This window comes from Diceros bicornis, chromosome 20, assembly GCF_020826845.1.
Source record: "Diceros bicornis minor isolate mBicDic1 chromosome 20, mDicBic1.mat.cur, whole genome shotgun sequence".
Lineage (NCBI taxonomy): Eukaryota > Metazoa > Chordata > Mammalia > Perissodactyla > Rhinocerotidae > Diceros > Diceros bicornis.
The window spans coordinates 45688088-46264803 of record NC_080759.1 but is presented as its reverse complement, the minus strand read 5'-3'; the positions used below and the strand labels follow the sequence as shown (position 1 = coordinate 46264803).

General features: G+C 34.6%; 1 protein-coding gene across 2 annotated transcripts; it reads right to left on the bottom strand.

Moving 5' to 3' along the window:
• Positions 1-103773: 103773 nt before the first annotated feature.
• CDH18 (cadherin 18) lies at positions 103774-409091 on the bottom strand. Of its 2 annotated transcripts, XM_058564305.1 has the most exons (11): positions 408612-409091; positions 337427-337721; positions 310438-310557; positions 224734-224901; positions 201248-201435; positions 184474-184727; positions 173461-173597; positions 146480-146601; positions 135013-135130; positions 113337-113588; positions 103774-104531 (listed from the first exon to the last, which is right to left on the bottom strand). In XM_058564305.1, exons 1-11 carry the CDS (start codon positions 408837-408839, stop codon positions 104041-104043), a joined length of 2373 nt encoding a protein of 790 aa, XP_058420288.1. In that variant the 5' UTR covers positions 408840-409091; the 3' UTR covers positions 103774-104040. The 2 variants fall into 2 exon arrangements, with proteins under 2 accessions (XP_058420288.1, XP_058420289.1); XM_058564306.1 differs by lacking the exon at positions 103774-104531 and having other exon boundaries at positions 113385-113482.
• Between the last annotated feature and the right edge of the window lie 167625 nt (positions 409092-576716).

Here is a 576716-nt window from a genome sequence, read left to right as displayed (position 1 = left end):
AATGGACCAATCGCTGAAAATAATCACCACTGTTTTTCAGTGGTCTATGGAGGGGCTGTGTGGGTCAGCTGAATTTGGTCCCACCTAGGCTTGCCATTGTTTCTGGGTGGTGGGTTTGCTGGGAGCTGGCGTTTTGTGCTTATTCTTGACTGATGACTCAACTCTCCTTCTCCTGTCTCTGATATCCCTCAGCCGGCTGGTCTGAGTTGCTCTCAAAGTGAAGGCAGAGAAGTAAAGTAGAGAATGAAAGTGTGCAAAGACTCTTGACACCTAGAGTCAGAACTGGCACAGAGTAACTTCTGCCATATTGTCTTGGTTAAAGCAAGTGAATTCAAAGTGTTGAGCGATAGACCCCCCCCTTCATTAAAGAAACTGCAAAATTATATTCTAAAGGACGCAGAAATAATAGGACCATTTTCAATTAACAAATACAACCTAAATTAGGAATTGTATATATTGTTGTTAATACCTTAACTAATACAGGAAGTGGTATCTTGTATTGGGCTTCCTGTTGACAATTCAAGAGAGCTCAACTCTGTATTCATTGACAGAAAGTTGGTAGCCTCAAATTATCCATGGTGGAAGTATTAACATTGAAGAAATAATCAAATACTACAAATCAGGGCTTTCGTGTTTGTTATTTTTTTTGTTTGGTTTGTGGATATCGGGTTGTTACATATTTTCCAGCATATTATTGGGTTCATCCATTACCAAAAACCTAAAATATATGGCATAGTATTTGGGAGATGGGAGACAAAAATAAATAAATAAAACTGGAGTTTGAAAAGTCAGAGATTCATGTGAGGAAGTTGAAAAAATGGTAAAACTGAAGCCTCTGAAGCCTCTAGATATTGTTGAAGTGATTTCAAAACGTGAAAATAATAGTTTGAAGCGACTATTATTGGTTATTTCAAGATAGAAATGAGCACAGACAAGAGTTGGCTAGTTTTTGAGCAAAAATTGAAGAAAATAGTTTCCAGAGATGGAAGGCTTTATGAGACTGGAATCATTGCCTGTCTGGGTCCATTAAAGAGCATGAGACAAGATTGACAAATTTTTTAGGGACAAAGATACAGTAAAACTTCTCAATCTAAAGATGTGGCTTAGCTTTGCAACTTCCGGTTGTCATAAGAGTAAAGTCCAAGCACTGTGTTATAACCTGCAGCACTCTCCATGTTACGTCTCCTTCTTTCCTTTCTAGTGTTGTTTTTTTCCCTTTACCTTAACTTCAGTTATTTCAAACTGCCTTGTGTAAAGTGATAATTTGTCACTTCATAGCCTTTGGACTAATAATCTTTCTCTTTGAAATGTTGCTTTTTCAAGCCCTAAACTGCTAAAACATAGTTATTCTGAGAAACACACAATTTGTCTTTTCTAAAATTATTTTCTGACCATCCATGCATAATTTATCTTATTACATTATATTATATTGAATAGTTATCTTGAATATTTTTCCTGCTAGTTGCAGAGTTCCATAAAATCTAGGCCTGTGCCAAAATTGTTGTTAGCTGTAGAGGATTTATACTATCCAAACACATGAAGTGTATATTATATATAGTCAATTAATCTTAAATAAGTCTTCACATCTCACTGCCATTTAACAATGAAAAGTTTGAATGAATTGAATTTTAAAATCATATATACTGCACTGCTTAAGTTCCAATAGATGACAATTAGCAGGTATTTAAAATGTGCATTATCAGGTTGTATTATATATTTTTTCCTAAATGAAGGAATTCGTTCTACTGCTTTATTAGAATTGAGGTGAGCAGAGGAGAAAACTTTCACAGAAATGCAAATAGTGATTGAGTTCCCGCTGTGAATCTTCCACAGCAAATAACAAATCCACTGGAAATCTGATTCCATAAAGTTAAGCAATGTTTGCTGTGATTTTCATATAAAAATCCTTGAAATGCCCAGCTGCTACTTTTTATTTAATTGTATAATTTGTTTCATAATGAGATTTTGCTTCATTCTCCACAAAATGTCAATTCTAAAAGCAGTGCTCTGAGGTACCAACCATAGCGCAAATGCCATTAGTTTTCAAGCTTTCATTTGCTACAAAGTTCAAGTTGAAGGAAAAAGAAAAATCTGATTGCCTGATGGGATGGCAATATTCATAAAGTATATTTGATACCCACTGATTCTGAGAAAATTATTATTGTTTGACATATCCCAAGGATGTTAAAGAAATTTTCAACATGTAATATTGGTGTGGTTATGTTCATTCTGCCAAGAAATATACAACAGCCACAAAAAAGGGAAAAATAGCTAATCTGGGAATATTTTTTACAAAAGGATCTGAGAATACAAAGATTCTTTTATTTTGGAGCATTTTAAAATTTATTTTTGAGCATTATTTTGATGACTTTCCATCATTAAATTTATGTTTTTTCTTTTAGTAATTGAATACGCATATCCAAGTAATTCTAAAACCCACACAGACACACAAGTATACAGACAAACAAGTATACAGACCCCCTTGGACACATAAACACACACACATTACATAAAATACACAATTTAAAGCAAAATAAAATGCTGCTCTGAATAATGCAGAAATGAGAATGTTGCTTCCAAAAGCAATCTCGAATGTTACAAGTAGTCTAAAACCTACCAAGTATATGCAAAAAAAAAAAAAACCTCTTAGATTAATATAATACTTAAAAGTTCATATATTTTATATTTTGCAGATTTGATTATAATTTTGTGATGCAAATTGCCTCCTTCAAATTCCTTATTTCTTTAAGTATCTAAGAGTAAAATTTATGAGCAGTCACTATATATCTTAATCTTTAAGTGTAAATGTAGCACTTTGTTAAATTTATTATAGGCGTAAGTTTAGGATATGGTCTTTGTAACACAGAGGGTGTTAAAACATTAAGGAGCCAAGTCACACTGGCCAGATTCCAATATCTGTGCAGTTGTGATTCCATAGAATATGGGACTCTGCTTTTAAGTAAAACCGCCTTACGTGTGAAACAGCCCGTTAGTCCAGAGTGGAGAGGTTTAATCCAGGACAGAGTGATACATCAGATTCTACACGGTGCCTCATCCACCACACTGCCTGAAGTTATAGATTGTCTATTTTAATTGAAATGAAACAATACATTACCAAATAAGGAAGAATTTTTCATGAAACGTTAATTCAGGGTTCTAAGATGTCTGATTAAATAATGTCTGGCAAAGAGTAGAACGATGTGGAAATGAGCTTAGTGCAGGCATGTAGAGGTGATAAGAAATTCCCCAGAGCAAGGGACATTGATTATAAAAGAAGGTTTGTGCCGGTTTAGTTAACATAAACTACAAAGGAAAATAGGAAATTCAAAACATAAGAGAGGATGACACTGTAGATGACCAGTGTTGCTTACAGAATAGTTTTTGTTCAACTCTATGTTTTTAAATAGATTAATAAAGTGGGACTATAATTAACTCTGCAGAACTCATAGTCTTTATTTATGTTTATGGGGATATTTTCTTTTCTTTTCTTTTTTTTTTTTTTGAGGAGATCAGCCCTGTGCTAACATCTGCCAATCCTCCTCTTTTTTTGCTGAGGAAGACTGGCCCTGGGCTAACATCCATGCCCATCTTCCTCCACTCTATATGGGACGCCGCCACAGCATGGCTTGACAAGCAGTGCGTCGGTGCGCGCCCGGGATCCGAACCTGCAAACCCCGGGCCGCTGCAGCAGAGGGTGCGCTCTTAACCGCTTGTGCCACGGGCCGACCCTATGGGGATATTTTCACATATAGGGTTGAACAATCAAGCAAAGTGCAAACAAATTTAGATAATCGGGAGCAACACTTCAATATTTAATGCATAAAGCATTCAAACATAAACATGAATTCTATTCATCAGAATGCATTTTCAATTTTTAGTATTATTATGTAGGGGAGCAGAATTTGCTCCCCCAAAATGTGTCTCATTGGCTTGATTATTTTTAAGGACAAAAGACTCAGGAATAAACTTTGACCTTCCCCCAACTGCCTAAAATAATTTAAGATGGAAGGCCTGTTCCAGGAAGGAGCTATCACCGTAGATAACTATAGTATAATACGAACTAGGTATGGTAGACAGGGAGGAACCCAGCAAGGCCCATTTGAGCAAAGTCCTCTCCACATCTCATTGTCTGCATGGCATGGCAAACATTTGTTTACCAAACATTTGCTTTTCCATCTCCATGTGAATTACCTTCCTCGGCTTTGAAGTCCCAAACCACCACCCCCAGCATCCTCCTTTGTCTTTAGCTGAAGACAGTATTGTAAGTGGTGGCTTTGACCATTTTGGCAGGTTACTCAGTTTTCCTGCATTTCTCCCATGCATACATGTTATTAAATTTGTTTGATTTTCTCCTGTTATTCTGTCTCCTGTCAAGTTAATTTAGACCAGCTAGAAGAACCTAGAAAGGTAGAGGAATATTTCTTTCTTCCCTTCAGTTATCTGGAATGATTTTTTTTATTGTATTGCATATGAATTAAAAAAAATCTTACCTGAGACCTGGAAAGAAGTATATTAATTGAAAATAGGCGAAATTCAACTCACAATCTACCTATACGTTAAAGCAGAAATGCGTATAGAATGTACATATAATTATAGAGGTTTTAAGTTTGATACTTTTAGTACAAAATCTGCTTGTTTATTTCATCCAAGTAAAAGTAGAGTGTTACTGAGAGGAAACACAGCAAAAGTCTGACACAGAGGAGACTGCTAAGATTATCACGACCTGGATACTCAGGTGTCAGTCTCCAGACACTGGAATGGAACAACCAGCCGACAAGCAGAACAATCCAAACAATGTGATTCTCTGTCTATAGCTTCCAGAAAGACTTACGCAAATGAAGACAGGGCCTCATTTATTAGAATCTGAGCGATTGATACTGAAGAGTGATACCTGATGAAGATAACCTGCAGCTAGCCAAAATAGAGAAGGACATTTGATCTGGGCCATCAGAACAGCAATAACTCATTGGGATAATACTCCAGAGTTGCTCCTCAGAGGAAGCAACATTTGCCTAAGAATGGAGGAATCAGAGAAAAGAGAATTGCTTTTCTTTCCTTGCTTAATACCATCTCGCAAGATGAGCAACTAAAAAGAAAGTTTGGACTCTTGGCATCTTGACTTGTTTTTTCCTTTTTCTTTCTTCGGAGATTGCTTATTAGTCCTTAGCATCCAAGAACATGGGTAATTATAAGTTACTATAGCAGTGCTATAGGTGAACGTGGTTCTGTGTAAAAGAACTGAGAGACAATGTCTATACTTCTTTGAGGATATTGACTTACTGAATAACAGTAACCATGTAAAAGAATCCTATTTCTAGTCATCTGTCATCTAAGATTATCTATATAGAATGGGCTAAGTGCAGGAAAGTAGGGAAACAGATTTAGTTTTCTCTAGTCACTGCCTTCTAATATGCACTGTTTTACTCTTTCCCCAACTTTTATTTTTATTTATTTATTTATTTATTTATTTTTGTTTAATCTCCACATATTTGTGGCTTTTCTGATTTTCTTCCTATAGTTGATTTATAGTTTCATACCATCGTGGTCAGAAAGGATGCTTGGTATTATTTCAATTTTCTTAAATTTATGGAGACTTGTTTTGTGACCTAATATGTGATCAATCCTGGAGAATGTTCCATGTGCATTTGAAAAGAACGTGTATTCTTTGGTTTTTGGATGGAATGTTCTGTATATATCTACTAAGTCCATCTGTTCTAGTATGTCATTTAAGGCCAATGTTTCCTTACTGATCTTCTGTTTGGATGATCTATCCGTTGGTGTAAGTGGAGTGTTAAAGTCCCCTACTATTATTGTATTACTGTCTATTTCTCTTTTTATGTCTGTTAATAATTGCTTTATATATTTAGGTGCTCCTACGTTGGGTGCATAGATATTTACAAGTGTTATATCCTCTTGTTGGATTGTTCCCTTGATCGTTAGGTAGTGCCCTTCTTTGTCTCTTTTTACAGTTTTTGTTGTAATGTCTATTTTGTCTGATATGAGTACCGCTACCCCAGCTTTCTTTTCATTGCCATTTGCATGGAGTATCTTTTCCCATCCCTTCACTTTCAGTTTGTGAGTGTCTTTAGGTCTGAAGTGTGTCTGTTGTATGCAGCATATATATGGGTCTTGTTTTTTTATCCAATCAGCCACCCTATGCCTTTTGACTGGAGCATTTAGTCCATTGACCTTTAAAGTAGCTATTGATAAGTATGTACTTATTGCCATTTTTTAACTTTTTTTTTTTTTCGGTGTTTTAGTAGTTCTTCTCTGTACCTTTCATCTCTTGCTCTCTTCCCTTGTGGTTTGTTGGCTTTCTTAAGTATTACGTTTGGGTTCTTTTCTCTTAGTTTTTTGTGTATTTATTATAATTTTCTGGCTATTGATTACCATGGGGTTCATATACAGTAACCTATGTATATAGCCATCTATATTAAGTTGATGGTCTCTTTAGTTTGACCTCTATCTGAAAGCTCTACTCTTTATCTCCCCTCCTCCCACATTTTATGTTTTTTTAATTATATTTTTATTATTATTATTATTATTTTTGTGAGGAAGATCAGCTCTGAGCTAACATCCATGCTAATCCTCCTCTTTTTGCTGAGGAAGACCAGCTCTGAGCTAATATCTATTGCCAATCCTTCTCCTTTTTTTCCCCAAAGCCCCAGTAGATAGTTGTACGTCATAGTTGCACATCCTTTTAGTTGCTGTATGTGGGACACGGCCTCGGCATGGCCGGAGAAGTGGTGCGTCGGTGCATGCCCAGGATCCAAACCCAGGCCGCCAGTAGTGGAGCGCGCGCACTTAAGCGCTAAGCCACCGGGCCGGCCCTTATGTTTTTGATATCATATCTAACCTCATTTTTTTTGCATTTGTATCCATTACCATATTATCCTGGAAATAGATAATTTTTCCTATTTGTGGTCTCTTTTCCCCTTAAATAAGTGTCTTTAGCATTTCTTGTAGTACTGATTTCTTGGTGACAAACTCCTGTAATTTTTGCTTGTCTGGGAAAATTTTTATCTCCCCTTCTATTTTAAATGATAACCTTGCCAGGTAGAGTATTCTTGGCTGTAGTTTTTTCCTTTTAGCACTTTAAGTATATTGTGCTACTCTCTTCTGGCCTGTAAGGTTTCTGCTGAGAAGTCAGCTGATAGCCTTATGAGGTTTCCTTTGTATGTAACTTGTCTTTCTCTTGTGGCTTTTAGGATTCTCTCTTTATCTTTAATTCTGGACATTTTGATTATGATGTGTCTTGGTGTGGGCCTCTTTGGGTTTGTCTTGTTTGGTGCTCTCTGTGCTTCTGTACCTGGATGTCTGTTTCCTTCCTTAGATTAGGGAAGTTTTCATCTATTATTTCTTTCAATAGATTCTCTGCCCCTTTATCTCGCTCTTCTCCTTCTGGGACACCTATAACACGGATGTTAGTGCACTTGATGTTGTCCCAGAGGTCCCTTAGACTGTCCTCACTCTTTTTAATTCTTTTCTCTTTTACCTGTTCAGCTTGGGTGATTTCTTCTAGTCTTTTGTCCAGCTCGCAGATCCGTTCTTCTGTATCCTCCACTCTGCTTTTGAGTCCCTCCAGTGAATTTTTCATTTCCAGTATGGTATTCTTCATTTCTGATTGGTTCTTTTTTATATCTTCCATTTCTTTGTTGACATTCTCACTGAGTTCATCTATTCTTCTCCCCAGATCAGTGAGCAACCTTAACACTTTGTTTGAACTCTCTGTTGGGTAGATTGCTCATTTCTGTTTCACTTAGTTCCTTTTCTGGGGTTTTGTCCTGTTCCCTTACTTGGAACGTATTTCTTTGCTTCATCATTTTGCCTCTTTCCCTGTGCTTGTGTCTATGTATTATGTAGGTCAGCTACGTCTCCTGTTCTTGGAAAGTTGACCTTGTATAAGTGATGCCTTATGAGACCTTGCAGTGTGCTTCCCTCAGTTCTCAATGTTCCATGGGTGACCCCTATGTGAGCTACGTGTGTCCTTCTGTTGTGGCCTGTTTGCTCTCCCTGTAGGTGCCCAGGGAGGCCGAGTTATGCTCCTGGCTAGCTGTTGTAATGCTCAGCTGCTTGTAGTTGTTGTGGGCCCTTCAGTCTCTTTATCAGGTGTGGGGAGCCCCAGCACAGTTGGCTGCAAGTTCTAATATCACATTTGTGTTGCAGTATTTCTTTCAAGTGAGTAGGCCCCTAGCGTGGCGGGTTGTTAGGCTCAGGGCCTTACAATTGCTATAAGCCTCCAGCCTTTAGGTCTCTTGTTAGCTCTCTGAGGATTGCAGCTGAGTGGGGCTGGCCTCAGGCACAGGAGCACCCAATTGTTTCAGGTTTTGGAAGGTGGGGCTGATCCCCTATGTGGCTGTTGGAGAAGCACAAGTCTTCTGCAGCTGACAAGCCCTGCCGCCCACAGGTCCACACACACAGTCAACACAGTCCTGTCTTGTGTGCACACCCCGACCACTTGAAGTGGACCCAGCATCTCCAAGGTGGGAGCCCCACACACTCCACCACCACCCCACACTCTCCACCCACTTCTTGTGCATGCCCTGCCCCACAGAGAGGTGGACCCAGTCACCAATCTATGCAGGCCCACAAGTTGCCTGAGGGCTTGTTGTTGGGTGGGGCCAGTCCCTAGGGTGGGTTGCCTGCCCTGGCTGAGCTGGATTAAATTGGTGCTCTAGTGGGTGGGGCAGACCCTGAGCTAGTAGGCCCCAGGGAGAACTCCAATGGTATCTGCCAGCGTCTGTCAGTGTCTATGTCAGCATGCCCACACCAGGCCACAACAATGGCCACCGCCAATGTCCCAGTCCCTGGAGGGGTCTCACCTCTCACGGAGATGCACTCAGAGCCTATCATGTGAGTCTGTTTATCCAAAGGGCTGTGCACCTTTCTTTCTGGTGAGTTTCGTTTGCTTTCTGAAACGGGTGAGTTTGTGTGTGGGCCCTTTAAGAGCTGGTTTTGGTTCCTTTGTGAAGCAGCTTTCCTGGGGGTGCTCCCCAATGTTTTAGTAGCAGGCAAAGTCAGATATTATGCCACTCGTCTCGATTGTGCTGGGTCCACAAAATGCCCACAGTGGGGGCACTCCCGGCTCAGGGCCCTGCGCCTCCAGGGAGGCTGTGGACCTGTGGGCTGCTCCCGGGTGGCGGTGATGCTGGCGGCTTGTGAAGGCAGCATTTTTTCTCTCCAGAAGGGAGTTTTTGCCTCTTCTATCTCAATTAGGATTGTTCTTTGTTGCAGGGGTTGCTTTTGTCCAGTTTTCAGTTCTGTCTCAGGGGTAATTTTTCTAAGAGTAGCTGTAAATTGGCTGTGTCCACGGGAGGAGGTGAGTTCAGAGTCCACCCATGCTGTCGTCTTGACTTCTCTCCTTTCCCCAACTTTTAAATATATCTAAGGCAGACTCCAAATTGCTTTGGTCTTTTTTACATTTTTAACTATAAGAATATTCTAATTTTTATCCAGGTCAATCTATCTAAAAATTCTACCCCACATCCAATTAAAAGTAGCTGCCATCCCTCCAAGTTCAAGGACCAGCAGAGCAATTTTGTAAATAGTAAATAGAATTTAATAATGTAAGTCTTTATATATGTATAAAGATGGAGCCTTTATATATGGAGCCATACACACACACACACACACACACATATATATACATATATATTAAGGTTCCATTATACCTTACCTAATCTGCCCAAAATCGTTTACACAAACTCAGTGGACTTTCAAAGAAAATATTGTAGGCAAATATCATTAATCAACAAGAGGATTTTTGACCAATGTAAAATTTAGCGTTAAGAGACAGAAGACTGGCATCTTCTCTAATATGTTGCTATTATATGATGCAATAGAAAGGGTATTGTTGAACATGTATTAAATTCTGAGCTTTAGTTTCATCATTTAGACAATGAGACAGTTGGACTTTCTTTGTAATCTTGAAAGTCCCTTAAAAAGATTTGCTTTTTAAATGATATTTGTTTCCATTAATCTTCAGTTTAAATAATCAGTTTTCTAGGGCCGGCCCGGTGGCGCAAGCGGTTAAGTGCGCGCGCTCCGCTGCGGCGGCCCGGGGTTCGCTGGTTCGGATCCCGGGCGCGCACCGATGCACTGCTTGGTAAGCCATGCTGTGGTGGCGTCCCATATAAAGTGGAGGAAGATGGGCACCGATGTTAGCCCAGGGCCGTCTTCCTCAGCAAAAAAACAGGAGGATTGGCGGATGTTAGCTCAGGGCTGATCTCCTTACAAAAAAATAAAAAATAAAAAAAATAATGAGTTTTCTACCATATATGGTATATTAATATATTTCAAAACTTTCCCTGTATTTATCACTATCATTTGAGAACACTGTGCTTAGTTTTAATGATCTCTCATTATTGCTTTGCTTTTTTTCCTCAAACTTGAGTTAAACAAACTGAAGAAATGATAAAAATATCAAATGTTTTCAACCCCAAGAAGTTCTTGAAATTTCTTCTAACAATTGGTCGTCCCCAGGTTTCTGCCCTATTCACAGTGACATTGATAGAACACCTCCCATGACCTGACTCCACCTCCCAACTCCCAGGAAGGGAATATTAGAGATGCAGGTTTATTCTCCTCCAAAGGTGTTCCTGACAATGAATAATGTCAACTTAATTGAAAATGATAATGCAGTCACTTATTTAAAACTGGGAAATAAAGTGACTGACAATGATCACCCTTTAATTAAAGTTTAACATCTAGTGACAAATTTGATGAGAATCAATACAACAGGAGAACAGTCTTTCTTCATATAATTATCCCACCTTGCTGCAATTATATTGCATTTATAATCTTGCCTGTTTATATGCTGTTAGAATTGTGCAGGATGGTTTTGCCTGAATTCCAATGAGGATACTTTTTTTTTATTTCCATTTTTAAGACCTCTGCATCGGCACCTGGCTCATACTGTACTGATCTAGGAATGAGTTTCATCATATGAGAAACCATCTAAGTATTAAAGAATGTACCTGTAGTTACCTCTGGTAACACATAACCAAATTAAATGAAGCCTATTGTGACATTCAAGTCAGCACACTATAATTTAAAACAGAAAGTGAACAATAAATGTCTATTATCAAGATAAAACTAGAGAATAAAAATCATTATTCATGGTTGATAGTTTTGTGCCTTTCTATTTTTAGTTTAATGAGATCTAAAATATGAACCTACCTTTAAGAATATTTGAAATACAAATGAATTTGCATAATCAGTCATGACAAAAAGGAAAACTACATGCATTCCTGATCATTTTTTAACTCAAACTACATAAGGATATATTGTAATTAAAAAATGCAGATAATAGATTTTTATATTATAATAGCTGCTGCAATTGAAATAAAAGCCAAAATAAATCTAGTGGTGCATATCCTTAAAGAACCTGCACATTAAATCCTAATTAATAGTATGAGATAGACAAGTTTTAAGTCAAAATTTGGATGCTTTCTGTGCAGTTATACAGCTAAAAAGAAGTATAAGTCCTTATTTGGTAGCTGTATTAAGAGAAATAAAGTTCTAGTCCTTCTCTTTATAGGATTAGAAATAGCAGTACCCATGGTCAAATTCCATCCTGAATCTCTATTCCAGCCATTCAGTTTAATTTAAATTAAAAACAATGCTTAAGACAATCAAATTAGGAAGTTTGTGTTTCAATTGCCTTTGGGCTGTCTTCTCAACCAAGGAAATTAAAATGACTTTTTTTTTTTTTTGAGGAAGATTGGCCCTGAGCTAACATCTGTTGCCAATCTTCCTCTTTTTTTGTTTTTTCTCAGTACATGGTTGTGTATTCATAGTTGTGGAGTTGTAGTCCTTCTATATGGGACACCACCTCAACATGGCTTGATGAGTGGTGAATAGGTCCGTGCCCTGGATCCAAACTGGCAACCCCCGGGCCACTGAAGCTAATGCATGAACTTAACCACTATGCCACTGGGCCAGCCCCGTAGAATGACTTTTAAGGTGAAGATAAAACTACCAAAACAAAATTGATCCTGGGATATCAATTCATTGTCTTATGTACAAGATCTCTACGAATGTCTCCATTTATCAGTTTCTTCTCTTTTTAATTATTAATTTATTCAAATAATATTCTTCAAATACATTTTCTTTTAAATAGAACTAAAACCACATAATATTTAGCTCTGTGAACATATTTTTTAGAATGCTTTGGATTTGTATCAATATTTTCCTACTGATAGAAACTAAAAAATATCCACAACACATTTATTTTATATGTAATTATCATACTTAATAAAGCACAAAGAATGATTTACACACTTATAGTTTCAGAAACAGCATTTCTATAATTTATTTGCTAAGTTTCTTTTTCCTCTTTTTTGGGCATCGTATTCATTCCTTTCTTTAATACAACTTTTTGGTTAGAGAGGAACACATATCTCACACCTATGCTTCTATAGTTGGATGATTTTTCTACTCTCCTGGAGTGAGACTCGAGAAGATTTTCCAGATTCTCTATGCCCCCCACCCCAAACAATCTTCTCCAAGAAAGAAGTTTGGCAGAAGAACCTGAGCATACGAATTTCAATTCCTCTGATTTTTTTTTTGAGTCATTCTTGTCTTCTATGCCATCCAGAACAGAAATGTTGCTCTTGTGCAGAACTGTTTATAATCTGATAGATTTAAACAACCCATTTGTCTGAAGATCTAGAGACATTCTCCCGTTAGTTTTACCAATTTTAAAATAGTATTTGCTGTCGTCGACCTGTCTCTTCTGTCTTATTTCTTATAGTTTTAGTTTATTCTATTGTTTCTGTCATTTCAAAATTGCCAATCCTGCATGGTTTTGAGAGTTATTCAACTCCATATTCATTGATATGATTTGCAATTTGTATTTAAGCCGTACAGATATCTATCAATTTTTATAGGCAAAGAATTATAAATATTTTTTTATATTCCTAGTGATATAAACAGATGATATAAATAGATATTCCAATAAATTATATTGATGCAATAATTATTTGACAATTTTACTTATATATAATTTCTTATATTGTGAACTATTAAATAATGTTATTTTAGGATTTCTTGACTCCCTGGTTGATAAGGTTGTTAAACATGTTTAGTGTTTAGTTAGTTGCATATCATTAAATTCTATTTTTGTGATATGCTCTAATATATGGAAAATCCAGTCTATGTTTACTTTTTAAAAATAATATTCCCAAGTGTCAAAATATTTTTAACTTATTTTTCCATATAGACTTTGAAATAGTTAGTTGAATTCAATAATGTATTTTTTTCTTCCTGCTTTTTTTACTTCTTTCCTTCTTGCTTTCTCTAGTTTTAAAAATACTTATTGACTCCCTATAATATCACACATGGTGACGTAGGCAGTTGAGATACAATGATGAAAAGATACAAAGCCCTGCCTTGTAGGAGCTTTATTTCTAAGAGAAAAGGAAGGTCAGTTGTAGTTAATTATTGAGGGTCTTGGATACCTGAAGCTTGATTGCAGTGGAGGTCACTGAATCATTTGTGGAATATATCAAAACCAAGCCTATCATATGTGAAGTCTTTGCAGATTATCAGCAACATGTACTTCACCTGCAAGGTCATGAGCTTAACAGTCCACTTCAGCAGTCTCAATGATTCTTCCCTCCACCCATGCCACTCTCAAAGCCAGTTCCAGCCACCAAGTTAAACACCATGAGCAAAACCAACCTTGGCCAGAGCATGAGCAAGTATGATCTTCTTGTTTGGTTTGAGATCAGTGAACAGGAGCCAATAGGAGAGTCTATCCCAGCTGTAGTTGACCATACAGGAGGCTTGCTCTGCCAGGGGAAAATTTTGCTTCACCAGGGCATCCAGTGAAAGATCACAGTGACCATTATCTATGAGAAGGGGTTTGAGCGCCATTGGAAAGACATCTGTGAGCTGGTGGTAGGCAGGATTAGGGATAAGGCTGAGGTGGAGGAAGCTGAAGTTGATGCCATTCTTTCCCTAAATATCATCTCTGCCAAGTATTTGAAGTCTTCTCACAACTCTAGCAGGTGGGGCATCCTAAGAAGTGTGATGAGCCAGCTCTGTGTGGGTTGTTTGGTACATGCTTTAGATTCCTTGTTCAATACTGACTCCCATTCAGATGAAGAAACTAATTCCCTTCTCACTTCAAAAAGTCCTATTTCCTCCCTTGCCCACCCTGCTCTCCATAAATAAATAAATAAAGGAAAAAGAAAAAACACACAGGAAGGCGTACAAAGGTCTGAGACATTTAATCCTCACAGAGCTATGAGGTAGGCATTATTATCCCCATTTAACATTTAAGCAAACTGAGGCTCACATATATGGAATCTGAGAGCAACTGGCCTGAAGCCATCAGCTAGTGAGGGACGCAGCTGGGATGTGAACATGGCTTTCAGGGACCCAAGTCTTTGCTCAAAGTCATTATACTGAAGGGCCGTCTACTTATCCCAACTCACCAGTTCCAAATCATGGAAAGAGAAAGATTGTAGTGAATGTGCCATGAAAAGTATCAATGAGGAGAAATGCTACAGGCATAACGGCCGGACAGCACCTCTGGGGTTGTCTTTTGTACAAATGCCCTAGGAGTTTTCAATAGAAAGTCTGCTAAGATGGAGGGGGAAAGGGATTTTAAAGTAGTTCAAGACAGTCAGAAGCACATGGCTGTGCTCACTTCCTTCCAAAGTAAGTTCTTTATTGTCCAACCAATCAACAAGTACTTAATGAGGCCTACTAAACATAAATACAAAGGTATAGGACACAGTCCCTGCCATTTTGAGGTGTACAATCTAAACATTTCTCAAGAATTACTCCACGGTTGAAAACAAACCTGGACCCTGTTGCCAGTATCATAATGAACATTCTTTAAAGTCAATATTTTGAAGAAAAACATTATACCCCACATTTATCATGGTATGAAATTTCCTCTTAGTAATATCAACTTCACTGTTATTAATAGAAAAGGTTTGGGGCCAGCCCAGTGGCACAAGCGGTTAAGTAAGCGCGCTCCACTGGGGTGGCCCGGGGTTCACAGGTTTGGCCCCCTGGCGTGCACCGACACACCGCTTGTTAAGCCACGCTGTGGCAGCGTCCCATATAAAGTGGAGGAAGATGGGCACGGATGTTAGCCCAGGACCAGTCTTCCTCAGCAAAAGAGAGGAGGATTGTCATTGGATGTTAGCTCAGGGCTGGTCTTCCTCACCAAAAAAAAAAAAAAAAAAAAAAATAGAAAACGTTTACTTTTGTTAAAATTCACTTTACATTCTCCTTCTCTGTACTTGGAATAAGATTTTTTGAAAAAGGAATTTTAAGAGGTTAGGAAGTGGAAGCGCTTAGGTACAAATTTGGCCAACAGTTGTCTGAGCAAAAGAGCTCTCAACTGAGTGAACCTGGCTCACCTCCAGGCCATTTTAATTAATTGTTTTGAGAACAACATAAAGCACATTTCCACATAAGACATTATTGCCATCCAGAGGAGGCAGTTGGTACCATGGAGGGCTGTCTAGACTAGAGACATTTTTCATAGGAAAATTTAGCACCAATTCAGGGGCAATACCCAGGAAAGTATTGTGCTACATGAGTACTTATTAAATATGATAGTGCTACAAAAATGTCACCTGAGTTCCATGGGCACACCTAATATGACCCCCTCACCTAGCCTGGGGTTTCCTCTGTCTGTAGGACTCTCCTCCTTCCAACAGGCAGTACTTATAGCTCTTTTTCAGAGGGCCACGTACAGGCTACGGAGCCCACATTCAAAGACAGCAGGAAGTGCCAGGGAATGACACTCCTGAAAGGTGGCCTTCGGCTCATCATTGACAGGTACCACTGTGTGATGCTCTGCTTCTGTGTCTTGAGGATGGACAGCTCTGCATCTTAATTTATACTTCCGATGGATCAGGTTGAAGGTAACCTGCCTGACTTTTCTCCTCCTTCTCCTGTCCTTTCCTAGTTTCTCCAGGAAGCACTTCCTGAATAAATCACTTGTACACAAATTGTCATCTTATTTACTGCTTCTGGTAACCCAAACAAAGGGATTTTATTATTAAATTATTTCCTTTTATATATTAATATTATATTAAATTATTTCCTTCCTTTTACCAGATAAATGTTATGGCTTCCAATTGCACATAGAATAAAGACCTAAATTCATCCTTCTTGCCTGTGGTACCTAGATGATCTGACTATAGCCTATATAGCCTCATTCACCTTTTGCCCTTCTCCCTCTCTCTTACTGCGTTTCAGCAATACTGGTGTTTTGTGGGATAGACACATAAAGCCCTTTCTAAACTCCAAGGCTGTGAATATACCATTTTTTCTGCCTTTTCATCTCACACATCATAAACATTTCATCTTGAGCACTTCTAGGGTGAATTGTATTGTTGTTCCCAATTATTCTCTTTCTCTCTGTAATGATACTATTCATTCCCATCCTTGCCATGCCTCCCTATAGGCAGAGTGTGTTTCCACGCTCATCATTAGGTTGGCCATGTGGTTTGGCTTATCTGATGTGAATAGACAATGCACTTCTTTTCTGAAAAGAAACTTTAAATGAGCTTGAACGATTTGGTTCAGCTTCTTGTTCTTGTCTTCTGCCATGAGAAATGTCTAATCCTTCAGTCTGGTCCCAGAACGAAAAGGCATGTGCAGACAACCGGAGTGTAGCCAAGACCAGAAGAGCACTTCAGAGCTCAGCAGAGCCAGGTAGAACCAGCAGAGTCACTGGCAACAGCTGAATGAGAAACTAATTTTCATTTTTTTAAGCCAAGAAATTTTTACGTTGTTTCTGTATTGAAATCTGACTAAACAGAAATTTCTACCAGGAATAGAATTCAGCTATAACATCCAAACCTATTATAGCTACTAAAGGTAGAAGTTAGTAAAATGTTGGTAGTGAGTACTGGTTGATTATCTTTCTGTGATGAAACATACAAAAATTATGAGCTGCAAAAAATAACTAGCCTGTTTTCAAGAAAGGATTAAAAGGAAAGCTGAGAGCCCAGAGTTTACGGAACTTGTAGGATTGGAAAAAATGAACTGATTCTCATAAATTATGTGTAAAGAATTTGAAAAGTGCTGTTATTTACAAAGGCCTATTAAGATTCGGAATAAGACTAAGACTCAGGACAAAGATAAAAACAGTTATGTAGCAGATATGCAAAAGTACTTGTTGAAGTAATGCATGATTGAAAGAATCCTCTGTCACAGTGATGTCACTCATATCTGAATATGTATCAGTAGTATACGCCACTCAAGTAGACATTAGCAGTGTATTAAAACAACTCTTCAAGGTTAGTCTTGCATTTTATTTCAATTTGGATGTGTTTAAACCTTATTTCCATATACAGAGTTCAAAGTCTTTAATGGCAGTGACCATGTCTCTCACAACTAACATTATTTGTATTCCCACACCCAGAGCATGTGTTACAGTTTAAAAATTTTTTTGATTATTTTTACCCTGAAAATAAAGCTGGCTAGTCTCTCTGATATTATATGCCTGCAAATGCTTTTACAGGATTCTTTTTTTTCTGATCATCATCCCTAGAATTTCCACTGATATGAAAGAGATGCATCTCACTGAAGTGATTATCAACTGACATGAAGAAATATTACATCTATTCTCTGAATCACTTTCTTCATTGCTTCCGTTGTTTCTTTGTTCTTTATCATTCAGTGCCATTCTGAGTCTTTTGGGCTTCCACTCCTTCCATTATGGAATTCTGAATACTTCTTTCACTAGGATTTCAGCCCCTGTAGAGAAACAAGCTGGTAGAATAATGGCTGGTTATGATTTCCTACGATATCAAGCAATCATTTATGAACCACACCACGTCCACATTGCAAATCAAATAACTTTTTTTCTCTTTTATATATTTCAGCTACAGGTGGGAATATATATATTTTCTGATGGGACTCAGTTAAACATTCTCAAGTTTCTCAAGTTAAACTGGTCTTCTTCTTATATATACATATAAGAACAGATATATATTATCTGAATAGTAAAATATATGACCATCCCTGAAATTTCTATCTGTCTTTAGAGTTTCTAGCTTTGCACACATTAGTTCGTGTGGTCTTCCCAACAACTCTGTGAGATAGGTACAAGTAGCACCATTTTAGAGATCAGGAAACCAAAAATTGTAGAATTTAAGTCGGGTTTCTAAAATCATGCCATATATATACATAAGCTATGACTCTAACTAGGGAATTATATATGAAATTCAAGGATCTTCTAATAAGTCCACTTTGCAGCACTATTCATATTTTTTACTACAGATAAATATTCATGGAAATTATTACAACAATCTTTTCTTAGTAGTGAGGAAAGAGAAGTTTACCGTTTTAAGTAGATGGATTTTGAACATTGAAGTATTTATCTCAGATAGACTTTATTTCTAGAACGACTAGATGCTCCTCTCTTAGAGAAATTTATTCATCCCTGCCTGGAAAGACCATGTGCTTTGTTCTAGTTAATAAAGTACGTATGGTGGTAAAATATACCACTTCTGGGCAGAAGCCTTCTGAGCCAGCATGTGGATCACCATGTTCTCTTACTGCCAATTCTGAGATTATGGAAGCCTGTGTTTACATTGAGTCCCATCAGCTTTGACTTTTACTGATTTCAATGACCTGTGATGGGCATGTAGAATGTGTGCTACATAAACTTTGTTTTTAAGCTACTAAATTTGGAGATTTCTTTATTATCTTAGCATAACTCAGCCAATCAAGGATGATGGAGAACATTTTTTTAAAAGTTGAAATAAATGTGTGTAAAATTTGTGATTATCAAAATAAATTCTCTAAATCTCAAATGAATACATAAAGCTGAGTGTGTTAAATTTGGGCAAAGCCCGTATTGCACAGTGCCTTCTTAACCTTGGTATTATACAGCACAGTGCTTAGCACATAAAATATTGAAAATTAATTTACTTATTTATTTATTTAGTTTAAATATAATCAAGTGTGCTATTGTAATGTCTGGTATTGCAAGATTATGAGTGTCAAATTTTAGGAAATGGGTATAGATCTTAAGAATGGTAAAAATAGATTAAAAATGCATTGATTTATAAAATAACCAAATCACATCTTAAGGACACTTCCTCATGCATGCTGAATACATTTTCATGAATGTATATATTTAGAAAAAGTCTACCTCCAACTCTTGGTCAAATGAAATAGGAGACTCTCTTTGTAAAGATTACTCAATGAATTATACTTTGATAAAACACTCATACATACAAACGTATTTGTAATAAAATTTATGCCAAAATACAAAATACTCTAAATGAGACTCAACGTGTCTATTTAGATGGAAGTGTTATGGACTTTGGATACATAAATTAGTTTTCAAGGCTCCAATAGCCATTAATAATTTGTTTTTAATTAAAAATATATTAGTACCATTCAAAAAAATCAAAAAGGCTTTCCTAAATCACAAACATGCTCTATAAAATATACACAACTTCTGTTCGTGAAATACATCAACATGTCTTCTCCATGAAAAAAGGTTATCAATCATTCTTGCTGGGTTTTATCTTGTAAATTTTCCCAAATGAGTTTAGTCAATTGAAGAATAATGAGTTATGTATTTACAGGCAACTCAGATCAACAAAATCTGTGTTGCTTAATAGTCCTCAATGAAAATAGTTGCAACAAAAGATACTAGAAGTTGTATTGCCTCTGATGCCTCTGATCATTAACCTATGGATGTTAGAAAAAAATCAACATGATAGACGTGTTTGACAGGAGGCAAGAGAATTCTGAAGATATAAACATCACTATTAAATCATGCTTCAATATGAGCATAGGAGAAGTAAATATTAATGAGCCTTTTGTGAATAAGAGATTAATTTACTGTCAAACAGACATTCCCTTCATAGGAAAAAAGTAGACTTATAGAAATGACTACACCATATGCAAATACTTCTGAAGTACAATTTAATTATATTAATATTGAACACAACAGGGTTAACTCCAGAGGGATTTTGAGCCATTGCATTAGTACTTGTGAAATGAGAAGTGTTTGCTAGTTGCTATCTTGGCTTCTGTTTCTCCCAGAAAGCAATGTCTCTAAGTCCTGTGGACTTTCAAGTTTGCCCTTTGGCCTCTTTGAGACTGTCTACTACAAGCCCTTATGTCAATTCTTCTGCATGTAATGCAGGATTCTGTTTTTTTTTTCCCTTTTCATCACAAAGTTTGAAAGTTTGTTGAAAATTTTCATCTTTTCCCTAGATAAATGGACACATGCTCAGACCCTTGCACAAGTATTTTCAGGGAGTTCACAAAAACTCATGAAGTCCATTCATATACCATTAAAGAATCCCTGGATTTAGTGGTTTCAACTGGTTTTTAAACCTGTTCAGGTACATGGTTAATGGTTGATCTGAAGTTCGACCTCCAAACCCAGGATGCTTGGGATGACTCTGGATTTTCATTCTTGTAGAAGTGATGTACAGGTTATAGCGAGTGAAAAATATGAAATAATAACTGTCAGCTTTTATCTGGTTTTCAGATTTTTTCCTGGGGACACTCCTGATTGAGGAGTTGCAGCTTCACTGGCAGGTATGGCCATGGTGCATGTACCTGGAGGGGCCACGTGAAAAGCATGGTATATAAAGAAGTCTAGAAGGTAGGGGTGACTTCCCTGAGCTGAAGTGGTCTGCACCTACTTCAAGTTTGTCTCTATTTGACGAGAGAGGGGACCACAAGGGTAAAGAGCCTAGGCAACTATGGTTGACATGTTGTGAGACATCTCAATACAACTCTTTTTCTCTGAGTTTTTTTGTCTTCTTTACATTCTCTAAAGTTAACTAAACTGGTGGAAAGAACGTATAGCTAGCCCTGGTGGTCTAGTGGTTAAAATTTGGTGCTTTCACCACTGTGGTGCAGGTTCATTTGCTGGTCAGGAAACCACACCACCCATCTGTTGGTGGTCATACTGTGGTGGTTGCATGTAGCTGTGATGCTGATAGCTATGCCACCAGTGTTTCAAATACCAGCAGGGTCACCCACGATGGGCAGGTTTCAGCAGAGCTTCCAGACTCAGACAGACTAGGAAGAAGGACCTGACAGCCCACTTTCAAAAAACTGGCCATGCAACCTCTGTGCATAGCAGTGGAGCATTGTATGATAGAGCCCCAGAAGGCGAGAGGATGGTGCAAAAGACCAGGCAGGGTTTCACTCTGCTGTACAAAGGGTCACTGAAGTCAAAATCAACTCCATAGTACTAACAACAACAAAGGAACATGTATCCTTAATGAATCTTTTGTCAGTTCTACACCAGTTCTAAACCTGGCTCCACTGATATAGATTTGATGGTCCCGTAGAAACTTTTAAATACAAGAATTCATGCTCTCTCAAATACGTCCCTTTTGAAATTCCCTAGACATATTTTGGAATTTTTAAATTTTTTTAAGTCCATACTGATAGTGTGGTAGGTGCCTTCTTATATTTCTGAGTAAAATTACGCTGCAGTATTGTATTAGGGATGTATCTACCAGTCCCCAGACCCCACATTCCACACTAATGAACACTGTTCAGTCCAGAGCATGCTGAAATACTGAAAAGTGGCAGGGTTGGTTAAAGCCTGAATAAATCTGGTTCCCTCTTCCTGAAATCTGTCCTATACAAAAAGGCGGCATATGCTGGCAGTGAGAGATGGAGTGGAAAGGTCTTGATAGCAGGAGACGCCAGAGCAGCCGTTACAGGTTGGTGCTATAGCTGGGAAGAAACACAGACTGTGACTATTACGGGAGGCTGAGTAAAAAGAGGACAATTAAGTGAGAGTGCAAGGAGAAATTGCGATTTTCATCGAGAAATGTCGAGAATCTCACAGAAGCGAGAAGGAGAAGGGGATTGATAAAGAGAGAACAAGAACAAGTGCTCAGCTGTTTCCTAGAGATGCCTTCTTCTCCTTATGGCTTCCCAGTTTCCTTTTATAGATACTCTATTATAAAACATCTTTTACTGAACACTGCCTAAGTCTATCTCTGTTTCTGTAATTGGAAAAAAAATAGTCTTACTAGGAAAAAGTCATTTTATGAAATATTTTGTGTTTTGTGTTGGATTAAAGTCCAAAACTGAGAAGCCCAAGTGAATTAAAATGGTATCTAGGGGAAATCATTTTAACAGGGCATCGCTTATTAAAATGGTTTTCAGAGGAATAAATGCCACCATGATCAACACTATGGTAACAGCAATAAATCTTTATTTTTGACGTAGTAAAGAGACATCTGTTTTTTAATTCCTTTTCTTCCTATTGAATCCTTGGTTTCATTCAATATACAGAAATTATAGAACTGATTATACTTGATTGTACTTATTTCTTAATATATAATATTACAATTATTTGCTTAGTTGTCTATCTTTATAAATTGATGGTATGTTTCTCACGGACAGGATGATCTCATTTATTTTGGTGTATGCAGGCCTAGCAGATAGAAGGGCCTAGCAGATAGAAGATGCTTATTGAACATTTATTGAATGACTAAATTATTTGTACTATTTGTAAATTTATAAACACATTTTTACATACTCTCATTTCTAGGGAATTCATTTCAAAATATAGCTTTTTTACACAAATGGAAAAAAAATAGGTTACTATCCATAGAAATATGGGTGTGAAGAATTGAAATGGGGAAGGAATCACATACCAGGAAATTATTTTTCTTTTCCACCCACTAGGAAACTCATACCTACATTTCATTCTCCACAGGAGAATATATATTTTATTCCTCGTCTTCCTCCACATAGTTCAACAAACAGTGGAGTTTGTGTCAATCATTTTTTATTTGGAGGCACTTTTGAAACAGTGTAAGAGCAATATTTTCACAAATAAAGAATCCCCCTGGTTTAACGACTTTATATGTATATCTCAAGAAGAAATCTAGAAAATGCAACCTTTTTTAGTGTGATCAGTGTTAACAGGTTTAACCTTTTCAATACTACAAAAGTTGAAGGAAATCAAAGAAAATGAGATTTTTTTTTCAGCTAATGAGCTGGATACAGTACTATTTAGGAGAAGGGGCGATTATGTCAATTCTTATGCATCAACAACTTATTTTGTAAATACTTGGTTAAAAATTTTTTTGTCCATTCAAAATTAGCAGTAATAAAAATATAACTCTAATTAGTAATGCCATACTATATTGTTATATTGATCTATATTAAACTAATTCTGTTCTTTTCTATTATACTATTCCATCGTTATTATTTCCAAGCTTAGTAAACTTGGTAGTACTCTGTCTCAAAAGCCAAGAAAGAAGTTTAGAAGAATAAAACCAAAAAAAACAGGTAAGGACATCGTTGAAATTCAGGACAAATTCAACATATTTAAAAATAAAATAGAATAATCTTAAAATTAGAATAGGAGTTCATTAGGTACACAAGAGTTGTGTGAGTATTATCTAAACTATGGAGATTTGATGCCCTAATTACTCTCAAAGAATGTATTTCTAAGTAATTGTGAGAATGAGTCCAGTGGCTTTACATTCTTAATAATTATCTTGGTCTCTGTTTCTTGTATTTTCTTCCCAAGAGAAAAGCCAATACTTAATAAAGTCTGTTATGTGTGTAAGACACACATAAGTAGTGTGCTGGTAAATATAACTGGCTTTGAGAAAGGAAACATTATGTGTAATGTTTGTCAATTTCCACGGTATAAAGACTCTCACTGTTATATGTTGAGTTGTGTCTCTCCCCAAAGATATGTTGGAGTCCTTACATCCAGTAGCCCAGAATATGACCTTTTTTAGAGATAGGGGTAATCAAGTTAAAAATGAGGTCATTAGGGTAGACTCTAACCCAATACAAACGATGTTCTTGTGAAACTTTCGATTTCCAGGAGTGAAGCTACTGAGTCTAATGTTTAGTGAATTTATATTTAATGAAATAGCACTAGATAGATTTCCAAAATTACTGTAAAATTTGGACACAGAGACAAATATGTACACAGGGAGGATACTATGTGATGATTGGAATTATTCTGCCATAAGCCAAAGAACTACCAAAGACTGGGAGAAAAAACTGGAACAAATTCTTCCCTAGCACCTTCAGAGTATGGTCCTATCAACAACTTAATTTCAAACTTCTAGCCTTCAGAATGGTGAGACAATAAATTTCTGTTGTTTAAACTAGTCAGTTCCTGGTACTTTGTTACAGCAGCCTTAAGAAAACTAAGACACTCGTTAGGGCTGATTTCAAACTATCAACATGAAATTCTGAACATTTAACAATTGGCTCTCACAAGCCATTATGAGTCATTTTCAGCACACTTTTAGACCATTACTATTTGCTTGTTAATAGCAATATTTATTTGTTTTAGCCTATTTCTTAATCATTCTTTTAAAGTTTTCTCCTAAAAATGATGAGTCAAAGAAAAGAAAGAAAAAAAAAACTGGATGAAAAAGTCAGAGAAGTCTTTCCAAAGGAGGTAACATAGGTAGAACTTAAATGATGTCTTTATTTGGTTAGACTGGGATGAGGAAGAGGAGATCCAGGAAAAAAATTACTATGTTAGTAAACTATAGGGTAAACAAAGAAAAGTGGCAATCTAATGAAAATTTTTAAAAAAAGAAATTAAAAAAATCAGATTCTAAGCACATCATTCAACAAAGTAGATCTGTGTTTATTGTTTCACTTGGATTTTCTTCCCCATTTCTCAATTTTCAACTTTTTCTTATTGATTTTGTTTTAGAGTTGCCCATTGGTTTTGCTTATTCCTTCTTATGACAATCTCTTCATGCATAACTTCATGTGTATATATAAGCACATATCATATTTGAATATATAACATTCACAAATATTATATACTCAAACATCACACATGCTATGTTTTTTAAAAAATCATTAACACTCACATTTTTACAGATTAGGTCCCTATTTCTATGATCAATATTAACAACCTTATGTATATGTTTGATATCTTTATAGATATTCTTCTCAACAACACTAAAATGGCATACTGTCATTATTTTACAAAGTACTATATTTATTTAACAAATAAGGAAAATGGAAACAGAGAAGTTAAGAAAATTTTCCAACGGCAAACAAATAGCAATTGTTAGATTTCAGAATGTGTACTCTAAAAAAAAGCACAATATGCTGTATCTCATTTTCATTATAACCCAGTAGAATTATTTCTTTAGATTTGATCCCCAGGAGTGAGATCATTGAGTCTAGTGATTATAACTTAATGAAATATAATGTTTATAATTTAATGAAATAGTTAGATAGCTTTCCCAGATTACTTTGTTTCATATTTCTTTCTCCTTTTCCCATATTGTTGCAAGAAGTCAGTATTATATTTTTTTTGTTTTTATGCCATTATGATAGGTAAGAAAGTATATCTCACTGTTCCATTAATTTGTTTTTCTCAGATTTAGGAATATAGGCAATTTTCTCCTGCTCATTAGATATTTGGTTTATTTTATTCTGAATTTCCGACTCAATCATTCACCTGTTTTTCACTTCATTCCCATATCTTATTAGAATCCATCTTGGTCCACCCCATAAATATATTTTTCAATGTATCATTTTCTTATTTGCTTTAGATATGTGCATTAAATATGTAATCAAAAGTTTATCACATCTTTCACAGCTCTAGATTTGCTTTATTAAACACATCATTTCCATAACTCAGAATAAGAAAAAAAATATTACTAATAATTTTGAAACTCCCTGTTTGTCACTATCTGCTGGCATTTGCCCATCCTCAGTAACAACCATACCCTTGAGTTTTCTATTAATCAGGCCTTTATTTTTCTCTTTAATTTTACCAAATACGTATCTATCCTTAAGCTTTATATTGTTTACTTTTAAATGTTGTAAAAATTCATATGGGTAAGTTTGTATGTTTCCTTAGTTAATTTGTATTTTGCACTTAACATTTTTTTATTATATTCATTATATATTCAGTTATATTTGGTATTTTATGAATAGCCACAATTTATTTATCTATTCAAATAACAAGGTACAGTGTTCTTGGTTCAACTGCTTTATTGTTATAAACAGTGTTGTTATGAATGTTCTAATATCTAGCATCTGTGCTTAATGTGCATCTTCAGTTTTGTTAGATGAGGCCAAATTGTTTTCTAAAATTGTTGTTTTTCCCTTGCTGTGAAATTCCTGCCCATGTCTTTCGCGAGCACACAAATTTACTCTTTAGCTGTGTTTTTTTCTAAAACCAGTGTGTCCCACAATAATTTTCTTTATTTTAAAAATTATATAAAGTTTCCAAATATCTAATTCCATGTATCTATATTGATTTATTTTTTGTCTTTTTAAAGATATTAATAATATTTAATTTAAATTATTTTTTTCATTTCCTTTACTATCTTTCCTTGGGTGTCATACTTTCTCTGGATTTAGTTTGAAACAGCTCTTTTTTGGCATTGGTTTTACTGAACTCTTTAATGATTGCTTATTGGAAAGTCCTCTTTTTTACTTGCTGATAGCTTCTGGCTTCTCTGTGGTGGTTAGATCTGACTGTGGGTGTCTTTGATGACTCTTAGAGAAGGTAAATAACTTACCTTCTGTATGTGGTTGGTCTTCATCACTCTGAAAGAAAATTCTCAATCACCCCAATTCCAGAACTCATAATTCATAGATCCTCTTTCTTTCTTGTTTTATTTTTCTAATATCTTTTTTGCTATTAATTCTTTAAAATGTAAGTCAAACCTTATTTTCTTCATGAAGCCTTTCCTGATTATGCCAACTAGTATAAATCTCTCTTACCAAACAGATTCAAAGTGCACAGTCTCTCGGTTTTTATAACATACTACCTTTTATTCCAATTATTTATTCTACTCTCTATGTTTTATTTTCCTACGTACTAAAAGTGCCTCCAAGAGTTAAAATTATATCTCAAAAATTTTCATTTTCATTTTGTTGCTGTTGTTGTTGTTGGTGGTGATTTAATACGTAGGCAATATATTTCCCTTTGCTCTGTATAAAACTTTGCATCACCTCCACAGGTACACGCAAAGACAATGTCTGTAGCTCCATTTTGATAAAATTCCAACTCATGTTTTAATGATTTAGTATGTTGCTCCTTATAAATAATGGGAAAATATTGTACTATTTAGGTCAGTTCCATTTAACTAGTGTTAAAAGATAAACTGAGGCATATAAAATATTTTAGGAGTTTATTTGAACAAAAATTGATTTGAATGGGCGCATCCAATCTAGCAGATAGAAAGCAGCTCTGAGGAGCTATATAAAGTGAGGTAATTGTATAGGCAGAAGGGAGCAGGAACAAGAAAGTTCTAGGCAAAAAAGCAGGTTGGTTATTGCAAGATTACTTTCCTTTAGGAGATGGTGGGTGTTTATCAGGCAGATTACCTAACTAGTGCTGATCAGGCGAATCCTGATTGGCTGGTTTAAGATATACAGAGGACCAACAGGCACATGAAAAGATGTTCAACATCACTAATTATTAAGAAAATCAAAACTACGTTGAGGTATCACCTCATACCTGTCAGAATGGCTATTATTGCAAAATCAAGAAGTAACAGGTGTTGGAGAGGACATGGAGAAAACAGAACCCACATACACTGCTGATGGGAATGCTGATGGGAATGCTGATGGGTCATAGTGCAGCCACTATGGAAAACACTATAGAGATTTTTCAAAAAATTAAAAATAGAAACACCATATGATCCAGCTATTCCACTTCTGGATATTTATCCAAAGAACATAAAAACACTAATTTGAAAAGATATATCCACCCTTGTGTTCATTGTAGCAATATTCACAATAGCTAAGACTTGGAAACAACCTAAGTGCCCATCAACAGAAGAATGGATGAAAAAGATGTGGTCTATATACACAACGGAGTACTACTCATCCATAAAAAAGACAAAATCCTGCCATTTGTGACAACATGGATAGACCTTGAGGGTATTATGCTAAGGAAAATAAGTCAGATGGAGAAAGACAATTACCATATGACTCCACACATACATGGAAGGTAAATAAACAAACAAACACATAGATAAAGAGAAAAGATTGGTGGTTCCAAGAGGGGAAGGGGGAGGGAGAGGGCAAAAGGGGTGAAGGGGCACATATGTATGGTGACAGATGGAAACTGGACTTTTGGTGGTGAACACAATGCAGTCTATACAGAAGCCAAAATATAATGATGTACACCTGAAATTTACATAATGTTATAAACCAATGTAATCTCAATAAAATAAATAAATAATAAAAAGATTCCATTTCTGGGAGAGCTGAAACTAATTCTCAGTTTGATGACATGAAACTTAGTATAAGTGATTTCATTTTGGGCCTGCTGTCTTGTTTTTAATGCTAGAAAAGTTATTTTTTTGGAGAAGAGTTTCTACAAGTACTTTCTATATCCCTTCCTCCTTCATTTTATTACATATCTGATTTTTTTTCTATGAGTTAAGATGAATTACCAAGATAAAAACAAAAAGAACTCTAATTTTCAATGTAGGTAATTTAGGAAAGACTTATTATTAAGGATAAGATATATCTAAATATTAAAGGTAACTGAAAAATAGCTGGTTGAAAAGGCACATATCAAAATTTTTTTTCCTTTTTCAATTTGTGCAGTTATCATGTTATGCAATTAGAAAAGTAAGATATATTTTGAAGTAGCTTTCAAGTGTAGACAAATTTGCTTTTTAGTCAAGCACAATGGTTTAATCCAATTTTACCATTTACTGAGTTAACTTTTAACTCAGTATAAAATCCTTTAAATGTTAGCATATGATTAAATAGTAATTTAAATGAGAAGTGATTGCAAAATACCTTTTAGTTCTTGGGAGAGATTTTTTTTTTCAAGTTAGTGTCCTGAAAGTAAGATTTAGAAAGCAGAAGTGTGGGTTTCATGGTGTCCTCAGATGTCTTATATTTTATATTATTTTAATCTGCTTTTGATTAAGTTAAAAATTAAATATGATTCTCAAATAAATATGTGAACTCTATATTGTAGGAGCTTTAAACATAAACTCTTCTATAAATTACCAAAAAGGATATATTAGAACAAATCAATAACAAACAAAAATCAGAAAAGTTTTGTCTCAGAGTTTTCCACATCATTAGGAATATCTTAAACAGAACCATTGTGTTCTGTCTTCCTGAGTATATGGTTGACTGATTTTTTTTCATCTCCAAGTAGATGTGTTTTTTTATTATAAATAACCTGAAGCTTTGGAAGAAGAAATAACCGGACTTTCCATCAGTGTCTCACTTCATTGCACTCATTTCCTTCTGCTTGGCCTTAAGATGAGGAACTTCGACTTGACTTAGGAAATGTTTTCATTTTCTTATATTGTAGCTTCTCTTATCTTTAATTTTAGGAACTGATGTAATTTTTTTTTAAAGTATCCTATATTTGTCTGCTGGAGACGGTAGATAGTGTAAGTGCGTGCTCCGTTCACAATTGAGAAGTTTAGTTTCTCTGCCTTGCAGGCCTCAGACATTGTAAATCCACATATTTCTTTACCCTTATAGTACCCAGAAATTCTCTTCAGGCCTATTTTTGGATTTCCTTACAGAATTTTCACTCATTCCTGAATATCTCCTGGAAAGCCCTCTGCTACTCCATGTTATTTATGCCTTCTTGCATACTAAAAAAAGTGTTCTCTTTATTATTACGGGAAGAAGAGAATTGCATCTTTGGACAAATTGAAAAAGGTATTCCCTTCTGGCATGGTCCATACAAGGGCTTATGAAGCCAAGCTTCGGGTGGAATTTCCCCTTAATTAACTCACCACCTTTGCTAGGCACTAAAGTGCATTGAACCACATGGACAAGTGGCCCAATCTTCTAAGTATTATTTATACTATACTGTAAACTTGAGAAAAATCCTTTCTGTAGCCTGATTTTAAACTGGCTACTGTATGGCTGGGGAGTACTGGAGTAATGTCAACAGTGAGTGACAAGTACCCAAGCATCTCTGATCTGACTCAGAGAACTTTTCTCCAAATAATTCAAATTTGGTGACTTCAGGAACTTCAGGGTTGAGAGGTGCCCTTCCCAATCATGTGATTGCTAAAAAAAAAAAAAAGAAAAAAAAGTAAAAAGACAGAGACATTTTGATTTTGGAAAGACTATGTTTTTGATTTAAGGTAGAAAAATTTTATTGCTTCTATCCCTGCTTAGCAGAGAGCTGCATAACTACAAATTTCTTCCATCACCAGTGACGTAGAAACCATAGTGCAGAATATCTTACATTTGCCCCACTAGATCCACCTTCCCTTACTCCCTTATACTTTTCCACCCTGATCTCTCTCCTGAGAGCCTGACCTTTATGCACTGTACCTTTGAAATTTGTTGTCCTCTAGTTTCTGATTGTGTTTCGCCAAAGTGTAGCCAAAGCAGGAAATGAGACCACAGAGTTTATTCTCAGCCTGTGCTGGAGGTTGCCTCCAGCTGGGCAAGGCTCAACCTAAGGTCAAATTAACTCATCACAGGACTCTCCCCCACCATATAATAATCCCCTTCCCTCTAGTATCAAGGAATCTGTCTGGTGCCTACAATCCTATAAATAGTGCTTGATTTGTAATATCATTCAGCAACTTGAGGTACCATGTATACACACATGAATAAGACCCTGGTACGTAGTTTCAGAGATCTCATGATACAACAAATCAAAATATTATAATATCCATTTAAGTATGGGATGTGTAATATAATAATATGTTTGTTTCTATGACTAAACAGAGGAGATGGGAAACAAACATTGAAGTGAAGAGGGAGAATTTATTTTTTAAAGCAATGAGAAATTCACATTTTATTCTTGAATTTGTATGATTTCCCCCTCTTCAATAGTGTTGTTAGACAGGTGATATTTTAGGTTTAATAGATATGAAAATCATTCAATATTTGAATGATGCATAAACTCTTTTCCTCCTTAAAAAAAAATGAATGCTCCTTTTGCATACATAAAATACTGGCTGAGATTATGTATATTGTTGATATATTTGATAATTTGTCATTTGTTATGGACCCATGACTAGGGGAATTTTGAACCATTCGTTCTTTTAGATATATAATAACTATAAAATATATTCTTATATTTAATTCGTTGAAAACTACTTTAGTCTTTTAGAGCTGCCTGAATTGTGTATTAATATCAGGTTTTTGTGTATTATAAATGATTTCAAATTAGATATGAAATAGTAAGTGGCCCAGAGGTCAACTAAAAATCTGTAGTCACTAAGTCTGCTATTTTATAGCATGCATATTTGGAAGGTACTCTTTTTAAATTATATGGAAATTGTAGTGAACATTCTGAATTTTACTACAAGTTCCTAAGCTATACTTTTCAAATCTATTTTCTCAATTCTTTATAAATATATACTATACATGATTTCTAGAGTTAAGTATGCAAGCAGCAAGTTTTGCACTTTTTACTTTTTGCACTTTTCAGACTTTTTCTTTAGAAGCCTTGACCTACTGGGGATGCAATGTAAATAAATAAGTATTTATAATAATATCTGATTTGTGCTAAAATAGAGATGAAAATCCTATGGGAACAATAAGAAGAAATAAATTAACAGCATTAAAAATAAAGTTTACAAAACAAACTCCAGCAGTGAACTCAAGAACTGAAACTTGGTTTACTTGAAATTATTAGCAAATGACTTAGAATCTACCAGATGTAACAAAAAATAGACATGATACCTTGCCTTTAATCTGAATTAACTAAGAAGTATTTCCCTAGACTTGCACACCCAACAAGTATTGGCATAGGGTAGGATAATCCACTTCTGCCTGAACAAAGTCTTAAAGGATGAACTGAAATTTGGGGCTGCACAGAGCAGGGATGTATATTCATGTCACAGTGAACTACGTGAGCCAAAGCATAGGAGGATGGAACTGTACACTGTTTTTGAAAAATTGTAAGTAAAATCAGCTTTACGCGTGCATGCATTGCAAAGGGAGGAGCAATGAGGAAGTTAGTATCAACTGCCACAATATAAGGAATGTTCTGTGTAAATTATAATATAATGAATATATGTTACGTATTTCAATTATTTATGTCAAAAGATTATTATAAAGATTAAATCGAATAGCATAAGACATTTCCATTTGGTCTTAGCTTGAATTTACCCAGAACCAGATCTTGAGATAGAGATTCAAATGCAAGTACTTAGTTATCTTGGAGGTCATTTCAAGAAACCCCAAAACAAAGATAGAGGACTGGTGAAGCAGAAAGGGAGGTACAGGCAGTCAATGACAACGTGTTTCAAGGAAGTTACTTCTGTGAATGACCAGGGCTTAATCCGGCCAGAAAACAATGACAAAAGATTTAGAATTTATGCTTTGGAGTTTTCCCAACGATTGGGTGAGGAAAGTAGGGATAGTTTTCCATCAATCTTAGTTGAAGGATGCTCAAGAAGAATGTTATTTTCTAGCATTTCTGACCTGTTGTATGCATTGGTAAAGCAGATTTCTGCCACTAAAGGAAGCCTCCAGGCAAAGAAATCAGATGCTAGCATTTGGAAGTCAGTGCAATGAAATGTTAAGGACCAATAGCCAGCATACGGGCAGTACTCCACCAGTGCTGGCTACATACACCATTTATTCGAAAAACTTTATGTAAGCATTTGTTACACATACACTATTTTAGAAATAGAGAAATAAAGTGCAGACAAAAATAATATAGCAAAACAATTAAATATATCTGCAGAGTTTTCATATGTTGCTTTCTTAACATTATTTTAGGTTGAGGTGTTTTTTTAGTACAAATATTCATTTGAAGACATTTGGTAGACTTTGTTATCAGTTAACATATGTACTTGATTTCCTGGTCACTGTTACTTGGACGGCAAAAAAAAAATAGATTTGAACTCTTCAAAATGTCTTAAGACATTTTTATGGATATATGACAAAGTCTAGCCATTTTTTCATTTTAATCAAGATTATTTCTCTGCCCTACCTCTTCATGATAAAAACGTTTCCCCCTATTTCCTAACTTAGGCATTTATCACATCTAATTTATTACAGCTTTTTATTTGCATCAGTTCCCTCTGTCTCTAGCCTATTTATTGTCAAATCACTCGCATTAGTTGCTCAAACATTCATCACAATCACATTGTTCAATATAAATATTATACAATACAGACAGTGTGACCATGCAGGAAATAGAAATAAAGAGTTGTAAATTATATTTTTACATCTTTATGGAAACTTCTAACCATGATAGTTGTAATTTTAAGACAAATCAGTAGGTTTTTCATCCTACTGGAAGTAGAAACAAGGCCAGATGATGTTTACATTTTATATAATGAATATGTTTTCGCTCAAAATTAATCATTGCTTAAATATAATTTTGCACTATTCAATATGACAGAAGGAGTGGAATTTTCATATGTATTAAAATTTTCTAATGAATAAACTCTAATTGTTTAGTTTATAAGAGAATATAAATTAAAAGTTTTAGTTGCTAGAAGGATGTGCGACTGTGACATACAACTATCTACTGGGGCTTTGGGGGAAAAATAAATAAATAAAATTATTTAAAAAAAAAGTTTTAGTCGCAAGCAATGGAAATTTACTCAGGTTAACTTGAGTAGAAAAACATTTGGGTAGAAAAATACCAGGTATTTTGCAGAATCAAAGAAACAGAGGAGGCCCAGCCTTAGCAAAAAGCAACATTAGGCAGCTCTGAGGGCTATGCATAAAAAATTATTCAACAATGCAAGGAGCCTCCATCACAAGTAAGGAACTTCTGTTTTGTTTGCTTCATCATTGAATCATGTACCACAAGATTGAAAATCCCAGGAGAATGAGTCAGATTGATCTAATTTAAGTCTGTCACCTCCTGTCTATGTGAAGACATTAATACTGTACTAAAAGGAAAGATATAATTCTCTAGAAGGAAATCAGGCTACTCTTTTCAAAATACAAGGAAATGGCTACTGGGTCATAGATAAACAGAAAAGTTATATTACATTGAAAAAGAACTTGAATCCTCTCCTTGAAACTAAGAACTAAGCCAATTAAATATGAAGTAAAGGAACTAAGAATAGTTCTTAGTTTGATAGAACTAAACCAATTAAATATGTAACCCCAACTCTTAATGTAATAGCCTTGGAGAAAATGGACAAATTTAGAAGCAGGTTCTTTTGTGGTAACGGATTGAGGTTAAAAGAGGATCATGATATATATCCAAGACCTGTTCAAGATGTGAGCTAGTATGACTGAGAGCCTTTATATTGATTGCACCTATAATTCTGTCATGGTACTGGGAGTTAGAATCCTAAACCTTTGGCTCTTCCTTGGCCTGGAAAAACGGTTGATACCGTATATATTGTAAATCATGTGCATTGCATGGAGAAAAACGCCCAGATCATGAAAGTCATCTTCCATGGGAACAGGGAGAAGGGATTATGGGAGCAAGGAAGGAAGAATTAAATTCTGGGCTGTCTGTTTTCTCTTTTATTCTTCTACACAATGGAAATATTAAATTTCTTTTTAAATTATCCAATTAAAAATAATTCAATTAAAACATGTAAACATACCTATAAATCTTATTTCTGATCTTCAGATAAGCTATGGTAAATTATAAAAATGGCCACAAATTGGTCATGTCCTTGCATCCAGCCCTTCATAGTATGATGCTGCAGATCCTTTCTTCAAGAATTCGAAACTATTGCTCTACCCATTGAACCTGGGTATGATTTCCTTTGGCCAAAGAGACATTAGCAAACATGAAACAAGCAGAGGTTTGGAAAGCACTGGCACACTGGACATTCTCTTTTGTTGCTCTTGGAACCAGTTGCCAACATGTGAACAACTCTGGGCTACTCTGGTGGATGATGAAAGACACATAGCCTACTTGTAACTGCCACCTTAACCAACCACCATCCAACCTCTAGAAGCATAGCTGCTTCATTAACCATCAACTGATCACAAACGCAGCAGTGAGCCCAACTAAGCCACCAACTGATTCTGGCGGTAAATTGCCAACACAGGAGATCATGGGCAAAATAGTTGTTTAAAGCCACTAAGTTTTGAGATGTTTCATTTTATAGCAAAAGCTGACTTTACACAATGTGTTATGGGCTGAACTATGTCCCCACAAAATTCATATGTTGAAGTTCCCCTAGAACTTCAGAATATGAACTTATTTGGAAAAAGGATTGTTGCAGATATAATTACTTAAGTTAAGGTCATTGTGGAATAAGGAGAGTCCCCAATCCAATATGACTGGTGTCCTTATAAAAAGAGGAAATTTGGAGATAGACAAGCACACAGAGAGAATGCCATGTGAAGATAAAAGCAGAGATCAGAGTGATGTTTCCATAAGCCAAGGAATGCAAAAGATTGCTAGCAAACTACCAGAAACTAGGGGAGAGGCGTGGAACCAATTCTTGCTCACAGCTCTCAGAAGGCAGCAACCCTGCCAATACTGTTCCCAGCTGTCTAGCCTTCAGAACTGTGAAACAATACAATTATCTTATTTAAGTTCGTGGTATTTTATTATGGCTGACCTAGCCAACTAACACACAAGCTAAACTCATTTTTACCTTGAAATCTTTTTAGTTACTATTTCCTTTACCCAGAGAATTTTCTCACTTTCTCGTGTATTAAAATTCTAGCTCTAGTGTTGCCTTTTCATAGATTATTTGACCACATAATACAAATTGTCCTTCCTCTGGTCACTCTCTATCATCTACTTTTATTTTCTCCATTATACTTATATCTAGCTGAAGTTACTTATAATCTTTATTTATCTATATTTTAATCTCCTCTACTGAAAAAGTAAGCTGTATACAAGCATACCCTTTTATTGCCTTTTTTATTGTTGTAGCCACAAGACTTAGCATATAGCAGGTCCTTAATAAATATTAATTACATAAAATGATACTTAGATAAGCCAGAGAGTACTTAAATAGGTTATCTCATAACTGAAATTTTAACCTATGTAAGATATTTTCCTTCGAATAAACTGTTGAATAGCTTCATCATTTGCATGGAGTATGACCATTTCTTTACAGAGCCATGTGGAATTTGCATGTAATTTATTAGTAATGTAGCTAGAAATATCAGTCTTTAGGGTTTTCCTTCTCTCACTTCTTGAGATAATTTTCTTCTAACCATTAAGAGGCACAAATATAGTCTCTATAATAATTAAAATATTAATAATTGGGATATAAAGTGAGAGTCAATGATTGACAAAATTGAATCTAGAGAAAGTTAAAGGAAGGCCTGAGGGCTGCTGCGAAAAGAGATCAGACCTTAACAATAGAACTAGAAAGAGTGAAGAATAAGAGAAGAATAATCCTCTGCAGCCCCCCACCCTCACTAAGGCTAAATAAGAGACATCTAAAGAAAAGTGAAGGGCAGGGGAGATGGTGGGTGACGTTGGAGAAGAAGGAGGTGGAAATAAGATAGTAGGAACCAGAGGATCATTTGGAAAAAAGAGTCAGAATTGGCAGACTGTTAAATGCCACCTGGGGCTACATCCTAGGAGTGAGAAATAGAAGCAATACTGTAAATTCACTCATTTTCACTTCTGTGAACAGCACATACAGCCCACACAGACGAGCAGTCCTTGATATAGGCATTTTGCTGTTGCATGCTTGATTCCCATGAATATGTCAAGAAAAAGTCACCTTCTTTGTCTATGTCTAAACGACCGAACCTCTGTCAAAATCTCTCCTCTAAAATGGCTCAGGATGTTTCAAACATCTACCCCAAAACAAGCTGAGTTCCTGGACACCCAGAGGAGTTGTCATAGAGTATAAAACTGAAGTGAGAGTGGATTAATATTGACTGATAGATAAAAAATAAACATACGTCATTAGGTTTCTAGAATATGCGCAATAACTATTTAGATAACACTGGGAAGAAAATGCCATTTAAAAGAGATTACTGATCCTCTTAGCACAGAAGAAATTGTATAGATTGGGCCAGGACCATCAGTTCTGCTCTTTTAAACTATGTAGCCTTCCCTTGAAGCAGCTGTGTACAGAGACGATAATAAAAATAATTCATTTTAATTTAGGGATTTGACCCCATTCAGAGATATGAGATATGACACAGAATCATAGTTGTTCCCCCTATGTGTCCTATCCCATTAGCTAGAAATAAAATGCATTTACCCAAAAATAATTTAATCTGAAAATTGTAACCATACTTAACCTTAGAAGCTTTAAAAATTACCCCCTAAAACTAACGCAGTACTCTCTGATCCACCATGGTCCAAACATCTCCATTTTTAAAGTTCTTTATACTGAAATTGCATTCCATGATGACTATTTTTATTAGACTCCCAGAACAAATGTGCCATCAAACTAAAGGACTATTAAAACCTTTTCCTCTTGAATCCATATACAGTAAAAGCATCTTAGAGATTATGTGGCTGTGAAGAAGGATGTGTACATTAAAAATAAAAATTCAAAAAAAATTTATATCTCACCTATGTATATCTGTATATATAATATGCATATTATATTTGTATATATCTATATATAATATACACAAATTCAATATGTATATAATTCAATATATATGACACACACGCACATAATTCCATCTTTAACCTTCACTACAGATTTAAGAATTTTATGATCTATTACGGGGGATTAGAGACAACTGGATTGGCCCAGTTTTACAATGGTGTGGTATAAACCAATTTAAGAATAAATTGTAAGGCATTATATACTAAATTTTACATAAAAGATGCAGCCCAATGGACTCCATCTTGGATACTATAGCCTTAACAATGGAAATGTTGATAGTATCCACCAGCATTTTATTATTACTCATTAAATTTTATTTATGTCCTACTGTATTCCCCAAGTAGAAATTTTTAAGAATAGAAGTAGAAGTTCCAATAATTGCTCCTCTGACACAGCTTTATCGCATATAACCCCAGGGATCCTACCTCAAAAGGCTATAACCTCAAAAGGATCTTGTCCTTATGAGAAGACAATTTTTAATTTTATAGAATTGACACAGCTTTATCGCATATAACCCCAGGGATCCTACCTCAAAAGGCTATAACCTCAAAAGGATCTTGTCCTTATGAGAAGACAATTTTTAATTTTATAGAATTGCTTAAGCCACCATGCAATTTTAAAGCATATTTTTGGATTGTATGACAAGTGGTACCTAAGAAATCAGCGTTACTCATACTTTCTGAAAGTCAGCTTGCTTAATTCATTAAAAATCTAGACTAAGTTTACTTCAAACTGAATCAGATTAACATTTTCTGTGTGTGTGTGTGTATTTTGTCAAAAGTCAAAATTTAGGTGCTGACCTGGTGGTATAGTGGTTAAGTTCACACATTCCTCTTCTGTGGCCTTGGGGTTTGTAGGTTTGGATCCTGGATGCAGACCTAATCACCGCTCATCAAGCAATGCTGTGGTGGCATCCTACATACAAAATAGAGGAAGATGGGCACAGTTATTAGCTCATAGCCAATCTTCCTCACCAAAAAAAAAAAAAAAAGTCAAAATTTAAAAACTATTGCTGTTTTAGGAAATAACAACACATTTTTCTTATGGCTTGCTGTGGAAAGTATCTATTTCAGATTCTTCATCTCTAAAAACCTCTTTATCTATTTGTTTTTTTTATCCTAAACAAAGGTCATGAAAATTAAAGTGACATACACACACACATACATACATACACAAAACACACATGTATAGTACAAATGTAAATATATATCTATAGATATAGATATGACATTTTAAAGAGTGTTGCTGTGGATTGTGGCATCTTGGAAGGACAAACATATCAGTATCAATTACTACAAAAATCATAGTTTTAATCTTGAATACAGATTTATTATGGCAAATATTGAATACGGTCTCCAAACTGCTGTTTCTATACCTTCAGTGAATAGTTTATAAAACTATAACATATCTATTCCTTACTAGGATGAACTCAGACCAACACATTTTGAAAAATTTCAGTCATTTTCTACTCTTTATAGCTTAAAGCATTTATAAAATCCATCCCATCCTCTGTCCACAAGAATGACTATATCTGCCATTTTTATAATGATAAATAGTAGGAAAATCAGTTATGATCTATTGACCACTTTGTTCTGAACAGTTAGAGAGGCTTTCAGGACTGTACCTGGAGTGCAAGTTTACTTTAATAACACACGTACACAAGGTGTGGATACATCAGAACAGGTAGGCATTGGAGGGACTCATATGCAGGGGCAAGAATAACCAGTCCATCTTTTACACTACTCTAAAACTATGAGATTTAGCTAATATTTCCTTGCTCAAAACTTTTCAGTAGATGCCCATTGTCGACTTACTTTGAAACGCTGACACGAAATTTATATATTGCCTTACCTTTGTAAATAATACCCTCACTATGACATTAGACATGAAGGGAACCTGAATTAGAGAGCAGCAATAAAGAATTAAGAAAGATTCTGATATAAGATGACGTACAGAATTATGGTCTTGGTCATTGTTTTGGTACATTGCAGAAGGAAAAGGAGAAATTCAGGGCAAGTTCAGTATGTGATAATGCTAGGCACTAACACACGAATTGCACTAGGAAGTGCATAATTTAGGAGGAAATGTATTGCTTTTATATTTGTGTAAATGTGAGTTTGACATTTCTGTGTGATGCCTGGTTGGCAAAGATTATCTTAATAAATAATATTAATTGACTTCTTTGTTCATGTCATTGTGCTGTGCCCTACCATCACTACCAGCATCACTACCACCACTACAAACACAAAAGAACTGGTAAAAGTATATTTAAAAATTGAACATCTGTACAGAGATTAAATAGAATGAAATTATTGGGTGATGAGTAGTGCCTGCTGGCATAGCCTTTTGGCCTCTAAGTCCAGAAACTAAATTACCAGTATGGCCAGGAATTTAGATTCTGTAGGAAGATGTGAGTTGTATGGGATAACAGGAAACTTACACATTAAAGCAGGCCATGGGCTGGCCCCGTGGCTTAGCGGTTAAGTGCGCAGGCTCTGCTACTTGCGGCCCGGGTTCAGATCCCAGGCACACACCAATGCACTGCTTCTCCGGCCATGCTGAGGTCACGTCCCACATACAGCAACTAGAAGTATGTGCAACTATGACATACAACCATCTACTGGGGCTTTGGTGGGAAAATACAAGGAGGAGGATTGGCAACAGATGTTCGCTCAGAGCCGGTCTTCCTCAGCAAAAAAAAAAAAAAAAAAAAAAAGAGGAGGATTAACGTGGATGTTAGCTCAGGGTTGATCTTCCTCACAAGAAAAAAAAAAAAGCAGGCCCTGAGTGATACTCCATTCACTGAGAAGAGGCTGAACAAGACTGAGAAGACCACTCCCACAGCTGCAGCTGGTAACTCTGAAGCTGCATGCTTCCGTGGGGTGGATGAGGGCTGCCCTTGGGGACCCAGCCAAGCAGCACAGTGTTCCAGGGGCTGAATTTTGATATCACTTGGGAATGGTAGGCAAGATCTCCCATTATAAAGTATAGTTTAAACAGGGTTTGTTGGAGGCAACCATAAGATTAAAAAGGAAAGAAAAAAGAAATTCTCACTCGAAAAAAGCTTACAAATGACATTTTTCAAAACAAAAGAAGAGAAGAAATATTCCCCAAAATCAACAAATAAGATAAATCATTTAATTAAAAAAGAAGTCTAAGGCATGTTGATAAAGACTTACACAAGTTTATCATGGGACAAAGAGACAGTAGAATAGTAGCATCCATAAATGTGAACAGTAAGTTAAGAAACACAATTAGATAGATATGAATCAAGAAGTGGATATACAAAAAGTCAAATACAGGAAGAAATATTTTTATTGAAACAAGAAATTCAACATATGGGCTATCTTATCTTGCTTAGTCCCCCTCAAAATGCAGTTCTCTTATTCATCTAATACTGATACTGAGGCACTGAAGATTAAGTACAATAGTCAATATCATATAACTAGAGGAGCACAGGTAGCAAGCTAACTCAGGTGTTACAGAATCCAAAACCCATATTATTTACAAAGCTCTATTACCTTCCTGTGGCATAAAATTAAGCTGGATTTATAGAACTAGAGTTTATATATGCAGCCTCCATATATATTTTTGGAATATACTGGTTAACAGAGTCTAGAAAATACATAATAACAATGAAAAGGCTTATTCATCTCTACCCTCATAATACTTATTCAAAACCTGGTTAAGCATGCAAAGGGAAATAGGAATCATCTTGTATTTTTTCAACCTTCAAAATGTTTTGAGCTTTTCTCTATTCCAGCCAATAGGCTACAAGCCAGAGGACAAGATGGAACTAAATAGATACAGTCATTTTATGAGCCCATAGTCTCAGGAGGAGGGGAGATACTAAGAAAAACAATTTTAAAATAGAGTTAAACATGTGGTGAGTATTGTATAAAATAGAAGAGGCAATACAATGAAACAGAGCTCACTTGGATGAACTCTAGAAGGTTTTGTAGTAGAAAATGCTCAATCTTGATGCATTTGGGGTGAAAACAGTAAATATGAGTTCATAGAATTATAGAACATATCCAGCTCCCTTAGCATGAAAAAGAGAGGATATATATATACACGAAAGGCAAGATACAATTAAACCTGTCTTGTCAGGTTAAGTTCAGAGAAGTATTGCCACCAGTTATAGCTCAAAAAAGATTATGAATAATAGACCAACTTTCTGAAACTGAGGAAAGGAATGGTGAAGGGGTAAAAGTCAGGCTATTATGAACAAACGTGGATGGAGTTTCTTCTGAGTAAGGTCAGAATCATGAATTTTTTAAAAGAGGTTTAAACCATGAATTATCAGTAGGAAAGAATGTTATTATTAGTGCAAAGGAGTACTGTGTTTGATGTTTTAAATTGGGGCCCTGTAAAAAAGTGTTAGAAGTGCAGTGACAGTGTATTATAAAAGAAAAAAACAACACAGATGTAAGCCAACTTAATGTAAAAGGAATACAGTAAACCAATTTGAACAGGAAAGTAAGAATATGAAATAGCTTCTGTTGATTTTCTTTTGAAAGAAAACACTTTCGGAAAGGAAGATTATTGGTTTTAGTGCAATGGCACGATGGTGTCACAGACAGGAAAGAGAAAATGCAACAAGAAAGAGCTATGTATTTTCAGCACAGTCGTTATCTTTAGTTAGAAATTTGCAAAGGTGGCTTTTAAGTAAAAGGAAATTGGCCATCAAAGAACGACATAAATGATTGCAAGTCTAAACAAATCTTTCCAAAAGAAATCTTGAAGAGATTTCAAAGGAACAAATATTACCTTAAACAGAAAATGATTTCATGAAAAAATGTTTTATTATCATTCTTTCTCCTTCACTCTTGTTCTCTCTCCTTTTCTCTCTCTCACACATACCACAACCACACACCCAGAAACACCAACACCCACACATACACACATTTAAAATTCAAATGTAGTTTTTTCTTTTTTCATAATAGTCTAATAAAGTCCTTGTAACATTATCTCAGTACTGTCTTTACTTAAGGAACATTCCTTAAAAGACTATTTCACATAGAAAAAAAAAAAAGTCACATTATAAGATCTGTAGTTTTAAAATAGTATAAATGCAGTTTGACAAATGCATATTTTCATTAAATGAGAATATTTGACTAACGCTTCCTAACTTAAAGTTATCCTAAAACCATTATGGTAGGCAGAATATTGGCCCCCCTAAAACGCCCATGTCCTAATCCCCAGAACTGTGAATATGTCAGATTGCCTGGCAAAGGGGAAGGAAGGTTGCTAATCGGCTGGCTTTAAAATAGGGAGATTAAGTGGTTTTGGATTTGCGGAGTTAAGGCAATAACGGGGACGGGGGGATGTTGGGGTCCCAGTGGTCCCGGCGGTGCCCTCTCACAGCTAGTCTCCTCTATCCATGGACAGGCGGTGCAGACGGTCTGGGAACCAGCCTGGTGAGTGGATCAGCTGGAGCTGGGCCTCAAGATGCAGGGACCACGCCTGAAGCAGAGGGAGGGGCCCTTCTGTAGAGTTGGGGGAAGGGGGGTAGTGACGGTGTTATGGCCTGCAGGTGCTGCTGGGGGATGGAAATGCTGCCTTTGCGGTAGGACAATAGGAGGGGAGGATAGAGGAGGTCGATATTCTTTTATTTTATTCTGCAGAAGAGCAGGCTGTTGGTGCAATCTGAAACCTGCGCCCCGAAAGAACCGCACGCCCCCACCCCCACCCCCACCCCCGCCCCGGAAGAGGCAGCTGATGCGTTTCTTGTTTGCGGACGACAGAGCTTAGATGGCTCTCAGGACCAGTGAGGAGCTGGAAACTGGGTGATTCAGGACTGCCTAGTTCAAGGCGGTAGGGAAGAAGAGCCTAGGTAGTAAAAGAAGCCCAGGACAATAGGGCTTGGGGGAGTAAGGAGATTGGCTCAGGGAAGCCTGGGGGAGCAGGGAGAAGGAAAGTCTGGGCCTTTCCAGAACACAGACCTCTGGCGCGGACCGGAGGGGCAGGGGCAGGAGCCTGGTCCTGTGCTGTCCCTGCTTCTGTGCTGGAGAAAGTTGCCTCACCCTGTCTGTCCCTTGGCTTTCTCTGTTGGCCATGAAGCTCCCTCCCCTCCCATAGCCCTTTGAGTGCAACTCCTGGAGCCAAAGGACCAGGGTTCAAAGCCCAGATCTACATCTCACCCTTAACACCTTTGGCAAGTTAGTGAATCTGTCTGTGACTCTGTATGAGGAGTGTCAACATCTTCAGCTTTTTGCTTTGGTTTCTTTCTGAGAAAGATCTCAGAAAGGTGGGGGGTTGGGGAGTTGGTGAACAGAACTCAATATCTAAATAAGTTACGCTACCACAAGTGAAATACATAGTATCATATTAAGGAAATCCAATACTTTTAGTAATACAAGTGTATCTTGGTGAATATCTGATATTTGCCAAGAATAATAAAATTCCCTCAGCCTTGGAGAGATCAGATCTGTTAAAAACAAATAAAGACATGATAGGGATGATTTATGCTATAGTGTTTGCTTGCTACCTGTAAAACCTTGTAATCTAAAAAAATACTTAAAATTTTTTTGTTTCTGTTACAATAACATCATTACAAATATTGATCAGATAAGGCTACAAATAATCAATTTTATTACATATGAAAAAATGTGAATGAGCCATAGATTTCAGAGATAAATTCATATCATTAAATACTTTAATTATTATGATAGGCAGTCTCTACAATGACCCCCAATGATCTCTGTATCCTGGATTCATGCCCTTGTGTAGTATTCGCCCCTTGCGCGTGGGCTGGACTTATTTGACTAACTTTTAAAGACCAGAATACTGTAGAAATGATGGGATGCTGTTTCTGAAAAGAGGTTAAAGAAAAAAAAGACTGTGGCTTTCATCTTGGTAACTCTCTCCTTTATATGGAAAGAGAGAACCGACAATGGGCAGGAAGGAATATTTGAAGACAGAAATGGTGGATCATTTCCCAGATTTTAATACAGAGATGAATCTTGGGTAGGATGGAAAATATATTCACATCTAGACACATTTTAACGAAATTGCAACTGTTGGGAAGAGAAATAGAATGTTTAATTTTGAAAATAAAGAAAAAGAGAAACAAAGGAAACTGGATCAATCTAATAAATATCGGGCAAGGAGAAGGAACAAACTTTGGTAAATGCAAAATTAAAAGGTAAAAATAGTTGTAAGTATATCAATCAATACAACGAAGACGGTTATCTATTGTAAGTATATTATACATTAGATGTATGTGAGTTTGTGTGTGTGTATCTTTAATTTGCCTAATCTAGACAGAGAATCTGAGATTGGTTTAAACATTTATGAGTACCAACTCAAAATGGTATTCTACTGAATAATTCTACTGTAGTTTAAAATCATAGTTGAGAATCTAAAAAAGGTAGTAATTCTAAATGTTTTATATACTAGCAAATCCTGATTTTTAAAATAATAGAGATTAGAGCACTACAAATTTAGAACAATAAAAAGATAAAAATAAAACTTTGGAATATATATGCAAAATCCTATATAGAATCAGTTTTACAGAACTTTTGAAAATAATTATAACCCATCTTGAAGTGATATTTTTACTTGTATTAAAAGAACATGTTTATCATATAGCTAATAAAAATTTCTAAAGATATTAATTAACACTGAAACATAGTGAATAAAATCCAAAATCCACACCTATAAACAACAAACAAGTGAATGAATCAACAGCCTAATAATAGAAGCTACTTCTTTAACCTGAGAAGATATGTGTCCCAAATTAACAGCAAATACTTCTCATCTTGATGAAATGCTGGCAGCATTACCTTTGAAATTGAGAATAAAAAAAGTTACTTACTATCATCACTCTTTTTTTTTTTTTTTGAGGAAGCGTCACCCTGAGCTAACATCCGTTGCCAATCTTCCTCTTTTTGCTTGAGGAAGATTCGCCCTGAGCTAACATCTGTGTCAGTCTTCTGCTATTTTGTATATGGATCGCTGCCACAGCATGGCCACTGACAAGTAGTGTAAGTCCGAACCCAGGAACCGAACCCAGTCCGCTGAAGCGGAGTGTGCCAAATTTAACCACTAGGCAATGGGGCCAGCCCCTTACTATTATTGCTCTTAGTTTTCTTTTGTTAAGTTTACTCAATATAATAAGCATTACATAAAAGTAGAAACCATGAGTAGTACTGTACAATATAAGAAACATTAGTTTTCCTATATATCTGAAACTATAGTTAGAAGACTGACTGGGTGGAAATAGTCCCTTAAAAGCAGCAACTGAAAACAATTTAAAATATCTAGGTATAATCCAAATAAGGAATGTTAGGGATGTTTATGTAGTGAATTATAGTTTTCCAGTATAAGAGATAATTGTATGTGTGTGTAGAGTCAGAGAGAGAGAGAGAGACTAATAAATGACTTTGAGATAGAAAATTAAAGAATGTCCAAGAAAGAAACAGATTGCGAGAAAAAGATTTGTAAAAAGAGGAAAATGAGGGAGAGCAATAGAAGAGAGAGAGAGAGAGAGAGAGAGAGGGATGGGGGGAAGGAGGAATAGGCAGTATTAAAGAGAAAATCACAGGAAAATTTCATGCTTGGACAGGTTGTGATAATAAAAGGAGACATTTTCAATTGATAGGAAAAGAGTTTCACATTTTATTCTCAATAAGATTCTGAATTTTGCAAATTTTTTAATAATTATGCATCAATTTTACAATTCAAACAACAAAAAATTAGTTTTAAAACAGAAAACAGTCAGTTGCACATTTTGTCAAATGCATCAAAGAATAGTAAAAAATCAAAAAATGGCATGAACTGAAAGACCTGAGTAGCAGGATTTACATTAACACATAAACGACAAGAAATTTGAGCACTGTAGGAATTTATAAAATGAGGAGTTTACTTAGGTAAACATTCTCAGATCTGCTTGCAAAGTTTTACCCTTGTTACATAATTAACTTACATGAGGACGCAGAGGTGGAGATGAGTTTGCCCAGGTGGATGTTTTCACCCAGAGCTGAAGACATTATTAAGGCATAAACAGATACACGCAGCCTCTCATTTGGAGCATCAGTTCTAGTTAATTTGGTTTATGGCTCTGCTTTAGAGAAATGACAGTCTTCAAATAGAGATTAGATGCACTGTAATAAGTTCTTTCCTGTAATTTAATACTTTCTAGGAGGATTTGATTCCCCATTTGGTTCATCTGCAGGTTTTGTTTATCAAGATACATGCAAGATTTTTGTAAACAAGTTACTACAACCCCCCCTGAATGAACTTTCAAGGGGCCATTTACAGCAATATTTACAGGTACGTAACAGTTGTGAAGGAGAGGGCATCGTCTCTTCTCTGTAACGTCTCATCATAAAATGATCTCATACTGGTACACATATCAATAGACCTACTTGTAACCTTCATGGAATAATTCTAAACTTCAAAAAATGTTCAAATATAAGGTTATCATTGGACAGAACTATTCAATGTTGAATTTGAAGTAGGAGGAATATTATCAATGATTATATTTCAAAACATCCAAAATACCGATGTCCAAGAATGACATCTAAATGACAAAGCCCTGGGTGCAGCCATTTAAGCTTGTCTCCCTATCATCTCTTTTCTTTTGTAATCATTTGTGGGATCTATTTAGCCTGTGCCGCACATTCTTTTCAGTAGTTGTGTTAATCCTAATGAGTAGATATAACTGTCTGCCCTCATAAGAAACTGATCCTTTATGATGTAACAGCTTTTGACAAAGCAAGAAAATAAAATTAGACAGTGCTGACTTCTGAATGAGTGAGCTTTAAAGGTAAAGAGAAGAAAGGAAAAAAATTGGAGGAATGATGGCTAGCGGAAGTCATTTTAGAACTGTTATATATGAAATATCCATAGGGAACTGCAGGTGCTAATGTGTAGACAAGTTCGGTCTGTGACTCAGTAGAGAAATCTGCTTGGAGTTCATGATTTAAAGACAGCCCATATTTCTTATTATTTTCTACTTTATTTATTAGCTCCAAAATAAGTTCAGGAAGCATATTGTGGGGTCATTATGAGGATGATTAAGATATCTTATACTTCGCAAATTAAACAAACTGCTAATTAAAAAGGCACTGAAAATGAGCCCATCATATATTATAAAGATATTGTTGCATTTTAAAATGCAAGACCCAAGAAGAGAAAATTAAAGTCAAAATTCTCTACTCTGATACTTTTCTATAACTTCCAAAAATCATACTTTATTTCATTTAGTTGAGGAGAGGCAAGTATTTTTTAATGCTTAACTTCTAAGATACCTTTAAATCCGTGCTTTAACCTGCACCTCCGGGCTCTGAGTTCTGTGAAATGCTGTTCTTCTGCAAATGACGGCACCGAAAAAGAATCTTCTCTTCGTTTTCATTTCAATTCCCTTAGAGCAATTGTTACATGGGAAAGAGAGAAAAAGTTGCAAGAGTACTGAGGGTAGAAGAAACTTAATGAGGAACCACAGCAGGTGGGGAGAAGGGGTCAGAACGAAAATGGGAGACTGAGGGCAATTTCTCCCACTGCACTTTGCCTGGGGGGAATCTTTCTAACTTCTCTTGTGACCCAGCAAATTGACAATGCGTTCGACGTGGGGTCCCAGGTATTTTACCATGTATATTGTTAAAAAAATATATCCATTATTAAAAGTGATGAAGAGAAATTTTAAAACCTCTCCTTAAGAAACATTTTCTGTATATTGTCCACTTGGAGAAACTGAAAATAATAACAGTATCTCTAAATTGTAGAGTATACATGAAAGTAAGCCTACGGTTGGTCTTATGAAGATAAAAAAACAATAATAAAATATATGATGTGATAAATACAGAGAACTGACAGAAAGTGAATTTTTACCTAATCTGTACCTCCATTTTTTTAAATCAATAAGTAAGATAAATGATATTCTACATATACATATAAAGGAATAAACGCAACATGGATGATGGACCCACGCCTTATGGCAGCTTCCTGTGTATTTGTGTGTGAGCATCTGTGTGTGATGTGCTTCTCTTCGAATGGATGGTATGGTTGAGTCTGGGTGGGTGTGCAGTGAACAGGGGAGCATCTGTGAATAAACTTTCTAGTTAATACAGTTGTTGAACTTAACAACCTTTGTTCACAAGTGTCCTGATCTTTCTTCCATAACACATCATCTTTCTAATCTCAAGGTAATTTGCATGGACTATCCATGGGACCTCAAGATCCGTACTGATACTATGTACTGATTCTTCCTTTTCACCAGAACAAATGGGCCTTGTAAATCGTGATTACTGACAATATTCCGCTGATCCTCTGCTATCAGTAGTCTTATTTCTCCCTGGTCAGTAACAGGTGAAATAATTAGAATGGTGAGTTGCTAAAATAACAGTTTAACCTGTAAATACCATCTCAGAGCTCCACAGCATTCCTTTTCAGTTCTTATTTCAAGAAACCATTTTTTGAAATGAAATGAAAAACCATTGTCTTTGTCAATTTATAATATCATCATATCACTATAATGTGATGAGTGGTTGGGTTTACTAAACAACCTTGTATGGCAATGCTAATGAATATGTTTGTAATGCTAGTAAATTTTCTTCCACAAAACGAGAATTGTGTTTTGCTTTTGTGGTTGAAACCATGAAATACACTTGATGCTGGTGCCAAAGTCTGTAATCTGCCTTATGTGTTGATGAATATTACTGATTTTTGAAGGCAAATTTCTTGTAGATCATAAAGTACTTATTTCTAGTATATTGATATACTCCCCGAAGTCAAATGAAATTCTTATATTTTATTGTCAATTTTACTCTACCTCAGTGATGATTATTTTTGAACAGGGTATGCCAAGCACACTGTTCTTTCCATATATTTCCTGAGGGATAATATCTGGAGATCTTTTTTTCTTTACGTTTGTTGTTTAGGGATCAACTTTGCTTACTCTTTTTCATATTTGTAGATTTAGAAAAATATAGATCTTTGCTTCTCAAAAGGTGTTTGTAAATGTCCATCTTATGAACTTCTAAGTGATGTCACGGTGCAAGCTATATCGTGGTTTGAAATTGTCTTAAATTTTGGGAATTGCCACCCAGTGTTCCCTAAAGGAACTCAGTTGTAGACTTGAAATCATCCTGTATTATCTCCTTTCTCACCACTATCTTGGTCATTGTTAAATGGGAGCTCTGAGCCTTAAGAACTTTCAGAAAATAAGGAAAAAATAAATAAAACTTCCTATCATTGGGCAAAAGACTGAAGCAATGCAGAAAATATCTGGATATTGTTAAGAATTACTGTTGAAAGAGAATAGTGGGTTTATGAAACCCTTTGATTGGTCTCTATCTCTTGGTGTTCCGATTTCAATCCCAATATAATCAAAAGCATCTCAGCATGTTCTGTTCCAGAAAAAAGTAGGAACTCCATAGTCTGAGAGATATTATAATAGAAGTTATAAGCTAGAGGAACTAAATGATGATTTCTGAATAAACACTGAAAATGGAAAAAGCAGCACAAAAGAGAGAATGGCAAAACTAAGCTATAATCCTTGATTTAATGAATGACAGATTGATGAGAGTGGCAAGAAAATCAGAACAGATTATTTTATAAGTGGTTTCTGAGTCCTTACAATGTATTAGATAATAATTAAAAATTATATTAGTCCGCTCTAAGAATTCATGCAAAATTAACCCAATATTTAAACAGGAAGACAAAGGATGTAGTGTACATTGATTTTCATAGCCTTTGGAAAAAAAAATTTTTTTCTCTCTATGGAGAAGATGGAGAAATATTTGTTGGCTGATTGTAAAGTTAGGATAAACACACAGATTTTTAGTATATAACCCTGGAAATTTACTGACTTTTAAAAAAATTAGATAAAATGATTTTATAGTCTTGTGGTAAAGGATAAATGATGAAGAATTTAAAAAAATACTGAAAAGCCGCATTAGTTAGAAAGGGTTTTCATCATTAAATATTAAATCATACCTTTAAACAACTTAAACAAAAATAACGTAGTACTTTAATAATAATAGAAAATATTTTACAGAGCAGAATAAAGAGTCCAAAATTAGATTCTAGTATGCATAGGAATATAATATATAACAGGGTGTTATTTTACTTCTATGGGAATAGCACTTTCGCTGAAAAAATAGTCTAGGCACCTGGAAAAATGTTTGGAATTTTGCTTCTTACCATAGAGAAATCAATGTAAATTTTATGAAAGGTAAAATACTTTAAAAAGAATCAAAAGTAAAGAATAAATGTTAGTGAGACAAATGGAAACACTAGGGAGAGGGAGATTTACAAATAAGAGAAGAAACCCAGGAGTAATAATATATAATATTTGACTACACAAAGTTTTATACTTCTTAATTTAAAGTTTACAATTACATAGCTTCAAAACAGAGTGATTAGCAAATGTTTAATAGAGATACAATTTTGATATTTATATTGTCCAAACACCTGTTACAAATTAAGAGAAGATGCAGTGTGATAAAAAAAAATTGACAAAAGATTTGAATTCATGAAAGGGGAAATTCAAAGAGAATCCTCAGGCTGCCAACAGACCTAAGGAAAGATGCTCAATCTTAGAGCTTATCAAAGAAATTGAATAAAAATAACAATGAAATAGACTTCTTATAGTTAGGAAAAATTGAATAAATAATAACACCTAGTGCCTGCAGGAATATAAGGAATGTGGCATTCTCATCTATTGCTGTTAGAAATGTACATTGGTAGAGTTTTTTAAAACAATCTGATAATAGCAATTAAAATTAAAATATACGTACTTTAGTCAAAAACTTCACTTTATACAAGAATCTATAGAGATGAAAGCATCACTATGTAAAATTTTACAGTGATTATTTTGGCATCTTTTGTAGCAGCAGAAAACTGGGAACATCTGGAATATCCAGAAACAGGAAATGGTTAACTAAACATTGGCACATTTTAATAGGAAATGTTGTGCAGTTATTAAATGTATATATACATATATATATATAATCAGTAGGCTTGGAAGCATTTTCATGATATTTTGTTAAGTGAGAAATACAACATAAGGGAAGATAATACAAAATAATACCATGTTTACTTCCAAATCCCCATATATATTAAGAGAGAGAAGTGTTGACATTGTTTACCAAAGATGCAATGACTTGAGTGGAGGGGAGTGTAGAGTAGCAAAGATAAGGACGAGAGAAAGAAACCATTGACTAATGGATTACCACATCATTGTGAAGTCTAAATAGATGTTGCATATCAATAATTTTATGAAAATGTTGTAAATATATAAAAAATAAATGTGTACATTATAAAGACTAAAAATTGATATTGACAAATGAAACATTTGACCACACAGAATGAAAATCTACATAATTTTCTGAATGCATTTCTGCTTTTTTAGAGCAGTTTTGTATTATAATATCAAAGCTAGGTAATAATTGAAAAAACATTGTACAATGTGTTTTTGTCTTCAGACAGGATGGAAGGGTTCCATGGTAGCACCCCACTGCCTCTCAACCTTTTTCAATGCCAAAACACAATTACAGAAGTGATATCACATCTGTTAATTATCCAAAGCCTGAAAAGGTAGCTAATACCTTGTTGAATTTATTAAACCATTATTTAAATAAAATACAGAAATACATGGATAAAATTTTCGTATGGAAGTTTGAATTAGTTTTAATATTAGAAAACGACATTGCAGGATTAGAGTGTTCAGTGAATAATGTAGGAAATGACGGAGGGAGTTATAGCTAGAGGCGGTGGGCCCGCAGGGATTAGATTTGCTCAGAATGAAGACTTGTTTTATAGACCTGTTGAAATCAGATCAGTTTGTGGAGGACACCTTTTCCCAAATCATATGGCTGCTGTTGCTGGAAACCAGCTGTGGCACTTTCCAACATGTCAGAGCATATCTCCCATGTCAGCTGTAAATTCAGAGTGAGCCCAACAGCAGGCTGCACCCAGGACCCTGCTGAATGGCTTTCCCCATATTTTAATCCTCTTCCCATCTTCCTTGGCAAACCCTTGTATTCAAATGTGACTCAAAAGTTGACCAAGTTTGTGAGTTTCTGCTATGTGAGTCTTCCTTTTAATTCCCATTAAGATCATGGCCCTCACCAGCAATAAAACCTGTTGTCTTCCTCATTTTGGCTTTCAAGAACACATTTCTTTGCTGATAATTTCTAATGCTGATATTACTTTTTTCTTCGTGTGTTTACGGTCATTCCAATAAAAATAGAGTTGAAAGAGTGGGATTGGAGTGTATATTCACATTTTAATCAGAAGTCATCCCATTCAAACTTTTTTGAATATTTGTATTGAAGACATGACATTATTTTTTGTAGTGAAATCATATTTTAATCATTGTTTCAGCATAGAATTATTGCCTTATGATATTACCTAGGGTGCAATCTAAATTCCTTCTAAGGTTCAAGTGAAGTACTGTAAACAAATGTTTGTTAGATAATTAAGACTGGAAATAAGAAAGATAATGCCTTTTGTTTCTAGCTGTGCTAGCTTAATGTACATCTTAGATAAAGAGAAAATTGAATATTTTAATGTAATAAATGCTGCTTTTATATATATGTATATATGTGTGTATATATATGTATGTATATAACTATGTACATATGTGTGTGTGTATACATATATATTTTGACTAAAAGGACTGTCTGGGATGAGAGTATTTAGACTTTAGCATTGGAGTGAATCTTATCAATCATTAGGGTCAAGCGTTCTCCCACATCAGTAACATGTTTTATATCATCCCTGACATTTGAGAATCAGACTTTCCTTTGAAATAACACAATTACCAGGAGGTATGACTTTAGCAAGCATACATTTCTAGTGTTAAAGAGCACTTAAATATTTTTAATGCTGAGATACCTTCCTCCTTTGAACTTCTGTCCATTTGTCCCAATTCATTTATTTGAGACATCCAAAGTTTACCTGTTGCCTCACTTGAAAATCATTGTGTTGCAGTATATCTCAGGTTTTCACTTTTCTTTTTGAGAAGCAGTTAAAATAACTGATGTTGTTATCTGCTTCTCATAAAACATGTCTGAAGTCCAATATCTATCCTCACAATTCTGTGTTCTATGGTTTTCTTAAACTATAGTGTTTGGATTTGGAAGTGCAATGAGTCTTAAGCCATACATGGTTCTCAAGAAACATCAAGATTGGGAAAGTGGGGCACAGGAACATGGTAACCTGAATAATTACCCCTTAAATGATATCCTCAACCTTATCCCTGGAAGCTGTGAATGCTACTTTACATGGGCAAAAATGTTTTCGCAAATGTTATTAAATTAATGATTTTGAGATGGGGCAGTTCACTTAGCCAGGACTTAAATGCAATCACATGTACCCTTATGAGAAGAAGGTAGAGAGGGATTTGACAACGAGCAGTGAAGAGAAGAAGCATTGTAATGGAAGAAGAGCAAAACAGAGCCAGAGAGAGAAGATCTTATACCACTGTGTTATGGGTTGAATTATGTCCCACTCCCCAAATTCATTTGTTGAAGCCCTAACCCCCAATAATTCAGAATGTGAGTGTATTTAGAGATAGGGCTTTTAAAGAGGTAATTAAGCTAAAATGGGGTCATTAAGGTAAGCCCTAATCCAACTGGACTGATATCCTTATAAGAAGAGAGATTAGGACACACAGAGAGAGCACTAGGCACATGTACGCACAGGGACAGGCACACGAAGACACAGAGAGAAGGCAGATGCATGCAAGTCAAGGAGAGAGTTCTTGAGGGAAACCAAACCTGCTGACACCTTGATCTTAGACTTTAGCCTTCTGAGTTGAGAGGAAATGAATTTTTGTTGTGTAAGCCAGCTGGTCTGTGGTATTTTGCTGTGGCAGTCCTAGCAAACTAATACACGTTGGCTTTGAAGCTACAGAAAGGGACCATGAGCCAAGGATTACAAGAAACATAGCTTTAGCTGATGGAAAAAGACAAGGAAGTGGTCTTTCCCCTATAGTCTCTGGAGAACATACCCAACTCTGCTGACACTTTGATTTCTGCTCAGTGATAGTTTAGAACTACTTTCTTTAAGGTTATTCAACTGTATATTATTTATGCTACTATACCAGAAGCAGAAAAATTAACAGATTTATTTGTAAGTTAAAAAAATGGAGCTCAAAATGATTATAGAATCCAGAAATTGTGCATAATTTTTAATGTTTGGCCTGCATCCTTTATCTGATTTCCTTTGCATTCAATACTTGAACTTACATAAGGGTAAAAGTTGAGTGGGTGACATTTCTCTAATTTCACTTCATTCAAAACTTGTGTGAATGTGACTGAATCAAAAAAGATTAAATTATTTGTAAAATCCAATTTACCATACTGTAGCAGGTTTCCAGAAACACCAGTCCTGAGACTTTCAAGTTATTTAAGAAGTTGTGCAATTTTAAGCTCACTTTTCTCCAGTCTCAACATGTTGCTTAATTTGTTATAATTAATGTTACTTTGGCATGGTATAGTTTATAGATGAATCCATATTTTATTTTATTTTATTATTATTTTTAAAATTTTTTGTTTATTGCAATAACATTGGTTTATAACATTGTATAAATTTCAGGTGTACATCATTATACTTCTATTTCTGCATAGATTACATCACGTTCACCACCCAAATACTAATTACAACCCATCACCACACACATGTGCCGAATTATCCCTTTCGCCCTCCTCCCTCCCCTCTTCCCCGCTGGTAACCACCAATCCAATCTCTGTCTCTATGTGTTTGTTTATTGTTGTTATTATCTACTACTTAATGAAGGAAATCGTACGGTATTTGACCTTCTCCCTCTGACTTATTTCACTTTGCATAATACCCTCAATGTCCATCCATGTTGTCACAAATGGCTGGATTTCATCATTTCTTATGGCTGAGTAGTATTCCATTGTGTATATATACCACATCTTCTTTATCTATTCGTCCCTTGCTGGGCACTTAGGTTGCTTCCAAGTCTTGGCTATTGTGAATAACGCTGCAATGAACACAGGGGTGCATGTACCTTTGCAAATTGGTGTTTTCAAGTTCTTTGGATAAATACCCAACAGTGGAATAGCTGGATCATATGGTAGTTCTATCCTTGATTTTTTGAGGAATCTCCATACTGTTTTCCATAGTGGCTGCACCAGTTTGCACTCTCACCAGCAGTGTATGAGAGTTCCCTTCTCTCCACATCCTCTCCAACACTTGTTGTTTCCTGTCTTGTTAATTATAGCCATTCTGATGGGTGTGAGGTGATATCTCACTGTAGTTTTGATTTGCATTTCCCTGATAGTTAATGATTTTGAACATCTTTTCATGTGTCTGTTGGCCATCTGTATATCTTCTTTGGAGAAATGTCTGTTCAGGTCTTTTGCACATTTTTTAATTGGGTTGGTAGTTTTTTTGTTGTTGAGATGCATGAGTTATTTATATATTTTGGAGAGTAAGCCCTTATCAGATGTATGGTTTGCAAATATCTTTTCCCAATTGTTAGGTTGTCTTTTCGTTTTGTTGATGGTTTCCTTTGCTGTGCAGAAGCTTTTTAGTTTGATGTAGTCCCATTTGTTTATTTTTTCTATTGTTTCTCTTGCCCGGTCAGACATGGTGCTTGAAAAGATGTTGCTAAGACCAATGTCGAAGGGCGTACTGCCTGTGTTTTCTTCTAGAAGTTTCATAGTTTCAGGTCTTACATGATGAATCCATATTTTAAAAATGAATCTTTCACTATGAAAACAACAAACAAGCTATCTCCCACAAAACTTAAGAAATGGATACCCTTCTACAGCTACCACCACTACCTCTCTGTGGTGTTCTCCTATAAACTGTAAAGAAGAATTCAGGGAAGATATTGAACTCCTAGCTCTAGTAATCATTACCTTTGTTATAAATAAATTACTTAAATCTTCTTAACTTTACTTTCCTATCTATAAAATAATACTTATTTGGAGAAACTATTGTCAAGAAAAATTAGAATAACTCATGTAGGTCTCTTGGCAAAGAACTAATCTTCAAAACAGGTTAATTTCCTTCTCATTCCTTTATAGAAATAACTTGGGTTAAATTTTTTCTTTTTTTTTAGAAACCGTCTAGTTCGAATATTTTATTATTGAAAATAATAACATACAAAAGAGAGAGGGGAAAGATATTGGATAGTAAATGGATCTGTTTTATCTCCCTCTGCAATGTTCCACAACTATAATTCCTTTAATGTAATGTAATCAAAGAAATAAAATTAGTGATTTGAGATTTTGGCAATGTTATTTTGTATATGAGAAGCTTCAGGCATAAAAGCATTAAATGAAAATGGTGGTGCAGATTTTTTTTCTTTTCTAACTGAAATAAATCAGAATTATCTCTGCATCCAAGAAGTTCCATTTAAGAAATGTATATATACCATTTGAAAAAATTCATTACTGCTTAAATACCACATTCTAATACACACTTTATTGAATTGATTAGAGCAATTTAAATTGTCTACCGCTTACCAGGTCAATGCAGTTTCTTAATGTTTATCGTGGGACTCCTGCCTCAGCTTTTGTTCTTCTAGCAATATCATTAGTGGACGTCATGCTAAGATTCCTGGCACAGACTGTGACGAGAAGCAGTGCTACAAACACTTAGAGGAATCCAGCATTTCAAAAACCAGCAAAATGTCCAAAAGTACCATGTTCCTTGCATTTGGCAATACAGAATGTAAGAGCTATGCTTACCAAAACTATTACAAAGGTATAGCATTTTGGACACCTTATTCAAACCAAATTTTCTCTGAAGCGGGTTTCCTCCCAGGTGTTCCTAGATTTATTAAAAGAGAAAAAAAATTAAGTCCCCTTTACTTATAGAACTGTTTTATAATTTTCCTTATTCCAATCTTATGCAACAAGATTGAATAAGTAAACAACCATTTACTTATACTGTATAGATTTTAAGGTATGCAGTAGACAAAAATCTGTATTTAAGTGTTGGTTCTACCATTAAATAACTGTAAAATATAGACAATGCTTGACCTCAAGTTTCAATTAACTCAATCATAAGATGGTAAGATGTAACTATTAACGCTATCATAGTCATGGATATGAAAAATGTTAAAGCTTTGCAAACTGTGAGAATATTTATACATATTGCTAATAGCAATGTTATTAAACATACAGCAATATTCTACTTGCTAAGGGGCATGTGGAATAAGTAATATACGTCAGCCTCTAAATCATAATATAGAAATTCAACCACCCAGGTAAAGGGACATCGTAGTTGACCAATTAACAGCAGGTAATAAATCTAGCAAAAGACTTGGAATACAAATATGTATCAAGCCACGGGAGCACATACTGGATGTAGGGTACAAGGAAGTGCAAAGTACAAGGGTACAAGGGTTAGAATCAGGGATCAAAATAAGAGTGAGACCAGCAGTAAAAGTGAGAATGTGAAGAAGTGTCCTCCTCTGATAAATTTTAAATTCTCCCATTTCTCTGAAACGGGGAGTGAACCTCACAATGAAAGTAGGACATAAGTGGGTTTCAGTTGTGTGGGAATAAAAAATATGTAGAGATAGATATGCAAGAAAATAGTCAAGTTAATAGACTATATTTTCTTAACATTAAAAATAAATATTTGTTTAGCAAATGACAATTTCAGTTTCCTATCAAGTAATACCAGAGAATGACAACACAGGGCATCCTTAATAAGAGACCCATTAGTTTGGATGAACACCAGCAATGTTGTGAGGTCATGGTGTTCTTGAGGAAGGGCTCATGAATACTGATTCCTTTGTTGCTAATAAAACGTAGATTCCACTGAGAGCTGTGTATTCCTATATACAGACCCTGAGTGCTTTGAGTAGGAATCCCAAGATTAAAAAATTAGAAGACCATTGTGGTGAGCAGACTCTAGGATGGCCACCACTCATCCCCACCTCCTTTCTTCATAGTCTTGTCTACTTCCCTCCCCTTGTGTGTGGCCTAGACTTATAGGCCTGACTCACTTATAATAAATAAAATACAGCAGAAGTGATATCATGTCACTTCTGAGATTAGGCTATAAAAAAATTTGGTTTTCATCTTGGTTTCTCTCTCTCAATCTCTCTTAGATTGTTTGCCCTGGTGGAAGCCAGTTGTCATGTTGTGGGATAGCTGCCATCTTGTGGAACAGCCCTTTGCTGATGCCCAGGTAATAAGAGATTGAAGCCAGCTGACAATCATAAGAGTGAGCTTAGAAGGAGAAAATTTCCCTCCAGTTGAGCTTTTAGCTATGTCCACAGCCCCTGCCAACAGTAGAACTATAAAACCATAAGAGATCTTGAATCAGAGGGAACCAACTAAGTGACACCTGGATTCCTGACTCAGAAACTGAGATAATAACTATTTGTTGTCTTAAATTGTGAGGCAATTTTTTATGCAGCAACAGATAACTAGGACAACCATCAATTAAAACAAAAACACTTTTGATGTGTCAATTCAGTGTTGTAAAGGAAAAACTATGCTGATGTTGCTTCTTGCTGTTCTTCTCAGTGTTCACTCCTTAGCTCTAAATAACAAATAGTGACTATGAGAATTTGACAATGTAGCACTGATTTAACATCATTATAGCACCAGGAGCTGTGCATGAGGAAAAGCAGTGATTGCAGAGACAAGTAGGAATCGACCTCTCTAAGAGAGGTGAAAGGATTTATGCCACCAGAGAATATATGGCAGACATCTCTCTGAGAACGCTCCTTAAAATGCAAGAAGTATTATATACCTCTTGGCTTATGCTGACATATTCAGGCTTCTTTTGAGATTATTAGGCCTAAATAATATTACCCACCAAAATGTAACACTGGTTGTTAAAAAATTTTATCTCCCACAAGTTTAATTTTCTCTTGGTGACTTTTAAAAAAAATTGACTGAAATTTGAATATTTAAATGCAATTGTGGTCATTCAAGAATACCGATCCAAGTACAAAAAGTGAATTAATTTAATAATCTCTCCTTGAACCATAATTTTTATGTTAATATTCTCCTCTTATCAGTTACCATTATTTTCAGCTTTGTTTTGAAAAAATATTGCTTTATATTGTTCCTGTCCAAATGAAAAAAAAAAAAATAGTAACAAGAAGGGAAAAAAATCTACATATCAACTGTCACAGAATTACAGAGTATCAGTGTTCGAAAGGAATTTCCACAGGCCACTTCTGGCAAGGAACATTCATGGGATGTTGGTGACCAATAATTTTGCTTATATTGAATAACTCTGCTGATGGTAACTTCTAAGTAAGTAATCCATTCCATAGTTATAATGTTTAGATTTCTCACCATTAGAATAGTCTACATAATTTTCACTTGGAAGCTGCTTCCATATAACTTCCTTATTTTTCTCAAGAGGGAATTTACACTAATCTAGCTTCTTTTCTTTACACCTGGACTCAAATAATTTAAGGTAACACTTGTTTTGCATACTTTTCCTTCAGGAAAAATTGGAATATGGGGAACTGAGAGCAATACTGTTTTCCAGACTTGACGACCACTGGAGATTTATCAAAGATTATCATTTTTTTATTATCACATTATGCTCTCAATAATGATATGTGACTTTCAATTAGATATGCTGTGTTTCTCCATACATTGTTGGCTCATGTTATGCCTGTCAAGTAAATGTCCCAGGTCTGTTTTACATGAATTACTACTGAGATAACTTATGGTGTTCTTGAGCGTGGCAGGTTGTTTTAAAATTTAACACATACCACTAATAAATAACATTACTATAGCTTCACAGAAAAATTGAAGTTATCTGAGATTATGTAAATCTATAATGAGATTATGCCCATGATATATATCTCAAAGTTTTTGGCCATCAATAGTGTCATTCAAATTACAGTTTAACATCTTGGGCGACACATATGGCATGGGACATTTCAGAGACTGTTAGTTCGAAATGAATCCCTTTTTCTAACAATTTCCACAGCCCATTCAAATTTGAATTTGCCTTCAACCTAGTTTACTTTTCAATTTAAGGCCTTGAACTCATGCAAGGTCAAGCTTAGATTCATGCTCAGAATTATACCTTGAAAGCATATCAGAGATTCTTTCTTCAGGTAACATTCACTGGATCTCTTTCTTCATATGGAAACAAAACTGGAAGTCAGGCAGCATAAAAATAAATAGAGAATCGCCAGATAGTGGTCTTGAAAGCAAAATTATGAAGTTGTAACAGCCAATTAAAAGTAGGAAGCCAGCTTGAGAATCAGTGGGATTACTATATAAAGAGGTGTAAATAAAGTTCTTTTACGTAGAAGGGAAATTGCTAAGAGACTAAATAGATTTCTCTCAATTGCCTTGCCTGAGGAAAATGTCAGGGAAATTCGTACACTTAGATCTTTCCCTGAAATAGGCAATTAGTAATATTATACTGACTGGTGACATGCTTTTGTCAGTGATTTATATTTTCAAATGGATTAATCATTTATGTACTAAGCATGTCCAAAATGCTCTTATTAAGCCATCAATTCTTTTTTGAAAATATGTAATTCATATTACCTGGTACTTGCTGTCAGATTTTACAAGTAGAAGACATTCATTTAGATTGTTTTTATTCCATCTCTGAGAGGTGAAATATCATAGATAACGTGATCTTATTTCAAGATGAAAAGGTAGTGCAGGAGAAATGGTGAAGATCATTTCATTTAGAAATTACAAGTAAATGTCATCCTTTGTCATGAATCATGTAATTATTTCTTGACTCTGCAGTCATCTAATTCATATATGAGATTGTCATACTTATGGGTAAACAGAAATAAATGTCAAGATCTTAGTCCCCAAAATATTCCTCATAGGATCTGTATTAATTTTCATGCTTTCCGAGTAAAGTACATATAAGATTTACAATATAAATAATCAGTGTTGTTAATGGGCATTAATGTGTACTGACTATTCTTGTTGAGAGACAATTCTCAATGGATCTCTTGCATTTCTGATAATCTTGTGAAGAAACATTAGCAGCTTATGTGCCAGATTATTTATTTGAAGGATGTTTGTATAGCAAATAGCCATGGTACATAAATATAGTATTTCCTTCTGGAGCAGAGGGCGTATTTTCGTTTAGTAAAGGTTAGTAAAAATCTCATCAGTTTGGTAAAAATAATGCCTCTCTCCAGGGAAATGTTGGGCAGCTTTGCTCAAAGTCCCCTTAAATTGGAGGTTTCCTAAACTTGGGGTTCCTCAGCTGTGACCCAGTCACATTGTACACTACGTTGTCCCAAAGGAATTTGGGCCAAGGGCAAGGGGAACTGATGTGAACATGAAACGCATGCTACTCTCTGTGAGTAATAACATTCTTTGTCTCTGACCCAGGTATCTTGTGTTTCCCGCTGGCACCTTTGAAACTGGGAGGCTGATTTGTTAGATTGCAAAGAGCATAGAGCCTCACACCCTTCATAGTTTTTGACAACTCCCTCTAGTGAAGACGTGTGCTACATAACGTTTCCTTTGTCTCAAATTATGCTTTCTGAACCACATTATATAACAGGAAGGATAGGGGTTCAGTTTGCCATTTTTCATCATGATACAAAGAGTTCAATATTCATCACCAAACTATTATATCTACTGAGACCTCAAGCTTTTCATCTTTCTGAAACATGTCATTTCAATATATTAAAAGTTACGTAGTGCTTTATTGCTGGAAAAGTAGTTTTACATAAATTATTTAATTTAATCTTCTCCCCAAACCTGAGGAATATTATCATAAGCAAGTTTCTGATAAGAAAACAATGAGATTCAGAAATGTAGTAACCACATAGCCAGGGACATAGAATTAATAAATGATATCTTCTGACACTCAAGGCCTTGCCTTTTCTGCATATCGCCCTGCTAGTTATTTGTTGTTTTTATTAATAACTCTATACTTTCTGGTAATATATATGAAGAAATTATCTAATATATACCACCATAAAAGGATTCATGAGAACTTAGACAGTCCACAGGATATTTTGGAATTATTTAGCAGTATTACCAGAGGCATGCTATTTCTAGGAATATCTGGTATTTATGACTGTGAAAGGTCTTGTTAAAAAGAAGGAAAGTAACTTCCTTTAAACAATAAATAGGTTAATATCGTAATATTATTTAGTACATTTTGAAATGAATGACAATGAAAACACTACATCTTAAAACTAGTGTGATAAAAATAAAACAGTAGATAGAAATAATTTTTTATCCTTAAATGTAAAATTTAGACAATAAGAAAATATTGAAGGTAAAAGGTCTGGAAGTTAAATAAAGAGCAACAAATTAACCCTTAGAAAATAGAAAAAGAAATAAGTTATTAGAGAAGAAATAAATAGAGAAAAAAATAAAATATGGAGATAAAAAGAAAAGAACAAAGAGAAGAGGAGAGGGAGAAGGAGAAACCAAATTCGGTTCTTTCAAAGGATTAATAATATTTTTAAAACCTCAAGACAAATCAAAAACTAAAATATGGCTTAAATAAATAATGTTGGGAATACAAAATAGACAGGACCACAGATTGAATAGATTTAAGCAGAAATACCTCTTGAAAGTAAATTGAAAATAGATAAATGGGTAATTTCCAGGAATGTATACATTTCCAAAACTTTCTCAATAAATATATAAAACCTGAATTTTCTCACAATACTAACTAAATTGAATCAGCAATTTAAATAGTAGTCACTGAGAAATCCGTATACTGTCAATTTTATGAAATGATCAAGGAAAAGGTCATTCCAAATCTATAAAATTATTCTATTATTTATAAAAGTAGAAAAAATCTTGCCGGCTCGTTTTATGATTCTAGTATAAACTCTACCTGATATTTTCTGGATGATTGCTAATGACTCCTAATCACATTCGAGAAAAAAGAAAGGGGAAGAGGGAAGAATTGAAGGGATAGTGCAAATCGTGTCTATTCCCTTTGATCAGAAATTATAAGCTTGCCCACATGCTCCATAGCACATTTCACCCAAGAACTCACTCTAGCCAGAAGAACACCAAAATAATGTTGGGAGCGGATCCAGACAGTTTGGAAATATATTTCTTTTTGAAAGGTCCTCTACCCCATGATTCCGGGTGGGGGATGGCTATGCTAGGTGTCTGGACTCGCAAAATGTTGCCAGAAATTGAATGCTTTAATTTCTTTTCTCTCTGTATCTTACTAGGAGGAGCATAGTGGAAATTTCAGAGACGGAAGGGTAGTGGAAATGAGAGTTTGGTCTTGAAACATATTTTCAAATTAAAGTTCTTTCCCTCACATCCAAAATGTTGGGCCCAACAGTAATGTGAACGTTGGCAGTGGGGTTCATACTTAATACTGGTTGCAGCATTTTATAGTATTTGAGTTCCCTTGTGCCTGAGCACTTCTGTGGATCTAATGGAACTCCAAAAATGAATTATCCTTTCCTATCCACCTATAAACCATTTATGAATTTCTTCCTACATGAACTGACAATTCCTGATATTCCATTTTAGAATATTTCCCACTTGCTGATTATTCTACGCAGGCCACTGTGGCTGAGTTTTTATTTTAAGCCATAGCCTTCCTGTTATTTTGTCTCTAAAATCTGCTCTGTCTTCCTCTTTCAATTTTCAATTGCCTTTAGATCTTTCCATTTCCTTCCATTTAGATTTGCACTCAATCTATCCCAGTGTGTGTGTGTGTGTGTGTGTGTGTGTGTGTGTGTGCATATATTTTTTTTTTTGTGAAGAAGATCAGCCCTGAGCTAACATCCGATGTCAATCCTCCTCTTTTTTGCTGAGGAAGATTGGCCCTGGGCTAACATCCCTGCCCAACTTCCTCTACTTTATATGGGACACCGCCACAGCATGGCTTGACAAGTGGTGCCTCGGTGCACACCTGGGATCTGAACCTGCAAACCCTGGGCTGCCGAAGCGGAGCGTGCACACTTAACTGCTGTGCCACCGGGCCGGCCCCTCAGTCTGTGTATATTTTATGTATTAGGGATAGAGTTAAAACAAAACTTCTTTTACTATTCATATCTGGTAATTTTATCCATTTTAAAGAGGTGTTTTCTCTAAGAACTAAGATTTCACTTGATTCTCCTCTATATTGACGTCACTTTGCATTTTTCCATAGAATAGCTAACCCAGCTTGCTCTCATATCCAGTTGTAAGGACCTTACTCCAAGCTGAAGGCTCACTTAGATTAGTAACTCCAACTCTCTTGGGCCTAGGCTATGATTATTAATATTAATGCTAATACGAAGAGCTGTTATTTATTGAAGATTCAGAACTTATGACAGCGAGCACTTCAAATAGTCTCTAATACTCACAAAAATCCTGTAAGTAAAGCATTATTTGCCTCCATTGTCCATATAAGAAAACTGAGACTCTAAGAATTGAAATAATATGACTAAGTTAAAATTGACTTACTTATAAACGGGGCCAATATTTGAGACCAGATCTGCCTGATTTTAAATCATATGCTTACTTATAACAATCCCCACTAATATCTCTATTTTTATTTTCATCCATAAACCATAAACAATTCCATCTATCTTATTTTCCTGTATATGTAAAGATTCTATAGTCTTGACAATTATTTTTCAGATATGTTTGGGTATTTTTCATAGTATTTACAAATTTAATATATCTATTTACAGATTATTATCCTACACAAGTTGAATATATTTTTCATATTAATACAGAAATTAGACAGTTTGATGATTTTCATTGTCAGTAAACTACTTCTTGCTATGAAAAGTTTTTTAAAGCATTAGGAACCTTTACTCAGACTCAAATAAATACATTTCTAATGTTATCATTACAATAGTTTCGTAATTGAGAAGCAGATGAGATTTAAGCGTGTCTAATCCACTTCAGACCACTTAAAATTTTTTTTTATGACCTAGAAATCCCATTAAAAATAATATAATATTACTTCCAGTACTTATTGATCTTTCCTTGATCCTGTCTCCTGGAACAAGCATTAAGTTGTACAAATTCAGCATAGACTCCTTATGGAAGTTTCTTTAAAGTAAAACCATCAATCAGGATCATCAGGAATAGTCTCTTAACAAATCAGAAAATTAGATGATAATGAGTAAAACAAGCGATGGGTTTTCTTGCCATTAGATGTGTTCTTAAGTTGAGCAGAGTCACAGTCAAAACTTTGAGCTATCAACACTTACTCTAATTTCAAGATCCTTTCCTAGCCCACAATGCAGATCAAATTAACTACTCCTATTATCCCCTTTCTATTGCAATAGTGCAACGGTAGAAACTGTTCGGATTGCTTTTCTGTTTTCCATTTAGCAATTGTGCCAGAGCGGGGTCCACTCATACTTTTTGCTTTTGTGGCTTTTATTTCTCAGGATCCCTTCTTCCATCGGAGTTCAATGCTGGATATTTGGAAACACAAGCTTTAAAATAGCATTCTAGTATTCTCTTTAATATAGGAATTTAAGGCTCAATTTAATATTTTTTCTTATGAAACTGACCCATAATTTTTTGCTGAGGAAATCTTTTGGATCTGCTGATAAAAGTACTCCCTTGGTCCACTTCTTTGATATGGTTGAATAGCAATCTACTCAGGGAGAAATAATGGGTAGACCCTTCAACTCTCATAAGATTCAATCATTCATGCAATAAATATTTATTGAGTGTCGACCATGTGCTAAACATACCATTCAGGTCACTTGGAATATATCAGTGAATAAAAAGACAAAAATATTTGCCCTTGTGAAGCATATCAGTCAGGTTGCAGAAAGTTAAAACACTGGGTCTGCAAGTGTCTTGCAACACAGAACACTCATCTCCAGGTATTTCTCAAAGCTTATAGTCTCAAAAACACAGCAACACAATATTTATCAAAAGCGTGGTAGAGAGATATAATGTTTGTATTAGTTTGTTATTGTAACAAACTACCACAAACTGAGTGGTTTTCACAACAGAAATGTTGTCTCACAGTTCTGAAGGCTAGACGTACAAGATCAAGGTGTTGGCAGGATTGGTTTCTTGCCTTGTAGAAACATCACCCCATCTGCCTTCATCGTTGCGTGTTGTTCCCCCTGCATCTCCGCACATTGTCATGCCTCTATCTCTGTGTCATGTGTATCTGTCTCTGTGTCCAAATTTCCCTTTTTTAGGATACTAGTTGCATTGGATTAGAGCCCACCCTAATGACATCATTTTAACTTGACTAATTATATCTGCCATGACCCTCTTTCAAAATAAATTTCACATTCTGAAATACTGAGAGTTAGGACTTCAACGTATGAATTTTCAGGGACACATTCAACTCACAACAGTGTTTATAGAAGAAAATCTAGATAAGGATTAAGTTAAACCATCAGGCTTGTGTACTCAAACCATATAAATTGGCATCTGCCACCTCTCTTACTCCAGCTATAAGAACAACTTTTCCTAGAATATGTTTTGACTTTATGGCATTATTCTACATTAAGAGATTTTAGACAAAAATATACAAATGTTTGTCATATTTACTACAAGGAATCTATGGGTTAGTTATGAATTCTGCAAAGGTGTCTAATGATGCAGCTGTGACAATCCATCTAAGATAGTCTTTGGAGGTCTCGGTATTAAGAATATTTGTGGTCTTAAGATAAATATTTGATGGATTTTTTTACTTATGGAAAATGTAATTAACATAACTGATGGTGATTTTGTCTTTTATTTTGGCTTTTGGAAACTACAATTATGTGATTGATTTGTCTCTGAGCTATTTTGCAGCAGTATATTGGCTGTATACTAACATTTCTATCTTTATTCTATACATGTCTCCTTTCACTGAACCCTGTTTGTTCAACTATTTTTTATCTGGATATTGTGTATGCATTTTGCATAATGCTTTAACCCTTCTTTGGAAAAAAACAGGGTTTGTAAATAATAAGATAATTATTCTAAGTAAAATCACAACTGAACCTACATTATATGAGTAACATATGCTTTCAGTAAACATATGAGCAGAAACCTATTTTTCATTTGTAAATGAGGTCTATTATCAAAACTTTGATAAACCTTTTTATTATACAATGTTTCTTTTTTCCATTTTAAGTGTGTTTTCACTCATTGCTGAAATATTCCACTTAAGTTTCAAACTTTTTCTGGTTTTGTTGACTATTGTCTCCTTTTAAACAAGATGGACTTTTATTCAGGATTGTGGAAAAACAGTATATATCTGCCCTTCTCAATGGAAGATATCAGAGAAGTATTAGAAAAGTACCCCCAGCACATTCTGAGAGCTATTTGTCCAATAGTTTCCACCTTCCTTTATATCATTTGGGACAAATGAGATGAATCCCTCTACCACTCAAAGTCTTTATAGGTATCTACATGTGTGACTCAGAAGTGACACGTTATTCCTCAAAATATCAAGTACCTAGAAAAACACAATAGATATAAGAGTGAGCTTCCACTCATGTGCTGCATATCATTTTAGATTATATCAAACCAAACTCGAAGGATACAGTTATAGTCATGTACATGTGTATTCTTAGATAAGACCGTATCCTAAACAATAAATTCCAACAATTATAAATCAAATACCTCTTTTCTTTAAATTAACTTTTTTTAAGTGTAAAAATCACATACAGCTGGGTGCTCATTGTAACAATAATAATACACTTGTGTCTAGAGCAAAAATCATGCTCCCTATTATTTTTCTTTTTGTATTTCTGCAAGCAGTTTAGGATATATCAATATTAAGCTTTTTATTTCTTGCATTTATTTATTTATATGCATTGGTGTTTAAATGTCTATACATGTGAATGTCTATGTATATTTTTTCATAACACTAATAGTAGAAAACTGCTAATTGCCTTTTCAAGTAGCAATATGGTGTCCTGATGATTACTCCATTTCAAAAAATTTGGATAAAACCACCATTTTCTTTTCATCTGTTGCATAGTTTCACTAACTTTTTGTTTAAGATTGATTTGTTTTAAATGGCATCTATCTTGATTTCATTTCCTTAGGTTTTTAATTGTCACCTAATCAAAACCAAAACTTATTTATGGTTATCATTGATCTATTCCATCCAACCGATTTCCTGCTCAATCTTTATTGTATGTTTACTATTTAATATGCTTTCCTTATTATTCCCTTACTATTTTTTTCCCTATGTTATTCTTGATATAGCAAGTAATTTTTAAATTACTACACCTCTGCCATGTGTAATTTGTGGTAGACTTTTATATTTTTTTTTTATCAAAATACCAAATTAGATACTAACCATGCCTGTCAGGAAAAGACCTTCAGTAACTTTTGCTTTAAAATCTCCAAATCACACTCTTGCATGTATTTAGTTAGAATAAAGAGTTGTTATATTTGTAAGCTAAAATTATGTTTTTAATTTGTCCTCTTTTTTTGTAATGCTTAGATTTCAGCTTAAACTCATATTATATAAATTCTTTAGATTTAAATGCAAATATTTCAGTTTTTGCTCACTTTTTTTTGCATTCCTTTTTATCCTCTTTTAAGATCTTTTCTGATTTACTATTATACTATGTTATTTTTTTCCCCTCTCACTTATTTTCCTCAACCAATAAGTTAAATTTTCTTAGTCCTTCTATACCTAAAATATCTTTTTTTACCCTTCTCATTTATGATATAATAAAATAGCAAAATGACATCTTTATGGGAGAAATTTTTTGCTTAGTGGGCAAAATTAACTAGAGGGACAGTCTAGTGAGGGGAATGTATTGTAAGTTAGAAAAGAGGTTATCCAGATAAGATAATAGAAATAAAATAAATTAAGATAGTGTATTCAAGAAAACAGGAAAAGTCAAAATAAACCTTCCCTAGAAAAATGACAAATATAACACAACAAATCACAACCACAAAAACAAAGAGAAGGAAGGGAAAAAACGACAGGGAGAACAATTGCATGTTCTGTATTTCCCACCCCGCCATCCTGGCTCAGTCTGGAACCGGTTAGGTCAGCCAGGAACTCAGCCAGAGTTTGTAGATAGGACTATTTGTATAGTCTCTAATCTTGATGGCCCATCAAAGAAATACCCTCAAATACATTATGTATATACATATATACATCATGTAAATACATCAACTGCAATTGATCTGTCCGTTTTCCAGATGAGAAAATTGAAATTCAGAATTATTTAACAACTACCCCTAAATCACACAGGTGAATAGAATTTCAGCTAGTCAAAGCAGCATTTGCTTTTTGGAAAGGCAGCATTTAATACACATTGACTTCCACAAGGCAGATGATGAAGTTTCAAGCAATTATTACTTTTTCATCCTTTCTGCAGAACCAAGACCACATTTGACGGCAATCTCTCACGTCAGCCAGTGAGATCAGTAGCTTTCTGAATAGTTGGAAGTTTGGGAAAATATTACAACTAAAGGAAAGTAACGATGTGTGATATAACATCAAATAAAATGTAAAAGGTTGCTTGAAACAACTTGCTTCAAAATATGAGAGGTCTGTGGGACTATGTCTCTGGCTTGAAGAATTGCTGGAGGAAAAGTGTGGTGATGAAAAACTATGTTCTCTGCTCCTTTAGTTCTTTCTTCAAGGAAGGCTCAACAAGCTCAAAATCGAAGCAAAGCCATTCTTACCAGAGGTTTCAATCAGGGAGTATGTCACGAGCGCTTGGATACAGTCCCCTATTCTCACTATTCTTTTTTAAGTAAAAGTCTTTTATAGATGATACAGATTTGAGGCAGAGAGGCTGGGGAACACTGTATCAAAAGGCTTCAAATGTCAATACACTTGCTATTAAAACTTCAAATCTTACCAGCTACAGATGCAACCTCAGTAGACTGTAATAAAACATATGCTCAAAATGAATAAATAATCATTTTCATGTAGGTGTACTGCTATTCTTATTTATTAGTAACCAGATATATAAAACCATCCAAATTGACATGTAACTACATAACTAATGAAACACACACACACACAAAGTTCAAGCAGTATTATAATTTGACAAATGATTGTTTGACATGGTTAAAGATTAAAATTGTGAACTGTAGGGTGTGGGTCATTAGTTGGGATTTTGGAGGAGGGAGAGCTGATGTCTGAGCAGAAGGTAAGTTTTTATTATTTTTTTATTTTTAAATCAAGTCATGCTCATTCAAGAAATGTATATTTTCAAACCAAAAAAAGGAATTAAATTATTCCACAATTGAGGAAAGTTTGAGAATGCTGAAGAAAATTAGGGAGTGAAGGAAAAGAAGTTCAGGAGAAGAGCCACAGAAAAAGTAAGTTTCCCAAAAAAGAGGAACTATGCATTTTACAGAATGTAGTTTCTTAAATGCCAGGACGATGTGTGCTGTAGAAAATGTTAATAAAAATTCTCTGCTTGAGCAAGTACGGATTGAAAATTTTGACGACTGAAGTCTAAAACCCTGACATTAAATTGAAGTGGCCATTCTGATATAGATTGCTACTGGACAAGAATATTGGAGAATACAACAGAAGATGGTCGATACTGTACAAAATGAGTACAAAGGAGAAAACCACACGTACATAATCAGTACATATCACTTTTAAAATGATTTTTGCTCAATCTCTGTATAGGGCGCTTGGCAGTTAAAACTAAACCCACTTTATATATAACTGATATATAATGACTATTTTTTTGTGTTAACAATCTCTATGATTCTCATTTTATGATATTGTCTCAGTAGTTATTTCTTCTTGATACAAAGCTCCTTAATTTATATATTCTACAAATACTAATTAAGCATTTACTATCTATTTGGAAGCCAGAACTATGCTAGTCCATCATTTTTGTTAAGATTTTAATGTCCAGAATGGGAAAAGTACCTGAGCAATGTCCTTGAGGAGATGTTGCCTTAAAACATCTTATCTGTCACAGTGGAACATACATTTATAGAGTCAGAAAAATCCCATTTTCAAAGGTAGTAAGAGGATTTTCTCTCATTTTAGATACTCAAGAACTTAACTAAATTCCAGAAGCATGTACATAGTAAAATCCATGAGTGGCGTCTTAGTACATTTAAATTCCTAAATAAGTACTTGGCAAAGGATGCTGTGTAGTCATTTTAATAAGATGATCTAATGCCTTCAACTTTTTTTTTTTTCCAGTGCTGAAATCTCAAATCGAAGCCAAACATTGCCACAGCATAATGACAGAAAAACACTGCCTTCTTAACTAGCTCTGTGATTTTAACCTGAGGAAAAACATATTATTCTCTAACACAAAATTTGACATTTTATTCCACTCTGCAGCACTGAAAGGTAGTTGGGTCTAAGCATGTATGGTTAGTTTTGCCAGTTCTGTGCAGGAGATTTGTGAAGACAAAATACTACTTATTAGAAATGGAGGAGGAATTAAAAACAAGTTGATGTCTAAGTAAAAATCAGTTAAGCTATCATTAAACGAGGACACCAAACTCAAAAGAGAAAACTGAGAAATCGTAGTATTAGAAAAGACTCGTGTAAATGGATAGAATCATTATTTCTACTGGAATCAAGTTATAGGTAGTAGGGCAGCGTGGGAGTGGGGAAGACGTGATGAATAAGATGAAGAGTAGATACATCTTATTGGAGACTTAGGTGTAACATGGCAAACTCTTGGATCCTGCCCTTTTATTGACGTCATTCTTTTTTACGTGGCTTTCGGCAGGCATATCAGTTGCAACAGGTCAAGTCATGAAAATGATTGACCATTACTGAATAATTTATCAAATGAGTCTGCTAGAAGAGAAGCTATTTTACCCCTCAAAAAAATAGCCTCCAACTAAAACATCTAGTAAAAATAATTTGCCATGGACCAGCCACAATCATTTTTGCCTAATACACAGAAATTTGATATACTTCTAAGTGAAAGAGAGCAGGAAGTGGATATGTCTGAAATCCACCATTTGATTCCCTTGGAAATATTTCTGTCATCTAGTTACTATAAATCTAACAGATTTGTTCATTTTGGAATGACAGAACCGTACTGTGTCTTTTGCTTTTAAATTAAGCTCCTATAATCCATGTCTGACTTGCTTTTTTCTTACTAGATCAATAGAATGGAAGTAATACTGAAGCAAATGCACCCTGCAGACTGAATCTATGGAATTACAAATAAATCTACTGGAAAATTTAGTTAAATTCAGTAGGTTGTTGGTGGAACAACTGGTTTGGAATTCAACATTATGAATATGAACTATTTATGATTCTTATTAGAATTTTTTTCACATAAAGTTCATCCAGTTGAACAAGATCAATTTCAAGGTCCTGTAAACTGACAGCAGTACTTTGAAAGTCTTGAACATGTATTTTCTTTCCTTCTAAATTTGACTGTGCCATTTGGAGTTTTACACTTGATATTCTGTAAAATAAAATCGAAACATCTTTAACCATCTGGTAGTTTTGTGGATAATTTAACATAAATTCACATGTGGCAGTTTATTTCCAAGTAGTTCCCATTAAATTCTGATCTTTAAGTATTGGAACTCCATTTTTAAGTACAAATGTGTTGTAATTATATATCTCCAGTTGTCCATAGGCTTTACTATAATTGAGGTAATTACAGTCAATAAAAAGATAATTTGAGACTCTTTATCATTATGGAACTGCTGTTGCCTACATGTGGTGGGTAAAAAATGGTGAACCAATAGATCCCTGGTTGCTGGAACCAGAGGGATATTCATGAGGAATACACAGAAATGGCTTTTTCAGGTTTTACTCTGTTTAAATTTGCTTCCTCACTGGAAAAGACCTTACAGCCTTTATAAACTCTCATAGTCCCTTGGTAATTCTGACAGAGGGTGAGCCCTGAGATATACCAAGGGAAAGCTACTGAGGTCATTCACAACAGGTAGACAGCAAATTCACCATGATAAACTTACTCCTAGAGTAAAAACGCTGAAAAGTAATGAGCAACAGAAAAACATTTGCAATATCAACTAAGGAATTTCAAGAGAGTATTATCTTTTTTCAATTAATATAGAGGGAATGATTCCAGGAAATAAACATTTCATTGTGAATTGCTCTAGCAGTCTAGCACCTGGAAGAGTGGAACATAAAGTACCAGACAAGAATGACTTCAAACTAGGTTGAAATAAAATCTTTCAAGTGCTATTGGGATTGGAAGAATTTCACATAGGAGCATGAACACGGACTTGATACCAGAACCACACTGCATATTCCTTGTAGTGAGGAGAGCTATGTAAAATGTAGGGTATTAACACTATCATTGATGAGAAAATGAGAAGTTCAGAATTTGTCTGAATACCTCAACTTCTAGAAAGTGGAAACAGCATTTCAAAGCAGATGAATAAGAATTCAATAACACGTGTTTCTATTAATCTGTACACACTTTTGATACGTGTGTGTGTGTGTGTGTCATGTAAGTGCGTACCTATCATATTCTCTCATTTTTGGCTTGGAGATTATATATATAATATATTATATATATATATATATATATATAAAATATATTTCCCCATTGTAGATACAACATAACCTATATAAGAAAATCCATGTTGAAATTTTCTTGACCTATGAATCACTAGCTATTCTGTAAAGATTCCTCACTACCTTTGGCCTGTAAAATTCTGAGTAAAAAATACTTTGTATTGGATAGAAAGAAAATTTATATTTAACCTGTTGTCTCTCTTGAACAGGCCATTTTGAATTAAAAACAATAATAATGAAAATAAATTTTTTCATTAGCTAATAGTCAGCCCATAAAAAACTTTTGCCTCATACACAATATCCTAGTTCTAAAAGCAAATATCAGTGGAATAATAAAATATTTAATGTAGGAATTGTACAAGATTTTTTTTTTATTATTTTAATTTATTTATTTATTTTTTGGTGAGGAAGATTGGCCCTGAGCTAACATCTGTTGCCAATCCTCCTCCTTTTACCTGAGGAAGATTGTCACCGAGCTAACATTTATGCCCATCTTCCTCTATTTTGTATATGGGACGCCACCACAGCATGGCTTAATGAGCCGTGTATAGGTCTGTGCCCAGGATCTGAACCTGTGAACCCCAGGCTGCTGAAGCGGAGTGTGAGAACTTCACCACCACACCACCAGGCCAGCCCCACAAGATTATATTTAAAACAAGTTAAATACAATTATTATCAGCATATCAGAAGCCACTATCTATATTGGAAATATTGACGTGTTTGAATTTGTAAGTACCGTACAGTGATTATATTGACATAGTGGAATGTGTGTGTGTGTGTGTGTCGCAGAGAATGTAAATATTCCAATGACTATTATGACCTCTGTAAATTTATTTACAGTAATAATGTAAGTCTATTAACAATGATTATTCAAACAAATCAAATACTACAAATGCAAGCAGAAAAAAATAATGAGATAATTGTGCAATGCAATTGCGTTAGAAATCAGACTACCTGGGATTCTTACCTCACTTGCTGGTTGCCAGAAGATTAAAACAGAAAAAAGAATGATAATAATAAACACTTCCAAACTTTCCGGAATATTAATATACTACATTATAAATCACCAATAATAGTTTTAGGAGGAAAATGGCAGATAATTACTTATAAGCACTTTGGGTTAAATAATTGTTGTTGGGAAAATGGTTTGTAATCCCTATAAGGGAAAAATACATATAAAATATATGTATTGCTCAAAATATCATTATTATACAATGAAAACAAGTATCTGTCTTCTCTTTTTCCTGTGAATTGTACTTGTATCTCAAACAGATTTTGTCATTATTCATTTTCTTGGCAAGTCTCCTTCAAAAGATTGTGTTTTGTTTCCAACAGGAGGACCTGATGGCCACCGTTCTTTGGTGAAGTTAGCCACTATTGATGATTAATGATACATGTTTAAATCCATTCAAGGTTGCATAATTTTGACATTCTTATATCATTTCTTCCTCGTTTTTGTGCTAACCAATATTGTAGAAATCTTTTTCCCATCCCCTATTAACTATTATTATTATTTTGTCTTTTCAAGTTGTATTTAAAGATAAAATACGTAATGACTTCACATTGGAACTTCCAATTAAAATTCAGTACTACAAGGTTTTTGCTAACTTCTTTGATTTTACATGTATGTTTTCTTTCCCCATGTTAAAAATTCTGTTCTCAACAGAACCAAAAATGATGGTTTTATAATTTCATATAACCCATTCATTTTTATTACATCTCAATACAACTGAGCTTAAGTTTTCATTCTTATTTTTTGAAAATTTATGCTGTTGTTTTTATTTCCCTATGCTATATCTCATTATGGATATACATTCAAATTACCATCTTTTAAAATCACTTGGAATAATCCTACTCTGTATGGTTACACTAAGAAGTGGATGCACATTTAGTTTCATTTATTTTTTTTTTCCTTTTATTTTTCCTTTTATTTTTATGGTTTTAGATTGTTTCAATTTAATAATTATAAATTTATAAAATGTTTTAACTAATTTAACAGCAAAATCTATAGAACAAGAAATATTCAAGAAGTCACCACCTATCCCTTCTACTACATTCTCTCTCTTTACATATAGGTGATCATTTAATTTTTTTTTATTTTTATGATTTTTTTGCATTTTATGGAAACATGTACAAACATACATATTTGATATATTTTGACTATTGACTTATGTGCTCATTTCCCCTTAGATGGTATGTTCTTGAAGGGATAGGCTGCTAATCATATTTTATCAAGATCATTGTAAATTATCTTGCTGTCAACACCACTTAATAGACTGTCTATTATTTAGTAGATGCTTAAAAAATGTTTCTATTTTGAAAATGACAGAATCATTTCACACATATACAACTTATGTAAAAGAGAATTACACTGCAAGAACAGTTTATTAAGAGATTTCAGGGGGGCTGGCCCTGTGGCCTGCTGGTTAAGCTTGGCATGCTCCACTTTGGCCACCCAGGTTCAGTTCCCGGGCATGGACCTAGACCGCTGGTTGGTGGCCATGCTCTAGTGGCTGTCCACATAAAAAACAGAGGAAGATTTGCAACAGATGTTAGCTCAGGGTGAATCTCCCTCAGCAAAAAAAAAAAAAAAAAAAAAAAGGAGAGAGAGAGAGAAAGAAAGATTTCAGGGGATGTGAAAGTAAACTCCTCTTTTTTTAACCAGGCTAAATTCAGCCAATTTGATGGTCAAGGCAAATGACTCTCCATCCTGAGCCCAGCAGTCCTCTAGGAATGAGAACCTCTTCCGGGACTAGGAATGCAGTGGTTTGGCCAAGAGTAGGAGAAAATTAGCCATTTTCTAGGATATTCTAGGCAAACCTGAACATAGAGTAAGAGATGCCAGAGGAGCAATTCACCTTTTAAGGAGGAACTTTGGTATATTGTGCTTTAGGCCATGCTTTAATTTTTTTAGTAAAAAATTAATATGGAATAATTTTAGATGTACAGAAAAGTTGCAAATACAATACAGATAATTTCTGTACACTTCTCACACATTTTCCTCTAATGATATCCACACCTTAATTTCACACACTTTGATTTTGAACACTATTATGTTTTTAAATCTTTTGTCTGTACTAAAATCTGTGGGGTTTCTTCCACAAAAATACCATTTTAAATGACAATTGTATATGAATGTCATATCAATAATTCAGCAGGGAAAATTTCTTGTAAAATGTCAAAGATGAATCTAATTTATATGAAATCCTGCTTTACATTGAGTGACAATAAATATCCTATTTATTTCTACCTTAAATTCCTGTCTTTATCTACTCTGTTTCCTTGTCTGTGATGAACCTAAACACTTACTGTGGGCAGAAGTTGTATATTGGGACAATCTCAAACTCTATGATTTATACTTTTTAAAAAACATTCACTCTCTTTCAATAGTATCTAAAAAATATACCTTTATTCCTAAATATCAAGGAACTATTTGGATAGCATATGCTATGACACCATGGTTTTTATATGGGCACAGCTGCAATGTTTATCATTTATCAATTGCTACTCTGATTATAATAGCATTTTTCTCTGGCTTGTTTTCCAACTACAGTTGGAACAGGGTTCAAAGAGTCTTCCTTGAAGAGCCCGTGACATAACTTGAACAATGAGCAAAGAACCAAGGTGCTCAAGTTAGCAGTAGAAATAGAACATCACGGTTTCAAATGGTAGTATTTTTTTATCTATTTTCTGGAAAAGCAAATAAATAAATAAATAAATATAGGATAATCTTCACCAGAACAATTCTCTTTATGTACAAGTTCTTTTATTCAAAATTACTAATGATCAGAGAAACAAGTGAATTCTTTCCTGAATAATCAGAGGTGAATTCATAAATGCTTTGATTGTTTTTCTTTCCTGATGATGTTCTTTGGCATGCCACTATAGCGTACATGCACCTATGAATATGTAGATACAGTTTGCATTTGTACGTAAATATCAATTTGTATACGTTTTATCACACTAAATCTTTAGCCCTAACTGTATATTGCTACCTTCAAAAGGAAAATGTCATCATGGTAATGATTAATATTTGTGTGTGCATATAACAGAGAGAATTATGTGACCAATTACTTCCAAACTGCATACTGCAAAGATACTTTTATGACTTGTTCACATTTAATTTTTTGTGCAAGTACTCTATTTTTCTTCTGCTGGATTCTATTTGATAATAATAGTACATATACGTATAGCCACTTTTCTAAAAACATCAAGTAATAAACATGTGTATATTTTGCTTATGGTTAAATTTATTAATGAAAGAATATTAAAGATTATCCCTGTTCTAAAGGCAGGGTGCTAGTTTAAAAGTCAATTCATGTGTTTGGTAATTTCCATTATGAGGTCCATCATAGAAGTTGAAAAGTTCCTCATTACAGAACATAATTGCTTGCATTTTTTAAATGTCAAGTTCTGGGAATAATTTCTGTCAAATAACAGAACACAGTAAAAAGTATTTGATGAAATATATTCACTATTCTGCTATGTACGGACAAAGGGAACACAGACTAACGGTAAAAGATGTGATCTTAATAGATCACAGTTTTGTATTTTAATATGATCCTGAAACTCATGCTACAATTCCTAACACACAAAGACACTCATACTAAGTCTTCTTTGAAGAAAGGTTGTCTGGATTAAACTCTATGAACTGATTTATGGCTTGTATTTTGATTTCAAATTAGTAAATATTAATTATTTTACTTTCTAAGAGAAATGCTGAGTACATACAATCATAGCCTTTCACTGAGACAGAAATTCAAGTCTCAAATCTCAACTTTGTTGTAGGATCTTGGGCAATATTTTTTTCTTGTCTAAATCCCTATGGAAAATATTAATATCTAACTCATCAAGTCGTTAAGAGGATTAAATAAAATAATATTTCTATATTGTCTAGTACCTAATTAGTTTTCCTGAATGCGGAATGCTTCATATGTCCCTTTTAACCCATTTCATTTGCAACTAAATTTTGGAACTAGATCAGCCAGACTACTGACTGTGCTCAGCATGTGCAGTTTGCCCTGTTTAAAACCCTCAAAGAATGTGGCTTTCTTTAATCACAGGGAGCCAGTGCTGAGCTCTGGCATGTCTGAAACACTGCAATTACAATGCCATGGAGTTTCACATTCTTCAACTGGGATTAGTACCCTGTGTGGCTACATTCTTAGCATTGGAGTGTTTCCAAGTTTAAGAAATATTCAATTAATCAGGTGAGAAAAGTAAGTAAAATTAATATAAAATGCCAAAGGCATAAACCATACTATGTTTAGGTATAAGACATGTAAAACTGACAATGCCACATATATTAGTGATATCTGCCTGGGACTATATCTAAAATATCTCAGATACGGTCTGTGAGTAATTAAATTAAAGTTTTCCTAGACTTTAGAATGAAATTCAGTTGTGAACCGTATGTGTGAACAAAGAGCATGAAATCATTTATCCAACAGCTGACTGGCATCTACCTAAAAACTGCACAAATTTTGGTATACAAGTGAAAAACTGGAGTTTACTTCCCACAGAACAAAACATCTGTACTGAGAATAGGAGCAACAAATCCCAAACTAAGACACGGTAAACGCTTCAATAGTGCAACGAAGGGAAAGTCATGTGAAGGGTGTGTTCAGCTTTCTTCGCTTTTTCCTCTTTAAAATTTACGTGTTGCATTTTAATAAATAGTTTTGCTTAATGTTATCATTGATAAGCAGTAAGATATATTGAAGTATATGAGGAAGCCATTTGGTTTAAAACTAAATTCACCCTGACCTTGTTTTTCCAGAAAGACCTGACCTGGCCTGTTGAGCATGCATTGCACATTGCTTTAAACATTTAAATGTCAAAGCCAGGAGTGATGTCCTTAAGGATGGGTATGTTGCCTTCCCCTGTATCAGCATTTCTTTAAGGATAAGCATTTCTTCCCAGAAACTAAGGATTAAATATTGACTTGCTTTAACGATTTTGTGACCACTGACCTGCTGTGCCAGCAAAGCATCTCGTGACTGTAGTAAAAGAGATATTCCTCTCATATGTGATGTATGTTTCTTGTTCCAAGACGGTGTATAACCACTCTGTATATCCCGCTTTTTCAGAGTGCTTCCTTCCTTGGTGAAGGTCACTTCTGGTCTGTAGTCCTCAAAGCTGGCTCATATAGTAAACTAACGCTAATTTTGATTTATAGATTGATATGGATTATTTGCATTGATATCATGGAAGAATTTGTCAATATTATTCATTTTCCTCATGTTTGTTCACACTCTTCTTACTTCTTTATGCCTTTTAATTTTTCTAGTGTGATCATATGACTCTGTCTTGAAAAGATTGTGAAAGACTCTTTGGAATTAAGGAGTTTGGAGAAAACTTACATACAATACTCCCACTGGCACATAAGGTTTAGTTTCTTAATGCTCTCATAATCTATTCAAGATGTTGAATTTGAAACATTGGTAAGCATCAGTTATTACTTCAAGGAATTATACTTGACAATGGATTGCACAGATGGTAATGATTAGTTAATCATTTTTTGTCTTAACCTAAAGAGTAACCATAGAAACTGAAGAATCACTAACAATTCACGGCAAAATGAAGTCAAAATTTCAGAATAGATTCATAGGTTTTAGCATGTAGGGATCATAGATAAATACTTGCATCCGGCTATGGAGTGCAAACACTGAATTTTCAAGACTGTTGTCAGGGCAATTAAGTGTCAGGGAATCTGGGGGCTGGCCCAGTGGTGCAAGCAGTTAAGGGCATGTGCTCTGCTGCGGTGGCCCGGCGTTCGCCGGTTCAGATCCCAGCCGCGCACCCACGCACTGCTTGGCAGGCCATGCTGTGACGGCGTCCCATATAAAGTGGAGGAAGATGGGCACGGATGTTAGCCCAGGGCCAGTCTTCCTCGGCAAAAAGAGGAGGAGTGGCAGATGTTAGCTCAGGGCTGATGTTCCTCACAAAAAAAAAAAAAAAAATGATCAGAGAATCTGGACAGGAGCATGCTAATGAAAAAGCTAAAGTGTCTAGGTGTGCATCTTAGGAATATCTATGCTCTTTCATGGTACTGATGATTAAACGTTAAAAACAAAACATAAAATTGAGTGAAGAATTTCTCAAAACTTTTTTTCAAAATTTCTTCAATAATTTCTTTTTCTCAAAAACAGAATTTTTGAGGTGTGAACTTACTTAGAGATCACATGCCTTAGCCATCCATCCTCTTTAAAGATGAGTAGACATACCCAGTAATATTAAGAGTCATGTTACACCATGTAGCTTGTCATCAGGGAGATAGGACTACAGTCTTGTTTCTTGGTTTCAGTTTGGTATTTTTATCACTACATCATACTACTTTCATATCATTGTTTGATTATTTGGCAAGATACTATCAGTCACTAGGCATTTGACCGTTTATATTACATGGCTGCGATTTATATTTGGAAGCTAAGTTAAATTTAAATTGAAATACTGATGCAGAGAACACAGTCCATGGTATGAGAATGAAAAAGAGTTTTTCTTTAACCCAATCACTGTTATGCAGCTTGTCATTCTTTTTCATTCTTGACTTTCAGTTTCTTCTCTTTTAAAATAAAAAAAAAAAAATTAAATTAAAAAAAACTTTTCTGTCTACATCAAAAACTATTAATCAAAGACATTTTTATAAGTTGTAAGGAGCTAGACAAGTGACTTTTGCTATAATGATTCCATGACATTTCACAGGACTGGATATACCCTAAATTATTGTAAAATAACAGATAGAAGTAACTGGAGTCCTGAAAGGCAAATAAATTGTAGAATATTGAGAGCAATCTCTCACACACACACACACACACACGAACATCTATTCAATGAAAACTCTAATGAATTGAATTATATATGAGTCTACACAGAATTCCAACAGACATAACATTTCTCATTGCACACTTCCACTCTCATTTCATAAAATGAAATCTCATTTTCCTTCAGAATGTTCATTTTCCAACACTTGTGGATTAATATTATCACTCTCTCCTTGGGGACACATAAATTAACGTCTCACAAAAGTTTGACTTCTTTGGGCAGGGAGCTGAGTTTCTTATTCTGTCATTATGTAAGTGCTTTGAATCTATTGTACAAATGCTTACGTAGCACAAGCTAACTATGATGGGTGACTATATCTAAATGAAATTAGCATAGATTGATAAGGGATGACTTTCTCTCTCCTCTGCATGCTGTGGTGATTTAGTATTTATTATACAAGTTAGATCTTAAAGATGACAGTGGAGATATTATTTATTGACATTATTTGCCATTGGTAATAGAGATACTCATTACCTTATTCCATGTAGAATACAAAATTGTAAAATATCTGACTTAGTTCAGTTCATTTTTCTGTTAAATAGGCAGTTAAGCTTTAGTGGAAATTTTTGACATTTTGATTGCCATAATATTTTAAAGGATATACACACATGTCAAAACTTATCAAAATGAAAATTTTAAACATGTGAACTTTATTTTGTGTCAATTATACCTCAATAAATTTGTAAACTTTAAAAAAAATTTCTGTAGGTATTTGGATCCAAGTGAATTTAAGATTCTCATGATAGTTATTGCCAGGGTAAAAAAAAGAATAGAACAGAACAATTTATTTTGCTTCAACCTAAATGATTTATTTAATTCATAGAATACTTGGAGTCATAAACATAAACTAGATTACCTTGTAGGCCTAAAAATGTGTCATACGTGGCATCACATTATTCATCTTTTTTTCTTTTTTTTTGTGAGGAAGATCAGCCCTGAGCTAACATCCATGCCAATCCTCCTCTTTTTGCTAGAAAGACCAGCTCTGAGCTAACATCTATTGCCAATCCTCCTCCTTTTTCTCCCCAAAGCCCTAGTAGATAGTTGCATGTCATAGTTGCACATCCTTCTAGTTGCTGTATGTGGGACGCATGGCCAGAGAAGTGGTGCATCGGTGCGCACCCGGGATCTGAACCCTGGGCCGCCAGTAGCAGAGCTCGCACACTTAACTGCTAAGCCACGGGGCTGTCCCCAGCAACACATTATTTATGCCGATTATGAAGAAAGGGAAGGAATGGGTGTGTACTTACTCATTTTTTCCTAATGTTTAGTTTAGGGAGCTTATCCAGATCTACATCATGGCTTGCTAAGTAGAGAGCAACACAGTAGCAAGACACAATTTGTGTATACTTTAAATGAGGCCAAATAGGTTCTGCTTTTCTAATACACAAAAAGTTTTCTCATCCTTAAAGAGTTTATTGGTTCATTTATTTCATGACCCTGTGTAAGAATACTCTGAGGATACTATAGTCAAGCTCAATATATTTTGGGTCGGAAAGAAAATGCTTCCTTCTTTTGATCTGCGAATGGAGGAATTATCTCCATAAAGTTCAAAACAGGACATCTTTTTAAAGAGTATATTAGTGTTTAAACATGGAATACCCTAAGAGATGATACATTTTTCTAATGGCTATGTTGAGCTATAGCTGTGCTATTTAATATGGTAGCCACTAGCCATAAACATGACTATATAAATTTAAATCAATTATGTTTAAATAAAGTTAAAAATTCAGTTTCTCAATTACACAATACTCATATTGGAAAGCATAAATGCTAGAAATTTCCATTATTGGTGAATATCATATTGATCAGCACTATGACATGGTATTCAGAGATAAATCATCACAGTGTTTTTTGTTACTGTGATACTTTATCAATAGAACATTTGACACTATCAGTTAGAAGAAAAACATATTAATTGATACACCAAGTAAAGATTGTAAGGCCTGTCTTTCCACCAAGGCAGTATCCAAAAATTGATAGCAAAAACCCAAGATAATAAGAATATTGCTAGGGGATAAAGCCTTAAATACATTTTATATGTTTAGAAGACGCACCAAAAATTTGACAGTTGATGATGCGCTACCTTCATGCTTACAATGTCGCACAAGTCATCTTTCTACATGTTATAATATGGAATTGTCTGACCATAAACATTGAGTGCTGTAATTAGTTGTTAAAGATCACATTTATGTAGAATCCAAATATAAATTGCAAGGGAACTGATCCATATTCCAGATAATAAAAAAAGTTTGAGAACTCTTCTTTTCATTTAGAATAATAACTTCTTTCATTTGTATTGCCCTTAAAAACCGTTCATTTTTGTTAAAAAAAAAAGGTACTCATTTATCTCTAATACACTTGTGTCTAGCAACATTACTAATGTCTTTCTCCCATTAAGCTGTTGCTTGATTTTCTCAGATGTTCTACTTGGACAATCAAACGATCTCAAATAAAGGCAGTTTTTTTCCTGCAATTCTTGTCATTAACAGTCTTTTTTTCTGATCAGACCTTCCATACATTGAATAGCAGACTCAATAATGAGGGTCCTACTCTTGTTCCTAATAGATTTCACAATGAAAATATTCATTTCTACGTTCATTTTCAGAAAAAGACATTTTATTAAGTTACATCTCTTCTATTCTTTGTTTCCTAAAAGTTTTTATCATGAAAGACTGCTGAAGTTCATCAGATTCTCCTTATAGCTTTTTCAAGTTCGTCATGCTTAAGCGTATATGTGTATCTGTTCATAGCTTGACCCTAAGGCACCCATAATATTGGCCTTGTGTCATAATCCCTATTAACTCTGGCCTCAAAAAACCTGAAGAAAAAGAAATTAAATAGGTCAGCTGAGGCCTTTCTTGTCCTAATACTGGTAGAGCACAAGGAGAACACTTAAAATTCCATCCTTTATGTTTTCTAAGAACTAGAATGAATACAAGACAAATGGTCAAAGAACAACACAATAAAGTAGTCAAGTACTAGAATTACAATTGTCCAATACAGTAATCACTAGATACAAATGGCCATGAAGCACTTGAAATGTTGCTGCGATGTCGGAAGAATACGTTGATTTTTACTGATGAAAATTTGGTGACTGAATTGAGATGTGTTTTCAGTGTAAAACATACAGCCGGTTTATAAAATATAACAAAAAATAAAATAAAGTATCATTTATATATATTGATTGCATATTGAAGTAATACTTTTGATATATTTGATATTTTTTGATATATTGAGTTAAAGTGTTATCAAAATTAATTTTACCTGTTTCTTATTACTTGTTTTTAATGTGGAAATAAAAAAAAATGTGAAATTACTCCTCTATATTTATATATATTTATATAAATGTATGATATGCTCATATTTATATATTACTCTAACATTTAACTTCACATTATATCTCCATTGGATAACACTAGTATAAAGACAGGTAGAAGAACTAAAGTTAATGTCTAAACCAAGAGTAAGTAAAGGAGACAGACTACATTTGCATTTAAATGGTATTGGCAATATTTAAGGAGATTCAAGCAGAATCTCATAGAGACCTTCTGGAGCTTAAAATCAACAACAAAAATCACAAAAAAATAGATGAATTGGGGGATGAATATGACTATCAATAGATATAATATAGTGGATATGGCCATCTATCCCTAAATCAGTGACCTCTGATACCAACTCAAAGACATATCTAAAAACTCAAAGTAAAAACACAAAGAGAGAGAAATATGAAGGAATAAGAGTTTCAATAACTCCTTCATATTAATAAAAATATTGTTATGATAAGAAAAGGAGTAGATGGAAGAGAGAAATAATTAAACAAATAATGGAATGCAATACCCACAAGGTGGAGAAATACTTATGCCTTTAGTTTGAAATACTGAAATAGTGAAAAATAATGCAAACTTAGACATTTCCTATAAACATCTTGAATTCAAGAAAATCTGACAAGCTGCTGAGAGAAAGAATAAATTATGAAAACACGGAAAAAAGAGTAAATTATTTAGTATCAGAATTCTCACCAAAATACTAAAAACAGGACTTGACAGAACATCATCTAAACTTGCTAATGGAAAAAAAAATTTTTTTACTCTTTATATTATATAACTAGCCACTTTTCAATATATAAAACATCACATCCTTTGAACCCAGAGTAAATTCTTTTGCATATCCATGGAACATTTAAAAGAGTATTTATCAGGCCACTTGGCTACAATCTTTTAAATATTCAAAAATTAAAGTCATATTCCCAGATCATAATACAATACATTTAGAAATACGATAATAAAAGTGTGACCTAAAATATGAAACACTTAGAATTTGAAAATACTTGACTAGGTAACTCTATACATTGTTTTAATGGATGAATATACTAATGCATTTATTTATATGATTTAGCAGGGATTTGTGGTCGAAAATTGCAGGGAGTTCTAATTTTACATATGAGTGTATGTGTACATGAAATAAGAGTGGGCTCAAAGGTAAGCCTTCACATTCCTTTTGTGAAAGCAAATTTTTACATGGATTCTTAAGTAAGGAGAATGCTCTCAAGGGAAGCATGAGCTATGACGAGAATTTCTCCTATGGAGTGATAGTAATCAACTACTGCAAATGCTAATTGCTTTATGACCCCCAAAGATCCTCACTAAAAGTTGGCTATTTGCCACATCTATCTGAATGTTCCGAAAAAACAGAAGCAATGATGGCAATAAGCATATTCTCAAGCTAAAAATTATTGGACATGGCTCATCATTTCCTTTTCATTTATTTTCTTTTAATTTGAAGTTTGATACAATTATAACTGGTTTTCTTTTGAGATATATCTGTCATGATTGGTCATGAATCTTGAGAGAATTGTTCTGAAATGAGAGTTTTAAAACAAGAATGTACAAATGCAAACTAATTCTCTTCCTGGCAACAAGGGAATACGATATCTTAAAACATAAAAAAGCTTCTTTTTGCAAAACACTTCAAATATTTGATAAAATGCAAAGACATACTTTTAAGAGGCACTGCTGAGCAGACAATTATATAAAGAAAATCTTCATTGGCTCCAAACAATGAAAAAAACATGAATCCAGAAAGGAAAACAAGCCCTCTAGCCAGCAGCTACCCTATGGGCTCCTGTCACTCACCCATGACCTGGAAATTATGTTTTAAAGGACTACTGAGAGTCAAGAGAAAAAGCTTATGGTCTCGTGTAAGTTGGGAATTCAGATTAAAAACTTTCTCCTAAATCTAGGACTAAGAAAAGTGAAACATCAATGAAAGCGAGAATTAAGAAAAAAATCACACAGTAAAAGGAGATAGGAATGAGAACAGCTCATCACAATTTTGGGTCTGGATCTAAGAGGACTAAGTAAGATCAACAGCATCCTTCTTGTAAGAACTGGTAAAACACTTGCTAGCCACAAAGCAAGGTTGGAAAAGAACCAAAAATGGAAGTGTCATCAAACAGATTATTTCGTTTGATATAGTTCCTGGTTCATAATAACTCTAGCACTGGATAAGACAACAGCAACAAAAATCTTCCCTTAATCTACATATTCTAATGTTCTATTAATTCATAATGAATCATTTCAAATTTAGTGGTTTACGATAGCAATAATCATTTATTTTGCTCACAAGTCTGCAATTTGGGCAGAATTTGTGGGGACAGCTTGTCTCTGCTCTTCAGACATCAGCAGGGTCACTTCAAAGACTGGAAGACTAAGGATTCTGGAAATAAAAAATACTAATGAAAAGGGATGCAATCCATATATTTAAATAAATAAAATGGCTTATTAAATGTATTATAGAAGAATGAGTGTATTAAAAATGACCAGTCACTCTTGGTTTCTGTTCCAATACGTAAAAATTTTGGAAGTCATCACTCCTATCCTAACAAGAAAGAAAAAGCTGAATAAACTAAAAATCAGTGAATTTTCTTGGACTTATCCGAGAAATGAGGCCTTAGGACAAAGTGCCACAAGAAATTTAGAGAGACATACAAATACATAGAGTAACAGGCAAGATTTGTTTGTCTGGATCAGAAGCCATTGGAATAAAACTTGGTAGGGACACTTAAATGGTTATTTTGACAAATTGCTAGAAGCTGATTGTGGACTAGCATGACCATGAGAAAATGCTGGGGCCTCAGTCTTGGGGGGATCCACAATTTTGTGAGTTTTACCTATGGGAACTCCATTAGTTCTTACATTGAAGAGCCAAGAAAGATTTCTTCCTGGCCTTGGCAAGATAAGGGAAAAATCAACCATGAGAAATAAACACAGACCATTCTTTGTAACAGGAGAAAAGGAAAAAAAGGCTTTATCAGCACATTATCCCACCTGGGAGAAGAGCATTCACCTGACTCCTTTCACCTCCAGGGTAAGGCCAATGGAGGGAGTAAGCTAAGAAGCACTTGTGAAAAAATCACAGCCCAAGGACACAGAATAATCAAAATGCATAGATATAATCATGAGATTATAGAACACTTCCTCTTCCCCACTTCTTAACCACCACATCAACGGGGCTACAGTATAATAACAGTGGATTACAACCCAAAGAGCTGCAAGACACAGACTCTATTGAAGGAGGAGTTCAAAACAACAGGAAAGACAAAACAAGGACAACAGAGGATTTTGAATTCTGTGGCATGCACAGGTAACACAAACATTAAACAGTCCAATTCCTAACTAGATTAACTTAAAACCTCACACTAAAGACCTACTTACCTGAGTTTCTATTATCCGATTACTCATATCTGGCTTTCAACCAAAATTTACTAGACATATTGAAAGACAGAAAAAACACAATCTGAAAAGACCAAGCAAGCCTCAGAATCAGCCTCAGATACGACGAAGTTTTTGGAATATAAAAGAATTATGATTAATATGTTAAGAGTATTAATGAAAAAAACTAGACATCATGCAAAAAAAGAAGGGCAACATAAGCCAAGGCATCCCATGATATTATAAGGATAATAAAGGAATATTATAAACAACTCAGCAAATTAGATGAAATGGAGCAATTCCTTGAAAGAGATAAACTACTGAAACTGACTGAAGAAGAATGAGAGAATTTCAATAGATATATCTACTAGGAAATTTAATCAATATTTAATAAGCTTCCAAAAAAGAGAAAAACAGAACCAGATGGTTTCACTGGTGAATTCTACTGAACACTTGGGGAAATCAACGATAGCACTTCTTGACAATCTGTTCCAGAAAATAGAAGCAGAGTGAACACTTCAGAATTCGTTTTATGAGGTCTGCATTACCCTACTACAAAAACCAGATATCGCAAGAAAGGAAAACTACAGAGTAACATCTCTCATGAATGTAGATGCAAAAATCTTCGGCAAATTGAATACAACATGGTATATAAAACACTGTAATAGAATTCTGCCACTAACTACTCAGAGTTTGCACAGAATCCACAGGTAAAGGGCATAGTCCTCAACAAGACTGCCCTCAATTCAGACACCAGCTGTAAGTTCAGGGGTCCCCATACCATCTGAGCTTCTGATCAAATGGCTACAAATTCTAGGATTCCTATAACTCTATCAGATTTTATAATTTAGTAGAATAACTCACAGAGCTCAGGAAAATGCTATGTTTTCAATTACCATTTTATTATCAAAGATTCAAATTAGGACCAGGAAAACGAAGAGACCTAGAGGGAGAAGTCTCGGAGGATCCCAAATGCAGAGCTATCATGTCCTCTGCCTGTTGAATCAGAATATATCACCCCCCTGACCCATCATTGTGTTTACCAACCAGAAAGATCAGCTGGGTGTTGTGTTCAGAGTTTATATTTGTGTCTCCTTATGTAGGTATGATTGATTGAATTATTGTCTAAGCGACTATACTCAGTCTCCAGCCCCCATCCACTCCCTTGAGTTTAGGCTGATGTCACCTAGCTCACAAATCCAACCTTCAAATCACATGTTTGCTCTGTCTGCCATGGTCAGCTTCCACCATTTACTCATCCTGAAACTATTTGGTGGCCCACCATAAGTTACCTCATAAGCATAAACTAAGGAATGATCCTAAGGTCTCACCATAAATAACAAAGACACCCCTATCACTCAGGAGATTCCAAAGGTTTAGAAGCTCCATCCCAGGAACCCAAGACAAAGATTAGACAAAGTCTTTATCATACAGCAGTATAAAAAATTACACACCACCTCAAAGTAGGATTTATTTCTGATTTCCCAGAGTGTTTCAACATTCGAAAATCAATCAATGGAATCCTCCACATCAACAGACTAAAGAAGAAAAGCCATGTACCCGTACTACTTGATGCAGGAAAGCACTTTTGACAAAATCTGACACCCATGGTGATGGTTAATTTTATGTGTCAACTCAGAGGGTGTTTTTAGATGAGATTAATATTTAAATTGGTGAACTTTGAGTAAGCAGATTTCCCTTCGCAATGTGGATGGCCTCATCCAATCAGCTGAAGACCTGAATAGAACAAAAAGCCAGCCTCCTGGAGCAAGAGGTGACTCCAGCCGCGTGCCTTCAGACTTCCTCTGCACCATCAGCTCTCAGACTCTCCAGCCTGGCACCCACACTGCAGATTTTGGACTTGCTAACCTCCATAACTGCTTGAGACAATTCCTTACAACACATCTCCTTCTACATATATATACACATTGTATTGATATTCTGTTTCTCTAGAGAACCCTGACTAATACACCCATTTCAGATAAAAACCCTCAGCAAACCAGGAATAGGTGGGAAGTTCCTCAACTTGATAAATAACATCTACTAAAAAACCTAAATCTAACATACTTAATGGTGAGAAATTGAACACTTTTCCCCAAAAAAACAACACGGCAAGTTTGCAGAAAAATATTAACATAGTACACCTAAGACTGCTGTCCCCGCAAAGGCCTGCTTGCAATTTGTCCCTTGGCTGGCATCTGAGAACTTAGATTTTGGGAGACTTCCCACTGTTCCCTATGTGATAAGCATGGTTTACATTAGCTAAACTCTTTGTGCAAAAAATATGGTTTATTCTGATTATCTCCCTTACTTCTGGGAGTCTGGAATTTTGATTGTGTAGGCAGAGGATGCATATATGACCAGTCCTCAGTGAATACCTTGGGCATTGAACTCTAATACGCTGCATAGCCAGTAATATTTCATACCTTTTCTTGTATAGGTGAACCATGGTACCAGATCTCACCAAATAAAATGTGAGTGGATTGGTCTGTCTTTTCCATGAAGGTAACTGGATGCAGAGGGTCCAGCATTTGACTGCAAGGTCTAGGGGATATCAGAGAAATAAAATGGAAAGTGATTGGATTCATGGGTAACTGCTTGGAAGAGATCCAACTACAAATCAGGAACGCTTACTTAGACTTTACCAGAGCAAGAAATAAACTTCTATTCCGATAAACCACTGACATTTGGATTCTTGTTTGTTATACCAGATAGTATTGTCCTAATAAATACAGATAAAACTGTTATAAGAGGGTGGAGGACAGATTTGTATCTTGGAAGGCTAATATTGGAAAATAAGAAAATCTTAACTTAAATAAGTTAAGTTTCAACCTTACAATGTTTGATGAAGATCAATTTAAAATGCCAAATAAAGCAGAAGGAATTTTAAAGAGCATGAAGCTGAGAGCAGAAATTAGGAAATTAAAAATATATGCCAGAGAAAAATAAATGAAAATTGAATATTATTCATTAAAAAGTGATAAAAGTGACAAAATTCTTTCGTTTGATAAAAAGAAAAGGGAAGAGGCAAAAAAATGTTTTAGCATAAAAAGGAGATACATGTAGATGCAGTAAATATTAAAAAGATTGTAAGAAATATGACTGTGCTTGCTAAAAATTTTAAAACACTTTAAAAAGATAAATATCTAGAAAAGTGTAGTTTTTCCAAAACTGACTCAAGAAGAATTAGAAAATCTGAATATTCCTATAAGGATTAAACAATTGAGTCAAGAATTAAAAACCTCACTCTTCATTTTCCTCTCCCTCGATGTAGGCCCAGATAATTTTACAGATGAGTTCCATCAGGTTTTCAAAAAACAGATTTCTCCAATCTTACATAAAATATTCCACATAATAAAACAACGGTAAAAGTCCTTAATTTTTATTCTGATGTTAGAATAACCTCGACACCACAATTAGAAAAGACACTATGAGTAATTAAAACATAAGCAAATATCATACATGAATATAGATACAGAAAACTAAGTCAAAATATTAGCAAATTCATTCCTTCAAGTTTTGTAAAAAAATAATATATCTTATACACTTTGGATCTCTTTTAAGAATGTAAAGTTTTATTAATATTAAGAAACTGTCAATTACCACACTAAAGGAGGAGAACTCAGCCAGTAGACACTCTTGACACACTAGCTAGATCCTCTCAACTGGTAAGCGTACCCATTCTGAGCTGCTGTGAGTGCCTTTTATACAGAATTTCCCTTGGTTGACATTCACCGACTTTCTGGGAGATTCCTGAGAACTCTCCCCAAGCAGCAAATCACAAATACCAGAGTATGAACACCAGAAACAATTGCTTCAACCAGGGACAATTCTTTAGCACGATTTAGGCTCCAAAGACCCTCCTCTTACCAGGATTATAGACGGTAATTTTGGCCCATGATAAAATGTGAACTTTCAAAAAAATATATTAGGAGGAAAAAATCACAGAAGAAATTATTATTCAATTGAAATAAGGCACAAAAATACATATTGCTGAAATTTTAAGGAAAAGCAAAAGTCAGGATAGTAGCTACCATTGGGAGAATAGAAGATAATGTGATTAGGCATATGATCACAAGGAGCTTTAAATATATTAATTCTTTATTTTTCTTTATTTATACATATATGAATAATTATTTATAAAATCTACATATATTTCATAACTAAAAGTTGTCATGAACTATTAAATCTGACTCTCATCAATGATAATGTTTTTCCCTTGACGACAGTCTCTTCCTTGTTCTATAATGATTAGGAAATCAATGACTACATTGGTAATAAAATCAGTAGCAGCCATGCTTTGATTTATTGGGCTATTTCATAAGGTGAGAATACATGCTTCTGCTAACCTCAGGGAGCCCTATCTGAGAGCTCTTTGGGGGAATTACAAGGACTCTATCAAGTATCATAATACCTTGTTATTACACAATAATCAATAAACACTCAAATATAATAAACACTCAAATATCACCCAGTGCTTGGAAATTCTTAAATTGAATAGATATGATGCAGAATATAAAAGAAAACCTGGTATCTCCTCCAAATTCTGTTTTCCCCTCTATTTCTATTTACCACCCAGGGACACCTGGTTGTTAATTGTTATTCACACATTATTAATTGTGATAAGGTTTCTCTACTGCTGTTTTTCTAGTTCAAAATATTTTGAAAAAACTCAGGGTATTCATGGCTCAGGGTTGAAATTTTTTCAACCATTTTTCCTGGAAAAGCTTAATGTTCTGGAAGATGTAGGAAAAATACGTTTCACAGCAACTTGAAATGGGTTACATCCAAGACTCATAAGGAATTGGTAAAGTCTGTTACTATTTCTGCGCTTGCGGCAAGATCTTGTGTATTGTGAGTTGTGACCTGGACCTGAGAACAACTGTAAACCGTATGTACTCAGACTGCTGGTTTATTCCTCCTTTAATAACTTGATTCTGATTCCTAAAATTTCTCCTTTCATATTTTATCCAAATAGCTTTATTTTTGCTCCAATTTCTATCCGAAAATTCAACCATGGCAGGCTTTCCTAAGGACAGACCCTCACTGAGTACTTTTTCCTATTACGAAGAATTTGCCTTCTAAAAGTCATACAGAGAGTGACTATCATTAGTTATCTGTCCCGATTTGTTAAAGTCTTTTGCTGTAATAATTTGGATAATAGGAGGCATTTTCATTCTTCAAAGATGTGGGTTTTTTGTGCCCCTCTTTTCATTTGATTTGCCAAACTGACTTTTGCAAAGCCCAGTGCATCATGGTAGGCAAGAGTTTTTATTTACAAGTATGATCAAGCACGATGAAATCCTTGTCTTTATGTCCTATAATGTTGCCTAAAGATTCTTATTCACCCATTCCCATATGAAAAAATCTCCAACTCCAAATATTCTAACCTCCATCTACCCCTGGCTTTAATCTTCTTGGCATGGTCACTAGCATTTTTATAAAGCAATTCTTTATTTACTTCTCTTTCCCTATGGTCAAGGTCTGTTCTATGGTAAGTAATATTGTCATAACCTTCATTTTGGGAACTAAAAATTTCAGTTCCCCTATTATTTAATTTTTTCTTCAAAAAATTAAGTGTAGAGCCAACCCTGATGGCCTAGTTGGCTTCCTGGTTAAAGTTTAGTGCTCTCACTGCTTCGGCGGCCCAGGTTCGCTTCCTGGTCGTGGAACCACACCACCCATCTGTCAGTTGCCATGCTGTGGCAGTAGCTCACACAGAAGAACTAGAAGGACTTAAAATTAGGATATATAACCATGCACTGGGGCTTTGTGGAGGGGAAAAAAAAAAAGGAAGATGGGCAACAGAAGTTAGCTCAGGGCAAATCTTTCCCTGCAAAAAAAAAAAAATTATGGAAAATTAAAAAAGAAATTAAGTATAACCTGACTAGACTTTAAGAAACCATTAGCTAAAAACAGTGATTAAATGTGCCAAGGGAGTAAGACTCTCAGAAAACTGTACAATTTCACCAACACTGATTTATTTCTATGTCGCTTTCTAAATTTTTTTTTTTGAACTTCTTCAATGGTCTTCTTGGTGTAAAGGCTGAATAAAAATTTGAGAGAACAATCCTTTAACTGACAGAAAAATAAGTGGTTACTGAAGAAGACTTCAGAGGGATTTCTGAAGAGTCCTAGATGTCAAATTTGTTTGTTGAAGCAAAATAAGATTTGGGAGAGATGAAGGGGAAAGTGTGAAATTCTGTTATTTTACTTAATTAGTGATTTCTTCTTTTTCATGAACAAAAAGATTAAGCTGTCTTTTAACAGAGAGGGGCTGGTGTATGATTTGGATTTAAAGGAAAGCAGAAATTTCTTCCAAGTATACTCTTGTTTCCAATAAGATGTGGCTTAATATTCTTAAGTTGCTTTGTGCTAATAAAATATAATGATAACTTTCTCAAAGGAAGATATGTATCATGAAAAAAAATGTGTTTTTTTTTTTTTCCTATTTGTGGAATATAAAGTTTTATTGTCTGGCAGGTGAAGGATTAGCCTCTAAATAAATCATTTTTATTTTGTTCAATATCTCCTCAAATAGGAACATTCTTCTTTGATAGAAATTAGAGCATAGACTCTATTCCTTATTTGGAGATATAACTCTATCAAAATTAATAATGTATGAAGAAAAATTCACAACCTAGTGTCTCTGGGTTGTGCATAGAATAAAGGGAAAAATAGAATTTGAAGGAGATGGTTTTCTTCTAGACCCTGCTTCATATCTATCCTATTTAAGAATTTCCAAGCACTGGATGATATTTAAGTGTTTATTGTATTTGAGTGTTTATTAATTATTATGTAATAACGTGGTGTTATTATACATCAAAGAGTCCCTGTAATTCCCTCAAAGAGCTCTCAGACATTATAGAAGTATGTTTCCTTAATCATGCAAAATATACTTCATGGCTATGCTAGTGAGCTTTGTTTCTCTTGAAGTTCAAGTTTTTATAAACCTCTAAATATTCTTGCTCTAAGCATTTCAATTATATTTTTTCAAAAAAAATCATAAGAATTAATTTTCATGTCTTTAAAATAATTATATTGACAAGAGAAACTGATTTTTATAATAAAAGATTCTGAAACAGAGGGGAAATTGAGTAAGTATGATTTATAACACAATTCTAATTATTAGCCTAATGTTATATTGAGATTTTTGTGTACTAAGGGTATTAAAGGAAATCCAATACACATAGTGAAATAGTGATTATAATTTCCTTTGTCCTCTACATGGTGAAAAGAAGGATCGAATGAGCTAATGTTAGAATGGATCTTTTCTTTGTCTGCTGGGATAGAGAATACATCTCCGTGCCTAGTCTATGTTGAAACTTTGCAAAACTTTTGCACCTGTAATATAACCCAAGTCACAATTTTCTGGGGCCAAAAGTCGGGGAAAGGAGAGGGAGCAAAAAAGAAACCATAATAATAAGAGTACTCAATTTGCCAAGAACATAACTCGTTTCTGTGTTTCACACACATAATCTCATCTGGTATTCTAACAACTCAGTGAGGTAAATATAAAGATGTATTTCTATTTTAAATTAATGGAGAATTTAAACAATGTTTAAATTTACATTTAAACTTATGCAAGTAGCTATAGTCACAGATTTCTGACATGTTCTGAATCTTAGACTCCTTAACCTAAGTTTTATCTCCCTGGTTAATCTAGGTATAGACATTTTTTGTTAATATTTTCCAATTTAATATTTGAATTCAAGACATTGATTAGGAATCAAGAAAACTTAGTCTTGACCTGGCTTTTCCAAGACTATTTGTCCCAATAATGCATTTCACTTTCCTGTGTCACTCCTTCTATCAAACTGAAACTGAGACAGCAAAGGATAGGTGGGACAGCTAACTTAAGACTGGGCAAGTGAAGGAAAATGACAAATGTGGGTGGGAGACAGGGGAAGGAGTGTATTTCTTTCCATGCCTTGGAAATCATATTCTGATGATAATTTAGTGAAATACAAATTAAAAGAAGCTTAAGCATTGTATTGCAACCTAAACTTTTGTTAGTGCTGTCAAATGGATTCCAACTCCCAGCTACCCTCTGTACAGCAGAGCAGATTCCTGTCCGGTCTTTTTGCACCATTCTCCCACCTCATGGTGCTCTATCAGCCAATGCTCTGCTGCTTTTCATAGGGTTTTCATGGACAATGTTTTTGGAAGTGGGTAGCCAGGTCCTTCTTCCAAGTCTGTCTTAGTCTGGAAGCTCCTCTGACGCCTGTCCACCATGGATGACCCTGCTGGTATTTATAATACTGGTGGCAAAGCTTTCAGCATCACAGCAACACACAGCCGCCACATTATGACAACCAACAGACCAACCTAAACTATTAGATATTATTCAAAGTAATTTTTAACGTGGTATTTTATTGACAGGCTAATTTCCACTTATTATCATTGTGTGACCAAGGTGAAATATACGTGCAATTGAACAGAGAAAACATCACTTAGGTGATGAAATTTTGGAGATTTATTCAGTATTAGTTTGTCTGAAAAAACAATTTTCAAAGTTTTCTTTTAAGTGAAGGAAAGGGTATCCATAAAATTATTCTTTTGAAAATTATAATTATACCTTAAACTTTTAAACGTAATATTGAGGGCCGGCCCTGTGGCTTAGCGGTTAAGCATGCACGCTCTGCTACTGGCTGCCGTTCGGATTCTGGGCGCGCACCCGACACACCCCTTCTCCGGCCATGTTGAGGCCATGTCCCACATACAGCAACCTGCAGGATGTGCAACTATGACATACAACTATCTACTGGGGCTTTGGGGGGAAAAAAAGGAGGAGGATTGGCAATAGATGTTAGCTCAGAGGCGGTCTTCCTCAGCAAAAAGAGGGGGACTAGCATGGACATTTGCTCAGGGCTGAACTTCCTCACAAAAAAAAATAATAATAAAACATAATATTGAAAATGCTTTGTAAAGAGTAAAGCACTATTTTAATTTCATTTGTAATTTCAACGGCTTATGAAATTGATCATGAAAGCCATTTGAAATATTTGAAATAAATCTTACATGAACGAAAATGACTTCCCCCCCCGCCACCTTTGGAAGAATGAAGACAGGATAACTTCCAGGAGACTGGAAATACACAGTGTGTCAAGAGCTACAAAACCAAACCACATCATGGAATGAAACCTCACGCTAATAGGAAAGTGACTGTCACAGCGTATTGTTCTGAATGCAATTTTCTTTTATTACTTTTTGGTGAAGAAGAGCATGATTAGTGACAGGGGGGAGAAAATGCGTTGAAAATCAGAATCTGAAAACAACGTGATAACTACCTCTATTTCTGAAAAACATTTTCTTGAATTTGTTCTGAAAAATACATGAGACAGAAATTGCTGAAACATAGCTTTTCAAGGGTTGCAAAAAAAAGACAAATGTGAAAGAAGAAAAAGTGAGAAACAGAAGACATAAAAGTAGAGATTTCAGGCTGTCTACCTGTGATATTAACAAATCATTGAATCTTCCTGTTGCATTCTAGTCATTTTTTGAAAATAAATCCAAATGTAAATTTTTATATAATGGAACATTAGAGTATGTGATAGTTTTTGTATTAATTATTAAAAACAATTTATTTAAAAATAACTGATGTAGTATTATTAAGGCATTGGTTTGGTCTTTGGTATTTGGCTATTATTTCTTTTTACTTCAAAAATATTTTTATACCTAAAACAATAATTATAGAAGATAGACACATTTATCCAGTTAAGAATAAATTTAAATGAATAAATATTCTTCTTGAAAGTTTCTCTCTTGCCCTCATTTTAATTTAATTTTACTAGGATGAATAAATTGATAAAATTAAATGACTCCAACATTCAAACCCTGAAAGGTACATTACCTATGATATTTTCTTTTTACCTTCTCAAGATATATTCCTAAAATAGGTCATTATCTTTTGGAAATAATTAAAGTAGTCTAATATTTCTTCTGTAGGTGCACATAACTCTATGATCTTTCTTTAATGTATCTTTACTGAAGGATAGACATTAATGAAAGACTCAGTTTCCTAAAAGAGAAGTCTGGGCATGGTCACTTTTCTGTTTGGGGGAAAAATACTCAATGACGTTGGTTAAAGAATAAATTCCATTCAATCATTGTAAATCAACTTCTCTTAATATCTTACATTATCATTTCCCTGCATGAATCCTCAATTCCATATAGAATAATCTACCTTTGTACATTTGTTTAAACATCTCCCACTGCTTCTACCTCCCTCTGTACTTGTGTCATTCCCCTTGTCCTATAGGGTACCTCAGTGTTGCACAGTATTGACACAGCTTTAATGTGGTCCTGCCACCTTTGCGACCATCATATTCAAGCCTGTTTTAGAACACTTCCCACTTTTTGCTGTATATTATGTTGTCTATAGCTTTTTATACATAAGTTTTAACTCTCAAGTGAGATTCTAGTTTCATTGAGGATAATATCTATCATCAAGACATTTTTTTTTACACTCCTTTTAGTGCCTGGAATATTTTCTTACAAATAGTGCATGTTTAGAAAACCTTACTCAATTAATAAATGTTAGATTGTATGAATTTCTGTTTGAAACTAAGGCATTTGAAATGGCACTTTGAAAATGGCAGTAGATGATTTAGAGTAAGAAGTGGATGCATTTTGACAGAAGAAAAGTTGCCTTGATGAAATTGCTAGAGTGACACTAACTATTATGGCCCATTTTCTTACTTCTAAACCTAATATTGCTGGACAATAAGACTAAACCATCTGGTGAACCCACTTTAATCTATAAATGGCACATGCCTTCCTCATTGGATATAATTTCAAGAGAACTTGAATGCCTATTTTCCCCATTCACTTTCACCTAAGACTTTAAAAATGAATCACAACTAAAATAGGTTTGATGTCTCTGTAATGTTGAAGGGCAAAGATCCTTCAGTTCTGTAGACTTGGCAAAACACATAAATGCAATCATTCCTCACTAGCCTAAGACCATTTTTTTTTTTTTGCGTCAATGCTTCAAAGAAAGATATGTTCTGTTTTTCTCTGATCTCTTCCCTTATTAATAATAAAAAAAAACCTTACTATGTCTTTCATTGGTATCAGTCTAAGTAAGAATACTTCTTTTGACATGTTAAAAAGTGTTACTATTAATATTTCCATTTTAAAATGATGTATTTGGAATCTTTGAAAAAGGGAATGAGTTTTGTGCTAGTTTTATCTTCAAATAGTTGTGAGCTACTTTTGGCTGTAGGGTTTATGAGGTTTCTAATCTTATATTGCAAAAAGATTTACCTTCTGCAGATGAAGTAGAAAATAAAAGTTGGAATGGTTTTGTTTCCTTCAAATAATATTTAATTTGCCTTTAATCCTAAAGGATAAAAAAAGAGAGAGAATTTGAATTTTGTCACATATCTCCCAAGAAATGTTCTGAGATTTGTTCTGTTCTTGAAATTGGAAGCCACATAAGTTAATTGAACGTTATCATACCTTGAAGCTAAGTACAATTTGAGTTTGAAACGTAGGACTCTTCTCTCTTTCCAGAATAACCAGCTTTAGAGTTCTGATTTGTTGAATAGCTGATCAAGCACTGTCCATACTAATAAGCAGATGAAGACTTACCCAATGTTGGATCTATGCACGTGCCAGTGTTACCTATTACCATACTCAGTTAACTGGTGCTTGTTGATGGCTGCTGAAATGAAGGAGTCTACCTGAATTTCTGTTTGTTTTTCCCATATATTCAGCTAAACTGAAAAGGAGAAGACAAATCAAACTTTTGGGTGCAGGTCTGTAAGAACAAACAAAACAATGACTAATCGTATATTTAAGCTTTCTATATTGTTGAAAATGGTGGACTCAGTACACTTTCCTCCTTCTACTCAGATTCCTGACTACATTGTAGTACACTAAGGGTCTGAGTCAAAATACTTGTTAGTATTTAATAGCCACACTGTGTCCATTAAATCATCATTTCTAAAGTTTTAGATTTATAAGTATTTGATAATTTTGTCCACTCTGTCTAACTACACCAGTGAATCAACTCCAGTTATTGAAAGCACTGAAGATTAGACTGAGGCTGGATACAAAATAAAGGCCAAAAACTGTTTATTAACTTCTAGCTGAATCTTCCATATGTTGGCTACTAAAATTTTGTATACATCATGTATTCAAATCATATCATATCCAAGTCACTATGTCAAATATTCTTTTACTCTGCAAATATTCTTCAAGAAGATATATGTGGGTGTGTGTACGTGTGTATATATGTGGATATAATTTCTCTTAGAATATTTTCTTTTTTCAACCAGGTTATAAGAAAGTCACAACCTAACTCGGATGGAGACTTAATTTAGTGATAATTTCCTCTTCAAACTCTTCTTCAAGTCTGTGTTTGTACAGATTTGTCATAGAAAGAATTTCTGATGAGAGATCTTCAGTGATTTATGCAAGACCTATTAATTTCTCAGTGTTTGCACAAAGAAAATTTGGAATTTATAAATTCTCACAAGAAACATCTTGGACAAAAAAATTACCATAACTATTTCTATTTCTTCTAACTTAGCAGCCACCACTTTGTAGGAGGTCTCTCTGTAGAAAATTATTTCATTTTAAAAAAGTAAATTGATTTCAAAGTTACATTTTATTTAGTTCTATAAATATCAACTAAGACTTACAAAATGTGCCGAGACACATTAGTGATTCCATAGCTGATTCTATACAGAATCACATATGATTCCGTAGCTGATTATCTGTTCCTAGTGAATGCTCAGAGTCAATGAGCAAACTCTTTGCCCCCTAAACTCTGAAAATTTTCTTCTAACACTCATAAACTGGAGTTTTTAAAGCAAGGCATTGAGTGTTAAATGATCTCAGTCCATTTGCAGAGTATTCATATATCACTATTATTTTCTCAACTCAAAGTAGCAGGAGAAAAAATATGAGGCCCAATCTATACTTGATATAATGATATAATTGCCCTGTTTCAGAGTTCATATAAAAATAATACTTGGAATGCTTTTATTAACAAAATGCTAAAATAAATTAACACGGAAACATAAAATTTCAAGACTACAGAAGCTCCATTTTGCCTCCATATTAGATTTAATACTAGGGGTTTAGAAGCAATTTGTTATCATTTTAACGTGTAACCAAAATTAGATGGATCTAGTGTGCTTTTCCTACAAAATCAGGGAAATATTTTAGTACTCAAAACCATGCAGAGGACCTTGGTCTTTATGTAAATGGTTAAATGTATACACACATTTTCATCTTTCAAATATTTATCTGTAAAGTTATAGGTGACTATTAAAAAAAGAACAAATACAAAAACAAAACAAAAGCCGTGGATAGTTTATCAAAAATCTAAATCAAGAAGCCTAATAGACTTCAAAAACCTGGCTTTCCTGGTCCTCTGTGCATAGGAAAGTCAAAACACCAGGATCTATGGTAGTTCTCGAAAGGTTTACCCTTCTTTCAGGGTGACCGTAGTCCAGCATTAGCATAATCAGAGTGTGTGTGTCCAGAGGCTATTCCCCACAGCCCCTGAGTGTCTCTTTTCATTTAGCTTCATACCAGAATGCACACCAATAAGATATAAAAAATGATAAAGCAGCATCTGGAAAGCTAAATTTTTGTAAAAAACTTAAATTACATTTTATTCCTCAGGCTTAAAACACAAATTGAGAATTATTCAAATTAAACTTACTTACTTTCCACACCTCAAAACTGTAATATGATAGCACAGGGCAGTTGCAAACAGAGGCAAAATTCAAAAGTTTGCACATAAGTAGAATCAGACAGAAAATGTCATATTACTTTTAAAGACACTAGATTATGATAAACTTAGAGGAAAGAAAAAACTCTTCCTTGAAATAATTCTTAATTTGTGACTTTCAAAATTCCAATTTATCTGAAATACATAAATATTGTCATTTTTGGAGAATAGGACCATTATGTTATGAATTCTTATATTAAGACCAATAACAATCACAGCAAAATATTATCTAAATAACTTGAAACAAAAAACCCAAGAAATTTCATGAAAATTAGCTTATTTGGAAAATATCAAATAATTAAACATGTATTATATGTTTAGTTAGAAGTTACTTCACTGCTGAAGGTTTTATGAAATTCTCCCATGATAATGTAATATTTTATTCCAAGTGTATATAACTATATATTTATAAGCTAATGGAATTAGAAAATTAGATAGTGTCTGCAAACCTTTATGTAACAGAACACTTTGCAGATGGCAAAGCGTTTTTATAGATGCTGATTGATCCTCACACAACCCTGTGAGGGAGCAGGGAAGTCTTTCCATCTCTATTTTGTAGGTGGGGATCCTGAAGCTCAGAGACTTTGGTGGGCATGTCCAAGGACAAGTATGAATCTCTTATTTTTTTGCTCCTAGTCCTACACATTTTCCTGTATATCCCAAATATATAAGGGGCTCGTCAGTGAAGTGGGGAAAGTCTGAACCTGTGTGAGGAATAAACGTCTAAGCCGATCATTAAGTCTACGAAGTTCCTGTAAATTGGAGGATAATCTTTTCAGACTGCATTACTGTTTTGTGAGGTACATATTTTTGACAACTGCCCATGTTATAAATAAGCAAATTAGACCGAAGCATGAACCAATCCTAAAATTTTGGACAATTAATTTTAGGTTTAGAAATGATTAAAAAACTGCTGATTTAAACGTACTAAAACAAATGGAAAAAAGAATAGAGTTCAGGGCCAATCCTTTGGCTTAGTGGTTAAGTTTGGTGCCATCCACTTTGGCAGCCAGAGTTTGGTTCCCAGGTGCGGACCTACACCACTCATCAGCAGCCCTGCTGTGGCAGCAACCCACATACAAAATAGAAGAAGATTGGCACAGATGTTAGCTCAGGGAGAATCTTCCTCAGCCAAAAAAAAAAAAAAAGAATAGAGTTCTCCAACATTTTCTACAGGATAAGGTTTGTAGCTTTTCTTGAAATTAAATCTTTCCCTGACAGATTATCTGAGTATATCTTAAACCATTCATTCTATCCATTTAAAAAAAGGGGGTTCTCCTGTTAAAATAAAGGGGGGCAGGCAGGACAGAGACAGCAGTGCCCATGCTTCAGAGCAGTGCACAACTGGTGCAAAGAAATTGCATACATTATAGTTCAAGCAGCAAATCCCCATGCTCCATCAATTTTGTATGGAGAAAAAAGGTGGGGAGGGCAAATGAAATGTACATACAAGTCCATGATGGAGTGGCCCCGTATCCTGGATATGCCTCATATCATTTAAATACAAGACAAAATTAATGAGATCTGTCACCATAACAGAGTGTGGGTGTCAAGAGGCCACCCAGAAAAGTGGAAAAAGAGGTTGTGATTACCTTCACAAGTTTCATTTTCATTTGATTTCTATGACTCTAGAAATCAGAGTCATAAGTGATTTTGAACCTTTCTATTTAGTTTTGCTTTTGAAAAGAAACCACAAAATATTGAAACAAATATCATTGTTTGGCTTAATTCAGGTATTCTTAATTAAACAGTACCACAGACTTTATTGAGCAATTGAAAATATACACAAAGAACAATAGCTTTTTCTCTGTATTTTTTTTTAATTTGACTTTCTTCCGATTAAATAACCCAGTTTCCATCATGAAAAGGGCACTTGTTTCTATAGTAGCTGTGCACAGCTCACTCAGTTCCAAGTACTGTTTCCAGGCTTCTTCCTTGCCATTGCTGAGGTTATATCTGCACTTGCTCAGGAAGCAAATTCTAGAGTGTTCCAAGAATTAACCCCCTAAGTTGTTCTTTCAGATTCTATTTCTCCATAGAGTTCAGCTAACTTTTTAAACTCAGGTCCCCAGTCTCCAAGGTAATGATAATCCTGGTCTGATTGTGTTGTTGCTGAATCCAGAGAGCTGATGGACCCCGCCTCCGATCTCTGACCCTCGTAGGCATATGTCTGAAGAGAGTCATAAGGAGGGACGCTGGGATCTAGGTCGGCTTCAGCCAGTCTTTGCTTAATAAATTCCTGAACATCTATACTTTCCAGGGTGGACAATATCTGGTGTCTGGGGGTGAAATTCACTTCAGGTCTGATATCTCGCCGGTACTTGAGCTCCTCAGCAGCTGACGGATTCCTCAGGGCTGTGATGTCAAAGGCCTCGGTGTCTTCCTCCCCGCCCCCCTCATCATCATAGGTGACCACATTCTCCCGCACGTCCTCCTCTGAAATGATCAGGGGCTCCTTTTTGCTGCGTCTCAGGGTGATAAAAAGTACTACAATTGCTGAGGAAAAATGGAAAGAGGATGAAGAGTTAGAAAAAAAAGAAGGAAATTCTTGATTTGACATCAGCAATTTCCCATTCTTGTCATCAATTACATTTCATTTCGGCTTGCATCGTAACACAACCCTGATCTCTGCGCTCTCTGCATAACATCTCAAGATTTTTTCATATCTCAAAGAATGATTATCCCTACAAAACATTGGGGATCACTGATCTTCTCTGGAACACCACAATATTCTCATTTGCTAGGCTTATGCATTCAGGATTCTTGGCTCATACTGCAGTACAGCTATTCACTGTTTACGTGGAGGGAAACAGATGATGGAAAAGAAATATGAAATTTTGACTGGAAAAATAATAATATGTGTGCAGGTCTATGTAGAGATACTTAATCCTTCTAGGGAGATACACTAAGGCAGGATATTTTAAGTTTCTTTAAAATAGGAAGAAGGAGCCCCTACCTTAAACCCTGTACTGTATATGCTTCATAGAAAACCAAAGCAGGAATATTTTACATAGTTGATCTCTTTTGTCCATTATCCTTTAGACTAATATTATCATGCATTAATAATTGCATTCATCTAGCAAGCTGCAAAAGATGTTATTTAATTTGTACACAATTGGTGTTTCAGGATTTTTTCAGTTTGCACAATGCTCTTTACATAACTTCTTTACTTAATCCTCACGGCAGAGCTGGGGCTTTTCCCATTTTTAAAACGAGGAAACTGAGACTCAGGGGAGATGACATGAATAACTATGATCTAAGTCTAAGGTCACATAAATAGCAGGTGCATGAGCTTAGGCCTTAATCTATGACTTCTCACACCAAAGGGCATGACGTTTCCATTACCATGTTCTGCTTCACTATTTTAAAAACATGCAATAAGCAACTAAGTGACTGGTTGGACATGTGTCTTAGGGTAACTTTACCAAGTACGGTGGATTTGTCCTTATTACCAATACCTCACAACCATTGGATACATTGAGAGAAATGGGTTTTGGGTACTTTGCTTTGGCCATTTTTCAGTGGTTTCAAATCATTCTATTTGATGGTATTAAACCATATTAAGTAGAAAGAATTACCTCACTTCTACTTTGTGTCGTTAGGCCCAAAATCGTTTATTTCATCTCTAAATTGTTCTTTTCCTGGTTCGTTGATATTCTAGGCTTTATGATAGTTGTTACTAAGTTCATTAGTATTTTAAACATTCTTTACAATATAATAATCAGAGAAGTACATTCAAATGGCATGTATGGTTGTTAGATTTAGCAAATAATGCAGGACACCCAATTAAATGTGAATTTGAGATGAATAACAACAGTAAAAATAAATGTATTACATATGTATAATATGAGATGAATAACAAAAATATATATATGTATATATATATACACACACATATATATATTCAACTATATCCCATGCAATATTTGGGATATACACACACACATATGCAAATAGTTCATGGACACATTTATGAGATAGATGTATATATTTGTCTCAATATTATTGCATGGAACATACCTATATATATATTATAGCATAAAAATATATGTCATAAGTATATTATAGCATTATATATAGCATAAGTATGTCCCATGCAATATATCTGTAAGTATATATGTCTGTATATACATATATATATGTATATTCACACACATATATATTTTTTATATATATTTTAATCTGAAATTCATATTTCTATACTTTATTTTGTCTATCTATTTACATTCCTATATTGTATTTTATTTGGCAATTCTAGTTGTATGTAAGCTTCAAAAAATGGTACTAAAGCAAACAAACACCAGGTTAGCTTTGTCTGATAAAGAACACACCTGGCTTCCTCAAAACTGCCCTTTTACCCCTTACCTCTAGCAAGTAACTTCTAGTCTTACTTTTATTGTTATTGTTTCCTTACTTCTCTGTATAGTTTAATCCCTTTTTATGTGTACCCCTAAACAATATAGATAAGCTTTGCCTGTATTTGAACTAGATACCAAAGTGTACATGTGCTTTTAAGACTTGAAAACATGGAGAGGAAGAGGAAGAGATTTTCAAGCCAGAAATGGAAAGGATAATTATGAGAGAGAAGTCTACTATATGTTGAAAGAGATGGTCACAGTGCACAGGGAGGAACCTAATTCTGCAGAGAAAAGGCAAGTAAGAGCCTATGAGAATGAAGAAAAAAAGATAAAACATCTTTAGAGAGGTTCAGAGAATCATCTGGAAAAGAATGGAATAAGAGGGTCCTGACAAGGTAATGGGAAAATTTAATGAGATTGATCATGGCAGACACAGGGAAACATTGAGTCACTGTGTTTGAAACAGAGTGATTACAGAAAACTGAGAATGAAATGTGGATGCTACGCATGGCCCTGCATCACCAATACTATGCTACAGAATAAAATAGTTTCCCACACATGTTGCTTGTACTTCAAAGACAATTTTTAATATAGCTCTTTATTTTGGAGGGAAAAAAAAGACTTTTGCTGAATGCAGTAAATACACATTTAATACTTCACTGTTTATTTTAGTGTAAATCCAGCCTACAGCTTTCTAATTCAATGACCCAAGCAGCCTCCTCAAGTAACTCACTCCACTCTATTCAGAGGTTTAGATTTATTGTCCACTATATATTTTTGCTCATCTTTCTGATTAAGTAAGGAGGCTGTTCTAGATTAAAACATTTATTTCTTTAGACCGCCTAATTTATTATGGTAAAATTTCTTACTTTTCTCAATAAATCAAGTAAATGGTTGGTGGTTGATGTCAAGTGAATTTATGGGTATACGTAACAGGGAAAATGTGATCTACACTGTTATCAAAGTGGAGGTAATTTCCATCCTTCATCAATATTAGTACCATATTTGTCTAATGAAACATAGGTGATAACACTGGGTTTATTATTAGGATAGCTTATATTTGCTTATTCCCTCACATTTAAGAAAACATTCTTGATATATTTTGATTCAAAATATAGATACTAGTTAAGTTTGAACTTTGTGCTTTTGCATCTATCTCTTTTCCAGGCATAGACAGATATTTGCCAGTGACCAATGATTCCTAGATTTTTTACATACCTATTTAATATACAGATCAACATATAATTAATCACATAATTTGACAGACTTTTAAGGGTGAAAGGGGATGTCATTTATAATAACATCAGGACATCAGGACAAATATGGGCATACGGTCCCTCTAGTCAAAGGCAAATTCAGATCAACTCAGAGAAGAATTTGGAAACATGGATGAGAAGATGTGCTCTGAATGAATTGCTTTACATTCTTGTTTGCTCAGTAGATGTTTCTGGAGAAGATGGCACAGTGGAGATACTCTATAAACAATTCTTATGTGGATAAACAAAAGAATAATCTCGGTGAAAGTGACAATGTGGTATTGTGTTAAGTGAATCTTCATGAATAGTAATAGCCTCACTAGGAAAATAACTTTTAAATATTTTTTTTAATTCCGCTTATGGATTTAAATATTTTTTTAAAATCCGCTTATGGATTTAATACCAAACACTGAATTTTGCTTGAAAACATTTTTTAATGTTTGAAAACCAAACTAAATATTTCCTCCAAAATCCTGAGATCAAAATTCTTTTAAGAGAATGAATGATGATAATAATTATAGATTTGAAAGTTAAATTCTTCTTATTTAAAAACTGGCAGTCAAATGAATATATTCAAATGATCCCCCCCACATACAGTCTATCAAACCAGATATGTGAAACAAGGTATCTCTTCTTACAGTGGGTCATCTGGGAAAATATAATATGATAGAGCCATGGCATAATAAAAGAAATGAGAGATACAGAGCTTATCCTTCTTTGTTCAAAATTATAAGTGATTTCTGGTATTTTGCAGTTTGGTTATATTATGCGGATTGGAACATGAATAAATTGTAGTATTTTTGAGAGGTCTTTATTCTAATGAATATTTTATTCTTGGTTAGTGTATTTCTTTTTCTTCTCTTCTCTTCTCTTTGAGTTTCGCCAGGATTTTAAACCCACTTGATTCTTTTTATTTAAGAAAATTAAAATAAATTTATTGTGTCATTTATTTTATTCACAAAGGAATTCAAATTTGGGGAAATATTTTTCTATTTATTTTCTCATATATTTTATTTATTTATGTTATCATTCCAGTGCTTTGAGTACTATGGGGTTTTGAGTTTTCATAACTTAAACTGTCATACAACTTGCATTTGAATACATTATGTACTGACTTCCAACATACTTCCTCCAAAATATTTCCCATGGCAGATGTTTTTACTCCTAAATCACTTGCTTCTTTTTTAGACTATGATAGATTAGTACTAAATTTGGTAGAATGAGGTGGTCCAAGTCAGGGAGATTATTTTCATTAGCTTCAGTAGTGCTATTGGCCACACCTGGTATTGGCACTTTTCATTGAAACTTATTTTTTCAAACTAAGGGGGGCCATAAATTCATTTAAGGTAGCTCTGAATACAAGCAGACTGGCAGTTATCCCCCCACCAATGCCACATTCCTCTCTTAGTCCCTTACTCTCCTCAACCCAAATCCACTCTGATCTCCATTTATCAGGAGATTTACATTCAAGAGTAGGAGCAATCTATGTGGAGGACTTATCTAGGTCGCCTGTTTATATGTGATGGGTGGAATGAAAGAGTAGCCAGTAGAGGTCTGATTCTGATCCCGATTCAACGTGTTCTTATGCCAAGTGTGACTACGATTTGCTCTGCCAACTGCCCTAGTCCCCTTGGCAAGTGATGGGGTGAGATTGGGAAAGAAATGTCAGATCCCTGGGAGGGAAAGAGGACTACAGCTACCTCCTCCTTTAGCACCAAACTCTGATTGTATCCTGAAGGCCCACTCTAAATTCTCCCCCACCATCCCATAAAACGGACCTGACAAAGGTAATCCTGATAGAACACAACCCAACCCACAACATGTACATCTACTATTTAAAGTTAGGCCCATTGCTTTTCAAGCACGATTTTCAGATAATCAATAAATACATAGATGGAGTCTGACCATATTGTAAAATATTGAATCATATTCAACCTATGATAAAGCATAAATAAGCACTACAAAATTTTACAGATGACTAAGGTCCTCCTAGTCGAAATTTTATTTTCACAGATTCAGAAATAGAAACAAGAGACTGAATGAGTCGTCTGGGATCACATGGTTAATTAGTGGTAAAACTAGGGCTGGGTTTATACAATCATAGTCATTTTCTCAAACAAATAGCTAATAGTTAAACATTTTTCAATATTAAAATATTAGTTTCGCAAGTTGTTTAGCTATTAGAGCTGAATGTTATTTCAGAATTACAAGTTTTAAAATAAAGTTTTGCAACCTCTGATTTTGCAGATTTTTTTTTTTTGAAAATTATGAGCTCTCACAGTAACCAATATTATTTCAAAATTACAAATGACTATATTCTGAGTCTGTTGGCTAGATATTTTCTGAATAACAATAAACCTTTACAATGTCGTGAAAAATATAAATTACATTATAAATAATGACTGTCTAAACCTAAGCTCAGGAAATTACTCTGTATCCTTTGGATAAAACTGTAACACAAATTTCAGTTTCAAGAAAAATTGAAGGAGTAAACATATCAAATAGCAACTTTGTTTCATTTGTCCTGAGGGATAGCGGAAAATTTTTAAATGGTCTCTTATTTAGCCCAAAGGGGAAACAACCTTTTCATAGACTCAATTAAAGGAAAGTACTGCTTCATGAAACAATAAAATGTTTTTTAGATAATGTATCTTAAATGTACTGGTATATTAACATTTTTTCAATTACTTTTTAAGGTTTCATCTTAGTTTACAAAATAGTTTTATGATGATAAATGAAAACAAAAGCCAAAAGTCAAATGACTTCCCCGACTGAACTATCTTTCAGAATAAGGATTCCTGAAGAACTTACATTAGAGTCACAAAGTTCCAGGGCCGGCCCTGTGGCTTAGCGGTTAAGTATGCGCCCTCCACTAATGGCGGCCCGGGTTCAGATCCCGGGCTCGCACTGACGCACCGCTTCTCCGGCCATGTTGAGGCCGCGTCTCACATACAGCAACTAGCAGGATGTGCAACTATGACATACAACTATGTACTGGGGCTTTGGGGAGAAAAAGGGGAAAAAAAAGGAGGAAGATTGGCAATAGACGTTAGCTCAGAGCCAGTCTTCCTCAGCAAAAAGAGGAGGATTAGCACAGATGACAGCTCAGGGCTGATCTTCCTCACACACAAAAGAAAAAAAAAGTCACGAAGTTCTAGTCTTCATAGTTTAAGTTAGGAACTCTGGAGGGATTAATGTTTGTAGTTGTTGTTTTGTTTTATTTTCTGATTTTGGTTTGTTTATGAGTTTTTGTTTTAATTTTCAAAGACCAAAAAAGTAATATGTTAATATCTAAAGAAAATAACATTTGTGACCAATCAATATATAAATACAAAAAAGCTAGAAAGTCTGATTTTCCTGGCTTCCTTCTCCAGCATGCATTTACTATAAAAGACCATGTACTACAATGAAATACTTCTTGCTATGGTGCACCCAATCTCCACGCTCCACATTGCTAAGTGCAACTGATACTTTTTGCTACTCAACTTCTTATTTAACTTCTGAGAAGCTTTTGACATTTTTGAATTCTCTGTCCTCTTTGATACCCATTTTTCCTTTGACTTTTAGGACATTATACTTTACTAATTTTCTTCCTTCTTCTCTGACTTCTCCTTCGATCTCTCAGCTAGCTCATCCTTCTTGACTTTGTGATCACACTGGAGTTTATTACAGCTCAGTCCTAGTCTATTGTGTCTTTCTTTACCCTGTATTCTCTTGCTGTAGTGACTTCAACAAAGTGCCCTTCTGGCGTCCCCTAGCTCAGGGAAGATCATGGCCCACATTCAGCAAGAGATGAAAAGTCTTCTTTGATACCGTTCTAACTCAGCTACATAGTTAATTTACCCAAGATCATCTTTTTTTTTGGAATTTTTGGCTATTGTACTTTTAGCTTTTGGAAACTTGCTTCAAGAAAAAGACATAGGGGCCGGCCTGGTGGCGCAAGCGGTTAAGTGCGCGCGCTCCGCTGCGGCGGCCCGGGGTTCGCTGGTTCGGATCCCGGGCGCGCACCGACGCACTGCCTGGTAAGCCATGCTGTGGCGGCGTCCCATATAAAGTGGAGGAAGATAGGCACAGATGTTAGCCCAGGGCCGTCTTCCTCAGCAAAAAAAAAAAAAAAAAAAAAAAGAGGAGGATTGGCAGATGTTAGCTCAGGGCTGATCTCCTCACAAAAAAAAAAAAAAAAAAAAAAAAAAGAAAAAGACATAATGTCATAAACATGAGATATTGATTCACTGACATGAAATTATGAATGCTGCTTTTTCAAATGGAATCTCAGGTACTTCCAGTAAACACTCAGTTAAGATTTTGATAAATATTTTCAGCCGAGGATCCGCGTCATATTACCCAAGATCACTTTTGATTTCACCTAAAACATCTTGATAGTATCCACCTTCTTTATCTCCACTCTCAGTATGCTAGTTCAAACTATGCTATGTCTGAGCGAGACAATTGCATCGTCTTCCTAATCAGTTTGCCTACATGTCTTGCCATCATGAGATCTGTCCTCTACTTCATTCATAGTCATCTTTTTTCAAATGCAAATTTTATGATGGAATTCGCTTGCTTTAAACCTCTTTTTACACTCCTAGAATAAAGCCCACCCTCTCTACCATGCCCAACGAAGCCCCAAACTGTCATACTTCTGCCTAAATATTCACTATACTTTTCAGCCTCATTCTACCTTTCTCTCCACTCCCTCTGTACAGGTAATTTGTCTTCTATCCCAGGAACAAAACAAGGAACATTCCTTGCAAGAAAGTCTGTCTCACCAAAGTATAGAGTGTTTGTTCTTTTTTTTTTTTTTAATGTATGCACAGTACTAAGAAAAGAGCAAAAGATAAGGCTGCTAAGAGAAAGGTAGAAAGGAGGAGAGATGTTGGAAAAATAAATATGTCTCCACTTCCAACTATGAAGCAGAAAGATTCTTTACATCTCTTTCTTGTTTTAAAAATCTGGATTTGCTGTCTTGTTTTAAACAGTAATCTTAAGAGTTTATAGTAATATCAGCTTCAAATGTGGTTGTGTTAAGATTTAGCCTATTAAAAAGATAATATATAATTAGAGAAAGTGTTTTATTTTTTATAAAATGAAATGTAATGCAAATCTGCAATTAAAAATCTTATTACATTTAATAAAATTTAATATCTCTAAGGCCAAAATTATAGAGACTTAGCACTTTAGAATTCTTCTAACATTGATGATTAAATAATATTTTAGACTAATAAAAGTTTCTACAAGAAATCTGTTTTGTATTTGGTGTTCAGATTCATTTTAGAATGATATCACTTATGTTCTTTGAAATAAATTGTAAAAGTCCTTTCAATATGGGATTTAGATTATTTAATATCAATTCTTTCTAAAATAGATTCTTTCCAAAAAGATTTCTCTCATAGTCTGTCCTTTCTTCTGATATTTCAACTCTTTTATCACATTTGAATCAAATTATTTCTAGATTAACTACGGTATTGAGAAAGTTAATTAAAAGGAAATCTGTGCAGCTATGTTTTGTATCTAAATTATTCATTCCTAACTCTTAAGTTTTGTCAAAATGACTGTCTGTCTGTCTCTGCCTCTCTCTCTATCCCTCTGTCTCTCTGTCCGTCTTTCTCTTGTCTAATGCACTATTGGCCATTGCAGGGTACGTTCAGCATTGCCATCATCCAAAATTAGGATTTAGAATGTCTTACCTAGGAGAATGACAACACACAGAAGAATAGCGATTAAGGCTCCTGTACTCAAACCTGCCGAGGACAGGAACGCTTCTGCATGGCAGGTCCGCACGCGCCCATCTCTCTCGCATGCACAAACCCTGATGGTGAGGGTGCTGCTGCTGCTGAGAGAGGGGATTCCACCATCAGAGATCATTATGGGGAGATAATACACATCCTGAATAGTTCGACTAAATCTCCTCCGCCTTGTCAGAATGCTGGCTGTGTTATCTATGACAGACATAAGCAAAACAAAATGTACTTAGTAAAGCTGCCATTAAAGATTCACATTACCTTCAATGGATAAAATGGGTATGTGATCTCTTTTTCAGTTTATGAAATGGAAAAGGGAACATGACGGGGGGATTATTAAAGAGTAACTAATATTGGTTCTCAAATTTGGAACCTATTTGAAAAGTTAATTGAGCCCAAACCAAAATAGAGGGGAAACAGGGGAAGACAGAGGAGGGAGGAAGCAATAAACATTTTGGACATGGACATAACAGCCAAGGGATTAAAAAGGATACAGATAGCTTTAAGTCAGTGGATCCTAAACTTTGGGATGAGCGAGTGGTCCCCAACCCAAAACTGATGACTCTGAAAGTAAACAGTAGAAACAGACATCTGCATTTTTAGCAAACTATTCAGGTGATGTTAATGTACAAAAAAGCCTAAGAACCACTGGTATAGGTAATTTATTTATGGAGACACCAGATCAATTGATAAACCTTTTAGACTTAGTTGTAACTTGAAGCACTCTTGTTATAGTGGGCACACCATGGGAAAGTTAGTGATATATAAAACAGTTAATTCTATTTTTTATGTGCTTTTTAAGTGTTCTGTACTATAGTAAATGCTTGCATGACATATTTTGCTCAATCCATACAAACTTATGAGGGAGAGGATGTTAAATTCCTTATATTTTAGGGAAAATTATTTTTACTATAAGTAATAACTTAAAAATAAATAACCTGAGTCCCAGAGGGTAAGTTGCCCAAAATCACACAGCTAGTGAATGATCAGGCTAGAACCCCAATACATTCTAGAACCCTGCTCAAAACCACAATGTTGTACTTCCTCTTCTTCACCAATTCACTTCCAATTGGTATGGGTGGCCTCAGTTGCACATAGTACACGGTTATCTTAGCATTGTTATTCCTCATTCCACGCTTATTAGCTAAAAGACACTTCTGGTGCATACTTGGATATGTTGCTCATATCCACTGCATGGAAGGACTTGTTGCTCTAGCTGTAAATCACCGCCTGGCCCAAGGTCACACCCTTCCCGAGTAGCACATAATCAATGACTCATTGCTGCAAGGTTATAAAGGTTAAGCCATTTCTGCTGAATGCAGACAATACTGAAGGGCAAGTTTAGTTCCAGAGCTTTCCCATGGGGTCAGCCATGGAGGCATTAAAATGGCGTGGCAGCTCGATTTCTCACTCTGCCCAACCCTTTTTCCTTCTACTGAGGTCCACAGATGTTGCTTTCAAGGGCACACTCCAGTCACATCCTGCCCTCTAAACGCGAATTCAGTGTCAGGTTCTCAGAGAATCAAGCCTATGACTACACCTATGAGTTAATTACTTTTCACTAAAAAGTAAGTAAATCATTAGACAATTGTATTTAGGGATTCTTTTTCTCATATGAGTTTCTTTTATTTTGAAAATTGGAATTCTGTTACATATAAGTATGTTTATGATTGTCACGACATAATACCCTGCAGCTATATTTTCTTGATTGTACTTTGCTAAATTAATGTAATATAAAGATAATAGATTTTTCAAATATTAAATCTAATGCAGATGATAAAGCATGAATTACATATTATATATATAAATTATATATATACATATATATAGATATGCACACATCTATCTGTCTGTCTATTTATCTACCTACCTATCTATGTTGTTGAAGGCTTGTTATGGTGCATAAGTAATCTAATAAGGAGTTGAGAAAGATTTTCTTACCTAGTAGAAGAGGAATAAAAAGAAAAAAGTATCAACTGTCTGTTCTGAAGCAGCCTTCAGAATAGAGAAAGAAAAATAGAGAAATTGCAACGTGTGTTATATAACTGTGTAACAGTCATGGGTACTCTCCCAGAAAACCTGACCTTGGAGGAAGCACGTCTATCAGTTGTAGGATGTTGCATCATGATTAATATAAACTTGCCTATATGTACAATTCCTCAGTCTAAGGAAAAGGTATGAACTAAGTTTGCACAGGCACAAACATGTTTGAGAATCTCACTGCTGGTCCTCTGAAGAGTGATGCAAGGCACTGGTCCCTGATCTCGGTAAACATGAATAATAACAAGTGGAATGACATGATACCATGCAGTAGTAGACGGGGACTCCCTTTTGTGGCTCTGGTCTAGTTTACACTTTACATTCTTAGTCTGTAAGCAAGTTGCCTTTCAGGATAATTATCAGAAATGCAATCAGAAACATGATCAGCAACAAGAGGAAAGTCAGAATATGTTTCTGGTGCACTTTAAGTTAAATAGAAAGCTCTCAGACATGGAGACACAAAAATGTTCTTTCCTTTTTCCAGCTGAAGGTTTGACTTTTGAAAAGAAAAGAGGATTCAGGAAGCAAAGAGCTTCCCATCTAGAAAGGCTTACTACAGCAGAATAATGAGCTCTTGACAAGGATATTGTGTACCTCATCAGAACTGCAAAAATGTACTTGGCAGAAGACTCACTGAACTTGAACAAGAAACCTCTGAACTAAAATGAAAGGGATAAGAAGATATACACACACATATATAAATAAACATGTATGCATATATATATTTTATGTATATATATATATACAGAAAACAAATTGTCTTGCTGAAACTGCAAAATTGGGAGACAAAAGAAACAACAAATCTCTAAACTTGAATTATAATGTTTTAAAAAATTAAGTATTATATAAAGTCTTGCATGACTTCCAAGTGGATCAAAAAATTAGCATGAGCTGAATAAAGGGAAACCACAGCAGGATGGAACATCTGTGGATGAAAGTACCTATTATCAATGTCACTTAAAGGACGATTTCTAATAATGTATCACGTGTACCCAGTCTTGGTTACTCATTCTCTCAGCAATTTGGATGAAGACAGAAGCTTACAGAACACTTGGATGTCAAGCTAATATAGCTAAGATATTGGATTAGGATTCCAGGAGATTTTGAGCAGTTGGCACAAAGATCTTAAACTAAAAAGACAACATGAAATCACGATGTATGTTAGAGGACAAACTTTGAAAAGTATCACATAGGATAGCTCTTGAGTAACATCTATTATTTTGAAATACATATATATTATATCTGAATATATATCTATATCTCACATATATATATATATCTGAATGGAGCAATAAGGCAGTAGAGAGGCCAAATAAGCTCAAACAGTTTCAGAAGCATTCAATCAAGTTATGGAATTTCTGGGCCGGCCCCGTGGCTTAGCGGTTAAGTGCTCGCGCTCTGCTGCTGGCGGCCCGGGGTTCGGATCCCGGGTGTGCACCGACGCACCGCTTCTCCGGCCATACTGAGGCCGCGTCCCACATACAGCAACTAGAAGGATGTGCAACTATGACATACAACTATCTACTGGGGCTTTGGGGGAAAAATAAATAAATAAAATTATAAAAAAAAAAAAGTTATGGAATTTCTATGCATCTCTTTATGGAGAAGACTTCATTGGAATACTTTGCATATTGTTGGGTCTACTACCTTAAAAGTGATACTTTAACCCAATGTAGTATATTTAGAAGAGCTTGACTGAGATGGTAAAAGAGTTAGAAAAATATGTCCTATGAAGAATCTTCGAAACAAAAGTGTGAGAATTCTACATGTCATGTATGACTTTAGGAGACTAAAGGGTCTCAGAAATTGTCCAGAAATTGGGGAAACTCTCTTAGTAATTACTGTCTTTCTAAATATAATCAATACATTCCTGATACTCCCAGTAACTGTATCTTCAGTGTAATGTAGAAAAAGTCTTGAACATGTTTTAATCTTTCAAAGTAAATGACAGTGCTTTCTTTATTTTGTTATATATCCTATTTCTTGTTTGGAAAATAATATGGGCACATATAGGAAGAATCAGAAAGATTGCCATGCTAATATATAATATCTGACTCTCCTAGGAATTTAAAAATATCACTGTGATGACTGTGAAAGAATCAAAATTTGGAGTCCTTTGAAAAGCAATAATAATGATAACAATAAAATTCACTTTTGCACCTATAAGAATTCCAGGGATGGGCCGGCCCCGTGGCTTAGCAATTAAGTGCGCGCACTCCACTACTGGCTGCCCGGGTTTGGATCCCGGGCGTGCACTGAGGCACCGCTTCTCTGGCCATGCTGAGGCCGTGTCCCACATACAGCAACCAGAAGGATGTGCAACTATGACATACATCTAGCTACTGGGGTTTTGGGGAAAAAAAAGAGGAGGATTGGCAATAGATGTTAGCTCAGAGCTGGTCCTCCTCAGCAAAAAGAAGAGGATTAGCATGGATGTTAGCTCAGGGCTGATCTTCCTCACACACACACAGAAAAAAAGAATTCCAGGGATTTTATAATTGACTGAAAATTTTGTGAGTACCTTTGACAAAAATATTTATAGTGAAATACTTTGTTGGATACATAGGTACATTTCCAACCTCTATATTTCTACAGGGATGAAAGGCTACAGAATATGATTGTATAATAAAAGTTTCATACTGCTTCTAGAATTCAGATATAATTTTCTTGAACTAATAGTATGTGTCTAATTATTTCTTTGTTCAATATTCTGAAAGATCTTGAAAGCTTCTAATCTCTGTACCACTTTTGTAAACTCTAAGACAGTTTAAGTTAAAATAAGGCATGCTTTTAAAATATTCCCTGGGGAAAAAGCAAATCTTATATTAAATCCAAAATTACTTTATATCTTGGAAAGTATTAAAACTATGTGTTCATCAGAACTCTTAAATTATTAGATACCCTACACTCCCTGTCATTTCAACGGATTCCTTGTTTGATAATGCAAGCATAAAGATATACTTTACCTCAAGCATAGCCTAGCAGACAATTAAAATAATATTTCCGAATCTATCTGAACAGTAGAAACGTTTGAGATCCTCAGATATGCATCTCTAATTGGACTAAATTTTTTTAATCTGTTTGAAGACAAAGCCAGTAAATAGAATCTTAATTTCCACCGATAAATATGCATGGCTTCATATCGTTTCCATTTTTTTCTAGTCTTCCAGCAGCAATAAAATCCATTCATAATTTAACTGTTATCAGAGCCCATCCATGAAACAAAATGCTCTTTTGCTTTCCTGCAAAGCTCCTTTCACATAATAGGTACTTGATAAATAATGATTTGAACTACCCTCAGCGGGAACTTGTCTTCTGTTTCAGTTTTCTTATTATGTTGACATGTATTAAGAAATTAAAACCAAAATGAGCCAGCATATCTTGTAATACCTCAGCAGCATGATCGCCTCATGCTCTCTACTGAATGTTTATTCCTTCTTGCATGTTTCCTGACTTCCTCTCCTTTTAATCTTAGGATTGCCCTAATCTCAGTTTTCAGACTCTAGATTCTGCCTGTTCATTTAAGTTTATAAACACCCTCCTGGCCTCACTTGTGTTTCTGCCAAACCACAAATGTGTGATCCAATATTTCATTACGGTCTTATTTGCACCCTGGAATGCCCTCCCTTTGACCATCTGCCACACTTCTTGACAATCTTTAAATCCCAGATAAACACAACCATCCACTGTCTGAGGTTTCCGCTTTCAGAGTCATAAAAATGCTGGTAAAATAATTATAATCATCTTAATTGATTCCACTAAGTATGTACAGAAAGCTAGACTAGGCTCTCAAAGGAGATTAGTAATCAATCCACCTAATATCCATATTTTATCAGATGCCACACAGTAAGTTTCTTTTGCAATTTTCTTTTGAGCTCTGTTCTCCCACTCACAGCAAGAAAACATCTTTTTTCAAAAAGAGGCCACCATCTATTAGCAACATTTTAAAACCAAATTTGAAATTGCTCAGTCTTTCTTTGCTACTTTGTCTATCCAGATACACAAGACTCTATACCGTAGAGACCAAAAAAAAGGAGTATAAATACATATGAAACAAAAGTATAAATCTTGAAGAATATCAGCAAATCTGTTCATGAATAACACATATGAATTTGCATAAGATTGTTAATTTAGGTGGAGGGGATGATAGAGAAGAAAAAAGGAGCTTTTAAAAATAGAAATCCAACCCAAAATGCAAAATAATTCATAACCATATCACAATATCACAATAATATAATAATTGCAGAAATTGCAGAAGAGATAAGAGCATCAGTTTACGAAAAAAAAGAAGGGAATATGACTCCAAGAGAAACCCTCTACCCATTATTTATCACATAACTTTAACAAACACTATTATTTTTAGTAGGGAAGAGATGAGTCAAAGTAGAAGAAATTATGTTTGGAGTCACTACAATCATCCACCACATAATGACATTTCCGTCAACGGCAGACCTCATATAGGACAGTGGTCTCACAAGGTTGGTACCATACAGCCTAGGTGTGTAGTAGGCTATACCATCTAAGTGTGTGTAAGTACATTCTATGATGTTCACACAACAACGAAATCGCCTAAGGACACATTTCTCAGAATGTATTCCCATCATCAACAGACGCATGACTATATATTTATAAACACTGAATGAAATTGTAAGGAAAAATCCTTAGAGAGCTTAAAAATCAAACATATAATCTTATTTTAAAATTGTTTAAAGTTTCCCCAGCCTGAAAGCAGAGGGTGGAGTAGATGATTTCTGTAGCATTATGTGAGTCTCCTCAAGGAAGGACTTAAGGCCAAAGAGTGCAACCTACATTTTACCAATAGAAAGAAAAACAAAGTGGCATGAAATAGTAAAATTAGCCATATTTTTGTTTTGATTTTCTACTTTTATTTATTTATTTATTTATTTATTTATTTATTTTGCTTAGTTAATATGAGTCAGTTGTCTTTTTATTGTCACTGTGAGTAGGAGTGTAAGAAGATGAGAAGAGGTGTGCTGGCAAGTCCAACAGGAAAAAATATATAAAAGTAAAAAAAAAAAAAAACAGCAGAGGTTAAAATAACTAAGGAGAGAACAAAAGCATATTTTTCTATCTAGAGCAAAAGGCCCACTAAAATAAATCACTATAATTGGAAGTTACACTTTCCCATTTTAGAGTCAAGATTACGTACAGACTGACTGCTGGCCTTCTCACCAGTCAAGCTTTGAGTCTCTACCTTCGCATAAAGAATAGCGTGATTCTATCAAGTGTGACTGGTTAAATGTCAGGAAGTGAAGACTGAGATTGGACTGGGGGGAGAAAGGAGATCCATAGCGGAACAAAATAACGTGTCCCAGCCTCATCACTGGGACAGCAGGTAAGTGACTTAGCAGGGCACAGCTGCTCCCACGTCCACTAAGCACATGTTTGAGGAGTCATTTGCAACCATATTCTCGGGACACACTATGTGCGCGCTATTTTACTTAGGATTGGGAGAACCCGCTAAATGGTCTCTTGAAGCCCTGTGGATAAAAGCAGAATTTTAAATGGTTCTGCTCTGTAGAGAAATTAAGCACATTACAACACCAGCTGTGAGTTCTCATTTAAAGGACAAAAAGAAACTACACTATGAAACTGATGATGCCAAAGAAATACAAAATAAACACAAAGTCTCTCATGGTTTCCAATACGTGGCAAACTAAATAACTGCATTCGACTACCAATGAACTGTGAAATCTAAAAGAAAAGGCCCCCAAAGACATCTTTTTAACAGCTACATGGTCAAATTTGAAAATACCCCTTATCTTAAACTCAATGCATGTAGACTTAGAGTGAGATATCTTTTCACCAAACCCAAATAGCCACAAGGGAAAAAAGTATTTTCCTACATTGCCTTTTAAGTATTTTGCTCAAAATCATAAAACAACTTACAAATGATATGACCTTCATTTTTCAAAGTGGAAATGAATATTGCAAAGAAATAATAACAAGTAATAAAACCAAGGGAAAAAGAAAATCTTCAAAATGCTGCAACAAGGTGAAAATGACAGTCTACAGAATCTTTTGTTTAATAGGATTAAAAATCATAATTTTTAGTGGTTTGTTTATTATTTTATAAAGAATGTGTTATTCAGACGCACTCATTTTTAAAGAATGGAAATGTCTACAAAAAAGTGGAAATACATATCTAAAGAAGAAAACAGAGACAAATATAACTAGCAGATGTTTTTGATAGCAAATTATCAACAAAATTATTATAAGGATTTTCAATTTTGAAAGACACGTTAAATGTGATTTAGAACCCTGCAAACAAACAGAGATACAACTAATATACATAGTTATAAATGATCTCTTCCCCTACTAAAATCTGTAAGATTTACAAATGCACTTGACAATTAGAATTAAGCCTAGGAATTAGGCTGCAAATCTCCTTGCTTCAAATAAAACCTAGTCCCTCAAGAGGCAGCATAAAGATCACGAAGCGGAATAGACTTATCTTGTAAACTAATGATGATTTTATATTGGGGAATTAGGTTATAGTTTCATTTTACAAAACAAACAGAAAAAGTTATCGCATGCACAGACCCCGGGTGTAAGCCTATATTCGTAGACTTTGTGACATTATGGCTATATTTGATTTGCTATAGATACTTGGTTAAGAAGTCAAAATTATACAATGGATTTTTTTGGAGCTAAAATGAAAACTTTGCTTAAGACAATTTAAAGAGAAGGTAGTTGTAAGAAAAACTACTACTGAAATACTTCAGGCTTTTGTTGTTGTTTTAGGGTGATACAATTTTAAAATGCTGTAACAAAAATCATCTTCTGAACTCTGGTTTTTAATTTTAAGTAAAATTGTGTTATTACCAATACATTAGTTAATGATAAAAATAAGGTCATTATCAAACAAGCACATTTACAACACACAATTTGTGGTATATGTTGTAGGAAAAAAATAGAAGTCCTTCACTTGGTTATTTTCCAAATCGAAAACTTTAGTTTTTAATAGGTAAGGGGTCCTAACTTTCCAGATAAATATCGAAGATTTTTGTTTACTATAAATTTTTCTATACACCACAGTTTAGTATTAGAGCAACCAAAGGATTAATGACAGAACATCTTATTTATTTCTGGAGCACAGAATATAGCATAGTGCTTAATTCTCAGTGTGTTCTCAATAGTGAATTAAAATGCCTGTTTCTCTGCTTTGCCTCATCTCCCTGGCTAGATTCTTCTAACTGATGTTATGTTCTGTCATCTCTATGCTATCTTCATTCCCCACCTAATTGAAAAGTATTCTATGATTCACTCTACCTGGTGGAACAGACTCCATCCTTTAAAGTCAAATCGTGTTCCACCTCTTCTAACTATAAGACTTTTAGTGATCTCTCTAAGTCATGTTTCACTGCCTTCAGTTGCCAGTTACATTTCATATCATCCTGGTTTCCCCAACTAGATGGCAAGTCCCTCAAAAAAAGGAACTGTGTGTCTTAAGTCCTTGCTTTGTAGACAGGTTAGATCACTCTGCCTTACAGACAGAAGACAGTGCATATCACCATACAGATTAAGTGGAAGGGGAAAAACAATGTTAATTTAAGAGCTGATTACAGAATTCTTTTAGAGAAAAAACATTCTTTCTAAAAAGGGAGAGTATGAATGGTGATGAATAGTCACATAGTACTAGACTAGAGTAGAACATGCTGGGCAGACATCATAAAATGTCAGGTGAGAGGATAGGACTGTGTGTGTACGTGTGTGTATTTTAAGTGTTTTTCTTCATTTTTAATTAGATGCAATAAATAAGTATATTCTTATTGAAAACCTTCAAACTATTTCATAGACATTTCTTAAGAACTATTGTATTTTCTACGATATTATTATTATTGCTTTTAAATGTGATTATGCTCTACACTCATATCATTATTTCTTTTCAATATTTAATCATATAGAGTTTATTTTATACACTGTATTTACCTTTTAAGATATTTACTCTTATTTTATCTTATTTTCTTTTGGCTACCATAGCTCCAAATATTTTTTCAATGGAATTTTGTTATAATTGATACATAGTTTTTATATTTTCTGAGGAATTCAGTATTTTAAAATATCTTTCCCTAATTATCACATGAGTGTTAGATAGGAAGAGGATTATTATTATTTTTTGTGCGTGTGTGAGGAGAACCAACCCTGAGCTAACATCCAATGCGAATCCTCCTCTGTTTTGCTGAGGAAGACTGGCCCTGGGCTAACATCCGTGCCCATCTTCCTCCACTTTACATGGGACACTGCCACAGCATGGCTTAACAAGCAGTGCGTCGGTGCGTGCCCGGGATCCGAACCTGCGAACCCCGGGCCGCCGCAGCGGAGCGCGCGCACTCAACCGCATGCGCCACCGGGCCGTCCCGGAAAAGGATTATTTTATTGTAGTTTTTTTTCAAATGTCACTAAAAGAAGGTCTGTTGACTATTAGCTTGTAATTTTGCAAATGAATACTTCAGCACCACTCATTATCTTTACAATTTAAATTCATTGTCTGGAGATTTGTAAAATCATTTCCTTATCTGTCAAGTTAGGGAATTTCTCTGGGGTTATATATACATTATTTCAACCTTAAACTCAAATATTCCTTGACTTAGGGTAATTCCTTCAGATATTTCATGATTATTTTTCCATCTATTTATTTATTCAATTTTTAGTTATCTTCAATGTGCCCTTTATCACTTGTAGCACTTTGTGTCTGATTTCAAATTCTTTATTTTTTGATTTCTCTTTCATAAGAATACAGTAGTAATAATTGTGTCTATCTCCATTTCACAAAAGAGGAAACTGAAACACTATGAGAGTAGGGACTTGCCATGGTCTCATACGTAGTTAGCAGAGAAATCAAGTTTCAAATAGAAGCAACATGTTTCCAGAGTCTAACTATGAAACATTCTTCTATGTTGTGTCCCCTTATTCTTTTTTTCTTATTTAACAAATGTTTATTTAAAATTTCCTCTATGTCAGGCACTGTGGTAGGAGTTAGGAATACAGCAGTAAATAAGTCAGACAAAAATCCCCGCCCTCACAGAGCTCATGTCTAAATGGGAGAGAGCCCACAGTGGGCTAAGTGTGATGAGCAGGGAGGTGCAGGTTATCAGATAACCACCCTTGTCCTTTAAAAACATGGATCTACTCTGGCTGATGATGGTTGGGTATTGAGTGTTGGGTGGCTGAAGTGCTGGCCAGCTTGCTTTTATGGGCAGTAACTTTTTCCAAAGTTATGATTCCAAGTGTGGATAGAGACAGTGCTCCCAAGACTTTGGTGAAAAGGAGGAAGTAACTGGAGGTTGGTAGATGATAGGAACCAGAAGACATAGCAAAACACCACAAGACTTCAAAGAGCAAGGAAGTGTCCAAGGACACTGACCCCACCTCCCAGCTCAGCTTGAGAGGGAGTGGAGAAAGCCCTGTTCCTTAGGGCAGTGTTGCTTCCTCTTTGATCCTTCTGATGACTAATTCAGTTTGCAGCAGTGTTCATTTGAATTTTATCATCTTACCAGAATTTTAAAATTGGCAATATTTTCATGCATCAGCTCAAAAAGTCTTATTTAGATACTTAAGTATGGTTTTCTCTTTTTAATATTAAGTACACCCCAATACATGCTAACTGCCTCTGTCCTTGCACTTACTTGACCCCTACAAAAGCCTGCCATCTTCCCCTTAGGGAGGTTCTTTGAGCTCTGATTTCCAGGGATTCCTCCAGTATAGTAAGGGATAGTAGGTAGACTTGAGCCAGTACCTAAATATCTTCTTGTGAATCTCAACGCCGCTCTGCTTTGGAGGTGACTTTCAGGATCCATCCAGAGGCCAAGTTTATTTAGCTGTACATGTTATCTCAGTAAAGATTTACAAGAAAGAATGAGTTTGATATCAGTTCTTAGGCTACAATTTCTTTCATCTGTTCTCCCTTTTAGGTATCTGCTAAGCTGGGCTGCTCTTGCACTGCACTCTGTTCACCCAGACCTCTGGTAATAAATAGTTTGTACTTTGGGGAGAAGGATTAGCAGGCACGGAAGAGTAACAGGGAAAACAAGAGCCAGAAGAAAAAAGGGGAAAATTAGTTGCAATGGTGACTGGCACAAAGAGTGACAATGTTGTGTATCCCACTCTAATCTTCAAAAATTTTGGAGAGGATCTTGGATTTGCTCAGTATATAGAAAGCGGTTCTGAACCAATTTTAATTAAATTTTAGAGAACATCTGTCTGTAGCATATCAGGGAACATCCAGGCAGCCAGCATCCCGAAGGTAATTAGATTATTATTGCACAGGGTCCTTTCTTCCAGGCCCAGTTTATATCCCAATCTTTTAATGAGACTGTCCCCAAATAACTCTTGCCTTCCAACATACAGGTCTGAGTAAATAGTAGATTTCACTGACCAATACGCCCCTGATAACAAACAGAAAAGCCTGAAAAACTCAAAATATCTATTTAAGGGCATTAGAGAACTGCTGAAGCAAGATAACTAGAGGGGTTCAGATTCCAGAGTGGGGAAAAGTGTGGAACTGTTGATTACAATGTATCTGCTTATACTAGGAACTAACAAGAGGCTGGAATTCCAAGCTGGGGACAGAGAAACTAGGAGAACTTCTAGAAGTCTCCTGGGCCAACAATCAGATTGGAAATCAAGGGGCCTTAAACACATGGCTAATTTTCCCTGAAGACATTTGTTATTGAAAGTTTAAATTGGAAGTTAAATTGAAAATTTAGCAGAAAGATAAAACTCTTAAGCAGAAAAGCTCTAGAAGATGAAGAAGAGCTTTACTTGCCATCTCTTCACGTTGAACAGACAAGGATTAAACCAGAGTGAGCGGCCCCAGAGCACAAACATGTTCTCAGTTGAAAGCCCTGGAGGGTCACGCCCCAGAAGAGGGACAAATCAGACAGACCGAATCTAAACAAAACTGCAAATCAGCTCCGCTCTGATTGGATTAAAGTATTATAGCCTTTCTAACTGCTTATCAGAGAAGATAATGACTACTCTCTGAAGAAAGGATTATCATGTGAGCCTCTCCCAGGTCTACACACTATGAGTGGCATCCAACTAAAAAGTATCAGACGTAACAAGAAACAAGACCATATGTCCCAGTCCTGCCTCTCCAGTCCGTCTGGCCAAAACAAAAACCAAAAACCTGTCACCTTACCGAGATATCAGAGTTAGCTGACAATGATTGTAAAATCATTAAGATTAATATGTTCAAGAAAATAGAGGACAAGATAGAAACATAAAAGGAAGGATAGAGAATTGCAGCAGAGATTTACATCTCTAAAGGGAAGAAATGGCTGTCAACCAAAGCCGTGAGTGCTTGGATCACCTTTTCTTTGAATGGTTGTATTTACTTTGATAGGACTCTTGTTTCCTTGCGAGAATAAGAGCTCCACGCTGGTGTTTTCTACCACTATTTTCCCAGCATATGTCATAGTGAATAATAAAAAGTAGGCCCCAAATAAACTTTTATATAAACAGGATGGCACATTCAAGAAGACATTTGTTCTCCAATGTTCAGATAAATTAACAGATTCTAAATTAATGAGGGCTAAAACATATGGCAGGAAAGATCTAATGAAGATGGCGACGATCTAGAAAAACGTGGAACATTGTCTTAAATTTAATTATTTAGCAAGCAGATCTGGTGGTTAATAGGAGAATCCCATGAGGGCGTGGATGAAAGAAGAAGATCTCAGTTGGTGTGAGGACATTAGCTAGCTTATAGGATTCTAGGCATAAATACTATTAAGCTATCTGCCTCTGGGATAAGCTCACTATACATATATGAATAATTATAATAAATAAATAGGTGTTTTTTGCAATTGTTTCTAGTAGGAATTAGTCCAATGAAGTCAAGGAATACAAAGGGATTGAGATTTTACTATATCCACATGCTAACAAGTTAGCCTGCTACAATTTTACAGATGCTGGCAGAACACATAAGACTCCTGGGTCAGACACAAAGGACTTTTATTACTCATGTCACAGCATGTAGTATGTGCTCTTATACAGAACAGCCTTAGCCAATAGACCGTCTCTCTCCAGAGCTGAGGACAGATTTGTTTATTACCCCATGTAATAAATATAATGACTACTTCTGGGGCAAAGTCCAACCTGATTTTCCTGCAGCCCATTATAGAGTATTGGGATCACCTAGTTTAAGGTTCCTCTGCTGTGAAGCAAACACACTACACACACAGAACTCACCTGGGCCACCCCATGTCATTCCCTTGAGAATTTGGAGTAAGAGGAATCAGAGAAAACGTGAAGTTCACACTGCTTCCCATGCCATGAGAAAGCCATTTATCTCTGACCCAGGAGTATTGAGCCTTCTGCCAGCATCCGTGAAACTGTCAAGACTAACTGTTTAGCATGTAAGTAGGGTATAACCTCCACATCAGGGTGTGAATGCTATTATTACACATCTTCAATAACTACTTGGTTGTTGAACCATTGGTATTCCCAAATTTTGTCTTTATTTTTGACTAAAGGGATGCACGTAACTATTATGTTATTGTCTTTTCATTTTTATGATTAAGATCATTGATAGTTTTGAACAAATGTTCATATGCTTATTTAGCATGTTGTTATTACTCTTCTGTTAATTACCTATTCCTATCCTTGAACTGTTTTGTTTCCTATATGGAATGTTTATTTTATTTTGTGGGATGTTCTAAACGTATTCATGATACCAATCTTTACTCATTTATATATATGGCTATATCTTAACCCAGGTTATGACTTGTTTTTAAATTTTGTTTAGAAATAATTTGATGCAGGAATATAATAATTTTAATATTATCACATTTGTCAATATTTTATGAATGTGGTGCTTTGTGTCTTTTATAAGAAATCCTCTCCTACCCCAATTTTATAAAATCAGTCCACTACACTTTCTTCTAAAATTTTTAAAATATTGCTTGTTTAAGTGGTTTTTTAATCTAAGTGTAATTAATTTTGTGCATGTGTTCGAGGGATTCTAATTTTAGTTTCTCTAGATATATAGCTAGTTGGTCCCTTTCTATGTACTTTTTGGATTATCCTTTATACAATGGTTAAATGCTACCTTTGCCTTCTGTCAAGTTCATATATTTATATATATATTTAGATATCTAATCATTTTATTTCAGCCCTTTCATTTTCTTCTCCTCATCTATTTGTCTATTCCTAACTACTACCATATTTAAGGATTGCTTCATTGTTGCATGCTGGTCTCAGCATACTGATAATCAACAGCACGGCTAGATCAGCCCCTGCGGTTCGTATCATGATTGCAAGATGCTCTTCAGCAATAACTATTAGGAAACTTTGAAAAAAAAGTTTATTGCTTACATTTCCTGGAAATTACGTGGCACACCTGGGGCCACACAGCAAGGTTGCAGGTAGAGAGAGAGAAAGAGAGAGAGAGAGCATGTGGGCCTGCCGTTCTGCTTCTTTGGGGTCAGGGTCGGGGCTTAGGGTATCGTGGGGCTCACTCTCTACTGGTGAATTTAAAACATGAGAGCAGGCATTTAAAGGACCATAAGGGAAGAAACACATGGCCCAGATGGTCAGTTATCAAAATTAATCAAGATCTCTAAAACATGGGCTGGCTCTTTTATCTAGACATGTGGCTGGCAATGTGTTTATTAAAGAGAGCCATCTTTGAAGTGGATGCTGGTTTGAAGTAGATGCCTTGGCAATCAAAGCTTGTCAGGTGCTTGCATTACAAAAACAAAGAAAAGAAAAAAGCAACTCTAGGGGCTGATACTACATTCATTTTATAATGTCTCAATAGCTCTTAGGCTATGCCTTTTTTCTTCTCTTTCCTCTAACTATACACCTCCCTCGTAATCTTTTTCAATACATTCTTGCTTTTCTCAATCCTTTACCCTTTGCCCTTTATTAAAAAATTATTAAATTCAGTTTATGATTAAAATTATATTTAACTTATAGATTAATATAAAAAGTTGCGTTTTCTGACTCACTAATGTGGTAGATGCATGATTTTTCTGGTATAGTTTTATATTTTCAGTAACATTGCTTTCTATAATGATGAACTTGAACATTATTTATTGGATATTTTTTCCTCTAATGATCTTAGAAAGGCTTTTTATTGATTTGTTTTTGTCATTTTAAATTGTATCTGATTTGCTATTTCTGTGTATTTTTAAAAATAGAGGAAATCTATTTATTTGGGGCATTTATTAGTATTCCAAAAATTTGCTGATCTATCCCATTATTTCTTAAGATGTTTCTGTAGATTCTCTTAAATTTTCATATAGACAATTTCCTCATCTATTAACAATGAGAATCCTGTGTTTTGTTTCTACTTATTACTGTTCTTATTTGTTTTCCTTATCTTTTTGAATTGAGGGGAACATTCAGTACAATGCAGATTAGTTGTAGTGATGGAAAATATCCTGAGACCAGAACAATCACCCAGCTAAACCCATCAGAAACTGCTAATTCTTAGAAATGTGAGCTAAATAAATGTTTTTTTATTTTAAGACACCAAGGTTTGGATTTGTTTTCCAGAATAGCTGTTTCTTACGAATCAATAGCTAAATGCTTCTAACTTTTTATATCAAACTTACCTCATTTTGAATTTGGTATAGCTCTTGTAAGCAGCACGTAACAGCATATTTTTAAAATATAATGAAATATCTTTGTTTAGGAATATTTAATCTGATTGTGACTATGGTATTTTGAACTAATTTCTTTTTTTTTTTTCATTTTTCATGCTTCTACTTTATATCTTTTATTCTCCATTCTGACTTTCTGTTCTATTGATAAAATAAGCTTTATTATTTAACTTTTAAAAAATTTTTCCTTGCTGTGGAAATTACAGATTCTTATCCTATTAATTTAGTGTTAACTCTTCAAGTTTTAATGTATGAAATAAAATAGTAATAAAATATTAAAAAACATATGAAATAAAATATTATTAATTAATTGTTTTCTTTCTTGTCTATTATTTCTTACAGAGATCCTGAAGGCAAAAATTAACACAATATTTGCAAAAATGTCAGTAGCTAAAAATAAAAAATTCTTTCTTCTATATTGGAAAATGTTTCTAATAACTGTCCTTCCTTAATTCCTGATAGTTTATCATTTTTAACTAAATATAAAGTTGACAATAGAAAATTATTTTCCTTCAGCATTTTGAGTATATGATTTTTATTTTTATTTTTATTTTTTTTTATTTTTTGTGAGGAGATCAGCCCTATGCTAACATCTGCCAATCCTCCTCTTTTTTTTGCTGAGGAAGACTGGCCCTGGGCTAACATCCATGACCATCTTCCTCCACTTTATATGGGACGCCGCCACAGCATGGCTTAACAAGCAGTGCATCGGTGCATGCCGGGATCCAAACTGGCGAACTCCGGGCTGCCGCAGCGGAGCGCGCGCACTTAACTGCTTGCGCCACTGGGCCGGCCCCGAGCATATGATTTTTATCAACTTCTGTCATCTATTTTTTTTTGAACAAAAAAAAATCTACTTTAAATCTAATTATCATTGCTTTTTAAGTATTCTGCCATTTCTTTTTGATAGTTTAAATTTTTTTCTCTTTTTCTTTAACATTTGGCAGTTTTAAACTGACATATCAAAATATAGATTTAATTCTGGGCTTGGTTTTTGGTGTTAATGTTCATCGTGTGGGTCCATATATTTTTAAATTTGAAAAACTGTCATGTGATTTTATCCACATATATTTCTTGCTGCTATAATTTCTTTTTAATTCTTCTAGACATTTTATACTCCATATCTAAGTGTTATCACAATTTTTCTTTATTTTAATCTATCTGAGCTTTGTTTCCTTGAATTAATGAATTTTACATTTGACTTGGTAAATCTGTCTTTGCGTCCAGTCTAGAGATAACACTGTCTATTAATTTTCTTTATTGTTCTCTACCTGTATCTGTGTATGTGTGTATACGTATACATTTACACGTACATTATACACACATAGATCTTCCTCCACTCACAATAGGGTTACCTCCCGATAAACCCACCACAAGTCGAAATTACCGTTAAGCAGAAAATGCGTTTAATATATCTAACCTACCGAACATCATTGCTTAGCCTAGCCTACCTTAAACGTGCTCAGAACACTTACATTAGCCTACAGGTGGGCAAAAACATCTAACACAAAACCTATTTTATAATAAAGTGTTCAATATCTCATGTGATTTATTGAATACTGTACTAAAAGTGAATACAGAATGGTTGGATGGGTACAGAGAGGTTGCAAGTGTATCGGTTGTTTACCCTCGAGATCGAGGAGCTGACTGGGAGCTGCGGCTCACTGCGGCTACCCAGCATCACGAGAGAGGATCAAACCTATGTTGCTAGCCCAGGAAAGGATCAAAATTCAAACTTCAAAGCAGAGTTTCTATTGAATGCATATTGCTTTTGCATCATTGCAAAGTCGAAAAATCATTAAGTTGAATCATTGTAAGTTGGGGCCCATCTGTATATATACGTATATATGGTAATACATAATTAAATTTTAAATGTGTGGATATAAATGTATGTCTATATAGTTGTATATATATATAACTAAATTTCCATATATTTCTCTATATAGTGCTATATACTTTTCTGTATATTCAGTAACTATAGTTTTATATATATAATGCATATACATACATTATATATATGCATATATAATTGAATTTTAATTTCTGGATATATGTTTATGTATAGTTATGTATATAAAATTAAATTACTATATAGCTTCATACAGTGCTATACAATTTTCTATATATGTAAAAACTAGAGTTTTATTTTGATAAGGATTTTTAAATTATTTTCATACAAATTTGTTTTCTTTCATTGTTGTCTCATTTCATTTAAACCCTTCTTGGTCTTTTTTGTAAAGATATTATTAATACTTTTTTAATTTTGAGAATCCTAAACATACTTCTATTAAAGTAATTATGTGATCATTTATATATTTTGTATTATTCAGAGTGAATTTATTTTCTGATTTCTTATTTCATTGCCTTTCTTTTAATTGTTTGATTTTCAGGCTTATCACAAACAACAATATGCATTTCTCTCTCTCTTATTTTGGAAATATATTTTTCTCTCCGTTCACTCTTTGCTGTACAGCAATTTAGAAACGCCACTAAAACAGTGGGTTCCTGATCACTCATCCTGGCTTAAAGGCTCTGTCTGTTTTTTTACTGTTGCCTGAATCTGCATATCGTGTAAGCAGTGGGCAGAGAAAAATAATGGTTTCAATTTTTTTAGTTTAGATTTCTTTGTTTATGTTCTGGGGCATGTAAATATCTACTAACTCATATAATGCAATGCCCAAGCTACCAGAATCCAGCAGGCCTGGATAGGCTGACTCTTACTCCTTTGTGTCTAGACACCTCCGGGTTGTCTAGAGAAGTATTTGTGTACACAAGAATGTATGTATGTATGTATTCATTTTGGTATGGCCATCCCATTTTTAATGTCATTTTTATACATTATTATTCATAACTGCCTTGTGTTTGGAGAAAAGTCCATCTTGACTCAAATACCTTTACATATGGTATTGTTAATTCTCTCAATGCTTCAAAGTGGGTATTTCAAACCACAATTTATGAGTGTAAAAACTGAGGCTCAGGGAAGTTAGGCGGTTTATCTTATCTAGCATAACCAAGTCTGTTTACTCAAGCACATGTTTTCAGCTATGTACTGGTATTACCTGTTTTCAGAAAATCGCTATTTTTACTATCCAAAAGAAATTATTTCTGTCGTTTATAATTTCATCAATTCTCAAAAATTTAAAAAATAGCCTTACAAAATAATTAAAACATCTTTACCCCTACACAACTGTCCACGGGCTTCTCATATTTGAGATGGTGTAGCTGATTTAAACATCCATATATATGGTTAAAATATGTTAAAATTACATCAGCATTATAAGCCCTTTTAAAAGTATGTATATATTTTTAGAATAATTTCTTAAATATGAGTTCCCAGCACTGGTTATGTTGTCAAACCAGTGAAGTAAGACGTTTTGAATATATTCATTAATTAAATTCACTTATTCCAGATATAATACTCGTGTATGAAGGACTTTTTAGTCACTAAGGTGGGTTTCAACAACAGTAAATTTCCAGTGTTTTTCTAAAATACTTTTGGAGTTATACTTTTATAGGTTAAATAGATTGACTATAATACATCTTTAAAATCTAAGTCAAATTTTCATTATAATATCATCAAATCAAAATTACTTTAAAAGGTAAAATAAAATCTTTATTGGAAACAGAAAAAATCCAACTGAAATATAAGTATGGGTATCTAGATACCATTTCAATCTACATAAAGTTGAATGCTCCCCAAATTAAGTAATTATTTGAATATGGGAAAATATGAATTGATTTTTTACATATTTAGTATAGTTATATTAAGTATATTTGAGATTATAGAATGGGATAGTCAAATGTAAATAAGTAAATAATAGTCAATTAGATACAGTTTGCCATACACAAACATGCACAAATATGTATTCCCATAAGGAGAGCTGACCACAGGGCTAGATAAAATGAGAGAGACAAACAAGCTTTGTGTTTTCATATAAACCTTATTATGGCCGTGCACAATTTGGTATCCTTGTTATGATAATTTAAAGGATCTTAGGGATAATGGGAAAAATGTTTTAGTGGGTTGTCATTTAGCAATATTATTTTTCCTTGCATTTGAAAATGCTTCTCCATGAAGGGTACAGAGATGGAATTAAATATTTACTCCAAAATATATGCTTTCTTGTGATTGTGATATGTATTGTTTCTTTCATGTGCTTCTGAGGCAAGTGTTAAATCCCAAATAACAGCATATTCATATAAACGTGATAAAAGATAGTTTTGTGAAGAAGAAAGATGATGCTAATCAGAACATTGCACAGATTGAATGACTTAATGTTTCCCTTATGTATAGAAGAGTAACTTTTACACAACCTTGAGGGATTTACCAAATAAGAAATCTAGATCACAATGAATCTTTTCTGGTTAGTAAATTAGAGTGTTCTTATTTCCCACACAATACAGAAGCTTAAACAAAAATAATTCAAAAATTTCCACAATAGTCTGCAATTATGCGTATTTATCTACTCATATTTTGGAAAATATTCATAATAACAAGCCGAAATATAATTTGTACTGCACATCTTGATAGCCTTGCTAATGCAAGATGATTTCAAACATTCCATTTCCTTTCCTAACTGTCCCTAGGACATATTTTTCATTTTTCCTAATTTAAATTTTTTCTACCTCCTAGCAGTTGCAGCAGCTCTCATAAACATGTTTGTCAGCTAAGATTTCTTTTAAAATTTGCCCAAGAGCATATTACGTGTACATTTCTTGTTTAAGGGGGTGCTTCTGTATAAAACTCAATGAAAGTTATTTGTACATACGGCTCAATTTTAAATACAAGCTATTCACAGATCATAACACGTTAACATCAGACCGATTTTGAATGCTGATTTGCAAGCTGTTCATGGGTATATAAGAATAAAGCAAAACTGTTCAGGCCTATTCCATATCAAGTCAATGCAGACATCACATAAATCGAAAAATACATATATTCATTTCACCTTCATTGTCCTTCAGAGTGAAGTTTGGATTTATAGACAGGCGTTCATCAAGAAAGAAGTTAAACCTTGGTCCATTGGCAAAATCATCTTTATCAGTGGCACTGATGGTATGAATAACCTAAAGAAAAAAACAAATACTAAATAGTAAATTTAATTTGGCTTACTCTCTTGATTTTAATTATAACATTTTCAATTGTTAACACAAAAGGATTTTTAAAAGACCTCTTTATCCACTTTAAGTGTTTTCAAATTTATCTAGTAAAAGTACCAACTAACCTGCTCTCCCTTGCATTCAGTTTTAGGTAACATACTGTGGCACAATTTATAATCATTCATGCTTTATTTTCTAGCACGGCACAAACATTTAAATTCTTTTCCTTTGTCACCCACAGTACCTTGGGGCCAATTAGTTGTAAGATTTTGTATGAACACCTGTTTGGGGAGACATGAAGTATTGTTTGTACAAACATAAATACCCCAGTGTTGATGTAAAACAGCCTTGCTGTATATGTTGGTCTCAGTCAGTAAACGCAAAAGCAGTGGAGTCATATTCTTTTACTGTTTCAAGGGACCTTTGAGATCATGATGCAGCCCCTGTATTTCAGAGATGAGGAATCTGAGTCCCCGAAGGATTGTCATGTGCCTCAAATCTGTAAAACAGCAGAGGCAAAACCAGACCACGCAGAGCTTCCCATCTCTAGAGGTTGAGAGAAAGCAATTCCAAAATTTGAAATTTACGCACATTAAGGAGCAGAGAAAATTAGACTCTATAAATGAAATATTCCAGGTGGCCTAAGAGCAGAACACAAATTCCCATAGCTATTGCCATTACACTCTTAAAAAGTAAATATCCAAACAAATAAGTGAGATAATATTTTCCTCTTTTCAAAATTAGTGTCCTAATGCTTCGGTTTCTACTTTCCAGCCTTTATTCAGAGAAATTAAAAACAAAGAGAGAGAAAATAGAGCCATAAGAATAGTATTTCCTGCCTGTGAAATATAGTATGTCCATTTCACTAATTGACATAATTTCTAAGAACATTTTATTCAATTTCACAGCATTTCAATATTTTACAAGTGAAATAATCCACCAGAGTGTATCATAGCTACAACCTAACTTCCTCTCCATGTATTGTGTGCTTCAGTTGGTGAGGGAGATGAGGAGGAATATAAAAGCACTGAGAAGGAGTGGTCAGTGAGAACAGGACCAGAAACCACGTGTTTCCATGAAGCGAAAGTGAAGGAAGTCCTTCAGGATATAGACATGATCAATTTCACCCATATATTCACACAGCTCACAATTTTGTATCTTTTCCATCACAGATCAAAATTTACTTTCTCAGCAAGAGATCCTAGGTGAAAGCCCCTCCCCCACCACATCTTTCAAGAAGTCTCTATCCTTCTTCTTTTACTCATTTCCCTCCATATTATTTATTTATGAGCTGAAAATTTACACATATGCTTATGGTTTGGTTTCTTTTTCATTTAAAGCATGTGTAGTCTCTGGATAGATCTTCTTTTTTTCTTTTATTGGTTTAGACTCTGAGTAGGAGAATAAATTGATGGACAATCAGAAGCAACCTGACCTTTTTTTCTCAAGTGCATGAAAAGCTCCATAAAGTTCAGAGTGTGCATAATCTGAGCAACATACCTACCTTCTCTACCTGTCAGTTACTTAATATAAAGCTGAAATAAAAACAACATCAAATTTTCAAGATTGTATTCAGGGTTAGATAAAATAAATATAAGCTTTTCTTTTGGAAAATAAATGTCCTCTCACCCAACTCTTCATTCATTGTAATTCTCCGATTAGCAATTCTATTTTCTTGATGATACTTCATTACATACTGACATATTTGCAAGTTCAATTCTTACCCTAGAATGTAATTTTGGAGGAGATTGGTGGAGAGCAATTAATTAATTAATTTAAAGCAATTAATTAAGAACAATTAATTAATTAATTTAAATCAATTGAGTTATTTTATGTTTTCTGTTATTACATGTTTGGAACAATTCTTTTCATTTCTAAGTTAATTTATAAGTTATTTTAAATTTTCTTAATATTCTTACAAACATGAGCTTATTCCATTTGTTAAACTCTGACATAATTTATATTCATTGTGTTTACTGTATTTTTAGTACAAAATCTTTTCCTTTTTTTTTGCTAAGGAAGATGAGCCCTGAGCTAATATCCACTGCCACTTCTCCTCTTTTTGCTCTTTTTGTATGTGAGTTGCTGCCACAGCATGGCTACTGACAGATGAGAGGTGTATATCCATGCTCAGGAACCGACCCAGGGCTGCCGAAGTGGAGTGAGCCAAACTTAACCACTAGGCCACCAGGGTTGGCCCCAAAATGCTTTCCATTTTTATACAGGTAATTTCAAACCTGAACTTACCAGAAAGCTCACTTATGGCAAATTTATCTTCTTCAAAAAGAGTTCTCAGTCTCATCTACAGTACTACAGTATATGATGAGTTGATTACCACATTTTGTTTAAGAGTGAACCATCTTGAACTCTTGTAGAATTGTTGGTCCAACATCTATAATTAAATATTTTTCCATAATATTTCTGAGAAATGCTTCCAAAAACCTAGAATGTTGGTCTGCTTTTATCTGGAATTCTGAGATATTTTCTTGATGAGTAAGGTATATACAATGTTTCTGTTTTACTAATCACTTTTTCTCTTTTATTAGGAAATAGGATTTCCATTTATTGTTTCCTCAGACTTTTATTAGGAAACATACTTAAGAAGTTAACATATTTATGATTTTTAGAAGATTTAAATGTGTGGTAGATATCTAGATCATGTCTTCATCAGCAATATTTTCTACCGTTCAATCAGAGTTAGGATTTATCTGCACAGTGCTCCCCGTGCGTGCTCTCTGTGCAATTGGTTGGTGATGTACAATCCATAACAATTTATTTTCTGACTCTCATTCCTTCTAACTGAACTTAGATATTTTCTATCATATAGACATTAAGTAATTAGTGCATAAAGTGTTTGATTATTTTGAAAGATCTCAGAGAAACACAGTTATAGGTTTATTCTACCAAAGGGAAAAAAATCCAAATTGATAGTGGGTATTTATAACTAATTACCAGCAGAATTTTTTGATAATGCCCATTAATAAGGATTCACTTTTGGCAGAAACTAATTAGGAACAATTTTGTATTTCTTTTATAAAATAAATTTATCCACTTGTTCAAATGTGTCTTCCATAGTCTATACTTCCAGAGTTTTTTATTAGGAAAAAAAAAGCAGTGTCACGAATTTACACAAATAATGTAGTCTTCTATTATGTAAATGAGCTAGCCCTAAGTAAACATTTAAATTAAAAAGAAAGTTCTATGGAACACAATGTATCTTCTTTAAATTAATCAATGATTTTGCTTTATAATATAGTCTCAAATGGAATCATAAATTTATTTGATGCCAACTTTTGTTAGTTAAACGAGCTTGATCTTTGACATGGTGTAAAATCTCTACTGATCTAGTTAACTTTTTTCATAGAATGTTGTATCGTTAATAATTGGATGTGATGTGGGCATCACATCTAGTGATGTGTGAGCAGAGGCTGGTGTTAGGTAATAAAATGTTTTCTTTTACATGTTATGTTTCCTAAGTTTACTTCTAAAAAAAAGGGGGGGAGGGGGAATTTAAAATGAATAAGATAGAAAGCATTCCTCTCATTCATTTTTCAAAGTTTCTAGGTGTAGGCACATCTCAATTATTTTGAATTCACTCGATTTTGGGAACTGACTTCAAATTTCATGCCTGCATGATTTTCTTTTTAATATTTTTTTCATGCAAGGTGCTTAAAAGATATTTTTCAGAACAGGAAAATACATTAACTCAGAGAAATATATTGTTGAAGTTTATATTGATACCTAAATCGACCTGAACTCTGCTGTTATATGTGGTTTAAACCTCTGCTTTCATAAAAGACCAGTCTTTTTGCCATAGCCACATGCTGTTATGTTTAGATGCACAGCATTCATAATAGAAATGTCTGTAATTCTAAAAGCAATTGTCACAGAAAGAGGAACTGTCGTACAGCTGGGGAATACAAATACGATTCAGAAAACCTGTTCCACAAATTATTGTTTCAATAGAGTTTCTTATTCCACCTCTGCATCAAAACACACAAAGGTTTTCCAAAAATGTTACAAACATAAGGTTAAATGAGCCAAAGATTGCAAAAAATAGAAACATTCAGACCATTTGCTGCATAATGGGTTAATCAGACAAATTGACCACACAGATTGGCAATGATTTGTTTAATTAGAGGTGCAATAAATAATATTTAAAAATGAGTTTTTATCTGCTCAATAAAAAGTTTAAATTAATTTTGGTGAAGGAAACAAATGTTCAAGTAACATAAGAATCCAACTATCTTATAGCGACATCTAAAATCATACAATATTATAGACAGCAATGATGCTAAATAGGAAGATAATTTTTAAATGATAAAAAGAAGTAATCACATAACTAAATCAATATACATTAGAATTTAGAAGTGCTAAGTCTAGTGATTACTTTCTGCAAACAGTAATAGTTATATGAAGAAGAGAGAAATACAATTTAAATGGTTAACGGGACCCACGAAAGAAAAAATAGTTTGTCACAAATTTAGCCCTCTCTAAAAATGGAGTGGTTTTTCATGTGAGGAGAATAAAGTAGTCCATATTAAAGGAATTTGAGACTTATCTAGTCATATACTCATAGAATCTCAGGTTTGGAAGAGCCCCCAAATTCTGACAATTGTTCATTTTAGAGATGAAGAAAGCACTTGTCAACATCACATAAATAATTTCTTAGAAATCCTACAGAGTTTAACAGGTAGTCAATGTAGAGGATAAAACAGAGGGACCCAGGCTAGCAATGTCACGTTGAGAGGGGAGCATGGCCTAGAGATAATGCCCGAATGAACTTTCATATGGGCAAGAAGTGGACAATATTAGAGGCCGACGGAAAAAGTCAAAGTCACAGGCCAAGAGGAAGACAGTTCAATCCAGTAAACTGAAACCAGCATTTTGGATTTGGGAGCAGATGCTGACATCAATAGGAGAAGCATCAATCTATCCAAGACCAACGGCTGAGTATCATTTGCTTAGATTTTCAGAGATTTCACCTACAAGGTGGTTTGCAGACTAGCAAACTTGCACTGTTCCTCATTCAAGATCACACTTTATCCTTGAAGTTGTGAAATTACCTTGAAGTACAAATTAATTTTTATTTATTTATACAAATTCCAAAAAAGAAATAAATTATCCAAAAAGAAAACATCTAAAAACGGCTGATGCAATCATTCGCTTATATTTGGATTTTTAATTCTTTATATCACATTTCAAATGATCGAGTTTTGAATCTTTTGAATAACCTATAAACCAAAGAAACAAAGATTCACTGAGGGGAATTACCAGCTTACTAAACGTTATTATTTATAGATGAGACAATTAATATCTAAGAAAGGTAACATTTATTTCTAGATATTTTAATTTACTAATGTGATAGTAAATGGTATAGTGTTTGTCTCATCTTCCAGTTTTTTGTTATATAAAGAAATACGAGAAATACATCTATATAGACTTTATATTTAGCAGAAGTGTTCCTTCATTCACAAATTCTGTTAGTGTATAGTAGTATTATCACTATTACTATTATTAATGGATGTTGAACTTTATCAAAAGCTTTGGCTTCAACTATAAAAATAAATTTTAATTTTTCTCCTTTTCATTTTACAGTATTATTTTTTCTGGATTATCTTTGACAATATTTCATTTATGATATTTCTATCTTTGCTCATGAGAGAGAATATCTATAATTCAAATTATATCCTTCTCAGGTCTTGATATTATAGTTATGTTGTCATCATAAAATGAGTAGAAAATGGATTCCCCCTTTCTTCCTCTTTCATACAATATATTTTCATTATCATTCCATTGAAATATTTTTAATTTTTATTACTTCATTGATATAACTTATTTAGAAGTGCCTTTCGTTATTTCCATTGGATATTTTTAGCAATATTTTTGAATTAGTATCTAGTTTTATGTTGTTGTAATAAAGAAAAATAATGAAGCCAATCCTTTGCAAATTATTAAAACTTGCTTTGTGGCCCCACATATAGTAAATTTCTGGTCAATGTTTTTTGTAAATTTTGAAAGAATGCATGATCTGATGTTGTTCAATGCAGTATTCTATATTTGTTAAATAGTAAAGTTTGTTAATTGTGGTATTCAATTCTCTGTATCCTTACTAAAATTTTATGTGATTATTCTATCCTCAGTTCTGGCAAAATCATACTAAAACTCTCAATACAATAATAGCCTTGTCTATTTTTCTTCATATTTCTATCAATTTTTGCTTTGTTCATTTTGAGGCAATGTTGATAAGTACATAAAAATTTAAAATTGTTATTTCTACCTGCTACACTGTTTCTATCACAACGAATGTGCCTCTTTATATCTAGTAATATTTCCTTTGATAAAGTGTGTGTGTGTGCATGTGGGTGTGTTTGTGTGTGTTTGTGTGTGTGTGTGTAGTTGGGTGAGTATGTATATAGCAATTATTCAAGTAAATGTTTGGTATAATTTTCCATACTTTTTCTTTCAGATTTTTTTTCTTTACTATATTTATTATGCATCTCTCATAAACAACATTTAATTGACTTTTTTTCTTATCTATTTTGACAATAGGAATCTTTTAATTTCAGTGTTTAAATGATTTTATTTTGACATTAATACTGACATATGCTTCTTTAAATTTACATAATTTTATTTGCTTTTTATTTTCCCTGTGTTCTATATTTATTTGATTTATTTCTTGATTTTTTAAAAAAAATTATCATGACTTCTACTTAGCTTTAGAATTTTATATACTAAAATTTTCAAATTTTACATTGCCTATTTTGTGTTAAAAGACAAACTATATCTCAACAGCACATACGGAAATTTATCATTCAAACTTTGAGCTTTACAAACTTCACAGAACTTTCTTATTTTGGATTATTTTAGAACTAGTAAATTTGTTTTAAACTTCATGTTTTATTAGGATTATATTTTAGTTTTGAAATGTGCCCTTCTAGCATCCTTGAAGACAAGTGTTGTATGAAAAGCTTTTTAAGTTTCCTTTACGTTTGTATTGTAAAACACAATACAGCAGGATAAAATTCTATACAATGATTTTGTAAGTGCGTGAATTAGTTTAAAAAGAAAAAATATTTTAATAAACACAATTAAGCTCAAGAAATAGATCTTTAAACATTGCCTTCTTTAGGATTAAGTATTTTTAATTCCAATTTCTATTAGCTTGTTAGTTACATGGTCTTTTAGTATTTTTATTACTTAAACTAGAAATTACAGCATGCATTCTTCACACATAAAATAGATTATAAATTAGTAGTTTATCAATTTCCCTAAAATTTAATGAATTTAGAATATTTTTCCTTACTTGTGATCTCTAGTTGCCAAATATACTATGTATATTTTAATCACTGGAAAATGTTCCTTTGATTTCTATTCAGTCATCACTAATTTAATTTTAATAATATATTTACTAATTGCTTTGGTCTTTAAGGGTTTTCGCCCCTCCAAGCTGCCAATATGGTTATTTTGTTTCTTCACCCAATAAATCTTTACTGTGTGGCTTATGGTAGGGAATTTTCACATTTTTGCTTTGTCTAAATATGAGTTTTACTTGTCTTTATTTTTGAGGAATATTTTTGGTAGAAAGAGAATTCATGGTTGTCAGTTATTATCTTGAGGCTCTTGGGAATTACCTTTCCATCTTTTTCTGGCTTTTTTTCCCCCAATAAAAATCAGCTTTAGTATTGTCCTTTTAAAGGCATTGATCTTTTTAAAAATGTTCATTTGGCTTTATTTTTAATTAAACTTTCTATATTTTGATAATTATAGATTCATATGCAGTTGTAAGAGAGACAGAGAGATGCTGTGTGCCTTTACCCAGTTTCCTCCACTGGTAACATCTTGCAAAACTATAGTATGATATCACAACCGGGATATTGGCATTGATGCAATCAAGATACAGAACATTTTCTTCTGCATAAGAAGCCCTTTATAGCCATACACACTTCCCGGTCCCCCAACCCCCTCCTTAACCTCTGACATCATACATTGCGAAACTTTTGGGGTATTAGTTTTTTTTTTTTCACTCAGCAAAATTCTCTGGTGTTTCATCCAGGTTTTTGCATCTGTCTATATTTTATTCCCTTTTATTGCTGAGTAGTATTCCATGATATGAATTCACTTCAGTTTAACCACTCACCCATTGAAAGATATCTGAGTTGTTTCCAGTTCGGGTTTGTTATGAATAAAACTGATATAAACAATTGTGTAAAGTTTGTTTGTGTGAACATAAATCTTCATACCTCTCAGAAAAATATCCCAAAGTGCCATTTCTGGACTATAGGGTCATTGGAAGTTTAGTTTTTTTAAGAAACTGCAAAAATGTATTTCAGAGTAGTTGTACCATTTTAGACTTCCACCAGTAATGTATCAATGACTGATTTCTCTGCATCTCCCTGGGATTCTGTGTCACTATTTTTTAATTTTCCTCCACATATCTGACAGGTGTGTAATGATATCTCATTTAGTTTTAGTTTTCGTTTGCCTAATCACTAGTGACGCTGAACATCTTTTCATGTGCTTGTTTTATATTTGCAAATCCTCTTCAGTGAAATGTCTGCTCATGTCTTACACCCATTTTTAAATTGTATTTCTTTTTAACATTGAGTTTTGAGTATACTTTTTATATTCTAGATATTAATCCTTTATTGGATATATGGTTTGCAAATATCTTCTCCTACACTGTCTTGTCTTCTTATCCTCTTAACAAAGTCTTTCACAAAGCAAAAATTTTTAATTTTGATCAAGTCTAATTTATCAATGTTTTTCATTTATAGAGCATGCTTTTGGTGTCAAGACTAAGAACTCTGTCTAACACTAGATCCATCTTATTTTTCTAAAAGTATTATGTCTTTTTTCTGTTGCTGTTTTGATTTTATGATTTTATTTCTGAAATTTTATTTCAATGCATCTAGGTGAAATTATCTTTGTAGTCATTCTCTTAGTTTTTTGTTTTTGTTTCTCTCTATGCTTCTTAAATCGTTGACTTGATGCTTCCCATCAGTATGGAAAAATTTTCAGCCATGATCTCCTCAAATATTACTTCTGCACAATTCTATTACATAATATTCCTCTGGGAATTTAATAATTTGTGTTAGAACTGCATGTTCTATGTCTTATATGTTCCATACGTCTTTCATATTCTTATTTATACTTTCTATCTGTCTTTCCATGCTTCAACAGGAATATTTTATTCTGACTTATTTTCCAATTCATTTATTTTCTCTTCAGCTATGTCTAATCTGATGTCATTACTAAGAATTGAGACCCTATATTCAGTGCCTATATGTATATATATATAATATATATATAATATATATATATATAAATATATATTTTGTGTGTGTGAGGAAGATTGTCCCTGAGCTAATATCCATGCCAATCTTCCTCTATTTCATATGTGGGATGCCGCCACAGCATGGCTTGATGAGCAGTATGTAGGTCTGCTCCTGGGATCCCAACCCACGAACCCCAGGCTGATGAAGTGGAGTGTACAAAATTAACCACTATGCAGTGGCTATATTTTTTAAAATCTAAACTTTCCATGTGAATATTTAACATTTTTCTCATCAATTGTACTTTTATAACGCATGTTAAGAAAATTTTACGATGTGTGCATTCATTTCTGACTAAATTGAAATGGGTTTGGTATGTAAATCATTATATATCTCAACCATAAAATTCTTTGCTGCTTTTAAAATGCTCATATAAAAAAACATTTAAGCACCTGAAGTGATATCTTAATATATTGTTAAAAGAATAAAACATAGAATCTGTAAATACTTTCAAATAAAATTTTCTTACATTTTGTCCTCATTCATATTCTCTAATTTTCTTGTAGACAATAAACTTGAGAAAACTTTATGTAAAAAAGAGTCCTCCATTTATAAATATGTAAATATCTCCCCCGAGGGTATTAAAAACACGTAAGTAATGATTACTTTAGCAAGCCACTATTACTTGTGGGTCATACACAAATACACAAAGCAATGTTTCTCAGGACTATAATTTCATCACAAACTTCAAAATGATTTCAAGTAATTAGGGATGACATATCCATTCTGGTTTACCAAAGACAGTAAGACACATTATCTGGCTCAGCTAGACCTAGACCCTTTCTACCTCTCTAGATTCATCTGTGGCAAACAGACTTTAAGGTGCCCTTCAGGGAATGCACGCCTCTGTGTAATCCCTTCCCCTTAAGTCTGGGTGTGATTTATCCCGCTTCTGACCAACAAAATATAGCAAAATTGTTGATGTATCACTCACCTGATTACATTACCTTATATAAGACTGTCCAGAGAGGCTCTCAGAGTCTTACCAGAGAGACTTTCCTTACTTGTTTGACGAAGTAAGTGGCCATACTGGGGAAGCTCATATGGCAAGAGACTGTGGGTGGCATCTCAAAACTCTGGGGAACATTGAAGAGCTGGGGAGAATCCTAAAGCTCTCAGGTCTACAGATGAAAGTAACTGAATGCTACCAACCCCCATGTGGGCTTCAAAGAGATCCCCAAGCCTCAGGTAAGAACACAATCCTGAATAATACCTTGATTACAGTGTTGTGAGACCCCTGCAAAGACCTTGCTCAGCCATGAGCAGAAATCTGACTCACAGAAACTGTGAGATGATAAAAAAAAAATGTGTGTTGTTTTAAGCTTCTAAGTTTGTGTAACTCGTTATACAGCAGATAAGACAAATGCATATCCCCTTCCACTATCCCAGAGGCTTTATGGGCCTCGGCCACACTGGCCTTTTTTCAAAATTGTCATGCTCCTTTAACCAGCTGCCATGCTACATCAGACTCATGTCCCACATTCAAGGTTTTCTCTCCATCCTTCACTCTCTCCACCTCCTTAATATACACACACTTTTCCCCATGTTAAAACCTAAAATCGTCTTTTAGTACCAATATCACTCAATGGGCACTCATATGTCACTCCCTCAGACCCTCCAAAATAGACCAGGCCAGTCTCTCTTCCCCACTCTAGTCTCTAAGCTTCATTAGGACAGGAAAGTTCACTGTTTCCTCCTCATTTAATACAGGGCTGTACACAAAGTATGCAATATAATTTTATTGTTATGATGAATGTGTTCATGAATGAGTTCATTTTTTGAATTATATTTGGGATCTGGAGAAAATCTATTTTCTATGATTCTCGAAAAAAATCTATTTCGTACTTAAAACTTTTTAAAATTGTTTTCACTGAGCACAAAAATGACACTGGGGGATTTTGAGGATTATACAAAGAATAATAGAAATAGAGCTGCTTGTTTTGTATCCATTCAAATGATAGGAAGGAAACAATTAACTTACCTGGCCAGGCTTAGAATTTTCACAGACAACAATATCATATTCCCTGGCAAGTTCAGGTGGATTGTCATTGACATCCAGAACTCTAATACCCACTGTGACATGGCTCAGCAAACCAGGATTGTCTGCAAAACACACAGGGATGTATTTAGTATTTCCATGCACACTTCGGAGGCTTGCTTTAAAACAAATCTCCTTAAGACTGTAGCTTGTCACTAGCCGCATATGCTGCAGCCGGACTTTTGGCAAAAGACAACTTAATGAAGGCACTCTTTGCTAGAACTCATTAACTTACAGAAAAATGAAAAATGAACACCAAGGCATGACATAAATGCTAAAATGATATTTTGTCATATCAAGGAAATTACATGTTATTCAGGAACTAGAGTGGGAGAAAGTTGTCAGAATTCGTTGTACGCTGTCAGAGTCTAAGGGATGAACAATTGCCTTCATCATTAATCTAAGAAAAGCAGTTGGTAAAAAAAAAAAAAATCACATAATATTTTAAAAGTTCAAGGTTTAAAATCCAAATAAACTTGGAGAAAATAGAAAGGAAAGTTCTTTACACAAAGGATCATTTTCCTCTTATAAGAGAATATATGGAATGTGTGATGTTAAGTCACACTGGGGAAGAATACAAGATAATTTAAATCAGAACTTAGCATGAATTCATATATACGTCTGGTGGATATCAAAATACTATAGTTAACACTTTAACATATGTTTTAAATGTAGTCTTCCCATTTTTCAGTCAGTCTATTAATTCTGAGAAAAAGAAAAAGGCAAATGTTTGGTTTATTTTGCCTGTCAAAGCTGTAAATGCAGAATTCGTAATGGGAAAATTAAATCTCTGTTCTTATTGCTGATGTTTCTGTCATTATCCGAAAAAACCCAAAATTAAAATTATAACAACAGCTAATACATTCAAAAAAAACACTAGCAAAATAATATATAAAATTGAGACAAATTTATCAAAGCAGAACATGAGAAAGCAAAAACTAGCCATATTCCTAATGAAAAAGAGAGTATAAATACATATACAGAAGATATTAAAAATAGTAGAAAATGGATGGGTTAAAAAGGGCCAAATTTGGCTCTAAAAGGAATAGAAAATCAGAGTAGTACTCCAATAAATAAGAAAATCAATTTTTAGGTAAAAAATAATTTTTCCAAAGAGAAAACAATCAGGCCTAGTTGATTTTACCTAAAGTTAAAGACATAAGTAATTTTAGTCTTATACATCTTTTTCCCAGAAAATAGAGGAAGAAGGAAATACTCTTAAACTTTTTTCTGTGACCTGAAAACTTTGATATCAATACCAGATGCTCCCACTCATAAGGGATATTAGGTGTCAATAGCCTAAACAAAACAATAGCAAACCTACTCCACTGGTGTATAAGAAGAAAATCCATCTTTATCAATTTAGTTCTAGGAATTCTTTTTTAATTCAGCATTAAAGGAAAGAATGAGAGAAGGAGGGAAGGAAATAAGGAAGGAAGGGAGGGGGGAAGAAAGGAAGAAAAAAGGTAGATATGAAGGAAGAAATGAAGGGAAGACATTTTTTTAAAAAGCATAAAAATTATCCACAAACAACGAATCAAAAGAGGGACAAATAAAGCACATAGATATCATTTCAACATATATAGAAAAAACAAAAAATAAAATGCAATATCCATACATTCTAAACAATGCAAGATAAAAAGAAACAAAAAAAACTCTTAGCAAACTAGAAATAGAAATGTGCCCTCTCAAGCTGATTAAGATGCATTAAACAAACAACAACAAAAAACTACAATATGGGGCCGGCCTGGTGGCATAGTGGTTAAGTTCATGTGCTCCGCTTTGGCGGCCCAGGGTTTGCAGATTTGGATCCTGGGCACAGACCTAGGTACCACACATAAAGCTATGCTTTGGCAGTGTCCCACATAAAGTAGAGGAACGTGGGCACGGATATTAATTCAGGGCCGATCTTCCTCAGCCAAAAGAGGAGGATTGGCAACGGATGTTTTCCTCACCAAAAAACAAAAAAAAACCCCAAAAAAACTATAACATATATTATTCTTAATGGTGAAAAACTAACAAAAGTTAAGAAACAAAGCTATAAGGTACCTAGAAATAAATCGAACAAAGTATCTGAAAGACCTATATGCATAACACTTTTTTGAACTTCATGAAAGATCTAAAGAAATTAAGAGCTATATTATGTACATGGTTGGAAGACAAAATATCATGAATAAAGCCAGCCTCTCCAAACTGATGTGTATATTCAGTGTAAGTGTAATCTAATACAAATCCAGTGAGAATTGTTCATAGAAATTGAAAGCTGATTCTAAGATTTATGAGTACTAAGATTATTCAGACTTGTATGAGGAAGCACAATAAAGGATATTTTCTCTACCATTTATCAAGGCTTATTATACAGTATTAGAAATTAAGACACTGTAACAGTGTCAAAGGGATAGACAAACAGAGATAGAAAATAGAACCCAGCAACAGATCCACTATGTAGAGAAATTTAATGTGTGGTAATGATGTTACTGCAGATCAGTGGGGAAAGTACCAATTTATCAAAAATGGTTTTAGTAAAACTTGTTACCCACATCATCATCATCATTATAAAATGGACCACACATGACACTGTATATAAAATGTACAAAAGTACATTTTAAATAATTAAGGGCTTAAATGTACAAGGCAAAACTATACATACTTTAGACAGAAATATTATCATATAATCTATTAAGGTACATAAAAGATTTTGAAACACAAAATGCACTAATGGTAAAGAAAGCATTGATAAATTTGATTACATTAAAATTTGATGTTTTTTAAGTTCCTCCAAGTGCACCACAAAAAGGAAAAAATGTCACAAAATGCATGAAGATATTTGTAGCACAAATAACTGATAAAAGATCTGCATCTCTAATATACAATGAAAGGTATTGAAGCAATAAGAAAGAAGATGCAGCGCAATATAAAAATGGTAAAATTAATGACAAACATTTAACAGAAGAGGTAATGTAAATGGCAAATAAACATATGAAAATTTTTCAATATTGGTAGTATTTAAAGAAATGCAGGTTAAACAAAATAAGTTACCATTTAATACCAATGAGAGTGACACACTATTAAGAAGTTTGACCAGATTCCTCAAGTGCTGGGTTGGATATAGACCAGTGGGGAAGCCTATAAATTAAAGCAACCCACATGTAATACCTTGAACGGTTGTATATTCTCATGCCCAAGATTCAGCAGTTTCCCTGGCTTACATCTGCAGGAAAACTCTTGAACACGTACGCCACTCTCACAATTAACAGGAACAACAAAAGCAGGAAAATATAAATTGTTCAACAGCTAAATAAATACAATAACTGTGGTGTATTGATATCATAGAGAAGATAAATGAATAACAGCATAGCCACAATGTGGCTCAATCTTAGAAACAAAATGCTGATGAAAATTTTTCTTTAGAAATGTCTCAAGAGACTGCATCCACGCATGGTAAAATTTAGTAAAGCTGAAAAACAAACAACAGGCAAAACTAAATAATTTATTGTAAAATTAAGTAACATATTGTTTAGGATAATGTTCTTAGTAACACTAATTCTTAAATACAGCCATGTGTTAAAATTTCTTAATTATTATGCTTTGCAATATCTTCTTTGTAGATTTTGAATACTACCTTAAACACATAGAAAAAAGTTACAAAAACAACTTGAAAGTAATATATTCTGTCAATAGCTTCAGATATAATAATTAATATTGGCATTAATTAATATTTTTGTCTTTGTACGATGAATGATAATGTGATACTTATATTTAATACCAATTTTATATTATATAGATAAAATAAATATATTCATTAAATTAAAATTACTGACTTAAGCATTGCTTATTTATAGTGACTCCTCTTTATGAAAACAAGGCACTACTACAACTTTTCTGGAAGCTAATATCGATCATTACTTGATCCTTTTATAATATTTTAAAAGTAAAATATTTAATCTAAGAATATTTAATCTGAGTTCTCATTTTCTAAATTATAAAATTGAAATTGGCACAGTTTAAATGACTTATCTTGGCAAAGCCAGGGTTCTAATCTCCTTCTCATGCCTTACTACTGCTACTACATAAATATCTCTCTTTCACTGTAGATATTGTATATGATTTTTTTATGTATTCCTATATTTCTCAACCAAATATTTGCTCACCTTTTAAGAGAAGACAAAAGTAATTTGTTCTAGAAATCTGAGGCAAGTATAATTTTATTAGCTCTAATCATTGGTATCAGTAGCCTTAATTGTGCCCGAGTAGATAGTTCTCTGCTCCTTTTCTGAGCAGGCAGGGTCAGAAGCAATCTTCGTTTAGTCAGAAATAGTGTTTCGTAGGAGAAGACTGTGGAAAGACTGCATTTTGAGGAAGCACTAGAATAAAAGTATGACTAAGCATTTGACTGTTTTCAGTCATCACTTTCTTACAGTCCCACCTCTGTTCTGCTCTTGCTGAGCCTCTGAAACTGGTGTGTCCTCGCACTCATTCCATACTTGGGCACAGGAGACTAAATCCTTCTAGATGGAAATAGACTCTTTCCATGTTGATCCAATATTATCTTATATTTCTAATGTAGAATTAATATTCCATCACTTAATGATTAAAAGGACAGAGTTTGGGATCAGACAAATGCCAATTTGTCTGTAGACTTACTACCATTATGTGTTCCTTGGGGAAGCTGAACTGAATCTAACCTCATTGTGGATGCAACTAACGATCTGTATGACATGCACTGTGGGAGACAACCACAGGCGGCGCTGATAAAAAGATGTCAGAGTAAGCTTAATGCCATTGCTGATGCAAACTGAATAACTGTTGTGTATTTACTAAAAGTAGGATGATGTATAAAAACCATAGCTTTAATTCTTGACAATTAGAGCTGAAAACCCACTAGAGCTTTGTAGCCACTTGTGGCCTACCTGCATACATTCTGGTATTTTCTGCTCAATAGTAAAATTAGCTAATTCTATATTAGTGAATTGGAAAGTTTCTTGGGTTTCTATTTCTTATTTCCCGCAGTCCTTGGGTTATAATTTTTATCCTTAAATGTTAATCACTTTACCTATAAAATGTGAACATATTCATGTGTGTTAGAAGCATTTTGCTGTGGCAAAAGTTGGACAATGCCTGTGAAGTTCCTAATGATTTCTTTTACTGTTATTATTTTCATTTTCATTTCTAGAAATCAGTTTTAAGTCTTTATGATGGCAGAGTAAATAAAATACATCAGAACCAGACAAATTTAAATATGAATCTCCTTTCTAGCACTCTTCAGGAACATAAACTTCGGAGTTATTTATTATTTCTATACCTTAATTATTTAATCTGTAAACTGGAATACGAGTTATTTGACTTGCCAAACTGTGTTTTTGAGAAACAATTAAGGAAGCTATGTAAACTTTAAAATACTGAGCCTGGGAGAGAGCAGAATACATATTTCAATCCTTTCTGAAAATCAAAAACAGAACAGAAACAAAAATAAAATATATGGCATGTTGACAATTCTATACATGTGATTTCCAGCACAAACATACTATATAAAAATCATCCATGTTTTGTGTAATACCAATGTAACAGGAGCTCACATCAACTCAGAGTCCCCTTTGGAGACAGTGACACAGTGAAAGTGGTACTCCAGTGCAAATGCAAGTTTGAGGTTAAGATATTGAGAGGATTTTCTATAACTTGAGGGACAACCCGTTTTATCCAGTGAGTTCATTTGAAAAATCTGATTTGTGCATACCACTATGATGGACTTCAGAGAACATGGAACAATGAAACAAGTCACTTTTCCAGATTTCCCACTATCAGGATGGAAATGGAGAATAATTAAATATTAATATCTTTTCAATTTGTCTTCTTTAAAATTGTGACTTGTGTTTAATTTACTTTTACGCCAAAGCCATTACTATTTATATATGTGCCCCCCTAAAATTCTAAATCATGTGCATTAGTATATGTAGTACAGTTTACTAGATTTCTAATCTAAGTATTGATATTCTAAAATTAGTATTAAATACTTATCAAATATATAAATAGTTTAGCACAAATTTTCTTGTCAATATAATGTAGATTATTTTCCTCAGAATGTCGCTTTATTCTTTTTCCATGTGAAAATTCACTCAAAATGAAAAACTTTATATGCTACTACAATAGTAAGTTGCAGTGATTATGAATTTAACTAAATAATCATTTACAGCTATCTAAGATTCAAAAATGCCCATGCTTATAAGGATGTGTTTATAAATTGTATTTTTTTGTCCATGTTTCTTTGATTTCTATTAAAAGATTTTATTGTAGGTAAATATCTACAAATCAAAACAGTCTACTCTCTTGTGAATCATTACTGTGGACTGATGCTAGAGTATTTTAAAATGCTAGGCTAACATTTTGTTTATCAACAAATATGTTTCCACCATTTCCTTAAATAAATATATAAAAATAAGTTTTGCAAACAAGTGCCCAAATGAAACTTAAATTTTCCACACAATATCCTTATTTTGAAATGAAGAGAGTTTTGTTATTTATTTATTTATTTTTCTGTGAGGAGATCAGCCCTGTGCTAACATCTGCCAATCCTCCTCTTTTTTTGCTCAGGAAGACTGGCCCTCAGCTAACATCCATGCCTGTCTTTCTCCACTTTATGTGGGACGCCACCACAGCATGGCTTGCCAAGCGGTGCATCTGTGTGCGCCCGGGATCTGAACCGGCGAACCCCAGGCCGCCGCAGCGGAGCACTTAACCGCTTGCACCACCGGGTCAGTCCTAGTTTTGCTATTTTTACTTGAATTGTAAAATCTTGCATATGAAAGTCATATTTAATTTTTAGGGAAATAGCTGAGCTAAATAATAAAATAATAAATAATGGAAACTCCTTACTAATATGTGTTTAATCCTTTTAAAGATTATTTTATGGATTAAACTATCACAATGCCTGGTACATGCTTTATGCCCTTATGCCCTCTTCTCTCCTTCCTTCCCTTCTTCATATCTTATTTAAATATTAATTGAAAAAATCAAATACTGTGTTCAAAATAATTTATTATGGTGGATAAGTGAGGATGTATATCTGATATTTAACAGATTAAATCCTCAAACATCCTTTTCTTATAGCCAAATAAAAATGTTTCAAATAAAACATTCTGTGAATTTTATGATTGAAAATTAAACTGACCCTACATGTTTTAGATCACTTATTTATTTCACAAAAGTTAAAAATGTCTATTTGTCTAGAAGCCTTTTCAAAAATTACAAAGCATTTAGAAATGCATCACCCAAAACTAATTTCATGTACTTATCCAGTTTTTTTTTGTTAGTTTACATTATAAAATTTTATTTATTAGTGGCCCGTTCATCATAAAGATCATAGATTGAAGTGAATTACTATAAAATGAATGTCGACTCTCTTAAGGACATTGTTTTTTTCCCCAGTTACCCATAAATTCTCCAACCATTCCCAATACCTCTGTAGCATTATTGCCTGAGGCTAACATAAGGTGGAAACTTCAAAAGTTTAAGTCATGCCTTTGATATTAGGAATGAACTCTGTCTTTGTTCTGTAATCAGAGCTGTAAAGACAAACTAATTCACCTCTATGTGAAATTAACTACACAGGGATGATGTAAGTATCTGCTATTGATTATAAAATAAATTGAAAATATTTTTTTTTTTTCTTATCTCTGTTAAAATGTCACAATTGGCCCATTCAATTGTAAGAACGAATCTAACAAATGTCACATTTATTTTCTAATTCTTGTCATAATTTGCAGTTTTAACATTTACTTTTCATCTTGGTCTATTCGTCCACGATGCCTGTGAACTCCTCTTGCTTTTCTTCTTGTAGAGTTCCCCAGATTCAGCTTGTGACCAACTATTGTGCTGTCCTTTGAACTTACATTTGCAATCATATTTTTTATGCTGCCTAGAACTTTACTAATAGAATGTATCATCATTTTATATTCTTTTTCTTTGTCTGGTGAGCAATGTAAGGATAATGAAAATTTTCTTATCAGATACAATCAGCATCTAAAAGTGTTTTTTTTTTAATTACAACAAAACAGGTAAAATAGGAAATAATTAATAAAAATGATGCATATATATTTTAAACATTTGTATTAAAATATTGGAATGCCTAATTGTTCCCCAATCTCCTATCTCTGGATGTAGTGAGAAGGCCTTATCTCTGAGAATGAAGAGATATCGCTCTGTTGCTTGAGGTTAACGTTACCATTCTTATAAAAATCACATGCACAGCATCATCTATGAGCTCAAAATCGATTTATTCCAAGTGAAGAAATAACAGAAAGATACATTCAAAACAGGTTAAATATAGCAACAATTTTGATTTTCATGAAATTCCCTGAGATTTTATAATTATCCCATTTTTCTCCTAAATTGCAGCATATTTTTAGCAAACCACTTCTATCACGTCTTAGGAAAACTTTCAACAAAGACTACAGAAATCCTGATTCCATTATGCACATTCTTTTGTGTAATACCTAAATAAATTACATAATTACAGTGATAAGTTTAACAGGCCTCTGATTTTAAATGTGACTATGTAGCCACAGTAATTAAGACAACAGCATTGGTATAAGATTATATATAGAGATAAAATTAAAGGCATTTACAGAAAACAGAGTCCAGAAGTTGATCAAAATATAAATGGTCAAGTGTTAATGGAAAAAATTGCCATGATAATTAAATGGAGAAATAGTAGCATTTGTAACAAATAGTGGACCCCTTGGAAATTCATATGTAAAGTAAACTTGACATTTACTTCTTATCATATAAAAAATATGACTCAAAGTAAACCACAGACCAAATATAAAACCTTGAATTTAAATATATAAGAACAAATAGGGTATATGTTTTGTTACCTTGCGTTTAGCAAAGAACCCTTAGATAATACCCAAAAGTCAAAAATCATAAAAGAAAGAAAAAAATATGAATTGTACTTTTTCAAAAAAATTTCTATCCCTTTAAAAACTCTGTAAAAACACTTTATTAAGAAACTAAAAAAAAGACAGAATATGAAAAAATATTTGAGAGGCACACACCTGATAAAGTCATATATCCATAATACATTAAAGTCTCAAAACTAATAACAAATAGCTAAATAATTTTATAAAAATGTGTAAAATTTTTAACAGAAAAATTTTAATAGAAAATCCACCACAGCTTATATTTATGTATAGATATAAGCACATAAAAATATTTTCAACATCACTGGTCTGTGTGAAATGCAAATTAAAACAACAGTGTGATGTCCCCACATACTTACTAGAATGAGGGGAAAAACACACTGGCTTGGGCCAGCCCCGTGGCTTAGTGGTTAAGTGCACGCGCTCCGCTGCTGGCAGCCCGGGTTCAGATCCCTGCGCGCACAGATGCACCGCTTCTCCGGCCATGCTGAGGCCGCGTCCCACATGCAGCAACTAGAAGGATGTGCATCTATGACGTACCACTATCTACTGGGGCTTTGGGGAAGAAAAAAGGAGGAGGATTGGCAATAGATGTTAGCTCAGGGCCGGTCTTCCTCAGCAAAAAGAGGAGGATTAACGCGGATGTTAGCTCAGGGCTGATCTTCCTCACACACACACACACAAAACACTCTGGCAATGTCAAGGATGAGGAGGAACTGGTGGTGGCCACTCTGGGAACCAACCCAGTGTGTTTTCATAACTTAAGGATACTATTTAGCCCAACAATCCTACCTATTTACCCAGGGTAAATTAAATTAAAACACATGTTCTCATAAAACTTGATTGCAAATATTAGTGGAAGCTTTATTTAGAATAGCTAAAAACTAGAAACAAGCCGTCTTTGCATCAAGTGATTTATAAGTAAAGTGCGGTATACATACATACAAGAGAATGATTACTACTAATTACCTATTGATATAATGGCATGGACAAATATCAAAAATATATGCTACATGAAAAGAGCCAGTCGAAAGAGTCCACATATTGTAGCTTTCATTGTCATTATCTCTTCAAAAGGCAAAACTATAGGCTGAGAAATCAGACCAGTAGTTTCTAGGATTTGGAAGCAGGACAAGGGATATCGTTTCAAAGAGAACTTTCTGAAGTGATGGAATGATGTTATATCATGATTGTGGTGGTGCTCAGGTGACCAGATGCCTCTGCGAAATTTATCAGAATTTACATTTAAAAATGATGATTTTACTAAGAAAATTATTCCTTAATAAATCTGACTTGTAAACAAAAAAGTGACATATTCTGAGATTTTTAATTTGGAACTAGGAAATAGTGTTAATTAGTTGAAACATTAATTGTAAATAATGACATTAGATTTAAAAATTTTTTAAATATGGTAGAAATAAAGCTTTAGTTAATAAATATTTGTATAAAATTGAAAAAAATAATGTATAATGGCCTAAAAATTCACAAAATACTTAGGGATGAATTTTACAAAAGATTTATAACACCTCTACATGCAAACTATAATATTTAGCTGAGAGAAAGCAAGGGATAATTAAAGAAATGGAGCGATATACCATATTTATGGATTGAAAGATTTGACATTATTAAGATATCGGTTCTCCCCAAAATGAGCTTTAGATTTCAATCCAATTCCAATCCAAATCTCAGCAGCTTTTTTTTTTTTTTTGTAGAAATTGGCAAGCTGTTTCTAACATTTATAAAGAAATGCAAACAATCCAGAAATCTAAATCAACTGTGAAAATGTTGACCATGGTTGTACATCTTTTGCTACTTGATTTCAAAATTCTCTATAGTTACAGTAATTAAGATAATGCACCACTGGCATAAGTATAGACAAATAAATCAATGGAACAGAAAACAGTGTCCCCAAAATAGTAATAGGCATATGTGTTCAGTTGATTTTTGACAAATTTGCCAAAACAATTCAATCAGAATGGGAAAGCTTTGCAACAAATGAAAATCTGTATGGGAAGTAATCCACTCCCATCCCTACCTCCCTCAGCCACAAAAGATAATTCTAGATGGGGGTTACACAACTTAAGAACTAAAAATACAAACCTAATAGAGGAAAACATTCACAATATTGGGTAGGCAAAGATTTTATAGACAAGACACAGAGATCACTCCTTATGAGATTAAAACTTGATAATCTTAACTCATGATAACTGAAAATGTCTGTTCTTCAAAAAATACAGGTAAATAAGCAAAATTGCAAGCCTCAGAATGGGAATATACGTATATATATCTCTCTCTCAAAGAATTTATGTCCAGGATATAAAAATAACTCTCAGAATATTTAATTATAAAAATCAACTCAAAACAAAGTGGGCAAATGAGATCATAGAGGAATATATACATATGATTAATATGGATATGAAAAAATATTTAGCTTCTTTTGTCATTAGAGATATGTAAATGAAAACCACAATGTAATTCTACTATACTCCCAAATGATGACTAAAATTAGAGAGGTTATCAACTCCAAAGGATGAGGTAAAGAAAACAGAATTCTCACATTTTTAGAAAATGTTACAACTACATTGGAAAAACAGTTTGTTTCTCATAGAGTTAAACTTGCACTTAGTTTGTGATGAAAACATTCAATTCATAGGTAAGTATACAGAAAAATAAAAACATGTATCCACACAAACATTTGTGTACAAGTATTTATGGCAGGCTTACAAATATAGCCCCAAACAAAAAACAAATCAAATGCTCACAAGAGGAAAATTGATAAATTATGATATATTCATAGCGGAATATTATTTAAAAATAAAAAATAAACAACTGTTACTAAGAATATGGATGGATTTCAATATATTATGTTGTTCAAAAGCGACTTAAAGTATATATACTGTATAACCCAATCATATATACTTCGCGATTCCACTTACAGTCACAGGTCACTTAATGACAGAGGTGGTTTTCAGAAATGTGTTGTTAGGTGATTTTGTCATTGTACAAACATCACAGAGAGTATTTACACAAACCTAAATTGTATAGCCTACTATACATGTAGGCTGTGGGGTACTAATCTTATGGACCACTGTCATATACGTCATCTGTCGTTGACCGAAACGCTGTAATGCAGCACATGACTGTGTGTGATAAGGCTATAAGTGGCAAAAATTATTGTAAAATAAATTACAACATTGTTACCTCTTAGAGTTGAAAGGTAACGGGATCAGCTGTAAAGGAGAACTTCTCTGAGGCTATGGAAATGTCCTATGCTTTTTTTTTTTTTTTGTGAGGAAGATCAGCCCTGAGCTAACATCCATGCCAATCCTCCTCTTTTTGCTGAGGAAGATCAGCTCTGAGCTAACATCTATTGCCAATCCTACTCCTTTTTTTTCCCCAAAGCCCCAGCAGATAGTTGTATGTCATAGTTTCACATCCTTCTAGTTGCTGTATGTGGGATGCGGCCTCAGCATGGCCGGAGAAGCGGTGCGTTGGTGCGCGCCCGGGATACGAACCCGGGCCACCAGTAGCGGAGCACACGCACTTAACCGCTAAGCCATGGGGCCAGCCCTGTCCTATGCTTTGATAGGGATGTGTTTACACAGAAAGTGTGCATTTGCAAAACCTATCGAAATGTGACGAGATCTGTACATTTCAGTACATGTCAATATTATCCAATTTTTTAAAAAATCACTTAGTCAAGGAGAATAGAATGCTCATGCATTCTAGAGAAAGTCCTACTAATTATTAGCACACAGTTGATTGTGGGCATCAACTAAGTAAGTTTTACACAAAATAAATCATAGCTAAGAGAGTGAGTTTAATGAATATATTTTAACAGTGCTCCAATTATAAAATATTTTCTAAACATCTACCTTTATAAAAAATCTCCAAAATGTGTCCAGACTCATATACAAGATATTAGAACATCTTTTCTGTAGAATTTCCTCAAATTCTTACAATGTGCCATAACATAAAAGCTGAGGCTTCAGGATAGTTAATATAAGTTTGGAACTGAATACAAACATTTTTCAGAGTGTAATTTTTCTGCATAAAATGAAATGTATTGGTTAAGAGAGCTTTAACTCAAATATTGAACATGCACACTAATTTCTGGGTCAATCATTGATTATAGTTATATATTTATTAAAAACACATGTTAAACTTTCTCTCTGAAAAACATTTGCGAATACGTCTAAGAATAGATTACATGCTCTTAGTATGTGCACTCAAGGCATATACACAGAGAAGTTTTTCACACTTACAATAGGAAGCATGTACAAATCATGTTATATCAGCAACATTAATAATACCTGAAGCTATAAAAACTGAAAACCCAAAGCCATTGGAAGTTGTATGCATGAATTAAAATAGATTTATTTCCTCATCATAGTGAAAATGAATAAACTTCAGCTGTACTTCTCCACAAGGATGAATCTTAAAAACATAGCATTGAGAAAAAAATTCACCAAAAGTGCATATTATATTAACCCATTTATATGTACAATGTCCATGAGCCAATAAATACAAAGATGTAATTACATATGTAAATATAGATACATAAATGGCTTAACTCTGGTAAAACTATAAAGAAGAAAATGGAACAAATAATACAAAATTCAATATTTACGAGCTCTGGGAGGAATGCAGAGAGATGTAACAGTGAGGTGCGTGTAAAGCTTATTCTTCGAGGTGGGTGGCTCTTAAATTGGCATTCATTTTATTATTTAAACTGACCATATACTTAAGATATCAATATGTTTAATATATATTGCAATTCCAATTGAAATATATTTGGTCCAATCATTTAAATTGATCATATATTAATAGAGAGAGATATGTGTATATACGTACATACACACACCCCATATATGTATATACTTCTTCATTCACTATTTTAAATTACGTTCTAATTACTAACTAAGCACAATTTTCATAGTTTTATTTACCAATGTCTTTCTTTATGGGTTGTACAATTTGTATTTTTATAAAACTTTCTTTAATCTAAAGTCATAGTGATGTTATCCTACTTTTCATTTAAAGTTTAATTTTTATCTTTTACATACTGGAACTACTTATTTTCTATGGTTGTGAGGTAGATAAATAAATTTGCTTTCATTTGGATAGCCAGATGGCATAGCTCTGTCTTCAACTGTTTGTTGAAGTGTTCATCCATTCTCCCCACTGACCTGCAAACTACTTTGTCCTGTAGCAATTTGATTATGTGGTTCTCAAAGAATGCAGCACATAGCAACATAATTTTTTTTTTCAAAATTCCTATATGGTTTAGTATGTCATCAGTGTTAACATATTTTTCTTTGTATGCTTGAAAATGATATGTATTCTTTAAATTTATTGCCATATATGTATATATATATATAATCAAATATCAAGTGTTTTTATTTTATTCTTTGAAACCCTTTCATCATTACTGACTCTTTTGGTCCGCTTACTAAAATATTTCTGAGAGAAGTTTGTTAACAGTTTTCTCCAAGATTATTTTTTTTATTTTGAAGATATTTTATTAGGTGCATACAAATTTCCAATGGTTACGTCACTCTGGGGACATACACTGCATGTCAATATGGGGTGACTCTCATCATCTTGATAGCTTTTTGTTTTAAAATATATTTTGTCTAATACTAACAGTCCTGCCAGATTTCTTTCTGTTAAAATTGTATATTTTTATTGTATTCTTTTATTTTAAAACTTTCTATATCTTTAAATCTCATATGTGCCTGTTACAAGCAACAAACAGATGATTTTTTTTTCTTACTTCACTTCAGTATGGTAATGTTGTTTTAACAGGAGAGTTTATTCCATTTACACCATTTTAGTTATTAATATATACTTCTACCACTTTATTTTGTGCTTCAGATTTGTCCTAATTTTTCTGTTTTTATCTCTTCTAATATTACTCTCCAGTATATTGTTTAAGGTTTCATTCTTATTGCATTTTTCCTCTAATTTTAAATCTGTACTCTAAATTTCTTTTATTTTTTTAACCCAGAAATGTTAACATGCTTGTGTAATTCTGGATAATCCGAGAACAATCAATATCTTTACTGTCTTCCTGAACACTATAATAACTTATAAATGGTTTAATTCCAATGAAGTCTTTCACAACTTTATGCCTATAAGTTATGGTGGTGATGATGGTGATGATGATGATGATAATGATGCTTGTGGTTTTGTTAATCTGTTAAATTTGACATTTTGTTATTACAGAGAAAGGTGACATCATGTGTACTATTTTCTTTGTCATCATTCCTTATTGAATCTTAGCCCTTCCTTTTGAAATAATTTCCTTTCTAATGAATTTCTTAATAGCAATGTAAACTTCCTGAATTTTGCTTGTTTGAATATATTTCTGTTTCACACTTGTCACAGAGTTTTGAGGCCAAGGTGATCTGAAATGATATGTAAGAAGTGTCGTATACACAATTTCTCATGGGGGACATTTTCATCCTGCTACCCAGAAGTAAAATGTAAACAGAAGCTATGCTTTATCTTTATGCTTTTTCAGCACGATGTATGTGTGTGTGTGTATCTTGGTTCACCCATTATGAATGTTATGTTTATGAATCTTAATTTATTTGGGAGTATTTTATCTTATCGAAAAGATAAACTACATGATATTTATCATTTAAAAGTAACTACATGGTGTTATTTATGATTTAAAAGGAACATTTTGGCAGTTCTCTGGATAATAGATTAAAGGAGGCTGGAGTTAAGTCCCAAAGGCTATTTAGGAAGCTATTGCAGTACTCCAGGTGGGGGTGATGGTTGTTTGAACAAGGTTGGGAGTGATGAAAATGGTACAAAGTGGTTGACTTAACAGATATTTTTTAAAGTATAGCTGACAGAAGTTTCTGATGAATTGAATGCAGAGCATGAGAGAAAAAGAGGAGCCAAATATGACCGCGAGTAATTTACATCAGCAATCTGAAGACTATGCCATCATTATTGAGATGGATAAGACGTCTGGAGGAGCAAATTTACAGAGAAATTGGAGTTTGAGGAGAAGATTTACTTGGATAACGTTGAGTTTGAGACCTCTGAGAAGAGATATTAAGGTGGCTAATACGGAATTCAGGGGCAAAGTACCCAAGCTGCTGCAGGTTTAAATTTGAGAGCTATCAATATGTAGATGTTATACAAATCCATTAGACTGGATGAAATTACTCGAGCAATAACTGCGTATAGGTGTGAGGTCTGAAAATCAGGATGCCCCATAATACAATGAATGGAGGGATAGGGAGGAAGTAAACAGCACACTGAGATAGAAGAACCAGTGAAGGATGAAGAGAGTCAAGAGAATGTTATGTCCTTAAACCAAAGAAAGGATCTGTTTCTTGAAGGAGCTGTCAATTGTGCTAAAAGTTACTGCTTTGCTGAGCAAACGGAGGAACGGGAATTATACTTGAGATTTTGCAGGAGGACAAGGGTAATTTTGGCAAAGTAACGAAGAGTCGTTTTAGAGCGGATGTGAAGGAGCATGAGAATAGAGGACGCAGACTGTGAATATAGACGACTCTTTCAGGGGTTTTTCAGTAAAGGGGATGGAATCATAGAGTTGTACCTGGAGGGAACCACTAGATCAAGGTAGGTTTTCCGTTTTTGTTTCCTTGAGTTCATTTTATTTTCAGATAACAAATACAGTCCATTTTTGAGGACAGGAAAATTATGTATCTGAGAATGGGAAAATGAAGTTACAGGAAAGAAGAAATATGATTGGCAATGCAGCGTCTCAAAGTGAGCAAGAAAAGACAAGATTCAGGGCACACTCAGAGGGGTGGCCATAAACATGGCACGGGGAGTTCATTCACAGTAACCTGAAGTAAGCTAGATTTATGGGGACTAATGCCCATAGCACTAGTTAGATTGGTAGATATAATGGCAGGAAACTGTGGAAACTCTTTTCTGATTATTCTTATTTTAAGTCGTTAGAGAAGCAAGATTATGTGACACATGTAAGGAAATTGGAAGAGGTATTGGAAATTTGAGGAGGAAAGAAAACTATAAAATAAATATGTAGCAGTGCTCTATATAACTGCTTCAGTTATGTGAGTTTCTTTTGAATAAACAGATTTGTTCTAATTTTTCTAGAATTTGATACTGAGATTGGGATAGTGCTATCAGTAAGCTCTTAAATGTATTGACACATTATGCAAATTGTGACAAAAAATTAGAATGTAGCAAATATTGTAATTGCCTCACCAAACTCCTCTCCATCAGTAGAACCCAAGAGGTTTGAGTGGAATTGACTGCAAGTGAAAATGAAAATACGGGCTTTGACGGTCTTGAGCCAATGTGGAAAACCCCATACTTTTCCCTTAATAGTTAATCCAATTATGGGCAGATTTCATGTACTAAATACAATTTTTAAAGACAGTGAATGGAGATTAGTTCAAAAAAGAGCTAACTGGGGCCGGTACCGTGGCTTAGCAGTTAAGTGCATGCGCTCCGCCACTGGCGGCCTGGGTTCGGATCCTGGGCGCACACCGACGCACCGCTACTCTGGCCATGCTGAGGCTGCGTCCCACATACAGCAACTAGAAGGATGTGCAACTATGATATACAACTATCTACTGGGGCTTTGGGGGAAAAAACAAAGGAGGAGGATTGGCAATAGATGTTAGCTCAGAGCTGGTCTCCCTCAGGAAAAAAAGGAGGATTAGCATGGGTGTTAGCTCAGGGCTGATCTTCCTCACAAAAAAAAAAAAAGAGCTAATTGGAGCAACATTTTTTTTGTGTGTGTGTGAGGGGCCACACGGGGCAAGCCCCTGGAGCAACATTTTTAATGGTGATGCAAAGTGACAATTTATATCACCCTGGATGTGAATGAGGATGAATTTTCCCCCAATTTAAGATGGCATTCATCCTATTAACATATTACAAGTTAACATAGTACTTGTTGCTTGTTACTATAATATAGCAACACTAAAGCAAATGATGAGATAAAAAGGAATGCAGAAAAGGAAAAATCACAGAGAATTGGAGATAGAGACCTGATCAAAGTGAGCCTGAAGCTTAATTATCTGAACTTTACAAGTACATGGGCCAATAAATTTCTTTTAACTCTTAGAACAAATTGAATTTTTTTTGGATATTTTGTAGTAATCTGTTACATGGCAATAGGTAACTAATACATTGATACATACATGTATAAACAAATACTTCATAAAAGCATTTTATTTATTACTTTTGAACATTGGTTAAAGCAATACCAATTTCTTTGTGTAATTTTCCCTTTGTGTGAGAAGAAAAAAGTGCCAATTAGGACGCTTTTGTGTGCCAAGGGAAATTACTAATATGAACATTCTTGAAAGGCAAATTTCATATATCAAAATAAGCACTCTGACAACAACAAAATAATATGTCGAAGCTAAAAGGACTTAAAACCATCCATTCTTCAGTAATGGAATTTTGTATTGTTAGATGCAGCTGCTAACAAAAATTAATTTCAGATTAAAAGGCAACAAGGTATGAGTTCATAAAATCTAAATTTAATTTCCATCACGTGAAGTTATTAATTGCACTAAATTTGAAATTTGTGAATCTTAATCTTTGAATATGTTTGCATGAGAATTGAGGAAAAAACCAAGAAATGAATAAAGAACATGTAAACATTGATTTCTGAACTGAGTTACACATAATCTGTTTAGAGAAAAAGTGAAACACAGCTGAAGTAAATATTATATCAATGTACACAACATGATTGTTGTTGTTGCTGTTTAATTAGTGCACTCTGGTGAGAGCAGAACTTTTTGGACTCATCAAAAGTATGAATAAAGTAGCAACTCCCCAATTTTGACACAATGGAAATTCATCCCTCATGCAAGCAGTGATTGATAGAGTCCCATTTTGATGTATTGATCAGATGGAATAAGTTTTCACATTTGGTGCAAAGAACAAGGAGAAATAGGATATTTTAGGTAAAATGAGAAATACATACTTTAGTGATCATTGAATTTTGTAGTGAGTGATGAAGTCGTTGGGCAGTTAAGGTAGGTAGACAAAAGAGAGGCAAAGAATATTCAAGTATTTAACAAAATTTTAGTAACCAAATTCTATGTGTCAGGAAATTTACTAAGTATTTGGAAATACTATGATAAACAAAGAGGAAATAGACCTGATTCCTAGACTTTAAATGTTTAAAATCCAGTAGAGGTGAAAAATATTACAAAAAATGTAATTAATGCTATATTTAAGGCTAGTAAGTGATAAGCACTATAGTTAAGGCAGGCATACAGTTAGAGCACAGAGGAGAAGGAGCTGTAAAATTTGCCTGAGAAGTTGAGAAAGATTTCACAGACGTTGTGACATTTGAAATAGTTCTTAAAAGTAAATAGGTGTCTGTAAAGCAGAACAAAACTAGAAGAGGGCATTGAGAGATGAAAGGATTATAAAATTATTATAAAATTATTGAAAGAACACAGCCTGTTTGAAGATCTGTGACTAAAAGCATGATATTCATTTTTCAGAGGATTAAGCTGAGAACAGAGAGGGCCAAGTCTTATAAAGAAAAGCCACATATGTCCTGTGTGGAGTTTATTTCTCAGACATTCAAGACGTGTGTGTGAGTGTGTGTGTATGTGTCTGTGCACATGAGCATGCCCAAGAGATTGATATTAAACAAAGCTATGACATAAATCAAATTGTGATTGGAAACAATGTTTCTTAAACTTAACTTGCATTAGAGTCACATAGGTCAGTGGTCTTTAAACTTCAGCCTGCATGAAAATCACCTAGAGGGCCTGATTCTCAGCCAGGATGCTGGGCCACAACCAGTTTCTAATTCACAGTGTGCCCAGATATTTAGTGAAACATTATTCTGTGTGTTTCCGTGAGGGTGTTTTCTGATACTATCAACATTAAGTTGGCAGACTGAGTAAAGCAGATTGTTCTCCACGTTGTGAGTGGGCCTCATCCAACCTTTTGAAGACATGAATGGAACAAAAGGCTGACCCTCCCTCGAATAAGAGACAATTCTCTTGCCTGATGGCCTTTAAACCGAGATATTGGCTCTTCCTGATTCTGGCCTTTAAACTTGACCTGGGGCATTGGCATTGAGGATTTTGAACTTCCCAGCCTCATTATTGCACGAGCAAATTCTTTATAATAAATCTCTTTATTGGTTCTGAAGCCTATTGATTCTGAATCCTATTGGTTCTCTTTCTCTGTAGAACCCTGACTAAAACAGGTATACTTAGAAATAGAATGCAGGCTAATCTTTACTCATCCTTCACCTCAAGACTGAATCCATGTATTATCCTCTCTATGAAACATTCACTGATCATCGTAGAGAGATTTATTAAGATATTTGGTCTGAGGAACTCATCTCTGTTTCCTGATAGCCAAGTAGGACACTAACAAGGCCTCAACGATTAAGGTCCCAGAAAGGCCTGACACCCAGAGAGCTTGGGAGACTACAGGAGAATCTGAGTATTTATGGAGCTTTTCAGAAAGGTCCTTTGTGGCTTGGAGTAGAATCATGGGACCCTTGTTAGAAATGCTGGCAGTGCTGTTCTGAAAGGGGATGTCAGAGCTGCTTCTTTGCCTGACAACTCGACAGGTGATCATATAGGATGGTGTCCCAGAAGCTGCCCCATGGCAGATGGATCCACTGCAATGCAGATGTATCAGTCCCTTGAACGCCCACTTTGTGACTGAGTCCACAAAGCTGAAGGCTTACTACCATGGTTTCATGTTTTTCTAGCCCCTAAAAACCTTATTGTCACAGTAGTTATCCATAATAGAGTCATCTGCTTACCGTGTCTTCTGCATTAGACTCAAATTCCTCAAAGGCAAAATAATGTCCTCTATATCCTTAGTGCCTATAATACTACATTGCCTAGCAAGTATTCTTTATTAAACATTCTGAGTGAGTTAATTAATGTATACTTTAGGATGAAGATGATAAAGTATACCATACCAAAGTAGTGGAATGGTAGCTAAGAAAGTAGAAAATTCCAAGAGGAAAGAGAATGATTAATATAGTCAAATATCAGAAAGAAATCAGGGAGAGATAAGAAATGAAAAGTACTCATTGGTTTTAGCTATTAGGAAGTGATGACCATAATGTCAGGTTCTGAAGAGCAGTGGGGATAAAAATAAACATTTTCTTGAGTTGAGGCATTAATAAGAAAATGGAGGGAGATGGGAGCTATTTACTTGGGAAAAATATATTAAGAACTATTATTGAGTGCCTACTAGTGGCACTATTTTACTAGGGAGTCATATAAAAGGAAAAGTAAGCCATATCATACTGGTTTGAAAGAATATTTATTATCTAGTAAAAAGAATAAGCCCCTCAAATTTTTACAGATATTTTAGGATCATGGTAGGCAGAATTCTAAAGATGACAGCACAAGATTCCCACTCATTCGTTATTTAACCAAACACTAATCTAAGCACTGCTGGGAAAGGATTTTGCAGATGTAATTAAAGTCCCAAGTCAGTTGACCTTAAAATACAGAGATTATCTGGATGGACCTGACCCGATCAGGTGGACACCATCAAAAGCAGAGACTTTGTCCAGCTGGTGGCAGAAGAAGTCAAAAAGATTCAAAGCACGAGAAGGATTTAACACACTGCTGCTAGCTTGAAGAAGGCGACTGTCATGTGAGAAGGAATGCCGGCAGCTTCTACAAGAGACTTGCCCCAGCTAACAACAGGAAGAATATGGAGACCTGACACCTACGCCCTGAAGGAAGTGGACTCTGCCAACAAGAAGTATGAGCATTAAATCAGATTCTTCCTCAGAGTCTCCAGATAAGAGCCCAGCCCAGCTGACACATGACTACTTCTTTCTAAGGTCTTGCCAAACCTTAACCAGGGAACCCAGTTGAATCCACCTGTACTTCCAACTTACAGAAATCACATGATTATTTGTTACATAACAATAGAAAAATAATAGAAATTACCAAATGGCTGTATTATGGATTACATAGAGGGAAGGCATTGTTACCTGTAACAGAAATATTCCACAGGTATTTATTTAGAAAGTATGTTTCCCCAAGAACTGTGATATGTGATGAGAATACAACACTTTCTATTTCCCTGACCAAAGACGTTTATTGAATTTATCTGATTCTTAATGGTTTCTTTAAAATCATGTCATTACAGTCTTACATCACAGAACAAATTTAAAAAATAAATAGTAAAATAAACTTCAATCAGTTAAAATATCTGAACAATACTTGGGTTCAATGAATATCAGCTTCCCTGAAAGCCTATAACAGAACGATCACAGATCTAGGACTCAAAATATTTAGATTCATACTTTGTATGAGTCTTAATTTCATTATCTATAAAATGAGAATCATATCTGTCCTCTATTTCACAGAGATTTTTGTTTGGATGACATGTCTGTAAAAGTACAGCACACAAGAGCAAGACAGCTACCAGTTATGTTTAGCAGCAGCAGTAAAGGATATTATAGACCAGACCTATGTTTTGTGCCTTCACCATATGACCGGGCAGCTGAATAGTCACTTTGACCTAGAACCACAGGACACAGAAGGCAGAGCCAAACACCATGTAATTAAGAGCTGCATTGCATTTGGGCTCTACCTACATGCTCAGAGGTCTCCCCACTTTTTTCATGACACCCTATACTCTCACATTGGTACTCTAGCGTGGAGTCTGTTCACCTGGAGGAAGGGGCATTGTTTTTTATTTTTTTTCTGTGCAGAGGTGCTTTGCTCTTATTTGCTCTTAAATCCTGGTGCACCGCTTCATCTGCTTAGAGGGACACCTTTCTCTTACTTGCACAGCACCCTAAATTAGGCTAAAAAAGTTCTTTAAGGGGCAGGCCCTGTGGCGTAGTAGTTAAGTTTGGCGCGATCCACTTCAGTGGCCTGGGTTTGCCGGTGTGTGGGTTTCCATCCCAGATGCAGACTTACACCACTCGTCAGCCGTGCTGTGCCGGTGACCCACATACAAAGTAGAAGAAGACTGGCACAGATGTTAGCTCACAGCTAATCTTCCTCAAGTGGAAAAAGAAGAAGCTTGGCAACGGATGTTAGCTCAGGTCAAATCTTTCTCACACACAAAAAAAAGTACTTTAAAACATTAACTTCTAAATGCAATTCCACAGAACAACAGGCTTCTCAGAAACTTACACCAAAAATATTTTAAAAATCTGATTTCAACTCCGCAAAAGACAATGTCAAAAGAATGAGAAGACAAGACATGTACTGGGAGAAAATATTTGAAAAATACATATCTAATAAAGGACGTTTTCTAAAACATACAAAGAACTCTTAAAATTCACTGATAAGAAAACAAACAACCTGATTGAAAAATGGGCCAAGGACCTTAACAGACACCTCACCAAAAAAGACGTACAAATGGCAAATAAGCATATGAAAAGATGCTCCACATACATGTCATCAGAGAAATGCAAATTAAAATGCCACAATATACCTATTAGAGTGGCCTAAATCCTGGGACACTGACAACACCAAATGCTGATGACGATGTGGAGCAGTGGGAGCTCTCACTCATTGCTGGTGGGAATGCAAAATGGTACAGCCACTTTGGAAGATACTATTTCAGTTTCATATAAAACTAAATACACTCTTACCATATGATTCAGTGATGGCACCCCTTGGTATTTACCCAAAGGAGTTGAAAACTGCTGTCCACACAAAAATCTATAGACGTGGTCCATCCAGACAATGGAATATAATTGAGTGCTAAAAATAAGTATTAACTCATTTCCCACATGAACCACTAGCAAATAGTAAAAGAAAAAACAAGTACTTAGGAAGTATATATTTAAGATGTTACTTTAGTAAAAATGGGCATTTTCTTTGGTAATGATGGCAAATAATATAATTTTCATGGTAAACAAACTCATGTGTTTTCATAAACTAGTTTCTACTTGATGCAAACATTATTTGTGCTGAGGTAAGACTGAGAAGCAATTGAAAGTATGGGTTCTGATTGAAATACCTCTGGAGTTAAACTGAAGTTATTTTAAAATAAGTTTCTGTTTTTTCTAACAAATATCATTCTCTCCAGGGTTTCTTCCCTTCCACCTTCAACACATGGAGCCTATTCCCAAGAACTACACAATCTTTTCTGAATCTTTTCAATGTCTTCATCACGTCTTGGTTACTTTAATCTATTCATTCCTTTATTTTTTCAACGAGCCCTTATCATTTGTCCTCAGGTGACTAAGAACATGCAGTTCTACACTTAGTCTAGTTATTTTGAAAAGAAAAATTGACCAGAATGATCACAAATGAACCCACTCATGTATTCTTTATAAAGCTCATTTAAAAGTAATTAGTGAATGCTTATTTTCAAAAAGAATATTATGTTGAAAAAATTATCTAAATGGAAGCCACTTGAGCTAATTTTGCAGATGCAAAAACATGAAAAATTCAAGTAGAATAGAAAAGACTGCAGTATTTGTACTCCAGTTGGCTGTCTCTAGAAGACAGCCACCTATGAACAAATTATGGATTTGTAACAAAGGACATTATAAACTGCATAAGCCATAGGAGCTATCACCCCACACCCACTAGAATGGTTATAATCAAAACGATATATAATAATAAATATTGGTAATGATATAAAGAAATTAGAACCTTCACACACTGCTTTGGGGAAAGTAAAATGTGGTCACTTTGGAAAATAGCCTGTCAGTCCATCAAATGATTAAATATAGAGTTTCCATATGACCCAGCAATCTCACTCCTAGGTATAACCAAGAGAAATGAAGACAGGTCTACACAAAACCTTTCATATTAATGCTCATAGCAGTATTATTCATATTAGGCAAAAGGTGGAAGCTACCCAAATGTCTATCAACGGATGAATGGGTAAATAAAATAAGGTATATCCAAACAATGGAATACTTCTTAGCGATAAGAAGGAATGGAGTGCTGATACATGCTACAATGTGGATAAACTTTGAAAATGTTAAATGCAATAAGCCAGTCACAAAGGACCACATATTGTATGATTCTTTTATATTAAATGCCAATAATAGGCAAATCTATTATTATAGACTAAATGTTTATATCTCCCCAAATTTCTTATGTTGAAACTTAACCTCCAGTTGACGGTCTTAGGAGCTGGGGCCTTGGGGAGGCAATTAGGTCATGAAGGTGGAGCCCCATGAATGAAATCAATGCTCTTATTAAAGAGAGTCCACACAACTCCTGTCTCCTTCCACCTTGTGAGGACATCTCTAGAAGACAGCCACCTATGAACCAGGAAGCAGGTTCTCAGCACCACTGAATCTGCCAGCCCTTGACCTTGGACTTCCTAGTCTCCAGAAGACTGAGAAGTAGAGGTTTGTTGTTTAAAGCCCCTAGTTTATGGTATTTTGTTATAGTAGCCTGAACAGTCTAAAACATCTATAGAAACAGAAACTAGATTAGCGTCTTCCTGGGCATGGGGCATGGGGGCAGGGGAGGACTGGAGGATGATGACTAAAGGGTACACTATTTTTGGAGTAATGAAAATGTTCTAAAATTGATTGTGGTGATGGATGCACAATTCTGTGAATACACTAAATGCCATTGAACTGTACACTTTAAAAATGTGAGTTTTATGGTATTTGAATTATATCTAAATGAAGCTTCAAAAAAAAATTAATGTTTTATACCCTGAGGGCAAACGAGAGAGAGAGCATAATATCATTTTACATAGCACTATTTTCTTTTTTTGTTGTTGTTTAATTTTATTTATTTATTTTTTTCCCCAAAGCCCCAGTAGATAGTTGTATGTCATAGTTGCACATCCTTCTAGTTGCTGTATGTGGGACACAGCCTCAGCACGGCCAGAGAAGCGGTGCATCGGAACATAGCACTATTTTCTAATGTGAAATATTCCTAATTTTTAATATATTTATGGTTCTCCCATGAATTCGTTGAAATCTTTCCCAAATGTATACGTAATTTTCGCAAACAATTCTAAATTTGGGGTAATTGGTACCTTTGGTTTATTCCCAATACGTAAAGAAAGACTTCATTGTCATGACAGTAGATCTATTTTCTTACAGCTCTATCCTAATTTCATTTGAACACAGTCATGTATATCTTCTTGAACTCAGAGATAAATATTGATACTTTTGCTTTTTTTTTTTTTTTTTTGAGGAAGATCAGCCCTGAGCTAACATGCATGCTAATCCTCCTCTTTTTGCTGAGGAAGACCGGCCCTGGGCTAACATCTATTGCCAGTCCTCCTCCTTTTTTTTTTACCCCCAAAGCCCCAGTAGATAGTTGTGTGTCATAGTTGTACATCCTTCTAGTTGCTGTATGAGGGACACGGCCTCAGCATGGCCGGAGAAGTGGTGCGTCGGTGCGCGCCCGGGATCAGAACCCAGGCCGCCAGCAGCGGAGCGCGCGCACTTAACCGCTAAGCCACAGGGCTGGCCCTACTTTTGCTTCTTTTTTATGAACTTAGGTGTTTACCACAATGCAATATTCTGGATGGGCTGGAACAAGAGTCTTCCTCAGCTGTACCTTATAAACTTTTCTTAAAGAGGGCTTAGACTTGCCTGTTGAAATTCCAAGACTTATTCTTTTATTGTAAGTTTTCTAAGTGTTAATTGAAGCTTGAGGAAGAGTGTTACGTTGATAAAATTATTGAAGTACAACAATAGATTTTCATTTATTTTTCTTCTAAACTACAGTACATAAAATACTCTTCTAACTCCTTGATGGCTTAAGGAAGACACAAGCACATGACAGAGCAAGGCTCACAATTAGGAGGTGAACCAAATACTTTGACTCGGTGATGAGAATGAAGTGTTCTTTGATGCCAATTTTCTACCCCTATGCTGGGATTAAAGTAAAGAAAAAGTTATAAGATTTACTCACTGCATCCGACAATGAGTAACTGTATCTAATACATTCTGTGCACTCTGCTAGATCCTGGGATCAAAAATAAAAATGGTGAGTCTTACTCCTGAGAAAATCTCAGTGTAAATCTTCATGTACAAGTGACATCTTTTTCTATGATACATAAAGGAAAGTAGCTTACCATTTTCTGAAGCAGCAACTGTGATGTTATACCATGGAGTTTCTTCCCTGTCAAGAACCTTTGTAGTCTTAATGATTCCAGTATTGGTATCAATGTTGAAAAATCGGTCATCTTCAGCATTGTATTCAATGAAGTACCTAGAGAAAAAAATAGATAAATCATTTTACTTGATGCTGTAATAAAGAAAATAAACTGGAACCAAGGGCAGTGTTAAATCAAATATATTCATATATTTTTAATTTCTATATTTGGCTCTTATGATTTGCTGGGCAACTATGTATTTGCATAGAACTGACATCAATTATTTTTATCTGTCAGTTCTTCATTAATGCTTAGTTCAATTACTAATTCAAAAAATTTTTTAAAAATCCCTCTTACTAAATTCCATGAATAGAATAGTAGATACTACATAAGAGAAACACAATGGTTAATAAAGAAGAGATAAAAAATTGCCTCTGGGAAGTCTATAGTACATTGGAAGAAAAAAAAATTAAGCCTTTAATGAAACTGCTCATTGCTATATGTACAAAATTTTAGGATAACAGGAGATGCCAGAGATTAATTATCTTGGAGCTTTGTTATAGATGAGGTTTGGAGATAAATGTAAAATCAAAAACAAAACATTTCAATTAATTACCTTTGTGTTTCCATCACCTGGCACCTTTGTTTAGTCAAAGAATGAGAAAATAAATAAATGGAAAGTAGGTTGCACTATTGGCCACAAATCTTCTTCCCTCTCCAATTCATGTAATTTTGCAGGATTCTCTCATATTAGGTTTGCCTTCTAGCTTTCTTTTGGCAATACAGTGAGTTGAAAGTGATGGTGTCCTGTTCCTTATTTGACCTGTTCCATGAGACCTTGCATATTTCCTCTTATGCCCTGCCACTGCCATAAGAAGAACACTCCAGGGCTAGTTGACTGGTCCCAGAAAGAAGATGAGAGACACAAGGGCAGAGTTGCTCCTGTTCAGTTTCCCCATCCTAGAGTAAAGCTTTCTAGTAAATGAGCAGATGCGTGATTGAACCCACTGGGGATAAGCAGAGCTGGCCAACAAAAGCCAGCCTAGTTCAGCTGACCCTCAGCTAACTCACAGACACATATACTATGGTTATAAATTACTTTTTTCTATATCCTTGAGTTTTGGGGTTTTACCTTATTCAATAATAGTTACTTAACATAAATATGAATAAACAATATAGTAAAGAATCATAATATGTTCTAGAAATTTTCCAAACTATTTCTAGAACTATTTAAGGAGAAAAGACATGTTTTATTCTTTCTTTAAACCTCTAAAACTTCTTGTCTCTTCCTTAATCTTAACTTAAGTAACATTTCATCTAGACCTGAAGGATAAAAATAAACGGATAATGTGAAAAGTGCTAGGAGAAGAATATTTGAAATATAGGGAACCAAAGTACAAAGATCCAAATTAAAGAAAAAGCTTGACTTGGTTTAGAAACAAATGTATGTTTCAATGTGGCTAGGCAGAATGAATGGGATGGATGGCAGGGGAGTGGGGCGAGCAAGCCCTGTAGCACACAGTAGAGTTTTTACTGTATTAAAAAAGCAATGGGGGGGCCGGCCTCGTGGCTTAGCGGTTAAGCGCATGCACTCCGCTACTCCCGGCCCGGGGTTGGGATCTGGGCGCGCACCGACGCACCGCTTCTCCGGCCATGCTGAGGCCGCATCCCACATACAGCAACTAGAAGGATGTGCAGGGATGACATACAACTATCTACTGGGGCTTCGGGGGGGAAAAAAAAAGGAGGAGGATTGGCAATAGATGTTAGCTCAGAGCCAATCTTCCTCAGCAAAAAGAGGAGGATTAGCGTGGATGTCAGCTCAGGGCTGATCTTCCTCACACACACACACACACACAAAAGCAATGGGAAACTCTTAAGCAAAGGAAATAATAGATCTATTTATGTTCTGGAAAAATCACAGTGGCTACTTTGAATCTTGAATTGTAGAGAGTTAAAAACAATTTGGAAAAAAAAATTATGTCATCTTGGAAAAAGGTGGAAAAAAAGGAGGAAATGGAAAGAAGAGTATAAAATAGTGCTATATATTGGATAGAACCTCTAGAACTTTTTGTTGGAGTGGCATTAGTATAAAAAAGAAACTACAAATGACTCAATTTTTGTGTGTTGTTTGTGCTTGATTTACCGTGTAATTGATAAGGTCATTCACTGAGCTAGATAGAGAAGTAGGGAGAAAACTCCTTTTGAGAGAAAAAGAATTTGAGGCAAAATCAATGATTTTGACATGTTATGCCTACATGTCAATTAGACAAACATGTGGAATAAAAAGCAGGGAATTAGTTCAAATGTGCTTTCTGAACAGGAAATATAAATTTGAGCTATATCAGCCTACATTTAAGGCAATGAGAACAGTACAATCTCATCTGGGAGAGAACTGTAAGAGGAAAGGAAGGGAAAGATTGAGCGCTACAGCACCCAACCTTTTGAGTATAAAGCAGCCCAGCATCTATATAAGAGAAAGTGCTAGCAAAAGCAGTGGAACAGCCCAGGAGAGAAGGGAAACTGGGAAGGTGAGGCTTCATAAAAGCCAAGAAGGGGGAATGTTTGAAGTGGACTATAGTGAATTCTGTTAAGAAGTTGAGTGAGGTTAGTAATGATTGATTGGATTTGGCAAGATGGACATCACTGGTTAACTTGAAAAGAGTAGTTTTAATAAAATATGAGAGCGTGGGAGTTTTATTACAGTGGATTCAAGAGCATACTGAATGTGAATATATGAAGCCATGAGTCGTGACGCTTCATTGGATATCATTACCTGAAACAGAGATCAGAAAAATGGTGCCTCGTGTCATCAGAGAAGTGGGTTGGACAAATTAATTTTTTCTGATATGGAAGATATTAAGCAGTGTCTTCGCTGAAGGGAATGATCATTTTGAAGGAAGGGACTATCTAAAAAGGTAAAATTCATGAGAAGGTGAGCAGGATTGGGTTCCAGAGCACAAATATAGGGATTTCCATTGAAAGTAATAGGGATACTTCTTCTATTTTAGCATGAGGAAAATCTCAGAAGTTGGGTAAATATATAGAATAGGTAATTGTGGAGATGGAAATATTGCAAAATTCATCATACTTTCTGGAACAGAGCATGAGTGTAATTGAAATACAAACCCATGCCTCTCATAGGAGGCACAATGCATTAACAGGGTATGTGGAACATATTACTAAGATGTATAAATTTATATGAACAAACATGGCAGAAGATATTAATAGTACCACATAGATCGAGACTATATAACATTCCAAAAAATCTAGGAGCTCATTTACTGAAAATAACACCCAAAATGAGACAAAATATATCACTTTTAACTGTGTGATCAAAACCAGGAATTGATCGTTGTGCATTGATTGTTCTAATAATAACTATATATTCATTGAAGAAAGTTCAATATGAAAAAGCAATTTAAACAAGAAGTACATACATAAAGCAAATCTGATTCAGAGACGAGACAGTAGATCCAGACACAGAATAGTGGGAAAATCATAGGTCATTGGGCTTTCCCAAAGCATTAGGCCATGGTACACTGAAACTGATTTGCTTTCTTTGACTTGAGTTCATATCACAAGAATACCTTCTAATAATTTCCCACCCCCAGAGGCATGATGCCCAGGATGAGGGCTGAATTGCTTAGAAGATGTGAGAAGTCTTCTCACATGAAAAGGATAGTATTCTTTAAAATTTAAGCAGTTGGCAATCTGGTTATTATATCATCTAAACTTAGTGGCCATTAACCTGTCTTCAAGAAACTTTCCATTTTGGAGTACTCTAAGAACAATGGTTTCTGTATTTGAAAATTAGACCTAAAATTTAAACATATTATTCAACCTCAAAGTTTCCTGCTGCAACAATCAGCAAAGCTCAGATTACATTGCTATCAATACACCCTATGAAATACGGCAGAACATGCCCCACTTTAGAAATCCGATCACTTCAGAACTGTCAGTCTGGAACAAAATGGAGTTTCTTATTTTTTAAGCTAAATTAAGAATCTGAAAATGTGTAGCCTGTTTATTAGAGCAATCCTCTCTCCTTTAGTCACTTCACATAGAGCTTTCTAGTGTAAGTGCTAGTATTAGTGGTTAAGTACTTTTAAAATAAATATGCTTTTTATTTGGATTAAAAAATAAAACCTATATTTAAATATTTTTTAAAATAGTAAGGATAATGCTAGGCCTGTGTCCTCAGACTCAATTACTAATTTACTTCTTAGTTTTCTATGCCACCTAACTCTCTTGGGAAATCAACAATGAAAGGGTTAGATATTGGAGACTGCTTGGATCCAAAGAGTTTTATTCACAGAGTTGCCATTGAATTTGGATTCAAGGAGAACTAAATAGTTCTGCTTAACTACCCTTGGATTTCTGCCTAGCCATAGAAATAAAAACTCAGAAAAGGAGAAAACAGAAATGTGAGAGAAAAGAAACCATTCAAAACTGTTTTAGAGGATTAAATATAGAATCATTCAATGCTAATTATTTAAATTAAGATGTCACATGGGTGCATAAAACTGTTTATCAAACAAATAATAGAAAATAGATGAAAATATTCTCAGTAGGTAACTTTTCAAATAATTTTCATTAAAATCCATTTGTTTCCTTTCACAAACCTTCAAAAAGTAAACACAGCATCTTAATACTTGATGAACTTATATATGAATATTTAGATATTTTTGCAAATGCTATTATTAATTTGACATTTTCAGGGATATCCAGCAAGTATAAAATCACATAACCATTTGCCTAGATGACATAGGTCCTAATTTGGGATTAATGATAAAATCTGAGAAATCAGAGTTTTGAGATTTTTTTTTTTTTGCGAAAGATTGGCCCTGAGCTAACATCTGTTGCCAATCTTCCTTCTTTTTTCCTTTTTGCTCCCCAAAGCCCCAGTAGATAGTTGTATGTCATAGTTGCACATCCTTCTAGTTGCTCTATGTGGGACGCCGCCTCAGCATGGCTTGATGAGTGGTGTGTAGGTCTACACCCAGGATTTGAACCTGTGAACCCCGGGCCACCAAAGTGAGCATGTGAACTTAACCACTACACCACTGGGCCGGCCCCAAGAATTTTTTTTAAGGTTCTAGTCCATAGCTACCAAAAATGAACCAGTGTAAATTAGGCCTAGAGTATATAGAACCGGACAAGACATTTGAAGATAGTCTTCAAATTCTCCTTTCCCCCTTAATATAAGACTGAGAGTATAAAGATGATATGTGAGATAAATAGGAAATACACACATATATGAGTTATTTACAAAAGCAATCTAATAAGAGGTAATAAATGCTAACATTTATGGAACACTTACAATGTACTACATCGTGCTTTAAGTGTTTTCTAAGCATTAGTTCATTGCATACTCAAAACAACTACACGAGATAGGTAATATTTATAGCCCCTTTGTACAGAGGAGGGAACTGAGGCACAGAGTGATGGAGAATTTTATCCAACATCAAGGAGTTAGTTAATACAACAGATTAAAATACAATCTAAGTCTATTAAGTAATATTTATAAGCTCCTTTATAAAAAAGTAGACAATATTTGAGGTTTTATCCATTTATTCAAAAAATATTTATTTGAAGGAGTACAAGAAAGGAACAAAAGACATTAGAAAAGAGAAAATAGCAAGATCTGAGAATTATTTAGACATCTGATTTAGTTAGGGAAACAAGAAAGCAAAAAAGAAAAAGGAAAGAAATATTTGCAAACTAATACAGTCGACGCACAGAGATTAAAATCAGAGGTCAGAGTAAAATTCTAAGCCATAGGAGGCTTCAGGAGAGATGTGGTTTGATCAGTCCTGAAGGATGAGTAATAGTTATCTAAAGAGTTGTGCATTAGAAATTATCTAGAAAGTATGAAATTTAATAATTTTATATGAGACAGAGAGAGAGGTAGAGACAGAGAGATAAAGATATCTTAGATCTGGCTTCAGAAATGGGATGGTATTTTTCAGACCACTGTTCTGGTATTGGCTACTAGTCTAGTAAGAGAGAAAGAGAGCGAGACTTTATGTTGTGGGTTGTAGATAAGATACAAACAGAAGTTCCCGCCTTCACCCACACATTGGTGTTCCAGTCAATATTACTGCCCCTGTACACAGGGCTACCCTTGAGTAATATGCTCTTACTTTAAAATAAAATTTTCTTAGATGAGGAATAAAAATTGATTCAATCATATCATCAATTAAGCCATTGAGAGAATGTAACTATTCTCACTGTAGAAGAGATGACTAAAGATGCTTAGTGGGAAAAGTTCAACTCACAGTGCATTTTGGAAGGCTGAAATGTGTAGATAGGAAAAAGAATACCAAGAGCGCTTGAATTATTAGAGAGCATTACACATGCCCTGGGCTCTTGAAGATAAGAAGAAAGAAGAATGCATAGTGGGATTTACCAAGAACAAATTTCCCAATTTTCAGATATCTTACAGGTAAGAACCTCTCCAGGCCACCGAAAAAACATCTCCTACATTCTCTTCCTCCGTGTACAGTAAGTTGTAGATCTTCGCCTTGATTTATTCAGAATGTAAGGATAAATTCTATGGAAATTTTTTTCTAAAATAGATCCAGCATATTTCTTTCTGATTGCTGTAAAGTTACTATTCAAAGATAATATTAAAAATTTTAACTATGGGTAAAAATATAGACAAATCCCGCTTATAAATCAGTATGAAAAAGAAGTCAAGATAGGGAAATATACTCATGTAATTCATACTACAGCTCTTCATTCTACGAAAAATGTTAATTGGGCACTTCAATAATTTTCTTTTTCTTGTACTAAATCAAGCAGTGTTCTATGTCTTTTACTTTACAATGTAGAGAAACTCTAAAATTAAGAGCAGTTTTGTTCTTGAGATGCTCGAGTTAGCGCGAGACTTCCCTCTCTTCGGCATCCCTTTTCCCCCAGTGTAGGAAATGCATCCATGCAAATAGTAGACCCCAGGTGCTGGTATTTAATCCATGGCTTTCTGAATATGTAAAACCTTCATCTGTTTCCTACTTTGTGATACTTGACTTCTGTAAATGCAGTTTTAAAAAATTATTATTAGTAGTTGAAATATATGAGAGGCAGCATATTGTGGCGTTAAAGAAACAGAGTTTTTGGAGTAAAGCAAAACTGGTTTTAAACTCTAGATCTGCCACTTTATTACTATGTAAATTTGGGCAAATTACTTTCTGAGCCTTAGTTTCTTCATCTGTAGAATGAGACTAATAAGACAGACTTTTTAGGTTTCTTACAAAGGTTTTTGGCATACTGTATAAAGCACATGACCCACAGACAGCAAACAATGAATGATCGCTATTTTTAATAGTCACATGATAAAGTCGCATTTCCAGAAAGTTCTCTAGTTTCTCCTGTCCAACATAGGATTTCTCATCTCTCAGTAGCTAATCAGGAAATTCCTGAATTCCATTTGCAGCATGCCAGAAAGTGAACACAGCCTGTTTAAATCAAGGGCCTCTTCACCACTGATAAACAGCCTGGTTCTGATTTTATTTTTGAAAAAGGTGATGATTACATTGCTGCAAATTGCACATTCTTGTTTTGAGTTGAAAGAGACAAAAACTAGACATGGAATGCTCTTAGAAATCTGAAGAGTCTCACTAATAGTTTAGAAAATTGAAATACAAAGACTGAAATCAGAAAGCTTTTCACAAATGCCTGGAAGACTCAAACTCCCTTTCATTATCAGTTCTACAAACTTGGAGTTAATTGCATTTCAGGGCACATGGCGAGGTACATCTTTTCAATGTGCATTTCCATAATTAGTACAAACATTTGATCCCCGAGAAAAGTGGAAGTATAAGGCTTGCTTTTGTGTTTGTTAATGTTTTCTGTTTTTTATTCACTGTTTGCACCTAGAGGCCCATGTGAATGACACATTTTTATAAAATCAAGAATAAATATTATGTAAATTATGCCCCCAAACAGCAGCTATGGAGTCTAATTATTTTAAGGCAGCTTTAGAAGGATTCATTTTAGTTGTCTAGGCAAAACAAAGCAGTAAGAATAATGCATATGCTAATGGATTTATGCTTCTCAGTATTAGCATTTGGAGAAAACATACCAATTATCTGCACCCTGACAACTGGGAGAATGTATGTAACATAGCGGGTATTCAATTAAATACTCCTGGTAACATGGAGCAATTACAGAGGCAGTTAATAATATCATGGGATAATCAGTTATATACAAATAATTTATTTTATTAAATAAAATGTATATATTGAAATATTCACATGACTATGCATGCATGTTAAACATACATACTGGCATGCATTTCCCAAAAATATGTTTTTAAAATTTCTTTTCAGGAGTATTATTAGCACTCCAGTTTTACCAATCTACCAGCCAGTTTGGTTTACCCTGTATCAGGGTTTCTCAACCTCAGCTCTATTGACATTTTGGACGAGATAATTCTTTGTTGTGGGGACCCTCTTGTGAATGGGATGATGTTCAGCACCGTCCCAGGCCTCTACCCTCAGATGATAGCAGCTAGCATTTCTCTGCCAGTTGTGACAACCAAACATGTCCTCTGACATTGTGAAATGTCCCCTGCTGGAGGGGATTTTGCCCATAGATGGGAACCACGGTTCTACGTGGAATGGCTGTATTTGTGTTTGTTGCAATACATAGAGCAATACTGAAAGAAGTTTGCCCTTGACCTCAAATTTCCCCCTTTGGCCTACCTTTTTGGCACATATATTCCACCCTTCACAGCATTTTGAAAATTCATTATTATTTATTTTGAAATGCAAGTCTTCCTGTCATTGTTTTGACTAAAGTTACTCCCACATCTCTGTTTTCTTTTCTCCCCCCATTGACATTGCTGCTAGAATAAATTTCAAAGACTTCTGCTTAGCACAAAGCCTTTTGATGATCTCGCTCTAGCTTCTCTCTATGAACTTGGTACTTGCCATTCCCACACAGGGAGCCTAAGCCTTTCATATACACAACAAACTACGTTTCCTCCCTTTCTCCTTCAACAGTCTACGTCCTAACCTGTGTTTTCAGCCTCAATTCAATATTCCTCAACTCATTGTCTCCAGAAGAAGTTGGGTGCACTTGTTCCATGCACACTTTTATAGTAGCTTTATCTCCCTTAGCAAAGCATGTAATTTTTTTTCAAATTTATCTCTGCATTGGACTTCAAGCTGCTCTGTGTGTGTATATGTGTGTGTATGCATGCACAGGTGTTTAATTTCTTTATCATGAGAACTATTGCAATACTGGCATATGATATGTGCTTTAAATATCACTTTTAGAAATGAATGTACCCCTCACCTCTTTTAATTAAAAATTACAGAATACACCATTAACATCAAACTTCAATTTTCAAAAGAAACTCTTGCCAATGTTTATCAAACATTTTCCCATCAAACTAATAGCATGAAATATTTTTATTCTCAAAATGCTTCAGCTTCTTTTGGTAAAGAATGACCACATTTGTAAATAGCCTTCATGATGCTACAGTTTTTAACAGAGTTAGACAAATTTTACTCCTTGTTAAGTATCAAATATATCATTAAAATATGACATTCTATGAAATGCGGAAGCATAGTGGGCTTTCTTCTGGTTGGACAACTAAACATATTGACTTCTACTTCCATCCCTTAATTAGAGATCAATTTCTATAACTGGGTTTGTGCACATTATTTTGTATACTCTGCCTGTCCTGATTCTTCTAGCAACGTCCAGCTCTTGCTTTCACTGTGACAGAGGGGTTATCAATTGACAAGGTGCTGTTTCTGCACTCATAGATGGAGCAGGATTGTTGAATATATATATATTTGTGTATAGAAAATTGTTTCTCTCCATGCATGGGTGCTGGTGACATTTTTAAAAGACTGAAACAATCATGCTTATATAAAAGGAAATTGAGAGTCTTTACATAGATACCGAGGAGAATGGTTACCATGTTAGCTTCTGTGAAAATGAATGAGAACTAAACAGAGTGAGAATGAGGACTTGATGGGAAAAAGAAGACAGATTTGTTAAGGATTTCAAGTTTTTTAAGGCCTTAGGATTATCCAAGGGTATAAATACAAGGTAACTAAAGAGTCTTATCCATTTCTGCAGAAATTCTTCTATTTTTGTCATAATTGAGGAAAAAAAGAGCACTTTTCTGATTATGTAAGGAAAGCTTTAATTATCTCTAATGCATTACATACTAAACTAATAAAATATTGTTTAGTGAGCACTTGTGTGCTGGGCACTGTGCTAAGTATTTTATTTAATCTAATTTAATTCTATCAATGTATCTATGCATCATCATTATTCCTTGTTCTTATATTTAGAACTTGAGATTCAGCAAGGTAGAATGACTGTGTATGATCACACAATTGTTAAGACATCACAATTCCCACACGGATCTCCTTCTCTTCAGAGTCCAGTCTCTAAGTCAGCATTCTGTGCTGGACAAATTAGGAGTTATCGAGTGACTACTAGGTGTAGGCTACTCTGCTTAGCACTTTATGCACATTGCTTCATGTGTTCCCACAATGACTCTGAGAGATAGACAAGAGTTTGCTTCTTTTACAGATAAGGGTAGGTGATTTTCTAAAGGCACACAGCTGTTGCGACAGAACGAGAGTCAGAGATAAGCATTATTCCCAAATCCTCACTTTTTGCACTGTATCTATACTTCCCATCACTAATGGACCAAACATTCTCTAGTTTGTGATTAAATATTTCTACAAAAACTTTTCCAGCCAATTATGCTCACATCTATTAAATTAAATGGAAAAATTACTCTGTGTGGTCAACAATACATTCATAGAGATATGTACATATACTCTTAATTTAATAGAAATCCATCTGCTACATTATTCCATAAAGAATCAGTTAATATTATTTAATTATATCAATAAAAAAACATAGAAATAAAATATTTTAAGTATTATTTTCTTCATTTTAAATTCTGTGAGAGGCAATAAAAATGTTTATATGTCTAAAAGTTGAAGCATACCGTACCTCACTAAGCTGTTGGCACTGTCTGGATCTTGTGCCAAAACTGTGCCAACGACAGTCCCAATCCTGGCATTTTCATAGACTTCCATGATATAAGAAGGCATGGAAAATAGTGGTGGTTCATCTACGTCTCCGACAATGATCTTCAGCATGGTAGCATCTTTAAAAGGACCCAAGTGCGAAAAGCGAAAATCAAGATGTGTATTTGCTCCTTCTATGTTGAGGGTATATGACTTCTTTTTCTCATAGTTCAGTGGCTGTGGGAAAAAAATAAGATTTCCAGTATTATGATTGCCATCACTTTTCATAAGGCATTTTTTTCCATTTTTGAAAGAAACAAATAAATATGGATAGATGTGTTAATCTCTTTTCTTTTAAAAACAAACTATTAAGTTTGTCAACAATAACATCTAAAGCAGAAATCATGGAAACTCGTTTCTGAAATATTTGTGATTTTTCACAGCCATAAATATGATGATAACCAGGTACAAAAGGATATTTCCCATAAGCAAACAAATATTGCTTTTTGGAGACTCTTAATCTTAGTCTCTTCTAGTAACTTCTTTCTATCTCCTCTTGAACCTACGTTATTAATCTTAAAAATATTTGCTACCAATTTGTTAAATTTAAAACATAGACTTTTTTGCATTTTGCATTTAAACAATTTATCTCGTATCATTGATCTTTATCTTTATCATCACCTTACTTTCACCTTGCTGGTTTTAAACTCACTATTTTATTTTAAAATCTGATAAATTTTTAAGTTTTCAATTTAACAATTTTTCTTGGAATTTTAGCAAAATATTTTATACAGACTTCTGAATTTCATTTTTAGTGTTGTAATTGTAACTATTTTCTGTTTGCTGGTAATACCATTTCATGTGTTTGTTTTGTTGTTCATTTCTTTATTATATCATGATTAATCAACTTTGTTTTTTAAGTTATAGCCTTCTTTTTGTTTATTTATACCAGTTAATTTTTAGCTTTGAGTCTATATTAATAGTTTCTCATAATTTTTTAGTTTTTTTTCTAATATGTTTTTAACCCTTCAGTCAACATTTACTTTTCTTCTATTAAGAATATATGTCAGGAGTCATGAATTTGACTTAGCATACAATAATGAATAAGATCAGTTTGGTCTTTTGTTCCAAGGAATATATGGCCTGATGTAGGATATAAAATAGTTAACAAATATTTTACAGCACATGTTTAGTGCTATAAGACATACTAGGTATCATGGAAATAATAAGGATACAAATTCAGATACAGGGGTACATTTGAGCAGCTAGGTAATGTTTCCAAGAGGAAGTACTTTTTCAGATAAGAACTGAATGTTTGGAAAGTGTTAAAAATGATGCACATAATAGACTCTGTGACCCAAATGAGCTTGGATTTAGGACTGACAATGTCAAAAGTCTTATGGTGAGGGCCGGCCCCGTGGCTTAGCGGTTAAGTGCACACGCTCCCCTACTTGTTGCCCGGGTTCGGATCCCGGGTGCGCACCGACGCACCGCTTCTCCCGCCATGCTGAGGCCGCGTCCCACATACAGCAACTGGAAGGATATGCAACTATGACATACAACTATCTACTGGGGTTTTGGGGAAAAAAAAAAGAGTTTAAAAAAAAAAAGTCTCGTGGTGATGTTAGCATAGGTGATCCAGGGACCAAACTTTTATTTTGAGCCTGGTGAAGTATCCACTAATGCTGGTCTTCCTGATTAATATCTATACGAAGGAGCAGAAAAGATATTTTTCATCCCTATTTCTGCCACTGATTTTGACTAGTCCTGCAGCCTTCTTTCTTAGCAAGATCAGAGGATGATCATTCCTAAGGGAGGAACTCAGGTATTTTCCTTACCCTAAGAGCCCAGGAGAAGCTGATTAGAAGGTGCGTCCTTAATGGAATTTTATAAACAGAATGATCGGTTCTACTGATGATTATTTCCCTTATGTCCTCCGAGTTGCCTTGGAAAACTGGCTTTCACATAGATTGCAGATTGCATAGAAGGGAAAACAATCATTTAATTTCCAAACCAGATATTAAGAATCTCAAATCTATAATACTTCTCAAGGACATGGATGAGACTGGGCCACTATAATATTTTACAAGTTTTTGTAAGACAAAATAATTTTTTAAATCTTAAAAACTCAAATTCTCAAAAGTGAACTATGTATACAATATATATACATTTATATATGATAAAATATTATATATTTTAGGTATATATTTTTTAAAGAAGAGTTAATTGATTCTGCAGTTTATGACCCACCCCTTGGGAACCATTTCCTGCTGAGGGAATTTAAACCAGAAATGAATTGTCAAGGTAACTAACATCCATCTTGTTCGGGGAGTTGCATAACTCCTAGTTGGAGTGACAGATTGACTACATTTTTTCTTTCCTTGACGCCTTTCTTCTTAACATTGGTAAATGGGAATCTGTCTTTGACTAATTCAATAAATCTCAATGAAATTTAAATAACCTGCCCTAGAAATGGTACACATTTGCTGCCTAGCAGGAATTGGGTGAATGGATATGGTTCCACTTGGCACAGAGGAGGAGGGACTGCTGGAATCCGGGAATTTTGCTCATGGCAGGTTTACCATTTGTTTGAGAACAATGTAATCTTTTAGAGTCAACCTGTTGCATCTGGTAGACTTTGTAATGACTAAGGTTCTTCTCTTTGAACATGAATGTTTGAGACCTTAAAACTAAAAAATAGGATGTGTTTACTAGAGATGCTTAACATTTCTTTCTCATGATAACACAGGATTTTAAAACATTCATCTCTATTTATTCATTGTAGGCTTTTACATCTTTCTGACTCTCAATGACATTTGTGGAAGTAATTTTGGCCACCTCTACCCCATCAGATGTTGTTTTCAAGCTGTGCATCCAATATGACAGGCATCTCTTTTTCCATTTTTCAGCATGTCCCTTGGCAAGTTAGATGTCATTTATCCTGATACTAACCTACCTACTGCTAAGGTGCAGGCTGTTGATGCGGGCACATGGATTCGTGTTTGTGATCATCTAATGCATATTTAACTATCCCAAGGCAGGGATAGTCATTTTGAAGGACTTGTTTGCCAGGACTGGCAGACAGATGAATAGGGGCCCATCTGGAGCCACTAAGAAGTGAGACGATTATTTCAGGTTGGGACAAAAATTTAGAAGCAGATAATTTAATGCAAATAGAAGTATTTTAACAACCTCATTTATGAAGAGAAACTGGCAGTGCTGAATTTCATGCATAGAAAAACTGGGAAGAAATTATACCCATTCATTGGAGATACTAGAATTATGTATATAATTTAAAGCATGTTAATTCTTTCTATAGTATTACAACTAAAATAGCATATTGAGATTGGATTAGGATTACCATTATTATTTTTCCTATTACTGTAATCCTGGCAAAGCATCCATATATTCATCACCCATATAGTTTAAATAGATCCTCCAGTAATTTCCTAGTAATCATTTGCTCCTGGGAAACTATTTAGAGCTCTATCTGTGGGTTTCATTTTCCTTAGTTACCAGCATATTTTTTTTTACCTAAAAATAGTCAATTAAAAATAGTATACCAGACGAGCCAGCCTGGTGGTGTAGTGGTTAAGTTCACCCACTCTGCTTCAGTGGCCCAAGGTTCACGGGTTCAAATCCCAGGCATAGACTTAGGCACCACTTATCAAGTCATGCTGTGGTAGGCATTCCACATATAAAGTAGAGGAAGATGAGCATGAATGTTAGCCCAGGGCCGATCTTCCTCAGCAAAAAGAGGAGGATTGGCAACAGATGGTAGCTCAGGGCTAATCTTCCTCACCAAAAAAAAAAATGTATACCAGAAACAGTGAAACCTATTCATCTAATACCTGGTTTTGATGAGAAGATAGTGGAGGGACAAAATTTAAAATAAAAGAGAATTTACTAGGTTATTGAGTTACTGTAGAAAGCAATAACATGAACTGTCTGGCTGAGAGTTTATAAAACACAAAACATACATTTTTCTTGTCTTAAAACAAAAACAAATACAGAATAATGCCAGAAACGTGAGGCATACTATGAACTTGATAAGGCAGTTGTAGAGCCGGAGATTGTTCATGAACATAAGAGTTTTTTGTTTTGTTTTGTTTTGTTTCTAGCTCTATATTAAAATGCCAACTGTCCATGCTTTTAGCTCTTTGTGGCTGGATTCTGACAATATTTCAGATAGATCAGCTGATTAAAACAGTCAAGCTAAAGAAAGAATTGGGGAAAGAGTTCTTTGTTTTAGAGCTGCTTGAAGACTCTTTGAAAGAGTAGGGTCCAGTCTTTGATAATTTGTTGACCATTATTTACTCCATACATCTTGCCTCATCAGGATATTTGGTGTTGGGGTTGGGGGTTGATAATTTGAATATAGTTTATCCCATTTAACAAAATCTCAGAACTATGCAAAGTTTCTCTTTTTGAAATACTGCAAGTCTGGATTATCATTTCAGTGCTTAATATGAGAAGTAGGTAAGCATAAGGCAAAGTTGTTCTGCTGGAAATCAATATAATATTAATGTTTAAGGGTTAGAATTCCAGGAACACTACCAGATTCCTTTTTTCAGTTTTATAGAATTTTCCTTGGGATTAAGTCCCTGGAAAGTCTCAGTTGTGGTCCAAGCTCTGTGAGTTGAAAACAAAAGCTCCCACATCACTGATGCTAATACTTAGTGCTATGATTGGCGTTACCAAATTTAGTAAATTAAAATTATTTTAAGTGGAGTATGTGTCAACTATCACATGGGTCATACTTATACTAAGAAATTATCATTTATCTGAAATTAAAATTTAACTGGTGCCCTTTATTTTATCTAGCAACGCTAACTATGATACAATCATGATGATCATAGTTGGCAATCAAATACATCAGCAATACATAATTACCAACAAACATGACATGGATATATATTGGCAACTCTCACCTTTGAAAAAAATTAAATTAACTTTAACCATATGAAATTGCTGATATCAACAATGTATGACATACACAAAAGGTAATTTCATATATGTAATTTCATATGATTCAGCCTAAAATATCTGTTTTTCTAACATTGAACCATCCAAGCATTCCTGGAGTAATCCCACTTGTGATGTGTTTTGTTTTACTGGCTTGGTGTTTATAATGGTTCTACGGATACTCATAAATGAGGTTGCTTAATATTCGTATTGGTTTATTAGGTTTTTGTGTTAATGTTATCGCATTAATTTCCTAGGCTGCCATAACAAATTACCACAAACTCGGTCCTCAAAACAACAGAAATTTATTCTCTGGCAGTTCTGGGGACCAGAAGTCTGAAATCTGGCAAGGCAGAGTTCTCTTGGGGGCTCTAGGGGATAATCTGTTCCTCATCTTTTCCAATTTCTGTGACTGCCCTGGCATTCCTGGGGAAGCAGACACCCCAGCATGGTTAGGAATTCACTTTGCGTCCTAATTCAACCACTTGCAGGATGAGACTCCAGGGTTACTGTTCAGAAATCTCACCTTTGCAGCAATGGGCCCTTCAGATTTCTTTCAGGGAAGACATAGAAGATTTCAGTCAATTCATGCCAAACACAGAGGCAGTGACCAGTAGGGCTGTGGGCTCAGAGGGCAGAGCCACAGAAGGTTATTCTCAGGACTTGAAACCTATGGAATTTGCTGTACTGGATTTTAAACTTGTTTGGGACTAGCAACTTCTTTATTCCTTCCATCTTCTTCCTGTTGGAATGTAAACATCTATAACTCTTATCCTATGCCTGACACACTGTCGTATTTTGGAAGCAGGTAACTTGTTTTCTGGCTTCACAGGTCCACAGATGAAGAATTTTGTCCTAGAATAGAACCTATCCAGAGTATCACCCATTCCTAATTCAGACGATCTAGACTATGGGGTTTAGAACTTTTGAAGTGATGATACTTTGATGAGATGTTGGACTTAGAATTGATGTTGCAATGAATTGAGACTTTTAGGGATGTTGGGATGGAATGAATATATTTTATACATGGGATGGAGATGAATTTTGGAGGGCTAGAGGGCAGACTATAGTGAGCTGAATGGCAGCCCCCAAAAACATATGCATAAAGCAAAAAATGCAATTACCTTGTATAGTAAAAGATGAAAGGACAAGTTAATCCTGGATTATCCAGGTGTACGTTGAATCCAATCGCCATTATCGTTAGAAGTGAGGCAGAGAGAGATTCAGCAGAGAAAATAGGATGAGGTAATGTGACCACAGAGGCAGAGATTAGAGTGATGAGGCCACAAGCCAAGGAATGCCTGGAGCCATCTGAAGCTGGAAGAGGCAAAGAATGGATTCTCCCCTAGAGATTATGGAAGAAGTGCAGCCTAGCTAACATCTACCTTGATTGCAAACTTCTAGATATCAGAATTGTGAGACAATTTATCTGTGGTTTTAAGTCACACAGTTTGTGGTAATTTGTTACGACAGCCCTAGGAAACTAATACAGCTTTCTTTGCTTTGTATAAAACCACAGTGGAGATCTTCATTCTTTCCTTTCTTTTTAGTGTGCTGGAATTGTATAAATTGTATGGGAATTGGAAAGGTGGTTCTTTCACAAGCTTCTCACTTTTTTCTATGTATTTTCTTTTTCTTTGCAGTTGCTTTTAGCATCTTACATAAAAATATTCTCTACATGGAATTTATTTGTGTAGAATTAAGAAAAGATTATGTTACACTTTTAACTTTTCTCACGATTTATTTTCTAGAATTGCTCTGTGTTTGTCAATAAGATTAGTTAAGACTTATTTACTATATTGTTTTATTTCCAAAAAAACTAAAGTTTTTCAATTAAATATATCATATTTCTGTTTTCTAAGCTCCTTTTGTGGTGTTACTTCATCTTTCTGCTTTTATTCTTCTTTTCTATTTTTCAGTCATATATTTCATTCATCTAATTTTATTTTTTTCTGTCTTTAATATATTTAGGATTATAAACATACTCTGAGAAGTGCTTATTCTGCATCCCATGATTTCTATCTATATTCTTTTTCATTATCAATTTTTTCTAGAAATTCTGCAATTTCAGTGTGTATTGTTTTCTTTGATGTGCCTGTTATTGTTGACAAAGGTTACTGTTGTTGTTGTTGTTGTTAAATTTCCAGGTTGAGGAAATTTTTTGTCTTCTGAGTATTTTTATTAATTTTTAGTTGCATTGCCTTTGGATGAGAGCATTTTATCTGTACTATTTTGTCTTTTGGGCACTTACTGAGATATTCTTTGAGGATAAATATATGGTCAATTTTACTACATGTTCCACGAACACTTGAAATAAAAGATATAACTTCAGAATACAGAGATTGATATATATCAACCTTCTTATTAATTACATTATTGAGTTATTCACATTTTTAAAACTTTATTTGTTATGGACAGAAATAGGTGTGTTATAGTCTCCTTCTGCGTGTCTGGTTCTATACATAGCTTCTTGTATTTTTTTGTATTCCAATATTTTTATTGTAATACAAATATTAATATAATATTTATTAATACAAATCAATATAATATTAATGATATTAATAAATATAATCATTATTTAATTAATCAATTTTTGAATATAGTTAATTACATAAAATTTATATAATATTTATAATACATTGCTTTGCGAATGTTGTTGCTGTGCAATGCGCTGCATAAATATCTACCCGTATTGTATACACATTGTCAATTGCTCTCTTTAGAATTATAAGGTCTCTTGTGTATTTTTATGATTTCAGTTTGGATTCCAACAAGGTGGGCGTTAAAATCACATCTCTTACTTTCCTTATTATTTATGTTGTTATTCTTTTATTTTAATCTTAATTTCTTTGTTTTACATGTCTCTAGTTTCGTTGTATGAAGTTCTCATATTTCTGTTTTTAGAAAAGTTTACATTTTTGTTCTAGTGACTAATTTTATGGTTTAAAATTTGGGTAATATGCTTAATCTGTGTTTCTTTTAATAGCAATTATTAGTACTCTACATAAAACTGATTCAAAAAAGCGTTTCTTTTTTCTCCCACGTTGCTTACATTTAAATAGCATTTTTTAACCTTTGTATTCTTAAGTTGCTTGTAGACCTAATATTTAAATTATTGGCTCTGAGTTATATTTTTTGATTCCTAGCTAGTACTATTGGAGCAATCCATGGGTTTATTTCACTTGTAATCTTGTTTTCTTATTATAAGAGGTATTGTTTCTACATTTTTAGGACACATACTATTTACATTCTGATCCATCACCCTGGTCCTGATGTTAATTGTACTTGCTGTTCTACTTGTCATTTTCCTTTAGTAACCACAGCTATTTTCGTTAGAGGATGTATTCCCCAAGACAATATTCCCTCATTTATTTAATTTCAAAATTGTTTGCCTGTGATCTCCAGGCTTGAAGGACAATGTAGTTGGATACAAAGCCCTTGACTCACATTTATTTTCTTGAGTCTCTGGTATATTGCTCCATGCATGATTAAAAATAATCTCCCATGCAAAGATTTCCCTGACCCTCCTCCATCTTTGAAAAATTAGCTCTTTTTTATCTGTGAGCACATACCGATTTAAGTAAACCTATACCATTAGCGTTTGACATCTTGTATTACAACGCTGTTTCATGTTCACTCAGTTTTCCCTAAGAGAAAGAATATTATCTAATTTATCTTCATATTTCAGGTATCTGGCATAATTCCTAGTACATGGTGGGTGATTAATAGCTCTTCCTCAATCTCAAATACAGCTGTGTTTAGAGTGCAGAAAATTGCTATTACACGCTTTACATATGAAAGATGAAAAATTCTATATTATTTCTAAAATATGAATAGGTAAAACTATATGTGACCTAACCAATGAACATAAATTAACTTATTTAATCATCACAACACCTCTGTGAGGTATAATTGTTTCCCATTTATAAATGAGGAAATCAAGGCACAGAAAATTAAGAAGCTTGCCCAGGGGCCACAGCCTGTAAGTGGTATACTTAGGATTTGAACTCAGGCAGTGGACTCTATAGGCTGTGCCCTTAAGCACTATGCTATACTGCCTGAAATCTAATTAGCACATAAATTCTGTAATTTAACTTTCCATATTGATGACTAAAGATGAACAGATTTTTAGTGGAAGATAATGGACTCACTATTTAAAGACACATTCATGCATCATCTTTCCAAGTATTTATAATAAGATTGAAAATGAACTGATAACTTCATTAACTCTAACTTCATTAATTCTGACTACCAGAATTCTGAGTATCTTTATAATTTCCATAATTCACAGACTCACAGAGCTAAGAAACTGAAATGCTTTTCATGCAAAATCCTTTATCAACACTGCTCCTGCTTAGAAGTGCTTATTCTGGTATAATTTTCACTTCCTGAGGTAGTGGGGCTACTGTTTCTTTTCTTTAGTTACTGCTCAATATCCTAATGCGGTTCACTGTCAATGAGTTGACTCCAATTTTCGTCTTAAATTTTAGTTTCTTAACTTCACCCTATTACTCCTTGTAATTACTTTTACATACCGTTGCTCTTTCTAACTTGTAAAATAATACTTTTCCCTCTTTAATATTAACATATTTCATATTATTGTAGATAGTTATCGTCTTTCCCATCAATATTTTTCCAGCCAGCTCTACATATTCGGGACTTTTTAATTGTTTTCCATTAATCATTTCTACTATTCATTAAATCACACCACTATATTCCTCCTCTGGAACGATATAATTATCATAAATAGAAGGATACTGAAAACAGCATTTAGCCAAGTTGCTCTATAACTCAGTTTTTCCTGGAGCCGAAGAAGGTCTCAAAACTCTGTTTCTTAAATAAAAAGAGAAGAGACTCCTTATGACCTCTCCTTGGTTCAGTTTCTATATTGCATCATTATCCAGGTTTTCAGTCGCAGGAACAAAAGGATAATGATGGAGCTGGTATCAACATTTTAATACATAAAAAAATGTCACTTCGATCATGCGAAAAATGGCCAAATCCTGGATTAGTGACTGACACTATTACTCATTTTTGTTTATTGAAAAAAATGTTCATTTTAAATGATAATATTTTGCCAAAATGTAAGAAAAATGGAATGAATTTGAAAAATGTTTCTTCAGTTTGGCTTTCTTATTATGCCACGGTGTTTGATCCTTGTCAGAGGCCTTTCGTGGATGGTGGACATTCAGTGGAGACTAGAACACACGTATGAGCTTTCTTGTTGTAAGTTTCTCTATGTAGAAGAGTGTAATGTTCATTCAATGTGTATAATTCCAAGGATATCTATACAAATAAATATAACATGGTTGCTGGCTGTCAGTTGAAGACTAGGAAAATAAATGGAAAGCTTTTATTTAAAATAACAAATACACATATATGATATATATAAAGTATATTTATATATTACATACTTATATATAATTATATACAAGCACATATATATGTATGTGTACATGTGTATGTGTGTGTATTTCAATATATCCACACATATGAAAACTTACCAATAGCCTATGGATATGGATAGCTTAACTCATCAAGATGTTTCAAGAGATCATTAATTTCCAACCATTGCATAAATTATATTGTAGGAATATATGTGCTAAAAACAGTCAATTAACATTCAAGGTACTTTCAACTGATCTATCCGTTCAGGCTCTTGGCCATGCCTATAGATGAACAGTAAGAACAAAAGTTGCCCCATAGCAGTTCTCTGTTAAAACTTATTACAAATAGTAGTAGATTTCATTGAATTGAAACTTAGACTGTTCTCTCTTTAGCTTCTGGCTAAGCAGGAGAACTACTTTCCAGATATTAAAACCTTATAGAATAAAAATAGTAGCTTGACTGAGATTTTTGATAATAAAATCCCTAATGAATGTTCAGCTTTTGTAAATAGTTCATTAGAATTAGGAACCTATTTCTTCTTATGTATAAATTGTACTCGTGCATTTGCCTGTATGTGCATTTGCAATGGTTTGAGATGGCTTATTTATTGCTCTTTGTTGTCTGCATACCCAAAACTTTAAAATCTAAAGGCAAAGAACATCCTGATTCTTAACCTGTCACTCAATGCCAGGCTAAGTAATGACAGAGAAAAATTAAATAAACACAATCCGTTAAAAAACCAAAAATGTGGTTATTTGGGATAGACCTGGTAGTGTAACAGTTGAACATATTTAATATTCTTTTCTCTTAAGATTAACTTAGATTTTTAAAATATACTTTTATGGGGCAGCCCTGTGGCATAGCGGTTAAGTTCGTGTGCTCCACTTCGGTGGCCCTGGGTTCGCAGGTTTGGATCCCAGGTGTGCACCTACTCACCCCTTATGAAACCATGCTGTGGCAGGCGTCCCACATATAAAGTAGAGGAGGATGGGCACAGATGTTAGCTCAGGGCCAATCTTCCTCAGCAAAAGGAGGAGGAGTGGCAACAGATGTTAGCTCAGGGCTAATCTCCCTCACCAAATAAATAAATAAATAAATAAATAAAATATACTTTTATAACGTATTATGTTTACTCTTATGATCCATCTCAAATAATTTGTTAAATGAAATGGTATAATGATCTTTTACACAACATAGAGTATGAAAATTAAAAAAAAATACAAGTACCTGGTTGCAAAATGTTTAACTACAATAGACAGGGATACCCTTGTAACACATATGGAAGCACATTCATGGGAATTATCAGTGCATTCATAGCGAATTAATCAGAATAAGGTCTTCCTACTCTATCAGACCTAGTAAATTTAGGAAGGATACGGAATTGCTATGTTTTCTACAGCAAGAAATTAGTGAAATGCCTACTATGATATGTAAAACAGAAAAGATAATCCAAAGAAGAATATTTGTGACTGAAATATATCTGGAAATATTGCACTCAAAGACAATATTAAACTTGAACTCTGGTAAAAACCCCTTTTTTGCAGAAGAAGGAAGGGGAAGTAGGATTACCAAGAAACATGAATGACAGAATGTGTATGCGATACAATATACACAGGATATTTCATTCTTTGTGTGCTTATATGTGAATTGGATGACATGAAATAAAGAAAGACAGCAAAATAACCACATGGAGAGGTCTGGAAAGTGTAATTAAAATTTGGTGCATGTCGGGGTTGGCCCGGTGGAGTAGCGGTTAAGTTCGCACATTCTGCTTCAGTGGCCCGGGGTCCGCCGGTTCGGATCCTGGGCGTGGACATACTCACCGCTCATCAAGCCATGCTGAGCTGGCATCCCACATAGAAGAGCTAGAAGGACCTACAACTAGGATATACAACTATGTACTGGGGTTTGGGGGAGAAAAAAAAGAGGAAGATTGGCAACAGATGTTAGTGCAGGGCTGATCTTCTTAAAAAAAAAATTGGTGCAAATAGAGGAGGAAAGGAAGACAAGAAGAAAAGTAGACATTAAAGTATTATTGTAATTATTAGCCAGATATAGCTTACAGCACTATTTTCACCTTATTTTATCTATTTTTAATAATCACCTTGTAAAGTGCTTAAATAAGAAAACTGAAGATTACAAGACTTGAGAGAATGTCATAGATCTCTTAAATGGCAGGATAAAAATTTGCATTTCATCTGACAGTAAAGATCATATTTTCCACAAACCTTCATTGACTTGAAGACAAGTTTAAGATTCTTTGGATTCAATTAATAGGCATTGTATATATAATTAAATAAGCTTGAAAAAGGAAAGTGATGCTACAAATGGTATTGCCAAAAGTCAGGAGACCAAATAGGGTTGGAATCTTGAATTAAAAAAAAAAATTGGAACCACTGCTATAAAGAGTGCAAATCAATATAGGGACCCCAAGAAGATAAAATTGATATAGGGACCCTAAGAAGAGATTCTGAGAAAGACTGCTAAGAAGAAGCACAGCCCTAGCTACAGAGCTTTGTGTCAGAAGAAAGAGTGCATCAACTTGCATTCATCCTTATCTTTCTTCCCCTTTCTGCCCAGTCAGGCTCCATTAAACAATGAATGAAAATTATCAAAGTGTATGTACAATGTACCACATCATGGACCAGTGAAATCAACTTGGCAATTTTCTGATGAAGGAATGATATGGACAGCAATGTGCAGATGCTCCTGAAAGCTGACTTATAGAGCAGTGCTGATTTTGATCTTTGGGAAGATTAGCTGTTCTGCCTTGCTGGCTAAGGTGAGCTGCCTTACAGATTAAATACAAAACAGGTTTTAAAGGACTGTTCTATACTTTCCCTGCCATCTGAATGAGTACCTCTTAAAAGTTAAAATCGACTGAGTTGTACAGTTATTTTTCAAATTGTAATTATATACAACATAAAGTATATAACAATGAAGTAACTCTGATACTGATAATCCTAATCTGAAGGATCCAAAAGTCATATGAATGCAGACATTAATGCATCTTAGAGGAAGTGTAGAGTGCATTAAAAGTAAATTCAGGGAAAAAAGTGAAAGGCAATTTGAACTCATTGGCAAAATTATTTTTAGTACATCATCACTACCATTTACACAATTGAAAAAATTCTCATCTTGAAAATACCTATCGTATGTATGTGTGTGTGCAATATAGAATGAAAAATATTACTTAAATATACGTGCACATATATGTGCATATACCATTTTGCCTTCATTTTTCACGAACAACCTCAAATTAATTGAGGCCATGCAAGATGGTAAGATCCACATTGTCCTTAAGCCCACGATATAAACTTGTGTTTCAGATCAGGTGTATATTCAAACCGTTTATCACTATCCTCACTTTTTTGAAAATATGATGTAAGTTCCTACTTTATAAAGACAATATTCCTCAATAGGCAAAGACCTCTGCCACACCCCCCCCCCCCCCCAGCTAGATCACTGAAAACTTATCTTCAACCATTTACGTCTCCCTCCTGTCTGGTCTTCTCAGGAAAGGAGGCGTACTATTATAGGCTGTTTCTTCCCACCTGTGATCAAGATTCTATACAGAGCCACCTCTACCTCAGTGCGTCTTATTAAATCAATTATTCTCTCTTTGGTATCCTCAGTTTCATGTCTCTACTGACATTTTGCCCATCAGCATAGAAACATACTGTCAGTCTCGCAATTTACGATTAAAACCTTCATTCTATCATGTTCTCATTTATTTGCTTCACGTTTCTCCCCCACTTTATTACAATGCTTCCCAAAGAGGATAGTGTGTTTCTCCTTTTTTTCTCCCATTTCTTTGCTTCTCATTTTCTTTCCACCACACTAAATTTGTTCTTCTCTTCATTGTAGCAAAGGATAAATATATATTTTTCCATCCAAGTATTTAAAAGGAGTAATTGTTCAGACTCTGCAGACAGACTCCTAAGTTCAACTTTCTATCAATGAATTTCTATTTGAGTATGATTCTTTATCTTTGTGATTCAGTTTCTTTAGCTGTGATTCAGTTTCTGTTTTATTAGTGAGGATAATAACACTCTATGATCATAATCTTCTAGTGAGGTTTAAAGGAATGATAATAGGTGTACCAACTCAATAAAAACTTAGAAAAAAGCGCTTAAAATCCATCCTGACACAGAGGAAACAATAAGTGTGAGTTGCTGTTACAATTATTGTGGTGACAGTGATGATGATGATGATGAGCTAAAAACTGCTAGTGACAATCACCCTGTCCTCTCTTTTGCCAAATCCAGTTAATATTGATAATCCTAAATTTGTTTTAAGTTTCTAGAATACTTCACATTTTTAATGACTATCTTCCTCCTGGATAGCGTTCCTTGGGAATTTTCAATGCCAAAATTCTCTTCTATTTTTTGAAATTTTCTTGCAAGACCCTATTTCTTTCTTGCCTTCTGTTTGTTTCTTAAATATTGGTGTTCCCTAGGATTCCAGATTCATCCTTCAGAAAGAATTATTCACCCATTTACCTGGATTTACCTGAGAGAAGAAGCCATCCAAGGAATGAAAAGCAGGCAATCCTCTCTTCATCTTTTTATCCATGTTACATTCATTAATTACTCTAGTACTTATTGAATGCCTACTCTGTGTCAGAAAACATGCTAGACATTGGGAATGTAGTGATGAGTTAAAAAATAATCTTGTCCTCATGTAGCTCATGTTAATAATTAATCAAACATGTGAACATCAAATGAGACTTTGTCTCATTTCCTGCTTAGGTACCTTCAATGGCTCTCCATTGGGTGAAATTTAACAAGGTCCTGTGTGCTCTTATACACACTAACTTAATCTCTCACTCTGCTCCAGAGTCAATGATTTTATTTGGTTCCTTAATGTGCCATGTTCCACTCACCTCAGACTCTTGGTGCATTTTCTTTCCTCTTCCTGGAATGCTCATCTTTCTACTCTTTGCCTAACTACCTCCTAAGTTTCTTTCAGTTCTCTGTTCAACCATAGCTGAATATCACACAGGATCAAACACCCTAGATTTTGTTTTCCCAATAGCACCATCTAACTCTTCTTCATAGAACAGCTTTTATTATCTATCTAAGAATGTATGTGATATTTAATTGATGTCTGTCCAGTTCCATGGATTGGAGGATCTTTGCAGGCAGAGACTGGCTCTGCTCACCCTTACATGGCTCATGTGGAGCACAGCAATTGACACATAAGAGGCACTCAAAATATAAATATTTGTTAAATAAACATATGAAAACTGATCTTTTTATTATCACATTTTTGACCCAGGTTTGACAATCTCAGGAAACAAAGATTAAAACGAGAAAATATTTTAGGGAAAGAAATCAATATTTTACATAGACCAGTGACGACTACTGCTCTGGAAGTATTTCCTCACTTTAAGTTCTACTTTGCAGGCCCCTTTTGTAGCATCCAAAAGATAAGTTAATCTTTAATTTTAAATCAATATAAAACTGTGATTATTAGAATTAATGAGACTTTATATTATTGCTAATAGAAAAATTTATACAAAACACACAAGTAGATAATTAGATAGATAGCTAGATGATAGATGATACAATAGATAGAGATTGATTCACTTCAATATCTACAGCAGCACATCAGGATAAAATTTCTCAACCTGTGTTATGAATATATTCTACAGTATCTAGAGAATCATCTGGAGTACTTGTTAAAAATGCCGATTCCTCAGCCCCACTCCAGTCTTTCTGAATCAAAATATGTGAAGGTAAGGCCTAGGGATCTGAGTGTTACTAGATTTCCAAGCTGAAATTGTTAAACATTTAAATACTGAAACACACTGCATTATCAGTTACACTTCAATTCTTCTTTGCTAATTGCCTGTGTTCCACTTCATTTCTACAAGGACCTGAGCATTATATACTCTTAAAAGTGAAAAGCAATAGATTAAGGCCAATGACAAATCCTTAGACATAAAAAAGAATAGGGGAGAGGTTAATGGTTTCACTAAAGCTGTCTTGATGTACCCACAACTGTCAAGCAAAATTCTGTCCCCTAATGAGTGTTGGCTAACATGGTGAAGATTTTTACAGTAGTTAGAAAAAAAGCCTCTTAATGTCACTTAGTACAACATAAAGAAATGCCATTAATAGAACTGGCATTCCTGATAAATCTGTTATCTGAAAACAACGTTGGGGGGCATATACATGGTGTGTTCTACATCAGATCTTCCCACCATAACAAAATATATTTCCTAAGAGAGGATCTAAAGAGTCAGAGAAAATCATAATTAAAATATAATTACATCTCAAAGAGGAAATATTTTATCATTTTAATGATCTGACAATATGGATTATTCATACCTTTGCCAAATCTCTATTCATGGAACAATGGGTGAGTCACCTAAACTACTAACAGTATGTTCTTTTTACCTTCTTTAAGGAAAGGATCCCTTCTCTGGTCTCTTTGTCGGTGGAGATGGAGAATATCCCAACACCATCACCATTAATGATGGAGTACGTCATGTCAGCGTTTGAACCAGTGTCTGCATCATTGGCCTTGATTTTCCCAACAGCTGAACCAACTTGAGCTGACTCAGGAACATATAGCTGATAGTGCTCTGAAAAATATTTCATATTAAACTTATTTGATGATAATAATGCTCATAAGACAATAATCTTACAAGAAAAAGATATTAAAATATTTAAACCACATATTCAAATGAATATTATATTAAGTAATATATAAAATGGATTTGTTTTCAGATTTTAAATATTTCTTAGTATACTACTTAGTAATGAAATATTATATTTATATAAAATTTAAAATATACGTAAAACAGTCCACATGAAAAGAATTTGTAGATATCTGAATATAAAATATTTTTCTAGCTCTACATCCATAAACAACAGAAAAATAGATAAGGGAGGTCAAGTTTGCATTCTTATGTTGAGCCAAACCTGAATTAGTCAGGTATTAGTGTAATCCCCAGTGCGTTTCTCCCTCCGTATAGCAGGTGAAGTTAAAATATGAAAGTATGAGAACTTATAATTCAAAGTGAAAACAGAGAGAAGAATATATCCTATCTATGAATATGATTATTATTTTGATCAATAAACTTAAGTTTAGTGAAATGGGTTAGTCATGATAAAGAGAGATAGTGAATGTATTTATACATTTATTTACCATGTATTCCTGGTCAGCTTCTAAAAAGATTTTGAAGTGGTTTTATAATAAAGTCATAAATAAAATAAGGTTATTAAAATTAAAAAAAGAATGACCAAGTTAAAGCCTGAGAAATTAAATTTAGTGACTGCATAGAATGTTGCAGTATTTGTGATTAGCATTTATTTTGACACTATATATCCTATAGCCAACATTAAAACACTACTGAGTGTATATATTTCATTATCTTAGATGCAGAAATATATTTTTCAGTATTTCCTGATACTAAATGTTTACACTGAAAAATACAAAATAGTCAAAGTTTGTCCTGATACTAATTCCTATAAGGAGAGTACAGGAACTTATGAAATAGACATTAAGAAGCATAATGGACCTGTCATTAGTGATTGTTTTGTTGATAAATTAGAAACATATCGATTAAAGAAATTTGTTATAGAAAATCACACATAGCCATATAAATAACAGGAACGTTGAATTAAAATGTAATTTTATAACAGATTTTCAGCTATGACTAAATTAATGATGATTTAACATTATACACATATACATTTAGACTATACAGACAAGCTAATGTGGAACCTCTCTGAGAATAATTTCCCTAAGCCAATATACTGTTAGCTGTGGTATGATAATAATTTTTTAAGTTGATATATCTGGTAAGTATATGGAGTATTCTAATTTGCTTCTAAAGATACAATTGTATGTTTTAAAGTGCTATATGGACATACTAAGGATTGACTTGTGTGTGTATGTGTATCTGTGTTTATTCATTATTCAACAAATATTTTTCCCAGTTCTCTTCTATAAAAATTTGAGATGCTACTTGTCATAAAATATTAATTTTTAGTTCAACAGTCCTCACCATCATATTTCCTGTGTAGAGCACCCTCTTCTGTGAAACACATGATCCCCTGACCTTAATCATGTGTTTTAATGGGGATCTGCCATATTGCTAAAGACTGTATCCCTCTTGATATAGTTAACTGACCTGAGAAGAGGATGAGACTCATGTTCCTGTAAATTTTTATAGGAGTCCTCCTTGCTTCTCACAGTTGATTGGTGAAAGGGTAGGCAGCTGATTCACAATGACCCAAAGAGAGCACAACACCCAAAGAGAATACATCTCCTGATTTTTTTCTGAGATAGAGAGGCTAGGAGGTCAAGTTCCTGGCTGCTGTCGTCTCTAAATTCCATACTTCCCATAATTCTGTAAGCCTCCCAAAGGACTTCCAGCAAGTTAAGACTGGGAGGATGACATTTGCAAACAAAAGAAGTCTTAGTACGAAGAGATAAATAAGTAAATCACAGAATTATTATGGTGGTAGTATTACAAAGCAGGTTGTTTTTACAAAGAAAGTTGCAAAAAACTTTACAAGTGGGTCATAAAAGATTCATAGACCCGAAAACATTTAGGCTGAGTCTTACAAGAGGAAGCATATCTCTGGAAGAAGAAGATCATGTTAAAAGGAAGAACTGATACTTGCTGATACATTCTAAAAACTGCAAGTGTAGTAACTCTTCCCATTCACTATGTTCCATTAGACAAAATGGAGTATATTAAGATTAATATTTTAATGTTTAATACACTTTCCATATAGTTGAGAATCTATGAATTGTAAATTGTGAATCAACTTTCAGTAGGCAGCTTCTAAGGAGGTCCTTGATGTTCTCTATATCCATGCCCTTGAGTAATCCCCTCCCCTCAATTGTTGGCTGGCTATAGTGACTCACTTCTAATGAATTGAATATAGCAAAATTAATGGGATGTCAATTCCAAGATTAGATTGTGAAATTACTGTGGCTTCTATCATGGGTACTCTCTCCCATTTTCTCTTAGATTGCTCCTCTGGGGGAATTCAGCTAGCACGTTGTATTGAAGCCCTGCCGAGTGGACCATATGGCAAGTGACTGAAACCTGACAACAATCATGTTGGTAAGCTGGAAGTAGCAACCATCCTAGCCTCGCCCCAGGCAAGCCTTTGGATAAGACCACAGCCCTTGATGCCAGCTACACTGGGATCTCATGAACCTGAATCTGAGGCACCAGCTAAGTCAAACTTACATTCCTGATCTCTGGAAATTGTGAGATAATAAATGTTGGTTGTTTTACCTGCTAAATTTGGACTGAATTGTAAAACAGCAATAGATAATTCACACAGCTCCACTGCAATTGTCAGTGATTTGCCAAATCCAATGAACCCTATTCAGTTCTTGTCATCCCATGGTGCTTTGTGTAATGTGTGGGTAAGTTAAAACCCAAGCCAAAAGAAAACAAAAATTCAAACAAGCAAGCAAAAAACATGGTAACACATTCATTCTTGGAATAAGCTATTCAAAATGTTTCTTAATCTCCAGATCTTATTTTATAAAGAAATAAACTATTGCAGTCTCAGCCAATGCCCAAGGTGAACCACTTATCGTAATCAAATTCTCAGCTCATCCTCCCAGAGGATACCATACCATCCAGTAATCACACTCCTTGGTATTTACCCAAAGGAGTTGAAAACTTATATCCACACAATAACCTATACATGAATGTTTATAGCAGCTTTACTCACAATGGCCAAAACTTGGAAGCCATCAAGATGTCCTTCTGTAGGTGAATGAATAAGTAAACTATAGTACATCTAGACAGGGGAATATTATTGAGTGCTAAAAAGAAATGAGCTATCAAGCCATGTAAAGACATGGAAGACTCTTAAATCCATATTACTAAATGAAAGAGGCCAATCTGAAAAGGCTACATACTGTGTGATTCCAATTATATGACATTTTAGAAAAGGCAAAACTATGGAGACAGTGAAAAGATCAGTGGTTGCCAGGGTTGGCGTGGGGAGAGATGAACAGGCAGAACACAGAGGATTTTTAGGATAGTGAAAATACTCTGTGTGATACTATAATAGTGGTCATTATACATTATACATTTGTCCAAACCCATGGAATATACAATACTAAGAGTTAACCTAAGTTAAACTATGGACTTTGAGTGATTATTATGGGTCAGTGTAAGTTCATCCTTGTTAAAAAAATGTAGAAATCTGGTGATTGATGTTGATAATGGTAGAGGCTATATAGGTTTAGGGGCACAGGGTATAGGGGAAAACTCTGTACCTCCCTCTTAATTCTGTTGTAAACCTAAAACTGTCCTAAAAAAATAGAGTCTTAAAAAAGAGGATTATCTTTTAGAAATAGTAATTAGACATGAAAATGAAGATGCTCTGATACAATTCAAAAGATCAATTCTAAGTATGGTAGATAGTCTAAAACGTGTATAATAAGGACTGTAAAATGCCCCCAAAAATTCAAATTGATAAAATATATAATACCAAAGTATTCAAAATGTCTCCTAATCACTATAAATTAGCTGATAGAGAAGATTTATTTGTAAATCAAAAGAGATTTAGGATATTTTTATAGAACTTCTAAGGATTGAATGAATAGCCAGATCCTTAAAGAAGACTCTAAATTCCAGGAGAATAAATATGGTGAGCCCCTTTTCCTAAAAACAGCTTTATTGAGGTACACTTGGTACACAAGGAACTGTACAGATTTAATGTGTACAATTTCATGAGTTTGGATATATGCAGACATTGATGAAACCATCACCAAAATCAAGGTAATAAACATATCCAACACCTCCCAACATTTCCTTGAGTCCCTTTGCTTTTGTTTCATTTTTATGGTAAGAACACTTAATATGAGATCTACCCTATTAACAAATTTTCAAGTGGACAATGCTGTATTGTTAACTTGGTGGCACAGCACATCTCTAGAAATTAATCATCTAGCATAACTGAAATTTTATACCCATTGAACAACTCCCCATTTCCCACATACCTCCTGCCCTTGACAACCACTATTGAATTCTATGTTTCTATGAGTTTGACATTTTTGATACGTCATATAAGTAGAATCATGTAGTATTTGTCCTTCTGTGACTGACTTATTTTACTTAGCATAGTGTCCTCCAGGTCCTTCCATGTCACATATGGCAGGATTTTCTTCTTTTTTTAAGGTTGAATAATATTCCATTGTATGTATATACCAAAACAAACTAGGTATGGAAGGAAGAGGTAATAAAAGCCATATATGCTAAGTTTACAGCTAACATCATATTCAATGACGAAAAGTTGAAAATTTTCCTCTAAGATCTGGAAGAAGACAAGGATGACCATTCTCACCACTCCTATTCAGCATAGTACTGGAAGTTCTAGCCAGAGAAATTAGGAAGAAAAAATAAAAGGAATTCAACTAGAAAGGAAAAAGTAAAATTATCTCTGTTTGAAGATGACATGCTCTACAGGTAGAAAACCCTAAACACTCCACCCCAAAAAAAACCCTGTTAGAATGAACAAACAAATTCAGTATAATTGTAGGATACAAAATCAACACAAAAATCCATTGTGTTTCTACACTAACAACAAATCAACCAAAAAGGAAATTCAGAAAATAGCCCCTGCTCAATAGCATCAAAAAGAATAAAATACTTAGGAATAAACTTAACCAAAGAGGTGAAATCACTGTGTACTGGAAACCACAAAACATTGATGAAAGAAATTGAAGGAGACTTGAATAAATGGAAAGACATCCTGTGTTCAAGGATTGGAAGACTTAATATTGTTAAAATTTCCATAATACTCAAAGTAATCTACAGATTTGATGCTATGCTATCCTAATCACAATTCCAATGGCAATTTTTCACAGAAATAGAAAAATAAATCTTAAAATTTGTATGGAACTACAAAAGACCCATAATAGATAAAGCAATCTTGAGAAAAAAGAACAAAGCCGGAGGTTTCACACTTCCTGAATTTAAAATATATTACAAAGCTCCAGTAATTAAAATAGTATGGTACTGGCATAAAGATAGACATATAGACCAAGAGAAGAAAACTCAAGCATATAAGGTCAACTAATCTTTGACGAGGGTGCCAAGAGTAAACAATGGGGAAAGGATAGTTTCTTTACCAAATGGTATTGAGGAAACTAGACATTTACATGCAAAACAATGAAATTGGACCTTTACCTTACACTATACACAAAAATCAACTCAAAATGAATTAAGAACTTAAATGTAAGAACTGAAAATGTAGAATTCCTAGAAGAAAACACAGTGGAGAATCTTCTTGACATTGGTCTTGGCAATGATTTCTTGGATATGACTAAAATGCACAGGTAACAAAAGCAAAAATAGACAAGTGGGATTAAATCAAACTAAAAAAACTGCATAGCAAAGGAGACAATGAACAGAATGAAAAGACAACCTATGGAATGAGAGAAAATATTTGCAAACCATATATCTGATAAGCAGATAATTTTCAAAATATATAAAGAATTCCTACAAGTCAATAGCAAAAAATGAATAATCTTATTAAAAATGGGCAAAGGATTTGAGGAGAAATTTCTTCAAAGCAGACATACAAATAGCCAACAGATAGATGAAGAGGCGCTCAACGTATTTAATTAGCACGAAATGCAAATCGAAACTAAAGTGAGAAATCATCTCACACCTATTAGGATGGCTATTATCAAAAAGGCACAAGTTAAAAAGTGTTGGTGAGGTTGTGGAGAAATTGAAACCCTTGTACACTGTCGGTGGGAATGTAAAATGGTGCAGCCATTATGGAAAACAGTATGGAGTTTTCTCAAATAATTAAAAACAGAACTACCACATGATCCAGCAATCTCGCTTCTAGGTATATATCCCAAAGAATTGACATTAGGATCTCAAAGAAATATTTGTATTCCCATATTCATTGCAGCATTATTCACAATGGCCAAGATATGGAAATAACCCAAGTGTCCACAGACACATGAATGAATAAAGAGAATGAAAAAAAGAGCCTGTCTAAGGTAAAATATACAGCGAAGGTAAAATTCCAGTGAGAGAATTATAGAATTAATAGAAGAGGAAATTGGGGGAAAAAACCAGAGATATTATGATAAATGAGGATGAACTCAATGAGCTTTTGATGTCTCTAATAATAAAGATCACCAAGAATATCAAAAATAGAGCTGCTAGGAATTAAATAAAGAAACCAAGATCTTTTGGACTGGGGTCCTTCTAGAGTAGAAAGCATATTCTATAGAGACTAGTATACCATTAATGCCTATATATTTTATGAATATTTGTGTTTAACATAACTATAATATTCACATGGACTTTTTTTTTAATCCTCCAATATAATAACTTTACGTCCTGTCACATTTTTAGTATAATGGGAGGAAACATAAAATTATCCTAAAATAACAAAATATATCAGACACAACTTACTCTAAATACTAATTCTAACAAAAAAGGATGAAATACCAATCATGAAGACATATACCATATGGAATTACCTTGGAGAATTCTGATTACTGAGAGCCAATAGTCCATAAATAATTAGGTATTATCATCTTTGAATAATAACAATAATAATATTTGAACCTTTATTAACCTATTATTTTATGAGAATTGGCATTCTCTATAGGAGTGAAGAATACTTGGGAGAAACTTTAAAGGGTATAATTCAAAATGTATGTAGAAATCTTTGACTAATAGCCTAAAGTTCTGCACTGCTACCCATGAAATGATTCAATCATGTAGAAAGAGTCAGTTTATTGTTTAGAGAAAAATGTACTGTTATCTAAATAAGATTAACAAAGGTCATAACTTAGAGAATCTTGGTATACATGGTGAATGATCTTTTGCCTTTCTGTATTATATTTATTCTGTAATTACTCTCACTGGGAAAACGAAACAAGCATCCATCTTGGATAATTTTACAGTACAGTCTAATCAGCATTTCCACTGTTGCCAAAAACTCCCTCAGGGTACTCTGCTCGAGTTCACCAAAAGGTTACATACTGTAAGAGTGTTATCCCATTTCCAAGAGGATTAAAAAAAAAATAACAACACTGAGATTGAGATTTCACACACACATATAAACACACACATATATACCCACACATTATATATACATATGAATACATATTATATGTTTGTTATTTAGTATTTCCATTTATGCATTAGCTTGAGATAGAAAGATCATATACTCAATTCTTCCTGTTGAAATCAAAAGGAGAGTTTTTTCCCCAGATCCTTCCTTTTCTTAAAGTGTTTAGTAGAGAAAACTTGTCATATACGTGACTATATATATAAAATATACATCTTGCATAGCTACAATGTACTTATACATTTAAAAATTTCATAACGTCATAGATATAATCACAGATCTAGTTGATATAATGAAGGAATTGCTTAAACAATAACTGTTATAGAATGGATAACAATTGAGTAACCAAGCCTGAGGCAGGAGAGAGAAGCAGCTGGGGTCCGAAGAACTAGAATGTAGGGCTCAAGCCTGAAAAGATTTTTGCTCCATCTCTCTCTTTTCTGCTTGTTTTTGCATAAAATGTAAAAAAGTGCATTTAAAAAAAAATGAAAACCCAAATCATCTAATATGTTTTAAAATGCAAGAATTTATTTTTCAATTTCTTTATTAAGAAAATAGTCATTATACTGCTTTTCATATAGCTCTGCTTTTATAAAAAATAATTATATTTAATAATTATGCTGCCCCAGTACGTGCATAGTAAGTAATTTGGTATTCATACACACAAGCTACGGCAGAACAACCCTAGTTGTTTGTTTGTTGTGTTTTTTCTGAGGAAGATTTGCCCTGAGCTAACATCTGTGCCAATCTTCCTCTATTTTGTATGTAGGTCGCCACCACAGCATGGCCACGGATGAGTGGTGTAGGTCCACACCTGGGATCTGAATCCTGGCCGCTGAAGCAGAGCCTGCCAAACTTCATCACTAGGTCACAGGGCCACTCCCCACCCCTAGTTATTATTTTAGTACTCATCAACTATAGAAGGATATTCTATCTGAACAGTGTAGCAGTAAGAATCACTGAAAAAAAAAGTCTTTCACGGTAAAACAATTTTTTGCTTTGTTGAGGGCTGAAGTAGGTAATGACTTGTTGGAAAATTATGTGATACAAAACCTCCTCCCAGAGCTAATGTTAAGTTTTCCACAATCTCAGTGAAATGCTTTGAGTGCTTTGAGAGAGAAATTACTGTAGAAAATGGAGATTTTTTTTTTAAAGCACCTAGAATTGTGGTAAACTCTTCCTGAATTTGTAACTTTAGGATTTACTTTGGGTCTTTATAATAAACAAATATCAACAGGATAGGTTTAGTGCTGGATGGTGTTTTAATATTAAAATATGTAGAGTTGTGTTTTTTTTGTGAGGAAGATCAGCCCTGAGCTAACATCCACGCCAATCCTCCTCTTTTTTTTTTTTTTTTGTTGTTGTTGAGGAAGACTGGTCCTGGGCTAACATCCATGCCCATCTTCCTCCACTTGATGCGGGACGCCGGCACAGCATGGCCTGACAAGAGGTACATCGGTGCGCGCCCGGGATCTGAACCCCGGGCTATCAGCAGCAGAGCATGCTCACTTAACCGCTATGCCACAAGGCCGGCCCCTGTAGAGATATTTTACTTAAGTTCTGAAACTTTTTTTTCCAGTCATAGAAGTATTCTTTCAAAATGTTTATTTTACTTTTTGTTGTTTTTGAAGAGATAGTTACATTTCATAGTTTTCCTCTCTGTCTTCTCCTACATATAAAATACTTCCTTGCTGCTTATTGTATAAAGAATTTTCCTTTTTTTCCTTCATTTTTATATCATTATTTTTATATTATTATTGGTTCATTTGATTTTTATTGCATCCAAAACTGATCTTAATTAAGCATTTTCAGCTTCCTAGAACTCCTAATTTATTTCATACATCTCCTTTTGCACTTCATCATGGTTTCTTTTTTTTTTAATTATTTCAACAAAAATGTATTTATATCAGAAACTTCTAGCCTTCTTTTACTTTTGTATTGAAGCTATTTCTGTTTCTAGTCTATTAAAAATGATAATTAGTTTTCTAAAAAGAATATTTGGTGCCTATAGCTGGTTTATCCCCAGATTTCTGGGCATCTGTAAGATTAACTTCCCTTTTATTGCAGTAATTTTACAAGCTCCGAACATTTCTGATTTTGTGACACAAAAGGTTTGTGTAATCTAATCTCATAAATTATATATATACAAATATTATTATTATAACTATTATGTTTCTTAAATACCAGATAATTTATCTTTTCCCTGTGTTTATATGTTCTGCTTAAAGAAATTTAATGTTTTTGTAGTAATATTGATCAATTATTTTACATTTAATATCTTTGTCTTTTTAATCTTTCCCTCTTCTAGTGCCATAAAACAGTCTGATATTTTCTTGAAGCATAAATAACATATAAGTCTTTAGTCAGCTTGGTCAACCTTCAGGATGTCAATTTGTCTACTTTCACATGGATGGCCAGTGGTACCAATGCCTTCCATTTCCTAATATATTTTCACCTCTACCTCCAACCTGGATATGTAACATGTCCCAGGGAACACGTGGGTCTGTTTCCTAAGTGCTCTACAAAGTCCGCTAGATCTATTTGTCAAACGAAATGGATGTTGATATCTGTCAGCCCCTTCTCAATTATTTTTTAAAAGTTCATGATTCTTTAAGAATTTGTACTCTTCCATATGAATTTTTGGGTCAGCCTAGATTATAGACTCATTCAGTTAACGTCACTTACCTTGTGCCAGCATAATTTCAAGTAATTGGAATACAGTAAACAAAACAGACAAAAATCTTCATGCTTATGGAGTGTACATTCTTATGAGGGAGAGAGAAAGTGGGCAAAATATATGATAAAAATATAGAGTATATTGCATAGTGATAATGCTAAGAATAACAGATACAGCATATTTATTAATCAGCTGCTTATGTGTTGATTAATTACCAAAATATCTCAGTAGCTTACAACAACAAATATTTAATTCTATCTTGCATTATAAAAGAACTATGACTAAGTTACAATTCTGCTAGGATAGGCTCAGTTCTAAGTGAATTTTCATTCCAGAATATGACCTGAAAAAGCAGTCATTGGGAAGGCAAGATCATGAATGCAGAACGAAAACACTGACGTGCATTTAAAGATTCCCCTCAAACACAGCTTGTGGCACGTCTGCTCATGTTCCATTGGCCAAACAAAGTCATTGGCAAAGCACAAAACTAAAGTAGCAGGGACATATATGCCACCTACAAGAAAGCATGATAAGAGAGGGAAAGGAACAGACAATTGTGACAAATAATACAATCTGTTCACAGTCCACTCTCTAGTCACAAACATCTGTATGCCTCTTACAGGTAAAATCCGCTTACCTGCTCCCTGACACCCCAAAATCTCTTTAAACCCAGGCACCACGCTTGAATTTCAAGATCTTGTGATATAATCAAATCAGAATATGGCTCTTTTTGATCCAGAGAGCACTGAATTAGAAGGACAAATTATTTGCCCACCACAAACTCAACATGTAATTGGGGATGAATAAGAATAAAATAATAGAAATAAATACCCTATTTATTAGATAGAGAATGTCAGTGGTTCATAGTCATTCAGAAATTATTCTCTACAATCATTACAAGAGTTTCTGTCTCTAAGGCTCTGGGGCTAACTTATTTAGCAAACTCTTTACATTTGCATTTTTAGCCCTGAAAGACATGAAATTTCTGGTTTATTCCTCTTCTCTTTCATGTCTATTAGAACATTGACAAATATTCTTTTTCTGAGCTCATCTCTTGCTTGCAGTATCTTATCAAATGCAGTTAACTCTCAACTCATACTACAAACATTCTCTTTTAAAACCTCTTCTCCTAAAAGCCAGGGCTTTGTTAGGTACATTTTCTACCTTCCAAGTTACCCCAAGAAAATGTTTACCAAAGCAAAACAGTCATTTCAGCATTGTATAAGCTTTACTTTATGCTGTTTTCTTCTTCAAACACAATTCTACATACTTTGTTGTTGTGGTGGTGGTAGTGGTGTTGGTACCAGAAATTGATTCTAGGGCTGGCCCTGTGGCTTAGCAGTTAAGTGAGCACCCTCCGCTACTGGCGGCCCGGGTTCGGATCCCGGGAGCGCACCGACGCACTGCTTCTCCGGCCATGCTGAGGACGCATTCCACATACAGCAACAAGAAGGATGTGCAACTATGACATACAACTATCTACTGGGGCTTTGGGGTGAAAAAAAAGGAGGAGGATTGGCAATAGATGTTAGCTCAGAGCCAGTCTTCCTCAGCAAAAAGAGGAGGATAAGCATGGATGTTAGCTCAGGGCTGATCTTCCTCACAAAAAAAAAGAAAAGAAAAGAAATGAAATTGATTCTAGAGAGATGTAGAATGCATAATCGCTTTGTTTATTAATCAACTTTTGTTGTAGCAACAGATGACTCCTGTATATCAATGATTTACAGCTGCAAACATAATTTCTTCTCACGTTACAGGAGAGCAGGGCTCTGGTGTGCTCCCCTCTATTAAGCTCCAGTGTCTTCTCATTAGGCTGAAGAAGTAGCTTCTTTCTAAGTTATGTTATCAGAGTGGAGGCCAAGAACAAGAGAAATTGAGCCAAACCATGCAAGCTCATTAAGCTTTCCACTTAGACGTGATTAAATGACTTTAATGACATTTACATGACATTTCACATGCCATTGACCAAGGCAAATTAATTGGCTAATGCCAAATTAGATGGAAAAATGTCTTCTACTTCTAAGAAAGCATGGCAGAGGCAGTGAGAGAATGAATAATTGTGAACAGATAATTAAATCTACTAGGGCAGGTAAGACGGATATCAAGTGCTTGAGGATGAGAAGTCAGTAAAATTCTATTCCAGACAGAATTCTCTAAGGAAGTAAGACAAATGAGAATGAATATTGTGGAATGATTGCAATCTCAGACACAAACATCTTAAGCAGTTTTCCAACCAGGTTCTCTGAATAGTGAACTCATTCTCTTTGATTTAATGTATATTTCAGCCTCATTTTTAATGCAATTTAGCAGGTTACAGATTTCTAAAGTAAGTTTTTTTTGCCCTTGTCATCAATTTTGAAGACAATTCTCTATTGTCATCTATAGTCTATTATTGTTGATGGGAAGCCCATAATGTGTCAAACTTTTTTGTCTTTGGTTTTGGAATTTTAAATTTCAACATAACACATCCAGGTGATAATATTTTTCCACCATGTTTGTGACTTCTTATGATTGTTTATCTAAGGATTAATATCTGTACTTATTCTTGAAAACTCTTAATCCAGTTTTTTTGTTTTTGTTTTTTGAATACTGCCTCATCATTCTCTCTGGTGTCTTCATCTGAAACTCCTATCATTGTATGTGAAATTTTGTTTTCCTCATATATATTTTGATCCTTCTTTTTTAAAAAAATTTCTCTCTGAGGCATTCTGGCTAATTTCCTCAGATTTGTCTTCCAGTTTACTTACTCTGTATTCAGTTGTATCGAATTTCCTATGTTCCCAGTTTGTTTGAGTTCTTCAAGTCAATGTGTATATTGTGGCTTCTGTTGGCTAATAAATAGAGTTTTTCCATTTTCCATTTCAGAGTGAGACCTGATTTCATGCTAGACACCTAACTTTAGTGATATCTCTAATAAATTCCTGTAATTATACACTTCTCCCTTTCCCAGGGCTAATGAGCTAAGATGCAAGCCCCTAGTGCCTACATCCTGCCTTATACTCCTTTTGGGCTTCCACAACATCAGCATGGCAATTTGTCACTTGTGCAATCATGTGGAAATATAGATTAAAATCTACCGGGGGGAAGACTACAATTAAATCAGTAGCAGATGACACGTAATTCCCTAAACTCTTATGATTCTAGAGTGTGATACTTAGGCTTCACAGAACTCTACAACAGAGCTTCAGTAGAAAGGAATGCTGACTCCAGTAATGTTCTCTATAGTTTCAGAGTCAGGGAGACAGGGAACACTGGAGCACCCATGCAGATATGCAACAGTGGAAGCTCCCTTGCTAAGGAGGTGGCTGTGTTAAAAAGAAGGAGCCTCTGGACTTCTGTAGCTGGTGCCAACTAGAGCTAACTAGAGCTAACTCATATCTATTGAGCCAGCTGCTTTCTAATCTACTGAAATTGATGTCCAGGTCCACTACAACTTGTCTCTCCTCATTACTCTAAATTTAAGCTCCTTTTTTCTTTTAGATATCTAATTGTTGTCAAAGCAAAATATTGATAGTTTAGACACCTACATTTCTTATCCTGTAATTATCATGAAGGTTGGTTCATTCCTGGCAACTATAAAACACTTGCATGGAAAAAATTAGAAAGTGTGTGGAGAGAATTTTTTTCCTTGAATGAAATGTCTGTTACACCAACTGTCTACTGTAGAATCTTTAGCATTTTTGATGCCTTAAATTATTTTAAGGTAGCATTTTCTGTTATCTGGAAAAGTTAAATATATTGGAACAATTATGATTTAAATACCTGGATGTGAAGCTTAGACTTGCTGAGATATGAGGTGGTACAATGGGCATTATTGAATTTTAGGCATCAAATTATTTATAGTACATTAGTAAAGGCTTTTTTTCTCTTAGTTCGAATATATGCGTATAATTTCTAAGTTATATCCTACCTCATTAGCAAGTTTTAAAGATATCTTCAAATAGTGCTAGTATTCTCTATTTTGGTTTTAAGACTATATAATTTTACATGGCATAGAGATACAGACATCATTATTTCATATTTTGTTTCTGAATGTGCCATAATTTCATATGCCATATGTGATCTTTTTTACATAATTTCTTAGACTGCACCATAAAATGCTAATGATTAGCTGAAGTACATTTAAGAAAGAAAGACTTGGTAGGAATAATAAAAGAGCATTTAGTTCATTGAAGCTTGTCCCTTTTAATACACTTTTTCCCCTGGATAGTATTGATGCTAATTGCTTTTAAAAGACCTTGTGTCTTTGCTTCAGTAACTTTGTCAAGTGAGCAAATAAGTCATTCCCTAAGATTAACCTCAGGTTCCAGTCTACAAAAGCTGTAATCAACTTGACCATTATATTTATTCTGACCAATTAATATTTGTCTTACATGAATAGTATTTACTTGAGAAAGTGGTTACCTATACATAAGATATATATTTATTTATAGATGACTTTGGGGTAAAATTGATTGATATGTATGTGGTTAGCACCTGTGATATCTGACTTATCCAGGAAGTCTGACATTATTGATAAGATTAACCAGAGAGTTCTAAATCTCCACTTTAAATTGTTTTATGCAGATATAGTTTACATTGAAAATGCTACTTTAAAATTTAAAAAAAGACACAAGGAATCTGGAGTTTTCCTGCATCTAAGATAATTGTACTGAATATTGATCATTGAGCATTACACTGAGGTCTGCCTGCAATGTTTTTAATATATGAATAAAATAAATGACTAATTTTACAGCTATTTGAATGCCATACATTAAAAGGACAATTGTCCTGTATCAGAATCTTCATGGTACACTGGAATAATATCTTTAAAATTGCTTAACCTAACACATTGTGTGTTACTATATATCAACATGCACTATTGCTAAGCTGATTATTTTATAAAAAAATTTTTCTTCAAAGTAATGGTACAGTGGGTCACTTTTATTTTTAACATTCTCTCACTTAATCACAAACATGACTCATAGAAAGCTGAAAGACTGTAAACTTGTAAATTTTAATTGAAAATCATTCCTAGTTTTTTTAGTGTTCTGTGAAGAATTAGAAATTGATCTGTACAGACTAACTGGTAAGAATAAAATTATTTCTAAGAAACATATGCCTAGGATCATAAACACGCATATCTATACGAAACAAAGTAAAGGAAAAAGAATCAATCTATAACTTTGCCATAGCATACAGCCAAATAGATTAAAAACAAATCATAAAATGGTTGACATGTTATCACTGGTAAGTTTCTAAATAGGCAACCTCAAATTTTTTCCAAAATATTAAACTTTAAAATTAGAATGCCACAACCTTATTTATTATAGCTATTACCTTGTCTGAAAGAATATGCTCTACAGTTATATGTACCTTATTTAATAGAATAAACATATAATAGAAGAATTATTGACTGTATTTTATATACTAAATCTCACAACATAAGATAAACATACTTTGTTTTTACCAAGGCTGAATGAAAAAATATTTATAGTAGACAAATAACTTGTCTGTTTTACAATTAAGTAAAGAATTCTAGTTTTCTTTCAAAATTCATACTTTCAGTTTAGCCATATTGAATGTCAAATTGAAATACTATTCATCTAAGTATCTTCCATGATCTTTCAATTTAAACTTCAGAGGGATGGCCTTTCCAATCTGGACATGATGGAATGGTATATCTCTGACTAACTCTTCTCCAGAATACAACTATCAAAGCTGCACAATATCCATAAAATGACTGTTGCAAGTCACTGGAGAACATTCAATGTAGAAAGGCCTGGATGAGGTATGATCCTTGAGAGGAAAGAAGCATAACAAGATGAGTTTTATGTTCACAATGACTCAGGGCAGTTGTAAACATGCAGTGCTAGAGAAAAGAGTCCAAAGAGAAATTACATAGTTTGTGGAGACAGAGGTTGGGGTTCAGGGCTAGCATGGTGGCTAAAACTAGAACAAAGCCACAGAGAAGAGGAAACCTCAGAGAGATGAGCACAAAATCTGAACGCAATTTTCCTGTGGTAATTGTAGATACATACACTTATTTGCACATGTGGAGACTCCAAGAAACCAAGAGAAAGAAAAACTGGAAGGCAAAAGAGCTAACTAAGGGTTTCAGCAGCCATGAGGCACTGGGAATCCAAACTGGTAAACACTTGTAACTTCAGTTGATACTAGAAAAAGAATAGTTTTTAGGAGTGAGAGCTAGTTCCCAGAAATAAGGAAAAAATGAAATAGATCAGTTCTAACAAAATCTAACTAATTTAGCTAATCCATGCTGTATATATCTACAAGAAAATAATCCAACCCTCTCTGGAGAAAGATGACATAATTAGAGACTTCTACAATTATTTATACACAATGTTCAATAAACAATTCCAAGGCATGCTTAAAAATGGAAAATGACCAAAACTAAGAAGAAAATAATCAATAAAATGACCAAGACATGATTTTGGTATTGTAGTTACTAGAAAAGAGTTTTGAAATAACTATGATTAATATGTTTAAGAAAACAGAAAACAAGTTGGAGATTTTTAGCAGAAATCAATAATAACCAATAATCTATATTTAATAAATCAAGTAAAAAGTATAGAACTAAAATATTTGAATGCTAATAATCTAGATTTAATAAATTAAATAAAAATTATAGAAATAAAAATTTTCAGTGCTGAAGTGTGCACATAGATTTAATAGATGGGGTTAATCAGAGAATAAACATGGTGGAAAAGAAGATTAGTGTAATAGAATATGGGTAAATATAAAATATCCAGGTTAAAAAAGAGAGTAAAATATTTTAAATGTACAGAAAAAAGAATAATAAACTAGTGGTGAAAGTTAAAAGACTTAAAATGCATGCTTTGGCAATGCTCTCAGCAAGAGAGAAGTTGGAAAATAAGATAAAAGAAATATTTGAATAATGCTTACCAAAGTTTCCCAGAACTAGTAAAAGATAGTTTAAAAATTCCTTATGAGGCGCCAGCCCGGCGGCCAAGCAGTTAAGTGCACGCGCTCTACTGTGGCGGCCCAGGGTTTACCGGTTCAGATCCCAGGCGCGCACTGACGCACCGCTCGTCAGGCCATGCTGTGGTAGCATCCCATACAAAGTGCAAGAAGATGGGTGTAGATGTTAGCCCAGGGCCAGTCTTCCTCAGCAAAAAAAGAGGAGGATTGGCAGATGTTAGCTCAGGGCTGATCTTCCTCACACAAAAAATAAAATTCCTTATGAGCCAGCCCTGATGGCCTAGTGATTAAAATTCGGTGCTTTCACTGTTTGGTGGCCTGGGTTCCTTTCCTGGTTGCAGAACCACACCACGTGTCTGTCAGTTGCCATGCCATGGTGGCAGCTCACATAAAAGAACTAGAACTTACAACCAGTATATACAACTAGGTACTAGGGCTTTGGGGAGGGAAAAAAAGAGGATGCTTGGCAATAGATGTTAGCTTGGGGCAAATCTTTCCCTGAAAAAAAAATTTTAAAAATTCCTTATAACTGAAAGGCAGATCATAAAAAAATAAGAAAATACCTCCTGGGTGCATCACAGTTAAACTCTTCAAAACAAAATACAAACAATTTCTTAAAATAAGAAAGATCCATTAAAGTAGAATAAACTAATCTACAGTAAAGCAATAATAAGACTGACAGCTGACTTTGCAACAGACAATATGGTAGTCAGCTGACAATTAAACTACATCATTTATTATTGAAATAGGGAAAATCTTTCAAAATAGAATTCTATCCCCAGTGGAAATATCCTCTAAAAGTAGGAAAAACAATGTTTATTTAAAAAAGGAAAAATTCAATAACAGTAGACTAGCACTAAAAGAAGCAGAAAGATATTCTTTTTAGAACATTTAAAGTGTCCCTTAGAAGAAAAAATTATTCTAGAAGGAAATATAGAAATTCAGGAAAGAATAAATAGCACTAGAAAGGATAAATTATTGTTGACAAAAAATAATTATTATTTAAAATAACAAAAATAACAATAATTTCATTATTTATGATGATAATATAGTGCTTACGATAATATAGGGCAATGATAATATAGGGCTTAACATATAAGATGAGAAAAATAGCAAAGATCAAACAGGTATAACGGTGTTAATCAGTTTTAATCTTGTTCCGTTTTTCAAGCAGTAAAATTATAATTTAAGGTGTAATGAAATAAATTATAATATCTAGAGCAAACATTAAAGAAAAATAAAAGAAAGTAATATAAAGAATGTTTAAGGAGGAGAAAATGAATGGAATGAAATATGTGAATAATTTAAAGAAAGTAAGAAAGGAGAAAAAAGGAAAGAAAAAAATTTAAAAAAGCAAGACAGTAGACTTAAATAGAAATATATCAGTAATTAAATTAATTATAAATGTAGTAAATCAAAATAGAAAACAAAAATTGTAAAACCAGATTAAAATAAAACAAAACAACAAATACTTAGCTTTGTGGCTCACATGAAACTTTTAAAAAATAAGAACAATATAGTTTGAAAGTAAAATGATGCAAAACATTATACCATCCAACCATTATCACAAAAAGGAGAAAAGAAAAATGTGATATAGTTATATTAATATCAGACAAATTGGACTTTAAGTTATGGACCATTATTAAAGTCAAAGAGAAATGTTTCAGAATGAAACATTTCCAATCCAAGACAGAGATATCACAGCCTTAAATCTGTGTATATCCAGTGACATGGTTTCAAACTATATCTAAACAAAACAAAACAAAAAACTAATACAAAATAAAAAGATAAATAGAAAAATCCAGTATCATAGTGGGAGACATTAATGTACATCTCTTGATAGCTGACAACAAAAATTCTGTATAGATACAGAAAATTTAAATGACATTAAGTAACTTGAACTAATTTACATATGTAGAAATTTAACTGTGCAGCTGCATAATTTACCTTCTTTTAAAGTGCGTAGGGACACTTATCTAAATCAAGTACAAAACAAAAAACTCTCAACTAATTTCAAAATATATATCTTTAATTATAATAAAACGAACTAGATATCATTTGTAAAAGTATACTAGAGAACCTCCAGCTTGCTGGTAATTAAAACATACACTTCACATTTTGATGGACAAAGGAGAAGGTTTCTTGTTTGTTCTTTTATTTCCTGTTTCCAATAAAATATTAATGATGAATATATTGTACATCATTTAGATTTGTTTTCATGAAAATATAAATAATAAATTAAAAACAACGGTCCTTCCTCTAAAATATTTTGCTATCGACAAAATCATATCAATATCAAAATCTTCATCAGTGATATTTTCTTTTCCACTAACATTAAAACTTACCTAAATCATTTGAATATCTGTAATTTTTAGTGTTATGGGAAATACTGCCATCTATCGAACTTTTAGGACTTTATCTTCCCAATGTTACATTGCACTATATCATCTCTAGTCATAAGTGGGCTTAACTTATTAGATGACATAACTTGCAATCATTTCAAGTTCTTGGGGAAGTTTGATTAGGTAGTCAAGTTTCTACCGTTTTATTGTGATCAGTTGACATGTGTTATTCATCCTTCCCCAACTTGGTTATTTACTCTACAAGGGCAAGTCTCAAAACACAACTCCTCCCATTTAGGGTATGGAAGGTCTGCTTTATGAACTTTCATGAAAGTTATTGAATTTTACATGCATATTCTTTATACAGAATAACAGATGTTGACTTTTTACATACCTAAGAAAAAAATTAAGCAATAACTATAACATAGTTAAAACTGGAGAAGGAAATATCAAGAACCTTAAGTAGACTGGATTCCTTTCAATAGAGGAACTAATATTGAGGAATTTTACACCTTGAGATGTTTTTCTCTCAAGGAAAACTGGGCAGCCCTTGCGTCTTTAGAGCAAGGATTCGACCCACAGATGAGCTGATTTTTTCTCTTGCACTGTGAGTCTTACAAACAGCTCCCTTTCCTAACACTTTCCTGCCCGCATGTAGGCATTACCTGGAATTATCAATGTCCTCTTAGTTGGGCATGCATGATTCGGTCTTTACTTTCCCCTCCCACCTCCCTGACACTGACAGGCAACCTGCTTCAGCCTGGATCTTTATTTGTCTTATATCCTAGGCAACTGTGCTTGTAACTCCCTAGTGTAGAAACTTTGTAAAGGAAATTATTAGTCTAGTTCACTCTCTAGCTCTCAAACACTAACTCAAAGCCTATTTACTTTAAATTAAGGTACAGTGATAACTTTAAATTAAGATACAAGATATAACAAGCTGACTCACTTTCTCAGGCCATGGTAGATTAATAAAAGAAAGAAAAAGAAAAGAAAAAAATGCTTCAAGGTAATATTTTGCAAAGTTTTATGTGCCGGATGTTTATAATAGAGTCAATCACAGTAATGGTATAAGAAACATGGCTCTCTTAGACAGGAGAAGAGACAAAGAAGTCAGAAGGTGAACTGTAAAAATATCTTTTTTTTTTTTTTGGTGAGGAAGATTAGCCCTGAGCTAACATCAGTTGCCAGTCCTCTTTTTGCCAAGAAACATTTGCCCTGGGCTAACATCCATGCCCATCTTCCTCTACTTTTTATATGGGACACCGCCACAGCATGGCTTGACAAGTGGTGCCTCAGTCCGTGCCTGGGATCTGAACCTGCAAACCCCAGGCCACTGAAGTGGAGCACACGAACTTAGCCGCTACACCATTGGACTGGCCCCAAAACATCATATTTTAAGAGAAACAATTAAACTACTCGATCCATTTCATGACTGGGTGTGATCTTTTTACACTTTGAACTGTAAACAGATTTATGCATTTCATGGTTCTTCGTGAATGCAAGTCCTCATAATAATATCTTTTTTTTCTCCAAGCAGTTTTAAAGTTTCCCACTATATATCTAGCCATTTGATGAGTTATAATACTTGTGGGTAAATTAAAGAATACTTTACTCCAAGCTACTCTTGTCATGGTGACACCATATCATTCCGAAAGCAGCAGTGTGTTTAGTCCAATATGAATGGATAATTAAATATCTTCAAACAAACCAGTGTCAAGTTCTGGGTGTGCACTGCCTCTGTTTCAAAGCACTTAAATGCATCTTGCAGTGTGGCAGGATTGACATTTGTCAGTCATTCGCATAGACTGCTACTGACTGAAAAAATGTAGATCCCATTAGATATAATGAGTTCACTCAGATAGTATTCATTTATTCTGTGTTCTTGTCAGGTAAAACAACTGTTTCACCGTGAACCGATGCTTATGGTAACACTGTTATTAATCAAAATACTAAAATTAGGAATAAATTTCTCCATCTTCGTCACAATTACAATTTTCTGTTGATTTCTAAAATCAATTTTAATGGACTTGTAAATTTAAAAATTAGTTTATGGAGAGGAGGGAGAGAAAGACTGGGAGATGCTATTTGTACCATGATCAAGAATTTACTGAGCCTCTATCTTGTATAACTTGAGTTTTCATTCTATTAAGAACTATAATATTAATATACATCTCAAAAATAGTAGTGGTAGAATCTACTTGAAAATAAGGTAGACAAGTTGGTGTTGTAAATTATCATAAAGTTTATAGTCAGTTGAGTTTAGCATTATCACTCATTATCTTTTAAAAAAAATCTTTGAACTTCAGTTTCCTTATCCTATAAAATAATAGCACTTGTCTTATAGTGATATTTGTGTATATGCATATTTGTGGATTAAGTGAGAAAATAAATGCAAAAGTACACTGTAATTTGTAAAACGACTTAAAATTTAATTATATTTTTCGGTTTAATGTCATGTGGACTTATCTATGATTTATAATTTTCCTTCAAGCATATTTTCTTCCTAGAGCAAAGACCACATGAATGAACCAGGTCACATCATCTTATCTCTAGAATCAATATTTTAAAGTGGTTTTACCTAACTGTGAACTTGACTTGCATGTCTTTTAACAATGGTAGTTTAACAGAGTATTTAAATTCAACTCATTCACTCATTCATTTAGTAATCATTTATCCAGGGCTGGGCACTAACCTGAATGCTTAAGGTTACAAAGACAACTCAAGCATCATTCTTACTTACAGGGACTCAGAGTAGTAGAGGAGATACGCGCCTATGGAAGCAGACATTACATGAAAGTGCTATGTAACAGGAAACAAGGATTAATTAACTCTCTACTAATTCTGCAACGGAGTTGCGAGAAATTTATAACAGGGCTTTTAAAGAAAGAAACGTGAGTGTAGAGAATTCTAGGTTAAATTAAGGATGTGCAAAGTGTTACGTTTTAGGAACAGGCAGCATTCCATTGTGGCTAGGCCTGGAGTATACTGAGCAATATTAAGACATAAGGCTGGGGAAGGCATTTTGCACTGACTTGTGAAGAATCTTTATTCACATACCATGTTGTCTACTTTACTATAGTTTTAAACATCATGTGTAAGAAGGACATAGGGAGAACTTCCCAACAGGGTTTTTATAATTAAAGATTATTCTATAAGATGTCGTCCACAGTTCTGCCACGTTAGAAATACTCATATATGTTTCTTTCCCAGTCTGAAGATGTCATAAATACCATTTCCTTCCAAACTCACAGAACTGACACTTTCTCTCCCTGAATTGCCTGCTATTTTGTGTTTTCCATTCTTAAGGCTCATATTCTACTCCGAGATCCTACCATCCCCTCTTATTATATTAGCTCTACCCTGCTGTTGGATGGTGTGTGTGTGCGTGTGCGCATGTGCAGGTCATTCATTCACAACATTAATGATTTTTAAAAAAATTTTACTCACAAAAGGCACATGTGCAATCATTTTTCAAGAGTAGAATGCCCATATCAAAATGTATTTTTAATATCTCCATGAATATCTTAGCAATACATAACTACTTCAGCAAATGCAGGATGTCATTACTTAGTACCACTACGTCATTTTTAATACTTAACTGTGATGCCAACTGAAGTGCATATCTTAACACAGTGACAACTATCTACCAGGTTCAAGAGACAACAGGTGGAGCGATTTCTTTAGTCTTGTGTATAGAAGGAAGACCATATAGCACAAAAACAAAATATTCTCATGGAAGATACAGTGACATGACATTATATTCAAGTATTTCATTTTGCTTTATGTAAATGAATAGTGATAAGTGCAAATCATAAGAAACAGGTACATACTCTGCGGAAACCGCGGGGGGTTGTCGTTGACATCGGTCAGGGTGATGTTGACCGTTGTCGATCCTGAAAGCCCTCCAACTTGCCCAGCCATGTCTTTGGCTTGAATGACCACCGAGTAGTGCTCTCTGGCTTCTCTGTCCATATTGTGTAAGGCAGTTCTAATAACTCCTGTAATATATATTTTAAACAAGACAGTAGAGATTATACATCAAATGAGAAGCAACATAGATATCTCTCTCTTTTTTTTTCTGTTTTAAGAAATGTATTTTTAAATGAAATACTTTTGAGAGAAAGCCAGGTTTCTGAGACAAGCAGTACCCTAACAATGTTACTAAAACTGTTCCATTGAAACATTTATTTACAACCACATATCCCAAACCAATCTATTAGTGGCAAATTAAGATACCCATCTCTTTGCCTTCCTGGGGTGGATGGCCCCTAGAGGGCAGCTTTGCAGCCCAAGCTTGTTCCTTCTGCTGGTGTGCTGAATATTTCACAATTTGTGCTCCTCACAAGTGTCCATTGAGATAATTTGAGTAGAAGTTAATTTTCCTCTTTACAGAACAATTTACATAGCTTCCTCACAGGGTTATCAAAGTTTGATGAAAAATATTGGAGGAGTGTGGACGCTTTAACAATGATTATGGATGGGAGGCATTTTAACTTTTATCAAGACTAAGAAACCTACTATTTTTGTCAAAATAACAACTAGTACAAGAACTAGATCTAAGTACATAAGCAAAATAAATAAGGCGGTAAGATTGATTCAAAAAATCACATGTTAAAGTCACATTCTTTATCTTATAATGCCAAAGGAGACATTTAATGTGCCTTTTCATGAATTAATACTTAGATTCAATAAAGAGATTAAAAATCTTATATATTCATATGTAATTATGCATAGGTAAACACAAACACAGACACACATATAAATTATATTGCTTTGTCAACACAGCCTTAAATTTAAGACTAAAATACATTTTCCAGAAGTCCAAGCTTACCCCAGGACTATTAACTATGTCTTAAAATAAAAAATTGTCCTCATGTACATAAGCCCTATTATAAATAAGTATAAATATGCATGCATATATGTACTTACATTTATATTATATATGCATATAAATTTGCTACTCCAAACATTGGTCAACATTTAACAAACACCTTTTAAATTTTATCAAAAATATTTGGGTCATGTCACTTTTGAGAAATGCACCAATGGCTTCAATCACACACACACTTGATTAGTTGCTACAATTCATAGGACGATGCCAATTATAATAACTGCTAACTATAGAGTTTAACAAACACTTTTACAGATAACATCTTGATATAATGAGAGAAAATAGCATTGTATATTCAAGTTAAAAAATAGTCTTTTAAAAGTGGAAAGGATTAATCAATCAGTAATTTTGAATACAGAACACTGAACCACTATGTTTTGTTACTGAATTGATTGCATGCATGATGACTTTGAGAGGAGAGCCTCAGGCACCAGGAAAACAGATCCCACAACTTCCAACATTTGTGAATATACAATGGAGAGAGTTCAGGAAAACTTTCCTGAAGCTAAATAGAAATGAAAATTATTTTTATCAAAAGAAATTATAATAATGTGATAATAAATGATTCATCTAATTCATGCATATGAAAAAGCCTGAAGCATACTTATTAAAAAGAACAATGTTTTACCACATATGATAATTATATAAGAAGAAATTGAATTGATACAGAAATGAACAAGCTAAGAATTTATAAAAATATTTTATGAAAGACATGTATACTTTCTAATATTTGAAAAAATATAAAGATGCCATTCTACAAAGAATACATTATAAATGGGATTTTCCTCTGGTGTGGAGATTGTATTAGATTATTGTCCAGGATAATGTTTTACAATGAAATCATTAAAGCAATATTTGCAGAATATAAATATATAAAAGGAAAATCAATCGTTACAAAGTGAATGATAGATATTCCTTTTATACAATTTGAATGTTATTCATTTAAGAGGATTAGAGAAATCAGCACGACTCCTGTTTTATAGCACAGACTTTAATAATTTCATTTCATTGCCATTTTCTCCCTTCTTTTATAATACAGCTGCTTCTGACACAAAATGGGAAGAAACTTGTCAGACAAATTTGCTTATGGAAAGAAAAGAGCATATCCATAATTGACACATACTTCTCAGAAATGATTGTCTGAGGATCCATTTAAACTCACGATTCTCTTGAGGATAGCCCAGTTGCATGTACTTAGTTATGACCTCCCCTGAGGGAACATAGGTACCGGGAATGTTCAGTCAAATTACCATAGCTACATGAACCTAGTATATATAACTCTCTTCTAACATGTAGCCCAGATGATTGTAATTGGGGTAGCCTAGAACACAGCTGATGCACAGTAACTTCTTTTTTTTCCTTTTAAGTAGACTATTTTTCAGAGCAGTTTTAGGTCCACAGAAAAATTGAGAAGAAAGTAGACAGTTGCCATGTACCACCCCTCCCCCCTAAACACACAGCCTCCCCCATTATCAACATCTTGCATCAGAATGGTGCATTTGTTACAACTGATGAACCTACAGTGACAGGTAATGATCACCCAGAGTCCATAGTTTACAGTACAGTTCATTCTTGGTGTTACACATACTATGGGTGTGGACAAATGTATAATGACGTGTATCCATCATTACAGTATCACACAGAATAATTTAACTGCCCTAAAAATCCTCTCTGCTCCACCTGTTCATCCCTCCCTCATCCCAGTCCCTGGCAACCACTGATCTTTTTACCGTCTCCATAATTTTGCCTTTTCCAAAATGTCATATAATTGGAATCATACACTAGCCTTTTCAGACTGGCTTCGTTACTTAATAGTAGTCATTTAAGGATCCTCCGTGTCTTTTCATGGCTTGATAGCTCATTTCTTTTTAGTGCAAAATAATATTCTATTATCTGGATGTATTGTAGTTTGTTTATATATTACCTGCTGGACAACATCTTGGATTTTCCCTAGTTTTGGTGATTATGAATAAAGCTGCTATAAACATCTATTGGCAGGTTTTTTGTGTGGTTATAAGTTTTTAGCTCCTTTGAGTAACTATCAAGGAGCATGATTGCTAGATCTTATGGTAAGAGTCTGTTTAGTTTTCTAAGAAACTACAACCTGTCTTCCAAAGTGGTTGTACCATTTTACATTCCCATTAACAGTGAATGAGAGTTCCTATTGTTCACATCCTCATCAGCATTTGTGTTGTCAGTGTTTTGGATTTTGGCCATTGTTTGAAGCGGGTAGTGGTATCTCATTGTTTTAATTTGCATTTCCCTAATGGCATATGGTGTTGAACACTTTTTTCATATGCTTATTTTCATATGTATGTTTTATTTGGTGAAGTGTCTGTTAAGGTCTTTTGCCCATTGTTTTCTTATTGTTGAGTTTTAAGAGTTCTTTGTCTATTTTAGATAACAGTCCTTTATCAGATATGTCTTCTGCAAATATTTCCTCCCAGGCTATGACTTGCCTTCTCGTTCTTGCCTTGACAGTGTCTTTCACAGTGTAGACGTTTTTGATTTTTGAAGTCCAAATGATCAATTATTCCCTTCATGGATCATGACTTTGGTATTGTATTTAAAAAATCATTGCCATTCCCAAGGTCATCTAGATTTTCTCCTACGTTATCTTCCAGGAAATTTATAGTTTTGTGTTTTTTTTTGTGTGTGTGTGAGAAAGATCAGCCCTGTGCTAACATCTGCCAATCTTCTTCTTTTTTTGCTGAGGAAGACTGGTCTTGGGCTAACATCTGTGCCCATCTTCCTCCACTTTATACGGGACGCCTGCCACAGCATGGCTTGCCATTGGTGCGTCGGTACACGCCTAGGATCTGAACCGGTGAACCCCAGGCCGCCGCAGCAGAGCGTGTACACTTAACTGCTTGCACCACCTGGCTGGCCCCTATAGTTTTGTGTTTTATATTTAGGTCTGTGATCTATTTTGATTTACCTTTTGTTAAGAGTGTAATGCCTGTCATTTTTTTTGCACGTAGATGTCAATTTATTCCAGTACTATTTGTTGGAAAGACTATCTTTTCTTCATTGTATTGCCTTTGCTCCTTTGTCAAAGATCACTTGACTATGTGTATGAGGGTCTGTTTTGGGGCTCTCTATTCTGTTCCATTGATGTATTTGTCTATTCTTCCATCAATACCACACCATCTTGATTACTATAGCTTTATAGTAAGTCTTAAAGTCAGGTAGTGTCAGTTCTCCAACTTTGTTCTTCTTCAATATTGTGTTGGCTATTCTGGATCTTTGCCTCTATATACAAACTTTAGTATCAATTTGTCAATATCCACAAAATAACTTGCTGAGATTTTTGATTGGTATTTAACTGACTCTATATATAAAGTTGGGAAGAACTGACATCTTGAGAATATTGAGTCGTTCTATCCATGAACATGGAATATCTCTCCATTTATTTAATTCTTTGTTTCCTTCATTATAGTTTTGTAGTTTTGCTCATATAGATTTTGTGCCTTTTTTGTTATATTTATACCTAAGTATTTCTTTTGTGGGGAAGCTAACCTAAATGATATTGCATTTTTAAGTTAAATTCCACTTGTTCATTGCTGGTATATAGGAAAGTGATTGGCTTTTTTACATTATCCTTATATCCTGAAACCTTGCTAAAATGCTTATGGGTTCCAGGAATCTTTGTTCTTGTTGTCATTGATTACTTTGGATTTTCTACATAGACAACTATATCATCTGTAAACAAATATAGTTTTATTTCTTCTTTACCAATCCGTATAGCTTTTATTTCCTAAGAAATATTTTACTGCATTAGCTAGAATTCTGGTATGATATTCTAAAGGAGTAGTGAGAGGGGGTATCTTCACCTTGTTCTTGATCTTAGTAGAGAAGTTTTCAGTTTCTTATCATTACACTGATGTTAGCTGGAGATATTTTGTAGCTAGTCTTGATTGATCAAAAAAGGATTAATTGACGAAGTTGAGGATGTTTCTCTCTATTCTTAGTTTGCTGCACAGTAACTTTTAAAAACTGGGAATGTACTTTTTTTTAGCAGAAGAGATCTTTAACATTTTTAAAGAAGAATGCCTTTCCTGGTTCAGATTGTGGGTTTTTCAACAGTAAATGATACACGGTGTCACTGAATTAATTATTTCTTAAGTCAATTTAATTTTACTCATGTATTATATCTGGATTGGTTATTAAGATTAAAAACATATAAAATACTTTCTAATTTTACAGTTTAAAATACTGATATACTTCCTGATTACTTGAAGCAGATGGATGGTTCAAGCTGGCTTTAACATCCCTTGTCCAAGATCACACCATTCTTCTGAATGTTCCTGGTCGTTGATCTCTCTCACCCTGCAGAACACTTTTGCTATGCTCCAAGTAGCCAGAATTACCATGAACTCTTCTTTCTCTGCTCATCTATTGAGTGGGTAATTTTACCATCATGGATAAACAATCTTTTATCCATATTTAGAACATTTACATAGATATTTAATCATTAACTTATTTTTATAAATATTCCAATTTGATAAATTTATCAGCAAATGTGAACAATGTTGAAAGAAGTTGGGAAAAAATGGTAGACATTTATATTTTCCCAATATTTTGAAAAAAAAACAGTTAATTTAAAGAGTAATTCAAAGTCTACTTTCCATTCTCAGTGCTTAGCTGGAATTTTTGCAGAATTAAGTATATATTTTGAACAAACAGACACACACACACACATATTGATTTGCCCCCTCTTTTATCCAGGATGCTACATTTGAAAAGAGTGAAAACAGTAAGCAAAACGATTTTTTAAAAAGCAAATATGAGCTACATGTGAAACTATCTATGCAAAGTGACTTTATATACTGATTTTCCCAGGACATTTTCAGATTATCCCTGTCTTTTCTTAACTATTAAAGCTTCTTTTCATTCTAAACAGTGTACCAGTTTGGATGTTTGATTATTCAGTCAGCAAATTTTTACAGTATTGCTATTGTTTTTCAAATTTGGCTCTGATTCAACATTACCTTGAAATCTCCTTAAAGTAAATTCCTTAGACCTAGACCCCAGTCTCTAGCACTCTTTAATAATTGCCGTGGGTCTGGTCTACTTATAGCTCTAATCGACTACTGTGTTAGTCTGCTCAGGCTGCCATAAAAAAATACCATGGACTCAGTAGCTCAAAGAATAGAAATTTATTTCTCACAGTTTTGGAGGCTGGAAAGATCAAGACGGCAGCCAACTGTTTCTTGGTGGGAGCTCTCTTTCTGGCTTGCAGGCAGCTGCCTTCTCACTGTGTCTTCACACGGCCTTTCCCCAGTACATGCATAGGGAGAAAGAGAAAGAGAGAGATCTCTCTTTTCCTCTTCTTATAAGTCCACTAATTCCATCAGGAGGGTCCCACCCTCATGACCTAACTTAATCCTAATTACTTTCCAAGGGCTGTATCTCAGAATACCATCACATTGGGATTTAGGGTTTCAATAAATGAATTTTGGGGGGAAACAAACATTCAGTCCATTGTTAGTTTGCAAACTGGCCCCTCTACACAGACACAGAAGAAAGAGGCAGACCACTCCAGGTTGGTAGGTGGCAGGTTTAATAAGTAAAAGAACTTACTTATGAGGCTTGTCTTGGATGAGTAGATCTCTGCAAGATGAGTAGATCTCTGCACCCACCCACCAAAATCTTAAAACTTTATATAGAGACCTTAATTGGGGTTAGTCATGTATACCATCCAAATGAGCTCAACAACACATTGCACTCTCGGGACTCATTCTTGAAAATGCTCCCATTGTGGGAACGGTGGGCAGAATGCATGTTCCAAGGACAGAGGAGGGGTGAGGAGCCTCTGATTGCTCGGGTCCAGCTTGCAGGCCATCTGGCAGTCACATCCTCTTGATAATCCCCCAAATCAATAACAACGACTACAGGTGATTCCAGTGCAAGTGGGTCAAGACCATACTTTGAAAAGCCACAATTAGAAAGATGAAGTTCTACTGTTATGTATGTACACATTTCTTCACTTTTGTGTGTGTGTGTGTGTGAGGAAGAGCAGCCCTGAGCTAACATCCATGCCAATCCTCCTCTTTTTGCTGAGGAAGATTGGCCCTGAGCTAACATCCGTGCCCATCTTCCTCTACTTTATATGGGACGCCGCCACAGCGTGGCTTGACAAGCGGTGCGTTGGTGCGTGCCCGGGATCCAAACCGGTGAACCCCGGGCTGCTGCAGCGAGTGCGTGCACTCAACCGCTTGCACCACCGGCTGGCCCCTCTTCACTTTTTATCTTTTTCTTGTCGTGCCAATAAATGCATATATACACAGGGATACACACATGCACACACACAAAAAATAATATGCAATGATAATATACATTTTACAAAGCTGTGAAGCCTAAAATCATGTACAAGACCAGGATAAACTATATTTACACAGTTCAAGTAAGAAATGATGATTCCTTTGGTTGGCCGTTTCTGCCATGTGTCCATGTACCCAATAATTGTAATATAACTTACTTTTGTCTTCCAAATAAACTTAGTAAGGACATACCACATGGCCTTTTCACAAAGTAAATTTGTAAAGAAAAAAATACAGGGCAGCTAAATTAATTACTATATATTACTGTATTGTTTGTTTAAAAATAAAGAAAACTCTCCTCTTTTCAATACATACTAGGTAACTGGAAAAGGCATATTCTGAATGTTTGTCAGATATGCTTCACCAGCAATGTTTACTTCAAAAATTTTAAAGGGAATTGTTGCCTCTTATTCTCCTGTGATGCTGGGTTGAATCAACAGGATGTGATCACCGTTGTATCATTTTGTTTTGTTTCTTATTACTTTCCTGGTAAATTATTGTAGGTGCCCCACTGTCTGCAAATTACCTTCTGACTACTGCTTCCCAATCACCTTGATATGTAGGGGCTTGTAACTGGGAATTACTCTCTGCTGAATACAAGTTCATAACATTGAAAACTCATCTGTGGTTATAAACATCACTCATTGAACCTGACTCACTGGCCTACCATATGTATTTGTTCCCTGACTGATGATATTCATATACCCCAATAGATCCTCCAAAATGTTTTCTTGCATTTTTACTCACTAGAAAGAATTTAAGATGGAAATGTGCAAACCTGGTTCATAAGATAATACCACAGAGGACTGCAAAATAAAACTCCTAAAAGACTAGAACAAATAAACAAGGATGCACATTCAAATTCCTACAGAAACCTCCAAGGTACACATATACATTTATGAGGAAGTGGTGAGTTTTTTTTTGGTGTCTAAACTACACATATGCACTTTGGTTCACTTGCTTCTTTTGCTTCTTAATTTTCTCAATTGCACATTCATTCAGAGTCTATCATGTCATTATGTAATGTCTATTAAAATATACTGGAGTGAGGCTCGCCTGGTGGTGTAGTGGTTAAGTTCGCACGCTCTGCTTTGGTGGCCGGGGTTCGCAGGTTCCGATCCTGGGGGCGGACACATGCACCACTTATCAAGCCATGCTGTGGCAGGCGTCCCGCATATACAGTAGAGGAAGATGGGCACGGATGTTAGCCCAGGGCCAATCTTCCTCAGCAAAAAGAGGATTGGCAACAGATGTTAGCTCAGGGCTAATCTTCCTCACCAAAAAAAATAAATAAATAAATAAATAAATAAAATATACTGCAGTTCCAGTGTTTCTCTAATGGGGCTCAAGGGCCCCTTAATAAGAAAATCAGGTGGAGTACCAATTATCATGCAACTTCGGGACTGTCATCTTAGACCTACTAAAACAGAATCTGCAGGAGTGGGCCCAAGCACCAGTATCTGTGACAAGCTCCTTCCGTGATTCTAATGAGTGGTCAAATTTGAGATATCTACCTAGAGTTGAGAACATGTGATATCTGGCCTTAGGGTGCTCATCTTTCATTGGAGAATCTGTTTATTTAAAATAATTAATATGAACACTGAGAGGTTTACAAATGACTAGATGGAAGTTTTATTAACCATTTTCTACACAACGACACAAGATTTCGTCAGTAATAATTCTTCTTTCCAACTGCCTAATTGTGGTGATCTAAGTACCTGGAAGATTCTCTATGTCAGCTATTCAATTGCTATTTGTTTCATCATTTAGTAGATTATATACTATACCTATTCAGCTACACATTCTGAATTTTCCCTACTGACTTTGTAAAGATAATGTGCTTCCATAAATTCTGTTCTACTTTGAAAGCAAAAGCATTTAGACATTGAATCTATATGTGTCCATCAGCAACACAGTTCCAGAAGTCTGTTTTCTTTATTTATCACCAATTCAACATATGCTGAATGTGTTTCTGCTCTGTATAAAATGTGGGATATGGAGACATATAGGACTGTGCTTATGACATTAGAATGTTATAATTAGAATATTTACTGATAGGGAAATAGATATGCAAATCTGGAAAGTTAAGTAATACAGAAAATACATGTTATTTAATGGCAAACAAAATCCAGACTTCAGAGGTCATAGTTATTAAAATGAACGAGCATGACCACAGAGTACTTTTTGGGAGAATGGCAGGTTTCTAGGATAGGGAAGGATGGATGGAGAAGCAGAGCATCCATGGAAAGGGGATCTGACAAGAACAAAGGTGTAGATCTGGAATGTGCATGGCTGTATAGACAAAACTGGCTTCATTGGAAAATGACTGTAGGAGAATAGTAGAGAGTAGGTACTTAGTGATTAAAATACTCTCTGAATAAATACATTTTGTTCCTTAAGTGACTGAAAGTTTGAAAAGCTCTGTTGCTGCCCCCGTGGAAAGTCAAGACTGATGAAACTTCGCTATTTGTCAGTTGTTACCGACTGTGACTGAGCAGATGCATAGTTATCGCTACAGCTACATTGAGCACATTTGAAACTCTAAACTTCCAGTGAGTAATGGATTGAACTTCAGATTTTTATTTATATTTTTGCTATATGATTTATTTTATTTTATTTTCCCTCACCATACTGTTTATTTATTTATTTTTATTGACGTTTTAATAGTGTATAACATTGTGAAATTTTGGGTTGTACATTTTTGTTTGTCCATCACTAGACTAGAAAAAGAAGAACAAACAAAGCTCATAGTCAGCAGAAGGAGAGAAATAATAAAAATCAGAGCAGAAATAAATGAAATTGAGACCAAAAAAACAGTAGAAAGGATTAATGAATCAAAGAGTTGGTTCTTTGAGAAGATAAACAAAATTGACAAACCCTTAGCCAGACTTACTAAAAAAAAAGAGAAAAGGCTCAAGTAAATAAAATTAGAAACGAAAGAGGAGAAATTACAATGGATACCACGGAAAAACAAAGGATTATAAGAGAATACTATGAGAAATTATATGCCAACAAATTGGACAATCTAGAAGAAATGGATAAATTCTTAGACTCATACAACCTCCCAAAACTGAACCAAGAAGAGATGGAGAATCTGAATAGACCAATCACAAGTAAAGAGATTGAAATGGTAATCAAAAACCTCGCAAAAAATAAAAGTCCAGGACCAGATGGCTTCTCCAGTGAATTTTACCAAACATTCAAAGAAGATTTAATACCCATCCTTCTCAAACTATTCCAAAAAATAGAGGAAGATGGAATACTTCCTAACTCATTCTATGATTTATTTTATTTTTAAAGACAAATTATATCAGATATTATATGAAACATTGGCATCCCAGAATTTTAAAAAAAATCCTCAAAATATTTAGCTTCAAGCTATGACTCACAGACTTAACAATCATAAATTCATGAAGGTAGACATTTTTATGCTTTAGCAGGAAGATACAATTTTTCCTCCTCTGCACTTTTTCTCTTCCTACCATTAAAATTGATAGTAAAGCATTTTATTTCTGCTTTCTGAGGAGAAAAGGAAGGAGAATTCACATGTTTTCAGTATGGACTGTGACTCGGGCACTCCCTTCAGGTATACATCTCACATATTTTTTCCCATACACCCCATGAGAGAGAAAGCTCCAAGTTTAAATAATTCTCCGTAGATCGGGAATTTGCAAAACCTGAAATATAACCCAGGACCTCCTGACATTAAAATCCTAAGGCCACAAGTGTTAGCTCAAGTAGTTAAGCTCTTGAACCTTATCAAATCTATAGGAGAGGCTTGGGATATTTTGAAAGAGAGAGGAAGAGAGAAAGAGAGAGAAGAGGAGATACAGAAACATCATAAAAGTAGATATTACCTTCTTAATGGATTTGGGGGCGTAAATCAGACAAATTCAAAGAGAAAGTATTTGTGTTTATACATCATTAAAGATACTTCTAATTTAGAATGTTTCATCTCCACTTTTTCCTTTTTCTGCGTTTTGTTTATTTTTTATATCTGTTATTAGTGTTTAAATGTGATCTAAAATTTCAAAAGATCAGTCTGTCTACTTAATATACTTAATACCATACCAATAAAATCATAAGGCTGCCAGGGCGTTTGTGAAGGCCAGATATCCTATACACTTTCAGGCTTTCAGCATAACTGCTCCATTCAGCAAAAATGTACTGAGACAGGACTATATGGAGGAAAATAAACTAAAAATTTCAAAAAAGTCTTATCTGGGAGTAAATTCTAATAGTGATGATGGTGATGATAATAGAACTACTGACAGTTATTAAGTATTTAGTAAACATTATGAAGAAAGCGTTATGTTGATTGTCACACTAAATCCTCACATCAACTACCTATGGAAGTTATTCATATTTTCCTCCTTTTTATCAAAGAGGGATTGTAAAAACAGGAGGTTAAGAAAATTGCCCAAGGACAGATAGGTATGATAGAGCCAGTATTCAATCCATGCAATTAGAATTCAGAGTTGTCTGCTGTCACAGATTCCTTGTCAGTAAATCAGGGAAAATATTGCCAAAGATCCTGAAATAGATTTTGGAAGGATGTCTGCATCATGGCAATGTGGTTCCAGAAGCAAATTGAGGTTCTCTTGGTCAGGTTGGGTTCTAATAACACTGGAATCAAAGTTCTGATTATAACCAAGGAGGTCAGAAAGATGGTGAAGAATCCTGGGTAACTGAAAGACTTGACTCCAAAAGCTGAGGATTCAGTCTTTTGTACAACAGAAAGAGTGAGAAACAGAAACTGAAGATTCATCTTACTCCAAGTGGCCATTAGTTGTTTATGGTCTTTTTGCAGGGAATCAAATACCAATAACACTAATCTGGGCTGGTCTCTGACTGCTTTGACCAACACAGTACAGTGGAAGTTTCATTATGGCAATTTCTGCCCTGGACTTAAGAGGACTGGAAGGTTCTACCTTGGTCTGCGCAAATCCTTAGCTCTCATGTAAATAGTCTAGCTACCTTGCTAGAGAGACCACATACAGAGGCCCTGAGATGGAAAGGGCAAGAGATACATCTAAGCCCAGTCCCCTAACTCTTGCCACAGAGGCACTAGGCACATGAGTGGACTCTTCTCTGAACCTCCACATGAGTCCAGGTGTCAGGTGAATGTTACCGAGTAACGAAACCAATGCCACATGGATCAAGAAATTGCCCAGACAATCCCTGCTCAACTTCTTGACTTCCAAAGTCACTGTTGTTTTGAAAGCTCTGAGTTTTGGGATAGTTTGTTACACAGGAATGGCATTCAGATTTGGAATACACATACACACAGATACGTATACACACATACATATATACATATACACATGCATACACATATGCACATACACATATAAGCATGGATACATACATACAGACATATTTATTCCTCATAGGGAAATAAATGATAGTTGATAGCTGGCTTTCTAGATCTACCCTTAACACCATTAAATCAAGATTATATACCCCTGTGTTCATTGCAGCGTTATTCACAATAGCCAAGACTTGGAAGCAACCTAAATGCCCATCAAGGGACGAATGGATAAAGAAGATGTGGTATATATACACAATGGAATACTACTCAGCCATAAGAAACGATGAAATCCAGCCATTTGTGACAACATGGATGGACATTGTGGGTATAATGCAAAGTGAAATAAGTCAGAGGGAGAAGGTCAAATACCGTATGATTTCCTTCATTAAGTAGTAGATAATAACAACAATAAACAAACACATAGGGACAGAGATTGGATTGGTGGTTACCAGAGGGGAAGGGGGGAGGGAGGAGGGCGAAAGGGATAATTCGGCACATGTGTGTGGTGATGGGTTTTAATTAGTATTTGGGTGGTGAACATGATGTAATCTATGCAGAAATAGAAGTATAATGATGTACACCTGAAATTTATAAAATGTTATAAACCAATGTTACTGCAATAAACAAAAAATTAAACAAAAAAAAAAGATTATATATTTCCTAAATACTATCTTCTCTTCTCACTCTGTCTCTCTTTCTCTCTCTGTCTCTGTCTCTCTCTCTCCCCCTACTCTTCTCTTCAGAACTGGAGTGCATATACACATACATATACAGAAACACACATATGTCAAATTTTTCAGCTATAGCACATGTAAATATATTTCATGAGTCCAGGTAAACATAATATTTGGAGGATAAAGAGAAGAGTGAAAATGAAACTGACCTCCATGTAATTGATATGCAATGAACACATGGAATACAACTTCCTGTAAATAATGAAGTTATTAAGATTCTTATCATCTGGAAATTTATACTCTCTGAGTAGTAATAAGATTATCTAGGATATCTATGGGATCTTTTTAATCAAGAGAATTAGCAATATAATTTCAAATTTTTTAAATATCAAATAAAATATTTTATTAATAGATATGGAATGTTTGCAGAAATACTCTAACAAACATAAATATATTTTTGGAAAATAATAATAGAATAATTTAAAAAATATAGAAATCTAGAAGTAGTTAAATATGATTTTCCTAAAATAGCTGTTCATGAGGTTTGTAAAAATCTGATGGGCTCAAAATGCAAACACAAATCAGAAATATTAAGTTTATCATGTTGATATATTATGCTTTGTTTAAACATTGACATATTTTTCTATTTGGCTTCTCATTTTTTCTACAATTTGTTTTTTTTCTCTTCAGTTTTTGCTTATGGTGGTTAAAATGAATATAAAAAGGTAAAATGTTTTACATAGGATGTTTTTTGGTCACAGTTACTGTTTAAGAAAGGGTATTAATATGACTATATCAAAAACATATGGAATATTTGTTGTTGAAGCAACTATATTTAAAGCCATTTAATTAAGAAAACATACTAAAACATTGCTTTATATATATACACATATAGCAATAACAATTTAGTTCTATTAATAATAGTATATTTGACAACACAGGCCATAAATTACTCCAAATTGACAATTTCTCCTGTAATACCAATTCATTTATTGTGTCAACTGCTTTCTGTATTTTTAAAAGAAAGTTTTATTTTCCTTAGAGTATGATTTTATTTTATAATGCATCATATGGTGCTCTAACAATCTAAGAAGACATTGCCATTTTCAATAAGCTGTTTATATATTATGCATGCTACACATATGAATATGTATGTATGCATATTTATTATATATACATGTTATATATGCCACATATGACTAATATGCAGCACTGAAGCAAACTCGTATACCCAACCCCTAAAATTATCTTTAAGATTTTAAGGGTATGCATATGTATATGTTGCATTTACTTTGGCATATAATTTTTCAAAGCGCCTTAACATTGAATCCTTAAGGCACTTGTGAAGAATTCAAGTGACTATTAAGTTTTTGAACATAAGAATTAGAATGTAGCCAGAACAGTTGTAATGTGTTCAAGGAGCAACATAAAAAAAGTGCAAATGTAATTGAAAAATAGAGTAAAGTAATCCTCAGGCTTTCAAGAATTCTCATGCATTTTTACCGTCTTGGATCTTTTAAATATAAATCTAAATTGAAAACATAACAAAATTAATCATTTAATCATGACACTACCTATATTTTCCTAGAAACTTTAAAAATGATAAAAGATTAACATATTTGACAGTGTTTGGAAGGCCGTATTATACTGATTGTGCAAATCTGATTAATAAACAATTCAATATTAGATGCCTGTCATTAATTTATACATTTATTATTAATTAATAATTAATAAGTGTCCATCGTGGATCCAGTATTACTGAGACATGATATGGTGAGATCATGTGCCTAGGGAAACAAATGATGAATACCCTTTACAAGTAGAGAGGCAAGTCACATAAAGTAATAGGAACATTAAGTAGCTCAAAGAAACATGAAAGTTTTATATGAGTCTCATTTCTGGGAAAGATCTTTCGTCGTGTGTTAAAGCCTTGTCTGCTCACGCTCTCAAACGGTTAAAGGGAGCAATAATAGTAGCTTGGGTACATTTAGCATTTACTCAATGTAGGTGATGCAGTAAGTTAATAATCTGGTGCCTGTTTAACTAGCAGCTAAATGGTAATAACAACGTACAACATAGAAGGGTACTATATTCTAATTTAAATGATATTTATAAAACATTTGCATGCTTATTGAGTTGCGTAAACGTAAAATGCTGTTGTTTTTACTGCGATGGAAAAATAACAGGATTCACTATTACTTGATAACCTGAGGCACGGAAGCTAAATCCATTAATATCGGAACGGGTTTTTGGGCCTTTGATGAAGAGAGTGAATCGAAAGCCCTAAACATTTGAAAAATGAGTCTAGAAGGATTACTCTTACATGATTTGTAGAGTGGGGCTTTTACTCAGTATCTGAATATTTTTGTAGGAAAGGATTTCTATGAAAGAAAAAGCAGTTAAGGAATAAACATTGAAGATTAGTTTTATTCTACCAGGCTATACAATTTTACCATGTTTTCCTAATATTTGGATTCATGGAGTAATATGTTGTTGATGGGTTAAATTGCAACCATGGAAAAGGAAGGAGTGATTGGAAAGTGACGAATACGTCATTCTCTTGATTACTGAGAATATGGGATAATTTAACATGTTGCTCAAAAAAAGCATTTGTGTTAAAAAAAAAAAAACAGATTTATTGAGAATCTACTCCACAGTAGAAAAAAATCAAAAGTTATTATTTTGCATATGTTGGGTAGAGATGTGAACCACCAAATAGTAAAATAAGAGAGATAAAAGAAGTTTCAGCCAAATGTTAACTTTTACTTTGTTTCCCCAGTGATCATAATATTGGATCATAAACTGGTCGCTTAGTGAAAGCTAACAGGCATAGGAATTCTTAGAACTCTCCCTGTATGTATTGTGATTAATGTAAACACCTCTTTAATCTTTGCATATCACACATGCTATAGTACAGTATATGTCATGTAAAAAATGAAAAGTATACAGTCTCTGAATTTCTGTAATTCTTGTAGCAAATCTCTGAAAAGAGTTGTCTGTATACAGGACGAAACCGCGACTAGGGAGGAGATTTAGGTAGAGGATATTTATTAGGGATCAACTGTGAATAGCGGGAGGAAGACTGAACAGATAGAGGAAGATATTAGCCTGGGATACAGGTGTAACAAAGTTTAAGCTAATGCAGCAGGGATGTATTGCCTGTCTGAGTGTCCAGCCTTGGGCTGAAATAGTCAGGGCTTTATACATCCCGCTTCATCAGTCACCACATGAGGGTTATCCCGGAAATGACATGACTTCAGTAAGGTGTCTATCAGCACCTGAGATAGATCTTGAAGGAGCTGACAGCTGGGAGTAGGGTGCTGAACACACTCCCCACATAGGCTGCAAGTCGTGCCTTGAAGGGGGCTCAGGGTCATGTATCTGTGTCCACCATACAGTAATCCTACCTTACTTCCCCTAATTTCCAGTTCAAGTGCCTCTAGTCTTGATTGAAGCTGTGTACTACACTGAAAATGCTCACATGATCCTACCTCAATAGCTCTCCTGTTGTCACATCCATTGGATAACGTCTGTCCTCATCTTACCATCAGCAAACTGCCCACAGTATACTATCCCCACCCTTCCCAAAGACGTTATTTTCTCGTCTCTCTCAATTTTATTCTCTTGTGTGTTCTATTGCCATCACCCTAATTTACCTATTATCATTTTAGCAATTTACTTATTAATTTGGACAACTGTTTGTCCTTTTCCACTAAAATTAAAGCTCCACAACGTCAAGGATTTTTGTTTGTTGTGTTTTCCTTGCTGTGCCCTCACTGCCTAAAACAATCTCCAACCCATAGTTGTCCTCAACGAATATTTGCTGAATGAATGGAGTGCTACAAACCCCACAGAAATGCATCATAGTATCAAGTTTTTGGTTTAGAACCAAACTGGAATGGATATAAAACAAATGAAGTTACTAAATTTAATTTTTTTCCTTTGGCTATTAAATGTATTAGCTTGCCAGGGCTGCTGTAACAAAGAACCACAAACTGGGCAGCTTAAAAACAAAAATGTATTGTCTCACAGTTCTGGAAGCTAAAAGTCTGAATCAGAATATTGGCAGGGTCAGTACCTTCTGAGGGCTGTGAGGGATGGATCTGTTCCAGGTCTCTCTCTCTGGCATACAGGTAGCTGTTTTCATGCTCATATGACATTCTTTGTGTCTTCAAATAATCTTCCCTCTGTGCATACCTCTATGTCCAAATTTCCCCTTTTTGTAAAGAAATCAGTCATATCGTGTTATGGCCCACCCTACGACCTCACTTTAACTTGATTACCGCTGTAAAATTTCTCTCTCCAAATAAGGTCACATTCTGAGGTACTGGGGATTAGGAAGTCAACATATGAATTTGGTGGAGGGGCGGGGTGGGGGGTACAATTCAACCTGTGACACTCAGCAAAAAATAAGTTGCACCAAGAAAAAATATGTATTGAACATCTAAGCCTGTTCTTTGAGCCTATATTAGTGAAATCCTTTAAGTAAAATCGTAAGACTTAGTTTGATCAACGAGGGACTGGTGAAGGCTCAGTAAGGAAAGAACACAGATACGAAAACATATGTGAAAGAACACAATGTCATGGAAAAGAAAGAGATGCAGAAAGACCTTTGTGTGCGCAGTCAGAGAGATCTAAGGATGGAGATTATACAAGCGCATGGTCATGAAGAGCGGCTTTAAATTCCTTTATCCCATGTGCTGTAAAGAGTCATTCATTCCTTCAAGTAGTAGTGATAGAGTGCTCACAAGAATTGAGGCACTGTCCTAGCGGCAGATAAAATGACTGCCCTCGTGAAGCTTACATTCTAGCAAGGGTAGATTAGGGAAAAAATAAATCAAGGCAATTGCCTACATTATATACAGCAGATTAGGTGCTGTTAGTTGCTAGGGGGAAGAATGCAGCATTTGGCTTGGGCTTAGAGTTTTAAGCAGGACTGTGAATAGTGGTGTGCTGGAGTTAGCTAGTACTGGCTCTCAGAGTTGATTGTTAAAATTTTAAGAATTTGGAGAGCTGGTTAGTATACATAGCCATAGCTAAAAATTAAATTACATAAATTTACAAAAATTCAACATGATGTTATAAAAAAATAATAAACACTGAAAATTCATCACTTTCTAATTGCCCTTAATATATTTTACTATTATTTATGCTCTTGATGTTATTTATGTCTATTTTATCTATATGGTGGAAATACTACAGTGATGTTCTACTGTTCATCCCTTCTCAACTTCATGTTCAGTGGTGTCATCCTGGTAACTTGAAAATTATTGGCAGTGGAAGTATTTTCATTGTGGAAGTCAGTAAATGTTACTAAATCAATCAGGCTTAATTTACTGATTCAGTGATTGTCTAGAGTTGAGAAAGTAAAGAAGCAAAGCATACATAAAGCATATGAAATGCAAATATGTAGCTATTACACTGTGAATAGCACAAAAAGTTGAAGAAATATTATTCTAACTAATGAAAAATACTGTTCAACTTAGCAGAAGAAAAAAGGGGCTCATATAATTGACGAAAAATTAAAGTTCATACTAACATTCTTCACCTACGTGTTAATGGAAACAAAAATATCAACCAACAACCAAGCCAGAATTAAAATTGTTTGTCACTGACTTGAGCGACTTCTTTGCTGAATCAGGTAGTAATCAAGCATTTATTTACAGTAGGATTTTGTCAATATTCATTGGACTGCAACAATAGGTTGTGTGTGGATACAGAAGTTTGGCAAAAATCAATGCCAGCATTCTGTAAGAATCAATAGGCTATGTAGAATTTACAATAAAGAGTAACGTACATTTTATAATTGTTTGTAAACTGGTGCTACATATTTCTATATCAGTAAAATTTATAATAAACATATATACTTATACACATGCATACATATTTCTGGTTGTTAAATATTTACCAGCACACCATTAACTACGAGAGATAAATAGACTTGAAAGAGGTGAGAAAAAAAGAGTTCCAGGTGAAAGAGTCACAAGTGCAAATATTCTAAGGTGGGTGCTTTCTAGCTTGTTTGAGGGAAATCTGTGAGGTCAGCATCTCTAAAGTGAAAAGTACAAGAAGAAGAGGAGATGAGATCAGAATGACATGATGGGCCCCATCATTTACAGACACGTACATAATAGTAATGCTTTTGACTTTGACTATGAATGAGATGGGAAACCATTGGCAGGTTTTAAGCAAAGGAGTGACATGGTCTACTTTAATATGATTGCTTTGGCTGCTGTGTCGGGAATAGACTGTGTAGATTAAGGATGGAATTAAGGAGATAGGTTAAGAGATAATTACAATAAAGTTAGTTAAAAGAGAACTGAGGAGATGTGGTCAGATACTGGGTATGTCTTGAAAGTAGTGTTTGCTGATGCAATGTATGTGTAGTAGGAAAGAAAAACAGGAATGGAGTATGATCCAAGGTTTTTGGACTGAGAGAAGACTGTGAGAAGAACTGTTTGTGGGGAGGTGGTTGGAGTTCAGGAATCCAGTTTTGGATTGAATTCCTCTGTGCTCTGTGATATGTTCAGGCAGAAATGTTCAGTTGGCACACACTATGTTGGTGTTTAGGGGAGCAGTCCAGACTAGCATTTTAAATGTGGTCAGCATAAATGTAATGGTTAAACCATTAAGCCTGATGAGATTAGCAAAGGAATGAGTATATAAAAGAGGCTCAAACATTGAACACTGCCATGCACCAGTGAGTTTGGGAGAAAAGGTGGAAGCAACACATAACCAGTGATCACCAAGAAAGGAAGATAACCAAGAGGGTGCAGCATCTTGGAAAAGTATTTCAAGGAAAAGAAACTGACCCAGTGTGACAAATGCTGTTGTTAAGTCAAGTATGATGTCGCCTGAGCACTGCACAAAATGAATTGGAGTCAGGGACATCATAATAGGAAACGTGGCAGCCAAATCTAAACTTAACAGCAGATATGAAACGAAGAAAAGGATCTGTGAGGCATTTTAGAGTAAATTTTTAAGGACGAGGACTGATTAGAAATGGAATGTGAAGGAAAGGGAGCGATTCAAATGGCACTCAGGCACATGGCTTACGGACTCGGGTCAGTGGGGAGTTCCTCTACAAAATGAGAAGTGTAAGATAAAGCACAGTGAAGAGAGTGTTAATTCATGGCTATATTGGCTTTTATGTGCTTAAGAGCTATCTATATGAAAAAGACTGATGGGTGGTTGAACACATGGCATTCAGTAGAAAGGTCTAGGCTGGCAAGTCAGGATAATAATGATAGTTATAAAGAGATGAATGGATAATAACCCACTCTTGCCCAGCATAACAAAGAGAGGGCCACTTATTACAATCATTGGTCCAAATTGCTTTCTGTTGAATCTTCATTCCTTGCATCATATACTAAAAATTACCAATCAGGAGAGAAAAATGTTATTTAAAAAAAGGCAAGTGAGGTAAAAATCAATGTATCTAATCTTAATGAATATAAAACAAAAAAAGACTATTTTGACTGAAAATAACATTGCTCTCCTCCTTCTATAAATATGACTACTGGATGGACAGGATGAGCTGAATTACTCCTTTATGTTAGCAAGGTATAATTCAGGTTTAATTGGAAAGCACAATAATGCCTTGACCACGCTGAATTTTCCTCAATCAAATTTGGAGGAATTCTTGCGCAATATAGGGATCATTTAGACATATTTAGAAAAGTAGATGACATGTCCCAAAAGTGCAAGAAAAAAGATTTGTAGAAAAAACAAATTTAAGAAGGGAGAAAGTAGATTTTTTAAAAAAATTTTCAGTTATTGATTTAAACTTTCCATCCATATCCCACCTCTGCCACTCATTTATGGTTATCAGTGTGGACCCTCCTTTGTCAAGCTATAGCCTACAAGAAATCTGCCAGCCAGAACTGGTATGATATATAAACTCTGCCCTATTGTAGTTTTGTATTTTTAATGTTGTTTCTACATTCCTGAAGTAGCATAGATGGTTGGCAGAAATGCATTATTTTTTGTTTTTTGGTTTGTGCATGTGTACACAATGTTTTGTTTTTGCAGCTAAGAATGCTTATATTTTATAAGCATTTACCAGGATCCTGTAGTTTGGGAGTGACTGCTTTCTAATTCTCATGCCAAGACATTTCTTCACCCAATTACCTGCCATTCAATACTTTTTCATTTTGTTTCTTATTAGGGGGACCAGGAGGAAAAAGAACTGGGCACCTAAGGCAGCCTCTGGAGTAACTAGAACAAACACTGCATTAATCAATGCAATGTATTGCAGACTGAATATAAAGATTTGGTTCCCTGGAAATATTTGGGAATTCTTTGTTTACAGTTATTTAAGATTTGAAGAATGAGTTATGTTAGAGAACAAGAGAATAATCAGACAGGATTATGGAACAAGGATTGAACTTGGAAGGGAATTAACAGGGCAAATCATGGCTGAGGAAGAAAGGCTAAATGAGGCATTGATTTAGTTATTTAGAGACTTTTTCTATTAAAATAAACCCAGAAATCATATCAGTTTTGTTGGTTTAGCACCTGTCACTGTTTATTTTAACTTTATTCATTCTTAGGGTTCCAGAGAACCTATAAATGTCTTGCCACGGATTCAAGTACCATTTATCAACGTTACTGCATGAGCTCACCAGGCAAGAGTTTACACATCTTGCTTTTCGATATTTCCCGTTCAGAAATAATTCTGAAAGCAAGAATCTGAAGAAAAAGCACCAAATGTGAGCATAGGTAAGCCATAAGCCTGAGATATTTCATGCATATGGATAATTTAGAAGGTGTAACAAGTGGGAATGTTGACATTTACTCAGTTAATTTAGAAGCAGCAGCATCATATTCATGAACATAACTCTTTTCGGTTTTACACCTTCATTATGTCATTTGAGATCCAAATTGATTTTCCATTTTTTCTTTGCTTTGTTACAGAAATTTTTTTACTCAAGCCATTGATTTTAAAAATATATTTTTACCTCTTAATCTTCCCTTTGTAGTAACTTTGGCAAGGTCACTGGACCAACCATTTCTCAAACCCTGAGGCTATTTTCAAGTTATAGCCTGGGTCAAGAAGCTTTACTGTATACCACTAAAGTATTCAGAGCTTTGCTGAAGGGCGTATGAAGTATCTTAAGAAAATTACTCATATTTTATTCATAAAAACTGAAGACAAGATAATATTGTCTTTTTGAAATACTGAAGAGATATAGCTAACCATCACTCAATATTACATTTAAAAATAATCCAGATGCTATTAATATCATTAAAATTTATATTTGTAACGGACTGTTTTAAAAATATCTCTTATTTAGCCATAAGAGAAGAATGAAATCTTGCCATTTGCAACATGGATGGACCTTGAGAATATTATGCTAAGTAAAATAAGCCAGGTAGAGAAAGACAAATACCATATAACCTCACTTATATGTGAAATTAAAAAAAAAAAAAACTCATAGATAACAGAGAACAGATTGGTGATTGCCAGAGACAGAGGGTAGAGGGTTGGCAAAATGGGTGAAGGGGGTCAAAAGGTACAAAATTCCAATTATAAAATAAATAAGTCACGAGATGTAATGTATAGCATGGTAATTACAGTTAATAATACTGTATTACATATTTGAAATTTGCTAAGAAAATAGATCTTAAAAATTCTAGTCAGGAGAAAAAAAATATTTGTAACTATTTATGGTGATGGATGTTAACTAGACTTATTGTGATGATCATTCCACAACATATACAAACATTGAATCATTATGTTGTACATCCGAAACAAACATAATATTAGATGTCAATTACACTTCAATAAAAAATAAAAGTATCTCTTATTTTCCTTTAATATTTGGTAGGATTCACTGTCTCTTTCTTCTATTTTTAACTCCTTTTTGGTCATTAGTTACATGCATTAGCCACTGGGATTTTCTCTTAGCTACATTTGTAGACTAATCTGCAAACGACGTGCTTTGGTGATACAGTATGGTGGAGATCTGCAGGTCTAGAGCCAGTTGCCTGCATTCAAACCTTGGTTCCACCATTTCCTTGCCTAACTTTTCTCAACTGTAACATAGAAACACTTATACTACATACTTTAGTTGATTAATGTGAAATTGCATTACTTAATTCATGAAAACATTTAGAACAGTGCACCTCACATAACGAACATTCAATATAGTTATCATCTGCTTTTAAAAAAAAGTGCATTTCTGTTTTTCAGTTTTGTTGAAAAATGGGCGTATTTTTTTCCAAAGCAAATATGCAAGTCAGACACTTCATAATTCCTGAACTGTTCTCTGATTTGTATTTTTCCCCTAGTGAATTTAGAATGGTGAGCTATTTGTTTTGTTTGCCTCAGCATCGATGATATCTTAATCCATGGTTCTAGAAGTTTGTATTTTTTTTGTTTGCAATTCATATTAGAAATGCATCTTCTGGGCCCACCCAGTGGTGCAGCAGTTAAGTTTATGTGCTTCGCTTCAGCAGCCCGGGGTTCTCAGGTTCAGCTCCCGGGTGCAGACCAAAGCATCGCTTGTCAAGCCATGCCATGGTGGTGTCCCATATAAAGTAGAGGAAGATGGGCATGGATGTTAGCCGAGGGCCAATGTTCCTCAGCAAAAAGAGGAAGATTGGCATTGGATGTTAGCTCAGGGATAATCTTCCTCACCAAAAACAAAATAAAAAAGAAATGCATCTTCTAACCATGTTTTCTACAAGTTGACTACACTGAACTTTTCTCATCCAAATGTACAGTTATTTTCTCTTCATTCTTTCTGATTTTCTTCTTGCTGATTCTAAAGCTTTGTCCTACTCCAAAACCCAGAGGTGTCTCTTTTCTTTAGAGTTTCCTGCAATCCCAACTACATTAGTGAGCCCTTATTATATATTGTCATGAGTCTCATTTATCTTCAGGTATATGTGTATATACATAATTATGAATATGTCCCATGTGCCAAACATTATGTTAAACATGATTTTTGTAGCTATTTCACTTAATCATCTTGAGACCCAGGTTCTTACTTATCAAAACTTAGATTTATAGAACACTTAAAAGTCTACTGAACACTTGCTTTTTAACTCAGGCACCATCGTTTAGGTGAAGAAGATGAACTTTACTGCATGTGTCCACCCTCCCTATATTCTGCAGCCACATGCCCTCCATTGAAGCAGTGCACTCAAGCATTTGCATGCATTCTCCAATTGACCTCTGTCTCTCTCTATTTCACAGCAGGCCACAAAGATTGCCCTGACTGCTAGAGGTCTCTAAGTAGAGAACACAGTGTGATGTCGCAAGTAGTGGCCAATGCAGCATATTCATTTACACTGCATGAATTGACCTCCAGTGTGCTTACCTAGCTCCTCGCTGTAAATAAAGAAAATCATAAAATTTCTATATATCTTGGTCCCTGTGATGTCTCTTTGCTCTATACTAGATTTATTATTTATTGCCTTCAGATTTTACATTGCAGCCCAGCCATCAAAAAGAATCAATAATGAAGCAAAGAGATCAGCCCAATCTCTATAAGTCAACAGATATTAAACACAATCTATTTCCTCCAATGCATTTTGCAAGTTAAAAGAACCAAATTCTAACAAATTAGAAATCACCAAAATAATTTAGTTAATTCATTTAATGAAGTAATTAATTCAGTGAGCTTTGATTGCATTATCACATGTTAAGTGATCAGAATACAAAAGTGTAGAGAAAATAGTCCCAAAAAGAATGCACTTACAGAGTAAATAGCATGGCTTTTTACATTACATAACCAAGTTGACTCGACCTGGATTATTTCAAACATTCTCTTTAGAAGGTATTTAGAGAATGAGGCATTGAGGGATGGGATATCTCCTAATTAATATTTAAATTACTTTTTGGCTAATAAAATGTGTAAGCCCTGGTAGAAATGAGTGAGAAGACCCTGGGTGTTTTTTAATTATATTGTTCCAGAATGTCTTACTTGCACTTTGGAAATGTTGGTCAAACTCACGACAAATCCCTTTCCCTGAAATATGCTTGTAATGACATGTAGGAAACTAAGTTAATGTTCCTATTTTTCTCTCATCTAATATCATATTAAGTTATGTCTGCAGAACTGTTTATAATGTGTGAAAGAAAAAGTTTGTAAATAACTACATTTTGATATATAACAATACTGTTATTTAACAGGGCAAGATGATTGTTTTCTTTTCTTTCCATTTCCACACTAGAAATCTAGGCAGTATTGAAGATAGTGTACCAATTAAGAACATGGGCTTTGCAGACAGACTGATACTCTCGTGGATCAACATTGTGGCCTTAAGGAAATTAGTTCTCTACGACTCAGTTTCCTCCTTTAGAAAATATGGATCAGGAGTTCTCATACGGTGATGGATGGCAATTAGACTTTGGGTGGTAAACAGGACATAGTCTTCATAGACATCAAAGTACAAGGATGCACATCTGAAATTTATATAATGTTATAAACCAATGATATCTCAATAAAAAAATAGATAAGTAATGTAAAGAAATTGGTTAAAGTAAAAGAAAATATAGCTATACAACAAGAAAAAAAGCACGGAGGGAGAAGCGATGGATTATAGTATAGATCATGCTGGAGATGAGCAGATTCCTGAGCTCTAGGCACACAAGGGAGACACATTAATGAAAAATAAATAAAGGGGCTTCAGAAACACAGCATGAAGCTGAACACTGGTCTACTGCTTATCACAGAATATAAATCTAAATGTGCACGGAAAATCAATGCTTTTCATTTGGAATGTTGATTTGAAAGTTAATCTTATTTGCTTCTTTCTCTATTTCTTCACTTTGTTTATCCTTCGGATAATTAAAGATAATTTTAAAAACTAGAAAACATCAGCATGGTGGAACATCTAGTGCAGGTTGCTTACTCCGGAAAAACATCAAGGGCATAGTGAAGTTTTCTTAATAGTATGGATAATCACTGAAAATTATAAATAAAAGAACCAATCCTTTTTGTCATGAAAAAATTAGTATGTGCAAAACATTTAGAAAACTGATAAGAAAAGCAGGAGAAAAATCATAAGCAAAAGTTAGTGTTGTTCTTATTGTTTTCATTACGTTATCTTGTGTCAGGATGACCAAATAATATAACCAGTTTAGTGGGAAATATTCTCCCAAAGATGCCTGGATGAACATTGCTCTTACAATTTTTATAGTGTTTCAAAGTTTACCAAGTTTTGCAACATAAACAATCTAATTTTCAACTCAAAATAGCCCTGTGAGATGACAGGACAGGATATTTATACATTATTCTTAATTTATTGATGAAGACAAGGGCACAAAATATCAAATAATTCATCTGGATTAGCTAATAAGTGTTTAGTGATTGTCTACTGACTATTGATGCCAGATTTATTTTTCCAGAGCAAATGAATGATTGTAGCATGATTAGTAGGCCCACCTAATCAGAATTACCTGTGAGAGTACTTTATATTTTACTATAGGCAACTTTTTTGACATAAGTATATCATATATCCTTATTGATGTTTGATCATTAGGTTATTCTCCTTAAATTATACAAAACAAAATTTCAACAAAACGAAAAGACAACCTAACAGTTGGGAGAAGATATTTGCAAACCATACATCTGATAAGGGCTTAATCTCCAAAATATATAAAGAACTCATGCATCTGAACAACAAAAAAACTAACAACCCAATTAAAAAATGGGCAAAAGACCTGAACAGACATTTCTCTAAAGAAGATACACAGATGGCTAACAGGCACATGAAAAGATGTTCAACATCATTAACCATCAGGGAAATGCAAATCAAAACTACAATGAGATATCACCTCACTCTCATCAGAATGGCTATAATTAACAAGACAGGAAACAACAAGTGTTGGAGAGGCTGTGGAGAGAAGGGAACTCTCATACACTGCTGGTGGGAGTACAAACTGGTGCAGCCACTATGGAAAACAGTATGGAGATTCCTCAAACAATTAAGGATAGAACTACCATATGATCCAGCTATTCCACTGCTGGGTATTTATCCAAAGAACTTGAAAACACCAGTGCATAAAGATACATGCACTCTTGTGTTCATTGCAGCATTATTCACAATAGCCAAGACTTGGAAGCAACCTAAGTGCCCACCAAGGGACGAATGGATAAAGAAGACGTGGTATGTATACACAATGGAATACTACTCAGCCATAAGAAACGATGAAATCCAGCCATTTTTGACAACATGGATGGACATTGAGGGTATTATGCAAAGTGAAATAAGTCAGAGGGAGAAGGTCAAATAGCATATGATTACACTCATTAAGTAGTAGATAAAAACAACAACAAACACATAGAGACAGAGATTGGATTGGTGGTTACCAGAGGGGAAGGGGAGAGGGAGGAGGGCGAAACAGATAATTAGGCACATGTGTGTGGTGATGGGTTGTAATTAGTATTTGGGTGGTGAACATGAGAACATGATGTAATCCATGCAGAAATAGAAGTATAGTTTGCAATTCTTCTCCCAATTGTTAGGTTGTCTTTTCGTTTTGTTGATGGTTTCCTTTGCAAAGTGAAATAAGTCAGAGGGAGAAGGTCAAATACCGTATGATTTCCTTCATTAAGTAGTAGATAATAACAACAATAAACAAACACATAGGGACAGAGATTGGATTGGTGGTTACCAGAGGGGAAGGGGGGAGGGAGGAGGGTGAAAGGGATAATTCGGTACATGTGTGTGGTGATGGGTTGTAATTAGTATTTTGGTGGTGAACATGATGTAATCTATGCAGAAATAGAAGTATAATGATGTACACCTGAAATTTATAAAATGTTATAAACCAATGTTACTGCAATAAACAAAAAATCAAAAAAACAATTACATATGCAATTATGTATGGGAACTCTACAAACTGTCTTCTTTTGGTATGATTCCTATGTCAAAGATGTTGCTATCGTGATATTTTTTCAGAATGACTTCCGGAAGATCAGAAGTGAGAGATAATTGCTTTGTAAACCCTTGATAATAAAATCCTTCATCTTTGGAAGCTGCATTTGCTGGCTGGAAATATACATTGCAATCTGAAGCTAAATCTAATTAATAAGTGATTAAGGTAAATGATTAAGTGTTTGGGACAAAAAAGAGTATAAATTTTTAGAAAGCAGACTGTATGTATGTATGAATGTAAGTATATACCTATCTATTTATTTTATATCTATTTTACTTTGTTGTTTTGCATTACAAACTATCTCTGAATATGATTTTGAAAGAGGAATTCACAGATACGTTTAACAAGCTTGACATGGTTGTACAGAATATAATTCTCCAAAGTGATTGCCTTGTAGAGGTACAATCATTTTTATGTGCTTTGGCAGAGGAAAAAATAGACATTCCCGTTAATTTTTAGTCAAAATGTATGTTTATTATAGGTGATGTAGCAAGGGAAAATTTCCTAAAAGTAAAGAGGATTTTTTCTCTGTAAAGTGCCAATGAATTGTGAAATATTACCCATAAAACCACTATTTGCTGAAATAGACCTGGCTCAATCAATGATTTTCAATTACTAAGTTAAAAAGCCTTCCCCTGATTTTTATATAGTCTGATTCACTTAGGGCAGTAAACACTACAGAAAAGGAGTATAAGCTGCGAATTTACAAGTACACCCAGTTCTGGTGATTAATTAATAATTATTAATCACCTCTTTAACGGTTCAAAAACAAAGCACAAAATTTTTTCCAACCAAAATGCATGATTTTTTTTATTCAAATGATCTTGTGGCGAAAGTGTCTTATTTTATTTTTTACGTTTTGTGAATGTTCAGTTCACATGATGTATCTTGAGGGTAGAAAGGAATCTATTTACGATTTAAATTTTAATTATTTACTTTGAAAAAGACTTCCAATTTTCCTATACACTGCTCTCTCTAATATGTAAGATGTGTTATCAATGTAAATTAAATTCAAACTATTTTCATTAGTAAAGAAAAAGCTACATAAAATTGTGAAATTACCACAGTCACTAAAAAAAAATCCACAACTCTGTACTGTTTGCATTATGGTTTTCATCGTCTGTGAGAATTTTTTTATGCTGTGTTCATATACTCATACTTTAGTCACTAAAATATATCATTCAGAGAGAAAGAACAAGAAAGAAACAAGCTGAAATCCTGACAATGCATATTCTTAGCCTAACCTCTACTCCTCTTGGCATTTGCAAGCATAAGTTTTCTTTTGTATTTTATTTACATAACTATGGATTTACCTTTTATAAGCAATGTGATTCTTCTCTTTCAGCCAGAAATGACAGAATAAATACCATCTCCTTTCAAGCAAAACTGAGAGAAAAGACTGAATCAAAACCATCTGTGCCTCTTCTCTTAATTGAGTTTTGCTCCTCTGGGGAAAATTAAAGCAGAGCTTTTGGAAATGTACAAATTGCAGGTAGATTGCTTTTCTTCTTGCTTAGATTGGACATACTAATAACACTGCTGCTGTACCAAATCTGACGCCTTATTTAATACCTATCTGTCTTGTCCTAGTCCCCACACTCCTGATTTGAATGTCTTGTTCTAATTGCTCTTTTAATTCCATAGCAATTACCACCTTCTAACATTCTTTGTAATTTTATTTTTATTATGTTTTTATTGTTTATTGTTGGTGTTATCTTCACCACCCCTGACACCTAGAATATAAGCCAAGTTGTCACGGATATGAATTTGTTTTGTTTGCTGATGTATTCTAAACACCCTAGATGAATACTTGACACATAACAAGTTGTTAGTAAACGCTTACTAAATAAAAGAATAACTGAGTAAATGACAAGATGATCATTAATGTTGCATATAGCATAATGACAAGAAGCACCATAGTTTCTCTCAGAATTCTTAGACTTTTGATATCAAAGTGTGGTGCTTGAACTCACAGCATCAGCACCACCTGGGAACTTGCTGGAAGTGCTGACCCAGACCTGCCAATTCTGAATCTACATTTTCACTTTTATAAAGTACCCCCTACTTCAACTGCATGTCATCAAATAGAAACACAAATCCTCCTATTATGCAGCACATATGGTCAATTGTTAGTTTGTCCCTCTTTTGAGTTGTTTTATAGGAAGAAATTCCTCCTCATCCTCTCTCATCAATATTACAGTAAGGGAGTAAATGTATGTAGATCAAACATTTTTTTAGCGTGTTTAAGTATTTACTTAATGTTTTGCATGAACTATACAAGTTAAAAGATTTCCTTTCCTTCTAACTTGATTGATAAGAGACAATTGACAAAGTTATACATAGCTTCTTTATTTAGGTCCAAATTTTATTTTGAGCAAGTGATTACTGGCTGTGGCTTGTGGAAAAGAGGGCAAATTGAGGAAACCACTCACTTAGAACCCAACTGAATAGACCAAAGAAATGTTCTAATAGGGGAAAATCTACTCAACACTGTAAAAGTGCCACCCAAGCAACACAAGCTTCCAGTGATTGATCTTCAATGCAGTTGGAAAACCAAATGATAGACGTCGTCACAGGAGTAAAGTGTAAATTTTTCCTAATACTGTGGCATGCATCATAGGAAACACATAAACACCATCTTAGCTTTACTTCACCAACAAATCCTAATGAGTAGGGGCTATAAGACAGATGAAAGCAGTGTGTTCAAAACCTGTTTTTCGTGCTGTGTATCTAAATCATTCTGAATCACCTATGTCTGGAAGCCTAGAGCTAGCAAAACAACAGTAAACAGAAAGCAGATAACTCATTAGAACTGCTGTTCTTTCTCCCTATACAGTGGAGTTCAAGGTTCTTCTCTGACATTGTGGGTCATAGCTAGGAAGAAGTTTTGATATGACTACCCTATAGAAGTTGTGATAAACCAGATACTGAAATGCAGATATTTGTATGTGGATCCTCAAAAATAAAAAAAATAAAAAATCACAAAAATAAAAATAGAAAAAATCTAAAAAAAACAATAAAAAATAAATGAACAGGACATCTATTCCCTTTGCTGGGGTTTGCTATGGCCCCAATAGTGTATCTTTGCTTCTCTAAGGCTGCTGAATCTCTGAAATAGTAATGCTGGGTTACATCATACCAGCTTTCAACTTCTGATCTTGGCAAGGAATTTCAACAGCTTTTGATGAATAGTGCGTAGCCGCAAGTAGAGGCCATCCATGCTCCTTAGACAATTTCAGGCTGTCTTAGGACACTGGCTAAGAGCCCGTTCTCTAAAATGTGAATGGCCAGGTTTGTATCAGGCTCTTTCACTTAATCCTTTGTGAACTTGGTTAAATTACTTACCCTCCCTGTCCTTCAGTTTCCTGATCTGTAAAATAAGATAACAGCAGTTCTTTCTTCATAGTATTATTGAAAGTATAAAATGAAATGAAACATAGAAAATTCTAGAACAGTGTTTACGTGTGGTAACTGTTCAATAAATGTTATCGACTGTTACCATTGTTTTTAAAGATGTAAACAATAGGTTATACGAAAACGAATATATTAGAGTGTGAGACAAAGAGTCTAATCTGTTTGGAAATTACATAGAGTGGTTAGAAAAGGTCTTTATGAAGGTGAGATTTGATCTGAGAAGAGAGGGAATGAGCCATGTGCTTATCTAAAGAAAAGCCTGCAGGCAGAAGTGAAAGTAAATGTAAACTATCCAAAGCTAGAGGGAGCTGAAGGAGCGCAAGGCATCAGGAGTCAATGTGGCTGGAACAGAATGTATACGGGGAGGAATGTAAAGGAGAGTACAGGGTAGAGCAGGCTAAATCACGGAAGGCACTGTAGGCCCTCGAAAGGGGATTGTGTTCCATTTTGCGGGGAGGGTTGGGTGGTTTTTGGTAGAGAAGGTATAGGAGGTCTTAGCCATAGGCTGAGCCCTGACATAAACAATAGTGATTTATTACTTGCTCATGTTACACATCCATGGGTATAGGTCAGCTATGGCTTTGTGCCCCAAGGCAGAAGGGAAGAGCAAGAGAGATGGAGGTGTCTCTGCTGGGAAGTGGCCCACATCACTGCCATTCACATCTCCTTACCCTACAGGTCACCACACCAAGGCTCTCGATAAGGTCGGGATGTGATGCTCTTTCTCTTGAGAGTCTCAAGGAACAGATATGGAGGTATACATACCTGAGAAAAAGGAAGGAGCAGATGAATGTAAACCATAATACCTCTAGCAAAGTTAACAGGATTCTGTGAGTTTTTAAAGGATCCTTCGGTTGTTTTGTGGAGAATGCAATATATGGAAGTAAGAACAGAAACTGGGAGATGAGATAAGATGTTATTGACATAGTCTATGGAAAATGATCTAAGATATTAGAAATAGAGGTGAAATGAAGTGACTGGACTGAGGATAAATATTGAAGGTAGAGTTGAAGATTTGCTGGTAAATTGGCTGTAAAGTGTGGGAGAAAGGAAAAACTCAGGATGACTGTTTTGTTCTCTTTTTGTGGCCTGAGCAACTATAAGAATGAACTTGTCATTTATTGAGGTGGGGAAGGTTGGAATATAAATTGAAATATAGCCTATGTGAGAAAAAACACATTTTACAAAACATAAAATTCATTACTGAATTTAAATTAAATTAAAAATTTTGAAGTGATAACCCACAGCATCAATACTGAAAAGTTCAAATCAAAGAAATGATTTAGAAAACACGTTGAAGCTGTCTCATAGAGAAGAATAAAAACAAAAAAGCAGAGAATAAGAAAAGCTGATACAGGGACAGATTTCAGTATCTTATAAATGGCAACAAAGTCTTTAAATATGATAAAATCTAACACCTGCAATGTTCAAAGGTAGAAGGGGAGGAAGAGGAAAAGATGGATGAGGATAAGGGGAAGGAGGAAACTGTCTAACTGGAAGACAGTAGATTTTCAGATAAAAAATACTCTTAGTTGAGAGTGAGAACTATAATAAAAGGAAATAGTACTGTAAGCCATTAATGCAAGTTTTTTTTTTTTTAATTTCAAGGTTAATTGCAGATTTTGGCGTATTTATAACTCACCTTCCCAGGAAAGAAGTACGGTCTCATAAGATAAAGATAGAGGAGTTATGATTCTCATTGACATTCCTAACTTAAGGACAAGAAATGGAAAATTTTGAATCCCTTAGGCAATTAGAGATTGATGCAATTTAAGCATAGCTTTTGTAGTGGGCCCTGGAGGCCAGCCCCAAGCAGGCAGAGGCAATTTAGAAGCAGCAATCTCCTCTCTGCAACAGTACTTACACAGGGAACAGGTCCAGTAAATGGGAGGGTCAATGTGCCTGAAAATCTAGGCCAACTCAGACAAGCCACAGATTGATCACTTACCACTTGCTCTGCTGCTGCGTTCTCTTTTACTAGTTTTGCATTGATGGTGATACACCATAGGGAAGACTGGGGGGCCCATCTAACACTTTTGAAAATTTTAGTTTTACTTATTAGTATGAAAAAATTGAGAACATCGGTACACTATTCTTATTAGGTGGCTTAGGTGTACGTTTGTGATTGAAAATATCTGAGACCCAAAAATACTTGAAAATGGAGCTATGCAGGCAGAATAAGATAATGTGACGTGTTTTACAGATAATTGAAGTCAGAACTACCAAACTGTCCATTGTGATAGAGTCTTGGATTCCAGAACCAGTTCTAAACGTATCAGCTAAATGGCATGTACATTTAGTTAATGACTTAATTATACAGAGAAGAAGTCCCATTAGACATACTGGAATGTCTCTTAAATAACTAAATATTACTAATCAACTTTCACATTTTGTTTGTTTTGTTGTTTGTTTTCAGACACAATTTTTGAACCAAATACCAGGTTCTGCCTGATCAAAATGTCCTCTTTGGCCATTTAACTCTGTTCTCTTAATGTTCACATCATTTTGGACATGAAATCTCTTCATCTTTGATGACGAATTATTTTATAATCAGGTGCCAATTTTCTTTCACTCATTTTAATAATGAATTAAAGAAGAAAACTTAGTTTTGAACCTCCATTATAATATTTTTAGTTTTATGGTTCCAAATACCCTCCTTCTCTCTCATATTCTTCACAATATATTAAATTCTGTACATGCAAGGATTAAACCATTTATATATTTATTTGCATGTAATGAAAAGATTTGCCTTATTTTGTCACTCTAGTTGTCTTCTTCATGGGTTTGCATATTTTACTTACTCTTCCAGCAAGGACAGTTTTGTGGCAGAAGCTAAATTAAGAATTCACAGCGAAATACTTCTCACCACACCAGATATTTCCTTAATCTACAAATTTCCTCAAGAGTTTTCAATTAAGGCAGGAAGAAACAACACATGACATGGAAATCTATAAACCACTTATTTCGACCAAAACATTAACAAAACCACACAATAAATACTAATAATAACCAGCTTCTTAGAAATCTTTGGATATCCATATAGAAAAGCTTTTGCTTCCAATATATTTGTAATTGTAAAACAAAGACTTCCAACTAAGATTAACTAAAAATCTCAGTAACTAATAAATATGTAACCCCTCTTTTACTGTATCCCTATAGCATATGCTCCCTAAATCAACATGGGAAGGGTGAATAAATGAAGGAAATATTTTTCAGAAAATATTGTAGGAATACGGTTACCAGAAAATATCTCTGGATTAAAAAGAAAGTATTTCAACAGCGTTGCTTGTCAAAGACATTTTACGTCGTTCTAAAAAAATTGTTAAAAATATCAAGACATGAAGGAGAAACACTGAACACGATGTAGTCTATACAGAAGCCGAAATATAATGATGTACATCTAAAATTTACCCGTTATAAACCAACGTGGCCTCAATAAAATAATTTAAAACACCTGACCCTCAATGCCGGCACCCTAACTCTTCAGTGGTAAGCACACCCATCTGTATCAACAGCACAAGAACTCAATTTCCATCAAAGAAGGTGTTAAAAGAGAATAAAAAATCTTTAACCAGAGACAGGATTTAATCTAAAAGATTCTCCAACATGGAAATTCTGTATGAGTCTCATAAAATTATAAGATAAAACATTTCCTTGCTTCCCTAATCTATAATGAGGAGCCCCTTGAGCACACTTAGGAACTAAGCTAAAAACATCAGCCTGTGTTTTTGTTTTTATTTGAAGGGATAAAAGTCTGTGATAAGCAGATACAACAAAAACAAGAATTGTGGTTCATTAGGATCATTTTGTGAAACCTATAAGTTAACAGTAAGAACTTCAGAATCAGGAAGAAATAAGGTTAGCTCTCTGTTTTACTCTTTTACTAGCTCTGTGAATGTCCTTAACCTGTCAGAATCACAGTTTCCTCATTTAGAGAATGGAAAAACAAGATAAAAATTTTTTGAAGTTTGATTAAATTAACTGACATAAAGTTTTTTGTGAGGTTATAAAATTTATCTGGGATTAGGTAAGCACTTAATAAATTATGGCTATCAATGCCATTCGTGTTACTATTAACATTTTATTGCATTTTTCATACAAGAAAAGATATCAGCCTTTTATTTGATAATTATGACTTACCATTAACTTCATTACTTGAATTTCATTGCTCTTTTTAACATTTTTATTGTATTCACATGGTTAAAGCAAATGACTAAAATATAATTTTCCTTAGCAGTTTTATTTTACCGGCAATTTTTATGTTATTAGCGGTGTCTATTTAATTTATTATTTCCTTATGACAGACCTAGTACTATGATGGAAATTTACAGCAGGTTAACCTAGCAGAGTAGGGAGATTTAGCTCAGACTGATGGCTGAAAAAAGTTAGGAGAAGCTTCCAAAGAAGTCACCAGTTCAAGTGCCTCTGAGACCAATTTTGATGGAAAAGTAGACATTAGCCAGGTAAAGAAAATGGCAGAAGGAGTAAGGCAGTGGAGCCATCATATTACAGAGAGATGTGTAGGTATCGTATTGTTGAGGAAATATTAGAGCAAAAAGAGGTTTTGTAGGGATGGGAAACATGATCCCAGAAAGGTAAATGAGACACAGATCAGAAAAGGGCCTGATATATGCTGTAAAAAAGTATGAATTCTGGCCAGCCCTGGTGGCCTAGTGGTTAACTTCAGCGTGTTCCACTCTAACGGCCTGGGTTTGATTCCCGGGCTTGGACCTACACCACTTGGCTCTCAGTGGCCATGCTGTGGTGGCAGCTCACATACAAAAAGGGGAAGATTGGCAAGCAGATATTAGTTCAGGGCAAATCTTCCCCTTTAAAAAAAATAGTATGACTTTTATTTCTGAAGGTGTTGCAGGGGGAGGTTGATTGGCATTTATGAAGCAAAAATTGAAATGATTGGATTCTGATTTGTTGAAATACCAGTCTGCAGAAAGTGTAGGGTATAGATTGAGAATTCTGAGACCACGGGTAACAAAATCATTCAGAGGGACCATGAGGGCATAATGCTGTATGAGCTGAGGAGGTATCAGGAGTGGCAAAGAGGGGGCAAATTACAGCTCTAATGAAGATTGGAAATAAATGTTTTCTTTAAGTTTAGATAAAAGGATGCATTTCTTTACAAGGAGAGTTGCTTGATATCAAAATGGCTTCAAACCTTTGGACACTGGAATTTTGAATGACCTAGACCTGGCTTGTAACCAGAAGCCACACTGCTTTTACTCCTATTATCTCTTTACATCAGCTTTGTGGGCTAGGCCTTTTTTATGCTCCTGAATAAAACCTCAGACCAGCCCTTTAGCTTTTCAGGCACTCTATATAATATATATTACAAATAGTTCCTTGCTTAGGCATAAAAATTCCTGTCAAGATATTCATTACATAACAACAATCTGGTCCAGAATGGCAGACCCCAAGCTTGGATCTGCTCAAGGCCTGTAAACCTCCAATGAGACAAGAACTAGTTGGTTTCTTCTTGCTATATCATATTTTCTCTATTCCCTAGTTAGCTGCTATTTTAAACCCTTTCTGAATCTGACCCAAAGGAAGGGGAGGATTTGCTAAAAGTAACACAATGATGCATGACAGAGTCAGCTGTACTCTTGGGTTGGTGCCTTTCCCACCACTGATGCAAGCTTGCTGGATATTTCTCAGGGACTATTTTTGCAGACCTGCAATGGCAGTCACCTTGACATAGACGTGGCCCGAAACTTTTCCAGCACCTCACTTAGCACTTCTCTCTCAACCTTCCGGTCGAGGGAACCTAACACTCCTCTCATTGAGGGTTATTTTAACCTTTTAGTCAGGCTTCTTGAGCAGAATCCCCAAGGTTGTCTTTTTTTGCTGTCCATCGACCATACTCATCATGCTGGAAGTAAAGGCTTGGTTTTCTCTCCCTGCCACCTTAGCCTATGCTAGTAGCCTATCCTCTGGGCCCTTAGGGTCCTCAAGCTCCAGTAAGCATGTGACATGCTCTTCCTGTGACTGCCTTAGAACTTCCTTTACTTGGCTTAAAGTGAAGGGAAATGTTCCACGCTTTTGCCTGAGAAGGGATTGGAAGAAGAGGCTGATGGGCTGTACACTGCCAATGGTCTCTAATAGGATCCTTTCTTCCACATTTTCAATCATCTTTTCTCTTAAAGGAGGCAGGTGTGTGACTGATTCATGTTCCCCACATGACAGTCGAGTCATTTCTTTTGGAAGTATTGTATAGACGTTTCCTACTTCTCATTAGAGGGGGATGAATCAGGGCACTATTGATTCTTCCTCAGCCTTTCTTCAGAGGCCTCTGTGGAAACTTGGAGACAATAGGATGAGGCTCACTTACAATCTGTTACAGAGATCTTTAAAAACAGAATGTGTGGGGGCCAGCCTGCTGGCATAGTGATTCAGTTCACGTGCTTCGCTTTGGCAGCTCAGGGTTCACTGGTTCAGATCCTGGGCGCAGACCTATGCACAGCTTATCAAGCCATACTGTGGCAGCATCCCACATATATAGTAGAGGAAGATGGGCACAGATGTTAACCCAGGGCCAGTCTTCCTCAGCATAAAGAGGAGGATTGGCAACAGATGTTAGCTCAGGGCTAATCTTCCTCACTAAAAAGAAAAAAAAAGAACGTGTGTATTTTAATCCTGGTTTGATTCCTATGAGTTCTTTTTTTGGAGGAGTGGTGTCAGGAGGAGGAGGGAAAAAAGTGACAAAACATCTATAATATTCTGTTCCTTCTCTTGTATTATGTAGCTAAAAAAATTCCTGCCTACATTATATGTATCTGAAAGTACTTTAAAATATGTAATTTATATGTTCATATATGTAATACATGAAATCAATTTTATGTATATGTGCATGTGTAAATGTATGTGAATGTATATGTATGTAGGTTTTGACGTACACTAATACAATATATATACACATACAAGTATGTATATGTATAGGTATACCATACTGTGCATACGCATATATGTACATACATCTATACACACTCACTCCATGAAGAAGACAACATAGAAATATCATTTATTTGAGAAGAATTCCATTTAGTCTTCCAAAATCAACCACTGTATTTGATAATTAATGCGTTTGTATATTATAAATATGAAAGTTGATGCATAACGGTATATATATATATTTTAAATTATCTCTAAATTATGTTCTTTCTTAAAATTGATTTTGATGAATATTTGTGAAATAAATGCATTATTTTGTTCATTAATATATTTGTTGATGCTTAAGTCCTGTTGTTATATTTAAGTTAACATTTTCTTTCTCGTATATTTAGTAAACTAACACTCTGTATACTATCTATATATGGGCAGTGGCAGTGGATACATCATACTAATTAAGTACCACATTGGATAGTTCCTCTGAAATTGTCCTTCCACATATTTGATATAAACCTTGCAGACTGCAGGGAAAAGTGACAACAAACCCCAGAGCTACGCGTTGTGATTGAAAGAATCAGTTACCCTGGTGTCACTGAAAGCAAAATCAATTCATGTGTTCTGTCATCCTTAGAAAGTACTCTCTAACATACTGTCAGCAATAAATTTTACAGGATTTCCCCAAAGTCAATTGCTCCTTCTATTCGGGATTAAGATGAAAGCAAATTGATTCTTCTCACACACAGAGGAAGCACGAGAGAAGAGATACTTTTAGTCTACTCTTTTTCTTTTTTAACCGACAGATTTCTCTTGGCTCATAAGGTAAGGTTCTCAGTAATTGAAATTCTGGCTGTGAAATATATTTAGGCATAACCAACAAGAATGCAATTTCCTTTAGAGTTACCTTCCATGCAAGCAGGCAGAAAATTTATTTCTGAGTAATTTATTTCTGAGTACACTGAAAAATAAATAAGGCAACTCTTTCTAACATTTTAACTTGAATTACTGCCAGGATATCATGTTTAATTTTATTTTACTATATCTCCCAAAATCTAGTGGTAATCATGTTTTTGTCTTCTTCTTTAATTGAATTCAACAAATTCAGAATCAGCATTTAAAATCTTCTAATAAACTTTTTCTTAAAATATAATTCCTTAATAGAGAAGATATTTTAAAATCAACTAAGACCATTTGCAAACTAGCAACCAACCATAGGTGGATTAGGCTGTCATTTAAACAAGTTCTATTGAGTCTGACTGTAAGGAAAGTGTGGACATACAAATATATTTTCTTCCTCCTTTTGGGCAGCATAGATATGAAAATGCATTTAACATAACTATTTCAACTGAATTAGAATTTGCTAAAGGCATATAAACATATAAAATGCCAGGGGAGAGTGACCAAAAGTTACCAAAGAAGAAAAGAAATGGGCACTCAAACAAAAATAGGAACTGATGAAATATTATAGAAAACACCAAATTTCTGTTGACAAATACATACATGTATGCTGACCACTCTTTTGACATTTGTACAGAGAATAACAAATGGAATTAACTTCTGTAAAGCATTTCAGAGTGTCTGGCACTAGGTTAGGTTCCAAGTAGAATGCTAATGTCTAAATTAAAGACAGATGCTGGAGTGACATCAGCAACATGGGTGAATAATGCGTCCCTTGTAGTATCCTCCCTCAAGAACAATGATTTGGCATCTATCCATGGACAAAAGTGCCTTTGTGGGAGCCCTGGGATCCAGCACAAGGGACCCGGGAGGAGTCTCACCTACCCAGGCGTTAGGTAATAGGCATACAGACCTCCGTCACAGCTGTGGACCCTGCAGTGGCCCTTGACCTGTCTCCAGCCCCTCTCAGCCACCCTCTGGGAGCCCCTGGAGACTACTGTCTTTGACAATCACCCACGAGTGAGAGAGTCTTTGTGGAAGTCCAGGTTTCCAGCAGAGAAGTTCCTGCACCCCACTGAAGAAAAAAAATATGAGTTTGGACACATTGCAGAGGGTAAGAGGAACAGTTCGACATTACCCAAGTCACCCCCTGCCCCAAGGTAGCACAGTTCAGTGCCAAGTGAAACCTTCTCTGCCTGAGATTTCCCCGTGGGGAAAAGTAAGAGCGTGTCAGTGATGGCTGGCTGCCCTAGCTGTGTGAGACATCGCCAGAGGCCCATCTCTCTCTCCCTCCACTCAGAGTGCTGAGTGGTGAACTGCATGACTGGGAGGTGGAAAGAGGCTGGGAGAGCAGAAATAGGACTATCAGAGAGCACTAAAAGTGCATGGATCCTACAAAATGCATCACAGACTCCATCAAGAAGCCTGCCCATGGGGCCACGGGGGTGCCTTACCTGTTGGTTCCCTCAAATGGTCCACAGGAACCCCCAGCACTACACACGCCTCACCCCCACCCACCCGCACTCTGGCTGGCTCTCTGTGCACTCTCACAAAGCTGGCAAGGGGGAGCTTTGGCACATGGCTAGTCAGCATGTGCACAAAGCCAGCCCATATCTGCAGGCCAGGAAGAGACCACAGACTTGAGCTTTAACTCGCCCTTGGGAAAGCAAAGGGAGGCTGTTGGCACTAGGCCTGGTGCATTGCAGGATCAAGAGAAGGAATACAAATTTAAGAATTCTGCCGTAGAAGGGAGCAAGTAGCATAAAGCAGACATATCCACTGAAGGTCTAAGAAAGCCTCAGCTTCCCAGGCAGGGCTGAAGGAAGGTATTTCTCTCCCGAGGTCACTGAGTAAAGACTGGATGGGGTGATTACTACTGCAAATGCAGACAGCATCTCAAGACTTCAAGGAATATGAAAAATCAAGGAAACATGACATCATCAAAGGATCCCAATAATCTTGCCAATAGCTGACCCCAAAGACATCTGCAATTTACCCAGTAGAGAATTCAAAATAGCTGTTTTAAAGAAGTTAAATTAGCTACAAGAAAATACAGAAAGACAATTCAGCAAAATCAGGAAAACAATACATGAACAAAATGAAAAGTTTAACAAAGATAGAAATCATGAAAAAAACAGAAATTCTGGAGCTGAAGAATACAATAAATGAAATGAAAAATGCAATAAATAGAATCAACAGCAAAATGAATCAAGAAGAATTTAAAAAATCTGTAAATTAGAAGACAGGAAGTTTGAAATTATCCAGTCAGAGGAGAACAAAGAAAAAAGAATGAAAGAGTGAAGGAAGCCTCTGTGTGATGTATGGGAAAACACCAAAAGAACAATTTTCAAATTATTGGAGTTATAGAAGAAGAGAGGGAGAAAGGGGCAGAAAACTTAGAGAAATAATGTCTGAGAACTTCTCAAATCTGTGGAGAGATTTGGATATCCAAGTTCATGAAGGTCATAGGTCACCAAACAAATATAACTTAAAAATATTTTCTCCAAGACACATTATAATAAAACTGTTAAAAATCAAAGACAAAGACAGAATCTTTAAAAAAAACTTGTAACTTACAAGGAAAACACCATAAGGCTATCAGCAGATTTCTTATCAGATTCTTACAGGCCAGGAGAGAGTGGGATGATATATTTAAAGAACTGAAAGAAAAAACTGCCAACGAAGAATACTCTATCTGGTAAAGCTGTCATTCAGAAATGAAGAGGAGTTAAAGACATTCCCAGAAAAACAAAAGCTAATAGAAACAGAGCGTAGAATGGTGGCTGCCATAAGATGGGAGGTGGAGGAAATGGGGAGATGTTGGTCAAAGAGTAGAAACTTCTAGTTATAAGATTAATAAGTCTCGAGATCTAATATACAGCATGTTGACTATAGTTAACAATATGGCATTACATACTTAAATGTTGCTAAGAGAGTAGATCTTCAGTGTTCTCACCACAAAAAAGAAATGGTAATTATGGGAGATGACGGAAGTATTAATTAACCCTACTATGGTAATCATTTCTCAATATGTACATGTATCAAATCATCACATCATACACCTTAAACTTTACATAATGTTATATGTCAATTATATCTCAATAAAGCTGGAAACATGATAGATGTCAGTTTAGCCTGCATGTGTCTGTGTGCGTGTGTGTGTGTTGGTATGTGTGTTAGCAGAGAATAACCATTTATTCATACAACTGCCTAGTAGCAAGTAGGGCTAAGATATAAATTATGGTAATAGAAATAAAAACAGCATGGTATGGGGATGAACAGACAGGAAAATGAAATATATTCTGAGGTTTGGAGAAATTGATATTTGACTTGAGTCTTGAAGGATATGTAACATATTAAAAGTCAAGGTTAGGACATCAATAATCATTTTTTTGTGAAATGCATAAAAGCTAGATCAGAATTTGGTTAATTAAACCTGTACTCATTGTGGTATCTACCTAACTAGATCAAATCTATATATATATCTATGAGCTTTTTATTTGGGAGGGAATATACTTAACAAGGAAAAACGATAACTTGTAATAATCATTTGGCATCATAAATTTTAAAATAAATTAATCTGTATTAAGTGTAGAGGAAAGAAAAGAGATGCCAGTTTTCCAATAACATTGACCCTCCAAATAAAACTTTGAAAAATAAATCCCACAATCAAGACTTGGTATCATCAATGCCTTCATATAAAAGCCTTATAAGGTATTCATATACTCTTAGAAAATAATATTGTTTTTAAGACCTTATTTGAAATATAGTTTGAAATTTATAATAGAACTATTTATCAAATAGTTTTAATAAATACATTTAGACATTTGATGCCAGTTGTAACCCATGGTCTCTAAAAAAAATTAAAGGTTTCATTTCTTTTAAATATTGTGAAGTTAAAAACCAATTGATTTAAAAGATAGTTTTCGTTTTGCTGAATCAGCTTTAAATGCATTTTCCAACTGAAAAACAAAGTATCATTCATTTCAATAAAATATCTTCTCTATCTTCAAGAGAGTTGTCCTTGGAAACAACCTGAAAACCATTAACTATTCTCCTCACTCTGGGGAGCTCATGTTTCCTGGGCCAGGTGAGGAATAGCAATTTCTCCTGCAGGAGTTTGTCCTTTCTAATTCTTAACAGAAAGTCTGCAGTTTGTCTTAAGGAACCGTGTGGCAGCCAGCTGAGATTTTGAGCAATAGGGCCTCCTACCATGTGCAACTCTTATGACTTGTGTAAGCGCCCTCCCCAGGGACAAATGGTAGTGGAGAAGATTGAGGAGGCGCTGCATCTACAATTAGTCTATCTCATCATTAGAAGATTTCCTTATTCAAAATTGACGCTACTTTTGCAATTATTTCTAAACTCATATATTATTATTCTCCTGCATCAAAATTATTTCTTTGCTGTTACTTTAGTTCTTTTTGTACTGAAATTTAGCACCTATATTTGCATTTGTTTATATAGATATGATCATTTTTATATGCAGCATAGGAACTTAAAACATTATGTTCTTGTCATCAAGCAGTGACAGCATGTACATGTCATGTCAACACATATGAAAGTTTTGTATTACACCTCTCGGTTTGCCAAGGAGGTGCCTTACTACAATTGGCTCTTGAGTAAAACAGGTTAAAAACTGCATCCCTGGACAAGTTTCTTAATAAGACCTAGTTCCCCAAACTCTAAAAGGAGAATAGCAATATTTACTTTCCAAGTCTTCAGTACTATTTACTTACATAAAGTAAGCAAACTGTCTATGAAACTGTTTGGAATATAGAATACTCTCATGGTCGCAGTTACTAATAATTTTAATTATATAATTGCTGATAATAAACAGTACCAAGTATAAGTAAATTTCTTTTGCCTGGTACATTTATTTGATAATTATGAGCTTCTAATATTTTAACATCTGTCTTTTAGAAAATCAAGTTAATATTTTCAAGTCAAATCAAATTCTTTCTAAATTCTATATTTAAATAACAAGAGTGACTATCCACACAATCAGAAGTACTTGGGGGGAAAAACAGTAGTACCCATCTCAGTGCCTTGTTAAATTATCTTACAGTAAACTCTTTCTGGATTTTTATGACATGGCTTTGGATCAAAAATTCTTTGAAACAAATAACTATCAAAATAGTTAAATTACTCTGTGTGGATCTCATATTAAATAAATAGTAAATGAGAAAAATCTAAAACACTTGGCAGTTTGATCAGTATGAGATGAACTGTATCTGCAGTACCTATTCCAAATATTTTAAACACTGTTGAAAAGTGTGACAATCTAGTACCATACATACACTCATTCCTTACCAAATTTATTACTTCTTAAGCTGTTGATGGTGTCAATATCATGTGAGAAGCATTTGAGAATCTTACAACAAAATTGTAAGCTAAAATGTTACTTTTATTTTTTTTCTAGACATGAGAGAATTTAATTTCTTGTGTTTGGCATTTCTAACTTCCTACTATTCTTATTGTTATTGTCATATTGAAAAGATTGTTTAATCACTATAAAGGAATTCAAAATATTAACTAGACTTCTTCTGGTGATCATGTCACAATATATACAAATAGCAAATCATAATGCTGTACACATAAAACCAACGTGAATAGAGATAAACATTAGTTTTCAAATTTCTAAGTGGTTTCATGTCACAGTTTTCACAAGAATTCTAATAGCATATTTGTTAATCTTTCAGTTCTTATGAGTAGTTTTAAAATGTAAATAAAATAAATTTTCACCTCCTTATGAGCATGTCTCATCTTTCACAGTGAAGTACTGAGAGTGGATTAGTAATGATTCCCAAAAATGCAACATGTGCAAACCTGCCAAAGAACAGAAGGCAGAACTGATGACTGTTTTCCATTTTTCTCTAAAAATGTAATTGAGTCTTCTGGCTTCCACTTAGAATAGAAAAAGTTAGGAACAGCGTTGCTGTCACCAAAACAACGATAACAACAACAACAATGATGGCTAATCAAAAAAATAATAACTTTTTTTTGATCGCTTCAGAGACCTGAGGTGGTAAGGGAAACTACAAGCTTAAAAATGAAGATTGGACCTGAACATCAGTGAGAATTTAGAAGGTCTAAACAATTCTATCAACCATCTTGGGCTACTTTATATTTATAGAACACTCCACCCAGTAACAGAAAATATACATTCTTATCAAGTGCACACGGAACATTCAAAAAGGCAGACTATATACCAGGGCCATAAAACAAATCTTAATACATTTACAAGAATTGAAATCATACAAAGTATGATCTCACACTAACAACATTAAATTAGAAATCAACAACAGATGTCTGAAATATTCAAAAGCATTTGGAAATTGAACAATACATGTCTAAATAACCCACGGGCAATGAAGTAGCCACAAAGTAGCCAGATATTAGAAAATAGTTTGAATCGAGTTAAAATTAAAGCACACTATTTCAAGATTTGGGCAATGCAACTATAGCAGTGTATAGAGAGAAAGCTATAGCAATAAAGGATTATATTAGAAAGAAAAGAACAGTTCAAATCAATGATCTAAGCTTCTGCATTGAGATAAGAAGTATAAGAGCAGAGCGAACCTAAAATAAGCAGAAGGAAAGAAATAATAACAAGCAAAATCAATAAAATTTTAAAAAGAAAAATAATAGATAAAGACAAAAAGCTCATTTTTTAAAAAGATTGGTAAAATTAATAAACCTCTAGAAAAACTGTCCATGAAAAAGGAGAAGATACAAATTACCAATACAATAAATAAAATATGGACATCACTCCAGATCTTACCGAAATTAAAAGGATATTACAGGAATATGTGAACAACTTCATTCCAAAAATTTCAAAAATTTAGGTAAAATGGAAACATTCTTTGAATGACACAAACTACCAAAGCTCATTCCCGATAACACTGATAACCTGAAAATTCCTAATTTTATTAAAGCAATTGTATACATAGTTAGTCTTTCAACAAAGAAACTCCAAAGCCAAACAGTTTCTCTGATAAATTCTATCAAAGTTTTAAGAAATATATAACAGTAAGTCTACACTAACTCTTCCAGAAAATAAAGTGATGAATGCTTTCCAACTCATTTTATTAAGTAAAATTCGAGTGAAATCAAATCAAATGAAAATATTACAAAAACAAAAACTAGAGATGAACTTTTCATATGAACATAAGCACAAAAGTCCTCAGTAAAATATTAGCAAACCATAGAAAACAATATATAAAAAGAATAATCATCATGGTCAAATGGAATTTTAACTGGGAATGTAAGGCTGATTTAACATTTGAAAATCAACCAACGTGAATCACAGTATCAATAGACCAAACAAAGAAAATCAATATGGTCCTCTTAATAGATGCAGAAATAGCATTTGATAAAATTCAATATCAATTAAGAACAAAAACTCTTAGCAAACTAGGAATATATGGAAATTATTAGGTCATAGACATACAGCTAAAACCTAAAACTGTAAATTATTGAGAGAACACATGGAAGAAAATCTTTTTTACCTTCAGTTAGGAAAAGATTTCTTAGATATAACACTAAAAATGTATTCCATACAAAACAAATTAATCAAATGTACATCAAAATTACAAAGTCTGCTCTTTGAAAGATACAGTTAATAAAAAGACGGAGAGAAAATCTTTTCAAACTATATGGTAAAGGAATTTTATACAGAATTCTTCAAAGTTAATAATAAAACAAACAACTCAAATTTAAAAAATAGGTAAAAAATTGAACAGGAATTTCACCAAAGATATACAATGGTGGAAAAAACTCATGAAAAGATGCTCAACATCGTTAGTCATTAAGGAAATGATAATTAAAATCACAATGGGATATCAGTATCTATTACAATGGCTAAAATTAAATTATTTTTTAAAACAGTAATACCAATTGCTTCCAAAGATATAAAACAACTGAAATTCTCATATACCGATGGTGGAGAGGTAAAATATTGCAGCCATTTTGGAAGACCAGTGAGTTTCTTATAAAATTTAAGGTATACCTACTATACAATTTATCAATCCCACTACTAGGTACTTTCTCCAGGGAAATAAAAACTTATGTTCATGCAAAAACCTGTATGTCAATGATTATAGTAGTTTTATTAATAATTGCTAAAACCCCAACTATTCTTGAACTAGTAAATGAATAAACTATTGTTTAACCTCATAATGGAATACCACTCAGAGATAACAAGATAAGAATTACTGATACATTTGCTGTCAATGATTCTCAAATGCCTTTTGCTAACTGGAAAAATACAGACTCATAAGACTACCTACTATATGTTTTCATTTATATGACATTCCAGAAAAAAGACAAAACTATAGGGATAGAACACAGATCAGTGGCTACCAGGAGCTGTGGTGAAAGGAGTGGTTAACCATCCAAGGACAGGTGGGAATTTTGTTCTATATGTTATGTTAGCGGCTATATGACTACAGGTTTTGTCAAAATTTTCAGAAACGTTAATTAAAAAAATAAAAGAATTCTACTGTATGTAAATTATATCGCAATAAAAATAGAATTAAAATGTAGTTTTATTATTTTTATATCAAGCCACATATTATTCAGATTTTTTGTCTCAGACTGTTCAAGTTATGAAAAATAAAGTATTTCAAAACATCCAATTTTGACATATATTTTACTGTATTTTATTTTATTACTTTTTAGTAGATTACTTTTTCGAGCAGTTTTAGGTTCCCAGCAAAATAGAGTGGAAGGTACAGAGATTTCCCATATACCCCTGCCCTCACTCATGCATGGCCTCTCCCACTAACAACCCCTGCCAGCGCAATATATTTGTTACGATTGATAAACCTACATTGACGCATCATAGCATTCGAAGTCCAAAGTCTTCCAAATTGGCTGTACCAGTTTTCATTGTCAGCGTCAACGAGAGAGGGTTCCTGTTGTTCCATACCCACATTTGGTGTTTTCAATGTTCTAGATTTTGTCTATCCTAATAGTGTGTAGTAGTATCTAATTGTTTTAATTTGCATTTCCCTGATGACATACAATGTGGATTACAACGTATTTACTTTGGCTAAAGTACAGAAACTAATGAAATAATGATTGATAAATATTGTGAGAAGAATTCCCTTAATAAATAAGTTGAAGTAATATACAATCAGTCTACTAATCTCTTCGTTCATACAAAAAAATCATTGTTTCTGAACTCTGAACTACCTGAAAATTCTATAAATTTGCTTTATATTTTAAATATTAATAAATGCTCCTCAAATTATCAGAATTCTATATTTATAGAATCCAATTTAATGCAGTTAAACCATATAAAATATATTTCATCATCAAAAATTTTGCCCCTGGTTGGTAATGGGACATTAAATAGAAAATGACTGATTTTTTTAGGAGGAAAAACGCAATATTTTATGATTCTGTTACTTAACCACTTATTAATTAAACTGTAAAAATATTTTGTTAATTATTCTAAATGTTATAATTTTAAAAATGCAAACAATATCCACCATTTAAAAATCTTGAGTAGTCATAATATTTTAAATGTTTATTAGGAATTAATACATTTTTGAGATACATATATGTCCTTGCATATTTTCTCAAAATGTGAGTCCACATAAATATAATTCCTCTGTAGGTAATTTTTCTTGAAATAAATTATTTAAATAATAAATAAATATGTATGTATTACACATATTTGGATTAGAGGAGAAAGGAATAGGTCAGAGACAAAAAAGTACAAGTGTCTTGAATTTTGGACTTGGAAAACAACTCATTTTCTAAGATGGGCAACATGACCTTGGCTCCGTGGTGTTATTCCTGTGATTATGTTATTTTCCATTGTAAGGAGATTTTGCAGGTGTAATTAAGGTGACTAAGCATTTGACCTTCTGAGAGAAGGATTTTCCAGGTACACAAGCCTAACTTACCTAATCACCCGAGCCTTTTAAAATCAAAGAGATTTTTCTTTGGATGATAGCTGTAGTTGTAGTCAAAACAGAGAGTTTTGAAGTTGAGGATTTGAGAAAGAGAGGTATTTGGTGGCTGGATTTGAAGAGCGAGGGGGCATCTTCAGATGGAAGAGACCTGAGAACAGCCTCTCAGAGCTGAAAGTATTCACTGGCTGATGGCCAGCAAGAAAGCAGGGGCCTCAGTCCTACAACTGCCCCGAACTGGATTCTGCCAACAACCACTTTAAATGAGCTTCCCCGCAGAGCCCCAGAGCCTCTGGATGAGAGCCCAGTCAGCTGACACCTTGATTTCTGCTTTATGACACTCTAAGAGTATAACCCAGTGTAGCTCCCCTGGAATTCTCACCTACAGAACTGTGACATAGTACAAAGTTGTTGTTTCAAGCCTCTTAGTTTGTGCTAATTTATTAAGCAGCAACAGAAAAATAATACTAATACAGTAATGGTGAAAAAAAAAAAGAGGGGATTGAGGATACAAAACATTTCCTGTGGGAGGACAAAAAATTGTAAATAAAACACAAAACAGCAGGAATCATGACAAGCATATTAACCATACGATTATCCTTTAGATTTTGAAAGAAAAGTTACTATTACATAACTATTTATTTGAACAGTACTTATTTTCAAATCCTGTTAATTTCCTTTTACTGTTTGGTTTCTGATTAAATACCCCAAACATATCATATACCACTTATTTTAAGATCATAAAAGGATTGAAGTTCTTGGACAAACTTTATTTCTTAAGGTACTTTTGTAAAAAAGACAAAATACAAATGATAGCATGTAACATTCCTTAGTCTACTTAGAAATCAAAAAGAAATATAATATGTCACATTTATAAAAGGCAGCTGATAGACCAGAAGATATTTCTTTTAAAATGAAATAATATTTGTTTCTTCTACTTTTCATTTATTTCCCTTTCAACTAAACTAATGAGAGAATAGATTTAAAAAAATTAGTACAGTGAGAGTTAAATGCAAAGTCTCATGTTGGTAGTTATATTTTTGAAAATACATTATAAAATGGAATAAAAATACAATAAAATACACAGAATGACCTATAGAACAAGGGATGGAAGAAAAAGACTTTATCGAATGCAATGACATATTTTGGAGTTGAGGAGGCTTCTACAAGGAGAAATGAGACCTTTCTAAGAGCCTGATCCATATACACTCAAGCTCAGATGGACAGTGAGTAATGCACGTACCCCCTACTGTCAGTCCTTAAGTTTAGCTATCACCTAATGCTTTATCCCCCACCCTCATTTTCAGAACCAGAGGCTAGACTGCAGGTTTGTGAGAAGCCAAAATCCAGAGAGGATGACAGAATAAGTCAGGCTTTTCATTTACTTCACCTCAGGAGAACAAAATAATTCATAATAAGCACATCTCAGCTCAAATCCAAATTCATGTGTGTTGAGACTCCCATGCCCACTGGGTGACTGAACATATATGGGATCTAATAAAATACAGTCACCACTTTGGTTTACTTTTGTCACTGATTTTTTTTTTTACATTTTTTGAAATCTTGATTTATTTTACATACCGCACATTTACCGATGTTTTAAATCTGATGCAAGGGAGCATGTTCTTTTAAAAATGGGTCATTCTTTTACACATGAAAATATAAGCACTTACCCAGACTGTTCAAGATGCTGACTATTACGTCTTTAGAATTTGTCTTGATATGCTGGCATTTATTTCAAGCTAGCATATGCTACTCATGTGAACAGTGGTGCTGATGAAATGCCACATAGATATTTTGAGGGAAAAAAGAACAAATGGGTCATCTAGTCTCTCAGCATGCTGTTTCTTACTGTGTGTAATAGAGGTAAATATCGCCATACAAGAATTCTTGCTGTGACTTTATGCTTCAATGCCACAGATATGTAGTTTATCACCTGAAAAGTACATAAGTGCACAGCTTGTATTATTTCTACGTTTTAGTTCCAGAAGCTTGGGGTCTCCTATTCTGTTTGATAAAATACTTAAAACATCTTTTCTATTAACTATTTATTCTACCTTTCCTATACAATGTATAATAGTGTGATGAGCCATAAACCAAATACTGCTCTATCTGTTCTATTTTTCTCTATCCATGCATTAATTCTGAGGTTTTGTTTTACCCATAACATGTATAGAGTATGAAATTAATGCAAAACGTGCAGAATAAACAAAGTATAGCTGTTTTTAAAATTATAGCATACTGCACCTATGCTTTCATTTCTGTAACAAATAAAATACTATGTATATGAGAATAATAAGTAGGTAGGCTTATCTAGCTGGCATAATTTTAGAAACAATGCAAAATGAACAAACAAGGCTTGGGGAAATTGGTTAAAAAATTAGGGGAACGAATGTATCTACTTTAATTCCCTATTTTGTTGTAACATTGATGAGAAAATGTCATCTAAAACTCTGAGAAGCTGGAAATTACACTAAAGTACTCATCTAACACTTTTGTCAGGTTTCTTTGCAGATATTTAAATATTACAATAATGCAACTGCGAATTAAAACTAACAAAACTAATGCTTTCAAAAAATGTTTCCTTTTATATTGCTATTGGGCATTTGGGTATTTTTGGAAACTTTCAAATAAGGACAGAATTTTATCAGAGGGAAATGCCTTAGTGAGGAAATGAAATCGTTCTATCCTCCTGTAAAATTATAATTCACAGTTTTATTTTTGCAATACGTAACAATATACAAAATCTACGTTGATGCTAACTGATATTTACAAATAAGTATGAACTTGATCAGCCCCTATACCTTTAAGTTTTATAAGAATGGTCAAATCCTTTTAAGTATATGGACATTGATTGAGGGAGTCATTGGATTTTGAGAGCTAGTACATCTACATCCTAAATTCTTAGCCTGGTAGAGCGGGCTTGGGAACAATTTTAAGCTAAGACTCTCCTAAGCCAGAATTTTCCAAGTGAATATGCGAGAAAATCAAGCTTGAAAGATAATCTCTGAAAGAAAGAAAATGAGACCGTTGTTTAATGAGCAATGTTCAACGAATAAGAAAATAGAAGCCACCACATCTCCCTCTGGAATATTTCACTTTACATTACATGCTAAAGGCATTGCTAATTCTTGCACTGAATAAAATCTGTTTAACTTTGTTTAACTCCAACTCTCCATTTATTTGAGTAGTGAGCATTTTTTTCATTTCATTCATTTTCAATGAGCTTATTAATATCTCACAGGAAATATTTTGAGAATTGATACTCTATGTCACTGAATAGAATTCTTTCTCAGGAAGATTTTCTTTAGCCCTGAATAAGAGGAACTTTAAAAACTGAAAAAAAAATGTTAGATACTCCAGGACCTTAACTTCTGCATATAGTTCATGGATTTGTTGAGAACAAAAAGACATTTAAAATTTAAAAATAATACATATCATCAGTATTTAGAGCAGTTTATTTCCAGAAATTGATTCTACAAAAAATGAATGCCAAATAGAACATGGTCTATTCAACACAGTGGAATAAATTATTGAAGTGATAGCATGCAAGAATTTTGAAGAAATGCATTAATCTCCGTGAAGTAACTTGCATTCAGCAACAGGTCATGGAATGTTAATCTAATTTCAATACATCACAGAATCTTTAAAAAAAATGTGGTGACCTTCATTTAAATAATGTATTTGACATGATCACTCTACTAGCCCTTTAAACAAATAAAGAAATTTGTTCCATAGAAAATAATATTTAAGGACACAAAATATCCTACATTGATCTCCCATGATCAAATTTTCTCATGGGAAAATTAGTGTGAAACTCAAGATAAATTTCTAGCAGCATTAGGAAGGGCTTTAGATGATTCATCAGTCCTGTAAAGTATATTATTTTATTTGTGATTAGTATGTTGACACAGAAAGCTGATCAAATGTGTGTACTATGCAAAATTGAGAGAAATTCCAAGTTCATTAAATCAAAAGCCAATCCAGATAGAAAAATGGACTATCTGAAAGGATGAAAAATAATGTGAGAATTAAAACCTAGGTATAAAGAAATCAACTGCATATTTTTCAAAGTGGCCCCAATGTATATGCAAAGACATTTAGAATGTTTAATTAAATATGTATTCAAAGTGAGTCTTTTCTGTGATGTAGCCATCAAAAATATCGATGCTATCATAGGTTGCACTGAAATAAGCTAACATTAATTGAATTTATCCTACGCATGAGACACAATACTATACCCTTCGCTACATTAAATCAGTTAATTCTCAAAACAAATCTGAGGTTGGAATCGTTATCTCTATTTTAGAGCTCTTGAAACTAAGGCATAGAGAATTTCTGTAATTATCCTTGAAGGCAAGGATCATGTCAGTTTTATTTTTTTCTCTGTATATCCATATGTAGAAGAATAAACGACATAGAGTATTCATAAGGTATTCATAAATACATTTGAAAGAATGAGTGGCTTGAGGAAATCCAGACATGAACAAGAAGATTTCCATAGGGTAGGCAACAGTCATGATAATTAATAATTGGTAGAACATTTCCATAAAAGAATTCTCAGCATGTTTATAAAGATAAGCATTAAAAAAGAAGAAAATGAAAATTTGAACTACATTATCACCTATCAGGAATGGTGTAAGAAAGAATTTATATAAAACTATTTTATTATGGTAAGTACTAGCCAATTCATGTTATGAAATATGAAATAATACATTATAAAATTATATAAACTATCTCAAAACTGAATTTAAAAAATTTTAGACTCCTTTAATTATTAGGTTCACTTTTGTTTTCTGGAGTAAAAATTATTTTCTGTATACGTAATAAACTGGGAATGAATTGTTAAATAACCAAAATACATTTATACTTTATTGTCTAAAATGATTTAACTTTAACATTATCAATTAATAGTCATATAGTTGCCATGTGTTCAATGTTATTCTTTGTAGAATGGAAGACTGAAAGATATATGGTAGTTTAATAAATGCTTCTTCTTATCAGCAACTTTCAATTATGGGTGGTTAGGCAACAGTAGCATACATAAATAGAATTCTGTGCTACCCATTCAGTCATTATAGGTTTTCATTAAAAAAGGCAAATTGTTTTGATCTTTAAATTTTTGAAGCTTAGGAAATATGTAAGTTACGAATGAAAGGGGAGAATGGATCAGGATATTAACATGAAAAGCAAGTATTCTTCTGAAAATAGAAATTATTTGCACATGGAAATGCGGTATTGGATAAGGGAACAGTGAGGAAGTTAACCTAAGAAAGAAGTATAATTATACAATAGAAAAAATTATTATTATGGTGGTGAGAGTATAAGAAATGTCTTGATAATGTATAACTTTAGATTTTAAATATCCAGCAATAAGATATTGTGACAATATATGATACACAGAGCAGTGATTTAGTATGAAAAACATTATATTGTTATGCAAGATGGATTGAGAAAAAGGAGTCTCAGTTCCAGTTGATATTATTTAGACTAGTGAGAAAAGCTAAGGAAGATGTAACAATGACCTCTAGTAGAACTAAAACAAAAATTATCCATCACATATTTTACAGGAAAAATGGTACATTTTGATGACCCATCCTAGACGATGAATGGAAAGAAATAATCAAATATATCCTGCCGGCCCGGTGGCTTAGCAGGTAAGTGCGCGCTCCACTATTGGCGGCTCAGGTTCGGATCCAGGGCGTGCACCAAGGCACCGCTTCTCCTGCCATGCTGAGGCCGCGTCCCACATACAGCAACTAGAAGGATGTGCAGCTATGACATACAACTATCTACTGGGGGTTTGGGGCGGGGGAAGGAGGAGGATTGGCAATAGATGTTAGCTCAGAGCCAGTCTTTCTCAGCAAAAAGAGGAGGATTAGCACGGATGTTAGCTCAGGGCTGATCTTCCTCACAATAAATAAATAAATAAATAAATAAATAAATAAATAAATAAAATATATCTCCCAAAGTCTGCTCTGGGAGACTAGATGAAATATTACAACACCAGCTAATGAAGAACACATGACTAAAAAGTTATTTCAGGAGGAAATTACAGCTGTTGTATTTGAACATGCCGAGTTTGTTGTACCAGTAAAAAATTTAAGTTGTTTTGTAAGCAGATAGAAATAGCTCTAGGTTAATTCTCCAAAAATCAATTTGATTCAAAGCAATCTCCCTAAAGAAAATTGATTTTTGGCAAAATGTTCTGCAACCAAAGAGAACTAGAATATTTCAATGTCACAAAACCTGTAATAGGAATGGGGGAAGTGATACAAGTAAGGGTACACAACTGAGAAAGAAGGAGGAGATGAAGAGCTTATATAGGCCATTATATTTATTGAAGGAATTATTTGTGCCCTTCTCTAAGTTTCTGTTGGAGGACAAGAGAAGATATGCAAAGAGAGGGAAAAAGGTATCAAAGAAAAATTAATTCAGTCTCAAGTAAATCTTTAAGTTTAAAATTATTGTATGAATTGGCAGTCAAATATGTTTTATTAAAATGTTGAAATCATCAATCTCAATAAAGTTTTGACTGAAACTCCAATTCCTTAATCTGCTGTGTTTGGATACCATATGTTTTCTTTTTTAAATTAGCAATTAAGATTTCTATCAGAAAATCATTTTATCCCCCAAAACTAAATTGATAAGTGACAGAAATAAAGAAATAGTATAATATACAGGTCAAGTTATAAGTGTAGAATTAACAAGAATATGTATTTATGATGACTCAATTACCTTATAATATTTTATCTATACAAAATAGAGCAAACTATATCTTACTATAAAATAACAGTTTAATGAATTAAACATTCAATACTTTATTGTCAATATTATTTTGTATTTGTAAATGAATAAATTTATTATTTAATCAGTTAATTATTAAAATAGATTATGTATTGGTCTCATCCTAAAAACATAAGAAATCTCTCAGGATTTCAAAATCTAGTGTTTTTCATGACACTTATAACCATAATGTATGTTGGTTAGGCGACAGTGTATATACATATATATACATAAACTAGTTTAGTTTGCTAATCCTGAGTGGCACAAACACAGGAATAATATTCAAAGTAATTAGACTATTAAATATTATTACTTATTATAGATAATGTGTATAATATCATTTGCCAGTTTAAATAACAGATAAATTTATACATATATATTTATTTTATTAAAGGATCTCCATATATTTTTACTCAAATATCCTGTTTTACAAAGTTTTATATATTTGCATGTCCTCATATTGATGAATCATTTTTCCTTATATTAAAATCCAATTGATAATAGTGCCAATCTTAATGTGGCTGATATACCAGACCGGCACCCTTACAAATGCCATTTACAATAGAAATTTACTGGCTATGCTAGAGTACCATTTTAACTGTATTTCTTACTCCCTCATTAGCCATGTGACATGCACAATAATAATAATAAAAATGAGTTTAAACATATTTTTGGGTATTCAGTTTTATCAATTATAATAAAGCTAATGAAAAATTAAAAAACAGTCATATTCTTTCAAAATTATGGTTGGTTTATTGATTTCTTGGGATAGTGATAAGGACTTTGTCAAGGTAAAAATATAAGTTCAAATACTTAAGAGGGGACAAATTATCTGAAATGACTTCTGGGTAGTTACAAATTAAAAACCTCTATGTGCAATTACATTTTATTCTTACTACGCATTTTAAATGAGACAACACTAATATATTCTTGTGAGTCTGTGGTTTTTGAATGCACTTGTGAAAGCATTTGAATGTATATCGTTATAATATTTTCACCTGGACTTTGAAATTGACATGAAGTCCTCATTATTAGTTTCTATGATTCTCATTAGCATTGAAAAAACAAATAAGATGATAATGACCTTCCATTTACTTTAAATGTTTCTTTATTCTTGTAGGGAATTAGACCACTATCATTGAAAGACCCATCATAGTCATTTAAAATGTAAATGCTATCCATTTAATTCATATGAGATAACTGTCTATCAAGAATGGCTGCAGAGAATTATAGTCAGCATTATATAAAATAATAAAGACTTATCAGCTTAGCTCGCTTTTGAATAAAATAAATGAAAGTCAAAGAGCTCAATGTGGTTTAAAAGATATATGAGTGAAAGGGATTTTTTTTTTTAGTAATTGAACATAGTCTTGTAATGAATGATGTTTATTAATTAATTGTCAAAAATAAGAAATGAAGGTGACTGCAAGGTCCACCAGCATTATATTCCCTAGCTGGATCACATCTCAGCCGTAAAGTGTTCACACCAGTACAGACATTTGTTTCCTTGTGTTCACACTGCATCTATATAAACAAATATTTCAGCAATATCAACTGGTTTCAAACTAGTTATTTTGCTGTATTAAGTCATAATTGTTTGTGAGGCTATATTTAAATAGGGAATAAAATAATATACAAAAAAAGGCTGAGATACTAAATATGATTCCTTTTTCTCACTCAGTCAGTTTTTCACAATGCCTTGAATGTAACACACACTCTGTGTTTAGATAGACATTCATATGTTAAAACAACTAAATTTTCAGAACAGAGCATTACAGCAATCTCGTTTTGTGCAATCTTTATAACAGTCACACTGCCTGAGGAAAGGCAAGGAAAATATGTATTACTGGAAAATTCAATATATCCCAATAATGTATGTCTATAAATTTATTTATATATGTAAATAAATAAAAGGACCAGAGCAATGAGGTTCTAGGATAACAAGAAGGGTAAAGAAAAAAACAGAAATGATTTCGCCTGTGTATTCATTATTCCGCAAATATTTACCGTATGCCAACTCTGTCAGGCCTTGTACGAGTACAGCAAATATAATGGTTAAAAACAACAACTGAAATGCAAAAAAAAAAAAAAAATAACAGAATCAATTTCTATCTTCTGGATCTTATTATCTAGTTATATGTGGGGATCTGAGGGGGCCTGAGAATTTCCATGTCTGACAAGTTCTCAGGCTATGCTGATTCTGCTGGTCCAGGTTCCAGTACTTTGTGACGTGCTGAAATGGGAACCTGAGCACATCTGGAAGTCACACTCGAAATGAGATCTGAAAGCCGAGTGGGAGTGAACTAGGGAAAGAGGGGAGGTGTAGATTTCCTATAGGTCTGGGGAGCAATCCTCATACAGTGAATCCTATACAAACGACTAGCAGGGAAGGACACAAAGAAGTTTATGTTGGTAAACTCCATGCAGATAATGCCTTTTATTAAAAATTGGTAAAAATTTTTTTAAGATAAAATATGGAAATTATTTAATAGCTGAAGATAATTAAAGAATTGGTGCAAATGAGCTATGCTTTCAATATAAAAATTTTAAGTAATAGCAAATTCTGTTAGTGAGAAGGGGAAAGTACATTGAATATCCAGTACATCTGCATAGATTTTAAGGAACATAAACACTTGCTATGAGAGAGGGCAAGGAATGGAAGCCAAAAGTTCATGTTACTGCATTGAAGGTCGGTTAGATGTGTGACTAGAAACTGAACCAAAGATCTGGACATGAAGGGATCTCTGTGACATTTAGGACAAATTCAACTTTTATCTCTAAGTATTATGAAATATTGAAGAACTTTCAGTAGGTGCATAACATGATAAGATATACATTAAAAAGCTCATTCTAGCTCTGTGAGAATATGAAGTCTATGATTGCGGGTGGAAATAGCAAATTTACAAAAAATTTCAAGAGATTCATATACCTTTTGAAGCCCATTCCGAGACCTCTGCTCAACAGGTATGAGAGAGTCCAGGAAACCCAATCTGGGAAACAGGAGACCAATTGGGGGACTTTGCAGCACTTTTGAGCAAAATGACAAATGACAATTAATGTATTTGTAATGGCACTAAAGAAGACTTGACATAATCAAAACGCATTGCAGAGAATATAGCAATATTCCATGAAGATAGATTAGCTATAAGGAGGTGAAATAAAAAGAAAAGTCTAGAAGAATGTCTAGGTTACTGTCTGGCTAAGCCAAATGAATGAGTGATGAGAAAAGGAAATTTAAGAAATGGAACACTGAGTCTCTTGTTTCTCAGTTCAGTTTAGTGCATGTCATAGTTTATAGTACTGGTGTATATCTAGATAGAAATATCTGGTAAGCACTTAGTTACACCAGTCTGGAATTCACTAGAGGTTTATGGGCAAGGGATAATATTTCATTTAAAACAAAAAAGTGTATGTTATTGAAGAAATTTATCAGCATAAGAAGCGGATAAAGTTCAGGGTCCGAGCAGTCAGTCAAAGGGAAAACAGATGAGAATTGACACGCTCTCAGGTCATAACCTTCGGTGCTTCTGTTTCATCAAATCTAAGATTAATGGACTAGAATGAGCTCTTCCAGTTAGAGTAGAAAATAATTAGGAGAAATTAACAAAAGAAGTTGTAATGGGTAAAAGTATTGCTTTCAAAATATTTCAAATAAATACACCATTGATAATTACCTTGTTTATTTACTTAGCAGATCCTTTTTAACTTCCTAGTATTTTATTAGAGCTAGAATAAGAACAGTCTAAGCTTGACATGAGGTTAGTTGTGCTTTCCCGGCTCCTCTGTGGCCCCATTCAGAGTTATGAACGTGGACAAAATTTGCCTGATGAAAATTGCTGAATCTTGTACCTTAGTGTTAGATTACATAATGTTGGCATGGGAACTTGTCAAATAGAATTTTAGAAAAGTAAATCAGTTTAAATTTCAGTAACTCAATTTCCAGATTATCTTGGTTTTATAATCGAAAAGTATATGATGGATAGACTACATGATGAAAACACAGAGCATACATAAACTGTGGAAGAAAGTAAAGGCGGAAAACCATGTGTACAATGGAGAAACGTAATTTGGGGACTGAAATGCACATAAATGGAATCAAATGTGCATCTAGCTCAATTCAGAAGGCAGGCCAAGAGCAACACTTGAGTAGACCCTAAAGCACTATGCATGATGATTTCTTTATATCACAAGATAGTCACCACCAGTGACGGAGAAAGGAATCCTGGCATGTAGCAACAATTACTGGATATTTTACAATGAAATACATGCAAATAATTTATTATTATTATTAGCATGGTATAGACCTAGCTTCCTCCCACCCGTTGATAAAGTTAAACAATATGTTGTTTTTAGAAAGATTGAGGAGCATAAAATACTTGTTAAGACTTCAGTGGTTGGAGCTGTTCTTAAAGCTACTGTAGAATCTGATGCCACAGTTGCACCCAGCACAGGAAGAACAATACTTAGACTGATAGAACAGCAACATCACTTAGTGGTAAAAGGCCAACCTACAGAGTTTGCACCGCACGTCCACTACATGTTACCTGCATGACCTTGGGTCAGTATATTCACTTCCTTGTGTTCCAATTTACTCATCAATAAATCCAGATAATAATATTACAGCATTTATAGAGCTGTTGTGAGAATTAAATTAAAGCCCTTGGAAGAATGCTTCATAAATAAATGATAACTTTCTTTTCCTCATGGGAGGGGGCAACTTCTCTCATGTCATCCTGCTGATGTCTTTGGTATTGAGAAGATTCACTGGAGAAAACAATGAATCACAACTCTTCATTTTCTCTGAAGTAAACTATCTGTGCTCACAATTTTTCTCTATATGATTCTCATAAGCATTTTAATCCTCAGAAATGTTAATGAAGGACCAAGTAATTTAGTACAATTTTCTTTACTGGTTGGTGGTGTTAATTCTCTTTAAGTTCTTTTTAAATTCAGGAGAGCTTATGAAAGATCAACTCTACAGGAATAGTGATGTGGGTGAAAAAAAGCAATACGATAATAGTATAGGTATTATCTGACAGAGAGATAAGAAGGTGTAAAAAATATTTTGTCTATACCTGTTTTGAAAAACAAGAGCATAACTTTCTTGGAAATAGAGATATTGTTAATGATAATGTTTGATGGCAGTATTTGTTTTTAATCTGCTTGTCAGGGGTATTTTAAATTCCAAGATTTTTAGATTCAAAGCCTATTATTGGAGAAAATAATAAAAAGCAATCAACACAGTTATTTTCAGAAATGACTTTTCTTTTCTTAAGACACATATTGTTTGGAATATAATTAAATGAGAAATTTCTTTAGGTGATGCCCATCTGCATTCAGTCAAGAATAAGTAATGATTTATTTCATTTAACAACAAACAATATTATATGACATTAATGAATCTCTTTTTTTTCTATTTGAGACACTGAGGAAATGAGAGCTAATCCACAGACGGTCATTCCTTCACTGTGTTTTATTCTTTTCTCTTTGTTTAGCCTCTTCTTAGACTGTTAGCAACTACTATGCCTTGTTAGGTTAAGTATCATTAGGTTACATATGATCAGAAATGAAATTATTTACTAAGGTGTAATAGCTTATAGCTTTATGAAATACTTAAGAAGCTTATGCTAGCCCTTTAAAATGTTTATTTATATGCTTCTAGCTATTTATGTTAGAAATTAAATCTATATTTTATTGATAGTCCAGATGATTATAATTTAGAAATGTCGCAGTTCTGGTTTATAACCAGAATTTTGGTGATTTTAAGTCTTTCTTAACTCGTGTATAAACTAAGGTTAACCAGAATTGTGAGAAAAAATATAAATAATCAGATATTTCTTGTGGTTATTTCTTTGGATACTGAACCTAAATATCTCTCTAAAATGATTTACTGAAATATTTCTTTTAATTAACTCAAATAACTTCAATCAGCTTTCTGTATTTCACTTTCTCATTGTTTAAATTTCACAAGTATATCTTATTTCTGTAATCAGAATAATAATGTTTAAAATACTATGATAATTTACTCTGCAATAAACTGTACAATTATAAACACATGTAATTGTCACAATAAAGCCGTGAGAGAGCTGCTATTACATTCTCCATTTTACAGAGAAAATTGCTCCATCGACAGGTTAGCTTACTTGCCCAAGTTCACAGAGCCAGAAAGGGTGATGTCAGACTAGAGTCCAGGCAGACTGACCTCACAACCATTACACAAATGACACCTTCAACAAAGAAACTCATTTAAGCAAATCAAGTTTCACAAGATCCTCACAAACTGAACTGAAAATGAAGAGGAAAAAAGAATTCTTTTCTAGATTACAGCTTCTGGTTTTTTTTTTCTGAGGTGGCGGCAGAAGGGACAATACTAAATCCATAAGTTTACATCATAGTGAATTTTCTGAGGAGTAGAGGGTTCAACTTAATGGGCAGAAAATAAGAAATGTTCTTCACAAGGATATGCAAGTATAAGAGTTCAGTACATTTAAAAGTTGACTTTGTAAAATGAAGGAACTATATAAAAACTGATTTGCACTTAAGGATTTAATGAAAAAAAAATCCAAATGTTGTAAAAAAAAGAAAAAGATCCAAAGAAAAGGGATAAAAAAGAAAGAAAAACAGTAGGTGCTCATCCTTAATTTGTCTAAAAGTTTGGCTTCCATAATAAACTGTTTTATTTTTCTTTCTTTCTTTTATTCTCAATAGTGTTTTGGATTTTTTTCTCCAAAAATTTTGCTCCAGATGGAGGTTTTTATCATTTGTACCTGCATGTCTTAACTTTAACTACAGTAACCATATAGGTCACCAGGTGACTGTCACTTAACCATATTAACTATATTGGTTACCAGTCAATTATCATCATTGACAACATCTATATAACATAGGGGTAGAGAGGATGTTAGGTGTACCAAATACTGATATGAAGTAATGATAGCTAAATGCTTTGGTAATTCAGTTTGCAAATGACAGTGTAAATCAAAGTCATTATTAATTCAAAAAGTTTAGAAAGCTTCCAAAATAATAATATTTTATAATGTGTCAGATGGCAGAAACTTAAATTTGGAAAGATACTTGGCCTCTTAACCCAATTACTTTTCTGACAACATCACCAAAGACTTGAGTTGAATAGTCCTGTTATCAATGCAGTCATCCCAGTTTAGTATTTATTGTAATCATTAGAAACTAACTTCTTATACTGTGGCAAGATCTCAAAAATATCTTAAAGTCTAGCTGCATTTCCAGGACTTTGCCATCTTTTACCTTTCGAAGAGCTGAAATGCAGACCAGAAAAATGTCTTCATAAATAGGTGAGTAACAGCTGAGTAAAAGAAATGTGAGACCCTAAATGACCACATGAAGTTGAGTGATCCTGCCAGTTGAAACAAGCTGGGCTGTCAGTTGGAGAGAAATAATCTTCTGTTTTAATTAATCTACCACAGATGGTCCCCGACTTAAGATGTTTCAATTTATGATTTTTTGACTCTACGATGGTGTAAAAGTGATATGCGTTCAGTAGAAACCATACTCCAAATTTTGAATTTTGATCTTTTACTGGGCTAGCGATATGCAGTAAGATACTTTTTCATGATGCTGGGCAGAGGCAGCTTGCAGTCAGCCCCGTAGGCATGAAGGTAAACAACCGATACACTTACAACCATTCAGTACCCATCCAACCATTCTGTTTTCACTTTCAGTACAGTATTCAATAAATTACATGAGATCTTCAACACTTTATTATAAAATAGGCTTTGTGTTAGATGATTTTGCCCAATTGTAGGCTAATGTAAGTGTTTTGGGCATATTCAAGGTAGGCTAGGCTAAGCTATGATGTTCAGTAGATTAGGTGTATTAAATGCATTTTCAATTTACGACATTTTCAAATTACAATGAGCTTATCAGGACATAACTCCACTGTAAGTCGAAGAAGAGCCATATATTTTCACTGTCGATGCTACAGAATGTTATCATTACCATAACCTGGAATATCCACTGTTTGCTTAAATATTCTGTGTGTCATAAAAAATTATTTACTGCCATCATTTTTAATGACTGTGTAGTATTCTATCCTATAGAATTACAATAAATTATTTTTCCACTCCCCTATTCTTAAAGACTTAGGTTGTTTTTAAAATCTTTGCTTTTATCACAATACATGGAAAACATTATTTCCCTAAGATTGAATCCTAGAGGAGGGAAATAAAAGATTTAAGATACTTGACACATGCGGCGGTTTTTAAGCTATCGTGTATCAGCAGCAAATTTCTCTTTATTGGTGCTTTGATTCCTGATGCTAAGGCTCAGACTCTGTAAACAACATTTCAGCTTTAACAGCTGCTCACTGCTAGGTTCTGCCAATAGGGACACTGGAGGGACATGGGTAGAGGAAGAAGGACATGCTCCTCGTTTCTTATTCCTGTCAGCATGGCCTTAGACAAAACCCATGACAATGGTTCCATCACTTTATTTCCATCTCCCTTTCTGATATTGCTTTTGTTGTTTGCCACTCACAGAACCAGCTCACTGTATCCCTCAAAGGAATCATCCCAAGTAATACAGCTCTCCTCCCATCAGGGACCTTATCTGCCTCCATTATATAACTATGCAATCCAGGACATATTCGTTCAAGGGTCACCTTATATAGGTTATTTTCTTGTTTGCTTTCAGATCCATTTCCAGACTGTCTCTGCCCTGCCTTGTATTGCAGGCAACTTCCTTTCTGAGACTTCCTTGTCCTTTGGGTTCTGGGATGTGTTGTCAAAAGACTGATGCACAGGAAAATATTAGTCGCCATGATTTTGCACGCCATTTCTCTCTGCTTTGGGTGGCATCCTCAGGAGTGCCACTTCTCCTCCACTAACTTAGATCTACCTAGGTTAGCACGCCTTAGTTCCAATTTTGAATTCCCTGACTCATAGGTTCCAGAAACATCATCTTCTGCCTTGGTTTCTCCAGTCCTCTCCCTTGCATCATCCTCCCCTGTTTGGCTTCTCTGCTGTGAAGACAACTGCATAACCTCTTTCTTATTTTAAGTTCCCTCTATTTGAAGGAATCATAATCAAAGCAGAAGAAATGGCTGGGGAATCACACAGGATTTTTTTAAGTTCCAGGTTTAGAAGTAACATATATCTTTTCTTTCACATTCCACTTGTAACACAGCCCCACACTGACTGTGAAGGAAGATGGGACATTTTACATGTGTCAGAAAGAAGAAAATAGTATGGCAAGCATAAAGCACTGTATGTCATATCTAATAAATCCCCTAGAAGTATTTTCAACTGACAGGATACTTGTAATATGGAGTGATTAATTAATACTATTAAAGTTAGTTCTGCTATAACACAACATACATACACACTCCTAAAAATCACCATGCAATGCAAAATTGCACAATAAAAACCACAGGGCCTATGGGGAAAACGGAATCAGGGGCATGATATGCAAAAACTTTATCAGAAACATAAATAAAATAAAAATTAGAAACTTAACAAAAGAGTTTTCACCTGCTAAATGGTTAAGCAATATATCAATACTATAATAAACATAGCACTTCACCTTGAAAGAGACCTGAAATTTGCCTGTGAAAGTGAATGTTGGAAGAGTTGCAGCTTGAATTACAGCCAAGTGATGGAAAGTGAGTTCTCTGAAATTGGATGGAAAGTTTTCACACCTGATGTGTGTACGTGTGGCTCATTATACATGCAGTGAGGTAGCTGGTGGATGTTTGAAGAGTGTGTGTGTGTGCAGATTTTGTGTATTCAGTTAGATGCAGTTCTCTGTGTTTATCCAGTTTCTCGTGGATGAAATAATGCATAAACAAATACAAAATTCGCATTATGCAAAAATTGTCCCTTAATATATTAATCACGTTGTAATACGTTTGTGTTTACAAAACAAGCATTAGAGTAGAACTTATTGTATTTCATATTCACTAAATCACTATTTTTTGCATTGTCATAGAGAAACAGGGGACTTATAATTACAACTAGAGATACCACAAATGTCTTCTCCATCACAAACACCTAATCAAGGATCATCTCAGGCTACTCATGAGAATTTGTAGAGGCAATTGTATGGAGGATTAAAAATATTATAACACAGGATGAAGGAAAATAAATTGTATAGTTTGACTCTAGAAAATTATGTGATGATAAGTCTGTTATCATACATATATATCAAATAAAGTAGTAATAAGTCTGTAGCAATTTGAATTTATTTGAAAAAATAGAAAGCCTTCCCATTTCAACTCATCAAAAGCAATCATCTAAGAAGAAAAAGTGATTCAGTGTTCACAAAAGAAGCTATAAAAAATTCCTTTAAATATAATTTAGTTAAAGGAAGAGATTTACCCGCAATATTAAAAGAGAAGTTGATTAACTGAGCTTAAGTAATGTAAACTCTAAGTTTATATCTAAATTTCTGAGCCACAGAGAGCTTTATTCAGCATTTATATAAAATTCTTTGAAAATACAAAGAACACTTAGAAAAAAAGGGCATTGTAAAATAGTGTTTGAATCATCTTTGAAGTTTAGAGGGTGTTTATAAGCAACTCTTTTTAAAATTAAGATTCACAACATATAATTATTTTAACAGCAATCTTCTTACTGTTTGTTACATTCTTGCTACCTCTTAATCTCCACTTCTAAAATTAGTAAAAGATAAACCATAGTTTTCAATTACAAGCAATAAATATTCTTAGAAATTTTGTGAAAAAAATTGAAATTAATGTAGTGTTTTGAAAAGTTAATAAGTTAAAACTGTTAAAACCACCAACAATACCTAAAGTGTGTCTTTCTTGGGAATTTCTAATTGGGAAGGATTTCATTATTTCTATATAATAAATGATCTGTACCTCCCTCCATATCCATTCCTGAAAATTCTTAGTATCTCACTTTGACATCTTATTTTAACTTTCCCAAACTGTAGTTATAATTTGTCTACAAAATAAAGATTGCAAGTTATTAAAAAATATAATTGGATGATGCGTGTAGGTAATATTACCAGGAAAGTTGAAGCTGAGCCATTTGGGTCAAGTTCCATTCCAAATTTTCTCTAACCTTCCTCTGAGCGAGGACAGTTGTCCACTTCCCTCTTTTGCACACTTTACATCTGTAAGCATATACATGCACATATGTGTACAAAAACAGACATACAAACACAAACCAGACTCCAGGGATGAGAAGAAATTTCCACCACATCAATAGGTCCAGTCTCCTCAACAGTTAGCATAAGAGCGTATTTGATATTTTCAGGCCATTTTCTGAAGCTACACATTCTACCCACAGCTCTCCACTGTTTTAAAGTCTGTTCTGAGCAATGGTGACTAAAAAATATAGAGAAAGTAAGCAAAACCCTGTTTAGAAAACTGAATAAAGTATTTGCAATGAAAGGTAATGATGGAAAGTGATAACTAAAAGTATTTTCCTCCATATGGCCATATATTTTGGATTTGCAAATTATCCACAACAAGAAAATAAGAAAAATAATTTGGACATATTTTAAAACAGACTAAAGAAGTCTAAAAGAAACAAAATACAAACTTTGATAAACATTAATAGATATTTAGTATTCTTGAGTCTATATTTCACTAGCTTAACAATCATATTGCTGCAGTGACCAGTACACAGATTCTCAAGTTAATTCATAATTAAGCTATGTGTGGGGGTGTAATCTTTATCTTTTATCCCAATTGCCTAAGAGAGTCTCTGACACTTTGTGGGAGATGAGTGTTCATGAATGTTTATTGAATGTTAATGAATGTTTATTGAATAAATGAATAACAAGGTAAACTATGCATGATGGATTACATAATGTAGTAAGGTAAGAGAGCTTAGGTGACACTTTGAGAAGGACATCTATAGGAGAAATGAGGAGAGGAGAGATCTTGCTCCAGCTTTGGAACAGTGCATTACAGCACCCAGGACAGAGTCTGAAACAGTGAGGCTCAGGAAATTAGCATTGACTGAACTCAGAACTTGGTTCTTTTATTCCACTTGGTTGCCTATGGGACAACACAGTACCTCTTTCCTGGTGCATGACTGTGTGCACACATTTGTGCATGCATGTGTGAAAGGCATGGGGAACAGAATTATAGCCCCAGGGCTGTGTGTATGCACAGAAAACAATGTGGCAATTTGCTAGAAGGATACATTCATAATTAATTTTTTTCTCCATTGACCTTCTGTCTCCAAACTAATGATTTGTTTATTGAACAAGGACACATAGGGGCATAAATTGTGGTTATGTTGTATCTTTGCTACAGACGACAATTTTTAAAATATCACTTCAGTGTTAAATCTAAGGATGCAGGGCTCTTGAATATTAAATATCATCTTGCTACCCAGAAAGAGACCAAATGAGTGACTAGTGATCTGCTTATACAACAGAAATAGCCAGTCTACTCCAGGTAAAATTTAGAACACATTAAAAGCCTAAAAATGTATTAGATTGTTTTTGCCTAACATACAATCAGTTATAAAAATAGTCATAAAATTGCAAGTCTTGTTCCAAAGTTCGCTGACAATGACACATGGGCCTGTCGTTTAAATAGCTTTCCACACTGCAATCAGCGTCCTGGGGTCTGCAATCAGCAATAGGCTAGTGCTCTCTAGGTTGACACTTTGGATAACTTCAACTCTAAGAGCCTAAGTCAGAATTTATTGGAAGCACCAGGTACAGGAACCTCTGACCGTGACTACAACCAGAGTTAAATTTCCATATGCGTGTGAGAAGGATAAACAACTTCTAGAAGTGAGCTCATTTTAAAATTACCGATCAAAAGCTAGAATATAGCCTCAAACATAAAAGTCAAAATAAGGTTGATTGCAGTACTCTATTTACCCACTGTCAAATAAGAATATATATTCCAACACTTATTTACTTATAATACATTGCAGCATCACTTTGTTGCAATTAAATTATAATGATAATTCCTTGGTATGTATAGAGCTTTACATGTGTGTGTCTCTGTGTGTGGGTCTGTATGTATATAAGTTTTTTAATATTCATATCTATCCTTCATGAAATTAGGGGAGGCATTTTTATTCCCATTTTATAGGAGATAAAACTGAGGTACAGAGTCATGAATTGACTTAATTGGGCTCTGTGGGGAGCATACAGTGGAGCAAAATGCAGCTCTATCATCTGAATCTAGGTCCAATGTTGGCTTTTCTATAAACTTTTACTTCCTAGGACTTACCAGTGATTGTTTTTTTCAGATCATGTCTGGACTTCAAAGAAAACGCAATATTACATCTCATTCAAGTAACTGTCCCTTTAAATTGGAGCCATGGGAGCAAATTAAAAACCACAATTTTTATTGGAATTTGAGGAATTTTTCTTAACCAACATAGTTTTCCATGTCCCCACAGAAAAGTCTATTTGATTACTAAAAGAAAATCAATTGCTTTATTTCATAGATTTCAAAAATTAGGTAACTACGGAGCATTTGTGTTTCAGTTAGCCATAATACATTATTCATTCTTGGGGTAACGACATTCCTTGTACTATATAAATATCTTATGGGATAAGAAAGTCTCAGTCTCATTATTCTGTTGTGTTATGATCTAAAAATGGTTTAATAGGCTGTGGTAGTCACAATTCCATGGAATTTAGTTAATTTTTAATAAAGGCTATTAGCTTAAGTATACATTTTTTTCATGTCTCTAAAGCTTTCATGTAAATAAATTTTTTCCAAAAAGTTTTTTTTAGAACTTATATCTTGATTGGAAGGTTAAAAATATATTCATGATTAATCTAGGAGGAATTGTAGGTATCAGTATACTTTATTGGCAAGATATGCTACTGAGGCTACAGGGATGTTGCATAATCTACATAAGTTTTACTGACAGAGAGGGCTGAATTTGTCTGAATACTGTCCCCACTGGCAACACTTTTCCATTGAATACTGTTTTGAACATAATTTATCATCTATAAAGAGATCACAGGAGCCACCCAGTTGTTCCCAACAAGACTGAACATATTTACTATTTATAAAAGTGGCTTCAAACAAGATCGAACATGTGTCTTATTCTACTGGGAAAATATGATGGACATTGTTTGTTTGAATAACTGTGAGGGCTAATTTGGAAGTTTTGTTTTTGTTTCCGGGTAAATTTTTTAAAATCCAGAAGGAAGATGTTGTCAGCAATTTAGATCGTGCTTTTATTCCACTAACTGAACAAAACTTAAGACTTCTTAGTGTTGCACATACAGGGCAAGCAGTAAATACTGACTGAATGAATGAATCACTTGAAATGAATCTTACAATGAATAATTTTGCTTTTATATGAGTTATAGAAATAACTGGAATCTCCAGTTGAAACACATAATGTAATGCCTGTTAAAAAAAGAAATGTCCAGAGAAGGAGAAACTATCCCCAGCTTTAGGCTCAAAAATATGACATCCCTCCCACATATATCCCAATATTTAGCAGTTGCTGCAGGTGATTCTATGACTTTTCAAATACAAAAGGAAATTAAATCGCATGGTTTATTTGGAATGAGAGTAACTGGCAATAGATCAATCTCAGTTGTGTATTTCACATAATTCATGTTAATAGAACTACATGAAATTGATACATTATTTAAATTGTATTTTTAAATGCAAAATTATATATTAAATATGTATTCATTTTGACTGTAGGCATATTGGTTATCATAAGTGTTTTATATTTGAATCCTTAAGATATGATTCAAAGAATTCCACTTTACTAGTCAGGGTGCTAGCAAACTATAGTATGGATCATTTTATTCAAGATTTATTCATAAATCTGACAATATCTTCTCACAGTACTATAGAAAATCATCAGAAGAACATTTGATACAGTGGTATAATTGAATACTCCTGAAAAAATGCCCTAGCTTTTGAACAAAGGAAGAAAATATAAGGAGGAAAGTTCAATATTTCTAGAATAAGAGAACAAAAATTTTTGTCAGGTCACAAGAAGAAAAATTGAAAATCTTTTACTCTAATGATCCCCATGATGGGCATGGTAATAAAAAGGTTTTGTCAAGATTAGAAAACAAAAAAATCATGTGGACAGCCTTGAACGTATCCCATGAGCTCCCAGAGAGAGAAAGAAGAGTCAATCCATCTAAATCTTTATGGCGCCTGTTCAGTGATCTGCCGCTGTCTTCCTCAGATGCACATGGGCCTCTCTAGGGAAGCAGTTTCTAGTCTTGCCTGCTCCAGGTCTCTTAGTCAGGGATGCTTTATGGAAATCCAGAAGATTCCTTATGGAATCTTCCTTCTGTCCCTGGCAAGTGATAACATTTTTAAATACTGTAAATTCTACAGCTTCTCAATCTCAGATAAATTCTATCTATATCTGTTTATAGATGCCTGTCTTATCAAACTCAGAGTCTATTTCATCAGTTCTGCAAAGTGCTGTGTTCATTTGGGAACCAGAAACTCCAGCCTATATTCCAGAATAGGTCACACTCTTCATAATGAGATTATCTTGGTGAAATGATTGATGTGGACTCATATTTTAAATTATGGAAGACTTCTGAAAATAAACTGTCTCATCTATTTTTCTAACCACGTTATTACTATTTTATTATTTTGCACATTGAGATCAAAGACTTGCTATTGTTTAGTTTATAGCTCATTCTATTATGATTTAGTAGATATATAGAATAATAAAATCTATGACAGTAATCCTTGGAATCCAAGGGTCAAGAAAGAAGTGGTTTTCCATATCGCATAGGTCAAATTTGACTCAACAAATAACAAAATATTTCCAATAGTTTGATAATGATCTTTAAAATAGCTAGATGTTTGAAATTATCACATAAGAGTTAAAAATTACAATAAACCCAAAGTCATTGTATCAGTAGGTAGAATGTTATAAGTAGGAAATAGTATAGTAAAAATTGAAAATAGGTATAATTTCCATCCATCAAAAAATTGAATAGTTTTAGAGATCTGTGTGTAAAATTAAAAGAATGTATCCATATAAATGACAATTTTGGAAAAAGACACGGGGTAGAGAGAGAGAAAGAGAGTTCTAAACATATGTATTTCAATGTCCATGTGCCTTGAAGAGGTCATGAAAGGTGACTATACCCTTTGGACTTCAGAGGAATGCTCAACATCTAAGGTTTGACTTAAAGGTGAAATAGCAGGACATGACTAGCAACTGCATGATCTCAGCATAGGACATGATGGTAGTTTCCTTCATAGATATTCCTTAGGGTAGACGTGTCTGTCTGTTTCTCTTCTCTACAGGTTCCCAAATATAACTCAGTCTTCTCGGCAGGGCCCCAAACACAACTGAGAATCTTCCCTTTCCAACAATAGCAGAGTAGAGCACTAGCTGGACCCTAGTCAGCATTCGCTCTGTCCTGAAGTATTACGAGATATATTCCAGCTGATACTTGCTTTTTTTTTTTTTTCCTAACATAGAACTATTTCAGTGATCATGGTTTTCATTTAACAGGTTAATTCAGTATTTATTCAATACAGATGCATGCACAGGCATAGTCACTGCTTATGTGCACATCATAAATCTCTTATCACACTCACATTTTGTATTGGGTTATATACGCTCATCCATGTTGTCTTATTCAATGTTCCCAAATACCCTACAATGGATCTATAAAAGGCTAAATAATGTCTCTGAATTATATGTCAAAAGATAAGTGAAATCAGGATCCAGACCGTAGTATACAGACTCCAAGCCTAATGTTCTTTCCACTAAGGAGCACAGTCCATATTCTGAAGCTATGTCTTTATACCAAAAGTGTTTTGTATGTTCAATTCATTCTAGATATTATTTAATGGCTTTACAACATTTTTCCTGGAAATCTCTCTGTCCCATTTTACCTTCTGAAAAAGATAGATTCACTTATTTGCATAAAGCAGTCATTATCCTATGCCCCATCAAAATTATTTAGCTTCTGTGTGTATAAGATTCTGCACAACTTATCCTATGTATGAGAGTTACAAATCAAACTCCAGTTGTTTGCTAAGAATAACTGCGCTGCATTTGCATAGAGCAAACAACACCAATGTTGTTCATTGGCATATATCTAAACCCCTGGAAAATCATGTCAAAGGCAAGAAAAGTTCTAAGGAGATGAGAAAATTAAATTTAAGGCAACAGAAATTTGCTTCCTTTCAATTTTTTTTGTTGCGGTAAACTACACATAACACAAAATGGCAACATTTTTTAGTCCCTCCTCCTAATGCAATGTGGTATGCTAGGAAGTGTGGATAAACAAAGGCAAAATTGGCATGTTTCTTCTCAAGAATAATATGGTTTATTCATATAATATAGAAATATAAATAATGACTACATTAATCAAAATGGATATATAAATAATAACTATCAGGCAAATGTAGAAGCTATGCTGGATATCTTGAATACCTTATCTCTAATCTCCAAATTAATCATGTATGGTAATCACTGGTTTTCCCATTTTACAGATTATGAAATAGAGACTAAGACAGAATAAATTACTTTTCCAAAGTAACGACCATTAACTCTTTCCATTAAGCCATGCTCATATTCTCATATAAATATAGTTATTGGAAGTCATGACTTGATTGAGGTAGCCCACAAATAATGTATCAGAATGGATCATGGAGAAAGAGAAGACAAAAGAAATTGGAAAAAAAAAAAAAGCTTTAGCCTTCACATTTCAATAAAGTATTTCATTGTTGAGTATTCTAGTCTTCAGCTCTACTCTCCAATACTTTCTCTCTTTTGCCCATTGAGAATCACCATTTTTAATATTCCTGAAGAGAATGTGTTACAAATGTGAATGATGAAAAATGTTGAGGCAACATAAAGATTGAGAAGTACAGCTATATACAAAATGCTATATACTTAAGGAAGATTGGACAGAGAACAACTAATTCTAAAAATCAAATCTATTTCCATGAGAAGTTCAACTTGCCTGGCTCTTAAGTGAACTTGGGGAAGCCTGAGGTGTTAATATTATTGACTGTATTTACAAATAGCCATCAAGTGCTTTAAATAAAAGACTGTTCCTTTGGGTTTGCCAGCCCTATCAATCAGGTGTATTTAGTAGTCACTCAAACCGTCACCTGGAGAGAGTGGCTCACCAGTGTTTGCAGGACTGAGGGGACATGAACAATAATGAACCATTTTGACAGGCATCATGCTGCTGCTCAATTTGTTTTCATGACGATATTAGAGGGAACTGAGCATTTTGAGTGTGTAAAGGCTGTGTTAGTAAAATCATAAGTAAAACCGTAAATGCTCAGCTAGTGGAGGAAATGTCATATATAAGGCATCATAAATATTAATTCACTCAAGGAATGCATGAATAAATGCATTAGAACAAATGTTAACTGAGAGCCATAACTGTGTATGGCACTGACACTGACACACAGACACACACACACACATATATATAATGTGTAATATACATACAATTTATCATTATATAAAATTTATAATAATATATATAATTTACAATTATATATATATATCAGATGGCTTTTCAAAGTTGTTTATATGACATGTTTCCATTTACTTTAATTTTCCGAGGTTTGCATGTACAACTTCTGCATAGGGAAGGGCTGGGACCATAAAGCCCTCATCTCTTAATACCTCAGTTACTCCTGCTACAGATGAATGCTTCACAAACTAAGAATGACAGTCTCCTGTGGGTCTTTTGCAAGCACTGGTGTGCCGATGGCAAAGCCTGCCTGTCAGTACATTTCGGTGGACTCCAGGGCCTGTGCATGTCTTTGTGTACCTGCACATTCCCAGCAGGAAGGTCTTTTATTTTTCTCCCAAGAATAGCCCATGGATCTTTTCGCCATTATAACAGTTTCTTTACAATTCTCAGGCAGTGCAACTCCTTGGTTATCATTAGATTCAGAGGAAAAATTAGGAAATCACTTTTTTTCATAGAAAAGCATAAGAAATTTGAGTGGTTAAGTGGGGAAATACAGTGAGAAAAAGTTGAAGAGGGAAAATAAGCAAGAGTCAAGAAATGCAAATACAAGAAATAGTGAATGTGGTGAGTAAATTATTATAAATAAAAATTATAACTGGTAGTAGAGATCAGAAAAGGATGAGAAATAAGCTAAAATATTAAAATGTTTAATCAAGCTGTGCATATTTTGAGAAATATTTAGTTAGCAAAATGGAAAATGCATGTGTTTTAAAAGATGGCTAACAAGTGTCTCTGTGAAGGAAGGACATTACTCTTAGGAGAAAACAATTCCCACTGTACTGTCACCTGGAGAAGGGTGCAGTCCTCTTGTATGTGTCAGGTGAACAAAAATGAGGCAAAAAACGGTCCATACTTCTCTGCATAACAATTGAGTTTCTGTGGAACATTCTGGAAGATATTGAAAAGATGGAAACAAGAAAAAAACAACCGAAAGAATGAGGGAGAGGGGACTCCTTTGAAATACAATGGCAGTTTAACTCTCCTATGACACAGATTAATGAAGAATTTGGAATATTTAATTTCCTGCTTCAAGTTGACTCCTTTCCGCATGGCTCATCATTAACCCCCACATTTCCTCAATCTTCAGAAAATTCCCCTAGAATCCTGTGTTAGCAGTGTTTCGGGCAATGAAGGAGTGGGGACTCTGTTCTCCAGCAGAAATAGAGAGAAAGCAGCAGCCCTTAGAGCTAAAATTGGGAGTTAGCACCTGGCAAGCAGAGGAGAAGCTTCTTCCTCGCCTCTTCTTTCCATATCAGGGATCTTCAGGACACCAGGGAGGGCACTTTTTTCCCCTCATTGCATGATATGGGATCTTGAGCCGTTTGTTTGGATTTTAAAGGAAAGGCTTATCGCAAAAATTGGAAGAGTTAGGTGCATAAGACCAAAGAAAAAGGAAAATGAGAGAGAGAGAGGAAAAACAATAGAAAAACTAAACATTCTTAAAACTACAATTTCATTATTCTTTTCTGATTCAGATATTCAACCTGTCTAAATTCAATATGTGAAAGACAGGAAAATTTTTGAAAAATGAAATAATTATGGTAATAACATAAAATGAGAGTTAATATTAGAAACTGGTGTTATTGTGTAAACCACTCTCCCCAAATCATATTTTATTTCTATAAAAATAAATAGTGTTGTCTTCTGTCTGTCACAAAGTGCACTAATCATTATGGAAGATCCAAATCTGAGTAATGGAAGTTCTTAAGGAGTTTGCATTCTAGGAATTCATTTTCCAATTATATACATATAAAACAGATTTTTGTTTCCCAGGAATAGTTTTCTTTGTGACCTTGAAATTCATTAATGATTTTTTTTATGATGCCTCCAATACCTAGTTTTATAACAGCGATTGCATACTAATTTTCTGGCAATCATTTGAGAACAATCATAAATTAGAAGGTTACATGGCTGACAGAAATAGAAAAATAAAAATGTTTATAGAAGACCAAAGATCAGGCACATGTCATACAGTATAATAAAAATAACATTAATTATAAAAAATCAAAGCCACAATAAGAATAAATCATTCTTTTTCTACAGAACGTTTACAAATTTAATTTTGTAGTCAGTTAGATAATACATCCACTCAATAAAGATAATTAGGATCATGTTTCCACGTGTAAGGCACTATGTGGGACCCAGTGTGGAGGGCAGCGAAAACGTGTTCACGTTCATGCCTTAAAGGAGCTCTCAGAGTAGGGAAGAAATAATACCCGAGAAAAAGGAGTATTTGCTATGTTTTATGAGATCTACAAAAGAGGAGGTCGAAGATCAGAGAGATTAATTCTGAAAAAGAGTACAGAGAACCAACCATTGTAGTAGAGGTTTGCCTGGGAAGGATAAGCCAGGATAGAAAGTAATAGCCTAAGCAGAAAAATAATACACAAGTCATGCTTGGCTGAGATATAGAGGTTTGCTGGGAGGGAGATAGGTTAGATAGATAGATAGATAGATAGATAGATAGATAGATAGATAGATAGATAGACAGACAGACAGACAGATAGAAATGATATTATCCTAAAGCAGTCTAGATTTGATTGAAAGAAAATCTGAGGAAGTCAACAGGATCACATACCGTTCATCCAGGGACAGGGAAGAAACAGCCCCTTAGAATAAATTTAAAGAGATGGTGGAAAAATTGAACTTCTTGGTGACTGCATTCCATAGATGATGCCTAATCAGGTTTAAAGACTAAACAAGACAATTGTAATATTTCCTGTCATCCATCTATTCACTATTCAACCATTGATTATCATAAAGCTAATATGTTTACCAGGCTATTGGCTAAAGACTCGAGACACCAATATATTAATTCCTGGCATTTTCCTCAATAGTTACTATTGAGGTGCAAGATACGCTTAATAAAGTTACAAAAGAAGAAGATAAATCTATTTTTTTAGCAGGAAGAAGTTGTGTAAAACATGTTACAATTAACCAACACTGATTCTTATCATTTTGATGTGGAAAGATATTACTATTATTTTATAGTCAGTGAGATTATTTTTTTTTACCTTCCTGGTAATAGTTGGTCAATTTTGTTGCAAAAAGTTGATATTTGTGAAAAAGCAGATCCAATTGGTTTCATTTCTTTGCTTCACAGCTTTAAGTTTAATTTATGTATTATAAAATTCACTTAAGTGTCCAGTTCAAGCTGATTCAATTACATGGATCCATTTAAGGCTGCAATGAACAGTTTGACTGACATAGAACACTAATCTATAACTTTGTTTTATTAGAATTATACTCATAGCAATGAAACTTGATAGATATTATTAAATCTCTTCATGCCATTAGGACATGATGATCTCCTTGCTCCTGTGTAGTAATCTGAGATCTATAATGCCTATAAAGTACTTTGATACTTCTTAGTGATAGTAAAATTATTTTTCAGACATGCAATCTCAATGGAGTATCAGAGAAAACTACCTTTGGCTTTGTCTGATCCCCCAAACATCAACAATTAATACAATTTTTATATTTCATTTAATCAATATGAAAAATGTCCTTTTCCTGTTTAGTATTGGCACTAAAACTGTAAAATGGCTACACAGAAAGCATTGTGCTCTCTCTGGATCATGGATTTGGGGTTAAGAGGAATGAAAGTGGTCCTGGGGAGCCTGCCTTACACCTGCCTGGGCAGTGCATTGTGCTGTGAAGGTGTTTTATCTGTTTGCAAAAGTTTAGGTATCAGCCTTGCATGTGTCTGCACATAAAAATAACCTAACCAGAGTGACTTTACTGCCAGCCTTTTGTCCAGCAATCTTTCGCTTGTGACTTTCATCTTGTGTGCTTGTCACATGATCAAAGATAGCTGCTGTACTTTCAATGTTTACATATGTGTTTAAATCTAGAAAATGGGAAGCCCAAGGGAGAAAGCATTATCATCTACACAGACATATCAAAACTTTCCTAGAAAACCCCAGTTGTCTTTTCTTTATACCTCACAGCCAGAACTATGTCACAGTACCTAAAAGGAGGCTGAGAAATTTAGCTTTTTAACTATGTTGCTACACTGAACATAATCAGAGTTCTGATAGGATCAGCAAAATGAAAAATTGATATCGAGTGGACAACCACTAGTGTTTCCTATAGTTTATTGATTCTTTATATTGTAAATGCTATACAAAATGGACTGTTTGTGTTATTAATCCCCATACACTCTGCTGCAGTTCAGGAATTCTGTAGAATTCTTCCCTAAAGAAGACAAAGTAAGATAATGTTTCTTTCAGTAAATTGACGATATGACAGTTTTGAATTAACGCAATCTATTTTCTCTAAGAGGAGCAAATTCTTTAGCATTGGGGTTACTAAATATTTTTGTCTATTATGCAATCACTTCTAGGAAAACTATCTTAAAATGTGTCTGTAATTTATTTGTGTATGCAATTATTATTGTGATTGTCATTATATCAATTAGGAATGGGCTATGGAGGAGAAAAATTGACAAAACATATTCTACTGTGGAATATTCTTTAACTTCTGTAGATATTGTGGATCATAATTTAAATATTTTAATGTTTTAGCTATTAATAAATATAAAATATTGCTTTTTGGAAAATAAAACTATTTTCAAGTAGATTTTCATACGGAATTATGTCAAATTAATATTAAAATCCATAAAACCTTTAAAGATGCATTATATCTTTTACATAAACATACATAGTGATCCTCTACAAACAATTTTTTTGTTAATTGTTGAAATGAAATCAATTTGAAGAGGTTAAATAGAACCGAAACTGTTGATGAACTGAAGTACATCACGCACACCGGGGAAAGAATGTTGAAAACCTTGTTTTCAATTAGAACCTAAGAAACTCATGGAGGCTTTCCACTGAGTGAATATTTATAGCTGATTGATTTCTGCTATAAGATATTAAGGGAAGGTCGTTTTCAAGAATCAAAGCTATTGTTGGTCAAGACCTGTACATTAATGACAATTGTTTCACAGAGGATGCCACTTTATCTCATCTAGAGACAATATTCCGAGCTGAGACAGTCAATTTTGAAGATAAAAGGTTGGTTGTTTTATTGTCTAACATTTCCTTTTAAATCATTATTCCAGATTTCTGATTAGATTTCTCTTATTTTAATGTTTGTAAAAGCTTTCTTTAAAATACCTGTAAAGAAATTTAAGTACATAAAAATTAATAAATGGAACTTGCATTTTAATAAAATTTGTATAGTTATGTGGGCTAAAAAATTCTTTCAAACAAAATTATTTTTTTTCTACTTCAGATAAGACTATTTCAAACTCTTATTTGGTGCACTATGTAATTTCAGAAATTCTTCTCAATCTTAAGGGAAATAGAGGAGAACAAGAGAACTTTACTGTGTTCCTACATTTTTTCAAGGATGAGGCAAAGAGCACTGCAATAATTTGCTCATTGGATTTGGGCAGTATCATTCTAAATTTATATAAAAGGAAACAGAATCATAAAATGTAAGTAACTTCATCAATTTACTATGATAGTAAGTAAACTCCTAGGATTTGACCATGAGGTATCCATGAGTCATTTTGGAATAAACTTTAGTATTTTGGAAAAAGAATAAATATGAATTACTATGCTATATTAATTAAACTATAAAATGACTAAATATCTCAATCTGTTCATAGGAAGGTCAAGTAAACAGTTTCTTTATTATATATACAACAGTGTCTTATGAAAATAAATCATGACATTATTTTTGCCTTTAGAATTGAGAGGCATCCTTAAGTGCAGTGCATTTTATTTGATGTCAAGTGTCCTGTTTCCTGCAGAACGGATGTTATTAATGCAGAAGGATTTGACTGACAGGAGATTTGAAACCCAATGTCGACCCTTTTTTAACATCATGTAGCAGAAACTATTCAAGTGCTAAAATGTACTAGAAGTGTTGAAAAAGGGAATATCTCATATGCTCTTTGCATATAATTGAAATGTAGCCTTTCTAGTCTTATTAGTTTTATGTACCTGAAAATTAAATGTAGTATTTATCCATAGAAATATTTTCAGTTGCTATATTTTCCAATTAAATAGTTATTCTTTAATGAGTAAAAATATATCAAGACTATAAGAAAAATGATTCACAAGTTAAAATATAAGCACATCAATACTAAACTACATAATTGTCCTAATAGTCTTTATTAGATGTGTGGCAAAAAAACCACTGAGTATGATTTATGCAGACACACAGACACTAGTATTCATGATTGCTGATTTGTACGTTTCATGTTAATTATCATCAAAAGAGCTGATATCCATGAGACCAGCCCCATGGCATAGTGGTTAAAATTCGACGGGCTCTGCTTCAGTGGCCCAGGTTTGTGGGTTCGGATCCCAGATGCAGAGCTACACCACTCATTAGCCATACTGTGGTGGTGACCCACATATGAAATAGAGGAAGATTGGCACAGAAGTTAGCTCAGGGCTAATCTTCCTCAAGCAAAAAAAAAAAAAAAAAAAAAGGATGAAGAAGGGCAGGACTGGTGGTGTAGTGGTTAAGTTCATGCACTCTGCTTTGGTGGCCCAGGGTTCCCAGGTTCAGATCCCGGGCGTTGACTGATGCACCGCTCATCAAGCCATGCTGTGACAGCATCCCATATACAAAATAGAGGAAGATGGGCACAGATGTTAGCTCAGAGCTAATCTTCCTCAGCAAAAAGAGGAGGGTTGACAATGGATGTTAGCTCAGAGCCAGTCTTCCTCACAAAAAGAAAAAAAAAAGAGAAAGATTGACAGATGTTGGCTCAGGCCCAGTCTGCCTCAGCAAAAAAAAAAAAAAAAAAAAGAGAGAGCTGGTACCCACCATTGTTGGCATTGTAAACAATTGTAAATAAAGCTTAACTAGGGTTTTGTAAACTAGCATATCACTCTGTTTTCCCTGCCATCAGGTTTTAATCCAGGTTTTCAGGTTTCCAGAGATGCCCATGAGGAGGATTCGACATATTTGTGTGAAAAAGGCATAGGCATAACATGACATGTATGCACTAGATAAAATAACGTGAAACAATTCATAAATTATTAACTATGAAATAGCTAGCAGAGAGAATCATCAAATTCGTATAAATGCCATGACCATTAAGAGATTTGCATTCTCAATTAAAAACTGCACACCTGCCTCTTGTGTAATCCCCCATTCTGTTTCTAAGACCCTGGAAAGACACATGGTGGATTTGTGGCTTTGTCTTTGACCTAAGTCAAACAAAGTAGTTCCTTTTTATAGCAACTGGATCATTCAGCTTCTGCTGTCACCACCTGACAGAAATTCTGTAGTTTCTAAAGAGGCACAGAAACCTTGAACATTGATTTATTTTTAACGCAGTTGACCCTATATTAACTGGACTAGGATTGAGATTAGTGTTAATAGACAACCATGAGTCCAGATTTCTCTTGACTTTGGTTCTCTGCCCACTTGGTAAGGCTTTTTCAGTCAGCAGCCCTCCTCAAAATGCCTTGCTTGGGTTAGATGTTTTCATGAACATTGAAATGGTTCCTTCACTTAATAAATGTAAATGGATTTTCTTGAAGAATTAAAATCAGTATGTTCAAATAGAGTTATCCTCATTACGCCTACATTAACGTGCTTTTTTACATGATTCTGGCCAAATATATTATGTCTTCTGTATTTCATTTCATCTCCTTTAGTTTATTCTTTCATAGTCTGCATCTTTCAAATGGTAGTTAACGTTAAAATATCGCTTTTTAATGGGCATTCCTCTTCTGTTGTTACACATTAAGTGAACATCATGAAATAGTTACCTCAGCAAAACTTATTTAAAACAATAAATTATTCACAAGATTTATGTTTCATCATACTGATTTATGGAATTTCAGTGTAAAACAATACAGACTTTATTAAACCAATTATGTACAATATAGTGACTCAAGAGTCATGTAATGCATTTCTCTGGGTACTACGATTCATAGATGGTTTATATAAGAAGAAGCAAGGTATCATTGGCATCTTAACATGGGAAATCATGGTGAGTACCCAAATGTACCTTTTAACATAATGGAAACAAGGCGATCCTAACCATAAGCACTGATCTTAACCATAAGCACAAATTTATTACATTTGTTTATTATTATAATTGGTCTTCATGGAAAGTAACTGGAAACATTCTGAAATAGAGTCATGGCAAATGAGAGGATAGACTAAAAGTGATACTATTCAAACGTACCTTTATAAGTAACTGCTATCCCAACACTCCTTATACAATATCCCATCCATGGCAACTGATTCTTTAGTTTTCACTACATTTCTTTATTTTAAGCACAATTTCAACTAAATTCATTCTGAGGATGTTTAATTACATAGTAATATGTCTTTAAGCATAAATTTCCAAAAAGATCTTAGCTTTGGAGAGAATAATGAGCATTTTGTTTTATAATCCCTCTTAGTATTTTCTATAAACAAATAAAAGATTTGCATATTCAAAAAATCTTTATGGTAGGACATGTATCCATGGATTCTCATGACGCTTCAGCCTCTACAATACTGAAATTAAAGCATATCAACACGGCATACATTTCATTCAATAAATCGCTTTGCTTAAAGAAAGGAGCAAAGACATGTAGGAGCAAAGAAAATTTCATAGAACAGTATTTCAATAGCAGCCTATTTGTATTCCAGATAAAATTTTGTTGTTTAATGAAGTACTTAATTAACCTATGATATGTATAACCAAATGCAATTTTATTTGACTATTATGTTATTGATATATTTCCTTCACTAAAGCACAAACTACAGCAGAGTCCAACACTGGTCAAATCTTATCCTCAGTGGCCTGCTTTATCTATTCAAAGCATACACAAACACACACACACAGGCACTCACACACCATTCACACAGATACTCAGACACACACACATGCAAAATTGGTATTTGATTTTTTTAACAAGTTCAAGAAGTGTATGGAAATTTTTTGTGTGTGTGTGAGGAAGATCAGCCCCTGAGCTAACATCCATTGCCAGTCCTCCTCTTTTTGCTGAGGAAGACTGGTCCTGGGCTAACATCCATGCCCATATTCCTCCACATCATATGGGATGCCGCCACAGCATCGCTTGACAAGCGGTGTGTCAGTGCGCGCCCGAGATCCGAACCTGCAAACCCTGGGCCACCAAAGCAGAGCGCACGCACTTAACCGCTTGCGCCACCGGGCTGGCCCCTGGAAATTTTTTAAAAACCCATATAGTATGTCTATATGTTAGCAATATTGTATCAAGTAAATATAATATTTATTTATAAATAAACATCTGGCCACGTAAAGGGACAGTTAATGGACTAAAGCCATGTATGTGCACATGTGTGCACATGTGTGCATGTGTGTGCATGCATGCTTGCCCACATGTGTGTATGTGTGATCCTCAACAAGGTAATTGGAACACAGTCTCCTTGTTTCTTTTCTCTAGGGAGATACATATTTAAAGTGAGAAATATACTTCTTTCACTTATAAAACAACCATGGTTATCAGGAAAAAAGAACAAAATGAACAACATTAATATCAAATAAGTTGTCTTAAGAGTTTAAAGTAATTTTAAACCCTCCTACCAGAGTAATAATGTATACACATAGATTTGAACATTTTTGTCCCATAACCTTGATTACTAGGTTAATAAAAATTTTTATTTCTAAATATTTAATAATATCTTGGCACTAAAAGAACGTGCATATCTCATACTCATTTCCAGTCACATTATATTACTTATTTTTATTACCTTCCAACTTCTGCCTTTTACTTCACTTAATCATATAACTTATTCTATAATTATAACACACATAATATATGTATATATATGTGTGTGTTTTTCTCTGCATATTCTTCCTTTATATATCTATATATGTTCTCCATTGTTTTCTTCATAAGTTACGGGAATTAAGAGGTTTTGCAGTATGTCTGCGATATATTCTTGCCCAGTGTACTTATGTGTTGGAGCACACCAGGCAAAGGAAGAAAGTAAGTCACCTGGTCAAATCTTCTTGTAAACAAAATGACAACACTCCTAGTAAACAATTCGGTGGTATTAGCTGTTGGGAGTGTGCTGTCTAGAGCATCTTTTCAGTTGGATGTACCTGATTGTCTAAGACAATGGTAAGCCTGGAATCAATAGACTCCCTGAAAATGTGCTATATGCTAAGTATATAAGCTATATGCTGTGCCCTTGACTTGAAGATCTCACATGTTAATCTGATTCAGAGTGTATCTAATGTGACCAGAGGACCTAGGGAGATGCTGGAACATCCTGGACCTGTCTCTGCTGCATCTGTGTCCCGTGATTATGTATATCCTCGAAATTCTTCGTAAAACTTGAGACATTTCTTACTGAACATTCGGCTACATTAAAAATGGGTTTATATTTAGCCAAGTTTTGTTAACAAATTGTTTGCTAATGGGGCCATGAGCTTCTTGTGGTTTTTAGATTATGCTGCTGTAACATAATCCTATAATGCATTATTGAGTATCCTTCATTCTTATTTTGGCATCACATAATATAATATGATTTGATCGTTTTGGCCGGAAAAAAGAGAGGAAAGAGAGCAGAATTCATATTTTTCCTGAAGAAATGTTTATATTTCTTTGGTTTTATTCTCAATTAATTTCTTTTACATAACACAACACACGAGGGCTGAAGAATCCCCCAATGTAACGTAATGTTATATGTATATATGTCAACTTTTGTGACAATCAAATTAAAATAAAGTATGGAAAAATTTACACTTTTTGACAAAGAAGTAAAATTAACATGTAAACAAAACAAATAACATACTTGAAAATCTCATTTTATCTAATACTCCATATTTGGAGTGCATAACAGAGTATTACATAATACTCTGTTTTAAACAGAGAGTATTTATTTAAATGTTACTTAAATATACAAAGATCAGAAACTTTTTACTGGCATGGATATAAATAATGGATGGTCAAAATATTAAGGAAAACAGTTAATTTATCTTCAATTATTCAATCACATTGTTTTAGAAAAGCGAGAGCATTTCTAAATGTGCTAAAATAACATCTAATGTAGGAAAGCACACAGTAATAAAAACATGGCTTTCTTTTATTGTAGCGTGCATCTGCGCACAAATTATATACAAATGCACTAACCTGTTTTAGGATCTACGGAGAAGTAGGGTTGTCCCTGGAGAATACTGTAAACCACCCGAGCGCTGTTTCCATAGGTAGGGTCATCAGCATCAGTAGCTGTCACCTGTAGAACAGAGGTACCTGTGCATTCAGGAAAACAAATTTTAGTGTGTGATGGCATTTAACACATGATTAATTTGTACATAGAAAAACATTATGCTGAAATATCTATGGAGGGCTATAATGGATGTATCCCACTAAATTTAATTCTTAGATTTATCTATCAAACATAGTCCTTGCTTTCTTTCCCTGCCATCAAGTGTACTAAATGAGAATCCAAAGTAGAATATTTGGTCTCTGATATTTAATATGGCTGCTTATGTACTGATACCATCGTGAAGGGTCTCTTTTGACAATCACATAATCAGGGTTGGGTTGGATTGCTGCTCAAGAATCAGATTGGTGTTAGCTATTGGGTTAAAGCCAAAGGCATGGTAAGGTATAGTGCATTCTACATGACTGTTCAGAAAACTGGTGGTGGCATGGTTTTTGTTTAGCTGGGAAGGTGGGTGAGTACACATTAAATTATCAATGGCATGAAAACAGTACATTCAAGTCATTTTTCATCATTCTTACCCTTTTTATTTCTTACATGGACTATTGATGAGTCTCCTAACTCATTCCCAAGGTTCAGATGTCATTTCTTTAGGCTCTTATACACAGTACAGATATAATTATTTTCTACAACAGGTAACAGAATGTGCTTATCACACTGGATTTTGAAGATTAAAAGTATATTAAAGTACTTTACAAACTTTAAAATACTACATTTTGAGGTAGTAAAATTGGCAGATCTATTATGCTAGTTTCTTTATGTTTACATCTTTTAAACTCCATTTGCATAATTAGATATACCTATATCATATTTCAGTCATTCCTAAATGAAAACTGATCTAAATGTAACTTGACAACCATCCATTAAGGGCTATACAACTTCATTGTATAACCAGTGGGTGGAGCTCTCATGAAATGTATCTGATGAATCACCAAATGGTGCGTACTTGATATTTTATTCTGCCTAACTAGAAAAATTCTACCTACTAATTTGGGTTATGAATCAAACAAAAATATTTCCACAATCAAGTGAGCCTGTATAAAATTCTGCATTCATTTTGACACTTGACTATGGAAGTACTAGCAATTTTCAGTTTTTAATTTTAGTATTTACTTCAATGATTTAGGTATAACACACCTATTAAGGGTCTAATAGCTGTTCAACTACAAAGTTTTTACTTCCATGCTGAAATTCTGACACAATTTTAAGCAAAACTTGTTCTGTGACTTCAAGGGACCCTAGAAAACAATAGAATTAGTACGCCAAGTTCATCTGACAATCCTTATTAGCAGATCATAAATGCATATGGATTTTAATAACGTATGACGATTCTGGCCTCTAAAGAGTATTTTTACATTGAGATTCTAAGCAGAAATATGATTAGTTATTATGCATACTGAGAAGGGGAGGACTGTGTTAAGTCTAAAAGAAATCTCTAATTATGGATAATAAAACACAATGGCAACAGCAAATGCTGGTGAGAATGCTGAGAAACTAGGTCATTCATACACCACTGGTGGAAATGTAAGCATAGAAGATTCTTATAAAACAAAACACACATTTACCATACAACCCAGCAAATTGTACTCTTGGGCATTCATACCAAAGTAATGAAAGTGTATGTTCACATAAAAATCTGTTTAAAAAGATTCACAGAAACATTTTGTAGTAGCCCCAAACTGGAAACAACCCAGTTGTCTTCAATGGGAAAGTGGTTAAACAAATGATGGTACGCTCATACTAGGGAATACTACTCAGCAATAAAAAATAACTGACTATTGATATATGCAACAACTTGGATGAATCTTCAGGGAATTAACCCATTGGGAAAAAAAGCCAATCCCCAAAGCCAATCTTATATATACTGTATGATCCCATTTATTTAACATTCTTGAAATGGTGACATTTTAGAGATGAATGACAGATTATTAGTTGCCAGAGGTTGGGGAGAGGAAGTGGAGGGAGGTGAGTTTGGATATTAAAAGGGCAACACAGAGCCGGCCCCGTGGTGTAGTGGTTAAGTGCGCACGCTCCGCTGCTGGCGGCCCAGGTTTGGATCCTGGGCGTTCACCGATGCACCGCTTGTCAGGCCATGCTGAGGCCGCGTCCCACATAAAGTGGAGGAAGATGAGCATGGATGTTAGCTCAGGACCAGTCTTCCCCAGCAAAAAGAGGAGTATTGGCATGGATGTTAGCTCAGGGCTGATCTTCCTCACAAAAGATAAAAAAATAAAAAATAAAAGGGCAACATGAGGAATACTTGTATTGTTGGAACTGTTCAGTATTTTGATTATGGTGGTGGACACAAGAACATACACAGGTGATAAATTACATAGAACTAAACACACCCATGCACACACATACAAGTCAAACTACAGAAATCTAAATAAGATTGGTCAATTAAATCATTTCAGTAACCTGGTTATGATATTGTTTTATAATTTTGCAAGACGTTACCAGTGGGAAAAATGGGGAAAAAAATACAAGAGATGTCTCCAAATCATTTCTCACCACAGCATATGAATCTATGATGATCTCAAAATTAAAAGTTTAAAAAAAAAACAAAAATGTCTTCTTGCCTCTATACTAGTCCATTCTTAGAGAGTCTTATTTGGGCTTGTGTGTGTCCTATGAGTTTTCTCATTAGAGCACTGCACTTTCTGGCTTGATGAAACTTTCCAAACTAGTCACATGTAGACCATCTCTTCCACTACTAAGTATAGAATATTAAGTTATAAAATATTGTCATAGGATATTGTTATAGAATATAACTACGAAGTTATAGAATATTAAGTACTTTTTCTGTGATGTCACAACATTTGTTCCATACCTAATATTCTTCTAATTGTTCAGAGATATCAGCAGGTAGATATTTATAAATAAAACTTGGTTTATGAGACATTTTCATTGGTTTTTGGTAATGGAAAAAAATTAAAATCTGTATGAGGTATCCAGGTCAGGCTCTAAAAATGTAAAATGCCCATAATGTGGCTAAAACATTATGAAACTGTACATGTGAAATCTTTGATCTAAAAGAAAAAATGCTGATGGTACTGGGGATTACTGGGATTCAGAAAAGAGAAAACAGTATAGAAAGCTATAAAATAATGGCCATTGAGAAACCACACTTATAAAATCTCCAGGCTTTGAAACTTGCTCTGGCTGTGCAATTGTGATTTAAGTCTAAATGGTTTTTAATGTCATAAAGTAGTCCCCAAGCAACCATTCCACAGGGCAAGCTGAGAAAGACAGTGCAAGATCACACCTCATTTGCGGTGATAGGCTGAACCACCACATGAAAGAAAAAGAGTGCTCTGCTTGGCTTGAGGTGTCTACAAAATCAAGCCTTGCTAAGTGAGAGCTTAGACGCATGAATGGAGTGACAAGTGAAATAAAGAATGAGGAAAAAAGGAGAAAGCAAAGAAAGAAAGGTAGCATAGTGGTGTTGATTGACAAAATGATGTTTAAAGTAGCAGAGGGAAGTGAGCAGAGCAGAAAAAGGTTTCAGGGGAGAAAAAGAAAACATAATAACTCTCTACCCTGGTCAAAAAGTGTGGTCGTTAACACTACGCACATCTCTGTACGGTAGGTCTCACAGGTATTGGGCAATTCTATTTGTGTGTGAAGGGAGGGGCAGCAAATTACCTCTGTCACTGTACTTTGTGGTGGCATCTGAAGGTATCAGGCTGCCACGTTGAGCACACACATTGCTGATTGAATATGCACACATATATGCACAGCAAGCCTGACCAAAAGGCAACCTGCTGGGAATACAGCAGGGGTAAAGAGAAATAGCAGGGATGGAAAATAAATCCCTTGCTCAATTGTTCAAGAATTTCTCACCAAAGAGAATTGGTAGGGAAGTTTCAGGCCAAAATATATACATACTTATCTTACTTTCTTATGTATTTGAAGACCAGATGGGAAAATTATAAGAACGATTGGCGTATTGGGAAGTGCTTTTACATTAGAAAAAAATACTTTTTTTCATAAAAAATATATAAATAATCAAAAAATTAGAACTCTTAAACTTGTTTGTTATGGGTTGAATTATTTCCCCTCAAAGTTCATATGCTGAACTTCTAAACTCCAATACTTCAAGAGGTGACATACTTATTTGGAAATAGGGTCACTGTAGATGTAATTTATTAAGAAGAGGTCATACTGGAGGAGTGTGGGCCCCTACTCTAATATGACTGGTCTCCTTATAAAAATGGGAAATCTGGAGACAGATAGACAGACAGACACACATACACACACACACATACAGGGAGTACTTTATGTGAAAATGAAGGCAGAGATTGAGGTGATACTTCTACAAGCCAAAGAAAGTCAACAATTGCCAGGAAACCACTAGAAGCTAGAGGAGAAGCTTAGAACAGATCCTTCCCCAATGCCTTCAGAGGGAGCATGGGCCTGCTGCAACCTCGACCTTGACTTTCAGCTTCAAGAACAGTGAGACAATAAATTTCTGTTGTTTCAGCTACCCAGTTTGTGGTACTTTGGTACAGCAGACCAAGAAAACTAATACAGTGTGTTACAGTTGCAAGGAAAAGATATGACGTCTATTCTCAGAGTATACAGTTGTTCTTTAATTGAATCTGGAAAAGAGTCTGAAGTTACAAGTCAAGAAAAAAAATGATGGATAATTCCTATGCTATTTGATGCCAGATACATCATAAGCGAGATGAAATCAAAGTTCATTTCACAAGTAGATAAAATTAAATTAAGTAGAAATTAATGTATTTGATTTTTTTGACTATTAGGCACTACCGGAGATCTACCTGTTGGCATTTTTAAGTAAATTAATGAATGATATTGGTTTTGCAAGACAGAATTTTTTTTATGGTTAAAAGTTTAAGTGAAAAAAAGTCAGTATTTGTATATCTATGTCTGAGAAAAATTTCCCACGTTAGGCAACTCAAATCCTTTATTCATGCTATATGCCCTAATTGCATACATAGTAGAAAAGAGAAAATTATTAACCTCTACAGTGCTAGATTTGCAAATGAAAATGTATAAAGTGATGCCTAAAAGTCCATTATTCCACTAGAATATTAAAACAAGAATCTAATTTTTGCTGGAAATTATTATATGGATTTGTCAATAGATATTAAACGCACAATTTTCCCTACATAATTGGCTTCCAATCAAAGAAAACTTTAGAAAGCGCTATATAACCTTTCTTAATTTTCACAACTGTTTCCATTAAAAACAGTAACCACAGAAACATTTCCTTTTAAAATTTCATCGGCTATTTAGTGTACAATATTTTCATGTTAAATATTTCCTATGGCGCACACTTAGTTATTCCCATGCTAGGGATTAGCGCCTCTCAGCTGATGTTTTAGACAAATCTGAAAAGATTTAAGTATATAAAAAAGCTTGCAAGATATCTTTCCTACAATAAAACTTAAGTCTTGTTTCCTTTGGGGATTGCCCTGTGTCATTCTTTTCATTTGCTTTCTTTTTGTATGACTGCTTTATAAACAGCACACATTTTGTAAAGTTACATATCAGTAAGAAGCAGAGCGGACTTTTTTGAACGTCTCTAAAGACCAATTTGAAATATTTAATAAGACATTTTAATACCAAACAAATATTCTCTGAGATTGCAAATCGTTATGCATGACTTTTCAGGGTTCGTAGCTCTGTTAAAATCTCAAGTGAATCAATGCTGAGCAAGAACTTTGAGTAAAAATAAGCTGAAGATTTACGAAGGCAGAGAATATCTCTCTGAAGGAATCTATTAGGGCTTAATTCTCAGAAGATTTTCCCAGAGACTGTGAAAAAGCAATAGCTGTCAAGAAACTTAAATTTCATTCTACGAAGGAGAACTGTAATTTCACCAACCAAGCAGTAACACAGGATTCCAGTCATTGTGTAATTTCATAAAGCTTTGAGTATTCACTCAAGAGTCATTGGATTAAAAAAAAAAATCCTTTGTAAGAATACTTATGAAACATCTGAGTACCAAAACAAAAATCACTATTCTAACTGTATATTTTAAATCATGGCTATTGTTCATTTCTGTGTACTTTCAAGTAGATTCTTTTTTGTGTGTGAGGAAGATCAGCCCTGAGTTAACATCCATGCCAATCCTCCTCTTTTTGCTGAGGAAGACTGGCCCTGGGCTAACATCTGTGCCCATCTTCCTCCACTTTTATATGGGATGCTGCCACAGCACGGCCTGACTAGCGGTGCATTGGTGCCTGCCAGGGGATCCGAACCCGGGCCGCCAGCAGTGGAGTGCGCGCACTTAACTGCTACGCCAGAGGGTCGACCCCATCAATTAAATTCTTTTAACGGAACTATCTAATGTGAAATTTCATCTTACTCAAGTAAATTTTATACTATATTCCTTAAATAGAACAAAATAATTAAGCAAATAACACGTATTTAGTGCCAATGATGTAGGACTCCCTCAGCCAGTTGCCATTTAATTTAATAATGAGATTAATCTATTGAGAAAATTATATTTAATGCCATTTTACATGGGGGCATTCAGGTTCAAAAAGGTCATATAGTTGACAATTGGAGAAGGCGGAATTCATGCCTGGTCTTGTCTGTTTTGATATGTGACATTCTTTCCCATATATTCATCACTCCAGCCAGTTATGATCTGTATAATGTACTTTAATAATTACAATATCTTCTGCCTTTTTCTTGTGTTTCCTTGCTGGTATGTAATGGCAGTCCAGATGCTTCTGCATGGGCAGAAGCAGCATTATATTTCACCCCCCATAGCTAAAGGCCAAGTCGGTAAATACATCTTGTCAAATGAAGGTGGGTGGTATAATACTTAAGGGGAAGCAGTCTCTGGGGACTGACAACACCATTGTGTTCTTCTGCAGCCTTACAGAATGCTCACAATTCTCTTGTACAGAGAAAATGGTTACAGTAAAAAGTGACTGGACTGATCTTATTCTCACCAGTCTTATATATCTTCTAAATACATTTGCATGTTGCTCTTAGATTAATTTCCTACCCTGTTCTGCTCTGTTAGCAGGAACTAACACCTTCCATTGACATTAATTAGCACTCCTTATCAACTGAAAAATGGTAGGTGCTAGAAGGAAATTGAAAAACGGAAAAAAAGGCATCTCTCTCTCTCTGTCTTTCTCTTTCTCCCTCCCTCTTTCTGCTTTGAGTGGTGTCTCTGGCAGTGACTACGTTTCTTCATTGGTTGAAGCTTCCTCTCAGCTGCCCCCCTTCTGTGGTCCATGCAATAAATCCCAGCTCCCGGGTCAGGTAACAGTACTCTCCTAGCCTTAGGGATGCTAAACTCCTTCACTGGTTGCCTCACAGTCCCCTATTTGGCTTTTCAGTTCTCCTCCCATTTTTGTAATTTGTTCCACATACTCAGTCCCTTCTATTGAATGAACTGGCAGTGGACTGGGTTTTCCTGATTAAACTCTGTCTCGTACAGAAGGTATTAACAGGTTTCTTCCCAACTATCCTTCACCTATTTTCTGAAAAATGACTATACTTTACCAAATATAAAGGTCAGATTCTGTACTTGATTCTAATATAGTTAGTATTTTAAAATGAGAATCTAGGTGTTCTCTACATTCAATAACTTGAAATTATTTAACATAATAGAATCTGACAAATATATCATTTGGAGAGTTGATTTCATTGTATAAAAATAAAATGAAACTTCAGAAGAGAATTTCTTTTAATATGGAGGAAAATTCATATAAACATAGTGTATAGATATATATCTATCAATATAGATATATAGCGTTAAACACTTCAATAGAGTCTTAAAGTATTCTCCACCATTTATTTTCCTAGTTTAGCATATGTGGTAAAGTCCATTACCTTGTTGCTGATTTTATATCAATTTCTTATCAAAAATTAGAATTTGGCTCTATAAATTGCTTTAATTTTCACTCTTTGAAAAGATTCCATTTGAAAAATGAAAGTTAACAAGTTCAGCATTATCCTGAATAATGCAATATTATTTCAGCTGAATGTTTATTTGACAATAACAACAAAAGCAGAAACAAAACCAAAACCAAATAAACAAGGAAACAACTACTCTAAAATAGAATATAATGAACAGAAATATTTTGTCCTTGCTTGCTCACGAAAGTTGTCAATAATATTTCAGAAGAGTTTAATAAAAATATATATTCATAATATATACAGTATGTATTTTATATACATCATATTTATGTAAATATAATGTATATGTACATACTACACACACACTAATTGACATTCAATCATTGAGGAAATAACTCCAATTTATTTTTTACCAGTTAGCTGGAAAAACTGATTTATAAAATATTATAATAGCACAATCTATATATTTTAAGGTAACCAAAACCAAAATAAAATAAAACAAAACAATATAGATATAAAATTGAAAGCCTGTTTACTTTTTAGTTTCCACGCATACTCGCACCAGATCCATTATTCAAATGTAGCAACTTACTTTGTCCTCCTACTTGTTCTTTTATCACAATTGAAAAATATTCATTAATACAACATAAAGTTGAAAAATGTACTGCATCTATATTACCTCCAAATACCTCTCCTGACCATGCAATTTTAATTGCACTATTAATTTTAAGTATGCTAGTATTAACTTTTATCACTATAGATAAAATGATTAAATCCCTATATCTTGTTTAATTAATTTCAGGCAGCAAATACTGTGCCCTAATGATTTCTGAGGAAATATATATAATTTAACATCTTTTCACCCTTGATTTTTGTCAGTTATGTATTTGAGGTTCTTGTGGAATACAACATTATATTATGTTCTTCCTCTACAAAAACATGACTTTTATGCTTTTACTGTGATTTGATTTTGAGAGACTGAATATACAATGGACAATAGCCAGACCCTATATGAAAATAGAACTCTGACCCACCGTCTGCAACAACCAGCCCAAGAAACCAGCTCATTATCTACAATAACCAGCCCAAGAGCCAGGCTACTATCTCTAAGTCAGACTTGTAGGAAGTCAAATCACTCTCACGAGCAACAATCCAAAAAGCCAACAGTAACATTTAGTCTCAAATGGCCAGGACTTGATTAATAACTTTTAGTTTCCCTAATTTTTCTCCCCACTACCAGCTCAAGACCCATCAGATAAAGCAAAATATGCATCCTTAACCAATCACATAGGATGCTCTGCTTCTGGTTAGCCCACCACAGCTTCCCCAGGCCAACAGTCTCCAATCATACCATACTTGAAGTGAGCGCTTTTGTCCATGATAAAGCTTTACCACTCCTCTGCCTGCTTTTAAGTCTCTGCCAAAACGCAAGTGAGGGTGGTTAGCTCTGTTGCTATAGCAAACTCTGCCTTTGCTCGCTCTCATTCAGTTGATCTTCGTTTCCATAGATTATAAAAAATCAAGAAGTGATAAGCACTATTTGATTATACAAGAAATTATTATCTCCAAAACTAATTAATGTGACTTGAATAATTTGAAAAGATGCAAATGCTTTATTTCTAAGCTTTTGTCAACAAAATGAGAATGTTCAAAGTGTCAAGATCAAATGACTTTTCAGAATTCTTTAGTGAGTATGGCATATTTTTTACTCATTATTTTCTATATCCAATATAGTCTTCTTTCTAGAAATACTGTATAGCTATTTTGCCAAAGTTAATCATATCTTCTTATTATTATTAGAAGTGGTTGTTAATTTTTCCTAGTCTTTCCATGTCTGAAATTTTCTTAGTCCTTCCATATTTGAAAAATCTTAATTGTCTTGATATTTGATTGATTATCTTGCTGCTGGAATCAAAGTAGAATTTTTATATAGTTTGCCATTGTCTTCTCATTTCCATCTTTGCTCATGACAAGTGTAATATAGAAAATTATTTGTCCTTATAATTTTATCTCTTTTATTCTTACATGTTAGAATTTCTTCATTATCCAAGGAAATTCTAGATGTAGATTTTCAAATTAGTTAACATTAATTTTCCTGTTTGGTACTTATTTAGATTTTTTCAAGTTGAAAACTCAGGTTTTCTTTTGTTCAATATCTTTTTTCTTTCACAACAAATGTAAAACATTTTCAGCTGATCATCCATGTCTACCAACGTATCTTATGTTTTTCTACTTCACCCTTTTTGTTCTACATAATGCGAGATGTCCCTGGCTTTTTGCTAGATCACTAACTTAGTCTTCAGTTATATCCATTACATTGCTCAGTCCCTCAGTTATTATTTTAATTTCAGCATCTTATCTTTAATTTTAACACTCTGTTTTTTTGTTTTTTGACAACTTCTTTCTTCATTTCAACCTGCTTTTGTTTAATGAATGCATAAAATCTCAGATTTCACAGCACAAAGCAGATTTTCATTTTATTTTATCTGAATCCTCAACTTCTCTGTATTAGATGATTATTCTGTTTTATTTTAATCTCTGTCTTTTGAATTGTCATTTTATCTCAAAAAAAAAGATGAGTGAATGGATAAAGAAAATGTGATATATGTATATAATGGAATATTATTCAGCCTTAAAATAAGAAGGAAATCCTGCCATTTGTAACAACATGGGTGCATCTGGAGGATATTATGCTAAGGAAAATAAGCTAGGCACAAAAGACAAATACTGTGTTATCTTGTATGTGGAATTTAAAATATTCAAACTCATAAAGCAGAGGTAGAGGGGTAGCTACCAGGGGCTGGGGGAGAAGGAAATTGGGAAATGTTGGTCAAAGGGTGCAACATTTCAGTTATGCAAGATGAATAAGTTCTAGAGATTTCATTTACAGTATGGTGACTAGAGTTAACAATACTGTATACTTGTAATTTACTAAGAGGATAGATCTTAAGTGTTCTCACCACACACACAAAAAATTTATAAAAAAGAAAATGGTAACTATGTGAGGTGATGGATATGTTAATAAGCTTGATTAAAGTTATCATTTCACAATGTTTACGTATATCAAAACATCAAGTTGTACAGCTTAAACATATACTGTTCTTGTTTGTCAATTATATCTTAGTAAAGCCAAAAAAATTAAAAATAAAAATTAAAAAAAATACGAAAGTTGATGATTCCCCTTTTAATTAGGAATGCTACATCTGAATAAGTTTGGCTGGATGGGTTGATATACTTGCCAGACAGGTGGAGGACTCTTGTGTCCCCAAAGGGAAGAGTGATTTTCATCAGAAGGGACTTTGTGACATTTGCCTACTGGTAAAAGCTGTTTTAAATTTTTATTTTATTTTATTTTTTTTGCCGAGGAAGATTGGCCCTAAGCTAACACCTGTGCCAATCTTCTTCTATGTTGCATGTGGGTCGCCGCCATAGCATGAACAACAAGTGATGTAGGTCTGTGCCAGGGAGCTGAACCCAGGCCGCCAAAGTGGATGTACAGAATTTAACCACATGTTAAAACATGGGGCCGGCCCCCTGTTTTACTCTTTTTTGTTCCCCTCTCAAGTGGATTTTTTGGTTTACTGAAAACTATTTTCTGCTTCGTTCTTGTGTCCCAATACCCCCATCTGAGCCATCCTTAGAAAAAAAAAATCATCAAAGGCTTTGTGGTAGAATAAAAAACACATTTTTTTTGTATGTACATAAGAGACTGAAAAAAATTTTCCTTGACAAGAAAACATTAATTCAATAATTTCCCATGTGACTTCCCTAGGTCCTTCTGTGTGTTCTTGTATTTACAAGGGCTTTCTTGGATAGAACAATTTTTACCTATGGTGCTTATGGTTATAAATGTGACTTGTCTCTTTTTTCCCATTAATTCAATTTTCAATGTTTTGAACGCACCAAGAATTTTCAGAATCTCTTATCCACTGTTGGTACCCGATCTTGTCATTATGTTTTCTTTCTGAGATATTTATGATTTCCTTTTGGAATATTCTCTCTTAAATGTCAAGAGAAGATATGTCCAAAAGAGCAGGTTACGTTGCAGTAACAAACAATCGGTAAATTTCAGAGGCGTTAAACAAGAAAAGGTGATTTCTCACTCACACTGCACATTATGGTCAGGCTGGTATTACTTTGCTGAAAGTCCCCCTCCCTCAGGGACAGGCTACTGAGCCACCACGCTCTACAATGTTGCTGTAGAACAGTGTTGACAATGGCTCTTTTGAATTGAGAACACTACAGAATGTTTTGAGATCAAAACTTTATGATGAAGTTATATAAAAATATTTTACATTTGTAGTTCTTGCTCTCTGGCTCATCTACATACAATGTTTCTCCTTGCTTTCTCTCATGATGAATAGCAAAACTAATTCTAAGGTGAGATCAAATTTTTTAAACATATGATCTAGATCATTTAAAATACAGTGAACATAAATATATCACGTGCATGCTACTCTGGTTCTGTACGTACAAAGGAGTGTTTGCAAAGCACCTGATCAGGTAAATCAAAGTACAGACAGTAGAGTCTTATTGGCTCACTAGGCTGGTTATTTTACTATAATGTATATATGTAATAAATGTATATATACATTTATTATAATATATATACATTTAAAGACTGAAAATTAAACCTAGTGGAACAGGTTTACGAAACGTTGCTTGGAATCACCACGTTCTCCATGTCTTTGTCAGATGCAGACTAAAGGTGCTTTAATGATACAGACTGAGTCAGAGTGTAAATTTAGTTACAAAGCAATTCCAAGGCTAGTGTTCTTAATCTCTTTGTTGAAAAGAAAAGAGAAAAGTTCCCATTCAATCCCTTTTTGTTAATTGTATTTACCTTACTGGATACTTTAAATTAGAAAAGCAAAACATGATCTTAGTAAGAAAAATAAATACAACTCTAGTGCCATTTCCCTTAAGAAAAGCAATCTTAATAGTGTCTTATGTCTTTCCATAACTCTATCTCTGCCCATTCAAAGGTCTATTATGTAGTTATATATATACTAAACAGTACACTATGCAACTTTTTCTGGACCTAACAATATGTCATGGACATTTCCATGCCAATTCCGTAAAGAGAATTTTAATAGCTACATGACATTCCACATTGTTTATTGATGCATATTTAGATTCTTCTAGTTGTGTTACTTTCTATTGCTGCATAACAAATAGTTGGATAAAACAAAAGCCATCACATATTCTTATGTTTGTGTTTGTTTGTTTGTTTCTTGCTATATATATGCAACGCTGTGATAAGCTTCCAGAGCAGTGCCCCCCTCTGAAGGATCATGACTTTTCCAATATTCCATGGTACTTCAGTGTTATACAACAGTGGAAGATTTAAAGAGGTCATTTAGCTTGTGAAGGCAAAAAAGGTCTCGACTGACCTTCACCGAGTTCTCTCCTTACCTATGTAAGGAAGAAAGAAAATATTTCCCATTTACTAAGGTGGGAAATGAAATTTAGCTGAGAGAAATTCAGTGGATCTCAAGAGAACTTGTAATTAAGACAGATGGCAGGCAGCCGTGACCATCAAGGACTGCCCACTGAAAACCAGTAGGGACGACGTCTGGTAGATGGCAGCAGGAATCTATGATGGCCCTGACACTCCTTTTCCTCACTGGGCCACCTCTCTCTACCTGAGATTCGCCCTGCACCTGATTGCTGTACCTTCACTCTATACCTGACTCCTAGGAAATGGAGAAAACTACCAACATAGTGGCTCAAAACAGAGAGTCGAACTCCAAAACAGAATTAGAAATCACGTTCAATTAAAAGGTGAATTTATTTCAAATCTGAGTTTTTAGAATGAAATTTCAGCAGCATATACTCTAATACAGTGATTTTACACTTAAAAATCTTCTTCAATTTATAAAATTTCACAATAATTCCAATGTATGAGCTTTTACTAAAATATAGGGGCAACAGCATAGACTAGTTAATATTATCAGTGATAATTTAGTAAAGGCAAGTGTCTATTATGAGATTTTTGGTTTGGTCTATTTCTCCAGTAAGAAAGAAAGAAACAACAAAGGTGGTCATTACTAGGATAAATTTATATAAATTTTTAGTAAACTTTTATGAGTAACAAAAATGATTTTAATAAGAAAATAATTATATCTATGTGTTTATATAATAAAAATCAGGAAAAATATCACAGGGAATAATAGTTCTCTGCTTCTATGAAAAGTATATGTACTTTGTCTTTATTCTATACACATTTTATTTACTTATTGACTATTATGTTTGCATTATATTTTTAGGCACACATGATACAAAATAAAAGAAAAAAAGTTTAAGGGACATACAGACCAGTAAAATATCAGTAAAAGTTCACAGTAATGTATAATGCAAGGTGGTAAGTGATAAAATAATAAGCCCAGGATGCTCTAAGATCACTTGTAGTAAGAATTTCAAGTTGTATTTATTTTTTAAAAAAGACATTATCTCCATCAAGAGAAGTGTGAAGTTCCAAGGCCAATTTCTGTATCAGAATGTTCCACTGGCCACTATAGAAATTGCACCAGTTACAATTTTTACAATTACATGAACATATCTAGAACTGCCAAAACTCTGATTGGTTTGCTTTGTATTCAAATTTCCTACACTGAGGGGTATGTATACATATGAAAATCATTCTTTGGATATATTTTTTATTTATTGTTTTTTTTAAATTAATTAATTAATTATTTCTCCCAAAGCCCCAGTAGACAGTTGTATGTCATAGCCGCACATCCTTCTAGTTGCTGTATGTGGGACGCGGCCTCAGCATGGCCAGAGAAGCAGTGCATTGGTGTGCGCCTGGGATCCAAACTCCGGGCCACCAGTAGCGGAACGCGTGCACTTAACCACTAAGCCATGGGGCCGGCCCTGGATATATTTTTTAAAACATGATGTGCAGATTTAATTTTGGGGAATTCAGTCCAACTTATGGTGAAAGAATTTATCTATTCCAGTGAAGTACTTTCTATTATGAATTGATTAGTTTTATTGGGGAATTACAAGTCTGGTCTAATTTCAGCAAAGGTAAATGGAGAAACTAGGGAATCAGCAGTAGTATAAAATGTAATCTGGTGAATCACATCAATCATTGAATAAAGTGAGAGACTATATTGGTTTATGTGACCTTTCTTGAATTTACAACAAATTTAATCATATACAGGAAAATAAAATTAATCACTACCCCATGAAACAATAATGCATTTTTACCAGATATCAGAACAATGTACAAAAAGTTTTTTGTTATTAGTGCCATCCAGTCAATTCTGACTCCTGTGAACAACAGAGTGGAACCCTGCCCGGTCTTTTGCGCCATCCTCTTACCTTCCAGTGCTCTGTCAGGCAATGCTCCTCTGCTGTGCGTAAGATTTTCATGGCCAGTTTTTCCAGAACTGGGTGGCCAGTTCCTTCTTCTTAGTCTGTCTTAGTCTGGAATCTCCACTGAAACCTGTCCACCGTGGGTGACCCTGCTAGTTGTTGAAATACCAGTGGCATAGCTTTCAGCAACAGAGTAACACACAGCAGCCAGAGTATGACAACAGACAGATGGGTAGTGCGTGGTTCCCTGACCGGGAAATGAACCCGGGCAGTGGTGCTGAGAACGCTGAATCTTAACCTCTAGACCACCAGGACGGGCTTCAAAAAATTAAGAGGCTATATTTCAACAAAATTTTTCCTCCGGACAAAATTGTAAGTGAAAAGGGTCAACATATAATTATTCAGTAAATATTTACAGATCATTTCAAGTGAGGTGGTTGCAATTATAGAATATAGCAAAGCTAAAGTAGTAGAACTTCTGGGCCTCCTCTTCAAAAACCCTTAAAGATTCTGCTCTCACAGTCTTGAAATGCTGCCCTAAGAATGCGTGTGAAATATTCTCTCCCACTCCATAGGTTGCCTTTTCCTTTTGCTGGTGGGTTCCTTTGCTTTGCAGAAGCTTTTTATTTGATGTAGTCCCACTTGTTTATTTTTGCTTTTGTTGCCTTTGCTTTTGGTGTCAAATCCAAAAAATCATTGCCAAGACCAATGTCAAAGAGCTTACCCCATATGTTTTCTTCTAGGAGATTTACAATTTCAGGTCTTACATTCAATTCTTTAATCCATTTTGAGTTGATTTTTGTGTATGGTGTAAATAGTGGCCCAGTTTCATTTTTTTGCATGTGACTGTCCAGTTTTCCCAAAATCATTTGTTGAAGAGACTGTCCTTTCCCTATTATATATTCTTGGTTCCTTTGTCAACAATTAATTGACCATATATGCCCGGGTTTACTTCTGGGATCTATATGCTGTTCTATTGATCTATGTGTCTGTTTTTATGCCAATACCATATCATTTTGATTACTATAGCTTTGTAACATAGTTTGAAATCAGGAAGGGTGATACCTCCAGCTTTGTTCTTCTTTCTCAAGATTGCTTCAGCTTTTAGGGTCTTTTGTGGTTCCATACAAATTTTAGTATTGATTTTTCTATTTCTGTGGAATATGTCATTGAAATTTTGATAGGCATTGCATTGAATCTGTAGATTGCTTTATGTAGTATGGACATTATAACAACATCAATTTTTCCAAACCATGAATGTAGAATATCTTTCCATTTATTTGTGTCTTCTTCAATTTCTTTCATCAATGTCTTATAGTTTTCAGTGTACAGATCTGTCCCATCTTTAGTTAAATTTATTCCTAAATATTTTATTATTTTTGATGCTATTATAAGCAGGATTGTTTCCTTAATTTCTCTTTTTGATAGTTCATTGGAAAATGGATGATGTTTTGAGCCACTAAGTTGTGGGTTGGTTTGTTGCAAAACGATAGCTAACTAACAGACAAAAAGTTATGAGAAGATGACAATAAAAAAGTTATGAAACAGAAATTTTTGTCCAATATATGATTCATCAGTTGTCGTATGTGACTCCTCATAGGCACTCTAATTTACCCTGTAGAATTGTAGTGTCAGACTCACTTTATTGAAATGATCTCATTCTGAAGATTATGCCCCAGGGTAATGATTTTAAAATAGCTACTAGAATCCTGGAAGATATCCAGGGTGAAGCTCCTGAGATGTTTGGGCAGAACTAAATCAATCCCCCAACAAGCAACATATGAAGTAAGCACAGCTGGTGTCTCTCCTTGTTGCTTTGCAACAAAGAACACAGCTGCAAATAGAAGCGGGCCTAAGGTTAGAGACTTGCGGGGAACGGAGAAGATATGTAAAAGATAAAGGAAGTTTTGTTTTCTTTTTTTTTTTGGGGGGGGGGGGAAGATCAGCCCTGAGCTAACATCTGTGCTAATCCTCCTCTTTTTGCTGAGGAAGACCGGCTCTGAGCTAACATCTATTGCCAATCCTCCTCCTTTTTTTTTTCCCCCAAAGCCCTGGTAGATAGTTCTATGTCATAGTTGCACAAAGGAAATTTTAATACATCTTCAAAGATAAGGAATCTTGCAGAATTTAACGGTCATACAGTAAAACTTCATATCCTCTTTTTTCATATGTCAATCTAAGTTTCAGTACTCCATTGAAGTTAAAGTCTATAAATTATATACTCAGGTATATTTTCATAAAATGTGTGATTTTCATAAAATGCAATATTTGTTCTCTCTCCAATAAATTCAAAACCATTATTTCTATTACCTGTTATAATTTTTAAAATCTTTTTAAATAATGTTTAATTACATTTTATTATTACTCAAAACAGAATAGATATTTATACATTTCCTTATAAATATGTTTCTGTGAGAAACAAAAAAGATGTGAAATTTATTTTCAAGCAAATTGGATTGTGATCTGGTGTGCTTTTCTTTGAAACATTTTCTAGATATAAAGCAATTTTTTGAAAATTTAAAGTGACTGCAATACAAACAAATTTAAATTTGTACTAAAAACTCCTGATTCCAGGTGAAAGCAAAATTAGAATTGCAGAAATTTGGGTATACTTACATAAAATAGAAGAGAAAAAAAATTATTCATTGTTTTAAAGAAAAGAGATTTATCAATACACACAATTTAAAGAAACACCTTTACCAGCAATTTATGATAATAACATGTCATTGTATTATTGCTAAGTGTCTTAAGACTCTTACCATGCCCTTAACATCTGAGGATGGTAATGCAGTCTACAAATACAATTTTATCCAACCTATCTTCATTTCTAAAATGCCACACATGCACTTGAATGTTGACTCCCCAAACAGGTATAATTTTTTTGTGTGTGTGAGGAAGATCTGCCCTGAGCTAACATCCATGCTAATCCTCCTCTTTTTGCTGAGGAAGACGGGCTCTGAGCTAACATCTGTTGCCAACCCTCCTCCTTTTTTTTCACCAAAGCCCCAGTAGATAGTTGTATGTCATAGTTGCACATCCTTCTAGTTGTTGTATGTGGGACGCGGCTTCAGCATGGCCGGAGAAGCGGCGCGTCGGTGCGCGCCCAGGATTCGAACCTGGGCTGCCAGTAGTAGGGCGCGCGCACTTAACCACTAAGCCATGGGGCCGGCCCGGTATAATTTCATCTCATCATTATTTTCCTCTTTGTGCCATGACAGTTAATATTAGTAACATTTCACTTCATATTCTTAAGCTTCAGTTTTGAAAAACAGACATTTAGAAAAGTCATAAAACCAAATTAAAGAAGTACTTCTATAGAGTAATTGGTAGGAGGTGGTAATTTCACCAAGGTTGGAATGATAATGTACTGCGTATCTCAGGAAAAAAACATTAAATGCGCATTGATGAAATGTGTACAAGTCTCTTCAAGGGCTTCTTCAGGTTACATTTGCCCTTCATAATATTATAATGTCATTCTGTCCATATATGTTCATTTGTTGAATCTGATCACATTTTTAGATAAGTTAAAAAAAATAGCAAAACGACAGCCAGTAGCTTTAACAGACGCTCATCATAATTCAAATGGTCCTTTTCTAAATCAACGCTATAAAAACTGGCAGAGTTCTTTTAAAAATGAGAACAATATTGACTCTCAAGTAGCCACATCACCACTTTTCTTTCTGTGAGCACAAATAACCCAAATTTATTCAATGGTTTTCCTGGATGTTTTCATAATATTATGCATTTGAATATGGAAAGTAATATTTAAACATAAAAATCGCTTACCTGGGCAGATAGAATAGTTTTGGGTCATAAAATATATGGCATGAGCCTTTTAACACTACGGGACTCTCTTTGGAAGTGACTCTAAATTTAACAAATATCATTTCTCCCATCTATGTTTCTACTTTGAAATGTTTTCATTCTTTTATCTAGAGTGTTTCCTAAGGCAGTGATTCTCAATTGAGAGCAATTTTTACCCCCCAGAGAGCATTTGGTAATGTCTGAAGACATCACAAAATGGCAGAAGTGGGAGGGATGCCACTGGCATCTAGTGGGTAGAATCTAGGGAAGCTGCTAAACATCCTACAATGCGCAGGACAGCCCACACAACAAAGAATTATCCAGTCCACAATGTCATAGTGGCAAGGTTGAAAAGCACTGCCCTAGGGAGATATGATTCCCTAGATAATAGTTGAAATTACATGACGTAAATCAAAGAGATGAAGAAAAACCTATATTAAAACATGCATCTAAAACCATTTCAGTTTATTTTATATCTTTCTTTATTAAAACATCCAGAATGTCACAGATTTTGCTGATTATTACCCACCGACGAGCAATATACAACCTGGCAATATAGCACACATCAAGCCCCTGGAGGGCTCCATGACCATTACTTAGCACTGTAGATATACAAGAAACAATAATCTGATAAAAAACTTACACACCCAGGAAGTCTCTGGTCCTTCCTTCTTTTGCCTACTCTGTATTCTCATTGCAGATTTTGCTAATCTTTATAGAGAATCCAATGTTTGCATAATGATCCTGCTTATTCTCTCTTAAAACACGCACACACACACACCCCTACACCACTAAGCAGACTATAAACCCACAGGGAAGAGAGGGATATTTTTCATCATTGTATCCTCTATGTGGAATGCCCATTTTTTCCTTGTCTAGCTCACAAACTGCTGTGCAACATGTAAGATTCAGTGAGGACATCTTCTCTCATCTGTAAGCTGGGCTCCCTGTCCAACTCTAGGGTTCCTCTATTTTTTGCTTATGAAACACTACATTGAAATTTTCTGTTTATATGTCTTCAGCCTGCTCAAATTAGGGGCCTTGTTGTATTTCAAGCCACTATCACAGTTCTCAGCACACGAAATGCCTTCACTCTCTCTCCCTCTCTCCAGAAAGAATCAGAGAGATATAAGGAGAGAGATTGTTTTCAATGACTGGATGAATCAAAACTGAATTAATGAGTATACGGTAAAAAAAAAAATGATCTTATCAGGCACCATATGTTGAGAAAATTTTGTCGTCACCTAGCTACACTATTGTTAGCCTTTATTAGTATTGGAAACTGATATAGCTTTAAATTAAGCGTAAATATTATTAAAATTTTGTTTTTATTATCACAAATCTACATTTTACTTTTTATCATTTCATAAATAACATGTATGTATATTATTTTAATAAAGAAGAATGTATTTCTCTCATACGAGATAAAGCCATAAGCCATTTGTTTAGAAGTAATCAGTTTCACCCGCGTGCATGTGTGTGCACGTTTCCTTCAGATGTTTCCTGTGTATATGCATGCGGATTCTGCAACACATCTTTATTTTCTAAAATAAATTGGAGACTATTCCACGTGGACTTCTGAAAACTTCTTTCTCACTAAAACAATATAGATCTTTGTATGTCAGCATAAACAGTTTGAATTCATTCATTTTATGGCTGCCTAAGGCATCTGTATAAGTTTGAAGAATCATTTATTTGAAAACTTCCTTAGCAGTGTACTTTAAGTGTGTTTCCAATTTTTCACTGTTATGAACAACACTTCAATGGGCATCTTTTTACATATATCTTTGCATAACCATGTCAGTATATCTATAGAATAGTTTTCTACAATAGAGATTGTTCAACAAAAGAATATGTTCTTTTTAAAATTTTGTTAGATACTGCCAAGTTCCTTTCCAAAGAACTATGGAAATTCGCCTTTCTGCTAATGATTCTGCACATTAACAACTTTGTGAAGTATCAAATTTGCATATTTGGTAGGTGAACATTGGTATCTCCTTTTTCTTTGTGGTTTCTAGTAATTCATACTAGTGAAATTTGAGGTTTTTTTGTATAATTAACATGAATTTATTTTTCCTGTGAATCTCCTTCTAATATAATTTCCCCCTGTTTATTTGGTTGTAGTATATATTTTTTTCTTCTTGTTAAAAAAACTCCATATATAATAAAATTTAGTACTTTGCCCTGTATGTTTCTAAGTATTTCAATTGAACTTTCATCTTAGTAGGTTTCACATAATTATTTGATATCTGTATTTTCAAATGTTTATTCATTTAAATTCATGTCATATTTCTCATTAGTTATTGGATTCATATCTTACATTAAAAAGTCCTTCACTACATTTGTTTGTTTTGTTTTTGAGTGGTTTTTATTCGCAGATTGAAAGTTTCAGTTTTTATAGTTTAATTATGGATTTATTTACAATTTACTTGCCCTTAAGTGAAGGGGAAAATACACCATTTCACATTGCCCACCATCGTGACCACATCTGGTGTTCCATCTGAACCCCACTCCTTAGCGCAGTTAATGCAGCTACTTTCCACCCCAGAAAGCAGTCCTGGACTATTCCATTTGCCTCACCGTCCACACCAACTGCGTCACAAAGACTTTTCAGGTTATGGTACACATACCTACCTGGAACCTGCCTATTGTCTTTATCCATACTATCTTTGAGATATATATTTTGAGATTGTTAGAAGGATTTTTTTTCAAAAGCATGCTTCTGTTGGACTCCCTAGGGATTAGATTCTAGTACAAATAAATGACTATTCCTTTACTTCTAGGCAGCTTAGAATGAATTTTCGTCTTTACGGTCTGTAGCCATCCCCAAATCTTCTCTCTTCAACAAAAGGAACCATATAAGAATATCAAATCTAGTCTAATGAATCAAGAAGGAGACCCTCACCTCTGGCTCAATGAACTGAATGGATTCTGCAACATCCACTTTTTTGTTATAATTATTCCACAAATAGCTTGATCTGGATTTTAATTTTTTTAACTATATTAAAAACTGGAGGGGGCCAGCCTGTTGGCGTAGTGCAGTGCCCTCCACTTCAGCGGCCCGAGTTCACGGGTTCAGATCCCGAGCATGGACCTACACCACGCATCAAGCCATGCTGTGGTGACCCACATACAAAATAGAGGAAGATAGGCACAGATGTTAGCTCAGGGCCAATCTTCCTCACCAACAACAAGCAAACAAGCAAACTGGGAACTCAAAAGCTGAAGCTCTGCCTAGCTTCGAAATCTTTTCCAGTTCGAAATCTTTTCCATCTTCTTACTAACCATGTTATCTTAGGCAAATTACTTGATTCTATGTATCAGTTTCATCCTCTGTAAAACAAGGATAATCATAATGCTGCCCTCATGATGATACAAGCATGAAATTATTGCAAATGGCATGCAGTGCCTGGCACACAGTTAGTGCTCAATAAATACTCCTTGGAGCTGTTTCAGCAATTATTATCACAACTGCTGTGGCATCCTATAGTCTCAGACTCTGGCAAAACTAACTGATTGTTTTGTGGTGATCAATTTTAAATTTTCTGCAGAACTCAAAGTCTACATTCAAAATGTCCAACTTCCTTTTATCCACTGGTCGGAACTTGTATAGATACAATTGATTCTACGGTTGCTGGGAAGCAAGAATTAGATACCTGAAGTCAACTGTTAGCTATGCCACAGGCAGAAACGAAAATTGCTGCCATAGCAAAATCGTCTAGCATCACAATTATCTAGCGGAAGGGAAAGGAGTGATGGTTTCATGAATCATTCCCAAATCAAGGCACTTAATGGAAAATGGCATCACTGTTTCTTATCTGATGCTGAAACCTGTCTCCTATTCCTTTGGATTCAGCATTAGGTTCAATTCTTCGGTTATTTGGTCTACGTTAAAACCTAGAATTTTTCCAAGTACAAGTTCGACTCAGTGTAACTACATGTATCTGAAATCCAATTAAAGAGCTTAAATCGAGAGGTTTACTTTCTTAAGAAAGCTCTTGGGCTCTGCAGGACAGGGCTGGAGCATCAGTTCTGTGATGGGATCATTCTTCCATCTCACTCAGCAAAAGGCTTTCACTCTTATGATTGCAAGTGGCTGCTGCGTTTCCATACCATATCTGCATTTAGGCAGCAAGAAAGGAAAATGGCAACGGATGAAATATGTGTGCCAAGTGTGTCTTTTTGTCAGGAAATCTGTTTCTTTCCTGCAAGCTCCACCCCATTGGCCTTCACTTAATATCTTGCCATCTAGAACTACATCACATGGCTGTTCTTAGATGGAAGGAAGTGGTGGGAGGTAAATATTTAACTCTGCATAGTGTCACCCTGAACAAAATTGAGTTCTCTTAGTAACACAGAAGAGGGGGTTGAATGTTAGTTACATGACTCCCAGTGTCCACCTAAAAGGGAGAAGCACAATCCTACCATTTGTAACAAATGCCATATTTTTGTGTATACGTGTATAGTCAGCAGGGCTGTCAGAACACTCACTGCCCTAGATCAGCAGATGCCTTGTCTATCAGGACTATAACACCATCCTCTAACTGTTCCTCCTGCTTCCAGCCTCATCCCTGACATCCCTTACAATGGAGGCTAGTGAATTTTTTCTGTACAAGGCAATATAGTAAATATTTTAGGCTTTGTGAGCCATATACTCTTGGTTGCAACTACTCAACTCTGCCACTGTAGTGCCCAAACTATCATAGTTAACATTTAAATAAATGGGTATGGCTTTGTTCCAGTAAAACATTATCTATGAAAACAGACAGCAGGCTGGATTTGTCTCTCCTGCCGTTATTCGCTAGTCCCTTCTCTGTAATGTTAATAGTTTTTTCATTTCTAAAATCATAGTCAATGCATATATCACTCATTCTTAAGCACACAACGTAAAGTGAGTTTCTCCTTCCACTAACTTTCATATCACCTTCTATACGTTCATATTACAATGTGCATTAGATGCTATTTTGATGTTTTTTTCCCACAATAAAGAGTTCATGCACACACACACAACACACACACACAAACAATTTCTAATGTTCGGCCTAAGGCTTGCCATACTCTTTTAACAGAATCATGCCTAAAACCATAGTAGCAGAAGGATTTAAAGCTTACTCTGCTTTGTCCTTGTTCTCCACTTCTTTCAAATATTAAATATTTCTCCCTCAATTATACACATCACCGTAAAAGAACTTAAGAATATCTAGCTATTGCTCAATCCTAGCCTCCACACCAAAGCCCTAGATGAGGACTTTGAAATGTCTTAACTTGTTCCTAAAGCCTCAAACCACAGCCTTTGCTGCAATAATTCCTTTATGCTTCATGATTCTTAGACTGTACGGTATCCTTTAGCCTCCTCAATGTACCTATTTAAATTTAGCTGTGTTCACACACGTGCATATATCTCAGGATATATTTTTGATAACTTTTTCCTCTCCTTGTCATTTTTCTTGGCTTTTTGATCTCTGCTCTGATTCATTTCAAGTATTTTCATTTTCAACTATTTTCTCAAATATTTTTCTACATAAGGTCGGAAGATGATATACTTTCTGGATCTTTCTTGAAATATTATTTTTACCCAACAGATGAATCATGTTTTGACTGAACAAAGGATTTGGGGTTTCAGACATTTCTCTGTAGGCTGTAAGTGGTATTCAACTGTCAACCAGATTCCAATATTTCAAGTGATAATATGATGTGAATATATTTTTCCTAGTAGGTAATTTAAAAAAGCTCCATGTTTGTAACATTTTCTTTCTATATTTGGGCTTTAGGAACTTTGCCAAGACTTACCTAAGTTTGATTCGTATTTGATTAACCTCTCCTGGAATTCAGAAAGTCTATTAAACTTGTAAATTCAGTATATTCTTCACCTCAAGGAAAAAATATTATTGCTCTTCTCCTTCATCTGTTGTTTTTTTTGCTCTCTGGAACACATGTCATTCACACGATAGTCTAATGAACATATCCTCTAAGTCTCATCTTTTTCCCACCATTTCCGTATTTTTGTATTTTTGCTGTCTGATTTTTAATTATTTCTTCCAATCTGGTATGTTCTCAGGTTCCAGGTGAATCATTTGGGTCTTATCAGTGACCATTCATGCTTCAATCCATATGTTGACTTTTTGTTGTTTACTTATTTGTAGAAAACATGGCTTGGAGTTACAGAAATCTCTTCGTATTGTCCTTAAAACAGGAGTGCTCTTATTATCCACTGTTCAATACACTGTCTTTCTGGGTAATGGCTGCTCTGCCTGTTTTTCTCTCCTTGGTACTTTGCCTCTATAGTTATAGCTGTTTCCCTTGTGCTCCTGAGGGCTCTCATGTAGTTCCCGGAAGTACCTTACTAGAGGCATCCTCACACTTGATGCATCGCTGAGCTTTCTGCTTTTGTTAGACGGAAGGGGACTGGCAGATGAGCGGCCCATCCCTTGACAAGGTGCTAGGAGGAAGTCTGTCCTAGAGTTTACACAAACTCTCACCTGCCAAGGTTAATGGTGTTGAGCTCTTCAGTTTCCCCTCAGCTTTCCTTGGAGACCAATGAGCATGAGTGCCTTCTGGGCCTCTCTGGGGCTGGTCTCTTGTTCTACTCTGGTCCAGAGGGAGCCAGTTTGGCAACTGCTTTCTCCCCTGTGACTCTGGTCAAGGAGAACTTAGTCTCCCTTTCTAACCTGCTTCCTCAACAGCTCCAGGAACCATCTGCCTAGCACAAGAGAAATAAAATGGGCTGGAGTTGGGAAAGGAAGAAACTACAATGTTCCATTAAAAAACCTTATGCATGTGAGATGAAGGATGCTGACTAAACATATTGTGGTAATCACTTCACAACATATGTAAGTGAGGTCATCATGCCGTACACCTTAAACTTGTACAGTGCCATATGTCAATCATATCTCAAACTGAAAAAAATTCTCCAAATCAAAAAAAACCCCGATGTATATATTCAATTACACAGAGCAATTTGATTAATGATTAAAATAACCTTAATTTAAAATAATACTCATATATATGCAGTAAACTTAAGTATATAAAATCTCTATTCAAAAAATGTGTTCTCAATTCAGGCATAGAGTCTTATAGAGATAATAAAAAAATTATCATAGCTGAACTTTATTTTAATTGCATTTAAAAAATTCATCATATGAGATAAAAATAAAATAAAATGACTAGATCACAGAAATCTGTGAATGGTGCGAAAGCCCCACATCACCAGAGTGACTGGAAACCTAGATCATGATTTATCAACTGCAGTGTACGCTTTGCATTCAGGAAAACCTGAAGTCAGTCTCTTCTCAGCCATTTCCTAGACATGTGAATTCATAAAAGTTATGTAATTATTTTATGCCAGTTTTTACATCTTTAAAGTAGTATTCAAAATACTTCACAGAGTTGTTGTATATTTTAAAATAAGGTATGTAAATGCTTAGAGGTATCCGAAAAGGTTTATTGATTAATGTAGCTTTAACTCGTACTATTAATACTATTATAACTTGGTAATAAACTGCAAACTTAAAAGACATAGCAAAAGATTTCAGACATTATATTGTCTTTCTTCATCTATGTAAATTGTCACCTTGAATTTGTGAGTATGTTCTTAACAATATACATGAAGAATTTATGTGGTCAAAGAATTGTGTCGATTAAGCAATAATTGCAGGTGTTTTCCTATTTATGTTAATGTTTTTCTTGAGATCAAACCATTAATTACACTTATATGTTCAGAAATTCTTTTTAATGAATATTATAATAGCTAGACCCAATATTCTTTAACCCTTTAGGCCACAGGAAATTCTTACAATATTTTGAGACTTCTTCAAATTTCTCCACACATACAAAAAAAATTTAAAAATTGATTTTCAAAAGATGATTTTTGGATCCTCAAAAATAAAACTGCCAAAGTATAAAAATGATTTTTCTTACCCATGTCTGACATTTCAGGCACAGTAACGATGTATGGTCCATCTGTGAACTTTGGAGCGTTGTCATTGATGTCTTGAACTTTGATAATGAACTCGGATTCAGGTTCAAGAGGCTTGTTTGTCCGTCTGTCAATAGCCTGGGCATGAAGCACATAGTGGGTCTTCTGCTCTCTGTCTAGGCTTTTTGTTGAGTGGATGTCACCCGTGGTATCATCAATGATAAATATAGTCCCTGCACCTTCTCCAGTAAGGATGTACTTGACAGACCCATCACCTTTGTCAGAATTGGAGTGGAGCTGTAAAATACAAATGGAATAACTTGAGATGCAATTATATTCCAACCTCACATGGTGTTCTCTGAAAATTGCCTATCTATAATTTAATACTTAGTTAGATTATGACTTTTCTTCTATCCACAAGGTCCGATGTGTTACTACAATCATTTACTTTTCTCCACTTGGTATTAATATGGATATTTTTATCATTATCTAAGAGATCTAATTTTATTTTTAATAAATACTGTAGGAAAAAAACAATAATCCTTGCTTTCATTCTACTAAATCTACATTTCACTAAATACATAGAATAGAATTGGGGAGAGAAATTACCAGTAAATCACTGCTGCCTTCCATACTTGTAGGAATAATGTTTTTTTGTTTTTTTAAATTAATTGTTTGACATTCTATTTCAACCTTAAAATTAGAAAAAAAATATAGTAGGTCAAATTGAGATTAAAATTAACTACTAAAATTTCCACAAAAGAGGCACTGATTTGACACAGAGGCATTAATTTTATAATTTGAAAAAGTAAAAAGAATATTTTCTAGATCAATTGTTCAGATTTAGAACTAAAAGTAAAAACTACTTGTGGTTAGAATATTTTCTTTCTTTAGAGATTATGAAAATTTAATTCAAAATTTAAACAGTAGAGATAGATTTAATCAATAAGTATTAATTTTTAATTAATTAAGATATACTAACAAATTCTCACTTTTTAAAGCTAAAATGATCCAATATTCTTTGAATAGATATTAGAAAAGTAATATTTCTGTGGAAAAGAGGTCTTCAATAAGAAAGATAAATAGCGTTAAGATAATTATATACTACTTCTTTTTTCATTTACACATTAGTAAATGCTTTTAAACTGTTTATAGGTCATACTTAATATTCTACTATAACTTGTAACATCAATATTCAGTTAAACATTTCCGGGAATGCCACTACTGTTTTTCTAGGTAGGAACAACTGCAGCATTTTCTCAAATTGCAAACATGTATTTGAAGAATTGTTCTTCCCAAGAGATCTGAACAGTTACCCTTCATATGAAACCTTTTTGATCACAAAACCTCAACTACTCACCTTTTGCTCATTTCTGACACTTGGAAACATTGAAAAAATATAACTTTGTTCACATAGCATTTTGGTTTCTTGCTGTAGTAACGTGAAAATTTTCAAGGTTTATTTTGAAGTCTCTGAAGTTTTAGAAAACATTTTTAAAAAGATAAAAGATAGAAAAAGATAATACACTATGAAGAAAGGATTATTTCATGGGAAAATAAAGGCAACTGAAACATACATGATAGTACATCAGGAATAATTTTACTTCTTTCTTGAAAACACATAAGACTTAAACAGCGAGAAAATTCTGATGAGAATCACTCAGCAAGATTCAACAAATTAAATAATTTCAAAACAACTCTTTTTTGAGCTCCTATAAAAAGGAGTAAAAATACATTAGCAAAACATGAAAAAAATAGCCTTTAGATGTCTACATTTCATTAGTAAATTAACTACTAAATGTAGAATGCAGAATGAGTTGTGTGGAGGTGGTTGTATGCACATATGAAAATGTATTTATTTGTTTCTTTATGTATCTTCACATGTCATTTTAGCACCTAGAAGTAAAGATTTATCATTTATGAAGCAGACACCTACAAAATATCGATAGAGCAGCCTGTTTCATATTCTCCAAAAATGCATCAATCCGTGACCAAAGCATAGCAAAGTAAAGTGACAAATTCATTGAGCAAATGTTTCTAAAACCTTTTCTGGAACACTCTTGTTATTGAATTAACAAGTGGTGAGATATTTTTATAAGCTATTGTTATATTATATATAAATTATAAATAATATAATATAAATCAATTAATTAAAAACAGTTTTGGGGAAAAGTACTAAGTCTTCCATAACTAATTTCAGAAAGATGTGACAAGTGACTCTTATCTTCAGGATATATTTGCATACTCTTCTATGTTTTTAGTGAAGTTAATTTGATATTATTTAGTTTTGTATTAAAGGTTTGTATAAAAAATAGTTAATTACATTTAAAGAAGAGAGGGCTTATATACGTAGAACAGCAACAAAAGCATGTAAAATAAATAGTAAATTTGTCAATCCAAAGCATCTATAAAAAGATTGTATACTCTATGCTTTATATAGATTCTGGTAAGTAATTCAGATTTTTAAAATGAGAGTAATTTTATTGCTTTATATTTTAAGACTTGAATCTGGTTCCATACTTATAAAGGTTTTAGAATTAATAAATCATTTAGGCTAAACGTTTCAGAAGTTATGTCCAATTTGAAAATAGATGTGCAATACAAAAGGTGAAATGTAATTTAGCAGTCTTTATATTGTTGGATACAACAGTAAAAGTTACATCAAGATATTATAAAAATGTACTTGGATTATATAAGTTGATAATACTTAGCTTGAATGTTTAAATAATATAGATGATCATTTTGTAGTGGATTTTTTAATCTCTCAGCTGGCCTGGTTGAATTTTGAAATGAATAGTTTCCATGTAACACTAATGGGAAATCATCATGGCGGCATTTCGTCAATCGATTAATAGTTTATATGATTATGATGAAAACCATTTGTAAAGCAACAAAGTGATCCACTTTCCGGATTACCTCTTCTCTGTCATATCTATCCTCAAATATTCAGTTCTGTTTGCAACATACCCTCTGCAACAGAGGTGGAGCCTGAGAGAAACATTGGCTATATTGTCTTATTTTGCTTAGTAAGTGTGTTTTAAGATACTAGAAGAGCACATGTTTTGTACTGGGTTCTGTAAGGCAAGAAATGATGAAGGAGTGAACAAATGAATGAAATGAGTGAGCAGTGATGGTAATAGTAAAGGTAGAAATCTTACAACATGGATAGAAAGATCTTGGCTACAGATAATCAGAATAGAAATGTGTCATCTTTGAGTGTGGGCAGCAATGAGACACCAATGAAAGGGATTGGAGTAGACTGTGTGAAGTACAAATACTCTGGATATAGACATGGCACTGATTTTCTTACCAGTAAAATATTACGTTGTAAGTCTAGCTAGCTACTATATTATTTAAGAGAGATTTCCATCATTTTTCACATTGAAATACATAAAAATATTCAGAAGATAAAGTTAATTTTAGTCATACACAATGAACTCTTTTTAGCAGACAGTTTAGAAATACGGCTGAGAGAGCAGCAGCAGGGTCTTATAACACACATGGCGGGAATATACTTTTAGAGTCATGAGATTTTGCAAAGTGAATGGCATTTTTTTGCTGAAAGATAGATATTATATTGTCCTAAAGCAAGAAAAGATAATCTGTATGTATCTGATCACATAATAAATTGGGGTTAATTGACTGCTTTGTAAAGAACAGAAAAGGGGAGGAGAATGAAGAAAGAAAGAAAAGTAAATATAGTCACCCAAGTATAGCAAAATGGACACTTCTCTGTCATTACTTTAGTAAATTGTCTCTTTTGTCGTGTTCAGTAGTAACCCATGGCACTTAGAGAGCTAATATGACTCACATGAGTTCCCCCCAGAAAACTATTTATTCACCACATTAGCATCAGGACCTAAAAATTTATAGCTTTCACTCTAATGCAGAGTTCCTCACTAAGATAATATTCTATCCCTTGGGGAAGAATAACTTTAAAAGGGTAAGAAGATGGTGGCAGAGTAATTAATTTTGAAAGTTGTTTTAGTTAGGACTTCAAGCTATGTTAAAAAGATAGGTCATTGACTTAAAATTGTAATAATTTACATACTTTTTATGAGTAGAAAAGTCATATTTACAATATTCCAGTGGAAGCTAGAAATAAAGTCAGAGATATTATATAGTAATTCCACTATTATCACTTTCTCCCACACATAAAATACAAGTGATATCATGTGAGAGAAATGTGAGGAGCATAGGAGATACATGTTATTGAAACTTAGTACGCGTCGTTCATTCCAGAATGTGTCACATTTCAGCTAAACTGTAAGCAGATGAAACAAAACTCAACTGAACTATTAACAAGTGACGTGAAGGAAAAAAAACATATCAAATAATAACAGTCTCTCAGTAACAAACACAAGAGTCTCTTCATGCAAAAAAAGAAATGCGCAACCATCAGTTTTTATTATGCATCAATTACCATGTAAAAAGTTATATTGAAAACTATCAATAAATCTTCATTCAACCACAAAGCTAAAGTTAATCAATCAAAATGTTAAGAAATTAGATGAGAGTAAGGAAATAAGGTATGCGTTTAACTAGAAACGTCAGAGGCCCATGCAAACATTCAAAGGTCTCCTGTTCAATTTTAGTTTTTAGCCTTTAATTTCTTTATGTATGTTCTTAGAGAAGGAAACTAGTGAATGAGGAGGTGGAGGGAAAAGGAAAAAAGGGAAGGACAGGACTGAAACCTGTAGTGCTTCAAAATTTTAAAGCCAAAGGGACCAGATTGAGAAAGAGCAACCAGTAAAGTATGTTTGGGTCCTGGAAAAAAAAGAAAAATTAAAGCACCTGTATATAAGGATATCCACATAACAATAATATTTATTCATTGAGAGCCAAAAAGAAAATCTGAAGGTCAAGCTGAAAGGGGATTGTTTTATAAATTATGAATTATCCTTAAAATAATACTATGAATATGTTAGCACTGAAAACTATTCATAATTTGTTGTTAATCGAGAAAATCCTATGGTGGAACAATAGGGAAGATAAGGTCTTATTTAGATAAAAAGTATAAATAGCAATAAAACTACATACCTAGTAGTATATTCCTATTTATTAATGTGAACGTGTAGAAAGTTAGGGAAAAATATAATCCAAGCAAGTTACACTGAGGGAGGGCAGAAAAAAGAGGCTCCACTGTAGTGAGCTAGTCAATTTCCCTTTATATATCTTTCCTAGTTTAATTGATTGAATGAGTATATATTACTTTTTTATATAAATATTGTTGTTTTTGTTATTAAACGAGGGTTCTGGGTTTTATTTGGGTCAGTTATATAGAAAAGTCACAATATGTTGCAGCCCTCTCTCAAAACAGTACAACCTCATTTCGCTGCATAGCCTCTAACCTTTGCTTCATTCTCATTCTGAGATGCTTAAGAATTTCATCTTTCTGCTGGCCGTGCCTGAGGTTGCTAAATTATGTCCTGAATTCAGCTGTAACTCCCAGGCGATTGCATTAAGTTGGCCAGGTACTGCTAGGTAATGTTTACTCAATTGACTGCATGTCTTGTTGAAGTCTGTCTTGAAATGTTTTGGATTTGTATCCCTGCCTATCTAGCTCACATGTCCCTCAACCAAGCCCTGTAACTTCCACATGTCTATTCGGCTATATCTCTGGCATGTATCAACACAGTCCTTGTGTTTATTCTAGGTTTAAAACCAGTTCAATGTATTGAATAGAATAAAAAATTAATTGCAGCCCCACCATGTATCAAGCAGCGTGCTGAAATGAATCACACAAGTTTCACTGTTCTCAAAAAGTTTTCAGTGCAATGAGCAAGAAAGAGTAACAGACCCAGAGAGTAGTCAATGTTCTGATAGAGGCATGAACTGAAACTAACTTCCCCTTGCCGGAAAGTTTTCCCAGAGGAAAGGACACTGAGTCTCAATTTACAGTCCTGTTTCTCCAGTCCTATAAGAGAATGAATATTATTCAAGAATATTTTTTTAATTCTCATCAAAATTTTTCCTTCATTATTTGCATTCCAGGCTTAACCCTATCACTCAACAGAAATTGTTTTAAGGTCACCAAACATATCCTAGCTATTGAATAACATATTTTTTTTTCCTTAAGGAGAGGACTAATTTAAGAACATGAGAAAGCTAACTCAACACAAGAAAGCACAATGCAAAACTCTCAAATATTGGATCCTAACTCTGAAAATGCAGGGAATGGGGATGGAGAAGCTCCTTTTATGGAGAGAAACTGTGGATTGAGGCACGATGAGGAAGACAGTTCACAGTGTCTTGCTAAGTTTTTCTGTGCTAGAGTAAGGGGTTACTCAACCCAGAGTTGAGCCCACATAACTCTGCATGTGGAAATAAAAATCTGCAGTCTGCTACTGTGCATGAATTTTCCTCTCAGTTAAGCTTGTTTAGAATGAAAATGTTATTCAAAAGCTTTTGAATCATAAGGTGTATGTTACTCAGTTACAATCCTGACCTCAATTCTTTACCTTCTCTTGTGTTTCTTACCATAATGAATAACCAGAGCTATTTTACCCTCCTCTCAGTCATGCAAGATGAAATTGTATGCATTAACGACTTGTCTTTCTCCATTTCTCCTGACTAAAAACTAAGTTCTTGTGATTCTATCTCTTTCAAATCTCCCAGATCCCCACTGTCTTCCCTTCACCACAGTTACCCTGGGTTAATTGATGGTCTCATACTTTCTAACATAGATTATTGCATTTATCTCCTAAGTGGTCTCATGACCTCTCTTCCTGCTTCTGTTCCCCCCACAGTGGAACAGAACTGCAGTTCAGTGTGTTATTTCTAAAATTTGAATTTGATCCTTTCTTGAATAAAACACTTGAGAGCCTTCCACAGCCTTCAGAGGGAATCCATCTTCCTCTGGCTCCTGTCTAGGTGTCTCACTTAATCTTTGGGCACTTCACCATTCACACTAAATTTCAGCCAAACTAAACTGAATGATCTGGCTCCTAACATGTGAAAGTGTCCACACTTGATTCCCTTCAAACTAGATATTTTCTATTCATCTGTCCAGAGGTAAGTAGTTTCCTATCCTCTGTGAAGTTGCCTCTGAACTTTTCATCCAAACAAGCTGCCGCTCGTTTGTGATGCGAAAGAACCCCTTGCTTACCCACCCTTCAGCACCTACCATATCATGCTATATTTTCAGTGAAATCCTCCATCTCCCCCACTTTACATGACTCTTATTGAGGGACAGAACTACATTTCATTCATTTTCACGTCTCCAGTATGCAATGCACATCTGCTTATCAGTAAATATCATTAAAGAATGAAATATGATGATTGAAATTTTCATAAATAATTTCATAATACATTAAAAGATATCAAATAGGAAATAAACAAAGAAATTTAAAAGTTACAAAAAAGAGTCAAGATATTAAAGTAATACTGGCAGGAAACTTGGCTCAACAGGAAGGAATGAAGAAATCTAAAAGTGGTCAGTAAAGAGGTAAATATAAAAATAGTATGCTTTTTTTAAAAATCTCAATTTAAACAGGCAACTGACTATTCAAAGCAAAATCCAATAACATTGTAAGATGGTTTTATAAAGTAATTTAACTAAAAGGTATGACAGAAGTAGAAAAAATCGGAAGAGGCAGGTCATTGTAATTATACTGTCACAAAGGCACCGCATTGGTGGAGAGAGTTTGAAGGGTAAAGTGAAAGCTGGAAAGTCGGAAGTGTCATGTGTGAAGAGGGCAGAGCCAATAGTGTAGCAAATATGAAGTGTCATATGTGAAGTGGTACCATATTGATTCCAAATAGACTTTTATGTTAGCAATGCATATTGTTTAGCGCTGGAACCAACAGTAGAAATTAATAGAGCGATGCATAACTAAAAACATCAATAGAAGAATTAAACAGAATTATAAAAACATCTTTGAATAAACCAAGATAAGGTAGAAAGGAACATGAGAGAACAAAAACAACACATAGTAAGAGCAAAACAATATTGCTGATGTCTACTAACCTTATAAATCATCATATTAAATATAAACATACTGGAGTCTTCAGCAAAAAGGTGGAATAAGGACCTCTAAAATTTTCTCCTCTATAAAAGCAATGAGAACACTGGCAAAAATTGTGAAAATCAACTTTTTCAGAGCTCTGGAAATTAACTGAAGACTTGCAGCATTCCAGAGAGAATGTAAGCAAGAAAAACAGCTGAATCCTGGTATTTAACAGTGAGCTTTGTGATGTTTTAATGTGCCTTATTCTCATCCTCCCCCCACCCCCACAGCTCCACAGTAATGTTGAAAAGCAACATCCTGGAATCATAGTGAAAAACCCAAAAAAAAAAGTCCAAGACCAGATGGTCTCACTGGTGATTTCCAACAAACGTTGAAATAATTAACATCACTCCTTCATAAACTCCTCCAAGAAATAAAATAGGAAGGCATAGTTTACAACTCATTGTATGAAGCCAGCATTATATGGACACTAAAACCTGATAGAAATATTACAAAAAGAGAAATCTACAGATCAATTTACCTTATAAATATAGACACAACAATCCTCAACAAAATACTAGAAAATTGAATCCAGCAACACATAGAAAAAATTATACGTCATGATTAAGTGTGATTTATCCAGAAAATCAAGGTTGCTTAAAACATATCCAAATCAATCAATATAATAGAATATATCAGCATTATAAAGGACAAAAATTACATGATTATCTCATAGTTTCAGAAAAACAATTTGACACATTCCAACTCTTTCACGACAAAAACAATCAGCAAACTAGGAAGAGAAGGGAACATCTTCAACATGATAAAGTGTGTCTACAATAGATCAACAGTTAACATCATAATTAATAGTGAAAGACTGAAAGCTTTCCTCCAAAGACAAAATATCCACTCTTACCACGTCAATTCAACCTTGTACTGGAAGTTCTAGCCAGGGCAATTAAGTAAGAAAAAAAAAAGGCATTCAGTTTGGAAGAAAAGAAGAAAAGTATCTCCATTTGCAGATAACTTGATTTTTTATATACAAAATCCTAAACAGTCCACCAAAAATCAATAGGGCTAAAAAACAAGTTCTGCAAGGTTTCAAGATACAAGATTTATATAAAAACATAAATTTTATTTTTATAAATTCGCAATGAGGAATTCCAAATTTAAATTAAGAAATCAATTTAAAAGAGCATCCAAAACAATAAAATATTTAGGAATAAATTTAACAAAAGTAGAGGAAATTTATACACTGAAAACTATAAAATATCCCTGAAAAAAATTAAAGACAAATAGAAGAAAAGATATCTTATGTTTGGAAAATTTAATATTGTTAATATTGCAATTCCAACTTTTTTTGGTAGAAATTGACAAGCTGTTCATAAAATTCACTTGGAAATGCAAGGTAACCTAAATAACCAAAACATTTTGGAAAAAAAATAAAGTTGGAAAAGTGGGTATTCCAGATTTCAAAATTTACTAGAAAGCTGCAGCGATCAAGACCATGTGGTACTGGGATAGAATAAACATACAGTTTAGTGGAACAGAAATGAAAGTACAGAAATAAATCCACACTTGCACCTTTAATGTCAATGATTTTCAATATGTGCGCCAAAACAATTCAGTGGAGGAAGGAATACTCTTTTCAACTAATTTTGAAGGACAACTAGATACCCACATGCAAAAGAAAGAAATTGCATCCCAAACTCACATCATATACAAAAATTAACTCAAAGTGAATTAAAAAATAAAAAACATAAATATAAGAGCTAAAGCTATAAAACTCTTAGAATAAAACATAGGTGTAAATCTTTGTAATGTTGGGATAGGCAATGTTTTCTGGCTATGACACCAAAAGCACAAGCAACCAAAAAAAAAAAAATAGATAAATTGAACTTAATCAACATTAAAAAGTCTGGTACTTCAAAGCACACTCTCAAGAAAGTGGAAAGACAGCTCACAGAGTGGGAGAAAATATTTACAAACCATATATCTCATAAAGGTCTAGTATCTAGAATTTGTAAACAACACAACTGAACAATAAAAAGACAAATAGCCCAACAGAAAGATGAACAAAAAAACTGAATATAGATTTCTCAAAAGAAGAGATATGAGGGGCCAGCCCGGTGGCGTAGTGATTAAGTTTACATGCTCTGATTTGGCGGCCCGGGGTTGCAGGTTCAGATCCTGGGTGCAGACCTACGCACTGCTCATCAAGTCATGCTGTGGCGACATCCCATATACAAAAAATAGAGGAAGATGGGCACAGATGTTACCTCATGGCTAATCTTCCTCAGCAAAAAGAGGCAGATTGGCAACAGATGTTAGCTCAGGGCCAATCTTCCTCACACACACAAAAGAAGGAGATAATAATAACCAATAAGTACATGAAAAGATGATCAACATTGTTAATCATTAGGAAAATGCAAATTAAAACCACAATGAGCTACCACCCACTAGGATGGTTAAAATTTTAAAAAAGATAGAAAACACACTGAGTTGACAAGGATGTGGAGAAATTAAAACCCTCATACATTGATGATGGAATTGTAAAATAGTGTAGTCACTTTGAAAAATATCTTCAAAATGTTACACATATAGTACCATATGACTCAGCAATTCTAATCTTAAGTATGTACCCAAAAGAAATGAAAACATATGACACAGAGAACCTCTAAATAAATGAGGTTGCCAGGGGCTGGGGGTGGGAGGGGGAATGGAGAGTGATTACTAATGAGTACGGGGTTTCTTTTTTTGGGTGATGCAAATATTCTGGAATTAGAAAGTTGTGATGGTTGTGCACTTTTGTGAATATATTTCAAGCTGTTGAACTGTACACTTTAAAAGGGCAAATATGTTTTGTGAATTATATTTCAATAAAAAACTAGTCAATTACAGAAAGGTACTAAACATACCAATTAAAAGGCAGAAATTATTAGGTTGAGTTAAAAAACAAGATCTGACTACATGCTGTCTACAATAATATACTTTAAATGAAAATATATAAGAAAACTGAAAATAAAGGAGGAAAGTTGATATACAAGATAATTATAAGCATAAAAAATCAAAGTTCATGAATATCAGACAAAATATATTTCAATACAAAGTATATTACAAGAGTTAAAGGAGAAAATTTCATGATACATCAAGAGCATAGAAAAATCCTAAATATGCATAGATCTAATTAAAAAACATGAAAACCCATAAAGCAAAAATTAACAAATAATAATAAGAGAAATAGGGAAATACACAATCAAGGCAATAAATTTACCATGTCCCTCTTAGTAATTGATAGAACAAACACACAAAATTATAAAGGATAGAGAAGTTTCACTATGCTATCAATCAATGTGACCAAACTGACTTCACAAAACACTATGCTCAGCAAAAACATAAAATATTCTTTTCAAGTGCACAAGGAATGTTCACCAAGAGAGATTTTATATTTAATTATACAAGTCTCGATAAACTGTAATAGAATGAAAACTTACAGAGTATTCTCTCTGATGAAAATGGAAGAAATGCAAATGAATGAAAATAAGATATTTAGAAAATGACAAGTAGTTGGACTTAAATAACACACCTCTATATAAAACATAGGCTATAAAGAAGTCCAAAGAAGATTTATCAGCATATTGAATTGAAATATAAGGAAAACATAATATATCAAAATTTGTGAAATACAGCTAAAGCTATGTTTAGAGAGAAATGTATGGTTTAAATGTATATATATAAATATATATGTATATAAGGTCAAAAAGCAGTGATTTAAATTTCTACATCAAGAAGACAGAAAAAGAAGAGAAAATTAAACTCCAAGAAAGTAGACTAAAAAAAAAAATACACATAAGAGAAATCAGAAAAGTGAAAAACAAACAAATGAAGAATATTTAAAAGGCCAAAATTTAGTTATTAGAAAAATTCTTAATTTATAAAATCCTAGTAAGACAAAAACAATAAATTCCAAAAAATAAAGAAAAATAAAACAATTTACCAATATTAAGAATATATAAAGAATGCTATGACAGATAATGAAGGCATTAAAGTAATAATAAGGAAAGGATAAAAAATAAGTTTATGCCAAAAATGTTAGCTCATGTAAAATAGACAAATTCCTTAAAAATACAATTTATCAAAACTGACTCAAAAAAATAGAAAAAGATAAATAGCTAATTATATTTTAAGGTAATTGCTTTTATAATCTACATCCTCACCACAAAGAAAACTCTAAGCCAGGATTTCACAAACTCAAAACTATCGATAGTTTAGAACAGAAAATTCTTTACTGAGGAAGGCTTTCCTGCACATTGTAGGATGTTTACTAGAATTCTGGCCTCTACTCACTTTATGTCAATAGCATTTCCTCCCACTCGCTAGACATCTCCAAACGTCACCTGTGCAGCAAACTCACAACCAGTTGAGAACACCTGCTTGAGGCACAGACAATTACCCCAATGAACGCCCTTAAACATTTAAGCAAGAGAAAATACCAACATGACGTGGTCCCTTTCAGAAAACAGAGACCACTTCCCAACATATTTTATGAAAACAATATTATTCTGACATTAAACCAGGAAAAATATTACAGTCCAATACCCGTTATAAAAATACATGAAATATTTTTCATAATATTTCAGCAAATCGAATCTAGCATTATATAAAATGAAGAGGATACCATGAACAGGTGAAGTCTATCGCATTAATGAAATGTTTGCTTTACATTCAAACATCAAATAATGAAATTAACCACTTTAACACAATTAAGGAGAATAATTGTACGGTCATTTCAATAAATGCATAAAAGGCGTTGAACAAAAGTCCATGTGCATTCATGATACAAACACACAGCACATTAGGAATAGAAGGAAACTTGTAACCTGATAAGCAGCACTTACAAAGAGCTAAAGCTAACACCATACTTTGTCATGAAAGACAAACATCCAAATATCTTTCCTGCTAAGATTGAGAAGACAAGTATATCCATTTTTATTACTTATAGTCAACATTGTATTGAAAGTCCTAGACAGTATGATAGAACAAAACAAAAATAAAAAATCAACAACAAAAAAACTGTATAGATTGGAAAAGAACAAGTAAACCTGTCTGTATTCACAGATAACATGTTTGTCTAACAAGAAAATACTAAAGAATTTATGTACATAGATACACACACACACACACACACACACACACACACACACAGAGTAACTACTCTTCTGGTGAATTTAGCAGAGTCAAGGGATTCAAGGATAATATTTACAAGCAGAATGCAATTCTGCATACTAGCAAGAAAGGAAAATAAACATAAAGCAATACCATTTATGATAGCATCGAAAAGCCTAAATACTTAGGAACAAATTTAAAGAAAGTTGTGGGAAGTTCTCTTTGCTGAAAAGTACAAGCCATTGCTAAAAAAATTTAATAAAAGCAAAAGAAAAAAAAAAAAAGAAAAGCTATGGCATATTCATAGATTGGAAGTGTCCATAAAATTATTGTTTTTCCACAAAGTTGATCCATAGAGTGTGGAAATTCCAATCAATCTCACCATGGGCTTTTTTTGTAGAAATTGAGAAGCTGATTCTAAAAATTACATAGAAATTGCCAATGACATAATAGCCAAAATCGTTTTGGAAAAGAAGAACATAACTGGCAGATTTTCACTATTTGGTTTCAGGTCTCACAAGAAAACTACATTGGTGTAAATACAGACATACGGATTAAAGTGACAGAATATAGGGTCAAAAAGTAGACTTCCCACACACATTTATTATAACTTGAATTTCAACAAAGATTCTAATGTAACTTAATAATTTAATTTAATGAAACTTAATATAGTAATTTAATAGGGACATTTCTTCAAAAATTCTAGGAAAAGAGGTTGATGGATCTACAAAATTCTAATAGTAGGATGCCAGCTAAGAAACCTTCTCAGCTGCAGAACGCATCCTAACTTTTATATAAAAAGAGAAAGGATGACACAGACTGCAGAAAAAAAAAAAAAATCCGTAGAGTGGAGTCATGAAAATTATTCCTACACCTTGAGACCTCATTAAGGAACTTCCAGTATTTGCCTAACCGAATTTCAAAATTTCTGTGGAGCAGTGACTCCTTTGTGTCTCCAATTTTGTCATTTTTGAATATATCCTGGTTTTCTTATGCCTATTCCATCATGGTGTGTGTGTGGTGGGCAAATAACATGTCTTTACAGTTTCACAGAACTACAGACTAAGAAGAACTGTATCTGAGGATACACTCTTATGGACCTTTACCCAAAGAGCCTCATCTACACCTGGACTTGAATTAGATGATGAGATTCTGGACTTTGAGCTAACTCTATAATGGGGTGATACTTGTGGGGACCTTGGATGGGGGTGAGTGTATTTTGTGAGAGCATTATGAATCATTGGGGTGTCAGAGGACAGACGGTGGTAGGCAGCTATTGGAATCACCTATAATGATTACTGTCTCCTGCTGTTTACACAAATACGTAATTCTCTATCCTTACGTGTGGGTGGGACATAGTAACTCTTTCTAATTAGATAAAAGTGATGGTCTGTCATTTTGAAAAATAGGTTATAAAAGATAATGACTTCTGTCATGCTTGCCCATTCTTGTCATCTATAATTCTGTTGCTCTCTCTCTTTCCTTTTTGGTGCCCTGAGGGAAGCAAACTGCCACACATGAGAATCCTTACAGAGAAGCTCACATGGCAAGAAACTGATGTCTCCAGCCAACAGCCAGCGTGGATCTGGGACCTGCTAATAGATAGTGAGTGAACTCGGATGTGGATTTTTGCAAAATTTATCCTTGAGATGACTGCAGCCCCAGCAGACGACTTGATTGGCCTTATGAAAGATTCTGAATCAAAGACATCCAGAGAAGCCATGACAGAATTTCTGACTCACAGAAACTATGAGATAACAAATACTTGTTGATTTAATCCATTGAGTGTTTGGGAAATAATTAATCCACTAGTGATCTGTAAGGATGTATCTCAAAACAGTATACGAAAGGAAATAAGCCAAACATAAAAAAGCAGATATATTGGTTCCATCTGAATAAACGTATAGACCAGACAAAACTAAGCTATAATTAGAGAAATCAAACTGGTGGTTGTCAGGATTGGGGGTACAAGTGATTGACTGCAATGTTTTCATTACCTTGATTAGGATGGTTTATAGAGTTTTCAAATGTCTTCAAAGTATGCACTTATTCTATGCTCATTATGTCTTGTAAAGTGTACCCCTTTTTTATTGTTAATTATGAAAATTTATTAAGCACCAAGAGCATAGTGCAATTGTTGCTATATAAAAAAGTAATTATTGATATAGTGTCCCTGCCATTGACTTCATAATTTAAAATGGAGTACAGGAAGAATGCTATAAGCCTACCTCAAAATTTCCTTAACTCAGAAATGGCTATTTTGGCAAATGAGTAAAGTAAAAGACCTATCATTTCAGGTACAATGTTAATAAGACTTTGAACATGATCCAAAGAATGTTTTACACATACTCAGGCATTTTCCCCAATTGTATTAGGCTTGGTAGGAAAAAGAGCACTTAAAAATTCGGTGAGAGCAATGAATCGTTTCACATTGCCTTGTAGGACTTTAAACTTTAAACTAGAAAATATAAAGTCTACTGCCAAAAGTAAAGGTTTATGTTTTTCTATAGCTTACTAGAGAAGATAATCTTTCTTTAAGATGTCCCTTCCCATCCCTTATAAAACTAGGGTCCTACGATTAATTAATTAGTATCTGGAGCAGACTTTGGAGTGGTAGAACCTGTCACTCTTTTTCCTACAAAAAATATAATTTGCACTTACTATACCCTCCCAAATGTCCATGTCCTATGTCCTATTAACATTATGTCATACGGAAAAATGGATTTTGCTAATGTGAATAAATTAAGGGGAGATAATCCTGGATTATCTGAGTGTGCCAATGTAGCGAATGTTCTTGTAAGAGAAAGAGAGAGGCAGGAGAGTCAGAGAAAGATATCATGACAGGAGCAGAGGTCAATGAGAATGAGAGAGAGAGAGACAAAGAGAGACACAGAAAGAGAGATATTTGAAGATGCTATGCTGCTTGGCTTAAAGATTTAAGAATGGGCTACAAGCCAAGGACATCAGGCAGCTTCTTAGAAGCTTGAAAGGAAACGGCTTTTCCCCTAGAGCCCCCAAATGAATTCAGCCCTGTTGACACCTTGATTTTAGGACTTGAGGCCTGCAGAACTGTAAGATAATAAATTTGTGTTATTTAAGCCACGAAGTTTGTGATAATTTGTTACAACAGAAGTTGGAAAATGATACAGTTGTATATGTCATATATCCTGCTAAAAGATTGACATATGTTTTCTTACAGTAAATCTATGAATAATATTATCTCCATATGTTTTAAATTAACAAACTTAATCTTGTTGTCTTTAGTTAATTTGCCCAAAGTTGCAAAGCTATTTAATAAGAGAATTCAGATTTGAACTCCTTAGCTTGAGAAGCTGGAATCTTGTACTTTAGCCAAATGACATTATTGCATACCCACATACATACACATACATGAAAAACCTAAACATACATAATTGTAGAAACATTTTCACATCTTCTGCAATAGTCATACGTTAAATACCAACCTTGTTTATGATTACACGTTAATTATATGTTTCCTCTTAAATAAATACCAATTGGAGGCTGATGAATTGTTGTACATTTCTATTATATTTTTCTTCGGATATTCATAATGCATCCTGTATAATTTAAAGATCTCATCTATATTCATGATCATAGGGTACACATGAGTGATTCTCTTGTCTGTTTGATATTTCAGCAGCTATGTATTGAACGCTTACTAAGCACCAACCAACTTGAACAACTATTAAGGACCAGACAATATAAAAGTAAGTGCAAATTCAAGGACAAAGAAAACGGCATTCACGCTTAAGTTCTAGAGCCTACAGAACAAGATCACATAAGAAGTCTGAAGAGGTACGTAGGGCTCAGGTCCTTGAACGGCATCTCAAGTAGTTTAAAATTCTTACTGAAAAAAGAAAAAATCCATGCAATTATTTTAACCTTGAAAAGGAGGTTTATATATATATACATATGTATATATACATAAAGAGAGAGAGAGAGAGGAAACAACAGATGCGGAATTGAATATTAGAGAGAGAATGCAATGTAGGATTTGATTTAGAAGGTGCAAGGCTGTATAAAACCTGACAAGAGGCTACATTAAAAAAAAATTCAAGATGCAACACAGGACAAGTGCTGTATGACATCACTCATACGTGGAATTAAAAAAGTTAAATCTATACAAAACAGAGAGCAAAATGGTGGTTACTGGGGATGAAGGAGGGGGATAAGAGTGATGGTCTTTAAGGGTAAAAACTTGCAATGAGTAGTAAATAAGCCATAGATATCTAATGCACAGTATAATCAACATAGACAATAATATTGTACTATAATTATGTAATGTGATAAATATTGTTTCATGAACAATCATATTATAATATACAAATGTATCAAAGTAACGTGCTGAACACCTTAAACTTACACAATGTTACACATCAAATTTATTCAATTAAAAAAAGATGTAACACAGGGACACATCAGAGAGACAGTAAATAGGCATTTTATCCAAAATTGAGAAATGGATTGATTTTATAACATAAGAAGGAAGAAGAAGTAGAGTCCAGGGTGGTGCTGTGTTAACTATCTTGGGGACTCTGGAGATAATTATGCCTTTTACAGGTTAAAAGTAACATGGGAGACACTAAAATGTAAGTGAGGGTTTTAAAATAAAAGATGCTATAAATATGATGATAGTTGAGGAAAATTGAGTTTTGAGCTATCTATAAACTCATAAGTGGATCTGGACAGTTGAAAGATAACTGGGACACCAGAAAATAAAAGATATGGATTATAAATATAAAGGTTTTCATGGATAGTAATTAAATCCAGAAAACAGGTAAGGGAACCAAGAACACTTACTTTGCACCATCAATATTTAAGGAAAAAGCAGATAAACACACACACACACACACACACACACACACACACACGTATTAAAAAGAGAAAGGAGAAAAACAAAGGAATAACTTTCTGGAGATTTTCATGGAATACTTTCTCTACTCAACAAGGTCCAGGATATGAATCACCTGGAAATACTGCTGGTCTTCAAGAATCCCTCCAAAACAACACGAGTTTGGGATGGTGGGGAAGTGAGAGAAGCTAAAGCAGAAAAATGCCTGGATTTCAGAGCCTAACAGCTAAGACTTAAAATCCCTGGAATCGGGACAGGAATATCTGGGCGTCAGGGTGGCACCTGGAGCCAAGGCAGCAGACGCTGGGAGGCAGGGCAGGAGGAGCAGTGAATGGGAGAAGCCAGTAGCCAGAAGGGGCAAGGAGTCAGACTGGAGCAACAGGCGGATTCCCGTGACAACCAGGCTGTGAAGATGAAGATGCTTGGAATGGTTACTACACTAGCTCTCTGCCAGAATTACAGGGAGAGAGTTGAGTTGAAGTAGTCCAGGGACAGCGGCATGCCCCTATTACCAGCTGAGATAGCTGTACACACTCTATAGAAGAAAATTTCACCAAGTGGGGCCCGCAGAAATACCACCCATAAAAACTAAGCATGTCTTCACCACAGCAACAAAAATATAAAACACCTGAAAAGGCGGACCATCACAAGTGAGAATCGAAGTTGAGAAACAATTGCTCTGTAGTGATCAAAAACTGCAGATGTACAATCAGATACAGAAAAATTATACTGCAAAAGAAATGAGTAGAGAAATAAAGGAGGCAATTACAAAGACGCTCTAACAACAACAACAAAAAAACATCAAAAATGAACAGACATTTGAAAAAATACCATCTGGAAATGAAAAACATTATAGGAATAAAAATTTTAGTGGATGAATTACACAGTGGATTTGACATAGTAGAGGAAATGATTGAATTGGAAGGTAGGGCTATAGTGAATAGTATCAAATGGGGAGGAAAAGCAAGTTTTCTTTCTTACCTCCCAAATGTAACCTTACATAATGCTGTAGTGATCTCCAGAAGTATTAGAATTTAGGAGACTCATTGTTTATGGAGAGGAAGAGGGATATTGGCTAGAGTAAGAATTCAGAGAGATGCATAGCATTGGTAATTATTTCTTATTTATTTACATGATCTGTTCAGAGGTACTCAATACTGAGGAAAAAAACAATGGAGGGAGAGAAAGGGTAAAAATTCATGCAGGGACCAATGATAATACTATGGTCAAATTAAAATGGAGGAAGAAAAATGGAAAAATGAGTAGTGTTATGTATTGTTAGTGGGCTATCTTAGAAAATAAGTAGATGTAGAACAGTTGGGTTATATTTCATAAAGTAAACCTATAAAATTTTCTCTTATGTAGTAACAACAAGCTGTTTTCTTTGTCCTTGATTGTATCATATATTTTTACAAAAGTATTGAAAAAGGAAATGCAAATATAAAACAAAAACAGGTTTATATGGATACCCATGTTGTTTTTTTTCTCTCTCTTTCTACACTATGCATATTAAAGGTAATAATAGGTTCACAGGTGAAAAACAATGCAATTTGGGTAGGTTAGCCATTATAAATAGAGCTCAAATGCACTGCTATGTTGGGACAGACTGTCTAAATAACCTGAAAAAAACAAGGGAAGAAAGAGTCACACGGGTTGGCTTAAGGCTAAAACACACAGAATAAAGAATCAGCATTGTGTTTAAAAGACATATGAGGGTCTAAATTGTTGGCATTCTTGCAAGTGAATTAGAATGAAATAATATCGAGATGCAAGTTCCATTCCTCCTTGATCAAAGAAGAAATAGATGGAGAATTACCAAATAAATATCACATAACCCTACATTGTCATAGAGACTGATCTTTGGTTTCTTCTACATTTCCAAAGTAAAGTAGGTTTACATTTGAAGTTCTTCAAAACACTTGGCTCTTGTATGAGGATTGTTTAAGAAAATAATTAAAATTGCTAAAATTAATACAACTTTAGCCAGACTAATAAGGAAAAGGAGAGGATAAAAATTATCAATGTTAGGAATGAGAGAGAACATCATTAAAATTTTATAAATATTATGAACAACTTCGTTCCAATAAATTAAAAAACTTAGATAAAATGAACAAATCCCTTGAAAGACACAAATTACCAAACCTCACTCAAGAGGATAAATGATACAAATAGTCCTGCATCTATTAAAATATTGAATTTGTAGTTTAAAGTTTCCCAAAACACAATCAATCATTCAAACAAACAAAAACATCTTCAGGCCCAGATGGCTTAGCTGGTAAATTCCATCAAACATTAAAAAAATAAAAATAAAAGCAATTCTACCCAAACTCTTCCAGAAAATTGAATATGAAATAAAATACTTTCCAACTCATTTTGTAATTCCACGATTATCCTGATACCAAAGTAAGACAAAGATATTACCAGAGAAGTACAGGAAAATATCTATCATTCATAAACATGGTTAAATTCAAAGAAATATTAGTCAATCAAATCCAGCAATGAATGAAAAAGATAGTATGTCATGACCAAATTGAGAATATTACAGGAATGTAAGGTTGACTTAACATTTGAAAATCAAATGTAATTCACCATATTAACAAACTTAAGAGAAAAAAATACAAAAATTTCAATAAACATACAAAAAGAATTTGCCAAAACCCCACATCTATTTCTGATAAAAACTATCAACAAACTAGAAACAGAAGGAAACATATTCAACCTGATAAATGCCATCTATGGAAAACTTATATCTAACTTCACAATTAAATTTGAAAGATGGAACGCTTTCTCCCTAAGATCAGGAACACAACAAAGGTATACGCTATCCTCACTGTATTTAACATTTCATTGGAAGTTTCAGCCAAGGAAATAAGGCAAAAAAGATTTAAAATGTCTCTGGACTGGAAAGGAAGAAGTAAAACTGTATGAATTCACAGATGATAATATGATCTATGTAAAAAATTCTCTTGGATTTCAAAAATGCTATTAGAACTTATAAATCAGTTTAGCCAGATAGAAAGATACAAGATCAAGAGGCAAGAATCAGTTTTATCTCTCTATACTAGTACCAACAAACAAAACCTGAAATCAAAATATATTATTTAAAATAGTATCAAAATATTTTATAATTAGGAACAAATGTTGAAAATATATGAAGGACCTGCACGAGGCTAATAGAAATTAACCATTGTTAAGAAAAAATAAGGAAAACCTAATTATAGGGAGAGCTGTGTATATGGGTCAGAAGACTCAATATTTTTAAGATGTCTACTCTCCAAAATTGATTCATTGGTTTAACATAATCTCATTCAAATTTCCAGTAGGTTTCTTTCTACAAATGAACAACCTGATTCTAAATTTCAAATCGTAATGCAAAGAACCAAGAACAGCCAAAACAATATTGAAAAAAAAAATTTGGAGATTCACACTACCTCACTTCAAGGTTAATTATAAAAGTATAGTAGTCAAGACAGTGTAGTATTGCATAAAGATAGACAAATACACTAATGAAAAACAAGAGTGTGTCCCTAAAAAGACCCATACATATATGGCCAACTGATTTTCAACAAATGTGCAAGGACCACTCAGGGGAGTACTGATAGTCTTTTCAGCAAATGAAGCATGAACTATTGATATACATGTGTAATTAAGTAAACTTCCATCCATAACTCACATATATAAACAAATTAACTCAAGATGGGCCAGAGTACTATAGTGAAACCAAAACTGTAAAACTTTGGAAAGAATATGAGCACAAGGAAAAATGCTCGATATTTTTAGTCGTTAGGTAAATTCAGTTAAAACTACCATGAGATACTACTGTAAACCTTTACAATGATTATAAAGACAGACCATATCAAATATTGGCAAGGATGTGAAAGGACACTGGGATTCACATACGTGTGATTTCATCATTGTGCAAACATCATAGAGTGTATTTACACAAATCTAGATGGCATAGCCTACTACACACGTATGCTATATGGTACTAACCTTATGAGACCACTGTCATATATATGGTCCGTTGTTGACCGAAATGTCATTATGCTGTGCATGACTATACTTACTGCATGATGCCATTTATACAAAACACTAGAAAATGCAACTTATCTATCTGTAAAGGCAAGTAAATAAATGGTTGCCTGGGGATGGGGGTGGAGGGGCAGATGGGGATTCCGAAGGGGCATGAGGAAAGTTTTGAGGTGGTGGATATCTTGATCGTCTCGATTGTATATATGTATGACGAATCTTATAAAATTGTGTGCTTTAAATATGTGAGTATATTATATATCAATTACACCTTGATAAAATGCTAAAGAACAACACAAGTGTCTCTGAGGCCATAAGCTCTTCATATTCAAGAAACCATATAACCTACTCCTTGACAAGCACTTACTCATCCACCAACAGTTACGCACGCAAAGGACGGTTCAGTCAGGAAAGGCCTCATACAGGACAGTGGGCCCATAAACTGAGGACCATATAGTCTAGGTGTGTAGTAGGCTATACCATCTAGCCTAGTTCATGTAAATACACTCTGTGATGTTTGCACAATGAAATTGCCTACTGATGTATTTCTCAGAACATATCCCTATCATTAAGTGACACATGACTATATTTAATCAGTTATTTGCCCATTCTTTCATTTACTTAATCATGCATTTAATAATTTACTCATTTTTCACTCATTTGTTATCCATTTATTCATTCATTCAAAATATTATTGAGAGTTCACTCTGTCATCATCTATGTTCTGAGCATATGTCATAGAGCAAAAGAGACAAAATCTATGTTCACATAAGATATTCATACTTAAGGATAAACATAATGTTGGTACGTAACTAGCAAGTATTTTTGAGTAACTACTATTCTAGACCCTGTAATAAGTATTATTAAGTCATTATTATTAACAGTTGTACCCATATGAGACTGTCTGTGCATAGATAACCTTTCTGCCAGCTTTAAATCCAGACTCAGGAAACTTTCTCCATAAAGAGTTGCCTCCCTTTAGTGTACAAAGTCAAACTTCCAAGAAATTTTGAATAGAAACTTGATGTAGTGGATATCACATAACACAAAAACAAATCTCATTTTTTTCTCTGTTCTCCATAAGTCCCTTAAGGACTCTATAGACAATAGTTGGGGCTCATCTTCTTGTACTGGCATCTCATTCCTTGCCAACGGGGTGTAGGGAAACAGCCCAGCTCCTCTTCCTTTTTCACTTGTATCTGCAAAGATCCCTCCTCCTTCCACTGGATCTGAGGCTGTTTCTCACAGGCCAGGAAGCATATTCAATGTTCTCTTTCAAAAATTATGTCTCTGAATATATGAAAGATGTTCTCACTTGTGGGAGAAATAAATTAAAATTTCCATATTTTACAGTAAGTTTAATAATATATATGGGAAAACTCTAATGATTTTATCTGTATATTAACCTTATGAGGTGGGTACTGTACCTTTTAATAGAGGGGAAACTGAGGCTATGGAGAGTTAATCTACCTAGGTAGGACAGTTTATTAACAGCTAAGACAGACCCACATAAAGGATTCTACAACACCAAAATCCATGATCTTAACTTTTATGGGATAATATCACCAAATATAAGTTGAATACTTTGTTTATTTAATGTAATTATCACAACACCACTGCAAATTTGGTTTTATCTTCTTTTTTTCTTGTAAGAGAACCCAATATCAGAGAGATTAAGAAACTTGTTTAAGGTCATTGTTTAAAGCAGAGAATAATTTACTGTAACAAATAGGTGTAAAATACAACATAAGCTTACTTCTTTCTCTCATGGAGTCCAGACATAAGCAATCTATTGCTAGCAAGGCAGCTTTGCCATCCTCAATGGCTTTCATGTGTGGATCCCAGACTTTCATTTCTGCTTTTGTCACATCCCAGCCAAGGGAAAAGAAAGTAAGAGAAACTGGAAAGCATGCACACTGTTTCCTTCTTAAGAGCCTGTATGAAACTGCACATACCACTCACACTAACATCCAGTTTCTAACACTTAATCATGGCCACAAATGCTGTAAAGAACGCTGGGGAAATTATTCCTATGCTGGCAGACATATAAGGGGATGTTTATATCACTAAAATTTTACAACAGGCAATCAGATATTGGGCTGCAACCAGCAGTCTATCCTCATCATCATACAGCCAGTAATGCAAGGTGCATAGAATTGAACGCTTTGTCTGATTTCAAAACCCAAGTTCTTTTTCTTTCACAATCTGACATAGACTAAAAAGTTTAGTCTGTTTATCTCTGACATATCACTTTATAAATGCTTCTATATAAGAGTGGCAATTTATGGATTATATATAATGCCAAGAACTCAGGCATTCTTGGTAAAGACATAGGAGGGAACTGTTTATGCCTCTTCTTACATAACCTTCTTAGTTTAATGTATCCTTAAATGTAACCTTTTTAGCTACTTAATTTAAGGGGTGGGAGTGGGGAGTAAGTGTGTAGTCCTATACAATGATCTCCCTCTACAAGGAACCTTTGGGACTGGGCTTTTGGCATGAAAGTAAGATCAGGAGGGTGAGATCTTCTGTTCTCATCCCTCCTTATCTTAACCAGAACACCTAAGATTCCTTGCAGCTCCGCTGTTCCCAGCGACAGGGAACCTTTGCCCCTGTACAGTGGAAATGTGAATCAGCACAAATTAGCTGACGCCCCTGCTGTAATTACCAAGCTAGGAAGGTCAGAATGAGCTGACGAGGGGAACAGACTGCAAATTCCTTCTGGTTCAAAATAGTAATAATAATGAAAATCTGCTACCTAATTGTCAATACATAACTGTAGTTTTTTTTTTTTTTTAACCATCAATCAAAGTTATCCGCGTCTTCATGTACCACCTTCCACTGTAACAGATATGGAAGGTATTCATAATTTAACTGAGTATAGTTACAGAGACCAAACTCATCTGCTGTACTAGGTCTTGAACCTAATTGTATAAAACTAATATCTATGTGTTTCCTCGTCAATAAAACGTAACAATGAATCCTTACTATGCCAGTACTTTGCCTGAAACAATTTTCTCCTTCCTTGCAAATCAATAGAATGTCTCATTTTCACGGTTTGTTATTTTTATTCAGATTTTATCAATACATTAAATTCTGGGGTCATTATCTTCTACATTATTTTTGCAACATATTTAAATATATCTGTTTAGTTTATTTTAAGACTAAAAGAAAGAAAAAATCTTTATCTTGGAAACTCTTTACACTGCTTCTAGATGCTTTTTCTCTTGGTTATCTAATCTACCAAATAGCAGAACATCACAGCCTGGTTCATGACGACTCTTTTTTCATTTCTGCTTCAATAACTTCTCTGAAGTGTGAAATGATTTTCCATCACCAGCTGCAAATTCACTAGAGACAAAATTTACCTATTTTTTTCTAGCTTTATTGGAATCTCTTCCTTTCTCTGATGTTTTCTACATGGCTGCAAATTCTAGACTGTTAATAAGGCCTGTTAAATTAAAATACGGGTTATAGTTAGTTTGAAGTCACATTTTGTACTGGTTTTGGACAAAGGTTTGGTCACGGAAAGTGTTAGCACACAAGAGAAGAAGCTTATACTTCTTAGCAGAGAATAATCCTAAAAGTGATCAAATCACGCTTGCTGAGGGTTTTTTTATTGAATGACATAAAATTAAATCAAGCAAATCAAAGATTTAAAAGGTCCTTAGAAGAAAAACTCACAAATAAATGTGTTATTGCAAATCACATATTAGAAAAATTATTTAAAATTTATATACGACAGCAAAAATAGGTACCAACCCTATAGAAGATGTTAGAAAATACAAATACGTGTATCTCTTAGAACCTTCTTGAAGAATTAATCATGATCATCATAAAAGACAAAATTAAAAAAAGACGATAGTGTAAGCAGTACCAAAATTCTCTAAAACCAGGCTTTATGTAAGTGCCAAAGGGATTGATGAATACACTTAACTAATTGTAGGATTATTTATCTTATTCATATAAAATAAGTTTTGCTGAAACTGCTTTAAGATAAGCTGTCTTACAGACTGAAGAATGGTTACTAAATGATTTTATATCTTCATATTTTATTTCTTTCTCAACATTAGAGTTTCTAGCATCCAAATTAACACTCAAAATAGACTGAGTCCAGAGAGAATTGTAAGTGAAAATGGAAAACACCATGGGAGCAGAGAAGGACAGAATGGTGGCAATCTCTCATTTTAAATGAAAAGCAAGAGGCAGCATTAAGTTTTTCACATCTGTAATTTTTTGGTTCTTTCTGCATTTATTTGCTGTATCTAAGACATCTTTCATTAACATGCACAGATATCATATCTCTACTATCTAGTAAATATATCTCTCTTCATCTTTATAATCAGCTAAATTCTTTTCTGCAAAAAAATGTATATGCTGACCTAAAAATCTATTTTTCAATTCAAGTATTAGATTAGCATGGGATCTACTAATGAGAGAATAAAAGAACACGCCTTTCCATAGTGGTGAGTGAGGACAAGATAGACTTTCACGTGGTGTAGTCTAGTTACTGGGTTGTGATGCAGAGAGAAGCAAACCTAAATTTATGTAATAAAAAGCCAAGTCCTCGGGGCTGGCCCCGTGGCCTAGTGGTTAAGTTTGAGTGCTCTGCTTCAGCAGCCCAGGTTCGCAGGTTCAGATCCCAGGCACGGACCTACACTACTTGTCAGTCATGCTGTGACTGTGACCCACATACGAAATAGAGGAAGGCTGGCAACAGATGTTAGCCCAGGGTGACTCTTCCTCAGCTAAAAAAAAAAAAAAAAAAAAGCAATGTCCTCAAGGATATATTATACCAAAGCAGAGGAAACATAGCAGAATGACAGTCAAGAGCCTAGTTTTGGTGGCAGAGTTTCTGAGCCTAGTTCTGATGGCAGAATTTCTGAACTTTTATGAGGATACTTATGCAATCTGGAATAAGTTACTTAACTGCTCTATGACTCAGTTTCCCTCCACTGTAAAATGAGGCTGATAATAATTCTCCCTAACTCATTGGTGTGCTGTGTCAGACTCCATTCCTCATGACATAATGATTTTTCATCTAGTTCTAATATAAACTCTGCGTGGAGAAGGCTCCCTAAGCCTTCCTATAATTTCCGACCTTACTCAGTTTATCAGGAAAGCTTATGAGGACTAGTTTTTTACTTTGCATTGCCTACATGTAGCAATAATGTATCAATATTTGTTGATAAAAAATATTTATTTTTACTAAATACCTCTCTGCTCTTTGGAGTAGTTTAGTATTTTGTCTAGTCAGAGACTTTTGAATACATCTGGTTCACAAATGTAAAATGTATTGGAATGAAAGTTCTTTTCTGCTCTAAGCTGCCTTTACTTTGTTTCTGCCTAATTAATAGGGACAAACCCTGATAGAACCCTTTTGAAAGGTTTCACTGGTTTACGCCTCAGAATTATAAATTAATCTGCTGCACTCCTATATGTAACACGAAGGCAGAACGCGGCAGTGGAAAGCACATGAAGTTGAGAGTTTGATAGGCTTCTGTCCACATCCCGATTCCACCATTTATTAATAAGGCCCTCTTAGATAAGAAGTCTCTTCACCTCTCTGAAATGGGTTCTATAGAGAGCTATGGACATGGAAAGATCAGACAAAATAAAATCACGAAAGACATAAAGTAACATTCATAAATCTCCTATATCTACACATTAATATATTAGGAGTTTTCAACTTTCAAAGCAGCAAGAGTGAAGGAAAAAAATGACTAGATTTTAAATAACCACATCTCATAGTAACCCGAGTGCGTTGGCTGTTGCTCTTGCATTCCAAAGTTAATACCATTTCAACTAGGAATTCCCGGATTAGAAGACCCCAAACATTTCCTCTATCAAGGACAGCTCATTCCCCCGATGGGGCTACATGGAGTTCTGTCATTTCTACTCTCTTCCCTCTACCCCTCTCCACATGGTTTAGGAATAGTTCAATTTCATTTGTTAAAGCCTGCCATGAATCGTGTTGTCTTATCTCCATGTATCATGATTACCTTGTGCATTAATATAAAATCATGACATGGAGTATAAACAATTAAATCCTACTCAAATTTTAGAAGACAAGAAACCATTTACTAGAGGTTTTGAGAATGATACAAGTTCTTTGTGAGTAATGGGCCTTTTATGCATTTTAAATTATTTATAGGCTACTAACATTAAAATGTTCTGTACTATTTATTTAATGCTTATTCTTTGCCAGATACAATCCTGTGCCCTTTATGTACAAAAATCATAGACGTAGCTATGATTTTCTTCGTTTTATAGATGAGTAAAACATATTATATTTCTAGGTTTTATACTCAAAAAGTTCATTCATTTATTCATTCAATATTTATTAATCAATTTGAATTATTAAAATTAATAATTTGTCACATGTATAACATTGCCGCATGTATAACACTGTGCAACTTTTGAGCAAATTTATGTTTTGTTTTGTTGAGGAAGATTAGCCCTGAGCTAACATCTGTTGCCAATCTTCCTCTTTTTGCTTGAGGAAGAGTGGCCCTGAGCTAACCTCTGTGCCAATCTTCCTCTATTTTGTATGTGGGTTGCTACTACAGCGTGGCTTGATGAGTGATGTAGGTCTCTGCCCAGGATCCAAACCCCCAAACTCAGGCCACCTAAGTGGAGCGCAATGAACTTAACCACTATGCCACGAGGCTGGCCCCCAAATTTATGTGGTTTTTATTTGTTTGTTCTTTTTTGTTTGTTTGTTTGGTGAGGAAGACTGGCTCTGAGGTAACATCCATTGCCTATCTTCCTCTTTTTGCTGAGGAAGATTGGCTCTGAGCTAACATCTGTGCCCATCTTCCTATATTTTGTATATGGGATGCCGGCACAGCATGGCTTGATGAGTGATGTGTCTGTCCGCACCCAGGATTCGAACCTGCGAGCCCCAGGCTGCCAAAGCAGAGTGCACCAACTTAACTGCTACACCACCAGGCCAGCCCCTCAAATGTATGTTTTTAAAAAATGCATAACCTGTGTTTTCTAAAGATTGCAATGTTGTTAAACAGAGAAAAAATATACACAAAAACCAAATTTAAAAGTGTGCGAATTTCAGAAAAGTATAAGAATATTTCCAAAATTCATACTATAAACAATAACTAGGAAACATCTAATAAAGTTACTGATTTTCATTCGCTAAAAGCCAAGAATTCATCTTACAATGATCCGACAAGGGACCTCATCTGTGCCCAAGTGTATGTACAATACAAATTCAAATATTTAGGGAAGCTTGTGGGCTGTAATCAATAGACATTGTGGATTCAGTGATATTTTATAATTATTCAGCATCCATTAATCACAAAATAAATATATAGTACCAATTTAAAATATTCTATATTTCAGCATCTCATAAGTATATTTTATTTAATTGAGGTTAAAGAAGGATTAAATTAGGATTAAACTATTTTTAGACAGGAGTTAAAGAAAAAATGTCCTTTGAACAATAAGTTGGGGAAAATGGGTTACATAAAGTCAACACCTTTTAAAGAGCTAAATGCCTGGCATATAGTATGTGATGATGAAATGTTTGTAAATGAATGATTGTTTTATCTTGGGTGACAGAGTGAATCCATAAGCTATTTGACAAGATAAAGGACGTAACATAATTTTCTTCATGTTTTTTGAGAATCAAATAGATAAAACACGATATATTTCCCTCACATAGTTGCAGTCACAAGCCTCATCCTGTGTAATATGTGTGCAGCATGTCAAAGAACTTGTAGTTTTCAAAACATTCTTTGTGATATTTTGAGCTATTTTAAATCTCTAGAAAGTATCCTGTATACATCCTTAATATATATCAAATATCTCTCTTCAACTTGTATTATTTCTTTCTATGATTCAGGGAGAAACTATTAATTACAACTTTATATATATATGCATATATAATTAATTGTATATGTATATACAATACATAATGCATATTATATACTATACTCATTATTATTACATATACTATATTATACTCGTGTAATAAGAGTTATGTAACTAAACTTACTGCATATATTTAAAATGTTTTTAGATATATAAACTATACAGTTTATATATATATTATATAATTATATATAATGGGTTTAGTTAAATATTATATATATGTATATATAATATATATTGTGCTTAATTAAAACTATGTTCTTATGTTTACTTATTTCTATATTATGGAATACCATAAGTATATAGAAAGGTACAGACAATAGTATAATGATGTCCTTTGATTCTGCTGCTCAATTTTAATAATGTTTTACCATATAGATTTGCAATTTTTTAAGAAAAAGATAACATTAAGATGTAGTTTAATCTCCATATTTATACTTCCCTAATCTATGTTCAATCTTGTCATGAATGTTTTATACTTTTTCTATATACAAGTGTATCCATAAGCAAAATACAGCACTTTTTCCTTGTGCTCATTTTTATTAAAAAGACATCATTCTCCACGTACCTTTCTGTCACTAGAAATTTTCAGTTCACATGTTTCTGACAATTGATCATGTTGAGACATGTAAGTCAGATTCTTTGATATGACAGGACTGTTGCATAGCATTCCATCACACAAGGTTGCCACGTCTTATTTATCCTTGTTCTTTATTTTAGATTGCTTAATTCTTTGGCTATTAAAACAATGCTCAAACATATTTGTGCATTTCATCTGTATCACAGGTAAGTTTTCCTTGTAAAAGGGTTGTAGAAGAGGAGAACCTTTAACTTTGCACAATACTGTCAAATTGCTCACCAAAGTGATTTCTCACTTTACATTCCCTATTTATAACCTAGCAAAATAATTCCATGCTTCAGACCTTTGCCAATATTGACTATTTATTGCACAACTCCGTGATAAGTATGAAAAAGAATGTCAAGAACTTTAGAGAGATTCTGACTTCACACTCATTTTCTCCCCCATGGCCACCATCCATGTGATAAAAATGGCTTCTTCTCTTCAGTTTGTATTTAAAACTTTACAATTATTGTTCCTCTGCAGTACCTTTTCCTTCTTTGAACATCCTTTTTTTCCATTAGCCATTGGAGATCTGTGAACTGCTATATACTATAAAAAGGTGAACCTTAAGCTATGAAATTAACAGGTTGAAAAATGAAAGCTCTCAGCTAAGTGACAAAGTCCAGGTGGGTGTGGCTTCTTTCCATAACTTCCAACCAGAGCTTACATGATCTGATTCTACACAGCCTCTCCAACCAAATTTTCTATCAGTTCACACTTCCCTAGCGGGAACCCTGCCTCAGGGCTTTTGCACAGTCTGCTCTATATGCCTGCATTGCTCTCGCGCTATATATATGCATGGCTCCCTCTCTCTTCTCCTTCAGGTCTCTCTGCAAAGGTCATCTATTAGTGAATTCTTCTCTGACCACCTCAGTAAACATAGCATCCTCAGCCCCAGAACTACCTGCTTTCTCACTTACTTTATCTTTCTCCATATCAATTATCATTATATGTCACACCATATGTTGCTTTTTTATTTGTTTCTTGCCTGTCTTCCAGCTGGAATGTGACTTTCCTAAAGGCATCTTGTATTTTGTTTACTGCTATAACCACTGTAGTAAGAATAGTGCCCTGTCATAGAGTATATGATAAATTAATATTTGTCACATGAATGAATGTTTACAGCTTTCAGGACTGAGTGATCATATGTGGTATTTTTTAAGTTGGGGAATACAAAGTTTATTGCATATTTAGCATAGCATAGTGCCTGGCACATAGTAGCTGCTTCATACACATATGTTTAATAAATGACCATGAAAAGTACAAGTTCTTGGAGTAATATGAGTTTATATCAGAACACATTGAACCGAAAACACTTCAAAAAAGAGGCAAAGTGAAGATATCCAGGAGACTAATAAGTACAAATAAGGAATTAAGAGACTACTGGATTGCAATTAAGATATGGCCTTGGGCTGTAAGTATTCACATTGTGGGAAAGACTGCTAATTTTCCCCCAGTTTGCTCCTTACTTCTTCCTGCTAATGTTAAATCCCATGGATTTTAGCTGGGCATATGATTATCCAGCTAAAGACTGCAAGAAGCAGTGGTCTCAGGTAGTCAGACTTTTTATATGGTCCCTGGCTTCCCCCAGAGTGAGCAGTCTCTTCCCCAAGAGAACTGGGAGGAAACTACATGGTCTCTGCAGACCTGGCCTCAGAAGTCACACAGCATCGCCCCCACTACTTTCCATTAGTCATAAGTGAGTCACTGAGGCCAGCTGAGAATCAAGACTGAGTCACTGAGGCCAGCTTAGAATCAAGACTGACTGAGTCACCAAAGCCAGCTCAGAATCAACTCTGAAGGATAAGAATGTCAAAGTATTTTCAGAAATATTTTAAAACTCCCATAGTCACAATTTGTACTCGTGTGTATACACACCCACACATTCACACATGCACACACACATATGTGTGTATGTATGCGTGTATGTGTATTTGTTGTTGTTATTGATGCTTCCCCTGTTTACTTATTGTCTGATTCACTACTCCACTAACTCAGAGAGAATATTTATCTTTTTCCTTGTTGTATCTCCAGCTTCTATCCGAGTATATACAAACAAAACACAAAACAGTAGCCATCTCAGAGATTTTTGGAATAAATGAAACAAAAAATATTTCAGCCTGACTTTCTTCATGCAAAATGCATATTAAAATAGAGAGATCATAGTGTTTTCATGAAGATTAAAAGAGTTAACATACGGGACAAAATATATGTAATATATATTAAAGCACTTAGCCTAGGCCCTAGCAGGCATTTACTGAATGTGGTTATTGCCAAATTCCTGCAACTCTGAAATTTCAGAATAGTGAGTGTTCCATAAAAATTTTTTGAATGGCAAGACTAATTAAATAGAGACAAGGAAATCAGGCCAAATATTGCACTTTGAATCAGCGGTAGGAATGCTCCTTTGGAAACATAAAGAAGCATCCATTGTGTCTGAAACTGAGAGTTCATGGAGGGAGCAGCGGGGAATAAGTCTTACCTGGACTTTCTCAGTATAATTATTAAAATTATTGTTATGATGGAGAATAACCTGAAATGTCGCAAGTGAAGAATATCATTCTCTCTATGTACCAGCCACCGTTTTTTGATCCAAGTAACTTCTTTTCTTCTCTTTTTTTTTTTTATAATTTTACTTATTTATTTTTCCCCCAAAGCCCCAGTAGATAGTTGTATGTCATAGTTGCACATCCTTCTGGTTGCTGTATGTGGGACACGGCCTCAGCATGGTCGGAGAAGCGGAGCGTTAGTGTGCGCAGGGATCCGAACCCGGGCTGCCAGTAGCGGAGCCTGCGCACTTAACTGCTAAGCCATGGGGCCGGCCCACTTCTTTTATTTTCATCCTAAGTCATTGTAGCTAAGTGAAATAAGCCAGACACAGAAGAACCAATACTACACAATCCCATATAGATGAGAGATCTAAAATTGTCAAATTCATAGAAGCAGAGAGTAGAATGGTGGTCACCAGAGGCTAGAGGAGGCGTTGGTCAAAGGATGCAAAGATTCAGTTGTAAAAGACGAATGAATCTTAGAGATCTGCTGTACAGCATAGTACCTAAGATTAGCGGTATTGTATTGTACACTTAAAAATTTGCTAGGAGGGTAGATCTTATATTAAGTGCTCTTAACACACAGAAATAAATAAACAGATCTGGAGGAAACTTCTGCAGCTGGTGGATATGTTTATGGCATTGATTATGGTGATGGTTTCTCAGATGTATACTTATCTCCAAATCCTGCAAGTTGTATATATTACACAAGTAGAGCCCCTGTATGTTCATCATGCCTCAATAAAGTGGTTTACAAAAAAGATACTAAAGGTATAAATTGAAGATTTTCATGTCAATACTCAACTAATTAAACAGAACATGAAAACAACAAATAAAACCTGCCTCAAGAAGAAATAAAAATATATTTAACAAAGAAATTGATTTGGATTTAAAATCCTTATCATAATGTAAACATCAGACCCAATGGTTTTAATTGCTGAGTTCTTTCTTACCTTCAATGAAGAATTAATATTATCATACACAACATCAAAGCACAATTATTACTTTGATCCCCAAATCTGACGAAGATGTTAAATCAAAGAAAATTATAGACCAATATTCCCCATGAATATTCTCAACAAAAATTCAGCACTAAACGAAAAGGATAACACATCATGACTAAGTGGGTCTATTCCAGAAATTGAATGTTGGTTCAAGCTTTGAAATTCAATCAATATAGATCTTCCCATTACATGAATAAAGAATAAACATCACATGAATACTCAATAGATTCAGAAAAAGCATTTGAAAAATTCAACACACACTCATAGTAAAACTGTCAAAAAATAAAAAGAAACAGAAATACCTCATCTTGACAATGAGTTTCTACTAAAAACCTACAGCTAAGAGTATAGTAAATGATAAAAGACTGAATGCTTTCTGCTTAATAAACAAGGCAAGGATGCTCATTCTAATCTTTTCTACTAAAAATTGTACTGATATTCTTCATAGAGAACAGAAGAATCTATCTAAAATTCTAAAGATATACAAAAATTTGCTAAAATTAAGTGCATTTATCAAAGTCACAGAACAGTAATCAATATTTTTAAAAATGCATTTCTATCTATCAAGAAAAAGTTAGAAAACCATTTTAAACAAAACAATACTATTTACAATAGTATCAAGAAAGAAACACAGTTAAAAATAAATTTAATGAAAAATATGCAAGACATTTACACTGAAAACTACAAAATATTACTGAGAGAAAGCAAGTACAGACGATTCAAATAAATATAGCATTATGCCATGTTAATTGACTCAACATTGTTAAAATGTCATTTCTCTCTAAATTTATTTCTATATATATAAATTTATAGTATATATAATTTATAGTATATAAATTTAATTTTTATATATAGTATAATTTATATAGTATATTAAATTTATATATATAAATGTATAGATTTATGACTCCAAATAAAAATCGCTGATTTTCATAAGAAAATGCAAAGATCTAGATTAGCAAAAATATCTTCGGAAAAAGAAAAAAACAAATTTGGGGGATTTTGAAATCAGGACCACTTGACTTCTAGACTTAGTTTTAAACTACAGTAATCAAATAGACGTCAATGAACTAGGATAAGAGAGTTCAGAAAGAGATACATATATATGGTCACTTAATTTAGACAAAGTTAATAGAGAGGATATTCCTTTAACAAATGATAGTGAAACAACTAGATGTCTGTATAGACAAAAAGTGAACAAATCCTGAGACAAAAATCAATTCAAAATGGATCATAGACTTAAACGCAAAAGCTAAAACATAAACCATCTAAAAGAAAATATATGGCCAAATTTTGAAGATCTTATATAATCGAATAATTCTCAGACAGGACCAAAAAGAAAGTGCTAACCACATAAGAAAAATATATAAATTGGATTTTATCAGACTTATAAACTTCTTTTCTTCAGATGCCATCAAGAAAATGAAATTGCAAGCCACAACCAGGAAGAAAATATTTTTAACACATACATCTTACAAACATCTTATATTCACAATATATAAAAGATTCTTGTAATTCAATAATAAGAAAATAAACCTCTCAATAAAAAATACACAAAATACTTAAACAGATACTTTGTAAAAAGGATATATGCAATATGTACCTAAAAAGATGTCAGCAGAGAGATTAAAACCATAATGATATACCTCTTCATATGTCATAAAATAGCTAACATAAAAGATTGGCAATTTCAGGTGAGGATGCAGAACAATAAGAATTGTCATACTTTACTCTGCGAATGTGAAATGCACAATCCTTTTAGAAATAGTTTAACAATTTATTATAAAGTTAGACATACACTTACCATGTGACCTAGAAATTTCACTTTACCCAAAGGAAAAGAAATTATATGTCCATAAAGACGTGTATATGTATGGCCATAGCAACTTTATTCATTTGAGCTCAAAACTGGAATCAACCCAAATGCTCATTGGCAGGTGAATTGATATACAAAGATGATATATTTATGAATGGATACAAGTTAACAATAGGGATAAAAATTGAAGATAAACTGAACAAAATAATCTAGACAGGAAAGAGTACATGCAGCATGATTTCGTTTATATAAAATTCTAGAATAGGCAAAAATAATCCATAGTGAGAGAAATCAGGTCAGTGGTTCTCAGGGGGAAAGAAGTAAGATAATATCCGAAGAGGTAAAAATGATCTCTACCTGTGCTGGTCAACTGAAATATAATGCAGGCCATATACACAACTTCAATTTTTCTATCAGACACATTTTAAAAAAGTAAAAAAGAAACAAGTGAACTCCATTTTAATAATATATTCATATAACCCTTTATATCTAAAACATTAGTGTCTCTTTCTGAAATCAAAATAAAAAAATTATCAATGAGATATATCACGTTTTTTCACACTAAGTCTTCAAAATTTGATACACATTTTATACTACAGAACATCTCAGTTTGAACTAGCAACACTTCAACTATTGAGTAAACACTTGTGGCTATAGTAGTGCACAATGCACCTCTATATCTTGATCAAGGGAGTGGTTACCAGGGTGTAAACATCCATCCAAATTCATTGACCTGTATTCTTAAATATGTGATATATTACATATAAACCATGTATTAATTATCAATAAGTGGATAAAATACTGGGATGTTTGATATTATTGAAAGACTAGAAGGAAAACTGTCTAGAGAAATAGAATAAAGATATATATATATCTCTCTATATATAGATAAACACACATATATATATGTGAGAGAAAATGTAAACTATGATAAGGCACAATCTCAAATCGGTGACTAAAAAGAATGATATAATTAGTTAAAATTGCCAAAATAACAAAGAGTTCTTCCTTGGAAAAAATAAACAATTCTTCATATAATACCCACAATGAATCCCATTGGATTAAAACTTTAAATATAAAATAAAAATTAAAGTGCAAGAAAAAATACTGATGGTTTGGATTGGTCTTTTAAGCATAATTTGTCGTTTCTAAAGAAACAATAGAGAAAAAGATTGATGTTGACCCCAAATTACTTTTATATCAATACTTATACTTTTTTTATCAATGCTTATAACTTATCAATATTTATACTTTTATACCAATAACAACAAATGTCACTAAAACAATGAAAAAATAATAAAATGAGGCCAAAAAGCAATAGATTTTACCAAGTGGTAGATTTATTTTATATATGTTTAATAATTCTAAAAGAAAAATATTAGATATATAAGCCTAGGGCAAAGTGGTAGACAATTCAGGAAGACTAAATATAAATAAATCCTGGGATATAATGTACAGCATGGCAACTATAGTTAAAATACTGTACTGCACATTTGAAAGTTGTTGAGTGAATAGATCATGAAAGTTCTCATCACACACACAAAAAAAATTGTAACTTTGTATGCTGACGAACTTTAACTAGACTTATTGAGGTGATCATTTTACAATATATACAAGTATCAAATCATTATGTCATATACCTGAAACTAATATAATGTTATATGTCAATTATACCTCAAAATATATACGTGGTTGTGTGTGTGTGTGTATAAATAGTCAAGACATAAACAGAAACAAAAAACATATACAATCTCGTATTTGGTCAGGGTGACATGCTGCAGACCATCTTAGAGTTTTATACATTTGGCAATAGGTAAAAAAAAGCCATCAAACAATGAACAGCTCTTGAGCCAGCCACTTAGTTTCACAAAGTCATTTATAGAATTTTTGAGCAAAAACATGCTTATCTCCACTCTAGGAGACCATGCCCTTGTCTTTTTTGTCATTTTGAAAATAACCATATACATTTCCACCTGCTTCATTCACTTCAGACATTCACATCGGTCCCTGATCTAACTGGAATCCCCAGCCTGCTGTGTGGTTTGAGTCACAGGTTTCCACCTTGTCTCTTGTCAACAGTTTCAACTGACTGAGTCATTGACTTTTATTGCACCATATTAGTTCTTATCACTCTTTCTTTTACTTCATTAATTTTTAAAAAAGCAATAACTACACATTCTGTGAACCAAAAACTAAGTACTTTATCTGCACTAACCCATGTAATCTTTCCAACCCCACTAAAAGATGGATATCACTACATATTATAGAGATAAATTAACATGGACAAAAAGTTAAATAACTTGCCCAAGGTCATGCAGCTAGTAAATTGCCCATGTGTAGGAGACATGACTCCTGAATCAACACTCTTAAAATCATTGACACTTGTCTCAGGTCATGATACAATCCTAGCCATAGAAGAAGTGTCAAATGAAAACAAAATTAAACCAAAGTTGGATTACAATATTGGTAGTATGATGAGGTTCGTTGCAAAATTCTATACAATAATGAATCATTGAAAACAAACTGTTGGATAATAGGTAACTAAATAATTTATGGTATATTTGAAAATGGGATATTATCTAACAACTAAGAATGCTGTTGTATCAATATATTTATTGATGGAAAAACTATTTAAGTTTTCAAACATAAAAAAAAGAAACTAGAAATAGTTTGGGCAGGAACAATCTTATTTTTCAACAAATATGTATGTAGGCAGAGAAAAAGCTCTACAAAGGCACAGAAAAATGTTAATGGGGAATAGTTTCGAAATACGGCAGAAAAGGTAATTTTAAAATTTTCCTTTACTGTTCTCTGCATTTTTAAACGCTCCTACAATGACTATATCCATTACTTCTGAAATGAAAACGAATAACATGTATCTATAATCATTACATCGTTAACATGGCAAAACTAACGTAATCCTTACATATACACTGTGATCCTTTGTCAGTAAAGTTCAGGAACTCAGGCAATAGTGAATATTCAATTCTGTTTTTGTCTTTCAAAAAGCAGTGTAAAATACAGCGAAATATGCAATGGGAACTTGGTATTTTTATAAGTAGAGCACTCTTCTCTCTAAAACAAGAATGAGAATGAATTCAGAAGAGAAGCCTTTACAGCATTCATAGATTATCAAAATAGTATTCATTTTTTTTAAAAAAAGTAACAACTACATCACAACAAAATGATAAGAAACAAAAATGATAAGAAAAACATCTTTAAGTCTTAGCTTTCTATTCATGGTCCACTTTTAAAAATATATTAGACTAGAATAATCAATTAAGGAAAACAAAAAGAAAATAATAAAGAATGCTAAAAATAATATAAAAGGTCTTCAATTATTTCTCAGTTAAGATGGCCCTGCTATGTGGACACTGATGTAAAAATGTCAACATGACTAAGACTCCTTAGTATGCACTGAGTGCTTTTTTTAGTCCCCTAAATTGCTGTATAATACATTAGTTTACTTTGTATTTGACTTTAGAGAAAGAGAGTAATTGTTTCACCTATATTTTTAAAGCAAATTTATGAATGTGAAAGTAATATTTCTGGTTTGTTAATGAGGTTTGGGGTTGCTATCCCAATGTGGGTCAACCAGTTCTCCAAGATATTGACCTGCATCTCCAATTAGCCTCCTTGAATATACAGACTCTAACCCTAAAAAAGGAAAAATAAAATAAACTGAAATGAAATTAAACTGAGGGAAAGAGGACAGCATAGCACAGACTCCTACTAGTTCTGAAACAAGCCCTCTCAATGCTCGTGATGGCACACATTTCAACACTAACTCTTCCTTGTCCTCACTGCACTCCACATAGACACTTAGCATGTCACTTAACCATACATTGCACATTGGATATTACATGAGTTCAAGTACAGCTAGAGCTAACCCTAGAATTTCAGCGGGTTACCATACGAGAGGTATACTTCCAACGCACATAAAGTCCAGCCTCTCTGCGGTAGTGGTAAGGGGTTGGAGGGGGTGGATTCTATTCCAGCTCCTTCCACCTTGCAGCTCTGGCACGACCTGGGGCCAAAGGGCCCTCTGCTGGACCCTCTGCATTCCACAGGCAAAGAAGGAAAAGAGAGAGGACAAGCTTCCCTGTGGACAGGGCGTGAATGAATCCCTTCCATTCTTATTCCATTCAAGAGAAACACATACAAATAGGAGTAGGACTGGGAAATGCAGGCACCTTCTACAGAGGGGGTACCTCTATAGAAGGAGGGCGAGAATCTTTGTGGGCAGCCAGCTGCCTCCGGCACACACCATTTCACAAATCTAACATCTTTCCACCTTGAGCTGACCTCCTGGAGAAAAGAGATCTTTTACTTTTGCATATACCAAATTAGGATGGTGCATGGCTTGCAAAATCTGTTTGTTTAATGAATAAGTGAATCTTAGAATGCAAAAGAGCATTATTTTTATTAGTTGTCAGAAATTATGAGTATGTGCCTGGCTATTATTACTTACCGTGATTTGGATAAATACCAATTGAGATCATTGAAAAAGATAAGGATACTGCTTAGGGCAACTTTCTGCTGTGAGCTCTCAATAACTCCACATTTATTCAGTGGCAGAATTTTAATTACTATTTTTTTGCAAGTTATTATCTCACACAGAGGCTTATAGTCACACCTAGAGCAGTTTTTTGAAATGTGTGCTATACAGTAGTATGTAGAATTAATTGTCACTAATACAAAATTGTCACTGAAAAAATCAAAATTTATACAAAAGATTTTTTTATTTAAGGAATAAATACTGGTAAAAAAATCATTTTGGTACTAAGATAAATTGTATAAACTGAATCATAAGGCTAACGTTTTCTCAGTTACCTTTTTAATTGTAGTCATAGTGTTTCACTACAATTTTTTAAAAAATTAACAAGGCAGGGTAATGCAAGATATAGTAACCATAAAGTATTATAAATCCCAGTGATAGAAATAGAAAACCTAAAGTTGCAGAGAGGAATCTTTGATATATGAGAAAGTTATAGCTGCTGGAAAGTTTAAGGATCATACAACACACAGTACATTTAGTCCCCACCCCCTCACATATGTGTTGCCTCTGCTGTTTTTATTTACTTTTAAATTTCACTACAATCTTTTTAGTCCCAATACGGGAACTATTGTTTCATTTTAACAAGACATGATACTCTCTGGTTATCCAAGATGCAAACATGCCAAAACCTTTCTTCAAATATTGACTCCGAAAAGATAAAAAATCCAACGCATATATTACCAGAGAATTGAAATAGAACCATATTTTATAAACTATGATTTCAAATTTGTTGATGCAATAAATCTAATATTTAAAAAAACATTAAAATTATAGATACAAATAAATGACTATACATTTAAGAAAATATCTTGTATGTGTTCTAAAAAGATATCATCAACCGTTTTTTATTATAATTGGAAATCAAAATAATGTACTGCATACAAAAATATTGGTATGAATACCTTCCATACATGATATTATCAACATTTAAGAGTAAAAATATATCCATTCTGTGACACTGTACATTAGCACTAATTTATATTTCATCAGCGTTCTTTATTTTAGTGGTAAACTTTCTGATCTACTTGTGATTGCTGTTTAAAGTGGCTTGTCCCCAGTGACTGAATGATGTCACCACTGCATAATGACAGTGTCTTGAAGAGTGAAATAAAGCTAGGAGAAGTGGGACAAAGCAAAACGAAGACTAAATGAGCGTGAGGTAAGCTTGGATCTAAGACCACGTAACAAAACAGAAAAGATAAAAGTCCATCGTGAGACCTAAAAAAAGAAAAATCTAGCAAGAAAAGAGTGGGACAAAGAGAAAAAGCAAGTGAAAGCCAAAATCAGACAAAAGTTCAAGGTAGAGTGACAGAAATTAAATAGATTTAAACACGCCTCCAACAAATGTCCAATGAATAGCAGTAACTTTCATTAAAAAATTATTTTTAGGGGCTGGCCTGGTGGTACAGCGGTTAAGTTTGTGGGCTCCGCTTCAGCAGCTCGGGGTTCGTGGATTTGGATCCCAGGCATGGACCTACACATGCTGCTCATCAAGCCATGCTGTGACAGCATCACATATATAAGAAGTGGAGGAGGATTGGCACAGATGTTAGCTCAGGGACAATCTTCCTCACCAAAAAAATATATATATTTTTAAAAGCAACATAAAACAATTAATTTTTTCAAAAGTTATGTCAAATAAGTAATATTTATTTTTATTGGATATAGTACCTATTAATATTTACCAGTTTGTGGAATCTCGCAATCTCTCTCTTGCTCTCTCTCATTATTGTTGAATTTCTGCCAATCACTGCCCACAATTAAGTAACACCAATGGAAAAACCTGTTAGTTTCGGCTTACCATTTTGCTTATAATAGAGTAAGCAATGGAAAAATGGGACGTCCTTATTATTTTCAAATCTTCAAATACTCTATGTTACTCTCTGAGTGCTGAGAATTGGTAACCAAGCAACTGCAGCTGGGGCTGGAATTTGTCAACTTTGGAGACACACAGAGTTTTCAAGAAGGCCCTAACTGAGACGACTTGAGATAGAAAGGGAGAATTCATTCTTGCAAGATTTGTTGAAATCTGTGTCAGTTAATTCCTGATATCATTAGATTCTCAAGAATAAAAATAAAATCTTCAAGTGTTTAATGAGGAAGGAACTTAAATAAATACATGTAACTGGTGGAAGGTGTTGTTGTTAAAACATTTTAATCTAAGAATATATTCTGGGGATAGTTCCACATTTTCATTCAACTGTGAAATGGATATTGTTAATTTATCACAATTTATATCCATTCAAACTTATACATAGTATCTCCACTTATGAGATCCATCTCACCTATTGTGTTGGCTTTAGTAAGATGAGCTTCCTACCAGATTATATATTAGTGCTTTGTCATTGACAAGGTTGATGGCCAGTACTCAAGTGATGTGAGACATCTAATTTTGTATGATTTTGATGATGTCAACATCACCAGGCCCATCAAACTGTTTTTGCTTGAACTATACTCCAGGTTTTTCATGGGCTGAATATATTATCAGAATACCCCTGCTATCCCTTGAATCTTCTTTACTCTCCTCCCTAAATATCGCTAATTTTTAAAAATCTAATCTTAAACTTTTCTATTCAATATATTAAAAGGGATGAAACCAGAAACAATGGAAACCAGGAGGCTCATGTTTCAATTCTGGTTCTTCCTTTTACTATGTGTGTAAATTCTGAAATTCTACTTCCTTCCTTCAACTTTCCTTTGTTCAATGATTACAGACTGTCTACTATGCTCCAGTGCTTGGCTATCTGCTGATCATCCAGAGGCACAGGGTGAACCTGCACTTAACAGTTTAGAGTCTAGTGATGAACCCAGCCATTAACACGCAGATGATTAAAACATTGTAATTTGGTAAGTTCTATAAAGGAACAATAGAAGTTGTTATGAGGGGAGATGAAAAGTAAGTGGAGCTGAGAGAGCTAAAGGAAGGAGCAGCAATCGACGAGGCTGGGAATGCATCCAGAGGCCACACCACGCCGTTTAGTCCGTCATAAATTTGGAATTTAATCTGAATGCACTTGGAAGCCACAGAAAGATTTTAAACCCTAGAATGATGGGACCAGATTTTTGTTTAAAAAAGATCAATCTGGCTGCCAGAGAGGAAGAGTTTAGATGGTGCAAGAGGAAAAGTGGGAGACCAATTAGGAAGCTATTGCAGTATTTAAGGTGAGAGATGATGATGAAATAGAGTAGAGAGGGGTCAAATGAAGAGAACCAGACAGATGTGAGATACATTTTAGATGAGGAGCCGACAAGACTCACTAACAGACTGGGTTTAGGGAGAGGAGGTTGTGAAAGAGGTGTCAAGAATGATTCTCAGGTGTGCTGCTTGAACACTGGAGTGCATGCAAGTGTAATCACCGAAAACAGGATTCTGTGGGGAAACTGGGTATGAGCCGATGTGAGGAAAGACACTTAGAGTCCAGTTTTGCACAGATTAATATTGAAATGGCAGCAAAGCCTCAAACGTAAGTATCAAATTTGTATTATCTGTGGGAGTCTGATGCTCAGAAGAGAGGTTTCAGTCAGAAATAGAAATCTCTAAATTATCACTATTTAGACCATGTATAAAAATTTTGTCAGTTTCTTCATTTGAAATGAGGATGGTACTGTGTATAGTACTAAACATTAAAAAGCACAAAATGCCAGACACTTAACACTGGGCACGGACATCAGATGTGTGAGCCTAATGATATTCCTGCACCTTCAAAAAAAAAAACCAAAATATAGATACATATATATGCTGTTCAACATGTATTTAGTAGGGACAAAAAAATATTTCACTTGATGCAACTTGTATATTTTGTTCTTTATATTCAAAATAAGAACTGTGTTGCAGATACAATATTTATATTATATGAAAGCATGCTAACTTTCTGTAATTATCTTTCCTTAACAGCTTTCCCATCACTTGTAACTGGATAAGCTAGTCACTCATGCTCAAGAAGTAGAAAAGTAACTTCCAGAGTATCAGTCAAATCCTGTAGCTGCACATGACAGAATTTCTGTTTCACAGGAAAAAAACACAGTTCCAATCCCAACTGGCTTTCAGTTACAGAATTTTGAAAGTAATTATCTGACACAGCAGAAGCCAAACAGTGCTCTATTTTTATTTTCCATTTCAAACTCTGAATGTGAATCAGATTCTCACAAGAAATCTGACAGGAACAGGAGGAGAAGAAATAGATTTCCTTACTCATTCATTTACACAAGCTGAAGCAGAGTCAATACTCTGAAAGATTCAGGGAGATGTTCCCCACTTCTCCACAGCTCTTGTTTCATCTTCACTCTATCTTGTGGTGTTCCGTAACAGGCCACTTTCAGAGGAATATTAAGGAATTTAAAATTGATATACTTATTTTTAACCAAGTATGATGGATAAACAGTCATTTGTCAGGCATTATTTGGTTTCTGAATTTTAGTTGATCGGAATCGGAGAAATTTTCTGTCACAGATTTTTTAGAAGTATCGTCACTGCACCAAGGCAAGCTGATCACAAGCTCATGATAAAATACAACTTTATTTGTTAAACATTTATGAGATTATGACAACAGACGTCAGAATAATAGGCTTATAAGTAACATAAAAAAACCTATGCCTTAATGTGAACAAGTTTTATTCTCTTCCATAGAGATGAGCCAGCTATGGCAGAAACATCTACTTCAACAGAAAGGCAAGTCATTTAGACATTTATACATAGAGGCACTTGGGAATATATCAGATTATAAACATGATACTTGCATTTTATTTCACTGCTGTTTTAACAGCCATTATAGCATGGCATTCAGAACAATGAAACCATTTGACCATCCTAGGGTCTGGCTCTGGGCAATCAATAAATGATAATTACTATACTTCTTCAACAACTACTACCATTGGTCTGTTTACTATGAAAGAAAATTCTATGATTCTTATAACTCTTTACCTACTTTCCTAATTGTATGTTGCTGTTTTCTTCTCAAGACAAAGCATATAACTTGGACAAAATAGTCAGAGTTCGGATAGTGATCTGGGGCTGTTATTTGTGGTAAAATGATTCCACTGGTTCCCTACCTTAAGCCGAGGGCTAAACTAACATTGTCACAGGTTATTAATGCTTTATCTAACTTCAAAATTGATAGTATAAGCAAATTATTAAACAAATATTATGTAACTGGCTGTAATCTGTTAAGGATGAATTTAAGTCATTTTACCAATATTCCTGGGACTGTATCAAAAATGAGTATTTATTGCCCCAGAGCTAAGGTGACCATAAAATTCCTCATCAAATGTTCACTATATTTTATTATGGTAAAGCAGGTGTAAACTAGGTGTAAACCAGGCCCATCGGGGGTAAAACAGAAGCATGGTTGACTTAGGACTCTTCTAGAATAAAATCTTCTTAGCTGCCTTTTACTCAATTGCATTCATTGTGGATTTTGTTGTTATCAGGAACAGGAAAATGAAGAATATTATAAGTGAAATTTAAGATTAGGAGAACAAGAGAACAGACATAATTTGTCTGCAATTTAGCCTTAGGAAAGAGAGAGTAAAACAAATATAAATCAGGGTCTTAGTACTGCATTCTTGAGAGTCAGGAGAGGGTCTGAGAGTGAGGGTTATGACTGCTTGATAAACTGACTCTGGCTTGGATATATTCTGGAAGGAAGTAAAGCTCCATTGTAGTATATTTTTGGGAGAAGCATTAGAGTCCTCTGTACACATGGAAAGCAATCACCTAAATAGGAAATGATAAGTTTAGTAATAAAATATCCTCTATCTTAAATAAGTTCCAGGATGCTACAACTGGAAAAGTGGCCCAGGTTCAAACATCTATCTTCTTGAAAAAAAATTGAATATTTATGTATAAAGGAACGAAATCTTCCCTTTCAAAATACAAATGGAATTATCAAGATTCAACCCCAACTCAATGAATTCTGTTTCATTTGAAATAGTGCTACAAATAGCATTCTATCATGAAATAGGACTAACTGTAACTAAAATATATTTAACGGTATATATTAATGGCATTTATTTTTTAAAAGGCGTCCATGAAACATACTGGTAGAAACTCCCTCCCAACAAGATAAATTGATGAACAAGGTGTTCACATAAGTAAATAAGGTAACTCAACGTCTAAAAGGTATGCTAGACTTCTAGTTCAGACGAGATGGAGTAGACTCATTTTTTCCTGTTCCTTCTTCACAGGCACAATTATAAACCCCGAAAATGGCACAAGAGACAATCATCGGTGAATTCTGAAAGGTGATAAAAAGGAAGTGAGCTTGTCTGTGACCCTATGTCTGGAGAAACAGGATAGCAACAAGGCGTCTTGTATCCTCCAACCCAGTAGAAGAAAGCCACCTAGACTTGGTGTCTCCTGATAGCCAGCCCATCCTGATAACAGAAGGAACCCAAGCAAGCTCATTTCTCCCCTGGATCAAACAGAAGTACCCCTGACAACATTAGGCAAGCAGACAGTTTTGACAAGGGAGATTGCTTGGAAGCCCCACCAAGAATAAACAGCCAGTGGAAGCGCTCTGCTTCCTCAGAGAATGTGAGACTCCTCTTTTCCACTAAGAGCTACTGAGACAGGCGGGCAGAGTTGTTGGAGAGACCAAACACTAGCTAGCTTGGTCCAGGAAGCCTCTTTGACTTCATGGTCTTGACATTCTCCATCCCTATCCAAGGATACCAGGGAAGCTGGAGCTCATCAGTAGGGAAATTCTACCACACCATTCCTCCACATGGACAGTAAGCAGACTGGCCTAAGGAAAACACATTTTGCCCCCATAAGCAGCACCATCTGGGATGACTGGGGACCCCAGTGACTCCCGATAAACTGGGCAGACCAAAATAGCAAAAGGCCCTGAACGTTTACTGCTGTTTGAACCACAGTCCATAAAAGTAGGCCAAGATCCACATGCGGAACCTGAACTGGGTGACTGCCTGCTAAAATAGAACTTTTAAATAGGACTCAGAGTTTCTGATAACAATAGAAAAAAATGTCTAGGAAATAATACAAATTTGCCCATTATACCAAGAACCAAGAAAATCCAACTTAAACGACAAAAGACAATCAACTGATGCTAAGACCAATATGAATCAGTTGTTGTAATCATCTGACAAGATTTTAAAGTAGCTTTTATAAAAAGGCTTCAATAACAAATTACAAATTCTCTTGAAACAAATGAAAAAATAGATAATCTCAGCAAAGAAATGGAAGTTATTAAAAAAATAACTAAATAAAAATTATAGAATTGGAAAACACAATAACAGACAAAAAATATCACTGGATAGACTTAATAGTAGAGGGAAGATGACAGAGGATAGAATTGGTTAACTTGAGGACAGAATAATAAACTCACTCAGTCTGAAAACAGAGAGAAAATAGTCTGTAAAAAAGTAAACAGACCCTCAGAGACCCAAGGGACAATAATAAAAGACTCAATAGATGTATTTTAGTAATACATCTAGACTGCTAACTTCCCAGATGTAGCTAAAAACACAACCTACAGATCCAAGATGCTAAGAAAACCCCGAACGGGTTAAATGCAAAGAAATCCACACCATGCTTTATCATAATTAATCTTTTAAATATTAAAGATAAAGAAAAAATGTTGGAAGGAACCAGAGAGAAATGATGCATTTTCTACATAGAAAAAACAATTCAAATGACAGTGGATTTCTCCTACGAAACCATGGAGACTAGAAGTAAGTGATACTATTTTATTTTGCAAGTTTGAAAAAGAAGCACCAGTCAACTATTAATTCTATATTACAGAAATCTCCTTCAAGAATGTAAGAGAAATAAAAACATTCTCAGATGAAGGAAAACTAAAAGATTCTGTTGATATTAGACATAATTTTATAGACTAGCTAAAGGAAGTTCTTCAAACCAAAAGAAGAAATGACGAACGAAGTAATCTTGAGGCATTAGGAAGGCAGAGCAACAAGAAAAGCAGAAATACGAATAAACACAATAGGTTATCCTTTCCTCATGAATTTTATAAACCATATTCAGATATTGAAATGAAAATTATAACACTATCTGATATCCAAGACTGTAATAATTTAAAGTTTGTTGTTGGTGCCATCAGTCGATTCCAACTCCAGCAACCATGAGTACAGCAGAGCTGAACCTCTGCCAGGTCTTTTTGCAGTTCTCCACTGCTACTCATAGGGTTTTCAGGGCCAGTTTTTTGGAAGTAGGTGGCCAGGTCCTTCTTCCTAGTCTGTCTAGTCTGGAAGCTCTGCTGAAACCTGTCCACCATGGGTAACCTGGATGGTATTCGAAATACCTGTGGCAGAGCTTTCAGCATCCCAGCAACACATAGACACCACAGTATGACAACTGACAAATGGGTGGTATGGTTCCCTGACTGGGAGATGAACCCAGACCACAGTGATAACAACACAGATCTTAACCACTAGATCATCAAAGCTGGCAAATATTTTAAAGTAAGGAAGATAAAAGGACAAAAATGGAAGTAAGGTTTTCGTACTTACTCAAAGTGGTAAAACGTTGACCTCAATAGACTATTATAAATATGTATATGGTAATACCTAGAGCAACCACACTGAAAACTATACAAAGAGGTACACTCAGAAACATTATAAATTAATCAAGACAGTCTCTTAAACAATGTTCATGTAACCCACAGAATGGCATGAAAAAAGAAACACAGGAGGCCGGCCCCGGTGGTCTAGTGGTTAAGTTTGGTGCACTCTGCTTCGGCAGCCCCGGTTCAGCTCCCAGGCGCGGACCCACACCACTCGTCTGTCAGTGATCATGCTGTGGTGGTGGCTCACATACAAAAAAAAGAAAAAGAGGAAGATTGGCAGTGGATGTTAGCTCAGGGCAAATCTCCCTCAGCAAAAAAAAAAAAAAGAAACAGAAATGAGAACAAGAGTAAACAAATAGAAAATCTATAATAATTACACCCTTATTCATTAACATATTAATAATTACCTTAAATGCAAATGGCTTAAATGCAATAACAATAAAATAGAAAAAGCAAACAAGACCAAAAAACACAATCCAAATATATGCCGCTTACTAAAAAACTCACTTCAAAATCAATGACATAGGTCGCTATTGATATACTGTATAGAAATTGATTAGACAGTATAATATATATATATTTTTTCAAGTATCCATGGAACATTTGACAAGATAGATCACATCCTGGGCCATAAAACAAAATTCAAAAATTTAAAATGCAGAATGTGTTATCTTATTTTAACAGAATCAAACTAGAAATGAACAAAAGAAAGACAATAGAAAAATGTCTAAATATATGGGAATTTAAAAAGACATCACAAATTATTCATGAATCAAAGAGGAAGTCTTAAATGAAATAAGAAATATTTACAACTAAATGAAAACAAAAACATAGCATATCAAAATATGTGGAATGCACATAAATCAGTACTAATAAGAAAATTTACAGCTAAATGCTTGCATTAGAAATGAGATAAAGTCTCATATCAATAACTTAAATTCCTGCCTGAAAAGCAAGCAAAAGAATTAAATATAAAGTCAAGTACATAGAAGGAAGGAAACAATCGAGATAAGAGCAGAAGTCAATAAAATTCAAAATAAGAAAAAATATAGAAAAATCAATGAAACAAAATTCTGATACTTAAAAAAATCAGCTAAATTGATAAACTTCCAGGAAGACTGAAAAATATTTTCTAAAAAGGAGGAAGAATACAAAAATCACTAATGCATGAATAAAATATGGGATAGCACTACAGATACTGTAGCCTTTTAAAAGATAAGGGGATACTATGAAAACTTTATGCTCATATATTTGAAAACTTAAAAGAAATAGATCAATTCCTCAAAACCTACAAACTTCCATGGTGAAACAGATCTGAATTGCTTATAACCATCAAAGAAATTGTATTCATAATTAAAAAGCTCCAGATAGTAGCTTTACATCAGATGGTTTCACTGGATAATGCTACCAAATATTTAAAGAACTATTAATACCAATTATACAAAATATCTTCCAGAAAATATGAGGGAACATTGCCCAAGTAATTTAATGGGCCAATATTACTGTAATATCAAAATGAAAGCCAGTACAAAAACAAACAAAAAATCCACCTATTCATCTCTCATGAAATTGAAGGCATTAATCCTCAACAAAACATTAGCAAACTGAATCATCAGTGTATAAAAAGATGAAGTGGGATTTAGTCCAAGTATGCAAAACTTGTTCAATTTTTGAAAATCAATCAACGGAATCCACCATATCAATAAATAAGAAAGAAAAAAAACATATGGTCATATCAATTGATGCAGAAAAGCATCTGGCAAACCCTAACGTCTATTCATGATAAAACTCTTAACAAGTTAGAAATAGAGAAGAATTAACTCTACTTGATAAAGAGTATCCATAATAAACCTACAATTAACATCATACCTGATAGTGGAGAACTGAATACTTTCTCCGTAAGATTAGGAGCATAGCAAAAATGTCATCTCTAAGCACTCTTACTCAACATAGAACTGTAAGTTCTAGCCAGTGCAGCAATCAGGAAAGAAAAGGAAATAAAAACGCATACAGATCAAAGGGTAGAATTATAATTCTCCCTATTTGTAGAGGACATCATTATCTATGCAGAAAATCTACAAAACAAACCAACTGAAAAACAAAAACTCCTAGAACTAATGTGAGTTCAGGAAGTTTGCAGGATAGAAGATGAACACATACAAATCAATAGGAACAATGAACATGCAGAAACTAAAATTAAAATACAATACCATTTACAGTCACTCCAAAGAAAATCATAAACATAATAAATATCAGTAATAAAACATGCACAGGATGTTTTATGCACTGTATGCTGAAAATTGCAAAATGCTGATGAAAGAAATCAAAGACTAAATAAATGAAGATGTCATGTTCATTGAATTGGAAGAATCAACACAATAAAATGTCAATTCTTCTCAAATTGATCAATAAGTTTAATGCAATGCCTATCAAAATTCCAGCAAGACATTTTATAGACATAAACAACCTTATTCTAAAATTACTACAGGAAGACACAGGCTCTAAATTAGTTAAAACAATCTTGACAAAGAAGAAAAATTGCTATCTTTGATCTTAATACTGGTTATATAGCTACAGTAACCAAGAAGGTTTGTTATTGGTTGAGAGAAACATATAGATCAGTGGAACAGAAGAGACGATCCAGAAACAGATGCACACAAATATGCTCAACTGAATTTTAACAAAAGCGCAAAATCAGTTCAAAGGAGAGAGGAGAGCCTTTTCAATAGATTATGCTGGATCAACTGGATAGTTAACAGGTTAAAAAAATAAATCAACCTTGCCCTAAACCTCATATTGTATATAAAAGCTATCTCAAACTGCATTGTAGACATAAATGTAAAACCTAAAACTATATAACTTTGGGGAGAGAAAAAGCAAGAGAAAATCTTGGTACCTGGCACTAGGAGAAGAATTCTTAGACTTAGCTCCAAAAGTATGATGCATAAAAGAAAAAATTGATAAATTGGATCTTATTGAAATTAAAACCTTTTTCTTCATGAAAGCCTATGTGAAAAGAATTAAAAGATAGTTGAATAGCACCCTAGAGACTGGGAGCAAGTTTGCAAACTACATATCCAATGAATAGTGTCTAGCATATATAATGAACTTTCAAAACTTAGCAGTTAAAAAAAAAATAATAGAGGCTGGCCATGTGGACTAGTGGTTAAAATTGGTGTTCTCCACGTCGGCAGCCCAAGTTTTGTCCCCAGGCGTGGACTACGCTACTCGTTGGTGGCCATGTTGCGGTGGCAACTCACATACAAAATAGAGGAAAATTGGCACAGATGTTAGCTCAGGGTGAATCTTCCTCAACAACAACAACAACAAATAGAAAGTGAGCAAAAGATTTGGACAGACATTTCAACAAAGATACATATTACAAATACAGCCATGACCCACATAACATTTCAGTCAACACAGATCAAATATATGACAGTGTCCCATAAGATTAGCGGCATATAGCCTAGGTGTGTAGTAAGCTATCTCATCTAGGTTTGTGTAAGTATACTCTATGACGTTTGCACAACGACGAAATCGCCTAATGACACATTTCTCAGAACGTATCCCCATCATTAAGTGACACATGACTGTAAGCACATGGAAAGGTGTTAAATATCATTAGCCATTGGGAAAAAGAAAATTAAAACCACATGAGATATCACAACTCATTTATCAGAAGAGCTAAAATAAAAAACAACACTAAATGCTGAGAAAGATGTGAAGACCCAGATCACTCATTTATTGTTGGTGAGGATATAAAATTCACAACCACTCTAGAAAACAATTTGGCAGTTTCATAAAAAAGTAAACGTGCTACTACTATGTAACTCAGCAATTGCACACTTATTTGCCCCAAAGAAATGAAAACTTACGTTCACACAAACACCTATAAATGAATGTTCATAGCAGTTTTATTGTAATAGTGCTAGATGTCCTGAACAGATGAATAGTTAACCAATCTGTGGCACATGGAGTCTTATTCAGCAAGAAAAAGGAGCAAACTATGATAGATGCACCAACTTGAGTGAATCTCCAGAGACATGCCGAGTGAACAACAGCCAAGACCAAAAGGTTACATATTTTATATTTCCATTTCTATAACATTTTTTGTTTGTTTGTTTGTTGGTTGGTTTGTGAGGAAGATCAGCCCTGAGCTAACATCCATGCCAATCCTCCTCTTTTTCCTGAGGAAGACTGGCCCTGAGCTAACATCTATTGTCAATCTCCCTCCTTTTTTTTTTTCCCCCTTTTTCTCCCCAAAGCCCTGGCAGATAGTTGTATGTCATAGTTGCACATCCTTTTAGTCGCTATACGTGGGACGCCGCCTCAGCATGTGGTGCATTGGTGTGCGCCCGGGATCCGAACCCGGGCCGCCAGTAGCGGAGCATGCGTACTTAACCACTAAGCCACCGGGCCAGCACCTCTATAACATTTTTGAAATGGCAAAACTGTAGAAGGGAGAACAGATTAATGTTTGCCTGGGGTTAGAGATGAGGGGGCAGGAGGGAGATGAGGTGGCGGCAGGCAAAAATTGGCGTGGTTACAAAGAGGCGAGATGAGGGATCTTTGTGGCACTGGAATTGTTCAGTATCATTACTGTGGTGGTGGAGATATGAGGACCTATGCAGATGATAACATTTTTATAGAACTTAACACACACATATACACGTGAATGAGTACAAGGAGACCTTAGAACATGTGAATAAAATTGGTGGATTGTATCAATATCAATATCCTAGTTTTGCAAAATATTACCATTGGGGGGAATTGGGCATAATTTGCAAGGGATGTCTCTATATTATTTATTACAAATGCATGTGAATCCGTAATTATGTCAATAAAAATTTTAATTAAAAATATACTTAGTTAAAAAATAACATAACCTATGATGAATTTCTAGAACTTTGGAGGTACTCTTAACTGATTAGCATCCTGGTTGTTGAATTGGTATGGGGGGAGGGGCATGGACAAAATGAGTCTCTACTCACTAGCATGAATAAATAAAGTTCATTTCTTCATCATGTCGTATCTGAAAGCAAATTTAGAAGAAATCTCTAAAGGTCATCATATTCATCTTCATGCTTTTGCAGAATTAAATTTGAACTGCATTAAATGTTGAGGATCAATTTCTATTCATTCTAAAATTATCAGATAAATCTTAGTGTCTTTTAAAACTATAATTTTCTTCTGCTGGCTCTTTAATTCTGAATGTTGATTAAATTCTATATTTGGATGTTCAGATAAATACATTATAAAGCATACATGATAGATAGAATATCTTAAGGAATTATGGAAAAGAGGAGTGGAATATAGAACTATTACATAGCGTATGTAAACACAAGTATTTACTGATGTGAAAATGTATGAAAATACTTTCATTGTTGCATTACTGTACCAGACGATTGTTTTTTCCTACTGCCTAAGATCTAATGTAATGGACAACAATGAAGTCAGTATATTAGTTAAAATTGGTGACTAGTTGGCTCTGATAATAATGTTGATATCATAGGGTATTTTCACATATTTGTATAGCCTCGATATTTAGCACAGGTAAACTTTGCAAAGCGCCTATCATTATCAAGAAACATTGTAAAATAAACAATATACATTTTCCTTTATATGAGCTTCCCCGAAGTCTTTCTGCTCAAGATGGGAGATTGAGCACAAACTTTACTTCCTCTTCTCCTTGAAGCCTCATTAAACTATAAAAAGTATTTAAAAGATTTAAAGACTTTCCCAAGTAAAGTTGATAAGGTTTGCTCTCAACACAAAAGATATTTCAGTACGTTCCTCAAAGACAAATTGCAAACAAAAAAATGACGGTTGAGGAGCCCGCCCTGGGGCGTAGGGGTTAAGTTCATGCGCTCGGCTGCTGGTGGTCTGGTTCGGATCCCGGGCGCGCACTGATGCACCGCTTGTCAGGCCATGCTGTCGCAGTGTCCCATATAAAGTGGAGGAAGATGGGCACAGATGTTAGCCCAGGGCCAGTCTTCCTCAGCAAAAAGAGGAGGATTGGCATGGATGTTAGCTCAGGGCTGATCTTCCTCACACACACCCAAAAAAAGATGATTGATATAGAAGGACATAGGAAATCATATCCACAAAATTGTGTGGAAGGGCTCTGATTCTGCAGGACTTAGGCCTGTCGTGCTTATTTCCTGAAAAACGCAGGAATCACAAATGCCAAGTATAATGAAGGGTGGGGGAGAAACGTAGTTCTAAAACACGAAGGTAGATGGAAATATTATAGACAAAGTACTTGACAACTCCAAACAGTCATAAATCTCTCCCAACAACAGTGCATATTCTTAGAAAAACTGAATGTAAAAATTTTTAAGAAACTCTTAAATTAAGACGTCTGGGAGAATGAACCTTGGGAGCTTGTGATGAAGGTAGCCTAAACTCCCGCCATCTATCTCTGTGCCTTCTGAAGCCAATGGTAGGGTTTTCTATATCCTCATCTCAAAAAGTGGGAGTAATTGTAGCCTATCTATAGTTATCAAGGGCAGGAATAAACATGTCATACATGTCTTTTAGTCATACTAAAAGAACTAAAATATTACAGATAGGTTTTTATCTGTAAAGAAGGGCTTTGAGAAGAGACTGATAAGAAAGAAGAGGCATATCAATTTTGTTTTCACTGCTTTTGCACTATTTGCCTTTTCCCTCAATGTGCATACATTATATCAATAAAAATGAAAATACGCATAATCAAATAATAAAGATAATATGAAGACATGTATGTAGAGAAAGAAACACTCAGTCTCATTGAAGAATATATTTTTAAAAGAGGCAGAATATTTTCCTTTAGAAGTTTCAGTGTTATTCAAGACCATGCAAAAAGATTAAGCACATATATGTTGCATTAAGATGATCATTACCTTACAGATGTCAGTTATTAAAACAAAGTAGCAATTTCCAACACTATTAAAGAGTCCTGTGACTTACTGCAAGTATCCTTACATCATTAGTAAACTGAGCCTAAAATCCAGTAGTTCTGAAAGATACTAATTTAGGATCATTTCTATAGCTTTAAAAATACTGCTATCAGAATCCTATTTGCACATTTCCTGAATTAACTGATTTGATGTGCAGTCTGGGCTTGAGAAGTTTTAAAAACTTCCCACCTGATTCCAATATCCAAACAAAGTTGAAAACTACAGCTACGTACCTTATTCATATTTGTCCCATAGTAATATATACTAGATCAAAGCTTTGTTTTTAATTAACCCAAATGTAGCATATACTTATCTTGTTCTTTTCAACGTTTCCTGTAGACACCAAGAAAAATGCAGCTGCAAAGTGTAGAATAGAAATAACTTATATGCAAATTAACCACCCTCCAGAAAGAGTCTTTAGTCTCCACAGCTGCTCTGCACATTGATGCTCCTCCCCTCGGAAACATAAATATTTACTTAATGTTGTTTGTGCTGATAATCGATGTGTAATTAGATATCACTTTATCCTTCTATATCTAAATGTTTATGAAAATAGTAATAAAACTGAAAACTCCTCATGGTCAATTTAATTCAATGGAACAATAACAGGGTTCAAAGACCAAGAGAAAAATGGTAATGCTAGGGGGAAAAAGAAAAAAAACATAAACCCGTAACATAAGTCATATATATATAAGACAGAAATGTAACAAGGAAAACATATATATGTCTCTCTTATAGCATTTCCTTTCTGCTTGGTGTCCTCTAATTTTAATTAAAAGTAGTTTGCATTGCGTTGAATACTATAGACGTGTTTAATACTTCTCATAATTTTGATATAACAATAGAAAGAACCCATGCATGCAAAGCAGCTGATGAACTGAACAAGCAATTGCCAAGAAGACAAGATGTTCCAGAACAAGTTTATGAATCATTACTTTTAGCCATATATGTGTGTGTGTGTGTGTGTGTGTATATATAACGCAATCATTTTCTTCAAAAAAAGTCGGTGGACATTGAAGTGAGTTCAAAAAAGAAAGATAGTGACCTCTAATTTTTTGGAATTTCTTTTTATTTTAAAATAGGATAAATAATATTTAATATATCTTGGAGACACAGTGGATAAAATAAAATAATGAAGTAAAACAAAAGTGAAATATATTAAACATTCCCATACAGTGTGGAAATTATATTTATGTGCTGGGCATATGTGTTTATACGTGTGTGTGTTCGTGTGTGTGTGTATGTAAATGTGTCTTTTATGCACCTCCACCTTACCTTGGAAAAACTGATACCCCATTGTGAGATTTGGTAGAAAAGACTCTGCATCTTTCCTGCTTGGGGCAGCCAGCCCTCTAAGGGACAGATCAGATATTATTCATGATTGTGTTCTCAAGAACACAGCGGCAGTAGCAGTGCCAAGTCCAGGGGCAGAAGTGTCAATGGCAATGTTCTGATCCAGTTGTTCCTGGGGTATCAACTTGGCTGCATTTACAGCCACCAGCCTCCCTTGGTTCCTGCTTTATTTCAACACTGACTCACCAGCCTGTCTGCCAATTCTGTGAGCTATCCAGTATCCATCTGGAAAGTTACTTTTATGCTTAAATTACTCCCAGTCAAATTCTGTTGCAGCAAGAAGGTGATCTACTAAATTATGCCTTTGAGAGCAAGCACCCACTCACACTCCCACACATACAAATACATTGAACAATAACAAAGTAGGCTATTTGAAGCCAGAGAAAAGAGAGTAAGACTTGACTCTTCCAGTGTTTATAGCGTTTTTACATATTAGAGTCAGGCTTTTCGATCCATGGTGTTTAACCTCGTTCTTTATGCCTATGATTTTATGTGGCCTTCACAGACTCATACTTTTGCATATATTGCATATGAGGCCAAGTTTCCTTCCTGATCAGTCTAACCTGGCACTGCCCAATATTGTAGTCAATAGCTACAAGTAGTTATTTAAGTAATATAACAAATATTCAATCTTTTAGTTGTTCTAGCCACATTTTAAAAGTTCAATAATCACACGTGGCTACTAGTTACCATAATGGACAGTGCAGATATAAAACGTAACCATAATTGCAGAAAGTTCCGTGGGATAGCACATTATGATAATTCAATCTTCCCAATGTTTAAATCAGAAATCCAGACTTCAGCTATATGAAACAGGTTGACTGTCAATCCAGCACAACGCTTGAATCGTAGTCCAATAAGGCTCAAAGAAAAGATGTATGCCTTTTCCAAAAAATAAATTTATCTTATTTTATATTTTTATACTTTATTTTGTTTTTTGTTTGTTAACCAATGTAGATTGTTTTCAACCAAAGGACTCTAATGGATAGGGAAGCTAGTACCTAGAAACAGAAGGTTTAAAAAGACAGACCCTAAAATGTGGAATCGACAAATATTTGGACACTTAACATCCCTCCAAATTTGGCTGTAAGCAAGGAAATTCTTTTCATAACAGAGCATAGAAACTGACTGAACTGTGGCCTGCAAATCTTGGGACTTGGACTCCACATAGTTTATGAGATTGCAGCTTTAGGGAACAGGTTACAATCCTAATCACATCACTTGTATCTCTAATTCTACCTGTGCCTAAAGCCTGTGCTACTTTTCGGGTATGCAAGCTAGTAAATTATTTCTCATTGTTAAACTAGTTTCAGCTGGTTTCCTTCAGTAGCCAGCAGGAGATTACTAAGCAGTACAAACACTGTGTCCGTCACTAACTCAGATGGGAAGAGTTCAGGATGAGTAGCATGTTGAGGAACATGTAAATTCTCACGTAATCTGGATTATTGGTGGCTAGGGGGCAACAATTAAAAGCGTTGAAGAAGATGAATAGGTCTATAACAAATAACAAAGAATCCAAGGAGTCACATTAATCTATAGCCTTCTTTCCCAATCATTACTCAATCTTCTTGAGTCTTGAGTCAGCCCCCTGCACACTGCTAAAGCTGTTCAGGAGAAAATAACTTCCTAGCTAAAAAATTAACTGTGAAAAATACAATTCTCTTTTTTTCAATTTTTAAATGTTTTTTGGTTATTTTTGTGTTTTTTTAACCACTTTATTAAGCCATAACTGACATACAAAAAGCTGTACATATTTAATGTATACAACTTGACGAGTTTGGAGAAAAGTCTGTGGATCCATCTGCTTTCACATCTGTGAAACCATCACTACAATCTACGCCATAAACATATCTATCATCTCCAAAAGTTTTCTCCTGCCCTCTTTATTATTACTATTATTATTATTTGTGATAAGAACACTTAACATGAGATCTACCCTCTTAGCAAATTTTTAAGTATACAATATAGTGTTATGTTATTCTCAGTCAAGTATCAGATTTCTTGCGCACTTCCTCCTCCTTGATACTTTTTCCTTCCTTATCTACTGCGATTACTCTTCTCCTCTGTTGTTTCTACTTCCTCTGTAGAATTTCATTTTCAAACTCTTTATGCAAACTTAGTTTTCTCTTTCCTCACTTTATGTTCCCTAGAATTCCATTCTGAGCCAAGAGTCTATATATGCTTCTCTAAATTTTTATACTTGGCTTCAATCACCACTTAAACCCCAGTGTCTCCCATTTCTACTCTTTAGCCCACATCCTTCCTCTAGTATTCTGTGTCCCTCTAGACCTGCCTACCTGCATGCTGACAAAGCACCCTGGACACAGCCCGCCCAAACCTACATCCATCACTCTCACTCCCAGACATGATCCTCCTCCTTTACTCTCGGGCCCCTCTATTTAAAGAGGAGCCTGCCAATCATCTTCAAATGGTCTTGCATCCCCATTTCTCATTGTCAACAGATACAAAATCTTGTCAACTCTATATCTAAAAAACGTTTTAATCTGTTTCCTCCTTTCAATTTCTTTTGCAATTACCAAATTCAAGTCTAGATTTGTACAATGGTAACGTATCCTCTCAGCCTCTGAACTTGTTCTAAATGTCTCATGTTGCTTCCCACTTGAAAATCCTTTAGTTCATTCCCAAAGGTTTCTGGATAAGCTATAATCCTCTTTGAATCGCCTATCAGGACTCTGTAGCCCATGATGGTCTCTAGCTTCATCTCCACTCCCAATTCTTAACACGCACTCTGTGCTCCAACTGCTGTTCTTGTATATCCTTGAATGCTACTTATTTACATTTGATATGCCATTCCTAAAATTCCATTGCAACTGTCTCTTAACCAATACACTTTACCTGTCTTCTTTTCTATCAATGGCAAAATATTAGTTTAAGCTCTTCCTCTTCTGAGCAGCCTTCCCTAAACTGATCTAAGTATGTCACTCCTCAAGTACGTCACACCGCCATCCTGTGTGCTTAGCACTGTTAGCATTGAATAAGCAATGCCTGGCACAGTTACCAGAACTGAGGAGGTGCACAATAAATTTTGAATGAATGACTATGTCCTAAATTGTCTTCAAACTTTGTCAAAATAAACTCAACTGTAATCAAGCTATAGTTCCAAGCAATGCAAACCAAAGGCTATGATTAAATTAGTATATTTTAATTTTTTATATTTCATATTATTTGATTATTAGTATAGAAAAAGATTTTACACAGTATGTTTTAATTTCTATGAATATAGTGACAAGTAAATCATATATAGAAAACAAACAATCCTAGAGGAAAGAGATAGGTTATATTTCACTCTATTCTTGTAATAAATGCTTGATATTTTCTTTATGAAAGTTAAAAAAAAAAACAAAAAACTCTGGATGTATTTGAAGACCTTCTAAGCTCAACCTTCTAATTAAATGCCTTTTGCTATGTGAAGTCCAGGGCAATTAAATGTTCAAATATTCATTGGATAAAAATCCATAAAATAATGAAACACATTTCCTGAGAATAATCTAACACTTCTTCCATTTCCTTAGGGCAAATACATGCTGAAATAAATCAGTCTATAGTTAGTTATGAAGTGCAGTAGGATTTTTGGAATGTATATTTCTATGCTTTCATATTTGGGGAACATTTGGATTTTCATCTTTACTTCCACATGAAAATATTAAAGCATGGTAAAAGAATACCGTTATTTACATCCAGAAGAAATATTACGAAGATTATCTAATCTAAATCTTGTTTTCGTGCAAAGAAAAACCTGAGGCAAGTTATGACCATAAAAAAAGCAGATAAAGCTAATAAAGACATGTCTGTTACTACAAACAATTAAAAAGGTGTATGGAAGTTAAAATATGATACAGCAAGCTAGAAACTGTGAAAGAAAGTTCACTGGGGAAAAGGAAGAAAGAGAGGACTTAGTACCAGGTAGATCATTTCCAACTGGCAGCCAGCCTGACGCCTCCAGGGGAAATTAAACTAGATAGAGGCCCTGGGCATCAAGAATTTGGCGTTTACATCTCCTGAAGATTAGGAACTATGACTTTCAGTCTCCTCAAGGTATAGAATTAGAATGGAGATGTCTGAAGAAAGCAAGACTACTTGAAAACAACTCCATGAAATGAGAATTAGACTATCTACCCACTAGCTTAAAAAAAGTAGAAAGGAAGCCTGTGATCTGTTAGGAGTTCCTGATAGGAAAAAAGATTTCTGCGATAAATTGAAACCCAAACCTGCAGCCCAGATGGAAGGTATGCAAGTTTTATTTTTTAGTGTTGTTGGTGTTCTTGTTGCTGTTTACATTAAATGTATGGACAAGAATCAGTAGTTAATAATTAAAAATTAGTACTTATTAAGATTCACGAATCCAATTGGTTGTCAGTAGACAAAAGATAAGTGACTATTAATGTGTCTCAAACTATAGTTTGGAGGATTTCCACCAAAATCCCCATTAGAACTTACCCCACACCATTGAAGATGAGTGTATGTAAAATCAAAAAAGACATACCAGAATCATATCTCCACAATGGATAGTGAACGGACAAAAGAAGTATACAAATTCGTCAAGCACACACACACAAAAAAATAGAAAATTTGAACAAGATTATTAAATAAGTGATTTGCAATAATTAAAGTCATAAGAGATGAAACAGAGGTCAAAAATGAAAGGACAGGTCATTATATAAAAAGGAGAAAAGAAACGAAAAAGAACTAGAAATTTAAAATACATTCAAGCTAATATTCACTTTTAAGTCAAACAATATGCTTAACGATTCAATTTGGTTGAAGAGAGTATAAGCATGCTGGAAATAAATCTGACAGAAATTATATCAAATAGGAGTTTCAGAATGAAACAATAAATGAGGAAGAAGAAAATTCAAAGAAATAATGGATGTTATATATCTATAATTAAGTATAAAAATCCTAATAATTATACAAAAAGTACTGATTCAGTATGTGATGGATTGAATTGTGTACCAGCAAAATTCCTATGTTGAAGTCCTAACCCCCAGAACCTTATTGGGAGTCAGGGTCTTTACAAAGGTAATCAAGTTAAAATAAGGTCATTAAGGTGGACTCTAATCCACTATGACTGATGTCCCCATGAAAAGAGAAAACATGGACACAGAGAGGCAAATATAGGGAGAACACCATGTGGACATGAAGACAGCCGATTACAGGCCAAGCAGAGAAGCCTGGAAAAGATCCTACTCTCAGAAACCACCGAAGAAGCAGACCCTGGCAACATCTTGATTTCAGACTTCTAGCCTCCAGAACTGTGAGACAATAAATTTCTATTGTTTAAGCCATTCCACTTATAGTACTTTTTTATAGCAGCCCTAGAAAATTAATGCACAGGCCAAGAAAAATAGAAAGCCAAAAAAAATTCAGAGCCTGGACATGTTAGTGAATCTACAGACCACAAAGGACACCGTGATAATCCTGAGATCAACCTAAGAGAAAGAGAAGACATTTAAAATGAAATTACAGCAGACTTCTCATCATCAAAAGTAGAGTACACAATATATCTTCCACAAAACAATAAGGTAAAAACTCATCCTAGAATCCTATACACCAAAAAATAATGATTCAATAAAAAAAGACAGAGAGTTTGCAGCGCTCATAGGGTGAATAGAAAAAGGAACAGCTGTATATAAGTAATAAGGAAATCAAACCAGGAGGGAGAACAGGGGTAGAAACAATGAAGAACAGAGAAATGGGTAAACCTGGATAAGTCTAAGATCAAATGTTTAAATGATTTTAATAAAAATTAAATATCTTGAAAGTACTTTTAAAAAACAAGGAAATGAGATACTAGACAAATAGAATAAGAAAAAGCGGAAAGTAATTAGTGTTTAAACATCCTAAGGTCTTTGTGTTGTTTAGGATAACTGTAAAAGTATCAACTTTAAACTTATAAAGGATATCTGTTAAAAAGAAGTAGGGAACAGTCATACTTCAGAGTAAGTAAACTGAGAGAAGTTTGATACAGAAGCAAAGGTTAAAGCAAAAGTTAAACAGTTGTTAAATATGTTAGACATAAAAGTAAGTATACACTTTTACATTAATACTAACCTCAATAACAGTAAGAAAAATAATGAGTGATTGGGCGGCTTAAAAACACCTTGGCACAGTAGGCATGTAAAAAGTAGAAAGCACAATAATGTAATCAAAATTTGATAATTCTGTGTCTTTGTTTTTTAGGAGGTAGGTAGAGATATTAAGTTTTGACATGTGAAGACGAGAATGCATGCAATACATTAAGACAAGCACAAATATCAAAAACATACAACATAAAGCTTCTAAAACAGTGGAGAGAGATTCCAGTAGAAGTCATTATAGCAGAATAAAAAGAGAAAAAACAAAAAAACATAGTGAATGTAAAATACAAAATAAATTGGTAGCAATAAGTCCAAGTGTATTAGAAATCACAGTTCACATAATGGAATAAAATCATCACTTAGAAAAATGAATTGTCAGTAAAATAAATATTTTCGAATAAATATGTCAATAAATTGTCATAAACAAACTAAAAGTTAAAACTCATCTGTATGTGTTATAAACAGACACATTATAAAATGCACATATTTATAGTGATACAATAGTATGGACAAAATATTCAAAACATTTTGACCAAGAGAAACATTGAGGATGTTAATATCAGATCAATGTCACTGTTGCCATTTTGGGCTGGATAATTCTCTGTTGGGTGGGCGGGAGCTGTCCTATGTGTTATAGAATGCCTAACAGCATCTCTGGCCTCTACTAAGTAAGGCCAGTAGCACCACATCCTTACTTGTCACAACCGAAAATCAAATCCACAGTAGAGCTTTCCTGGAACCTTGGCCCTTTTGCCTTATGTGGGTCCTTTTTTCAATTAAAACGATGAATTCTATTTATAAGTGTATTACTATAAAGACTAATGTAATTCGGGCTGAATTATACTCATTTTTATATTTTATTCTGATTTAAAAATGCGTTAAAACCTTTTCCTGGGCCCTTTAAGTATCATAGACCTTAGTGAATATGCCAACTGTAACGAACAGACAATTTAGCCCCAGTGAAAAATGTCTCCCAATATTTCCAGATATCCCCAGGAGTCAAAGTCAACGCTGTTTTAGCACCACTGATACACACACACATACACACACACACACACACACACACACACACACACATATACACAGGTGGGTATTTGTATAGTAATATGAAGTTCACCAGATGAATAAAAATATATGTTGTGCCCATATGTATTATGACTTTAAAAAAAATTATAAGTATGGCATTAAGAAATACATTAATTAAACTTTTTAAAATTATTTAAACAAAATATAACTTATTCTTTAAAACTATAACCTTAATGAAATCTGATTTCTCAAGAAAAACATTCTTTTTATTTATTTTATTTTTTTGTGAGGAAGATCAGCCCTGAGCTAACATCCGTGCTAATCCTCCTCTTTTTTGCTGAGGAAGACCGGCTCTGAGCTAACATCTATTGCCAATCCTCCTCCTCCTTTTTTTTCCCCAAAGCCCCAGTAGATAGCTGTATGTCATAGTTGCCCATCCTTCTAGTTGCTGTATGTGGGACACGCGGCCTCAGCATGGCCGGAGAAGTGGTGTGACGGTGCACACCCGGGATCGGAACCCGGGCTGCCAGTAGTGGAACGCATGCACTTAACCACTAAGCCATGGGGCCAGCCTCAAGAAAAACATTCTAAATCACTAAAAATTAAACAAAATATACATCAAACCAAATTATTCTTTTATGCATCCAATTTCTTATAGGACTGGATCTGAATAGTTAAATTTCCATGATGACTATGGAGAAAGTTCTATATCCATATGGAACTGTGTGCCATAATTAATTTCACATGATATCATGTCATCACATTGTCATTTGTACAAACTTCAAATGTCATGTTTTGATACACGGAGTTTTCCATTTCAAGGAAGCTATAATAAAAATGTTCATAAAACTATCATCTTGACAATATAAGATGACAATCTGGACCTTTCCTTGCTGTGCATTTAGTTTTTAATTGAGTTCATGATGATATTAAATCTATCATATATTTTTTTTCTGAAGCCTGAACCTTCCCTATCCTTTTTACAGGATTTATTCTCTCTTTAACCTCAAAATCATTTATTTAATTTGAAACTACAGTACTCCATATTAAAAGAGATTTGAAGGTTGGCTTTTAAAGAAAGAAAAAGTATAGAGTACTGGTGGCAATGGTAATGATGAGAGGGGAATTTCATGCACTATATATTAGAAACTGATTTTCATTAAAGAATCAGATATCTTACAATTTGTTCTTTGGCACCACCATAACTAATCTCACGAACATAAAGAGGTCACTTAACTGTTTCAAGGATCGTTGCTTTCTATTACTTAAGGAGTTCGGCAAGATGATTTCTTATTTCCTTTATATTGCTAGAATTCCTGGCTTACTCTCTATAAGTTTGTTATTATTATTTATTTATTTTGGTGAGAAACATTGCCCCTCGGCTAACATCTGTGCCAATCTATCTCTATTTTGTATGTGGGACGCTGCCACAGCATGACTTGATGTACAGTGTGTAGGTCCACATCTGGGATCCAAAGTGGTGAACCCAGGCCACCGAAGCAGAGTACACGAACTTAACCACTATACCACTGGGCCAGCCCCTGTTTGTTATTGTTTTTAATAAAGCAAATTGAAAATAATTATCTACCATCTACACTTATCAACTCACATACCTACAGGACATGAGTAGGGAGGAAAGGAAGAATGGTAGAACTTTAGTAACTAAATTCTTAATAGATATAAGCAATATATTCTACATGTTATGGTTTACATCTAGAAAAAATTCCAACAGTTATAAGCAAATATACCATAAATGCAGGAAAGTGAAGATGGAGAATATAATTCATTTGTTTATTCTGAAAATTTTTAAGTTCTTAACTTTTATTATCTAGTATATGTTTGATGTCAATACAGCCCAAAATCTAACATAACGTTGTTAATAGATCAGATATCTTAGCCTAAAACACACTGCTAACTAGGAACATACTTTTTGGCCTCTTACTTCTTGTTTATGATTTTTTTATTCCATTCTCTTTAATTATCAAATAATGCAAGGTGGACAATATCCATTTACAGATATGTTGGAATAAACACAGTGTTTCCTTTATTTCTTATATAAGAATGCTTGGCCAGTTAAAGAAGTCATCTATAATGTTTTTAAAATGAAAACAGTATGTATTTATGTAGCAGATCATCTAGCTAATTACAAGCAGTTACCACTTGAAATATATGAAGTTTATTGCTAGTAGTTGTGTGTTAATAGACATTTCCAATGTATATCCTTAGTTAAATTGTACCAGTTACATATGTTTAAATATTTCTAACATACACCATAAGAGTCAATACACTTTGCAATTATAATCGCTGCATCTAGTATATATTCTATTGATAAACATAAAACACATACGCAATACAGCCAAAGGCTAGTGGCTAAAAATAAGAATTCAAATGTATTTCAAATTAGAATTTCTGGTCTCTAACAAAAGCAATTCCATTATACACCATTCTTTTTATTCAATAAGCAATAGGTTCTAAAATACATGATAAACTGTAGATATTAAGGCCTGAGGAATGCATTTTTATCCACTGCTACTAATTCTGAACAATATCTTCAAATTTCAGAAGACTCCAAATCAAATAAAAACATAGTTTCAGCCAAAAATGCTAAGCATTGCTATATGTTAAAATAATAAACTTCTATAAAGCAAAAATCATAAACAAGTCAAAAGACAAATGGCAACTGTGAAAAAATTATCGGTAATTTATATCACTAGCAAAGAACTATTGCACCTATTATATAAAGAACTCCTGGTACTGATAAGTTAAAGAGACTAACGAAAGAATATAAAATCAAGGGCTATGAAGAGTCAGTTAGTAAAAAAGAAATATTTATATCCACATGAAATATGAAAAGATGATCAATTTCACTCATAATAAGAGAAATGTAAATTAAAGATACACAGAGATGCAACTTTTCACCTATTATATTTGCTAAATTCCGAGTTTTACAATCCCATCTGTTGGCATTGCTGTATAGAAATAGTCACTCTTCATTTTTTCTGTTTTTTTTTTTTGCTGAGGAAGATTCACCCTGAACCAACAGCTGTTGCCAATTTTCCTCTTTTTGTTTGAGTAAGATTCACCCTGTGCTAATATCTGTGCCAGTCTCCCTCTGTTTTGTATGTGAGTCGCTCCCCGAGCATGGCCACAATGAGTGGTGTAGGTCCGCACCAGGGAACCGAACCTGGGACGCTGAAGTGGAGTGCACCGAACTTAACCACTAGGCCACGGGGCCAGCCTGAAATAATCACTCTTATACATCATCGAGAAAGGTGCAAATTACTACAACACCTATGGAGGAGGTTCTAGTAATATCCACCAAAATTAAAGATTTATTTATCCTTGAAACAGAATCTCGCTTCTGGAAATCTCTCCCATAGATATACCTGTATGTATGTTAGGTGATGTGTGTACAAGGACATTCATTACACTATTGTGTGTAACACAACAAAACAACAACAATAAACACAAAAACACCAGAGTTAATAAACATTCATGAAAATAACTATGGGGGAGGGGGACCCCAGTGAAAGTGGTAAAGACCTCGGAAAAGTCTCTCTTCCATAAAAGCAATGATTAGTGAGAGAGATTTTTGTTTTAATAATTTCAACAACCATTAACACAAGGTTATACTTTATGGAGTACTTCCTGGAGAGTTACCATAGTTGATCATTACAATAGGCACTGAGATAGATACCGTGTGGATAAAGATGAAATAGTCCCAGAACCTGCTTCCAAAGCATTCACAGTATACTAGGTGAGGCAGACGTCTCAACCAGCGGCTCACAAACATTTCCTGTAAATGCTCGTCAGCAAATATTTTAGACTTTGTGGGCCTTCCTCTCTCTCGCCACGACTCAATTCTACCCCTATAGCTTGAAAACAGCCATATACAATAAATAAATGCAGGCGTGTGGCGGTATTCCAATCAACATTGTTCATGAAAACTGAAATCAGGGTTTCATATAATTTCCAGGTGTCACAAAATATTATTTAAAATTTTTTTTCAGCAATTTAAAAAGTGAAAAAAAAACTTTTCAGTATACAGGTAATATCAAAATATGCAACTGGCTGAATTCGGCATACAGGCTGTAGTTTAACTGACCTGTCATCTAACCACAAACCAAACTTTATAATATACTTGAATTAGCAATGGAAATATCAAGCAGTATTTCTCAGTTTTACACGTAAGGAAACAGAAATGCAGGGAAGTAAAGAGACTTACTGGTTGTAATACAGATATTAAGCAGAGAAGCTATAACTCAAACCCAGCTCTTTACTCACTAATCATTATTATCTCATGAAGCCAATGAGTCTACTCCAATGATAGGTGTGATGTATGACACACATTTTAGGATGTGTGTGATACTTTATATAAAATTATATTCTTAGTTATAATGGGTTTCATTCAGCACTGTTCAACCCTTGAAAAATGAAAAATAGACTAGACGGTCTATGTTAGTTTTTCCATGATTTTTTGCAAAAAAAATATGATTTTAATATCAGAACTGCAATGTATGATTATTATTTTGTTTCTGTTAAAAGAAATTCCTGCTGGCATTTCTGTGACAGAGAGGGGTAAAGAGATAATTTTTAGCTCTTTGGAGGTGTCCCTTCTCATGATTATAGAAATTGTAATGATTCTATCTTTTATTCAGGAGTGCTTTGAATATATATGGCTAGTTCATTATGAGTGTATTTATTATGTATTTATAAGTGTTGGATATAAAATCACTTCTTAAATAAAAATAATGGGACAGGAGGGAATTATTTTAAGCACATACAGATTGTTAAGCTTTGCAGGGTTTTTTTAATTGTCACAGTTTATGTATGTATGTATGCATGCGTGTATGTATGCATGCGTGTATGTATGCATGCGTGTATGTATGTATGCGTGTGTGTATGTATGTGTGTATGTATGTATGTATGTTGGAGGGTGGCGGGCGAGAGGAAAGAATCTGTATAATTAAATTAGAATTGCTCATAAAAACAGATTATAATAGAGAGAAAGTCTATGAATGAGGGGCCCAGGAAAGAGAGAGATTAAGAGAACCACATCCTGGGTGTGACCCTTTATATTTGTTCATCAATACCACAAACAGTAGAACAGATACCAATTTCCACAGCACCTCCCCAAACTTGAACATTTTCACAGACTTCTTTCATCTCCTGATGAGTAACAAGCTCTCTACCATATGTTCCTTGGTACCTGAGCCCAGAAATATCCCTTGGAATTGATCTAACTATTGAGGCTTCATCCTTTACTAAAACTATGTGACCCAAGAGAAAATGAGAAGTTGTCTGACCCTTCCCTTCCCCTGTCTAGCCAATTTTATTTTTGTTTTTTAGTTAAATAAAAATGACAAGAAATAGGCATAACAAAATATTTTTAATAATAGAATATTTTTTCCTTTCGGTGTACTCCTAGGGGGGAAAAATTTTTCTGTTCCTTTTTTTCTCTCTTTTTCAAGGATTGAAAGGATTATAGGAAAAGGATTTTGAAGTTCATGGCAAAAATAACTTTCATGTAATTCAACATATTATGTTTTAATTTTAGCATATTTGTTTCCATTTACTTCACGGAATACTTTGTAGGGAAAAAAGTATATGATGAAATTGAGTCTTTTGTCTCATTTTAATCTGCATATAAGAAAATGATATAATTGTTTCGGATCTTTTTCCGTGTTCCATATTCTGACTCCACAGCTCCTGCCTTGTATGGAAAATACAGCTGCAACCCAGTGCCTGTTGGATGAGGGTTGGAACAGATGGCTTGTGATTCTGTACAGCCTACACATTAGGGAAGCACCAGGATTTGGATGGAGTACTATTTTTTTTTTTTTTTTTTTTTTAGTACTAACAGTGTTAAAGTGGAAATAAATAGTCAAGTAGGGAGATGGAAGTCCCTGAGCCCACAGTCACGGAAATTCTACTGCTGTGCTTCCCGTGTCTCCCAAAGGCACTGAACAAACCTAAGTGTGGCTGCTTCCAACCATCGGTAATTCATCAGAAGAAGGCCTCTCCATTTCCCAATCTATTCTTTACCCTAGAGCCCAGATGACACAGGCTTAAACTGCCCCATATTACTGAGTACACAATTTCCTAAAGGGTTTGATAAGCCATTATATTGTCTTATCTGTATTTTTGAGAGAAAGGGAAGTTGGTTTGAAGTTACTGATCATTTTATCAACTTCATTCTTTTGGGATTTTTAACAAAACTGTACATCCAGTGTATATTTCATCTGTATTTAAAATATATCAGATTTTTATGGAAATTAATTTGGAAGATTAGAAAAATATTCATGTGCTTTTAAAGACTAACTTAAATTTGAATACAGTCTCTGTAACAATTAACAGAAATATATTAGATGTCATGATATGTTTTCTTTTTAGCCTCATGTACATCAGCAATCGATAAAAAAAAAATCTGTAAATATCAATGTACCAATAAATGACAACGTCAATTCCAATATACCTTCATGGTAATAAAGACAAAATTACTTAATTGTGTATTCACAATTAAGTGATACGCTGGGAAAGAACATTCAGTCTAGGACACATGGACCAGTGTTCAAGGAGATGTGACATGATTGGTAAAGTTCATTTTTTACAATCATGATTTTGAACTGTCTCCTATAAGGAAGATCATTTTATAATATAATCCACTTCACGTTCCATGTCTCTTCAAATCCAACTCTAACTCCATTCTCATCTCTCCCCACAATTTCCCAGAAGAGGGGAAAAAAAACCCAAAACAATAAACAAAAACTTACTTTTCCAACATATTGTGGATCTGGTCCCATATGTTCTTCTAAAACAAAGAACTGATTCCAAACCCATCCCCTTTTGGGACGATGGTGGACTTCGGTTTCACCTTCAATGTGTTTGGTTTCGTTTCTGGTCACCTTGATGGAGCTGTGGCGAGCAGTTCCATAACACCTCTGCACAAAACAGAGACACACTAGGACTGGACAGATGCAAGATGTGCTCGTAATTTTCATTGTAAGATAACTTTCCAGTTCACAGTTTTCTTTCTTTTCCTTGTCAGCTACAAATGCTTAGTGAGCATTCAAGAGAGAAGCCAAAGCCTCTTTTGGAAGGAGAGTCCAAAGTAAATTGTTTAGCGTGTCCATGATTTAACTGCCCATCAGGGAAATGTCAGACTACATTTACATCCTGAAACACCTGGAGAATCAATGCTGTAGTTGTCTGATTCCAAATCTTCACAGTAGGTGAACAAGGGCAACCATTTTCTACCTAATGGAAAGAGAGAAAATTATATACATTACAAAACATGTAGCTTTAAGTATTTGCTCTGAATGCACATTACACTATTTTGCACTGTGATGCTGATAGGCAAAGAATATATGTAAATTCTTTTGGAAATATACACAAACATACATACACACAGTCATGCATAAGCTTGCATGCTGCGCACATTTTTACATGGAGACCTCTCTAATTGTACTATTAATTCTCAGTTTTATATGTGTATGTATTTATATATATTTTATATATACGTATATACTATATATGTATATAATTGAGGATATGCATATTCTTTGAAACAACAGAAATGCAGCCTTACGAGTGTTGAAATGCTCAGAAATTGACCATGAGTATGTGCACACATGTGAGTGTAGTATGATCTCTTACAATATGTGATATATTAGGGACTCCATGGAAAGTGCAAATTTTTTGCTTGTTTTTGTGTTTATTTTGTTTTTGTTAGATGTGATACAAGTTCACTAGACATAACCACACATCAGTTACCTACTGTATATGACTCACTGAACTTCAACAAAATACTTTCTAGGGTTGAAAATTGTCACAGACCATCGCAACAATCAAGTAGGTCCTTAAGTTGCTTAGCAAGTAAAATAGAAGAAAATAAAGCATAACAGAAAAGAAGATGGCTGAAAAAAAATGTATGCAATTGAAAGTTACTCCATGCTTGGGGATCAGATTGGCACAATTGAATATGAGTTAGAACATCAATTGACTAAATCGTATCTTGTATGGATTTGATAGACTTGCAGATAATACTCCAGGGTACCATCTTCACCTATAGGCAAGACCAAGACGGATACTCAAGCTTGGGAAAGACGCTACATATAATTCCAGCAGCTATGTAAAAAAGGTGTAAGGAAGTAAAGAATGGTGGCAACAATAACAGAGGTGAAAATTCTTTGATTTTCAAATAAGAAATGTCAAGGACTTGGACTTAGGGTTTAGTATAATTGGGCAATCAAGTAAAACTTGAGAATCATTTCTGGAAGACAAAAGATAGGATTTAGGAGGGAAAAAGAGGACTCAAATTATTAGCTTATTGAAAACACATAAAACTGTGTAGCAAGTTTGGCTGTATTTTTATGTATGTGTGTTTCAATACGTGTTTAGAAAATTATATTGATTCAAGATACGCCCATTCCATCTACTAAAAAATATTAGATAAATCACTTTCTCATTCCATAAAATTCACCCCTATAAATCAGTACAAACTGAAATGTAGATGTAAATGAATTACAAGGTGGTTGACGTGACAATATAAATGATTTTAAAAATTGAACATAAATAATCAGTCATAGCATAATTCTTTCATACAATTGAGAAAAATGTTTACAATGAGTTGGGGATAAAAAAAATCACAAGTCCCAGAGTAAGCAGCTTTTCTTTATCAGTATTTCTCCCCCCAAACTAGGGTCAATAATAATATTTACTTCACCGGTTGTACAGGAATTGTATTGGATTAGTATTGGGATTTAATTTTAATCATCCAGCAAAGACAAATTGAAGTTTTTAATATTTTATGAAAGCAAACATACATTTTTCATTAATTTAAATTAAAATGAATCAAAAACGCTAACATACAAAAAAAGAGCAATACCATTCTAGCTCCAACTTGGTAAGAACACTGGAAAGAAAGTAAAAAAACAAAGGTTTTCTTCTCTTTTTTTTGACAATCTAGTTATAGAATGAACTTATGTGAATCATCTAATTTCTTTGAGTCTCAATTTTCTCATTTACTAAAATTTGTGGCTTGAATAGCTACTTTTAATAAATTCTTTCCAGTCTATCTAGTAAATTATTTGGATAATTTTATATTAAAGTTTTTTATTTATCAAAAGATTCTTAATTTTGAAGTCACAGATTACAAAATAAAAACTTTAACTAGTCTTTCTTCTTAGAAGTTGATGAATATATAAAAGGTGTTGTCTTAATACTTTCACACCATTTGGTGTGATTTTTACATGAAATTAACATCTTTGTCCTTTATGCCAAGTTGTTTAACAAAGCATAATTCATGAGTAGAAGGTTAAGAAAGTGGCTTTTGTAATGTATTATGGATATGTAGAATGAGTGTTTTCTTTACAATAATGATCTTGTGTGGCATTCCAAAAATATATGAATGCATTTTAATCTGCATATGCATTATGTGTTTATGAATCTCTATTATGACAATTATGAAAAGTGATAAGTAAGGCTCTGTGGCATGAAAAAGCAAGTGTAAACATCACTACTGTACTTTTGAAAGTGATTTCATTTACTACATAGGGAGAGGACAGAACTCCAAGTACGAAAATTTTCTGTACGTCAAGAAATCCATTCCTGCATAGGTTAGAAAGAGTTAAAATGCAAATAATAAAATAAACCACTGATTTGGACTAAAACCATAGAAATATGTTGTAGACATTTGCTATTTTTTGACTAAGCAGCATTCAAGCAACCTTCCTGTTTTCATGGAACACTCCAATATATGAATTCTGATGAACACAGCCCTGACTTTGACCTCTGAACACCTATGGACCAGATACTTGCTTCTTCTAACCTTTTAGCTAGAACTTGCACAGATGACTTATGCATGTTAATTATATGTTCCAACACCCTGGAGCAAATAATGGATGGATGTAGGAAAACTGAGAAATTTTTCACAGTAGTGGTAAGAATCTCAAGACCCAGAGGGCACAGTGGGGAGTCCAGCAGCTATGAGAAACAGAGTCCAGAGGCAGTTGCATGAATTGAGTCATTCTAGATACACAGTTACAATGGCAAGTATTTGAAAGTTTTTCTTACTGCCCAACTTCTATTGGTTCTTATTTCTTGCCAAACCTGATTCTTAAGACCCCTCATCAATTTTCTTCCAATAAATTTATTTTACACAAGAATATACAATATTCTTCCAATAAATTTATTTGCTGCTTTCCATGGCCAAGGTTGACCTCTGTTGTCCGAAATTAAGAACTTTCTCTGATAAAAAGCATGACTGTCATAATATTCCAAAAAGGAAGTAGTTTCCAAATAATGCATTACATGCAGTAGTGTGTAAAGTAGACCTCTCTCCTCTGTTTGGTACTTAATCTAAGTGATCCAACATTGCTTCCAGAGACTGGTCCCCTTGCTTTTGTAACTACTCCCTCTTCAGTAGTAAAGTTAATAGCACTGCACTATGAGTCAAGAGGCATGACCTCAAATGTTCATTTTGTAGAAAACTATCACATTTTTATGAGGATTTTATTCTCTGAGCTTCACATTTCTCATTTATGAATAAGGATTTTCATTGAATTATCTTTAAACATGTTCAGCTATCTAATTCTTTGAATTTATGATTTAGTAACTGTGTATCATTCACAAACGACTTTTCTTACTTATGCTGAGTTTAATTATTTAATCACCCACGATTAAATAATTAGTCCTTTATAGCTCTTCAGTACAATGACTCCCTCAGAGATCTCTGAGGAAACGCCATTCTCAAAGAAAAGGATTCTTGCATTTACCCCAAATGATATTACTTGTCACTTGGACCTTTGAATTTTCTTACCAATTAGTTCTTAATTTATAAACCTAGGCCTCCATAGAGGTCTAGAGGATGCTTTCTGTTTGCGTTTTTTAAAAAGAAGTTTCCTTCGCTCTTTTTCTTGTTTTGAAAATGTCCTTGTAAAAAATACTCTGTCGACTTTATTTCACAAAAGTATCATTCCATTCTCCCTATGTGTGGGGTGATGTAAGATATTATTTCACATGTTCAAAAAATCTAGAATTGAAGTTGCCACCAACTTCTAAACTTTATCATTATATATTAATGGTAGGAATTTATCTGACTTTACATAGAGCAAGCCTAGCTTAAATAGAAAATGTCAAAGAAGGTAAAGCATAATGGAAAGTTCATACTTTTTGGAATTACTTTCATTGTGAGATATATTAGGCATCTTGTGTGGTGGAGTACATGTCAATGGAAGCATGCCGCTCAGTACACAGAAGGGATCTTCCCAACTGTCAAACCTGTAAATCCATCAGATGAGAAGGCTGTTCTTTATGTGAGATGACTTGTCTTAAGAATAATGGAACTTAACTTTTCCATGATGAATAATTTAAAGCCATCATAGTGTCAGACAGATTTAAATATAAGGAAATTTATATTATGTTTGAATTCTGGAGTACTTAAGGTGAAAGTTACAAAAGCCATTTTTTAAGCTTAATTAATAATTATTTATTACTTATCTATCTATGTATGTATATGTATATGTGTGTGTGTTTGTATGTGTTTGCCTTCCTGATGTTCTAAAACCTTAATGTTATTCTTTGGGTTTGTGATTACAGGCATAACTCCCATTACTGGCAAGATACGGTCTCAGGTATATGTCTGACCCTAGAGCTATGGTTTCCATCATTTTAAGATCCAATGACCAACAATTTCAGTATCATTCTCTTGTTCTAAGTCTAGTTCTTGTTCAATTTCTAATGATACTGACTTCTGAATTTTTGTTTTACCTTCCTATCCTTTACCTTCTATTTTTACTATTCATAATTTTGTTTTATTCTCTCTCATCTGATAATTTATCTGTTTAGTAATTAATTTTACTCTTCTCTGTCTGTGTCAGTTGGATTACATAGCTCTTGCTTTCAGTCAAAATGCAAATACTCATAAACCACATGGAATTGTGGAGGGCTTCATCTAAATTTGTTGCAAGGTTATTTTCCAAGTTGATTCTGAAATCAATATTATTAACTTCAGAATATTCTCATAGTTCCAAGGTTCGGATATAATAAATTGTGTTTGCTTGAAGTGGGTATATATGTAAATATATATAATATATTTAAAATTATCTTAAAGTGTGGCTCTAAAATATAATGAAATATTTAAATAATAACATAAATCAGAAAGCATTAACTTTTGCATATTCTGTTTTTCTGTTGGAAATATTCACTTAAATTCCATGGAGACAACGATGAAAACACTGTGCCCATACAGGCATTATTCTCTGACATGGCTCATTCAACTCTGTTTGCCTTAAAAGCCTTACTCTCCAAACTCCGTTTAGTAAAACCTACCCTCTGAGGCCTAGACTAAAGGGTGTTTTTCCACAAAGACTTCTTTGCTTTGGGAGAAAATTCTCTTGGGTCTTTTGTGTTTCTGCACATCTTCTGAGCAAGAAGCATTGACAGTTTTGTTTCATTCTATCTTTTCAAGGATATTTGTATACCAAAAGCCTTGGAAGAAAGATAGAACTTTCCTTGGGGGCAGAGGCTGGATTTGCTTTCTGACTGGATTATAAAGATAATGTCTTCCTTTAAGACAAAGATTGGAGAAGTGTGCTAGCTGACCTCATATATGACGGGGGATTTCAAAGTTCAGGGTTCCTTAGCCATGACCCATATAGAGTTTTTGTGTGGCACATATCTGAGCTGCTTCGTTTTAATCCATGGGATGTAAGAAGCAAGGGAAACTGATGCTGCCTGCTGTGCTATGGGTAATAAAGTCTTTTGTCTCTGATCCAGAGTCTCCAATCTTCTGCCAGCATCTATAAAACTATGGCAGCCAAATTTATTAGCGTGAAAGTAGGGTAAAATCTCAAACTCTTTTTCTTTGTATCAGATTTTCTTTTGAATTCTCACATCATGTCTATGTATTTTCCATCTCCTGTCTTAGCCAATGAAGTACCTTTCATATTGTCACCAATAAGTAAACATTTGTTGAGTGAAGGAAAAATAAATGGGAAATAGACAAATTAATTCAGGGTTTGTGCAGCAAAAGTGGTATTAAAATACAGAGTTTCAACTTAGAACATTTAATTGTAAGAATGTGTTACAGAAAAGCTTTTTAAAAGCATGTTTTGATTTGGTTAACATTACACTTTGTTTTTCACTTAAAAGCCTGTCACAATCAAAGAAGCACAAATACTGGGAAACAAAGTTACATTTCATCAATAAAATCCTGCTTTCTCACTAAGTTCCTTCTAATACACAAGAAATTAAGGAAGCCATTCAAATATTGAGCCAAATGTGCATTAGTAATCTTTGCAATGGCATATACTGTATGCCACTATGAGGAATATCTTATTCACTATATGTATTTCAAAATATATGTATGAACATTCCTACTATGTTGACTAATAGAATTAAAAAGAGGCCATACATTTTGTCACTCTTCTTCTGTGTCAAGATATACTTCCTTATTGTTAGATTAATGCAAACATCATTATATAGAGTTGAGTTTTATTTTAATTTATATATTCCTGAAATTATGCACATAATTAGGAAGAACGATGTCTTGAAGACATATGCAAATGTAAGATGATATTTACAACATTGATGTATTTGGCCACAATAGTTAACATCATTGAATTACTTCCAATTTTCATGTTGCTGATTCCAATCTTCTTAACGCCTAGTGGACATTATTGAAAAAATTAGAAAACAAAAATAGAAGAAGAAAGTGATGGAACCAAATGCAATGTTTCCTTATCTGTATATGTCAGAGTGAGGAACAGATATTTTGAATTTCTTCACGTCTTCCAAAAATATTTCCACCTATCACTCTATTTTATGCTTTATGTTCTTGTTGAATATATATATATGTATATGCATATATATACACACACACACACAGTTAGGCATCACTTAACAGTGGGGATATGCTCTGAGAAATGCACTGTTAGGCAATTTCATTGTTATGCAAACATCATAGAGTGTACTTGAACAAACCTAGATGGTATAGCATACTACATACCTAGGCTATATGGAACTAATCTTTTTTTTTTTTTTTTAAAAAAAGGCTGAGGAAGATCAGCCCTGAGCTAACATCCATGCCAATCCTCCTCTTTTTGTTTAGGAAGACTGGCCCTGAGCTAATGGTACTAAACTTATGGGACCACCATTGTATATGTGGTCCGTCGTTGACTGAAAAGGCATTACATTACAATATGGCACATGATTGCATATATACATGTATACATATGTGTGTGTGTGAATGTGTGTGTACATATATATTTTCATTTCACATGAAAGAATTTCATGAAATAAATTTTAAAATGGTTATTCAGTTTGATATAAAATATCAAAAAATACTAAAGGAATTATACTGGTATAGGGACTCCTAATGGTCTCACTGTCTGATTTCCGTCACTGAGCATCCCATAGGTCTTGCCAAGTATAAGTCTCTGTCTCCCACTTCCTTACAATAAATACTACATTTCCCAGCATCACTTGTAGCTGAGTATGGCCCAATTATTGGGTCCTAGCCAATGGCATATAAGCTGAAGTACTATTAACTTCTCAGGAAATTTCCCTAGAAGACTGTTGATATGCATCCTGTCTATTCTCTCCCCTTCCTCCATCTTGTCACTTGAATCCTAAAGGTGATGGATGACTAGAGCTCCTTTTGGACCATGAGAATAAATGTCACAGCCTTGAGATAGAGGAACCAAGCAACTTGATCTCAGAGAACACTATGGCGCAGAACTGCCACATGAGCCCTGGGCTTCCTTCCTCTGAGATCAGTTAAGAGGGAAAATATTTCAGTCTTTTTTAAAGCCACAGCTATTTTGTGCTTCTGTTACTCAGAGCTGAAATTAACCCTAATTTAACAGCCATTGAACTGAAACAGCACATTCTCCATGGCTTTGGATTTGCGGAAGGGTTTGGGAAATAAAGCACAGAGGAAAGAAAGAAAGGAAAGAAAAATCAGAGAATAAAAACATGGGAAGATGAGGGATGACACTCTATTCTAAATTCCAGAGAACTTATTTTTGGTGACAGTCTTCTCTGCGACTTTTATCACAAGTTTAATGCGCAAGTCTTGTTTTTCCCTCTCTGTGTCCTCTGAAGTCAGAAAGCACACTCTATGCTATATCTGGGTCATCCACAGCACACAGCACTGTGCAATGCAAATGGAAGGGGTGATATTTGTCCAAAGGTCTCCCTCAGTGTTTCTCCCTTTGAAATCTATCTCTAGCTACACATAGTCTCCTTACCTCCCTGCTTGAAATTCATTCAAGTCTTTGTATCACCTCTAGGAGAGAATCAAAAAACTTTCACATGAAATTCACAGCTTTTCAATATTTAGTGCCTTTCCACTTCCCCTCTCATCCTCAGTGTCTGCCCAGGAAACACCATGACCCACCCATATTTTACCAGGCTCACCATCTCTTGAGTATGTTGTGCTCTTGCTAGCCTCATGCAAACAGTTTCTTCTAAATGAAAAGCCCATTTCACTGTTTAAATGATCAGTGAATCAACAGTCCCCAAGTGAGTCTTCAGAGTCTATCCACTCTGTTCCCAAGTCCCCTGTTCTCCCTACTGTCTGGAAGGAGTTCAGAACACATCACCTCAAAATATGCCAGTCTAGCATATCAATTATTTTAAATTAAAGTCACTTGAAAAGCAACAGGTGCAAAAAAGTGCACTCTGACATTCCTTAAAGCAGAAGATAAAACCCCCATGTAAAAGATGTCCTCCCCATACCAGAAGGAAAGAAACAGTCTTATCACCAAGGATGGGAAGTTGAGGCCAAGAGAAATCTGTACAAAGAAACCTTCCTAAAGTAACTCTTATCTTTCTGGTCACTTTTCTACCCAATTAACTAACTACCCCAAGCCCTTTGCCTTGTCACTTTTTCACAATTTACTACTCTTTGCCCAATTCAGTATATAAGTGTCTGGCTAAAATTGCTTCTTTGGGTCCTCATTTCCTTATGCAGGTCCCATGTCAGGTAAAACTTATATTAAATAAATTTATATGCTTTTCTTTTGTTAATGTCTTATTACAGAAACACTAGTCAAGAACCTAAAAGGTAAAAGGCATGCTTTTTTTTCTGTCTGCCACAGTCACATTTATCACATGAATTATGCATTTCCTTGTCTGTCTTCCAAACTAAGCTGTAACCTCCTGCCAGAATTTAAATTTAATCTCTATATCCTCAGTGATTAGCATAGTCTGGTGCTCACTGTCAAGAATCCGTTGAATGAACAAATAAAACCAGGTTTGTGTTGTATTAGTTTTGAGCATCCCACTTAGTGGTCATGTGACCTTAGCCAAATTTTCTCATATGTAAAATAAATCTAATGACGTCATGAAATCGCTGTAAGAATTAATCAGAGTTACGGACACAGTTGAGAGTTCTTGCATGACTCAGTCAAACTCCCCCACTACTGCTATCAAAATAAACATCAAAGCATGCCTCTTAAAAGTAAGAGTAGCATGCTCTTGACCTGAAATATTACGTTATAAGCATCATGTGCCCGTATTATTGGAATCATTTCCCATGATCTGGATATAAAAAATATTTTAATTATAATTTGGATTTTATATTTCTTGAAAATAAATTAAAGCTAAACATTAAGAGAAAGAGTATTTGCATAATGTCCTTATAATGAATATTTGATACTTTGCGCCTTTTCTTTGAGCTCTGGTTTTCTACCCATATAAGGTATGGTATATGTGTAATTAAAAAAGTGTTTCCCTTATGTTTTGAAAACATACATTTTAAAAAGTAACTATGTAAATGCCCCAAATTGATGCACACCCAAAAAGATACTAGTGGTGGGTATAATATACCTACAATGGAATTGAAGGAATTTAGTTTTTCTTTAGTATGTTTTCTCCAACCATTTTTACAGTAAACTGGCTTATCTTTTCTTATAAAAATTAAGATTATGGGGCCAGCCGGGTGGCGTACCAGTTAAGTGTGCGCGCTCTGCTGCAGTGGCCCAGAGTTTGGATCCTGGGCGCACACCTATGCACCGCTTGTCAAGCCATGCTGTGGTGGCATCCCATATAAAGTGCAGGAAGATGGGCATGGATGTTAGCCCAGGGCCAGTCTTCCTCAGCAAAAAGAGGAGGATTGGTGACAGATGTTAGCTCAGGGCTAATCTTGCTCACAAAAAAAACGAAAAAGTAAGATTATGATTTTCCTTTTTAGGGGGTATTTTAGTTTCTTTAATTTATATGGAAGCTTGTTGGCTTAATTAAATATATAACATCTTGATTCCTATTTATAAGAAAATTAAGGGTTAAAATTATTTTAGCACACGACATATATGTCAAAGTTTCATTTAAAATATGGAGTCAGGGCTGGCCCCGGGGCTTAGCGGTTAAGTGCGGGCGCTCCGCTACTGGCGGCCCGGGTTTGGATCCTGGGTGCTCACCGGCGGACCGCTTCTCCGGCCATGCTGAGGCTGCGACCCGCATACAGTGGCTGTAGGGATGTGCAACTATGGCATGCAGCTATCTGCTGGGGTTTTGGGGAAAAAAAAGGGAGGAGGATTGGCATGGATGTTGGCTCGGGGCTGATCTTCCTCACACACACACAAAAAAAATTATGAAAAAAAAAATATGGAGTCAAATCAACCTTGAATTTAAAACTGTGTTACAGATAGTTTTCCTTAGAAAATGTAAATCTGTGTGAGCCATAACATTGTTTAACTTTTGAGATATTGCACTTTTGATTTTTAGTTAATGAGAAAATTTGATAAAATGTCCCAAATGGAAAAAGGCATGTGTGGTGTTCTTATACAGATGCATGAACTATTACGGTCAAATGGTCTGATGATTGAAGGAACTTTATATTTCTATTCAGGTTCAAATTTACCTTGCACCATTACAATCATACTCTTACCAATATAGTCAACTCTTACAACACCTTGTAAGTCTCTTATATCTACTTGGCAACACTTTAGCCCTAAGACAATCCCACTACATGCTATCTGCGTGATGAAGACAAGCAGATATGTGCACTGGGGCCACCACAGCTTCATAATCTCCAACTTTGAATGGTTCTCAGTGTTCCTTTATCCTATTGCATCACAGAAACCATGTTATCTGTACAGTTTTTCTAATTACAACCCATTTGTCAATTTTCATAAACTACACTGAAGCTTCTTAACAGACCAACAAGACAGTTTATCATAAGCTATCCTCTGCATAAAACTCTAGACTCTATATGCTCAATAACTGTAGTAGTTTGAACACACAATGCTTGCTCACATGCCATTGCATGCTCTGCTTCTTCTGAAATGCCTCTCACAACTTTAGCCCTTAAAAATTGCATACTTATCTTTTAAACACAAGCACCATTCCCTCCATGTCTCCCCAAACTGCAATCCCCACCACTGCATAGGTTATGCATTTCCTCTTCTCTGCACCCATAATGCGTTGTAAACAGCGTTTTATTTTGTACTGTACAATTTTATTACATTTTTTGTTTTCTCAAACTTGACTGTGAACTTCTTAAAAACAAGCTGGATATCTATTATTATTTCTCAAATACTTGGAGTAGAGTGAGTATAAAAAAATGACCTTTGAATGAATTTCCAAATCATCCAATAACAAACATGAATTTAATCTAATAAATTGTTAAAAATAACAGCTTAAATGGTCTCAACTGCAATTTAGGCTTACAATGAAATTCGAATTTTGATATGGTCTGATTATTTACAATAGATTCAATAATGCCAATATGAAACAAACTATGGCAGAGCCAATATTGCAGGCACGTTTGCTACCTGTTTTGTATTCAATAAAAATTTTTTTATCAAATTCTACTACATGCAAATTACTGTGCTATGGTCTTGCAAGATAACAAGATAAAAAATGGAAATGAAGGCAGCCCACAAAGTAACCAGAGACTGATAAAAGAAACAGGACACATATGAAGGGAAACAAAATATGTAACCCCAAAATGCATCTCTTTAACATAAGGATTATTTTAGGCTGATTATTTTTAAGAAACAAAAGACTCAGAAAGTTTTTCTTGTTACTTCCCCCTTAACTGCCTAAATGAATTCAGATAATAAATCTGTCTCAGGAAGTGAGCTATCACCTAGGCATAACATGAACTAGGTGGTGGACAGGGAGGAACCTAGAAAAGCCTGTATGTTGGGCTCCCCTCTGTGTTCTTCTGTTTCTGTGTGGCCAAACACTTGTTTTCCAAATGTTTCCTACTTTTCACCTACCTGTGAATTGCCTTCCTTCCCTTTGAAGTCTCTGACTCTCTCCACCCCTAATTTTTTCTTTGTCTTTAGCTGAAGATGGTATTTAAGGTGAGGGCTTCGGCCATTTTGACAAGTTACTGAGTTTTCCTGGGTTTCTCTCATGTATATATGCTATTAAACTTTTCTTTTTCTCCTGTTAATCTATCTCATGTCAGTTTAATTCTTGGACCAGCCAGAAGAACCTAGAAGGGTGGAGGCAAATTTCTTGCTTTTCTACTTATACGAATAACTAAAATTCCACATTACTGTGAGGATTTGTATGCTACATTATAATGTGTATGTGCATTCTCATATTCTTTATTATTTGATTTTCACAGGAATACTGTGAGGTAACTGGAAAGTTATAATATATTTAAAAATGTGTGAATAAAATGCAAAGAGTTGAGATGAGAAATAGCATTCTCTAAATTTGAAAGAGTTAAGAAATTTTTAGAAGAACATCATTTCATGTGAGTTTCAAGGGTTTCACTTAAAGATTTTGATTTAAAATAGTATTAAACTCATTTAATCTACCATTTTTTCATCACTCAGCAAAGGTCTATTGAGTATTTATTATGAGCTAGTCACTGCTGTAATGTGGGAGATTACTGATTAACTAAAAAATGAATGTTCTTGTTATTATATTATGTTAGGGTTGGTTAAAAAAGTAAACAAATAAATACACAAATATTTTTTAGGTAAAAATATGTATTATGGCAGGAAAACAAAAGGATGTTTTACAAGCAAGTGAATTTAGGGAACTTCAAAATGAGTAGTCAGAAAGAAGCCCTCTCCTGTGGGCCTAATATTTGAAGAAAGACCTGAATCACAAAAGGTCAAATGTAAAGATGTAAAGGATAATCATTCTAGACAGAGAAAACAGTAGATGCCACGGTCCTTAGTTCGAGATGAGCCTATAAAGAGCAAGAAAGTGAAACCCAGCTGTGCTCAAGGGTAGTGGAGCCGAGATCAGACAGGGGTGAGCTATAGCATCAGAGACAGACAGGAGTAAGAACACCAAGAGCCTTTGAGAATATTGAATTTTATATATATAGCTTTCTGAGGCAGTGTAGCCCTGTGATTAAGAACACATGGCTTTTTATTATTATTATTGTAAAAAACACATATATGAGATCTCCCTCAACAAATTTTAACTGCACAGTATAGTATTGTTCACTATAAGCACAATGTTGTACAGACTTCTAGAATTTTTCATCTTGCATGACTGAAATTTTACATCCATTGAACAGAAACTCCCCATTTCCCCCTCCCCAAACCCCTGGTAACCACCATTCTACTTTCTTTTTTGATGAGTTTGACCACTTTAAATACCACATATAAACAGAACCATGCAGTATTTGCCCTTCTGTAACAGGCTTATTTCTCTTATGTCCTCAAGATTTATCCATGTTTCATCCATGTTGCAGCATTTAACAGGACTCCCTTCTTTTTCTTGGCTGAATAGTATTCCTGTGTGTGTGTGTGTATACACCACATCTTTATCTATTCATCCATTGATTGCATTGATGGACATTTAGGTTGTTTTCACCTCTTGGCTATGGTGAAGAATGCTGCAATCAACACGGGAATGCAGATATCTCTTCAAGATCCTGTTTCCATTTCCTTCGGATATATACCCAGAAGGAGGATTGCTAAATGACATGGTAGTTCTATTTTTAACTTTTTGAGGAAACTCCATACTGCTCTCCATAGTGACTGCACCCTTTTACGGTACCATCAATAGTGCACATGGGATCCCTTTCTTCACATCCTCATCAGCACTTGCTATTTCTTGTCTTTTTGAGAATAGCCATTCTAACAGGTATGCGGTGATATCTCATTGTGGTTTTGACATGCATTTCCCTGATGATTAGTGATGTTGAGCACCTTTTCATGTGCCTGTTGGCCATCTGTATGCCTCCTTTGGAAAAACGTCTATTCAGATCCTCTGCCCATTTTTTAGCCAGATGGTTCGTTTTTGCTAGAGTTGTATGGTTCTCTATATATTTTGGAAATTAATCCCTTACCAGATATTTGATTTGCAAATATTTTCTCCCATTCCAAATGTTGCCTTTCATTTTGTTGATAGTTTCCTTTGCTGGGCAGAAGCATTTTAGTTCAATGCAGTCCCACTTTTTATTTTTACTTTTGTTACCTTTGCTTGTGGCATCATATCCAAAAAAAATCATTGCCAAGATCAATGTCAAGAAGCTTACTACCTATGTTTTGTTCTAGCACTTTTGTAGTTTCAGGTCGTACATTTAAGTCTTTAATCCATTTTGGGTTGACTTTTGTGTATGGTGTAAGAAAAAGATCCGATTTCATTCTTTTGTGTGTAGATATACAGTTTTCCAGCACAATTTGTTAAAGAGACTATCTTCTCTCCATTGCGTATTCTTGGCACTCTTGAAGATCATTTGGGTTTATTTCTGGGTTCTCGATTCTATTCCATTGGTCTATGTGTCTGTTTTTATGCAAGTACTATACTGTTTTGATTAGTATTGCTTTCTAATATATTTTGAAATTAAGAAGTGTGCTGCCTCTAGCTTTGCTCTTCTTTCTCAAGATTTATTTTGGTTACCTGGGTCCTTTTTGGTTCTATATGAACTTTAGGATTTTTTTCCCATTTTTGTAAAAAATTCCCTTGGGATTTTGATAGGGATGGCATTGAATCTGTAGATTGCTTTGGGTGCTATGGACATTTTAACAATATTAAGACTCAATGCATGAACATGGTATGTCTTTCCAATTTGTGTCTTTCATTTCTTTCAGCAGTGTTTTATAGTTCTCAGTGTATAAGTCTTTCATCTCCTTGGTGAAATTTATTCCTAAGTATTTTATTATTTTTGATGCAATTGTAAATGGAATTGCTTTCTTAATTTCATTTCTGGATTATTCATTGTTAATGTATGGCAATGCAACTGATTGTTGCAGTTTGTATCCTACAACTTTGTTGAATTTGTTTATTAGTTCTACCAGGTTTTTTTTGGGGGGTGCGTGTGGAATCTTTAGGATTTTGTATATAAGAACATGTTATCTATGACTTGAGATAATTTTATTTTTTCCTTTACAACAGGAGTACCTTTTCCTTCTCTTGTCTAATTGCTCTGACTACAACTTCCTACAGAATGTTGAATAGACATGGTGAAAGTGGGCATCATTGCTGGGTCCTGGCAGCATTCTGAGACAGAAGAGACAGAGGCCAGTCTCTTAGGCAGTGCCTTAAAAAATTAGAATGCTAGAGATATGGGGGCCAGCCCGGTGGCACAAGCGGTTAAGTGCACACACTCCGATGCGGCGGCCCGGGGTTCGCTGGTTCGGATCCCGGTCGTGCACCAACACACTGCTTGGCAAGCCATGCTATGGCGGCGTCCCAAATAAAGTGGAGGAAGATGGGCACGGAGAGCCCAGGGACAGTCTTCCTCAGCAAAAAAAGAGGAGGATTGGCAGATGTTAGCACAGGGCTGATCTCCTCACGAGGGGAAAAAAAAAAAAAAGAATGCTGGAGATATGGTCCAGTCCTTTCTTTCCTCCCCCAGAGAGGAGCTGGGAACTTAGAGTTTCCTACCAACTGCATGGTGTTATTCCAGGAAGAGAGACTATGATGAGAGGGTGCCACAAATTTTCTACTGACTTTGATGTGTCTGGTTTCACACTTGCCTGGGGTGCAGGAGCATCATAATTGGTTTCTGAATTTCTCATAGTGGGAATTTTTGTATTGTTGAATCGGTGTCTCCAGGGGAAGAAGGAGGATCTGGGGCTTCCTATTCTGCCATTTTGCTGATATCACTCAGCACATTTGATTTTATACTAATTGAAATGGGAAGACGCTGGAGAGTTTTGAGGAGTGTGCAAAATAAACTGATTTAAAAGAACACTGGCATTCACAGGGAGAACAGACTATGAGGGATCAATAGGATTAAATGAAGGACAGGTTTGAAAACTACTTCAGAAGTGCAGGAAGGAGATGATGGTAACTAAGAATAAGCATTGGAGGGATAAAGATAGATAGATAGATAGATAGATAGATAGACAGACAGATAGATAAGTAGGTATATAGATGGATTTTCTAAGACTACATGTTAGACTTTATGAAGTTTGGATTAGAAGAAAGATAAAATTCAAAAAGAATCATAAGGGGTAGAGAGTAACGGTAAGAATGATGAGTTCTGCCTTCAAACTCAGTAAATGTGTGCCACCTATGAGGCATCTGAAAGGAGATGTTGAGTGGGCCGCCAACTAGAATAGTCTGGAGCTAAGTGGAGAGGTCAGGACTAAAGGTATTAGCAAGAGAGACAACAGGATATTGAGGAAAGTTAAAGCCATGGAGTAATAAAGTCATGTTGAAAGAGAGTGAAATAGAGAAGAGTGTAGGGCATAGGGTTCAGTATTGGGCAGCATTCAACTTTTAGAGTTAAAAGTAGAGCATCATGGGCCTGTATAAGAAATAGGAGAAATATGCAGTATGGTGAGGGGACAGGTGGAGTATCATAGAAGCCTAGAGAACAAAGTATTTTAGGGGGAAAAGGACAGCACACTAATTAAATCGATGTTTTTATTTATACAAGACCCAGATACCATCAACCTACCTTTTACATTGTACTAATATTACTATGTCATTATAGAGTGAGGTACAGATATTAGCATTTTAAACATATATACTGTATATCATATAATGGTCTATATGCTTAAAACCATTATCTTATTTAATTAAATTGTTTTATGATCACTTTCTACTTGAAGATACTAAGACATAGCTTTGAAATAACTTGCCTGAGAGATGAAATTTGAAGCCAGTTCTATTTGAGTTCAATGTCTTTCTCTAACACTAGATTTAAATAGACATAGGTTTGAATCATTATGCTTTGGTTTCCTTGCCAGTGGTCCTTGAGATGTGAGTTATCTGACATCTCAGAGCTTCAGTCCCCTGGACGTTGAATGAGGGGGATAGTAGTACCTATCCCACAAATTGTAGTTAGTACTATATGAGCCAAAAGAAGATACAGCACTGAGAACTCTTTTTGATTCATAATAAGCCCTTGAAATGTGTTAGTAAGTAATATTATTATTTTTATATAGAAACCTCATTTCAGCATTTGACTCATATTTATTTCTATTATGTTAGTTTTTTTTCTATCCACAAAATTTAAAGATAAAGGAAAGCCTTCTCTTTATTATATCTAGTGTACTATCTTAAAATTAAAAAGTAAATGTGTGCACGACGATAAGCACTACACATAATGTCTAGGATAAATGTGATTTTTCTTCCACATTACCATTATCTATATTTCTACCAGCTTAGAAAAATGAAAGTCATACATATTCAAATGTCTCCCAATAGCTTAAATAAGATAACGAGCTTATGGTTTAAATGAGTCTGATTCTCCTTTGCTTGCAAACTTGGATAAACTCTAGAACAACCTCTACACAGATCGGGTTTTTAAGTGGCAGAGAAATTTTCTTTTGAGATGTTGATTTATGGTAAATAAAAAGGACATAGGAAAATTGTAGAGGACCTTCCTCATCTATTTTATTATCAGCCTCTCAGACCTACAAAAAGGAAAATTAACCCTAATATTTTCAGTTTTAAGATATTAATAGAATGAGATATACATTAAATATCTAAATTTTTTAGTGTGCTTAGAAAGTAAAGAGTCTTACTTTTACTATCTGAAAACTCATTGAGTTTTTATTTGCAATTTGGCATTCACATTTCCAGTTATTGCATCAGCCTGTTTATGCTATTTTATAGTTTTTAGCAATTAGAGAATAAAGTAGGTAATATGTTCGCATAATGTAATCATTCAAAAGATTGAATATAAGGAAGGGTCTCCTGGTTGTAATAAAATCCCTGTGGACATTCCAGTTAACCCTTGTTGGCTACTAAAGCATGCCTTCGTTGAATCATGGTGAAAACAAAACAAAGAAACTGTGTAATGTCCTCTAGAGTACTGTTAGATAACTTGCTGATCTGTTTACAAGGGGAATTTGCCAAATTGTTAATACCATCGCTACCGTATGGTCATATAAAAATAAAGGCTTTTCAGCTGATGTATCTTTATTGGGAATATTTAGAAGGCGTTTATATCCACTTTCCAAATAATTAAATGTATATTCTCTAGGACTATATTTTTATCATGAAAACATTTATGATGATGATGATGATTTTATTATTTGCTTTTGTTATAAAAGTGTTACCTGCTCATTGTAAGAAAAATAAAATAAATAAATAAATAAAATAGAACTGAGTATAAAAGGAAAAACAAACAAAAAAAACCCCTCCCTTTCTTCCCTTAACTCTATGTTCTACTTTCCATATATAAAAATTAATATGCATATATAGTCTTAAAGACCTGAAAATAAATCACAATAATTAACACCTACGTCAACAACCAGAGGATAAATGAAGGAAGAAAGCTAAATTGATATTTTTCGCACTAACAAAATCATGTTATATTGGTATTTTGTAATTGCTTTTTGCCATAATATTAAATGAATTTTATGTTTACTACAGATCTAACTTGTTTTTAATTACCACATATCACACAATTGTAAGAATGTACAATAATTTAAATACTCAATATCTTACTGATGAACATATAGACACTGTACCCTTGAAAAGCAGCATATACTTTTTCAAATCAGTAGACAACAATTCTCTTTCATTTCAAAAGATTAATTTAAAATCTGCAAGTTTAAGCCAAAGAGAAAACCAGGCTTTTAGTTTATTAGCTAATAGAATATTTTATGTTACATGACAAATAAATAAATAAAAGCAGTCTGACTATGTAATGTGTCTTTATTAGTATGGTTTTGTACATGTAGATAACTAAGCTCATTTAAGATGTGGTTAATAGGAAAAAAGGATTGTTCATACTGTTTCACCCATATCATGTAACTTTGTAAATTTTTAAAATAGAGAGTAATTACTCATTATACACCTTGTTCTTCTTGGAGATATCATCTGTCTTAGCCAGGTGATAGGCTTGAAATCAAGGCTGATCTGAGTTTGAGTCTTGACTCTGCCACTCATCATTAGTAAACTGGGTTATTCAAGCAAGCTAACCTTCTACTAGCCTCTGAGTTCGCATACTTGAAATAAGCATAATAACAACTGTTCAGCAAGAATAATAAAGTTGTGATATGAGATAATATCTCCAATACCCTGTATAAGTCTCTCAGTTGTAATTAGTAATAATACTATTATCATTATCACCAGCAAACAATGGTCATTCTATTGTTTTCCTTTGGGGAGGGTAACCAAACAGTTGTGGAACATCTGCCTGCAGGACTGGAGCATGTGGATTCACATGTGAGCACATACATCCAAATAGGAGGGTCATGAGGTCCTAATGTTATTTGTTTCATATTTGCTATAATAGCTATATTGAAACTCATGTATTTTCTATTTCCCATCATTTGTCTGAGGAGTCAACCTTTGTTATATTCCTCAGCTCATGCACACAAAGAGAGAGGAAGAGAAGGAGAAAGAGCAGTTATCCCATGTGCCTTTCTATAAGGACAGTAATCCTATTGTAACTGTATTGTAATAGTACAATAGAATAGTAATATAATAAGATAATAGTAACCCTATCGTATCGCAATCCTATTGATCACTACCCTTATGACCTCACTTAACCTTAATTACTTCCTTAGAGGCCCCATCTCCAAATAGAGCCGCACCAGGGGTTAGGGCTTCAACATATGAATTTTGGGAAACACCAACATTCAATCCCTAACAACACATAATCCCTAGAATCTAAATTACATGTAAGGGCTTCCAAAAACTGAAGGAATGAACCAAAGTACTTTTAATGTGCTACATGGAAGGGAATGGAGGCAAGGAACCATTGAAAGAGATCTCAGAAGCAAATGGAGTCATTAGTAGTAAATCTCAGCAAAAATAAGCTTTCTGAGGATGAGGGTGCATATCCAGGGGTAAAATTTTATCTGCAATGGGACTTTGGGTGGGAGGAAGGTATCGAGTTGGCAGAAAAACCCTCCTGGACCCAGCATGGTTTAGCAGAGCAAAGGAGGCAAGACTTCACCCAGAATCACACAAACACAGCAGATTTCCTGAAAGCAATCTGTCTCTAGCAAGAGACGAAGAGTCTTAAATTGCATAAACCAACTAATTGGGATAACTATAGTGCTAGCCCCGTAAATATATGAGATTCTAATGTGGGAAACCTGTCTCTTTTTTTTAACCCACGAAGTAATAAGAGAAAAGGATGTTAAAAAACAATTCATAAAACATGAAGTTGTCTAGATGGCATAAATATGATAAGCAATATTGAGCAAAATGCTCAATAATACCACCCTCAGGGCCAACCCAGTGGCATAGAGATTAAGTTTGCGCACTCCGCTTCAGCTGCCCGGGGTTCAAAGATTCAAATCCTGGGTGCAGACTGATACATCACTTGTCAAGCCATGCTGTGGTTGTGTCCCACACACAAAATAGAGGAAGATGGGCACAGATGTTAGCTCAGGGCCAATCTTCTTCACACACACAAAAATAATAATAATAATAATCCCACTCTCCAAAACTGGGCAGCGTACATAATGGACAATTCACAGCAGGAAAACAAAAAAAAAGCTTTTAAACATGTTTAAAAAAAATCATCAACCTCACTCATAATAAGAGACATGGGAATTAAAACTACATTGACGTCTAATTTCTCACTCAATAGATTGTCAAAAATCTAAAGGTTTGCTAACTCATTTGTCAAGTCTGTGGGAGGAGGTGTGCACTCTTACACATTGCTTATGGTTATGTGAATTAGCCCAATCCCTTTGAGGATAATTTGTCAATTTCTACAAAAATTGTAAGGCTTATATTTCTTTTTGTTGTTGTTGTTTGAGGAAGATCAGCCCTGAGCTAACATCCGTGTTAATCCTTCTCTTTTTGCTGAGGAAGACTGGGTCTGAGCTAACATCTATTGCCAATCCTCCTCCTTTTGTTTTTTACCCCAAAGCCCCAGTAGATAGTTGTATGTCATAGTTGCACACCCTTCTAGTTGCTGTATGTGGGACGCAGCCTCAGCATGGCTGGAGAAGCAGTGCGTTGGTGTGTGCCCGGGGTCTGAACTCAGGCCACCAGTAGCAGAGCGTGTGCACTTAACCACTAAGCCAGGGGGCCTGCCCTAAAGCTTGTATTTCTTTACTAATAAATTCTACTCAAGTAATTTGTCCTACAGATTGTTAAAACATATTTAAAATTGAAAAGAAGAATAAAAGTTAGTCAGCATATTCTTTTCATGTCAAGGAACAGTTTTTATAAGATTTAATCACATACATGGGAAAGGATCTAAGTAAAATTTATGCAATGTTTAACACCACATTAAATGGAAATGCTTTGTTAAAGCAAAAGTTTACCTATTAACATTTGCCTGTTAATGTCTATCTACAGATGACTAGTTAAAGAGATTATGACAGGTCCATGCAATGGAACAGTAAGCGGCTCCTTATGGGTAGATATGGAAAGATCTCCAAGATTATTCTTAAAAGAAGATAACAAGTTTCTGAATAGTGCATATGTTGTGCTACTGAATGTTTTTAAAATGTGGGACAAAATATGCACTTATATTTACTTATTTATGCACAAACATCTTTGAAAGAATATATGGTAAATTTACAGAATCTCCTATTTGGAGGGGTGTGGAAATCAAGTGAAGTGTACTGGATAGGATGGAGACATTTTCCTGTATATATTTTATTTTTCCTTTTTATATTATCTTAAGCCATATCGATGTATTATCCAGAAAAAATTAACAATTTTGAAATAATAGGAATGCTTGGTGCCGCCCCACCCTTCCACTCACCCATCCAAGTGTGTAAATAATTCTAAACAAATGACAGCAAATGGAGCATCTGGCACTTGAGGTTGTGTGCAGCTCCCAGCAGTGCTCAGTCCTCAAAACACAATATGTCTTCAGTAGTAATGTTTTAATAATTACTATCCTTTTTAGCTACAACAGATAAAATTGCATGTTGATTTAATGCCACTAAAACAAATAAGAGTTTATCAACTATTATATAGATTAAGAAGTTACTATATTCGGGAAGCCAGATTGTAAAAAGGAAAAAAAATATATCTTTCAAATTGATAACTCATTTAAAATATTTTGAAGGTGGTTTTTAGACAAAGAGAAGGATTTAGGGATAATGGTGGAGAAGGCAAAGTTATTCTTTTCTTTATTGAGAGGAATTGCATTTGCTTAGAGCCAAAGTAGTGCTCACAGCAAAACACTTTCCTAATAATTGTCTGAAGCTTTCACTTTGTTGCAATAAACATGTTAAATGAATTCATGACATTTCTCTGAAGAAAAAGTAATAAAAAATAAGTTGAATCAGTGTGCATGTCTTAGAATTATTCTACTTAAATCATGTTCTAACACAAGCAGCATCAGCTTCAACTAGGAGCTGATTAGAAATGCAAATTCCGACCCACACATCTATGGACAGCTAATCTTTGACAAAGGAGTCAAGAACATACAATGGAGAAAGGAAAGTCTCTTCAACAAATGGTGTTGGGAAAACTGGATAGCCACATGCAAAAAAATGAAAGTAGACCCTTACCTTACACCATACACAAAAATTAACTCCAAATGGATTAAAGACTTGAATGTAAGACCTGAAACTATGAAAGTTCTAGAAGAAAACATAGGCAGTACCCTCTTCGACATCAGTCTTAGCAACATATTTTCAAGCACCATGTCTGACTGGGCAAGAGAAACAATAGAAAAAATAAACAAATGGGACTACATCAAACTAAAAAGCTTCTGCACAGCAAAGGAAACCATCAACAAAAGGAATAGACAACCTAACAATTGGGAGAAGATATTGGCAAACCATACACCTGATAAGGGGTTAATCTCCAAAATATATAAAGAACTCACGCATCTCAACACCAAAAAACTAACAACCCAATCAAAAAATGGGCAAAAGACCTGAACAGACATTTCTCCAAAGAAAATATACAGATGGCCAACAGACACATGAAAAGATGTTCAAAATCATTAACTATCAGGGAAATACAAATCAAAACTACAATGAGATATCACCTCACGCCCGTCAGAATGGCTATAATTAACAAGACAGGAAACAACATGTGTTGGAGAGGATGTGGAGAGAAGGGAACTCTCATACACTGCTGGTGGGAGTGCAAACTGGTGCAGCCGCTATGGAAAACAGTATGGAGATTCCTCAAAAAATCAAGGACAGAACTACCATACGATCCAGCTATTCCACTGCTGGGTATTTATCCAAAGAACTTGAAAACACCAATGCGTAAAGATACATGCACTCCTGTGTTCATTGCAGTGTTATTCACAATAGCCAAGACTTGGAAGCAACCTAAGTGCCCATCAAGAGACGAATGGATAAAGAAGGTGTGGTATATATACACAATGGACTACTACTCAGCTATAAGAAACGATGAAATCCAGCCATTTGTGACAACATGGATGGACATTGAGGGTATTATGCAAAGTGAAATAAGTCAGAGGGACAAGGTCAAATACTGTATGATTTCCTTCATTAAGTAGTGGATAATAACAACAATAAACAAACACATAGAGACAGAGATTGGATTGGTGGTTACCAGAGGGGAAGGGGGGAGGGCAGAGGGCAAAAGGGATAATTCCACACATGTGTGTGGTGATGAGTTGTAACGAGTATTTGGGTGGTGAACATGATGTAATGTATGCAGAAATAGAAGTATAATGATGTACACCTGAAATTTATACAATGTTATAAGCCAATGTTACTGCAATAAACAAAAAATTAAAAAAAAAAGAAATGCAAATTCCCAGGCCCCACTCCGGAACAAGTAAATCTCCGGAGATGGGGCCAGGTGTCTGTGTTTCAACAAGTGATTCTGATACTCACTAATGTTTAAGAAGTCCTGCCACAAAATATTATACACCTGAAATGACAGTGTATCCTATCTATGATGTTGAAATATCATAAGCAATTTTCCTATAAGAAAACATAACAAGAGTGGGCACATGTGTAAATATGCACTATCATTTCTAATGATGATAGATTGTACATCTTCCCAATACTAGATACCTCTGAAATATATTGGGTTCAAAGTTGGGGTGATGGATACAAAGGTTATTATAGTTTGAATTTTGTCTCCCCAAAATTCATATGTTTAAGTCCCAACCCCTAGTGCCTCAGAATGTAACTTTATCTAGAGATAAGGTTTTTAAAGGATTAAAAGGAGGTTATTAGGGTGAGTCTTAATCCGATATGACCAGTGTCCTTTTGAGAAGAGGAAATTTGTTTTTCCCTCTGAAGAGGAAGTGAGAGGGTGGCCATGTACAAGCAAAAGAGAGAGGCCTCAGGAGAAAGGAACTCCCACGAGAACCATGACTTGGACTTCCAGCCTCCAGAAATGTGAGAAAATAAATTTCTGTTGTTTAAGCTACCCAGTCCCTGATATTTTGTCTTTGCAGCCCTAGAAAACTAATAGAACCACCAACTCAAATTTGTTCTTCTGAAAGTAGCAAAATAATTAGTCCTGGATTAGAAAGTTGAGGCAATTAATTCTGCCACTGTTCGCAACTAGAAGCATATGTAAAATTTAAAATTTAAACCATGTGGTTGAAGATTACTCTTTGTGAGACCAGTCTACTACTTACGACTGATGTGAATTTAGGCTAGTAAATTAACTTCTCTGAGTCTTAGTTTCTTCAGAGTAAAATGATGATAGACAGCTGACATAAACTGGATGTTGTGAACATTAAAAAAATAATGGCTTTAAAGCATATAGTATAATATTTGGGACACAGAAGTGCTCAGAAACACTCATATATGTTTTCCTGGGAGAATGTTGTGACCAATATAAATTAAGACACTAGAGAAGGAACATTCAAGATCAAGATTTTTAAATAACATTGCGTTGTAAATCATGATTTTCTTCATGATAAACACCAGGAATAAACTGAGTATCTGACCAGCCTAACTAAACCATCTGACCAAGAATAGAATAGAATCTTTGCTAATAAGGCAATTTCCAAAAATACCTCTTGAGCAATCTTAAGGAATTCAGACTCAATGACAAATTTTATACCTCAGTTAGATTAGGGAAATAAAAACTCTAAAAAAGGAAGATTTTTATTTGCTCAATTCAAGTGACCTAATTTAAAGTCTGAAATAATTTTTTGTTTTGAATAATTTATTTAGAGAGTAGAAATATACAAATGCTTAAAAATCTATCTAATATTTAGTGGTATGATATTTATGTTAGTACAAGTGTATCACACGATTTCCTTGCTGATGAGAGTTCAAAATCTGCAGCAAGTTAACAATTCTTTGTATAATTCTCTGCGGGTGGTCTTACATTTCCAATGTATAATAATGTTCACTCAAATGGAAAGTACTCAGTGGCATAGGTAGGATATTTAGGACTGTCATAAAGTCATCTAGGGATCTTTTTGATAAATCAAGTAATAAATCAAGTGGTGGCTAGGTAGTCAAGATCACTACAGATCAGAGCATGTAACAAACTCATAGAGTGTTCTTTATTGTTTTTTTCTTTTTCTCATGGTTGTATTAGAAATACTAGGTTGTTAGAAACAAGCATATTTATACAAATTATAAAGTCTGGGAGAAAATAGTTAAAGTTTGTCAAACTTTAACTATTTGACAAATTATAAAGTCTGGGAGAAAATTAGTTAAAGTTTGACAAACTTTTCACAATTAATTGGTCCTGTTTTAATTACATTAAATCAAACCATTATTGTTACCAAACCAGAAAAAAAGCCTAGCAACAGATTTCTTCTTTTGCTTGACTCTAAAATGAAATTGCCAAACAATGCAAACAAAAAAAACTTAAAAACAATTCAATCTCATATGCAATAAATTATACAATAATTAGAAATTTATTTTACAAAATGTTGTCTAGAAATTTGACCTCAAGCCAAACTCCAACTGAAGACTCCACACCGCCTAAAAGCAAAAGATGGTTGCAATAGTACAGAATGAGAAAAAAACTCTACCTTTGTTAGACACTCTCAGGGATAAATGCTCGAAAGAGGTGTCTCACACATTTCACAAGTTACTGGGACTTTATAATAATCTCTTTGTCATCATCCATTCAATAATTTTAAATGACTCCAACCATTAGCAATTTAAATTTCTTGCCTGGAAACAAGAATCTCTGTAACATGACCCACCAAAGAATAGCTTTGTTTTCTAATATTTCTCAACCAGACCTTTGCTCTACTTGGTCCATTGCGTTCAATACTGCTACGGTGGTGAACTTTGATTACCTTGATTACTACATATTTGCTCAGGTGTTATCCTCATCTACTGATCATTCTATATATCCAAATCCTTCAAAGATGATCCCAAGTCGTATCATCTCAAATTGCCTTCCCTGATTATTTTTCATTAGCTTAAAAATTTTCTTTCCAACTTTTATAGCACTTTTAGGCAATTTCCACATATTTTCAGATAATTTTATTCTAGTTCATATCATTTGCCTTTCAAAAAATCTATCATTTTTGTATTGGTCTGACTTGTCCCTCCAACTACATAGCATTTTTTAAGGTATATATTATATTTTATGCCTCAAGGCTCTGTTGCTCACTCTCTGAGTAGGAAATATTTTCAAAGACTTAGACAAGTAAATATTTTTGAGTATTAGTGTTACATGAGCTTAAGTTATCAAAAAAGCCCATTGTATTTTACGACGAAATTAGCTTATTTATAGAGATGATTGCCATTGAACATGAATATGGACACAAATACTAAGAAAAGTGAATCTAAATATTAATAATTTGGAATATACTCTAAACATCTCTTAATAACCTTAGTATATGATTGAAAAAATAAATTATTTCCTAAATTATTTGCTTCTCTACTCTGAGCTCATAATTTCTTTGTAAGTACCCATCAAGTTGACTAGTAAATGTTGATCAAAACCAAAAGCTCATTCTATCTAAAATCAGGACTAAGATTTTATTCTATATTTCATCAATGAGTGGGTAGAAATAACAAAAATAATAAAAAAATTACTTCATCATTTTAAAAAGAAAGATATACTATCCTATTGAATGTGAAGGGGAGGAAGACTATCCTCTACCCACTCTGGGTCCTTTCTAGCTGGGCTACAAATAAATTGACATGAGACCGAATAGCAGGAGAAAATCAAACAAAGCTTTATAACATGGGAAAGACCCAGGGAAACTGAGTATCTTGACAAGATGGTGGAGGTTCTCACCTTAAACACTATCTTCAGCTAAAGACAAAGGAGGATGTTGGGGGTGCGGGGTGTCAGCTATGAGAGATTACCAGAAAGCACAGTAAATCAGAGTATGCAGATTTAAGTTCTCGGCCTTCTGCACTGATAAGAGTTTCTAGGGATAAGGTCATCCCCTCTACTTCCTGGTACAGAAAGGGAGATACCTTTACAAATGGAGATTTCCCTTATAAACGTAAATGTGTCTTACAAAGGGTAACTTCTACTTTTCAGAGCTTCTTTCCTTTCCGCAGTTTCTTAAAAGTAATCAGCCCCAAATGATCCTCATGCCAAAGAGACACATTTTGGGGTGGCCAATTCTGATCTCCCACAAATGTTATTAAATCTTTCCACAGAGAGACGCTAGATTCTTAGTAACTGAAGGTCTCAGTTCTTCATATGCTTCATAAACTTGCAAGTAGTAGTAACCGCCTCCCATTGGAGGAGAGATTGTAGGCATAAATTAACTATTGAGCTAAAATTTCCCTTCTGACATCAATCTAGGTGCTGCAGGAGGTGAGAATGCTTGTTGTAGGAATATCTGAAGGAAGAGAAACGAGGTAGGAACTAACCTAGACTCATGGCTCTGAATCATGTTTCCAGGAGCAGTGAGGTGGCTGGAGTGGAAAAACCAGAAGTGGATAAAAGTTAGAGAGATGAGGGAGGGGCAGATCATGTAAGCATCCCAGGAAGAATGCTGATTTGAATCTGAATGGGTTGGGTTCAAAGTAGAAGAGGGACATGATTTGCTTTTCCTCAGGAAATCTTCAGTTGTTCTGTTAAGAACAGACTAAAGAAGAACAAAGACAGAAGTGTGGGGACCAGCGGTTGGGGTCGAGATAAAGGTACCTCGGACTTGAGAGAGTAAGAAGGGGTCAGATTTTAAATATTTTCAAGGTAAAGCCAAGAAAATTTGTTGATAAATATGGAGAGTGAAAAAAAAGAGAGAACACTAAGATGACTCCAATATCTTTGAGCTGAACAACTGGAAAAATTGTGTTCTCATTTACTGGAAAATTTCCCAAGATGCAGAGTTTTTTACGGTGTATGGAAGGAAATATTAAAAGGTCAGTTTTATACAAGTTAAAATTGTGGTATCTATTTGATCAGCCTTGGAAATGATTAGCGAACAGAAAGATAGATATTCAAGCCAAGAGTTCTAGACTGGAGATATAAATTTGTGAGTTATCAGAAGATGACATTTGAGTATCTGAAGGTGGATAACATCATTCGTGGAATAAACGTAGATGGAAAATGGGTTAAAAGACCTAGCCCTTGGATGCCACAATATTTAGATGAATAGGAAATGAGGACGTGCCATCAAAGAAACTTGAGGAGGAGAAACCAGTGAAGTAGGAAAAAACACGTAGAATATGGTAGTGACAAGAAGTTTTCACGTATTGAGGTATGTGGGATAGCTATTCTGGTCTGAACCTGATTCGGCCTGAGCCAAAAAGAAACCTGACTTATGGCCTATGAAACATACCTTGTGCATCTACTTTAACCACTAAAGTAAAGAATGCATTAGACATTATCTCAAAGTAAAAGAATGCACCTTTTGAAGATAAGGAAGCATACTTCCTTCTCTACAACACCAGCATCTTACTCCTGAGGATAATGTTCCTTTCCGGGACATCAGGGTCATGTTGACCTGCTAATCTGTAACCGAATATCTCTTTGAAACTTTGATGAAAATGTATTCTGGAAGCGTTTAATGTATACCCTTTGTTCTAAAAAGGTATAAAACTATACTGAAAACCATGCTTCTCTGGAACCCTTTCTTCCTTTGTGGAGATTGCCTCCCTAGATTATAGTCTTCAGCTTAGTTCAAATAAAATTACCTTATCTCTCTTATCTATAGAATAGTTATTGGTTATTTTGCATTGACACCTAGAAGCCCAGCGAAGAGCATGCCCTGTGGAGGAGGAGAGCAGTCACTATTTCAAATGCTGATATTAATCTGATAATGAGAGTAAACTATTATTATACATTTAAAATGAAACAAACAATTAATGGAATTATTCAAAATAATCAAATGTTTAAAATAGAGATTTTTGTAGATACTGAGAAAAGAGTTCTGTCAGGTATCTCAAAAATCTTTTGTGGGGCCGGCCCAGTGGTGCAAGCGGTTAAGTGCGCGCGCTCCGCTGCAGAGGCCCGGGGTTCGCCAGTTCGGATCCTGGGCGCGCACCGACACATCGCTTGGCAAGCCATGCTGTGGCGGAGTCCCATATAAAATGGAGGAAGATGGGCACAGATGTTAGGCCAGGGCCAGTCTTCCTCAGCAAAAAAAGAGGAGGATTGGCAGATGTTAGCACAGGGCTGATCTCCTCAAAAAAAAAAAAAAAAACCTTTTGTACTATATTTTACTATTCAGTCCCCTGAAAGGGAGAAGGATAAACCAACTCAAAATATGCCTCTTTGGAATAAGGACTATTTTAGGCTGATTATTTTTAAGAACAGCAGATACACGAGAAGCTCCAAAAACTGAGCAGAAGTTACCCTTTTGTCAGAAACATTTACATTTACAAGGGAAATCTCCATTTGTAAGAGTGTCTCTCTTACCTTCAATAACTAGCTCCCTTTCTGCCCAACATCTTCTGTCTTTAGCTGAAGATGGTATTTAAGATGGTGGTTTGGGCCATTTTGGAGAGTTACTCAGTTTTCCTGAGTGTCTCCCATGTATACAAGAGGTATACATGTTATGAAATGTGTTTGTTATTCTCCCGTTAATCTGTCTTTTATTAAAAGGGGTTCTCAGCCAAGAACCTAGAAGAGTAGAGGAAAAATGATATTTCCTCCCCTAAAAGGTGTGGTATAAGTCAAGTCAAGAAGGAGTATTCTGTTAGTACACATATATGATCCCAAATCACCAGAACAATATATTGTACTATCTCGTCAGATGCAGAGGGTCAAGGTACATTTTACCAAAGGTCACCTATGAAATAGGATGACATTGGCCTAATGGTAGATACCTTGGCTTGTTCTTGACCTGTCCATGGTACTTACATGTCTGCCAAATAATTTCTCTTTTTAAGAGGATTTCTCCATTTAACACATCAGAATCTGCTTTATGTCTGTGTGTCCTTTATCTTAACACCACACTCCAATTTTACTCCCTAAACTCACATTATTTAACTGTCTCTTGGGTAAAGGTACTTTAGTGCTGTAGGCAGAGTGGTGTAAGCAGAACAAAACCCCAGAGAAGACAGAACTGGACTAGAATCTGAGCCCACCCACTTAATAGATGTGATTTTAAGTAAGAGACTTAAACCTCTGTATCAATGTTTCCTGAATGTAGGATTTGCCACATAATTGCAGGGCCCAGTACAAAACGAAAATGTGGCCTGGCCCCAGCCAGAGGATATTTTTAAATGTACCCGGGGTTTTGTTTTTATTCAGGTAAGATGAAGCCAATAGAGCAGGAGATGACTCTCATTGAAATGATAGTTCATTACTCACAGTTCTTAAGAGTAGGAGGACGTACCACACCACGCAGGGTGACACGAGAGAATACTGAGGTTGGTTAACGAGAGACAGCAAAGCAGAGAGAGAGCAAGGGAAACTGCTAGAAAGCTTTTATTGTGATTTTCTAGGGAAATAATGGGCGAGGCAGGGTAAGTAAGCTAAGCGGGGATTGGATTGGCTAGCTTGAAGGATTTCAGTGGGCTCCTAGTTGTGGGAGGACTGGCCCTGGGTGATTTGGGTAGGAGAATAGCGTCCTGCAGTGTAAGATAGAGCGGGTGGGGGAGGAGGTGTAAGCTTTGCCTTGGTTACTCTGCATATGAAAAGCAGAGTCTTTTGCTATCTCTGGGAATGCACTAACCTTAGGAAGGGCAGTCCCTCCCTAGTCAGCAAGGCTCCAGATATCAAAACATCAGATACTGAACATCAGATATAGAAACCAGAAAACATGGTTAATACAGCGGGGAAGTCAACCTGCACATGGATGAATCCCAAGTGATTGCAATCTCTTCCAAACTGAAATGTGCTTGATATCTGGTTTGGGGATGTTCAAGAGTCTCCTGCCACATGTCCCATCCATAGCACTGCCATGCAGGAGAGGATGGCCACTGACTTGTTCTCCTCCCCAAGACACATGGAGTGGGCTTTACCCTGCACGTCCCTGTGCCCATGCCCAGGCCCCCACTGGGACAGAAGATAATGATAGAACAGGGTCCCCCCTCCTCCACCCACCAATGCAACCTGGTCATTGTTCCAGGCAGAAGGTGGCAGTAGTCTCAGAATGGGAAAGAGAGGCATAAAGCCTGCTGGGGTCCAGGGCACTAGAGAGAAGGTAATGGGCAGCCACCAACCAGGCAGCCAAAAACATGGGGATGCTGTGGGAGGCAGGATCCAGTGCTAGGTGATACTCCAAGTCCCAGTTCATGCTCCATTGCCCTGTTGGACTTCACTTATAAAACAAATTCAAAGATAATATTCTTAAGAATTTCACAGAGCATTAATCTCCAAGTGCAGGGCCCTCTGATCACAGGGCCTGGTGTGACTGCCCTGGTTGCACTCAAGAAACCGGCTCCAGATCCACAGGGCAACTTTTATGTCATACTTCATGTCCTCTAGATCTACCTTTATTCAGGCTCTTGTGTGGTAGCCAGCTATGCTCGAATGTAACCTAACCACTGTCTCGCCTTAGATGCTCAGCATATTTCTTATTATCTATCCCAGGATTTTCTGCCCCTCATGCGTGTAGACTCTATGGGAGCCAACTCAGCCATTCTGACATAGGCACAAACTCAGAATAGCAAGGGAGTGCACAACCAATGAGGAAATGTTAGCTGATGGACAAATATTCCTTCTTTGGGTCCCTTGGCAGACACGTCTGAAGTAGGGATTTCTCCACAATCCCTCAAAGCCCCAGCTGGATGAAGCCACAGCTGCCCACAATGACCAGCCTCATAAGATAACCTTTGACTGACTTTCCTTCCTACCCTAGGTCATTCTTCCACTGCCCGCACACATTCCTTACGATGGCTTCACAAAATAAACTATCTGCACACAAGCCTTGAATACAGCCACAATTTTTGTGTGGGAATTCTGAATAGGATTCTAAATATATGACATATTTTGAAGGATAAATGAGATAATGTATGTAAAATACCAAACACGAGATGTGGCAAATTACAGCTATATAGTATCTTTGAGTTCTTGATCTTTTCCATTTCAATTTGAAAAGCTGCTTGATGTATAATCTACAGCCAGATGTACAGAAAATGTAGCTTTGTTACTTAAAAAAAAAAGAAAAGCGATTCAACTTAATTTCTATTTCGATATTGAATTTAACCAAATCCTGGTAAATTCTGTCCATGCAAATTACAGTAGTCTTTTCCGGATTTTACCTTCTCAAGGTGACAGGTAGAGGAGGATGGTGGAGGAGTACCTATTGTCAGGTACTCAGGGAGTCATCTCTTTCCTATTCAGAGATGACCATTCCCCTTGCTCCCAAGGAGAATTCCACATCCTCAGTCAGTCTCTGGACCTCTCTCCTTGCAGGACTCTCCACATCCTCAATGTCTCTCAGTGCTCATCAGTATCTCTGAGCTCCCACTCTGCTCCTTTCAAGGGTTTGGGAAATCTGGCTGATCTCTGACAGCTCTCATGGGCTGCAGGAGACTGAAGGGAGAGGGTTTGACTCTTACCCTCTTTGTTCTTTATGCAATGCTGCCATTTATATTCTACTCTCACTATGGCATGTTGGTATTAACGGACAGAACTCATTTCTCTAGGATCCAATTTGGAAACAGACTAAGTCCCCTTTGTCTTTGAATCACCAAATGTGTTTACATCTTCTGGCTGTATTTCCTAGACCATGCTCAGGGATAATAGGGATCATGACAATTTTTCAGAGACCCCACCAGATTCTAACTTTATGCTTCCTCGTTCACTCTCCTCCCTTCCATAGCCAGCAGTATCTACATCAAATCTGGGTATGTGGGGGGAAAAAAGCAAAAACAAAAACCTCTCACTGATTAAGGCATAAACTTCGGATTAGAGTTCTCCAGTACTGTTCTTGAAAACAAAAAAAACCAAGTCTCTTAAAACGCATACAGCATTTTCCCTCTACAAAACCATGCCTTGAGGCGTTTCTATAATAAAACTCTGAGAGCAATCAGCCTGGAATGGGGATTGTGCATGAAGAACACATAATCAGTATAATCAAATTATTATCCTGTCAAGAACGAAATGTGTCCTTACAAAACCCAGTATCTAGGAAAACCCGGCAGGCATTTAGTGACTGCTAAATCCAGCCTGGATGCAGAAGAAAGACAGTCTCCTGCTAGAGGGCACCAGGAGGGGAAGGGTCGCAGAAGCGGTTCTGAAGAAGGAGGGCACTCAACTAAGGTTTGTCCAATAATGAAGGAAAGGAGAGCAAGCCAAGCGCAAAGAGAAGTTGAATAAAGCACAGAGGTGTGGAGGACCTACCTGGTATCAAGTAAGCTGAGCAGCATTTGAGGTGCCGGGGGAAAGATGCAGGAAAGAACCTCCCATAGGTTCTTACTTGGTGCAGGATTTCTCAGTAAGGTACCCATATCGCAGTTTGCAGGAGACAGTCTCATTTTATCCCCGTCATCCTGACATGATGATTAATATCTCTCCTTCCACTCTTAAAAGTGTCTGGGTTTGGGCAATAAATTACAGAGTCATTCTACCCAATAAGCAAGCCAGCCATGTGCTTAGCACATAAAAAATGCACTTTTAGCCAACACCCGTCCATCCTCTCAGAAAAAACATTTCCGTGATATAATTTGATACTTAATAATTCTAAAAGATTATTGAAATTGATATCATGGAAAACAATCGGATTCTTATTTTACTTCTTGTCACTCACTTGATAGTTTTTAATAATACATGGGACCAGTTAGGAAGAACTAAATAATCTTACCATTATAATCTGACCATGCCAGGAATATATCTGAGACAAAGTTTTGATGAATTGAATGGAATTAAACATACAGATATAATTAGAAAGTAAAGGATCTCACAATGAATTGAGAGAAAGAGATTTAATATTTATATAAATATCTCTTTACTCATCCATCTTTTTACATTTTTTGGAAGACTTATGGAATATGTGACATTTGCTATGTACCTCAAAGGTTTTGTGTAAAGCAAAAAGCTTGGAATACAGGCTACTCTATGATGGCTTACTTACTGATTTTATGAATGGCATATTGCTCTATCAATGTGATTTAATTAGAAAGGGTCTTAGAGTATCAGACACTAAATGTGATATACATATGACATAGTCAACATATATATACTGATTGCAAATGATAAGTTTATCTAAATATATATTTAGAGCTGTACCATTAATAGTGCATGATTATCCACAAATTTTCTTCCACCCTTTTCCCCAAATTCACCACTAGCTCCTATCTCTGTGGAGATCCAGCTCTTGGGCTTTATTTATGATAACCTGGACATTGACCCAAGTAGAGAGCACTAGAGAACCCAGCATGATTAATGTTTTTAAAAGCAGAGAATTACCATCCAGAGATATATTATAAAAATCTGTCATAATCCATGTCCTCAAAGAGATGCATACTAGCTCACCCACATACACAGTAAACTGACTTTACTGTATTTTATTTTGGAGTTGTATCCCCCACAGTACATTGACTTAAAAACAAATTGGGGTGTGATGTCAGGTAGAAATCCATCACCTCATAAAAACCATGCGTGTCATATGAATAGAGACAAACATATCCTTAGGGTCCTCTGATGGAAACAGATGGAACCACCACAAAGTTAGAAATATCCTCCAACATAAATATGTGCCATTTCCATAAAAGAACTCTATCTCCATGGCCATTCCTCCCCAATACCCAAACCTGGAACCCACAGAGTCCAGAAAAGGGGATAAAAGACCACACCACACCCCATTCAGTCAAGGAATGAGGGTCCCAGCTCATGTCTGCCTGGCAGGTGTGCAAAGTGTGGGTGACGAAAGAGAAGAAATGGGATGAGCAAGGGTGGGGGGAAGACGGACATGGATTAAATTTGATTTTGAGTTTAATGTTTTCTATTGGACTTAAAAAAAAAAGATTTTAGAACTGAAAGTGGCCAGAAAAATTACAAATATGACCAAAACATCATTAAGGGACAAGAAAGTTAGAAATGACACAGCACTTGTGAAGGCAGTGTATGGAGAAAATAAAATAAATGACTTTTTTTCATTTTATTGTACTATGCCTTATGCACATTAGTATGTGTTCTTAAGTACTTTTTGAAAATAAGCAAGAAATTAAGTAACTAAGCACATGTATTAAAACTTAGTAGTATCACCCTATTTTTAAGGAGTAAACACATTAATCATCATGCCAGTTTTTAAATAGTAATCTGAGTTGGAATAACAAGATGTGTATTGGGTCTCTTTCTCTTTCATTAATACTTTACTCAATACAGTTGTGGTAGGTAGGTACTATCCCAGACAACTTGGTATTAATTTCATTTTACATACCCTGGAGAATCAATGGCTAATGATGAGCATCTTACAATTTCACCTGTTGGAATGATCACCCAAATGAATATTATAGGCAATTTTTGATTATAAATACAATGTACAATGAGTTGGTTTTTATTTTCTCTGCCAAAAAACTAATAATTTTCCTTTGTAACATATATATTTGCTCTGATTTCAATAATAACTCTATCCAGAACTGCCCCAATAAAACTTTCAATCTCACTTTATGACTTGTCCTTAGAGGAGGCTGTGAGGATTAAATGAAATAATCCATTTCATAAACTACAAAAGTACTTTACATATAAATATATGGCATTAGTAGTTTCACTCAATTTATTATTAGACAATATCATATTTACATTGTCTTACATAACACTAAGGTGTTCGGAGTTGCTAACTTGCAGTTCCATTTAAATTCATATTTCCAGATAATTCTCTTATAGTATCTCCCCAACTTTGAATGGGGAAATTTCTGGTCACTTTTCATATCAGTTGACATGGTTCCTGTAAAACTTGCTAGAACAAGTAATGTATCAATATTGCAATTTCAGAGTTATAATAATTATTAATGTTATTTACTTAGAATTTTTCTATGTGGGAAAGTCATTCTTCAGATTTTAAGCAGCACACAAAATGTTTTAACATTAAACTCCAGTATTCTGAATAAAAGTTTATAGGGTTGTACAAGCCATTTGACAAACCAAATGAACATATTAATACTAGTTACACAAAAATATGTCTTATCTGTACAAGCACGTGAAATCTTAAGCAAGAGGGATGAGTTGATTCATAACTCATTTGATAACCAATGCACACCATGCCCGAAGCTTGAGTTGGTTTCCTAACTTTGAGGAACATCAACATCATTTTAGTCCCTTAGAGATCATGTGCTCTTGTCAAAAAAGCCAGTGGATTTTCACTGTCCAAATAGATGTTATTAGTTATAAATGGGGGATATATTTTGTTGCTTTAAACTTGGTCTGTTTTGTGCTATCCCAATACAATTTGGGGAGAAAAGAGAGTTTTTCTAGATATTCCAAAATGAGAGGTTGATTTTTTTTTTTTGCTCCATAATATATTTTTAGGAGTGCCTTCAACAGTTCCTTTTGATAATATAAGATTTTTAGCTAGGATAAATTTGACTGTATTATATAATATTCTGTTAGTTCAGCTATTGAGTATTCCAGTGTTATATAAGCTTCTGAGGCTTCCTCAAATGATTGCATAGAATAACATTTCTTCAATCAGAACCATACCTTCCCCTGAGTAAGTTTATGTTTTCACTGTGCTGGAATTCTAGCCAGCTAGTAAAAACTATTACTCACTTCTGTTTCAAGGATAATAACTCAAAATGCTTAAAAGTCCAAGCAGATATAGTAAACAAGTAAGCAATGTGAATGTGGACTGTGGAAAGCTAGATGTTGCATAAAGATGGGTTCAGCCCATTTTGCTCTGCATAAATGTAGAAATAATGTTAGCCCAACAACATACACCTGTGGGTCACATTTATCCCTATATACCACAAATTTGTTATCAACGTTATACATTTTAGTCAGCTTTCCTTTGTATGCTTCTTTCACACAGCACTAAATTTCATATTTTGAGTTCATTTTTACTATTATTATTATAATCATCATCATTGTTTAGCTGACATTTATTGATCTCTATATTATGTGTAGGACACTAAAAACTTGGCCTGAATTATTTCTTCTTATCTCTATAATAATCCTGTGAGATGAGTACTCATATATCATCTACAGACTTGGCAAGGTTAAATAACTTGCCAAACTCTGAAACTAGTGAGTGGAAGAAGTGTGAACCTATCCTAGGATTGTGTGGCTCCAAAATTCAAAATCCAAGCTCCTAAATTTTTTTCTTTTTTGCTGAGGAAGATTGGCCCTGAGCTAACATCTGTACAAATCTTCCTCAACTTTGTATATGTGTCACCGCCACAGCATGGCCGCCGACTAGCAGTGTAGGTCCACACCTGGGAACCGAACTTGTGCAGCCGAAGCAGAGTGCTAAACTCAACCACCAGGCCATGGGGTTGGCCCCTAAACTTTTTTTAATTCAAAGAAGGGTATCATCTTTGTATTCTCAGAACCTAAAGCAATGCCTGGCATAAAACCAACACTCAGTAAATATCAAAGAATTAAAGAATTATCCTTAGTAATGAATGATACAATACAGAATTAGTATACTAGTGGTGGTGTAGGGCATGTTCTCACTCAGAAGTATACCATCTCTCCAACACAATGTTATGAAATGCATCTTTTTTAAAAACATTAAGCATTTGGAGGTTTTACCTAAGAATCCAAATTTCTAACTTCTTTCAAAAAATCTGGAAATCTGGTGAAATTTGGTCTCTATTAAGTTTGGCGATGATCTCTGCAAGCTGAGAAGTACATGTTCACTTTGGAGCGGCCTGTACTCACCAGATTTTCATAGTCTTCTCCACTCCATTCAGTCCTAATTGCTTATTAAAGTTATTTGCCTGCTTGCTTTAGGCTACTGAGTTTGGGGTCTCCCCATGTCTTTAATAATATCTTCACCACAGTTTTATGAAAATACAACAGAGTATTTCATATGTTTCTATAGTAACAATCCCAATGTAACTAGTCATGCTTTCCTTTTAATCTCAGCTCAAAGAAATATAAGAATGAAATCTAATTCTCAATCACATAATCTATATTTACCATCATAGTTAACAGACCTGCTTTCTTCCTTTTACTGTCTTGATCTTTGCTATTGATTTGTTACTTATTAACTATATATTTACAGATTAGTGGTAGAACATGTCTTTAATCCATTTGGGGAAAAAGAGGCAGATTTAATATAAAGAAAGAAAAGTAAAAACATGCTTGTTGAATTGAATTTTATTGCATTATTTTATTTTTATATATTTACCTATCAAATACCCACAAGACCTTCTCTGCTGCAACTTATTTATAAGAATATTTATTTTTATAATGTGTATAGGACATAATGCAAGTAAATGGAACAAGAAGCGCTGAAACTCAGATATTACACATTTTACTGTTTGTTGTAATTTAGAAAAATGTTCAGGATGAGATAGAGGCGTGGGGCTAGGTTTAGGTTTATTCTCTTCCATATCGTAACTGCCGGTAAAGGATCTCTGTAGACCAGCGATACTCAACCTTTAGCCGCATCAGCATTACTAAGAAGCCTTGTTAAAAACATAGCTCGCAGAGCCCGAGATTTTGTCTAATGAGTTCACAAGTGATGCTGATTCTGCCCATCTCAGAGACACCATTGCACCCAGCTATAATCCTTTTAAGGGTGTCTTATTTATTCTTGAATTCTCATTAAATCACATCGTTTCTCACATACGGGAGATACTTAATACATAACTGTTGAATTAAGGCTTTGAAATTGTGACATAATAACATTAGGTTAATAGGGTTTCATGGTGCCTCAATTAACAGGAGGTTCAACAACTGAAAAAGAAGTGCCTAATTTCATCTGTCAATTTTGCCTCTTTCTTATGTAATTGGGGAATCCTAATTTTGTACTTGAAAATACATTCTGATTCTTCTTCCCTGAAGTATGTACATATAATCATTATTTTCTCTCTTTTTCAATTCAAGTAGCCAAAATAAAATTAGACGCACCAAATTGTTAAATCTAGGAGGAAGAATATATTTAATTTTTAATTTCTATTTGTATACAACATGTATTTATATTTCAACGTCTTGTGTTTTTAAAACTTTACAATCAAATGATAGTTTAAGTAATCACTTGCATTGAAAAAAAAGAATTCATGAAGATACATTTTTCATATTAACTTTTCATTTTATTCCTTGATGAAGACATTTTAAAAAAGAATCAAATTGTACTTTATCTTTCTTTATATACAGACTATATCCTAACTTTAACAAGGCGGCTAAAATTAACCAAAATTATTCCTTGAAGTGGAGTTTATTTTTTTCCCAGCCGTTAAGGTAACAACTGGCTCATGTTTACCAAAATTGTGGATCTGTCCTCCTGGACATCCAGTTGTGTTACATTTCCTCCTCTTTCTTGCAGGTGTGGTTGTGTTCACTAAGTTCTTGCCAAAGGAATGTGGCTGAAAGTGGTAGAAACTACATACAGACCTAGCCCATAAAAGACTCCCATAGGATCCTGCACCCTTAGAACAACAGAGCAGACACCCAAGATTGAAGGAGCCTGGTCTCTGAATGACAATATGGAGCAGAATTACCCTTAGTCTCAAATAGTCTTTATTGGAGCTGGAAATAAACTTCTATTGTGCTAAACTACTAAGATTGTGGGGTTTGTCTGTTAGAGCTGCTAATATTCCTCCGACTGATATCAAAATTAGTACCTTGTAGTAGAGTCCTGTCATCATGATATGAAGCAGCAAATTTTGGTAAAATTATCACCTATAGTAACTTAGAAGGCAGACAATTTGCCAACTGATGTTCTAGATCAAAGGAGTTTGTTACAAAGAGTCAATTAGACTGTGATGGCTACTAATGGCTGCCTTCACAAAAGTATGAGAATGTGATTAGTTCAGTGAGTATGTCTTTACATTTAAGTACAGATCAAAGGGCACAGAAAGAGCATAGTGCTTCGGAAGTTCGTAAAGTTGACTGCAACATGGACCCCAACAACTGGAAGGCAGGTTTGAAAATATCTTTGAGTTGGAAACAAAAAGCTTGTAAAAATCTCTCAGTTGAACAAAATAACATGGTTTGCATAAACAATCAGATTAAGAGTTTTCTTTCCACACTCAACTCTTTCGTTCCAGATCACCACAAGGTAGCCAGTATTAATTTGAGAGAGGAAGGTGAATACAGGTGCGATGTAAGGAAACAAAGGAGAGCTTAGAGTTTGTTTGGGTAATAATCTTGCATTTACTGCCATATGGAAATGATCAGAAAGAAATTGTTCAGAAGTTTTTGAGGAAATCTTACTGACCAAGAAATGAGGAGCCCAGACTAAAAATGTTTTGTCACTTTAGACTCAAATCAACCTTTGGATCTTGAGGCTTGCTCATATAGGTAGCAGGCTGTGAGAGGGATTCCTTAGGTTATAAGAAGGATTCACCAGAGCCTACTTTATTTTATTTATTTATTTATTTGTTTTCTGAGGAAGATTTGCCCTGAGCTAACATCCATTGCCAACTCTCTCTTTTTTTTTTTTTTTTAGTGAGGAAGATCTGCCCTGAGCTAACATCCGATGCCAATCGTCCTCTTTTTGCTGAGGAAGACTGGCCCTGGGCTAACACCCATGCTCATCTGCCTCTACTTTATATGGGATGCTGCCACAGCATGGCTTGACAAGCGGTGCGTCGGTGTGCGCCCAGGATCTGAACTCTGGGCCACCGCAGCAGAGTGTGTGTGCTTCATTGCAACACCACCAGGCCGGCCCCTACCAACCTTCTTCTTTGTTTTTGCTTGAGGAGCATTAGCCCTGAGCTAACATCTGTGTCAATCTTATTCTATTTTGTACGTGGGTCGCCACCACAGCATGGCTGACGAGTGGTGTAGGTCCACACCCAGGATCCGAATTTGTGAACCTGGGCCGCTGAAGCAGAGCACACAGAACTTTAACCACTTGGATATGGGGCTGGCCCCCACCAGAGCCTGCTTTAGGTATAGCCATGGAATAAAAAAGAGAAGGAAATATCATGTATAAGGTAAAGCTAGGTACTTTATCTAGAATAACAGACCAGAGAGTTCTTCTCATTTGGCAGGATCTGAGTTTCATCCTCAGGAATATGTCAAAATTAATGTAGACTGAGAACTTCTGCTTGTCTCCTATTCTCTGACCTTGACTTTGGGTGTGTGTATAGGGTGGGAGGGTGGGATTAGTTTTTAGACCTTGACATTTTGGAGAAGATTATTGCCCAGAGATCTCGAATATTTCACAGCTGGGATGCACGATCCTCTCCTTTGGGATGGGATGAGTATGTTTCACATGGAAGACAAAGATTGAAACACATGTTTGCTGACAAGAAGGAAAAACTCTGGCAGGGATTGGCTCACAGTTGACTAGGTTTATGTTCCAGTTTTCCTGGGCATACAGCTAGACTAACTTCCCAGCCCCCCCCTTAAAGTTAAAGGTGGCCTTATGACTCAATTCTGGCCAATGGAATCCAGGTGGAAATAATAACTCAGTTGTACGCATGGCCCATAAAATCCTTCCTTGTGATCAATGCTCCATTTGCTCTACCTTATATAGGATGAACAGAGAAAACATTAAAACCTTAGAGGAAGGTCGAGCCACAAGATGGAAGGAACTATTTCCTGAATGACTCTGGAAGCAGAGGCCTTCATTGCTCCCAAAGACTTCAGGTGAGTGAGAAATAAAATCACCTGTGTTAAGATGCTAAGATTTGGAGCTTATGACTACAAAGCAAGTGTGCTACAATTCTGGTAGAGTTTAATTTTGGCTAATAACCAACTTAATGCAAAAAACTACAACATTAAATGTGGTTAAAAGTGGGGGAAATAGTCACTCATTCACTACTATGAAAGCAATACTGGGAATGTCTTTCTAGGTAACAGTACTATATAGTACGCCTCAGAATTTTAAATGGGTATATGCTTTGAGCAATTGTAATTACGGAAATTTCCCCAAAGAAGAAAAATTTGAACAACTGTGCAACAACGTAAACACAAGGATGTTCATAGTAGATGAAATAAGGACCCAATAGTGTAAATCAAAGGTCTTAGCTAAATACTTCACAGCATGTGCACACAAAGGAGCATGATTAAGCTACTAAAACTATTTCACATATTTATTTTTATTGACTTGTCCATAGCTGCCTATGTGTGAGGCACACACTCCTGTGGTAACAACGATTGCAAATACAGATATTGCCCACTTCCTTTTGTAATGCTATAGCTTGGAAGTAATCTACTAGAACAAGTAGATAGAATTATGTTGATTATTGCAATAGAAAATTTCAGTGTCATATGAAGTCACCAATCTAGGGAATTAGGAGCAAGTTCTTTGGTCATCAGAGGCGAGTGTCTGAGGACAGGCTCTGCTCCCTACTTCACATGAAATCTGGGACAAGATGCTTGACTGGAATTAATCGCTAGTCTGAAAATTGTTTTGAATGTTATATAACAAAATCCATTGTAAAGTGTTTCACACAGTATCTGACATACATTAGATGCTCAGAAAGACTTATTATTAATGCTATTATGATGATTAAATACCACTTTCATTATTGACCTGGAAAGCACAATAAACTAATTTATTAGGTGTAAAAAAGGTAGTTACAGAGCACTGTGTGCAGTATGTTCCCATTTTTGAAAACATAGGTGGATAAGATAAATAAAAGAATGTTTTCCAAAATATTTTTCCTTTGAGTATAGGAGTTTTGGGGGATTCCAACTTGTTCTTTATAATTTTAATTGTTTTAATTTTTGACAATTGCCATCATCATCTTTGAGAGAGAGAGAAAGAGAAACAGAGAACCAAATGTCATAATATTGCAATTAGATGGCTAACTTTTTATTAAATTCATATGCTCAAAACACATGAAATGGCAGTGCTTCTACCACAGTTCTAAAATATACTAATTACAGGTACTCATACAATGAACTCATATTATGCTTTCTCAAAATGTCACAACATAAAAATAGGGCATGTAAAAGAATTACAATGAACTCGGGCAATATAACTTTTCATGCTGGCTTTTACAATGGTTCCATCTATAGAAGAAAGAACTATGAATATCATCACGCTTCCCAAGTTATTTCCACAGCTGATGGGAAGGACAAAGTCAATAGACCCTACATGCACTGAGTTCTTACTAGGTGCTGGGTAATGTGTTAGATAATTTATATCCATTGTCTTATAGAGCTTTGCCATTGTTCAAAACAGAAGGTATAACAGACATTCATTTTATTCACGAAAAAAATCAAGGCTCAGAAACATTAAGAAACTTAACTACAATTATATCTTTTACAGGTGGCACAGTTGATGGAATAAATAAGAGCCTATTTTGTTTAAGGGTCTATGATAAGTGTAGCCTCGTACCTAAAATGAATTTAAAGAAAACCTTTTCTTTTGGCACAAAGAAGTTAAATTTTAATATAAAAAAACCTATTTCTCAGAATTAATTTTCAAATTTTCTGAGTTCTTAAATAAGTACTATCCAAGATGATCAGACAAAAAGAAAAATTTCTTTCCATCTTATTACTACCAATTCATTTGTTCATGCAGTCAAATATCCACCATTACATGTATTCTCATTTGAGAAACTAAAGAAATACAAACTTGGATATGATGTTAATGTTCCTTTCTGAACCAATGAATGATATTCTAATTTAATCCTCTTTTAACTAAAATTAGCTTAACTGGCTCAATACATTTAGCACTTCAATACATTTAGCACTTTAATCTAAGCAGTCAATTGGAAAAAAAAAAAGCAAGTGTAATGTTGCAAAGAGAGATGTTTACAGTGTGGTAAGAATGCGGTAAGTGAATTGAAAAATTGTGTTAATTCTTAAGTGAAAAAGAAGACTTTTAACTCTTTGAAAACATTTTTGCCAACTAACTGCTTATTTTTCTTAACCCTAGTGTAAGGGGGTAAGAATTGATACCTCAGACACTGACCTTACAATTCCCACATTTGTAAAGGAAATGATGAAATAGAAAAAACGTGGGCCTAACAGTTCCAGGTTACTATTTAAAACTTAGTTCAGCCATTTATTACCCGTGTGTTGTTGGGTAAGTTTCTTGAAACACTTGGTTCACTATTTCTTCAAGTGTGAAGGAAAAATAAGTCTAAAACATGGGATTGTTGTGAGTATAACTAGGACAGCCCATATGAAGTTTTCACTATAATTACTGTAGAGACACTATGCTGTAGCAAATATTTGGTAAATGTTAATTGAAGTGCTTAGAAATACCAGAATATTAAACTTTTGATAAGGAAATGGAATATGTGTGAATCAGAGAGAGATTACAGATATTTAAGTAATATATTCAATTTGCTTGATTAGTTGTTTCTTTCAAAGACATAGTTGGATCTCCTAGTTTGGGCCTATCTTGTTTGAATTGTTCTACCATTGTCTCTTCTCAGTGTTTCATGTCTATTTACTTCTTAAATAAATACTTAAATAAAGACTTATTTACATCTTTTTAAGGTTATTTAATAAATTGTTTACTTGGAACCCCATTACTAATAAGTGAGTTAAAGAAAACAATTTACACAATTTACCCAAAGCCAAATGCTAATATATTGCTTTTTGGGAGCATTGAAAGGATGGAATCTTGTATTCATATATTTGACATCGCAGACATAATGTTTTCCCAAAGTGTAGCACGAGCAAAGCTCCTATTTCAGGAAAATGATCAAACAAATCATCCTGTTCAGATTAATCTCTATGTATATTTAGATCTCCTTTTCTTTTCTACTCTCTAACTGCTATAGGAACCAGACATTTAATCTCCATTCAGTGGAAACAAGAGATGAAATAATTCACAAGTCATGGGAAAAAGAAAAGTCCATGCTATCACAAGCAGAACCTTAGCTATAGTAGGCACTTAAATATATTAAATTAGATTTTATTTAAATTAGGGTTCTAAACAACAAATACCATCCACACAGACTGAGGTGAATGCAAATTAAGTAATTTTTAAACAAGAAGAAGCATTTTTAGAAGCCCTAAAATGAAGAGTAATTATACTCATTTAGGTAAGCATCAAATCCATAGGATTTAGCTTTCAAGTGAATTAAGCATTGAAAAAAGATAGCCTTATTTGACAGTTTGTTGAAGAGCTCCTCTGAATAGCAGTATTTTTCGTTGATATGCATGTGTACAAGACCAGCTACTTTGAAAATGAAGTGCTGTGAAAAATGTCAAGAGATCAATTTGGTGTAATCATTGCTCTGGACTTAAGCACTGTAGAATGAAGTACAGTAAATTATTGAAGTGTCTCATTTTGAAGGGCACATTAAATAGCATTTAATTATATCTGCTCAAAACATGAAGGAATTTTAATGCAACATCCAAAATATCTAAAATTAGAATGAAAAATCTGTTTGAAACATTTGTACGCTCAGAGAAACACGAAGAATCTCAGAAGTTTCCAAATAAAGATTCAATTAACTCTCAAAAAGGAATATTTCCTATTTAGTGGCTTATATATTGCTAATCTTACCTCTAAATTCTTATTGACTATATCTGCTCTAATTGTTGACATCTCAAACAGTTTCTATTTACTCTTGCTTAGCATGATGCCTATAGCCCTGCAGGGAGCCCCTTTGAATTCACACACTTAATTACTTCCTTCTCTCCAGGGAAGTGTTATTCTGACAAAAGGAGAGGGGAAAGAGTTTATTAAATGGTGCCATACACTAGACAGTAATATTATAGAAGGGATGTGTATAAAAAAAGAGGCCAGAAGAAATATTAATAAAAATTATCTAAAACTTGGAAATAAGACAATGAGAAGATAAAATGTCCTTTCAATGTCTTATTTTAACAGAGTGCTCAAAGATTATCTAAATATCTAGACGAATATTTCTGTCTTATGTGCTATCTACTATTGATTAAAGGTCAATACTCTGTAAAGTTACATGATACCTTATAGATATTTGTCAGGTCAAATGCAAATGGTTCTGTGCATTAGAAAAGATAACATCAAAGGTTATGGTTTTATTGTCCTGAAGGACATCAATCAGTTTCATATCTCAACGAGTAAACTTATTTTAATCCCTATTCAATTTTTAAATGCTGATAAAAACCTACATCTTCAAGTGCTCTTTGAATCACCTTTGTTATCTGCTATATCCCTCACTGATGAGTTTAATCACATTTTATACATGTTCGCTCCATATTACATGATAGTCATGGTGGAATGTACCCAGGCAGGTAGATGACAATGACTTTGGTATTTTTAAACCTAAACTTCATGCTGTACCTTTACCATTTTGCAATACATTTTAAATATCTGAATTTAGGTGATGTCATTTCCTAATGTGAATGTTAAAATTCTTAATAAGATGTCATCATTGTGATTACCCATGTTTGATCTCTTTCTTTTCATGCATATGATCAAAAGTCATATGTGCATCTCACATTACATAAGTCCTACAGTATTATTTTACTTACCTTTGAGAAGATAATTGCACATTTAAAAGTAATGCTCATTTTTTTTTTTGCTGTTCTTTTGAATCTATGATGTCTCATTACTTCATCTTGAAAATATTCTAAGTATAGGAATATTCAAATTATTTTCCATCCTCCATTGTATATAACATTGGGGTAGATGTACATTCAGTAATAAATACATATCTATTACAAAATATATGCATAAAGTCTAAACCAACTTCTCTTGTAGATGTTTTATTTCAAAAGTTAAATCAAAAATTTTCTTAGGATAATTAAAGTGAATTGTGTAAGATAAAGAAATTCATACACACTCACATTGTGAATATTTTGAGTACTTTATGAACTAGAAGAACAAGTTTGATAAATGGTGTAAGTAGAAATTATATACTGAAAATACAAAACATAAAGATTCATTTCACTGTTTCACTTTAGTTTCAAAGATAGTCTGTATCTAAACTCTCTGAAGTATAATGCCTTGACAGCATGGCATCAATATATACTCATTGTGATATGAGTGAAGATATCAAAACTTGGAAAGAAGTAACAGAAAATTTTTCGTTAATATGTGATCTCTGCTATCTTAGAAATAATGCCCTAGGGCAATATCAGAACAGGAGATACATATGCATGATCATGGAGTAGATGTTACCATATGCGAGCCCTCCCCAATAAAGGAAAGAAGGGAGAGATGTGAAAATTAACTCTATTCTATCAGTTATGAAGATAACATTGGATACCTTTATTATCTTTATAAAACTACAATCATTCATACACCTAGTGCTTTTGAGTTGATAATATGAGTAACATGCTATTGAATGCATTTAATCCTATAAAAGAGAATATGTGCTTGGGCTTTTCAAGGTAGTTCAACCCTTAAATACAAAAAAATGACTTATGAACATACCCTGCTTACCAAATGCTTTCAGATGATCCAAAATGCAGAGTAAAGAGCCCCAACCTAGACTTACAGAATCACTATCTTTGGCCATTGTCTGGAAATCACATTTTAAACAAGCTCTTCAGATGATTCTTAAGAATGTTTGAAATCAAATGTTTGGAAACTAACGTTTGGAGTCATTAATCTTGAAGAACAGGATAAACAATTACTTGAAACTAGGATTGAGATTAAATTATAGAAGGCTCTGCTACACCATTAGAGTGAAGTGTTCAAGGAAATTTTTTAAAAAGTAATGAACAACTCATACTCTAAAACCAGATCAGGGGCATTCAGGACCCCACTCAAGGACTATCCTCATTTTTTTCCCCTTAGGTATTTGTGATGTATTTGACTTCTAAGCTTGAGTTTTGCACTTACATTTCTAAAGATTTAGAGAAAGAGTCATAACTGTTTTGTCCAGTATTATATTTTCAAAGTTATTTGTTATTACAGGAATTTATTTTAATACGTCTAACGAGAGACATATTTCGTATATACTGAGACACAAACATCTAGGTTACCATTTTATTCAAATTGTTTTGGAATTGTTCATTTTCATTTGTTTTACAATTTCATATAGCTTAAAAAAAGTAATTACCTTTTATACGTTTGATGTCATATCTTGTATATAAAGATTATATTTTGAACATTAACTAGGGTTTGAAAATACCATATAAACTGGTTCTGAAAAATAAAGGGTTTTAATGTTCAGTTTTTAAGGCCAAATATATATTGTAGTTGAGTTTTTACTTCTAAATTTATTGGAAAAATAAATTCAACTTGTAAATATACAAGAATAGATCAGAGAGTTTACTAAAGAAATATGCTTACTCTTTAAAACATTGAAATAATACTACTGCTTAGTATATTGCTATGTCATTATAATATATAATATTAAGCTATTATTCATGTCATCTTTGTTTAAATTTCATTTGACTTTCTGAAACATGACTTAAGGAATACAATTTGTTCTATGTATTTTATAGTCCATAAGATGTTTATTTCTTTTCAACGTGTGATTATTTTTATGTACAGTAAAGCATAGGTTGTCAGTTGAATATGTTGAAATGTATAATCTTTAAACCTTTTATGGAGAATTCTGTGAACAGCACATCTTTTTCTATATATTTTCAGCTGACAGTCAATGGGAAGTTAAAATTATAGCTACAGTTGGAGCCCATGTTCTATTAAACAGACTGAAAATAAATTCTGCAGCAAGGTTGCCTGCTTCAGATCATCCCTGCTATAAAAGACTGTTAACAAAATTGTTTTCCCTAAACCTTTGATAATTTTGGCAGTTGATTCGGCAGTTACTTCTAGGGTAAAGTTAAGACCTAGTAACGGAACAGAGTGAGAACAATGAGGGGAGAACTCAACAGTCCTAAAAGAAATTAGAAATGAGAAAAAGTTCTTACATACTGCCTAAGATAGCAACTATTTTTTTCCTTAAGGCTAGTTCCTATTTTAACCTGAAATCTAACATTTTGCTTCTTACTAATAGGAGTTCCTACAAAAAATATTAAAATCATAAAAATAGAAACAAACCATCCAAAAAGAAATGAGTATATTTCACATCATTTCTCTTATTATATGAACAACAGATACATAAGATCAAAAAAGAAATAAGGGAAAGGAATAATATAAATACTCTAAACTATTCACATGACTTTGAAAACACCTATAACAACTTTGTGTTTAATAAAATAGTATCTATGTGAGGGATCTTCTATGTTCTTGTGTCATTTCATTTTCTATTGCAAGGAGAGGATTATTCCTAGCAACTTTCAGTAAGGAATTTCAAATACCTTTTCATCTAACACCCTCTCTCTCTTTCTCTCCTCTCTCAGTGGATTTTTACCACTAAAGCAGATCAATATAACCAAACATAGCACAACAAAACAATGTTATCAAATAACATCATTTATAGACAACTGACCATTGAAAGCAAACTGGGGAAAGGGATTATCTGCAATTGATACTCCACATTATCAAGACATTATCTATTTTTGCCGTGTGATTTTGATGTTTTTAGGTGTGATAGCAGTTCAAATAAAATGATAAAGTATTACTAAAGAGCTATAAATTTGTACCACATTTCTGCCTCCCTGTCTCCCTCTCTACAATATGATAGGTGAATAGAGAAGATTTAAAAGTTATAACTCAGTGGTTAAGTGAATGAACTCTGGTGCTAGAATACTGAAGTTCAAATTCTAGTAGTATCCCCAACTACCTCTCTGGTGGAGGACACGTGGCTTAGTTCTAATTCCTTGATCTTCACTTGTAAAATGTATAGAAACACAGCGTATATTATGGAAGGCTGTTGTGACACTGAATTAGTATGGCATTCAGCTCATTTTTAACACTATTGAAGTATTAGTTACTATCAAGAAAATCAAAATTGCCTATGGCATGATGCCTAAGAAGGGACAGTAAGTCTGTAATGTGCTTCATATGAGTACAAGAAAGATATGAAATTGGAATCACAATTGACCTCAACCAGATTAAATAAAATAAGAACTACGTGTTAGGTTCTATATTAGAGTAAAACATAGTTAAGAAAATTCACTGATATTTGTTGTTTATATCTTAATTGCCAAACAAAGATAACACATCACAGCTAAGAACAAGAGCTCTGCCATTAGAAAGCCTGAGTTCATATCGTATTCCTTTACCGACTAGCTGTGTTATCTTAAGGAAGTAATGTTTTTGTCCCTTTTCTGTATCTATAAAATGCAGCTGATGCTGTGACTGAACCCATAGACCTGTTATGAGTTACTTCATGGGAAGAAAATACAACCAAGCCTGAGGTGCAGTGAAGGTTCAGTAAGAGAGCCACTCTATTATTAGTGCTGCTGTTATTATTAGGAGTAAATAATTTCATACGTTATCTCACGTCACCTTCAAAATCATCGCCCAATAATTTTGTGAGGTATTAACAGAACCAAGTGGCAGATGAGGAAAATAGGGTATAGAGAGACAAAACCATATCTGACTCAGCTGGAATTTGAACTTGAGTCTATTTGGCCCCAGAAATATCCTCCCTCCATTACGTCAGCAGATCTCAGGGTGTCTGGGGAGTCATTTGGGGGTGGGGGTTGCTGGAGACTCTTTCAAGGGGTCTGGGAGATCAAAAAAATATATATATATATATTTTTTTTTTGTGAGGAAGATCAGCCCTGAGCTAACATCCACGTTAATCCTCCTCTTTTTGCTGAGGAAGACCGGCTCTGAGCTAACATCTATTGCCAATCCTCCTCCTTTTTTTTTTCCCCAAAGCCCCAGTGGGCAGTTGTATATCATAGTTGCACGTCCTTCTAGTTGCTGTATGTGGGACGCGGCCTCAGCATGGCCAGAGAAGCGGTGCGTCGGTGCGCGCCCGGGATCCGAACCCAGGTCGCCAGTAGCGGAGCACGTGCACTTAACCGCTAAGCCACGGGGCCGGCCCCCAAAAATATTTTCATAACACTACTAAGATGTTATATTCCTTTTTTGCTTTCATTTCCTATTAAGTATATGGTGGAGTTTTTTTAGAGACTATAAGACGTGATATAACAGATTGAAAGCACAAAGAAATATGTGCAATGAGTTGCCTCCTATTGTCAGACATTAAAGAAATTTGTAAAAATGTAAAACAATGCCAGTCTTCTAACTACTTTTTTTTGTTTTAGGAATTATAGTTATTTTCCATAAAACAGTTGACATGATAATATACCATTAATTATTGTTATTTTATGGAATTAAAATAAATATTTTTATAATTTCTTACTTTTAACTTCTTATATGGCAAATATTGATAGATATAATCTACATAAACAAAAGCTCTTTGTGGTCTTCAATATATTTGAGTGTTTGATAACAAAAAGTTTGAGGACCACTAAACTACACCATTTTATTTCAATTACTCACACAGCTAGGAAGTGCGACAGGTATTTCAATTTATTCTTCCCAACCATATGTGTCTTAGAAGAAAAAACACCAAAACTGCTTAACCCCCATCCTTGGTTAAGGCATTGTTAATTAACACACTGCTCAATCTTCATTACCTAAGACTGGGCCCAAGATAGGCATCTGAATCAAGCTGGCTAATCATATTCTCTCCTGGGAATCTAGAATTTAGATTCTGATTGATAAAGTACATTAAATGACTGCAGGTACTTAAAATGAAAACTCATCTAGTATATGATCTAGCATTGGTGACATGGAGCCAAAGCTACATGCAAGCTACGCAGAAGTGGAGATAGTACGAGTAAGCAAAGAAAGCTAGTCGGCAAAAAGAATCAAAATCATGGAGAGGACATAGAAAGAGAAACAGAGACAAGAGGCAATCATTGCAGCCCCCAAATAGGAAGAGGAAACATTGATTACTAATATCCAGTCCCAGTCTTCATGGGCCAGTTAAATTTTATTTCCTGACTTAGAATGTTCCGAAGATTGTCTGTGTTTCTTCCCAATCAATCTTTCTCTATTGAATATGTGTGTTCCTATATAGAGAATGTATCTATTTTAGTAATAAATTTTCACCAAAATATAACACACATGTAGAAGGGCATACAAATTTTAAATATACACATTAATGACGTTTATAAAGTGAAAGCATTGGCCAGTAACTAGAACATTTCTAGAATTCTAGATGCCTCGTACATGACCCCTAAGGTCATTGGTGCCCTATCAAAGGTGACTTTTAGCTTTTATCTCTATAGATTACCTCGGCTGTATATGAACTTGATATAATTAAATGGGATAAGATATTACCTTTTGGTATGACTTCTTTTACTCAACATGATACATATGCGATTTATTGATACCAAAATATACAGCGATTGTTTTATCTTTTCAGTGCTATACAGTACTACATTGGATGTATGTACCAATATTTGTTTATGCATACTGTTCTTGATGCACATTACAGTGCTTCTAGTTGGGGGCTACAATGAATAACGTCACTATAAACATACATAGAAGTCTTTGGATGCACATACGTATATGAATTTTTTTCTGTGATACATACACATATAGCTGGGAGCAGAATAGCTGAAAATATTCCTAGTTTTACAGTGCAGCTGTCCCTCTTTTCTCATTGGTTTGTAGAACTGCTTAAATACTCTGATATGAATGCTTTGTTATATATAAATATTTCTCTGTTATTTGCCTTTTCCCTCTCTTCATTGTGTGTTTTGATGAACAGAAATCTTAATTTAAAAACACTCCAATTTATTAACATTTTCTTTAACAGTTTGTGACTTCTACATCTATTCAAGAAGCAAAATCATGGCAATATTCTCCTATGTATTTTTTCAAAGCTGTCTTGTTTTAACATTTGCATTTAGATCTACAACCCATTCAGACAGAATTTATTTTTGTGTATAGTTACCGGTGAGAGTCAAGGTTCAACTTTTTTGTGAAATGTATATTCAATTGATTTAGAACCATTTATTAAAAAGACCATGCTTACACCACTGCATGGCATAGGTACCACCTATGTCGTTAAGTCAGATGGCAGTACATGTGTGGAATGATTCTGATCTCTCTGTTCTATTCCATTATTCTATTTTTTCTTGGCTCTATATCATACTGTTCACTGTTTTACTATGTAGCATCATAATTAGTTTCAATATCAAATAGTGCTAGCCCTCTAACCTTTTTCTTCTTCAAGACTGTCTTTGCTATTCTTAGATGTTTGCATTTTCACATAAATTTCATGTTCAGCTTGTCAATTTACCCAAACATACAAGCACACACACACACTGCCAGATTTTTTTTTAATTGGAGGTTCCACTGAATGTACAAATCTACTTTGAAGGAATTGTCATATTCACAACTTTTTAATCCTTGAGCATGGTATGTATCTCCTCCTATTTATGCCTTTTTTTTGTTTTCTCTCAGTAATGTTTTGAGGGATTTTGTGTTTAGAAGTCTTACATACCTTATGTTAGATATATAGAGAACTATTTAATGTTCTCTGATGTATGTGTAAATGATATTTAACTTTTAGTTGCTGTGTAAAAATAAATAAAATTAGTCTTTATATTTTAGTGTTTTACCAGCAAATCTGCTAAAATTATCAACTTTAATTATTTATCTGTAGATTCTTTCCAATTTTTATGTACATAGTCATCCTACCTTCAATAACATTTTTATTTCTTCTTCACCATTCCTTGCATTCCTATTTTATTTTCTTTGCACTGGCAGGAACCTCTTATACAATGTTAAATAGAAGTGCTGATAAGACATTCTTGACTTGCTCTTGATTTCCAGAGGATCTGAGAAGGTTAATTTTGTGTGTCAACTTGACCTGTAACACATTATTTCTGGGTGTGGCTGTGAGGGTGTTTCTGAAAGAGATCAGCATTGATTCAGTAGACTGAGTAAAGAAGATCTGCCCTCAACAGTGTAGGTGGGCATCATACAATACACTGAGGGCCTGAACAGAACAAAAAGATGAAGGATGAGCAAATTAGTTCTCTCTCTTCTCAAATTGGGACATCCATTCTCCTGCCCTCAGACATTGGAGCTCCTGGTTGTCAGGCCTTTGGACTCCAAGACTTAACTAATGACTCTTCTGGTTCTCCGGCCTTCAGATTCACACTGAATTATACCACTAGCTTTCTTGGTTCTCCAGTTGCAGACAGCATATCATGGCATAACTCACCCTCTACAATTGCATGAACCAATTACCGTAATAAATCTCTTTTTATATATCTATACGTATCCTATTTGTTCTGTTTTTCTGTAAGACCCTGAATAATACAGGAATGTTTTTATTACTTTACCAATAAATATGATGTTTGCTTTAAATACTCTTTACCTGGTAGAAGAAATGCTCTATCTATTTGCTAAGAATTTTATTATGAATTGGTACTAAACTTTGTCTAACATTTTTTCTTATCTATTGGGAAAAACATAAAATTTTTCTCCTATAATCTATAAAAATCTTGAAATTTGAGTTTCAAACTTAAACCAACCATGTATTTCTGAAACAAACTCAACTCTGCTACTTTTATATGTTGCTTAGTTCATTGTGCTAATATTTTTAGGATGGTTGTATTTATGTTTACAGGTGGTACTGGCTTATGTTTTACTTTTGTCGTAGTATCATTACTTAGCCTTAATAAATAATTCTGACTTTCCTATTCTCTAGGAAAAAATATCTAAAAATGCTGTAATTTCAAATTTAAATATTTGGAAGAATTTGCAGCTGATGTCAGCAGGCCTAGCATTCCTTAGGGGAAATTTTAATGGTATCTGACTTTTTCAGTCAAAGGATCTCTAAGAATAAGGAAAAATAGCACTTTATATTGATTTTTATAAGATCTTAACAGATCATGTGGCTACAATCAAAAAAGTTACTGTGATTTTAAAATGCACACATGAAACACAGAATCTAATGAAAAAGAATGTGAGATGTCAGACTGTGTCGAAAACGCTGTGTTTGTTCCAGAAGATTATGTATGATATCAGATACATATGTAGACACCCAAGAAGAAAAAACTTGCAGTGCAAGATAGAGCTGTTAACAAGAAAAGGTCAAATGGATACCATCTAAGAGTATTCAAAACATGAGTTCCTATATCACTTTCCAATTGCTGCTCTAACAAATTACCACAAACTTGGTGGCTTAAAACTACACAAATTTATTATTTTACAGTTCTGAAGGTCAGAAGTCCCAAATGAGTCTTATAGGCTAAAATAAGCTTATTGGCAAAGCTGTGTTCCTTTAGGACACTGGGGAGAATCTGTTTCCAGCTTCTAGAAGCTGCCTGTATTCCTTGGCCTGTGGCCTCTTCCTCCATCTCAAAACTTACCACTCTAATCTTTGCTTCTACTGTCATCTCTAGTGACTCTGATCCTCCTACTTTCCTCTTATATGGACCCGTGTGATTACATTAGGCCCATCTGGATAATCCAGGATATTCTTCCCATCTTAAGATCCTTAAAGACATCGATAAAGTCCTTTCTGCTGTGTACAGTAATGTGTTTACACATCCTGGGGATTAGGATGTGGACATCTTTGGGGGACCATCATTTAGCCTACCACAGTGAACTTGTTGAATATATGAACATTCAATGGCTAAGCTCAGTCCAAAGAGGGTTGGCTTATTGAGAAATCAGATAATTTTGACATTGCACAGAACATGCAGCCATCTCACATTAATCAAACTCAGGATAGTATTGGTTCAGCACACCAATCTACGTACTTAAAATATCATATAGATTGCAATACTTTTCCCAGAACAACTACTATAGTCATTCTTACAGAGAGACCTACATAGGAAACCAATTTAAAAATCATAGTTTCTGAGTGAATGTGGAATGAGAAAAAGAAGATTTAGTTACATAATAGAAAGCATTACTACTAACGGAAAAACATATAGTGAACCATCCATTTCTACGACAGTGGATAACATCTCTACTAAGACCACAATATTGAGGATTCATTACCAAGGATTCCTTTCTCTTTGTGAATTTCTAACACGGGCATTGGTAATCTTTGGCTTTGGGGTCTGCTCTCTGAATTATTGCATTTTACCAATCCTTCTAAATGATAGCCTTTAAGTTGCTTGTAACTGCTGGCCCAAGAACACTTCTATCTCATTAAAGTGATAGTACACCTCCACAACAAAACATGTGCTAATTTTATAGTTTCACTTTCTAATGGCAGTATAATTTCATTTATTTGAGAAGTCTTAGCTAGAGTGGCAGAGGAATGGGGGTGGGGCTGAAGCGCAAGTGGGAACCTTTACTTAGTCAAAAGTTCATGACCATGCACACGATCCTGACTTCTTATGAAAAACTGTTATGGGAACTAGAGATATTAAATCTAGATGGGCATTGATTTATAGATATGTTATGTACATAAATGAAAAATTATCATATTGAAAAAAATTGTAATTTTTTGACTCAGTATAAGGAAGAACTCACAAAACAACTTGATCAAGCTTCCCTCAGGAGATAATTGACTTCCCTGTGATTAAATGCCCTCAAACATTAACTGGATTATATTTGGCAGAAGGATAATAGAGAAGATTCTAGCATCAGATTGGTGTGAGGCCCATATAACCTTTGAATTTCTCCCAAAGCTGAGATGCTCTGTTTTCAGAATAGAAACAACAGCTTTGGAAGAGATACAAATTTCAGCCTGGGCAGATCTGGTCTCCCTGTTATATTTAAACTTGCTTTCTAACTGACTCAACATTCACCAAGAGAATGGAATGTAATTAAACATTTCGTGTTTAATAGTGTTTCCTAGGAGCCAAGTAGGAGAAAGTGGCTGTTAATAAGAGGAAAGAATGAAAAATAAAGAGTTACCATAGATGAAATGCCTTAAAGGGCATTGTCCTGCCCACATTTTATCTGGCTGTGTTTCTAGCTAACTTCTCTCTTCTCTGAATCCTAGCACGTTGTGGAACATGAGGACGGGTAGTAAATGCACAGTTGGGTGGATATCAGAGAGGATAAGAAAGCAAAATAAAACAATTTAATTTGCATATTTGATATCATAATCAATGTTAGGAATAATAAGGGATTAACCCCATTCAAAACAAAAGTTAGAAGGCACGGCCTGACTTAGCTAAAAAAACCACAGAGCTAGAATTCTACTTGCTTAGGTATACAAAGGAAAAGATTATCTTTAAAGTCTTATAGTTAATATTAGTTTAACTTTAGTAGGAAAAATTAATGCTGTGACATATAGTACCCACTACTTTCTGACATATTAAAATAATAAATAATGATGAAATTTAATTTTACTTTTTCAGGGTAAGAAGCGGTTGGAAACAAGCATTTGTATAGGGCATAGTCTTTGTGATGTTATTACCCTTGTAAAATTATCAATTATATTGTCTAAAATTCTTAATATTAGAATTAGGCATTTGAGCTAATATATCATCTCAATGATCTGTGACCCCCAGGAGTCTTGTTCCTGGTAGTTAATCACCTATGTAGTTTCCCTCCGATATTGAGTAGGGCGAAACTGTGTAACAGATAATGATATTACAGAAATGATGGAGGGTGACTTTCAAGAAGGCTTCTACCTTGCATTCTATTAGACAGTTGACTCTGGAGGAAGTCAGCTACCATATCATGTAGACAACACTCAAGCAGAAATCCAGATAAGAAGAAACAGAGGCCTCCTACCAACCACCAGCAGCATGTAGGTGAGTGCATCTCTCAGGCTCCATCAAGATTTCAGAAGATGGAAGCCCCTGACAATATTTCTTGAAGGTGACCTCATAAGAAAACCCGAGCCCAAACCATCCAATGTAGCTGCTTCTGATTTCTCGACACAAAAATTATGTGAGATATTAAGTATTTATTGTTAATTAAGCTGTTGAGTTTTGGAGTCATTTGTTATGTAGCAATAGGTAGCTGATACAATATAAAAATATATTTGCGTAAATATGCAAATACTTATCTAAATACTGTTAACCAGTTCACTGAATATGTTCCATAGTGAAACAACTCTTCCCCGATTAGCCTTTGAGAATATCCATGCTATTCCTAGACACAGAAAGTTACTGAATCCCACAGGGGGACTTGGAAAAGAAAGGGCCAAACTGTACATTTAAGGCCACACAGATTGACACAATTTAATAATGACTTTAAAAAACATCCTTAAGACCAGCACCGTGGCCTAGTGGTTAAGTTCACCACGCTCTGCTTAGGCGGCCTAGGTTCGGTTCCTGGGGCGGGGGGTGGACCTACAACACTCATTGTCATTCATGTTGTGGTGGTAACCCACACACAAAAAAACAGAGGAAGATTGGCACAGATGTCAGCTCAGGGTGAATCTTCCTCAGTAAAAAAAAAAAAATTCTTAGTTTATAAGCAGAGGTGGTACACACATACACACACACACAAAATTATTTAAGCTTCATATTACAGCAGATTCAAGAAAAAAATCAGCAAGGCAACAATTGTAAAGGAACTTCAGTCTTGTTGGATGTAGATAACAACAGAGACTAGTCACAGACGTTTTATTGACATTATTGGGACCCTTCAACACATGTTGGTTGTTGTTTTTTTACTTGGCTAAGTTCTCTTTTAGGAAATGTTAATGTTGAAATTTGGTACGGAATGACTTCTATTAAAAACATATATTTAACCTCTTTTGTATTTTTAACTCATTATTTCATATTGAAAACTTCTATTATAAGCGTCAGAGGTGGGAAAAATGCTCTTATTTTATAGCAGTAACTTGCATCATTAATCTTTTCAGCTTTTGTTTTATATAACTATTATTTTGCATTTCTTGCAAATCATTTAAATGATTTCTTTAAAATCATTTAAAAATGATTTTAAAATAGACATTGTAGAGTAAGATATTTTACCTTTATTTTTTACAAAAAGAGAGATGCAAGGATTCTCTAATTTATAATCATCCTAAAACACATTAGTGTAAGAATCAGGAATCACTAGAAGGAAATACATCGATATTTTCAAATTGGATCTATTTTATTTTTATTAACCTCCTCTTTGAAGCAAAAGAGTGATAGATCTTAATGTATGCACATAAAAATATAAATTAGTAATTTCTTGAATATTTTCATGCAACTATTAAATGAAACTGATAATTTTATATGAATATATGTTTTCCTGCAAAATTCAGGACATTTTAATGAGTTAGTATTAGTGTTCTAATTACCTATTTAATATGAGAAATAGATATATTAAATAAGTGATATATTAATAAAATGAAAAAATATCAGGTCTCTAGTATTAAATAAATGGCTGGTCATATCCAAAAAAATGGCAAGCAAGAGGATTTCAAAGTTTATAACTTGAATTATTAAAACACATATATCTAAATTCCTATTATGGTAAATTATTCCTTGTTGTATGGAGGTATTTTCCATTACTGGAGAAAATTAAGAAACCATATATGCATTGTCAGCTGTAGAAAAGTTGGAATTTTTTGTGTTGCTCTACAACTTTTTCCAAATGAATTCCCATTTAGCTTCACAACTTTTTGAACAAATATTTGGGGGCTAGAAAGTCAGTAACATTTGACCTTTGAACATTTCTTTCTCTCAGACTTACCCAATATTAGTGAACACCAAAAAGTAATTTATCACTGTGTCACATTTCCCTGGAGAATTTCTTAGGGGCTTGAGAAGAACAATGAGGTTAGTCTTAAGCCTGGAAAATCGCTGAAGGTGAATTTTCCTCTTTGAGGTACACAGATAATTCTGTCCTTGCTGAAGATTTGCTTATGGATCTTTGTTCTCATTGCCAAACTTTAGCTTTTAGATAGCCTATCAAATATCCTTCTTTTAACAGAACTTTGGGTCAAAATGTTCACTTACACATCACTCTAGGTAGTAGTTGGTTCAGTCTCAGTCGAGACTACATTCATTGTGGAGTCAAGCCACATCAGCTGAACTTATGGGGAAAACAGCAGAAGTGCCAATGGGAAATTAGCATTGGTGTTCTCCTTGAGAAAGAATTTTAGTTGGAATAGACCGATTTGTCATAGAATATCTTGCAAAGTGATATGGCCCCCAATAAAGTCTGTTTGCAGGAAGCCTAAGGAGACTTTTTAAAGAAGAAGCCACAAATGCAGAGCTTGATCTTGTTACGGTAATAATTTTTATAAAGGAGTAGTTTATCTCAAGAAAGCATTAAACATACTTGAATTTGTCTCTGCTCTAAAACCCTGAGTGTCAAAGAGCAAATGGCCTAAGATTTAAAAATGACAAGTTCTAAACCTCCAGCAGTTCCAAATGACCCAGCAATTAAACTCCTGGGCATTGATCCCAGAGAAATGAAAACTTATGTTCACACAAATACCTATAAACACATGTTGGTAGTGGGGTTATTTGTTACAGCTGAGAACTGGAAACAACTCAGATGTCCTTCAACCAGGTGACTGGTTACACAGACTGTGGTAGATCCATACCATGGAAAACTACTCAGTGATAAGAAGGATGAACTATTGATAAAAACAACACTTGGATAAATCTCCAGGGAATTATGCTGAATGGAAAAAGTCAATCCCCAAAGGTTATAATATATAATTCTACTTATATAACAGTATAAAAATGATAAAAATACTGACATGGAGAACAGACTTGCAGTTACCGTAGATTAGAGAGAGGGGTGGAAATGGGTGAGATGGAGGTGGATCTTGTCACAAAAAGGCAACAAGAGGAATCCATGTGGTAAGTGAACTGTTCTATTTCTTGACTGTGCTGGTGGATACACAAACCTACATGTGGCAGACTGAAAAACGAACTCCAAGCAATATCCATGCTCCAATACCTGAAACCTGTAAATGTTGCCTTATTTAGCAAAGGGGTCTTTAAATTAGGATATCATTAAATTAAGGATATTAAAATGAAGAGATTATCCTAGATTATTTGAGAGGGCCCAAAATACCACCACAGGTGTCTTTCTAAAAGAGAAGCAGGGAGAGATTACACAGACAGATGAGGAGGAGGCAGTGTGATCATGGATGCAGAGATTGGAATAACACCACCACAGGTCAAGGAATGACGCCAGCCACCAAAAGCTGGAAGCACCAAAAACAGATTCTCCCCTAGAGCCTCCAGCGGGATCACAGTCCTGCAGACACCTTGATTTTGGCTCACTGATTACTGATTCTGGACTTCTGGCCTCCAAAAATGTGAAAATTAAATTTCTGTCATTTTAAGCCACTGAGTTTGTGGTGATATGTTACAGCAGCCACAGGAAACACACACACTACACATACGATGAAATTGCACAGAACTAAACACAAACACACATACACAAATGAGTATATATAAAATTGAGGAAATCTGAGTAAGGTTGGTGGGTTATATCATTATCAATTTTCTGGTTCTGATATTACACTATAATTTTGCAAGGTGTTACCCTTGGGGGAAACTGGTTAAAGGGCTCATGGGATTTCTCTGTATTATCTTACACTTGCGTGTGAATCTATACATATCTCAAAATTAAAATTTAATTTAAAAAAAGGGATAGAGTTGTTTCACTAAGAACTATTAGGAAAAAACCTGAAGAATATTTTCATGACCGTAAGCTATGCAAAGATATCCTAAACATCACACACAAACGTGTTAATCATAAGCAAATATATTGAATTAAAATATATTAAAATTAAGAAATGTAATTCCTAAAAAAAAAAATTAAGATCATGAAGTAATCCACAGAGTGGGAGAGTATTTACCATTTAGGCATGTGATAAATTACTCATATACAGTATAAAGAGTTCCTACAAAACAATTTAAAAGCCACTACGTAAAAATAAACGGTCAAAAAGTTTAAACAGAATGTCTTCATAAAAGAGCATATCCAAATGATCAATAAACATGTAAAACAATGATTAAATTAATAGTCAAGGAAATGTGAATAAAGCCACAATGTGATACCACTGTATACTCACCAAAATGTTCACCATTAAAAAAGAAGACAATACCATGTATTAGTCAGGTTGTGGACCAACTGAAATTTTCTTACACTACCCAAGGGTTTAAATCGATGCATCCATTTTGAAAAACTGTTTTGCACTATGTAATAAAGTTGAATATACACATTCTCTGTGATCCAGTAATTCCACTCACATATATATATATATATATATATATACACGTACATATCCAACAGAAATGGGTACCTATATTTACCCAAAGATACATACACATATGCTTAGAACAATAATATTCAAAATAATACAGTTCAGTATTAACAACCCAAATGTTGTTCTACCTTTGAATGATTAAATATTCTTGTATTCAAACATAGCAATGTTATAGAGCAATAATAACTAAATAGTTACAACTATGTGTACTACCATGGACAAATCACTCAAAAATAACATAAAATGAAAGAAACATGGAAAAAAGTACATAGTAGCACATAGTGAACAATTCTATTTATACAAAGAAAATATACAAAAGGGATTGAACTGAATTTATAAATGGGAAATATTTTTATCCTTCTTATTTCGGATTATAACATCCAAGAGTATGTTATATCTTAATACTTATTCAGAATTTATTCCCTTCAGAAAAAATTTTCAGGCTTCTCTTTTCCTTTTTTATATAGGTCATACAAATTTTTGGTCAGATGATTTTGTTAATTTTACATGTATATCAATCATCATTTCTATTGTGCAGAAAATTTTTCAATTTATCACATTTTCTAATTGGTTAATAATGATGTGCAGGCAGTATATTCCAAATTTCAGAAGGTATTCTATAAAATTAATCAAGGATGTACAGCAACTAGAAGGATGTGCAGCTATGACATACAACTATCTACTGGGGCATTGGGGGAAAAAATAAATGAATAAATTTAAAAAATTATTAAAAAAAAATTAATCAAGGATGTATGTAAATACAGAGCTTTATGGAGATTCAGCCCAGTGCTGCTTATTGAAAATTTATGAAAAATTATTACTAATAAAGGGTTGTTTAAATAAAATAGGTACAACCAGGTAAATAAATAATGAGTCAATAAAAATGATGTGGTGTATGAACACTTATAACTAGAAGGAAAAGGAGGAGAAATCATTACTAAGTGAAACAGCATGTTACAAATGTTATGTATGGAGTGAATCCACTTGAATATACATAATCAAAAAAAGTCTGAATGGATACATACTAATTATCGACAATGGTAATACAATAGTCTTGTGGTTATGATCACTTTTGTTTTATTTTTTTTTGATTATCTGTTCTCCTGAGTTTTAAAAATAAACTTTAGTACTAAGATTTTACAAGCTATTATGTTTTTATTGCAAGTCTGCCTTTTCCTTCTCTTTGAGAATAATACATGGCATTTGTAAAAATATCAATAAAGCCTTTGTATAAGAGGGACCTCCAAAAATATCATCTGAGTAAGTGAGGAGTCAAAAACAGACTTTGGAGTCAAGCAGAGCAGGTTAAAATCCTTGCATGGCTTGTACGACCTTGTGTCTCGGGGAATTTTTAACTTCTATGAGACTTAGTTTCCTCTTCTATAAAATTTGTAAAGTAAAATAATCACATAAGATTTGGTGAGTATATTTTTATTCAGTCTTAAATTATAGTTTGTATTACTACTTCTGTCATTATTATTAACATAATGGAGAAACCTTTGGGAATCATGTTTTGATACATTGATGACCACCTTCTCTAGCTAAAAATCAACTCATTATCTTTCTAAAAGTAGATATTTTACTTCAATCCTATAATTACTTTTTAAATGCTGTTTGTTATTTCAATTAAGAAGAAACTGTTTCAATAATTTTATAAATTTAATAGTTAGAAGAAAATACGTAATTATGCATTTTCATTTTTGTTACTTTATCTTTTTTGTTCACTCTTTCCAAGAAATCTTTGTTCATCTTAAAATGAGCCAAACTAATTATCCTTCAATTTATATACTTATATTTGAATCTCCTCTATTAACTACACTGGAAGCAAAAGAAGCTTTTGAGAGTAAGTCTGAAATCTGGTGTGGATAGTTCCAAGTTTCAGAAATTCTGGACTTCTCACTGAGTTCGGAACAAATAATGATCTGATATGCCTTTGAAATATATTTAATATTTTTTTTAAAATGTTCACATAAAAAGCATTAAAATATCTATAAAACATAAACTCAGAACACATTTCCTGGTAGAATTTGAAATATGAGATGCAGATACTTTATAAATAAAATGTTAGACTCAAAAAGAAACCCAATATTGACTTTTTTTGTAGTTAATATTATGGCATTTTGTCAAATAAATAGTAATTGGCCATAAAATCACTGAATCATTGCATAAATATTTTTTCACATATGATGTTTAAAGCATAAAATGTTTAAGGTATAGATCCGAGTATCTCAATCAAAAGCCAAATAACATTTGAATTATTTTAGTATAAAGGAATAATTAGTTTCAGAATAACATCATGATACTCTAAATAAATTTTTACCACATGTATAAATCTCTTGCATAGCCCTATTCATTTTTCTTGATTAAACCAAGATATGTACAGTAAGCCATCACAGTGTTAATTCACTTTGACCCCTTGTAAAAATATTAGGGCAATACTGACCTCAATTTTAATTTTTTTAATTTTCTAATCCTCCCCCCAACAAGATGGTGGAGATTCATTCCCCACCCCTTGAGTGTGGGCTAGTTTTAGTGGCTGATTTCCAATAAAAGAATATGGCAGAATTGATGGCATGACACTTCTGAGATTGTGACAAGAAGACTGCAGTTGTCATCTTGGGTTTCTCTCCCTTCCTCCCTCTCTCCCTCTTGGATCACTCATCCTTGGGGAAGTCAGCTGCCATGTCATGAGCTGCCTTTTAGAGAAGCCCATGTGGCAAAATGATGGGGACCTCAGTCCAACAACCAGCAAGAAACCGAAGCCTGCAAACAACTATGTGAGTGAGCTTGGAAGTGGCTTCTCCAGTCCCAACTAAGCCTTGACATGAGTGCACACCCAGCCAACTGCAATCTTGTGAGACACTCTGAGCAAGAACCACTCAGCTAAGCCATTTCCAGATTCCTGACTCGCAGAAACTGTGTGAGATAATATTTGTTGTTAAGCTGCCAAGTTTTTGGAAAACTAATACAGGTAGGAAGAATACAGAATTTGGTGACATAACTGGCTGGATGCCCAGGTGTTTGTGTGTGTTACTTTGTCTCTCAGAACTTTAGTTTCCCGTTCTCAAAACCAGGTCTTATTTACCTATATCTTGCAGAGTAATTCAGATGTTTAATGCCATCAAGCATCCAGTATTTTATTAAGTAAATGGGCATATAGAAACCAATTAATAAATAGTTCATAATAACTATTCATCATAATTCATCATAATCAACATTCAATATCAATAGTGCATCATAATATTCAATATCAATTCAATCATATTCAATTCATTATATTCAATATCAATACTTCATCATAATCAATATTATGATTTTACCATTTTTATTATTGAATACTATTACTTCAAATATTTTCTTTTATGTTAAAATATTCAAAATAGAAGAAATAAAGAATTTAATTGAAATAATTCCTTGATGTCTTGACACAACAGCTTGTCCCAACCAGAGTTTGACTTGGATAATTTTAATATATCTTTCAAACCTGTACAAAACTTCTACAAGCCAAGAAAGAGCTATAAATCCAGTATGGAATGCAAAACATCTTCACATCATAATATAGCGTTAGACATTTTTAAATTTAAAATTAAAAGGAAGAGTGTTGTCATAACATTTTTAGCTTTACAATTTCTAATACCAGAAGGTTAGAATTTTTGTTTAGTAGGTGATTAATCTTACCACTTGGAATAGCACCCTCTCGCTACTCTACCTGTCAAATAAGGCTGAGGAGAGACCGTGCTTTATCTCTTAGCTTCTAACTAGTTTTGAAATGGCAGGTGAAGAAAAAGGTTGTGTGTCTTATTATGAACACAGAGCAACATACAACACTATTTTCGTAGTTACTACTCAAAATAATGACACATATGGAAAATTTTTAAGGATGAAATCAGGAGGTTCAGCCCTCATGCTAGGTTTTTCAGTAATGCAAGCAAAGTTGCTATTTTTTTTCCTTCTCTGAAGGACTGTGCCTTTAAATCATCTGAATAGGATTTTGCAATATGTGGACAGAACTCATTAAAGCATCTGAAAAAGATTCTGCTTGTCTCTAAGACAGAAACAGAGAATGTCTGCATTCCTCCCACTGTGTCAGAGGACACAGCGGGTTCCTTCCCATGTACATTCTGACAAAATGGGCTGGGCTCTGGGAAAAATTACAATGTTCTTAAGCATCATTTTGTCATTTGCTGAGTAAGGCATTGAAGTACATGATACTTGGTTTCTTTTTGTACTACATAATTTAATGGTTCCATCTTATAAGGGGCTTTATCCAATAAAGGACACAATCTAATAGCATATAGGAAAACAGAGAAATTTACATGTGTGACCACAAGTTGTCAAAACTTGTTAGGATTGAGAATCTGGATAGGCACTTGAGGGTATGATATATGTGTGTGTATATATATAAATATCTTAGGAAAACATTATCAGAGAAAAAGACCCACAAATCTCTTTATACCTAAGTTTTCAGGTAGTGTGATATAACATCATTGTGTTGTGTTTAACTCCAGCTGTGTAAATTAGCTAGCTACATAAGCTTGGCTAAATGAGTAGTAGTTTTGGCTTTTGCTTTTCTCATCTGAAAAACAAGCATTGGATTTATGATCTTGAACTATCAGTTCTCAGTTCTATCACCTATTGACACTCACAGAGTTAATTTGATTATGATCTAACTATGGTATGTATCACTTTCTCAAATTTATGAAAACATATTTTTGCATTGTGGGGGAAGGAGGTCTTTAATTTTCTTTGAGAACATAATGACAATTGTGGATCTGCTTTCTTGCAAAATAAAGATGTATAAAAATGACCACAAAATAAAACACAGTCTTAAAGGCAAGTATGAAAGATAACCATATGATTTATGAAGATCTTGTAACTGTAAATGATTTCTCTCTGAGAGATGTTTCTCCATACTGATAAAGGACCTCACTTTACATTATTGAAGTGGGAGCTTCTGAAAGGTGGGCCTGGAGAAAGGCAGGGAGAATTCTGTTAACAATTGGAGATGTGAAGAAGAAAGATGAAGTTCAAGAGTTCCAATTTCCAAGTTAGAAATTGGAAACTGTTTCCCAAAGAAGGAGGTGGATAAATAATGGCCAGGTTCTATAATAATACTGGTGCTACATTTTAATTACATTTTGATTTAGGTAGAATCTTGCAGGTTGGTTTCATGTCCTAACCACATTCATCATATAGGTTTAAAGAAATATGTTCAAACTTCTAACAGTGGCTTAACAAATGAACTTGCAGAGCACCACCTGTTTGGAATTTGGGAATGACTTGTAATTCTTTATTTTTATTAATAGTTCATTTAAAATACTGGAAATGGGACAAGGAATGAGTTATAATACATTTAGAACTATAGCAAATTTATAATAAATTTGCATGATTCCTATGTATATTTATGATTTTCAGTTTAGCATAATAGTCACTTTTCAGAAATTTTTCTGATCTTTCATCAAAAAGTTTCAGTCAGCACTAGGTAGAAGTAACTAAAAAAAATCTGACAGTTTATTTCTTTACTTCTATATACTTGTTTTAAACCTTTTAAAAAAGTTTCTTAGGCGATGGGAAGTGTTGGCATAGACCAATTGGGTCTGAGGCCATGAAACAACTGTATTAAAATCAACAGGACTTGTGAAATATCAAAAATAAAGGCTGGAAGAGAATCCAGGAAAAAACTGTCAAATAGCAGTTAATAATTTTATTTATTTTTTTTTTCCCCCAAAGCCCCAGTAGATAGTTGTACATTATAGTTTCACATCCTTCTGGTTGCTGTATGTGAGACGCGGCCTCAGCATGGCTAGAGAAGCAGTGCGTCGGGTGCGCGCCCAGGGTCTGAACCAGGGCCGCCAGCAGCGGAGCGCACTCACTTAACCGCTAAGCCATGGGCCCGGCCCTGTCAAACGGCAGTTAGATTTATATAGTGTTTACTGCAATTGGTATTATTTAAAAATTTTTTCTAATGGGGAAAAACTCTGGATGTAAGCACTAAGACTAGTCATCCTTAATAATGCCACTTGTATTTATTTAAACAATTACATTCTAAAGCTAGTACACTTATCTGTAAGAATTAGCAAACCTCTAGTCACTAACATACTCCTCAACAATGTGTGTTTTTGGAAATTAAACTTCAATTTATAATCCCTAGAGATAGTGGAAGAAAGAATTCCTTTATTAATGAGCAGCTAATCATCTGACAAATGAAAACCGGATGTCAATAGTTCTCCTATCTAGTGATATGAGATGTAAAAATAATTAATGAAACTTGGTACAAATTCTATGACAGCAGAGATTTCATAGGACTAATAAATCTAATCCATAAGCATTAACTATATCGTTCTCATAATTAAAAAATAACTTCAAATAAACACTGTTTATCCCTTGATCCTTCCTATTAACATTAAGTTTAAATGTGTAATATATGTTACAATTTTAAAGTTTTGTGCATAATACTAAAGACAATATGCAATTTATTAAATTGAATATATCTATATCTAAAAATATATAAAATAAATGTTTACCATATTAAAGATATTTTTCATTAACATAAGCAGGACAATATTGCCAGTGAGAAGTTCTATACCTTACAACATACTCATTGCAACTCTTTATCCCTTTATTGCAAATATTAGTATCAAAATGAACCATTCACAATATCCAAGATTCCAAGACTTGTATAAAATAGTTCTGAATTGCTATTCAAACTTGTGTAATTTCAAGCAACATTTGGAAAAGTATTCCAGCTCATTCACCTATTCAAAATAGCATGGGTACTATGAAAACAGAAAATATGGTCAACAATGCATCATTTTAAGATCAATTATTAAAGAACAAATGTTTGAGAATATAAATATATCCATAATTGGACCAAGGGTATGACAAAAAATTAAACTAACAACCACTCAAAACACAACTCATCTGCCCAAGTGTGTCTGTTTTTCTATCGTATACACCAGCTGTCAGAAGTTGGTAACTAAAGCATAGTGATACATCACTTTATAGATGGATAAAGATCAATGAGAAAAGGGAATTTCCAATGTTTAGTGATTAATGATAAAATAATAGTGATTTATCTACCATAACATGCCTGAAATTTAAAGAGAGCATGATGATTGCTCAAAATCGTCCACTAATTCAAAAGAAAGATTCTTACTTTGTCTTTGTGGCAATCTTTCTCTCAATGGGCTCTTAAATATACCGGTACAGAAAGATATCTCCATTTAAAAAAATCCATGGTTATGTATGTTTGAGAAATGCTGTCCACTAAATCCACTTCTATAGATTACAGAAATTACAGATTATGCAAAGTATAAATAATATACTTTGTACTTTGGTTAGAAATCATAACATAAAAATTTAGCTTTATAACACTAAAGAAATCACGATGATAAATATTTTTCACTGACTTTTTCTCTTCTATAATTTCTGATAATTTTCTTTGTTTCTTAACCACAACAAATTGATCTAAGAAAATTAGGAATAGCATATTCACAAAATGAATTGTTATAAAATTTTATCATTGTACTTTGCCTTAATTAATTTACTTAGTGAATTTACTAAGTTTCAAGATTATATTACTTTCTTGAACTTTATCATAATTTTCTTCTCTTTTTTTTTGGTAAAGAAGATTGGCCATGAGCTAACACCTGTTGCCAATCTTCCTCTTTTTGCTTGAGGAAGATTGGCCCTGAGCTAACATCAGTGCCCATCATCCTCTATTTTGTGTGTATGTGGGATGCCACCATAGCATGGCTTGATGAGTGGTGTAGGTCCATGCCCAGGATCTGAACCTGTGTACCTCGGGCCACCGAAGCAGAGTGCACTGAACTTAACCACTATGCCACCGGGCTGGCCCCATAATTTTCAACCAACTATTCAATCAATATTTAGGAGCAATATTTTAAATTTTGACTCAAAATAAAATAAGATACTTAGCACAGCCTGATATATATGCTTTAAAGACTTTGTAGACAAGGAATAGTTAATCAGAAACGTCTGACTGATGTATCCCAGCACCAATGAAAATTTAGTCTTTGCTTCCTATTCTTCTCGGTAAGGAAATAAAAATCTTGTTTCAGAGGCTTATTTACTATCATTATGTCAGAAATACCTGATCACTCATTTAAATTTTTTTGATGGGTATAAAAGCCAACAGAATTAATATGATTAAATGTTTAATGGAAAGTGAAATTCAAGTACTCATACATTGCAAACCAAGGTTGTTTTGATAAGGTCTAATATTGAAAATGACAACGTTTCTTATTTAGACATGCACGGGAAAAACTTAATCTCATTTAACAAAAATGTTTTCCTATGGTATGAACATCTTCCATAATCTTAACCTAAAGTGATGTGTGTGTGTATATATATATATATATATATATATATATATATATATATATACACTATAAGAAGTCAGGAGAAAAAATTATATTTATTATATATTAATTATATATATTAAGAAAAACATAGATAAACTTGAATCTAAAATAGATATAAAGAACATTAATATTTTCTACTGTAAAATTTTATTCTTCTAAAAAGAATCTTTATAATTTTTGGAACTTTGCTTTCTGGCAGTTGGAGGATATGAAAATGTTAAAAAAAAAATTCTAGAATTTATTCACGTCTTTCCAGGTTGTTGACAGCTCTTCCTGATAGAGTGTACTGTCCATGCATGCCAAAGACATTGGCAACCAGTGGTCAGTCATGTGACCTGTTTTCATCTGAGTTGAGGTTTTCATTTCTTCCCAGTAAGCAGTGGTATAACGGCAATGCTCACAGTGGTAAATTTAATTATATGTTATCAGTCCTAAATGCTAACACAAAATCTAATATTGAAATCTGCTTGCTAGAGAGCAGGTTTCCCTAAATAAAAAATGGAATAAAAAAAAATCAGTGTCTGGTTAATAGGCTGAACATTTATGCTAAGAGGGAGATCAGTGCAGTGGGTACGAGCCATCTTTGGTGTCAGCAGGTCAGACCTGGGGTCACAGCCTGGCTCAGCTGCCTATTAGCTCCATGTTGTTATTTGGGCACATCTCCTCACCTCAGAAACATCAGCTTTATTAACTACAAAATGAGAATCGTAATAGTGCAGAGAAGAGAAATTGGTATTTTCTACATTTATTGAGAAAATACAACATACATTACATTGATGCTAGTGAACTGGAACCTAACTTAGTCAGCAACTCCACAATCTTTTTTTTTAAGTTATCTCAGCCACCTCAATGACAAATAACAACTCTATAAAGTGGTTGTGAAGGTAAATGAAACAATGCAAGTAAAGTGATTTCCTACATTTCCGTTATGTTGGAACTTTTTGGTGAATGTTATTATTGTTTTAATTATTATTGCATTAGAAGTCTGATGCCAAAGCTACCCAGTAGGTGAAATGCTAAAAAAAACAATTAAAAAATGGATATGTTGATCTCTGTCTGTAGTAGTTTTCCTTATCTTGCATGATCATTTACTTCAGGTTTGCAGGAAATGATTCTAATAAAAATAGAAATGTAAACCTATTTGGTGCATGTTTTGAATTTGCCTTTATTGAAACAGTCATTGTAACAGAAGACAGAAAAACACCATCTCCAGCTACCCGTCTATACAAGTCCTAGCAGATACATAAGGCCTTCGCCCCATATATTATGTGACAGTAAATATATATTGTATTCAGTAATTCAAATAAAATAAGTATGATATGAGGATGCCCGATGTCCCTCTTTTGTTTTCCTTTTGGGAATAATTAGTACACTTTAAAACTCAAAATATATGTGTTGAACTCTGCCATTTTCCTCTTCTCCTTTATACGTGAACACTTTGGTTCAGTCTGCAAGTTCATTCTCGCCATGGCAAACATCCTTTCGAGGTCCACTCAATAGATTTTCTCTCCTGCTAATGTATCAGTTAACCTTCAAAATGTGGATAGTTTATTTTCTTCTCGAGAAATAAATCAGTCCCAATGTTGCTCAATAACTGTGGCCAAAATGGGATGTAATAAGGGGGAAATGTACAAAGTGCTGCTTGCAAATTGGTGTTATTTACATTTATTGAGGAAATACAATATACGATGAAATATATCCTAGTGAACTGGAACCCAAATTAGTCAGCAACACCACAATCATTCTTTTGAGGTGGCTCAGCTACTCAAATAAAAAGGGCTCTGTGCAGGTTTAGATTACCCCAGAATGCAAACAAGCACATCTTCCTTAAGAACACAGCAGCAGTGGCCTGCACTCCACTAAGCTCTGTGTTATGAACTGATGTAGTGGGGATTTATTTGCTTTTCCTATCTTCAGAATCTGAAAGTCAAAATTGCACCTTTGTATGCCAGTTCACTTATTATGGATTTACAAATGGATATGGTCAGAGATTTTTCTAGGCAATCAATCAATACTCCTTTACTTATATTAATAATTAATACACTTTATAGGCATGATGGGAAGGAAACTGGTAGGCAGAACAAGTACTCTAAGAACGTTATCAAAAGGCAAATAAAAATACAAACATGCCTGAAGGCAATACATGATATAATCATCTACTCAAAAGTATTTATGTAAGGCCCACTATGTGTCCTAGGAATTGGAGATGAAAAGTGTGCCAACTGGAGAAAGACCCTTCTCTTTTGGATCTTACAGTCTGAGACGTGGGGTGAAGACAGATATTAACCCAATAATCATATAAACAATTATATTATAAAATATTCTAAATTCTAGGGAAAAAGTGTACAGTGAAAACATATAAAGGAGGATTTACTCTGGGCTCAGGAAGGCATCCATCCAATAGTGACATCTGGGCTACTATGTTAAAGATAAGTAGATACCTGCTAAGTAAACAGATTGGAAAAGGGGGGAACATTCTAGGCAGAGGATAGAGCATCTTCAAATGTCTGTAAGCATAAGCAGCTGAAAGAAGGCTACTGTGGCTGCCTCCTAAAAGAACAAGGGATGGGGATGCAGGGAGTCCACTGGGAATAGAAGCTGGAGACCTAATTGGGTGCCAGCTCCTGGCCATCTTTTAGATTATGTTTTTATTCCAAACAGTGAGAAGCCACGGAAAGGTATTTGGTAGCTCAGTGTCATGATTAGATTCACATTCTTATTACAAACTTCTCTGTTCTCTTGTTGTAGCAAGGGATGGGGGGTGGAGGTGGGTCTAGATAAAATAGGATGGTGATTTAAAAGAGGGTGTTGATGACGAAGAAAGAGAGAAGGAGACAGATCCCAGTGATCATTAGGAGATAAGATCTGTTATGGACTGAATGTTTGTGTGCCCCCAAAATTCCTATATTAAAGCCCTAACCCCTAATATGATAGTATTTGAAAGTGGGACTTTTGAGAGGTAATTAGGTTTAGATGAGATCAGGAGGATGGGGCCCCCATGATGAGATTAGTGTCCTTATAAGAGGAAGAGACACCGGAGGTCACTCTCTCTGGCGGTTGATGACACAGTGAGAAGGCAGCTGTCTGCAAGCTAGGAAGAGGACTCTCACCAGAACTGAATCTGCTGGCACCTTGATCGTGGACTTCCCGGTCTCCAGAACTGTGAGAAATAGACGTCTGTTCTATAAGCCACCTAGTCTATAGTATTTTGTTATAGCAATCAGAGCTGACTAAAACAATACCCAGAGAAAATGTGAACTGAATATAGGATTAGGGAATGAGTTGTCAAGGGTTATTTTTAGATAACTTGCTTGAGCAGTAGATGCCGTAGAGAAAAGGACCATGGAGGAGCCTATATTTAGGTGGAGGGGTGGGGGGCAGTAGCGATACATTGAAATGTGGTGGAACTTGAACTGTCTTTGAGATTTTTGGTGATGTCAGCTAAGCAGCTAGATTTCCAGCTCTGGAAATCAGAGAAGGTGTCTGGGTTAGAGATACTCTTTGGGAGTCATAAATTCAAGATAATAATTAAAGGCATGTGTGAGAGTGCTCAGGAAGAGAGCAGAGAGTAAGAAAAAAGAAATAAAGGATTGGCTTGCTATTAATGACCTTTCAACCTTTAAAAGCTTTGTAAAAGCAAAGCCAATTGGAATAGAGCAGGAAGGGGCAAAGGAGGAGGTGTGTTCATTGACCCCACATGCAGTTCTCTTGAAGAAGGCACACAAATACAGCAGTGTCTGAGGCTCTGAGAGATTAAGGGAGATGAAAACTGAAGAGTGATCGCGGATTTAGTCACCTGGAGGACACAGTTGCCTTAAATAGAATCATTTAGGGCAGCAATGAGGCCAGACACTAGATGGGTAGGTTGGGAATAGTGCCCAACTTAGAGAATAAAATCAAACAATTATCTGGCTGAAACTAATTTTAAAGATCATCTCATAGTTTCTCTGTGTGAATGCTCCTCCTCATCTGAGAATGTTATTCCACTTGCAAGTGAGGAAAGAAGAGTTGAATTATTTTGCTAATAACTTATTCTGTGTTATGAATTTATAGGCAGCAGATGCTATGGGAAAGATAATGTGTGCATGGAAGAGTGATGAAAAACTGCATAAAGGCAGGGAGATTTGTTTGAGCTTAATTAGTCTGAAGAATGAATGGCACCAAGCAAAATGCAGCGGGTAAGAGGGAAGGTAGAAGTGCTCAGGGTCATGAGTCACAAAAGAGGAGAGTAGGATGTTTCTAATTGTAAGAAGACCCTGGGCCATGAGGGTGTTACCGCCCAACATGGGGCCTTCTGCTCGCCGCAAGACATGCCAACAGTCAAGAGGCAAGATGGTAGGAGAAAAAAGGACTTTTTTATTACAGCTTGCTAGCAAGAGGGAAGATGGCCGACTCATGTCCAAAAGAACCATCTCAAGGGGACACAAAATCTTACAGCAGTTATATAGGCTGCTGGGTTATTGGGGAAGGGTTTAGGAATGTTGACTTTCTGGTGTTACAGACTGGGAGTGCCACACCAGATCTTTCAGTTTTCACTGACGATGGCTATCAGCATAGATCCTCTCTTCAGGAGTCATCACATTCCTAAGGAACTCAAAAAAACAAAGTTATCAACTTATCACAGCTGGAAGTACATTCACAAGCAGGGGTCATAAAATCTACAGAGCAGTTAGATCTCCTGGAGGGTGCATATCCAGCTGGGCTAGATTGTCGGAGGTCATTCAAAATCACAATAGAGTTTTTCTTTTCTACAATATGGCTTCCCTTATGGCAACCTTGTCTTGAGCCAGTATCAAGGGTACCTGAAATGGACGATTGGACCCTGAATCTGAGGAAGTAGCTGGGTCCGGATGATTCTCAAGGGGCTTGAATGCCAGCCAAAGGATTTTAGACATTTCTTAGAGAGAGTGAAGAGCCTTTGAAGCATTTGGTCAGGAAAGTGGCGGGAAGAATATGAGTATTTTTAAGAAAATCAATCCCTTTTGCCCATCACTGAGGAAAGAAAGAAGGAATTGAGAAATATGACAGGAAAGAGGTACTGATTTTTTAAAAGCAGAAAAAGATATTGAGTGTGTGCACAAGATAGTTTTATATTTTATACTAGAAAAGAATCAGGCTTTCATTACATTAGTCACTATTACAAGGATATTTAAAAATATGAACAATTTAGGTGAAATGATAAGGTTCAAGAAAATGTAATGCTTGTCACACTTCTTATGAAATTTCTGATTCTAGAAAGCAAAAAAATACAAATGTGTCCATTGAAATAATATTTATTCTTTTTTTGTGTGTGTGAGGAAGATCAGCCCTGTGCTAATATCTGCCAATCCTCCTCTTTTTTGCTGAGGAAGACTGGCCCTGGGGTAACATCCATGCCCATCTTCCTCCACTTTATATGGGACGCCGCCACAGCATGGCTTGCCAAGTAGGTGCAGCACTGGGTGCCCGGGATCCGAACTGGTGAACCCCGGGCCGCTGCCGCGGAGCGCGCACTTAACAGCTTGCACCACCGGGCCGGCCCCAAAATAATATTTATTCTTATGTTTTTGAGAAGGAATTAAGTGGGGGGGGGGAGGAAGTGAGAGAGAGATTAAATTTGCAACAGGAAAGAATTAGAAAGAGACTTTCATTGAAAATGCTAATGAGTTCCCAGGGTTCTTGAGTTTCACTGATCTTGACTTTGCCTGGACTCTTTGATCATAAAACAAACAAAACTTTTTCTATCATGGTAACAACCTGGGTCTGCAATTAGAGAACTGGTATCAATGGCAGTGCAAGAAGATATGAGGAAGTTCAGATTATCTGCCTGTAAGATTAGAAAGTGATTCTTCAAAGGTATTTATACATAGAGAGATTAGACATGATGTCTGTCTAAAAAGAACGAGTGATGCTGAGCTAAGATGGAGAGGAGACCAACACAGGCCATAAATCTGAAATTCTAGAGAAGCATGTGAAGTAATACATCAATTTTTCCCTTCCCAATACAAGAACTTTATGACGTCATTGGTGGCTCTTTCCTTTGTTCCTGAATTAGACTAGGAGTTTGCAGATTTAAAGGATAGGAAGGAATTGAGGGGTGTTACAGGGATAAGAAAAAACAAAACTACCTGCATGTGTAATAGAAGTAGAATAAGAAATGACATGGGGACAATTTAATTCTTGTTACTTCTGTCAATATACAATTCTCAAAATACTGAGAACACCAGGGCCAGCCCGGTGGCGTAGTGGTTAAGTTCGCACACCCTGCTTTGGCGGCCTGGGGTTGACAGGTTCAGATCCCGGGCATGGACCTATGCATCGCTTGTCAAGCCACACTGTGGAGGTATCCCACATAAAATAGAGGAAGATGGGCATGGATGTTAGCCCAAGGCCAATCTTCGTCAGCAAAAAGAGGAGGATTGGCAACAGATGTTAGCTCAAGGCTAGTCTTCCTCACACACACTCACACACACAAAAATATAGAGAACACCCTTATCATATGGTAGGTAGTGAACTTGTGTCAAAATGTATTTAACTCATTAATGAGGGAATCAAATAGATGACTAAACTGGTTCAAAATTGATGCAAAATAACATGGAATTGTATAGTCAATGGGGAAGAAAGGAATGTTATGATACATTTATTATGTTAGATACACAATCTTATGGTGTCCTGCAGGGCAAAAATACTATAACCTTCAGTATCTTTTACCACAGCAAAATAGAGAATCATCCATTATATCAGTTTTACAGTAATGTCAAATGTCTGGGCCCAAATTAATTGCATAAAGTTATATACTCTGCCCAGTCAAGTGATCCCTTATGCTCCCCATAAGAAAATACAATTAGTGTGACATTAAGAGGTCAGGTAATCAAATGTTTGCTTATTTTCATATTTAGATATATCCACGATCTAAATATATATATATACACACACTATTAAATATTTTAGTTTTCTTTGTGTGATTATTGCTGGTAAAAGAGGTTAAAAATGTGAATGGCTAGCTAGTAAGATAGAGGAGAATGTCAGAAATAATAAAAGCAATTTGAATGCTACTCTTATTTGAGCACCTAGCAAGACCAGACTCTTTAGGGTTCAGGAATCATTTTTTGCCACAAGAAACAAAACAAAACACCAAGTCAATATTTCATAATAGCTGCAGTCAACACCTCTGGAAAGAAACACTCACATACACAAACACCATCACATTTTCTGCCAAAAATGAGTAATACGGTAATAGAAGTCAGACAGTCCCTTTGATTTTTTTTCATGGTGGTGTTGTTGAAATTAGTTTTTCTCTACTACAGTCTTAATTGCTTTTTTCCCCCTATCAGAAGGAACTAATAAAAATCACTTATATGAACTACGTAATAGAGTCCCATAGCCAGCCCTGGTGGCCTAGTGGTTAAGATTTGGTGCTCTCACTGCCCCCAGGGTTCATTTTCTCGTGAAGGAACCACACCACCAGTCTGCCCAGTCCCATACTGAGGCTGCTGTGTGTTGCTATGATGCTGAATGCTATGCCACGACTATTGCAAATACCAGTAGGGTCACTCATGCTGGACAGGTTTCAGTGGAGCTTCCAAGAAGGAAGGAGGAAGGACCTGACTATCCACTTCAAAAAAAAATTGGCCATGAAAACCGTATGAATAGCAGGGGAGCGTTGTCTGATAGAGCACGGGAAGCTGAGAGGATGGCGAAAAGGACTGGGGAGGGTTCCATGCTGCTGGACACAGGGTTGCTAGAAGCCAGAATCCACTCCACTGGCACTAACAACAAAATAGAGCCCAATAAAGAAAGAAACTTTTGTGCTGAGTAGAAGGACAGGAAATACCCTCTTAGAAAATAAGTGAGATGGGGGAGCTCTGATGTTGCACTAAAACATAACCGCTTTCTTTTAAGGAAAAAATAAAAATTGGCATTTTTGTCCGAGTCTGCCTTTGATTTCCTAGTTCCTTAAGAAATTTCTTTATTAATTTACTTTTGAAGGAGGATTGGCATGGATGTTAGCTCAGGGCTGCTCTTCCTCATAAATAAATAAATAAATAAATAAAACTGTTTAAAAAAAATTGACTTTTGAAAAATACTGTCTTGTCCACTGGTCTTTTCTAGTTCATTTTTAATTGTCTCTCTTTTCTCTGCCTCCCTCCTTCATTGGCATTTTAAATTCCTTCTTCTGCTTGCAAAGTCTGAGACCTCAGACTGCTTTGCTTTTAGCTTTCTGCATACATAAACCACTTCAGTTACCCTCTTTCCTTTTTAGCAATTAGATTTGACCTTTTCGGAAGCTCAAATTGCCCAAAATACTGTCCTTATTTCCTGCCCTTTTTGTTCCCCAAACCTTTTTCTTGGAACTCTCAAATGATAAATACTTCAATCTTTTTAGTATGTGAAACTATTTGTCAGAATTGGAGTTGGAAGTTTTGGTCTTTTTGATCCCACGGGTTCTTTCCTGGGAAAACAGGCAAAGAGAACTCTTCACACATCTGATGGTAGTTGTCAACGGTAAAGAGAAATGCGTGGTGGGAAGGGGGAGGTCTCAGCCTTTGACCTCAGGCAGAGGCTGGCTAAGTTGTGCCCATAGCACAAAGGGGTTAAAGGTTGATCTGTGTGGGTGGCACACAGTTACACTTTAATTTGAAAAAGGTTGGCCATGAGTTGCCAGATTATTTTTCAAGTACTTATAGTCATAGAATATACAAATTATTGAATGCCAGTGATGGAAGCAACCTTAAAAATATAGTGCAAACTCTTTCTCAAATTATCCTCCATATGACTTCGGTGAGAGTGGTATTTAATATTTGATAGGGCACTTCAAATTTTCACTATTTTCCAAAGCAGCCTGGGCCATTTCCATTGGGACTGCACTGTTTAGATGTATCCTAGATCTGCTTTTTATAAAACCCATCCTTGGAGAGAAAATATTACTGTTTTAAAAAATTGAAATAATAGCATTTCAATTACATAGATATATTAAATGGCTCATGTTCTCATGCTATCTTATACATATATACGTGTGCATATATAAGTTTTTATCTTTTAGTTTTCTTTTATGGCTCTTTCTTTTAATTTCCTCATTAAATGTATCCTGATGGGAATATTCTACCTGGAATTCATTTGATATATTTTTATCAAAGGAGATATTTATTAAGTGCTTGGTCCAATGTCCAGATCATAGTTAGGGCTTAATAAACATCTATTCTCTATTTCATCTATTAACAGAATTTTTGTTTTTGACTTCCATTAAGCTTACAAGTAAAAAAATTGCTTAATTTTACTCCACAAATTACTCTTTCCCCTATTTTAAACTTCTAAATGATTTTCGGGCGTATTCATGTTAAATGCTTCAAGTTGCTCAGACCAATGTTATTCCAGGGACGGAGACTTGCCTCCTTTCTCTTGCTCACACTCCACAGTAGCTTCCTAACTAATATTCCTGCTTCCACCCTGTCCCCTTCTACCGTCTAATCTTAACACAGTCACCATAGGGATCCCTTTAAACCATAAATCAGATCATATCACTTGTCAGCCAAAAGCCATCGACAGCCAAAAGTCCTTTATGCTGGCCCACAGGGCGCTACAGGATCTGACCTCCAGCTACTTTCTGACCTCCTGTCTTACCACAATCCCCCTCATGTACTCCATACCCACCACACACTCCTCCTTGCGCATCCTGGCACTCACCAGGTCTACGTTTCTCCCCTTAGGCCCCATTCTAGCTATTCCTCTGCTGGAAAACTATTCTTTCAGATATCCACATGGATTATTCCCTCCTCTTGTCCCACTTCTTGCTCAATCCCTACCACCTCAGTGAGACATCTCTTGACTCTGGTTTTTAATACTGCAGCCTGCAGCTCAACAATCACCTTAGACCAATCCTCATCTCCCTTCTTCTCTCCATTTCCCCCATACACAAATCTCTCACTGTCAAAATACCATATGATAGGCTTATTGTTTATTTTCTGTCTCCCAGCTGGAATATAAGACCCATGATCCATGAATGCAGGGACGGCTGTCCCTATATGTCATTGAAGTAGCCCAAGTCCCTGAAATAGTGCCTGAGACTTAGTAGACACACAATAGTTTTGTTTTATTTTTTAATCAGGATTTCACATTTACTCTCATACAATTTTATTTTTGTTAAGTTTTTGCAATCATTCAAGTCTGTGAAGGGCATTTAATTTTTTGATCTTGTTATCCAACATAAGTTAAATCTAGCAACTTTGGTTAACTTGCATATTTTATATAGATGGATTCAACAGAATTTACTGCTAAGAATTCTGTTTCTCACAGCCAAGGCCAAGTATAAAGTTGTGTAACACGCACATGTTAATCAAGATGGCACTGTTCCTATAAGCAATCTTTTATGAATATTCTATTAAAATACTATAAATTAATGATCAGTGAAATCCACATTTCCTTTAAATGTGCCCAAATTATTTTGAGAAAATTCATCAGCTGTATGACTGAAATCAACATATATCACGTCTACATTTTAACTTCATTTTACTAACTTCTTAATAAAATATTTTTTTAGTTTGATACAACTGATTCACGATAACAACTAAAAACTATCATTGTCTTCTTAAGAATTCACAAATTAACTTTGGATTAAAAGAAAAAATGTTTGATACATAGTGATTAGAATCCACTTCTCTATGTGCTGTAAAAAATAGGAAATCTTTTGTGCCAAATATATTATTGACTTTTTTTCATTCTCCTGTATTTCTCAATTTTTTTTTTTCTGTCAGTGAGGATTTAAAAATGCATGTTCTTTTAGAATCATGGTCCTGAAGACTTACACTACTTTTAGCTACTAGAGGGCTCAGCTTCCTAACTGAGCTAGTCTAGAAGAACAGAAAGGACTTTAGGCTAAGATTGAAAAAGCCTGGCTTTGCATTCTTGTGTTCCCATTTAACAGCCCTGAGACTTGGAAAATGTCTCTGACCTGCAACTTCTTCATATAAAGGCAGCAAGTGATATTCATTTGATTTACCTCTCACGGGTCAACAAAAGCTAATAGATGCAGATGCACATCAATACGTATCATATTAAGGCAAAAACTTATTGTAAGCTCTTTGAAGGAAGAGCACTACATTATTTATCGGCACACTTCCTAAATACCCAGAAGAGTGTACAAGTTGATAATCTAAAAATATGTGCTGAACTATAATGCATTACATAATGTAGTCCAAAATTCCACTGTTATTATTTAGCTCTTTGATGCAACTCAACAAACTTGAATGAAGCCTCTATGATGGGCAATTACTAATGAGTATTAATCCCTGGCTAGTTGAAGTAAAGAAGTGAGATACGGAAGAAAGACTAGTAAGGGAAATCCTGTCTTCAGGAACTCATAATTCCATAGGAAAGTGAGCAGTATTATAATTCTCTAAAATGATGTGTGCCTTAATGTTCCAGTATGATCTTTCAAATAAGGAGAATTTTATGTACTGATGAAAACTCGTATGTGTACAAAGGCATAAATATACTCTGTCAAAATATGTCAGTCTCAGCCTCAATCTCTGATTTTAAATGAGACAAATTCAGAAAATCAATAATTTCCAATATGACAATAATGTGACTGTTGCAATTCTTAACACTCAAAGATAATATGAATCCACATTTACCTTTAAAAAAATGATGTAGCATTTACTGAGTAGATTTTATTGCAGTCTCTCATCAGAGTTAATTATTTCATGTATAAGAAATAAGGCTTTAAAACTCTGTTATTTTACGTATAAATCTTGGGAAAAATTCAGGCAACATACAATATGTCACAATAATTTCTCCGTCAATGAGTAAACATAATCCATCACGCCATGTGCTTGAGTCTTGCCCTAATGTATGAAGACTCAGACACAGAGTAACACAGAGATCACATTTGTTTCCTCAGTAGTGCATTAATAGCTGCACTATTGATGTCCTCCAACAAAAATCAACGTCAAAAAAGTATAGTAGATAATGAATAAACAAATCTTATGATTAAATAAGTGAGGTGAGAGGTTTTAATATTTTTTTACAATTACTTTATCAAAATTAGAGCATTCTCTGAAAAAGGGATAAAGAGATCTCAAAAGCACTATGTAAGTAAACTAAAGTTTTTGTCCGTGGCAATGGACCAGCTATCCTATTTAAATTTTTACAGATGGCAAGTGGTTTGATGGAAGAAAGGATACTCATTTCTACTTTGAATATATGATTGAACTTTTGATCCAGTATGAGCAAAAAAATGCAGTATGAATATAAAGATGAGGGGCCCGTCCAGTGGCTTAGTGGTTAAGTGCGTGCGTTCTGCTACTGGTGGCCCGGGTTCTGATCCCGGGTGCGCAGCGACGCACCGCTTCTCCGGCCATGCTGAGGCTGCGTCCCACATACGGCAACTAGAAGGATGTGCAACTCTGAAGTACAACTATCTACTGGGGCTTTGGGGGGAAAAAAAAAGGAGGATGATTGACAATAGATGTTAGCTCAGAGCAGGTCTTCCTCAGCAAAAAGAGGAGGATTAGCATGGATGTTAGCTCAGGGCTGATCTTCCCCACAAAAAAATAAAAAAGAATATAAAGATGAGGAGATGATTACAAAGTACAGACTTATAACAGGGTTTCTGGGTTATGTTTTCCTATACATAAATGGAAACAAACAAACACAGTGGAAGAAGAAATAGGCCTATCAAAGACCAGCCATATTCAAGTGTCTCTATCTGAAAGTTAATTCTCTTCCCTTTTCTATTACATTCAGAGAATAGTCATTTCTATAGTATAAGGAAACAATGAGACATAATAAATGGCAAATTCTGCATTAGTAGATCATTTTTTGTTCTAGTTTATCTCCCAAAACCCGTTTTAAAGTAATTGCAGACGGAATATTAGAAAATATTATTTTCTGTGCAATAATATTTGTAGTACCATAATAAAACTCTCTGATTAAAATCTTGCTATTTTTGAAACTTGAAAGTTATAATTCATGATATCCTATAGAAAATCCTATTCTGCCTTTCATTGTCATTAAGTAATTTTGATATCATGAAATTACAAGCAAACTAATCATTTAATTTAAGCCATTTTGAATAAGCAATAATAGAAAGAGATGACAACTCATTGAGCACAATGCAGTGAATAAGCACGCTTGTAGATTGGATATTAAGTAACACTAGTTTTGCTCCCAGCTGTACAGTTAATGTCGATGCTGTCACTACCACCGCCTCCCCTAAAATCACCATTTGTCTAGAGTATCTTCACACAAATTGCTCTTTATCAAATAATACTCGTTAGACAAGATATATAATCTTACTTTTCCCAGCTCTGAAATTAAGGGGCAGAGAACAAAGAAAACAAAGACACACATAACCACAGGGGGATTTAGTGTGAGATAAAAATTTCATTTCAAAGCAATAGGGAAAAGAGAAATCATTTCAAACTGGTGTTGTGACAATTGGCTAATCATCTAGAAAAAAAATAAAGTTAGATTACTACCTCAACCATGATACAAAAATAAATTCTGTAGACATCAAAAACTTAGACATACACAAAAAATGCACTTGAAAACCAATAGAAGAAAATTTTTTGACTTGAATTCAGAAAGAACGTTGTAATTATAAACTGGAAAAAACAAAAATATCGATAAATCTAGGTATATAAATAAAAAAATAAATACACATAAAAAGCAACACAACAACGTAAAGTCACAGTCAAAAACAAACTGAAGAAACATTTGCAATTCATCTCATAGACAAAATGTTAGTTATCTTGAAACATATACAACTCCTGAAAAAATAAGAAAAAACTCAAAACTCAATATAAAGTTGTCCAAAGAACATAGAGATTTCATCACAAAAGAAATGTAAAATCTTATGAAGAGAAATGCAACCTCAGTCATAATTTTAAAAATTCAAAATTAAAACTACATATGTTTCACTTATTAAATTGGCAAAGATAATTTTTAAAAACCATGTTGGTAAGAAAGTGTGAAGAGAGAAATTCTCATATAAAAATTCCTCAATTTTAATTTTTAATACAATAAATATCAACAGATAAAGCCCACACAAAAACGGTTCTTCAGAGTCTTTAATAATTTTTTTTGTTTCCTTTTGTTTTTCTGAGGAAGATTTGCCCTGAGTTAACATCTGTGCCAATCTTTCTCTATTTTGTATGTGAGTTGCCACCACACCATGACCACCAATAAGTGGCATAGGTCCATGCTTGGGAACAGAACCTAGGCCGCCAAAGCGAAGTGTACCGAACTGAACCACTAGGCCCCTAGCCTTCAATAATTTTTAAAAGTATAAAAAGGTCCTGAAGCCAAAACTTTGAAAACCACTGGCTAGAGTAAAGGCTTAGTACATTTATTTCTGGCTTTTGTTAAGGAGAAAGATAATACCAACGTCAGATTATTTCTAGAAGGCTGAAAGTAGAAGGGTTGGAAGACGGGGAGTATTGCTGAATTAACACAGTTTCACAGATGAACTATTTTTCTCTCAGCGAATTGTCACAACTAATCTGTTTGCAAGGAGAGAGTGTTTTTTTCCACTCAGAGTAATTAATCCCATTCCTTTAATATAAAATAAACTGCCAATGCAAATAGTTTAACAGAGGAGTATAAACAAAAACATTTCTCGTTCTGTTCATGTTTCACATGTATGCTGCTTTAGCTCAGTCAGCTGAAGCTCTGTAAATACTTCTCTCCATCAAGTTGTTATATGGTTAAATGAACTTGAAATTACTACAAAATGGTGCTTTTAAAAATGATTGAAATATTCACAAACGCTAAATGCAGAAACATCAAACTTCTTTTCAGTTAAAGAATTTTGTGGATATTTCAGAAGATCAAGCCTGTCATATAAGCATCAAATGCTATCATGCAGCTTAATACTCTATCTTTGATCGTGTCAGATCTATGTTTTTGACATGAAAATCAACCCAAACCTCCTCCCTCTGTTTGTTGTTAACAAGATCCTTGTCTACTTGCGACAGACAAATGTAAAATCACTGAGATGCTGGGTGCTTTAGTGAATTTACTTTTAATCTTACTTCTCTGCCTGGGAATTGTTCTTTTATCCTTGGAAATTTGTTTAAACCTTTCCGTGTTTAACTTTACTAGCCTTTGAAACATTTATTTTGTCGTTATTCTCCTGAAGAATTTATGAATAATCACTAAGGAATCAAAAAATTAAACCAAAAAAGCATTATACGTCTTCTTGGTATCATTAAAAATGCCCAAGATCCTCCTGCATTGTGAGCTATTTTTGAAGGAAAAGGAGAAAATTGACTTCCCTCAAATTAATTATAGTTTGCCATATTTTTAAGTAATTGAGTCAGGATAGCTCCTCAATTTTTTCGGTTGTTTTTGTTGCTGAGGAAGATTCGCCCTGAGCTAACATCTGTTGCCAATCTTCCTCTTTCGGTGTGGGAGTTGCCCACACAGCACGGCCACTGACCGACGAGTGGTGTAGGTCTGTGCCTAGGAACTGAACACAGGCCGCCAAAGCAGAGTGCACTGAACTTAACCAGTAGGCTGCTGGGGCTGGCCCTCTTCTCAATTTTTTTAATTTAGACTTGGTGGCAGTATTAATATGAATTCTGTAAGTCCTCCAATAGTGGAGTGGCATCTCTGTAGCCTCCATTTGGATCTGGGCAGATTTATGGTTACTTTGAACAATAACATACAGCAGAAGTGGCACTCTGTGACTTGCAAGGCGAGGTCTTAGAAGGCTGTGCAACTTCCTCTCTACTCTTTGAGCTCGGAGCCACCATGTAAATCCTTGGACTGCCATGTTGTAAGGAAGCCCAAATCACATGGAGAGGTCATGCGTAAGTGCTCCAATTGACAGGGCTAGGCAAGCCCAGCCTTCAAGTTGTCTCAACCTCAACCCCAGATATGTGAGTGAAAAAGCTTTCAGATGATTTCAGCAGCCAACCAGTTAGGTAACCCCAAACCTTTCAAGTCTTCCTTTATGAGGCTCCCGAAACATGCAGAGCAGAGACAAGTCATGCCCTCTGTGCACCATCTGATTTCCTGATCCACAGACACTGCGAGCATAAAAACACAGGTGGTTGCTTTATACCAATAAGTATGAGTTGTTTTGTTACAATCAATAGATATCCAGAATACATTATTTCTCTTAAATATCTTTGTCACTTAGGTATGGGTTGAATTTGCTTTCCCTTTGTTACTGCACCTCCAACTTCATATGTACAGCAGAAAAATGTAGAGCCTATAGTTCTAGACTCTGGACTGTAATGAAAATATAAGAATACATCCTCGTAGAGTAGTTATGAAACAGCTAGATAGTGCCTGCTCCCTATACTTCTTACCACCGTATCTCTAACTCAGGCCAAAAAACTGAGCTGGATAGTATATAAACTGACAATACAGTTCTTTGTGAAGCCCTAAATATCATGCTCAAAACCCCTTAAAAATCTGAAACAATACTTCAAGGATTTCCTATTATTTCACAATGTACTCTTCTCAAACAGATAGCTTGTGAAAGATTCATATTTAGACTGCAGAAATTCTGACGACTGCCTAAAGCTCTTGTTCACCTCTTGTGGGAAAGTGGCTGCAGATCAAGGGCCACACTGTCCCCCGGTGAGACGCAGTAGTTATAGGAGTTGTGTTATGTGCTGAAGAGGCAAGAAGAGTGTGTTTTATAGTGAAACTGTAACATTATTTTCTTGGGGGCATTGCCGTACTTTGTTTACATTTTATCCTATGGAATATAACTGTCTTACACTGAGTAAAGCTATTAATATAATGGTTTTTCAATCATGAGTTTATAACGAACACTTATTAACAGTAAACAAAAAATATCTTTAGTTGATGAGAGGAACAATTATGGAGAGGTGTGCTTCCAGAGGTCTGCTCTCCTGACACTGGATTCTTTTCCCTAAATCAACAATCCAGTACATATTTTCTCTTCTCTTCCTCCTTTCAGATTCACTGTTTATTTTTAAATTATCCCCTTGCATTGTTTTCTATTTTTCGTTCCTTTTTTTTTTCACATTTTTAAAATTATAGCACGTTAAGTTTTGATAGGACATTACGAAGCACCTAATACAAAGTTAAAATTCAGCTAAGTATAGGAAGCAAAGAAGTAATATAGACGAAGGCAGCTGGGTGAGCATAAGAGCACAGAGTTGAGGTGACTGAAAAGAACTGGAGAACCCATGCAGAACCTAAAAGCATGGAGATCCAAGAGATCCTCAAGTGGACTACAACTCTAGTACTTCACATATACTCTTCTAATTGGCAAGGTGGCTTTTTTTTCTTTGTTTTCGGTGAGGAAGATTGTCCCTGAGCTAACATCTGTGCCATTCTTCCTCTATTTTGTATGTAGGACACCCCCACAGCACGGCTTGATGAGTGGTGTATAGGTCTGCGACTAGGATCTGAACCCGCAAATCTCGGGCCACTGAAGCAGAGTGTATGAACTTAACCACTATGCCACCAGGCTGGCCCCCACAGTGACTTTTAAAATGTATTCTGCCAAAACTTGGAGAGGCTTTAGAGACTCAATAAATCTTTACCCTTAATTTCATTTGTAAGATATTTTAAATATTTGTAAAAACTATAATAAAAAAAATGTCAAATATTTTTTATACCAAGTTAACACATGGACAACCATTAATTCACTGTAAATTAATTCCAGTTAACTCACTTTTGTGCTGACCTGAGAATAGAGCTGCTTCAACCACCTCTGTTTCACTGAAGAATATCCTAAGTTTGCCAAGAGCGGTCTGAAAACACTGACTGCATGTAATTACCTATCTTTGGTAATCAGAATGTTCTCAATTTTGTAAAAGTACAACAAATCACAGCAAAAGGATACTTTGGAGACTGAGTTAATATAAGACTAACATTTTTATTCATAAGCCCTAATTTTCAACTTTTATATCCATCAAAACTGTCTCATTTTTCTAATTGAATGACTCTATACAAATTATAGGTAATAAAATTCACTCTCAAGTATGATTTCGTTGCTTTGATTTTTTTCTATGTAAAGAGTCTACTAAATATTTGGTATAGTAGGAAGTATCCTTTTGTGACCAAAATGAAAAACAGTGATCCAATTTCCGAATTTTATTTACTGTGTTTTGTGTTTCTTTTTGTTTTCCTTTTAGAGAAGTTATGCCTAAGGATTTCAGAACTTCATGGCTAGAAATCAAACTGATTAATTCTTTTAAAAATAATAGAAAAATAACTTTTATATTCAATATAGAAAACATCTGCATAAATAAGGCCACCTATAAATGAAGAAGCCAAATAGCTAGACCATGGTCTAACCTAAACATTATGTCATTCATAAAAAAGCGAAAAGGAAAACAAACATTCAATAGATTATTGTGGAATTGTTTTAGTCTATTGGCTTACTATTGAGCTTGACAGTGTTGGGAATTTTACTTTGAGTACTTCTTGTGTATGACTTCTTTAGATTATATAATAATAGTAACAGCAATGTTTATTGAGTGCTAATCATGTAATCAATAACTGTGAAGGGTTTAAGATTTTATCCTGCTTGTAAGCTAAGGTAACCTGCTTACGAAGTATTATCAATGATGGCATGTGACATGGGATTTCTAACGCAGAGACAAAGGACATCATTACTCAGGACACAGGAGGCAGCATGAGCTTCATGGTCACATTAGTTCTTACTGTCCCACAAGCATCATGGGGACAATGTGAGACAGCTCATGTATATGCTACATATGTCTACACATACTGAGCAACCCCAAGCTTAGAAAACCCCAATCTTTTAAAACTAGCTCCTAGCAGACATGCTCAATCTTTCCCCAGGATGGAGACATTGTCTCTATCATACTGGTTAGGAAATAAATCTCCCTTCTTCCTTGAAGGGAGATTTGATCTCTGTGATCTATGGTTCTATCTATTCTATCTCTGATCTATGGCTTAGACAAGGATGTCAATGCCTCTTGCTCAGGAGATGTGCAGAAACATGAGAGACTCATAGTTAATTGTCTCTGAAAACATGTACCAGGCAGCACTCTAAATAGTTTACATGTAATAAGTCAGTTCACTCACACAAGACTCTAAGGTGGTTTTGACTCTTGTATTCACTTTATAGAGGAGGTTAAGTAACTTACCACTCAAAAGGCTGTACAGTGGTGGAGCTTTGAATTGAACTCTGGAAGTCTCCAACTCCAGATACTGACCTCTTAACCACAACATTAGATGTATAAATGTAGCCAGTACCTTAGCAATAATAATAATAACATAAAATACTTCCTTTAATATTAAAGGTACATGATTCTGAAAAAAAGCATGAAAATATAGATATAATGAAAAGTATTGTGATATACATTATTTTAGTAAAATCATAGTTTGACGAATGCCACTGCACGTCTGCTGCTTTCTAATGCAGAAATGCAATTTTGTCAAGACTATGTTTAAAAAAGTTATTTTTAGGGAAAATATTATGAACCTGACATGGATGAGGAAATGCTTGAGAAATTGAGCCTCAATGTATCCCTAGAATTCTGAACAATTTATATGATGTACACATTTATTTACGAGCTTGTAAATAAATTATAAGCATCTACTTCATCTCTGATTCAAGAGATGGCATGCCTTTTCTAAATTCTGCTCTATTGTGACTCTGAGCTTTTAAATGGAGAATTTGGCCACTAAGCTTGTAAGAGATTTCATGTCTGTTAAATCCATTCTATTTTATTGTGTTTATTTGAGATAGAGCTATTTATTTACACAACTCGCTCTTTGATCATGCAGAGCTCCTGAAAACACAGCACACCAGGCCTACACTGCATGATTTATTGCCATGGAGAAGCTCCAGCAATACCCAAACACTGAGAGGAGGACAAAAGCTTCTTCAGATTACCTGCAAAGAACCCCCACAGCTTTCGATGGCTGCAGTCCAAAAACACTTACACCGAATTACATTGCACCCAAATATTTAAAACAAATATTATTCAAACAGGATCCTACTACATATGCTGCTCACCAATGTATTATTTGTTTTGTTTTTTTTTCAGTACTAGAAACTATTGATATAAATGAATGAAGGTTTACAAGCAGTTAGAACAGGGCCCAGCACAGAAGGCATTATGTGAAAACTATCCACGAGTTTGTTAAACAAAATAAAAGATGGGAATCCTAGACGTGGTCAAAGCTATTTACCTTTGTATTTGATTTAGAAACGGCCAAACATTATATAAATTTCACGGGAAAAATACACGATTTTCCTAAATGTTCTGTAGAACATAGAACATAGTATATACTCAGATACACGATACTTACATGCAAGCAATAGAATATTTTTAAAGAAAGAAACGAACAATGGCTAAGAATAGCGTAAGAGAGGAAAACATTGGGAAGAGATGCAGGACTGGGCCTGGGAAGATAAGAGCCTCAAGCTGGCGTTGCAATGAATCATTTGCCAGTGGAATGCAAACCTTGACCCTCAGGATCTGTTAATAAACTCATTGACTGCTTACTGAGCGTCAGGCTCTGCTAAGCTCTTTCCATATGTTACCTTGTTAAATCCTCACCATGGCCTTGTACACGGGAACTATTATCCCACTGTACAGCTGAAGACATTTAGTCACTGGTAATTCCAGACACTGGGTTGAAAGAGACCTACAGCATTTTTCTTTTGATGCTTTTCAAGATTCAGCCTCACATACAAGTGGTTTCCATCCTTAATTATAGAGTGGAATTGAACTTCCATAAAAGTCCTTGGAATGTCGTTCGACACTATAAAAAATGTTTTCTAACTTTTTGTAATCAGTGGGAGTCTCTAGGTCAGCCAGGTACACATCTGTTCACATTTTCTATGATCAACGGATAGGAAAAAGGCCCTAACCCATCACCGTGACAAACAATCTCACAGTTATGAGTCACCAATTCTTCCTCTCACCAGTTCTAGACAACTCAAAATACAGGCCTTTTAATCAAATGACTTAGTCGTTTAGGTTTAGTTTGGCATCAGACATAGCTTTTGATGACACATAAGTGCTCCATGCTACATGTGAACAGAAGAGTGCCACTATACACGGACACAATAAGCATCAGGAAAGAGACTGACTCACAAGATTGGCTCAAACATTTTCTCTGGGAAATGGGAACAAGCCATAAGAGGGAAGAACTATTAGAATAAAAAGGATCCTAGGGGAATCCGAAAACAAGAGGTATTGGGAGTAAAGTTGAATATCTAGGTGGCACCAGCTTAGAGTAGACAGGAGGCATGATGGATGCTGTTTGGGCATTCTCCTGCATGTATAATTTGCTTTGTCAATCAAATTTTTAATTTTGGTGGAGACATGTTAGATCTCCATAAGTATGCATAAGCTTCTAGATTGCAGGGAATCTGATTCTCTAACTCACCTAGAGTGTGCATACACTAGTTATTTAATGAATAAATGCGTGAACAAATTAATGAATAAATGAATGCCTTGCTTAGTTCTCAGCATTGTTCTCCTCAGATTCTGAAACCCAGAAATTGAGAATCATGTGCTGGGATGGTAGTTAATGAACGATTTATAAGAATCTTAAAATCAAGAAAGGCCCTGATATATAAAAGCCTTATATCTTGGTGTGCTAATGTGACTACTTTAAGCTGAATTCTGTAGCCTAGGCCCTACTTCTTATTTGCACTCTTTCTGTAGTAAATGGAATCAGCCAAACTTACTTATATACGCTGGATTTTTATATTATATCCATAAATGTTCATCTCAGGATTCTCATATTTCCAGCGATTTACCGAAAATGAAAGCACGATGGCTTTCTGCGGCAAGGAGAATGTTGGTCAGGCTCCTCATTCACAATGCAGAGTAGTGGTTGAAGTAGAAACTTAGATGGGAGAAATAGGTTCAGATGCATAATGAGAGTGACAGAGTAAAAGATAAGAATTGTGACTAACATCCACCTAGAAGAGGTTTAGTGTATGCCAGGCAATATTCAAAGCTCTCTGCAAAGATAGTTCACTTAGTCCTGAAAAGCCTTAAGGGTCACATCTTGTAATTACCCTCCCATTTTATGCATGCCGAAAATGGAACACAGAGAGGCTAAGGGACTTACTGAAGCTCACACACACACCCCTGATAATTAGTAACACTGGGATTCCAACACAGGGGACCTGGTACCAAAGTCTGCATTCTTAATTGCCTATAGAATGTGTTAAAAAACTAAATGTAGAGCAAAAAAGGAGAAACACACACGCATAACACTGAAGAAGCAGAGTTACAACATAGGAGTAAAGGAAGAGGTGAAAAGAGAAGGAGAATAATTTGGGGTGGGGGATATACAATATGAAAAATAAAAAATCCCCCCATTTTATGAAAATGTGAAAACAATAAAGAAGGCCCTCCTACATTTTCCATAGTAGCATTTTGTGTTGTATAATCTTATCAATCAAGGAGGAAATATTGATCAGGTAGTTGCCATCTGAGAGGCTCCACAAAGCTCCAAGGGACACTTGTGCATGAGAAGCAAAATAAAACTATAAGGTAGTAATGCGGAATTCAGAGCAGCTTGATAACAAGAGGCCTCATGTGCTGCTAAGGAAACAAGCTGTGTGAAAACCAATCATGACTTGACAGCAACCCTTAAAAAACAGGCCTTGCTTGTACTTTGTAAGATCATCATATATTTAAAAAAGATCATAACCATCATTGTTTACATAGTAAAACAACTCAAAAATAAAAGTCAAACAAAAAAAACCATATCCTAAGATATTTTTGTAGTTAACAGAAACCCAATTAAAAACCTATAATAAAGAAAAACATATCTGGGAAAAAGAAAAATCTTGGAATGGAATGTAAATCCAAGAATGGAAAATAAATCTGAGGATGGAAAAGTGATCAAGCCTTTATGATGAACTACATCTTGACAGATGTCATTTAAATACATGCTGCAGTTATGGGTTGGTTCACTATGTACCCAAATACTGAAATATTCAAGTAGACAGATAGTATTAGACATACAATGTCAACAAACTCACACGAGGTACAGTATTTAGACAAATTACATTACTAATTTGTCATGTTTAAGAATTATTTAAAAATATCATAATCCTTCACATTTGATTAATGAAATGATTTCTACCAGTTCAAATACAGGATTCTTCAACAATCATTTTATGTCTTCACAATCTAATCTCAGTTGTGATTTCATCTGTCAAAATAACTTCAACTTAGTTAAGATACTAACACATCTACAGCTAAATTTCTTCTCTCTCAGTTTTGTAGGTCTTCAATGGAAAAAAATAATTCACTTCTGACTCCAAAAGCAAAATTTTATTTTCCTCTGAAATTAACATACACTTTTAAGATTGTGATGAACATTTTTTCCATAAATGTGATTAAAATTTAGAGCCCGAGATTAGGGCTGTTGACGTTACTCCCTAACGACAATTTTTCTGCTTTAAATACAGGCACTGGCTCCTTTAAGCTCTCAGAGGCACAGTATTTTAAAGTAGAAAGTCTAAAATCTGTTGGCGTGTCTGACTTCAGATCAGATACAAAAATGGTCTCATTAATATTTGTTTATGTGGAAAGTACCTGATAACTGGTAAGCTTTTCAGGCCTAGAAATGGGAAAATGCCTCATAACTAATATTTTTTGTTTAACACAGAGTAAAATATGATAATTTTGTTCAAAATCTTTCTCCAAGTTTTTCATATATCTCTGCTTTTATATTAACTCTTGTATCCAACATCTCTTTCTTGGCCTATGTATCTCTCTAACTAACTTTCTGAGTGTTTATCTCTTTACGTACATATCTATACCTTCTTTTCTCCCTTTTAAGTTTTATTTCCCCATTTTCTCTCGTTTTATCCCTTGTCCTATGTCATCTCTCTTCCCCTTTAAACAAAGATAACTCCAACTTCCTCATTCTAACCTCTTTACCCGGCATGTCTTTCACTCTATTTAAGTATGTATTTTTTGTCGGGAATTGAATTTACGGATTAAAATTTATGGACTGAAAACGAGCTAGAGCATATCACTTTGCAAACCAATAAGGATGCACTATACATCCCATATTTGGAACTCTTGGTTCTCTGATAATCTATAAGGATGAGAAAGCAGTCAGCACATAAGCCCAGACTGCTGGGAATACATCAAGGATCTCACAGTCAGAGAAATATTGACACAGGAAAAGCTCTGTTTCATACCCATGTGCAGACATATTTAGCATATAATCTCTATTTATGAAAGAACCTATATTGTTTATCTCCCCCGTTTTTTTAAAAACCCTGGCTATTCTATGCAACAATTCTTTCATAAATCTATATAGATGGCCCTCCCAATACTCTGTCTGGGATTCTCAATTTCTTGACTTCCACTTCTCCAAAGATATTGATCTGCACCCTACTTCAACTCCTCTCTACAATGGTCATCCACTAGACCTTGTCTTAACAATAATGGCAACTCTGTCAATTTGCAGGCATCACTACTTTCCCACCATCTCCAATCTTTGCAGCCCATTCACTTTATTACCCCAATTTTAACAATTCTTTATCTGTCCCTGAAATTACAGTCCAATGATCCTACCATCTTTTCATAGTACCTTACATCCATTATGTCTTCCCTTTCCTCTTTACTCCATGGACAGATATTGAAAGTAGTCCCTTGCATACATCTCAAAATACTTGCTTAATTCTCTCTTTTTCAAATACTTAAATGTATCATTTGACTAAATTGTTAACACTGGTAAAATTTACCTCTTTGTCTTCTCCATGCCTGTGCTCATGAAACTGAAAATAACTGGTAAAGACTTCACATAGTCATTTGTACTGGTTTCTCATTAAGTTTATGCTCATTACCCAAAAATGGGCTCCCAGTACTGAAGAAACTTTACAATCCTGTTCCATTCAACATCCTTCTCTACTATCAGACACTTGCACATTTTCTCCTATCTTAAATCTCCACCACTTTTCCCCCCATCCTTACACTCAGCTAATGATCATATTTATTCCTCAACAGAGAAGAAATAACAAGAAGGGAAATTTGATAAGCTTCTACCACATTTCCCTGCCCACTTACATCTATTCCCATATTACCTGCCTTCTTTTTCTTTTATTATCAACAAACATATCTGTGCTTCCATCAAGTTCCAGGTAATCTACTTGTGCGTTAGATTTCATTTCTTGTACATTCTCAAGAAAAGCGTCCCATCAATCAGCCCCTCTTGTTCTTCCATCACTATTTCTCTCCTTTCTTGAGCTATTTCTACCAGTATACGAATATGGCCAATATTGACCTAAGTTCCTTCTCCAGCTATTGCATCATTTCTCTATTTCCTTGAAAGCAAAACACTGGGAAAGAGTTACTTAAACTTACTATCTCCATTGTGCCTCTGTTTTTCCATTTGTACTAATTTTAGTCAGCATTTTGCTATCATAACTCCACTCAAAGTGCTCTTGGCAAGATCAGTGATCTCCTATCGTTAAATCCAATAGTCTGTTCTTGGTGTAATCCTTCTTGACCAAACAAGAGCATTTAAATAGGTGATCATTCTCTCTCACTTTGAATTTCTTCTTTTTGCTTCCAAGACATTAGAGTCCTTGCATTTTCGCCTACCTTAATGGAACCTCTTCTTAGCCTCCTTTTCTGATACATCTCCTGATCCTTAAAATTTTGAAGAGGAGTGGTATTAGTACCTCTTTACTTTTTTATCATCTAGGAAAGGGATTATATGTATTCTCATGGCTTTAAATAACAAACATACATTATTGCCTCACCAATTTTTCTCTCTAGTGTGGATCTACCCCTGAACTGGACTAAAATATTCATTTTCAAACACATCATATCCACTTGCATATCTCATACCACTTTAAATTTTGATATTCCTCACCCCACTTAACAAGCCTGTTTCTCTGGAATTCTTCCCCATCTGAGTAATGTTTTAAACATCTAATTTCAATGGATCTAAATTCCATGAGAACAAGGACTATTTCCTCCCCTGTTAAATCTTAATTTGTAGGATAACAAGTTGTACAAATAGGGTCAAAAGTATTGTGATGAATGAAAGAATGGAAGAATGAATCAGTGAATGAATGAATGATTTCAGGGATATTAGATTTGGGAAGAGTTTAATGTTCGGACTATTTTTGCATCCTTCAAGGCAGTGGAATGAGGTAAGTCTGAGTTTATATATAACACTCTGCTGCACTTCAGATCCCTAGAACTAAACATCTCTCTTTTAGGGATGAAGATAATCCAGAGGGTTCCTAGTCCATCTTTCCTGAATATTTTAATATTTTCTCCACTAGCCTTCACTTTCTAACAGGGACGGGAAGGACATTTGCAAACGGATGATTTCCTAAAGAATTCTTGCTAACAGTGAAGGCTGAAGCATGCCAGAGGAAACATTTAAATATTTTTTTAAATGCCCATTTTTACTTCCTTTTCATAATAACTTAAAAAGAACCTTTACGTGCACAGAAAGTACACACTGGAGGGACTTGATTAGACAAAATGTGGCTTTGATGTGTGGATACAGGCGACTCTTAAGTGGCCCCCTCAACAACACTATGTGGCCATGCAAAGAACTGCTTTTACTTACATAGGCATCCTTTTTTTTGGCAAATACTTAGACCATGATTTTCATTTGATCAATGTATTTTTAAACTTGCACAGAATAATGATAGGATCCAAAAGCTCTAGATCCATCAAAGTGGGCAAGCTCAGGTCTTCCCTACTATGTTTTATCCTAAGATCCAGGTTGCTCTGTCAAAATAATCCTAGATAAAATGTGGGGAAGAAAACAATTGGTTCCATAACATCATGAATTTATTTAGCTATTTTCCTATGCCTTATGAACTTTCAAAGACACAGTTTAATTTGTTTTCTTGGTCCATGATTACGTCTTTATCTTCAAACATCCTTTCTAGTTTGGAAGGGAGGAAACATAAATAAGTTTTTATTCCAGGGAGCGTTCTTTTGCTCTTTGGCCATTGTCCTGCACCTTCAGAAAGCAAGGCCCTTCAAAAAAACTTTACGAGGTCTCATAGTTCATTGGCAACACATCCGTTAATGACCAGCTTATTACATCTCAAGGGCAACGTTGCATTTACTTGTCCCAACCTGCAAAGATGAGTATTAACAGGCTTTCACTTGCCTGCTTTTTGTATCCTTCACTATATTTTCTGTGGGCATTCTTAATTAGGCTATGTTACTTGATTTATTGGAGAGCATTTCTTTCACTAAAGAAAAGGAAGAATCTTAATGTATCTGTCATTCATAAACACTGAGCTGGATTTTAAGGACAGTCAGGATCTCTCTTTTTCTCTTGCTCTTTCTGGATGTCTCCTCAATGCTGGTTTCTACTGATGATTTTTTTTTTTCTCCTGATAGTCTCATTTGATCTGTTGGCATTGTTGTTCTAAGTGGTATAATTGGAATGTCTATTATTTTCCAGTTTCTATATATCACATATAAGATACACTACATAATCCCAGTGACAGAAACTCGAGTTTAGACAATCCATATGTATTTAGTGCGGTACCATATAGCGTGCTAACACTATGACACTTTCAGTTTTAATTCTCTTATTCTAAGGAACCCAAGAAGTTGCTTTAGTTTTCCATGTCAGGCAGTTGATTCAAATGTAGTTTTAAATGTGGTTTTGGTGGGTTTTCTTGAGTCACTTGTTGCCTTGCTAGTTTTAAACATTTCTCCTTAGGCATAAAAAGAGCAACGGAGCCTTTTTTTTTTAGCTTTGTTTTTCGACAAGAAATACTGTCCAAGTGAAGGTTAAAGGACATTTATGTTACTTCTAAAGGAATAAATTATAAACGAGATTTGTTTCTCTGGCTAAAAGTTTGTACAAAATGTTGAAGAAAACAATGGGAATGTTCACACAGGAAGTCCTTTAACCTGAACTGCTCTGAATTTTCTTTTTAACCACTGTACACCCTGTATTTAAAAGTTTGAAAGCAATGCAAAAATGATTAAAATCAATGTGCTGTACACTTCTGTAAAAAGAATGGTCAAATAGCTATTCTAAGGTTTTCAGTATAACGAAGTTAATAGATACTGTGGATATGCCACAATTTTGCTTCTTGGATACCTTTTTTTAAAAGAAAAAAACAAAAACTTGAGGCTCTGGAATAATATAAATGTTTGCATTTTTGGTCAATTGTGAAATTCTTAAGGTATTCCTTGAAATTTTAAATAAAACTAAAACTAAAATTTAAAAAACTTTAAAAGAAACTAAACTATCTTTAATACACTTTCTTGTTGAAATCTCCACAAATATATGTTCACTTTACTTAATATATGAATACAAAAATTCCTTTTATGTTAAAAGATTTAAAAATAAAATATAGAAGCTGACAAATATGTCAGTTAAAATAAGTCATTTATGAATATAGATGTAATAATAATTGTATACAAAGATTGTGATTATTGTGATCTCAGCTTCAAATATGCTTTTCATAGTGTAATAATATCTCCATAAGTGTCAATATGACTATGTATGATATTTTCAAGTAATTATATATACTGATATGATATCATTATAAGTGGTTAAAACAATTATTAGAAAAATACTAAAATAATTTTTAGATTAGCCACTTGATTAGTTTAAAACAGCATAGAAGATTAGTAAAATATCAATATCAAGGTTCCAAATGTCCATGGTTAAACTACCGAGGAGCAGAAATTTGAAGAATCAAAGTTAGGAAGGTTCTATTGTAACAACATAATCATAGTTATGGAAAATGGCCAGGTCTGGACACTCATCACTCATTCATTTGGCTAGGCAGTATCCTTTCATTCATTTCACATACAGTATCCTGTATAATAATTTCTCTTGAGCACCTGACGTGTAATAGGAACTAGCATTCTTAACAAGAAATTAGCATGGAGGTGTTAAGTGGGGTAGTGAAGATATGATTTACCTAAGAGCATGATGCATGTGAGGCACAACGGCTGAAGAGGGTTAAACTGAATGTCAATATTGAAAAGAGAAAACCTGAATAATATAGGTAGAGTATAAATACACATTAGTATATTGTTTTTCAATTATTTTTGGTTGCAAATATGTTTTATATGGCAAGCCAATACGCATAAACATACAACCATACATACATGCACACAGACTGCCATACACACATTCAGAAACACACACACATAAAACTTCAAGAAAAATCTAACCAAACAGTGCTTATCCTTACTATCGGCAGGGCATGTTTCTTATTGTATTCCTTTTTTTTAAACGGCAGGAAGAGAGATAAGACTCTTTGAAATATTAAGGCATTTAAGAACAAGAAAGTTCTAGCAGTCTTTTATATTTAAACAATGGATACACAGAGTCTCGTTTTGTTAGTCACTGTTTAAAAATAAATCAATTTAGAGAGGAATTGGGAACCCAGTGATGCTGGGTTATGGAAAACTTACTCTGTCATCATAATTATTTTTATTCATATCCTTTGGATTGTAGCCTTCCTGACTGAGAAACTAAGTCTATTTTTTTGAATTATTATTGCTATAATTATTACATCAGATATCTAGATTGAAAATTTAATAGCGGATGGTAACATTCAGTATTTAGATGCATTATGAAATAATGTACTCCATATCCCATTAAGATACATAATTTTATAACCTCACTTTATAACTAGAAAAGTTAAGTAAATATTATCAAAATAAATTGCAAAAGTCATGAGAAATTCCAAGGATATGCCCATCTATTACTCTTGTAGTATATATTTTACAGTTATCATATTCAATGCCTTAGCAAACTGAGTTTTTAATATCATACTTTGTATCTGAGATAATTCTCAAGACATAAAGTGTATATGTAGGTATTTTTAGATGGTATTGACCAAAATTTTTAGAAAAAATAAACAAACAACTTTTCCTATTATATGCCTTTTAAAGCTACAAAAATGCTCTATATAAGAACATATTCTCACAAAAAATTCACCAGTAGGTATAAAAGATGAATTTTATTTTTTAATGTTTTTAAACACATTTTGAGCCTATCTTCTTTATACATTTTTTTAAGTTTGGAATTAGGATTAAAGTGAAATGGCTTTTTCTTATACACCAAAGAACAAACAGATTTTTAAAGAATAATAATTTCATATAAAAGCAAGTTCATTTAATAACTAGCCTTTCATAATTGAAAATCTGTTTTTTTTTCCAAAGAAGATCAAAACATTTTCCAGGAAAATTCATTTGAAATAAGCTTTTCAACAACAATTCAAATGTTATTTTTTCCTCTTCCCCACTTTAGATCTACCAATAATAGTAAAGTTTTTTGCAAATTTGGTGCCATGATTTTAAATGTGATTCATGAAGTAAATGTCTTTACCATTTATGAAATTCAATAAAGATGTTAACTTTATTAAAATTACAAGCTACCAACAAAGCCAGTTAAGCACATTATTACGTTTTCAGTATTTAATTTGTATAAATATACCTATTTTCTTAGATTATAACCCAGATTTATTTAGCTTCAAAGCTAACTTTACCACTGCATCACCAGTGAAAAAGTGTCTATTTTTTTTTATTATTATCAAGTATGCTGAAAGTGGAGACTTAATCTGTGATACAATTTTCTTCCCTAATTATATTTTTAACTGTGTGTGTACTAATTATGAATTAAAGCATAATGCTAGAAAAGTACTTTGTCTCTTAAAGAGTTATTAGATGTAAGATACTTTCTTTCCATTCTTGGGATGAGATGCAAATTTATATATCGAAAAGTGAAAATTTCATTTCAGATAATGGAGTGGTATACCATTTGTGATCATTTTGAATTATTAAAATTAGGACTCTAAAAAAAGCTCACAATATCATACAATTTCCATTCGTTTGTGGACTGGAAAAACGCTATCCAGATAAAGGGAACATTTTTTATTTAACATGCACTCCTTATATTGTACTTTTATGAGAAAGTAAATAAAAATCAATAGGGGCCGGTCTGGTGGCACAAGCGGTTAAGTGCGCGTGCTCCATTGTGGTGGCCCGGGGTTCACCGGTTCGGATCCCAGGCGCACACCAATGTACCGCTTGGCAAAGCCATGCTATGGCGGCATCCCATATAAAGTGGAGGAAGATGGGCATGGATGTGAGCCCAGGGCCAGTCTTCCTCAGCAAAAAGAGGAGGATTGGCAGATGTTAGCTCAGGGCCAATCCTCCTCACAAAAAAAAAAAAAAAAAATTTAAGGGCCAGCCCCATGGCTTAGCGGTTAAGTGCACACGCTCCACTGCTGGGGGCCCGGGTTCGGATCCTGGTCACGCACGGACGCACCGCTTCTCCGGCCATGCTGAGGCGAGTCCCACATACAGCAACTAGAAGGATGTGCAGCTATGACATACAACTATCTACTGGGGCTTTGGGTGAAAAAATAAATAAAATTAAAAAAAATCAATAGGTTTATTAACTTTAGTAATTCTTTCTTCTAATTACATTATTTACTCCAGTTGTATAGGCAGAAAGCATAACTCCCATACCTTTGACAAATTTTGAGTGATTGTGCAAGAAATGCTGAAAATTTCCAACATTTGCTTCTTCTTTTAGCAACCTGGCACTGTTTTTTATTTTTTAGAAGTTTATTTATTTATTATTTCTATTACATAAAGACTAGTATCTTTTTATAACTTTTTAAAAATTCTCATAACATAATAAAAAAAGGAAGCTCATAACACAGAGGGTTATTATTTAACTTTTTGAAGATGAAATCTCCTCTTCGTATGATAGCCAATCAACATTAAACATGAATAAATATTTATAGTAATAATAATATCTAAATATGTTTTTTATCAAGTCATATAGGTTCCGAATATTGTAAAAATACATCTTCCATATGTGCCCACCTCCTCTGCCACCTCCCTAGTCTAAATCAGAATCATCTCCGTCCTAAGTCATTACACTATTTACCTAACCAAAGATCTTCAGTCTTCAGATATTGCCCCCACCCCGTTGTCTGCACATCAACCAGACCACTATTTTAAAAATGTGCATCAAATAGTGTCACAATCCTTCGTATGGACCTGCACTTAGAAAAAGAATCTAAATTCACTATTTGGCTTGCATAGCTCTGCATAAGCCAATTCCTATATACAACTCCAAATTTACCTCTTATTATTTGTGCCTCACTCAGGCAGGATTTTTTTTTTTTTTTCCTTTCCTCCAACTGACCAAGATTCTTATTGAAATTTATACTTACTGGCCCATGGATCTAGAGAATTCTTTCCCTAATTCCTTTTCTTTCTCCATGATGTGTTTCAACAGCATTGCCTCAGAAAGGGATTCTCCAATTACCTTGCTTAAAATATACCCTCTCCAAGTATATTTTCTCCAAGCACCTGTTATTTCCTTTATAGCATTTACCAACAAAAAGATGTCCAATTATTCTCTATTGTTTGTTTGCTTATTTTTCCCCAGGTAAAATTCAAGATCCAGAATGCAGGGGATATATTTTTCTTGTTTACCTCTATATTTCCAATGCCTATTGCAGAATTCAATATGTTCTCCTCAATACATTATCCCCATAATAAAAAGATGTGGTAAACAAAGATTTAGAGAGAGAAAAAAACTTGGAAAAGGTCATACAGTAAGTATTTGGTTGAGATAGGATTGAATACAGGTGGTCTGGCTTCACTGCCAATCATCTGAACATCTGCTCTGGACTGTCCCCTAATTATGTTCAAGAACTTCCTCAACCATACTAACTCCTTTGCGTTACAAGTGAGGACAGAGAAAGTGCCATTGACATACTTGCCTAAGAATGAATATCAAGGTAGTTGAGAAACTGACTGATATGAATGCCCTTTCTTCCCAATCATGCTCGTTTCATTACATTATACTGTTTCCCTTCAACCTGAACTGCCGGAGTTTCATGTGAGCCTAGTGATGACAGGGCATTAAGGTCCAGGGCATTAAGACATGATCAGGAAAGTGGATTTCAAATGGGAAATAAGACATAGAAGGCAAATTTAAGGAGGCATTATTTAACCCCAGTTAAACAATGGATCAGCATCAAGAAGTATATTAAACCAGGGACCAAGATTTTTAAGATCCATGCCATGGGCAGCGCTCCCATGCTCAAATAGTACTGAAATTTCAGGAGGATATAGACCCTTTTTTGGAAGAAGAATTTGCAGATTTCAGTAAGGTAGGCCGTTTCCCCTGAATTCAGTCCGATATGATTTCCCTTCAACAGATTCTCATCCTTACCTAAAGTAAGCTAAATCTGCCTCAAACTGCTTAAAGCCTTGGCCCTTGAAGATAAGTGCAATCTACTTTAGCCACTGAATCACTGACAGCTCAATCAAGAAAACAACCATTGAAAAGTGACTCTCTGGCCCTACATGCATGTACAAATATCTTTCTTTATTGCATCAGGGGAGCTATATTTCCATAAAGTATTCAAATTTGCAAAGGAAAATATGTCCATTCTAAAACTCTCTGGAGAGTAGCTTTGATCCTTGACTTCTGGCTATTCATCTATCATTTTACTAATATTTTCAGAAAACAAGACAACTCACAGGCTGAGTCCTTCCAAATGGATTCAAGAGGGCTGACAGGTGTCACCCTTCCTGCTTCCTTTTGATCTGCCCCCTTGGATGCTTGCTGGAGACAGGAGACAGAATAAGGTATGAAACTTTGACACGACATCAGGCCAAAAGCCAAAGAAAAGTTTGAGCAGAAAATGAAGGTCAAGATAGAGCATGAAGCAAACCTTGAGTGCACAGCCAGTGTCAAGAGATGCCCTGGCCCTCAGAGGGAAGCAGTCAAGGCAGCAGTTGGATTGGATTTCTTGCCACTCACAGGGATCAATTACTAACACACACCAAATTCAGGATTTGGAGATGGGACTGAGTGACCCATGTCACAGATGGTAAGACTGTCTTCTTTTTTTTTTTTTTTAAAGATTTTATTTATTTATTTATTTTTCCCCCCAAAGCCCCAGTAGGTAGTTGTATGTCATAGCTGCACATCCTTCTAGTTGCTGTATGTGGGACGCGGCCTCAGCATGGCCGGAGAAGCAGTGCGTTGGTGCGCGCCCGGGGTCCGAACCCCGGGCCGCCAGCAGCGGAGCATGCGCACTTAACCACTAAGCCACAGGGCCGGCCCTGACTGTCTTCTGACATACTCTCTGCTAGGTGATCTTCATGCCCCAAGACAGCATGATGTCTCTTTAAGTTTAGTTTTAGATAACCATGAGCTCATTGTAAAGAGACAGTATTACAAGCAATGACAATAATTAAATAATTTATACACTGTGTTTACATCATCTCATTTCATCTTGATCCTCATAACAAGACTATGAAGTACCTGGGCTGGAAATGTTTATAATCCTCATTTTTCAGTAAGGAATGTAAGAATCAGAAAGGTTAAAAGCTTTGACAAGCATATACAGTTGCTTTGTGGTGAAGTTCGAATTCAAATGTGGTCTCTTGAATCCAAATGCCATTTTCATTCCACTATACCATATCAATCTAAGTAATTCAGTTCTCAAAGTGATTTGGAAGGAAATGTGAAGCTAAATGTAATATTTCAAGGAGGTACAGAATGAATCCAAACATATGAATCCTGAGATAGAGCTCAGATTGTAAATAACCAATCTTGTCAAGATATGAAAGCCATTCCAAGCTCTAAACTGAGATGTGATTTAAATGTCATATTTGAATAACAGTCCTCTGATCCATCATCTGTGATATATTTTAAGATCTAATTTTAGAGAAAATGAAAATAAACAAGTTAACTCTTTTGTCATGCCAACATATAAAAATTGTATAATATCCTATGAATCTCTGAGGATCAGGACCTACAGTTTCCAGTAAATATTTTTTAAAACACTTTCGTTTCCTGATGCTTGACCCTTTAGAGCATTACAATGTTCTATTTGTAGATTAAATAGTAACATGAAAAAATGAGCAAAACATATACTTAAGCTTTTCCCTTAAAGAAAAATATCCAATGCTGTGCTATTTGTGTAAATCTTATTACTTGCTAATTTATAGAAAACAAATTCTACAAGAAATGAGATATAAGCAGAGGTTTTATTTTTTTCAACAGTTATTTTGTATTACCAACAAGCAGTAGTTACATGTATTCATTTTGACTTCAAACATTCCAATTGCCACTATCATAAAAACCAGGCTAAATAATTCAACCAATAAAATAAAACAAAATGATATTCACTTATAATTTAAAGATTTCACTGAGTTGAAGAAGTAGTGATGAAAGTACTTCTTGATATCTTTTCCATTTTCCTTTTCTACTTCAATATATTTTTTATAATCTCCAGGTGATTGTTCTGGTCTCACACTAATCTTCCTAACAAGTAATGGAATTTCCAATACCACATTTGTTATCATGCTTTTGTTTTGTTTTTACCTAAAATTCTAACTATCCTATGCCATTTAATATAATGATATTTGACTGTAAATAGGTCAAGGTCCGCCTAGTCAATCTTAATTTAGGACTAGGGGGAAAGAAAACTAACTCTGTACTTAAATACGTAATACTCAGAAAAACCTGAGTCCCTAAAGTGTGCACATAATTTTATAAAGGAACTAAATTCATCATTTTATGATACTAAGATTTTGCCTTTAGTGGCAATTGCTTAATAAGACTGGTTTAAAAGATAGAAATATATGAATCCCCAACCCCTTTCAATAGTGTACACATCTGGAGAACGCGTTGCATCTTATGATGGTAGCTTCTATTTGTAGAATTCACCTGTCTGTCGTCTGCCCATTTCACTCAATTCTTTGTTGAAAATGAACTACCTGCCTAATTATCAGCTGTATATTAAGCTGGTATGTTTACTGATCTGGGCATGCACATGTTATATCCATTTCCTCAATATGTATTACATGTGCCCAGACGAGATGATATAGATTCACTTTTCCCTACTCTTCCCCTCTAAATATAAATAATACCCTGAAAATAATCCAAAAAACAACTATAAAAAGACTCTAAAAGCTGGAAAGACAAAGAGTGACTGGCTAGGGACTTCAGGACTCAAGGAATGGCATCACAGTGAATTGCCTGGGTTTTCTTTTTATTTACCATTAATCCTGGCTTAGGCACCAGAGAGGCCTACAACCTGGGACCATCGACAATAAAATAAGAAAAGCCTGCCTTTATGGCCGAATAACCAGGAGAGAAGAAGCCCAACAGACATCAAGTGGGGAGACCTCACACCCATTCCTCATCCAGGGCAGTGATGGGGCTGATCTTTTCATGGTGGCAGCAAAGCCTGGAGTCTCTGGGCTTCCACCTGGAGGCATGAGGAGACCCAGGCCCAGCATCTCCACCAGCGACAGAGAGAAAATCAAGCCTGGAGGCTTCTTCCCACACAATCTCCCCCACTGGCAGAAGGTAGGACAGGAAAATACTGTGTGACCCTGCAGGCAGCACCATCAATGACCAAGCCAGAAACCCAGTAGCACCAGTAAAAATGAGTCAGATAAGAAAATATTGCAAGAGATCTAAAAATTAAATTGGAACCATAGTACACAAAGAAGGCCAGAACATACACATAAGCCAAAAGGGCAACTGTTGAAATAGTAGATTTAAATAAGATTGAGTCTCCTAACATAATATTCAAAATATCAAGGATAAAATCCAAAATGTCTCATTGCCCCAAGAATGAAGATATCCATGATTTGATGAGAAAAGACAATCAACTAACACCAATATTAAGATGAATCAGATCTTGGAATTACTTGATAAAGATTTTAAAGCAGCCATCATAAAAATGTTTCAGCAATCAATTACAAATTCTCTTGAACAAAATGAAAAGATAGAAAATCTCAGCAAATAAATCGTGGTCATAAAAAAGCACCAAGTGGAAATTATAGAACTGAAAAACACAACAACAACAACAACAACAAAAGAACATGCTAGATGGCCTCAACAGTAGAGTGGAAATGACAGAAGACAGAATCAGTGAACTTTAGGACAGGTCCAAAGAGTTTACTCAATATGATCAACACAGAAAAAATAGACTAAAAAAATTAATAAAGCCTCAGGGATCTGTGGGACAACATGAAAAGATCTAATATTAATATCATTGCAGTTGCAAAAGAGAGGATAAAGAGTGTGGAACTGAACAATTATTTTAATAAGTAAATGCTGAAAACTCCCCAAATATGTAATGTATAAACCTATAGATTCAATAAACTTATTGACACCCACATAGAATAAACCCCAAGAAATCCATACCAAGACATCAGAATTAAATAATTAAAAAGTAAGGACGAAGACACAAGTCTTAAAAGCACTCAGAGGAAAATGACTCATTACCTATAGAAAATATCAATTTGAATGACAGCAGATATCTCATCTGAAACCATAGAGGCCTGATGAAAGTAGCACAGCATTTTACAAGTGCTAAAATAAAAGAAATGTCAACTGTGAATTCAATATTCAGTGAAACTATTCTTCCGGAATAAACAAAAGAAAGCATTAACGGAAGAGAGGGAAGAAAAACAATGGAATGGGTAAATATAGGGGTATATGCAGTAAACTATCCTTCTCCTCTTAAGTTTTGTAAACCATATTTCTTGGCTAAATCAAAATAATAACACCATCTGGTGTAGTTTTAAATGCATGTAAAGGAAATATTTAAGACAATTATTTAAAAAAAATAGGAGGGTAAGGGACTAAACTAGACCCAGATGAAATAGAAAACCTGAATAATCCTATAACTAGAAAAGAAATTGAATTAGTAAGTAACTTGCTCCCAAAAAAGAAATCTTTAAGCCAAGATGGCTTCTCTAGGGAACTTACAAAATGTTTAAAGAAGAATTGACACCAATTTTACACAATCTCTTCCAAACAATGAGGGAGGAAACACTTCCAAACATATTTTATAAGACCAGTATTATCCTTGTACCAAAACCAAGAGAAGAGAGTACAAACAAGAAAACTACAGACTGATGTCTCTCCTAAACTTAGATGTAAAAATCTTCAACAAAATACTACAAAATCAAATCCAGCAATGTATAAAACAAACTATACTCAAGAATCAAGTGGGATTTTTTTCAAGATATGCGAGGCTGGTTAAATATTCAAAAATCAAGGTGTAACCACCATAATAACAGGATATAGAAAAAATCATTACAATCGTATCAATTGATGTAGAAAAAGAATTTGAAAAAATCCAAAATTCATTCATTATAAAGCACTTAGGAACCTGGGATTAGAGGATACTTCCTCTGCTAGATAAACACATCCATAAAAAACCCACAGCTAACGTTATACTTAATGGTGTAAGATTGAGTGCTTTCACCTGAAGGTCAGGCACAGGGCCAGGATGTTTGCTCTCATTACTCTTACTCAACATAGTACTGAATGTTTTAGCCAGCGTAATAAGGCAAGAAAAGAAATTAAATGCACACATACTAGAAATGACCTAAACTTCAAACCTTATATGAAAATTAACTCACAGTGAATCAAAGGCTTAAATGTAAATATAGCACTACACACATAGAAAAAAAACACATTGAAAAAAATCTTCAGGATGGTAGTTCTTAGACTTAAGCACAAAAGCATGATCCATAACAGGAAAAACTGATAAACCTGACCTCATTGAAATTAAAAACTATTGCTCTACAACAGTCCCTGTTAGCAGGCTGAAAAGACAAATTGCAGACCGTGAGAAAATATTTGCAAACCACACATTTCACAAAGGGCTTGTGTCTAACACATATAGAGAACTCTCAGGTCTCAAAAGTAAATAAACAAAAAAAATTAAATTAGAAAATGGGCAAAAGAAATGAACAATCATTTCACTGAAGAAGATATACAGATAGCACACGAGCACTTGAAAAGATGTCCAATATCATTAGCCATTAAAGAAACATAAATTAAAAACACAATGCAAAAACACCTATTAGAATGCTGGAAAAAAAGTGCTGACAAGGATGTGGAGAAACTGAATCACTCATTCATTGCTGGAGTGAATGTAGACTGGTATGGCCACTCTTGAAAGTAGACTGGCAGTTTCTTTTAAACTATAAATACACTTACTATATGAAGCAGCAATTTTACTCATAAGCATTTATCCCCGAGTAATGAAAACTTTTGATCATGCAAAAATATGCATATAAATATTTATAGCAACTTTATTTGTAATAATCAAAAAGTGAAAACAATCCGAATGTCCTTTGGTGGGTGAATGGTTAAACAAACTGTGAGTTATCCATACCATGCAATACTACTTAGCAATAAAAGGGAATGAAATATTGATACACGCAACAACTTGGAAAGACATCAAGGGAATTATACAACATCCTTGAAATAAAGTGATTATAGAGACAGAAAACATATTAGTGGTTGCTGTGTGTATGGGTTTGTATTTGGGAAGTGACTATAAAGGGACAGCACTAGGGAGCCTGGATGATAGAACAATTCTGCATCGTTTGCCTTTGTAGTTACATAGAGCTACACGTGATAAAATTGCATAGAACTAGACATACATACATACACAAATGAGTGCATATATAACTGTTGAAATCTGAATATGCTTTGTGGACCATACAAATGTGAATTTCACAGTGTACTATATTTATACAAGATGTTAAGGTTGGAGAGAAGGGGTGAAGAAGAGTATATGGGACCTTCCTGTATTTTTTTCAACTTTCTGTGAATCTATGGTTATTTCAAAATAAATGTGTAAAGAAAATGTATTACATGTGCCCAAAGTTTGCTCAAGACCACAAGCAATTTAAGAAAGCTAGCAGACTGTGGAAAGTTTAATCTGTATTAAAGTGGTCAAGAGTGCTCTTCTCCATAAAACCTATGTCTAAGCAATGGGTCCATCTTTACATATGATGGAATGGTTGACATACTTTGTAATCATAAGAAAGTTATGTTTAACAAATAAAAGTAAACACAGCTATACATGTGGGATCAAATATTACATTAGTCATAATCATCACATTATATTTTCTCCGGATGTTTCTTCCCTAGGTGTAAAATAAATAACACTAAATCTATTCTTAATATCTCCCAAAAGACTTTACCTCAAAATGAGTTTTCCTTGGTCTTTTAGTTAGATCTTAGGTCTTGTACATGCATTTAGAAAAAGGAAAACAAGTTTTGAGGTATGTACATCTTTTTCTCTTTAAGGCTTCATAACAAAAACCCTTCTAAGTATTTGACAGATTCGAGTGTACAGCCACTTCCCTGCTTCCTAACATAATCTTGGACATAGAGGCATATATGTGTGATGTCTCACTCCTATTTTAAAGTACTTAACAATATATAGGTTAGACCTGCACCATCACAGCTGCCTTGTCCATTTGGAAACCATGTGTAAGTTTTGTATTTAAATAATATTCCCCCCAAATTCCAAAGAGAATATAAGCAAGTCAACATCTTGCTCTCTTTTTAGAATTCAGGCTGGGGATGGGCCGGCCCCGTGGCTTAGCGGTTAAGTGCGCGCGCTCGGCTGCTGGCAACCCGGGTTCAGATCCTGGGCGCGCACCCACGCATGGCTTCTCCGGCCATGCTGAGGCCGGGTCCCACATACAGCAACTAGAAGGCTGTGCAACTATGACTTACAACTATCTACTGGGGCTTTGGGGGAAAAAATTAAATAAATAAAAATAAAAAAGAATTTAGGCTGGGATGGAAATATTTAAAATAAGTACATTATTCCTTTTTAAATTAAATTTCTTTGTTTTAATTTTGCTGGAAAGTAAGAAAGGATTATTATAATTTTTGGCTAAACCAGAATACATCAACTTTGCTTAACAGATAAAATATGTTTACAAATTATTTGGTCAGTTTTGGTCTATCAACTACCTCTAGTTACAAAAGAAAAAAACAGCCTATGTTTACAATATTTTTTAAAAAGTAACTATCGAGATAATTTTATTTTATGACACATGGAAAATATTAACTATAATTGTGAAAATATTTTGCTACCAAAATTTTTCTCCTTACCAATGATCTCTGTTAATTACTGTCTAGAATTTAAGTTATCAGATAAACCATACCAAGTTGACATCAAGAAACAATGCAGTGCATTTAATCGTAAAATTAAAGCCCTACTGCAAATATATATTTAAAATAATAAATACTTGATATTTAATGCATTATTTTATATTGTATGTAAATAGTAATAAATGGAAAGTAAATATTACTTTTACCAAGAGTAAAGTATTTATCAAGAGTTTGTCATCCCACAGACAAATATTTAAACCTGCACTTCTCTACTAAAATCTTATCACCATGCACGAAATAAAGTGAACAGGATACTTTTCTCTTACTTGGACTGGGTTATTTATTGCTTTAGTTCAGTGACAGTGATTGGCTATTTTAAAAATGAATCAGTTTAACTCACGATCTTGTGCACAAAGTGTATTTGACTAGATCCAGAGTAAATAGGTTTCAACTTCAGTGTCTGCTCCTTTCAATTGGCTGTGGCAGCCTTGAGTACAATCTTGAGAAGAAACCCAAGGCTCAGTGGGAAAGGTTAGACATGTCTTCCAAGTGTGTGACACCCAGCGGGTCATGGCATGCCAGCTAAGTTTTTTTCTCTTTGGGTAAGACATTTAAATGCTATAAATATAAATGAGGATGAAGCTTGTATATCCATGATAGAGTAAATGTCACTTTACTTAAAAGGAGAAATCATAAAACTGGAACAAGTACATCTTTTAAAGGATTGTTATTCAACGAGCTTCAGTCTTTGTCTCTTCTCTAGTATTTATTCAATTTTTTCTTTTTTTAAGAAAAAATATATTAGTAATGGACAACACATTTGAAATGGGGAGCTGTATGTTTAATATTATCCTCAAGAATTTGGAAAGTGTTGGAATGTAGTCTAATTTGGAGCTTGCTGAGGTTGTGTCTGAGAAACCTAAACAGAGTTCATTGGGGATCTGATATCATAAAACTGAATTAATTATGGGACTTTATTTTATAGTATATAGAAATCTGGATTAATACATATGTCTCTTCTAGAAAAGCCAAAATTATTGCATTGTAAAGACATTTTGCTTCTTAAGATATTCACCGTTTTTCAATTATGTATGGGGGTGGGGGATGGGAGGCAAGCTGTTTGTTATCATGATCCTACTTTGTTTTTGACTTCTCACCATTCAGAGATATCCAGATGGTTATAAATATTTAGGAATCTGAGGCATTTCAAAGTCATGAAATCTGCTATATTCTAAATACAAAAACAACTTACTAAATTTCAACTCATTTATTTGAAAATCAAGGGCCACAGAAGCAAATATAAATATATCTCCGAGAAGATTCTTTGTTATTCTCCTGTATGATCATCCTGATTATTCCGTCCCAATTTTAAACTGCAACAGAGGCTGAACTGTAAGGTAATAACTCTACTTCCTAGATTAGAGTTCCAAGACTTCTGGTTTACTGACCCCTTTCTCTTTCTCTACTGTCCTGCTGAGGATCTGAAGCCAAAATACATTTAAGATGCACAAACACACATCATGACAGTACATTATGTGGCTCTCTCCATAATATTCTTCATTTATTACTAGCACATGCAATCTCTTTGATTTATTTCCTAGAATAGGCAAACATGAATATACTTCAAAATAAAAAGTAGTTTACTGAAGTAACTTGTGAAATTGTATTTCACTGGTTGTAGTGTATTTCATTTTTAAGCTGTCAGTATTTTTCCAATACATAGAACTGGCTACTACATAGCAAAGTTAGCAATTCCTGTGCTCCAAATAGTCAATGTATATGCAAACCACATTAATATATTTACCTATTGGGAGGAATGTGGGGGAAAACTCTGACATAGAGAAATGAAGATCCATCACAACAGTGAAATTTAATTACGAGGTTGTTCAATTGCTTGAAACTAGAAGCTCTAAAACAGAAAATAAATCTGTAGAAATTTCACCATCTGCATTGAGTCATAAATATCTATTTTATCCATTTTCACTTATCTGACAGGGAAATAAGATTGGCGAACACATATTCACCTATATTGCTAAGGAAAGCAATTACTTGGGTTATATTTTCAAAAGACTCATCTTCTAGGAAAGAATTTGATGAAGCTGTTGTGCTCAAAATATCCACTGTTGGGTTCCAAGGCAGAAAGGTATGCACAGTACTCACAGATTACTTTGAAAGAACATTAAATCTCAGCTGTATCCTAAACTCCTAGAATATCTATGATTAAAAATATATTCATGAATATCCTATGAATTATTTAGAAAGAGAGCATAGTTAAATTTAACAAAAATACATGGAGTCTGTGCACAGAATCAATATCATGTTAAGACCAAAGAATAAATGAGTTTAATACCCACAGAATTAATTAACTAACTGGAGTACTGTTTATAGCCTTGCTACTGTTTTACCTTATTGTGGCTCAATGCAACGCGTAGTAAGAATAACTAATCTTTAGAATTTCTCTGGTTTGTTAATTATACTTGTGAATTTTTAGTATATTTCATTGATAGGCCTTATTGGTAGGCAGAGAAGTTCCATTCAAATAAAAAAATAAAATGATTAGAGTTTAAAAACTATTGTAGACAACACCATAACTAATGACTATTACACATATTCTTCTCTGCCAGCAAAAAGAATTCACTTTGCTGTTCATCTTTCACTTTGACATTGTGATCTATAGCTTGTTTCCTGAAGTAGATTTAATGGTGTAGATTATTTTGCAGACTAGAAAACAGCACAGAAAATCAGTTTGTTGCTTTATGTCATCCTGACATAGCTTTTTGTCTTGCCAGCAAAGCAGAATTGGAGCATTAGAGTCTAGTCAAAATATGCGAATGTTTGACTGCTTTGATTTTTGTCTCTGTTATGAGTACTTGCGGGTGGGTGAGTGGGTGTGGGGAGTTAAATGGAAAACATAACCAATCTAGTTATTGGAGTTCTAATTTTATCTAGGAAAAGGAAAATCTTTTAAACAAAAGAGTTGAAGAGGATTTTAAAATGAAAACCATTATAATCATGGCTATCACTTTAAAGTATCTATTTTTAGGAGACTATGATCAATGAATTCATAGAATTTGATTCTACCACAACTTTGCATTCATTTCAGGCCCTATTACACTATCTGCACTTAGTAAATACTCTAAAAATACCACCTAAATCTAACATCTAACATTTGGATCATTTATGATTGTAAATTGACATATATGAACAATATACATTGCTTTTCAAAAAGCTATTACTTATCAGTTACCAATTGCATGTTAATACAATTAATTTTAGGAAAGTAAAAGGTGAAAAGGCTGGAAACAGTATTAAACTAACTTTTTTGGTTTAGCCTTATAAATGTGTGCATTAGCACAGTGAAGAGAACCAACTATTAAGATTTAAGTCCCATAAAAGTATATTCAATATAAAAATTGAGAGAAAAGCTAGACATATCAATCTATACTTGGAAGACGGCAAAGTTCTTATTGGGTACAATGAGAAATATGCTAAATGGGGCTATCATATTTGGGAAACAGTACAGCACAACCGTAGATAAAATCCTATGGAGACTTATATTAAACATGTCCTTAATTCATAAATATGTTGGAACACCAAAAACACCCGGCATTTAAAGAAAACTCATAGCAGAAAGAAGAGACCAAGAGATCAATATGAACAGATGTCTAGAAAGTAAATAGAATATACATATTCTAAATATATACATATTTTCAAATTTTCTTATTTTTTCAAATGCACACACATTTGGAAACTACATCAACAAAAACAAGAAGCATCTATTAGGAAAAGTAGTAATCTCAGAAAAAGGCATCCTTAGGAATTAAAGATGTTACTGTGAAATGCATAGAAGTGAAGTTTAAACGGATAGGGTTTCAAGTCCTCATCATTTTATGACAGTGTCAAGATGGTAAAGAAATGGAGGAAGCAAAGTCAATTGTAGCATTATGAAAATAAGCAAAGAAAAAAGGACAAAATGCAAAAAGAGTGCCTATTTTAACAATTTTATCATCTGGTGAAGGTGGTGAGATAATTTAAATTTTATCCACCTCTGTATTGAGAATTTATTGTAACCTCTGCTTGCACTGATTTTATACTATTTTTTAAAAAATATCCTAAGAGGATGGTTAAAGAGATAGTCCTGTTCTTAATTTTATTTATTTATTTTTTTTGCGAGGAAGATCAGCCCTGAGCTAACATCCATGTTAATCCTCCTCTTTTTGCTGAGGAAGACAAGCTCTGAGCTAACATCTATTGCCAATCCTCCTCCTTTTTTTTCCCCAAAGCCCCAGTAGATAGTCATATGTCATAGCTGCACATCCTGCTAGTTGCTGTGTGTGGGACGCGGCCTCAGCGTGGCCGGAGAAGCGGTGTGTCGGTGCGCGCCCGGGATCCGAACCCGGGCCGCCAGTAGCGGAGTGCGCGCACTTAACTGCTGAGCCATGGGGCCGGCCCCCTGTTCTTAATTTTAAATAATGATAGAGTGGCCAGGCAAGCTTGAAGACAAGGGAAGCAGTAACACTTAAATTTTATAGCACATAATAAGTACTATTAGTTGCTAAAAAATTTAATTGAATGTATAGATAGCAGAATCAGAGATGAAAAAAATAAAGAAGAATTACAGAAAATTTAAGAATGAACAGGAAAAATAACAAGACACAAATGACTAGTAACAAGACACAAGTCCCAGCTGAGTAGCTCTACGCATACGAGCGTGTACACAGGTTTATAGATCTATTCATCTAGTAAATAAATTTGCTGACCAAGATCATACTCTTTCCAATAAAATAAGCCACTTGTAAATACATACTTTATTGAAACATTTCATTACAAAAAAACAAATTTACAAAGTTTCAGATATCTTAGCATGCATACATTCCTTTATTTTTTATTAAAATATCAAATTCTGAACATGTTAACATTTTTATAATTTAAAAAAATGCTCACCTCAGAGCAGCATGCTAATTCCATCATAATTAGTTGAAAACTGGTTATATAATATCTTTATTTATATGACTGTGGCATACTTGTAAGGAAAAATAAACTTTTATAAACTAAGTTTTATTGAAATCAAGGGAAAAATGAAAAGATATCATTAGAAATGTAGGTTTTCTTTCTTCCATTGAAAGCCAATCCTATGTATAACTTACATACCAAATGAAATGACCCTGAGCTCTTTCTGTACTCTTTTACTAATAAAATTAATTTACATAATGAAACAAACATATGCTCCATTTCAATCTTTTTGTTCTATCCATTCTATAAATAATTATTTATTTGTAGTAGAGAATCCCAAAGGTAACAGTTTGATTACATTCTTAGGCTAGAAAATCAAGTCATAATCTTAAATCATCAGTAGTTAGTGTTAAATATATTTACTAATAGTAAACTTATTATTTAATTCCATGGTGAGCCTCCCTATAAATTTCTGCACAGGACCTCCAGTAAAAGTGTCTTCTAATATTTAGTGATAGTTTATATTCAGTACTGGTTGAATTTCAAATTACAGATACTAAGAAACCAATTATTATTAAATATTATATCTAATGATACATATAACAATATATCTAACAATCTTTTTGTAATAGGAATCGTTACTGTCTAACATTCAGTATTTAGCATATGATGTATCTTATACTTCCTTATAGTGGACTATTTATGATGTTATGGACGAATATATATGTGTAATTTTTATATATATATTATATATGTATATGTATATGATTTCCCTTTTTCTTCTACATAACCAATGTATTGAACAACTGTCAATAGGAGCTTCAGGACAACAGAAAGATCAGATGCGGATACTGCTGAGTTAATCAAACAAGGGTAAATTATTTCATGATACAAGAGGAGGGCGTGGCAGTCAAGACACATAGCAGAACGGCCAACAGCATTCAAGGGCACTGCTGCAAATAACCTGACAAAATGATGCCACATCACACTGTTTCGGAAGTTTAAGCCTTCTCCAAAGAATATGAGGACAGAATATGATACAAAACAGAACATCACACAGGAGTTTATGTCTTATTTGTTACCCCCAGTCTCCCCAAACTTACACAAACTGGCTCAGGTACACTCCATTTAGAGTTGAAAGGATGAGTGATTTTACCTGGGGTTTCCCAGGGTCTTGCTAGCAGCCTCTTAGTATGTTCTAGGGGCTATTTTACAGGTCCTTTTCCTCTTTTACATTTTGGTCTTTTTGTGTATTCATTCAGCCAATATTGCTTGATGCCTATCAAATTCCTGGCATGTGCTAGGCACTAAGAGCCCTGGGTAAGATTAAAGACCTACCTCCTGGTCTCAGGTAGCTTACAGTCTCTTTTTGAAACTTCCTGATGGCAGTTGTAGTCCCTTGCATTTCACTTCCAGTGCAATAGAGACCAGTGCTGACAAGTTGTCAGGGCATTTTTCCATATACTTGCTATGTTTTGAAGTAAAGCACATTTGTCATTAAATATCATGGAGTTTCATAACCTTAACAAAGACGATAAATATTGATGTAGAGGAGAGAATCATATGCAGCTTTATCCTTAGACTATTCATGGGTGTTAATCCTTCTCAGAGATTTTCACACTTCAACTCTTCTTGTTTTCAGTTGTCATACATAATTCATATAAGAATTTCAAGAGCAGAAAACTGTGAACTAAGAATACCTTAGTAAAATCTCAAGTAGTAAAGGTGGATATAAACCTGTCTGACTTATTTATACAATAAAATTTATACGTCTTCATATACATATCTATAATTAGTTATATTATCCCTTTTAATTAAGTTCTAACTATTTCTGCCCGAATAAGAATCTAGAATATTCTACAGAAAAATCAAATCTGGTTCTCAGTTTGGTAAAGTGCTGAGAAGTCCCTTTTTATGTTTCTCATGTTATAGAAATTAGGTATCTCTGATCTTTTTTATTGACCATTTTAAGGAGACGTCAAGTCTGGGGAATATGCATTTAATTGGACCAAGAATGAACAACAGAATCATTGAGAATCATTTTTGTACATTCATAGCGATTTCAGTCCTCTGAAAACACAAATATACATACTTATATAAACATATATGTGTATATGTATGTTTGAAAATATATATATATGTATGTTTGGATATATGAAACATAAAATATGAATATGAAACATTTATGAATATACTTTACTAAGCGGGGAATAATTTATTGGTTATATATGTTACATACATATAAGAATTTATTTAAAAGTATCTACATAATCTTTGTATACCCTTTTGTAAGTTTTAAATTAAGATGTGCACTGCAGCCAGCAATGACCAAAGTGTTTCTACTTAGATATATGGAGTTGTTTTAGTTATTGTTTGTCACCGGATATAAAGGATTGGCTATATACACAAAGAAATTTTCAACAAAACTCCAATAATCTAGTATTTGATATTTAAGTAAAACATGTTTGCAACTTATTTAAAAGGCAACATTAGCATTACTCTTTGTGCATTTAGGAAGAATTGCATGCATTTTCTTTCTTTTCTTCCATCATCTGTTATAATTGTGAGCTGATGTAAACAGAGGACTATTTGTTTTCAGAATTAAAGGGCTCATCTGAGAAAATAAAATCTGCATTTTTATTAAAGAGATATTTTCTATTAAAATGTGATGTATGGATAACTGAAAATGAGAAACACTATCAATGATTATGATGCTTAAACATCTCATTGAAAAGTTCATTTTAAGGTAAAGTACTGTAGACACATAAGTATGAAATAAATCTTTTTGAAATGTCTTTTTCTCTTCTTTCTGGGCTCACAAATAAACTATTTTGTCAGGCTCTTTTGCTTTTAGGAATGGCCATGTGATGACTGGCCAGCCCATTAAACTTTCCATGTGGGACCTTTAATTCTATTTCCCCTTCACTTGACTGGACAGTGACATCCAGGACAAACGAAGCCACACGTTAATGATGCATCAGGCTTCCTAAACCCCTAAATGACTGGAGTAGAACAAATACCCTCAACTATTGACCTGCAACCATGTTGGGCTGTTCAATAAAGATCCTAGGTAGTTAACGCCTAAGACTTACGACCTGCCATTGGTAAGCTTCAAAGCTGGACTGCAAGCTATCTGAGGTTGGGGTTAGGTCTTAACTTAGCCTGTGCTCTCAGTGCCGAGCACAGGAATTTGATAGGCTCCAAGCAATACTGGAATATTGGTAAAATGATATCTTATCTTTGGCATAATTTTAATACCATTAATTACATGTAAGGCTGAAATTCATAGTGTACATTCTCTGTAATTACATTCTTCGTTTTGTCTGTTGCCTATTGTTCTTTTCGATTTTTTTAATTTTAATGTTTTTATATATTATTTATATGATAATATTTTTTTTTTTTTTTTGAGGAGATCAGCCCTGTGCCAACATCCGCCAATCCTCCTCTTTTTTTTTTGCTGAGGAAGACGGCCCTGGGCCAACATCTGTGCCCATCTTCCTCCACTTTATATGGGACGCCGCCACAGCACGGCTTGCCAAGCAGTGCGTCGGTGCGCGCCCGGGATCCGAACCAGCGAACCCCGGGCCGCCGCAGCGGAGCGCGCGCACCCAACCGCTTGCGCCACCGGGCCGGCCCCTTATATGATAATATTTTTATAATCATGATTACAGGTCATGAGGTTTTCCAAGTTTTTGTCATTATAACATAGCAAAATTGTTGGCCCATCATCAAGATTGCAGTAAATATTTTATTAGCCTCACTTGATTTTTATAATTCCTTAGGATTTGAAGTTTATATCTTTTTCAAACCTATTTTCCTCTGCAATATTTTTTTTCTAAAATTTATAAGAAGTTTATATTAACCTTTTCTCCCAGAGGTATCATAATTATTTCATTATAATTCCTTCTGGTTTTCTACGATCTTACTTTTTATAATTGAGTCCCAGTGCATATTATTTTGTTTTAAGAGGTGAGAATTTAATTGATTTCTCCAATATTGCCATAATTAATCATAGTATCTCTTCTTTAACCTCAGTATGAAGTTTTCTTGGCTGTACAATAAATGTTTATGTGTAAATTTCTTTATTTATGGAATATTCTGTTACCTTGGTTTGTCTCTCTTGTCTTACATCAATGTCAGATTCTAGTTTGTAAAGATAGAAATATATATCTGCAAGTCAGATTTATTATTTAGAAACATTTAATAAGTTCAGATGAAAAGATAATATAATATGAACCCCATGATAAATCCATATTCAATGGATAAATTAATTATCTATAATTAATAAATGATAAATACACAAAGTGATAAATCTGTAAGTTAGAAAAAAATCAGAAAATTAATTTCCTTTCAGGTTATTTGACATATTTAGGTCTGGTATCAAACTCTATGTCAGATAGCATTATCTTGTGTTTTCCAGGAAAATCTTAAGATTCAGTGTAATGCTTAAGTCTCAGAGAATATTACTTACAGTATTCATTATACATGATCCATTTAAAATAATATGACTTCCCATCTAATTCCTTAAGGCAGGAAAGATATTATTGAGCTGATTAACTTCTTTCTTTTGTGGCTCATTAACTCTATAAAATGACAAAGAACACATCGTATGTCCTTGGATATTAGATTTTTAATATTTATTTTTCTAATCTCAAATTTAAAATTGACCCAGAATTACTGCTAGTAAGAGTTCTGAAAAAACAACAAAACAGAAACAGCAACAACAAGCCTTAATAAGCATAGCCTTCATGGTCAGGTCAATATCTATGTTCCTGTTCATTCATTTAGATTACACAATTCCTCACATAAAATCATGAGTTTACACTATTGCCTTTTATGAAACCTTTAAAAAACTAGTTTGTTTCTTGAGCTTCCACAGTATGTTTTCATACATTATTTTATGCATTTTCCAAAAATTCTTAAGAGGATGAAAATTATTAAGTGGTTTTTATTCCAGTCTAACTTTTCACCTGAAGGTATAAACTAAGATGCTACTGGAAAGTGATAATTGTGGTGTGAAAGACAAAGAAAAACATAATACCCAGAATTTCCAAATGTTTATGAAATTTGTCATTTGACTGAAAAGTTTTAGAACTAGAACATGATAGAATATCAAAGAAAGGGCATATCAAAATATTTCCATATATTGTTTTAGAAAATCTATTCAGCTAGTTGAGTAGTCAATGACAGTACACAAAGTTGGTTAGTCATGCAGATAAGTTGAAGAGAACTTGAATAAAAACTTTGAACTATAATATGGAACTATATATTTAGTACTTGAAAAAAAATTCATATGTTTTTGGTAATTCCATTACAGGTACTAAGCTAAAAAAATAATCATAAATGCAAAAAAGCAATGAATAATAATGACAATAGCAATGTTGGCAGTAGCAATAGAAACAAAGAGCCAAACATAACAGGTTGGAAAAATGCATTTTGATACATCCATCCAATAGATAAAGACATTAGATTATACTACATTGAAATATTTGAGGTTACTGGCACATCCAATGGTGTATTATTTCGTGCAAGTGTTTTAAAACTGATATATGTGCATTATGTAACATGATAAAGTGATTCTACTTATATGTGCTTCCAAGAATCTTCAGTGTTTACAGAGATTATCTTTGAGTGGTGGGATTGTAGAGGGTCTTTGTTTCATACTTTATGCATTTACTAAACCTGCATTTTAAAAAATAAATCTGTATTACTTAATGTAGACAAATAAAAATGAACAATGCAAGAATAACAATGCTATAAGCTATTCTATAAAAACAACTGCAATTCCCTGGAAATTTACAATAAATAAGAAGACATTTGAATATAAGCAAACAGTATAATAGTATCTGTCTATGCGGGAATGTAAGGTAGGAATAATATGAAAAAATTTTTTACATAATTCTGAAAAGCAAGAGAAACTGCTTATTAAGAAATTAGAGGGAGAAGTCAAGATGGCAGCTTAAGCAGACTCTAAACTCACCTCCTCCCGTGGACACAGCCAATTTACAACTACTCCTGGAAAAATTACCCCTGAGACAGAACTGAAAACTAGATAAGAGGAACTCCTGCAACAACGGACAATCCTAATTGAGGTGGAAGAGGCAGAAACTCCCTTCTGGAGAGAAAAAGCTCCGCCTTCATAAGCCACCAGCGTCACGGCTGCCCGGGAGCAGCCCACAGGTAAGCAGCCCTCCCTGGAGGCGCAGGGCCCTGAAGCCAGGAGTGCTGCCGCTGTGGGCATTTTGTGGACCCAGCACAATTCAGACGAGGGGCAAAATATCTGACTTTGCCTGCTACTAAAACATTGGGGAGTACCCCCAGAAAAGCTGGTTCACAAAGAAATTAAAACCAGCTTTTAAAGGGCCCATGCACAAACTCACCTGTTTTGGAAAACAACCTAAAATCACCAGAAAGTAAGGTGCACAGTGCTTTGGTGAAAAGAGACTCACCCGATAGGCCCTGAGTGCATCTCGGTGAAGGGTGAGACCTCTCCAGGGACTGGGACATTGGTGGCGGCCACTGTTGTGGCCTGGTGTGGGCGGGCTGACACAAACGCCATTGGAGTTCTCCCTGGGGCCTGCTAGCCCAGGTCGGCCCCGTGTGTGGGGCTCCTGCTGTGGAGAGACTGGGTCCACTTCAGGAGGTGGGGGAACGCACACGGGGCAGGACTGTGTTGACTGTGTGTGTGGACCTGTGGGTGGCAGGGCTTGTAAGCTGCAGAAGACTTGTGCTTCTCAAAGACCCACATAGGGGGTTTGCCCCACTTTCCAAAGTCTGAAACAACTGGGTGCTCCCGTGCCTGAGGCCAGCCCCACACAGCTGAAATCCTCAGAGAGCTGACAAGAGACCTAAAGGCTGGAGGCTTATATCAATTGTAAGCCCCTAAGCCTAACAACCTGTCATGCTGGGGGCCTACTCACTTAAAAGAAATACTGCAACACAAATGTGGTATTAGAACTTTCAGCCAACTGTGCTGGGGCTCCCCACACCTGATAAAGAGACTGAAGGGCCCACAACAACTACAAGCAGCTGAGCATTACAACAGCTTGCGAGGGGCATAACTCGGCCTCCCTGGGCGCGTACAGGGAGAACAAACAGGCCACAACAGAAGGACACACGTAGCCCACATAAGGGTCACCCCTGGAACATTGAGAACTGAGGGAAGCACAGTGCAGGCCTCCTAAGGCATCACTTATATAAGGTCACCTATCCAAGAGCAGGAGACATAGCTGACCTACCTAATATGTAGACACAAGCACAGAGAAAGAGGCAAAATGAGGAGGCAAAGGAATACATTCCCAGTAAGGGAACAGGACAAAACCCCAGAAAAGGAACTAAGTGAAACAGAAATGAGCAACCTACCCGACAGAGAGTTCAAACTAAGAGTGTTAAGGATGCTCACTGATCTGGGAAGAAGAATAGATGAACTCAGTGAGAATGTCAACAAAGAAATGGAAGATATAAAAAAGAACCAATCAGAAATGAAGAATACAATACTGGAAATGAAAAATTCACTAGAGAGACTCAAAAGCAGAGTAGAGGATACAGAAGAACGGATCTGCAAGCTGGACGAAAGACTAGAAGAAATTACCCAAGCTGAACAGGTAAAAGAGAAAAGAATTAAAAAGAGTGAGGACAGTCTAAGGGACCTCTGGGACAACATCAAGGGCACTAACATCCGTGTTATAGGTGTCCTGGAAGGAGAAGAGCAAGACAAGGGGGCAGAGAGTCTATTTCAAGAAATAATAGATGAAAACTTCCCTAACCTAAGGAAGGAAACAGACATCCAGGTACAGGAAGCACAGAGAGCCCCAAGCAAGATAAAACCAAATATGCCCACACCAAGAGATATATCGTAATCAAAATGTCTAGAATTAAAGATAAAGAGAGAATCCTAAAAGTCGAAAGAGAAAGACAAGTTACATACACAGGAAACCCCATAAGGCTATCAGCTGACTTCTCAGCAGAAACCTTATAGGCTGGAAGAGAATGGCACGATATATTTAAAGTGCTAAAAGTAAAAAACTTACAGCCAAGAATACTCTACCCAGCAAGGTTATCATTCAAAAATGGAAGGAGAGATCAAAAATTACCTAGACAAGCAAAAATTAAAGGAGTTTGTCACCAAGAAACCAGTGCTACAAGAAATGATAAAGGGGCTGATTTAAGGGGAAAAAAGAAGACCACAAATAGGAAAAATTATCTATTTCCATGATAAGATGGTAATGGATACAAATGCACAAAAAAGACCTTAGTTATGATATCAAAAACATAAAATGAAGGAGGAGGAGAGTTAAAGAGTAGAGCTTTCAGACAGAGGTCAAACTAAAGAGACCATCAATTCTGCATAGAAGGAGAAAGGAACAGAGAAGGACTACTAAAACACTGAGGAAAAAAAAGGTTAAAAAATGGGAGTAAGTACACACTTATCAATAGCTACTTTAAACATCAATGGACTAAATGCTCCAATTAAAAGGCATAGGGTGGCTGACTGGATAAAACAACAAGACCCATGTATATGCTGTATAAAAGAGACACATTTCAGACCTAAAGACACTCACAAACTGAAAGTGAAGGGATGGAAAAAGATACTCCACGCAAATGGCAATGAAAAGAAAGCTGGAGTAGCAGTACTCATATCAGACAAAATAGACTTTAAAACAAAAACTGTAACAAGAGACCAAGAAGGCCATTACATAATGATCAAGGGAACAATCCAACAAGAGGATATAACACTTGTAAATATCTATGCACCCAATCTAGGTGCACCTAAATATATGAAGCAATTATTAACAGACATAAAAAGAGAAATAGACAGTAACACAATAATAGTAGGGGACTTTAACACTCCACTTACACCAACGGATAGATCAGGCAAACAGAAGATCAATAAGGAAACATTGGCCTTAAATGACACACTAGAACAGATGGACCTAGTAGATATATACAGAGCATTCCATCCAAAAACAGAAGAATACACGTTCTTTTCAAACGCACATGGAACACTCTCCAGGATTGATCATGTATTAGGCCACAGAACAACCCTCCATAAATTTAAGAAGATTGAAATAAGACCAAGCATCTTTTCTGACCACAATGGTATGCAACTAGAAATCAACTATAGGAAGAAAATCAGAAAAGCCACAAATACATGGACATTAAACAAAATGCTACTGAACAACGATTGGGACAATGAAGAAATCAAAGGAGAAATCAAAAAATACGTGGAGACAAATGAAAATGAAAATACAACATGCCAGAATTTATGGGATACAGCAAAAGCGGTTCTAAGAGGGAAATTTATAGCAATACAGGCCTATCTCAACAAACAAGAAAAATCTCAGATAAACAATCTAACAATTCACCTAAAGGAACTGGAAAAAGAAGAACAAACAAAGCCCAAAATCAGTAGAAGAAAGGAAATAATAAAAATCAGAGCAGAAATAAATGAAATAGAGACTAAAAAAAATAGAAAAAATTAATAAAACCAAGAGCTGGTTCTTTGAAAAGATCTACAAAATTGACAAGCCTTTAGCTAGACTCACCAAGAAAAAAAGAGAAGGCACAAATAAGTAAAATCAGAAATGAAAAAGGAGAAATTACAACAGACATCTCAGAAATACAAAAGATTATAAGAGAATAATATGAAAAGCTATATGCCAACCAATTCGACAATCTGGAAGAAATGGATAAATTCTTTGAATCATACAACCTTCCAAAACTGGATCAAGAAGAAATAGAGAATTTGAATAGACCAATCACCAGTAAGGAGATTGAAACAGTAATCAAAAACCTCCCCAAAAATAAAAGTCCAGGAACAGACGGCTACCCTGGTGAATTCTACCAAACATTCAAAGAAATCTTAACACCTATCCTTCTCAAACTCTTCCAAAAAATTGAAGAGGGTGTAAGCTCTCTAACTCATGCTACGAAGCTGACATTACCCTGATACCAAAACCAGACAAAGACAACACAAAAAAAGAAAATTACAGGCCAATATCACTGATGAACGTCAATGCAAAAATCCTCAACAAAATACTAGCAAATCACATACAACAATATGTTAAAAAGATTATACACCATGATCAAGTGGAATTTATTCCAGTTATGCAGGGTGGTTCAACATTCACAAATCAATCAACGTAATACACCATATTACTAAAATGAAGAATAAAAATCACATGATCATCTCAATAGATGCAGAGAAAGCATTTGACAAGATACAGCATCCATTTATGATAAAAACTCTGAATAAAATGGGGATAGAAGGAAAGTACCTCAACATAATAAAGGCCATATATGAGAAACCCACAGCTAATATCATCCTCAATGGTGAAAAACTGAAAGCCATCCCTCTAAGAACAGGAACCAGACAAGGATGACCACTGTCACCACTCCTATTTAACATAGTACTGGAAGTCCTAGCCAGATCAATCAGGCAAGAAAAAGAAATAAAACAGATCCAAACTGGAAAGGAAGAATTGAAACTCTCACTATTTGCAGATGACATGATTTTTTATATAGAAAACCCTAAAGAATCCACCCAAAAACGTTTAGAAGTAATAAATGAATACAGTAAAGTTGCAGGATACAAAATCAACATACAAAAATCAGTTGCATTTCTATACACTAACAACGAAGTAGCAGAAAGAGAAATTAAGAATACCATCCCATTTACAATTGCAACAAAAAGAATAAAATACCTATGAATAAACTTAACAAAAGAGGTGAAAGATTTGTACACGGAAAACTATAAGACATTGCTGAAAGAAATTGAAAGAAGACACAAAGAAATGGAAAGCTATTCCGTGCTCTTGGATTGGAAGAATTAACAAAGTTAAGATGTCCATACTTCCTAAAGCAATCTATAGATTCAATGCAATCCCTATCAAAGTTCCAACAACTTTTTTCACAGAAATAGAATAAACAATCCTAAAATTTATATGGAACAACAAAAGACCCTGAATAGCTAAAGGAATCCTGAGAAAAACGAGCAAAGCTGGAGGTATCACACTCCCTGATTTCAAAATATACTACAAAGCTATAGTAACCAAAACAGCATAGTACTGGCACAAAAACAGACACACAGATCAATGGAATAGAATCGAAAGCCCAGAAATAAACCCACACATCTATGGACAGCTAATCTTTGACAAAGGAGCCAAGAACATACAATGGAGAAAAGAAAGTCTCTTCAACAAATGGTGTTGGGAAAACTGGATAGCCACATGCAAAAAAATGAAAGTAGACCCTTACCTTACACCATACACAAAAAAATTAACTCCAAATGGATTAAAGACTTGAATGTAAGACCTGAAACTGTGAAACTTCTGGAAGAAAACATAGGCAGTATGCTCTTCCACATCAGTCTTAGCAATGTATTTTCAAGCACCATGTCTGACCGGGTAAGAGAAACAATATAAAAAATAAACAAACAGGACTACATCAAACTAAAAAGCTTCTGCACAGCAAAGGAAACCATCAACAAAATGAAAAGACAACCTAACATTTGGGAGAAGTTATTTGCAAGCCATACATCTGATAAGGGGTTAATCTCCAAAATATATAAAGAACTCATGCATCTCAACAACAAAAAACTACCAACCCAATTAAAAAATGGCCAAAAGACCTGAACAGACATTTCTCCAAAGAAGATATACAGATGGCCAACAGACACATGAAAAGATGTTCAAAATCATTAACTATCAGGGAAATGCAAATTAAAACTACAATGAGATATCACCTCACACCTGTCAGAATGGCTATGATTAACAAGACAGGAAACAACATGTGTTGGAGAGGATGTGGAGAGAAGGGAACTCTCGTACACTGCTGGTGGGAGTGCAAACTGGTGCAGCCACTATGGGAAACAGTATGGAGATTCCTCAAAAAAGCAAGGATAGAACTACCATATGATCCAGCTATTCCACTGCTGGGTATTTATCCAAGGAACTTGAAAACACCAATGTGTAAAGGTACATGCACCTCTGTGTTCATTGCTGCGTTATTCACAATAGCCAAGACTTGGAAGCAACCTAAGTGCCCATCAAGGGACGAATGGGTAAAGAAGATGTGGTATATATACACAATGGAATACTACTCAGCCATAAGAAATGATGAAATCCAGACATTTGTGACAACATGGATGGACATTGAGGATATTATGCAAAGTGAAATAAGGCAGAGGGAGAAGGTCAAATACCATATGATCTCATTCATTAAATAGTAGATAATAACAACAACAAACAATCACCTAGAGATAGAAATTGGATTGGTGGTTACCAGAGGGGAAGCGGGGAGGGCGGAGGGCGAAAGGGATAATTCGGCACATGTGTGTGGTGATGGGTTGTAACTAGTATTTGGGTGGTGAACATGATGTAATCTATACAGAAATAGAAGTATAATGATGTACACCTGAAATTTATACAATGTTATAAACCAATGTTACTGCAATAAACAAAAAATTAAAAAAAAAAAAGAAATTAGAAAAATCTCAATCAATCTTACTTTACACCTCAAGGAACCAGAAAAAGACAACAAATTAAGCCAAATTTAGCAGAATGAAGGAAATAATAAAGATCAGAGCAGAAATAAACAAAATAGAGACCAGAAGAACAATAGAAAGGATCCACAAAACTAAGAGCTGTTTTTCTTGAAAAGATAAAATTGATAAACCTTTAGCTAGATTAAGCAAAAGAGAGAAGACTCAAATAAATAAAGCTAAAAATGAAAGAGAAAACATTACAACTGCCCCTACAGAGATATATAAGATCATAAGAGACTGCCATGAATAATTATATGACAACAAAATGGACCAACTAGAATAAATTCCTAGAAATACACAACCTTCCAAGACTGAACCAGAAAGAAATAGAAAATTTGAACTGACCAAAACAAGTAAGGAGACTAAACAAAAACCCCCCAACACAGGAAAACCCAGGACCAGATAGCTTCCCTGGCTAATTCTACCAAACATCTGAGAAACTCTAAATCTGAACCCTGCTGTATACACAATTTGTTTAGATGGCTTGATGCCTTTAGAAAGATGGTATCTAATTTTAGAATATTTAAAAAATTTCATAACAAACTCTAATACAGATAAACACCATCCAAAAAATTTTAATGCAATTAAATAAGTAACATTATATATTAGCAAAGCACCTATTGAAGTTGAATCCGTGAGATAGAATTATGGGATTGACTTAGATTTTTTTCACTCTGTTGATTACCGAGGGGTAGTACAAAAACTATACAGATATCACAAGTTTCACTGTCCTATAGGCTATATTTCCCCATGCGGTTAAGTTTAAGGAGGGAGAGAGGAAAAAAGAAGAGGAGTAGAAAAAGAAAGCATTGGTGCACTGCTATGGGGAAGAGAGTGTTACTAGACAGAGAACAGAATTTCCTAACGTATTGTCCCGACATGTCAATAAACAGCTAAATCTAGCTCAGCAACACTTACCCGTTAGAGAAGGTGTGCATGCATACAATGAAACACACAGTTTTGTTTCCTTTTTCTACAATGACAACAACCTACAGTAAATACTGAACAGATGGTATGTGGCTATCATAAAAAAAGCAATATGTTTTCAGGAAGGGAAAATAAATTAATTTGATTTTGTGAGTTTGAACTGACTACTATACATTCTAATTTGATTTACATATAACAGTAAAGACAAGGGAAAATCCACTTTGTATGTAAGTGGAGGATACTGGTCATTAAGACATACTGTGTGCTTATTTCTTGGCAGCTGTTCTGCCCAGGTTATTTAATTCAATTATGATGACACATAAATAATATATCCAATGAAGCTCTTGCTCAGAGAGAAAAATATGTCATAATTTTATGCATACTAGTTGGGCTTCTAATCTTTAATCACTAAAAATATGGAAGCCTGAGAAGATTAAGTGCTCATAAAACTGGATAAGAAAGGGAAAAGTTTATTACATTTTAATATTACATTAGCTATACATATAACTTTATATGCCAATTGGGTATTATTGATTTATTATTTTTCTCTGTATTGCATCTGAAGAATGAAAAATGATATATTTAGTAAATCTACAATAATCAAAGATCTAAAAAAGTAGAAAAATTGCTACATCATTAAATAGAAAAAAACTTGTTTTTAAAAATAAAGTGATTCTCATTGTTGAACATGTTACTCATTGCAATGAGTTCAAACAAGGACTGGCTTTGTTAAATAAGCTTTCTTTTCCATTAGTAAACTGCAAGTTATTATTCTTAAGAGTTATACCCAGATTTATTCACATATAATCAATAATGAGGAAATAAACAAAGGCAATGAATTTAATTAATAGTTCTGGTGAGCTATTTTAAAGACTTTTTAAAATTGTCTCACATTTTGAGAGAGTTGATTCTAAAATAAAAGATAATAAAAGACACCTAGTTAACGAAAAAGTATAATTATATTGAGTATGCATTAGACCTAAATGTCAAAATATAATTGAAGATACTAATTCCAAACCAACCAATTAAAATATATATTATCCACATAATAAACTCACTATCAGGCCAAGGTGACATACAAGAGAAATTAATAATGTGATGTTTGCCCTCGAGCAGTTTGTAGAACACTTAGGATGTAAAAGAAAACATAGGTAAGAAAAAACAATAATAAAGGAAAAAATGGAATGAATGCAATAAAAGCTATTGTAAACCAAATAGGACAGATTAAAGATATTGATCAGTGATAAGCATTGAAATACAGAAAATTTGGTTATCTACAAGATACATTGATGACAAAAATGACAGAATTGGAAACAGATTAGAGAAGAAATATTCAACTATTATTTTAGACTTTTGACTTTAGAGGAATCATGGTGCTGCCAATGTTATAAATAGAAAAATCGGAAGACGAAATTTCGGGAATAGAAATGATGAAGACCCACGTTTTACTGAGCGCCTCTGTATACTTGATACTGCTCTGTGCTAGAAACATAACGTTTTAATCCTTTCAGTTAGTGTGCGTATATTTTATAAACACAAAATTAAATAAGGTGATACAAATGTTAATGTAATCAAGCTTCAAAACAATTTTTGACTGATTCTAAAGCTCATACTCTTTATACGACATCCTGTTGGTCTCAGAAAAACGAAAGCAGAGCACATATTATTTATATTTAAATTATAAAAACAAATCAATATTCTTAGGTCACAAAAGAGGTGTCCTAAATAGTTTATAAATTAATACCTTCTTAGAGTAGTGTAGGTATTTAAAAATCTAAGAGTGTTATATACCTAATAAGTTTGAGAGAAAGAGTAAGATAACCCGGTGGAGAAGGTCTATTCATTGCTGGAAATTAAAGATCAGATCAGAGGTTAAAGGACGGAGCTAGATACACGGAGTCATAAAATTACATGAGTGATGACCACAAAAGTTGATGAGCTGAACAAGGCAGTGAGATTATATAGACAGAAGCAAATAGTCAGTACAAGACCACTGAAAGACACCAAGGTTCAAGGTGGTGAGAATCAAAGAGACTCGAAAATGAGATAGACAAGAAGAAGCAAATCAATAGATGAACAAGTAATAATAAATTATAATACATATTATAAACATGTACTATAAATAGCAAAAAAAAACACAAACAAAAACGAAACAGTAAGTATTTTTCCTAAAAATAACTGATAGTGCCGTGGTCCAGCAGTCTTCATATTTAGAATGAATTAATAATATTAATAATTAATATTATGCATTTGGATATTCGAAATTAAATTTATCCATAAGATAGGATGTCCTTCTGTTCCAAAATATATGTGAAGTATTTTACATTTTAGAGTAACCATTTTTCATTTAATATCACAAATGAGAAGAAAATCAAAATTTTAAAACACAAACAGTCAGGCAAATTGGTATATAGTACAGGAGACCCTCTAACTTACTATCTCAGGCATTTGAAAGCAATGCCATATTACTTTCTCTTTGAAAGGCTATGTAGTTTTGTGGCTAAAATGATGCCAGCTGTAAAAGATCTAACTGAGTAAAAACTAAAAGTTTAAGCTCATTAGGCTCATGGGAATACAGTTCATAATAATGTTTTTGAAAATTCTTAGCAGAAAAAATAAGATTTAATGTATTTATTTACACTTTAAATGTCATATTTAAGCTTGAGATGCATACATTAAAAAGACTATTTTCTCTGCCATACAAGATCAATTTGGTATTTTAAATAATAGTGAAAACAGTCTAATTAGAATTTCTAGTGAAGATACCTTGATATATAGAGGTAAAGCAGACAACTTTTTATAACAATTTATGGATATTGAAAATTGACTGATTCTATTTTACAGGAAAATAAAATTGCTTTTTAAAATGTGTGCAGTGATCTCAGACTCCATCTCTAACTGCTAGAGCACATCTTTCTTATGTTAACATGATGATTTTAAGATACATCAAATTAAAACAAAGCATGTTTAGTGATTCAATGCAAGTCTATCAGACAAAAATAGAGTAAAATTTCTGATACTCAGAATGTATAATACAACAAATATCCAAAATGCTTGTTCATAAGTAAATATCTTAAAAACAAACTTTTTTCCTAATATAACATGACCACTAAAACACTATTTCACAAAAATGGTTTGTAGTTTCTCATTCATTCCAGAGCTGGTGTATAGGGATGATTTATCCACATTACTTATAAACCTAAACAGGGAAAAAAGAAGGAAAAAAAAAAACCCAAAACAGTGCCCTACCAAAGGTTTTGTTGGAAGCAAGTTTGACTATATTATCAGAGCTCTCTTCATAGGAAAGTATGGTACAACTATTTGACTGTGCCCATTATGCCAATAAGCACTACAAAAAAGAGAAAAGTGTTTAAGCTAAAAAAAAAAAAAAAGCAAACATTTGCTTCCTAGAATCCAAACTACCACCCTTTGGTGGTTAATAATTATCTTTGTACTAATTAACAAGGGATGATACACAGAAAAGGTGATATTCTTCTTTTGTCCCTATGGTGGCATTATCTACAAATGGCATTTCAAGTCTGATTCATGTTTTAAATATAATGAACAAAATGAATGAGCTTGTTTATTTTTAGCATGACCTTTGTTTTTCTCATTTATATATTATCCTCACAAGTTGCAAAGCATAATTTGTTTCTCCAGTATCTGAAATAAATATACTTAGTACATTGTATTTATATTGCATCTTACCATTCTACTTGGAAAACTGTTAAAGTAAATCAAGAAAACATTCAATAAATGTGAAAATTGACAAATCTATAAAATCAGAAATTTAATTTCTAATCATTAAAAGTCTGCATCTGATACATCCCAAAAATTGTTTTCATATATTCAGAAAAATAAAGATGACTATCAATAAAGCAAAGCTGACAAGTAAAAACGATGAATCTAGTTGTAAGGCACAAATGTTAGCTGCATTATTCTTTTAATTTTATTGTAGTTTTAAATATTACAAATATAGTTTGGGGAAGAACACATATCCCTACATATCTGCCTGGATGACTAAAATTAACAAGATTAACAATAACAAGGGTTTAACTTTCATACAATAATGTAGGAGTATAAATTAGCACAACCACTTTCGAAAAGTATTTGGCTGTATCTGTTAATGTTGAACTTATACACATCCTATAACACAGAATTCCATTTCCAGTATACACCCAATAAAAAGGCACACATATGTTCTCCAGAATTCAAATACAAGGACATTCATAGTTGTATTATTTGTAACAGTTAATAACCGGAAACAGCCCAAATGCCCTTCAGTAGAAAGATGGATAACTTCTGGCCTATTCATACTATGGAATAATATACAGCAATAAAATGAATAAAATACTGATTCACTCAAAAAAATGGATGATTTTTATAAAACTAATGTTGAGAAGCTAAACACAATGGAATAATATTATATGATTCTATTTATATAAAATATGAGACAAAATTAATCTATATTGTAAGAAAGAAGTAAGGAAAAAGAGGTTACATCTGGGGAAGAGGTAGGGATTGCGAAGTTTTACAAGGAAGGCTTCTGAATGCAGGTAATATTTTATTTTACATAGGTGGTAGTTACCTGAGTATACTCAACTTTTGGTAGTTATTTATCTGTAGACTTATAAGTTCTGCACCATATTTTAAGTATGTTATTCTTCAATTAAAAATTTTGTAAAGTTTACTTTTAAAAAGCTTGACATTTCAATTTTAGTCTAAGAATAGGTTTGTCTTATATTTTCTGGGATAGGTTCTGTGCTATGAGCCAGGCAATATTTTAAACACTGGTGATTCAAAGGTGAATGAACAGACAAGATCCTGGCTCAAGCAGGCTCTACACTCTCATTGGAGGGGAGAAAAAAAGAAATGAGTAAACTAATGAATAAACAGCATCATTGGAGAGCATGAGAAACTAGGCTGGCATGATAGAGAGCTACTTTAGGAAGAGGGCACTATTGTTAATAGGGTGAAATTAAGCATGAAGCCTAAAGAGGTGGCCCTAGAAAAATACAAGGAAAGGACATTTCAGACAAAAGGCAGACCAAGTTCAAATGCCTGGAGGAAAGCTTGGGTTTTTTGAGGAGGAGAAAGCATGAGAGTGTGACTTGGTGGGCTCATGTAGGGATCAAGTTGGAGGGGGAGGCTGGGTGAGATCATACAGGACTTTCAAGGCCATGGCAAGAACTTAGTCTTTTGGGCTGGCCCCGTGGCTTAGCAGTTAAGTGCATGTGCTCCACTACTGGCGGCCCGGGTTCGGATCCCGGGCGCGCACTGACACACCGCTTCTCCAGCCTCATGGCCGCGTCCCACATACAGCAACTAGAAGGATGTGCAGCTATGACATACAACTATCTACTGGGGCTTTGGGGGGAAAAATAAATAAATAAAGTTTTAAAAAAAAAAGAAAAAGAATTTAGTCTTTTATCGATAAAATTAATATTCGTTGTTCTTCTCTTTCAAAACCTCCAACGTCTACTGATTTATATTTTTAAGAAGTTTCTGCTGGCTGGTATATGGTAAATGATTTGAGGAGGGCATCTGCTGATACAAGCAAATTAGAGGAAAACACTGTAGAAAAGATCATGGTGATTTGAACTAGCGTGAAGGTAGCAGAGACGACAGTAATGAAGATAGTTTAAATATATTTTAGGGGTAGAATATATAGACCTCAGTAGTGATGTCAGGAATAAGGATGAGGAAGGTATAAAGGATATCTCTCATTTTTCTGAATTGGGTAAATGGTGGTATCACTTGTGATGACTAAAATATGTTAAATCTGAGCATCATAAATGGGTATGAGGTACTTTTTTAAAGATGGGAGTTAACCAGAGCACACTTATGGGAATGATCTGTTAGGAAGGCATAATTTGATGATGCAGCCAAGTAAGGGGAGGATCTGGGGAGGGACACCTATGAACAGTATGTGGATAATAACTGGGATGGTCCTGCACTATAATTTGGTGAGAGAAAAAGAATTAGAGTATAGATATCGGTTTGTGTATAGATTTGGTGGAGGTAGCAGGAGATATAACTGTGCCACTGATTTTAGAAATTTTATAGTTGTAATGTGAGGCAAGGTCATCATCTGAGATCCGGGGTCAAGGGGGCATGGCGGCTGGGAGGTGGAGGGGCATGACAGGTGGAAGAGGACAGGGCATGCTCCATTCTGATTCGGCTACTACAAAGTGTGCTCCAGTGGGCAAATCTGTGAATCTGTATGACTTCAGTTTATTCTTATACAAAATGAAATTAATAATATTTGCCCAACCTACAGAAGTTCCAGAAAAGACTTCCAGTTAACATGGCTAACTATGCACATACAAATAAATTATATATTAGGAAGGGATAATTTGATGATGCAACCAATTAAGGGAGGGTCTGGGGACTTAAATATTTGTATATAATTATAAATTTAAATACATTAACAAGTTAATTAAAATCTGAGTTCAAAGTATACATTAGATAATTTCTCTGAAATTTTTCAGTATATCAAATCTCTACATTCTGTAAAAAAATTATACTAAATTGACTTTTTGTCCATTGGAACATTTTGCCAAAATGTGCTACTTTTATATTTCATAAAGTTGTCATCTTCTTATGTAGTAATTTTTTAATGAAATGCAATAAATTGGATAAAATGTACTGGTATTAGATAAAAAAATTAATATGCAGAAAAGCAAATTGTGACGTTTCCAGGAGAAATGTGTACTTTGATAAACATCTGAAGGGCAGGCTCTGGGTTGAGTATTCAGATCAAGTAGAAAGATCAATAACAATTAAACACAATCTGAAGCAATTCTTATTTTAAATATTTTATGTCTCCTAGAAAATTGTATTTTTACAAATAAAGCTTTCTTTGTTGTTAATAAAGTAGAAAGATAAACACATATTAGCTAAGAATAAACCATTCTTGTAGAGTTTATTGATTAGGACAATGCAGCCTTTTCATTGAGTTAATGTGTTGCTTTTTCATTTTAAATGTGTGGCTTTTTTTTTTTTTTAGTAACAGAATGGATATCATTTCTAGGATGCTGACAAAGTGTCCTAGTTTACTTCTTTCTGAAAGCCACAGTTTTACACTCAGAAGAGTCAGCACTTCCAGGATGCTAATACTAAATTTGTGTTAAAAATACCTTTTTACATACATATGAAGTCCTTCTTAGAATGGATTAGAAATGGAGTAGGATGCTTTCTCAGAGAAACAAGCTCTTCTTAACTGTTATATATCTTCAGACACACATGAGTTGCCTTCGAAGTCATGAGAGCATCTCATCTGAAAGGGTGACTCATGCCTCGGCAATTTCAAACCGGTAATATTCATGTACTACTGATTCTTGTCACTTCATAAGTTTTTCCTTTTATTACTCAAGTGAGTACCAAATAGCTTGAAGTAAATATTTCTTAATGAAGCTTCAAGACTCTGTTTAAAACTCTGAAACAAATAATTTTAAATTTCACTTTACATAATGTGTTCAATAAATCCAGAAAAAAATGGTCTTTAGATATCATAGACAATGCAAAATGTCACAGATTTTGGCAACCTACATAATTTTAGGAAAAAGAGTTGAGAAAAAAAATAACACATTCTCTGCATATATATATTATTTTCTATGTATTTACACATATATTTACAATATACATATTCTAAAATTTGTTTTTTCAGCGTATAGAGTGAATACCTATAGAGTATAGATCGTGACCTTTAAACCGTCTTGAAAAATGATCTAATTGATGATCATCATCTGAAACATTTCAGAAAAGAAGTATGGCCTTAGTCTGTAGTATTAAAGGGTTTCAGAAAAATAAATAGCTATAATATTCAGGTTATACCTATTCTTTAGGAAGTATATTTAGGTATATTCTTTAGGACTCACATAAGGTGTCTTCGGAGAAAGAGGTGAATGAGGACTGGAGGGGACTGAGGAGATTGGAATGACTGGTAGAATCAAGAATGGCAGAGGGAAGAAACAGGATGTTTAGAAATATCATCATCAGCATCATGTAGAGTTGAAAATAGGAAAACAGAAGAAGGAACTGCTGTGGCCTGTATTGTGTACCCCCAAATTCATATATCGGAGCCCTAACCCAACAGTGTGATAGTATCTGGAGATGGGCCTTTGGAAGGTAATTTGGTTTAGATGAGGTTATGAGGGTGAGGTGCTCATGATGGGAATAGTGCCCTTATAAGAAGAGACACCAGGGAGCTTGCTCTCTTTCTCTCTCTGCCATGTGAGGACACGGTGAGAAGGTGGCCACCTATAAGCCATGAAGGGAGCCCTCAGCGGAGAACCAAATGGGCCAGCACCTTGATCTTGAACTCCTCAGCCTCTAGAACTGTGAGAAATAAATTCCTGTTGTTTAAGCCACACAGTTCATGGTATTCTGTTGTGGCTGCCCGAGCTAACTAATACAGGAACCCATACAAATTAGGAGGGATAAGATTGAAGAATGACAAAGCGATGCAACATGGCTGGACATAAAGACAGAAATAGGGCTGAAAACAGGTTAAGAGAAGAGACAAAAAATGAGGATAAGGAAGAATCAGATTTATATACTGATTCCTAGAGGTTTTAAATACCTAATATTAAGTAAAACTTTGTTGTAGAGTAATATGAATAAAATAACATATTTACTTTAAAAAAATAAACAGAAAGTTGAAAAAAACCTATGGGTACATATAATATTTCTATACATGTATATATGTGTATATGTCTATATGTATATATGCATGTACATGTATGTTTACATATGTATGTTTACACGTTTTATAGATGTACAGAGAAGTTGTAGATGGATAAAGAAGTACAATTTTTTATATTTCAGCTGAGTAGGGATTAAAGAAAGGGAAATGGAGGTTATTAATCTTTCTAATCATTTGATTTGTTATTCTCAGCACCTACCTTTAAGTAATTAATAAAATGAATACAATAAATCAGACATTTATCTGACCCCATCAGACCCCAAAACATATAAGGGTAAAATAAAATGGCACTTGACTGTGTGTCAGGGATGGACTTGTGTCTTAGAGTTGGTCTTGCCTCTGGGTGCCCACCCAGGGCCTTTGGAAGCAGATCTAGGCACTCAAACCAAGAATACAGAAGCTCAGATGGACAACTTGCTCCAGTGGATTGGGGAAGATTGGTGTGTGTTACTCATCTGGGTCTCCTTCCTGTCCTGGATTGGCTCATGCACAGGTGGGGAAGTCATGCTACCACTATGAGAACCACACGCTGAATAGGCCTTTTGCAACCAGGTGTGAGCAAAAAATAACCATGGGACATTTTAATGATTGAAATAAAATTGTAATTAGCCAAATAGTTTTAGAAGATTTGCTCTACTCCATTCTTTTATTTTTTATACATTTGAAATTTGCTCAATATTTTTCTAGGAACATTCTCATAAAAGTTATGCTTTAAATATGAGAAAATGGCATTCAAGTTGGGAGTATAAATAACTTTTCCCCTATTTAACACTTTTGAGAAGGTTAAGCAACATCTCAGTCACTTATTTAAAAAGCAGTTAGATTAGCAAAACAACACAGATTTCTATATTCTCATTCTAAATCAATCTTTGTTAACCATGCCACATTATATCTTTATAGCTTTTAAGCTATAGAATATTCTATCATAATTAACTTTGCTTTTTTTTAAAGATATTGCTCAAAATTTGAATAAATATTTCCTATACTGCAAAAGTAAAAAGGGGCAAGTGTTATTTATTATGCTGTACAATCTATATTTTACTTTATGTGTTAATGTTTGCATTGTTACATAAATGAATAATTTACCTAAAGGAGTTGTAAAAAATAATTTAGTACTTTTTAAACCACATTTTGACATAGGAACCAGAAGTCCAGTAAACTCATATAAATAGCAGTACAATATGCTTGCTGGAAAAAGTACATATTAGGTAGGGTACATTGTTTTCTTTCATTAGGGGTAATTATAGCTTACATTCCTTTTTCGGAAACATCGTTCAAGTTTGATATTATAATTTTTCATTAATTTAATGTTGAACAATAAATCTCAGGTTAAAGGTATAATTATTACATATTCAATAATATTCTACATCTTTTTTCTCAGAAATTTGACATGATGTGTTGTTTATAAAAAGGCAGAACTTAACACACCTCCTTAAGCTAGCTATATTAGTTTCACATTGTTACTGTAACAAAGTACCACAATTTAGTGGCTTCCAACAATACAAAGTTATTATCTCACAGTTCTGTAGGTCAGAAGTCTGACAAGGGTCGGGTTAAAAGTCTGAAATGAGTCTCGACTGAGCTGAAATCAAAGTGTCAGCATGGCTGCATTTCTCTCTAGAAGTTATAAGGGGAGAATCCATTTCCTTGCCTTTTCCAGTTTCTAGAGGCCGCCCAAAGTGCTTGGTGCTTGGCCCTCTTCCTCCCTATTCCACCCAGCAAGGTCAGATTCAGTCCTCACATGACATCTCTTTGACCTCCTCTCTGCCTTTTCTACTTTTAAACACCCTTGTCATTACATTGGGGCTACCTGGATAATCCAGGATCATCTATCTATTTTAAGCCAATTAGCAACCTTAATTCCATTGCACTCTTAATCTTCCTTTGCCATATAACATAACATATTCACAGGTTCCAGGAATTAGGGCCTGCACATCTTTAGAGGCCATTATTCTGCCGACCATATTAACCTTCAATGTAGTCACACACAGCACTTATACATCATTTAAATTGTTGTAACTTCTCTCATAAAACTGAGTTTCAGAAGTTACATTACTTTATCTGAGATTACAAACATTCTAAGTGAACATTGGTTGATAAAGCACTAATCAAGTTAATTTTTCTCTGTTTAAATTAAGAAACAGAATGCAATCAAGCCATAAGAAAGCCATAAGGATGTGTGTGTGTGTGTGTGTGTGTATGTGTGTGTGTCTTGGAACAGTTGTATGAAAGAACATAATTTGAGTGAGCATCGTTGATATAATCTACTAATATAGTAATCTTGAGCATTTGCTCAAAGACCACTTTCATAACTTTATAGTCAACTCATACCTGCAGCTGAAACTATAGATTTATATTTTTATTTCTCTTACACTTCAGAGGCTGGACATTAGTCACTAGTAGGTTGACAAAGTAAAAACATACAATCCCTTAGCTGGATTATCAGCTAAAGGAAACGTTTTGTATCTAGTCTGTTCTTCTTTTATAATTATTTATAGAATAATTTTGGGTTGGGAAGAAGCAGAATTTCAGTTATCATAAAATGAAATATATTTTATGTTGCAAATCTGTCATATCCAAAAAGCAATAATTATAACATTAGACTTTAGGTAAAGCTCATAAAAACATTAGAAGATAAGAATTATATATATGTATATATATATTTTTTCCTCCCCAAAGCCCCAGTATATAGTTGTATATCCTAGTTGTAAGTCCTAGTTCTTCTATGTGAGTCTCTGCCACAGCATGGCTACTGACACACAAGTGGTGTGGTTCCACACCCGTGAACCAAACCTGGGCCGCCAAAGTGGAGCATGCCAAACCAGGCCATCAGGGCTGGCTCAACAAGAACTATATTAATAAATAAAATCCCCAGATGATTAAACCAATAATTGTGTGTCAATATTTGCTTTTTGACATCAAGAAACTTTCCGGTTGTTTCCAATGTCAGGCTCAAATTGAATCCAAAATGATTGAGTACTATAAACAGATAAGTCCGAAAAAAGTAACTATAATGAATAAGGTCCTTTGAGGATGACCATCCTTAAAAAAAAAAGAAAACGAATTTTTTATACCTAAAATGAAAATGTCCAGAATGTGTATGTTGAGAATGTGTTTATATGTTTTGGGGAGTTTCCATTTCAATAATTTAAAATGTTTTTGAAGACAATCTCTTCCTTGAAATCCATCTTCCCCCGGTTTTCAAAACACTTTATTCAGGGGGGTTTCATCCTCCCTCTCCAGCTGCTTCTTCTCAACTACTTCTGTTGATTTTTCTTCATTTCCCCAACCTATGGCTGTGGGGTTGCTCCAGGTCCTGGCCCTTCTGTTTTTTCATCTTTTCATTCACATTCAGTGTTTTTCACTTTAAATGCAATCTCTGAGTGATGACTCTTGATTTCCCACCTCCAGCACATAGTTCTCCCCTGAACTCCACACTTGTGTATTCAGCTGACTCCATGCCATCCCCACTTGGACATCTCAATCTAAAAATGTACAAAGCTCAGTTCTTCATGTCTACTGGCTGCCCTCCTTTCCCTGCCAAACTTGCTTCTCTCCAATTCTTTTCCTTCTTAGGGAATAGCAACTCCATCCTTCCAGTTGCTCAGGATACAGCAAACAAAAATGTATCCTCTACCCTCACTTTCATCCACCACCCCTGTATCCTATACAACATCAAGTTCTGTCAATTTTGATTTCAAGATGAATATAGAATCCACCCTTTTCTCTCCACCTCTACTGCTTTCACTCTGGCGCAAGTTACCATCACGTCTCCTCAGAATTATTGAAATAGCTCTGCTACTGATCTCTCTTCAGTCTAACTGCAACACAGTGGCCAGAGTTTCCTGTTGAAATATCAATCAGATCGCGTCACTTCTCTACTCAGAAATATCAAATGCCATCTCATTTCTCCTAGGAAAAAATCCAAAGTCCTTACACTAATCTACAGGGTCTACACATAATCTAGTTTCCATTATCTCTGAATGGTATCTCCTCCTCTGCTCCATTTCTGTTATTTCCCTCCAGCTACGCCAGCCTCTTGCTATTCTTCTAATAGGTCAGGCATGCTCCTCTCCCATGACTTTTGCGTTTGCTTTTCACCCTCCCTGGAATACAGTTTCTCAGATATCCACACTGTTTATATCCATACTTCCTCCAATGCATTATCCAAAGTCACCTTCTCAGTAAGGGCTTCCTAGAAATAATACCGAAAATATCAAACCACCATCCATGTCTTTAAAACTTTTGGTCCCCATCCCACTTTATTTTCCCTCCTTAACAATTATCATTTTCTACAAGTAGTATAAAATGTTATTTCCCTTGTTTACCATCTCTCTTCCCAAATAGAATACAATCTCCACAAATAATTTTAATATAGTAAAATAAAATCTAATATTTAATTTGGGTTTATTTTCGTTTAAAAAATATGACAAATCTTCTAAAAGTAGAACTGCAATCACCAGAATTGAAAATCTCACTGTATAGTCTCTTGGAACTGGTTTACTTTTTAATCAATAATACAAGGCTTTCTCATTTATTGCTAGGTTAAATTGAACCAATCAGCCAATAAGTGGGTTCTCCATAAAAGCAGCAAAATTGCAAACAACCAAAAAATTTTGTTTACATTTTCATGGCCCATTTAAATTATATCACACATGTGTAGCTAGAAGGTACCACTTACACATGTTTAAAAACATAGAAAATATAAACAATACAGAAAAATTGGGGGGGTTATATACTTTTTTTTTGGTGACAATAATTAGCCTTGAGCTAACATCTGTTGCCAATCTTCCCCTTTTTGCTTGAGGAAGATTGTCCCTGAGCTAACATCTGTACCAAGCTTCCTCTATTTCATATGTGGGACGCCATAACAGCATGGCTTGATGAGCAGTGTGTAGGTCCATGCCAGGGATCCGAACCCACAAACCCCAGGCTGCTGAAGCAGAGTGCACGAACTTAACCACTATGCCACCAGGCCAACCTCAGGGATATACCTTTTTGTCTCAATACATTATTCAACTAAATGGATTTTCTTGAAATCCTTTTTCTAATCACAGTATATATAAAATTTTGCATCATTAAATATATCATTCAATTACCATAAATTTGTCATTATATAGATTGATTCAAATTCTTTAATTTATCTTATTGAGAGATTTCTTCATTTTTTGATACTATGGATTATTTCCTAGTGATTTATTTCCAGAAGTTACATGTAAGGGAATCTGCCTTTTCCTGTTATGACAATGGATTGCAAATTGTTTTTCAAAACTGGTATATTAATTTTCACTTGCACCAGGAATAGCTATAAATAAGAGTTTTATCACAGCTTTGCCAACATTGGTTTCAAATATTCTTTGTAAAATGATGATTCAATAGGTTAAAATCGCATCTTGGCTGCATTTAAATCCCATTGATAACTGTGAGTTCAACCTAGATAGATATTTTTATTTAAAATACTATTGGCATTAGGTAGACTGACTGAAAATAATTGGATCAAGTGAAATTGCCAGTCATATCTGATTGTGCATAGCTACATATAAGTCATATATATTGACTCTAAAGGCCTAAATATAATGACAATGAACATCAATTTGAAGATCCTTATGGTCACCTAAACATAAAATGAAATGGAAATGGTAGCTGAATTCCTCTTTTCAGTGGGGGCATTTGCAAAACCTGAAACCATTTTACTGGCAATTCATCTATTATATTCCATGCAGTTTAAGTAAAATATTGAATAAGACAGTCCTGGAGAACTTAGATAAGTGAAATATTTGAATAAAGCAAATATTTCACTCAAATAGTTTTAGGGATCAAACTTTGTTCATTTTATTCTCAAATTATGAAGTTTCCTAAATTGATGTAGCCCAGCAATGTAGAAGTTTACATATCAGAATTTTCTGTTATCTACAGAAGCAACATCCAGTATGTGAGGGTACACTAAAGCAAACGCTCCTCTTAGATGTGCTCCTACGTTTCCCCTCTGTCTATCTATTTTCCTGGAGATCTCTTCCTGGAATATGTACGACACTTAAAATCAAAACACTATCAGCAATGATAGAGATACTAAATTATTTAATTTGTGTTGGCCTTCTCTTTAATCATCATAAAAAAAAACATTTTAATTGGGGATTATGGAAATGAATGACAGTATACCTATACAATCATATGTAATAGTCAAAATGTATAACCCTCAATATGGCAGGGACGTCAATCAATCTGAAAGTACCCTGCCTGACCCAATGAGAAGAGAAAGCTGTAAACAAATGTGTGTCCCTAACGTTGAACTAGAGTTAAATATCAGGTCTGTGCATAATGGTTTAGTGGCTTCTTGTTACAAACCCATGAATTTTCTATATACTCACATAGAAGAGTGAACATGCTATAAAATGAGTTGCATACAATTAATCAAATTGTGTTTATTTTATCTAAACATATGGTTGTGTACATATGCTTATGTGAATGCATGCATCTCTATCTGTATATCTTTAGCTTTAAATCTATATTAATATCACAATTATATTTAGATATCTATATTAATCTATTCATTTAAAAAATCCGTAAAAAAAAGTACAGGCCAAACTGGTAGTAATGGTTACTGTTGAACAGTGAATTTCAAGGTGTATTCTAAGTTTTACATTTTTTGTATTTTTACAACAAATTATAAATGTGGATAATATGGGGAAGGATGGAAATAAGATAGGAAATTAAGGTTTATCTAGAATTTTAAATCACATATTTCAAATTGAAGATGTTCTATTTCGTCCATGAAAAAACATTTTAAGAATTACTACCCCTTTTCTTTTAGATGGTTTTTAACTACCCTGGAACAGCTGGAAGATTTGGCATGCTGAGACAATTCTCATCAAATAAATCACCAAACACATTGAGTCTACGATAATTTACCAACAGTATTGTAGATCTTTATAAATATAACCCAATTTAACACCTTGTATTGTTTGGTTCTCACATCTATTCTTACCCCCTTTTGCAGATGAGGAAAAATGGCCTACATACAAGTGACGTGTGACACAAGTAATCCGTGGCAGGATCCAAGTTCTGCCATGTCTTCAAATCGTTAAGCTCGGTGCATTTTTCCATTGTGCTACACATCATTACCAGTTAAGAACTATACTTTTTAAGCCAAAATGTTTTCCTTTTGCTTCTGGAGTCTTTGAACATTATAAACTACTCCAAGCACATGGAATTACTAGAATGAATATCCTCTCCTGACACCCTAAATATACACCTACTCCAAAAAAAAAAAAAACAGTGAAAGCAATTGTAGAGAGAATCAGTATCTTTCTTTTATTTATTATTTATATTAAAAGACTATCTGAAAAAACAAGTCGAAATGAAATTTATCTTCAGCCTCAACATTGATATTGTCCTTTTCTCAGTTTTTATTTCCTCTTATTCCCACAGATGTTAGCATATGTTAGCAAAGCCTAGTCTCTCAGTTTACAGAAAAAAATAATATTTATAAGCTCATTCACATTTTCATTTTAAGGACCTAATGAAACACCTACAAGTTGAAATCCACTATCAAAGCAAGAGAAGGGCGATCATTGTAGAGCACCCAAACTGCACTAGGCATGGGCAGTTGCCTACTTATACAGTGTGTGCATGACCCTTTTCTGTACACATCCTCTGGTTTTTCCTAGAGCAGTGGTTATCAATGGAAAAGGAGTGTGATTTTGCCTCCCAGGAAATAGTTAACAATGCTTTGAGATATTTTTGGTTGTCACAATTTAGGGGTACTGCTACTGGCATCTCGTGGGTAGAAAACAGGGACGCTGCTATATCCCCTCTCCGCCATGACGGTTATACAGACCCAAATATCAATAGCACCAAGGTTGAAGCTAATCTAGAATGTAATTGTATAGACATGTATAATGCAACTACAAGGAAGGCAGATAATTAAGCAAATTAAAGAATTTGTAGTCTTCTACTTATTAAAAAAAAAACAAAAGAACACCTTACGCACACTCTATCTTTTTTTTTTTTTTTTTTTTTTTTTTTGTGAGGAGATCAGCCCTGAGCTAACATCCGCCAATCCTCCTCTTTTTTTTTTTTTTTTTTTTTTGCTGAGGAAGACAGCCCTGGGCTAACATCGGTGCCCATCCTCCTCCACTTTATATGGGACGCCGCCACAGCATGGCTCACCAAGCAGTGCGTCGGTGCGCGCCCGGGATCCGAACCAGCGAACCCCGGGCCGCCACAGCGGAGTGCGCGCACCCAACCGCTTGCGCCACCGGGCCGGCCCCAACACACTCTATCTTTAATATCAAAATCTCTTTCTCTCACTTTCCACTTGACAACACTGCATCAGACACATGCATTTGAGGGCAAGACAAGTAAATTTTTCCAGGTCAATAAGTTCAATATGTTTTGTCCTAGATCTGTTGAAGTGTAAATGCATGTTTCGATTTTAAAGGACAATTACATGAGGTTGCAAATACATAAGGTGTACTTCAGTCTGCTAATCATCAACAAGCCAAACACAGGACAAGTGGGACACACAAACTTGTAAACACGTGGTTTGTATTCAACATACCACAAAAATCAACAAAAAACATAATATCGGTATTTATATAAACCAATTGAAAAAAATATTTTATATTTACTGTATATAGCACCTTTCACCTAAAGAATTTATAAACTTGGACTAAGTGACTTATTCATTCTCATGATTCCATTATATCCATCTGACATAGGTCATCAGGAAAAATAATAATTTCCAATTTGCTCAGTGTGTAGACTTGATTCAAGCACTGGTTGCTGTTGACCAGGCTCGCAACTGCCATAGCTAATTATATTCAACACTCGCTGCATAGAGTTACGGCTGGAGTTTCCTGTCACTTACCTTCCTTCTACCATTATATTTTCCTTTGCTATGGGGTTATCTGCAGTTGGACATTTCTGTTGTATCTAAAATAGCAAATCCTCATTTTTCTACCTCCCATTGTTGTCAGGATAGGAGATCAAGCTTGACCATTGATATCATGTTTTTCCCTCCTTAAGTTAGCTACTTCTGTGAAAAAGCATCAGCACGATAGTTTATAAAATACTTATCCACCAAGGCCCAATAAATGAATGTCTTATTAAGTGAAGAAATAGGTTGACCTACACTAGGTTAATTTATTATCAGGAAATCTAGAATTAAATACGTTAACAGGAGACTTGAAAGAAAAAGAAATGACAATTGGTGCTTTGACCAATGTTAGATGACAGAACTAATTCTCTGCTAGTATCACATCCTGTCTTCCCCCTCCCACAACCAAAAAGGTACAGGCAAGATTTAGTCTGGACCTCAAACTCTTGATTTAGAATTAAATATTTACTCTGATAAGACAAGTCTACTAAAACAGAGGAGAACAATTACTGCATAAGGAAAGCCCCCTGCTTTGAAAAACCTCCTAAGTGATCCTGGAGTGGAAAATAAAGGTTCCAAAATACAGTCAGAGCCTGTAGTTAGTTTTTTTTTTTTTTTTTGGCTGCATAATAAAATCTTTCTCTGATCTGTCTCTCTCAGCTCAAAGCAGTGATGCCATCACCTGAGCAAACCAAAGAACATAATAATTTTAGATAAAGATTTTTATTTTAGTATTTCTTCATTTCTAGCAGGGAAATAGCAAGGAGAATTTACTCCTGACTAATCTGAAAGTTCATTAAGTGCAACAGCCATTGATATAAGGAAATACTTTAATAACTAGCTAATAAAATTCTATTTTTTCACCTGTTACATATGATAGGTTTTCCTAGTTCCACATCTGTACGCACAAGACACACATACACATACACACACACACACAGAGGCATATAAACATGCGTAAGGCATAATTCTACCCTGTTTTTAAGACATGAAAATTAAGACAAAATAATTGTTATTTCTAGACTCAAATAAATCAGGTTCAGAAAGTTAAGAGAGGGAAATGAATCAGAGTTAACAAACATAAGGGCATATACTAAATAAAGTGTGTTGCTGATCACAGGAGCCTACTAATTCCTTTCCATGCATCATTTATAGTGTCCTTTAAAAGAAGTAAAAGTTTCATCGTAAGATTTAATAAGCATTTATGGAAGCGATTCATGAGAAAGAAAGGAATGCAAAAAAGAAAAGAGAAAAAGAGCCCTGCTCTGCTGCAGCTTCAGTGCTCAGATATCATGTAATTTTAGAGGAGACTGTAAAGGCAATAATTAAAAAGCACTATCGAAATTTCAGTTGCAGCATCCCTGTTTCTATTCTGACAACGCTTTCCCTCACTTTTACACATAGACACAAATGACAGCTTATTTTGATGCCCTCGCTATTCAAATGTGCCTTGCAGAGTATCCTTCCAACTTCTTCAGGGGCAGGGCAGAAAACAGCACATCCACAGATAAACATAAACAGAGACCCAGCTGGATTTATCAGACTCACATCCCATAGGCTCTATGGCAACATTCCTGGATAAGAAAATAAAGAAAACGTCTTCCAGCGATAAGGCTGACGAAGCATTAGCTACAACTTTCCCATTCGCACTAGATCCGGTGAAACCAATCCGAAGAGGAAGATTTCACCAAATATTGTCTTGACTCAGAACCGGGTAAGCAGCCCCATTGCACAAAAATATTAATGTCACTACATAGTCAAGTGTCATTTATTGAAGCCTTACCTTGGCTGACTTGCCCTAACTGGTGGAAAGGAACTTAATTTATGAGAAGCAAAGAGGGGACTTTCCCAGTGCTCGCGGCACAGCGGCTCCGGTCCTCGGAGAGCCCCAGACTCGGCTCCGCGCTGCTCCGAGCCCCGGGCTCCGCGGCTCCTTCTTCTGCAGCTCCGGAGCGCGCCTCTGATTGGCTGGCGGAGCCTGTCCGCCTGATCCTCTCCTCTCCCTGTCTCTCCTCCTTCCTCTCCTCCCTGGCTCTCCTGTCCGCTGCCTTTCCCTCTGCCGCCTTCCTTTTCTTCCCCCTCATCGTCCCTACTTTGGGGGCTGCACCAGTTCTATAGCACACAGAACGGATATCTCTTAGCCCCCTCGGCAAGGTTATGTGGAAAGCGATAAGCAATGCCATTAACAGTAATAGTAAAAGAATAAAATCCCCGGACCAACGACATCATCTTGATAGTACCATAGCTCTTGAAAAATGACAGCCAGGACTCTGTGACAGTTGAGACCATCAGTTGCCTGCGGGGCAGGGGAAACGGGGGGGCGAGAAGGGGTTTGACTGTCGGATGGAGTGGGAGTAGACATCGGGAGGGAAGGAGAGAGAAAGCAGGCAGGGCAGGCACTGATGTGGCAGGCTGGTAATAAATTTTCCTATTTCCGTGCAAAGTCGTCACAGCCTGCTAAACATTCAACTGCTGGCTCATTCATCGGTGATCCATAGTCCGGTGGTAGCCGTGAGATTTCGCTTGAGTGATGCCCTTTAATGCCTTACCCCAAAGTACTCAAGGCATAGAGGGATTATATGAGATAGAGCTTACTCTTGGAGGTCAGCATTATATTTGCGAAGATGGATAGGAACTGCAGTGCCTTGCCTACCCCCTTTGCGTGTGCCAGGAAAACTCTCTCACACAGAGCACTTCTCATCTCTTATTACTCCAGAATAAATTAAAGCAATGTGTAATATACGTAGCTTTTGATAACAAGGATTTCGGGACTGATCGACTGTATTCAAAATTGATGTGAACAGCTGAAATAACTTTAGCACTTTCTCCCAACAGAAAGTCACCCATACTCGCTAAGAAACATCAAGCATCCCCGTTTAAAGTAGTGTAGTAAACAAGTGTAGAAGTTTATCTAAATTGAATGGCTGTTCCAAGAGTCACTGGTAGAGATATTGAGAATTATTCAAGACCTTCTGTCACTGCAACCACTGAGAGCAGCATTATTTGCTCCAGTTAGTTGATACTATAAATGCTCAGGTTCAAAGAAACAAAAAGATTTAAGCTTAAGAGAGGTGGTGTGTTAGAGGGAAGAGGCCCTCCAAAGGCCAATTCCAGTTCAGACTTTGTTCTCTATACCTGAACCTGTGTAAGCTGTTTCACTTCGCTGAGCCTCAGGAAGCTTCTCTTTAAACTCTAGAAGATAATCCTCATTTTAGAGGGTCTCTGCAAAGGATTAAATGAAAATGTGTAAATTGTGCCTAATCAATAGTAAACTTTTAATGAAGGTTAATTTCTTATCATCCCCCTCTTTACTCTTCTCCTGCCTCAAGAAACAGGTTGAGAAGATAAGGTCAGTAGTATTTCAAGGAAATTTAAAGGGCCTAAGAGGGGATGTTTTGAATCAACTAGAGCTGCATTTGACTACCTTTATTTGGCTTGAGTGATGTGAAATGTGGAGGGATTTAATTTGGTTTGGGGTTTTGGTATGATTAAACTAACCAACAGGAACCGTGAAAGAGGCACTTGGATTGGATTATTTCTAATCGTGAAGAGATTGCACCCTTAAGTGTGTGGTTACTCCTAAGGAAGATGTTAGAAGTCAGTTAGAGTTTGCAAATCTCCAAAATCCAAACTCTCAGGGAAAAGTGGAACAGGAACAATAGCATCAGAATAATGAGCCAAAGTTGTGTTATGCTTTGTATATCTGCTGTCATGCAGCTTCTAATTTAAATGAGATCTTCCTAGCATAGTATCCAAACACAAGTTCTTATTCATTTTTGGTTACTGAAAAGAATTTATTTCAAATCTTTCTGTGTTGATGAAGCCCTGGGAGCACAATGAAGGGCATAGTTATGATAAATAAAGGATATATAAAGAGAAACTTTTGGTCTATAAGAGGTCATGTAGTTTAATTTTAAAATTTCACATCTGACATTCTCTAGAGAAGCCTAGCTCTGTCTATTTGACTACCTCCAGATGAATGAAATAAAATGTCTGTTTGCCAGCTGGCTACTGAAGCTTGTGCTGAGACACCAGCCATGAGCATCCTAGAGACTCACTTGAAAACAAAATGTGTTTTTGCTAGGCTTCCTTGGTGGTTTTCCCTGGATAAGACCATAATAAGCACATCCAGTGGATAATCATAATAGAAGTCAACAGGCCCTTGCTCCTGAGTGGGAAGACATGCAGGGAGATTTGTCAGCATCACCAAACAATACAATCCATTTCTAGAAAAAGAATCCATTCACGAAGCGAGGATTTGTATCTCTGAGACTGGACTCAGATTAAGGGCTCTAGATTCTCCACAAACCCAACGATGCAATGTACACTGGATTTAAATGACTTGCAAAGTTTGATATTCTGAAACTGCGTCAAATTTCCCTAGCCATAGAAAACTTAGTGCATCTCTTGTATTCTCAGGTTAAAAAGAAGAAAATAAGTGAACCAACGCTGAACTTGCCGCTTGAGGAAAGCCAGGTGGTAGGCAGGTGCTTATTTTCTCCTTATGTCAAAGATTACTTCAAAAAAGTGGACAATGTATCAGTCAGCAGAATTTATTACAGAGCTAATCTCTGAAACTGAAAGCATGGACATTTCTGATCCTGAGTCCCCACTTATGTTACCTTGGGAGAGTTATAAGAATCATTTTCTTTGGTGACAGAGAAGCATCCAACACACGATTGATGCTGGTCAGACTACAGAAACTGGAAAGATAAAAATGTAGTGCTAAACTGTGATCAATCTCTGAGACACAGACTCAGGAAATGGTCTCTCTAGATGTTATCTCATGCTCAATTTTCCCTGGAAATTCAAGAGGCTATGCAGTATTTTCAAACATAAATGAAAAAGGAATGTAAATGAAATGGAAGAGTATCCCTTGTTATAATTCAGCATTTAGGACAGTCAACTACACAAACATGGTGCTGTGATTTTTAATTGAAATGATTACTGAAATTACAATAATAACATTAAAAAAACATTGAATTTTTATGCAGAGAAAAACAGCTGGTGAAAACATGAAACAATACACAATTTCCTTTGGAGCTATTTATTTTATGTGCTTGGGTGACAAATACTGCAGATTGTATATTTTTGTTAAAAGAACCAAAAAGAGAACTTACGTTGATAAGAAGATTATCTCTAATTGTATGATTAAAGATAAACTAACAAAGTTAACCTTTCTTCATTCTGTTACCACACTTCAGATTAAGAATTGCAGAATGCTGGGAAAATATCGATGCAGGACAATGAAGAAAAGAGATATATCAAAAATATTTCAAAGCTAACTGTATGCGTAATTAATTTTAAAAAGTAGTGCCTCCCTTACTCATAATAATTAGATTAATGAGTGCACTAATTTTAAAAGCTTTCTTTAGTGCACGTAAAATATCAGAGAATCAATGAACTTGTTTGGATCTAATGGGACGGTATTGACAATTGAAAAGGAAAAAGTAAAATTCCTCAACTTCTATAGTGCATACATTTAATTTCCATAAAATTAGATAATTGTTGCACTATAAATGATAAAATAAAGACACTAGGGTCCATGATAAGTGAAAATTTGCTAATTGATGAACCCTAGTTTTAAGTGATTAATTCTTAGACAAAGATCACACGAAGTACATGGCAGAAAGAAAATATCTGGAATACCATTAGTAAACTTTGAAGATTTGGTGAGAACAAAATAGGGCAATAAGACTAGAGACAAGCAAACATTTTCCCAACTTTCAAAACTTGACTGAATGTGGGATCTATAAATTAGAAATTATTGAACTAAATGTGGAACCTGGCAAAGTTATAAGCTGATTTATTAAAGAGATGAGCAGACCAGTAAGGGAAGAAAATAGTGGGGTCACTTGAGTCTGTATCACAGTCACATAAAAGTCATTTCAAAATAACCCCATTGCTTTCTAGGACAGACATGCTAGACAGGAAATAGGGGAAATGGACATGATATGGTCTTTCTACACTTCATTTTATCTCTCTTGATTTTATTATAGCCTACACAGAGAAGTTTTAGTACAATTATTCAGTGTAGCAACTGGTTAAGGCACCATTCTCACAGGTGCTTTCCTGGAGGAAAAGTTTCTAGCAGTAGGCTGCAGAGCTCTAACTCCAAACCTGATCATGGCTTTTATTAATGTGTGAAGACTGAAGTCATCCATAGAAATTCTGTATAAGAAGCCAGTATATTTGGACAAAGAACTGGAAACTTGTTTAAGGGTCTTGAAGAACTTGAGTGTCTTCTTAAATCTAACAAAGAAGAAATACTACAGCTGGATCCAAAAGTGGGAGTGTATTAAAAATATTGCAGTGGATCAAAATAAGTCAGATAGAGAAGGAGAAATACCATATGATTTCACTCATATGTGGAAGATAGAAAAACACCACCAACAAAAACAAACAAACACATAGATACAGAAAACAGATTGGTGGTTACCAGAGGGGAAGGGGGCTGAGGGGAGGGCAAAAGGGGTAAAGGGGCACATGTGTACAGTGATGGATGCTAACTTGACTTTTAGTAGCGAACACGATGTAGGGATACAGAAGTCGAAATATAATGACGTACATCTGAAATTTCTAGAATGTTATAAACCAATGTTACAAAGCAATGTTACCTCAATAAAAAAACAGATATGGTAGTGGAGACAAGTCTTAGAATCAAACCTTGTGAATAAGATTTGAAGATTTCTACAGACAATAATTTTAGTATAAATCAACTATGTGATACAGTCATCAAAAATGTAAATGTAAATGGATGTCCTTAATAAAAGCAAAGGATCAACATGGGAGTGGTGATGATCTTAACTCTAAAATATTGAGAATTTACCTAGAATATTGTGTTTTAAGAAGACTATAGCTAATTCTGGTCCTTTTAAATTAATTTATAAGTTTTGTTACCCACCTCATGAGACATTCATTCAGTAGACAAAGCTAATATCATTTCAAACTCTTCTCTCTCCCTCACCTCTGGGATGACCCTTGCTTCTTTCTTTCCCTGCAGCCCCCCACCTTATTCATCCTTCAGGGGTCAGAACAAGGTCACCTCTCTCGAGAAAGCACCTTGCTCAAACAGGTTTGACGAGTCCTTACATTTTTTGAGGCCATAAAATACTTTTAAGAGTTTTCCAATATCTCACTTGAACAAATTGTGTGACGGTTAGAGGCAACATGGCATAGTAGTTCAGAACACAGAATCTGGAACCAAACTTGGGGGGTGCTACATGATTATATGTGCCCAGTTTCTTCATCAGTAAAATGTCCATAACAATATTACCAATGTATCTCTTAGGCTTCCTAGGAGGATTAAATATGTTAAAATATATAAATATTCTAATTGAATGCAAGCTACTAACGAGCATCCGGTACACGGTATGTCTACACGCAGCCTGCTGTAATGTAGACAACTCTACATTGGGGTTGGGAGACTTAGGGTCAAGCCACGTGTCTCACCACTCGTATTAAATGTGGAGTTGCTGAAGCAGCTTGTTGTACCCTCTGAACATGCTACCTGACTTGTAATTTTGGAAACCATCCTCACTTTGTAGAGCTGTCGCAATCCTTAAAGAGTTTTACGCACGCAAAATGGTCTAAGACAGTCCTTGGCAGATAAACTGCTTTGAATAAAGGTTAGTTGAATCCCAATTTTAATGCTCAATAAGCGTTTGTTAGATAAATCATCTTTGCCTTCTGTGCTCCATTTTGTAGCAGAAGAAGACAAATCACAAATAAACAAACTCTTATCTAGAAGCTTTTTATTAAATAGAAAATATAGCTTCCAAGGAATGCCCTGTGGACAGCACAAATTCCTTGTCATTAGCCTAGATGTTTTCCTTGTCCTCACCACCAGGACCAGCTGTCCAATTTTATAAAGAGTAAAAAATGAAAATATGAGGACTCTTGTTTAAAAAATTAGGATTTTCAAGATGGCCACAAGGCCTTTGCGAATGTAGTATTTTCTGTGGCAGTATAGGTTGCATGCTCCTGAAGCAGCCCTACTCACTACTACCATCAATCCAATAAATCAAATTCCACTCATCTTACTTTATTGATAATCCTCAAATCATCCATTCAGCTCTATCTCAAGTTCTTCCCCTTCACGTAGTCTACAATTTTCCACCATCATCTCCTGCATGAATCTTTGCTAATTAGGCAGGTAGGATGACTGTCAGTCAACATGTGTGCTTAACTTCCATGCCATTGTGATGCTACCAAACTATATAGTGAGGGGGTGAGAGGTAGTAGGAGAAATTTTAGTAGCTTTTGCGCTTTAAGTGTAGGAGCAGAGAAATCAGAATAGGAGCCCAATGTTGGGAAGCAATTGGTCTGGTGGGGACACTGTCCACACTTTCTAAGACTTGATAACCAAAATATATTGGTTTAATACAGAATAGCTGATTATCACTCTGCACGCTAAATTGCAGGAGGAAAAGCTGGGGCAAATTCCTAGTTATAATCCAGAAGGATATAATGAATGCCTTTGACTTGGTATAAGAATAGGAAAAGGAAAGGTATACATATTATAGATACTTCGAGAAATAATTAACCATAACATAATGGAGCTAAGACTGAATCAGAGTTTTCAAGCATGGTCCTGGAAAAAAATGTGGCACTATCCTTAGTAGAAAAAGAGAAGAAAATCGTAACATCTGGCTAGGAAATGTAATAGATTCAGATTGGAATATGCTGATGTTGAGTTGTCAACTAGACGTTATGAGGAGTTATACAAGAGTCACTTGGCAATATGAGACTAAAGCTTGGGAAATAGTTTTGAGTGGGAGACATAATTTTATGAGTCATCTACAGACATTAATACTAATGATATAAACTGTTACATCCCCTAAAGGACAAGAGAAAAGTTTCTACAAGATCAATGATAGCGGTTAAGTGCGCGTGCTCCACTGCTGGCGGCCCGGGTTCGGATCCCGGGCGTGCACCGACACACCACTTGTCCGGCCATCCTGAGGCAACGTCCCACATACAGGAACTAGAAGGATGTGCAGCTATGACATACAACTATCTATGGGGGCTTTGGGGAGAAAAAGGGAAAAAAAGGAGGAGGATTGGCAATACATGTTAGCTTAGGGCCGGTCTTCTTCAGCAAAAAGAGGAGGATTGTCACAGACGTTAGCTCAGGGCTGATCTTCCTCACCAAAAAAAAAAAAAAAAGAAAAAGAAATACTACGTGGTGAGAAAGAGAGAGAGAGAAGAAGGGATGGGAGTGGACAGGAGAGGAGAGATGGTACTTAAAAGAAGTCAGAAAAGATGATCAGAAAACACTACTAAATCTTGAGTTGATAAGATTTAAAAATGTCATTTGAGTAATTTGAAATCTATATTACTGGTTAAACAGAACTTTTCTCATATTTGCAAAAACTGGCAATGTAAAAATTTGAAACTCAGGGATAAGTGTGGTCACTATGGAAAAAATGTCTAACTAAAAATAGATCAAATTAACTCTCAGTATAGTAGAGATCTGCATATTCTACAGCATGCAAAATTGTCAAATGAAATTCCACACTTTCTTTTTATTTTAATGCATGAGAAGCCTGATCTTCATTTGAGAATGTGTAATTAGCTATACTTCATCATTACCTTGCTTATTCAGAGTTGCTTCATGAAAGGATTTCCAAGTAGTCAGCATGTATAATTATTCATAAAGGAAATTAAAAATTGTATTGAAAGCAAGAAATTGAAACGTGAACTCTATTACCTTCTCTTACCCTGAATATGTAGGTGCATATGTGTTTGAGTGCACAATAGTAAGAGAAGCTGCTATATATTAAAGGTTATTTATGTTTCTACCTTGAAAGAAAACATGGATTATTACACAAAGCCTGATTATTTTTAACTCAGAGAAAAATTTATAGAGGCCATCAACCCCATAAAGAACAGAGTAAGCTAAAAAGAGAACAGTGTCTCTGAAGTATTGTCTAGAAAATGTGTCCAAAATAAATTTCATATTGCCAGTGTTAATTTGGGACTCTAGGAAGATTGATTAGATCAAAAAGAATTTCATTTACCTATATCTCAAGATGCCTTTTGTTGTTATTCCTTTCCTTTTTTTTTCACTGCAAGTCAATTTTGTGTGATGTGCTGAAATAATTTCTCTGTGGGGTGCTTGCGTTGTATAAGCCCAGTCCTTTCAGTCACCATAGGCTGTAAGAACTACACGATAGGCTCAGGAGACCAGTGAAAACGCACACTTTAAATTCATTGCCCTGCTTAGCATTTGGCCCTTAGAATGACAACATTAAAATACGGGTAGGGTTAGGTTATTACCAGAAGACTGCAGTTCTACAGAACATATATGTCAGCCTCAAGTCATTGCCAGAAAGGAACTGTCATTGCCCTTCTCTGCCTATCTAAAGATTCCTTAAGCTGCTCATATTCATATATTGTATTTGGCACTTTTGCACATATTGTCCCTAACCATATGTTCTGCCCATCATTACTAGCTAGTCATTACCCACATTGATGGTTTCCTCATCACATTCTTCAAGCCAGAATCTCTCCTTTCTAAAGCCTCCTAAGTCTTTCTAGCACATTTCTACTATTTTTTTTAATGTTAATAGGTAATATTTATTAATGTGTACTATTATGTGTTAGGCACTTTACATGCATTATCTCTTTTAGTTTTATATTTTTATTTATTTATTTATTTTGTTTATTGCGGTAACATTGGTTTATAACATTGTATAAATTTCAGATTTACATCATTATACTTCTATTTCTGCATGGATTACATCATGTTGTCATGTTCACCACCCAAATACTAATTACAATCCATCACCACACACATGCACCTAATTATCCCTTTCGCCCTCCTCTCTCCCCCCTTCCCCTCTGGTAACCACCAATCCAATGTTGTTTTTATCTACTACTTAATGAGTGAGATCATACGGTATTTGACCTTCTCCCTCTGACATATTTTATTTTGCATTGAATTTTGCTCAACACATAACAGGAATCCAATGGTATAGCTTTTGTATTAAAACAACATTGATCTCAGTCAACCATTTCTTAATTTCACCTAGAACTTTACTGAATATATTGTATAATGGAGTTCTTTACTGTAAAATCCTTATGCCGTTCTTTTTTTTCAAGAGATATTGAAAACAAATGCTTAGACTTTGGATAGAGACCAACTTGGGTCCAGTTCTGGCATTACCACTTATTTAGTGTGCTGACATTGATAAGCACTGCCTCTCAGTTTGCTCACCTTTTGACAGTATCAATAGCCCATGTCTGGAGGAGAAGTTGTGGTGACTACATATATTGAAGGAGATAATTTATGTAATTCATCTATTACAGTATCTGGTACACCATATACACTTAGCAAATAACAATTATAAAAACAGATTCAGCCTCTCAGTTATTATTATGATTTTACCAAAGTATATGTGTATAAATGGCATCTTCCTAAATGTTACTAAGTTAAGAGTGACTGCACCAAAGAAGAGAACACAATACAAAAGAAAATGGTTTGGGGTGATAGCAATACGGTTCATTTGTTGATGTCTTGTGCTATTGAGATTACCTATTTTTCTGAAACGTGAAAGGCAGGTCTGAAGAAGGGATCTGCTGCCATCCACAATCTGTTCAGGGAAGATATAGATTTTCTCTATTTCAGAGTTCCAGAGGACAAAAATCAGGGCCCAGAGATAAAGGGGATTGGTTTGCCAATCACAGAACCTGTAGAGCACAACAGTGAGTATGTGAAACAGAGAAAAAGTCAGAAAAGGAACCCAAGCAAAAAGAAGCAATTCACCTGTTGGGTGTATTTCCTGCAAAATCGTTACTATTTACATTGAAATTCATCATTGTGAACCTACTCAATTATTTTAGGACATTATCAGTGTTTCTTCTACCAAATTTTGACTTATTTTGTCTGAAATAAGTTAGAACAACTATACATTCCGATGTGGAAAGAAAGACGAATGTGCATTGACACCATTTTAAAGGAATTTAAGCATTTTTTCCCATGTTTCTAAAGTTGAAAAGGTACCGCAAAGACTACACAAGTCATGAAAATCTGCAAACCTTTATGAAATTTACAACATATATAAATATCAGTATGTGACTGGGTGTGTGTATATATGTGTGTGCGTGTGTGTGTTAGAGAGTTGTGTGTGTAAGATGAAAATAAGCATTTTTATTACAGTTTGAAGTTGCTGGAGAAATATCACACCACTTTACAAATTGTTCTCTCCTTAAATTTAAAACACAGACCTCAAATGGACAAACGGCTTTTTCTAGTAATGGTACGATATTTCCTGACTATTTTTTTTTAATTTTCTAAGATGACCATTTCTCAATTTTTCTCTCCTCTAACCTACAACATTTTTTTCTCTTTTCACTGTCAATGAGTGACCTCATATCAGTTTCATCTACAAAATAGAAATAACCACAAAATAACTTTTTAATTCTTGACAGAAAATCTAGCAAATTGCTTGCATCTTATATATTATGCTCATATTCTTAATCTTTCCTCATATTACAATGATAGGTCTACTCATCTAAAGCCAACCATTTCACTTTTGCTCTTGATCCAATATGCAAGATATTGTCCTTGGTTTCTCACTATTAATCTCTAATCCATCAGCAAGTCCACAACATGTTCTGATCCAGCTCGACTGCTTTTCACTATCTTCACTGGTCCAAGCCACCATCCCTCTCACCAGGACTCCAGAAACAGCGTCCTAAGGTATCTCTTGTTTCTAACAAAAAAAAAGCAGAGTGACTATCACACCAGAATAAAATCCTCAGATTTTGGCAATTGAGCACGTCCCTGATCTGTCTTCCTGTTTTCTGCGCCTGAAAACTAAAAGAAGGTCTAAATTTCCATCTTCTTCCACTTATATAATTACTGCAGTCAGCCCTCCCTTTAAAGGGAGAGGTAGATTGGAAAGAATAACTTACCCAATTATATGGCAACCTAATGTGTTATACATTCATTAATCCACTTCATTTTCCCTGGGTATGAACAGACTCAAGGATCAGGAAGCATTTGAGAAAAACTAAAAACAGAAACAAAGAAATCTAAGAGGTGAAACGAGTAGTAACCTTGGAAATGAACAGATAACACTCTGGGATAGAACACATTGACGAAGTTCTAAAAATTCAATAAATGGGCTGGATAAGAGAACAACCATGCTAAAGAACACATTATTCATCCAGAACAAAAGCCCGAGAAATTTATTACGTTGAAGAGGTGATTACAAAGAGATACACCGTATGAGTGTAAAGAACAGGTGGTATATCAAATTTCACTATCTAGAAGGAGTTCTGAGAAAACAGACGAAAAACATAAATTTGAAGAGTGAATAAAATGAATAAAATTTCCCTGTGATTCGGGAAAAACATAAATTTTTAAGTTGAGATAACTCACCAAATTCTAAACGAAAATAATGGAACAAAATACATGTGACAGTTTCTGGCACAATTTTAAAATGCCAGAACTAAAGAGAAAATTCTAAAAACTTGAAGTTAGAAAAACAAAATAAAGTAGATTATCTATTAGGGAATGAAAACCTGACGGACATTAGATTTCCCACCAAGAGTGAATACTAGGAGACAGCAGAGCTTTATTTGAACAGATGATTGAATCTAGCATTCCATAGCTTGCCATATTATCATTCAAAGACAATGGCAAGATAAATATATTTGAACATGAGAAACTGCAGAAATTTTGTCCACACCTGTATTTTATATGTATATAATACATATATATTTATAAAAAATATATATATTAAAGTGGTTTGAGATTGTACTATAACCAAATGAGAAAGAATGAAAAATGAATAAATAAACAAAAGGAAGACACTGACAAAAGAGAGCAAGAAATACCGGTCACAGAATAAATTCAGACAAAGGAATCCTTAAATTAATCTTTTCTGATTATGACTAAGCTCAGGCCTCCCTAGAACAGTTAAATCAGACTCCTTAGTGTAGATGCCTGGGAATGTGAATATTTAAAAACCTTCTATTAATTTATTCCTATGAATAGTCTGGAAAATGACCATTTGACCTTGACCCTTGGAAGATTGCTCTTGTAGCAACAATTTCAAAGATATAGGATTCCACAAATGGACTGAAACTATTTATTGATTTGTCCCTTTAATCAACTCAGAAAGTGTGGGAGAATAATTAGATGCTAAATCAATGTAAAACCAAATAACTTATAACACACACAATAATAATATGACTAACAAAATTGGAGAGGCAAGATGGAAGGTGGATAAGTATATAGATTTCTTCATCTTTATAAAGGGCAAGGCATCAATAGATAGCAACCAGATTTGGCAAATCAAAAAAGAAGAGTTTAATTTTTTCCAGCTGTAAAAGCACAGACGAAAAGAACTAAAGGTGCTAAGTGGAAGGGGCCAGGAGGAAGTAGATGGTTGAAGTGCGTTAAATTCCTTATCTTTTAATGGCGGGGAGTTGACAGATAAATGAATTTTTTTAAGTTGTGAGTATCAGAAATCTATTTATGATAATATTGTCTACCAGAAGAATTAGAAATAGGAATTCCTTTGGGTGGTGGTGCTTGGAGGAAGAACTTTACTTCTTGTTTAAACATTTTGAACTGTTGGTATTTTTTAACCATGAGAGTATCTATAATTTCTATAATAACAGAACTGAAACATCGATTAAAAATTAACATTGGAAGTAAACAAGTGTTAAAGCTCATATTGATGAAATATGAATTTATTTTTAATTTTCTCTTTTTCTACTCACTGTCCATATACTTCTCAATTAGCACATAGCATTTTATAATTATAAAATAATTTTTGTAATTATATGGTTAATCATTACCATGACAAAAAAATCTAGTGATGATTTAGACATACTCTATGAAATACAGTATGCAGCTGCTATATGCATGATAAATATACTCCATAAATGAATACTTTCAGAAATATGATACATTTCTAATAGAAACATAAAATATAATGTATCAAATAGTTCCTTTTCAAAATCATAACAAAAATATTTTGTAGCTTAAAGTTAACTTAGAGAGAAATGTGGTGAATTGATAAGAAAAAAAAGTGCAAAAGGACCTTAGAGATGCACTTTTTTTGATGAAAAATTAAATATGTTAATTTTCAGATGAATAGTTTAAGAAATTTACACAACCACAGCTAAAATTTGAATGGAATTTTTTTTTTAACTTGGCAGAGGATGTCAATTGCCTTTCAAGATTGATTCCTTGGAGGTACCAAGACAATTTTGAAAAAGGGAAGTCATATTGAATTGACCTATAAATATCAAATGTATTCCGAATGCAGATTTTAAAATATAGCTTATACATGAGTAAAGAAATGATTCAATGCGGCCAAAAACCATTCAGAAATAGATACCAGAAGATACACAGCTTTAGTACGTAGCAAAATGCCATTGAAAATTAGAAAAGGGAAGGGTGGATTTTTCAATTCACTACAGAGGGTAAATTGGCTAACCATTTGGAATAAAAAACAAATCCTGATTCTGATCTGACACATACTGACAATACATTCCAAGAGTAATACTTAAAGATTAGAGTGTTGATTTAAACATCTTTTCATAAAAACACACTACTGAGCTGATCTATGCATGATCAATTTGTTGACTAAATGGATGATTTTATGAAAAAACATAAAGGTGCTGAGAAAAAATTATAGTTAAATGTCCGTAAAATATTTCAGTATAGAAAGAATTTTTAAGCATGACTCAAAATACAGAAAAAAATAAAGTAAGTGTTCATGGAAGAGAAAAAAAATACCACAGCGAATAGACCAGAATGAGGAAGGCAGAGTATAGCAGGAGCTGAGATCAAAGATGTTTATTGAATAGTTTGAAGTGAAATACTTTACTGGAAATAGTGGTCCATTTGTGTGCTTGCACAAGCGTGTTTGTGTGTGTGTGTGTGTGTGTGTGTGTGTGTGTAGACCACAGGTCTGCAAACTAAGGCTTGCAGGACAAATTATGCCTGCCATCTGTTTTTGTATGGCACGTGAGCTAAGAATGTTTTTTGTATTTTTTAAATGGTTAAGAAAAATCAAAGTAAGACGACTATTTAGCAAAATGTGATTATATCAAATGCAAATTTTAGTGTCCATAAATAAAAATTATTGGAAAATAAATACAGATTGGTCCATAAACAAAGATTTATTGGAACATAGTCATGCCCATTTGATTATAGTCTGTGGCTGCTTTCATACTCCAGCAACAAATAGAGTAGTTTTGGCGGAAACCATATGGCCCACAAAGCTGAAAACATTTACTATCCGGCCATTTACAGAAAAATTTGGCTGACCTCTGGTGTAGACATAACTTTTGGGAGTTTTGCCATCCATATCACATCCTATCAATTTGATAAGCAAAACTTGACCAATTTTTGTAAATAAATATTACTCTAAACTTTATACGAATTCTGAATGTATATCTTTTTTGTGATGACAATGTACAGTTTGCTTTGGGGATTGTGCAATATATAAGTGCAGTTATATTTGAGTATTAGAAAAATATATACATGTAGACAATCAGTGTACCTGCATTGAGATACATGATCACTAACGTTTGCTATTCTTTGGGTTGCACTGAATATCTGAGAACAAGGCTTTATTTTCCATTTTAATTAAACTAAACATTTAATTACATTTCCAGTATTCTGTCAGCAGAAACAAATCTATAAATGTGTAGTGAAAAATTATGAGAACTGGTCTTTGATATCGCATCACAAACAGAGCATGTTATGGGCAATCTGTTCTTTGAGGGTATATAACAACCATCCTTCACGTGAATGTTAATTCCACTAAAGTTTTCAACTACAGTACAGAACGTTTTCATTTTTGGCTAATATCTATCAAAGTCCAAGATCTTGAAAATATATCATATTTACGATAATACCCTGCCCTTCAGGGTTTTAATTTCTAGCACAAGAGAATTCAATAAGCGAATGGATAGTGCATATCAAATACAAAGTTTGCTGCCAAGCAAATAACGCCCTGCCTATTCTCAAATTTGTATCAATAAAATTATACAAACCTTTTAAATTTTTATTTTATTTTCAGTAGTCAATATGTCTGGAACAATTTTTTAGGTGTTATGGAAAATAAATGGTATCTGCCCACAAACTACTTATAATGATACATGAGATGCAGACTTGTAAATGTGAAAATGGAAATAAAGAAAAGCTTATATCCAATGAGGGATGTTAGTGTAGAGTAGTGCATGTCATAAAATGGTATTATCCCATCAGCTCTCCTGGAAGGCTATACCTTGGTTTACTAACTGAATTCCAGAATCTATCCTTAGGTCTGTGAACTCAGAAATCTGATGCTGTTATCAATTAAGAACAGGTCCATTTCTCAGGACCAAACCGCCATTAACTATGTATGTTAGTTACATACATGTAAGCAAGACTGATGTATGAAATCAGAATGCTGATGGGTTAATCTACGTCGAGAACTAAAACTGCTAAGGAGACCGAAATAGTGAGTTCTTACATGAGTGTATTCTCTTTCTGTGTTGAGAAAGGAAGAAGTCAAATCATCCTGTAAAGATAGTTTTATGAGAACAGAGGAGAGCATAGGAAGTTAATGATATCATTCAAATATTTAATGGCATCAAACCAAGGTAACCTAATTCATCTTTCTTCAAAATATGGTAACAGCTGACCAGGGCAACCCATTCATGGATCAATAATGCTAATATTTGCTTCTTAGTTTTCATGGCTACTAATTCCCCATTATCAAAGATACATTCTTTATTTTTAAAATTTAATAAATCTAATATGGTTGCAGTTATATTTTGCTGGACTGAGAGCTATTCCACCCCTTCTAGGGGGGTTTGTCAAAACAGTCCCCAGGTACTGACATCATAAATCATGGAACAGTCTGTATCCTGATTTAACCACACATGTTAGAAAGTTGTGTACACTTTTTAAAAAACTTTCTACCGTTTCTTTAGATCATTCTTATTTGACTTTTGACGCCCTCATTTCACCAAGTGAATCTCTTACAAAGATTTGTATTTCATTCATTACAATGGACATATTTTAATCCTTATGTTATTTGAATTTTCAGTAGCACTGACCATGCAAAAAAAAAAATCTTCTTAAGCAAAAAAAAAAACCTTTTTCCTTAAGTTTTAGACAAAGTACATTTCTATTTTTACTCCCAAGTTTCCAGTTGCTTCTTGTCAAACTCCTTTGCAGACTTGTTGTTCCCTACATTTAAATGTTGGAATTCTCCGTAGAATTCTGCATTCTTCTCCTTTGTTTCTTTCTCAGTACTGAAACCTAGGCAATCTTGTCAGAGACCAGGGCTTCACACAACTCCTTTATGCCAATGAATCTCACATGCGTTTCTCTAGCCAATGCCTCTACTCTGACCTGTACATCCAACTGCCTACTTGAATATTTCCTTGGATACCTCTACAGTACCCAAAACCTAACATTCCAGAACTAAAATAATGATCTCCTTATCCCCCAAGTCTAGGCTTACCCCTACAATTTCCTGTTTCAATGAATGGCATCCAGTCATACATTTCAAGAACCTAGGGATTGCCTTTTATTTCTGCCTCATCTCACCCCCTACAAACATCCAGTGTATCAACCATACACGATCATTTTCCTCACAAATAGCATTTCAATTCCATTCATTGCCTTCTATCTCAATAGACATCTTTCTTGTCCAATTCATCATCATCTCTCCCCTAAATTACTGAAATAGTTTTTAACTGGCTTATGTAAAATTAATTGTTATCCTTATCCAAACCAATCTACTCACTACATCAGAGTTATTTTTAAATATAAGCCTGATGCTTATTGATCACTTCATAAACATCCTTTGATTGATTCAACCGTTTTTAGAATAAAGAAAGAAGTCCTTACTTCGATATTCAAGGCGAAGTATCATTATTTAGTTATCATTTGTTAAGAATCTGAAATGTGCCTAGGACGGTGAGAGATAAATAAACATTTATAATTGTTCAATAAACATTAAAATCTGTCTGAATGATATACCTTCTGAAAAGAGGATCTTTGTAGCTACAGTGGCAGAATATTTAGTTCTAAATAATGGAATCCAAAACGACTTCAAAGAAAAGTTGGCATAGGCTGGATAAGGAGAATTTTGTTATGAAAAGTTGGAGAAGACATTTTAGTCTAAGAGGAGGAAACACGAGCAAAAGTACAGTTAGCATTATAAAATGTTTTGTTTGGACTAGGAGTCATCAAAATTGGGCATGACACCAGAAAAGTCACACTTATAGGGTTCTTATCTAACCACTTTCATGCTTGTCACCAAAGCACTTTCTATGAAGCAAATTCTTTTTGTTTCTTTATAATAATGTAACAAAATTCCTCTGTAGTCATCTATTTAGATCCCAGAAGAATGGGCAAAATAGAGAGAGACTTTACTTCATTCTCCTGTTTGGAGGACACACCAAGAGGCTTTCCGGGGAGACTAAAGTCAATTCTGAACTTCCAATTTGTATACTCTCACATAAGAATATCTATAATAACTCATGTTATTCATTAAAGTAGATAAAAATACTTGAGTAAATACTGGATTAAGATAATGTCAAAATGACAACTAAATAGTTGTGGTAGTTGTAAGAAATATCTTATAGTCTAAAAATATGTGTGCTACATTAAGTACGCTCTATATTTCTCGCTTATATCAGTGAAGCAATACCTCAAGAGAAAAACAATTGTGATTCCTGTGAAGTTTGAGTGTGCGTCTGAGACACTTATTGAAATGTCAATGTTTCTGTCACCTTCCATATTTGGAGAAAATACTGATTTACGAGATTTTCCTCATTATTTGGATTCTGCTTTTTATTCTTAGAAGTTAAGACTTGATTTCCCTAAACAGATACGATGAAGATTGGAACTCTTTATGAATTACTTAAAAATCTGGAGATCATGGAAATTTAAAATAAAGTCACTGGAACTAATGTTATTTAAAAACACTAACCTATGAGTACCCTCATCAAAGATATACTATGAGTTGCACCTTCTCATATG

What these genes read in the sequence shown, in the direction of transcription:
- CDH18 (XM_058564305.1), bottom strand. Translation starts at nt 408,839, where the DNA reads ATGAAAATTACGAGCACATCTTGCATCTGTCCAGTCCTAGTGTGTCTC. An exon ending in GCCTGAAATGTCAGACATGG is followed by an intron (nt 310,558 to 337,426) that starts GTAAGAAAAATC and finishes CTGAATGCACAG; the next exon opens with GTACCTCTGTTCTACAGGTG. An exon ending in AGTTGCTGCTTCAGAAAATG is followed by an intron (nt 146,602 to 173,460) that starts GTAAGCTACTTT and finishes TGTGTTTTGCAG; the next exon opens with ACAATCCTGGTTTGCTGAGC.